Below are 576716 nucleotides of genomic sequence, written 5' to 3' on the forward strand. Positions count from 1 at the left end.
CCTAAATTGATTCATCTCTACCTGACCTCTTCACTACTTCCCAGTCACTGTCCCATATTGACCTCTGTCATTTTAAGGTTACCGTATTGGCTGCTCTCCAGTGGGGACATCAGACACTTTCACATTTTGGGTTTCCTGTTTTTAAAGAAAACAATGGTTGGTTAAGAGTTCATCCAAAAAAATGAGAGAAGGTACCACACACGGGACCATGGAGCTTGAGAGCCACTCCTGTGAGGACTAGAGAGGGCTTTAATGTCATAAAATTATGTTACTCTCCCTATGGGTCCCTATTTGAATCTGTAGCAAATAATGTATTAAGGGTCACTACACTGAAAGTGGTGGTTTTTATCATTTAAAATAATATGATTTAAATAAGAGCAAATCACAAAACATCTAACCACAATTATGAATCTATATGCAGACCCAAACAATGAAGGTACAGGAAGAAAACATAAAGGAAATAATTTAAGATATTGGTCTGAGCAGACATTAATGGATAAGGCCTCAAAACCACAGGAAAAGCAACTGTAGAACAATGAGATTATGAGAAAATAACAAGCTTGTGTACAGCAACGAAACAATCAAGAGTAAAGCGACAACTTCAGAATGGCAGAAAACTATCCATTGTAAATGATCTGACAAGGAATTCATATCCATCATATTTAAAGAACTAAAACAACTCAATTGCACTCAGACCAAAAATCTAACTAAAAATGGGCTACTGACTTGAGTTGATATGGCTAAAAAGATGATATATAAATGGCCAAAGTGTATACATATGTACATACATACATATACACTATGAACAAGTAAGTGTTTAATAACTTGAAAATCAAGAGAACAATGAGGTATCATCAGGCGCCATTAGAATGGTTGTTACCAAAAAGGCAAAAAATAACAATGTTCATAAGGACATGGAGAAATGGAAACATTTATGCACTATTCCTGGGAATATAAATTAGTACATATTATACAAAAGCCAATGAAGAATATAAAAAAATCTAAAAATAGAACTGGCTTATGATCATGGAAGTTCATAATTAGGTATTTATCAGAAAGAAATGAAATAGGAAGTCAGTATCTGAACTCCCATGTTTTTGCAGTGCTATTCACAGTAGGATAGATAGGGAAACATTAATGAATAAATGGATTTTAAAAAGTTATATATATATAGTAGATTTTTTTGGCCATAATAGGATGAAGTCCAGTCATTTCCAGCAACATGGATGGAGATAGAAAACATTATATTAAAAGACAGAAGGCAAGAAGAGGTAGAAAACAATGCATGTTTTTATTCATTTCTGGAAGGTAAGAAGTAGACTAGAGGTGATTAGAGGCCAGGAAGGAGAGGAGGGATAGAAAAAGACTGGAATAGCAGGAACCAAAGTACAGTTGAATAGGGGCATTAGCTCTAGTGCTCCATAGGACAGTAGATATAACTATAGTCTACAACACATATATTAAACTATTTGAGTAAATAGAAATGCTAATTTATGGATTTGATAATTAGACATTATATACATGCATCATTATTATTCTACACATAAAAATGTGACCACTGAATGGTAAAAATTAGGTTCTAGACTATAGAAAGTGGAGAGATCTCCCATGCTCATGGATTGGTAGAATCAACATAGTAAAAATGTCGATACTCCCAAAAGTAATCTACATGTTTAATGCAATTCCCACCAAAATTCCAATGACATTCATTAAAGAGATTGAAAAATCTACCATGAAATTTATATGGAAACACAAGAGGCCACGAATAGCCAAGGCAATACTCAGTCAAAAGAACAATGCAGGAGGTATCACAATACCTGACTTCAAAGTATATTACAAAGCAATAACAATAAAAACAGCATGGTACTGGCACAAAAACAGACATGAAGACCAGTGGAACAGAATAGAGGACCCAGATATGAAGCCACACAACTATAAGCAACTTATCTTTGACAAAGGAGCTAAAAATATATGATGGAGAAATAGCAGCCTCTTCAAGAAAAACTGCTGGGAAAACTGGTTAGCAGTCTGCAAAAAACTGAAACTAGATCCATGTATATCACCCTATACCAAGATTAACTCAAAATGGATCAAGGATCTTAATATCAGACCCCAAACTCTTAAGTTGATACAAGAAAGAGCAGGAAATACTCTGGAGTTAGTAGGTATAGGTAAGAACTTTCTCAATGAAACCCCAGCAGCACAGCAACTAAGAGATAGCATAGATAAATGGTACCTCATAAAGCTAAAAAGCTTCTGTTCATCAAAAGAAATGGTCTCTAAACTGAAGAGAACACCCACAGAGTGGGAGAAAATATTTGCCAACTATACATCAGACAAAGGACTGATAACCAGAATATATAGGGAATTTAAAAAACTAAATTCTCCCAAAACTAATGAACCAATAAGGAAATGGGCAAGTGAACTAAACAGAACTTTCTCAAAAGAAGAAATTCAAATGGCCAGAAAACACATGAAAAAATGCTCACCATCTCTAGCAATAAAGGAAATGCAAATTAAAACCACGCTAAGATTCCACCTCACCCCTGTTAGAATAGTCATCATCAGCAACACCATAAACAACAGGTGTTGGCAAGGATGTGGGGAAAAAGGAACCCTCTTACACTGTTGGTGGGAATGTAGACTAGTACAACCACTCTGGAAAAAAATTTGGAGGCTACTTAAAAAGCTAGACATGAATCTACCATTTGATCCAGTAATACCAGTCTTGGGGATATACCCAAAAGACTGTGACACAGGTTACTCCAGAGGCACCTGCATACCCATGTTTATTGCGGCACTATTCACAATAGCCAAGTAATGGAAACAGCCAAGATGCCCCAGCACTGACGAATGGATTAAGAAAATGTGGTATCTATACACAATGGAATTCTATGCAGCCATGAAGAAGAACGAAATGTTATCTTCGCTAGTAAATGATGGAATTGGAGAACATCGTTCTGAGTGAGGTTAGCCTGGCCCAAAAGACCAAAAATCGTATGTTCTCCCTCATATGTGGACATTAGATCAAGGGCAAACACAACGAGGGGATTGGACTATGAGCACATGATAAAAGCTTTAGCACCCAAGGGAGGGGTGAGGATAGGTAAGACACCTAAAAAACTAGCTAGCATTTGTTGCCCTTAACGCAGAGAAACTAAAGCAGATACCTTAAAGCAACTGAGGCCAATAGGAAAAGGGGAACAGGTACTAGAGAAAAGGTTAGATCAAAAAGAATTAACCTAGAAGGTAACACCCACGCACAGGAAATCAATGTGAGTCAATGCCCTGTATAGCTATCCTTATCTCAACCAGCAAAAACCCTTGTTCCTTCCTATTATTGCTTATACTCTTTCTACAACAAAATTAGAGATAAGGGCAAAATAGTTCCTGCTGGGTATTGTGGGGGGAGAGGGAGGGGGCGGAGTGGGTGGTAAGGGAGGGGGTGGGGGCAGGGGGGAGAAATGAACCAAGCCTTGTATGCACATATGAATAATAAAAGAAAAATGAAAAAAAAATTAAATTCTAGACTTGGGGACATATGCTTTTGCAGCAGTATTTGTGTCTGAGGCATGAAGATTGTGAGTTCAAGGATAGCCACGGTTACATGGCAAGTATAAGGCAGATTAGGACTACATAGTGAGTCCCTGGTTTTTTGATTTTTCATATTAAAAATACAGTATAAATTAATGGCTGGATATGTAAAGCAATTATCTAGCACACATATTTCCCTGGGTTAATGCCCCAGCAAAAGGAAGGAGGTAATAAAAATAAGGAAAAAATACAGCATAGAGAGTAGACACTTAGTATTCACAGGTATATCTTTATAAGGAGACTGTCACTGAGAAAATCTCATGAATGCTCAGTATTCATAGAGTTCAGTACTGTGCTTTGAATACTTGATTCATATTTCCCATAAGGCACACCATCTAACTTCTGCTGAAGACATACAACCTTTCAACAAATCTCACATTTGACTTCATCCTTAAAATTTAGAAAATTCAGTTTTGCCTTGTTTGGGGCACCATTTGATTTGGGGGGTGCATATTGTCACAAAATTAGGGGCAAAGAAACATTCAGCAGATCACTCAACAATTTAAATACAACAATCACAGAGCACTGACTACGAACTTCAGGCATCAAATGATTGTGTAATGTGTAGAAGGAATTACACTTTTGTTTCTGAAATGTCTTTTGGACTAGGGTATAGCTCGTGGGCCTGATCCTTTACTCAGCAGCCCTTGGGAGGAGAGTGGGAGTGCTTTGTTATAGACATTCAATCTCAGTCCCAGAGGGAGGGGACTGGTTATAAAATGATAATTACATTTATACAAACTGTCCAAAAGGCTCTCAGGCCTCTCAGGAAAGCTGCATGTGACAGCACTGAGCCCATTCTTTACATGGGCATAACTACCTTAAGTAGACAGCTAACTTGTGATCAACAGCATTTATATTTAGCCACCCCAATGACCCCATATTGAAGGAATTTAAAAGGCTTTAACTTAAATACAAAAGTGAATTTTTTATAAAATGTAAAAGTAATCACATTTATATAATTTGTATATAAATTATATTTATTTTTATTTATATTAAATGTACGTAATAATTTATACACATGCATTAATTCTTCTCTGAAAGCAACAAGCAAGGAAAAAGGCTCTGAGTCTTTGGGTTTTGTCAGAATGGAGATAAAGGGGGAAAATGCTAAAGAGGGCTCTGTTGGGGGCACAAAACTGATGTCCAACTTCTGAGTCAGTAATGGTGTCCCTGGCCTTTAGCAGCAGAGGGTAACTGTTTGAGGAACACGGAGAGAGTGTCTTTGCTTTCCTGGGACCCCAAATCTAGATTAGAAGTCCTTAAAATTCATATAATCATTGAAAAATTCAGGAGACAACACTGTGACCATCAGGCAGTGCCACTGTCTGGATTCAGTTTCCAGGTCCAGGAGACTGGAGATAGTTAAGTCTGCACTAGCTACATGCAGGTCATATACAGTTCAGTTTTTTCTCCAAACCACTCAGACAAACACATGTGACCACCAACAATATTGTAGCAGGGAGGAGGATCAGAAGAAAACAGACTAGGCCTGAGAAAGTAGCAGGGAGGTAGGGATGGAATAGCAGAGAGATAAAACCTGAGGAATCTAAACATGAGGAAGGTCACGTAGTATTGGAGAGGGGAAAAAGTCACATAGCACTAGGGTAAAGTAGCCTATACAATTAATATAACCACATTTGGATTAGACCTTGCTTTTTGCTTCTGTAACCTGCTTGCAAGGGTACATAGGTGAGACCCCTTTGTTCTCGGGGCTCAGCCTTTGGACAGGAGTCTGCTGAGTCTGCACTGGCACAATAAAACACTGCTTCCTGCTAAAACGCCTCAGTGTCCCGTATCTCAGCTATCAATTTCCTGCAACATTTCTTGGAGGCTCGTTGTCCAGGATTGCCAAGACATGGTCACCAGGGTGCATCTTCCCAGACTGCTGGGAGAAGATCCCACTAGGCACCAATGGACAGCTTGATCTTGAAGAGGGATTCATCCTCCTGGCAAGCGAGTTGGGGTGAGGGCCTCAGATGCACAACGGAACCCCGTGAGGTATAGGAACCAGAGAGGGGAGGAGAACACCACTCATTAGATAGGTAAGAACCTGGGTTTGAATTCAGGCATTCCTCAAGAGGCAGAAAGGGAGACTGGTCACCTTCCACAGGCTGCTAGTAACTGCCTTTTGAGGTGAAACTCTCTCTCAGGTTCAGGGAGTAGGGTGGAAATACTGTGCTGTATGACAGTATGTGAAAATGTGAGCCTGACAGGCAGCCCAACTGCGAAGTGAGTAAGGAGTCCCAATCTGCAGTTCCATGGAAAACTCATAAGGTCAAGGGTGAACCCTAACAGGACCTCTGGTCCGGGTTTTATATGGACACACTATGGCCAAAGAGATGCGTAAGTCCCTGCAGGGGGAGAGGCTGGAGACAGATGAAGCAAGTGTTCTTATCAAACCCCTTCCCCTCTGTGTCTGTCTGGCAGTCTGGTAATGGGAGGAGATGGGTGGAAATCAGAGAAAGAACACTTTCTTGGAGTATATGATCAATAACTTTAGAAAGAGATTTAATGGAGACTATGGAGCTAAGTTAACTCCTAACAAGCCTAAGGTCCTTTGTAAAATAGATTGGCCTGCTTTTGGTGTAAGATAGCCCCTGGAAGGGTCACTAGATAAAACTGTGGTTAATGAAGTTTACAGAGTAATTGTTTAAAAAACCCCTAACACCCAGAAGAATGGGAAAAGTCAAGAGGCTGAAATTGGTTTTCAAAAACCAGACTCTGTTGTTTATTTAAATTTGGGTAGCAATTTATTGAGTGGACTGAGGAGAAATCAGAGTCTTCCAGTCTTGATGGGTAGCTTTGGTGCCCTAGTTTGCACATCTTCACCCAAAATGGGAATCCTGAAAGAGAGCACTAACTGAGCTCTTACAAAAATTAGCACATGAAGGATGGACTTGCACTGATACATAAAATCTGGTCTTACTTGAAAGAAAAGGAATGTTGCAGAAGGTTGTGAATGTAGAGAGGGAGAAGTGGAGGGATAGAAACAAAATTGGGGTGAAGTCTTCATGGATGAATTCTAGTAAATAGAAATTGTAAATTTGATGAAATGTTTGAAGACAGAAAAGGATAAAAGGCTTAATACACTCCTTTAGTTGAGTTTTTATGTCTTAAAAATAAAAAGTAAACAGAAAACAATTTAGGATTATTAAAATATGCCAAAAGACTGAACTTGCTGACACCTTTACTTCTAGGGAGCATAAACAGGGAGAATCTACCTAAAAGGGTGAGAAGAAAAGGAGCCTCACACTGACTGTTGCTCGTAAAAAAAAAAAAAAAAAATCTGTTCCAAAAGGTTGATGCAGTAAGCTTGGTCTGTTATTGAGACAGTCATGAGATGTTTTTGTTTCCCTTGCTAATGGCTGGTCAGATTATGCATCCATCTAATGGTGTGCTCACAGTGTTTGTGCATGTGTAAGCATCTTAAAAAATTGTTCTTAAACTGCTGCTATAAGGTTAATATGCTACTCAAGGTAACAAGAACAACAACAACAAACCCAGGGTATTTGTTTTAAAGATCTCTGTTATAAGCTGTTTAGGCTTTTTACTCATCAACATGTGAACATTTTGGGAACGGTTTTTATTATAGAGTCAATGTAAAAATTATTACTCTGTTCTACTGCTACTTTTAAGAAAACAGGTTTTCAAACTTATTTCAATCAGGTCTCACTAGGATACAGACCTTCAAGGATTAACATTATGACTCAGACCAGAAGAGAAAAAAAAGATAAAGACAAGTTTTCCCAGAAGATACAAAATAAATTGTCACAAAGATACAGAGTAAGTTGTCATAAAAAGATGGAACTTGTATATGCTTACGTAAGCAACTAAGTTAACTAAAATCCAGTTACATTAAAGGTTTTGTAAGGTCAAAATTTAACATATTGATGTTAAACTAAAAACTCAATTCTCTAAGCTCATAACAATAAGACTATATTTAAAATATTGTATTGTTCTTGATAACATTTACAAGAAAAGTCTTAAAATGGTTTTTGTTTTGTCAAGATAATTGTCAGGAATTTTTGGTGCTACAGGTTAATCCACAAATTTGTCAAGATAACAAAAGTTTATTAAAACACAGAAACACAAGAGGCAGCTGAGCACAAGAACCTTGCTTCTGCACTGATATGAGGATTGAGACAGATTTACTTATGTAAAACAAAGGCTGGACCAAGGGCCTCACACATGTCAGCAAGTGCTCTGCCCTGAGCTATACCTCCCCTCCCTGTTCTTTACTAGTGTTCTATTATTGTATATTTCAATGATCATTTCTAGGAAAGTACAAAATATTATCATTACATACAATTTTAAGCAGGAGCCATGGAAAATGTAATTTGTTGTAAGATGCATCTATCAGCATACTTGCTAAGATTAATTTTCCACTGCTATTCTGAATGCCCACTAGAGTTTCCTTTTCTGTATTAAGTCAGACCTTGGAAGATTAGATGCCTGAGGTGTGTATGTGTGAGAACACCAGGACTCAGAGAAGGACACCCTGACCTGTAACCACCTAACTTTTGAGGCTCATTCATTATAATGTTAAGCTGCAAGAATGCAGCAGAGAAACTGCAAGGAAATACTCCTTTCTGCCTTGAGTTTCCATATAAAATGTGATTTCTAGAATCATTAAAAGATGAATGAAACAACCTTGTGAAAAAGTCTCAACTGTCTCTCTGTGTCTCTCTGTCTCTGTCTCTGTCTCTGTTTCTCTCTCTCCCTGTCTGTGCTGAGAATGTAACCTAGGGCCTTGCTCATGCTAGGCTAGCTCTCTACCACTGTGCTACATCCACAGACCTTGGAGGGTCCTGAACTCAGATTCTAAGTGCGTGTCACCATGCTCAGCTCTCACAATTTTTTTGCTTGTTTTTTGAGACAGGGTCTCACTATGTAGCCAAAAGTAGCCTAGCACTTGCTATGCAGACCAGGCTGGCCTCCAACTCACAATCCTCCTACCCCTACCTCCTGTTCACGCTCATATATTATTTTTGGTTGTTTTTTGGGTCTCTGGGGCATTACCTGGATTTGAACTCAGGGCCTTGTGCTTGCCAGGCAGGCACTCTACCACTTAGGACATGCCCCAGCCTTTTGCTTTCATTTTTTTTTCAAATAAGGTCTTGGTTTTATTCCAGGATTGTCCTGGACTGCGATCCTCCCATTTAGGCTTCCTAAGTAGCTGGAATGACAGGTTTACACTAGCACGCCCAGCTTTTTATTGGTTGACATGGGAGTATTACAGATTTTTTTTGTCAGGCTGGCCTTGAAGTAAAATCCTCCTGATCTCCACTTCCCAAGTAGTTAATATTATAGGTGTGAGCTACTGTGCCTGGCTCCTCATAGCTTTCTAAAAGTGTTTTTCAGGACAGTGGTTATAAACAGGTATGTCTCCAAGTGCCACTTTTAACCCAGCATCAAGTGGGTTTTGGCACTAACAAGTATTCCAATGCTGATGAAGGAAGAGGGAGAGACACCTGTGAAGTTTACGAAATCCTTACTATACCCAGCAGACAGGGGCAGTTACTGCTATTCCTACTGACCAAAGCAAAGCAAGGTTACTATGTCAAGAATAGATATAGGCAAGAGATGGAAGAACTCAAGCATCACCACACAACATTAACTATGAGAAACAATAGTCCATTAATTGTCTGTTTAGTTGATTCCTCAAACTTTCGTCTTGCGTTGACTAGTCAGCTTCCAGTTTGTGACTACGGCAAGGCTGAAGGTCCCCTCCTCAGGGTTAGTTTGAGTGGATTGTTAGAGTCCAGCTGACTCTTTTACTCAGGAGCTGCCTTCTTTACTTGAGTGTGATGGATCCATGGGGTGACCTCTGCCACCTTGATTGCTGTGGGGGTAGTCAGGATCACTGAATAGGGCACTCTTCACTGAGGCTGGAGAGGCTGAAGATTCCAGTCCTTTATCCAAACCTGGTCACCTGCCTTAAGCTGATAGGGAGTTTTTCTCAAACATGGTGGTGTAGGTCCTTGAGCACTTTTCCCAAACTGTGCATCTGTTGGAGCAAGGTGAGATTTTCTATTTTTAAAAAAAAATCTCCCTTAATGTGCTTTATTAGTGGGGTGGCCTTCTAAAGAGAATCTCATAGGGCAAGAACCAAGTTTTTTTGGTGGGGCTGTACTTGACCCTAAGTAAAGCATTATGGCAAGATCTGTTTCCAAGTCAGATGTATCTCCTGAAGAGTTTACTCATCTTAGTTTTTAGTGTCCCATTCATTCTCTCAACTTTTCCTGAACTCTGAGACCAGTATGCTGTGTGAAGTTTCCACATTATTTTTAGTCTTTTGTTAAAAAGAAGTCTCTTTTTTGTATATACCCCCCACTGCATCCCTCTCCCCCCACCCCCTCGCTACTCGACAGGAACTATTTTGCCCTTATCTCTAATTTTGTTGAAGAGAGAGTATAAACAATAATAGGAAGGACCAAGGGTTTTTGCTATTTGAGATAAGGATAGCTATACAGGGAGTTGACTCGCATTGATTTCCTGTGCATGTGTGTTACCTTCTAAGTTAATTCTTCTTGAACTAACCTTTTCTCTAGTTCCTGGTCCCCTTCTCCTAGTGGTCTCAGTTGCTTTAAAGTATTTGCTTTAGTTTCTCTGTGTTGAGGGCAAAAAATGCTATTTAGTTTTTTAGGTGTCTTACCTATCCTCATACCTCCCTTGTGTGCTCTCGCTTTGCCATGTGATCAAAGTCCAATCCCCTGTTGTGTTTGTTTATGGCATTTCTTTCCCCATCTCTTAGACCTGTCATCAGAGCCTTGCTATATCTATGTAAATTGTCTCGGCCTTCTGCTTCATTTGGGTGCCTTGCAGGTTCATCTTTTAGAAAAGCTGTCTGGGCACAATCTCACACATCATTTGTCTCACTGGGGGTATGAGCCTATAGCCAATGTAGGGTGCCTGGATGACTTGTCTCCACTCCTCCATGCTGAGGAGCATCTGGAGCAATGGGGAAGGAGTCTTTTCTCTCTTTCCTTTCTTTTAATAGTCCCAGTATTTGTTGCCCTTGCCATCATAATCCTATAATTGTCTTTAAAGCATTTCTTAAGCAAAGGAAGAGAACAAGCTGCCAATGTCTGTCATATGCCTTTGTAGGGGAACTGGTCAGGATGACCTGGCATCCCTGTCACTACCTGATAGACCCTACAAATGGTTTCTTGATGTAGAGATCCCTCAGAAGGCCACCCAACCTTAAAGGACACCCAATTTATTTGACAAAATTTCCAAAGTTTCTGGAGTGTGAGCTCCACACTGTAATCACTTGTGTACCCTCTCTTGAATTTGTCAAGCATACATTATAAAGGATTCTTTTTACTTTGGCTCCCACCCATACTGAGACAAGGTACAAGAGGATCAGGGAGTGTGGAAATAAGGTATGGGGTCCTCAGTTTCCAACACAAAGGTAAGACAGAAAACTTTCACTTCATTTATCCTCAGCCATTCTCCTCACGGAGATATTTCAGACATCTCATAGCCATAATGAGTCCGTATAAACCCCAGACCAGTGTTCCAAGGCGGGTTGGCCTAGACCAAATGAAAATGTCCCTGGCTTCTGGGATCAAGCTCCACACACCATGTGATGACCAAAGTCACACTTCTTCATGCTCTCAGTTGCATATCACACATTCATCCAACCCAATAAACCTAGTCTGGAAGGTATCCCAGATTCCTCCTGAATAATCACAAAAACCAAAGAACCAGATTCAAGAGTACTGCTGGGTACCTAGGGGTTGATCAAGCCCCTCTTTCATCCTCTCATGGACTGGCCTATTCTGATGGCCATGGGTCCTACCTGTTCCAGATGGGCTCCGCTCTGAATTTTCCTGGTTCCTGAGGTCTCTATTCAGGTTCCATTGGTGTGTACAGACCTGAGACTTCAGTCTCCATGAGAGGATTCCCAGCCATCTGGACTATGTGTCCAGTGATGCCTTGGCTGGGTTGTGTCCCCTGGAGTTGGGCCACAGCCCAACTTTGGTCTCTCTATTCCTGGCCAATGCACCAGAAATGTTGCAGGAAATGATGAGGGAAACAAAGCCACTGAGATCATTTTTACAGGAAGCAGGACGTTTATTATACTAGCAGACTCAGGGGAGATAATTTCCCAAAGCCCCAAGTCCCGATCTGTGTCAGGGGCTGGGTTAAATGCTTACAAAGTTTGTCCCCCCACCTTCTTACAGAATGTGGTCACAGTTACAGAAAACATTGCTGAACTAGCTGGAGGCTTGCAACTTTGCAGAGCTAGCAGAAAACTGCCTGTAGACTCAGAGTGGGGAAACCAAGATGAATACTAGACACAGTAAGTCCTAGGAAAACAGCCAAGTTGGCCCCTATATAGGCACTATGGCAAACACCTCACATCCACTCTCCTCTAATCTTATTTATAGCCTCATTGGTAGTAGTTCAGGTCACCTTAATTTTACAGATGAGAAAGACAAAGCTTTAAGAGGTTATGCTAATTTGTCCTGTGTGTTACAGAGCAGGAAAGAATCAGATCCTGATCCCTGTCAGCAGACATCTTGCCTAGCTGCATATAAAGTCCTCTTGGGAATGGAATTTAGCTCACTGACCTCACCATGAGTTTTCCTTCAGTCCCCTTGTCCTCATTCTCTACTTCCATGCCATTCCCACCACCTGCTCAAACTGACCATGGCAATTCAGGTGGATACATCACTCAATATTTCTTGACTCCAACCTCAACACTGCTTTTGGTACCTCTTTCTTTCTCTTAGCTCTGTGCATTTCTGAGAACACTCAGCTGAACTGGCCCTAGAAACTCCTTTCCCCATTCATCCATTTTGGCCATTTTTTTCCCAGTCAAAAAGTTGTGGGATATTCAGAGATGAGGCATACTGATGGGTCCTTAGAGCCTGAAGTGCAGAGAGGAACAAGAGCTACATCAAAACTACCATTGCAAAACAGGAGTGCTCTACTTCATAGGAAGGATATAAGTAAAGAGCTCTGGGAGCCCCCAAAATGATCCACCTCAATTCCTCTGCAGAACAAATTTGGTTGGGAATAAATTTTAAAATGAGTTTTTTTTCTATACCACACATATGCATGTATGTGAAACAATGTCAATTATATTACATTACAAAGAGAATTACACAAGTTCATTCAACCTCAGAATTAAGCATTTGAAATGCTGACAACTTCCTGGGCCATCGAAAGGGGGAATATCCAGTCAGTATTCAAAGCATCCCAGGGTGCAGATATGAGGGCAAGAGCTGACTGAGACCACCCGTACCCATGAGGGCCAGGTTAAGTTGGCAGCAGAGAGTCTGTAGGCCTGGGCTGGGCTTCCTGCAGCTCCCATGCTGCTAGTGAGGGCTGCCATGGAGTGTACCACTCCATGATGACCATGAGCCTCCATCAGGACACCCAGGCCAGTTGGCCTCACTACTGAACCCAAAAATCCTCCAAGATCAGCCCTCAGATTGCCTTCTCCTTCCCTCTGCTGGAATGAACTTGTCTCCTGTGCTAGGGACAACATGGAATATGTCACCCTCTACCTCCTTCATTAGTTGAAATCCTCACCCCAAGGTGAGGACTTGAGAAGTACTAGGTCATGAGCCAGGAATCCTCATGATTGGAGTTAGTGCCTTTTAAGAACTCCAGAAAACTGATCATCCTTCTACCAGGAATGGACTTCCAGCCTCCAGAATTGTGAGAAGTGTGTGTTGTTTATAAATCATCCAGTTTATGATATTTTGTTTCATAGGCCAAAGTGATTAAGACACCGTAGAAGATATTTTAATATGCTATTTTATTTTATATTCAAAGGTCTTCTCTTTATTTAATAAATTTCATCTCATTCAAATCAAAAGCATTGCTTTTCAAAATTACCATTTCTGATCTGTATTTAAAAGGCCTATTTTGAAAATATAATAATAAAGAACAATAGGCTATTTATCTCTCTTTGCATTCTTAATTCTTTTCAGGGAAGTGTGAATACCTTGAAGAAAGATTATATTGAAAATAGTGTTAAAAAGAAAAGCAGAAAAAAATGACAATCCAAAGTATGGGAAATCAAGAGAGTCCCAACACACAAGCTAATCTCTAATTATAGCCTTTTTATTTTGGTAGAATAAGGTAGAGTCCATTAAAAGGTTTCCATTGTGCAGTTTGTTGTAAACCATGCATTATGCCAACAATCCTGGTCAACATGCAATTGAGAAATGAGGAATGAACAAAGCTTCTCTACATTCAGACTTGTGATGTCTGACCAAGTTTCTATGTTCCAAATGTTGAAGTGGGCACACCAGGCTTTCATTTTCATGAATGCAATTCCTGAGATAATTCTGTAATTTTAATCAATTATGAAATTGCTTTCCAAATGTCATCATTCCAGCTATGTGTTATTTTCCTTGTTAAGGCAAACCACTCTCTATCAAGTGTAGCAGCCTATGACTCAAAATGACATACTGAGTAGCATTTATTCACTTTTGGAATTGATCAATTTATTGTTGGAAGGTTGACATTAAACTAAGACCATACAACAGATGTGTAGGACCTGTCTCCAAGGAGAATTAGGCATTTGTAGGAACCAGGGGGATATACTTTTGTGGGTAGCACTTGCATCTTTTGACTCTGGAGTGTTCTTCCTGTATTCTAAAACAGTGGTACCTCATAATACACCTTATGATGTAAACAACCACACCAGTGCTTGTCTATGACAACATTCAAATAACGTCACATACTGGAAAAGGAGCTGTGATCATCACAAGATTTAAGTTTAGTTATGGAAATAAAAAGACAATCATGGTAGAGCAATGGGTTTTATTTTGCCTTTAGCTTGGTTTGAATTATGTGGCTTTAATTACTTAAGAAAACTTTAGCAGAATTAATCTTTATAAGTTAGGTAGACTTCTTTTATCTTCTCATTGATGATTATAGCAAGACCAAAGAAGAAATTCTGTACTCTGGGAATGAATTTTATTGAATCCTGGTTACTTATTTTATCATAAAAGAAAACAAGCATGCACTGATGAACTAGATGAAAAATAGGAGTGGTCACCAAGAATGACTCTCCAGGGATGTACCAGCAATAAATAGGATGAGTTTTCTATTCTGGTGTAGAATATGTGCATATGTCCCATTCTTTTACAGAACTGGCTATTGTGCAAGGTGTTGAATTAATCTCACCTTGTGTTAAGTCAGTCAGAGATCACAGGTCTCTCAGAGTCTGTGGGTGGGAACAGGGGAGGCACCTGCCGGGCAAGAGAAGTATCAAGTGTGGCTAAAGGGTCACCCAGGAAAAGCTACTGGATCTCCCAGGAGATCACACAATGCTGGTTGGGACTGTGTTATAATTATAAGGCAAAGCTTCAGTTACATTATCTGTTTTGCTATTGAGTCACCAAATCTAAATCTTTAAAGTGTAAATGATTATCTCTATCATTTTAATAACTATGTCTCCTCTTAGTTACATCCGAAAGAAATTCTAGTGATTTGCCAAAGTTTAGAGTGCACTGGTTACATAAGCCCATCTGAGAAGAGACTGGGAAGGAAGAAATGCTAAATCAATCTGCTGCAGTCAGGGTCCTGGGCTCCAATCTGAGATAGATAATGACCATAAAGCTCTAGCTCTCTGTGAATCCTGCAAAGCCAAGGGGAGACAGGGGCCCCAAACTGCAGAGAGATGAACGCTGGGAGAAAGGCAAGCTCACCAAATCAGCAGCCTTAGAACACAGACAGAGAAAGTTGGTTGGTCACCAGCTGTCACTCAGGGGACCAGTTTAGGAGGTTGAGGCTGGAGACTCATCTTAAGTCCCTCATACATGGTGAAGAGCGGAGCCAGCCATTTTTAGATTCTGCTGAGCAGTGGGGCTGGGCTCTACCTGTCTGGCTCCCCAGGACTAAGACATGGACAGGAGAAAATGTTACAATTTTCCTTCCTTCCTTCCTTCTTTCCTTCCTTCCTTCCTTCCTTCCTTCCTTCCTTCCTTCCTTCCTTCCTTCCTTCCTTCCCTTCTTCCTTCCTTCCTTCCTTCCCTTCTTCCTTCCCTCCCTCCCTCCTTCCTTCCTCCCTTCCTTCCTTCAACATTCCTTTGAACATCAACAATTCTTATCACTAGGGACATGAAATCAAAAAATGACAAAATGCTTCTCTTTAAGCAACTACCAGAGTAGTGGCAAAACACAGAGAAGGAAGACAGTGACAACAGAGGCATAGGGTCTCCCCCTGTCTAGGAGTCAGGTGAAGTCCAAAAACCTTTCACATGTATGGAGATATTTGTGTTGCTTTTTTCAAAGTACGAAGTGTGCCTCACATGCAGGGGGAGAAGGGCTGATCTGGAGGGGACTGGCACCTCTTTCTCCTCAGGAACACTGCCTCATTGTCACTTCTGGATATCTCCAAGACTTTGCTGCTGCCGAGCTTTTCCATTTCTCTTTGGTTCTCTTGAAATGTGCTTCTTCAGAGGCCTATGGCAGGTGCCTTCCCACTGGCGGCAGGCCTCCGCCCCCAGGCCTGTACTAGGCGGAGCTTCCCACCCACACAGGGACAAGCTGTAGTTGTTCTCTGCCCCTTTGTCCTCTCCTGCCTTATGTCCATCTTACAGCCTCTAGTAAAGGCATCCCCCTGTGTGAGGGTGTAGGAGGAGGCCCAGGCTTCCAAAAGCAGGGGCTGATTTTCTTCAGACAGGAGGGAGACACCACAGATTGACTCAGAAGGTGTGAGGCCTGTAGCTACATGTCAGAAATGGGAAAAGAATTATTTGGGGAGACAGAGGAGAGAAGGAAAATGGACACAAGTGCTGAGGGGCTACTGAAGGTCCGAGCTGTTGTTGAGCAGTCACCCTGAGGAATGCCAAGGACAGAGGAGAGGTGGGACTGTGGGCCTGTGTCAGGCTGCTGAGGAGCTTAGGGTGGGACTCTGCTCTGTGCCATGTATGAAAGGTGAGGGAATGAACTGCAACTGAACATGGTGGAAGAATTTTGCAACTAAGTTAACAGCTTGTCCAGCCCACTGAAGGCAGAAGTGGCCCATGGAGAGAAAGTCTAGGTTCCTGGTCCTCAGAGTACAAAGTGGACGATAGTGGGTATGAGGGAAGGGATGAGAGGGCCTCTGTCAAACATTGCCTACCTGGATCCATCAGGATCAAGACAAGACTTCTGGTGTTCCACCAAATTCAACTCTTTAAACCATGTCACTGGCAGTACTCATTATTCTATATCCAGTCCATATTGAATAAATAACAGAAGAGAGTAGGTTACTTGGGAAGGTAGTTGTCAAATAGCATTTTAAACAATGTAATGTGTGGCTAAGACAGTACAAATTTTTTTTTTTTTTGTGAAGTTTTTTTTTTTTTTTCATTTTTCTTTTATTATTCATATGTGCATACAAGGCTTGGTTTATTTCTCACCCCTGCCCCCACCCCCTCCCTTACCACCCACTCCACCCCCTCCCGCTCCCCCCCTCAATACCAGCAGAAACTATTTTGCCCTTATCTCTAATTTTGTTGTAGAGAGAGTATAAGCAATAATAGGAAGGAACAAGGGGTTTTGCTGGTTGAGATAAGGATAGCTATACAGGGCATTGACTCACATTGATTTCCTGTGCGTGGGTGTTACCTTCTAGGTTAATTCTTTTTGATCTAACTTTAAACAATGTAATGTGTGGCTAAGACAGTACAAATTTTAAAATGTAACAAAATTGGCACAGGTTTGAATGTCACCGCCATTGTAAAATGTAATAAAAGCCAATTACTATGAAATATCATATAATAGACTTTTTTTTCTTAATTTCCACCACCATTGACAGCAGAACAGAAAGTCTACAGAACACTAATTACCTAAATGACACAGCTGGCCTCATATTAGGGCAACATTCCTGATGCATCACTAAAGCAAATCTATCCCTGACACATATACCCCACTATTGAAAATAGTAAGCATTCATTACACCATCTCATTTTTCTACCTTGTCATTAGCATTAAGAAAATAACACTCAGGTATTACAATTCTAAAGTAAGTATACTTTTCACATAATTTTAAATTATAATAAACATATTTCATATCAAGAAAATAAATAATAAGAAAGACAGAAGGAGTGGAGGAATGAAGGGAGAGAGGGAAAGAAAGAGCTGGTTCCTGATTACAAATATCTAAGCTGCTGTACAGGTTCCCGTGGCTTCATAACAAACAACATGAGATTATTTTCTGTGTGACAAGAATGTGAAAATAGGAACTTTTTAGTGCACATAGCTGACTTCTACCACTTTGTCTACATTTCAATTCCAAGAATCATATATCAGCTTCCCAGAGGGCCAAGAATCACTGACTAGACAAAACCAAAGGAACTGAATGAGAAACGAAAGGTAGAAATGAAAAGTGGTAGGCCAAAATAACAGGGATAGAATTAAAATAAAAGATAAGCTGGGTGCTGGTGGCACACACCTGTTTTGGAGTTACTCAGGAAGCAGAGATCAGGAAGATCTCAGTTTGAATACATCCAGTCTGGGCAAATAGTTCAGGAGACCCTCATCCATCTCCAACATACCCATCACAAAAAAGGGCTGGTGAAGTGGCTCCTGTGGTAAGAGTGCCTGTCTAGCAAGTGTGAGGCCCTGAGTTCAAACCCCACCATTGCAAAAAAAAAAAAAAAGATAAGCCTGCTGTAGGAACAAAAGCAACAATTAGAAACAGGGAACCTTTAGTGGCCAGCCTACAAGGCACAGGTAAACACACATGGGTCCGTGCTCATCACAGTGAGTCAGGTTTTCAACCCTGCTGGTAAAACATGGTTTTGTAAGAAACATAGTTTCCCAAAACAATAGCACTAATTCATCCACATAGGAAAAGAAGGAAGGAAGGGAGGGAGGGAAGAAATGCAACCCCAGTGCATATACATGATGCAGACAGAAGCAATAAATTTTCCTAATTTCCCCAGTTGAACTTTAAACACTAAGGAACAACAGTTCTCACTCCTAATCAACAATCAATTAAACAAATCAAATAAGACACATAATTTCATCGCCCAGTTGCTTTCCTCTGTGTTGTGGGACACAGGAAACCAATTTCATCCTGCTGTGGGAGCCTCGCCCCATCTGACTCCTGGGCAAGGACTGGCACAGGTGCAGAAAGGAGTCCCCACACTGCCTGGCGCTGGGCCTCTAGCTCGGCCCCAGTATTGCCAGCGTGGAGGACCCGGGATGGAAAAGGGGATCTGATCCTGCCTTGGTTTCTAGGAATGGGGATTCCATTTCAGTGCCATCTTGTTCGTGCCACACACCTCTGTCAGGGCTCTTCCTGCCTTGGGGCTTGAGGGTTCCTCACCTCCCCTGCACATCCTCCACAGCCCCTGCTGCTGGAGGTGGCTCTGGTTCTGAAGGAGCAGTCAGTCCAGTTCATTACCTCCTTCAGAACAGGCCCCTGAAGACAGAGTGCAGGATTGTGGGAGTGTGGGAGACTCCCTTTCCCAAGGCAAAGAAAAAGAAAAACAAAACAAAACAAAACACCCAAGGGACTGAATGCCAGGATACAAAGCAAACTCATACTGATTTCTGGCATATGAAGCTCTCAGGCAACTTGGGCATCATGATTTTGGAAAATTTTTCTCAAAGAAAAAGTTAAGGAGAATCCAAACAGTTACTTTTCTTAATTAAGCTACATTCTGACTGTTGTTTGATAATAAACAGGACTCATATGCCAGTAAGAGTTAAATAACTTATTATCTGATGATATCAGATTAATTTTTCAAATTAATTTTAATTAATATTATATTTCCAATGCATGTCTGATTACAATGTCCAAAAGTTAAAACAGAGATTACAAAGGAAAAGATTGATCAGTATTATATTAAACTCAATTACCCTTGCTTATCAAAAGATGTCAAACATCTGTAGAAATGTAAGTCAGAATCCTATAGAGACAACTGCACACCCATGTTTATTGCAGGACTATTAAAAGTAGCCATGATGTTCAATTAGCATGGTTACACTTCAAGTAGGGAGGAGAGGTAAAGAGAATGATGAGAATAAATAATATCAAAATACATTGTGTCCATAGTGAAGATGGGATAAGAAAACCCACTGAAAACAACTGATAAATTAGGGGTCAAGAAGGGGGATGGGGAAACAGAAGGCAATCGAGGGTGTGAGTAAAATCAGTAAGTGACTTATGCATGTGTGAAATTCCATGGTGAAACCTATGTGCATAATTAATACGCACTATTAAAAAACACAAAACAGTACATTGTGACATTGATTTAAGGCTACAAATGCAGAACAGTGATTAAATTTTCTGTCCAAGAAACATGCTTAAATGTATGGCCAGGTGGTTTTGCAAAGCTATGAAATCAAGTCAATGTGAAAAATCATGTTGAACAAATTTTTCTAGGACAAGTGGATATGTATATGCAAGCAAATCGGACTCCTCCCACATAGGGTCAAAATACAACATATACCTAAGTATGAGAGCAAGACCTACAAAACTTGTAGAAGAGAACCTGGGAATAAATTTTCATGATCTTATTTTAGACAGTGGTTTCTGATATGCACAGTGATACAGTAAAATGATACACCGAATTTCAGTGCAATAAAAACATTTTGTCGTTCAAATTAAAAAAAAAGATGTCATAAAGAGATGAATGGTAAAAGCTACAGAATGGGAGATGACACGTACACAACCATATAAAGAACTTTCACAAATTAATATCTTTTAAAACAACGATTGCAAAAGATCTAAATAGGCATTTCAAGAAGATGAAATATGAATATGCAAGCATGCTCATTCTCATTAGTAATAAATGAAATGAAAGTATGACTACCATGGAACATTTCTCATTGCACAGTTGAGCAACTCTTTAAGAATGACAATAAAATGTTGCCTCAGACCTTGCATAATGGAAACTGTGATTCATCTGTAAAGGGAGTAGGAACGTTTTTAGGCATGGTGACACGTGGTATGTGCACACTCTATGTTTCAGTAATTCTTACTCAAGGCACAGAGCAGATACAAGGGAACCACTTCTGTAATAGCAAAGAACTGGGGACAGCACAACTGTCATCAATGACAGAATGGATGGATTTGGGTATATTTAAAGTCTGGCCCACCAAATAGAAGCAAAAATAAACTACACACTGAACACAAAAAGGACACTCATGCTACGATTCCACTTCCATGCAAACGCACCCGGAGAGAAAAGCCGTATGTTGCTCAGGGATACAACTGCATATGGAAAACTCTCATGAAATAAGGGTATCATAGAGCTGTGAATGCTACAGTTCCATTCTGCAGCTGTTTGGGGAGGAAATGGGTGTTTGCTTTAATATTATTCTTTAAAGTGGTTCATTTATATTACATATGTACTTTACTTTTTAAATTTTTTTTAATTTTATTTTTATTTATTTATTTTTTGTTTTTTTCTTTTATTATTCATATGTGCATACAAGGCTTGGGTCATTTCTCCCCCCTGCCCCCATCCCCTCCCTTACCACCCACTCCACCCCCTCCCTCTTCTCCCCACCCCCTCAATACCCAGCAGAAACTATTTTGCCCTTATTTCTAATTTTGTTGAAGAGAGAGTATAAGCAATAATAGGAAGGCACAAGGGTTTTTGCTGGTTGAGATAAGGATAGCTATACAGGGCATTGACTCACATTGATTTCCTGTGTGTGTGTGTTACCTTCTAGGTTAATTCTTTTTGATCTAACCTTTTCTCTAGTTCCTGGTCCCCTTTTCCTATTGGCCTCAGTTGCTTTTAAGGTATCTGCTTTAGTTTCTCTGCATTAAGGGCAACAAATGCTAGCTAGTTTTTTAGGTGTCTTACCTATCCTGTTTGCTTTAATATTATTCTTTAAAGTGGTTCATTTATATTACATATGTACTTTACTTTTTTTTTAAAAAAGGTGATTTAATTGATGACATACATAGTTGGATTTGAATTATTTCCAGTACTTATTTTCCACAAAGTGATGAACATCCAATTGGTGACTACAGAGCCCTTGTTCTAGAGATACAGGGATCCTCTCCTATAGGCCATTGGTCACAACCTTGCTTTATGTGTGCTTGTCTAGACATCTCATTTAGTATACATTACTTACAAATAATTATACATTTCTTTGTAATAAAACACTAGGTGAGAAAATTTTAATGTTTTTCTGATCCTGGGCAATGTGACAGTAATTTTTTTTTTTGGCTTTCAGACTCGTGTCAGTGTTGACCACTGTGCTTTGCTGGTCCACAGGTATAGCTGCTTCCCTGTCTTCTAAAGCCTCATTATGCACTATGAATGCTACTTTGGCACCTTCTGTGGTGGCTTCATACACATATCTGTGGATTCCCTCTTCCTTTTTTTTTTTGGGTGTACCCTGTTGTGGAGTCACTAACATTGAACTCAGAGTCAACACTAAAGCTTAAGCATAAATAAAACTTATCTAACACACACTATTTTCTTTGTGAGGCACATCACAGCCTTCTTATACCTAGAAACACTAGGCAGCACTTCAACTCTAAATGTGGGACCATTTTAAAAAACAAAATCACCAATAAAAAATTAAAATGTGGCATTAATTAGCTTGTAAGAGATACTTCTTTTCACTGTGACAGCTGAAATAAGAAGGCAGAACTTTGACTTGCTCAACTTTAGCCAGGAATGGTCATGTAGGGTGACTTAAATTTTTAGTTTCTGAACAGGTGACTGAAAAAGCACTTTAAGTATGGAATGAGGTTACAAATAAATTCTAGGGAGTAGGCAAATTAACAAATATAGAATCCACCAATAATGAAGATCAACTCTACTTAGAACAAATAAAGGCTGTAGTGCTGGCACCAGCCAAAAGGGGATCCCAGGTTAAATCAACTTTGTCTGAGTCTTTGATTCTTGTCTGAATCTCTATCAATGGTTCTTGATAATCTCCTCAACCCCTGCCCTCCTTTTTGGAAGCATTGTGGACTGAGCTCAGCCTCATGCTTGGTAGGCAGGAGCTCTACTACTTTAGCCACTCATGCATTCCTTTTTGCTTTAATTGTTTTTCTAATAGGGCCAAACTTTTATTCCCAAACTGGCCTGGACTGCAATCCTATTTATCCTTCCTGTGTAGCTGGTATGACAGGCACACACTACCATGCCTAGCTTTTTATTGGTTGAGTTAGGAGTCTCTTGAACTTTTTGCTAGGGCTGTCCTCAAACCACAGTCTTCCTGATCCCTGCCTCCCAAGTTGCTAGAATTATAGGAATAATTAATTCCTATAATTAAATTAAAAATTCCGCTTAAGGAATTTTTTTTTGGCAGTACTGGGGTTTGAACTCAGGGCCTACACCTTGAGTGACTCTGCCAGCCTTTTTTTTTGTGTGTGAAGGATTTTTCCAAGATAGGATCTCACAAACTATTTGCCCAAGCTGGCTTTGTATGGCGATTCTCCTGATCTCTTTCTGTCTCCTGAGTAGCTAGGATTACATGCATGAGCCACGGGTGCCCAGCTACACTAAAGGAATTTTTTTAAAAAACTAACCTTCATTGCTTAGATAGAAGGACTACATAAGGATAGAGCTTTCTTTTTCATTAAATTCATTTTATGTTAGTCATAGGGTACAAAATGTCAAACATGAAAATAAGTTTGTGAGCTCTGTTGCACAGCATGATGACTTTAATCAATATAACATTCTACATAGCTAGCCCTCCATAGCCACAGGTTCCAGATTTGAAGTCAAACCAACCATGGATAGCAAACATTGGAAGATCTAAATTGTGTCTGCACTGAACATGTACAGACTATTTTCTTATCATTATTCTATAAGCAGTACAATAAAATAAGTTACTTATATAGCATTTACATTGTATTAGATATAAGTAATCTATTGATGATTTAAAGTAAAATATGAACATTTCTAAGTATGAAAATCATGCCACATATTAAAATATAAAATGTGATGCCATAAATTCCATGCAAAAACAAAAATATTCATATGCTCTTGGGACAGAAAAAACCTCTATATGCACATATGGAATGCCAAGCTACATGGAAAAACTTTCATGGATTTTATCCCATAATAGTGATAAGAAATTATATGTAAAAAAAAACAACCTTAAATGTGATTTGGTACATATTAACATAAGATGTTTGACAAAAGTCTGATATGCTGAGCAAATAGCTCCTACAGTTGTACTAAATAGAGCATTACAGAAGAAAAATTGGCAAGCTATATAAGGTGCAATTTCTTATATAAAGAGAAGTGATTACTAGAAAATAGAAGGGAAATCCACCTCTCCATATAAATTAGCTCCAACATAACTTTTTTCTGTTCCTCTGAGAGAGGAGAACCTCTTAGCATATTATACACAATTGCAAAACTACAACTTTCATCCATTTTATGTCTGTTTATTCTCTAAAATTCTTTCTGCTGGGCCCCTTGGTGACACAGATGAAAAAAGTGTTAAAAGTAGGGTTTTTTTTTTTTTTTGAGCTAGTGACTTCAATTCTCATTCTGGGGATTTATCTCACATACATAATTAGAAAGAATCAGTCCTAGGCATGCAGCCCTGCAATCCCAACACTTGGGAGGATGAGGCAGGAAGATCATAAATTTGATGCCATCCTGGCTATGTAAAGATATTATGTCTCAAAAAATACAAGGTGCAACATTTTAACTATAACAACATTTACTCTAAAATGATAAATAATGTTAACTGTTCAACAATGAATATTTTGTTAAACAAAGCATAGTAACTTTCACATCATGGCATATATAAAAAATAAAGGAAATAAACCAAAATATTGAGAGGGATAATGTCCTATAAGTAGCCTTTCTGGGCTGTGAGATTGTGCTGAATTTAAATTTCTTCTTTCATATTTATCATTATTTTCAAAGTTTGCTCAAAATATACATTTTATCAATTTTCATATTTATAAATCTTTTCAAAGTTTTCTCAAAAGTGTATAATATTATGGTAATAAGAAAAATCTAGGAAAGCCTACTTACAAAGAAAAAAACCAATGACATGCTTCTGTACAGAGCGAGTGAGTCATGCTGTAAGAAGTGAGCCTTGTATGTGTGAGCGCTCAGAAGCAGGCTTTCCATGTGGCCTTTGTCAGTCACTCAGTAGCTCTGTGATTCTGGGCAAGAACTAAAGAGTTCTGGTTTGTCATCTGGAAGACAAAGAAAGTGATAATACTAAGTTTTAGCCTGGATGTAAAGAGTTTGGCTGGGACCATGAAGGCTGCTCCATCCCTGCACAATAAGAAAAGGCTTTTAGAGCAGGGAAAAGCAAGCAGTTCAGCTAGGAACTACAGGGGATGCAAAACAGCAGAGTGCAGAACACACCCTCAAGGGGCAGAAGGGTCCAAAGATCAAGTACCCTGCATTTACTTAGATAATTAAAATGACTAATTATTCCCTGGGTTGTTAGGGATAGCTATGTGTGCTTATGTAGGTGCTGACATGACAGGATTTCATCTACTTCTCCACATGACACTATGATACAGGGGTATTATTGACAGTGGTTTAGAAGTGAGGAAGCCGAGGCTTGGGAAGATGATTTTCCTGTCCAATGACATTCGACAGGAAGCTGTAGAGCCAGGATTAGAGTGTTTGTATAACTCAGAAGTGGCTTTTGTGTTTCTTATAAGCATCCTCATCTCTAGGTGGTTAACAGAAACACAGTTTAATTCAGGTTTGTGTAACTGTGAAAATAGTGATCTCCCACCTATTAACTTAATCTTACTTTGTGCAGAATGAAACAGTATAGAGGATTCTTTGAGCAATAAATGAATCACTTTCTACTAAGATAATAAGGGAAAGAAACAAAGCTGAGCTAAATGAAACCTGTGACAGTGCAATGTGATTGTTTCCGTTATTGAACATCTTTCTTCCATCAATAAACAGGCCACCATCTCTGCTTCTGGATGCTCATCTTTTGGGCAGTACTCAGCTGCTGGTTGGAGCCCAGATGTAGACACCTGCATGAGACCTGATAGGCATCTCTTTCATAGCTCCAGATGCTCTTGGAAGCTCTTGGGTAAGTATTGTGCACATACCCTTCCTGCTTGGCTGCTGTCCTGATGCTCTGAAGCATTGTCTGCTCACAAGCCATCTTTCCCTTCCCTTAACTTCTGCCTGAAACATCTCTCTCTCTCTCAGCCATTAACTATTAGAGGAAACACTGTCAGTGTTAGCCTTCCTTATTCCAACCTCTGATCCAGAGAAGTTTCATTTACCAATGTTATAAATAAGTACATTTTAGATTCTGACTTTTTGTTTGTTTTGGCAGTACTGAGGTTTGAACTTAGGGCCTCCTGCTAGCTAGTTGGGTGCTCTACCACTTGAGCCACACCCTATCCCTAACTAAATAAATTTTAATTTTTTTAAATATACATGCCTGTATTTAAAACCTAAATTGCCTGTATTAGTTTTTTATTCCTGCTGCAATAGTTTGCCACAAATTCATTATCTTACACTCTAGAGGTCAGAAGTCCACAATGGGTCTCACTGTGCTAGGACTAAGGTGTCACCAGGGCTTTGTTCTTCTGGAGGCATAGTGGAGAATGCTCCTGTCTGTTGCAGTGTCCAGAGGCTGCCAACCTGCCTCTGTTTGTGGCACTTTTCCACCAGTAATGTCCCGCCAGCCTCTGTTCCTGACCCCCATCTCCTTCTCTGACTCTGGCCCTCTTCCCATTTGAGCACTTTCAAAATGATATTGAATAAACAGATTATCCAAGATAATTTCCCCATGTCATCATCCCTAATTCGTTAACATCTGAGAAGTCCCCTTGGCAACTTGAGGTAGCATACTCTCATGTGGACGTGGACATCTTTCAAGGGTCATTGTATTTCCTACCATTCTACTCTTTCTCCACAGATTCAAAGAAAATTATTACCAGTTAGAGATGAATCAACTTGAGTTGTAACACATTTGTACATGGAAGCAATGCTAGGAATCTCTCTGTATAGCTAGCCTTAACTCAACTAGCAAAAACGTTTTGTCTTTCTTATTATGCTTATATCTTCTCTTCAACAAAATTAGAGATAAGGGCAGAACAGTTTCCACCTGGAAGTGAGGGAGGGTGTGGGGAGAGGGAGGGGGCAGGGGGTGGGGTGGGAGAAATGACCCAAACAATGTATGCACATGTGAATAAATGAATTAAAAAAAAAGAAAATTATTTTACACAGCTCAAAACATTTCTTCACTGCAATTCAGAATATAGTAAAATACTAAAATATGAGAGACCTGGAATAGTGTTTTCCTAGTTTCTCAGCAGCAAGATGTGAACTCTGCTTGGATAACACCCTGTCAGTGCATTTTGTGGAGGGTGAGGTGGGGAAGGCAGGTTGGGTCTGCATAGCCTGAGATGAAGAGAAGAGAGGACCTGGGGAAGTGAGTCACACTCAAGGACTCATGCAGAACAAGTCCAAGACATCGCGGCCAGTGGTCAAGGTTGGGATGAGGTAGCTGTGGGTGTGGAATTTCTTTTGAAGTGTGCAGTTTTCTCTCTCAAGTTATTTTGCACACACCTGGGCCTCCCTGAAATCTAGTCTCATCTTTATTCCTGATCAAAAGTAATGCAAGATAAAAATAAAAAGCAATAGTGCATTGAGGACTGTAGAAGGAGATGAGTACCACTGGGGGTATGGAGAAAGACAGAGAGAGGCAGAGACCTTGAGTCAAGAACAGTAAAGCCTGCTTTCATTTTCAAGACTCCTTCCTGGAGGTTTTGTGGTTCAGGATTTTAATTAACCAAGATCAGTATGAAATCTTTCCTATCTTTTGAACTAATGTAATGTCACCTCCAATCCGTAATAAACTATGTAGGTTTTTAGCAAGTGTTAAATTTATAAGTAAAATTGTACAATTAAGGATTATTAGAGAGCTCAATGGTCCAAATATTTTAGTAATTTCCTATGTCAATATAGTAGAATAGCTTTGGTAAAATTGAGATGGACTTGATTACTGTGTACTTGTATATTTCTTTATACTTCTTTATGTATGCCATGTGTTAGAAGTGTAGCCTGTTGCCGATTATTTACACAGAAGCTGGTTGTAATTTATAGCATTCAATAGATCTGTATTTTAAAATCCATGTACACCAATGCACACACATATGCATACTCTATTGAGGAGATAGCTACAAATAACTTCAGGTTCTGACAAAATGAGACCCAGCCTGCTGCAGATATAACCAATTGGCTAAAGACATGAGTGCAAGCAACTGTTCTTCCAGCTGGCAAGGAACCATCATGATCAGCTTATATTTTCATAATGATCAGGAAGCCAGCCTCCAACTTTCCATGCACACCAGCCAGAGGTCACAAGGACACACCTGTCACCAAGCAAAGATGGGGATTAACCTATGGGTGCACATGGTAGAAATCACAGGGTACTCAGGAAGAGGGTGTTAGGATGCACTTGGGATAGGGTCTGGCTTACAGTAGGTGATTTGGGGGAGACTTCAAGGAAGCATGGTTCTACTCTGAATGTGGTACAGCAAGAAAGTAGGGTCAATTCTATAACCACCATCCTTAGAAACATTTATCTAGAAGGAGAGACTTGGGAAAGTTACAGTTGTAGTTGGTAAAGAAGCAGTTGTTCATTTAATGTGATGAGGAGGGCATTAGATGGAATTTGTCATTCACAATGTCATCAAAAGAAGAGCAGATAATATATATATATACTGTAGAATAAACAGTGTACACTCAGATCACAAACAGCTCAAGAGTAGGCTAAATTAATCCATACTGGTAGAATCACAGTAGGGCTACATCTGTGCAGGAGAGGTAGTAGTGATGGCGTGGGAAGGAGCACAGAAGAACATCTTATGCTACTGGAAATGTTCTAAATATAGAAATGGAAAATGGGTGAAAGGTTGCAGATGCATTTAAAAATTTTGGAAGATATACATTCAAGATTTGTGCACTGTACCATATGAATTTCATATCTCAATACAAATTTTAATTTTTAAAAGTTAAATAGAATAACTAAATACAATGAGTTAACATAGGTCCACCATGAATTTTAAAAATTAGAAAAAGTACTGTTGACACATTTTATAACTTCACTGCCAAAAGAACTTATATGACAAGGGTCATTTTTGGATAAAGAACAGCAATGTTAATACTTTCATAATATTTAAGGCATAAACCCATGAGCAGATTTCATTTAATAACTTATGAGCTATAGGGATTACTGAACTAAGACGAAACTTTATAATTTAAATAGCATACAAAAATAAATGAAGTTAACTAAATTAAGCATAGTCCACACAATTGTATAAAATAGCATATCTCTTCTCCCAAGCCATCAAATAAAAAACCAAATCACAGAAAGCAGAAGGAACATATTAAAATGAAAAGTTCATGAACTATAATAATATGAAAACTAAAGCAATTCAATTTTTCTTAATCAGAAAAGTCTAAGAAGTTGTTCCTAGAGAATATCAATAAAAGAGATAACTAGCTCGCTTAAACTTTAAAAAAGAGAAAAGAAAATTGTGTTAAATTCACATTAAAAGTTTATATTAGCAAAGATAAAATAAATATAAAAGGTTACTGTCAATTAAACAATGCATTCAAGGAAGTATTAATAAATATTTAATAAATATCATGTAAATGTAAGAAAATGTTTTGGTGTTAGAAATAAAAAAAAAATTTAGCCCCCTGTCAGCACCACTATTGAATATTTGTAACAGAGAGATAAGATAATTTATAAGTAATATTGAAATAAGAAAAGCATAAAAAAACTGCCATTATCTGAGATGAAGTAACTGTTTAAGTAGAATATCCTGAAGGGTTTTCAGGCACCAAAGAGCAGAAATTTGAAAGATTGGTAAGAATGTGCAGCACGGGCAATTCACACACATGGCTGACTTAAATGCAAATTTAATTATGAGACAGTTTGGCCTTATTTAATGAACTGAAAAATCACAATACCTTACTACTCAGCAAGTATATACCCTGGGTATTATACCCTCTGAAAGACACTGATAGTATGTATTGAGATATTTGGATAAGATTGCTTATAGAAGAATTATTTATAAAACCCAAACATGGAAAACAAGAAAGCTTGCCACCTGTAGAATTCATCAATACATTGTTCAAGCCTTTTAATTAGTTTCCACACTGCAAAGAAAGTTAATATGCCACAACTACTTGTAATGTCATGGGATGAATCTCAAAGACATAATGCTGAACAAAGGCAAATTCTCAGGTATGAAGTGACACATGAAATTAATTTCCAAACCAACACATTTTCACATATTGCTCAGAAAAACAAAATTGAAATAGATTCTGAACAGCAATAAACATACACTATCAGCAATAAATATATGAAAGATGTTAGTGATCTATCAATGAACATTATTCCCCAGGGATGGAATTTAAAATACCTGAGGAAATATGGTTTTCTTATTGTTGGATGAAAAAAAATTATGTCATAGAGTAATACATTTTGTATGTCATTCACAAGTAATTAAGGGGCTAGGGGTAGCAAAATATGCCACTCCAGCATATTGATTACTTTAAGCTGAAGATAATTGAGGAGAAGCAAATAGAACTCAGGCTCTCTACTGTCACCGCACTTGACTAAGATCAGGATATAAATTTGTAATGGTGTTCCGTTCCCTCTCTACCTGGAAGGACAGATGCTAATCACTCCTCAGTTCTGGATACTTATCAACCCAGAGAGGGAAACAGTGATCTACATAATGAACCTCACTAACCACTCCTTCTCTTAGTTTCCTCCACATATTTACCTCCCCACAGTTTGTCTCCCTTAGAAACTCAAACTCCTTTTCCTTTGGCTCCTCACTTGTTTACAAAACTTTTTGTTCTTTTATTAAAATGCCTTATCACCTTAGATCTTAACTGCTCTTTTGAGTTACTCATAAAAGTGTCCTGTATATATACACAAGACATGGGATTTTTAACTTGCAATCTGCCTGTGTCAGACTACTTTGCAAGGCTCTAACCAATGAATCTGAGACCAATAGAGGAAAAATAATTGTTCCTCCCCTAAAAGCATTTATTCAATGAATGTGTGTTCAATGAATAAGTTCAAGTTACCCAATTAGCCTCATAAAGATATTTGAAAATAATTTTAAATTTATCTGTAAAAGTTAAAAGGAAAATAATCATGAAAAGCATGATCAAGAAAATAATTTAAGTTGGGGCTCAGAACACAATACCTCAAAGTATGGTGCCTTGTTCTGCTGAGTAGTTTAAACTAAAGAAAATTTGAAGGGCTTCAGAAACAAGATCTTTTTGAATCCCTCCTTGTTTTTCTTTCCCATCCCCCCTCTAAAGCAAGCCAGAAAAGATGGGAAGGTCACTGTCTGATCTCCTGTGTTCCCTCTAAAAGACCTCATGAAACGGGTGTCTTTCTGTATACATGGAGGTGAGTGATGGAATGTCTTCTAGAGACACAGAAAAGAATATGACCAAATATGACTGAGTTCCCCCAGTTTATTACTGTCAGTAAATGCCATCTGTGAAGTCATGTTTCTCCACAACTGTCCCCTTCTTTTATCACACAGAATTCCCTAAGTCTTTGGGTCTTCCTTCCAGAACTGTCCCCATATAAGCAAACCTTTGGTTAAACAACATTTTTGTGTTTTTTTTCCATATGGTCCATGAGCTATGACTCTTGTGAGGTTTAGAAAAAGCACTACTTGTCTCCCTTACAGTTAACAAATATGATTTGTAAAGCCTCAAATTTCAAATTGCCATGTCATTTTCAAAGTAAATTTTTGCAGAATCTATCAATAGAGCGACCTTCTTATGCAACATTCACATACAGTATGAAGTGGAATTTCAAATAAATGGGGATAAATGAAATATTCAAAAATTGTGTTAGGCCAAATGTTTAACAATTTGGGAAAACTGAAAGCTTGGCTTCCATTTGAATTTTTAAATAAAGTTGCCATTGATTCAAACTAGAATAGATGATATTATTATGTCCTCTTTAAATTCCATTCCAAACTGGCGCCTTGACTTGCCCCTTCCTGCTTATTTACTTACTAAATTGCGTCATGCATGTATCTCCCCTTCTTCAGGTATTTTCTTTCTCCATCTTCAAAATATACTTAAAACTCAATTTTACTTCCCTTTATTTGAACTTATCAAATTCTCTGTTAATAGAAAATGTTCTATCTTCTGTCATCTTCATGAGAAAATTTCCTTGGGAGTTCACATTTCCAGTTTAACCGTGTTTGGTTACACACTGCAGTATTTTCTATTTATCATCTCATTTCTTCCTGTAACTCCTGCTGCTAATACTAGAGTCTGTTTTCATTTACACAGTCTGTGCCAGGTCCACAGTGAGCAGAAACTAATCTGTCTTGATGAGAATAAATGAGGAGAAAAAAGAATGCCTTCAACTCTGAGGAAGAAACAAAGTCACTTCTTTGCTACCATGACGTGCTTCCTTTAAGCCTAGGACAAGGACATTTGAAGTTTTCACCAGCTAGGAACTTCAATTCACTTAACTATTTGTGTCAAAATATCCCCTTTGTAGTAAAATATTATATTGATGGCGGTATAACTATGGGTGATCTCCTGAATGCAAAAGACCTAGTTAGTTTACTGTTAAATTTATTGTTTTCCTTAGATAAAATGTCTTGAATGAACCTCAGCAGGAGAGCCATTTTCACATTTTTAAATTTGTTAAAATTGCAGATGTTCCAATCCTACACACACAGATTCTCATTCAGAAATCCTGAGATGAGGCTCTATGGTCAGTATTTTTAGCAAGCAATATATTCATTCAAAAACATTTTTGAGTATCTGTCATTAGTATTTTATATGTAACAGTAAAGATAACGGATAAAAAATTTTGATTTGTGTAGCTTACAATTCAGTGAGAAGCTTTGACATAGTGGTTTACAGTACTTCAGAGAAATTTTTAATACTGCTAAGTTTTCAAAATATTTATATTAAGCTACTTAATATCTGACTGGTATGCCCTCTTGATAAGGAACTATTTTTGGAAGAAACATATATTATTGATGATAGAATGACCCTATATCTATACACCTCATTCTGATTTTCTAATTTTCAAAGCCAAATACCTTACATGCACAATTTGGTTATAGAATATATCCTTTTAGATGAGGTAATTAACAAGATTTGTGATGATATAAAGTAAGAGAGGTTTTCAAATTTAACTACTTATGAAAGATCATTTAAAATTCCAAATTCTAACACTATAATTTTAAGAATGAAGCAATGAGTCTTTATATCAGTTAGAAAAAGAACATTCAAATTTGCCTTCACGGAAGAAGGACGTGGAAGTGGCTTTTGCTAAAAGCACTGACTGTTTACTTGGGCCTGCAGATACCCACTGAGAACTAAAACCAGAACAAAACCCTGACATTTCTGTCTCCATTTTGCACCTGTCTTTTTTTGGGACTTTCAAACTTTGGGTCAGGTTCCTACTTGACTCTGCTCATAAGCATGCTAATTATTTAGAGAGTATTTCTCTAAAACTGGTAATCTTCCCCCTTCAAAGCTGAAGACACCAGATAAGGGTGTGATATTTTCTAGATGACAGGGACATCATAATGAGCAGATCTTCAGCAGCCAGGCTTTATAATATCTACTTCCAGACCACTGGAATGGCGCCTATGTGACATGACTCATTATTGGCCTAATCCTGATGAAAGTAACTCTGCTTGCCTTTCTGACTTGTCCTTTTCTCTGAGTCATTCTCTCCTGCAGAGACTTGCAGGCAATCACTCCATGATGAGGCTGCACTCCCAAGCAGGAAGAGTCTTCTCATATGACAAAAGAACTGTGTCCTCAAAACATACGAACTTCTTTAGGACCCCCCAGAACCAAGCATGTTCTAATGGTCAATCAGTCCACAATCTGACCAAGACTGTTTAACGCTGCATATCTCTTTCCCCTTGTCCCAATTCTTTCCCTATTTAAACCTGAAGCTCTTATTAGTTCCCACCCAACACAGGGCTGAGGACATCAGTCCCCAAGAATCAGCCTTCCCAGAATTTAATATTCTCAGCACTGAATATTAAAGTCCTTTCTTACTACACCATTCCCTTGCCATTTAGCTTCATTTTGGGGCAAGTAGTCAGACCTGATCTTTTGAGACCCTGGCCTAGGACTCTGGCAAAATTCACATCCATGTATTAAAGAGAAGAATGTTTCCAGTTCTGAACACTTCAAAGAGGCCCTTTTGCTCCTTCAGAAAAAGCTGTGTTTCACAGTGTAGAATTTTAGCAAATATTAATACACCATTAGTCACATCAGGCTCAGTAGATGGAAAGGGAAGACAGATTTTAAAAATAATCATCACATGCTAGGAAAAAACACTTTTTTAGGCAGTCAGGATGAGATGGTGCTGTCTATAACAAGGAAATTGTCCAAAAGGTCAAGAAACCAGAGATGGCCACAGAGTTATGCCACAGGAAAGTGAATGTCCAATATAAAAACATTTTTTTTCCAACTTAGGGTATGAAACAATAATCTTGACATTATTTCAATGACCTTCAGTTTAATTTGAGAATTTGAATAATATAGACCAAGAGAAAGCTCAATCTGCTGTGTAAAAATTCTGGTAAGTCAAAAGCCTGACTAGAAATATTGTTTTGTGTTTTGATTTTATTTATTAGCACAAACAAAATTGGTTCAGAGTCAGGTGGTCATGTTCTTCTAATATTTATTTTGGATACAATTAGACTTTAGTTCCATTAAATAAGGGAGTACAGGAAGCATAATTTCAGATCCCAACTTTTGGCAGAAAACCTTCATTGATCACTTTGTGAGATGTTCTAACTGGCAGCATTCCAGATTATCAGAGCCAAAGAAAAACCATGCAGCAATAATTTTACACAGAAAAAATCTATTATCTCTGGATATATGTGCTCTTCCTGAACATGAAAGACTGAAATCCTACTTTGAATTCAAAAGACAATTGTATCTACAGCTGCCACCATTGTCTTTTAAAAACTTAAACTAAACATCTATTCAGATTTTCTTTAGTGACTTATTTCATACAACTACATTTAAATGGGCAATAATTTTTCTCATCAATTTTTTAATGTTATTGAAAAATATAGGGTGAAAACAATTACGATCTGTAACATATAAATACGTATTTGAAAGTATATTTGCATATGTGTGAATATGCATGTGTTCTTCATGCTACTGAAAGGGGAACATGCTTCCTACATAGGAATAGCAGAAATGAAGCTCTCTGATTATAACAATATGATATAAGAATATGTTTCTTTTACTTTTTGGAGGCTTTGAGGATTTAGATAGAAAAAAAGGGTGAATTGAATGTTCAACCTACTGTTACTGATCTAGACAATTGACACTAATTTTTCTGCAGGACTTCTCATTTAAACCATGGTTGAATGAATGATATTGAACTTTGAAAATTTGTAAAATATTTTGTGTCCTATCATTGGACAAGAAATACCAGGAGTCTAATGCATAAGGGAAAAACTGCAAAAAGATGAGCTCCATGTTAATTCTGATTGTGTTTCTAAGGATATTTTCAAAACTGCAATACATTGGAATAGAGTTCAAGTAAAGAACTAACAACTTGCTGGATGCAGCAGATAGAAATGGCATTCTGAGATACCAGCAAATGTCACTGATTCTTTGTATCAGTGTTTCAGAATCACATGAAGGGCTAATTAAAATGCAAATCACTGGGCCCACTCCTAGAGTTTCTGATTTAGTAAGTCTTAGGTGGGAACAAAGAATTTGCATTTCTAATAAGTTTCACTGTGAAGCTGATCCTGATTGCTGATGTAGGTGACACCCTTTGAGAACCACTGTTTTATAAACTCTTTAACACCAAGAAGTATTCCTAAGAATTTGTACTAGAAGTGAGTTTTCCAACATGAATATCTGATCAATTCAAAGTAACCAACCTAAATTTAAAAATTGAGAGCACTAATTAAAATTAAGTAGAAAACCATAGTCCTGATTTAAGTTCACTCACTTGTTAGATGGGTAATGAATAACTTAAACTCATCACACCTAGTTTTGTTTTTAAATAGAATAATATCACATTTTACTTTCATGAAAAGATTGCACTGGAGGCTCAAAAAAGGCAGAGAATGTGAAACTGCTTGAAAACCTGCCAAACACTGTGCAAATATAAATGATGATGATCATCATTTTTTAGGTTAGGATTACTTGAAATATAAACTAGTTACAACATAGCCTTATTATACCACATCAAGGCTTCCCCCAAACTGGCATGTCATTCATAAGTAAAACAACTGAGACCTACAAAAATCTTAAAAGTAATAGGATACCTTCCATAAGAGACAACAATGATAAATAACTTATCTCATAGTACACATTAACCTCCCCAAAACTCCTCCTTACACAACAATCTCCCATGATTTGCACTCTTTGAGGAAGTTCCAGTCATTCTAAATCATGTTACAATGTTCTTTATCTCTACTATATTATCCTCTCTCTGAAATCATCTTGATGTTCTGTTCAGTTGTTCACATCTATCTTCCCCATACTAGGTTCCATAACACCTGGATCTCTTTGAGTTTTTCATGGCTGCATTCAGAACTGAATACAATTATGAATACAGAGTGGGAATGAAACTTCACAAAACTTCTAAGTACAGTTTAGCTGGGACCCCAAATTTGAATTAGAAGGTCAGAATGTGTTATGCCAATTTCTAAACACTGGAAAAACATGAACTTTCCATTTGGAAAGTTCAGTAGAGAGGATGTGTTAATCAAAATGATTTGTAAATAATTTATCTGCTTGGTAATAATACTCATAAAATGATAACATAAACAGTGAAGAAGTTCTCATAATTTTTTATTTTCAGTCCTTCTCATGGGAGAAAGGCTAAAATAAATAACTCTATGTTGGTAAATTAGAGCCAATTCTCTTTATGTCAAGTACTCTTTCCCATCAGAAGAGATGATGATATTGTAGCGTTCACTCTTTAGAGCAGAAATAAGGTAAATGTTGTAACAGAAGCAATTTTGGCTTGCTATGAGAAACAACATCCTAATAATGATTGTTATTCTCACGATGTTTCAAATTTTACTTAGTAAGTTTTCTGCAGAAGTGTTTGTAATGTTCTTGTTTTTTTTTTATTATTTTATTTTATTATTTTTTATTTTTTTCATTTTTCTTTTATTATTCATATGTGCATACAAGGCTTGGTTCATTTCTCCCCCCTGCCCCCACCCCCTCCCTTACCACCCACTCCACCCCCTCCCGCTCCCCCCCCTCAATACCCAGCAGAAACTATTTTGCCCTTTGTAATGTTCTTGGCTTCAAACAACACTGGAGTAAGTGTTAGAATCTGAAATATACCTATAAAATAAAGAGCAAATGTCTAAGTTGCTTTTATAGACATTAATTTTAATAATGCTACATTTACTAAAATCACTAATTTTAATAATGCTACATTTATTCAAATATTATTGAGAGTACATCTTTTAGAATTCACGTCAACATTAATTCACATGCTACAAAGAAAATGAGAGTTCAGAACAACACCAACCTTTCAATATATATTAAGACTGTAGAATTTGATTAAATATTTATTTGCCAATCTTTTTAAAAATTTTTATTATTTTATTATTCACATGTGCATACAAGGCTTGGGTCATTTCTCCCCCCTGCCCCCACCCCCTCCCTTACCACCCACTCCGCCCCCTCCCTCTCCCCCCTACCCCCTCAATACCCAGCAGAAACTATTTTGCCCTTATTTCTAATTTTGTTGTAGAGAGAGTATAAGCAATAATAGGAAGGAACGAGGGTTTTTGCTGGTTGAGATAAGGATAGCTATACAGGGAGTTGACTCATTAATTTCCTGTGCATGTGTGTTACCGTCTAGGTTAATTCTTTTTGATCTCACCTTTTCTCTAGTTCCTGGTCCCCTTCTCTTATTGGCCTCAGTTGCTTTTAAGGTATCTGCTTTAGTTTTTCTGTGTTGAGGGCAACAAATGCTATGTAGATTTTTGGGTGTCTTACCTATCCTCACCCCTCCCTTGTGTGCTCTCGTTTTTATCATGTGCTCAAAGTCCAATCCCCTCGTTGTGTTTGCCCTTGATCTAATGTCCACATATGAGGGAGAACATACGATTTTTGGTCTTTTGGGCTAGGCTAACCTCACTCAGAATGATGTTCTCCAATTCCATCCATTTACCAGCGAATGATAACATTTCATTCTTCTTCATGGCTGCATAAAATTCCATTGTGTATAGATATCACATTTTCTTAATCCATTTGTCAGTATTGGGGCATCTTGGCTGTTTCCATTACTTGGCTATTGTGAATAGTGCCGCAATAAACATGGGTGTGCAGATGCCTCTGGAGTAACCTGTGTCACAGTCTTTTGGGTATATCCCCAAGAGTGGTATTGCTGGATCAAATGGTAGATCAATGTTTAGCTTTTTAAGTAGCCTCCAAATTTTTTTCCAGAGTGGTTGTACTAGTTTACATTCCCACCAACAGTGTATGAGGGTTCCTTTTTCCCCCCCATCCTCGCCAACACCTGTTGGTGGTGGTGTTGCTAATGATGGCTATTCTAACAGGGGTGAGGTGGAATCTTAGTGTGGTTTTAATTTGCATTTCCTTTATTGCTAGAGATGGTGAGCATTTTTTCATGTGTTTTTTGGCCATTTGAATTTCTTCTTTTGAGAAAGTTCTGTTTAGTTCACTTGCCCATTTCCTTATTGGTTCATTAGTTTTGGGAGAATTTAGTTTTTTAAGTTCCCTATATATTCTGGTTAACAGTCCTTTGTCTGATGTGTAGCTGGCAAATATTTTCTCCCACTCCGTGGGTGTTCTCTTCAGTTTAGAGACCATTTCTTTTGATGAACAGAAGCTTTTTAGTTTTATGAGGTCCTATTTATCTATGCTATCTCTTAGTTGCTGTGCTGCTGGGGTTCCATTGAGAAAGTTCTTACCTATACCTACTAACTCCAGAGTATTTCCTACTCTTTCTTGTATCAACTTTAGAGTTTGTGGTCTGATATTAAGATCCTTGATCCATTCTGAGTTAATATTGGTATAGGGTGATATATATGGATCTAGTTTCAGTTTTTTGCAGACTGCTAACCAGTTTTCCCAGCAGTTTTTCTTGAAGAGGCTGCTATTTCTCCATCGTATATTTTTAGCTCCTTTGTCAAAGACAAGTTGGTTATAGTTGTGTGGCTTCTTATCTGGGTCCTCTATTCTGTTCCACTGGTCTTCATGTCTGTTTTTGTGCCAGTACCATGCTGTTTTTATTGTTATTGCTTTGTAATATAGTTTGAAGTCAGGTATTGTAATACCTCCAGCATTGTTCTTTTGACTGAGTATTGCCTTGGCTATTCGTGGCCTCTTGTGTTTCCATATAAATTTCATTAAAGAGATTTTTCAATCTCTTTAATGAATGTCATTGGCATTTTGATGGGAATTGCATTAAACATGTAGATTACTTTTGGGAGTATCGACATTTTTACCATGTTGATTCTACCAATCCATGAGCATGGGAGATCTCTCCACTTTCTATAGTCTTCCTCAATCCCTTTCTTCAGAAGTGTATAGTTTTCCTTGTAGAGGTCATTCACATTTTTTGTTAGGTTTACACTGAGATATTTGATTTTTTTTGAGGCTATTGTAAATGGAATTGTTTTCATACATTCTTTTTCAGTTTGCTCATTGTTAGTGTATAGAAATGCTAATGATTTTTCTATGTTGATTTTATATCCTGCTACCTTGCTATAGCTATTGATGATGTCTAGAAGCTTCTGAGTAGAGTTTTTTGAGTCTTTAAGGTATAGGATCATGTCATCTGCAAATAGGGATATTTTGACAGTTTCTTTACCTATTTGTATTCCTTTTATTCCTTCTTCTTGCCTAATTGCTCTGGCTACGAATTCCAGTACTACGTTGAGTAGGAGTGGAGATAGTGGGCATCCTTGTCTGATTCCTGATTTTAGAGGGAATGGTTTCAGTTTTTCTCCATTAAGTATAATGTTGGCTGTAGGTTTGTCGTATATAGCTTTTATAATGTTGAGGTACTTTCCTTCTATTCCTAGTTTTCTTAGAGCTTTTATCATGAAATGGTGTTGGATCTTATCAAAGAATTTTTCTGCATCTATTGAGATGATCAAGTGGTTTTTGTCTTTGCTTCTGTTAATGTGGTTTATTACGTTTATTGATTTTCGTATGTTGAACCACCCCTGCATTCCTGGGATGAAGCCTACTTGGTCGTGGTGAATAATCTTTTTGATGTGTTGTTTAATTCCATTTGCCATTATTTTGTTGAGGATTTTTGCGTCAATGTTCATTAAGGAGATTGACCTATAGTTCTCCTTTTTGGAGGTGTCTTTGCCTGGTTTTGGGATAAGTGTAATACTGGCTTCATAAAATGTGTTTGGCAGTTTTCCTTCCCTTTCTATTTCATGGAACAGTTTAAGGAGGGTTGGTATCAGTTCTTCTTTAAAGGTCTGATAGAATTCAGCAGAGAATCCATCAGGTCCTGGACTTTTCTTTTTGGGGAGACTCTTGATTGCTGCTTCAATTTCATTTTGTTTTATTGATCTATTCAGGTGATTAATTTCCTCTTGGTTCAGTTTTGGATGGTCATATGTATCTAGAAATCTGTCCATTTCTTTAAGATTTTCAAATTTATTTGAATATAGGTTCTTGAAGTAGTCTCTGATGATTTCCTGGACTTCCATGGTGTTTGTTGTTATCTCCCCTTTTGCATTCCTGATTCTACTAATTTGGTTTTTTCTCTCCTCATTTTAGTCAGGTTTGCCAGGGGTCTATTGATATTGTTTATTTTTTCAAAGAACCAACTTTTTGTTTCATTAATTCTTTGTATGGTTTTTTTGGTTTCTATTTCATTGATTTCAGTTCTTATTTTTATTATTTCTCTCCTTCTATTTGTTTTGGGATTTGCTTGTTCTTGCTTTTCTAGGAGTTTGAGATGTATCATTAGGTCATTGATTTGGGATCTCTCAGTCTTTTTAATATATGCACTCATGGCTGTAAACTTTCCTCTCAGGACTGCCTTAGCTGTGTCCCATAGGTTCTGGTAGGTTGTGTTTTCATTTTCATTGTCTTCCAGGAACTTTTTAATTTCCTCTTTTATTTCATCGATGATCCATTCTTCATTAAGTAATGAGTTATTTAGTTTCCAGCTGTTTGCATGTTTTTTTGTCTTTACTTTTGTTGTTGAGTTCTACTTTTACTGCATTGTGATCAGATAGTATGCACGGTATAATTTCTATTTTCTTATATTTGCTGAGACTTGCTTTGTGCCCTAGGATATGATCTATTTTGGAGAAGGTTCCATGGCCTGCTGAGAAGAATGTATATTGTGTAGAAGTTGGATGAAATGTTCTGTAGACATCTACTAGGTCCATTTGATCTATTGTATATTTTAGATCTTGGATTTCTTTATTGATTTTTTGTTTAGATGACCTATCTATTGATGATAATGGGGTGTTAAAGTCTCCCACAACCACTGTGTTGGCGTTAATATATGCTTTTAGGTCTTTCAGGGTATGTTTGATGAAACTGGGTGCGTTGACATTGGGTGCATACAGGTTGATGATTATTATTTCCTTTTGGTCTATTTCCCCTTTTATTGGTATGGAATGTCCTTCTTTATCTCATTTAATCAATGTAGGTTTGAAGTCTACTTTGTCAGAGATAAGTATTGCTACTCCTGCCTGTTTTCGAGGGCCATTTGCTTGGTAAATCTTCTTCCAGCCTTTCATCCTAAGCCTATGCTTATTTCTGTCAGTGAGATGGGTCTCCTGTAAGCAACAAATCGTTGGATCTTCCCATTTAATCCATTTCATCAAGTGGTGCCTTTTGATGGGTGAATTAAATCCGTTAACATTAAGTGTTAGTACTGATAAGTAAGTGGTGATTCCTGTCATTTAATTGTCTTAGTTGTTTGAAGGTTTGATTGTGTGTACCTAAGTTGAGGTTACTCTCTACTGTCTTGCTTTTTCTTTTCCTGTGGTTTGTTGCTGCCTGTCTTTTCGTGGTTAAGTTGGGTTTCACTTTCTGTGTGCAGAATCCCTTGAAGAATCCTTTGTAGTGGTGGCTTTGTGGTCACATATTGTTTTAGTTTCTGCTTATCATGGAAGACTTTTATTGCTCTATCTATTTTGAATGATAGTTTTGCTGGGTGGAATATCCTGGGGTTGAAGTTATTTTCATTCAGTGAAGATCTCACCCCACGCTCTTCTTGCTTTTAATGTTTCTGTTGAGAAGTCTGCTGTGATTTTGATGGGTTTACCTTTGTATGTTATTTGTTTTTTCTCTCTTACAGCCTTCAATATTCTTTCCCTAGTTGCTGAACTTGTTGTTTTAATGATGATATGTTGTGGGGTAGTTCTATTTTGATCTGGTCTGTTTGGTGTCCTGGAGGCCTCTTGCATCTTTATGGGAATATCTTTCTGTAGATTTGGGAAATTTTCCGTTATTATTTTGTTGAGTATATTACGCATTCCCTTCGCTTACACCTCTTCTCCTTCTTCGATGTCCATGATTCTCAAATTTGGTCTTTTGATGGAGTCAGTGAGTTCTTGCATTTTCTTTTCACAGGTCTTGAGTTGTTTAATTAATAGTTCTTTGGTTTTTCCTTTAATTACCATTTCATCTTCAAGTTCTGAGATCCTGTCTTCTGTTTGTTCTATTCTGCTGGATTGGCCTTCTGTTTTGTTTTGCAGTTCTGTTTCGTTCATTTTTGTGAGGTTTTCCATGTCCTGGGTGGTTTCCTCTTTAATGTTGTCTATTTTTCTTGTGAGTTCATTTATCTGTTTATTGATCATGTTCTCTGTTTCACTTTGGTGTTTATATAGTGCTTCTATGGTTTCCTTTATTTCTTCTTTTGCTTTTTCAGATTCTCTATTTTTGTTGTCTTGGAATTTCTTGAGTGTCTCCTGTACATTTTGGTTGACCCTATCCAGTATCATCTCTATAAAATTCTCATTGAGTACCTGTAGTATGTCTTATTTTAAATTATTCTTGTGGGCTTCATTGGGCCCTTTGGCATAGTTTATCTTCATTTTGTTGGAGTCTGGATCTGAGTATCTGTTTTCTTCATTCCCCTCTGGTTCCTGTACTAATTTTTTTGCTGTGGGGAAACTGGTTTCCCAGTTTTTTCTGTCTTCCCGTCATTGTCTTTGGTGTTGTTACTGTCCCTGTACTGTGTGCAATTAAGTATTTTCTAGCTTGTAATAATAACAATGGTAATATTTAGAATGGAAGAGTGAGCGGAGATGGAAAGCAAGAAGTTAAAGAAAAGGGAAAAACAAATAAACAGACAAGAAGGAGAAAACAGAACAGGGAATCAGACAAGAAAGTTTCAAAGGTATAAACAGGGAGCGTTAGTGTACTAATTGACAGTAAGCTGAACAGGCATTAGAGAGACAGAGAGAGGATTGAAAATAAAAAAGAAAAAAAAAGATAAGAATAAAAATAAAAAATAAGTGAATGAAAGAAATATCTAGATATAAAAATAAAATAAAATAAAATGAAAAATAGAAAATTAAAAAAAACCCAAAAAACCAAAAAACCAAAAAACCTCCAAGTTCAAATGCAATGAAGTTTCAGTCTTAATAATTTGGGTGTCCGTCTCAGTCTCCAATCCTAGAGATGGTGCCTCAGATGTTGTTCTGTAGTTGTGTCATCAAAGGGGATGCATAAAGTAGAACAAAACTACACACACACACACACACACACACACACACAAGACCCCACCAAGTGTCCCAAGTTCAAATGCAATACAGTTTCAGTAAGTTTTTCAGCATGCGGGTGTAATTCAGTTGTTCTCTCATCAAAGGCAAGGAGAAAAAGGAAAAAAAAAAGAGTCTAGAGACAGTTCTGAGAATGGTATCTGTGGCTGTGGCTTGCCTGCCCACTGCTGTCAGCCTGCTGTTGCTGGTGGCGTTATTTTTATGGAGATCTCTGGGGTGAGATTAGCACTCACCTGGCCCTGCAGGCTTTGTTTACTCAGTGTTCTCCTGTGTGTGAGCCTCTGCTACAAGCTGTTCCCTTTCCAAGCACACTGGGGAAGGTGACACTGCACCCGCATTCTCAGGCCTGCTTGTTTTTTTACAGTTCATGTGGGAAGTGGGTCTTCCCCCATCTCCTGTGCAGTTTTCCTCCCACTGCCACTTTTACAAGCTTTCCTGCTCCTGATTACTGCGTAGTGCTGCTCCTCCTCTCAGCTGCCATGTTTGTTTACAGCTCATGTGGGAAGTGGGTCTTCCCTCCTCTCCTGTGGAGTTTTCCTCCTTCCTCCACTCTCACCAGCTTTCCTGCTCCTGGTTGCTGGGCACACACACCCGCTCCCGCTGGAGCCTCTCCTGCCTGCCTGGCTTGTTTATTTACAGTTCCAGGAAGGATTCCCTTCCCCCAGTCTTCAGCGCTCAGTGTGCCCCACCCTCTTTCCCGCATGTCTTTATTGTTCTTATTGCTTATTACTCAGTTTCTCTTTTTTCCCCGGGTGGAGGTTGGTCTGTCCAGGGGGCTATGCTGCTCTGGCCCAGGGTTGTCTGTGGGAGTACTGTGGTACCGTGAAGCTCACCTTGTCCGCGTCTTCCCAAGCCATCTGGGCATGGGAGGCTGGTGGCCCAGGGGCCCTCCTTTTTTCTCCGTTTAACATGAAGTGGAGATTCTCTGCGCCAGGTGGAGGTGTGGAGGGGTCAAAGTTTTGCCTCTTCTTGGTGATTTTGCCTGCAAAGTGTGTCTCCAACATCTCTCCAAGATTTCACTATAGGAGGCTCGCTTTCTGCTTCCTCCCTCTAGCCGCCATCTTGGAATCCTCCTTTATTTGCCAATCTTGATTCATGGCTGTTAAATCTTGACTTTAATAAAAAAGAATTTATGATTAAAAAAAAACCCATTCAACAACATAGGAATAGAAGAGAGCTTTCTCAACCTGTTAAAAGGCTACTACAAAACAATCCCAGCCAGCATCATATTTAATAAGGAATTGCTAAAATCTTTCCCTGAGAGATTAGGAAAAGGCAAGGATGTGTACTTTTGCATTCAGCCTTGTACTGGACATTCAAGCCATGGCAACAATGCAAATAATGAAGTAAAAAACATCCTGATTGGAAAATAAGCTATAAAATGATCTCTATTTTCAGAGGACATGATTTAGAATATAAAAATTATCTAAAGAATCCATATCAAAACTATGACAACTGATAAATGAATCATGGGATTCATGAATTTCTATATAAGAGTAATGAATAATTCAAAATGAAGTTAAGTAAGCAATTCCATTTACAATAATATGTAAGAATAAAATATTTATGTTAACAGAAGAAATGCAAAAAAGTAGAAAATATTGGTAGAATTTTTAAAAAATCTAAATTAATGAAATACTATCCTATGTTTATGAAACAAAGACCTACTATTAAGAAGCCAGCACTCCAAAATCAATATGTAGATTTAATATCATCCTTGTTAGAATCCATGGAATGGATTGACCCTGAAGTTCTCATGGAACTGTAAGGCACCGAGAATGGCCATAATGGTTTTGAAAAAGAAGAAGAAAATTTGAGGACTCACACTTCCCTTTTCCAAATCTATTACAAAATTGTTATTGAGATAGTAGAACAAGAATATATAGATCAATAATAGTCCAAAGATAAACCCTTATACATATAGGCAATTGATTTTTTAACAAGTGCACCAACACAATTCAGTGAGGGAGAGAATAGTGCTTTCAACAGATGGTGCTGGGACACTTATATCCACGCTGAAAAGCATGAAGATGGAGCTTTTCCTCAGACCAGGTGAAAATTAAGTCAAAATGGATCACAGACCCAAAGTAAGAGCTAAAATTTATACTTCTTAAAAGTTTTCAAAAGATAGGATTAAGTTTTCATGAGCTTGAGTTAAACAATGATTTCTTACATAGGACACCAAAGCTTAATAGAGAAAAGAAAAAAATAGGTAACTTGAACTTCATTAAAACTAATGTTTTTGTGTGCTTCAAAGACAACCATGAAGAAAGTAGAAAGCCAATCTACAGATTTGGAGATAATATTGTAAAATATTTATGCAAGTAACTTTCATCCAGAAAATATAAATAACTCTTAAAAGTTAACAATGGAAAGATAACCAAATTATGGTCACCAATCACATCATTAGCTCCTCCTCTGGCTGAAGTGACTTCCATGGGACTTAAAGATCCATCTCCTTTCCCTCCTCCCTTTATTTTCTTCTTTCCTCCTTTTGGGAATGAGACATTAGGGATTAGGATATTCAACAGCAATTGCATATATGGGAAAATATGAGAAAGTAACTATGCACAGGCACAGAAAAAATATAGGCACAGAAAACACTTCAGAAGATCTAGTATTTACACAGCAGACTGATCCTTGGTTACAGAGACAGTTTACAGTAATTTAGAAAACAAAATAAAAATAATAAAAGGAATAACAAAAAATAACAAGCCCTAGAAGAAGGGGAAAGAAATTTCATTTCCAGAGTTACCAATTAATTAGATTTAAAGTTTAGTTTTCAAAATATATCAAAAGGCTCACAAGAATGAATAAGTAAGAGTCATTCAAAGGGAGAAAACAGATCAGCAGAAATAGTTACTGAAAAGGACCTGAGAGAAGATCCACTAGAGAATGACAATTATCATAAAGTTTGTTTCTTTAAAAACTAAAGGAAGTTATGGAAAAAGTTAAATAAACGATCTGTGAAAAATGGAAATATCAATAAAGAAAAAGAAAAGCCTAAAACTGAAACAAAAAGAATTTCTACAGTTGAAAATTAAAATGTAAAATTCATTAGACGGGTTCAGGTAGAGCAAGTAGAAGAAAAAAATCAGAGATTTTGAAGAGCCTGCACGTTTGCATGTGATCTTGTGTTATCTCAGAAGCTAAGAAAGGTTGGATCTGGTTAGTACCTGGTTGGAAGAAAACTTGAAGATAGGACAATGAAATTATTTAGTTCAAGGCAGAGGAAGCAAAAAAAAGTTGAAGAATGGTGAAGAAAGTCTATAGGAACTATGAAACACCATTCTTCCCCCAGTTGGAGAAAAGAGAAAAAAGGGAAAGAGAAATGTTGAAGAAATAATGGACGAAATATTTTCAAATTTGATGGAAGAGAAGCTCAATGAATTCCAAGGAAGAAGAATTCAAAGGGACCCACACTAAAGCACATTATAATCAAACTTCTAAATGACAATCTTAAAATTAAGAAAAGAGAACTTATTTGACAGAAAGGCATTTCCAATAAGATTTTCAGTAGATTTCTCAGAAACTGTGAAATTAAAATGTAGTGGTGAATATAGTCAAAGTGCTAAAAATAAATCAATGAAAATAAAGAATTATATAGGTGGCAAAACTGTCTTTCAAATGTGAGGGAGAAATTAAGATATTTTTAGAAAGCAAGAGCTAAGGGAATTCTTTACCAGGAGGCCTGTCCTGAAAACAATTCTCAAGGTAGTACTCTACCGTAAAATGAAAAAAACACTAGTTGTAACTCTAAGCAATATATGAAGAAATAATGACTTCAATAGCTATAAAATATGGGCAATTATGAAAGCTAGCATTATTTTAACAACATTTTCTAATTTTACTGCGTGATTTAAGAGACTACTATATTTTTTAAATTATCAGTTTAAAAGCTAGTGTTTCCATAGCTTTGATTTTTAACTCCATTTTTTTTTACATTATATAAGAAACTGTGTTATGTGTTTGGGGCACATAAACATGTAAGTTTGAAAAGGATGGAGACAGAACTACTAAAGGAGTACGTTTTTTAAAACGTTACTGAAGTTAAAGTGTTATAAGTTTAATTTAATGTGTTCTGACTTTAGGATAATAAATGCAAAGATCATAGTAATCAGACACACACAAATAGATACAGAATACATACAGATGGAAATCAGAAGTGAATTTCAACATTAGAAAAAAATCATCTAATATACATGAAGACAGTAATGCAGAATGGAGGTAAGTCTTACTAGATAGCTTTCCACCGGTATGAGTGCATACCTGACATAAATCAACTGAAAGGGGGAAAGGTGTCTCTGATTCATGGTTTCAGAGGTGCCAGCCTATGGTTGCTTGGTCCCTTTGCTTTGGGCCTGTGGTTGTACAGTTTATCATATGGTGGAGGAGGCATGCTCACCTATAGCAACAACAAAGCAAAGACAGAGAGAGAGGCCAGAGCCTCAACATCCCCTTAAAGGACACACTTCAATGACCCAACTTTCCTTCCAATGACTCTAGCTCCTAAAGTTTCTTCCATCTCCCAAAAGTGCCATAGGTCGGGGACCAATCATTCAACACATGGGCATCTGAGGGCCATTCAAGATCCAAACTGTAGAGCTATTCTCATCAATAATTACATCAAATGTATGCAGGTTAAACTCTTCTATTAAAAGATAGAGATTTGAGAATGGATTAAGAAACCACAATCCTCCTATACACTATTTACATGAGATGCAGTATAGAGCCAAAGATCCAAATAGAAAGTACAAGGAGGGGAAAAGATACACTATGCAAACAGTAGCCAAAATAGGGCAGAAATAGAGCAGTATCAGGCAAAATAGACTTTAAATCAAAATAGACATTTACATTTTTAAATCTATGCATAAAGAGTATTATGTATTCATGTTTTAATGATTAAGAAGATTTAACAATTACATGAACATTTATGTACCTAGGACAGACCATGAAAAATATAAAAACTGCCATAAGTAAGGGGAGGAATAAACAAATCTACAATAAAAATTGGAGATTAATACCTCATGCTCAATGTAGCAGGGATTAACCAGAAGGAAGGTAAATAAGGAAATGAGAGGACTTCACACAAACATTTAAACAAAAACTAGCAGCAAGCTTCTCAAAATTTCCCAAATGTTGATGAGGAGGGAATACTTCCTAAATTCATTCTATGAAGCGCTGTTACTCCATTACCAAGGCCAGAAAAACACAACTATAATAGACAACTGCAGACCAGTGGCTTTATGAACATTGACGCAGAGATCCCCAACAAAATACTACCCAAATGAGTTCAACTGCATATTAAAAGGATTATATATCATGAACAAATGGGATTTATTTCTAGAATACAAGTATACAAAAATCAGTGGTGGTGATGGTCGTACAAAATGTATTTAATTTGCCACACTGTGTATTTAATTAGAAATTGTTGAAGTGGCAAATTTTAGGTTTTCTGTATTTTGCAACAATAATATTTTAAGTGTTGGAATACAATAATATAAAAAACAAATACAGTAATATCAATACATTGCAATAATAAAACTGATCAGATTACGGGGAAGTATCAAACTTACTGATTTATGAATAGTAAGACAAAGCCACAATTTGATTGCAGTAGTCATGTGAGAATGTTGGGTTGAGTAGCTATGATGCACTGGTGTTCAAAATCTCTTTCAACCTCTTCTGATGTCTTTTTACACAGAAGAGAGAAGAAAGCTAGAAATTCCCATTTTGACTCCACTATAGTTCTAATTCTTCAACTAATTATTATTCACAAACTCCATGTCATTGCAGGAAATTTGGTAGTATGAATCAGGCAAAAGTCATACTATTGCAGCTACTGATGTTTCTGCTGGTGATGATGGAGATCACATAAAGCTATGCTATGAAGAAAACAAAGTAATAATAATTTGAGATAAATCTAAAGTTTACAAAGGGAATTCTTTTCAGAGAATAGTAATGTTTGGAACAAGATTGCCTTAGTCTATTGGACTGCAATGACAATATACTATAAACTGGATAGTTTATAAATATGAAAAATTTATTTCATTTGCTTCTGGATGCTGCCTGGTAGATTCAGTGTCTGATAAGGCTCCATTCCTGGCTCACAGTGGAAGCATCCACCCATGTCCTCAAATGAGAAAAGGTCTGAATGAAGTCCTTTACACCACTCTTATATAATGCCTCCCACATCCTGATATCATTGTCTTGAGGATTAAGATTGCATTATATGAATTTGGAGGAAACACAAGCATTCAGCCAATAGCAAAAAATTATTCTTTAATTGTTAAGAGTTTAGGCTCTGGAGTCAGACAGAGTATGCTCCAATCTCAGCACTGCTACTTCTTCCCCTTAACATTCTTCAGCAATAGCCATGTTAAAATCAAGAATCATTTTCTGTAGAAGTAGAGTTATACCACTTTATTTATGGGATACAGGTAATGAGATAATGTATTTAAATCTGATATCCTAATGCTTACTCTTTTGCAGGAATTCAGTAATGTGTCAGCCTCCCGGGCTCCCTTAAGCTTCTGTAGATCCCACGTTTCTCTAGCTTGATCATAAGAACATCCAGCAAATCTATCTTAAATGCTTTGGTTTTAATTGCACTTCATTATACTACACCAAAATAAATATAGATAAATATCCCAATCTCATTTAAATTAGCTGCAAGTGATATCATAAAAATATTAAATGTAAATTTTTTTCTCTATGTGAATTTCTATTTCATTGTCATTGACGTTACTTAAGAAAACAAATTCTACTTTAGACTTAAGTGATTTTAGGATTTTTTTCAGCTTGCTATTTCAAATTAAAACAAGTGCCAGGCTGGTGTTCCAAATACAGACACATATCAATGTCTGATAATTAAAGAGTCAATTCTTTCTTGTATTCACAGGCATAACTCTTATTAAAGTTAATAGCACATGAAGGTACACAAGAAATTTCCTAAGAATTTGAAGCAAGAAATGTTTTCAGGTATACAGAGTGCATAGGCTAAGTTATTGTTCTTAGAGATATACCTAGTATTGTGTATGAGCAAATTATCTGCTTATAGTAGAACACTGAAATTAACTCAGAGCATGTTGTCTGGTAGATCTAATGATTCCTGCACATCATGTAGACACTTTATTCTTTTGTGATGTTAATTTGTTTAGAGAGAAAAATGCAATATTTGGCCATAGCATAAATAAAGAAAGCATTTCATGAGGCTCAAATATATCATCTTGGTTCCATTAGCATATATACTGACCGACTGGGATGATACTTTTAAATTATGATATATCTCTGTCAGCTACTTTGATTCTGTAGCTTTGGAAAATGGTATTCATGACAATTATCCCTTGAGATATGGACACTTGAGACTCCTGCTTTAACTAATGAAAATGAGATCATGGATACTTCTTCACAACTTCTTTTAATTAAGTGTTTTGCATTAATTTGTTATAGTGAGAACTTATTCATAAGCATAAGAATAATGTTTATTCATTCATTAGTTTACTTAATATTTATTTATTGAGATTTACTAGCAGTGTTGTAAGTGATGAAGAACAAAACTAACAACAAATATAAATGTTGCAATCACTTTAGAAAATAGTTTGGAAATTCCTCATAAGTTTAATGTAGAGTTGTCATGTTACCAGAATATTTTCTAAAAGAATTGAAAACATTTTCACGCACAAAAATACACTAATAGGTCTTACCACCATTATTCCTAGTAACCTAAAAGTAGTATCATCCATGAACTAATGAATGGTTAAATAAATATGGTACATCTGTACACTGGATTATTATTAATCCATAAAAATGATTATGTATCTATGTGTACTATATTAGATGAACTTTGTAAACATTATGCTAAGTGGGAAAAAGATCCATCACAAAATACCATGTATTTTATGATTCCATTTATATAAAATGCCTGGAATATAAATCTGTAAAGATATAAAATCAATTAGCAACTTTTAGGATATTTAGAGAGAGAAAATAAAAGGGTATAAGAAACAACTGCTAATGGATTAAGGATTTCTTTGAGGGGTGATAGAATGTTCTAAAATTATACAGTGGTGATTGCACAATTTATGATTATACTAAAAAACTGAATTATATAATATTTAAAAGTATAAATATTATGGTATGTGAATTATATCTCAAGAAATATTGCATACTAAAAAGTGAAGAAAAATTAATTGTGTATTCTTTTTATGCCAGAAAATTTCTCAAGAGTTGGAGATATTACAACTGTCAAAAAGTCAAAATCTTTGCATTGGTAGAGCTAACCATTTTTTAAATAAATGGTTATTGAAATTGAAAGACTGTGTTCTATGATTGATTAAATGTTTATCCTAAGTGAAACTACCACTGGATGTTATGGCTGGAACACTCTAACACAGAAGTAAGGGGATTTTACTCATATCATGTAGAGAGAGTAAAGGGATCAGGATGTGTTGGGCCATGGAGAAGGTGTCACTAAAAGAAATGGAGCATATTCCGTCCATTTAGATTGAACACTAAAACAACCTGGGGACCTTTTGAAGCATGCTTTCCTTTACTCTTACATCATAATTGATGTAAGATGGCCCATGACCTCAAGAAAGTTCTAAGAGGTAACAGCAAGTGATGCAGAGTCCCAAGGTGTTTGCTTTTGAATAAAGAAACCAATATTAATTCTTACAAAATGTCCTGTTTGTGGAAACAGGAATGTAAATATTAGCTGGTTACCAGTGTCTCACACCTATAATCTTAGCTGCTTGGGAAGCTGAGATTGGGAAGATCGTGATTCTAGGCCAGCCCTGACAAAAAACATTAGTGAGACCCCATCTTAATGGAAAAAAGCTGGGGGTGGAAGTATGCTCCTGTCATCCCAGTGTCATCAGGAAGCACAAAAGGGGAGGATTGTGGTCCAAGCCAGCCTGGACAAAAAGTGATGCCCTATCTCCCAAATAACCAGAGCAAAAAAGGGTTTGACTTGTGGATCAAGTAGTAGAGTGCCTCTCTTGCCCTGAGTTCAAACTCCAGCATCATTTCCAAATGTAGGAGTCTGCACCAGCCAAATTTATGTGTCAGTTTAGCTAAACTACAGCACCCAGCTTTTTACTTACACGTAAGTGTAGTGTTGCTGGAAAGTATTTTTGTACGAGAGGTTAAGTATAGAAGATTCTCCTCAACAATCTGGGGCTGCTTCATCCAATCAGTTAAATGTCCTTACAGGAAAAACTGAACATTCTCTGAGGAAAAAGAATTTCGCCTATGAACTATAACCTCCCCTTTATCCTGATGGTCTGCCCTACAGATCCAGATCTGACTCACTAGCACCCAAAATTGCATAAGCCAATTCCTTGAAATGAATCTCTTTATGCCATCTATCTATCTATCTGTCATCTATCATCTACCTATGTATCATCTATCTATCACTAGCTATATTATCTATGTACCATACTAGTAATATTTCTCTGTTAGAACTATTAATTTGTAGGATTTTGGTACTGAGAATGGCTCTAGAAGACAAATTTTAGTTGTTTAAATCTCTTTTAAATTTTCTGGAATATTTCTTTAATCTCATTAAGTCTAAAGGCACTACTAACTTTATTTTCAGTGGTAAAGAGAATCCTGCTTGCCTGTGACATGATGTGGCTATTAAGAAAGGCAAACTATTGCCATTGGATACTCCAAATTGAATATTTACAAAAGATAAGGTTCTTGGTGACCTTCCATTTGATAACTTAGAGTACTTCTTTTAAACTAAAGAGAATATTGAGATTGGATGGTTGTTTCTGACAGTGATGGAGAAAATGGTAAAGGAAAAGGATGAGCTCAAGGTTGCAAATTCTCAACTTAATTCCACATAAATGTTTCAAAAGCATCTGTACCGTAAAGTAAGCCCTTACATCCAGAGTTGCAGGACTGAGATTTCCGAAACAAACAAAACCAACCTAGAGTATTATTCTGTGAGTAGGAGAATTAGAGCACAAATTGAATTTCTAGCCTCACAAGGTATCTGCTGGTAAAGTAAGGGTACTGATTAGGAATGGGATTCTGAACAGAAGAATGGGAAAATGGCAAGATCTCAATGAAGCACAATACATGGAACCCATAAATTCTGCTACATCTTCTTTTCCCATAGGAGTCTTTCCATCCCTATCTGAGGATGTTTATCCTGCTTTGCCTGAAGACTCTGTAATAACCTCCCACCATATCCTTCTCAAATGCCTTTTGATTTCTAGACCTACGAATAATAGGCGCAATTCATAGGAAGTTATAAAGGGTAAGGTAAAAATATGACTTTCACAAAAGACTCTAGAAAAAACGTGTGAAATGGATACTAAGGGTCTGATGTGATGATAGAAGAAACATGAAATTGGATCAGGTCAAATTTGCAATCAAAATGTCTAGATTTAATCTTGAGAAGTTATAAAGATCTTGATAGTATGCTTTTTGTCTGAAACATGGAATAAAAGATGTCCTATATTCAATAAGGTTGAAATGACAAGACTGCTTGGTAAACTGAATTCAAAACCTCAGGGGGATCAGACTATTAGGATGGATTTATCATCTAAGAATGCTCACCAACATTTGGGAGGAGTGAGAACACATCTTTCAACACAACTATGAGAAATAATTTGAGGGATCAATCTCAATACCTATGACGTTTTGTAACATTCTCCTCTGTATGTCAAAACTTAGAGTGGGATTCATAAATGCAGTGGTGATCATTGGATGCTGGGGTTGCAGGGCCATGTGCTGGCACTTAATCACCAATGACATGGTGAACGTGGTTTCCACAATGTAAAGCAGAGAGAAGAGTAAAATCAGTAATCATAGAAGTCTGCCTCAGGGACCAGTCATGTGGTTCATTGATCCTGGTGTCCCCAGAAGTGAAACAGATGGACAGTCTACTAAATTGTCAATTCATATGTATAAGTGGAAGTGTTCTAGGTGGTTTGGAGACAAGGGCAGAATACTATGGACCGAATGTGTCCCTGCATCCCTGGAAAGTTGTAGATCTAAATGAGTGAATTAAAAAATAATTATCTCAAATCAATAATCTAACTTTATACCATGTGAAATTAGGAAGGGAAGAATAAACTAAACTATAATTTAATAGAAGAAAGGAAATAATAAATATTACAATAAAGATGAATACAGAATTAAAAAGCAGAGAGAATCAATGAAATAAAAATTTGGTTCTTAGAAAGTATCAATAAATTAGAAAACTTTATCTAGACTTTCTAACTAAAAAAAAACATGTGAACAACTAAAATTAGAAATGAATGACATTGCTATAAATCTACTGACCTTACAGAAATTGAAAAGATTATAAAAGAATACTTCAGACAATTTTATAGCAATAGTTAGATAATATAAAAAACAGACAAATTCTTAGGAACACATAAGAAATTAAAAATTTATGAGAGGTTGTCTGAGCATACCCATCACAAGTAAAGAGATTCAATTAGTAACCAAAATCTCCTTAAAAATGTACTGGATCTGATGGTATCAGGTGAACTCCAGCAAACATTTAAGGAATTACATATCAGTCCTCCTAAAACTTTTTAAAAAAACATAACAGAGAAGAATATTTCTTGATTCATTCTATGAACCAGAATTAATTCATCAGTGGAGCCAAACCAAGACACCACTTAAAAGAAAACTATAGGCCAATATTCTTTATGAATAAATATGCAAATATCAACAAAATACTAGCAAACTAAATCCATTAGCACATTGTACATATATATCATATATAATATATATAAAAAAATATAAAAATATATATATATAATATACCTCATGAACAAGCTTGATTTTTCCCAGGAATGCAAAGGTGGCACAGTATGAGAGAATCAATGTAATAAACCATAGGAATGAAATGAAATGATAAAGCATTTGACAAAGTTTAAAATTCAGCAAACTAAAATTAGCAGGGAACTTCCTCACGTGTTGAAAACTACTTACAAAAGCCCCATGACCACATCATATTCAGTGATAAATGATTGAAGGTTTCTCCCTAAGATTGGAAATAGACACACTTCTTTTAATGCTGCTATTCCACATTGTTCTGGAAATTCAAGTCAGGGCAATTAGGCAAGAAAAAGAAATTCACATTAGAAGAGGTAAAAGTACATTCACAAATGACCTAATCCTTTACAAAGAAAATCCCCCAAACTAATAGAGCTAATAAATGCACTCAGCAAATTTGCAGGGTACAAGATCAACAAACAAAACTCAGTTGTATTGCTATTTCAGAGCAATGAACAATTTAATAATGAAATTAAAATGAAATTTGCAATATCCTCCAAAAGAATAAAATATCTATGTCAAATTTATTATTTTAAACATATATTTATTATATTTCCATACATGTATATACCTTAGTTTGTTCAAATTCACCCCCTCTAATCCTCTTTTTTTTCTCCCCTTTCTAAACAATTTTAACAGGTTTCATTATTCTATTTTCATACATGCATATAAAATACTTCAATGATATTAACACCCCTTCATGAGATGATGCCCTTGTGTCCTACAAATAAATTTTCAACCAAAGAAGTGAAAAACTTCTGTGTTAAAAATCACAAAATATTTCTGAAAGAAATTTAATACAATCCCCAAAATGGAAATAGTCTGTGTTTATGTGGAGTGGACTACTTAACACTGTTAATATGGAAATAATCTTTAAAGTGTGCTATAGACTAAATGAAATCTTTATCAAAATTATAACATCTTTCTTTTGTGCAAAATTTAGAAATATCAGTCCTCAAATTTATGTGTAATTGCAAAGATACATGAAGGACAAACCATAATAAAAAGTAGAAGAAAGTATATGGGATCACACTTTATGATTTCAAAGCCAAACATATTTTATTAAAAACAATGGTGTAATAGCAGAAGCATAGACACATAGACAGATGGAACAGAACTAGAGAGCACAGAATAAAACCATAATCACCATCCAATTGACTTTTGACAAGCGTGCCAAGACTATTCATCAGAAACACTCAATTAAAACATTGATCAAAGCTAACAAAAGTGTATAAGCACATGCTAAAAGAACAAAGACTATGATGACTTCACAATGCACAAAAACTGACTCCAAGTGGATCAATGTCCTAAATATAAGGATAGCACTCTAAAACTTACAAGAAAACCGAAGGGTAAATTTTTATAACATTGGATTTAGCAATGGATTCCTCAATAGGACACCAGACTATGAGCAACAAAAGAAATAGTAGATCAATTAGACTACATAATAAACTTTTGTGTATCAAATGATGTTATTAAAAAAGTAAAAACAAATTACACAGTGGGAGAAAGTACTTGTAAATTTTATGTGAACCTAAGATCTATTGTACAGAATACATATATAACTCTTATTACTCAACAGCAAAATGACATTTAACCCAGTCATAAAATGGGTAAAGTTTGAGTTAGACATTTCTCAAGAGAAGATATTCAGATGGCAATGTGTTTATCATGCTGAACATATGAAAAGATGCTCAACAGTGCCTGTAATTAAGGAAATGGATGGCTATTGTAAAAAAAATGGAAAATGACAGAGAGAAAAAATGCAGAGAATTCTGAAAACTTGCCTACTGCTGATGGTAATATAAAATGGTGCAGCTTCTATAGAAAAATAGTTTTCTGCTTCCTCAAAAAGTGAAACAAGAATTACCAGATAGTCTAGCAATTTCACCTCTCGTTATATATCCCAAAGCACTGAAAACAAGTACTCATAAAATACTTGACACAATACTAAAAGGTGCAGACAGCTCTAACGTCCTGTTGTCAGTTGATGAATGGGTAGACAAATGTGGTGCAGACATAGAACAGCATGCTATTCAGCTTAAAAAGGAACGAAGTACTGATACATGTTATAAAGTAGATAATCCCCCCAAACATTATGCTATGTGAGATAAAGGAAGGCACAGAGGGTCACATAATAGGGTGGTTCCATTTAAAATATATAATTAGCAAAGCTGACCATAGAAACTCAGAAATCAAATTGGTAGTTGCCAGGAGCCAGTGAAAAGGGAAATAGGAAGAGACCATTTAATGAGTACAGGGTTTCCTTTGGGATAATCAAATGTCTTGGAACTAGACAGAAGTAGGTGGTGGTCGCACAACATTGTGAATGTGTTTAATTTTATATTGCATGAATTTCCCCTCCATAAGAAAATATGTGAAGAACCCACTGTATCCCAGTGACTTACTTAAAAACTGTAAGATGAAACTGAAGTTATATTAATATAACTAAAGTTATATTAAGCACTGATCAATTAGGAGACAGAAACCACATAGTAATTAGAACAGAGAGGTTGACTAACTATGATAGACTGTCTACGAATAAAAGAAGAAAACAGTGAAGAACAGGAAGAACAGCTATAGGGAGAACCGTTGTGTCTGATGCAAAGCACCAGAAAGGAGCAAATACTGCAGAACACACCCCCAACGCTGAGTCCCAGACTGCGTTGTGGGGGCGGCGGGAGGCGGCAGTGGTCCACAAGATGGCGGAGATGTTTGCTGAGGGCTCCCACGGTGGAACTCACTGGTGAGGCTCTGCAAGGGTGGTTGCGCCAGGAAGCTCCCCGCCAGGCTGCTGTGCTGAGAAGTTGCATTCTGAAAAAGTTGCCCTTGGAGAAGCAACGCTGGATGCTGCTGCGGCTTCCACACACGGGGAGTTTACTGAGAGAGCGCCATGAAACCAAGAAACAAACCACTGCTTTCAGGTGGGTCTTCCTCCATCACTCTGTACTCTCAAAGCTTAATATTGTGCTAGCTGGCAGAGAAGAAATGCTTGCAAGGTTTACCTCTAATATTGCAGAGCAGGAAATAAAAGAGGGCTTTCATGTGAAAGATAATAAATTGATAACTGAAATAAAATTTGTTTAATAAAATGAGATAGATAAAATATACAAAATTTCTAGCTGTGATAATAGTCACTAATATTTATTCATGTGATTACTTAATTGTCTTCTTGGTTAGTGACATTACTTCTAATTGCCTGGAATTGGGAAAGATATATTCCTACAAAGAAAAAAAATGTAAGTTTTTAAAAAATTAGGCATATTAAGCTGTAATGTTCAATTGAAGCTACTAAATTAGAATGAGTTTAAAATTATTTATTGTTTATAAGACCCACTTGTTGGTAATAAGGAACATGATGTGACATTTAGATTCCCAGATATTTTCAAGTAGAGCACATTCAAGGCATGCATACAAGAAGAGGATCACTAGCTATACTAGAAACTACTCAGAAATAAACATTTCTAAATGGTTAAAACTAAAAACAGCCACATTCTGATCCAGTTGAAAAACCGTAACATTCACTGATGTAACATCAAATGATACAATTCTACAGCCTTCATTACATTTTTCTATCATTATCTTAGAGCAAGATATAATATGTTAGAAATATTATTGTAACAGAGCATTGTGTAACAGTTATTATTTTATGGGATAACAATTCCTGTCTCAACTTTGACATTTGGTTTTGAAAAATGGGCCTCACTTCAACATTTATATAGCAGCAGGAGGTCGTTATCTTGTGAAAACACTTCATGGCATTGACAATATCTGTTAATTATCTTTGCCACCACTAATTTTGAGCCTCATGAGCTGAATTTGCTGACTCTTACCAGTTGCATGACTGCTCTTTCTTTCTTTACTGATGAGTCTGAAAAAGAGACAAACATTATTGAACAGTGAAACTCAGGCAAATGTTATACTTTCACAAAGATTTCCAGAGACACAGTGACCACACAGAGATTCAAAGTAATCTTCAGGTATTCAAAATCGCATTTGATGAGCACTTTGTGTTATATGTACACTTCCTCTCTCCTCAATACATTCCTCTTTTCAAAATACACTAGTAGTAAACTCTACATAGTTTTTACCTCAATGTCTCCCACTTATCAATACCTTCTACAGACATTTAATGAGCACTAATTGTGTAACAGTATAATCAATCATAGCTCATTTAGGGAACAACAGAAGTAGCAATCAGAAGCCCACATCAAAATAGAAAAGTGAACAAAAAAGATCTTTTCCCCAAGGAGGCAACAGCCTTATACATAAGACACAGCTGTTTTTGGTTGGTGGGGACATGGGGGATGTGGTTTGAACTGGGATTCATGCTTGTAAAACAGGCACTCCACTTCTTGAGCCAAACCTCCAGTCCATTTGCTCTGGTTATTTTGGAGATGGGATCTTGTCAACTATTTGCCTGCACTGGACTGAAACCATGATTCTCCCTTATCCCAACCTCCCAAGTAGCTAGGATTACAGGCAAGAGCCACAGGTGCCTGGCAATGAGGCACATTGTTTCCAAACTGTGTAAATAAAACATGCACTGACTTTGGAATTGTCACATTGCTTTTCTTCTGGCATTCTCTGCTTGAACTCCTCTGCCTTTGTCTTCCTGTCTTTTTACAGGAAGATTTTATAAAGACTTTAACCTATTAGTTTAGCTGTTCTGCTTCTTAAGAGAATACACTACTTCCATTCACCTGTTGCTTTCCAAATTGGAATGTATTCTGTACTCTGTATCCTTGGGTTCAACCAACCATGAGCCAAAAATATTAGAAACAATTGCATCTGTACAGAATATGGACAAACTTTTTTCTTGTCGTTACTCCCTAAACCATTAGGTATAAAATCTATTCACAGAGCATTTGCATTGTATAGGTATTAGAAGTAATTAGAGATGAATTGGAGTATACTGGAGAAAGTGCATAGGATCTATGAAAAAACTATGTGCCATTTTATATAAGGGACTTGAGAATCCACAGATTTTGGTATCTAGAGGGTATACAGTCCTGGAAGCCATTCTGCACCATTGCTGAGAATGACTACATTGGGCCTTGCTCCTAAGTTTTCCCTTCTCTCTCTCTTATCTATTTATATTGTTGAACTGAAGGTACATTGTGACATTTGCAAAAGTTGTTACAATATATCATAGTTGAATTCACCCCCTCTATCATTCTCCTTTATCTCTCCTCCCCCCTCCACATTCCTGGAATAGTTTCAACAGGTCTCACTTTTCATATACATACATGTGTACATAATATTTATACCCATTCCTTATATCCTCTCCCCTTCCACTGGTACCAAGCCCTCCCCCCCATTTTCTATTCTCAATCACAACCTTTTCCACTCATCTCTGCCACAGATGCTCCTTGGTGCTCTAGATCTCAACTAAAGGCCAGGGAATGTGAAATTGAGCTCAAGCCTTACACTTGCCACTGTCTTAGGTGACACTGAATCTTACCCCTTATCTTCACATGACTAACTCTTACAATTAAATCTCATCTCAGTTCAGAAGTCCCTTCCTAAAAGTGGCATTCCCTAAACATCCTTTATCCAATGTAGCTTCCTCCCCAACCCCCAAATTTCAATTACCTTCAGTCTTGAGTTTCTGATTTACATTCTTTGTAACATCTATGACTCTCTGAAATGAAAGTCTTTAAAAATATTTGCTGATTCAAAGTCTGTGTCCCTCTGATACAATATCAACAACACAAAGATGATAATGTTATTTACTTGATTGCTCCGTTCCCACTATGTACAATTGTGCATGCACATGGTACAAACACAAAAGTATTTGTCAAATGCATGAGTGAATGAGATGAGCCTTGCCCAACACTCTGAGGGGAGTGCTTCAGATTTGACATGTGCACTTTCAATGGGTGGCTCTACTTCTCTCCCCTGACTAAACCTCCCTTGAGGTGGAAATTTTTTAGTCAGCATGCATCAGGGCCATTATCTCCAGGGAACACAATCCTATCACAGTCTCATGTGCAGTACTTAGTTGACGGGGCTACATAATTACAATGTCTAAAATTATGTCAACAAACTTCCTCCATTTAAATGTTACCTTACTATGTATGTTTTATGGCTTTGAGTAAATTATTTAATCTCTTTGTGCCACTTTCTAATTTTAAAAAAGGTAGGCTGTAGTGATTTTAATCTCATTGGGTTATTGTTTGACTTAACTTAAGTAAAAATTTAGAAAAGTATGTAGCAATATTATTATATAAAGATTAACTATTTTTATTGTTGCAAAATTAATGCAAAAATATATTCTATAGAATCACTATGTAAAAAGAAGTGCAAGCTAAAAATTAAAAAATAATAAATCAGCCATTAAAATGGTATGGAAATTCTAAGATATTTAGGAAAAAGATAAATCTATTAAACTTGCAAAATGATTACTAGATAATTACAAATTTTTATTGAAGATTGTGAAAATGACCTAGTTAAGTGTTAAAATTTATTATGTACATAGACTGGCAGAAGGCCATTAATATATAAAATGTACTCAAAAGAAACTAATATCTTAACCAATTTCAGTGTCCAGACTAGCTGTGTGCATACAGATTTTTAATGATGAATCACTTGACAATTATAATGGAAGAATGAAGAGTGAGATAGGGAAATAGGGGACAGATCTGTTAAAATTGAATATTTAACTGCACTGAAGAGGAACATCATTGCTAAATATTAAATATATCACTAATACATGCAATATTACTAGTTAAAGATAGTGACATATTATATTATATACTGCATATAAAATAAAACTCAGCCAAACAGTTCAGTGAAATTCCTTAAGTGTCTTTGGGTTTGTAGTAAAATCATTAAGAAGCACAAAGTTATGAGAAAAATGTAACAGTTTCATCTATGTTGAAGAGAAGAATGTTATCAATAACTAGAATACAGAAAGTTTCAACTCATAGGTTATGTTCTATATTTTAAGATAACTAATGATTCGATAAACATTAGTAGCAGTATTCATTTTATGCCTTTGAATAGCTTAAGCATCATTTAAAGTTTTATTTCAAAGCAAAGCTACCCACTTAAAGTTGGTTAAAATGGTAAATTTTATTTAATGTATATCTTAAAGCCAAAGCTTAAAACCAATTTTAAAAGCCAAAGCTATCAGCCTCTAGTGAAAATTTCTTAAAGACTAATGACAAAATGTCTCATTCCCAAAGCTTATGACTGCACTTTGACATGGGTCTTTGACAGGTATCATTTTCTTCTTAAGCAAAGAAAATGTTTAGATATTACTGCATCTCAAGCAAATTTATTTTAGTTACCTATGCCAAAATAACTGACCACTTAGTGGGGTGAAGAGCCATGCTAGCTGAGATGAAGAATGTCTTGTTTTAAGCTTAGTGCACAAATATCACATTCATCCTTAAAATTTTAGTACATTACAACAGACTAACAGAGAGCATTTCATTAGACCTCAGCTAAGTAGAGAGGATGTAATTTTCCCACAGTTCAGCTGTGATGAGTCTTTGAATATGGGATAATTCTTCATATACTACCATTGACTGATTTTAAATAACAAATTTGGATGCTCTACGATAACATAAAATTCTGTCTATGAGGCATTCTTGGTTATTTAAGCTTACTGAATACCTAAGTAATTTCTCTTTTCTAAGGTTATGATATTTATTTTAGAAGCTAGAGCTAACACACAAATTAATGCCTTTGAATACGGCTATAGTAAGACACACATTCTTTGGAAGAGGTACTGAATGACCAAGTGGACAGAATGATAAATTCACTGAATTTAGGAGACTTTATTACAGTTCTCTTGGATCTGGCATTATAGTTATGCAGCAGACAGGCCATTGGTGGAAGAGTTGGAGATTAGGTAGGGTCCCAACAGAATGGATGTCTATTTGTGAAGGCCAATCAGCTTCTGAATCTTCAACATGTGACAGAAAAGAACATCTCTGATATGCCACAATAGTGAAAGTTGAACCACCCACTTGGAACAAGTTAAATAACCACTTGGTTATTTTGGTCCTTTCCATCCTAAAAAGATCAGTTTGTCCTCTGAGAAATAGTAGCCTATACTAAGTATGGCATTTCCTTTTTTTACCCCCAAATCCCCAGTCAGCACTAATGTCTGGAGAGCATGAAATAGTTAATCCAACAGTATGTGATGCCACACTGTGTAACAACCAACTACAGGACACATTTCACAGTGAAGAGGTTGGAAATGAACCTATGATCATGGGCTTGTATTACCTACATATTTTCCATGAGCAACTGGACTCATGGAATTCTGGAATTGCCTTTTAAAGGTACAGGTGAAAGTATACCTGAATGCCATACAGACAGATATTGTCTGTTAAAATGTAGTACATGATTGAGTCTGAGGCTTCTAATATGATCCGTGGTACCTTGAACTAGAAAATGAAAAGTAGAAGCAGGACTGGTTCCACTTTACCAGCAAGATTGGTTCCACTTTACCATCACTCTCAAGTGACCTAGTAGAATCTCTTTTACTTCCCATCCCTTTAAACTCTGCCTTTAGTAGTTTGGGAGGTACCACTTCGTAAAGGGCACACTTGTCATGAAAGAGAAAGTGTCTCATTTAATTACAAGAGATGGCTTTCCCAAGGAACTTTGAACTTTTTGCATCTGTGGAACAGAAGTTAAGAAGTGGAGTTACCAGACTGATAGGAGTAATTGACTCTGGTCAACAGGAGATGGTAGGATTATTTTTACAGTGGTAGGAATACAAGGGCATCTACTTGAATGATCCATTGATCCATTTGAATGTTTTCTGTTGTGGTGTTGCCTCATTGTAACTATGAACAAGCACATGAAACAGCCCAGGCCAGAGAGGAATATGATTGTAAGGGTTTATACTCTGTGGAAATGAAAGTTTAGGTCACACCTCCAGATAAGCCATTGAAACAATTAAGGGTAGAAGGGACAATGGAAGAGAGGATGAATGTCAGTTATATCTCCAGGGCTAACAGTCATAATCAGGCTGTAACCCATATTCTCATGATCTCTCTCTTGTAGGTTTCCTATGAGAAACAGGGCCCAATAGGAACTTGGAAGAGTGTGGGGTTATGAACCACTTCTTCGAGGATACAGTTTCTAATATCTTTCAAATTATTTGGAATCATTTTTATTTCTCTTCCAACTAGCACTACCGCCAAACTTTCTCTAGTTTCTCCCTGGTCTACCCTGTGAGAGCCTGGTGGGGTTCCTATAGGAAAACCCCTAAAATATAAGAACCCCTGTATGTCTGCAGTCTTTTGGAGCTTGACATGTCTATAGTAGCCTATATTTGGACTTCATCAGAATTTCCAATTTAAGGTTCTTGTCATTTCATATGGCATTGGGTGACTTCTGTTTAGGTATATAGGTATACCCTGTATTTCTAAATTGCATGAGGGTAGTTTGTTCTGCAGCATCTATTCACTAATATGTCCAAGAAAGCCCACTGATTTTCAGTTTTTCAGATTGTTCTTGTTCTGAAGGAAGGAGAGACATTTTTTTCTGACTTTTTAAACATGTAAGCTACAAACAGGAGTCCAGATAACAGACTTCACATACTTTAGTTACAGAAAATTCATGTTCTTTTTAGGTGTTCTCCTTTTTTGTTGAATTTTTCTGTCTCTCCACAGATATAATGTATTTTTCTTTATTTAAAAATATATTTATGGCAAATATTTTAAAATTTATGTCTGTTAACACACCTTATAAATCACTGATGGGTCTGCTTCTATATTCTGTTTTTGATTCTTCATTATGGAGGCATATTTTGCTGATCTTCTACATGCTTAATAATTTCCCATATTATACAATTCTGACAAATATATTTATAAAACCATAGAATTTAGAATACATATTTTCAGTCCAGGCATGATGGCACATGCCTGTAATCCCAGCTTTTGGGGACTGAGTCTAGCATGGGCTGCAGAGTATGTTTCAGGCCAGCCTGGGCTACGTGTGGAGACTTTGTCTCAAAAACACCACCAACAACAAAACAACAAAAAATCCAAGAAATTTTAAATTTTCATATATTCACTCAGGACACATTCAGTTTTTTGTTAGGCAGCTGTAAGGAGAGACAGAGCATAATGATCCGATTAGGAGTTGAACTCAATCAGTGCTATGTGACAGATTTAATAGTTTATTTTTGGTTTCAAATACCTTAAGGTCAGATTTGTCTTCTGTGTTCTAAGTTCTCCTTCTTCTAGCTGTATGGTGTCCTGTAAACACCTTAGAATATAGAGCTCTGTCTGCTTTTTAGCCAAACACTAAACCTTCTGTGTTGTCCCATTCTTAACACAAGTACTATGGTGAAGAATCAGTAGAATGGTCAACCAAGCTCTGTAATTTTGGTTTCTACAAGTCCTAAGTCATCCCACCAGTTCACACTGTGTTTAAAAAGTACACCAGTTATTCCTTAATTCGGCAGCATCCTTTGGTATCTGGGAGGATCAATCCTCTGCTTCATGCAATAGACATATATTCCAGAAAAGGACATGGCTATTAAATTCTACCCATCTAGGATGAGCTGTTCTCTTCGTAACACAGTTTCTTCTGAGTTCTTTGTTGAATAATAGCTTTTACTTTAAAAAGCAATGTATTTTGCTAAGTAGAAATGAGGGTCTTTCATGGAGTATGTTTTATCATAAGTGAGCACTTTGTATCTTCAGGTTTCTTTTCTATTTTTTTTCTTTTGAACTGATTGACTTATCTTTTCTTATTTTATTTTATTTTTGAAGTTGTGTATTTTGTTTTATTCTTTTATTAGCATTACTATAAATTGAAGGATGTATACTTGTTATTGTCTTAACTTTTTCCTTTAACCTTCTCTAAGAGGATAAAGCTAATTATTCTTTTAACTCTTCTCAAAGGTGGTATTATTGCTGGTGTTCTTCTTAGATATTTTTACCTAAGATGTGATTTTGTGATCTCAAAAATATTGTGTTATACAATCACTGTTCTTTTAAATCCCCCCCATATATACACACACACAGACACATGCCACTCTAAAACCTTCATAAATCTTCATACATTCTTTTTGCTCTTTTTTACTGCCACTAGTATACTCTACAATTTTCTATGGAGGGAAACTTTCATGTTGGTAATCTCATATGACTCATTTTCCTCTTGACATAATTAACATTGTTTGAAATGGATCATTGTAGACAGTCGAAATTCAACATTTTCGATATAGTTCTGAGTTTTTATGAGCACATACAATTATGTTATCACCACAATATGGATGTATGGACACTTCTATCACCCAAAGAATCCCCTCTTGCCACTTTCTACTCAATTCCTCCCTTTCCTCCAGCTCCTGGCATCTACTGATCTGTTTTCTGTTCTTGTTGTTTTACCTTTTCCACAATGACAGCATGTAATTTTTTGAGTCTGGCATCTTTGGCTTAAAATATACATTAGTGATCTATCCATGCTGCTGTGTGTCATTCCTTTTTACCTCTGAATAGTATTGCATTGGATTGGCAGGGCACAGTTTGATTAAAACTCAAAATTCAATAATAAGAAAACAATGCAATTATGAAATGGGTTTGGGAAAGCACATAACAAAAGATACGTGGATATCAAACACAAGTAAAGATGCTAAATGTCATTAGTCATTCATTCATTGAAGGATATTTGATTCATTCATTGAAGGATTTTTAGGTCTATCATTTTTGACAATTATGAATAAAATAAACATGAATATCACATATAGATTTTATCTAGATATAAATCTCATTTCACCACAATGTGGGCTTGCTAAGTTGTCTTATGTAGATATTCTTACCTTTATAAGAATTTCCTGATCCCTGTTCCATCTGGTAACAAAAATGTGTATTCTTATCTACGTCCTCTGACATTTCCAGTTGTTCAGAATCAATGCAACTGTTCTCATACATGTGTACTGGTTTCTCATTAGGATTTTATTTGTCCTTCTCTAATGAATAATGATGTTAGGCATCTTTACTTATGTTTGATATCCATGTATCTTTTATCATGTGCTTTCTCAAACCCATTTCATAATTGTGTTGCTTTCTTATTATTGAATGTTGAGTTGCTTATGCATTCTTGGTTAAAACCTGTTATAAGAAATATTTCATGCAGCATTTTTTCAAATCTGTCTTAATAGCTGATAAAATACAGTAGAGTTTTTAAAGTGGATCATACTGTTGATATTATAGCTAAGAAATATTTGCCTATAGCAAAAAGTCTTTCAAACTTTCTTTTATGTTTTCTTCTAGATATTTCTAGTTCTAGGTTTAAATTTATGTCTATCATCTACTTGTAGTCACATTTTAAAAAGAAGCATTAAGAGAAATATATTTGTTCAGGGACTTGAAAAGTCTAGGGAAAGATACGTCTTTTTAAGTGTGATTTGATTTGGGAGCTTACATTATCTCATTAAGATTGTTAATTTTTTTACTTTATTAATTTCACTTTATTGTGATAAGAATGTTAACATATGACCTAGCCTCTTAACAAGATTGTAAATTTTCCAGTTTTTCTTCTGCAGTTGATTTCTTTTTTCATCCAATCTATTGAAAAGAGATACTTTATCCAATATCCAATTTCTATCTGCTTCAATGTATTAAGTCTCACTTAGTGACCTCACATGTAATCTATTCTGGAGGAGGTTCCATGTGTGCTTGAAAAGAAGGTGCATCTGCTGCTGTGGGTGGAAGTTATAGATATGTCTGCTAGATTCATTTTCTGCATAATGTTGTTTGAATCCTGTTTTCATATTGCTCTTCAGTATGGATGACCTATTTACTTTGAAGTCTCCTGCAATCATTTATTGCTTCCTATTTGACCCTTCACTTTGTCCAATTTTTGCTTTATATATTTATGTGCTCTGGTGTGTTGCATGCATATGTGTTTATGACTGCGACATTTTCCTAGTGGATTGACTCTTAATTTTATAAAATATCCTACTTTGAGTCATGAATCCACATATAATATTGGTTACCTTTTGGGGTATGGAAGAGGTTTTGTGGAGTTGTTACATTCACCTGTAATATTCCTTAACTAAAACAAAACAAAAATGACCACAAAAAAAGGCTTTACCTCTCCTTTATTTTTTGAGGAAAATTTTGTATATGTAGTATTCTTGATTGATAGGAATTTACTACTTTGTCATTGCATTTTCTCCTGGCCTTCATGCTTTCTGATGAAAAATCTTATACTCTCATGGGGGTTCCTTTGGGACAAGTTTGTTTATTTGTTTCTTTTTTCTTCTTTCTTTCTTTTCTCTCTTTCTTTTTTGTGCTGAGGGTATATTATGGCATTTACAAAAGTTCTTACAGTATATCAAATACATCACACTTGAATCCACCTCCTCCATCATACGAGTTGCTTTTTCTTGTTCTCAGAATTTCCTGTGAATCAGCTTTGCCAAAGATCCCCTGGGGGCTTCAAGCCTTCATGCTCATCACATCCACTTTTCTTGGCCGTTGCAGCCCCAGACATCTAGGATATGCAAGTTCCTTCAGTGCTCCAGGACAAGTGAAATGAAGCCAAGTCCTCAGGCAGCCACCAGAAACACTGGATGGCTCTCTTCCTAGACAGCTCCTTCCTCCCCGCAAAAGAAATTAGGAACTGGGATTTTTAGTTTGGTACTTCTGTGCTAACCATGGTGGTCTATGACAACTACCAGCCCAAATCTCCATCTCTGTCCTCCTGGATTCCAGGTAGCTAGATTAGGCCAAGTACCATGAATTGCCCAAGATAGGAAATAGCAACAACTCCACTGTTGGTAATGATTTCCTCTCCTAATACATTTTCTGTTGATTATAACACAGTACCAGAGACTGGTAAAGTATAATGAAGAGATTTTTTTATTTTGGTTCAGAGTTCTATAGGTACAAGGTAGAGGGGCTGGTCTTGGTCTTCTTGCTGCCAGTGTCTAGAAGCAGCATAGACTTGCATGTCTCACATGGAAAGACACAGGGAGCTTGTATGTATGTGTCTTCTGGTCTCTCTTCCTCTTCTCACTAATATCTGCTTCTATCAGTTTGCATGTTTTATATTCCACATATGTGTGAGATCATACAGTATTTGAATTCCTGTGGTTGGCATATTTTACTTAATATAATGTCTTCCAGGTCCATCCAAGTTCTGAAAAATATCATGGGCTGGGAGAAAATGGTGAGGTAATGGTAAATTGGCACCAAAATTCAGTTATGCAGCATAAACATGTTTTGGAAATCTATTATATAGCATAGTGCTTACAACTAACAATTCTACACAGTATACTGAAAATTCTGAAAGAGTACATCTTATGCTAAATGTTCTTACCAAAACAAAACAATAATAATGACTAAGTGTCAGGAGGAAGCTTTGGTGCATGGTTAACAGGTTTTCAGACTGACTGTTACAATGGTTTCACAGGTGCATACTTGTCCCCAAAGTCATTCAGATGCATACAAGACTCATGTGCAGTTTTTTATGCATTGATAATACCTCAACGAAGTGGACTTTCTGAAAAGGATTTTAATATTTTCACTAGTGGATTCATTAGTTTAATATTGCACCAAAGAATAAGTGCATAATATATTTTGAGCAGAAACAGTACTATTTCTTTTGTCCTTTACATACAGAGCAGACTTTCACAGGCTAACAAGGAAGCAAGCAGACTTCAAATTACAGAATTCTAAAGTATAATATTTCATATCAGCCTCAAGATATACCATCTTATCTAAAACTGACAAGATACTTTGATATTCAGATAGAATAACCTATGTTATGTCTTTTAAAGTAAGCAGATGCGTAATTAAGCAAGAATTATTAACAGGGTCACAAGTGACAACACTCAGGAGACATAATACAAGTCTTGTTTCTGTGGGAAATGAATTCCTAGATGTGTGTGAATGTAGGGGGTTATATTTTATTCATTCATTATTTCACTCTAGAGAGAGATTTATTCAGTTTGGTAAGTGACCATAAGAGTTGAAGACCTGCATTCAAGTTCTACAACATATGATGTTAAGGAGATGATCACTTCATCCATATAACAGAGATTTGGAGGAGCAGGGTTTGGGTTTTGCAATGTGTAAGGACCCCTTCTAGGATAAATCAATCTTTGTTACACATTTGTACAACAAAGTATCTGACCTCCCTACATTAAAATGTTAATAAGGAGGTAAGAAAATGACACATTACAAAAGATTAGACAAATTGCTTTTAAAAGTATTAATCAAATTTTAAAACAATATATCTTATAAGCAACATGTTTGAATGCAAAAGCAGGTAGCAAGTTCAGAAATCTGTAGGGGAAGAAATGATGGACTCCTAAGCCTAGGATCTTGGTCCCCAATGTACCAATGACTCACTCTAACCAAAGTGATGATACTTTTCAGCACATATATAGAAGTTTTGCTTGTTCATTTATTAATTTCCAATCACACCCAGAATTTATAGTAAGCAGTATATTCCTTATACCAGAAAGTTTGTAGAGAAAGCTAAACTAGCAGTAGGACTATGTTTTTAAAATAGGGAATGCACGTGGCTTCTGTGTTATTATAGTAGCTTCATGTTACTAAAATGAAATATCCGAGGCAATTAACTTATGATGAGGAAAGTTTATTTAACCCATGGTTTTTGAAGTTCAAATCCAAGATTGGGCAGGCTCATAGGTTTGGACTTCTAGCAAAGGTGGTAAATTATGTTAAAGAGTACAAGTTGGGTTATGGAGGGAGAGAAAGAGGTAGAAGTATGGAGAGAGTGAGAGACGAGAGGGGTGAGGAGAGGGGAGGAGAGAGTGAGAGGGAGAGACGAGAGAGGAGAGAGAGAGAGAGAGAGAGAGTGAGGTCTAGGTCTCTTTGGTCTAATTAAATACATATAGAATTTATAGTATGTATCACTGTAGGCAGTATTAGTTATTTATGTCAAAATCTGGAGTGGAATTAGGGAGTCTCTTGTCCAGTAAACCAAAACTGCTGAAAAGTGATAATATTGCTGAAAACATTTTAAAGTTTAATATTGAAATACTTACTGTGGTTATTTCTATACTCGCTTCTTGTTTGGGATATTAAGATGAGTGTTGCACGTTATCTTTGTTTATGTAAAATGTAAATATTTTAGATTTAAAAGATTTGTGTATGACAAGTATCAAATCTTGGAAATATGTGATGAAAACTTAATCAAGATAGGAAATCACATTTATTTATTTCTTAAAGATTTTCTTCCTTAAAGACTTCTCTAGTTTCTGTAAGTTAAAAGTATGCAGTGATTCCATTAGAAGTTTGAGTCATGTAATGAAATATATTTTTTAAATGATGTACTTTGGACTATGTGAGTTTTTAATTGCATCATTCTGGCAGCTATTTTATAATATGCTAACCACATTGCTGTGCAAATTGTAAAATTGGGAATTGCTGTACAAATTGTGAACCATGTCCTTCATTACTATGTTTGCAAATTTGTTTGTTTTTTGCCAAAAAGTATTGGTCAGTTTTTTGCCAATTGCTTAACCTCTCTGTTCCTTATCCAACTTTCCTATTTTTTGCATTATGGAGCAGGAAATCTGCAAACTGTATTACCTGCTTTGATTTGCTAGAGGGCTTCTGTCAATAGAGGGTGATAGGTCAGTGGTTCTCAGCCTTGGCGGCCATTGGAATTAGCTGGAGAGCTTTGAGGACTACAGAATTTTAGTTTCTCCCTTAACAAATTTAGGTTTCATTGCATACAGCTGTGGACTGGGGTCAGTCTTTCAAAGTTTAAGGGATTCTAATGAGCAGCTGAGATTAGGAGACTTTGTAAGACCTGGCACCAGAGAGGGAGGAAGTTACTGCAGGAGGAGGAAGGATATCCTGTTTCTAGCTTCTTTTTTTTATTTTTATTTTTATTTTTTTTCTTTTATTATTCATATGTGCATACAAGGCTTGGTTCATTTCTCCCCCCTGCCCCCACCCCCTCCCTTACCACCCACTTCGCCCCCTCCCTCTCCCCCCCCACCCCCTCAATATCCAGCAGAAACTATTTTGCCCTTATTTCTAATTTTGTTGTAGAGAGAGTATAAGCAATAATAGGAAGGAACAAGGGTTTTTGCTGGTTGAGATAAGGATAGCAATACAGGGCATTGACTCACATTGATTTCCTGTGTGTGGGTGCTTCTTTATGCAGTGCTTCTCCTGGTTCCAGCTAAAAGGTACCAGTAAATGCTGAGTGGAGTCGCCAACCCTTCTTCAGAGACTTCAGAATTTTCCTCCAAATTCTTAAGGTACTAGTATTTTTACATAGCTACTTCCCATCAAAAGTCTGAGCAACCATTTTGTAAATCCTTAACTCTGAACTCTTAGCTTTTGAGAACCCAAACTTTTTTCAAAAGCAAAGAACAGGAAGGTAAAACAGGTCCTATCTGGGGGATTGTTCCAGTGGGAGGGGGGAGGACATAAGCAAAGAGGGTAGAAGAGTAAATATAATATGGTGGAAATATTATGTACTTGGGTAAGAAAATGCAAAACTGAGAGCTGTTGAAACTATTCTAAGAATTGGGGAGGTGGGATAGAGAATGTGGAAGAGGCGAATTTAACTAAGATATATTGTAAGTACTTTGGTAGATGTCACGATGCATCCCCAGGACAACAATATGATGATAAAAATAAAATTAAAATTAAAGAAAACCTCCCAAAATCAAACAAACAAACAAAAGTGCTTGTGGAAATACCAGGTATGTATTTTCCTGAGTGACCCACTTGTACCTTAGCTGTTTCTTTTTCTGGAGGTACTGGTGTCTTAACTCAGGGCCTCATGCTTGCTAGGCAGGTTCTTTACAACTTGAGCCACAACACCAGTCCTTAGCTATTTCTTAACAGTACCAGAGCTGTCACTGGATTAGCCATAACCTACATGGGAAACTGGAAGACAACCTTTGTCATTGGGTTAGTTAGATGGAATCAGTGAGAAATTTTCTCCAGCTTTTGAGTGAGGACCTATACAAAGTTGAAGAAAAGAAAGAGGCAAAATGTATATTCAACTTGAGGAGACATGAATGGGTGGGTGGTGATGAGATATGTTTTGTTGTAGCCCTGTCTCGGGAAAGAAAAATGATGGCAATTATGGATTTTGGGTGTTAATTCTAAATCAAGAGACTATACTCAGAGATGAGAATTTCCTCCGATTAGGAAAGCCTAAAATTATTGTCAAAAGAATCATTTAAATAAATCATGTTTTCAACACGGTCAAAGTTTCCATATAAACTGTCAAAATATGATCTCGTGCAACTCTCTTTTCATATAAAATAAGTACAGTTTTGAAAGTAACATTTAAGGAAAATACTTATTTTTATTTACATTTACTATTCTACTTCTTGAATGGTGTTCTTTTTAAGATGTATTATGGTGGATAAAAATTTCTTTTTTCCTTGACTTTTATGGGTGGAGGTACATTGTAGCACTTATACAGGTTCTTACAATATGCCAAATATATATGAATTCACCTCCTCTATCATTCTCCTTCATCTTCCCCTCCCCCTCCCCTTTCCTGGAGTAGTTCCACAGGTATTATTTTTGCATTTACTTACATGTGTGCACATTTTTTGCACCATATTCACCCTCCTACCCCCTTTACAAAACATCTCCCCCTTCCCACTGGTGCCAGCCCTTCTCTCTGGGTAGGACTTGTTCCTCTCTCCTGTTCTTCAACTTTGTAGATGAAAAAAGAGAAAAGCTAAAATGAAAAACATGGCATTTTGGCTTGTTTCAGATAAACATATACAGAAAGTATTCTTGTGATATATCCATGCATATATGTATTATTATACCAATTGGTTTATCTCCTCTAATTTTCTTCATTCTACCTTAGTCCCTTTCTTATGGTAGTTTCAGTCAGTTTGAGATTTCTGTATTCATTCATGCATAGCAAATATATCAAGCCTATTCAAGTTCTTAGTTTCCTACCCCTCCTGTGGGTGACCTCATCTTAGTGTGACCAGTGTTTCATAATAGTACTGCATTTGTGTTAGGTCTATATTACACATATGAGAGAGAACATGTGGCTTTTGGCCTTCTGAGTCTGGCTAACTTCATTTAAGATGATGTTCTTCAGTTTCATCAGTTTACCTGTGAATGACAAAATTCTTTCTTCTTTGTGACTGAGTAAAATTCCATTGCATATATATATACCACATTTTCTTAATTCATCATCATCATCATTCATCATTGGGGCATTTTTGCTGTTTCCATAGCTTAGTTATTGCGAATAGTGCTGTAATAAACCTGGGTGTACAGGTGCTTATGTTGTAAGCTGGATCACAGTCTTTCAGGTATGTATCCCTAGGAGTGATATTGCTGGGTCGGATGGCAGATCTATTTTTAGTGTTTTACCATACTGTTTTCTATGGTGGTTGTACTACCTTACATTCCACCAGTAGTGTGTGAGGGTTCCTTTATCCCCACATCCTTGCTGACATTTGTTGTCATTTGTGTTCTTGATGGTAGCTATTCTAACAGGAGTAAGGTGAAATAGTAATGTGGTTTTGATTTGCATTTCCTTTATGGTCAGGAATAAGGAGCATTTCTTCATGTGTTTTTTTAGTCATTTGGATTTCTTCCTTTGAAAAGGCTCTGTTCAGTTCATTTGCCCATTTCTTCCTTGAGTCATTGATATTTTGGGAGTTTAGTTTTTTGAGCTACCTGTATATTCTGGCTATCAACCCCTTGTCAGATGTATAGCTGGCAGAGATTTTCTCCCATTCTATGGATGGCCTCTACAATTTAGAGACCATTTCTGTTGTTGTGCAGCAGCTTTTTAATTTTATGTAGTCCCATTTGTTGATCCTTTCTCTTAGTTGCTAAGCCACTTGAGTTCTACTGAGGAAGTCATTGCCTATGCATATTGCTTGGATAAAAAAATTAAAGTAGATAAATCATTCTTCCTGTTCCAGAGCTGAGGTCACATGGAGCACAATCTCTTTTGCTGTCATGCTTTTGAGTTATGTCCCTGAGAAGAAACTAAATCCAAGCTTTGTGAATGTGGAAGAAAAGTGAAGTGCTGAGTTGGCTCAGATGGCTTTAGGCTGCTGAGCTCAAGAATTTAACTGTCAATTCACTGTTGTGAAGCAATTCATTTCTTGGCACTGGTTAACTCATGTAGCCATTTAAGAATGTATTTTATTTGTTATAGAGTTAGAGTCAATGGAAATGGGGAATATTGTGATAAGGGGAATAGAAACTGAACATTAGCTGCAATACATCCCTGGGATCCCCTGAACCAGGGATGAATGATAATGTGGGAAGCTGACCCAAATTGAATGACCTACCCAGACATTGACCTAATTTTACTTTGTCCTAAAGTATATTAAATCAACTTTAAGTTGCAGGTTTTGTGATATCAAGCAGCCATATGAAGAGGGAATATTTGTGTATATGATACACTGTCTGGAATTAGCATAACTAGTGGGAATAATAATTCTTTGAACATTTAGTTTGGCTGTGAAACTAGAATAAATACCTTGTCTTCATAATCATTAAAGCTAAATTTTTGTTGTAATGACTGAATTATGTCTAAATTTTCAAGGAAGATACACATTCTCAGAAATATTACCTTGATGTTAGAATTATACTTACATATTTATATATCTGTATATGTGTATACTATATCTTAATATATCTGTCTTTACATATCTCTATCTCTAGATCAATCTATTTAGCTAATCATCTATCTGTATCATCCATCTGTGGGTTTGGGATTCAAAATGAACTTTATCTTGGAATCTGAGTGTAACTTATAACATCTAGTTTTGCTTATTATACTTTTACTAAGAGCTATAAGTTTTCAGGTGATGTGGCCACTAGTTTGGGCTACATAGCAAGACTCTGACTCAAAAAAGAAAGCATAAACAACCCCCCAAGAAACAACAATAACAACAACAAAAACACCAGGTAGAAGTTGCGGTTTAGCAATGAAAAATGAATACATGTTCCTTTTAAAGGAATAATAAGAGATTGCTGAAGAAGTGGATTACAATTAAAAATATGTGTCTGAAAAAGTCATAATGAAACACCATTGGTGCAATTAATATGCTAGTAAGCAATTATTAAAACAAGTAAATATATAATTTTAAGACAGATTCAAGGAAATAATTGGATATTATTTAACTGTTCAAATCTAGATATTACATTTAAATGTTATGTGTTAAACAGGTCAAAATAAGACTAACATATTCTTTTTTATTAGTGTGTATTACTTGTAGAAAGGGGTTATCCTGTAGTGTTTCACACATGCATGTGTTGTGCATTGGTCAGATTAATTCCTTGTATACTCTTTTCTCCATCTCCCTTCCCCTCCTCTTTCCAACAACTTTCAGTGGGTTGCCTCATGCCACCTTCATTCAGCTACATGGTGTATTTTGGCATTTTTCCATATCCCATCATTCTTTCTTTCTGTCCCTTCCTCATCCCTCCTCTCCAGGAAGTCCCTCTGTTACGGTCATGGTGTTGTATATATGGATGTATATCTCTTCATATATATGTTAGGTCTTGATTCAGCATATGAGGGGACATGTGACCTTTGTCCTTCTGAACATGGCTTACTTTGCTTAACATCCTTATTTCCAGTTCTGTCCACTTTCGTACAAATGCCACATTTCATTCTTCTTTATGGCTGAATAATTCTCCATTGGGGAAATATACCAAATTTCATTTATCTGCTCATTGATTGGAGGGCATCTAGGCTGATTCCAAGACTTGCACACCATTTGCATGGGTGTGCAAATGTCTCTATTATATCCCAACCTACATTTCTTCAGCTATATCCCCAAGAGTGGAATCACTGGGTCACATGATAGTTCTATTTTTAGTTCAAAGATCCTCCATACTGCTTTCTGTGGTGGTTGCATTAAGTTTATCTTCTCACCAACAGTGCATAAGGGTTCATTTCCTCCACATTCTCCCTGGCGTTTGTTGTTTTAATTGTTGATACTAGCCATTCTGATTAGGATAAGATGGAATCTCAGTGTTGTTGTGATTTGCATTTTCTTGATGGCCAGGGATGTTGAACATTTCTTCATGTATTTATTGACTGTTTGCACATTTTCTTCAGAGAATTGTCTGTTCATATTCCCATTTATTAATTGGGTTGTTGGTTGGTAGTTTATTCTTTTTGAGTTAAGTTTTTTGAGCTCTTTATATATTCTAATTATTAATCCTTTGTCAGATGTAAATCAAACAAAGATTTTAAGAGTATCATTCAAGGAAATAATCTGATAATATTTAAAATGCTTGAATCTAGATATTATATTTAACTTTTATATATTAAATAGGTCAAAACAGAACTACATATATTTTCCATATGGGAAATTTCAATGACTATTTGGTTAGCATTTCTTTTACATGCTTGGTTTTTTAGGATTCATATAGGGACTAAGTGAAGCATTCAAATTTATATATATGTAAATATATATAAATCATATATATATATGTAAATATATATAAAGAGTATATTATTCCTGTAGTAAGGCTATAGCTCAGGCTTGTGGAAAAGAAGTTTTTGATCATTTAAAAATATTTCTTGTACATATACTCATATCAAAATCTTAATGCAGATATGACTGGAAGTAAAGGCTTTACTTCTTCCCATTTCTAGCTTTGTTTGCTTCTCCAAGTCAATACAGAAAGATAAACATTTGCCTGGAGCACATCAACTCTGAGCTGTTTTCAAACAGAGCCACACAGAAAATGATCAAACCAAAATGAGATGAAAAAGAGTAAACAGCATCTTTAAATTTCCTTTTAGGTCTGATGATTCAATCTAATTTAGACCACCTTCTGATTCTTGTTAAGACTACTGTAATTTTCTTTTAAGTTCTTCTCAATTGATCCTACAGTTGTTGTTTATAGCTAATGTGCAGTATTTCTTTACTGGGATGCTCAAGATGGGTTTAAGTTAGTGGTAATTTACAAAACTTCAGGTATGGGAGAAAATGGGGAAGAAATCTATAACTAGTTTATAGTGATGGGAGTTGTACTATTATACATCCGACTATTAAATCTTAGCTTCAAGAGAAGCAAGGAATGGACAGTATAAAAGGGTAGATGCTATTTAGTGATGAGATCCTTCAGCACAGTGGTTTAACATATATATTTTATTCCTTGGGAAACTTTTTTGTTCCAAAAATATAGATTTAGATGGATATGTAGGTAACAAATCAAGTGTTTCTAATCTTCTTTTCCTGTTAAGCTTTACTTTCAACTGAATTGGATAATCAGCATCAAATTGAACATATGTATTCAATATTAAAGAACAATCATCTTCACCTTTTTCAAGTCCACAGCACATTCTTCATCTTTCTGCCTAATGAAGAAGCCCTTCTGTTTTCAAGTGGCTCCAGAGGAAAACTGTTATTCTGTGATATGTCATACATAATATTGCTGAGCATAAATCACATGTAGGGAGAATGTAGCACTGGTTTTCTCTCTAATTATTTGAAAAATGGTTATTAGACTAGAGTATTAGGAACTGTTCTTGTCCCCTGTAGTTCCTTTCCCTCTTAATTTGTGTATGATCAAATTAATCCAGTTAATAAGGGGAAAATATGAGACACAGGTTCCTTAGTATAGAGAACTTAATCATTGTCAAATTCCATTCTTGTTCCTTCTTCTTTATCCGTCCTAGGTCTTTTGCTGCATGATTCCTCCTGCCTCACCAACACCTGACGTCCTTGTTGCTATAAAAGTTCTAATTCTTTCCCTCCCCAATCTTTTGCCTCTTTATTCTTTTTAGTTAATATCAGCATGATTTCAGCTGAAAAATAAGGATAATTCAGTTTTACGAAAATGACTGAGAACATACTAGACAAATGAATTTATGCTATTTACTTTACTGCCTTACTTGTCTTCGCTCTAACACATTTATATTCCCATTCAGCTTAGAATATCTCGATTCTTCACAACCTTTTCTGATGATGTGTATAATTTCATCAGTGAGAGGGCTGATGAATATTTCCACATTTGCTTCCTCTTGAATCTGTGACCATCATTGTTTCATGACTATTCTGAGAGTTACTAACAACCTTTTTCCACCAGTTGATGCCTGATTTTTAGTCTGTATTTTCTTTGATTCTCTAGTAACTGGAGCTCCTGTCACCCCATTCTTCCTGTTGTGGCTGTATTGCTACTTTCATACTTCCCCAATGTACCTTATTGTCTTCTCCATTCCCATAAATATGATTGTTTCCAGGTCTCCGTCCTCAATCTACTGCTCTTATTTTTGTCAGGCAGTTTTATCTATGATCATTGAGGTATTAGGGAACATCACACTAAACTGGGCTTACATCAGAGTGAGAATTCCAGTTCAGACTCTGCTGCTTACTTGCTAAATCACCCTAGTCAAATCAGTTCCCTTTCTAGGCCTTCATTTTCTCATATTTTTAAGTTAAAATAATGATAGTGACATGTACTTTCCATCATTTTTCTGTGAAGTTTGTATATGTTATTATATGTAAAAAGAATAAAAAACTACAGTTTTGAAAGGAAGTTTTTGAGGATAGGGACTATGATTTTCTTTTTTACAATAATGTCCTTAATGCATTAATACTAATGTGTTCTTAATACTAATGTCCTCAATACTAACTTCAATTAGTCAATAATTAAGTGATAAATAAATTACTCAGTTTGTTTATAAATAGATTTCTAGCTTTAAATGTTAATTATTTTGACATTCTAAAACCCATCCACTTCATTCAGTAAGCATTTCTAGAGTACCTGCTTGGTAAAATGCACTTAGCTGTGATTCCCAATCTCTTTCAGCAGAAGATTTCCAAAGTAATTCAGAGTATCAGGGCAACAATCAAGTCTGTGTGATGTCAGGAAAGCATGGTTTCTGGGTAAAAATGAAACCAAGGGATAATGAGGATGATTGAAAAACCCTGTGTGAGAATCGCCTGTGTAAGCGCATGCCTTGTGGATTGTCTTCATCAGGCAATATGGTTTCTAACAATCTCAGTGGGTACTTGCAGGTCCTCTTCTCATCACTAAATTTAATACATAATTTTGAATGAATGAGGTGATAGATCACACAAATGTTTGAGAGAAGTGCTTGGTGATGATTCTCTAAGACGAGGGAAGTGGATCACTTTTCATATGGTGAAAAAAGTCAAAGAAGGAAGTAGGACATACTTCATAGATCTCTTTGGGCAGGAGCAAGCAGAAATCAGGGTAATAGAATGTCTGAGATTCCCAGAAACCCTGGGAGGGTTACAAAAGAAAGTCTGGAAATGGGCAAAATTTCAGAACGTGGGCTTTATCAGCACAGATGCTAAAATTAGAATGATAAAGAGATTACATAACCCCTGCACAAGGATGACATGGAAACTCATGACGGGTTCCATATTTTCAGTACGTAACCATAAAGAAAATAAAATTTGCAGGAAAAAGAATGGATTTGGAGATCATCATTTTGAGTGAGATAAGCCAAACTCAAAAAGCCAATATTTTGCATGTTCTTACTCATTTGTGGAACCTAGTTTAAAATGGTGATGATGATGATGATATAATAATAATAATAGTCATGGATCATGAATGTGATAGTGGAATGGTCTGCAAAAATCAACAGGAGGAGGTGCGGGAGAGGAAAGGATGCTAAGGGGTTAATAGGATTGAAGTATGCCACATAGATATGAATAGACAGCATAAGGAAACCCACCAAACATGGTTTGAAAAATGGGGAAAGGAGAGAGGAGGAAATGGAAATATAATGGAGGGGGTGAACTTGTTCAAAGAATACTGTATGCATATATACAATTACCACAATAAAACTACTCATATTATTAATGTGTCCTAATTCAAAAATGAAATAAAAGTATTTTTTAAAATTTTCTGAACATCCAGGTAAGAGAATAACATATCTGACTTTCGATTTAAGAAGTATAGTTCTGGTATCTGTACCAGGTGAGTGCATTCAGCCTCCAAGGCTGAAAGTAAATTTGGTACTAGTGATGATTTTTGGGCAAAATCAGTTGCATGCATTTAATGCAGAAATGATTAGAAGAACTGTCATTTATTGGATCCAGGATCAAATTCTTATTACTTTTAAAATGACTTGCTAATTCATTCAATGAAAAAATTTGGGTCAAATTTATTCCCTCATTATATATTTCTAAGAAAAATATTTGAGGATTTATAGTTATAAGCAAACATTCCCTAGTATACTTATTTGAGTTATCATATTAAAGCATACTTACATTTTATTCTTTTGTTAGGGGTTGACGTTTTATGGACCATGGAACTGCCTGACTTCATTTCTCCCAAACACTGAAAGACTGAAATTGATATATACTGACAGGATGAGGTAAGGCATTTGAATTCAGCCTAATGCAGATAAAATATTTTCCCTACATTTGATGGGTATTTTGGAATGAATATTCTTCATTTGGTATAAATAATTTCTTCCTAGTATGTTTTCTCTTCCTAGAGATGGAACTATAATGGAAGCAGAGAGAGAGAGAGAGAGAGAGAGAACTGAAAAATGTGAAAGAATGTAAGGTAGTAAATGAAGAAAATGTTTCTTTGAATTTTTGCACTATGTACCAATAGTTTGTCTTCCATTACTGATAATCACACAGTTGTATAGGTGTGTTAGTAAGCTTTTCGTTGCTGTGACAACATAGCTAAGAAAAAGAAGTTAAAGGAGAAAGGTTTATGTTAGCTCATGGTTTCAAAGGTTTCAGTCCATTGTAGGCTGACTCCGTGGCTTTTAGGCCCATGGCAAGGAGAAATGTCACAGGGAAATGGCATGATGGAGGAAAGCTTGTCGTCTCTTGGTGGCCAGAAAGCAGAGACAGTGAGTCCTTCAGAGGTACTCCCCCAGTGACCTACTTTCTCTGTGTGGACCTCACATCCTAATAGTCCATTTAGTTATGAACTCATCAACAGATGAAATCAGAGCCCTCATTATCCAATTACCGCTAAATACTGTCCCCAGCTGGAGAAAGGCCTTCAACACACAAGCCTTTCATGCCATTTTTTAAATCCTAAATCTTAACAATTGGTATGCGTAACTTAAAAATTTCCTGTTTCTCTATTGAGTTGTTTCCTATAGTTGGATATTAGAAATAAATCTTCCATCAATATTTACATATAGCTCTTGGTGTGGAAATATGTTTTCATTTTCCTTGAATAAATATTTAGGCGTAAGATGGCTATCATAGTGGTTATATATTTAACTTTTGGAAAATTCCAAACTCTTTTCCAAAGTGATTGCTCTATTTTACATTTTCAAAAATGTCCTTTCACCCTCTTCACAGTGTCTTTCAAGGAAGTTTTCAATTTTGATGGCATTCATTTTATCAGTTTTCATTTTTATATATCATGAGTTTAGCATTATATTTCTATTTGGCTGAATTCGATTACAAAGATTGTCTCCTCTGTTTTCCAGAATGCATGTTAGATTTCATCAATGAAAAATTCCCTGAATACTGCTTTAACTTCCAAACACTTCTTTATTTTCACTTACTTTGAAATACATTCTAATTTCCTTCTTGATATCTTTTTTATTTTTTTGCCTATGGGTTATTTAGAAGTATATTACTTAGTCTATAGTATTTGGGGTTTTTTCAAATATTTTTATGTAATTGATTTAAATTTTAATTCTATCCTACAAGGAGAACATAATTTCTTGGACTTGATGCCCTTTGTTGTTTTTGTTTTATTTCTTTGTTCATTTTTGTTTTTATTTGTGGTGCTAGGATCGAACCCAGGACCTCTTTCATGCTAAGCAAGTACTCTACTAGTGATCTTCTTTTAATTTCTTGAGTTTGGTTTTGGGATACAGTTAAGTTACTTTGAATTTATTAAATTATTTTAGTTCACTTAAAATTTGTTATTTGGAAACTGTGACATTTATTTGGCATGCTTTTTGTGTAGGGAATGATTTTCATTTGTGGTACTGTGGTTTGAACTTGGGCCTCATGCTTGCTAGGCAGGGGCTCTACCACTTGAGCCACTCCACCAGCCCCTAGGGAATGATTCTTAACTAGCCATGATTTTTGCCGTAAGAGGACATTTGGAAATTTCCACAGACTTTTTTGATGGCTGGAACTGGGGTTTGGGTGCTGCTAGAATGTAGTGGGAATGTGCCAGGTGTGCTGCTAAACATCTCACACCACACAGGACATCCTCCAGAAACAACTTTTCAGGACAAAATCAACATTGCCGAGGTTAAGCAACCCTGCTGTCTGCTCAAGGATATTTTCAGTCACAGAAACTTTTGAAAAAGTGTCTCTCTTATTTGAGTTTCTTCTTTCAAGTTGATCATGTCTGCTCTCTACCGCAGTACTAAAACACCTGGGTATTTTTTATTCTACTCTAGCATTTTAAGTTAGCAAAACCACAAAAATTGGATACTTTTCTACCATAGTCAGCTAAAGGAGAAGAATTTCAGGGTTCCCAACATATAGAAATGATAATGGTTGGGGAGATGGAAAAATTAATTACTTTGATTTGATCCTTGAAATTGTACTTGCGTATAAATTATAATACTGTACTCCATAAATATGTACAAATTGTGTCAATTTTTAAAAGGGTGAAAGTTATCTAATCAAAAGAATACAGTACTCTTCCTGGTACTCCCTTCAACTCTATCACTGGGCCTCAGCATATTCTTGCTGCTCTCTTACACCAGAAGGTAAAGCAGCACCAATGGCCATCTCATTACTGATAAGGAATCGGTAAGACTATGAACTATGAATTGGGAAGCTGCCTGAGCTGATAGTAAACATGTTTTCATTTTAGTCAATTGTGGAAACCCAGATATCAGTCAATACCTATTTTTCCCTCAATTTGATGGAACTCTTGTCATCCAAATTCAAATTAAAGAGTAATGATTCAATTGAAGTCAACAAGTAGAATGGAGTAAAGACAAAATCTGCAGCTGCTTTATTCTTTAAAAAAGTAACAGAAGCTGTTCTATTTATACTTGCCTAGTCTGCATTGATTCCTAACTTTCATAAAAAAGAATTATAAAATTTAGTGAAAAACCAATTTTTACTCCTGTTTGGTATTAAAGGATGGTATTAAAGTCTTCTGAGGTGACTTGCTCAGAATCAGTGAACAGAAATACAGAAATCATGAGAGCTAGTTATTCTCTCTACTTCCTCAGACTATTATTAAAAAATTTAAAATTAATATATTTGTACATGCTATTTACAGGTTAATTGAAACAGGTTTTTAACAGGTGTCTGACATTGAAAACATAAACCGTGAGAAAAAACCTAATTTTGTAAGCATGTATTTCATATCCTAATATTTCTTACTATTTAAAGGGACAGTGAAGGTGAAAACTAAAGCTTCCATTTTAAGATATTACTTTCAATTCATTTAAAAATTAAAAATAAGAAAATAAATACTTCACTTAACACCCCCCCCCACAAATAATGAAGAAATAACTAAGGAGCTTGCTGATGATAGCATTGTCTCTTTCATTTCTTTATAATTTTCTATCCAGTAGTTAGAAACCTTTGTGTATCATTTATTCTCTCTATTCTGTTGTGTTTCCTTTGTGCTTTTCACTCCCTTTCAATCATAGAATCTCTTGAATTTCATGTTTGTAATACAGAAAAATGAATAAAAATTAGCTTTTAATAGATGCATATATTTTTGAATAATATTTTATAAGTTTTACTATATTCAAATTTTATAAAACTTTTTGTGCCACAAGTATTTTTCTGGGATTTGCTTTTCTTAATATGCTTTTAAGATTTTTTAGTTATTGCTGTACATATCTGTTCTTATTCATTAGCACTGTGACATCTCATTGAATAAATACAGTAATTCATGTATCTGTCCTTGATATGTAAACTTGTATGTTATTTTCCAGTAACTTCATTTAAGAAGTGTTGCTATAAACATACGTGCATGTCTCATTTAACCCTTAATGGAATGGTTGGATCCTAAGGTAAATTCATACCTATCTATGTAAGAAATTCTTTCCCCTAAATTATGGTTCCAGTTTATACTTCCAGCAACAATGTGTAAGTATTCAAAATAATGGCCAGTGTCTGCATTCACAGACTTAATTTCTCTTTTTCCCTCTTTTTGAATAGTTTTTACATTTTTATTATCATATCGTGGCACTGGGAGTACATTATGATATTTACAAAAGTTCTTACAGTGTATCATAATTGAATTCACCCCACCATCATTCTCCTTTATACCCCTCTCTCCATTCCTAGAACAGTTTCAGCAGGTCTCGTTTTTCCACTTTTCATACATGACTATGTAAGTATTTCCACCATATTCGTCCTCCTAAACCCTTTCCCTCCATTATCCTCCCTCCCACTGGTGCAAACTCCTAAACAGGACCTGTTTTACCTTCCTGTTCTGTTTTAGAAAAAAGACATTTTTGTTTCAGATAGCTATACCCAGAGTTTCATTGTGACATTTCCATGCATATATGTATTATAACCCAAATTGGTTTATTCCCTCTGTTTGTCTCCTGTCTATCTTATATGCCCTCTTATAGTGAATTCAACAGGTTTAAAAATTCTATGTTCCTTTTTATATAGAATGTACATCTATTTTTACATTCCTTTTCTTGATTAGTTTAGCTTGAGTTAGCATTTTAGGATGTTATTTAGGATGTGGTTGTTAGCTTGAGTTAGCATTTTCAATCAGTGAACTTTAGGATGTGGTTGTTATTTCGATTTCTTTTCTATATCATTATTGTTAGCTCTTATGCTTATTTGCTATTTTCTTCTAATATCTTCAGTGTATTCTTTAGACATTTCACTCACTTTTTCAGTTAGGTGGTAGTTTAACGATTTTCACTTTTTTTCTAATGTAAGCATTAAAGTTTATTAATCCTTCTGTAAGTGCTTTAATTCCTCCTGATAATTTTGATATGTGATTCATTCATTTATCCTGGCTTAATTTTCTAATTTTAAGGTTATCAGGTCAGGGCCCAATGCAGGGGACAATGTTTTATCTTAACACAGTTTTAAAATAACATTTTCCCTTATTTTTTAACTCAACGCTCACGCATGCTTCCCAGTCAGAATTAGAATTTCCTCACATTGGATATTTCTTTTGTTTCCTTTCATTCAGAAATTCCTACTATAATTTTGGTTGATGGTTCAGTTATGTGTATGATATACCAGAATTATCCTTTAAGCATTTCTGTTTCCCCTCTTCTAAAAGTTCTTAGTTGCAGTGACTTTCCATTTTTAATTAAAAATTTTTGACAGTATTGGGGTTTGAAATCAGGGCCCCAGGCTCATTAGGTAGGACTCCACCACTTGACCCACATCCTCAGCCCTTTATTGCATTAGTTATTTTTCTGAGAGTGTCTTGTGGTTCTGCCTGGTGCTGTCTTGAACTGTGATCTTTACCTTTCAGTTTAGCTAGAATTAAAGGTGTGCACCACCACCCCTGCCTTGTTTGTTGTGATGGGGTCTTGTTTCTTTTTTTCCTGGGATGCCTTCATACCACCATCCTTCTGATTGCTGTCTCCTGAGTACACAGGCATGAGCCACCACACCTGGCTTCCAATTTCAATTTCTAAGGACGTAGGGATAAGAAGATGGAGTGATCAGAACATGATTAATTCTGTTGGAGGGGAAGGGATAGGGTCATATATGTTATGTTTGAATTTTCTTCAAGGCTTTGTAGAGGATGTCAGCCAATGGTCTCTGAAAAAAAAATACATTACCCTGTGTGGAAAGAACAATGTGATGTAAGCATAGCACAAAAAGGACACAATGAGAGAACCTAAAGATGTATTGTAAGGAGTTGTGCAGTATGGATCTGAAAGTTACTAAGTATTTTGATTTTGAAGGACTTTGAGTGGCTGGTAAGAACTTTGGACAATATTGAATGAGCATTGAGAATGTAGAGACAAAATGGACAGATGGAATAACTTCATTGATTTTTATATTTTAAACATATTATTCTGGCAGCTATGAATGAAGTTCAAATAGTAGAGACTGGATGCAGATCATCTAAGTGGCATTTCTAGTAAATTTCTGGGAAATACTAAGACTGATTAAAAGAGGTCTGATTCAGGGAAAGAGGATTATACACACATCAGGTTACAGAGGATCACAAAAATGATAGAACAAATGGACTGGAAGATACATAGAAAGATCTGTTGTGTCTCTCAGGGTATTTAGTGTCTTCTTGGAAAGGATAGTGCTACCTTTAAATAGCTAGGGAAAGCTAGAAAAGAGGCAGGTGTGGAAGAAGGTGAGATTTGTTTGAGAACGCTAAATAATGCCTGCTAAATAAATGCCTATCTAGAGATTGACACTAAATATTTGGGATTGTGTATCTGTGGCCCCAAAGAAAATTCTAAGCTGCAGAAGAGGGAAGGGAATTGGAATTACAGATTGAAAAGCAATTGGCAAATAGATGAAATATGAAACCATGATGTAACATAGGTAGATCTCAGGCAAGGGTGTTTGAGAATAGATTGTTGGGAACACAAGTATTTAGAGAGTGGAAGAGACTGAAAATGAATGGATAGTAATAGGAGAAAAGATTTGAAAAGAGCTGGGCTCCTCTGATGTCCCTCAGAGTGGCATGGAAGATAAGGAAATAACATTTCTGAGGTTCCTAAAAGTATTAGGTACTTCAGAGAGTTGAAGTAAGCTGTTAAAATAATTAATTGGGAAGAAACTAAGTTGACACAGTTCCAGTGCTAAGTTCCTATGTATATAAACCAACATACAACTCAATGTATGTGGCCATTTTTTTAAAAAACAAAACTTAAGCTCTTTTTATCACAGGTACACAACAAAATGTTAGTTTAAAAAAAAACAGGGACTTTCCACTGGCATGATCTGAGTAAGTCTATTGCTCTCCTTTTGCTAGTCCATATTTCCTTTGCCTTACCTTTATGCTGGTCCTATGAAAGCTTTCTGCTCAAGCTTGGGTGCAGCTTGAACCACTTCTGGTTTCATGCTGCCTGATTTGTGAATAGTTGTTGACCAAATGAATTCTTTGAGATTTCAATGTGCCAGAGTTTATCTTTTTATGAAGATGATGAGAGCCTATTGTTAATAGTTTGTATTTAGGATGCCATGGATGAAAAGAGAAATAATTTCAGTAGTATGATGAGAGCAGATTCCAGATGTGCAATAAGATGCAAAAATAAGTGGGAGCAAAAAATGACATAGTGTAGGTTTATCTTTAGAAAAATATTGTGTGAAAATGAAATGGGGCAGGAGCTGAAAAAATAAAGAAGGTAAGGAGTATGAGGACTTCAACATTTTTGTAGATGGAACTGGAGTGACAGTGAGTGATGTGGAAGATGTGGAAGAAAGGGCAATTGATGACAGAGCCACATCTATGAGGTAGAGGTAGAGAACAGATCAGGAGGCAGGGAATATATTCAGGGAAAGAAGAGGAGAATGACCTCTTCTCACTAAAGAAGGAATACTAAATATTTATTTCTACATTAAATATTTATTTCTACACTAAAGGGGGAATACTAAATATTTATTTCTTCCTGTAGCTATGAAGTGAAATCACCTGCTAATCATGAAGTAGTTGTGGGTGGGCAGCAGTTAGTGGTGTAGGAAGAGTAATAGATGACCAGGACAACATAGGCTGGAAGATGGTGGCAAATAAAAGAGGTAACACAGGAATATTGGGATCAGGTGCTCATGGCTTTGAAGGGAAAATAGCTCAGTGTCTGTTTGTGTCCAGTTTTGTTTATTTGTAGATAGAGTGAAGGACTATAGTTATACAGGCAAATATAAATAAATTTACTTATTTATCTGAATTTTACATTTTTAAATTTATTTTTATGAATGTAGTATTTTTCATATTTCTGAAGCCTAGTGTAATATTCTGATTCATAACTATTCTAGTTGATGGTCAACCTGCCCAGCCATCATGTTAAACTTTTATCATTTGTTCTTGGTGAGTACATTCAGAATCTTCTTAGAATTTGGAGATGTACTTATAACAAATACAGATGATCTGAAGAACAATGGTGGTGGCAAGAGAGGAAAGTAAAGCAGAGAAGTGACAGAAAAGAGCTTCCCTAAGAGAGATACAGGTAATTTAAATTTTCCAGTATTTTTCATATGCCTTTTTAAATACATATGTTTCTTCCTGTTTGATTTTCATCCATTAAGAGAAATTAAACTCAGTTTTTTAAGGGAGCCTAACATGTAACAATTCTCAGACTGTAGAACTTTCACTGTTCTGAGTCTGGTGACATTTGCCACTGAAGCTGACCAGGGAGCCATTTGCGGGGTGAGCATAGGATTCATCTTCCTGATTGACATACTCTCCAAAGTGAAGTGGTTGCCCCATTAGTATTGGGAATATCCATACGGCCATTCCATGAGCCCTTTACCAAGACACAAGACAGGCTGTGTTTACCATGGGTTTAACAAAATGCTTTTCAAAGGATACATCCTTGGAGATGCAAAAAAAGAAATGCAAATTTAAAACTTACACCTCACAAAACTATTACCAGGACTCTTATTTTATATAAGACCAAAAATATTACTTGTATCTCATGTCCTTACTATCTTTGTTTCTTTCAAAATACTAATAAAATGGTGGTTGGTTTATACCTTTACATTTACTAATGAGAAAGTTAAGCTTATCATGCAGCATGACTTTTGTGTATTATTATTGCAACATTTATACTTGAACCCTTATAATTTTCTAAGACATAGGCCTCCAATTTATAATTCCTTTTGAATTTTGGTTTTAATTGATGAGTAACAATTATATATATGGCTGTCATACTACTTTGTAGAACACTTCAATCAAGATTATTAAGAAATTAACTCATATACTTACCATTATTATAGAATATGCTGATACACTTTACATGTACAGCATTTTAAACAGCTGTATTGCAGTATACATATCATACAATAAATGTCCCATATTTAAGTATTCGATTTTATGTTAAATATTGCCATGCACATGATGTGTAATAATGAACCAATTGTCCTTAAAATTTCCCTCCCTTTCCTGTTTTGTCCCCATCATTCATCTTTGTCATCCTGACCCCAAGCTGCTTTTGATCTGCTTTTAATTACTTTAGATGAGTTTGCATTTTGTATGAAATCATAAAATATACATTCTTACTGTCTGGCTTCATTAGTTCACACTGGTTGATTCATTCCTCTCCAGGTGGATATTTGTGTAGTTTGGGCTACTATAATACCATTTACACTATCTCCATTTGTGTTCAAGTATTTTTATGAACATGTATTCTGCTTTTGTTACACTTAGATAAATATTTAAGAGTGGAACAATGTCTATTTAAGAGTCAAGTAAATGAAAATTGTTTTCCAATTTTGCTATAACATTTCACATTCCTGCCAGCAGTGAATGGGTGTAACACTTGCTCCATAACCTCAACACGTATAGTATAGACCATCTTTTCTATTTAGACAGTCTTATGGGGTGCCAAGTTATCTCGTTGTGGCTTTAATTTCCAATTCTCTAATTTCTGCTCATGTTGAGTAGTTCTTGCACGTGCCTGTTTACTACTTGTAGTCTTCAATGGTGAAGTGTTGATTCAAGACAAGTGGCTTTTTGATTTTTATTGAATTGTTTGTGTTCTTATTATTGAATTGTGAGGGCCCTTTTTAATACTGGAAACAAAGTTTTCATCAGAGATATAATCTGCAAATATGTTCTGTGGACCTTTAGCTTTCATTTCTTTCTCTTTACTGCATGTTTTGAAGGGAAGAGTTTTTCTTGTATACTTTAGCTATGATGTTGTATCTAAGAAATCTTATCCCAAAAGAAGCTCACAGTAATTACCTATTTTATCCTAGAAGTTTTGTAACTTAGATATTACAGTGGTATATTTTATTGCCTTTTATAAAACAGTGCTTGATATTGACAGAAGCTCTTCTTTGCATATATAAACCCAATTGTTCCAGAATCATTTGTGGGAAAGACTACCTTCTCACTGATGAATTGCATTTGCTCTCAGTTCAACGTTAGTTAACCAGATATGTGAGGATGTATTTCCGGACTCTATTTCATTCCATTGTTGCTCTTCTTTCATACTCATTCCATGCTGCTTTGTTTAATAGTTTTTTTGTTGTTTGGCAATACTGGAGTTTGAACTCAGAGCCTCATGTTTGCTATGCAGGTGTTCTACCACTTGGGCCACACCCTAGCACTTTTGCTTTAGTTTGTTTTCCAGATAGGTCTCGATTTTTGCCCAGGCTGACCTTGGACTAAAATCTTCCTATTTTCTCCAGAGTAGCTAGGATAACAGGCACCATGCCTGACTTCTTTTTCGGTTTTGTTTTTGAGATAGGATTTTGCTAACTTTTTTTTGGGGGGACTGTGTTAGCCTCAAACAAGATCCTACTGTCTCTGTATTCCAAGTAGCTAGGATTATAGGTTTGAGCCACCATACCCAGCCCAAAACTTTATAGTAATTCTTTAAATTTTGCACCAAAGTCCTTTAAAATTCTTTCATTTTTCTCCAAAATTGTCTCAGGTTTTCTTAGTACTTTGTATTTTTCTTTACTTTGTAAAATCAGTATGTCAGTTCAGAAAATAATATCACTAAATTCTCATGTTTTAACTTATGTTTTAGGATGTATTTTAAATTGACATGTATTAGTGTGTGTTTATTGGGTGCAGTGTGACATTTCGATCTATAACTATACTCACTGCATTTCCACTTAGACTGCACTGAATCTGTAGAAAAAACTGTGGCTAACTGACAGCTTAATATTGAATTCTCTGATGCATTAATATAGTATATATCTCCATTTATTTAGCCTTATTCTGATCTCTCAGCAACGCTTTTCAGTTTACTTATCTTGAACATTTTCAGTAAAATTTATTATAAAATATTTCAGATATTTTAAGATATTGAAAACACTCTATTTCACTAGTTGCAAATTCCAATTTCTCATTCCAGGTTCAAAGAAATATCATTTTTCCACCTACTATGTTGGATTCTGTCCTACTAAACAACTTTGCTGAACTCGCCTGTTAGTACTTGTAGATTTCTGCCAATTCCAAACAACCTTCTCCATACATAATCATATTAGAACGTAGAAAATAGCTTTACTTTTCAATTTCTAATCTAGATTTAAAATGTTCATTTTATTGCCTTTTTGCTTAGCTAGAACATTTAGTATAATGTTGTATAGAAGTAGTGAAACTGGATGTCTTTGCCTTATATCTAACCATAACTAAATTTGCTGTTCCACTGCTCCCTTACATACAAAGGTAGTTTCAAGCAGTGCCATTGTGGCTATAGCTGTAGTCCCTATATGAGGTCCATGGCCAAAGATCTGGGGAAAAACTTTTTATAGCACCAGCTATGTTCTTGCAAGCACTTCAGCTGAGAGAAATTTTGCCCAGCCCCAGGTGGGACTCATTCCTGATACCTCCTTGGTAAGCACTACAACTGTGGGAGAGAAGAAAAGAACTGGGACTGTTGCTCTATCCCCAGACATGCACAGCTAGGGGTGGAAGGTGTGAGTTCCCACTTCTGGGTGCTCATGCCCATCAGTTGATGTTGACCATAGAAACCTATAATGTTAAAGTATGTTCCTTCTGTTCCTAGTTTCTTCAGAACTTTTATCATGAAAGGTTGTTCAATTTTGGCAAAGGTTTTTCTGCTTTTGTTGAGATGAGCATATGGTTGTTGTCCTTGATTCTGTTTTTGTGTTGTATTACATTTATTGATTTGTATATGCTGAGCCATCCTTGCTTCCCTGGAATGAAACCAATGTGTTCATGGTGAGTTATCTTTTTTAACATGCTGTTGTATTCTGTTAGCAAGTATTATATTGAGGATTTTTGCATCTGTCTTCATCAAGGATATTGGCCTTTAACTTTCTTTTTTGGATGCATCTTTACATGGTTTTGGTTTTAGGTAATACTGGTTTCATAGAATGAATTTGCTAGTATTCCTTCCCTTTGTATGTTTTTGGACTAGTTTGAGGAACATTGGTGTTTGTTATTCTTTAAAGGTCTGATAATATTCAGCGTAAATCTATCTGGATCTGGGGTTTTCTTTGTTGGAAGGGTCTTTATAACTGTTTCAGTATCATTGCTTATCATAGAACTGTGTATGTCCTGTTGGTTCAATTTTGGTGGGTCATATGTGTTGAGAAATTTACCAATTTCTTCATGACTTCATAGTTTGCTAGAAAATAGGTTTTCAAAATATTCACATAATATTCTTGTATGAACTTGTGAACTTCATTGGTTGCCATTGTAATATTCTTTTTCATCTCTGATTTTATTAATTTGGGTCTTCTCCTTTCTTTTGGTTAGTTTGGCTAAAGGATTGAATTTTTAAAATGTTTTCAAATAACCAAGGTCTTATTTCTTTGATTCACTATATTGTACTTTTAGTCTACATTTTATTAATTTCTGCCCTAATTTTTATAATTTTTCTCCATCTTCTACTTTTTAGGTTGGCTTCTTGTTTTTCTGAGTTTGAGGTATATGATCAGATTGTTTAAGGTCTCATGATTTTCTGATATGGGTGCTCATGGCTTTAAGCTTCCCTCTTAAGATTGTATTTGCTGTGTCCCACAGGTTCTGATAAGTTGCGTTTTCATTTTCATTTGAATCTAGGAATTTCTTATTGTGTACAAATATATGTAAATGGAAAAATGAGACCTGTTGAAACTATTCTAAGAATGGGGTGAGATGGGATAAAGGAGAAAGATGGAGGGGATGAATTCAACTATGATATATTTAATATATTGTAAGAACTTTTGTAAATGCCACAATGTACTCCCAGCACAACAATAAAAAATTTCCTCTATGACCAACTGATCATTCAAAAGTATGTTGTTCTATCTTGTTGGGTTTGAATGATTTTTGTAGTTTTCCTTGACAATGATTTCTAATATTATCCCGTTATGGTCTGTTAGAATACAAGAGATTATTCTGTTTATTGTTGTACTTGTTGAGATTTGCTTTATTACCTAGGATGTGACCCATTTTGGAGAAAGTTCTGTGGGCTGCTGAGAACAATATGTAGTCTTCTATAGTATGGAATGTTGTATAGATGTTTTTAAATCCATTGCATCCATGGTATTGTTTAGTTCTAGGGTATTTATTTTATTGTCTAGATACACTGTCTATTGATGAGATTGGTGTGTTGAGTTTTCCTAGTACTGTTGTATCTGGACCTGTCTTTTTCTTCATGTTCAGAAGTATTTAGTGAATTTGGGTGCACCAACATTTTGTGCTTATGCATTTAGAATCATTTAATTTTATTGCCTTATTTTTCCCTTTATTCATTTGTAGGGAACTTCTTTTTCTTCTGACTGAAATTTGCGTAAAATCTGCTTTGCCTAATATGAGACTAGCTATTCCTGCCTGCTTGCTTTCAAGTTCCACAGGCCTAAAATATCTTTTTCCAGCCTTTCCCTTTTAGTTTTGGGTGACTTTGGTTTTGAGAGGTGTTTCTTGTAGACAACAGATTGTTGGATCTTGCTTTTTGATCCAATTAGAAAATCTTTGTCTTTTGATTGGAGAGTTCAGTCCATTTACACTTAGGGTTATGTTTGAGAGATATTTACTGATTCCTACATTTCTGTTGGTTTTCTTTTGCAGGTAGTAATTATTCTTTTGGCATTATTTATTTTCAGGTCTTGCTGGATTACTGAGTTAATCATGCTTGATATTTTCCTAACTCTCATTGGTTCATCAATTTCCTTTTTGGTTTTCCTGACCTCTCATTTTTGTGACTGTTTTTCTTCCTCTTCTGTGTGAAATATTCCCTTAAGTATCTTTTCTAACATAGAGTTGGTTGACGTTAAATGCATTAGCTTATCCTTATCCTGCTATATTTTTGTTTCTCCATCAATATTGAATGATAGCTTTGCTGGATAGTATTCTTGGTTGGTAATTACTATTTCTTACAGATTGAAATATAGTCCTCCATGCTTTCCTGGCATTCAGGCTTTGTGCTAAGAAGTATGTGGTGATTCTTATGTGTTTACCTTTGTATATAAGCTGGTATTTTGATCTTGCAGCTTTCAGTATCCTTTCTTTATTCTCTATCTTGGCATTTTAATTGATATGATGCAGAGTTGTTTTCTAATCATGTCAATTTGGAGTTTGAAATACCTCCTGTACATGGGTGTCTATATCATTATGTAGACTTGGGAAACTTTCTGCTATGATTGCATTGAATATGCCTCTCATTTCTATTTCGGCTCTTTCTCCCTTTTGTTCATTTTCCAGGGTCCTTACCTGTTGTGATCAGAGTATACATTTTTTTTTCATTTTTCTTTTATTATTCATATGTGCATACAAGGCTTGGTTCATTTTTCCCCCCCAGAGTATACATTTTTAATTTGTGATTGTCTTCAATCTTATCCTCCAGCTGAGATTTTTTTTCTTCTCCTTGATCATGTCTGTTGACATTAATATCTTCAGGGATTTTTTGGGGTTTTAATTCTAAAATTTCAACTTTTTTTCATAATTCTATTACCTTACTGAATTTCCCATCCTTGTTGCTAACTTTCTTGTATAGGCTTTCAATGATTTCCTTACTCCACTTACCTGTTTATTTGAATCCTCATTGAGGTCATGAATCACTTTTAACTCTATGCTTCTGAATTCTATATCAGCCAATTCAGCCAATTCATTATCTCTGGATGCCATTTAAGCATCTTTGGGCTAAGTTTCTCTTTTGCTTTCTCATGTATGTAGAGGACAATGATTCAGTAATAAACCAAATATATGAATAAGAAACAGTTGGGACAATTATGTCTCCCCAGTAAGGTTGTACAGAAACAAATCTCTGTTGCCTAGGACAGTGATCTGGGAGCTTAACACTGGTTTTACAGAATAAGAATTAGAAATGGAGTAATATAAGGGATGGGGTTGGATGATGAGGGAGTAGGATGATAGAGGGGAAGATAGGTATAGGAGATAATAGTATGAGAGAACATATGGAGAAATAGAGCATGGTTTGGGAGATGAGGGAAAAAGTAAAAAGATTGCAAATAAAGAAACCAATATTTTTGAAAACAAGGAAAACAAATTCAAAGAAAAAAATCTGTATTTCTTGTTGAAGTGTTGGTACTTGGCTAGGCTTTGTCCAAGTTAGTGTCTGTTTGTTATGGAACAGCCTCAGAGTTGTGGTGTTGCACCTCTGGAGGTTTTTGGCCTACCAGGCCAATTTTTCCAAGAAAGTTTTTAAAAACAGTTTCTATTAATATATGCTAATCATACAGGGGGTTTCATTTCCATATGTAATATATATTTTACCCAGTTGGTTCATTCCCTCCATTATTTGGCCTCTTCTCCCACTGTCCTTCTTGATGTGACTTCAATGTTCATTGTTCAGTAGGGTTTTGGTATTTTACCTGTAAATCTATTGTATTATAATCAGCCGACCCTCTTCTGTTACTCTTCTTAAACCTTTTCTCCCTGCCTGTACTCTTCAACAGTATTCAGTGTGTTCTGTTATTTTACCCACGTGATGTATTTCAGTATTATTCACTCTATCATTATTTTCTGTTTTTCCTTCTCCCATAGTCTCTCTAACAGTCCTGCTTTTGAAAACATGTATAAATAAATATATATATGTACACATAGTATGTGTTTATATACATAAATTTGTATGTATAACAATAATACTTAATTTGTATTTGGATTTATCTTCCTCATATGAGAGAAAACAGGCAACCATTGTCTTTTTTTTCTTGGCTTAGTTCTCTAACATGATGTTTTCTAGGTCCATCCATTTTCCTGGGAATGACAAAATTCCAATTTTTTTGTCTTGACTGAGTAATATTCCATCGTGTATATATACACACACATACATACATACATATATATGTATATATATACATGTAAATACTTATGGGGGAATGGTGAATGGAGATTAAGGGAAGGGAATATGGTTGATGGACTTCAAATACTTACACAAACTATAACAATGAAATTTCTTGCAATTGCTTTAAGGGGGGTGGGGAGGGTCAAGTGGGAAAGATGGTCGGGGCAGAAAGGGGTTCAAGCAGGAGATATGGTAGGGGTGGAGAAGGGGGTAAAGGGGAGAGGTGGTGGGGGTGGAGAGGAGGTCAAGCATGAAAAGTGGTGGGGGTGGAGAGGGCCTCAAGGGGGAGAGGTGGTGGGGGTGGAGAGGGGGTCAAGGGGGAGAGGTGGTGGGGGTGGAGAGGAGGTCAAGGGGGAGAGGTGGTGGGGGTGGAGAGGGGGTCAAGGGGGAGAGGTGGTGGGGGTGGAGAGGAGGTCAAGGGGGAGAGGTGGTGGGGGTGGAGAGGTGGTGGGGGTGGAGAGGGGGTCAAGGGGGAGAGGTGGTGGGGGTGGAGAAGGGTCAAGGGGGAGAGGTGGTGGGGTGGAGAAGGTTCAAATGGGAGAGGTGGTGGGGGCGATCTAAGAAATAAATGCACAATATAAGCATATTCAGAATTGTCACAATGAATCCCCCCCGTACAATGAATATATTCTAAAAAAAGAAAAAAGAAAAAAAGCAAAATGGAATTAGGATGAAAATGGTGGATGTGTTTTGTATCCATATATGAAAATAGAACTGTTTCAGTGGGTTTCATTCTTCTAAGAAGGTGGGGAGGGGGAAGAAGGAGAGTCATGGAGGGGAAAATCTAACTAAGATACATTGTAAGTATATATCACAATGTATCCCCCTCAACAACTATTATATGCTAATAAAATAATTTTTAAAAACAGGTTACACTAAGGGGAGGTCACATACAAGAGAGGGAGGGTAAAAGAAGGAAGTTATGAAAGTGAATATGGTTGATATACTTTCTATACAAGAATGAATATAGAATTTTTAGATCTATTGAAATCACCATAGGAAGGGGACTAATGTAGAAAGGAGAAAAATAGAGGGAATGAACCAATTCAGGATATAATACATATATACATGGAAATGTCATAATGAAACTTCCTGTATAGCTATCTTAAATAGGAGAGTAAAAAACATCCTATTGATTGGTACCACTGTGTGTGGGAGGCTATAAAGAAAGGGGTAGGAGGGTGAATGTGGTAGAAATATTATGTATGAAAATGGAAAAATGAGACATGAATGCTGAGATGGGGATAAAGGAGAGTGATGGAGGGGGTGAATTCAACTATGAAATACTGTAAGAACTTTTATAAATGTTATGATATATCCCCAGTACAACAATAATATGAAAAAAACCCTAAGTTTAATTAAATAAAATGGGATATAAAGAAATAAAATTCAATGTTTTATTTCAAGGGTAACAGCTAAGTTAATGAATGATATGCTATGTATAAAACCATGATGCTAACTGTTGCTGGCTCCTTTACATGTTCAATGTATTTGTGTTCTCCAAGTAAGCCTTCTAAAATACAATGTTATAAAAAAGTATACCAAGTGGTATCCTCCAAATTAAAACTGTTAATGATGGTAGACATTTACAGATTTGTGTACAGGTGCTCCCAATTGTAACTAGGAGCATTTAATGGTACTAATTAATGTTATCCATTATAATTATCCTAAAATGCTATATGCAGTAAAAATTGTTTTGACAATTGCTAAACATTTAAAAAAAATTCTAACAGTAACTGTTTTAAGTGTTTTTGTCAGCTACAGTATGGATCCTGTTCTAAGGCATTTACAGTCAAACTCTCAGAAAATGTCTCTAGCAATTGTCTATTTCTCAAACATTTGTCTGTTTAAATATTTGCTCTCATCAGTGTTGTTTTATATTTTCCTTGTAAAACATTAACTGTTCTCTGCTGACATTTTGCAGAAGTACATCACAAATAGCATTTTTAAAAATGCCACCACATTACCTACAGAACAAAAACCTTAAACTTAAAAAATGGGTACCCTATCAGCCCAGCCTAACAGCCACTTCTTCTAAACCTCTTGGCTTGCTTAAATTGTCCAAAAATGGTTTGTGTTTTTTGGCACTGACTCTCAAAACTGGCTGATGCTTGTCTCCTAATGTGAAATAATTTCAGATCATTTGGGGCATGAGTGACAATGAAGGACAATTAAAGCCAGATCAGAGTGTTTGGTCAATGGATACCTTCAAAACAAAACTGCTCAGAAATGAGAGGAAATTTGCCAGAATAAAAATGTCATTCTGGGCATTGTAGTGCATGCTTATAATCCTGATGATTGGGAGGCTAAAACAGGAAGATCATGAGCGAAGGCCAGCCTGGGCTACATGGAGAGTGCCAGATCAATCTAAGCTATATAATGATACCCTGTATATAAACCAACAACAAAATGGAATTAATCCTGCAAGCCCTTCCAAAGTAAAGCCAAGAGGTTAAAAAGAATGGGTTGTTATATGTGCATATTTTGAATAGGCAATTTAGAGGTTTTATTCTTAGCAATTAAATTTATTCCATCATGATGCATAAATTATTAATTGCTAATTTGGTATCATTTTTGTAAGGGTTATAAAACATTAAATCTAAGGCTGGAGACCAATGAAACTTTGTTCATTGTAGTATGTTAGATTCTAAACTTGTTTGAGGTCCTTTCAAACTGTGGAGCCTTACTACATATGCAGATGATGTTAAATTCTTAGGGTCTGTGAAGTACTGGGCCTCTGTTCAAAAGGCACAGCTCTCCCAATTAAAGGTAAATTATCTAGGCCACATCGTAATTCTGGGGGAACTAACACTTGTCCCTAAGAACATGGGCCTTCTTAAAATTAAGGTCAGCTAAAAATTAATAACTAGCTCACCTTATTTATAAGTGACTGGTTTCTGTAGGATTTGGATTCCTGACTTTGGGGTAATAACAAAACCCCCTCATGAGGCAACCCAGGACCTGATTACCAATACCTGCAGAAAAGTTTGGAAAAAGCCTCTCAAAACTTAAAGGCTTACTTTGATGGATAATTTTCAATAATTTCTCTTTTAGTTAAAAAAACTTGATGTCTCCTGGTCCTGATTCTGGAAGCCTGTCAACTAAATTTTCTGCCAATTAAATTTCCCTTGTCACCTCCTAAATTTCAGATAGGGAAACAACTTCTTGGATCCCTTTCTAGTTAGGGCCAGCACCCAAACTCAGCAGGAAGTAGCTACAGAAGACTGGACCATCGCCCCTCTGCATCCCTTTTAAGATTAAAAGGGACCAAAGTCGTTTAGGGGTAAAATGAGGCAGGATAGATAGTGGAGGAAACAGGCGAAATTATATTATCTTAATAATATTTAAAGGGCAAACTCAGACATTGGAATGAGGAAGTAAAAACTAAAAGCCAGACCAACTAGTCCCCTCCCATTTCCTTTTAAATGCTATCTTACAGGAACATAGAGATACCTGCTTCTGTTCTTTATTGAGATATTAAGAAGCTCTTAGGATCCTTTGGATGTGTGGAAAATACCATTCCTGACAAAGGGAAGTTCTAAAGCACACCTCTTGTTCCTGTGATTTGGGTAGCTGGGATGACTCTTCTCTGTTTTATGAGCCATATCAGCCACCCAGATTCAAGATTTTTGACCATGTATATTCTCAGGTGTACAGTATAAGAGTAAGCTATGGGGGACACCATGTTGAGTCTCTTCTCCCATTTCCTTCAGGGTAGGAAATGTTTCTCTTTTTCTCCATTTCTCCCCATTTTATCCTATTATGCTAAATTTCTTTCCTAATTAACTTTTACTATATATTTTGTGTCTTGCTTGAATACCTTTTCTATTGCTAACAGTGTATGAGGGTTCCTTTCCTCCCACACACATCTTTGCCAACATTTGTTGTTGTGTTCCTTATAATACCCATTCTAACAGGAGTGAGGTGGAATCTTAATGTGGTTCAATTTGCATTTCATTTAGGGCCATGGATGTTGAACATTTCTTTTTGTTCTTTGGCCATTTGGACTTGTTCCTTTGAAAAAGCTCTGTTCAGTTCACTTTCCTAATTTCATTGGGTCATTGATTCTTTGACAGTTTAGTTTTTTGAGCTTCCTTTATATTCTGGTTATTAATCTCTTGTCAGATGAATAGCTAACAAAGATTTTCTCCCATTCTGTGGGCTCCCTCTTCAGTCTGGGGACCATTTTCTTTGCTTCACAGAAGCTTTTTAGTTTCATGTAGTCCCATTTCTCAATCCTTTCTCTCAACTGCTGAACCATTGGAATTCTATTTTGGAAGTAATTGCCTGTGCCTATTTGAGGAAGGAGGTTTTTTCAATATACGCCATGTTGCACAGTGTGGGGGTGGAGGAGAAGCTGGAAACTTGTGGGTGACAGAGATGTTCTCTTTACAAAGTTGTTTGCCAGTGGAACTATCTCAGCATGCATGGTCTCCATATATCCTGTGGGTGGTGGGGTGGGGTGTAATTTCCAGAGATCTGATTGGGGATAGGGCCACTTGTTCTGCAGGTAATGATGCAGCCAGCAAGTGGCAGCTCAGAAGCATGCGTGTTGCCATCTGCCTGATTGATGCTGCCCTCTTTTTTCCAATTTCACTTCTCCTGCCTTTCATTTGAGTATAGCACACAACAATTACCAGTGCTCAAGTAATTCAGAGTCTGTGAAGAATATAAATTTCCAGTAACTTGTTGTGTCCACACTGAGACTCAGCTGGTCTCTGTCTCACCAAGCTGTAAGCAGATTTAGGCTTGTGGAAGGTATGCACTTTTTCAGCAGCTGTTAATACTGGCTTGCCCTAGGACCTTTTGCCTTACCTTGTGCTCATGTCTGTAGTTACCCTCCCCCAACTGAGGAAGGTTGGGTTGGGCTTGGGACTTTACACCGTTTTTCTTGTATGCATATGATTTTTCTTGTTTTTCTTAGTGTCCTGCCACCTCTTTTGTGGGTCATGAGGCTCTGCATTTCTTTATCTCTTCTGTATATAATCTCTCTTTAGTTATCTGACTTTTCTCATTCATGGAGTCAAAACAGTAGATGCTTCATATCCGCCATCTTAGCTCAAAGATTGCACATATGTTTTTGATAGAAGCATAAATCTGTTTCACCTCTCTAGATAGCACTTTAATTGTCTTACAGGGATGGAGAGGGAGAAGAGGTTCTGTGTGGGCAGGGGAGGTGCTGTGTTGTAGCTTAACCACTGGATACAGGTTGTCATCTGCAGCTTTGGTGCTGGCCATGGTGGCTGCTGGGTCCAGCTTTGCTCAGCTGATTCTAAGTGGTGGGGAGGGGGAAAGCCTAATTTCTATACTAATGGTGATGCACTTCTTTTTTTAGCTTTACATTGAGTAGTATATATAAATTTTTAATTTTGCAGTGCCTAAAGCAAAATATTTCTTAAGGGTATTCACCTAGCCTACCATATTGCTTTCAGGCTAGCTTATTGGCCATTTAGTAACATATTCATCCCACATTTGGAACAAGACTTGAGAAATTTCTCAACTATTATTTTAATAGTTGAGAAATAATTTAATCACTATTAACAAAAGTAACACTATATTAAGTATAAATTTATATAGTTAGCAAACTTGTTAAATAAAGAAAAAATTATTCTTTGTACTTGTAACAGAATGAAAGTACAGAGGTGGGCATGGGGCTAGAGCAATGAAGTTTTGTGTTAGGGAAGAAAGATTGGGTTGAACTCTGCTGAGATGAAGGAAAGTGGAATGTTCAAGTCAAGGAGGAAGGTAGTGGTTAGTGGATGGAAGATTACTAAGAAAACACCTCCTGGGTTACGGAGGATTGTTTCTAAACAAATCTACTGTGGCTCTTGCTGAATGCTGTACAGAATGTTCACATATTATCTAATGGATAATGGATAATGGCAGTGCAAGGACCCAATCAACTTTGGAAAATTGGTGTACCTCCAGCACATCAATAATAAAAAAGGTAAGGTATTGACTAAGAAGCCAAAACAAATTAATCAGCTATTGAGGGTTATCAATATCTCTAATGTGGAGGCTCCATGCTGAACTGATTTAGCAAAATTCTTGCTCAAATTATACAACATAGAGATGACCTTCGAGGCCAGAAGTTGTGTTTTTATGGTATACATATTTTTTATTTTTATGAACATATTACTGTACTGGGGGTACACTGACCTTTACAAAATGCTTATAATATATCTTAGTTAGATTTACCTATCCATCTATCACCCTTGATCCCCCTTCTCCTTCTTAGAATTGTTTCTACAAGTCTCATTTTTACCATTTTTTACGGGAGTACATAATATTTTCACCATATTCACCTTCCTTCACCCTTTCCTTATGTGCTCCTCCCTCCCACTGGTACCAACTCTCAAATAGGACCTGTTTTACCTTCCTCTCCTTCACTTTTGAAGAAGACATTTTTAAGATAGCTATACAGAGAGTTTCATTATGACATTCCCATGTATGTATGTATTACATCCCAAATTGGTTCCTCCCTCCATTTTTCTCCTTTCTATCTTTGTTCCGTCTTATGGTGATTTCATCAGAATTAAATATTCTATATTCATTCTTGTGTAGAGAGTACATCAACCATATTCACCTTAGCTTCCTTCTTTTACCTCCCTCACCCTTAAATGCTCCCCTTATCATGACCTGTTTTTCATTCTTGTCCTTCATTGCTTAGCTGTCTCTTCATTGTTCAGTGGGACTTTTGCCTTGGTATTATACCTGTATATGTGTTATGCTTAAGTCAATCTAACCACCCTCCACTACACTTCCTTGCCCTTATTCCCCTTATCTTGTGCTACTGAACCATTTATGGTATGTTTCCTTAGTGTTTTGTTCCTACACAGATGTGATATATTTTGTTATTTTTCAGTATCTTTCTTTCCTTCTTTTCCTCCTCCCTTTGTCTCTTCTACCAATCCCACTTTTGGTATGGGTTCAGTATATATTTTTATGCATATATAGTATTGGTTATATTTACATTGGGCCTATATTCCACATATGAGAGAAAGCATGGACTTTGACTTTCTGAACCTGGTTAACTTCATGTAACTTGATGTTCTCCAGTTCCATCCATTTACTTGTGGAAGACAAAACTTCATTCTCTATGACTCAATAAAATTCTATTGTATAAATACCACAATTTCTTAATCCATTCACTAGTTGTGGGGTATCTGGGCTATTTCCATAGCTCAGCTATAGTGAATAATGCATGTACAGGTATCTTTATTGTAACCTGACTTTCATTCCTTTAGGTATATCCCTAGGAGTTATATTGCTGGATCACATGGCAGCTCTATTTTTAGTTTTTCAGGAGCCTCCATACTATTTGCAATAGTGGTTGTACTCATTTACATTCCCACCAACAGTATATGAGGGTTCCTCCCTCCCCCCCATACACATCTTATGCCAACATTTGTTGTTGTGTTCTTGATAATACCCATTCCAACAGGAGTGAGGTGGAATCATATTGTGGTTTTAATTTGCATTTCCTTTATGGCCATGGATGTTGAACATTTCTTCATGTGTCTTTTGGCCATTTGGATTTCTTCCTTTGAAAAAGCTCTGTTCAGTTCACTTGCCCATTTATTATTCAGTTATTGATTCTTTGGGAGTTTAACTTTCTGTGTTCCTTGTATATTCTGGTTATTAATCCCTTATCAGATGGGTAGCTGACAGAGATTGCTCTCCCATTCTGTGGGCTGTCTATTCAATCTTGTAATCACTTCTTTTGCTGTCCAAAAGCTTTTTAGTTTTATGTAGTTCCTTTTCTCAGTCCTTTCTCTTAGATGCTGAGCCATTGAAGTAGTATTTAGGAAGTTATTTCCCATGCCTAAGTTTCACTGTGTTTCCTGCTCTTTCCTTCACTAGCTTCAAAGTTTCAGGTCTTATATTAATGTCCTTAATTCAAATTGAGTTGATATTTTTACAGGGTGAAAGATATGGGTCTAGTTTCAGTTTTCTGAATTTATGTATCTAGTTTTCCCAGCAATAGTTGTTGAAGAGGTTGTTTTTTCTCCATTGTATGTTCTGGGCATCTTGGTCAAAAATCAGCTGGATGTAGCTGTGTAGATTCATATCTGAATCTTGTATCTTTTCCATTGATTTTCATGTAATTTTTGTGGTAGTGTCAAGCTGTTTTTATTGCTACAGCTCTGTAAAATAGTTTGAAGTCTGGTATTGTGATACATCCAGTGTTGCTCTTTTTGCTCATTATTGCCTTGGCTATTTGTGGTCTCTTGTGCTTCCATATGAACATTAGGGTCGATTTTTCAATCTCTGTGATGAATGTCATTGAAATTTTGATTGGGACTTCTTTGAACATGTCAGTTGCTTTTGGTAACGAAGCCATTTTACAATCTGGATTCTATCAATCAAAGAGCATGGGATATCTTTCCATCTTCTGTAGTCTTCTTCAATTTCTTTCTTCAGTGGTTTACAGTTTTTTTTGCAGAGGTCATTCACTTCCTTTGTAATGTTTTATTATGAGGAAGTTTAGAGGAATCTAAACAGATTTTTGTGAACAACACAATCTTTATCAGGTTACAATACAAAGCAATTGCACATAGAAAAATGTAAAACAAAAAACCCCAAACAAATCCCTATTTATAATAACAAAATCTAGGACTTTTAATAAACATTTGACTACAACTTGTTATCATTTCATAAATTTCCAACTATATTTTTGTGCATCTCATACTTATCTATAGAAAATCTAGTTTCTCTCTACTTTATTGGAAATGTGATATTTGGAGGTAATGATGAATCAATTGTACAATTTATGAATAGGGTAGATTGTTTACCATCCTGAATGAGAGAGTAATGTTCCCATGTCCTCTGGAGATTATTTACTGAAGATGGGGACTCTATGAATTATTTTGTTGCTTTATTTTGTACTTTTTATTATTTCAAATATGGAGGATAGATTAAGTTAAGTCAGAACCTGACACAATAAAATAATTTATCATAGGAAATACACAAAACATCTGTTGTTAAGTTTCTCTTTTTCTTCCTGCCTTGCCTTCTTCTCTCCCTTGCTCTACAATTATTTTAGAAAACATGAAAAAGATTTAACAGAAACCAAAGATGCCATAGCAGACAAAAAGTAATTGGTTCTGTATTCAAATTTTGTGTGTGCTACTTATTAAAATGATGACACTAGGGAAAATATTTCATTTACTTAGCAACAGTTTTGTTGTGCAGAAAATAAATTCATAATATCTATTTTAGACTGTTATAAGAATGAAATATTGTATGTAAAACTGTTATGAAAATGCTTATAAAGTTAATGAGTGAAGATATAAACAAGGCATTCAAGAATAAAGAGAAAGGAGAAAGCAAAGTATCAGTTTAAAGGATTACAAAGTTTCTGTGTCTGAGCATAAAAATTAACTCTGTGATTATGGACAAGTAAGCAAAAGGGAGCCAAAATATATTCTAATCATCATTATGCCAATGAGGAAACTTGCCTATGTAGCAGAAGAAAATTATTTTTGATACCATATTCTGAAAAAAAATTCTCTCACAATTTTGTATTGTGGACATTGAGTGGCATAGTGGGTAGTTTTAACATGGGCATAGAAGTAGAACTATTAGGTTGCTCTTGTGCCATAATTTCACTAGAGTCAAATACATGATGTGACAGAGAAGGTCTTGTTGTGTAGCGTTCAGACACTCTATTTCAAGTTCCAAGACTAACTGAATGTGGGGTGAAGTTACTACTCCTTGAGAAGTGTAGGTTTCCTGAAGGGATGATCTGAAATCTGATTATCAGCCTCACCTAGGAGTCTTTAAAATGTAAAAATCCCGTACATCTTCCCATCTGACAGAGGGACAGAGGGTGAATGGCCTGGGAATCTGCCTTTGTATAAGTGTGACATTGGGTCTGAGAGTTAATTTGCAACTGCAGTTTTCCTAAATATTATTACTATTAGCTAGGCTTGCATTAAGCATTTAAAACCAGACAGAAATAAAGGAGAATGATGAAGGAGTTGAATTTAACTATTATATATTATAAGAAATTTTGTAAATGTTGCAATGTATCCCCAGCACAATAATAAAAAATAAATTAATTAAAAAAAAAGAAAAACAGGGTATCTAATTTTCTGGTTTTTTGCATCTTATATTGCTGATTTAGGAAGCACTGGTATGTTGTGGGCCTGAATTGTCATGGGCCATACTTATTCTCCGATATGATGGCTGTGTAGCCAAGGCCATGTTTTCTCATGGATCTCATGTGTGTGTGTGCAGAGTGCCTCCTTGGTAATGCAGGGCAAAACAAATTCTTCCCACACAGGGGCGCTAGACCTGCTTCAGTACTTGTACAAGTGATTGTTTCAGACTTCAAAATCTCATCCTTCAGTATATGTCAGAGATGGTGGTGTGTTAGAAAAAGTCAAGGTAGGCGGTGCATGTAATCTGCCACCACCATGAAAATATAAACCTCAGTAATGCCCCTGGGAAGGGCTTGATCTGTTTAAAGTTCTCCTGAGCAGCCTGCATGATGAACTAGATGCTACATGTGCTTCTAATGACCAGAGAAATTAGTCATAATTAAGTTTTACTATTGTGATGGAGGCAAGTTACATAATTTCCTTTCTGAGAAATGCTAAAATATTGTCGGAACTAATAGCTCATTAATAGAGTGAAGGTGTTACTGAGCGTTAGAGAAATTCTAAACAAAACCTCATTTTCTCTGACTTATAGTGGAAAGGAGGGGAAATTTTATAATCAGTGAATAGTGTCAGATACATAGTCACACATCATGTCATATAAACATTGTTTGGAACAATACTACATACATATGAGTCTTGTACCTGAGTCAAAAGTTAATTGTTTACTATGATTTTCTATGGTATTTAACTGTCAGAGACTGTCTTGTTTTGTACTTAAAATGTGTGGATTTAAGATCAAAAGCTTAAAGTTGGAAAGGAAATACAGGAGGAATTTTTTATATTTTATTGAAATTCAGTTCACAGCTTAGAGATCCTTCTAAAGCCTCTCACAGAATCAGAGTTTCTTATTGTCAGTATGCTTAGTCTATTTCTAGTGTCTGAAAGGGCACATATGGCTATTTTGACAACTTAATGAACTAGAAAGAGTGTGGACTTTGGTGTCAGGTTGAACTAGATTGAAATCCTTACACTGAAACTTACCTGGTGTGTAACAGTTCACTGGTTACTCCATGTCTTGCTTCCTCATCTCAAACTTGAGGAAAATAATACAAGTCTGAATCCTTTCTGTGAATACTAACTCAAATAATGCATATAAAATGCCGAGAAGTTAGTTTTGTCCCTCAGATAATGTTTTTTTTTCATGGAAAATTTTCAGAAGCATCTGTTGAGGGAATTTGATCCCAACAATATTAAAACTTTATCCGGTCCTTATCTATACAGCTTTCCGCTATTTGTAGCATATATGATTTCAGAGCTATTTTCTAATATTTTAGCCACTATCGTCTAAGAAATGCACATTTAAAAATTCTATTAAAGCTAATTTATTGTTGGAAATCCAATTCATTGAATTTATCAATGCAGGTTGCATTTCTGGACCTCTGTAGTGTTCCATACTCTATATCTTCTCATCTATAGAGACATAGATGTCATTTCTTTGTCCTTGACTTTACCTACACACTTGACACTGGGGCCAAGAAGTATGGTCATTTCTATCTTAGCTCATCTCTTAAGCAATCATGACTGCCCACATGTCTTCAACCATAATCCTATAGCTTGTATGATGCCCATAAATAGTATTATGAATACTTAAGTAAACTGGATTATATATTATAATAGGAAAAGAAGACGCTGGATTTTCAGTTTAAGACAAGAGTATTAGTAATGTTGCCCCTATTGATGTCATTAGACCATTAATATGTATCCATTTACCCATTCTACTCTGAGGTCTCCTTAGGGTGAACATTTATTATTTAATGTTCAATGAAGAGTTGTTTACTGGAGCTAGCAATATATTTAGTTAGAATACAAGTAACTAGGTGTTGCCAAGTAGTATCAGTACCACTTATTCTATTTAACATCTTTACTCATAACATTTCTGCAATCCTGAGCTTTTCTGTATCCAACGAAGAAATAGATACAATTATTATACCTATTTTATATTTCCAAAAAACCCCCAATGAATATTGTTGCCAAATGTTACCCACATAAGAAAGAAGAAAATACAGGGAACAAAATACAGATTTTTCTTACCAAATCATTAGTCTTAATAAACTCTATGCTTTTTTCTTACTTTGGGCAGAAACATTTTTCAGATTCCTATCATCCTAAACCTTACTCTTGTTTTGTGTCAAGACCATGTGTGATTGTGTATCTTGACCATAGGTACAGAGTGATTTTTATAGTGAAGGAAGTGGCAAAAATTATGGTGAATTCTCCTTGTTCTGCCAATCATCCTGGGATCAAAAACAAAAAAGGGAAACCATGTATAATGTGGAAATTTTGGGGGGAAATTTTAGTCAATTATGCAAATTGTTTACAACACCCCAATTATATAGTCACGGAACTAATTTTTAAAGTCATTTTACAAAACATTGTAACACAGAATTTGGTGTTAGAAGTGACATTAAAATGATCTCAGTTAACTTAACAGTTACAGGTGATGTAACTAACATTTTTGCTAGGAAGAAGTAATAAGAATTCTTTGTAAATGAAATGAAATGGATGATATATGACATCCTAGGGTTTAGCAGTTAGAGGAAAGCCACACATGGAAATGACTATGGTATGTCTACTAAGAATGTTCAGAAGAGGTGGTGCACATGTATGTGGTGACAGATGGAGAGAAGACCATTTTAGTCAGATTTGTCCCGGAAAGCCCAACAGAGTGCCCGTCACACTTGACTCCTCTTGTGATTCTCTCCTGATGGCCTGCAGAGTGCCAGGCACTTGGCCCGGAGATTTAAAAGTATAGACATTGAAGAAATCAAAGGACAGAAACATGACAAATAAAATTTGGACAAAATTTTTAGGTTCAGGGAAAACTTCAGTTTTTATGTAGCACACTTTTATTGTGAATGACAGATAACCTGTACTTGCTTTAGATATTAATTTCATATTGCTGCACAACAAATAGCTACACATTTAGCAGCTTAAACTGTCACCCATGTAAGGTGATATAAGGTCATGTAAGGTCAGCCGTGTTGTACTGGGTTCTCTGTGTAGAGTCTCACAAAGTTGAAAGCAGTGTTGGGCTTATGGTGTTCCTGTTGAGCTGAGGGTCCTTTCCAAGTCTACTGCTTATGAGTAGAATTCAGGTAGAGCCTTTTAATGAAAAGGATGTGTAAGTAGGTAATTCTGTCATTACACAAAGTATACAAAACATAAACTAGGTATTGCTGGGTGATAGGATAATCTATGGGACTACCTTCATGGATGAAATGAAATGTCTTGTGTGGCACATCACTATTCTTGTGTTTGTATGACTGGGGTCTGTGGTCCTCTTGTCAGCCTGGGAGCAGACTCAGTTCACTGAGAAGGCTGTCCATACTTCCTTACTACGTGGTTCCCATAAGAAGTTCCTGTCACCAAGGGTTGATTTCTTATAGGCCAGACTAAGCATATCTCTGATTTTGTCTTCTGTGGACAGCTGAAAGAAACTCTGCATATAAAGGGCTCCTGTGATTAGATCATGGAAAAAATAACCTCCTTGTTTTAATGTTAACTGATTTCAGGCCTTATTTATATCTGCAAGTACCTTCACAGGAGTACTTATCTTAGTTTTGGATTCAATAGCTGGGAGAAGGCATGTGCATATAAGGACCTGAGAAATATGAGGGCCATTTTAGAATTCTGATTATCATAGGACCAACTTTAGAGTCAACTTTCCAGTAGTGAACATTCAAGGTTTTACGTTCCTGGAGAGCAAATGTGTCCTGTGACTATCAGAAATATAAGTATAAAAATCATTTTTCCTACTGAGGTAATGAAAGTTGTTTAATTTAATGAAATCTGAGAGCTATTCAAACACAAATACTGTGGCTTAGCAGGTAATAATAGTCTCTATGATATTTAATGAAATGCAAGACACAAAATAAGACAACCTCTAACTAGCTTACATCTCTGATTAAGCTAAAATATCTACCATATTTTAAAATAGCTTATGTATGTGGTTCGTATTCATAGTGTGCTTTTATGTGAATGTTCCCTTTCAAAGTGGACTATGTATAACTGCTTAAATGATCATTTGGTAAGTTAGTATACCTGCTTGGAAATTTATATGCTTCTGTAAAGTAATCATTTCATATAAAGTATTTAGTGTATTTTTTGATGTAAAGTTTTAAAATATGAAACATATTTGATATTTGGTATAGTATTCACTGTGAAAATAATTATTAATTTGAAATCCTAGAAGGAAATATACCAATAAGCTATCTATAGTTTTTGTTAGGTTGTTGAGAACATTAGTTTTATTAAATATTCAGAATTTTGACATGAATTATTTTACTTTAGCAATGGAAAGGTTTAATATAGTCCTCTTGAAATAGTTCTTTTGAACAATCTCTCCTTTTTTTGCTACCATTTTAAAAACATATGCATATTCAACACATCTTGTCAAAAATCATATTTGATTTTTAAGATACAAAATTCAGTTTTAATTTCTTAGAAAGAATACTCTTATTGTTGGTTAAAGAATTATAGGTGGCTTTACTTATTATTTATTCCAAACTTTCAAGCTTTGTCCAGATGGTTCTCAAATTTGAAACATAATAGTGCATACAATTTGGTAGTAGAGAAAGTTTAGTCAAATCATAGATATTTGCTAGATCTCTCCAATATGTTCCAAACTCTGCCTAGTGCTTAAAAACTTGAAGATTCTGTCTTCTGTGATCTTATATTCTTATAACAAGGCTGACGTATTTATTTTTAAGTTGCTTATAGTTGCCAATTGGAAAATATAATTATATAGATTATATAATAATGGAGAGCAATGTAGTATTTACTAAGATATTTTCACGTTACCTATCTTCTAATGACCCCAGCCAATATTCAGCTATTCTTATGTAAAAACTCTTTGAGGCTTGTGTCCTATCTCTTCTCTATATTCTCTATTTTATTCATTGCTGATATTTGCTAAGAGTTTTGGTATATACTTTTCATGTAATTTCACCAGTGGTTGGTGTCAGAGTATTGCTGGCATTATAAAGAATCAGGAACATTTATTATTTCTCTGTTTTCTGAGGAAGTATGTAAATTTAGTATTGTTTCTCCCTTAAATATTTTCTAGAATTTACTAATGATACCATTCATATCTGATAATTTCTTTAAGAAAAAATTGTTGATAATAAAGAAAATTTCCTTGAAAAGTGTAGGGCAGTTTATTTTCAATTTCATTTAATATATCCAAGTTAATAAGGTTATTGGTATTCACAATATTTTCATATTTCCTTTTCATATCTATGAGATATGTAGATGCCCACTCTTTAGTTTCTTATTAGGAATCTGCTTTCATTTTTTCTATGACAATTAATTGTATTGATTTTTTTCTAAAAGTCATAACTTTCAGTTTTGATAATTTTCTTTATTTTTTGCCTGAATTCTATGCCATTTCTTCTAATTGCTCAATGTTTATTTTTTAATTAAAACTTATTTGAAAAATAATTTTAGTTTTAATCAAACTAAAATTTATTATATATTGTAGTTTACTGTAAAGCTCATACACATTGTGAATTAATAACATGAAGTTAATTAACACATCCACTATCTCACATATTCATCCTTTATTTCCTGGTGAGAACACTCAAGGTATATTCATAGTACATTTCAAGTGTACAATACACTATTAACTTAGTCACCATTCTGTATATTAGGTTCTCAGAACTTACTGGGGCTAACCATGAGTTTCTGCCCATTGATTAATATCTCCCTAAATTCTATCCTCTGGTAACCACCATGATACTCTATGTGTCTGTGAGTAAAACCTTTAATTTCAATTGTTTAGATTTCACAGATAAGTGATACTATATAGTATTTATCTTTTTCTGTCTCGCTTATTGCACCGTGGAGTATGTCATCCAAGTTCTTCCATATTATCCCAAGTGGCAGTATTTCCTTCCTTTAGAAGCTTGAGTAACATTCCATTTGTGTATGTGTGTATATGTATCACATTTTTAAATATTTTTGTTAATATATAATAGTTGTACAGGGGGTTTTATTGTGACATTTCCACATATGCAAACAATGTATCCCAGTTTAGTTCATCCTCTCCGTTGTTCTCCCTCTTCCCCCTCCTCCTGCTTCAAATGACTTCAGTAGTGTTCAGTGTTCCATAATCACACATGTATAGAAAAGACATCAACCATATTCCCCCTCCTTTACCCTCTTCATTTATCCTCCCCCTCCAGCTAGTTCCTTCTCTTTATCATGACCTCTTTTAACCTTCCTGCCCGTTTTTGTTTTACACTTTTTTTTTTTTGGTTCTGGGGCTTGAACTCGGGGCCTCATTCTTGCTAGGCAGATTCTCTAACACTCGAGCACTCCACCAGTCCTGGTTTTATATTTTTAAAATCCATTCACCCATTGATGGTCACTTAGACTGTTTATATATCTTGGCGGTTATGGGTAATGTTTCAGTGAACACGGGCATATAGGTATCTCTTCAAGATTCTGATTCTGTTTCCTTCAAATATATACTGGAAAGAATCCTTGTCTTTTTCCTGATCTTAGAGTAAAATATTTCAGGTCTCCACAATTACAATTGCATATGACGTTAGCTGTGGGATTGCCATATATGGGCTTTATTGTGTTGGGGTATGTTCTGTCTGTATCTAATACATTGAGAAGTTGTTTCATTTTTATTTTTATTTTTTGGTGGTACCAGAGTTTGAACCCATGGCCTTAGACTTGCTAGGTAGATGCTTTACCACACTTCCAGCCCTTTTAAATTCCAGTTATTTTGGAAATAGGGTCTTGCTTTTTGTCCAGGCTGCTCTGAACAGTGATTTTCCTATTTATGCTTCCTGTCACTGGGATGACTGGTGCATACTAACACACCCAGCTTGTTATTAGTTGAGATGAGGTCTTGTGAATGGTCCCCCCAGCCTGGACTGGCCTCAAACTGAAATCCTTCCCTAGTCTGCCTCCCAAATCCCTAGGATTATAGATGTGAGCTACTACAAACAGCTTCCTTGAGAGTGCAAATCATGAAAATATGCTGCATTTTGTAAAATTTTTCTGCGTATGCTGAGATGAACATATGACTTTTGTCCTTCTGTCAATGTGATGTATTACACTTACTGATTTCCATATGTTGCCCTGTTTTGGTTGTTTTCATTGTTTTTGACATATATTTCATTTAATGTAAATGCAATGATTTCTGTTCTTTTGGTTTCCATTTCCAAGTAATCTTTTTATATCACTTCACATCACTCTATTTGTTTCCTTAAGAATGAATTGAATTTTATGGACAGTGCGTAGTTGGGTTTTCATGTTTACATCCATTTAGCCACTCTGTGTTTTGGGATTGGAGATCTCAGTCCATTTTATACTCAGGGTAGGAAAGGACTTAACTGTTGTTTTTTATTCATTTTTTTGCTTGCTTTGCTGATCTTTTATCCCTCTATTTTTCTTTGTAAGTAAGTCATTTTCTATAGTTACATGCTTCATTCTTTACTTTTTAATCTTTTGAATGCCTACTATAGGTTTATGCTTTGTGATTACAAAAACTTACATAAAACATCTTAGTTATGATATTTTAAGCTAATAAAGACTTAAATTGAATCATAGCTTTTGCTGTCCCCTTTTGTATTTTTGATGCCATCTCTTTTATGATGCATATACCTGAGCAAATCACTGAAGTAGTTTTGTCATTTTGTCACTGTATATCCCATTTCCCTCTAATTTTCCAATGACTTCTTTTATGTTAAAAATATTTCTAGCATTCTGTTTTTATTCCTCTGTATATTAATACATATATCTATACCTATATGTGTATTTGCATATGTTTTCAGTGTTTCTCAGGGGAACATAATTCAGTTATTTTAGCCTGTGAGTGTAGTTATTTTAGCCTGTGAGTGTAGTTTTTCCTTCCTGTGGGCATCTCTGCAGTCTTCCCAAGAGTCCATGGTTTATTAATCAAACATTGATTTGAGCTGGGCGCCGGTGACTCACATCTATAATCCTAGCTACTCAGGAGGCAGAGATCAGTAGGATCACAGTTCGAAGCCAACCCAAGCAAATAGTTCATGAGACCCAACTTGAAAAAATCCCATCACAAAAAGAGTGCTGGTGTAGTAGCTCAAGGTGGAGTCCCTGAATTCAAACCCATGCTGCAAAAAAGAAAAAGAGACATTGATTTGAGGGTCTATCCCTCTGTGAATCTCTTTTCTAGTAGTCTCCCCGCTGTCCTTTGTTTTGGCTACTCTACTCTGCCAGCCCTGAAATCCTTCCTTAGGTATTACAAGAAAGCTATCTACAGGGTATTTCACCAACCACCACTCAATACACATTTTTCTCAGCAGCTTATGGAACTTTCTCCAAGATAGATCATATTTTTGGACACAAAGTCTGAAAAATTTAAGAAAGTTGAAAAAAACCCCTATTCACAATGGAGCAAAATTAGACCTCAACAACACAACAACAACAAAAGCCTACAGAAAAAATTTAAACACATGGAGAATGAACAACACACTGCTGAATAACCAGTGTATAATAAAAGAAATTGGGGAAGAAATCAAAAACTTCCTTGAATCTAATGAAAACAAAGTATCTGCCATAACCTGTGGGACACAGCAGTGGCCATACTAGGGGGAAAGTTTACAGCCATGAGTGCCTACATTAAAAGAAGAGGCATCTCAAACAACCTAGGGATGCACCTTAAGCTTTCAGAAACCAAACCCCAAAGTAGTAGATGGAGGGAAATAATAAAGATCAGGGTCAAGATCTATGAAACTGAGATTAAAACTATACAAGACCTCGAATAACAAATCAATTCTGATCAAAAAGTCCAATGCTGGAGGTATCACACTTCCTGACTTCAAACTGTATTACAGAGCCATAACAATAAAACAGCACAAAACCAGACACAAGACCAATGCAACAGAAGACTCAGACATAAATCCACATAGCTACAGTCATCCAATTTTTGGCAAAGGAGCCCAAAACACACGTGGAGAAAAGACAGCTTCTTCAAAAAACGCTGGGAAAACTGGATATCACAGGTAGAAGACTGAAACTAGATCCCTGCCTCTTACCCTGTATCAAAATCAATTCACAGTGTATCAAAAATCTTAATATAAGACCTGGAACTTTGAAAAAACCTACTGGAAGCAGTTGAAAATACACTGGAACATATAGACATAGACCATGACTGAGTAAACAGAATGCCAATGGTTCGTCAATTAAGAGAAAGCACGATCACATGGGACTGCATCAAACTAAAAAGCTTCTGCACAGGAAAAGAAACAGTCACTAGACTTGAGACTGCCTACAGAATTAGAGAAAATCTTTGCCAGCTATTCATCTGATAAGGTACTAAAAACCAGAATCTATAGGGAGCTAAAAAACCTCAACCCCCAAAGAATCAACAACCCAATAAAGAAATGAACACATGAATTGCATAGTGAATTTTTAAAGGAAGAGGTACAAATTGCCAACAAATGCATGAAGAAGTGTTCAACTTCCCTGATCATAGAAGAAATGCAAATCAAAACTGCACTAAGATTTCCTCTCATTTGAACCAGTTAGAATGAATATCTTTGAGAACAAAATAACAAATGTTAGTGATGATGTGGAAAACGAACCCTTATACACTGCTTGTGGGAATGTAAATTAGTACAACCATTATGAAAAGCAGTATGGAGAGCAAATTTGTGAGTCTGAGGAGACTGCAGGAGGTGGGACAGGGAAAGAAAATGTTACAGAATGGAAAATATTAAAATGCTCTGTATATATGTGAATATAATATGACACACTATACCATAAGCTGTTGAGTATTAGGGGAGCATGGTGAAAGAGAAAGAATAAGTAATGAGGGGTTTAATTTGATTAATGCACCAAATATACAGGCCTGCACTGCCAAGGTGAAATGCCCTTAGACTATCAGTATACAAATAAAAAATGAAGGACAGTTAGGTTAAAAAGATCCTTTCTAGGGGTGATTACTCATGGGAAGAGGTGGCCATAAGGAAAGGATGAATGAGGGTGAATATGGTTGATGTATTTTGCATTCATAGATGAAAATAGAAGAATGAAACCTGTTGAAAATTTTCTAAGAAGTGGGGAGGGGGAATGAGGAGAATGATGGAGAGGATAAATCTAAGATGTATGTAAGCACATGTAAATATCAATTATACCCCTGTAAAACTGTAATATGCTAAAATAATTTTTAAAAATTAAGTTTAAATACCAACTCATTCTTAAGAACAAAGGAATTATTTACAAATTAGGGACAACCCCTTAGGCCTGCTACATTCTACACTCAAGAAGATTCTACTCATGATTTAAATATGCAAATATTTTGCTCAGACGCTACTTCACTCACAATATCTTTACTTTCTTTTCTTTTTTTATCTAATTCATTTTCTTCCCAGGTTCCTACTAGCATTTTTCAAGCACATGAACCATGTTGGTTGGACACTCCTTTTTTGATACAAGGCACTGAGCCCAGAAATTTACATATTTATGTGATTTAATATTATTTACTTTATTTAATATGGTTTAGTACTAACACTATTTTAGCCTCATTTTACATGGGGACAAAGCTATAGATAAGTTGTCACTTACCACATATTTCCAGTGATGTTGGAATTTGGCCATTAGTTTTCTGATCCCAGAGACCATGCTCTTAGTAACTACATAATATTATCTCATATATATATATATATTTTAAGAAAAATAGCCTGGAGTTTGTGTATACATCTATTATCCTAGCTAGTAGGGAGGCTGAGATTGGGAGATTGGGTTCAAGATCAACTCAGGGAGATTCAATCAACAGCTGGGCATGGTGGTGCATTCCTGTCTTCTTCTGTTATGTGGGAGGCTAAGATTGGGAAGATCATAGTTCCAGGCCAGCCCAGGCAAAAATGTTCATGAGACCCCATCCCCACTTCAACAGAAACACCTGGGCCTGTCATTGTAGCAACTGTGAAAAGCCTAAAATAGGAGAATTGTGGTCCAGGGCACCCTGGGAAAAAGTGAGATGCTATCTAAAGAAAATAGAGTGTAATTTTGTAAATCCAACTTTCATTCTGACTATATTAGGAGCCCTTTAATTTATTTATCCATGCAGTTGCTAAATGCCTAACAATGCACATCTGCATTAAAGTAAAGGTAAAAAATAAACAAAATCCCTGCACTCACTTATGGAACCATTAAGTAGTAAGAGAAGCAGACATGAAGTCCACCAGGTGGGAGAACTACAGTATGCTATCGTGGACATAAATCCAGAACTGTAGAGGCTCCCAGAAAGAGCATTGTGTTGTCAGGCAAGTTTTCCTAAGAAAAAGTCAGGCCCAAACTTGATTTTCAAGAATGTCTAAGATTTTACTTGGTGATGGGTGAATGGAAGGAGCCAAATCTACTGTCTGAAGGCTGGAAGTTTTTTTTTTGACAATTAAAAGCCTTCAATTTTTTTAAAATTTATTGTTGTACTGGGGATGCATTGTGACATTTACAATTGAAATCACCCATTCCATCATTCTTCTTTATCCTCTCTCACCCTACTCCTGAAATAGTTTCAACAGGTCTTATTTTTCCATTCACATACACGTGTACATAACATTTCCAGCACATTCAACCTCCGTACACCCTTTCCTTATTTCCTCCCCCTCCCACTGGTACCAACCCCCCAGACAGGATCTTTTTGCCTTCCAGTTCTTTTTTGAAAAAGCATTGGTATTTTTGTTTGTTCATGATAGCTATATGGGGTGCTTCATTGTGGTATTGCCATGTATATACGTATTAACACTGGAATTGCTTTATCTCCTCTATTTTTCTCCTTTCTATCTTAGTCCCATTCTTATGGTGATTTCAACAGGTTCAAAAATTCTCTATTCATTCTTGTATAGGAAGTACATCAACCATGTTCATCTTCTCAACTTCCTTCTTTTACCCTCCTTCTCTGATTTGATCTTCCCTTAGCATGACCTGTTTTTCATAATATTGCTTGTGTTCGTATTGGGCCTATCTTTTACATATGAGAGAAACATGTACCTTTCACTTTCTGAACCTGGCTAACTTCAGTTAAAGTGAGGCAAAGCATGGAGTTTTGTGGGCCTGCTAGGCAAGCTTTATTGTCAGAGCTACCTGTAACCATGTTCCCTCTGATCTCAGCCTTCCTGACAGTTGGGATGACAGGCCCTTGCCACTGTGCCCAGCCATTGGTTGAGGTGGAGTCTTGCCACCTGTTTGTCTGAGTTGACCTCAAGCCTTGATCCTCCATCTCAGTGTCCCAGGTAACCAGGATTCCAGGCATGAGGCAATGGGGACCATCAATGTCATTTAAACTTCTGATTAGCAAAGTTGTCTAAGGGAAAATGGACACTGCCACCAGGAACCACCAGGATGTCCCCTTTAACCGCTTTAATGTCCCTTCCATTCCTGACTGTTCCCTGCCAGAGCTCACATTGTGTGGGAGTTTGTCTATCAGGGAAATCTAATTGATGATTCATTGTCCTTGGATCAGCTGAAAATACCAGACAGAGGGGGCAATTCACTAGATTTGCTGGCACATGCCTGGTGGGATGCATCCTGGCCATTACATGCCCTTGCAAGTTAAGGTGACAGGCTTAAGGTTAAGGTGACTTAACACACATAAGGTGACTGGAAGGAGTAAGGGCAATGTGCAGAGCAGACACAGGAAAGGCAAAGGGAGGCTCCACAGAGTAGGCGAGTACAAATGGATACTGACTCACAGGCCTGTTCTCTCCCTGAGGTAGTGCTGTAGGGAAGAGCACACCCAGGGTTCATAGATCCACACAAAGTCCCTGAGAGAACTCTCCACCTCAGCTCCTCATAGGGATCTCCTAAGGTAAGTTCAACTTGGGTGTTAAATTCCACTTCCTGGATACACAGGTAGTCAGAACTCAGAACAGTGACAGAGTGATGGTGAGCACCATCATCATCCCGTTTCACATTTCTGATGCGTAAACACTTGTGGTCCCACTGTTTCGGAGCATAATAGATATGCAGAAACTGAATAGTATGTACCTTCCCTGCCCAGTGCCACTACTTCAGGATCTTACGAAGAAAATGATTACTCAGCTACTGGGGAGGCTTAGGTCGGGAACATAGCAGTTGGTGGTCAGCCAGCGAAAATTTAGCAAACACTCCATCTTAACAGATAAGCCAGGAATAGTGGTACACACCCGTGGAACCAGCTTTGTGGGAGGCCATATGTAGGAGGGTAGGAGTAGGAAGCTGACCTGAGGCAAAATGCAAGACTCCTGCAGTGAAATAATCAAAAGGAGTAAAAAGGGCTAGGGGTGTGGCTTAAGTGGTGCAGCATGCCAGACCCTGACTTCATACTCCAGAGCTATTTTTAAAAAATGAATAGAGATGGTGACAACTGCTCACACACTAACTGTTACTTACAACAATATTTATGATAGCTCCAAATCACAAGCAAGCTCAATAGCCTATTAATAGAACAGTTGTAAAGCAAAGCAATGGACTTTTGAATAATTGTCACCCCTTTACAAATGTCAGGGCAGAAGGAGTTAAGGTATGAGGGGAAGGGATGGAAACTTGCAATGAGGCCAGGTCAACTTAGGGGTCTCTGCTGTACCAGCAAAATTGGAGAAGGAATAGTAAAGAGCAGGCAGTGGGAAGTGTCTCAGGAGATGTTTCCCTGAGAAACAGGGTCTCTGGTCTCTGGGCTCCAGGGAGCTTGGAGTATTCTTTGGTCTCAGCCACTCTGCACAGAATGGTTTGGAAGTCCTGTGGTACCCAACAACCTCTGGCTGGAATCCCTTGTGGAGAAGCTCATGGGGATCAGCACACCTCTGTTCACCACTGGGTGGTGGCCTTTGGGGCAGGAGAGCAAGTCATACAGCAGCACAAGACTGGTGCCTGGCTACTTCCTGAAGGTGCTGTTGTCCATACCTGGACAATCTTCATACCATGATGTCAGGGTCCACAGAGCCCAGGGTCTTCTGGCTCTCCACTTAAGTTGCAGGGAGACAGGGGATATGGACTCTGTTAGTGCTTTGAAATAGACAGGCTGTTATTCTTGACTGTGGTCACTGTGCTGTTCACTTTAATCACCCACATCACCTTACCTTCTTGTCCCACTCTCACCCGCACACTCGGGTAAACATTGTTCTCCTGTCTTCTTCTAGGTCAACTTCATTAGATTCCACATAATTGAGACCCAGTTGTATATGTCTTTCTGAGGTTATGAAATATTAATTAGCATGCTTTAATCATGCCACAGTGTACAGATATAACCAAACATCACATTGCACCCAGTAAATATAGTGGTATAATTTGTCAATTGAAAAGACATTAATGAAAACATGCAGAAAATAAAAAAGGCAGGAGAGTAGTTAGTCCTCTTCACCTATTGGTGATCTGTCTGTCTCAGAATTCTATCCCTTCCACTGGAGCCACTTTTGGTTTTTTGCTCCTCAGTGTGTCCTTTGAGCTAGCAGGCAGGAAAATATTCCACCAATATAGGTGGCACACTGCTTAGCCACTCTTCTTCCAGCCCCGGCTCTTTTCAGTGGTTGGGGCTGTGGTCACACCATGGGATTGCACTCTGGGGGTGAGTTTTCCAATGAAAATGGACCCGGGGAGTTCTTGCTGTTTGTCAACTCCCCCTGCTGTTTGTGCAGAGGGTGTATGGAGGAGCCACGGGACTGCTTGTGGAGCTATGCATGTGATCTTCCTGTGCAGCCTGAGGAGTTGGATGCAAGGTACAGTAGCTCTTTGGCTGCCCTTCTCCTTTGTTTGTCATCACTAGGCTGATGATCACAAGGCAAAAAATTAAAGGAAGGAAAAATTAAAACAAAAGGAAGAGATGCTGGAATTACACCTTGCATGGAAAGCCAAGGCAAAGAAGCAGCAGAGCATGGCCAAGACATAAACCAGCTAATGCACGAGCTTAAACTGACTTGTGCAGACAATATCCTGTATCTGCTGCTGAATCATGAGCTATGTGGCCATTGCCTCATTGAATTTTCTGTTCACCAGAAAGGAATTGTTCACAGAAGCCTAAAAGACGAGAGGATCTTGCTGCACTGCATAGAAGGTTCAAATAGGTGACTTTGGCAATGACTAAGAGGGTCATGGTTGGAAAGAATCAGGGCATATTCTGTAGCACTCCCCTATATTATGCCCTAGTGTTATTTGTCAAAAATTAAAATGGTTTCCAGAAACTTCTAGGGCCCAGAGTTCTTCACAATGTCAGTCATAGGTACAACATATTTGCTGCAGGGAAGTCAGTGGAGCTACAGAATTGACTCCTGTGTGGACGGTACCAGATTCCTTTCTAGTCTTCCATGTAGATGAAAAGTCTCACCCAACTGCACAAACTCTCCACACAAGGTGAGATCCACACTAACTATATTGCAGGGCTCAGTGAGGGTGAGAAAGAGTTAATGAGACCTCATAGAGAGGACCTCCTAATCACCAGAAAAACAGAATCTTGATTCTCAGGTTCTCATAGGTTCTAATCAATGAGATCCAGGTATCCTTGCTAAAATGAGACTTTGCTGAGAGGAGACGATGACCTTGGGTCTTGTGCTGCAGCACCAGACAGCCATGTGGTGGCTCCACTATCAATGTTAAGGCCCTGTGTTTGGCAATTAGGCTCTGCCCAACTCCCAAATTCTGTCTGCTATGACGAGAGCCAGGGCTGGAAGAGGGAAGATAGGAAGTTGGTCACTGAATTCTGCTTGCTGGCCAGACACACCATGTTTTCAGGGAAAACGTGTTTCCAATAAAAATGATTGATAGTAAAGACAGACAGAAAACTAAGTAGGTTAGGTGCTTCTGCTGCTCTTCTATATTTATCCATCTTTTTATCAATGTGTTTTACAGTTGGTAAATTGTAGTGGTAGATATTTATGAGGTTCAATGCAATGTTTAGATTGGGCTATAGACTCAGCCAGAGAGGAACAAGTTTTTAGCTTTGGCAGAGATGGAAAATTTATTCCTCATTTCCTCATAAAAGGACTGAAAAACTTGGTAGGAGGAACTCTCATGGGTATCAGAGTTCCAGGATCAAGGCCTTTTCCACTTATCCTTATGCTGATTATATGTCCCCATGTCCAATCCGATGCCTTAAGTACAGTGAAATTTACAGGGTTACAGGTGCCATGGGTGCAGTCAGGGGCAGCTTTCCCTTTGTGAAGGAGAGTTGCGTGCTTAGCTCTCTGCCATGTGGCCCATGAAACACAACTCCAGTAAGGACAATAATAAGAACCCACATCATCATGTGGCCTAGACTTGTCTCCCCTGTACATGTACTTTTCATTGGATGTATAGGCTCTTTCCCAAGCTAGGCCCCCATAGCCATAGCCTATACCTCCACAACCACCCTTGTCTATGGCTGCACATGCATCAAAGAACATTGACACCTTTTTATCTGGACTAAATATCTGGGTGTGGCTGATAAGGTTTCTAGGATTGTGAACGCTCTTGATCTCTAACCATTGTTCCTGGGGGTGATAAGTGGGGTGGAGGCAGATATGCTGATTACCATGGGAACACATTGAGTAGATGGCATGGTTGTGAGTGCATGACCCGATGACAGAGCCTGCATAAGAATAGTAAGTATGGAACAGCAAAGTCCTAATGACAACATTTCCTGCCTGAGTAGAATGCATACATAGGTCACAGGAAGAGGGCTCTGAGGCCATAAAGGGAAACCAGATCAGCAACAATAAACAGTAATTATGCATCCTGCCCAAAAGAGATAGAAGAGATCAAATAAAAACCTTCCACCATGAGTCCAATCAGCAGGAGCGGTTTCTGCCAGACCTATGGCAAAGATTGTGGTGAGAATTACAGCAACAGATACAAACAAGGGGTGACAGTGCATCACAGTGAGATAACTGCTTGTCTCTGAGCAGTCTCTTTTGAAGATCTGTCTTCCATCCAAGTACTAACAAGGCCTAACCCTGCTTAGCTTCCAAGACCAGATGAGATAGGGTGCGTTCAGGGTGGTAGGGCCACAGACTGAAGATCTTTCTTGATTGGTCATTCTTTCCTGGATTTTGTTTGTTTGTTTGGTTTTGATCCCATGTCGGGGGGCTGGGTGGAATAATGAACAGATTAGGCAGGAGTCAGTGCCAACTAGACCCTTTTGGCCAAATTTAAGCAACAAAGAGGCTTAGAAGGAGTTTCTTGTATTTGACAATGCAAAACAAAATCTAACAAAAAGCAGATTTCTAAAAAAGCTAACCTGGTTGACACTCATTTTTTTATGGACTTGATTGTAAATCTCCCAGAAGGATCAGAATTGTAATGACAATAACTTAAGAGAGTCATGGTTAAAATTTTGATGGACAATTTAGCAATTAACAGAACAGTATATCAGTACCAGTAACTTTTTACCATGTTTGTCTAAATTTTGTATTTTAGAAGGCTTGATATACTTGAAAAACATAAATATAGGAACCAGCAACAGCATCGCAACTTTATAGAGGTTATATATACATATTAGTTTAGTTGTTCTTGAAGTAAAACCTTAGATTTTTAATCAGTTCAGGGAGGAGAATAGGGCCAGTGACCCCGAAATAGCCCAGTCACAGACACATATAGGATACCAACTGTATTAGAATTACCTAAGACAACAGCTGTTTAACCATGAGGTCATCTAGAAAGTTTTATATAAACTGTTAGAAAATAAGAGGTATAGAAGAGGCAGAGAGATGACTTAAACATCAGTTTGGGGTTTATTGTTTAGGCAGGAGCCCTGTGGAAGGGGACCTCAGCAAGAGAGCTAGAGCCCATTGCCATACACAGGCATGGACTAGATATAGGGGGCTAATGGAAAAGTACCAGGAAGGTCACTAAGGGATATTGTTGCTGGGCAACCAAGAAAGATAAGTTGTAGTTAGGTCACTGTCTGCCCAACTATCCTTGACATCCATCCAGGGAGATAATGGTAAGCCATCTGCAAGGGGGAGGAGGTCTAATCCTAACATGGCTGTCTTCATTGTTAACCCTAACATAAACCAACTCTTAAATGAACATGACTCAGTACCTTAGTAGTTAAAACCTTGACAGAAATCACCAGAGAACACAGCTAAATATTTATGGGGATGAAGTGTGGAGTTAGGAGACATAGTGGCCAAGAATCATGGCTTAGCTGTTGATAAGGGATCACATCCCAGATTGTTGACATTTATATATGGCTCATAGCATACATCAGGATCACACCAACCTGTAGTCAATAGAGCCCCCCTAAAATAATAGGCCCAATCTGGCCATTCCAGGACACCAATTCCCTCCATCCAACATGTGGAAGGATTAGGACTCTCACCTCCACTTTGTTGAGTCCAATAAAAATTGGAGGTCTTGACTTCCAGTGTAGTGTTCCTTTGAGTTATATATTTATTTATCATCCTATCTTTGGTTTTGTTTTACATAAGTAAATATGTCTCAATATTTATATCAGTGCAGCAGCACTCCCTGTGCTCAGCTGCCTGTTGTCTTTTTGTGTTTTAGTAAATTCTTGTTGTCTTGACAAATTTGTGGATTAACCTATAGCACCAAAAACTTTTGACCATTATCTTGACAAAACAAAAACCACTTTTTGAGGCAATTTTTTTGTAAATGTTATTAAGAACAATACAATATTTTAAAGATAGCCTTGCTGTTATGAGCTTAGAGAATTAAGTTTCAGTTTAACATCAGTACATTGAATTTTGACCTTATAAAACCTTTAATGTAAGTCTTAGATTTTAGCTAATCACTTACATAAGCATCTGTATCTTTGTGACAACTTAATATGTACCCTCTGGGGGAGCTTGTCATTATCCTTTTTTAAATCTAAATGTATTATTATTATTTTTTAACTTTTTAAAAAAACAATATCCTTAATACCATTCATATATTTTTATTTGTTGAAAATAACTCATAAAACCTAGAGCCTTACATTTGTATGAAAAAACAAGAAAGAAAGCAACCTTGAAATTATTTTTGTATAAAAACAATTTATAGAAAGCTCATTTGTTAATAGACCCATGTATTATAAGAGGGAATTAAATTCCAGATTGTAATTATAGCAGAATGAAACATATGAAGGTCATTTCTTTAACTATGGTTCACAGGTGGTCAGAAAGACAAGTCAGTTACAGAGAAACAAGTTGGTTACAGAGCTTCCCCTAAACCCCCTACAGAATGTGGTCACAGTTATAGGAAACACTGCAGAGCTAGCTGGAGGTTTGCAGCTTTGCAGAGCTACCAGAAAGCTGCTTGTAGACTCAGAGTGGGGAAGCCAAGGTGACTACCAGACAGAGTAAAGCCCACAAAAATAGCCACGTTGGCTCCAACATTGTACCAGCTGTCATGGCAGAGCTTCTCACAGATTATGCAACCTTGTTAAAATGCAGATTTAAATTCTGTACGTAGGGGATAGAGGGCCTCAGAGTCTGCAAGCCTAACAAGCTCCCAGGTGACGTGAATGATGGCCTCTATAGCACGCCGAGTGACAAAGATTTCTAGTGGGGATGGAGAAATGCATATAATACCAAGTATGAATTTGTAAGTATCTTAGTAGTTCCACTCATTATCTCAAAAACCTGGATCCTTCTGAACCTTTTGCCCATTTTATATCTTTAGGGTTCCTCCCGATGTTTTTTTTAACTCTTGTTTCCTGAATTTGATTTTGAGTTGCTCATTATGTGCTATTTCTTAGCCTAGTAGAGCATTCTCCTTTTTCTACAGAGACTAACATTTCGCCAATTTGTCAAGGTTTGTCTAATCGCTCCATCCCTTTGTTCTTCCCTGAGACCCCATTCTGGCTGCTCCTTCCCGCATCTCCAAGGCATGGTTTTAACCTGTCACAATGACAGTACTCCTTTCAGCCTGCAGTTGGCCCTCCATTCATTCCCTGCAGGAACCCACCTCCCTGAGTTGCTCAGGAGACAGGGGAGGCGCTTGAGGCTCCACCCACGGGGCGAGGCTCCACCCACGGGGCGGGGCTCCGTCCAGAGGAGACACAGCGTGCGTACCACCGAGGGGAAGTGGAGATGGCTAGAGCGGTGGGCGTGGCCCCGGGGGGGTGGCTAGAGCGGTGGGCGTGGCCCCGGGGGGGTGGCTAGAGCGGTGGGCGTGGCGGTGGGCGTGGCGGAGGGGCGGGTTGCGCAGCCTAGTGGTAGTGCAGCAGGACCCTGGTGGTACCTGGAGACAACGGCTTCTGCGGCTTGGCGGGCCTTGTGGCCTTACAGTCATTGCGCTGGTGTCCCCTGATGCTGAGAGCACGTCAGCGCAGGTGAGCGGGTTGCAGATACCCCGGCCGGTGATCACGGGATGCGGGGGGTTCCTAGAGTGGCTTCCCGAGCGAGTGTGGTGGGACACTGGGCGCTGGCGGGTGCCCTACAGGCCATGAGGGAGGAAGGTGGGCAGGAGGGGAACCAGTGCAGAGCTGTCAGCTGAGAGATTCCCTGTGGGACTCAGCTTCATTGTCCTTTCCGGGTGTCACTCCCGTGCAGGTGGCCCCGGAGCGGAACTGCAGCCATGGGAAACACCACCAGCGAGCGCATGTCCTGGAGCGCCATGACGCCGAGGCCACCCGCGCTCAGGGCCCCGGCGTCCATGCCCCGAGCAAGGAGCAGAAGATCGTGGTGGGGAGCAGCGATGACCCCAGCATTCTCAGCCTGCTTAACGCCCGGGTAAGGTCCCTGCGCCCACGACTGGTTGTCCACTCTGAACCGCCTTAAATGACTTTCGAGGACAACGTGTCTGGTGGCAAGTCCTCTCCAGGTGCCAACTCAAAATAGGACCGAGAGGGGGAGTTCTTGCTTTCCCGGGCTCGCAGCCACAGTTGAGGACAGGTGTGGTTGACAGGTCCCTGTCACTGGCTCATCCTAGGTTCTGCTTGTGTGTAGGGCACCCTGTGCCACCGACCCTGGCTCAGTTCCTCACTTCTGCCTCAGGTGACTTGGTGCATGCCTTTGCTGACCACGTTTTACCTGTGCATCATCTTTGGGCTTCAGGAGTGCCATACCTGGATCCTCCTCCCCTTTGGCTTGCTGTGAGCAGCTGCCAGTTGGTTATTTGAATGTTTGTGTCAGGTCTTGTGGATTGATAACCAGCATCCTTGGGCTCAGTTTTCCTCCCACACTTTGTATTTGTGTCTGAGGCTGCACTGTCTTCTTGCCCAGCTGAGCCTCAAGTGGGAGAGCCAGATTTCGGGATTTCCCTTCTCTCCATGGTACTGCAACATGTGGCCTGGCTCTCAAAAAAAAAAAAACAGGCAACTTGTATTGGCACTAAAGAAAAGAGAGATGGCCTCACAGCAGTGTCATTGCCCTCAGATGTTTCTAACCACTTTTAGAACTGCTTGCGTTAAACACAGGTACTTCCTCCAGGTAGACTGTCTGGAGTGAAATAGAAACATGGAGGGATGGAGGAGATTGAGGTGTGTTTGATGTTTCTTATTCCATCACTTCCCACTGACTGAGCCTAGATTTTATTGGTCACATCCATAGCATATGACAATTGGATTCTGTATCTTGAAATTTTCTTGGGTCCTCGTTAAGAACATCGTCACAGGGAGAAGTGAGTGATTGAAAGGAACACTTCTTGGGTTTCTTCTCCATCCCTTTCTTTTCTGTGCACTTCAGAACTCATCATCTGGACGGTCTACATCCAGCATTCCAAATTTGTTTCTTCAGAGCCTTCTCAGGGTGATTGGCCTCCTTGTATTCTTGCCCTATTTCTACTTTGATGACCCAGGATTCAAGTAGTCAAACTGTGACTGCAATAACTTGTGTTTTGAATAAAAGCCTAGATGCTCAGTGTGAGTTGGTGCCTATTTTGGATCATTCTTTGCCTCATGTTCACCTTGCCATTTGTAAATTAAGAAAATTCATCCAGATAATTCCTAAAGATTCACCCAAGTCTAAAACTTTATAGTTAACCAGCCCTCTTCCTCTCTCCACATTTTACCTAACCTTCTTCAAACTCCAGTTGGAATTGTGTTCTGCCTCTTTTCCCTGTGGTTTTGCTAAGGGTTTAACTTGTAGTAAGCAATCTTTATGGTAGTCAGCTGTGCTCATCCATAACTCAGAAATGCCATGTTGTGAGGGGGTTGTTGATGGAAGTTTCTTGCAAAGCTGGATGTGTTAAGAGTTTGTTGCTTTCCAATCTTAAACAGAAAATCTTCTCATAAATGTATTGATAGAAACAGTGGCAGTGGGGCCTGTATTGCTTCCCTGCCAGCCTTTTTCAGTAGACTAAGTGAGTGGTTCTCAGTCACGTTTGCCTCTCAGAATCACCTGGAATTTGTTTAAATAGTCTGAAAAGTTGGAAACATGTGTAAGGTAGGGAGTACAGTATGATGAAGTCCATATACCTGTCACCCAAACATCAAATTATGAATCAGTGTGTATCATCTGTGCCCAAACCACTGTTCTCCCATCAATTATTTTGAAGCAAGTTCCAAACATTATAAGGAATAGTATCAACATTGTAGGATGTATATCAAAGATGAAGATTTTTCTTTTTATATCAAAATAATCACAACATTACCTGGGAAGCTTTAGAAAATAAATAGATTCTTAGATTCTACATATGAAGTAGAATCTGAGGCTTATTTTTAGGCATATGTAAAAATTCCTGTATTCTAGTGCAGTTAGTCAGAGTGCATTGTTCTGAGAATAGGCAGGCCAAGGTTTCATTAAGCCTGGGTAATGTGAAAGCCCTTACTTTCCTTTTTCTGTTTACTTTTGATTATTTTCCTGGTTTCTCATACTGTAGTTTTGAGGATTATCAAGAGACAGTATCGAAGGCTGACTTTTGTTTTGGGGGTGCAAAAAAAACTTGGATAAGCTAGTCCTTTTTTTTTAAACCTATGTTATTTTGATTTATTTGTTTATTTTTGAGGCTGGATCTTGCTTTGTAGCCCAGACTGGCCTTGAGTTCAGATCCTCTTGCCTCAGCTTCCCTAATACTGGGATCCACAAACATGTGCTGTCAGGCTTGGTATAAATTGCAATTTTTTTTTTTGTCGCTACTGCATTTTGAATTTGGGGCCTTGAGCCTGCCAGAGAGCTGCTCTACCACTTGAGCCACACCCCATCCCATTTTTGCTTTAGTTATTATTTGGATGAGGATCCTCATATTTACACCTTGTGGGTACCTGGGAGGACAGACGTATACCACTATGCCAAGCTTATTAGTAGGATCTTCACACTCTCCACCTCCCCACTCATTCATTGCCTTGAACCTTGATCCTTGTGATATGTACTCTTCAGGCTGTTCCATAATATTTTCACTTAGTAATGCACAGTTTTACTTACCTGTTTGCCAGTCAGTCATGTTATTCTAAAGTAGGGGTTAATATACTTTTTCTGTAAAGTGCTAGATAGTACATGTTTTGACTGTAGATCATCCAGTCTCTGTCTATCTCAACTATGCTGTTCTGCCACTGTACTGGGAAAGCAGTAGAAAACAGCAGCAAACAAATGAGTGTAGCTGTTTTTCAGCAAAAACTATGAAAGCTTCTGACTCACTGGGTGTAGTTGCTGACTCCTGGCCTAAAAGATGGTAATGAGAAAATACTAAGGAGTTCATTCTTTTCAGAATCCTGTGAACCTCATTTGATTATGGAGCTGCTTTTGTTAAGTAAGCTGTGTTGCTCCTTGAGACTCCAAAATTCGCATCCCTATTCCTGAAATAGCTAGTAGAAACATGGGATAGATGAGCAAATAACATTCTATAAGCACATCTCCAATTTTGCTAAATCAAAGATGTGTTTTTATGTATTTATTTATTTATGGTGCTGGGAATTAACCTCACATGTGCTAGGCAGGTGTTCTACCAATGAATTACATCTCCAGCTCTTTAATTTTTTTTTGAATGGATTGGGATTTGAACTCAGGGCTTCATGCTTATAAAGTAGGCACTCTACTGTTTAGCCACACCTCCAGATCGAGCCCTTAGATATTTAATTTTTAATGACCCTTTGTGTAATCTATTAGCTAAAAAAGGGTTTGTGAACTACTTAGGAAGTCTGGTATCTGTAACTGTCATTCCAACTCATAATTGAAACCTGTTTATATTTGCCTATGAAAAATGTATACCTGACTTTAATTTTTTAAGAGACCCATACTTTCTTTCTCCTTTTTTTGGGTTATACATGGAAGCATGTTGTAATTTGTCTGCCTGTGGGTTAAACAGGAGCTTTGAGTAGGGGATCTGAAGGCTCTGGATTGGCAGGGATGTGTGCAGACTTAGAAGTCAGGCTGTGATTTAGATAGCACTTAAGCATAGGTCATTTGACCATTGTTGATGCCATATTAGTTCTTTTCCTATAATTTGTTCAAAATCTGATTTAGCTACTAATGCTAAGGCTTATATCATGAGACAAAGCCTAGCATCCCTCCCTACCCTTGGGAAGAATTCTTGGGTCACAATTTATTCTAGGATGACATGCAGCTTTCTACAGTTCCCTGGGGAAAAAGAGTTTGTATCCTGGCAGAAGGATCTGTAAAACCCACACAGCAGGCCTGACTCATGGTTATTTGCTGATGTGAAGGAGGCAAAGAGGTCTTCATCTCTGGGTCCTTCAACAATTAGAGTACTAAGAGTCCACTGATCATGAGGTGCAGACAAGTATCTTGGTTGAGTCTACAGGGTTCAGGAATAAAGACCTGATTTCCTTTCTTAGAAGGGAGACAGCCCTGTGGGTACCTTCTTTAAAATGGTTTACATGGTTTTTGCGGTGCTTGGAGGAGGTTGTCTCTAACTCACTGAGTCCTATTGACTTCAGCACTAAAGCAAAACGTGAAGTTGTAGGTAGTAAGCCTTATTACTTGCAGTATGGAAAGAGTACTTTGCAGTACTTTTGTTTGTTTGTTTGTTCTGAGGCTTTGGCAGGATGCCTCTGTAGACAATTTTTTTCAGTTTAGTTGCTGGGTTTACATGAATTGTGGGTGCAAGAGATGTGACTGTGGACCACTAGAGGAAGGACTGGATCAACTACTTTTGGAAAGTGACCTCCCTCAGCCCACACCGTTTTCCAATTATAATGTACAATGATTCTGGTTTTGAGATGCAATCAAGACTTGGAAGAAATCCTCATCCACCATTAGAAGTTACTGTTGGCTCAGGCAAATACAGGATAAAGTTTGTACAGAATGATTGTTAAGTATAGGCTGTGTAGTTAGAGTCCATTGAGTCCAAATTTTTCTAACCTGCCTTTTTTCTAAGACATAGTGTTTATCTGAGCAGTTCCTTGCCAGGTCCAAAACTTTCAAGACCTTTTTTCCATTATCAACTGGTTATTACACAAATTGCTCTGTCTCTTTCTATGTCACCTAGGGTGGGATCTGTTTTTTTTCATGGCCTTAGAATCAAAGTCATTCTTCCAGTTGGTTGAAGTGCACTGAAAGCCTTGTGGTTCTGTGAGGTCTATGGAAGGGAGTGGTTCTCTTTGTTATTTGACATATGAGGTGTCATTTGGGTCATCTGGGAAATGTGCATCCTCCAGAAGTTATTAGGTGGTGACAGTGTTTCTCACTATTTGACAACCCCACTTGTGCATTGAATCAGGGGTACAAAAGTCATTATTTGTCAACCACTTGAGTGTCAGAAAGCCAGGATTTTAGACCCACATTCTCCCCTCCATTTAAACATGGAAGTTGCTTTAATGCATTCTCCATTATTTGATGTAAAATTTGAGAATAAAAACCAAGATACTGCAATTCTAAGAATATGTCGAGTATAATTTGCTTTGATATGGGAAGAGAATAATGAAGTCTGTCTCATTTGGAGACAGCAGAGAACATCATGATAATTTTGGCAATAATGAACTTACATCTTACTGAACTTGCGTCTATTTCTCCAGTGGGCCAGAATGTAGTCAGTAGCTACTGCTGTCATCAGTTTTGTTTGCAGACCAAGACAGTGTGGATTGCTTTGGGCAAATATGGAACCAGAGTGTTGGTAATATTTTGAGAGGTAAGGAATCATTGTCCCAAGATAACCAGAGGGAGGACCAAATCCACCACTGATGTGTTTACACACAGCATTGGCTGCTTCCTCCATTGAGCGCACTGTCACAATATGTATATAATGTTTTATATTCATCCCTCTATGCGTGGCTTCCAACTCAGGACCAACCATCCAGGAAGCTCTCAGCAGCGTTCATTCAATGAATGCACTTTTAAACCACTTTTAAAGTGGTGCAAACCTCCAATTATCTCAAATCTACCCCTGCCCAATGTCCTGTCAGGGATGTTCTGCGTTCTCCCAGGACGTAACAAATCCTTCTCCTAGAGAGAAGCCTGCCCTATACCATCCATGCCTTATGTCCTTCCAAAATTGGGCTCCGATGAAAATGTGGCTGCTCTCAGGGATTCCTCCCCTGAGTCACCTTGTCATTAGGAATAAATTTCCTTGACCTGTCTACCAACGCTCTGTGCTACCAGAGTTTTGGGAGGACAACTATTACCAGAACTAGTGAGGCTTCAAGGAGGAGGTCTTCTAAAGGAGGCCTCTGCCTGGCTCTTGAGTACCAAGTTTGTGAGATTGTTGCAAAAAGGAATTTTAGGACACATTGAAGTAGAGACCAAGAGAGTTTGTTAATAAACATTAAGTTGGAATCCAATTATTCCTTGTTGTAATCCCATTAGTCTCTTTATTCTCCACTGTTACTTTGTCAATTTGTGGTTATTCTCATTGTCCAAACCTGCTGACTTTCTTTCTTCCATATGTTTCTTCAGTTCTGCCTTTGTGGGATGTGGACGTGGCTGAGGCACCTGCAGGAGGCACATGCATTGAGACCAAAGTCAGATCTGGGTTGCAATCTGTAAGGCCCATCACATACCTATCTCAGTCCTAGAGGTACTCAGAGGAAAGTGAACAGAAAGGGCCCTGGAAGTGGCACAGTAAGAACCTTAATGAAGGGATGAGCACCTGGAACCAACAGAGGAGGAGACTTTCCCAAGTGTCCCCACCACCCATGGCAGCAGAGCCCCCATACAAACCTTGGCCTTTTAGCTTTCTTATCCAAGTGCATACATCCTAATTTCAGGGGGACACTGATCACACATAACTCTTTGTAGTTTTAAAAAAAGAAGAAACATTGAAAGGGTCTTTCCTGTGGCAATGTTTTATCACAGTTTTATGGGCCTCATATTCATAGTCAGTTCTCATTCATTGATGATACAGTAAGAGCAAGGAACATAAAAGTGCCAAGTAATACTTATGCCAATCACAAATGAAATGTGTCACCCCTATAAGACAAATGTGTAAATGACAGAGCAGAGGAAGGAAGCTTATTATATATAGCCTGAGAACATGGCATGGGAAGAAGCAAAGCAAGCATTTTAACATCTGTGGGGTACGGACATGAGCTTTATGTTTAAATAGAGGAAGAATTGGGGCAGAGGGAGAAAGATGCATAATTAAACAGTCCTGGTCGAATTGTGGCCTGATTATTATCTCAGTTAGGTTTTTTTTTTTTCTTTTTTGTCACTATCATCACTTGAAGGGAACAGTCTGGTTTCCATGAGATGATTACTCCTGTCTCAGGGTATAGCCTCATCATTACAGGTAATTGTCCTTATCTGGTGTTCTGTCCTGTATGGCTGTGTTGTTTCTTAAGGGGTAGTTTTGATCCTTTGTCATGAAGATGCTATCAGTCAGTCCTGTCCTTCTTGGAGCAAGGTGATTGCAGAGAGAATGGTCAAAGACAAAGAGGAATACAAAATGAAGGCAGAGATGCCAAACTTTTCTCTTGCTTTTAGTTAATTTGTGGGCCTAAGTAAGGATTGGTGCTTTTCAACAAAAGCAGTTTAAGCACTTGTTACACGGTGACTCTGAGGAACCTTGTGTCCTGCAAGGCTTGCCACTACCTGCCAAGTCCAGAGATACTCAATCACTGCCTTATAGAGAAAAGTGTGATAGCTCCCTTCCTAACCCCTTTGTGACCTGGTGTCCAATGTCCCCTGGGCTGCTTGTGCCAGTGGTACCAAGCAGAGAAGATGGAAAGAACACAGGACAATACTCACCATGGTGAAATTAAGCCCAACAAACTAGAAGTTAGGTGGATGCAGGGAGAAACAGGTATGTTCCTCTCTCCTGGCTACAACTGTAGTCTCAAATATGGGTGGAGAGATGATTGGAAGGTGGAGGAAAGACTGAGTCATAGACCCTCAACCTTCAGCAGCTAGTCCTTTGGTCTGGAACTTTTTGGACACCAGAGAGTCTCCCAGGCCCACCTGCATACAACCCAGCATCAGAGTATCTGGAGACTTCTAACTCCTGAGTGGAAAGTAGATGCAGTTTTCCCTTTAGATGTTAGACTGTTACATCTAACAGGTTCAGTGGGTTTTGTGGTCGGATATGAGGTACTCCTGTCCCAAAGGTTTGTGTGTTGAAGGCTTGGTCCCTAGCTTGTGGCACTGTTTAGAGGTGATAGGCTCATGAGGGTGCTGAGAAAGTGAGGAGGTAGTTCAGGGCATCACTCATTCTCTGCCTGCCCCGTCAATCCTGTCCCAGCTTCTGTGCCACTGGACCCTGTTGCACCTCAGACTCATGCCCTTGATCTTACCATGCTCTGTTAGTGGAATTGAACCACAAGTCAGCAGCATTAAGCTAACTCACTCACACAATCTGTGTTGCAATGATGGGCCCTGTTTGGTTCAATATGTGGAACCAATGAAATAACATATATAAGTCTTTCCAAAATAGATGGTCACAACATGTACTCAATGTTATATAGATAACCATTTTAATCCCACTGGCAGTTTGGAAAGAGCTCATATGGAAAGAGCTCTTGCTCAGAACACATGTGAACTGCTGTTTAGTGACATTAAAAACAAAAATAGCTGGGCAGAGACAGTAGGATCATGAGTTTGAGGCCAGCCTGGACTACATAGGGAGACCTTGTTTCAAAAATCAAGAAAACAGCTGGGCTGTGGTGGCTCACACCTGTTTTCCTAGCTACTTGAGAGGTTGGTATTGGGAGGATCATAGTTTGAGGCTACCCCAGGCACATTCTTGCAGAAACTCCATCTCCAAACTAGCCAGAGCAAAATGAACTAGAGGTGTGGCTCAAGCAGTAGAGCTCCTACTTTGCAACCACAAGGCCCTGTATTCAAATCCCAGTCCCATAAATAATTAAATAACAAAAAGCCAAGCAAACAAAGTATAAATGGAATCAAAACAACCCATCATAGAGGAGGAGAAAAGAGGTAGCAATAGCAAACTTGACTTGGGTTTAATGGAAAACTAACATCTTCGCCAATGACAGAAAAGAAGCCAACATAGAAATGGAGTGTTTGAAGGTGTGGCTCAAGCAAGAGAGCTAAACACAAGCCCAGAGATCAAATCCCAATCCCTCTGTCACCCTCATCCTCACACAAAACCAAAACAGAATCTGGAAAAAGAAACAGAGGTGAAAAATGAGTATAGCAAAAATAATATTGAAAAAAAAGAAAACTTTAAACACTAGGAATTTATTCTCTTAGTATGATATATGTCTCTGTGTTTCATCGGTATTAACCCAGTGAGAAATAATGCGTGAATATTTGAAGAACAGTTTTACATTGGCAAAGTTTTACAGTTTTCACTTGATGAAAAGCCTTATAAAAATATGCTCTAATGTTAAAGAAGTGGACTTCTGGGTAGCTGTGAAGAAAGTATCACTTGTTGGGAAGCCATTTATTCTTGGATGATTTTGTCTGTACATAACAATGAGCAATGAGAAATAGTCTTAGTAGTGTAGGAAAGAGAGGTGGTGGTGTTAGCACAAAAGCACACAGCTTTTGTAAAACTGGCAGATGACCGGGAGGGCGTCATCAATAGTAACTTCCACTGGGACCATATGGCTTTAAGAATCAAAGTGGGTTTGGCAGTTGAACTGCAGGGGCTCCTGACATTCCATGACACCCTCAACCTTCTAATTTTGTTGTGGCTACTCCAGGCTGTTACCTGGCGCACTGCATTCTACCTCACTCACTTCTGTTGGAGTTTGAGCTACAGATAGTGCCTTTGGCTCTGAACTCTGGCATCTTAACCATTGATTGCAGGAATAAGGACTCTGAAGTGGTGTGTTGATCAACCTTTTCTCAACAGTAAGTTAGTTATTAGAGTTATTGTCATCACTCTCAGACCTGATGACACGAATTTGATTTCTTGTGTTTTGGTTTGTTCTCCACAGTACCTGGTTTGGCTTTTTCTGCCACAAACGCCATCATGGCAGGATCTTTCAGTCCTTTGTCTACTCCAAAGGGAGAAATGAACATTCTAGAAATCAACAAGAAATTGCGCTTTGAGCTGGAAGAAAGGAAACAGTGCTTCCGAGACCTCAAAGAGAAACTCCTTGTATCTGAAGCTACTGTGTATAACCTGGCCAACCAGCTGTGGAAGTACAGTAAGTTCTGTAGGCTCACAGTCACCCAGGTGATGAATGAGCACCTGTTTTCTATGAGAAATGAAAAGTCTCCCAAACTTGATTCTTCACTTCCCTTTATCAAATAAATTTCATCCTTCCCATATTCCTAGAAATATAGAAGTTGATGTTTCTCCCTGAATTTGCTGAGGATAGAAAAACGACAACATAAAGGGTCACAAAGTATATGAGGTAGTGATTGATTTCTGATTCAGGGAAAGAAGTGCCTGCTTTTCTCAAGAACTGGTCAAACCATTTTTATTAGGATCCCTTCTATACCGTGGTGGATCCTGCAGACATACCACCAATGTTGAGAACAATACAAAGGCCTGGTATTAATAAGCTTCATCTGAGTTTAAGCTTCCATTGAGTTCTGATTGGCCAAGCCCTATGCTGGTCATGCTGGAGACATGGTGACAGAGCACAGTACCTGCTTCAAAGGAGGTACAGGTGAGTCTGCTCCTAATCGAAACTGTGGCATCATAGGTGATCCCTCTGAGACCAGGGAAACCTTGTTGAGGGGAAGCACTAGGACAGCTTAGAGGACAGGTTCTTTTTATGAGTCCAGGAGGGTCATTTGATGCTCTGTGGAGTAGTGGAAGGAGCTTCTGAGATAGGAGACAATCTATAGTATGCCCTGTCTCTCTCTGAGCTGGTGAAACTTCAGGGATACCTAAGGACCAGCCGGTCTGGGTGCATCTCAGGTGTCTCAGGTATGAGACGTGAGACCAAAGTGAGAATGAGGGTGTATGGAGGAGATCATCAAGCCCAGAAATAAGCATGCCAAGATATGGGCAGGATCTTCCCTCTCACACAGCTGGGAATGGGAGGGAGCCCACTTGCCTGTTGTAAGACGGGCTGTAGCAACTCCAGGAACCATGTGAACAGGGCCATGCACCATAGCAAGTTTAGAAGGAAGCATTCCAACTCTGAGCTGGACTTACCTCATTTATGTACAACTTCTTTATCAAAACTTCTCAGCAGAGGTTTTTTTTAAATTGAAAAAGACTTTAAAAAGTAAAAAATTGAGTCTTTTAAGTAAGTCAACAGATGAGTTTTGGGAAAGGGCACACTATATTTTCTTTCCTTAGAATCAGAATATAATTGTAGGAAACAATTTTGAAGTTGAAGAAGAAGAAAGATACTGCCAAGACACTGTTGCGGTAACAATGTGTAGAGAGTATTGGCTGTGGGACAATCTCTCTCTCTCTTTTTCTTTTTTTTTGGTGGTATTAGAGTTTGAATTCAGGACTTCATGCTTCCTAGGCAGGTGCTTTTGCACTCAAGCCACTCTGTTAGCCCTGGCTACCTACTTCTTCAGCTAGTAATGAACACGTGAATTAATTCTAGTAACTCTTATATCAAGTAGTTTGTAAAGAATAGGTACTGATAGCTTGTTGTTCTAGTACTTTTTATATAACAAAGTTTATTAGTGTTGGTGGTATTTCTTTCAGGTCCTGATGGTCTTATGCCTTCTATTTTATGCAGTTATTTTTCAATCTGAGAAACGTGTGCATGAGTTGAATTGCAGCACGAGGGACCTGTTGTCCCTAGTGTTTGAGCATAACGGAAATCACTGCTTTAGGCCCAGCTCAATGTTTTGACTTAGAGGCTGCAAGGCTTGATAATTACAGTGCCCCTGCATCAGTGTCAGAACTCAGGGATGTGAATTCTGACTCTGTTCTTTACCAGTTGAGTCATTTGTGAAATTATTTACATTTAAGGCTCATCTCTCTAATGGGGACAATCAAATGTCATCTAGTCAAGACACTGGGAAATTAAAGTATGGAAAACTCTAGATGGAGCCTGGCCCTGGGGCAACATTTGTCTGGGGGAGGACCCTGCTTCCTCCTCTGAAGGCTGTGCCCAGTGCAGCGTGTCCAGCTGTCCACGGGGCGGGTGCATCTATGTTTTCTCAGAGTGTGGAGACTACAAAATCATCGAGTCAGTGCTGGGAGAGAAAGTGCAGCCCGAGGAGTGGGAGCTGGCAGAGAAGCTGACGCTAGCTGAGAAGCTCAGGTAAGGGGGCTCTGTGCGGGGCAGAAGGTGGGCAGATGTGCAGCTTTCTGAGGTACAGCTCAGCTGGGGGAACTAAGAGCTAGCCTGGGCCAGGAGAAGGTGCACACTCATAGTACTGACCTCCCCTCAAAGAAATAATGTGCATGTCCAAAAAAAAAAAAGTTTGTGGCCAAATGAGGAGCTGCAGGGCATGTTTGTGATGGAGATTTAGGAAGACACCTGAGTTTGGTCACAGAATGGACCTGGACCGTGTGGAGGAATCTTACAGAAGGATCATTTTCGGACACTTGGGAGGACTTTGTTCTTTTTTCTTTTGCCTCAGGCAGGTCACCAAGTAAGTTGTGAAATTCTGCTAAGGGCTCATTGGGGATATTCCCACAGACATTTCTGTCAAAGCTCATATAATCTGTGGTGTAACTCTCTTCAAGGTTTAATTTTCTCTGTACTCTACCTCAGGGCATCCAATATCATCATTGAAGACCAGGCCAGGAAGCTGTCCCAGTTAACGCAGAAGTTGCAGCAGGGGAGAGATGTGTCCCTTGTACTCAGTCAACATCTCCAGGACCTCCTCACCCAGGATCCTGGCAGTGACCAGGGGCAGGGCTTCCAAGAGCAACTGGCTGAGGGTTGCTGGATAGCTGAGTGCCTCGTTCTCAAACTCAGCCCAGGTGAGGTGGCCACGGGCCCTGAATATACCCAGCTGCTGGAGGTCCCCAGCTCAAGGACTGTCCAGTTACAAAGTGACTTTTGCAGCTGTTTTGGTTTCCATGTCAAGTATAGGCCATGCAAGAGCAGGACTGTCTGCATGGAAACACAAAATAAACGCACAACGTGGAGTCAGAGTATCTACCTCCTCTGTCCTCTGCTGCCTGATGGATCTTGGCCTTCGATGAGGAGGCACATCCCTCCAGTGTCAAAGCAGAAGGGGACATGACAGTAGGCAGCTGGTTAGCGTTAAAGTTGTTCCAGAATAAGAAGGAAAGCTCCCCAGCCTCCAGCCTATTTGCTTTCTTTATAACTGGACAATTAATCACTTTATCTTTCCTGAAATTCAGTCTTCCGGGCTATAAAAAATGGTTGATAGTAGGTATAGCCATCATAGGTAGGAATGGAATATTCCTGAATGCACTTATAAAAACAAGGACCCTCATTTTGGGGGCTTGTTAGGTAGTTGGAATAGTAGCACCTGACAGTGCATTAATGGGAATGTTCTGTTATATTTCATCAACTTCCAAAGACTTGTAAAGACTACAGTTTATATTAAGGCTCACTGTCAGTGTTGTGTATCTGTGGGTTCTGAAAACATTGATATATATCCTCCCCTGCAGTGAGACAGAATAGTTCCACAGCTCTAAAAGTCCACTTTACTCTACATATTCATTCCTCTGTCCCATATCCAGAACTCCAAAGAGTCATATCTTTATATATCACCAGCTGCGTTTGCAAAGATTTTCTCCCAGTGTGTAATTTCTCTTTTAGTTACCTTAACCGTGTTTTTCACAGAAGAGACATCAATTTTAACAAAGTCTGACTTACCTATTGTTTCTTATGTGAATTGTGCTTTTGGCAGTCTGTCTAAATTCAAACCCATGGTCACCTAGATTTTGTTCTTTGGGAGTTCTATAAAAAGTTTGCAGGCTTGGAGCATAGCTTAGTGATAGAGGATTTGCCAAGCATGGGTAAAACCCTGGGTTTGATTTCCAGCACTGGGGCAAACGACAGTTTTGGTTAACACTTGAGGTCTATAATCCATGCTGATACAATTTTTGTGAAGGTTATAAATTATATTGAAATCCATTTTTTTGTGGTCTGTGAATATTCATTCATTTGTTCCAGTGTCACTTTTAAAATTTTTTATTATCAAAATTTTACTTTCTTTTTAAGTTCCTAAGGAAAATTTACTTACATGTATGTACATTGTTTGGGCTAACCCCTGCTCCCACCCCTGTCTTCTGGGCAAAACCTGTTCTGCCCTCTTGTTCTCTGATTTTGCTGAAGAGAAAACTTAGAAGATAATAAGAAAGAGAGCATTTTTGCTAGTTTGAGATAAAGAAAGCTATACAGAGATACCTAGTGTTGCTTCCATGCACTTGTGTATTGCAACCCGAATTGGTGCATCTCTGCCAGTCCTCTTCACTACTTCCTGGCCCCCACCCATAGTGGCCTCTACCAGTTTAAGGTTACATTAGTTGCTTCTATACAGTGACCACATTAACCACATTCAAGTTTTAGGTTTCTTTCCCATTCTCTATTCCTCCTGTGTGCGTTCTCCCCTCAGTGCGTGACCCATATCCAATAATATTAGTGCATTTGTCTATAATTTGCATCTGAGAGAGAACATGAAAGTTTTGGCCGCCTGAGCCTGGCTAACTTCGCTTAAGATGGTGTTCTCCAGTTCCATTCATTAACTTGCAAATGGAAAAATTTCATTCTTCTTTGTGGTTGAGTAAAATTCCATTGTGTATAAATACCACATTTTCTTAATCCATTTGTTGGTAGTGGGGCATTTTGGCTGTTTCCGTAACTTGGCTATTGTGAATAGTGCTGCTGTTGTAACCTGAGTCACATTCCTTTGGGTCTATCCCAAGAGTGGGATTGCTCGATCATATGGCAGATCTGTCTTTATTTTTGAAAGAAGCCTCCATATTATTTTCCAAAGTGGTTGTACTAGTTTACTTCCCACTGTCAGAGTCTGAGGGTTCCTTTTTCCTCACGTCTTCTCCAACATTTGTTATTGTTGGAGCTATTCTAAGAGGGGTGAGGTGGAATCTTAGTGTGTTTTTTTCTTTATTCATTTATTCATATATGCATACATTGTTTGGATCATTTCTACCCCTGGCCACCCCACCCCTTTCCTCTGCCCCCACCTCCCTCACTTCCAGGTAGAGCCTGTTTTCCCCTTTTCTCCAATTTTGTTGAAGAGAAGACATGAGCAATAATAAAAAGGACACAGCGTTTTTGCTGGTTGAGATAAGGACAGCTATACAGAGAGATTCCTAGCATTGCTTCCAGGCACAAGTGTATTACAACCCAAATTGATTCATCACTTCCAGGCTTTCTCACTACTTCCCGGTCACCTTCCCATATTGACCTCTGTTCCTTTAAGGTTACTGTATTGACTCTTCTTCTGTAGGGACATGAAACACTTTCAAGTTTTGGGTTTCCTACCTATCCCCATTCCTCCCGTATGTGCTCTCCCTTAGCATGAGACCCAAGTCCAACAACACTACTGCATTTGCCCTAGATCTAAAGTACATATATGAGGGAGGACATATGATTTTTGGTCTTCTGAGCCTGGCTAAGCTTGCTCAAGATGATGTATTTCAGTTCCATCAATTTACTTGCAAATACCAAAATTTCATTCTTCTTCATGGCTGAGTAAAATTCCATTGTGTATAAATACCACATTTTCTTAATCAGTTCGTCAGTAGTGGGGCATCTTGGCTGTTTCCATAACTTGCCTATTGTGAATAGCGCTGCAATAAACAAGGGTGTGCAGGTGCCTCTGGAGTAACCTATGTCGCATTCCTTTGGGTATATCCCCAGGAGTGGGATTGCTGTGTCCTATGGTAGATCTGTATTTAGATTTTTAAGACGCCTCTGTATTTTTTTCCAGAGTGGTTGCACTAGCTTGCATTCCCACCAGCAGTGTACGAGAGGCTTTCCTTTTTCCCCCACATCCTTGCAAATGCCTGTTGTTGGTGGTGTTTTTGCTGATAGCTATTCTAACAGGGGTGAGGTGGAATCTTCCTGTGGTTTTGATACGCGTTTCCTTTATGGCCAGAGATGGTGAGCATTTTTTCATGTGTTTTTTGGCCATTTGAATTTCTTCTTTTGAGAAAGTTCTGTTTAGTTCAGTTATCCATTTCTGTATTGGTTCATTGATTTGGAGGGAGTTTAGTTTTTTGAGCTCCCTGTATATTCTGATTATCAGTCCTTTGTCTGATGTATAGCTTGGAAATACTTTCTCCCACTTTGTAGGTGGTCATTTTAGTTTAGAGACCATTTCTTTTGTTGGGGAGAGCATTTTAACTTCATGTAGGCCCATTTGTCCATTCTTTCTCTGAGTTGTTGAGCTGCTGGGGTTCTATTGAGGAAGTCCTTGCCTATACCTATTACTTCCAGAGTATTCCCTATTCCCTGCTCTTTCCTATACTAACTTCATGTTTCCGGTCTGATATTAAGGTCCTTGATCCATTTTGAGCTGATACTAGTACAGGGTGAGACACGGATCTAGTTTCAGTTTCCAGTAAGCAGATAACCACTTTTCCCAGCAAGATTTGTTGACAAGGCTCTCTTTTCTCTGTTGTATGTTTTTGGCACCTTTGTCAAAAATAAGGTGGATGAAGCTGTGTGGATACCCATGCAGGTCCTCTATTCTGTTCCACTTGCCTTCATGACTGTTTTTGCAAACTCTATAAATAGACACAGACACCACTGATACCTGAGCTCATTTTTTAAGTGGGACAGTTCATCTCTCCTGTAATATTCTTGCTAATTGTTGATACTGAACAGTGTACTTTGACCATCCAAACAGATTGGTACTCTTGTACTCTTGACTACATCATTGGAGATAAATGTTGTTATGGCTTCTCAACTACAAGCCTCAGTCTCCCTCCTCTCTATAGGTTGTCTTGACAACAATAAGGTGCCATATCCTACCAGCATACAAACACTTCTTGTCTGTGTTTACAATTATTCCTGAAGGCATGGCTTGTGTTGTGACTCTCCATCCCCTTGAATGTAAAGTATCTTGTTCTTTGTAGCATCAGAAGTCTTTTCTCCCTAAGGGTCTATAGATTCCATCCATCAGTTTAGTCTTGAAATATAATCTGAAATCTACCAAGAACAACCAGAGTACCTGATGGGATAAGGGCTAAATCTTGCAGAAACATTTCTAGAAAGCCACTATTGAGGCATTTCTGATCACTGGGATAAACAATAGTTTTAACTGATCACCAGATTCAGGACAGAGGGCACTGTGATATTAATTGAGCAGCTCAGGGACAACTTTCCCCATGATGAAGGAAAAGAAACCTTTCCATTTCTCAGAGGAAACAATCTAAAGACTTTCGGTATTCCTCTTACGGTATCCTGTTCTCACACCAAAAATACTTACATCCATCGGCTTAAATGGGCACAGTGTAATGGGTCACAACATAAATCTTCATTTTCACTGTTTCTGTCTGGATGTATTTTTCAGGAACTCAACATGATCAGAAGAAAGAAGAAGAGGAAGAGCCTGTGTTCTTCAGGTGATGTGAAATCATGGGCTATTATGCAGTGGTGTCACCTGGAGAGCTCAGGTCCAAGGAAAAGCAGAACGGGATGAATATATCTATTTCGTTCTTTCTGCTAGCTTGGAATGTCTTTATTTTCTTGATGGTTCTTCTATTAGTTTCCACCTTGTATTACTTTTCCAAGTTTATTAACCTTGGGTCAGGCAAACCCAAGGTGAACTAAACCCAGGTTTTCCTGCAATCAGGGTGAACTCTTTACTGTCTGTTAGGGAATTGGGAGGAGATGCACCTACTCTTACTGAGCAGTTGGTTGTCTGGGATTCCATGGAAAGAAAAGGCAATGAGATAAAAGAAATCATGTAAACATAATAGTGAATGAAGAAGGCCTGGAATCCCCATATCAGGAAGCTTTCTTCACTGGCCCCCTGCAAGTGGAGCAAAATGCAACTTCTGTGGTTCCCATGCTGTGGATGCTGTGGTTGCACCATACAGGGTGGTTGAGTCTCCTTCCTCACCAGCATGTTATCTGACCAGTGCATTGAGCAGCTGCTCCGCTCCAAACCCCGTGACACCCACACTGTTCTCAAACTCCCTTGACGGTCTCACTCTGCCTTAGTCAGAGGGGATATTTTTCCCCTTGTTTTCTGCCTTCTATGACCTCTCATTTAGGTTACCCATCAGGTACAAGTGAAAAATTGTCAAGTCCAAAATGTCATTGTTTAACATTCTCTTCTCCGCACACAGTTGGGCTCAGCAGAGAGGTGCAAGAGGACGGGAGCGTTACGGCAGTGCTGCAGGAATCATTGGATGATCGGTATTTGGTGCCATCCAGTTGCGGTGACCTGTCTGAGTTCCACCAGCCTCCCAACAGTCCAGTAACCCTATCTGAGGAGCACCTGTTATGCTCTGCCATGAATCCGTCTGGTGAGTACACCCATTGTAAAGAGAATAAGGGCTAAATCTTGCAGAAACATTTCTAGAAAGCCACTCTTGAGGCATTTCTGATCACTGGGATAAACAATAGTTTTAACTGATCACCAGATTCAGGACAGAGGGCTCTGTGATATTAATTGAGCAGCTCAGGGACAACTTTCCCCATGATGAAGGAAAAGAAACCTTTCCATTTCTCAGAGGAAACAATCTAAAGACTTTCGGTATTCCTCTTACGGTATCCTGTTCTCACACCAAAAATACTTACATCCATCGGCTTAAATTGGCACAGTGTAATGGGTCACAACATAAATCTTCATTTTCACTGTTTCTGTCTGGATGTATTTTTCAGGAACTCAACATGATCAGAAGAAAGAAGAAGAGGAAGAGCCTGTGTTCTTCAGGTGATGTGAAATCCTGGGCTATTATGCAGTGGTGTCACCTGGAGAGCTCAGGTCCAAGGAAAAGCAGAACGGGATGAATATATCTATTTCGTTCTTTCTGCTAGCTTGGAATGGCTTTATTTTCTTGATGGTTCTTCTATTAGTTTCCACCTTGTATTACTTTTCCAAGTTTATTAACCTTGGGTCAGGCAAACGCAAGGTGAACTAAACCCAGGTTTTCCTGCAATCAGGGTGAACTCTTTACTGTCTGTTAGGGAATTGGGAGGAGATGCACCTACTCTTACTGAGCAGTTGGTTGTCTGGGATTCCATGGAAAGAAAAGGCAATGAGATAAAAGAAATCATGTAAACATACTACTGAATGAAGAAGGCCTGGAATCCCCATATCAGGAAGCTTTCTTCACTGGCCCCCTGCAAGTGGAGTAAAATGCAACTTCTGTGGTTCCCATGCTGTGGATGCTGTGCTTGCACCATACAGGGTGGTTGAGTCTCCTTCCTCACCAGCATGTTATCTGACCAGTGCATTGAGCAGCTGCTCCGCTCAAAACCCCGCGACACCCACACTGTTCTCAAACTCCCTTGACGGTCTCACTCTGCCTTAGTCAGAGGGGATTTTTTTTCCCCTTGTTTTCTGCCTTTTATGACCTCTCATTTAGGTTACCCATCAGGTACAAGTGAAAAATTGTCAAGTCCAAAATGTCATTGTTTAACATTCTCTTCTCCTCACACCCTTGGGCTCAGCAGAGAGGTGCAAGAGGACAGGAGCGTTACGGCAGTGCTGCAGGACTCATTGGATGAGCGGTATTTGGTGCCATCTAGTTGCAGTGACCTGACTGAGTTCCAGCAGCCTCCGAACAGCCCAGTAACCCTATCTGAGGAGCACCTGTTATGCTCTGCCATGAGTCCGTCTTGTGAGTACAACCATTGCAAAGAGAATAAGGGCTAAATCTTGCAGAAACATTTCTAGAAAGCCACTATTGAGTCATTTCTGATCACTGGGATAAACAATAGTTTTAACTGATCACCAGATTCAGGACAGAGGGCACTGTGATATTAATTGAGCAGCTCAGGGACAACTTTCCCCATGATGAAGGAAAAGAAACCTTTCCATTTCTCAGAGGAAACAATCTAAAGACTTTCGGTATTCCTCTTATGGTATCCTGTTCTCACACCAAAAATACTTACATCCATCGTCTTAAATTGGCACAGTGTAATGGGTCACAACATAAATCTTCATTTTCACTGTTTCTGTCTGGATGTATTTTTCAGGAACTCAACATGATCAGAAGAAAGAAGAAGAGGAAGAGCCTGTGTTCTTCAGGTGATGTGAAATCCTGGAAAATTATGCAGTGGTGTCACCTGGAGAGCTCAGGTCGAAGGAAAAGCAGAACGGGATGAAGATATCTATTTCGTTCTTTCTGCTAGCTTGGAATGGCTTTACTTTCTTGACGGTTCTTCTATTAGTTTCCACCTTGTATTACTTTTCCAAGTTTATTAACCTTGGGTCAGGCAAACCCAAGGTGAACTAAACCCAGGTTTTCCTGCAATCAGGGTGAACTCTTTACTGTCTGTTAGGGAATTGGGAGGAGATGCACCTACTCTTACTGAGCAGTTGGTTGTCTGGGATTCCATGGAAAGAAAAGGCAATGAGATAAAAGAAATCATGTAAACATAATAGTGAATGAAGAAGGCCTGGAATCCCCATATCAGGAAGCTTTCTTCACTGGCCCCCTGCAAGTGGAGCAAAATGCAACTTCTGTGGTTCCCATGCTGTGGATGCTGTGGTTGCACCATACAGGGTGGTTGAGTCTCCTTCCTCACCAGCATGTTATCTGACCAGTGCATTGAGCAGCTGCTCCGCTCCAAACCCCGTGACACCCACACTGTTCTCAAACTCCCTTGACGGTCTCACTCTGCCTTAGTCAGAGGGGATATTTTTCCCCTTGTTTTCTGCCTTCTATGACCTCTCATTTAGGTTACCCATCAGGTACAAGTGAAAAATTGTCAAGTCCAAAATGTCATTGTTTAACATTCTCTTCTCCGCACACAGTTGGGCTCAGCAGAGAGGTGCAAGAGGACGGGAGCGTTACGGCAGTGCTGCAGGAATCATTGGATGATCGGTATTTGGTGCCATCCAGTTGCGGTGACCTGTCTGAGTTCCACCAGCCTCCCAACAGTCCAGTAACCCTATCTGAGGAGCACCTGTTATGCTCTGCCATGAATCCGTCTGGTGAGTACACCCATTGTAAAGAGAATAAGGGCTAAATCTTGCAGAAACATTTCTAGAAAGCCACTCTTGAGGCATTTCTGATCACTGGGATAAACAATAGTTTTAACTGATCACCAGATTCAGGACAGAGGGCTCTGTGATATTAATTGAGCAGCTCAGGGACAACTTTCCCCATGATGAAGGAAAAGAAACCTTTCCATTTCTCAGAGGAAACAATCTAAAGACTTTCGGTATTCCTCTTACGGTATCCTGTTCTCACACCAAAAATACTTACATCCATCGGCTTAAATTGGCACAGTGTAATGGGTCACAACATAAATCTTCATTTTCACTGTTTCTGTCTGGATGTATTTTTCAGGAACTCAACATGATCAGAAGAAAGAAGAAGAGGAAGAGCCTGTGTTCTTCAGGTGATGTGAAATCCTGGGCTATTATGCAGTGGTGTCACCTGGAGAGCTCAGGTCCAAGGAAAAGCAGAACGGGATGAATATATCTATTTCGTTCTTTCTGCTAGCTTGGAATGGCTTTATTTTCTTGATGGTTCTTCTATTAGTTTCCACCTTGTATTACTTTTCCAAGTTTATTAACCTTGGGTCAGGCAAACGCAAGGTGAACTAAACCCAGGTTTTCCTGCAATCAGGGTGAACTCTTTACTGTCTGTTAGGGAATTGGGAGGAGATGCACCTACTCTTACTGAGCAGTTGGTTGTCTGGGATTCCATGGAAAGAAAAGGCAATAAGATAAAAGAAATCATGTAAACATACTACTGAATGAAGAAGGCCTGGAATCCCCATATCAGGAAGCTTTCTTCACTGGCCCCCTGCAAGTGGAGTAAAATGCAACTTCTGTGGTTCCCATGCTGTGGATGCTGTGCTTGCACCATACAGGGTGGTTGAGTCTCATTACTCACCAGCATGTTATCTGACCAGTGCATTGAGCAGCTGCTCCGCTCAAAACCCCGCGACACCCACACTGTTCTCAAACTCCCTTGATGGTCTCACTCTGCCTTAGTCAGAGGGGATTTTTTTTCCCCTTGTTTTCTGCCTTCTATGACCTCTCATTTAGGTTACCCATCAGGTACAAGTGAAAAATTGTCAAGTCCAAAATGTCATTGTTTAACATTCTCTTCTCCTCACACAGTTGGGCTCAGCAGAGAGGTGCAAGAGGACAGGAGCGTTACGGCAGTGCTGCAGGACTCATTGGATGATCGGTATTTGGTGCCATCCAGTTGCGGTGACCTGTCTGAGTTCCACCAGCCTCCCAACAGTCCAGTAACCCTATCTGAGGAGCACCTGTTATGCTCTGCCATGAATCCGTCTGGTGAGTACACCCATTGCAAAGAGAATAAGGGCTAAATCTTGCAGAAACATTTCTAGAAAGCCACTATTGAGTCATTTCTGATCACTGGGATAAACAATAGTTTTAACTGATCACCAGATTCAGGACAGAGGGCACTGTGATATTAATTGAGCAGCTCAGGGACAACTTTCCCCATGATGAAGGAAAAGAAACCTTTCCATTTCTCAGAGGAAAAAAATCTAAAGACTTTCGGTATTCCTCTTATGGTATCCTGTTCTCACACCAAAAATACTTACATCCATCGTCTTAAATTGGCACAGTGTAATGGGTCACAACATAAATCTTCATTTTCACTGTTTCTGTCTGGATGTATTTTTCAGGAACTCAACATGATCAGAAGAAAGAAGAAGAGGAAGAGCCTGTGTTCTTCAGGTGATGTGAAATCCTGGAAAATTATGCAGTGGTGTCACCTGGAGAGCTCAGGTCGAAGGAAAAGCAGAACGGGATGAAGATATCTATTTCGTTCTTTCTGCTAGCTTGGAATGGCTTTACTTTCTTGACGGTTCTTCTATTAGTTTCCACCTTGTATTACTTTTCCAAGTTTATTAACCTTGGGTCAGGCAAACCCAAGGTGAACTAAACCCAGGTTTTCCTGCAATCAGGGTGAACTCTTTACTGTCTGTTAGGGAATTGGGAGGAGATGCACCTACTCTTACTGAGCAGTTGGTTGTCTGGGATTCCATGGAAAGAAAAGGCAATGAGATAAAAGAAATCATGTAAACATACTAGTGAATGAAGAAGGCCTGGAATCCCCATATCAGGAAGCTTTCTTCACTGGCCCCCTGCAAGTGGAGCAAAATGCAACTTCTGTGGTTCCCATGCTGTGGATGCTGTGCTTGCACCATACAGGGTGGTTGAGTCTCCTTCCTCACCAGCATGTTATCTGACCAGTGCATTGAGCAGCTGCTCCGCTCAAAACCCCGCGACACCCACACTGTTCTCAAACTCCCTTGACGGTCTCACTCTGCCTTAGTCAGAGGGGATTTTTTTTCCCCTTGTTTTCTGCCTTTTATGACCTCTCATTTAGGTTACCCATCAGGTACAAGTGAAAAATTGTCAAGTCCAAAATGTCATTGTTTAACATTCTCTTCTCCTCACACCCTTGGGCTCAGCAGAGAGGTGCAAGAGGACAGGAGCGTTACGGCAGTGCTGCAGGACTCATTGGATGAGCGGTATTTGGTGCCATCTAGTTGCAGTGACCTGACTGAGTTCCAGCAGCCTCCCAACAGCCCATTAACCCTATCTGAGGAGCACCTGTTATGCTCTGCCATGAGTCCGTCTGGTGAGTACACCCATTGCAAAGAGAATAAGGGCTAAATCTTGCAGAAACATTTCTAGAAAGCCACTATTGAGTCATTTCTGATCACTGGGATAAACAATAGTTTTAACTGATCACCAGATTCAGGACAGAGGGCACTGTGATATTAATTGAGCAGCTCAGGGACAACTTTCCCCATGATGAAGGAAAAGAAACCTTTCCATTTCTCAGAGGAAACAATCTAAAGACTTTCGGTATTCCTCTTACGGTATCCTGTTCTCACACCAAAAATACTTACATCCATCGGCTTAAATTGGCACAGTGTAATGGGTCAGAACATAAATCTTCATTTTCACTGTTTCTGTCTGGATGTATTTTTCAGGAACTCAACATGATCAGAAGAAAGAAGAAGAGGAAGAGCCTGTGTTCTTCAGGTGATGTGAAATCCTGGACAATTATGCAGTGGTGTCACCTGGAGAGCTCAGGTCGAAGGAAAAGCAGAACGGGATGAAGATATCTATTTCGTTCTTTCTGCTAGCTTGGAATGGCTTTACTTTCTTGATGGTTCTTCTATTAGTTTCCACCTTGTATTACTTTTCCAAGTTTATTAACCTTGGGTCAGGCAAACCCAAGGTGAACTAAACCCAGGTTTTCCTGCAATCAGGGTGAACTCTTTACTGTCTGTGTTAGAGAATTGGGAGGAGATGCACCTACTCTTACTGAGCAGTTGGTTGTCTGGGATTCCATGGAAAGAAAAGGCAATGAGATAAAAGAAATCATGTAAACATAATAGTGAATGAAGAAGGCCTGGAATCCCCATATCAGGAAGCTTTCTTCACTGGCCCCCTGCAAGTGGAGCAAAATGCAACTTCTGTGGTTCCCATGCTGTGGATGCTGTGCTTGCACCATACAGGGTGGTTGAGTCTCATTCCTCACCAGCATGTTATCTGACCAGTGCATTGAGCAGCTGCTCCGCTCCAAACCCCTCGACACACACACTGTTCTCAAACTCCCTTGACGGTCTCAGTCTGCCTTAGTCAGAGGGGATTTTTTTCCCCTTGTTTTCTGCCTTCTATGACCTCTCATTTAGGTTACCCATCAGGTACAAGTGAAAAATTGTCAAGTCCAAAATGTCATTGTTTAACATTCTCTTCTCCCCACACACTTGGGCTCAGCAGAGAGGTGCAAGAGGACGGGAGCGTTACGGCAGTGCTGCAGGACTCATTGGATGATCGGTATTTGGTGCCATCCAGTTGCGGTGACCTGTCTGACTTCCACCAGCCTCCCAACAGTCCAGTAACCCTATCTGAGGAGCACCTGTTATGCTCTGCCATGAATCCGTCTGGTGAGTACACCCATTGCAAAGAGAATAAGGGCTAAATCTTGCAGAAACATTTCTAGTAAGCCACTATTGAGTCATTTCTGATCACTGGGATAAACAATAGTTTTAACTGATCACCAGATTCACGACAGAGGGCACTGTGATATTAATTGAGGAGCTCAGTGACAATTTTCCCCATGATGAAGGAAAAGAAACCTTTCCATTTCTCAGAGGAAACAATCTAAAGACTTTCGGTATTCCTCTTACGGTATCCTGTTCTCACACCAAAAATACTTACATCCATCGGCTTAAATGGGCACAGTGTAATGGGTCACAACATAAATCTTCATTTTCACTGTTTCTGTCTGGATGTATTTTTCAGGAACTCAACATGATCAGAAGAAAGAAGAAGAGGAAGAGCCTGTGTTCTTCAGGTGATGTGAAATCATGGGCTATTATGCAGTGGTGTCACCTGGAGAGCTCAGGTCCAAGGAAAAGCAGAACGGGATGAATATATCTACTTCGTTCTTTCTGCTAGCTTGGAATGGCTTTATTTACTTGATGGTTCTTCTATTAGTTTCCACCTTGTATTACTTTTCCAAGTTTATTAACCTTGGGTCAGGCAAACCCAAGGTGAACTCAACCCAGGTTTTCCTGCAATCAGGGTGAACTGTTTACTGTCTGTGTTAGGGAATTGGGAGGAGATGCACCTACTCTTACTGAGCAGTTGGTTGTCTGGGATTCCATGGAAAGAAAAGGCAATGAGATAAAAGAAATCATGTAAACATAATAGTGAATGAAGAAGGCCTGGAATCCTCATATCAGGAAGCTTTCTTCACTGGCCCCCTGCAAGTGGAGTAAAATGCAACTTCTGTGGTTCCCATGCTGTGGATGCTGTGCTTGCACCATACAGGGTGGTTGAGTCTCCTTCCTCACCAGCATGTTATCTGACCAGTGCATTGAGCAGCTGCTCCGCTCAAAACCCCGCGACACCCACACTGTTCTCAAACTCCCTTGACGGTCTCACTCTGCCTTAGTCAGAGGGGATTTTTTTTCCCCTTGTTTTCTGCCTTTTATGACCTCTCATTTAGGTTACCCATGAGGTACAAGTGAAAAATTGTCAAGTCCAAAATGTCATTGTTTAACATTCTCTTCTCCTCACACCCTTGGGCTCAGCAGAGAGGTGCAAGAGGACAGGAGCGTTACGGCAGTGCTGCAGGACTCATTGGATGAGCGGTATTTGGTGCCATCTAGTTGCAGTGACCTGACTGAGTTCCAGCAGCCTCCCAACAGCCCAGTAACCCTATCTGAGGAGCACCTGTTATGCTCTGCCATGAGTCCGTCTGGTGAGTACACCCATTGCAAAGAGAATAAGGGCTAAATCTTGCAGAAACATTTCTAGAAAGCCACTATTGAGTCATTTCTGATCACTGGGATAAACAATAGTTTTAACTGATCACCGGATTCAGGACAGAGGGTACTGTGATATTAATTGAGCAGCTCAGGGACAACTTTCCCCATGATGAAGGAAAAGAAACCTTTCCATTTCTCAGAGGAAAAAATCTAAAGACTTTCGGTATTCCTCTTACGGTATCCTGTTCTCACACCAAAAATACTTACATCATCGGCTTAAATTGGCACAGTGTAATGGGTCACAACATAAATCTTCATTTTCACTGTTTCTGTCTGGATGTATTTTTCAGGAACTCAACATGGTCAGAAGAAAGAAGAAGAGGAAGAGCCTGTGTTCTTCAGGTGATGTGAAATCATGGGCTATTATGCAGTGGTGTCACCTGGAGAGCTCAGGTCCAAGGAAAAGCAGAACGGGATGAATATATCTATTTCGTTCTTTCTGCTAGCTTGGAATGGCTTTATTTTCTTGATGGTTCTTCTATTAGTTTCCACCTTGTATTACTTTTCCAAGTTTATTAACCTTGGGTCAGGCAAACCCAAGGTGAACTAAACCCAGGTTTTCCTGCAATCAGGGTGAACTCTTTACTGTCTGTGTTAGGGAATTGGGAGGAGATGCACCTACTCTTACTGAGCAGTTGGTTGTCTGGGATTCCATGGAAAGAAAAGGCAATGAGATAAAAGAAATCATGTAAACATAATAGTGAATGAAGAAGGCCTGGAATCCCCATATCAGGAAGCTTTCTTCACTGGCCCCCTGCAAGTGGAGTAAAATGCAACTTCTGTGGTTCCCATGCTGTGGATGCTGTGCTTGCACCATACAGGGTGGTTGAGTCTCATTACTCACCAGCATGTTATCTGACCAGTGCATTGAGCAGCTGCTCAGCTCCAAACCCCTCGACACACACACTGTTCTGAAACTCCCTTGACGGTCTCAGTCTGCCTTAGTCAGAGGGGATTTTTTTCCCCTTGTTTTCTGCCTTCTATGACCTCTCATTTAGGTTACCCATCAGGTACAAGTGAAAAATTGTCAAGTCCAAAATGTCATTGTTTAACATTCTCTTCTCCTCACACACTTGGGCTCAGCAGAGAGGTGCAAGAGGACGGGAGCGTTACGGCAGTACTGCAGGACTCATTGGATGATCGGTATTTGGTGCCATCCAGTTGCGGTGACCTGTCTGAGTTCCACCAGCCTCCCAACAGTCCAGTAACCCTATCTGAGGAGCACCTGTTATGCTCTGCCATGAATCCGTCTGGTGAGTACACCCATTGTAAAGAGAATAAGGGCTAAATCTTGCAGAAACATTTCTAGTAAGCCACTATTGAGTCATTTCTGATCACTGGGATAAACAATAGTTTTAACTGATCACCAGATTCACGACAGAGGGCACTGTGATATTAATTGAGGAGCTCAGGGACAATTTTCCCCATGATGAAGGAAAAGAAACCTTTCCATTTCTCAGAGGAAACAATCTAAAGACTTTCGGTATTCCTCTTACGGTATCCTGTTCTCACACCAAAAATACTTACATCCATCGTCTTAAATTGGCACAGTGTAATGGGTCACAACATAAATCTTCATTTTCACTGTTTCTGTCTGGATGTATTTTTCAGGAACTCAACATGATCAGAAGAAAGAAGAAGAGGAAGAGCCTGTGTTCTTCAGGTGATGTGAAATCATGGGCTATTATGCAGTGGTGTCACCTGGAGAGCTCAGGTCCAAGGAGAAGCAGAACGGGATGAATATATCTATTTCGTTCTTTCTGCTAGCTTGGAATGGCTTTATTTTCTTGATGGTTCTTCTATTAGTTTCCACCTTGTATTACTTTTCCAAGTTTATTAAACTTGGGTCAGGCAAACCCAAGGTGAACTAAACCCAGGTTTTCCTGCAATCAGGGTGAACTCTTTACTGTCTGTGTTAGGGAATTGGGAGGAGATGCACCTACTCTTACTGAGCAGTTGGTTGTCTGGGATTCCATGGAAAGAAAAGGCAATGAGATAAAAGAAATCATGTAAACATACTAGTGAATGAAGAAGGCCTGGAATCCCCATATGAGGAAGCTTTCTTCACTGGCCCCCTGCAAGTGGAGCAAAATGCAACTTCTGTGGTTCCCATGTTGTGGATGCTGTGGTTGCACCATACAGGGTAGTTGAGTCTCCTTCCTCACCAGCATGTTATCTGACCAGTGCATTGAGCAGCTGCTCCTCTCAAAACCCCGCGACACCCACACTGTTCTCAAACTCCCTTGACGGTCTCACTCTGCCTTAGTCAGAGGGGATTTTTTTTCCCCTTGTTTTCTGCCTTTTATGACCTCTCATTTAGGTTACCCATGAGGTACAAGTGAAAAATTGTCAAGTCCAAAATGTCATTGTTTAACATTCTCTTCTCCTCACACCCTTGGGCTCAGCAGAGAGGTGCAAGAGGACAGGAGCGTTACGGCAGTGCTGCAGGACTCATTGGATGAGCGGTATTTGGTGCCATCTAGTTGCAGTGACCTGACTGAGTTCCAGCAGCCTCCCAACAGCCCAGTAACCCTATCTGAGGAGCACCTGTTATGCTCTGCCATGAGTCCGTCTGGTGAGTACACCCATTGCAAAGAGAATAAGGGCTAAATCTTGCAGAAACATTTCTAGAAAGCCACTATTGAGTCATTTCTGATCACTGGGATAAACAATAGTTTTAACTGATCACCAGATTCAGGACAGAGGGTACTGTGATATTAATTGAGCAGCTCAGGGACAACTTTCCCCATGATGAAGGAAAAGAAACCTTGCCATTTCTCAGAGGAAAAAAATCTAAAGACTTTCGGTATTCCTCTTACGGTATCCTGTTCTCACACCAAAAATACTTACATCCATCGTCTTAAATTGGCACAGTGTAATGGGTCACAACATAAATCTTCATTTTCACTGTTTCTGTCTGGATGTATTTTTCAGGAACTCAACATGATCAGAAGAAAGAAGAAGAGGAAGAGCCTGTGTTCTTCAGGTGATGTGAAATCATGGGCTATTATGCAGTGGTGTCACCTGTAGAGCTCAGGTCCAAGGAAAAGCAGAACGGGATGAATATATCTATTTCGTTCTTTCTGCTAGCTTGGAATGGCTTTATTTTCTTGATGGTTCTTCTATTAGTTTCCACCTTGTATTACTTTTCCAAGTTTATTAACCTTGGGTCAGGCAAACCCAAGGTGAACTAAACCCAGGTTTTCCTGCAATCAGGGTGAACTCTTTACTGTCTGTGTTAGGGAATTGGGAGGAGATGCACCTACTCTTACTGAGCAGTTGGTTGTCTGGGATTCCATGGAAAGAAAAGGCAATGAGATAAAAGAAATCATGTAAACATAATAGTGAATGAAGAAGGCCTGGAATCCCCATATCAGGAAGCTTTCTTCACTGGCCCCCTGCAAGTGGAGTAAAATGCAACTTCTGTGGTTCCCATGCTGTGGATGCTGTGCTTGCACCATACAGGGTGGTTGAGTCTCCTTCCTCACCAGCATGTTATCTGACCAGTGCATTGAGCAGCTGCTCCGGTCAAAACCCCGCGACACACACACTGTTCTCAAACTCCCTTGACGGTCTCACTCTGCCTTAGTCAGAGGGGATTTTTTTTCCCCTTGTTTTCTGCCTTTTATGACCTCTCATTTAGGTTACCCATCAGGTACAAGTGAAAAATTGTCAAGTCCAAAATGTCATTGTTTAACATTCTCTTCTCCTCACACCCTTGGGCTCAGCAGAGAGGTGCAAGAGGACAGGAGCGTTACGGCAGTGCTGCAGGACTCATTGGATGAGCGGTATTTGGTGCCATCTAGTTGCAGTGACCTGACTGAGTTCCAGCAGCCTCCCAACAGCCCATTAACCCTATCTGAGGAGCACCTGTTATGCTCTGCCATGAGTCCGTCTGGTGAGTACACCCATTGCAAAGAGAATAAGGGCTAAATCTTGCAGAAACATTTCTAGAAAGCCACTATTGAGTCATTTCTGATCACTGGGATAAACAATAGTTTTAACTGATCACCAGATTCAGGACAGAGGGCACTGTGATATTAATTGAGCAGCTCAGGGACAACTTTCCCCATGATGAAGGAAAAGAAACCTTTCCATTTCTCAGAGGAAACAATCTAAAGACTTTCGGTATTCCTCTTACGGTATCCTGTTCTCACACCAAAAATACTTACATCCATCGGCTTAAATGGGCACAGTGTAATGGGTCAGAACATAAATCTTCATTTTCACTGTTTCTGTCTGGATGTATTTTTCAGGAACTCAACATGATCAGAAGAAAGAAGAAGAGGAAGAGCCTGTGTTCTTCAGGTGATGTGAAATCCTGGACAATTATGCAGTGGTGTCACCTGGAGAGCTCAGGTCGAAGGAAAAGCAGAACGGGATGAAGATATCTATTTCGTTCTTTCTGCTAGCTTGGAATGGCTTTACTTTCTTGATGGTTCTTCTATTAGTTTCCACCTTGTATTACTTTTCCACGTTTATTAACCTTGGGTCAGGCAAACCCAAGGTGAACTAAACCCAGGTTTTCCTGCAATCAGGGTGAACTCTTTACTGTCTGTGTTAGAGAATTGGGAGGAGATGCACCTACTCTTACTGAGCAGTTGGTTGTCTGGGATTCCATGGAAAGAAAAGGCAATGAGATAAAAGAAATCATGTAAACATAATAGTGAATGAAGAAGGCCTGGAATCCCCATATCAGGAAGCTTTCTTCACTGGCCCCCTGCAAGTGGAGCAAAATGCAACTTCTGTGGTTCCCATGCTGTGGATGCTGTGCTTGCACCATACAGGGTGGTTGAGTCTCCTTCCTCACCAGCATGTTATCTGACCAGTGCATTGAGCAGCTGCTCCGCTCAAAACCCCGCGACACCCACACTGTGCTCAAACTCCCTTGACGGTCTCACTCTGCCTTAGTCAGAGGGGATTTTTTTTCCCCTTGTTTTCTGCCTTTTATGACCTCTCATTTAGGTTACCCATCAGGTACAAGTGAAAAATTGTCAAGTCCAAAATGTCATTGTTTAACATTCTCTTCTCCTCACACCCTTGGGCTCAGCAGAGAGGTGCAAGAGGACAGGAGCGTTACGGCAGTGCTGCAGGACTCATTGGATGAGCGGTATTTGGTGCCATCTAGTTGCAGTGACCTGACTGAGTTCCAGCAGCCTCCCAACAGCCCAGTAACCCTATCTGAGGAGCACCTGTTATGCTCTGCCATGAGTCCGTCTGGTGAGTACACCCATTGCAAAGAGAATAAGGGCTAAATCTTGCAGAAACATTTCTAGAAAGCCACTACTGAGTCATTTCTGATCACTGGGATAAACAATAGTTTTAACTGATCACCAGATTCAGGACAGAGGGCACTGTGATATTAATTGAGCAGCTCAGGGACAACTTTCGCCATGATGAAGGAAAAGAATCCTTTCCATGTCTCAGAGGAAAAAATCTAAGGACTTTCGGTATTCCTCTTATGGTATCCTGTTCTCACACCAAAAATACTTACATCCATCGGCTTAAATTGGCACAGTGTAATGGGTCACAACATAAATCTTCATTTTCACTGTTTCTGTCTGGATGTATTTTTCAGGAACTCAACATGATCAGAAGAAAGAAGAAGAGGAAGAGCCTGTGTTCTTCAGGTGATGTGAAATCATGGGCTATTATGCAGTGGTGTCACCTGGAGAGCTCAGGTCCAAGGAGAAGCAGAACGGGATGAATATATCTATTTCGTTCTTTCTGCTAGCTTGGAATGGCTTTATTTTCTTGATGGTTCTTCTATTAGTTTCCACCTTGTATTACTTTTCCAAGTTTATTAAACTTGGGTCAGGCAAACCCAAGGTGAACTAAACCCAGGTTTTCCTGCAATCAGGGTGAACTCTTTACTGTCTGTGTTAGGGAATTGGGAGGAGATGCACCTACTCTTACTGAGCAGTTGGTTGTCTGGGATTCCATGGAAAGAAAAGGCAATGAGATAAAAGAAATCATGTAAACATACTAGTGAATGAAGAAGGCCTGGAATCCCCATATGAGGAAGCTTTCTTCACTGGCCCCCTGCAAGTGGAGCAAAATGCAACTTCTGTGGTTCCCATGTTGTGGATGCTGTGGTTGCACCATACAGGGTAGTTGAGTCTCCTTCCTCACCAGCATGTTATCTGACCAGTGCATTGAGCAGCTGCTCCGCTCAAAACCCCGCGACACCCACACTGTTCTCAAACTCCCTTGACGGTCTCACTCTGCCTTAGTCAGAGGGGATTTTTTTTCCCCTTGTTTTCTGCCTTTTATGACCTCTCATTTAGGTTACCCATCAGGTACAAGTGAAAAATTGTCAAGTCCAAAATGTCATTGTTTAACATTCTCTTCTCCTCACACCCTTGGGCTCAGCAGAGAGGTGCAAGAGGACAGGAGCGTTACGGCAGTGCTGCAGGACTCATTGGATGAGCGGTATTTGGTGCCATCTAGTTGCAGTGACCTGACTGAGTTCCAGCAGCCTCCCAACAGCCCAGTAACCCTATCTGAAGAGCACCTGTTATGCTCTGCCATGAGTCCATCTCGTGAGTACACCTATTGCAAAGAGAATAAGGGCTAAATCTTGCAGAAACATTTCTAGAAAGCCACTACTGAGTCATTTCTGATCACTGGGATAAACAATAGTTTTAACTGATCACCAGATTCAGGACAGAGGGCACTGTGATATTAATTGAGCAGCTCAGGGACAACTTTCGCCATGATGAAGGAAAAGAATCCTTTCCATGTCTCAGAGGAAAAAATCTAAGGACTTTCGGTATTCCTCTTATGGTATCCTGTTCTCACACCAAAAATACTTACATCCATCGGCTTAAATTGGCACAGTGTAATGGGTCACAACATAAATCTTCATTTTCACTGTTTCTGTCTGGATGTATTTTTCAGGAACTCAATATGATCAGAAGAAAGAAGAAGAGGAAGAACCTGTGTTCTTCAGGTGATGTGAAATCATGGGCTATTATGCAGTGGTGTCACCTGGAGAGCTCAGGTCCAAGGAAAAGCAGAACGGGATGAATATATCTATTTCGTTCTTTCTGCTAGCTTGGAATGGCTTTATTTTCTTGATGGTTCTTCTATTAGTTTCCACCTTGTATTACTTTTCCAAGTTTATTAACCTTGGGTCAGGCAAACCCAAGGTGAACTAAACCCAGGTTTTCCTGCAATCAGGGTGAACTCTTTACTGTCTGTGTTAGGGAATTGGGAGGAGATGCACCTACTCTTACTGAGCAGTTGGTTGTCTGGGATTCCATGGAAAGAAAAGGCAATGAGATAAAAGAAATCATGTAAACATAATAGTGAATGAAGAAGGCCTGGAATCCCCATATCAGGAAGCTTTCTTCACTGGCCCCCTGCAAGTGGAGTAAAATGCAACTTCTGTGGTTCCCATGCTGTGGATGCTGTGCTTGCACCATACAGGGTGGTTGAGTCTCCTTCCTCACCAGCATGTTATCTGACCAGTGCATTGAGCAGCTGCTCCGGTCAAAACCCCGCGACACACACACTGTTCTCAAACTCCCTTGACGGTCTCACTCTGCCTTAGTCAGAGGGGATTTTTTTTCCCCTTGTTTTCTGCCTTTTATGACCTCTCATTTAGGTTACCCATCAGGTACAAGTGAAAAATTGTCAAGTCCAAAATGTCATTGTTTAACATTCTCTTCTCCTCACACCCTTGGGCTCAGCAGAGAGGTGCAAGAGGACAGGAGCGTTACGGCAGTGCTGCAGGACTCATTGGATGAGCGGTATTTGGTGCCATCTAGTTGCAGTGACCTGACTGAGTTCCAGCAGCCTCCCAACAGCCCATTAACCCTATCTGAGGAGCACCTGTTATGCTCTGCCATGAGTCCGTCTGGTGAGTACACCCATTGCAAAGAGAATAAGGGCTAAATCTTGCAGAAACATTTCTAGAAAGCCACTATTGAGTCATTTCTGATCACTGGGATAAACAATAGTTTTAACTGATCACCAGATTCAGGACAGAGGGCACTGTGATATTAATTGAGCAGCTCAGGGACAACTTTCCCCATGATGAAGGAAAAGAAACCTTTCCATTTCTCAGAGGAAACAATCTAAAGACTTTCGGTATTCCTCTTACGGTATCCTGTTCTCACACCAAAAATACTTACATCCATCGGCTTAAATGGGCACAGTGTAATGGGTCAGAACATAAATCTTCATTTTCACTGTTTCTGTCTGGATGTATTTTTCAGGAACTCAACATGATCAGAAGAAAGAAGAAGAGGAAGAGCCTGTGTTCTTCAGGTGATGTGAAATCCTGGACAATTATGCAGTGGTGTCACCTGGAGAGCTCAGGTCGAAGGAAAAGCAGAACGGGATGAAGATATCTATTTCGTTCTTTCTGCTAGCTTGGAATGGCTTTACTTTCTTGATGGTTCTTCTATTAGTTTCCACCTTGTATTACTTTTCCAAGTTTATTAACCTTGGGTCAGGCAAACCCAAGGTGAACTAAACCCAGGTTTTCCTGCAATCAGGGTGAACTCTTTACTGTCTGTGTTAGAGAATTGGGAGGAGATGCACCTACTCTTACTGAGCAGTTGGTTGTCTGGGATTCCATGGAAAGAAAAGGCAATGAGATAAAAGAAATCATGTAAACATAATAGTGAATGAAGAAGGCCTGGAATCCCCATATCAGGAAGCTTTCTTCACTGGCCCCCTGCAAGTGGAGCAAAATGCAACTTCTGTGGTTCCCATGCTGTGGATGCTGTGCTTGCACCATACAGGGTGGTTGAGTCTCCTTCCTCACCAGCATGTTATCTGACCAGTGCATTGAGCAGCTGCTCCGCTCCAAACCCCTCGACACACACACTGTTCTCAAACTCCCTTGACGGTCTCAGTCTGCCTTAGTCAGAGGGGATTTTTTTCCCCTTGTTTTCTGCCTTCTATGACCTCTCATTTAGGTTACCCATCAGGTACAAGTGAAAAATTGTCAAGTCCAAAATGTCATTGTTTAACATTCTCTTCTCCTCACACACTTGGGCTCAGCAGAGAGGTGCAAGAGGACGGGAGCGTTACGGCAGTGCTGCAGGACTCATTGGATGATCGGTATTTGGTGCCATCCAGTTGCGGTGACCTGTCTGAGTTCCACCAGCCTCCCAACAGTCCAGTAACCCTATCTGAGGAGCACCTGTTATGCTCTGCCATGAATCCGTCTGGTGAGTACACCCATTGCAAAGAGAATAAGGGCTAAATCTTGCAGAAACATTTCTAGTAAGCCACTATTGAGTCATTTCTGATCACTGGGATAAACAATAGTTTTAACTGATCACCAGATTCACGACAGAGGGCACTGTGATATTAATTGAGGAGCTCAGGGACAATTTTCCCCATGATGAAGGAAAAGAAACCTTTCCATTTCTCAGAGGAAACAATCTAAAGACTTTCGGTATTCCTCTTACGGTATCCTGTTCTCACACCAAAAATACTTACATCCATCGGCTTAAATGGGCACAGTGTAATGGGTCACAACATAAATCTTCATTTTCACTGTTTCTGTCTGGATGTATTTTTCAGGAACTCAACATGATCAGAAGAAAGAAGAAGAGGAAGAGCCTGTGTTCTTCAGGTGATGTGAAATCATGGGCTATTATGCAGTGGTGTCACCTGGAGAGCTCAGGTCCAAGGAAAAGCAGAACGGGATGAATATATCTACTTCGTTCTTTCTGCTAGCTTGGAATGGCTTTATTTACTTGATGGTTCTTCTATTAGTTTCCACCTTGTATTACTTTTCCAAGTTTATTAACCTTGGGTCAGGCAAACCCAAGGTGAACTAAACCCAGGTTTTCCTGCAATCAGGGTGAACTGTTTACTGTCTGTGTTAGGGAATTGGGAGGAGATGCACCTACTCTTACTGAGCAGTTGGTTGTCTGGGATTCCATGGAAAGAAAAGGCAATGAGATAAAAGAAATCATGTAAACATAATAGTGAATGAAGAAGGCCTGGAATCCTCATATCAGGAAGCTTTCTTCACTGGCCCCCTGCAAGTGGAGTAAAATGCAACTTCTGTGGTTCCCATGCTGTGGATGCTGTGCTTGCACCATACAGGGTGGTTGAGTCTCCTTCCTCACCAGCATGTTATCTGACCAGTGCATTGAGCAGCTGCTCCGCTCAAAACCCCGCGACACCCACACTGTTCTCAAACTCCCTTGACGGTCTCACTCTGCCTTAGTCAGAGGGGATTTTTTTTCCCCTTGTTTTCTGCCTTTTATGACCTCTCATTTAGGTTACCCATGAGGTACAAGTGAAAAATTGTCAAGTCCAAAATGTCATTGTTTAACATTCTCTTCTCCTCACACCCTTGGGCTCAGCAGAGAGGTGCAAGAGGACAGGAGCGTTACGGCAGTGCTGCAGGACTCATTGGATGAGCGGTATTTGGTGCCATCTAGTTGCAGTGACCTGACTGAGTTCCAGCAGCCTCCCAACAGCCCAGTAACCCTATCTGAGGAGCACCTGTTATGCTCTGCCATGAGTCCGTCTGGTGAGTACACCCATTGCAAAGAGAATAAGGGCTAAATCTTGCAGAAACATTTCTAGAAAGCCACTATTGAGTCATTTCTGATCACTGGGATAAACAATAGTTTTAACTGATCACCAGATTCAGGACAGAGGGTACTGTGATATTAATTGAGCAGCTCAGGGACAACTTTCCCCATGATGAAGGAAAAGAAACCTTTCCATTTCTCAGAGGAAAAAATCTAAAGACTTTCGGTATTCCTCTTACGGTATCCTGTTCTCACACCAAAAATACTTACATCATCGGCTTAAATTGGCACAGTGTAATGGGTCACAACATAAATCTTCATTTTCACTGTTTCTGTCTGGATGTATTTTTTCAGGAACTGAACATGATCAGAAGAAAGAAGAAGAGGAAGAGCCTGTGTTCTTCAGGTGATGTGAAATCATGGGCTATTATGCAGTGGTGTCACCTGGAGAGCTCAGGTCCAAGGAAAAGCAGAATGGGATGAATATATCTATTTCGTTCTTTCTGCTAGCTTGGAATGGCTTTATTTTCTTGATGGTTCTTCTATTAGTTTCCACCTTGTATTACTTTTCCAAGTTTATTAACCTTGGGTCAGGCAAACCCAAGGTGAACTAAACCCAGGTTTTCCTGCAATAAGGGTGAACTCTTTACTGTCTGTGTGAGAGAATTGGGAGGAGATGCACCTACTCTTACTGAGCAGTTGGTTGTCTGGGATTCCATGGAAAGAAAAGGCAATGAGATAAAAGAAATCATGTAAACATACTAGTGAATGAAGAAGGCCTGGAATCCCCATATGAGGAAGCTTTCTTCACTGGCCCCCTGCAAGTGGAGCAAAATGCAACTTCTGTGGTTCCCATGCTGTGGATGCTGTGGTTGCACCATACAGGGTAGTTGAGTCTCCTTCCTCACCAGCATGTTATCTGACCAGTGCATTGAGCAGCTGCTCCGCTCAAAACCCCGCGACACCCACACTGTTCTCAAACTCCCTTGACGGTCTCACTCTGCCTTAGTCAGAGGGGATTTTTTTTCCCCTTGTTTTCTGCCTTTTATGACCTCTCATTTAGGTTACCCATCAGGTACAAGTGAAAAATTGTCAAGTCCAAAATGTCATTGTTTAACATTCTCTTCTCCTCACACCCTTGGGCTCAGCAGAGAGGTGCAAGAGGACAGGAGCGTTACGGCAGTGCTGCAGGACTCATTGGATGAGCGGTATTTGGTGCCATCCAGTTGCAGTGACCTGACTGAGTTCCAGCAGCCTCCCAACAGCCCAGTAACCCTATCTGAAGAGCACCTGTTATGCTCTGCCATGAGTCCATCTCGTGAGTACACCTATTGCAAAGAGAATAAGGGCTAAATCTTGCAGAAACATTTCTAGAAAGCCACTACTGAGTCATTTCTGATCACTGGGATAAACAATAGTTTTAACTGATCACCAGATTCAGGACAGAGGGCACTGTGATATTAATTGAGCAGCTCAGGGACAACTTTCGCCATGATGAAGGAAAAGAATCCTTTCCATGTCTCAGAGGAAAAAATCTAAGGACTTTCGGTATTCCTCTTATGGTATCCTGTTCTCACACCAAAAATACTTACATCCATCGGCTTAAATTGGCACAGTGTAATGGGTCACAACATAAATCTTCATTTTCACTGTTTCTGTCTGGATGTATTTTTCAGGAACTCAACATGATCAGAAGAAAGAAGAAGAGGAAGAGCCTGTGTTCTTCAGGTGATGTGAAATCATGGGCTATTATGCAGTGGTGTCACCTGGAGAGCTCAGGTCCAAGGAGAAGCAGAACGGGATGAATATATCTATTTCGTTCTTTCTGCTAGCTTGGAATGGCTTTATTTTCTTGATGGTTCTTCTATTAGTTTCCACCTTGTATTACTTTTCCAAGTTTATTAAACTTGGGTCAGGCAAACCCAAGGTGAACTAAACCCAGGTTTTCCTGCAATCAGGGTGAACTCTTTACTGTCTGTGTTAGGGAATTGGGAGGAGATGCACCTACTCTTACTGAGCAGTTGGTTGTCTGGGATTCCATGGAAAGAAAAGGCAATGAGATAAAAGAAATCATGTAAACATACTAGTGAATGAAGAAGGCCTGGAATCCCCATATGAGGAAGCTTTCTTCACTGGCCCCCTGCAAGTGGAGCAAAATGCAACTTCTGTGGTTCCCATGTTGTGGATGCTGTGGTTGCACCATACAGGGTAGTTGAGTCTCCTTCCTCACCAGCATGTTATCTGACCAGTGCATTGAGCAGCTGCTCCGCTCAAAACCCCGCGACACCCACACTGTTCTCAAACTCCCTTGACGGTCTCACTCTGCCTTAGTCAGAGGGGATTTTTTTTCCCCTTGTTTTCTGCCTTTTATGACCTCTCATTTAGGTTACCCATCAGGTACAAGTGAAAAATTGTCAAGTCCAAAATGTCATTGTTTAACATTCTCTTCTCCTCACACCCTTGGGCTCAGCAGAGAGGTGCAAGAGGACAGGAGCGTTACGGCAGTGCTGCAGGACTCATTGGATGAGCGGTATTTGGTGCCATCTAGTTGCAGTGACCTGACTGAGTTCCAGCAGCCTCCCAACAGCCCAGTAACCCTATCTGAAGAGCACCTGTTATGCTCTGCCATGAGTCCATCTCGTGAGTACACCTATTGCAAAGAGAATAAGGGCTAAATCTTGCAGAAACATTTCTAGAAAGCCACTACTGAGTCATTTCTGATCACTGGGATAAACAATAGTTTTAACTGATCACCAGATTCAGGACAGAGGGCACTGTGATATTAATTGAGCAGCTCAGGGACAACTTTCGCCATGATGAAGGAAAAGAATCCTTTCCATGTCTCAGAGGAAAAAATCTAAGGACTTTCGGTATTCCTCTTATGGTATCCTGTTCTCACACCAAAAATACTTACATCCATCGGCTTAAATTGGCACAGTGTAATGGGTCACAACATAAATCTTCATTTTCACTGTTTCTGTCTGGATGTATTTTTCAGGAACTCAACATGATCAGAAGAAAGAAGAAGAGGAAGAACCTGTGTTCTTCAGGTGATGTGAAATCATGGGCTATTATGCAGTGGTGTCACCTGGAGAGCTCAGGTCCAAGGAAAAGCAGAACGGGATGAATATATCTATTTCGTTCTTTCTGCTAGCTTGGAATGGCTTTATTTTCTTGATGGTTCTTCTATTAGTTTCCACCTTGTATTACTTTTCCAAGTTTATTAACCTTGGGTCAGGCAAACCCAAGGTGAACTAAACCCAGGTTTTCCTGCAATCAGGGTGAACTCTTTACTGTCTGTGTTAGGGAATTGGGAGGAGATGCACCTACTCTTACTGAGCAGTTGGTTGTCTGGGATTCCATGGAAAGAAAAGGCAATGAGATAAAAGAAATCATGTAAACATACTAGTGAATGAATAAGGCCTGGAATCCCCATATGAGGAAGCTTTCTTCACTGGCCCCCTGCAAGTGGAGCAAAATGCAACTTCTGTGGTTCCCATGCTGTGGATGCTGTGGTTGCACCATACAGGGTAGTTGAGTCTCCTTCCTCACCAGCATGTTATCTGACCAGTGCATTGAGCAGCTGCTCCGCTCAAAACCCCGCGACACCCACACTGTTCTCAAACTCCCTTGACGGTCTCACTCTGCCTTAGTCAGAGGGGATTTTTTTTCCCCTTGTTTTCTGCCTTTTATGACCTCTCATTTAGGTTACCCATCAGGTACAAGTGAAAAATTGTCAAGTCCAAAATGTCATTGTTTAACATTCTCTTGTCCTCACACCCTTGGGCTCAGCAGAGAGGTGCAAGAGGACAGGAGCGTTACGGCAGTGCTGCAGGACTCATTGGATGAGCGGTATTTGGTGCCATCTAGTTGCAGTGACCTGACTGAGTTCCAGCAGCCTCCCAACAGCCCAGTAACCCTATCTGAAGAGCACCTGTTATGCTCTGCCATGAGTCCGTCTCGTGAGTACACCTATTGCAAAGAGAATAAGGGCTAAATCTTGCAGAAACATTTCTAGAAAGCCACTATTGAGTCATTTCTGATCACTGGGATAAACAATAGTTTTAACTGATCACCAGATTCAGGACAGAGGGCACTGTGATATTAATTGAGCAGCTCAGGGACAACTTTCCCCATGATGAAGGAAAAGAAACCTTTCCATTTCTCAGAGGAAACAATCTAAAGACTTTCGGTATTCCTCTTACGGTATCCTGTTCTCACACCAAAAATACTTACATCCATCGTCTTAAATTGGCACAGTGTAATGGGTCAGAACATAAATCTTCATTTTCACTGTTTCTGTTTGGATGTATTTTTCAGGAACTCAACATGATCAGAAGAAAGAAGAAGAGGAAGAGCCTGTGTTCTTCAGGTGATGTGAAATCATGGGCTATTATGCAGTGGTGTCACCTGGAGAGCTCAGGTCCAAGGAAAAGCAGAACGGGATGAATATATCTATTTCGTTCTTTCTGCTAGCTTGGAATGTCTTTATTTTCTTGATGGTTCTTCTATTAGTTTCCACCTTGTATTACTTTTCCAAGTTTATTAACCTTGGGTCAGGCAAACCCAAGGTGAACTAAACCCAGGATTTCCTGCAATCAGGGTGAACTCTTTACTGTCTGTGTTAGGGAATTGGGAGGAGATGCACCTACTCTTACTGAGCAGTTGGTTGTCTGGGATTCCATGGAAAGAAAAGGCAATGAGATAAAAGAAATCATGTAAACATACTAGTGAATGAAGAAGGCCTGGAATCCCCATATCAGGAAGCTTTCTTCACTGGCCCCCTGCAAGTGGAGCAAAATGCAACTTCTGTGGTTCCCATGCTGTGGATGCTGTGGTTGCACCATACAGGGTAGTTGAGTCTCCTTCCTCACCAGCATGTTATCTGACCAGTGCATTGAGCAGCTGCTCCGCTCAAAACCCCGCGACACACACACTGTTCTCAAACTCCCTTGACGGTCTCACTTTGCCTTAGTCAGAGGGGATATTTTTCCCCTTGTTTTCTGCCTTCTATGACCTCTCATTTAGGTTACCCATCAGGTACAAGTGAAAAATTGTCAAGTTCAAAATGTCATTGTTTAACATTTTCTTCTCCTCACACACTTGGGCTCAGCAGAGAGGTGCAAGAGGACGGGAGCGTTACGGCAGTGCTGCAGGACTGATTGGATGAGCGGTATTTGGTGCCATCCAGTTGCGGTGACCTGTCTGAGTTCCACCAGCCTCCCAACAGTCCAGTAACCCTATCTGAGGAGCTCCTGTTATGCTCTGCCATGAATCCGTCTGGTGAGTACACCCATTGTAAAGAGAATAAGGGCTAAATCTTGCAGAAACATTTCTAGAAAGCCACTATTGAGGCATTTCTGATCCCTGGGATAAACAATAGTTTTAAATGATCACCACATTCAGGACAGAGGGCTCTGTGATATTAATTGAGCAGCTCAGGGACAACTTTCCCCATGATGAAGGAAAAGAAACCTTTCCATTTCTCAGAGGAAACAATCTAAAGACTTTCGGTATTCCTCTTACGTTATCCTGTTCTCACACCAAAAATACTTACATCCATCGGCTTAAATTGGCACAGTGTAATGGGTCACAACATAAATCTTCATTTTCACTGTTTCTGTCTGGATGTATTTTTCAGGAACTCAACATGATCAGAAGAAAGAAGAAGAGGAAGAGCCTGTGTTCTTCAGGTGATGTGAAATCATAGGCTATTATGCAGTGGTGTCACCTGGAGAGCTCAGGTCCAAGGAAAAGCAGAACGGGATGAATATATCTATTTCGTTCTTTCTGCTAGCTTGGAATGGCTTTATTTTCTTGATGGTTCTTCTATTAGTTTCCACCTTGTGTTACTTTTCCAAGTTTATTAACCTTGGGTCAGGCAAACCCAAGGTGAACTAAAACCAGGTTTTCCTGCAATCAGGGTGAACTCTTTACTGTCTGTGTTAGGGAATTGGGAGGAGATGCACCTACTCTTACTGAGCAGTTGGTTGTCTGGGATTCCATGGAAAGAAAAGGCAATGAGATAAAAGAAATCATGTAAACATACTAGTGAATGAAGAAGGCCTGGAATCCCCATATGAGGAAGCTTTCTTCACTGGCCCCCTGCAAGTGGAGCAAAATGCAACTTCTGTGGTTCCCATGCTGTGGATGCTGTGGTTGCACCATACAGGGTAGTTGAGTCTCCTTCCTCACCAGCATGTTATCTGACCAGTGCATTGAGCAGCTGCTCCGCTCAAAACCCCGCGACACCCACACTGTTCTCAAACTCCCTTGACGGTCTCACTCTGCCTTAGTCAGAGGGGATTTTTTTTCCCCTTGTTTTCTGCCTTTTATGACCTCTCATTTAGGTTACCCATCAGGTACAAGTGAAAAATTGTCAAGTCCAAAATGTCATTGTTTAACATTCTCTTGTCCTCACACCCTTGGTCTCAGCAGAGAGGTGCAAGAGGACAGGAGCGTTACGGCAGTGCTGCAGGACTCATTGGATGAGCGGTATTTGGTGCCATCTAGTTGCAGTGACCTGACTGAGTTCCAGCAGCCTCCCAACAGCCCAGTAACCCTATCTGAGGAGCACCTGTTATGCTCTGCCATGAGTCCGTCTCGTGAGTACACCCATTGCAAAGAGAATAAGGGCTAAATCTTGCAGAAACATTTCTAGAAAGCCACTATTGAGGCATTTCTGATCACTGGGATAAACAATAGTTTTAACTGATCACCAGATTCAGGACAGAGGGCACTGTGATATTAATTGAGCAGCTCAGGGACAACTTTCCCCATGATGAAGGAAAAGAAACCTTTCCATTTCTCAGAGGAAACAATCTAAAGACTTTCGGTATTCCTCTTACGGTATCCTGTTCTCACACCAAAAATACTTACATCCATCGGCTTAAATTGGCACAGTGTAATGGGTCACAACATAAATCTTCATTTTCACTGTTTCTGTTTGGATGTATTTTTCAGGAACTCAACATGATCAGAAGAAAGAAGAAGAGGAAGAGCCTGTGTTCTTCAGGTGATGTGAAATCATGGGCTATTATGCAGTGGTGTCACCTGGAGAGCTCAGGTCCAAGGAAAAGCAGAACGGGATGAATATGTCTATTTCGTTCTTTCTGCTAGCTTGGAATGTCTTTATTTTCTTGATGGTTCTTCTATTAGTTTCCACCTTGTATTACTTTTCCAAGTTTATTAACCTTGGGTCAGGCAAACCCAAGGTGAACTAAACCCAGGATTTCCTGCAATCAGGGTGAACTCTTTACTGTCTGTGTTAGGGAATTGGGAGGAGATGCACCTACTCTTACTGAGCAGTTGGTTGTCTGGGATTCCATGGAAAGAAAAGGCAATGAGATAAAAGAAATCATGTAAACATACTAGTGAATGAAGAAGGCCTGGAATCCCCATATCAGGAAGCTTTCTTCACTGGCCCCCTGCAAGTGGAGCAAAATGCAACTTCTGTGGTTCCCATGCTGTGGATGCTGTGGTTGCACCATACAGGGTAGTTGAGTCTCCTTCCTCACCAGCATGTTATCTGACCAGTGCATTGAGCAGCTGCTCCGCTCAAAACCCCGCGACACACACACTGTTCTCAAACTCCCTTGACGGTCTCACTTTGCCTTAGTCAGAGGGGATATTTTTCCCCTTGTTTTTTGCCTTCTATGACCTCTCATTTAGGTTACCCATCAGGTACAAGTGAAAAATTGTCAAGTTCAAAATGTCTTTGTTTAACATTCTCTTCTCCTCACACACTTGGGCTCAGCAGAGAGGTGCAAGAGGACGGGAGCGTTACGGCAGTGCTGCAGGACTCATTGGATGAGCGGTATTTGGTGCCATCCAGTTGCGGTGACCTGTCTGAGTTCCACCAGCCTCCCAACAGTCCAGTAACCCTATCTGAGGAGCTCCTGTTATGCTCTGCCATGAATGCGTCTGGTGAGTACACCCATTGTAAAGAGAATAAGGGCTAAATCTTGCAGAAACATTTCTAGAAAGCCACTATTGAGGCATTTCTGATCCCTGGGATAAACAATAGTTTTAAATGATCACCACATTCAGGACAGAGGGCTCTGTGATATTAATTGAGCAGCTCAGGGACAACTTTCCCCATGATGAAGGAAAAGAAACCTTTCCATTTCTCAGAGGAAACAATCTAAAGACTTTCGGTATTCCTCTTACGGTATCCTGTTCTCACACCAAAAATACTTACATCCATCGGCTTAAATTGGCACAGTGTAATGGGTCACAACATAAATCTTCATTTTCACTGTTTCTGTCTGGATGTATTTTTCAGGAACTCAACATGATCAGAAGAAAGAAGAAGAGGAAGAGCCTGTGTTCTTCAGGTGATGTGAAATCATAGGCTATTATGCAGTGGTGTCACCTGGAGAGCTCAGGTCCAAGGAAAAGCAGAACGGGATGAATATATCTATTTCGTTCTTTCTGCTAGCTTGGAATGGCTTTATTTTCTTGATGGTTCTTCTATTAGTTTCCACCTTGTATTACTTTTCCAAGTTTATTAACCTTGGGTCAGGCAAACGCAAGGTGAACTAAACCCAGGTTTTCCTGCAATCAGGGTGAACTCTTTACTGTCTGTGTTAGGGAATTGGGAGGAGATGCACCTACTCTTACTGAGCAGTTGGTTGTCTGGGATTCCATGGAAAGAAAAGGCAATGAGATAAAAGAAATCATGTAAACATAATAGTGAATGAAGAAGGCCTGGAATCCCCATATCAGGAAGCTTTCTTCACTGGCCCCCTGCAAGTGGAGCAAAATGCAACTTCTGTGGTTCCCATCCTGTGGATGCTGTGCTTGCACCATACAGGGTGGTTGAGTCTCCTTCCTCACCAGCATGTTATCTGACCAGTGCATTGAGCAGCTGCTCCGCTCAAAACCCCGCGACACACACACTATTCTCAAACTCCCTTGAAGGTCTCACTCTGCCTTAGTCAGAGGGGATTTTTTTCCCCTTGTTTTCTGCCTTCTATGACCTCTCATTTAGGTTACCCATCAGGTACAAGTGAAAAATTGTCAAGTCCAAAATGTCATTGTTTAACATTCTCTTCTCCTCACACACTTGGGCTCAGCAGAGAGGTGCAAGAGGACGGGAGCGTTAAGGCAGTGCTGCAGGACTCATTGGATGAGCGGTATTTGGTGCCATCCAGTTGCAGTGACCTGTCTGAGTTCCACCAGCCTCCCAACAGTCCAGTAACCCTATCTGAGGAGCACCTGTTATGCTCTGCCATGAATCCGTCTGGTGAGTACACCCATTGTAAACAGAATAAGGGCTATATCTTGCAGAAACATTTCTAGAAAGCCACTATTGAGGCATTTCTGATCACTGGGATAAACAATAGTTTTAAATGATCACCACATTCAGGACAGAGGGCTCTGTGATATTAATTGAGCAGCTCAGGGACAACTTTCCCCATGATGAAGGAAAAGAAACCTTTCCATTTCTCAGAGGAAAAAATCTAAAGACTTTCGGTATTCCTCTTACGGTATCCTGTTCTCACACCAAAAATACTTACATCATCGGCTTAAATTGGCACAGTGTAATGGGTCACAACATAAATCTTCATTTTCACTGTTTCTGTCTGGATGTATTTTTTCAGGAACTGAACATGATCAGAAGAAAGAAGAAGAGGAAGAGCCTGTGTTCTTCAGGTGATGTGAAATCATGGGCTATTATGCAGTGGTGTCACCTGGAGAGCTCAGGTCCAAGGAAAAGCAGAATGGGATGAATATATCTATTTCGTTCTTTCTGCTAGCTTGGAATGGCTTTATTTTCTTGATGGTTCTTCTATTAGTTTCCACCTTGTATTACTTTTCCAAGTTTATTAACCTTGGGTCAGGCAAACCCAAGGTGAACTAAACCCAGGTTTTCCTGCAATAAGGGTGAACTCTTTACTGTCTGTGTGAGAGAATTGGGAGGAGATGCACCTACTCTTACTGAGCAGTTGGTTGTCTGGGATTCCATGGAAAGAAAAGGCAATGAGATAAAAGAAATCATGTAAACATACTAGTGAATGAAGAAGGCCTGGAATCCCCATATGAGGAAGCTTTCTTCACTGGCCCCCTGCAAGTGGAGCAAAATGCAACTTCTGTGGTTCCCATGCTGTGGATGCTGTGGTTGGACCATACAGGGTAGTTGAGTCTCCTTCCTCACCAGCATGTTATCTGACCAGTGCATTGAGCAGCTGCTCCGCTCAAAACCCCGCGACACCCACACTGTTCTCAAACTCCCTTGACGGTCTCACTCTGCCTTAGTCAGAGGGGATTTTTTTTCCCCTTGTTTTCTGCCTTTTATGACCTCTCATTTAGGTTACCCATCAGGTACAAGTGAAAAATTGTCAAGTCCAAAATGTCATTGTTTAACATTCTCTTCTCCTCACACCCTTGGGCTCAGCAGAGAGGTGCAAGAGGACAGGAGCGTTACGGCAGTGCTGCAGGACTCATTGGATGAGCGGTATTTGGTGCCATCCAGTTGCAGTGACCTGACTGAGTTCCAGCAGCCTCCCAACAGCCCAGTAACCCTATCTGAAGAGCACCTGTTATGCTCTGCCATGAGTCCATCTCGTGAGTACACCTATTGCAAAGAGAATAAGGGCTAAATCTTGCAGAAACATTTCTAGAAAGCCACTACTGAGTCATTTCTGATCACTGGGATAAACAATAGTTTTAACTGATCACCAGATTCAGGACAGAGGGCACTGTGATATTAATTGAGCAGCTCAGGGACAACTTTCGCCATGATGAAGGAAAAGAATCCTTTCCATGTCTCAGAGGAAAAAATCTAAGGACTTTCGGTATTCCTCTTATGGTATCCTGTTCTCACACCAAAAATACTTACATCCATCGGCTTAAATTGGCACAGTGTAATGGGTCACAACATAAATCTTCATTTTCACTGTTTCTGTCTGGATGTATTTTTCAGGAACTCAATATGATCAGAAGAAAGAAGAAGAGGAAGAACCTGTGTTCTTCAGGTGATGTGAAATCATGGGCTATTATGCAGTGGTGTCACCTGGAGAGCTCAGGTCCAAGGAAAAGCAGAACGGGATGAATATATCTATTTCGTTCTTTCTGCTAGCTTGGAATGGCTTTATTTTCTTGATGGTTCTTCTATTAGTTTCCACCTTGTATTACTTTTCCAAGTTTATTAACCTTGGGTCAGGCAAACCCAAGGTGAACTAAACCCAGGTTTTCCTGCAATCAGGGTGAACTCTTTACTGTCTGTGTTAGGGAATTGGGAGGAGATGCACCTACTCTTACTGAGCAGTTGGTTGTCTGGGATTCCATGGAAAGAAAAGACAATGAGATAAAAGAAATCATGTAAACATACTAGTGAATGAAGAAGGCCTGGAATCCCCATATGAGGAAGCTTTCTTCACTGGCCCCCTGCAAGTGGAGCAAAATGCAACTTCTGTGGTTCCCATGCTGTGGATGCTGTGGTTGCACCATACAGGGTAGTTGAGTCTCCTTCCTCACCAGCATGTTATCTGACCAGTGCATTGAGCAGCTGCTCCGCTCAAAACCCCGCGACACCCACAATGTTCTCAAACTCCCTTGACGGTCTCACTCTGCCTTAGTCAGAGGGGATTTTTTTTCCCCTTGTTTTCTGCCTTTTATGACCTCTCATTTAGGTTACCCATCAGGTACAAGTGAAAAATTGTCAAGTCCAAAATGTCATTGTTTAACATTCTCTTCTCCTCACACCCTTGGGCTCAGCAGAGAGGTGCAAGAGGACAGGAGCGTTACGGCAGTGCTGCAGGACTCATTGGATGAGCGGTATTTGGTGCCATCTAGTTGCAGTGACCTGACTGAGTTCCAGCAGCCTCCCAACAGCCCAGTAACCCTATCTGAAGAGCACCTGTTTTGCTCTGCCATGAGTCCATCTCGTGAGTACACCTATTGCAAAGAGAATAAGGGCTAAATCTTGCAGAAACATTTCTAGAAAGCCACTACTGAGTCATTTCTGATCACTGGGATAAACAATAGTTTTAACTGATCACCAGATTCAGGACAGAGGGCACTGTGATATTAATTGAGCAGCTCAGGGACAACTTTCGCCATGATGAAGGAAAAGAATCCTTTCCATGTCTCAGAGGAAAAAATCTAAGGACTTTCGGTATTCCTCTTATGGTATCCTGTTCTCACACCAAAAATACTTACATCCATCGGCTTAAATTGGCACAGTGTAATGGGTCACAACATAAATCTTCATTTTCACTGTTTCTGTCTGGATGTATTTTTCAGGAACTCAATATGATCAGAAGAAAGAAGAAGAGGAAGAACCTGTGTTCTTCAGGTGATGTGAAATCATGGGCTATTATGCAGTGGTGTCACCTGGAGAGCTCAGGTCCAAGGAAAAGCAGAACGGGATGAATATATCTATTTCGTTCTTTCTGCTAGCTTGGAATGGCTTTATTTTCTTGATGGTTCTTCTATTAGTTTCCACCTTGTATTACTTTTCCAAGTTTATTAACCTTGGGTCAGGCAAACCCAAGGTGAACTAAACCCAGGTTTTCCTGCAATCAGGGTGAACTCTTTACTGTCTGTGTTAGGGAATTGGGAGGAGATGCACCTACTCTTACTGAGCAGTTGGTTGTCTGGGATTCCATGGAAAGAAAAGGCAATGAGATAAAAGAAATCATGTAAACATACTAGTGAATGAAGAAGGCCTGGAATCCCCATATGAGGAAGCTTTCTTCACTGGCCCCCTGCAAGTGGAGCAAAATGCAACTTCTGTGGTTCCCATGCTGTGGATGCTGTGGTTGCACCATACAGGGTAGTTGAGTCTCCTTCCTCACCAGCATGTTATCTGACCAGTGCATTGAGCAGCTGCTCCGCTCAAAACCCCGCGACACCCACAATGTTCTCAAACTCCCTTGACGGTCTCACTCTGCCTTAGTCAGAGGGGATTTTTTTTCCCCTTGTTTTCTGCCTTTTATGACCTCTCATTTAGGTTACCCATCAGGTACAAGTGAAAAATTGTCAAGTCCAAAATGTCATTGTTTAACATTCTCTTGTCCTCACACCCTTGGGCTCAGCAGAGAGGTGCAAGAGGACAGGAGCGTTACGGCAGTGCTGCAGGACTCATTGGATGAGCGGTATTTGGTGCCATCTAGTTGCAGTGACCTGACTGAGTTCCAGCAGCCTCCCAACAGCCCAGTAACCCTATCTGAAGAGCACCTGTTATGCTCTGCCATGAATCCGTCTCGTGAGTACACCTATTGCAAAGAGAATAAGGGCTAAATCTTGCAGAAACATTTCTAGAAAGCCACTATTGAGTCATTTCTGATCACTGGGATAAACAATAGTTTTAACTGATCACCAGATTCAGGACAGAGGGCACTGTGATATTAATTGAGCAGCTCAGGGACAACTTTCCCCATGATGAAGGAAAAGAAACCTTTCCATTTCTCAGAGGAAACAATCTAAAGACTTTCGGTATTCCTCTTACGGTATCCTGTTCTCACACCAAAAATACTTACATCCATCGTCTTAAATTGGCACAGTGTAATGGGTCAGAACATAAATCTTCATTTTCACTGTTTCTGTTTGGATGTATTTTTCAGGAACTCAACATGATCAGAAGAAAGAAGAAGAGGAAGAGCCTGTGTTCTTCAGGTGATGTGAAATCATGGGCTATTATGCAGTGGTGTCACCTGGAGAGCTCAGGTCCAAGGAAAAGCAGAACGGGATGAATATATCTATTTCGTTCTTTCTGCTAGCTTGGAATGGCTTTATTTTCTTGATGGTTCTTCTATTAGTTTCCACCTTGTGTTACTTTTCCAAGTTTATTAACCTTGGGTCAGGCAAACCCAAGGTGAACTAAAACCAGGTTTTCCTGCAATCAGGGTGAACTCTTTACTGTCTGTGTTAGGGAATTGGGAGGAGATGCACCTACTCTTACTGAGCAGTTGGTTGTCTGGGATTCCATGGAAAGAAAAGGCAATGAGATAAAAGAAATCATGTAAACATACTAGTGAATGAAGAAGGCCTGGAATCCCCATATGAGGAAGCTTTCTTCACTGGCCCCCTGCAAGTGGAGCAAAATGCAACTTCTGTGGTTCCCATGCTGTGGATGCTGTGGTTGCACCATACAGGGTAGTTGAGTCTCCTTCCTCACCAGCATGTTATCTGACCAGTGCATTGAGCAGCTGCTCCGCTCAAAACCCCGCGACACCCACACTGTTCTCAAACTCCCTTGACGGTCTCACTCTGCCTTAGTCAGAGGGGATTTTTTTTCCCCTTGTTTTCTGCCTTTTATGACCTCTCATTTAGGTTACCCATCAGGTACAAGTGAAAAATTGTCAAGTCCAAAATGTCATTGTTTAACATTCTCTTGTCCTCACACCCTTGGGCTCAGCAGAGAGGTGCAAGAGGACAGGAGCGTTACGGCAGTGCTGCAGGACTCATTGGATGAGCGGTATTTGGTGCCATCTAGTTGCAGTGACCTGACTGAGTTCCAGCAGCCTCCCAACAGCCCAGTAACCCTATCTGAGGAGCACCTGTTATGCTCTGCCATGAGTCCGTCTCGTGAGTACACCCATTGCAAAGAGAATAAGGGCTAAATCTTGCAGAAACATTTCTAGAAAGCCACTATTGAGGCATTTCTGATCACTGGGATAAACAATAGTTTTAACTGATCACCAGATTCAGGACAGAGGGCACTGTGATATTAATTGAGCAGCTCAGGGACAACTTTCCCCATGATGAAGGAAAAGAAACCTTTCCATTTCTCAGAGGAAACAATCTAAAGACTTTCGGTATTCCTCTTACGGTATCCTGTTCTCACACCAAAAATACTTACATCCATCGGCTTAAATTGGCACAGTGTAATGGGTCACAACATAAATCTTCATTTTCACTGTTTCTGTTTGGATGTATTTTTCAGGAACTCAACATGATCAGAAGAAAGAAGAAGAGGAAGAGCCTGTGTTCTTCAGGTGATGTGAAATCATGGGCTATTATGCAGTGGTGTCACCTGGAGAGCTCAGGTCCAAGGAAAAGCAGAACGGGATGAATATGTCTATTTCGTTCTTTCTGCTAGCTTGGAATGTCTTTATTTTCTTGATGGTTCTTCTATTAGTTTCCACCTTGTATTACTTTTCCAAGTTTATTAACCTTGGGTCAGGCAAACCCAAGGTGAACTAAACCCAGGATTTCCTGCAATCAGGGTGAACTCTTTACTGTCTGTGTTAGGGAATTGGGAGGAGATGCACCTACTCTTACTGAGCAGTTGGTTGTCTGGGATTCCATGGAAAGAAAAGGCAATGAGATAAAAGAAATCATGTAAACATACTAGTGAATGAAGAAGGCCTGGAATCCCCATATCAGGAAGCTTTCTTCACTGGCCCCCTGCAAGTGGAGCAAAATGCAACTTCTGTGGTTCCCATGCTGTGGATGCTGTGGTTGCACCATACAGGGTAGTTGAGTCTCCTTCCTCACCAGCATGTTATCTGACCAGTGCATTGAGCAGCTGCTCCGCTCAAAACCCCGCGACACACACACTGTTCTCAAACTCCCTTGACGGTCTCACTTTGCCTTAGTCAGAGGGGATATTTTTCCCCTTGTTTTTTGCCTTCTATGACCTCTCATTTAGGTTACCCATCAGGTACAAGTGAAAAATTGTCAAGTTCAAAATGTCTTTGTTTAACATTCTCTTCTCCTCACACACTTGGGCTCAGCAGAGAGGTGCAAGAGGACGGGAGCGTTACGGCAGTGCTGCAGGACTCATTGGATGAGCGGTATTTGGTGCCATCCAGTTGCGGTGACCTGTCTGAGTTCCACCAGCCTCCCAACAGTCCAGTAACCCTATCTGAGGAGCTCCTGTTATGCTCTGCCATGAATGCGTCTGGTGAGTACACCCATTGTAAAGAGAATAAGGGCTAAATCTTGCAGAAACATTTCTAGAAAGCCACTATTGAGGCATTTCTGATCCCTGGGATAAACAATAGTTTTAAATGATCACCACATTCAGGACAGAGGGCTCTGTGATATTAATTGAGCAGCTCAGGGACAACTTTCCCCATGATGAAGGAAAAGAAACCTTTCCATTTCTCAGAGGAAACAATCTAAAGACTTTCGGTATTCCTCTTACGGTATCCTGTTCTCACACCAAAAATACTTACATCCATCGGCTTAAATTGGCACAGTGTAATGGGTCACAACATAAATCTTCATTTTCACTGTTTCTGTCTGGATGTATTTTTCAGGAACTCAACATGATCAGAAGAAAGAAGAAGAGGAAGAGCCTGTGTTCTTCAGGTGATGTGAAATCATAGGCTATTATGCAGTGGTGTCACCTGGAGAGCTCAGGTCCAAGGAAAAGCAGAACGGGATGAATATATCTATTTCGTTCTTTCTGCTAGCTTGGAATGGCTTTATTTTCTTGATGGTTCTTCTATTAGTTTCCACCTTGTATTACTTTTCCAAGTTTATTAACCTTGGGTCAGGCAAACGCAAGGTGAACTAAACCCAGGTTTTCCTGCAATCAGGGTGAACTCTTTACTGTCTGTGTTAGGGAATTGGGAGGAGATGCACCTACTCTTACTGAGCAGTTGGTTGTCTGGGATTCCATGGAAAGAAAAGGCAATGAGATAAAAGAAATCATGTAAACATAATAGTGAATGAAGAAGGCCTGGAATCCCCATATCAGGAAGCTTTCTTCACTGGCCCCCTGCAAGTGGAGCAAAATGCAACTTCTGTGGTTCCCATCCTGTGGATGCTGTGCTTGCACCATACAGGGTGGTTGAGTCTCCTTCCTCACCAGCATGTTATCTGACCAGTGCATTGAGCAGCTGCTCCGCTCAAAACCCCGCGACACACACACTATTCTCAAACTCCCTTGAAGGTCTCACTCTGCCTTAGTCAGAGGGGATTTTTTTCCCCTTGTTTTCTGCCTTCTATGACCTCTCATTTAGGTTACCCATCAGGTACAAGTGAAAAATTGTCAAGTCCAAAATGTCATTGTTTAACATTCTCTTCTCCTCACACACTTGGGCTCAGCAGAGAGGTGCAAGAGGACGGGAGCGTTAAGGCAGTGCTGCAGGACTCATTGGATGAGCGGTATTTGGTGCCATCCAGTTGCAGTGACCTGTCTGAGTTCCACCAGCCTCCCAACAGTCCAGTAACCCTATCTGAGGAGCACCTGTTATGCTCTGCCATGAATCCGTCTGGTGAGTACACCCATTGTAAACAGAATAAGGGCTATATCTTGCAGAAACATTTCTAGAAAGCCACTATTGAGGCATTTCTGATCACTGGGATAAACAATAGTTTTAACTGATCACCAGATTCACGACAGAGGGCACTGTGATATTAATTGAGCAGCTCAGGGACAACTTTCCCCATGATGAAGGAAAAGAAACCTTTCCATTTCTCAGAGGAAACAATCTAAAGACTTTCGGTATTCCTCTTACGGTATCCTGTTATCACACCAAAAATACTTACATCCATCGGCTTAAATTGGCACAGTGTAATGGGTCACAACATAAATCTTCATTTTCACTGTTTCTGTCTGGATGTATTTTTCAGGAACTCAACATGATCAGAAGAAAGAAGAAGAGGAAGAGCCTGTGTTCTTCAGGTGATGTGAAATCATGGGCTATTATGCAGTGGTGTCACCTGGAGAGCTCAGGTCCAAGGAAAAGCAGAACGGGATGAATATATCTATTTCGTTCTTTCTGCTAGCTTGGAATGGCTTTATTTTCTTGATGGTTCTTCTATTAGTTTCCACCTTGTATTACTTTTCCAAGTTTATTAACCTTGGGTCAGGCAAACCCAAGGTGAACTAAACCCAGGTTTTCCTGCAATCAGGGTGAACTCTTTACTGTCTGTGTTAGGGAATTGGGAGGAGATGCACCTACTCTTACTGAGCAGTTGGTTGTCTGGGATTCCATGGAAAGAAAAGGCAATGAGATAAAAGAAATCATGTAAACATAATAGTGAATGAAGAAGGCCTGGAATCCCCATATCAGGAAGCTTTCTTCACTGGCCCCCTGCAAGTGGAGCAAAATGTAACTTCTGTGGTTCCCATGCTGTGGATGCTGTGCTTGCACCATACAGGGTGGTTGAGTCTCCTTCCTCACCAGCATGTTATCTGACCAGTGCATTGAGCAGCTGCTCCGCTCAAAACCCCGCGACACACACACTGTTCTCAAACTCCCTTGACGGTCTCACTCTGCCTTAGTCAGAGGGGATTTTTTTCCCCTTGTTTTCTGCCTTCTATGACCTCTCATTTAGGTTACCCATCAGGTACAAGTGAAAAATTGTCAAGTCTAAAATGTCATTGTTTAACATTCTCTTCTCCTCACACACTTGGGCTCAGCAGAGAGGTGCAAGAGGACGGGAGCGTTAAGGCAGTGCTGCAGGACTCATTGGATGAGCGGTATTTGGTGCCATCCAGTTGCAGTGACCTGTCTGAGTTCCACCAGCCTCCCAACAGCCCAGTAACCCTATCTGAGGAGCACCTGTTATGCTCTGCCATGAGTCCGTCTGGTGAGTACACCTATTGCAAAGAGAATAAGGGCTAAATCTTGCAGAAACATTTCTAGAAAGCCACTACTGAGTCATTTCTGATCACTGGGATAAACAATAGTTTTAACTGATCACCAGATTCAGGACAGAGGGCACTGTGATATTAATTGAGCAGCTCAGGGACAACTTTCGCCATGATGAAGGAAAAGAATCCTTTCCATGTCTCAGAGGAAAAAATCTAAGGACTTTCGGTATTCCTCTTATGGTATCCTGTTCTCACACCAAAAATACTTACATCCATCGGCTTAAATTGGCACAGTGTAATGGGTCACAACATAAATCTTCATTTTCACTGTTTCTGTCTGGATGTATTTTTCAGGAACTCAACATGATCAGAAGAAAGAAGAAGAGGAAGAGCCTGTGTTCTTCAGGTGATGTGAAATCATGGGCTATTATGCAGTGGTGTCACCTGGAGAGCTCAGGTCCAAGGAAAAGCAGAACGGGATGAATATATCTATTTCGTTCTTTCTGCTAGCTTGGAATGTCTTTATTTTCTTGATGGTTCTTCTATTAGTTTCCACCTTGTATTACTTTTCCAAGTTTATTAACCTTGGGTCAGGCAAACCCAAGGTGAACTAAACCCAGGATTTCCTGCAATCAGGGTGAACTCTTTACTGTCTGTGTTAGGGAATTGGGAGGAGATGCACCTACTCTTACTGAGCAGTTGGTTGTCTGGGATTCCATGGAAAGAAAAGGCAATGAGATAAAAGAAATCATGTAAACATACTAGTGAATGAAGAAGGCCTGGAATCCCCATATCAGGAAGCTTTCTTCACTGGCCCCCTGCAAGTGGAGCAAAATGCAACTTCTGTGGTTCCCATGCTGTGGATGCTGTGGTTGCACCATACAGGGTAGTTGAGTCTCCTTCCTCACCAGCATGTTATCTGACCAGTGCATTGAGCAGCTGCTCCGCTCAAAACCCCGCGACACACACACTGTTCTCAAACTCCCTTGACGGTCTCACTTTGCCTTAGTCAGAGGGGATATTTTTCCCCTTGTTTTCTGCCTTCTATCACCTCTCATTTAGGTTACCCATCAGGTACAAGTGAAAAATTGTCAAGTTCAAAATGTCATTGTTTAACATTCTCTTCTCCTCACACACTTGGGCTCAGCAGAGAGGTGCAAGAGGACGGGAGCGTTACGGCAGTGCTGCAGGACTGATTGGATGAGCGGTATTTGGTGCCATCCAGTTGCGGTGACCTGTCTGAGTTCCACCAGCCTCCCAACAGTCCAGTAACCCTATCTGAGGAGCTCCTGTTATGCTCTGCCATGAATCCGTCTGGTGAGTACACCCATTGTAAAGAGAATAAGGGCTAAATCTTGCAGAAACATTTCTAGAAAGCCACTATTGAGGCATTTCTGATCCCTGGGATAAACAATAGTTTTAAATGATCACCACATTCAGAACAGAGGGCTCTGTGATATTAATTGAGCAGCTCAGGGACAACTTTCCCCATGATGAAGGAAAAGAAACCTTTCCATTTCTCAGAGGAAACAATCTAAAGACTTTCGGTATTCCTCTTACGGTATCCTGTTCTCACACCAAAAATACTTACATCCATCGGCTTAAATTGGCACAGTGTAATGGGTCACAACATAAATCTTCATTTTCACTGTTTCTGTCTGGATGTATTTTTCAGGAACTCAACATGATCAGAAGAAAGAAGAAGAGGAAGAGCCTGTGTTCTTCAGGTGATGTGAAATCATAGGCTATTATGCAGTGGTGTCACCTGGAGAGCTCAGGTCCAAGGAAAAGCAGAACGGGATGAATATATCTATTTCGTTCTTTCTGCTAGCTTGGAATGGCTTTATTTTCTTGATGGTTCTTCTATTAGTTTCCACCTTGTGTTACTTTTCCAAGTTTATTAACCTTGGGTCAGGCAAACCCAAGGTGAACTAAACCCAGGATTTCCTGCAATCAGGGTGAACTCTTTACTGTCTGTGTTAGGGAATTGGGAGGAGATGCACCTACTCTTACTGAGCAGTTGGTTGTCTGGGATTCCATGGAAAGAAAAGGCAATGAGATAAAAGAAATCATGTAAACATACTAGTGAATGAAGAAGGCCTGGAATCCCCATATCAGGAAGCTTTCTTCACTGGCCCCCTGCAAGTGGAGCAAAATGCAACTTCTGTGGTTCCCATGCTGTGGATGCTGTGGTTGCACCATACAGGGTAGTTGAGTCTCCTTCCTCACCAGCATGTTATCTGACCAGTGCATTGAGCAGCTGCTCCGCTCAAAACCCCGCGACACACACACTGTTCTCAAACTCCCTTGACGGTCTCACTTTGCCTTAGTCAGAGGGGATATTTTTCCCCTTGTTTTTTGCCTTCTATGACCTCTCATTTAGGTTACCCATCAGGTACAAGTGAAAAATTGTCAAGTTCAAAATGTCTTTGTTTAACATTCTCTTCTCCTCACACACTTGGGCTCAGCAGAGAGGTGCAAGAGGACGGGAGCGTTACGGCAGTGCTGCAGGACTCATTGGATGAGCGGTATTTGGTGCCATCCAGTTGCGGTGACCTGTCTGAGTTCCACCAGCCTCCCAACAGTCCAGTAACCCTATCTGAGGAGCTCCTGTTATGCTCTGCCATGAATGCGTCTGGTGAGTACACCCATTGTAAAGAGAATAAGGGCTAAATCTTGCAGAAACATTTCTAGAAAGCCACTATTGAGGCATTTCTGATCCCTGGGATAAACAATAGTTTTAAATGATCACCACATTCAGGACAGAGGGCTCTGTGATATTAATTGAGCAGCTCAGGGACAACTTTCCCCATGATGAAGGAAAAGAAACCTTTCCATTTCTCAGAGGAAACAATCTAAAGACTTTCGGTATTCCTCTTACGGTATCCTGTTCTCACACCAAAAATACTTACATCCATCGGCTTAAATTGGCACAGTGTAATGGGTCACAACATAAATCTTCATTTTCACTGTTTCTGTCTGGATGTATTTTTCAGGAACTCAACATGATCAGAAGAAAGAAGAAGAGGAAGAGCCTGTGTTCTTCAGGTGATGTGAAATCATAGGCTATTATGCAGTGGTGTCACCTGGAGAGCTCAGGTCCAAGGAAAAGCAGAACGGGATGAATATATCTATTTCGTTCTTTCTGCTAGCTTGGAATGGCTTTATTTTCTTGATGGTTCTTCTATTAGTTTCCACCTTGTATTACTTTTCCAAGTTTATTAACCTTGGGTCAGGCAAACGCAAGGTGAACTAAACCCAGGTTTTCCTGCAATCAGGGTGAACTCTTTACTGTCTGTGTTAGGGAATTGGGAGGAGATGCACCTACTCTTACTGAGCAGTTGGTTGTCTGGGATTCCATGGAAAGAAAAGGCAATGAGATAAAAGAAATCATGTAAACATAATAGTGAATGAAGAAGGCCTGGAATCCCCATATCAGGAAGCTTTCTTCACTGGCCCCCTGCAAGTGGAGCAAAATGCAACTTCTGTGGTTCCCATCCTGTGGATGCTGTGCTTGCACCATACAGGGTGGTTGAGTCTCCTTCCTCACCAGCATGTTATCTGACCAGTGCATTGAGCAGCTGCTCCGCTCAAAACCCCGCGACACACACACTATTCTCAAACTCCCTTGAAGGTCTCACTCTGCCTTAGTCAGAGGGGATTTTTTTCCCCTTGTTTTCTGCCTTCTATGACCTCTCATTTAGGTTACCCATCAGGTACAAGTGAAAAATTGTCAAGTCCAAAATGTCATTGTTTAACATTCTCTTCTCCTCACACACTTGGGCTCAGCAGAGAGGTGCAAGAGGACGGGAGCGTTAAGGCAGTGCTGCAGGACTCATTGGATGAGCGGTATTTGGTGCCATCCAGTTGCAGTGACCTGTCTGAGTTCCACCAGCCTCCCAACAGTCCAGTAACCCTATCTGAGGAGCACCTGTTATGCTCTGCCATGAATCCGTCTGGTGAGTACACCCATTGTAAACAGAATAAGGGCTATATCTTGCAGAAACATTTCTAGAAAGCCACTATTGAGGCATTTCTGATCACTGGGATAAACAATAGTTTTAACTGATCACCAGATTCACGACAGAGGGCACTGTGATATTAATTGAGCAGCTCAGGGACAACTTTCCCCATGATGAAGGAAAAGAAACCTTTCCATTTCTCAGAGGAAACAATCTAAAGACTTTCGGTATTCCTCTTACGGTATCCTGTTATCACACCAAAAATACTTACATCCATCGGCTTAAATTGGCACAGTGTAATGGGTCACAACATAAATCTTCATTTTCACTGTTTCTGTCTGGATGTATTTTTCAGGAACTCAACATGATCAGAAGAAAGAAGAAGAGGAAGAGCCTGTGTTCTTCAGGTGATGTGAAATCATGGGCTATTATGCAGTGGTGTCACCTGGAGAGCTCAGGTCCAAGGAAAAGCAGAACGGGATGAATATATCTATTTCGTTCTTTCTGCTAGCTTGGAATGGCTTTATTTTCTTGATGGTTCTTCTATTAGTTTCCACCTTGTATTACTTTTCCAAGTTTATTAACCTTGGGTCAGGCAAACCCAAGGTGAACTAAACCCAGGTTTTCCTGCAATCAGGGTGAACTCTTTACTGTCTGTGTTAGGGAATTGGGAGGAGATGCACCTACTCTTACTGAGCAGTTGGTTGTCTGGGATTCCATGGAAAGAAAAGGCAATGAGATAAAAGAAATCATGTAAACATAATAGTGAATGAAGAAGGCCTGGAATCCCCATATCAGGAAGCTTTCTTCACTGGCCCCCTGCAAGTGGAGCAAAATGTAACTTCTGTGGTTCCCATGCTGTGGATGCTGTGCTTGCACCATACAGGGTGGTTGAGTCTCCTTCCTCACCAGCATGTTATCTGACCAGTGCATTGAGCAGCTGCTCCGCTCAAAACCCCGCGACACACACACTGTTCTCAAACTCCCTTGACGGTCTCACTCTGCCTTAGTCAGAGGGGATTTTTTTCCCCTTGTTTTCTGCCTTCTATGACCTCTCATTTAGGTTACCCATCAGGTACAAGTGAAAAATTGTCAAGTCTAAAATGTCATTGTTTAACATTCTCTTCTCCTCACACACTTGGGCTCAGCAGAGAGGTGCAAGAGGACGGGAGCGTTAAGGCAGTGCTGCAGGACTCATTGGATGAGCGGTATTTGGTGCCATCCAGTTGCAGTGACCTGTCTGAGTTCCACCAGCCTCCCAACAGCCCAGTAACCCTATCTGAGGAGCACCTGTTATGCTCTGCCATGAGTCCGTCTGGTGAGTACACCTATTGCAAAGAGAATAAGGGCTAAATCTTGCAGAAACATTTCTAGAAAGCCACTACTGAGTCATTTCTGATCACTGGGATAAACAATAGTTTTAACTGATCACCAGATTCAGGACAGAGGGCACTGTGATATTAATTGAGCAGCTCAGGGACAACTTTCGCCATGATGAAGGAAAAGAATCCTTTCCATGTCTCAGAGGAAAAAATCTAAGGACTTTCGGTATTCCTCTTATGGTATCCTGTTCTCACACCAAAAATACTTACATCCATCGGCTTAAATTGGCACAGTGTAATGGGTCACAACATAAATCTTCATTTTCACTGTTTCTGTCTGGATGTATTTTTCAGGAACTCAACATGATCAGAAGAAAGAAGAAGAGGAAGAGCCTGTGTTCTTCAGGTGATGTGAAATCATGGGCTATTATGCAGTGGTGTCACCTGGAGAGCTCAGGTCCAAGGAAAAGCAGAACGGGATGAATATATCTATTTCGTTCTTTCTGCTAGCTTGGAATGTCTTTATTTTCTTGATGGTTCTTCTATTAGTTTCCACCTTGTATTACTTTTCCAAGTTTATTAACCTTGGGTCAGGCAAACCCAAGGTGAACTAAACCCAGGATTTCCTGCAATCAGGGTGAACTCTTTACTGTCTGTGTTAGGGAATTGGGAGGAGATGCACCTACTCTTACTGAGCAGTTGGTTGTCTGGGATTCCATGGAAAGAAAAGGCAATGAGATAAAAGAAATCATGTAAACATACTAGTGAATGAAGAAGGCCTGGAATCCCCATATCAGGAAGCTTTCTTCACTGGCCCCCTGCAAGTGGAGCAAAATGCAACTTCTGTGGTTCCCATGCTGTGGATGCTGTGGTTGCACCATACAGGGTAGTTGAGTCTCCTTCCTCACCAGCATGTTATCTGACCAGTGCATTGAGCAGCTGCTCCGCTCAAAACCCCGCGACACACACACTGTTCTCAAACTCCCTTGACGGTCTCACTTTGCCTTAGTCAGAGGGGATATTTTTCCCCTTGTTTTCTGCCTTCTATCACCTCTCATTTAGGTTACCCATCAGGTACAAGTGAAAAATTGTCAAGTTCAAAATGTCATTGTTTAACATTCTCTTCTCCTCACACACTTGGGCTCAGCAGAGAGGTGCAAGAGGACGGGAGCGTTACGGCAGTGCTGCAGGACTGATTGGATGAGCGGTATTTGGTGCCATCCAGTTGCGGTGACCTGTCTGAGTTCCACCAGCCTCCCAACAGTCCAGTAACCCTATCTGAGGAGCTCCTGTTATGCTCTGCCATGAATCCGTCTGGTGAGTACACCCATTGTAAAGAGAATAAGGGCTAAATCTTGCAGAAACATTTCTAGAAAGCCACTATTGAGGCATTTCTGATCCCTGGGATAAACAATAGTTTTAAATGATCACCACATTCAGAACAGAGGGCTCTGTGATATTAATTGAGCAGCTCAGGGACAACTTTCCCCATGATGAAGGAAAAGAAACCTTTCCATTTCTCAGAGGAAACAATCTAAAGACTTTCGGTATTCCTCTTACGGTATCCTGTTCTCACACCAAAAATACTTACATCCATCGGCTTAAATTGGCACAGTGTAATGGGTCACAACATAAATCTTCATTTTCACTGTTTCTGTCTGGATGTATTTTTCAGGAACTCAACATGATCAGAAGAAAGAAGAAGAGGAAGAGCCTGTGTTCTTCAGGTGATGTGAAATCATAGGCTATTATGCAGTGGTGTCACCTGGAGAGCTCAGGTCCAAGGAAAAGCAGAACGGGATGAATATATCTATTTCGTTCTTTCTGCTAGCTTGGAATGGCTTTATTTTCTTGATGGTTCTTCTATTAGTTTCCACCTTGTGTTACTTTTCCAAGTTTATTAACCTTGGGTCAGGCAAACCCAAGGTGAACTAAAACCAGGTTTTCCTGCAATCAGGGTGAACTCTTTACTGTCTGTGTTAGGGAATTGGGAGGAGATGCACCTACTCTTACTGAGCAGTTGGTTGTCTGGGATTCCATGGAAAGAAAAGGCAATGAGATAAAAGAAATCATGTAAACATACTAGTGAATGAAGAAGGCCTGGAATCCCCATATGAGGAAGCTTTCTTCACTGGCCCCCTGCAAGTGGAGCAAAATGCAACTTCTGTGGTTCCCATGCTGTGGATGCTGTGGTTGCACCATACAGGGTAGTTGAGTCTCCTTCCTCACCAGCATGTTATCTGACCAGTGCATTGAGCAGCTGCTCCGCTCAAAACCCCGCGACACCCACACTGTTCTCAAACTCCCTTGACGGTCTCACTCTGCCTTAGTCAGAGGGGATTTTTTTCCCCTTGTTTTCTGCCTTTTATGACCTCTCATTTAGGTTACCCATCAGGTACAAGTGAAAAATTGTCAAGTCCAAAATGTCATTGTTTAACATTCTCTTGTCCTCACACCCTTGGGCTCAGCAGAGAGGTGCAAGAGGACAGGAGCGTTACGGCAGTGCTGCAGGACTCATTGGATGAGCGGTATTTGGTGCCATCTAGTTGCAGTGACCTGACTGAGTTCCAGCAGCCTCCCAACAGCCCAGTAACCCTATCTGAGGAGCACCTGTTATGCTCTGCCATGAGTCCGTCTCGTGAGTACACCCATTGCAAAGAGAATAAGGGCTAAATCTTGCAGAAACATTTCTAGAAAGCCACTATTGAGGCATTTCTGATCACTGGGATAAACAATAGTTTTAACTGATCACCAGATTCAGGACAGAGGGCACTGTGATATTAATTGAGCAGCTCAGGGACAACTTTCCCCATGATGAAGGAAAAGAAACCTTTCCATTTCTCAGAGGAAACAATCTAAAGACTTTCGGTATTCCTCTTACGGTATCCTGTTCTCACACCAAAAATACTTACATCCATCGGCTTAAATTGGCACAGTGTAATGGGTCACAACATAAATCTTCATTTTCACTGTTTCTGTTTGGATGTATTTTTCAGGAACTCAACATGATCAGAAGAAAGAAGAAGAGGAAGAGCCTGTGTTCTTCAGGTGATGTGAAATCATGGGCTATTATGCAGTGGTGTCACCTGGAGAGCTCAGGTCCAAGGAAAAGCAGAACGGGATGAATATGTCTATTTCGTTCTTTCTGCTAGCTTGGAATGTCTTTATTTTCTTGATGGTTCTTCTATTAGTTTCCACCTTGTATTACTTTTCCAAGTTTATTAACCTTGGGTCAGGCAAACCCAAGGTGAACTAAACCCAGGATTTCCTGCAATCAGGGTGAACTCTTTACTGTCTGTGTTAGGGAATTGGGAGGAGATGCACCTACTCTTACTGAGCAGTTGGTTGTCTGGGATTCCATGGAAAGAAAAGGCAATGAGATAAAAGAAATCATGTAAACATACTAGTGAATGAAGAAGGCCTGGAATCCCCATATCAGGAAGCTTTCTTCACTGGCCCCCTGCAAGTGGAGCAAAATGCAACTTCTGTGGTTCCCATGCTGTGGATGCTGTGGTTGCACCATACAGGGTAGTTGAGTCTCCTTCCTCACCAGCATGTTATCTGACCAGTGCATTGAGCAGCTGCTCCGCTCAAAACCCCGCGACACACACACTATTCTCAAACTCCCTTGAAGGTCTCACTCTGCCTTAGTCAGAGGGGATTTTTTTCCCCTTGTTTTCTGCCTTCTATGACCTCTCATTTAGGTTACCCATCAGGTACAAGTGAAAAATTGTCAAGTCCAAAATGTCATTGTTTAACATTCTCTTCTCCTCACACACTTGGGCTCAGCAGAGAGGTGCAAGAGGACGGGAGCGTTAAGGCAGTGCTGCAGGACTCATTGGATGAGCGGTATTTGGTGCCATCCAGTTGCAGTGACCTGTCTGAGTTCCACCAGCCTCCCAACAGTCCAGTAACCCTATCTGAGGAGCACCTGTTATGCTCTGCCATGAATCCGTCTGGTGAGTACACCCATTGTAAACAGAATAAGGGCTATATCTTGCAGAAACATTTCTAGAAAGCCACTATTGAGGCATTTCTGATCACTGGGATAAACAATAGTTTTAACTGATCACCAGATTCACGACAGAGGGCACTGTGATATTAATTGAGCAGCTCAGGGACAACTTTCCCCATGATGAAGGAAAAGAAACCTTTCCATTTCTCAGAGGAAACAATCTAAAGACTTTCGGTATTCCTCTTACGGTATCCTGTTATCACACCAAAAATACTTACATCCATCGGCTTAAATTGGCACAGTGTAATGGGTCACAACATAAATCTTCATTTTCACTGTTTCTGTCTGGATGTATTTTTCAGGAACTCAACATGATCAGAAGAAAGAAGAAGAGGAAGAGCCTGTGTTCTTCAGGTGATGTGAAATCATGGGCTATTATGCAGTGGTGTCACCTGGAGAGCTCAGGTCCAAGGAAAAGCAGAACGGGATGAATATATCTATTTCGTTCTTTCTGCTAGCTTGGAATGGCTTTATTTTCTTGATGGTTCTTCTATTAGTTTCCACCTTGTATTACTTTTCCAAGTTTATTAACCTTGGGTCAGGCAAACCCAAGGTGAACTAAACCCAGGTTTTCCTGCAATCAGGGTGAACTCTTTACTGTCTGTGTTAGGGAATTGGGAGGAGATGCACCTACTCTTACTGAGCAGTTGGTTGTCTGGGATTCCATGGAAAGAAAAGGCAATGAGATAAAAGAAATCATGTAAACATAATAGTGAATGAAGAAGGCCTGGAATCCCCATATCAGGAAGCTTTCTTCACTGGCCCCCTGCAAGTGGAGCAAAATGTAACTTCTGTGGTTCCCATGCTGTGGATGCTGTGCTTGCACCATACAGGGTGGTTGAGTCTCCTTCCTCACCAGCATGTTATCTGACCAGTGCATTGAGCAGCTGCTCCGCTCAAAACCCCGCGACACACACACTGTTCTCAAACTCCCTTGACGGTCTCACTCTGCCTTAGTCAGAGGGGATTTTTTTCCCCTTGTTTTCTGCCTTCTATGACCTCTCATTTAGGTTACCCATCAGGTACAAGTGAAAAATTGTCAAGTCTAAAATGTCATTGTTTAACATTCTCTTCTCCTCACACACTTGGGCTCAGCAGAGAGGTGCAAGAGGACGGGAGCGTTAAGGCAGTGCTGCAGGACTCATTGGATGAGCGGTATTTGGTGCCATCCAGTTGCAGTGACCTGTCTGAGTTCCACCAGCCTCCCAACAGCCCAGTAACCCTATCTGAGGAGCACCTGTTATGCTCTGCCATGAGTCCGTCTGGTGAGTACACCTATTGCAAAGAGAATAAGGGCTAAATCTTGCAGAAACATTTCTAGAAAGCCACTACTGAGTCATTTCTGATCACTGGGATAAACAATAGTTTTAACTGATCACCAGATTCAGGACAGAGGGCACTGTGATATTAATTGAGCAGCTCAGGGACAACTTTCGCCATGATGAAGGAAAAGAATCCTTTCCATGTCTCAGAGGAAAAAATCTAAGGACTTTCGGTATTCCTCTTATGGTATCCTGTTCTCACACCAAAAATACTTACATCCATCGGCTTAAATTGGCACAGTGTAATGGGTCACAACATAAATCTTCATTTTCACTGTTTCTGTCTGGATGTATTTTTCAGGAACTCAACATGATCAGAAGAAAGAAGAAGAGGAAGAGCCTGTGTTCTTCAGGTGATGTGAAATCATGGGCTATTATGCAGTGGTGTCACCTGGAGAGCTCAGGTCCAAGGAAAAGCAGAACGGGATGAATATATCTATTTCGTTCTTTCTGCTAGCTTGGAATGTCTTTATTTTCTTGATGGTTCTTCTATTAGTTTCCACCTTGTATTACTTTTCCAAGTTTATTAACCTTGGGTCAGGCAAACCCAAGGTGAACTAAACCCAGGATTTCCTGCAATCAGGGTGAACTCTTTACTGTCTGTGTTAGGGAATTGGGAGGAGATGCACCTACTCTTACTGAGCAGTTGGTTGTCTGGGATTCCATGGAAAGAAAAGGCAATGAGATAAAAGAAATCATGTAAACATACTAGTGAATGAAGAAGGCCTGGAATCCCCATATCAGGAAGCTTTCTTCACTGGCCCCCTGCAAGTGGAGCAAAATGCAACTTCTGTGGTTCCCATGCTGTGGATGCTGTGGTTGCACCATACAGGGTAGTTGAGTCTCCTTCCTCACCAGCATGTTATCTGACCAGTGCATTGAGCAGCTGCTCCGCTCAAAACCCCGCGACACACACACTGTTCTCAAACTCCCTTGACGGTCTCACTTTGCCTTAGTCAGAGGGGATATTTTTCCCCTTGTTTTCTGCCTTCTATGACCTCTCATTTAGGTTACCCATCAGGTACAAGTGAAAAATTGTCAAGTTCAAAATGTCATTGTTTAACATTCTCTTCTCCTCACACACTTGGGCTCAGCAGAGAGGTGCAAGAGGACGGGAGCGTTACGGCAGTGCTGCAGGACTGATTGGATGAGCGGTATTTGGTGCCATCCAGTTGCGGTGACCTGTCTGAGTTCCACCAGCCTCCCAACAGTCCAGTAACCCTATCTGAGGAGCTCCTGTTATGCTCTGCCATGAATCCGTCTGGTGAGTACACCCATTGTAAAGAGAATAAGGGCTAAATCTTGCAGAAACATTTCTAGAAAGCCACTATTGAGGCATTTCTGATCCATGGGATAAACAATAGTTTTAAATGATCACCACATTCAGAACAGAGGGCTCTGTGATATTAATTGAGCAGCTCAGGGACAACTTTCCCCATGATGAAGGAAAAGAAACCTTTCCATTTCTCAGAGGAAACAATCTAAAGACTTTCGGTATTCCTCTTACGGTATCCTGTTCTCACACCAAAAATACTTACATCCATCGGCTTAAATTGGCACAGTGTAATGGGTCACAACATAAATCTTCATTTTCACTGTTTCTGTCTGGATGTATTTTTCAGGAACTCAACATGATCAGAAGAAAGAAGAAGAGGAAGAGCCTGTGTTCTTCAGGTGATGTGAAATCATAGGCTATTATGCAGTGGTGTCACCTGGAGAGCTCAGGTCCAAGGAAAAGCAGAACGGGATGAATATATCTATTTCGTTCTTTCTGCTAGCTTGGAATGGCTTTATTTTCTTGATGGTTCTTCTATTAGTTTCCACCTTGTGTTACTTTTCCAAGTTTATTAACCTTGGGTCAGGCAAACCCAAGGTGAACTAAAACCAGGTTTTCCTGCAATCAGGGTGAACTCTTTACTGTCTGTGTTAGGGAATTGGGAGGAGATGCACCTACTCTTACTGAGCAGTTGGTTGTCTGGGATTCCATGGAAAGAAAAGGCAATGAGATAAAAGAAATCATGTAAACATACTAGTGAATGAAGAAGGCCTGGAATCCCCATATGAGGAAGCTTTCTTCACTGGCCCCCTGCAAGTGGAGCAAAATGCAACTTCTGTGGTTCCCATGCTTTGGATGCTGTGGTTGCACCATACAGGGTAGTTGAGTCTCCTTCCTCACCAGCATGTTATCTGACCAGTGCATTGAGCAGCTGCTCCGCTCAAAACCCCGCGACACCCACACTGTTCTCAAACTCCCTTGACGGTCTCACTCTGCCTTAGTCAGAGGGGATTTTTTTTCCCCTTGTTTTCTGCCTTTTATGACCTCTCATTTAGGTTACCCATCAGGTACAAGTGAAAAATTGTCAAGTCCAAAATGTCATTGTTTAACATTCTCTTGTCCTCACACCCTTGGGCTCAGCAGAGAGGTGCAAGAGGACAGGAGCGTTACGGCAGTGCTGCAGGACTCATTGGATGAGTGGTATTTGGTGCCATCTAGTTGCAGTGACCTGACTGAGTTCCAGCAGCCTCCCAACAGCCCAGTAACCCTATCTGAGGAGCACCTGTTATGCTCTGCCATGAGTCCGTCTCGTGAGTACACTCATTGCAAAGAGAATAAGGGCTAAATCTTGCAGAAACATTTCTAGAAAGCCACTATTGAGGCATTTCTGATCACTGGGATAAACAATAGTTTTAACTGATCACCAGATTCAGGACAGAGGGCACTGTGATATTAATTGAGCAGCTCAGGGACAACTTTCCCCATGATGAAGGAAAAGAAACCTTTCCATTTCTCAGAGGAAACAATCTAAAGACTTTCGGTATTCCTCTTACGGTATCCTGTTCTCACACCAAAAATACTTACATCCATCGGCTTAAATTGGCACAGTGTAATGGGTCACAACATAAATCTTCATTTTCACTGTTTCTGTTTGGATGTATTTTTCAGGAACTCAACATGATCAGAAGAAAGAAGAAGAGGAAGAGCCTGTGTTCTTCAGGTGATGTGAAATCATGGGCTATTATGCAGTGGTGTCACCTGGAGAGCTCAGGTCCAAGGAAAAGCAGAACGGGATGAATATGTCTATTTCGTTCTTTCTGCTAGCTTGGAATGTCTTTATTTTCTTGATGGTTCTTCTATTAGTTTCCACCTTGTATTACTTTTCCAAGTTTATTAACCTTGGGTCAGGCAAACCCAAGGTGAACTAAACCCAGGATTTCCTGCAATCAGGGTGAACTCTTTACTGTCTGTGTTAGGGAATTGGGAGGAGATGCACCTACTCTTACTGAGCAGTTGGTTGTCTGGGATTCCATGGAAAGAAAAGGCAATGAGATAAAAGAAATCATGTAAACATACTAGTGAATGAAGAAGGCCTGGAATCCCCATATCAGGAAGCTTTCTTCACTGGCCCCCTGCAAGTGGAGCAAAATGCAACTTCTGTGGTTCCCATGCTGTGGATGCTGTGGTTGCACCATACAGGGTAGTTGAGTCTCCTTCCTCACCAGCATGTTATCTGACCAGTGCATTGAGCAGCTGCTCCGCTCAAAACCCCGCGACACACACACTGTTCTCAAACTCCCTTGACGGTCTCACTTTGCCTTAGTCAGAGGGGATATTTTTCCCCTTGTTTTTTGCCTTCTATGACCTCTCATTTAGGTTACCCATCAGGTACAAGTGAAAAATTGTCAAGTTCAAAATGTCTTTGTTTAACATTCTCTTCTCCTCACACACTTGGGCTCAGCAGAGAGGTGCAAGAGGACGGGAGCGTTACGGCAGTGCTGCAGGACTCATTGGATGAGCGGTATTTGGTGCCATCCAGTTGCGGTGACCTGTCTGAGTTCCACCAGCCTCCCAACAGTCCAGTAACCCTATCTGAGGAGCTCCTGTTATGCTCTGCCATGAATGCGTCTGGTGAGTACACCCATTGTAAAGAGAATAAGGGCTAAATCTTGCAGAAACATTTCTAGAAAGCCACTATTGAGGCATTTCTGATCCCTGGGATAAACAATAGTTTTAAATGATCACCACATTCAGGACAGAGGGCTCTGTGATATTAATTGAGCAGCTCAGGGACAACTTTCCCCATGATGAAGGAAAAGAAACCTTTCCATTTCTCAGAGGAAACAATCTAAAGACTTTCGGTATTCCTCTTACGGTATCCTGTTCTCACACCAAAAATACTTACATCCATCGGCTTAAATTGGCACAGTGTAATGGGTCACAACATAAATCTTCATTTTCACTGTTTCTGTCTGGATGTATTTTTCAGGAACTCAACATGATCAGAAGAAAGAAGAAGAGGAAGAGCCTGTGTTCTTCAGGTGATGTGAAATCATAGGCTATTATGCAGTGGTGTCACCTGGAGAGCTCAGGTCCAAGGAAAAGCAGAACGGGATGAATATATCTATTTCGTTCTTTCTGCTAGCTTGGAATGGCTTTATTTTCTTGATGGTTCTTCTATTAGTTTCCACCTTGTATTACTTTTCCAAGTTTATTAACCTTGGGTCAGGCAAACGCAAGGTGAACTAAACCCAGGTTTTCCTGCAATCAGGGTGAACTCTTTACTGTCTGTGTTAGGGAATTGGGAGGAGATGCACCTACTCTTACTGAGCAGTTGGTTGTCTGGGATTCCATGGAAAGAAAAGGCAATGAGATAAAAGAAATCATGTAAACATAATAGTGAATGAAGAAGGCCTGGAATCCCCATATCAGGAAGCTTTCTTCACTGGCCCCCTGCAAGTGGAGCAAAATGCAACTTCTGTGGTTCCCATCCTGTGGATGCTGTGCTTGCACCATACAGGGTGGTTGAGTCTCCTTCCTCACCAGCATGTTATCTGACCAGTGCATTGAGCAGCTGCTCCGCTCAAAACCCCGCGACACACACACTATTCTCAAACTCCCTTGAAGGTCTCACTCTGCCTTAGTCAGAGGGGATTTTTTTCCCCTTGTTTTCTGCCTTCTATGACCTCTCATTTAGGTTACCCATCAGGTACAAGTGAAAAATTGTCAAGTCCAAAATGTCATTGTTTAACATTCTCTTCTCCTCACACACTTGGGCTCAGCAGAGAGGTGCAAGAGGACGGGAGCGTTAAGGCAGTGCTGCAGGACTCATTGGATGAGCGGTATTTGGTGCCATCCAGTTGCAGTGACCTGTCTGAGTTCCACCAGCCTCCCAACAGTCCAGTAACCCTATCTGAGGAGCACCTGTTATGCTCTGCCATGAATCCGTCTGGTGAGTACACCCATTGTAAACAGAATAAGGGCTATATCTTGCAGAAACATTTCTAGAAAGCCACTATTGAGGCATTTCTGATCACTGGGATAAACAATAGTTTTAACTGATCACCAGATTCACGACAGAGGGCACTGTGATATTAATTGAGCAGCTCAGGGACAACTTTCCCCATGATGAAGGAAAAGAAACCTTTCCATTTCTCAGAGGAAACAATCTAAAGACTTTCGGTATTCCTCTTACGGTATCCTGTTCTCACACCAAAAATACTTACATCCATCGGCTTAAATTGGCACAGTGTAATGGGTCACAACATAAATCTTCATTTTCACTGTTTCTGTCTGGATGTATTTTTCAGGAACTCAACATGATCAGAAGAAAGAAGAAGAGGAAGAGCCTGTGTTCTTCAGGTGATGTGAAATCATGGGCTATTATGCAGTGGTGTCACCTGGAGAGCTCAGGTCCAAGGAAAAGCAGAACGGGATGAATATATCTATTTCGTTCTTTCTGCTAGCTTGGAATGGCTTTATTTTCTTGATGGTTCTTCTATTAGTTTCCACCTTGTATTACTTTTCCAAGTTTATTAACCTTGGGTCAGGCAAACCCAAGGTGAACTAAACCCAGGTTTTCCTGCAATCAGGGTGAACTCTTTACTGTCTGTGTTAGGGAATTGGGAGGAGATGCACCTACTCTTACTGAGCAGTTGGTTGTCTGGGATTCCATGGAAAGAAAAGGCAATGAGATAAAAGAAATCATGTAAACATAATAGTGAATGAAGAAGGCCTGGAATCCCCATATCAGGAAGCTTTCTTCACTGGCCCCCTGCAAGTGGAGTAAAATGCAACTTCTGTGGTTCCCATGCTGTGGATGCTGTGCTTGCACCATACAGGGTGGTTGAGTCTCCTTCCTCACCAGCATGTTATCTGACCAGTGCATTGAGCAGCTGCTCTGCTCAAAACCCCGAGACACCCACACTGTTCTCAAACTCCCTTGACGGTCTCACTCTGCCTTAGTCAGAGGGGATTTTTTTTCCCCTTGTTTTCTGCCTTTTATGACCTCTCATTTAGGTTACCCATCAGGTACAAGTGAAAAATTGTCAAGTCCAAAATGTCATTGTTTAACATTCTCTTCTCCTCACACACTTGGGCTCAGCAGAGAGGTGCAAGAGGACGGGAGCGTTAAGGCAGTGCTGCAGGACTCATTGGATGAGCGGTATTTGGTGCCATCTAGTTGCGGTGACCTGACTGAGTTCCAGCAGCCTCCCAACAGTCCAGTAACCCTATCTGAGGAGCACCTGTTATGCTCTGCCATGAATCTGTCTGGTGAGTACACCCATTGCAAAAAGAATAAGGGCTAAATCTTGCAGAAACATTTCTAGAAAGCCACTATTGAGGCATTTCTGATCACTGGGATAAACAATAGTTTTAACTGATCACCAGATTCAGGACAGAGGGCACTGTGATATTAATTGAGCAGCTCAGGGACAACTTTCCCCATGATGAAGGAAAAGAAACCGTTCCATTTCTCAGAGGAAAAAATCTAAAGACTTTCGGTATTCCTCTTACGGTATCCTGTTCTCACACCAAAAATACTTAGATCCATCGTCTTAAATTGGCACAGTGTAATGGGTCAAAACATAAATCTTCATTTTCACTGTTTCTGTCTGGATGTATTTTTCAGGAACTCAACATGATCAGAAGAAAGAAGAAGAGGAAGAGCCTGTGTTCTTCAGGTGATGTGAAATCCTGGACAATTATGCAGTGGTGTCACCTGGAGAGCTCAGGTCCAAGGAAAAGCAGAACGGGATGAATATATCTATTTCGTTCTTTCTGCTAGCTTGGAATGGCTTTATTTTCTTGATGGTTCTTCTATTAGTTTCCACCTTGTATTACTTTTCCAAGTTTATTAACCTTGGGTCAGGCAAACGCAAGGTGAACTAAACCCAGGTTTTCCTGCAATCAGGGTGAACTCTTTACTGTCAGTTAAGGAATTGGGAGGAGATGCACCTACTCTTACTGAGCAGTTGGTTGTCTGGGATTCCATGGAAAGAAAAGGCAATGAGATAAAAGAAATCATGTAAACATAATAGTGAATGAAGAAGGCCTGGAATCCCCATATCAGGAAGCTTTCTTCACTGGCCCCCTGCAAGTGGAGCAAAATGCAACTTCTGTGGTTCCCATGCTGTGGATGCTGTGTTTGCACCATACAGGGTGGTTGAGTCTGCTTCCTCACCAGCATGTTATCTGACCAGTGCATTGAGCAGCTGCTCCGCTCAAAACCCCGCGACACCCACACTGTTCTCAAACTCCCTTGACGGTCTCACTCTGCCTTAGTCAGAGGGGATTTTTTTTCCCCTTGTTTTCTGCCTTTTATGACCTCTCATTTAGGTTACCCATCAGGTACAAGTGAAAAATTGTCAAGTCCAAAATGTCATTGTTTAACATTCTCTTCTCCTCACACCCTTGGGCTCAGCAGAGAGGTGCAAGAGGACAGGAGCGTTACGGCAGTGCTGCAGGACTCATTGGATGAGCGGTATTTGGTGCCATCTAGTTGCAGTGACCTGACTGAGTTCCAGCAGCCTCCCAACAGCCCAGTAACCCTATCTGAGGAGCACCTGTTATGCTCTGCCATGAGTCCGTCTCGTGAGTACACCCATTGCAAAGAGAATAAGGGCTAAATCTTGCAGAAACATTTCTAGAAAGCCACTATTGAGTCATTTCTGATCACTGGGATAAACAATAGTTTTAACTGATCACCAGATTCAGGACAGAGGGCACTGTGATATTAATTGAGTAGCTCAGGGACAACTTTCCCCATGATGAAGGAAAAGAAACCTTTCCATTTCTCAGAGGAAACAATCTAAAGACTTTCGGTATTCCTCTTACGGTATCCTGTTCTCACACCAAAAATACTTACATCCATCGGCTTAAATTGGCACAGTGTAATGGGTCACAACATAAATCTTCATTTTCCCTGTTTCTGTTTGGATGTATTTTTCAGGAACTCAACATGATCAGAAGAAAGAAGAAGAGGAAGAGCCTGTGTTCTTCAGGTGATGTGAAATCATGGGCTATTATGCAGTGGTGTCACCTGGAGAGCTCAGGTCCAAGGAAAAGCAGAACGGGATGAATATATCTATTTCGTTCTTTCTGCTAGCTTGGAATGTCTTTATTTTCTTGATGGTTCTTCTATTAGTTTCCACCTTGTATTACTTTTCCAAGTTTATTAACCTTGGGTCAGGCAAACCCAAGGTGAACTAAACCCAGGATTTCCTGCAATCAGGGTGAACTCTTTACTGTCTGTGTTAGGGAATTGGGAGGAGATGCACCTACTCTTACTGAGCAGTTGGTTGTCTGGGATTCCATGGAAAGAAAAGGCAATGAGATAAAAGAAGTCATGTAAACATACTAGTGAATGAAGAAGGCCTGGAATCCCCATATCAGGAAGCTTTCTTCACTGGCCCCCTGCAAGTGGAGCAAAATGCAACTTCTGTGGTTCCCATGCTGTGGATGCTGTGGTTGCACCATACAGGGTAGTTGAGTCTCCTTCCTCACCAGCATGTTATCTGACCAGTGCATTAAGCAGCTGCTCCGGTCAAAACCCCGCGACACACACACTGTTCTCAAACTCCCTTGACGGTCTCACTTTGCCTTAGTCAGAGGGGATATTTTTCCCCTTGTTTTCTGCCTTCTATGACCTCTCATTTAGGTTACCCATCAGGTACAAGTGAAAAATTGTCAAGTTCAAAATGTCATTGTTTAACATTCTCTTCTCCTCACACACTTGGGCTCAGCAGAGAGGTGCAATAGGACGGGAGCGTTACGGCAGTGCTGCAGGACTGATTGGATGAGCGGTATTTGGTGCCATCCAGTTGCAGTGACCTGTCTGAGTTCCACCAGCCTCCCAACAGTCCAGTAACCCTATCTGAGGAGCACCTGTTATGCTCTGCCATGAATCCGTCTGGTGAGTACACCCATTGTAAAGAGAATAAGGGCTAAATCTTGCAGAAACATATCTAGAAAGCCACTATTGAGGCATTTCTGATCACTGGGATAAACAATAGTTTTAACTGATCACCAGATTCATGACAGAGGGCACTGTGATATTAATTGAGCAGCTCAGGGACAACTTTCCCCATGATGAAGGAAAAGAAACCTTTCCATTTCTCAGAGGAAACAATCTAAAGACTTTCGGTATTCCTCTTACGGTATCCTGTTCTCACACCAAAAATACTTACATCCATCGTCTTAAATTGGCACAGTGTAATGGGTCACAACATAAATCTTCATTTTCACTGTTTCTGTCTGGATGTATTTTTCAGGAACTCAACATGATCAGAAGAAAGAAGAAGAGGAAGAGCCTGTGTTCTTCAGGTGATGTGAAATCATGGGCTATTATGCAGTGGTGTCACCTGGAGAGCTCAGGTCCAAGGAAAAGCAGAACGGGATGAATATATCTATTTCGTTCTTTCTGCTAGCTTGGAATGGCTTTATTTTCTTGATGGTTCTTCTATTAGTTTCCACCTTGTATTACTTTTCCAAGTTTATTAACCTTGGGTCAGGCAAACCCAAGGTGAACTAAACCCAGGATTTCCTGCAATCAGGGTGAACTCTTTACTGTCTGTGTTAGGGAATTGGGAGGAGATGCACCTACTCTTACTGAGCAGTTGGTTGTCTGGGATTCCATGGAAAGAAAAGGCAATGAGATAAAAGAAATCATGTAAACATACTAGTGAATGAAGAAGGCCTGGAATCCCCATATCAGGAAGCTTTCTTCACTGGCCCCCTGCAAGTGGAGCAAAATGCAACTTCTGTGGTTCCCATGCTGTGGATGCTGTGGTTGCACCATACAGGGTAGTTGAGTCTCCTTCCTCACCAGCATGTTATCTGACCAGTGCATTGAGCAGCTGCTCCGGTCAAAACCCCGCGACACACACACTGTTCTCAAACTCCCTTGACGGTCTCACTTTGCCTTAGTCAGAGGGGATATTTTTCCCCTTGTTTTCTGCCTTCTATGACCTCTCATTTAGGTTACCCATCAGGTACAAGTGAAAAATTGTCAAGTTCAAAATGTCATTGTTTAACATTCTCTTCTCCTCACACACTTGGGCTCAGCAGAGAGGTGCAAGAGGACGGGAGCGTTACGGCAGTGCTGCAGGACTGATTGGATGAGCGGTATTTGGTGCCATCCAGTTACGCTGACCTGTCTGAGTTCCACCAGCCTCCCAACAGTCCAGTAACCCTATCTGAGGAGCTCCTGTTATGCTCTGCCATGAATCCGTCTGGTGAGTACACCCATTGTAAAGAGAATAAGGGCTAAATCTTGCAGAAACATTTCTAGAAAGCCACTATTGAGGCATTTCTGATCCCTGGGATAAACAATAGTTTTAAATGATCACCACATTCAGGACAGAGGGCTCTGTGATATTAATTGAGCAGCTCAGGGACAACTTTCCCCATGATGAAGGAAAAGAAACCTTTCCATTTCTCAGAGGAAACAATCTAAAGACTTTCGGTATTCCTCTTACGGTATCCTGTTCTCACACCAAAAATACTTACATCCATCGGCTTAAATTGGCACAGTGTAATGGGTCACAACATAAATCTTCATTTTCACTGTTTCTGTCTGGATGTATTTTTCAGGAACTCAACATGATCAGAAGAAAGAAGAAGAGGAAGAGCCTGTGTTCTTCAGGTGATGTGAAATCATAGGCTATTATGCAGTGGTGTCACCTGGAGAGCTCAGGTCCAAGGAAAAGCAGAACGGGATGAATATATCTATTTCGTTCTTTCTGCTAGCTTGGAATGTCTTTATTTTCTTGATGGTTCTTCTATTAGTTTCCACCTTGTATTACTTTTCCAAGTTTATTAACCTTGGGTCAGGCAAACGCAAGGTGAACTAAACCCAGGTTTTCCTGCAATCAGGGTGAACTCTTTACTGTCTGTGTTAGGGAATTGGGAGGAGATGCACCTACTCTTACTGAGCAGTTGGTTGTCTGGGATTCCATGGAAAGAAAAGGCAATGAGATAAAAGAAATCATGTAAACATAATAGTGAATGAAGAAGGCCTGGAATCCCCATATCAGGAAGCTTTCTTCACTGGCCCCCTGCAAGTGGAGCAAAATGCAACTTCTGTGGTTCCCATCCTGTGGATGCTGTGCTTGCACCATACAGGGTGGTTGAGTCTCCTTCCTCACCAGCATGTTATCTGACCAGTGCATTGAGCAGCTGCTCCGCTCAAAACCCCGCGACACACACACTGTTCTCAAACTCCCTTGACGGTCTCACTCTGCCTTAGTCAGAGGGGATTTTTTTCCCCTTGTTTTCTGCCTTCTATGACCTCTCATTTAGGTTACCCATCAGGTACAAGTGAAAAATTGTCAAGTCCAAAATGTCATTGTTTAACATTCTCTTCTCCTCACACACTTGGGCTCAGGAGAGAGGTGCAAGAGGACGGGAGCGTTAAGGCAGTGCTGCAGGACTCATTGGATGAGCGGTATTTGGTGCCATCCAGTTGCAGTGACCTGTCTGAGTTCCACCAGCCTCCCAACAGTCCAGTAACCCTATCTGAGGAGCACCTGTTATGCTCTGCCATGAATCCGTCTGGTGAGTACACCCATTGTAAAGAGAATAAGGGCTAAATCTTGCAGAAACATTTCTAGAAAGCCACTATTGAGGAATTTCTGATCACTGGGATAAACAATAGTTTTAACTGATCACCAGATTCACGACAGAGGGCACTGTGATATTAATTGAGCAGCTCAGGGACAACTTTCCCCATGATGAAGGAAAAGAAACCTTTCCATTTCTCAGAGGAAACAATCTAAAGACTTTCGGTATTCCTCTTACGGTATCCTGTTCTCACACCAAAAATACTTACATCCATCGTCTTAAATTGGCACAGTGTAATGGGTCACAACATAAATCTTCATTTTCACTGTTTCTGTCTGGATGTATTTTTCAGGAACTCAACATGATCAGAAGAAAGAAGAAGAGGAAGAGCCTGTGTTCTTCAGGTGATGTTAAATCATGGGCTATTATGCAGTGGTGTCACCTGGAGAGCTCAGGTCCAAGGAAAAGCAGAACGGGATGAATATATCTATTTCGTTCTTTCTGCTAGCTTGGAATGGCTTTATTTTCTTGATGGTTCTTCTATTAGTTTCCACCTTGTATTACTTTTCCAAGTTTATTAACCTTGGGTCAGGCAAACCCAAGGTGAACTAAACCCAGGTTTTCCTGCAATCAGGGTGAACTGTTTACTGTCTGTGTTAGGGAATTGGGAGGAGATGCACCTACTCTTACTGAGCAGTTGGTTGTCTGGGATTCCATGGAAAGAAAAGGCAATGAGATAAAAGAAATCATGTAAACATAATAGTGAATGAAGAAGGCCTGGAATCCCCATATCAGGAAGCTTTCTTCACTGGCCCCCTGCAAGTGGAGCAAAATGTAACTTCTGTGGTTCCCATGCTGTGGATGCTGTGCTTGCACCGTACAGGGTGGTTGAGTCTCCTTCCTCACCAGCATGTTATCTGACCAGTGCATTGAGCAGCTGCTCCGCTCAAAACCCCGCGACACACACACTGTTCTCAAACTCCCTTGACGGTCTCACTCTGCCTTAGTCAGAGGGGATTTTTTTCCCCTTGTTTTCTGCCTTCTATGACCTCTCATTTAGGTTACCCATCAGGTACAAGTGAAAAATTGTCAAGTCCAAAATGTCTTTGTTTAACATTCTCTTCTCCTCACACACTTGGGCTCAGCAGAGAGGTGCAAGAGGACGGGAGCGTTAAGGCAGTGCTGCAGGACTCATTGGATGAGCGGTATTTGGTGCCATCCAGTTGCAGTGACCTGTCTGAGTTCCACCAGCCTCCCAACAGTCCAGTAACCCTATCTGAGGAGCACCTGTTATGCTCTGCCATGAATCCGTCTGGTGAGTACACCCATTGCAAAGAGAATAAGGGCTAAATCTTGCAGAAACATTTCTAGAAAGCCACTATTGAGGCATTTCTGATCACTGGGATAAACAATAGTTTTAACTGATCACCAGATTCACGACAGAGGGCACTGTGATATTAATTGAGCAGCTCAGGGACAACTTTCCCCATGATGAAGGAAAAGAAACCTTTCCATTTCTCAGAGGAAAAAATCTAAAGACTTTCGGTATTCCTCTTACGGTATCCTGTTCTCACACCAAAAATACTTACATCCATCGGCTTAAATTGGCACAGTGTAATGGGTCACAACATAAATCTTCATTTTCACTGTTTCTGTCTGGATGTATTTTTCAGGAACTCAACATGATCAGAAGAAAGAAGAAGAGGAAGAGCCTGTGTTCTTCAGGTGATGTGAAATCATGGGCTATTATGCAGTGGTGTCACCTGGAGAGCTCAGGTCCAAGGAAAAGCAGAAAGGGATGAATATATCTATTTCGTTCTTTCTGCTAGCTTGGAATGGCTTTATTTTCTTGATGGTTCTTCTATAAGTTTCCACCTTGTATTATTTTCCAAGTTTATTAACCTTGGGTCAGGCAAACCCAAGGTGAACTAAACCCAGGTTTTCCTGCAATCAGGGTGAACTCTTTACTGTCTGTGTTAGGGAATTGGGAGGAGATGCACCTACTCTTACTGAGCAGTTGGTTGTCTGGGATTCCATGGAAAGAAAAGGCAATGAGATAAAAGAAATCATGTAAACATAATAGTGAATGAAGAAGGCCTGGAATCCCCATATCAGGAAGCTTTCTTCACTGGCCCCCTGCAAGTGCAGCAAAATGCAACTTCTGTGGTTCCCATGCTGTGGATGCTGTGCTTGCACCATACAGGGTGGTTGAGTCTGCTTCCTCACCAGCATGTTATCTGACCAGTGCATTGAGCAGCTGCTCCGCTCAAAACCCCGCGACACCCACACTGTTCTCAAACTCCCTTGACGGTCTCACTCTGCGTTAGTCAGAGGGGATTTTTTTTCCCCTTGTTTTCTGCCTTCTATAACCTCTCATTTAGGTTACCCATCAGGTACAAGTGAAAAATTGTCAAGTCCAAAATGTCATTGTTTAACATTCTCTTCTCCTCACACACTTGGGCTCAGCAGAGAGGTGCAAGAGGACGGGAGCGTTAAGGCAGTGCTGCAGGACTCATTGGATGAGCGGTATTTGGTGCCATCCAGTTGCAGTGACCTGTCTGAGTTCCTCCAGCCTCCCAACAGTCCAGTAACCCTATCTGAGGAGCACCTGTTATGCTCTGCCATGAATCCGTCTGGTGAGTACACCCATTGTAAAGAGAATAAGGGCTAAATCTTGCAGAAACATTTCTAGAAAGCCACTATTGAGGCATTTCTGATCACTGGGATAAACAATAGTTTTAACTGATCACCAGATTCACGACAGAGGGCACTGTGATATTAATTGAGCAGCTCAGGGACAACTTTCCCCATGATGAAGGAAAAGAAACCTTTCCATTTCTCAGAGGAAACAATCTAAAGACTTTCGGTATTCCTCTTACAGTATCCTGTTCTCACACCAAAAATACTTACATCCATCGGCTTAAATTGGCACAGTGTAATGGGTCACAACATAAATCTTCATTTTCACTGTTTCTGTCTGGATGTATTTTTCAGGAACTCAACATGATCAGAAGAAAGAAGAAGAGGAAGAGCCTGTGTTCTTCAGGTGATGTGAAATCATGGGCTATTATGCAGTGGTGTCACCTGGAGAGCTCAGGTCCAAGGAAAAGCAGAACGGGATGAATATATCTATTTCGTTCTTTCTGCTAGCTTGGAATGGCTTTATTTTCTTGATGGTTCTTCTATTAGTTTCCACCTTGTATTACTTTTCCAAGTTTATTAACCTTGGGTCAGGCAAACCCAAGGTGAACTAAACCCAGGTTTTCCTGCAATCAGGGTGAACTCTTTACTGTCTGTGTTAGGGAATTGGGAGGAGATGCACCTACTCTTACTGAGCAGTTGGTTGTCTGGGATTCCATGGAAAGAAAAGGCAATGAGATAAAAGAAATCATGTAAACATAATAGTGAATGAAGAAGGCCTGGAATCCCCATATCAGGAAGCTTTCTTCACTGGCCCCCTGCAAGTGGAGCAAAATGTAACTTCTGTGGTTCCCATGCTGTGGATGCTGTGCTTGCACCATACAGGGTGGTTGAGTCTCCTTCCTCACCAGCATGTTATCTGACCAGTGCATTGAGCAGCTGCTCCGCTCAAAACCCCGCGACACACACACTGTTCTCAAACTCCCTTGACGGTCTCACTCTGCCTTAGTCAGAGGGGATTTTTTTCCCCTTGTTTTCTGCCTTCTATTACCTCTCATTTAGGTTACCCATCAGGTACAAGTGAAAAATTGTCAAGTCCAAAATGTCTTTGTTTAACATTCTCTTCTCCTCACACACTTGGGCTCAGCAGAGAGGTGCAAGAGTACGGGAGCATTAAGGCAGTGCTGCAGGACTCATTGGATGAGCGGTATTTGGTGCCATCCAGTTGCAGTGACCTGTCTGAGTTCCACCAGCCTCCCAACAGTCCAGTAACCCTATCTGAGGAGCACCTGTTATGCTCTGCCATGAATCCGTCTGGTGAGTACACCCATTGCAAAGAGAATAAGGGCTAAATCTTGCAGAAACATTTCTAGAAAGCCACTATTGAGGCATTTCTGATCACTGGGATAAACAATAGTTTTAACTGATCACCAGATTCATGACAGAGGGCACTGTGATATTAATTGAGCAGCTCAGGGACAACTTTCCCCATGATGAAGGAAAAGAAACCTTTCCATTTCTCAGAGGAAACAATCTAAAGACTTTCGGTATTCCTCTTACGGTATCCTGTCTCACACCAAAAATACTTACATCCATCGGCTTAAATTGGCACAGTGTAATGGGTCACAACATAAATCTTCATTTTCACTGTTTCTGTCTGGATGTATTTTTCAGGAACTGATCATGATCAGAAGAAAGAAGAAGAGGAAGAGCCTGTGTTCTTCAGGTGATGTGAAATCATGGGCTATTATGCAGTGGTGTCACCTGGAGAGCTCAGGTCCAAGGAAAAGCAGAACGGGATGAATATATCTATTTCGTTCTTTCTGCTAGCTTGGAATGGCTTTATTTTCTTGATGGTTCTTCTATTAGTTTCCACCTTGTATTACTTTTCCAAGTTTATTAACCTTGGGTCAGGCAAACCCAAGGTGAACTAAACCCAGGTTTTCCTGCAATCAGGGTGAACTGTTTACTGTCTGTGTTAGGGAATTGGGAGGAGATGCACCTACTCTTACTGAGCAGTTGGTTGTCTGGGATTCCATGGAAAGAAAAGGCAATGAGATAAAAGAAATCATGTAAACATAATAGTGAATGAAGAAGGCCTGGAATCCCCATATCAGGAAGCTTTCTTCACTGGCCCCCTGCAAGTGGAGCAAAATGAAACTTCTGTGGTTCCCATGCTGTGGATGCTGTGCTTGCACCATACAGGGTGGTTGAGTCTCCTTCCTCACCAGCATGTTATCTGACCAGTGCATTGAGCAGCTGCTCCGCTCAAAACCCCGCGACACACACACTGTTCTCTAACTCCCTTGACGGTCTCACTCTGCCTTAGTCAGAGGGGATTTTTTTCCCCTTGTTTTCTGCCTTCTATGACCTCTCATTTAGGTTACCCATCAGGTACAAGTGAAAAATTGTCAAGTCCAAAATGTCTTTGTTTAACATTCTCTTCTCCTCACAACTTGTGCTCAGCAGAGAGGTGCAAGAGGACGGGAGCATTAAGGCAGTGCTGCAGGACTCATTGGATGAGCGGTATTTGGTGCCATCCAGTTGCAGTGACCTGTCTGAGTTCCACCAGCCTCCCAACAGTCCAGTTACCCTATCTGAGGAGCACCTGTTATGCTCTGCCATGAATCCGTCTGGTGAGTACACCCATTGCAAAGAGAATAAGGGCTAAATCTTGCAGAAACATTTCTAGAAAGCCACTATTGAGGCATTTCTGATCACTGGGATAAACAATAGTTTTAACTGATCACCAGATTCACGACAGAGGGCACTGTGATATTAATTGAGCAGCTCAGGGACAACTTTCCCCATGGTGAAGGAAAAGAAACCTTTCCATTTCTCAGAGGAAAAAATCTAAAGACTTTCGGTATTCCTCTTATGGTATCCTGTTCTCACACCAAAAATACTTACATCCATCGGCTTAAATTGGCACAGTGTAATGGGTCACAACATAAATCTTCATTTTCACTGTTTCTGTCTGGATGTATTTTTCAGGAACTCAACATGATCAGAAGAAAGAAGAAGAGGAAGAGCCTGTGTTCTTCAGGTGATGTGAAATCATGGGCTATTATGCAGTGGTGTCACCTGGAGAGCTGAGGTCCAAGGAAAAGCAGAACGGGATGAATATATCTATTTCGTTCTTTCTGCTAGCTTGGAATGGCTTTATTTTCTTGATGGTTCTTCTATAAGTTTCCACATTGTATTATTTTCCAAGTTTATTAACCTTGGGTCAGGCAAACCCAAGGTGAACTAAACCCAGGTTTTCCTGCAATCAGGGTGAACTCTTTACTGTCTGTGTTAGGGAATTGGGAGGAGATGCACCTACTCTTACTGAGCAGTTGGTTGTCTGGGATTCCATGGAAAGAAAAGGCAATGAGATAAAAGAAATCATGTAAACATAATAGTGAATGAAGAAGGCCTGGAATCCCCATATCAGGAAGCTTTCTTCACTGGCCCCCTGCAAGTGGAGTAAAATGCAACTTCTGTGGTTCCCATGCTGTGGATGCTGTGCTTGCACCATACAGGGTGGTTGAGTCTCCTTCCTCACCAGCATGTTATCTGACCAGTGCATTGAGCAGCTGCTCTGCTCAAAACCCCGAGACACCCACACTGTTCTCAAACTCCCTTGACGGTCTCACTCTGCCTTAGTCAGAGGGGATTTTTTTTCCCCTTGTTTTCTGCCTTTTATGACCTCTCATTTAGGTTACCCATCAGGTACAAGTGAAAAATTGTCAAGTCCAAAATGTCATTGTTTAACATTCTCTTCTCCTCACACACTTGGGCTCAGCAGAGAGGTGCAAGAGGACGGGAGCGTTAAGGCAGTGCTGCAGGACTCATTGGATGAGCGGTATTTGGTGCCATCTAGTTGCGGTGACCTGACTGAGTTCCAGCAGCCTCCCAACAGTCCAGTAACCCTATCTGAGGAGCACCTGTTATGCTCTGCCATGAATCTGTCTGGTGAGTACACCCATTGCAAAAAGAATAAGGGCTAAATCTTGCAGAAACATTTCTAGAAAGCCACTATTGAGGCATTTCTGATCACTGGGATAAACAATAGTTTTAACTGATCACCAGATTCAGGACAGAGGGCACTGTGATATTAATTGAGCAGCTCAGGGACAACTTTCCCCATGATGAAGGAAAAGAAACCGTTCCATTTCTCAGAGGAAAAAATCTAAAGACTTTCGGTATTCCTCTTACGGTATCCTGTTCTCACACCAAAAATACTTAGATCCATCGTCTTAAATTGGCACAGTGTAATGGGTCAAAACATAAATCTTCATTTTCACTGTTTCTGTCTGGATGTATTTTTCAGGAACTCAACATGATCAGAAGAAAGAAGAAGAGGAAGAGCCTGTGTTCTTCAGGTGATGTGAAATCCTGGACAATTATGCAGTGGTGTCACCTGGAGAGCTCAGGTCCAAGGAAAAGCAGAACGGGATGAATATATCTATTTCGTTCTTTCTGCTAGCTTGGAATGGCTTTATTTTCTTGATGGTTCTTCTATTAGTTTCCACCTTGTATTACTTTTCCAAGTTTATTAACCTTGGGTCAGGCAAACGCAAGGTGAACTAAACCCAGGTTTTCCTGCAATCAGGGTGAACTCTTTACTGTCAGTTAAGGAATTGGGAGGAGATGCACCTACTCTTACTGAGCAGTTGGTTGTCTGGGATTCCATGGAAAGAAAAGGCAATGAGATAAAAGAAATCATGTAAACATAATAGTGAATGAAGAAGGCCTGGAATCCCCATATCAGGAAGCTTTCTTCACTGGCCCCCTGCAAGTGGAGCAAAATGCAACTTCTGTGGTTCCCATGCTGTGGATGCTGTGCTTGCACCATACAGGGTGGTTGAGTCTGCTTCCTCACCAGCATGTTATCTGACCAGTGCATTGAGCAGCTGCTCCGCTCAAAACCCCGCGACACCCACACTGTTCTCAAACTCCCTTGACGGTCTCACTCTGCCTTAGTCAGAGGGGATTTTTTTTCCCCTTGTTTTCTGCCTTTTATGACCTCTCATTTAGGTTACCCATCAGGTACAAGTGAAAAATTGTCAAGTCCAAAATGTCATTGTTTAACATTCTCTTCTCCTCACACACTTGGGCTCAGCAGAGAGGTGCAAGAGGACGGGAGCGTTACGGCAGTGCTGCAGGACTGATTGGATGAGCGGTATTTGGTGCCATCCAGTTGCAGTGACCTGTCTGAGTTCCACCAGCCTCCCAACAGTCCAGTAACCCTATCTGAGGAGCACCTGTTATGCTCTGCCATGAATCCGTCTGGTGAGTACACCCATTGTAAAGAGAATAAGGGCTAAATCTTGCAGAAACATTTGTAGAAAGCCACTATTGAGGCATTTCTGATCACTGGGATAAACAATAGTTTTAACTGATCACCAGATTCACGACAGAGGGCACTGTGATATTAATTGAGCAGCTCAGGGACAACTTTCCCCATGATGAAGGAAAAGAAACCTTTCCATTTCTCAGAGGAAACAATCTAAAGACTTTCGGTATTCCTCTTACGGTATCCTGTTCTCACACCAAAAATACTTACATCCATCGTCTTAAATTGGCACAGTGTAATGGGTCACAACATAAATCTTCATTTTCACTGTTTCTGTCTGGATGTATTTTTCAGGAACTCAACATGATCAGAAGAAAGAAGAAGAGGAAGAGCCTGTGTTCTTCAGGTGATGTGAAATCATGGGCTATTATGCAGTGGTGTCACCTGGAGAGCTCAGGTCCAAGGAAAAGCAGAACGGGATGAATATATCTATTTCGTTCTTTCTGCTAGCTTGGAATGGCTTTATTTTCTTGATGGTTCTTCTATTAGTTTCCACCTTGAATTACTTTTCCAAGTTTATTAACCTTGGGTCAGGCAAACCCAAGGTGAACTAAACCCAGGATTTCCTGCAATCAGGGTGAACTCTTTACTGTCTGTGTTAGGGAATTGGGAGGAGATGCACCTACTCTTACTGAGCAGTTGGTTGTCTGGGATTCCATGGAAAGAAAAGGCAATGAGATAAAAGAAATCATGTAAACATACTAGTGAATGAAGAAGGCCTGGAATCCCCATATCAGGAAGCTTTCTTCACTGGCCCCCTGCAAGTGGAGCAAAATGCAACTTCTGTGGTTCCCATCCTGTGGATGCTGTGCTTCCACCATACAGGGTGGTTGAGTCTCCTTCCTCACCAGCATGTTATCTGACCAGTGCATTGAGCAGCTGCTCCGCTCAAAACCCCGCGACACACACACTGTTCTCAAACTCGCTTGACGGTCTCACTCTGCCTTAGTCAGAGGGGATTTTTTTCCCCTTGTTTTCTGCCTTCTATGACCTCTCATTTAGGTTACCCATCAGGTACAAGTGAAAAATTGTCAAGTCCAAAATGTCATTGTTTAACATTCTCTTCTCCTCACACACTTGGGCTCAGGAGAGAGGTGCAAGAGGACGGGAGCGTTAAGGCAGTGCTGCAGGACTCATTGGATGAGCGGTATTTGGTGCCATCCAGTTGCAGTGACCTGTCTGAGTTCCACCAGCCTCCCAACAGTCCAGTAACCCTATCTGAGGAGCACCTGTTATGCTCTGCCATGAATCCGTCTGGTGAGTACACCCATTGTAAAGAGAATAAGGGCTAAATCTTGCAGAAACATTTCTAGAAAGCCACTATTGAGGCATTTCTGATCACTGGGATAAACAATAGTTTTAACTGATCACCAGATTCACGACAGAGGGCACTGTGATATTAATTGAGCAGCTCAGGGACAACTTTCCCCATGATGAAGGAAAAGAAACCTTTCCATTTCTCAGAGGAAACAATCTAAAGACTTTCGGTATTCCTCTTACGGTATCCTGTTCTCACACCAAAAATACTTACATCCATCGGCTTAAATTGGCACAGTGTAATGGGTCACAACATAAATCTTCATTTTCACTGTTTCTGTCTGGATGTATTTTTCAGGAACTCAACATGATCAGAAGAAAGAAGAAGAGGAAGAGCCTGTGTTCTTCAGGTGATGTGAAATCATGGGCTATTATGCAGTGGTGTCACCTGGAGAGCTCAGGTCCAAGGAAAAGCAGAACGGGATGAATATATCTATTTCGTTCTTTCTGCTAGCTTGGAATGGCTTTATTTTCTTGATGGTTCTTCTATTAGTTTCCACCTTGTATTACTTTTCCAAGTTTATTAACCTTGGGTCAGGCAAACCCAAGGTGAACTAAACCCAGGATTTCCTGCAATCAGGGTGAACTCTTTACTGTCTGTGTTAGGGAATTGGGAGGAGATGCACCTACTCTTACTGAGCAGTTGGTTGTCTGGGATTCCATGGAAAGAAAAGGCAATGAGATAAAAGAAATCATGTAAACATACTAGTGAATGAAGAAGGCCTGGAATCCCCATATCAGGAAGCTTTCTTCACTGGCCCCCTGCAAGTGGAGCAAAATGCAACTTCTGTGGTTCCCATCCTGTGGATGCTGTGCTTGCACCATACAGGGTGGTTGAGTCTCCTTCCTCACCAGCATGTTATCTGACCAGTGCATTGAGCAGCTGCTCCGCTCAAAACCCCGCGACACACACACTGTTCTCAAACTCGCTTGACGGTCTCACTCTGCCTTAGTCAGAGGGGATTTTTTTCCCCTTGTTTTCTGCCTTCTATGACCTCTCATTTAGGTTACCCATCAGGTACAAGTGAAAAATTGTCAAGTCCAAAATGTCATTGTTTAACATTCTCTTCTCCTCACACACTTGGGCTCAGGAGAGAGGTGCAAGAGGACGGGAGCGTTAAGGCAGTGCTGCAGGACTCATTGGATGAGCGGTATTTGGTGCCATCCAGTTGCAGTGACCTGTCTGAGTTCCACCAGCCTCCCAACAGTCCAGTAACCCTATCTGAGGAGCACCTGTTATGCTCTGCCATGAATCCGTCTGGTGAGTACACCCATTGTAAAGAGAATAAGGGCTAAATCTTGCAGAAACATTTCTAGAAAGCCACTATTGAGGCATTTCTGATCACTGGGATAAACAATAGTTTTAACTGATCACCAGATTCACGACAGAGGGCACTGTGATATTAATTGAGCAGCTCAGGGACAACTTTCCCCATGATGAAGGAAAAGAAACCTTTCCATTTCTCAGAGGAAACAATCTAAAGACTTTCGGTATTCCTCTTACGGTATCCTGTTCTCACACCAAAAATACTTACATCCATCGGCTTAAATTGGCACAGTGTAATGGGTCACAACATAAATCTTCATTTTCACTGTTTCTGTCTGGATGTATTTTTCAGGAACTCAACATGATCAGAAGAAAGAAGAAGAGGAAGAGCCTGTGTTCTTCAGGTGATGTTAAATCATGGGCTATTATGCAGTGGTGTCACCTGGAGAGCTCAGGTCCAAGGAAAAGCAGAACGGGATGAATATATCTATTTCGTTCTTTCTGCTAGCTTGGAATGGCTTTATTTTCTTGATGGTTCTTCTATTAGTTTCCACCTTGTATTACTTTTCCAAGTTTATTAACCTTGGGTCAGGCAAACCCAAGGTGAACTAAACCCAGGTTTTCCTGCAATCAGGGTGAACTGTTTACTGTCTGTGTTAGGGAATTGGGAGGAGATGCACCTACTCTTACTGAGCAGTTGGTTGTCTGGGATTCCATGGAAAGAAAAGGCAATGAGATAAAAGAAATCATGTAAACATAATAGTGAATGAAGAAGGCCTGGAATCCCCATATCAGGAAGCTTTCTTCACTGGCCCCCTGCAAGTGGAGCAAAATGTAACTTCTGTGGTTCCCATGCTGTGGATGCTGTGCTTGCACCGTACAGGGTGGTTGAGTCTCCTTCCTCACCAGCATGTTATCTGACCAGTGCATTGAGCAGCTGCTCCGCTCAAAACCCCGCGACACACACACTGTTCTCAAACTCCCTTGACGGTCTCACTCTGCCTTAGTCAGAGGGGATTTTTTTCCCCTTGTTTTCTGCCTTCTATGACCTCTCATTTAGGTTACCCATCAGGTACAAGTGAAAAATTGTCAAGTCCAAAATGTCTTTGTTTAACATTCTCTTCTCCTCACACACTTGGGCTCAGCAGAGAGGTGCAAGAGGACGGGAGCATTAAGGCAGTGCTGCAGGACTCATTGGATGAGCGGTATTTGGTGCCATCCAGTTGCAGTGACCTGTCTGAGTTCCACCAGCCTCCCAACAGTCCAGTAACCCTATCTGAGGAGCACCTGTTATGCTCTGCCATGAATCCGTCTGGTGAGTACACCCATTGCAAAGAGAATAAGGGCTAAATCTTGCAGAAACATTTCTAGAAAGCCACTATTGAGGCATTTCTGATCACTGGGATAAACAATAGTTTTAACTGATCACCAGATTCACGACAGAGGGCACTGTGATATTAATTGAGCAGCTCAGGGACAACTTTCCCCATGATGAAGGAAAAGAAACCTTTCCATTTCTCAGAGGAAAAAATCTAAAGACTTTCGGTATTCCTCTTACGGTATCCTGTTCTCACACCAAAAATACTTACATCCATCGGCTTAAATTGGCACAGTGTAATGGGTCACAACATAAATCTTCATTTTCACTGTTTCTGTCTGGATGTATTTTTCAGGAACTCAACATGATCAGAAGAAAGAAGAAGAGGAAGAGCCTGTGTTCTTCACGTGATGTGAAATCCTGGGCTATTATGCAGTGGTGTCACCTGGAGAGCTCAGGTCCAAGTAAAAGCAGAAAGGGATGAATATATCTATTTCGTTCTTTCTGCTAGCTTGGAATGGCTTTATTTTCTTGATGGTTCTTCTATAAGTTTCCACCTTGTATTATTTTCCAAGTTTATTAACCTTGGGTCAGGCAAACCCAAGGTGAACTAAACCCAGGTTTTCCTGCAATCAGGGTGAACTCTTTACTGTCTGTGTTAGGGAATTGGGAGGAGATGCACCTACTCTTACTGAGCAGTTGGTTGTCTGGGATTCCATGGAAAGAAAAGGCAATGAGATAAAAGAAATCATGTAAACATAATAGTGAATGAAGAAGGCCTGGAATCCCCATATCAGGAAGCTTTCTTCACTGGCCCCCTGCAAGTGCAGCAAAATGCAACTTCTGTGGTTCCCATGCTGTGGATGCTGTGCTTGCACCATACAGGGTGGTTGAGTCTGCTTCCTCACCAGCATGTTATCTGACCAGTGCATTGAGCAGCTGCTCCGCTCAAAACCCCGCGACACCCACACTGTTCTCAAACTCCCTTGACGGTCTCACTCTGCGTTAGTCAGAGGGGATTTTTTTTCCCCTTGTTTTCTGCCTTCTATAACCTCTCATTTAGGTTACCCATCAGGTACAAGTGAAAAATTGTCAAGTCCAAAATGTCATTGTTTAACATTCTCTTCTCCTCACACACTTGGGCTCAGCAGAGAGGTGCAAGAGGACGGGAGCGTTAAGGCAGTGCTGCAGGACTCATTGGATGAGCGGTATTTGGTGCCATCCAGTTGCAGTGACCTGTCTGAGTTCCACCAGCCTCCCAACAGTCCAGTAACCCTATCTGAGGAGCACCTGTTATGCTCTGCCATGAATCCGTCTGGTGAGTACACCCATTGTAAAGAGAATAAGGGCTAAATCTTGCAGAAACATTTCTAGAAAGCCACTATTGAGGCATTTCTGATCACTGGGATAAACAATAGTTTTAACTGATCACCAGATTCACGACAGAGGGCACTGTGATATTAATTGAGCAGCTCAGGGACAACTTTCCCCATGATGAAGGAAAAGAAACCTTTCCATTTCTCAGAGGAAACAATCTAAAGACTTTCGGTATTCCTCTTACAGTATCCTGTTCTCACACCAAAAATACTTACATCCATCGGCTTAAATTGGCACAGTGTAATGGGTCACAACATAAATCTTCATTTTCACTGTTTCTGTCTGGATGTATTTTTCAGGAACTCAACATGATCAGAAGAAAGAAGAAGAGGAAGAGCCTGTGTTCTTCAGGTGATGTGAAATCATGGGCTATTATGCAGTGGTGTCACCTGGAGAGCTCAGGTCCAAGGAAAAGCAGAACGGGATGAATATATCTATTTCGTTCTTTCTGCTAGCTTGGAATGGCTTTATTTTCTTGATGATTCTTCTATTAGTTTCCACCTTGTATTACTTTTCCAAGTTTATTAACCTTGGGTCAGGCAAACCCAAGGTGAACTAAACCCAGGTTTTCCTGCAATCAGGGTGAACTCTTTACTGTCTGTGTTAGGGAATTGGGAGGAGATGCACCTACTCTTACTGAGCAGTTGGTTGTCTGGGATTCCATGGAAAGAAAAGGCAATGAGATAAAAGAAATCATGTAAACATAATAGTGAATGAAGAAGGCCTGGAATCCCCATATCAGGAAGCTTTCTTCACTGGCCCCCTGCAAGTGGAGCAAAATGTAACTTCTGTGGTTCCCATGCTGTGGATGCTGTGCTTGCACCATACAGGGTGGTTGAGTCTCCTTCCTCACCAGCATGTTATCTGACCAGTGCATTGAGCAGCTGCTCCGCTCAAAACCCCGCGACACACACACTGTTCTCAAACTCCCTTGACGGTCTCACTCTGCCTTAGTCAGAGGGGATTTTTTTCCCCTTGTTTTCTGCCTTCTATTACCTCTCATTTAGGTTACCCATCAGGTACAAGTGAAAAATTGTCAAGTCCAAAATGTCTTTGTTTAACATTCTCTTCTCCTCACACACTTGGGCTCAGTAGAGAGGTGCAAGAGTACGGGAGCATTAAGGCAGTGCTGCAGGACTCATTGGATGAGCGGTATTTGGTGCCATCCAGTTGCAGTGACCTGTCTGAGTTCCACCAGCCTCCCAACAGTCCAGTAACCCTATCTGAGGAGCACCTGTTATGCTCTGCCATGAATCCGTCTGGTGAGTACACCCATTGCAAAGAGAATAAGGGCTAAATCTTGCAGAAACATTTCTAGAAAGCCACTATTGAGGCATTTCTGATCACTGGGATAAACAATAGTTTTAACTGATCACCAGATTCATGACGAGGGCACTGTGATATTAATTGAGCAGCTCAGGGACAACATTCCCCATGATGAAGGAAAAGAAACCTTTCCATTTCTCAGAGGAAACAATCTAAAGACTTTCGGTATTCCTCTTACGGTATCCTGTTCTCACACCAAAAATACTTACATCCATCGGCTTAAATTGGCACAGTGTAATGGGTCACAACATAAATCTTCATTTTCACTGTTTCTGTCTGGATGTATTTTTCAGGAACTCAACATGATCAGAAGAAAGAAGAAGAGGAAGAGCCTGTGTTCTTCAGGTGATGTTAAATCATGGGCTATTATGCAGTGGTGTCACCTGGAGAGCTCAGGTCCAAGGAAAAGCAGAACGGGATGAATATATCTATTTCGTTCTTTCTGCTAGCTTGGAATGGCTTTATTTTCTTGATGGTTCTTCTATTAGTTTCCACCTTGTATTACTTTTCCAAGTTTATTAACCTTGGGTCAGGCAAACCCAAGGTGAACTAAACCCAGGTTTTCCTGCAATCAGGGTGAACTGTTTACTGTCTGTGTTAGGGAATTGGGAGGAGATGCACCTACTCTTACTGAGCAGTTGGTTGTCTGGGATTCCATGGAAAGAAAAGGCAATGAGATAAAAGAAATCATGTAAACATAATAGTGAATGAAGAAGGCCTGGAATCCCCATATCAGGAAGCTTTCTTCACTGGCCCCCTGCAAGTGGAGCAAAATGTAACTTCTGTGGTTCCCATGCTGTGGATGCTGTGCTTGCACCGTACAGGGTGGTTGAGTCTCCTTCCTCACCAGCATGTTATCTGACCAGTGCATTGAGCAGCTGCTCCGCTCAAAACCCCGCGACACACACACTGTTCTCAAACTCCCTTGACGGTCTCACTCTGCCTTAGTCAGAGGGGATTTTTTTCCCCTTGTTTTCTGCCTTCTATGACCTCTCATTTAGGTTACCCATCAGGTACAAGTGAAAAATTGTCAAGTCCAAAATGTCTTTGTTTAACATTCTCTTCTCCTCACACACTTGGGCTCAGCAGAGAGGTGCAAGAGGACGGGAGCATTAAGGCAGTGCTGCAGGACTCATTGGATGAGCGGTATTTGGTGCCATCCAGTTGCAGTGACCTGTCTGAGTTCCACCAGCCTCCCAACAGTCCAGTAACCCTATCTGAGGAGCACCTGTTATGCTCTGCCATGAATCCGTCTGGTGAGTACACCCATTGCAAAGAGAATAAGGGCTAAATCTTGCAGAAACATTTCTAGAAAGCCACTATTGAGGCATTTCTGATCACTGGGATAAACAATAGTTTTAACTGATCACCAGATTCACGACAGAGGGCACTGTGATATTAATTGAGCAGCTCAGGGACAACTTTCCCCATGATGAAGGAAAAGAAACCTTTCCATTTCTCAGAGGAAAAAATCTAAAGACTTTCGGTATTCCTCTTACGGTATCCTGTTCTCACACCAAAAATACTTACATCCATCGGCTTAAATTGGCACAGTGTAATGGGTCACAACATAAATCTTCATTTTCACTGTTTCTGTCTGGATGTATTTTTCAGGAACTCAACATGATCAGAAGAAAGAAGAAGAGGAAGAGCCTGTGTTCTTCAGGTGATGTGAAATCCTGGGCTATTATGCAGTGGTGTCACCTGGAGAGCTCAGGTCCAAGTAAAAGCAGAAAGGGATGAATATATCTATTTCGTTCTTTCTGCTTGCTTGGAATGGCTTTATTTTCTTGATGGTTTTTCTATAAGTTTCCACCTTGTATTATTTTCCAAGTTTATTAACCTTGGGTCAGGCAAACCCAAGGTGAACTAAACCCAGGTTTTCCTGCAATCAGGGTGAACTCTTTACTGTCTGTGTTAGGGAATTGGGAGGAGATGCACCTACTCTTACTGAGCAGTTGGTTGTCTGGGATTCCATGGAAAGAAAAGGCAATGAGATAAAAGAAATCATGTAAACATAATAGTGAATGAAGAAGGCCTGGAATCCCCATATCAGGAAGCTTTCTTCACTGGCCCCCTGCAAGTGCAGCAAAATGCAACTTCTGTGGTTCCCATGCTGTGGATGCTGTGCTTCCACCATACAGGGTGGTTGAGTCTGCTTCCTCACCAGCATGTTATCTGACCAGTGCATTGAGCAGCTGCTCCGCTCAAAACCCCGCGACACCCACACTGTTCTCAAACTCCCTTGACGGTCTCACTCTGCGTTAGTCAGAGGGGATTTTTTTTCCCCTTGTTTTCTGCCTTCTATAACCTCTCATTTAGGTTACCCATCAGGTACAAGTGAAAAATTGTCAAGTCCAAAATGTCATTGTTTAACATTCTCTTCTCCTCACACACTTGGGCTCAGCAGAGAGGTGCAAGAGGACGGGAGCGTTAAGGCAGTGCTGCAGGACTCATTGGATGAGCGGTATTTGGTGCCATCCAGTTGCAGTGACCTGTCTGAGTTCCACCAGCCTCCCAACAGTCCAGTAACCCTATCTGAGGAGCACCTGTTATGCTCTGCCATGAATCCGTCTGGTGAGTACACCCATTGTAAAGAGAATAAGGGCTAAATCTTGCAGAAACATTTCTAGAAAGCCACTATTGAGGCATTTCTGATCACTGGGATAAACAATAGTTTTAACTGATCACCAGATTCACGACAGAGGGCACTGTGATATTAATTGAGCAGCTCAGGGACAACTTTCCCCATGATGAAGGAAAAGAAACCTTTCCATTTCTCAGAGGAAACAATCTAAAGACTTTCGGTATTCCTCTTACAGTATCCTGTTCTCACACCAAAAATACTTACATCCATCGGCTTAAATTGGCACAGTGTAATGGGTCACAACATAAATCTTCATTTTCACTGTTTCTGTCTGGATGTATTTTTCAGGAACTCAACATGATCAGAAGAAAGAAGAAGAGGAAGAGCCTGTGTTCTTCAGGTGATGTGAAATCATGGGCTATTATGCAGTGGTGTCACCTGGAGAGCTCAGGTCCAAGGAAAAGCAGAACGGGATGAATATATCTATTTCGTTCTTTCTGCTAGCTTGGAATGGCTTTATTTTCTTGATGATTCTTCTATTAGTTTCCACCTTGTATTACTTTTCCAAGTTTATTAACCTTGGGTCAGGCAAACCCAAGGTGAACTAAACCCAGGTTTTCCTACAATCAGGGTGAACTCTTTACTGTCTGTGTTAGGGAATTGGGAGGAGATGCACCTACTCTTACTGAGCAGTTGGTTGTCTGGGATTCCATGGGAAGAAAAGGCAATGAGATAAAAGAAATCATGTAAACATAATAGTGAATGAAGAAGGCCTGGAATCCCCATATCAGGAAGCTTTCTTCACTGGCCCCCTGCAAGTGGAGCAAAATGTAACTTCTGTGGTTCCCATGCTGTGGATGCTGTGCTTGCACCATACAGGGTGGTTGAGTCTCCTTCCTCACCAGCATGTTATCTGACCAGTGCATTGAGCAGCTGCTCCGCTCAAAACCCCGCGACACACACACTGTTCTCAAACTCCCTTGACGGTCTCACTCTGCCTTAGTCAGAGGGGATTTTTTTCCCCTTGTTTTCTGCCTTCTATTACCTCTCATTTAGGTTACCCATCAGGTACAAGTGAAAAATTGTCAAGTCCAAAATGTCTTTGTTTAACATTCTCTTCTCCTCACACACTTGGGCTCAGTAGAGAGGTATAAGAGTACGGGAGCATTAAGGCAGTGCTGCAGGACTCATTGGATGAGCGGTATTTGGTGCCATCCAGTTGCAGTGACCTGTCTGAGTTCCACCAGCCTCCCAACAGTCCAGTAACCCTATCTGAGGAGCACCTGTTATGCTCTGCCATGAATCCGTCTGGTGAGTACACCCATTGCAAAGAGAATAAGGGCTAAATCTTGCAGAAACATTTCTAGAAAGCCACTATTGAGGCATTTCTGATCACTGGGATAAACAATAGTTTTAACTGATCACCAGATTCATGACGAGGGCACTGTGATATTAATTGAGCAGCTCAGGGACAACATTCCCCATGATGAAGGAAAAGAAACCTTTCCATTTCTCAGAGGAAACAATCTAAAGACTTTCGGTATTCCTCTTACGGTATCCTGTTCTCACACCAAAAATACTTACATCCATCGGCTTAAATTGGCACAGTGTAATGGGTCACAACATAAATCTTCATTTTCACTGTTTCTGTCTGGATGTATTTTTCAGGAACTGAACATGATCAGAAGAAAGAAGAAGAGGAAGAGCCTGTGTTCTTCAGGTGATGTGAAATCATGGGCTATTATGCAGTGGTGTCACCTGGAGAGCTCAGGTCCAAGGAAAAGCAGAACGGGATGAATATATCTATTTCGTTCTTTCTGCTAGCTTGGAATGGCTTTATTTTCTTGATGGTTCTTCTATTAGTTTCCACCTTGTATTACTTTTCCAAGTTTATTAACCTTGGGTCAGGCAAACCCAAGGTGAACTAAACCCAGGTTTTCCTGCAATCAGGGTGAACTGTTTACTGTCTGTGTTAGGGAATTGGGAGGAGATGCACCTACTCTTACTGAGCAGTTGGTTGTCTGGGATTCCATGGAAAGAAAAGGCAATGAGATAAAAGAAATCATGTAAACATAATAGTGAATGAAGAAGGCCTGGAATCCCCATATCAGGAAGCTTTCTTCACTGGCCCCCTGCAAGTGGACCAAAATGAAACTTCTGTGGTTCCCATGCTGTGGATGCTGTGCTTGCACCATACAGGGTGGTTGAGTCTCCTTCCTCACCAGCATGTTATCTGACCAGTGCATTGAGCAGCTGCTCCGCTCAAAACCCCGCGACACACACACTGTTCTCTAACTCCCTTGACGGTCTCAATCTGCCTTAGTCAGAGGGAATTTTTTTCCCCTTGTTTTCTGCCTTCTATGACCTCTCATTTAGGTTACCCATCAGGTACAAGTGAAAAATTGTCAAGTCCAAAATGTCTTTGTTTAACATTCTCTTCTCCTCACAACTTGGGCTCAGCAGAGAGGTGCAAGAGGACGGGAGCATTAAGGCAGTGCTGCAGGACTCATTGGATGAGCGGTATTTGGTGCCATCCAGTTGCAGTGACCTGTCTGAGTTCCACCAGCCTCCCAACAGTCCAGTTACCCTATCTGAGGAGCACCTGTTATGCTCTGCCATGAATCCGTCTGGTGAGTACACCCATTGCAAAGAGAATAAGGGCTAAATCTTGCAGAAACATTTCTAGAAAGCCACTATTGAGGCATTTCTGATCACTGGGATAAACAATAGTTTTAACTGATCACCAGATTCACGACAGAGGGCACTGTGATATTAATTGAGCAGCTCAGGGACAACTTTCCCCATGGTGAAGGAAAAGAAACCTTTCCATTTCTCAGAGGAAAAAATCTAAAGACTTTCGGTATTCCTCTTATGGTATCCTGTTCTCACACCAAAAATACTTACATCCATAGGCTTAAATTGGCACAGTGTAATGGGTCACAACATAAATCTTCATTTTCACTGTTTCTGTCTGGATGTATTTTTCAGGAACTCAACATGATCAGAAGAAAGAAGAAGAGGAAGAGCCTGTGTTCTTCAGGTGATGTGAAATCATGGGCTATTATGCAGTGGTGTCACCTGGAGAGCTGAGGTCCAAGGAAAAGCAGAACGGGATGAATATATCTATTTCGTTCTTTCTGCTAGCTTGGAATGGCTTTATTTTCTTGATGGTTCTTCTATAAGTTTCCACATTGTATTATTTTCCAAGTTTATTAACCTTGGGTCAGGCAAACCCAAGGTGAACTAAACCCAGGTTTTCCTGCAATCAGGGTGAACTCTTTACTGTCTGTGTTAGGGAATTGGGAGGAGATGCACCTACTCTTACTGAGCAGTTGGTTGTCTGGGATTCCATGGAAAGAAAAGGCAATGAGATAAAAGAAATCATGTAAACATAATAGTGAATGAAGAAGGCCTGGAATCCCCATATCAGGAAGCTTTCTTCACTGGCCCCCTGCAAGTGGAGTAAAATGCAACTTCTGTGGTTCCCATGCTGTGGATGCTGTGCTTGCACCATACAGGGTGGTTGAGTCTCCTTCCTCACCAGCATGTTATCTGACCAGTGCATTGAGCAGCTGCTCTGCTCAAAACCCCGAGACACCCACACTGTTCTCAAACTCCCTTGACGGTCTCACTCTGCCTTAGTCAGAGGGGATTTTTTTTCCCCTTGTTTTCTGCCTTTTATGACCTCTCATTTAGGTTACCCATCAGGTACAAGTGAAAAATTGTCAAGTCCAAAATGTCATTGTTTAACATTCTCTTCTCCTCACACACTTGGGCTCAGCAGAGAGGTGCAAGAGGACGGGAGCGTTAAGGCAGTGCTGCAGGACTCATTGGATGAGCGGTATTTGGTGCCATCTAGTTGCAGTGACCTGTCTGAGTTCCACCAGCCTCCCAACAGTCCAGTAACCCTATCTGAGGAGCACCTGTTATGCTCTGCCATGAATCTGTCTGGTGAGTACACCCATTGCAAAAAGAATAAGGGCTAAATCTTGCAGAAACATTTCTAGAAAGCCACTATTGAGGCATTTCTGATCACTGGGATAAACAATAGTTTTAACTGATCACCAGATTCAGGACAGAGGGCACTGTGATATTAATTGAGCAGCTCAGGGACAACTTTCCCCATGATGAAGGAAAAGAAACCGTTCCATTTCTCAGAGGAAAAAATCTAAAGACTTTCGGTATTCCTCTTACGGTATCCTGTTCTCACACCAAAAATACTTAGATCCATCGTCTTAAATTGGCACAGTGTAATGGGTCAAAACATAAATTTTCATTTTCACTGTTTCTGTCCGGATGTATTTTTCAGGAACTCAACATGATCAGAAGAAAGAAGAAGAGGAAGAGCCTGTGTTCTTCAGGTGATGTGAAATCCTGGACAATTATGCAGTGGTGTCACCTGGAGAGCTCAGGTCCAAGGAAAAGCAGAACGGGATGAATATATCTATTTCGTTCTTTCTGCTAGCTTGGAATGGCTTTATTTTCTTGATGGTTCTTCTATTAGTTTCCACCTTGTATTACTTTTCCAAGTTTATTAACCTTGGGTCAGGCAAACGCAAGGTGAACTAAACCCAGGTTTTCCTGCAATCAGGGTGAACTCTTTACTGTCAGTTAAGGAATTGGGAGGAGATGCACCTACTCTTACTGAGCAGTTGGTTGTCTGGGATTCCATGGAAAGAAAAGGCAATGAGATAAAAGAAATCATGTAAACATAATAGTGAATGAAGAAGGCCTGGAATCCCCATATCAGGAAGCTTTCTTCACTGGCCCCCTGCAAGTGGAGCAAAATGCAACTTCTGTGGTTCCCATGCTGTGGATGCTGTGCTTGCACCATACAGGGTGGTTGAGTCTGCTTCCTCACCAGCATGTTATCTGACCAGTGCATTGAGCAGCTGCTCCGCTCAAAACCCCGCGACACCCACACTGTTCTCAAACTCCCTTGACGGTCTCACTCTGCCTTAGTCAGAGGGGATTTTTTTTCCCCTTGTTTTCTGCCTTTTATGACCTCTCATTTAGGTTACCCATCAGGTACAAGTGAAAAATTGTCAAGTCCAAAATGTCATTGTTTAACATTCTCTTCTCCTCACACCCTTGGGCTCAGCAGAGAGGTGCAAGAGGACAGGAGCGTTACGGCAGTGCTGCAGGACTCATTGGATGAGCGGTATTTGGTGCCATCTAGTTGCAGTGACCTGACTGAGTTCCAGCAGCCTCCCAACAGCCCAGTAACCCTATCTGAGGAGCACCTGTTATGCTCTGCCATGAGTCCGTCTCGTGAGTACACCCATTGCAAAGAGAATAAGGGCTAAATCTTGCAGAAACATTTCTAGAAAGCCACTATTGAATCATTTCTGATCACTGGGATAAACAATAGTTTTAACTGATCACCAGATTCAGGACAGAGGGCACTGTGATATTAATTGAGCAGCTCAGGGACAACTTTCCCCATGATGAAGGAAAAGAAACCTTTCCATTTCTCAGAGGAAACAATCTAAAGACTTTCGGTATTCCTCTTACGGTATCCTGTTCTCACACCAAAAATACTTACATCCATCGGCTTAAATTGGCACAGTGTAATGGGTCACAACATAAATCTTCATTTTCCCTGTTTCTGTTTGGATGTATTTTTCAGGAACTCAACATGATCAGAAGAAAGAAGAAGAGGAAGAGCCTGTGTTCTTCAGGTGATGTGAAATCATGGGCTATTATGCAGTGGTGTCACCTGGAGAGCTCAGGTCCAAGGAAAAGCAGAACGGGATGAATATATCTATTTCGTTCTTTCTGCTAGCTTGGAATGTCTTTATTTTCTTGATGGTTCTTCTATTAGTTTCCACCTTGTATTACTTTTCCAAGTTTATTAACCTTGGTTCAGGCAAACCCAAGGTGAACTAAACCCAGGATTTCCTGCAATCAGGGTGAACTCTTTACTGTCTGTGTTAGGGAATTGGGAGGAGATGCACCTACTCTTACTGAGCAGTTGGTTGTCTGGGATTCCATGGAAAGAAAAGGCAATGAGATAAAAGAAATCATGTAAACATACTAGTGAATGAAGAAGGCCTGGAATCCCCATATCATGAAGCTTTCTTCACTGGCCCCCTGCAAGTGGAGCAAAATGCAACTTCTGTGGTTCCCATGCTGTGGATGCTGTGGTTGCACCATACAGGGTAGTTGAGTCTCCTTCCTCACCAGCATGTTATCTGACCAGTGCATTGAGCAGCTGCTCTGTTCAAAACCCCGCGACACACACACTGTTCTCAAACTCCCTTGACGGTCTCACTTTGCCTTAGTCAGAGGGGATATTTTTCCCCTTGTTTTCTGCCTTCTATGACCTCTCATTTAGGTTACCCATCAGGTACAAGTGAAAAATTGTCAAGTTCAAAATGTCATTGTTTAACATTCTCTTCTCCTCACACACTTGGGCTCAGCAGAGAGGTGCAAGAGGACGGGAGCGTTACGGCAGTGCTGCAGGACTGATTGGATGAGCGGTATTTGGTGCCATCCAGTTGCAGTGACCTGTCTGAGTTCCACCAGCCTCCCAACAGTCCAGTAACCCTATCTGAGGAGCACCTGTTATGCTCTGCCATGAATCCGTCTGGTGAGTACACCCATTGTAAAGAGAATAAGGGCTAAATCTTGCAGAAACATTTCTAGAAAGCCACTATTGAGGCATTTCTGATCACTGGGATAAACAATAGTTTTAACTGATCACCAGATTCACGACAGAGGGCACTGTGATATTAATTGAGCAGCTCAGGGACAACTTTCCCCATGATGAAGGAAAAGAAACCTTTCCATTTCTCAGAGGAAACAATCTAAAGACTTTCGGTATTCCTCTTACGGTATCCTGTTCTCACACCAAAAATACTTACATCCATCGTCTTAAATTGGCACAGTGTAATGGGTCACAACATAAATCTTCATTTTCACTGTTTCTGTCTGGATGTATTTTTCAGGAACTCAACATGATCAGAAGAAAGAAGAAGAGGAAGAGCCTGTGTTCTTCAGGTGATGTGAAATCATTGGCTATTATGCAGTGGTGTCACCTGGAGAGCTCAGGTCCAAGGAAAAGCAGAACGGGATGAATATATCTATTTCGTTCTTTCTGCTAGCTTGGAATGGCTTTATTTTCTTGATGGTTCTTCTATTAGTTTCCACCTTGTATTACTTTTCCAAGTTTATTAACCTTGGGTCAGGCAAACCCAAGGTGAACTAAACCCAGGATTTCCTGCAATCAGGGTGAACTCTTTACTGTCTGTGTTAGGGAATTGGGAGGAGATGCACCTACTCTTACTGAGCAGTTGGTTGTCTGGGATTCCATGGAAAGAAAAGGCAATGAGATAAAAGAAATCATGTAAACATACTAGTGAATGAAGAAGGCCTGGAATCCCCATATCAGGAAGCTTTCTTCACTGGCCCCCTGCAAGTGGAGCAAAATGCAACTTCTGTGGTTCCCATGCTGTGGATGCTGTGGTTGCACCATACAGGGTAGTTGAGTCTCCTTCCTCACCAGCATGTTATCTGACCAGTGCATTGAGCAGCTGCTCCGGTCAAAACCCCGCGACACACACACTGTTCTCAAACTCCCTTGACGGTCTCACTTTGCCTTAGTCAGAGGGGATATTTTTCCCCTTGTTTTCTGCCTTCTATGACCTCTCATTTAGGTTACCCATCAGGTACAAGTGAAAAATTGTCAAGTTCAAAATGTCATTGTTTAACATTCTCTTCTCCTCACACACTTGGGCTCAGCAGAGAGGTGCAAGAGGACGGGAGCGTTACGGCAGTGCTGCAGGACTGATTGGATGAGCGGTATTTGGTGCCATCCAGTTGCGCTGACCTGTCTGAGTTCCACCAGCCTCCCAACAGTCCAGTAACCCTATCTGAGGAGCTCCTGTTATGCTCTGCCATGAATCCGTCTGGTGAGTACACCCATTGTAAAGAGAATAAGGGCTAAATCTTGCAGAAACATTTCTAGAAAGCCACTATTGAGGCATTTCTGATCCCTGGGATAAACAATAGTTTTAAATGATCACCACATTCAGGACAGAGGGCTCTGTGATATTAATTGAGCAGCTCAGGGACAACTTTCCCCATGATGAAGGAAAAGAAACCTTTCCATTTCTCAGAGGAAACAATCTAAAGACTTTCGGTATTCCTCTTACGGTATCCTGTTCTCACACCAAAAATACTTACATCCATCGGCTTAAATTGGCACAGTGTAATGGGTCACAACATAAATCTTCATTTTCACTGTTTCTGTCTGGATGTATTTTTCAGGAACTCAACATGATCAGAAGAAAGAAGAAGAGGAAGAGCCTGTGTTCTTCAGGTGATGTGAAATCATAGGCTATTATGCAGTGGTGTCACCTGGAGAGCTCAGGTCCAAGGAAAAGCAGAACGGGATGAATATATCTATTTCGTTCTTTCTGCTAGCTTGGAATGTCTTTATTTTCTTGATGGTTCTTCTATTAGTTTCCACCTTGTATTACTTTTCCAAGTTTATTAACCTTGGGTCAGGCAAACGCAAGGTGAACTAAACCCAGGTTTTCCTGCAATCAGGGTGAAATCTTTACTGTCTGTGTTAGGGAATTGGGAGGAGATGCACCTACTCTTACTGAGCAGTTGGTTGTCTGGGATTCCATGGAAAGAAAAGGCAATGAGATAAAAGAAATCATGTAAACATAATAGTGAATGAAGAAGGCCTGGAATCCCCATATCAGGAAGCTTTCTTCACTGGCCCCCTGCAAGTGGAGCAAAATGCAACTTCTGTGGTTCCCATGCTGTGGATGCTGTGCTTGCACCATACAGGGTGGTTGAGTCTCCTTCCTCACCAGCATGTTATCTGACCAGTGCATTGAGCAGCTGCTCTGCTCAAAACCCCGCGACACACACACTGTTCTCAAACTCCCTTGACGGTCTCACTCTGCCTTAGTCAGAGGGGATTTTTTTCCCCTTGTTTTCTGCCTTCTATGACCTCTCATTTAGGTTACCCATCAGGTACAAGTGAAAAATTGTCAAGTCCAAAATGTCATTGTTTAACATTCTCTTCTCCTCACACACTTGGGCTCAGGAGAGAGGTGCAAGAGGATGGGAGCGTTAAGGCAGTGCTGCAGGACTCATTGGATGAGCGGTATTTGGTGCCATCCAGTTGCAGTGACCTGTCTGAGTTCCACCAGCCTCCCAACAGTCCAGTAACCCTATCTGAGGAGCAGCTGTTATGCTCTGCCATGAATCCGTCTGGTGAGTACACCCATTGTAAAGAGAATAAGGGCTAAATCTTGCAGAAACATTTCTAGAAAGCCACTATTGAGGCATTTCTGATCACTGGGATAAACAATAGTTTTAACTGATCACCAGATTCACGACAGAGGGCACTGTGATATTAATTGAGCAGCTCAGGGACAACTTTCCCCATGATGAAGGAAAAGAAACCTTTCCATTTCTCAGAGAAAACAATCTAAAGACTTTCGGTATTCCTCTTACGGTATCCTGTTCTCACACCAAAAATACTTACATCCATCGGCTTAAATTGGCACAGTGTAATGGGTCACAACATAAATCTTCATTTTCACTGTTTCTGTCTGGATGTATTTTTCAGGAACTCAACATGATCAGAAGAAAGAAGAAGAGGAAGAGCCTGTGTTCTTCAGGTGATGTGAAATCATGGGCTATTATGCAGTGGTGTCACCTGGAGAGCTCAGGTCCAAGGAAAAGCAGAACGGGATGAATATATCTATTTCGTTCTTTCTGCTAGCTTGGAATGGCTTTATTTTCTTGATGGTTCTTCTATTAGTTTCCACCTTGTATTACTTTTCCAAGTTTATTAACCTTGGGTCAGGCAAACCCAAGGTGAACTAAACCCAGGTTTTCCTGCAATCAGGGTGAACTCTTTACTGTCTGTGTTAGGGAATTGGGAGGAGATGCACCTACTCTTACTGAGCAGTTGGTTGTCTGGGATTCCATGGAAAGAAAAGGCAATGAGATAAAAGAAATCATGTAAACATAATAGTGAATGAAGAAGGCCTGGAATCCCCATATCAGGAAGCTTTCTTCACTGGCCCCCTGCAAGTGGAGCAAAATGTAACTTCTGTGGTTCCCATGCTGTGGATGCTGTGCTTGCACCATACAGGGTGGTTGAGTCTCCTTCCTCACCAGCATGTTATCTGACGAGTGCATTGAGCAGCTGCTCCGCTCAAAACCCCGCGACACACACACTGTTCTCAAACTCCCTTGACGGTCTCACTCTGCGTTAGTCAGAGGGGATTTTTTTTCCCCTTGTTTTCTGCCTTCTATAACCTCTCATTTAGGTTACCCATCAGGTACAAGTGAAAAATTGTCAAGTCCAAAATGTCATTGTTTAACATTCTCTTCTCCTCACACACTTGGGCTCAGCAGAGAGGTGCAAGAGGACGGGAGCGTTAAGGCAGTGCTGCAGGACTCATTGGATGAGCGGTATTTGGTGCCATCCAGTTGCGGTGACCTGTCTGAGTTCCACCAGCCTCCCAACAGTCCAGTAACCCTATCTGAGGAGCACCTGTTATGCTCTGCCATGAATCCGTCTGGTGAGTACACCCATTGCAAAGAGAATAAGGGCTAAATCTTGCAGAAACATTTCTAGAAAGCCACTATTGAGGCATTTCTGATCACTGGGATAAACAATAGTTTTAACTGATCACCAGATTCAGGACAGAGGGCACTGTGATATTAATTGAGCAGCTCAGGGACAACTTTCCCCATGATGAAGGAAAAGAATCCTTCCCTTTCTCAGAGGAAAATATCTAAAGACTTTCGGTATTCCTCTTACGGTATCCTGTTCTCACACCAAAAATACTTACATCCATCGGCTTAAATTGGCACAGTGTAATGGGTCACAACATAAATCTTCATTTTCACTGTTTCTGTCTGGATGTATTTTTCAGGAACTCAACATGATCAGAAGAAAGAAGAAGAGGAAGAGCCTGTGTTCTTCAGGTGATGTGAAATCATGGGCTATTATGCAGTGGTGTCACCTGGAGAGCTCAGGTCCAAGGAAAAGCAAAACGGGATGAATATATCTATTTCGTTCTTTCTGCTAGCTTGGAATGGCTTTATTTACTTGATGGTTCTTCTATTAGTTTCCACCTTGTATTACTTTTCCAAGTTTATTAACCTTGGGTCAGGCAAACCCAAGGTGAACTAAACACAGGTTTTCCTGCAATCAGGGTGAACTCTTTACTGTCTGTGTTAGAGAATTGGGAGGAGATGCACCTACTCTTACTGAGCAGTTGGTTGTCTGGGATTCCATGGAAAGAAAAGGCAATGAGATAAAAGAAATCATGTAAACATAATAGTGAATGAAGAAGGCCTGGAATCCCCATATCAGGAAGCTTTCTTCACTGGCCCCCTGCAAGTGGAGCAAAATGCAACTTCTTGGTTCCCATGCTGTGGATGCTGTGCTTGCACCATACAGGGTGGTTGAGTCTCCTTCCTCACCAGCATGTTATCTGACCAGTGCATTGAGCAGCTGCTCCGCTCAAAACCCCGCGACACCCACACTGTTCTCAAACTCCCTTGACGGTCTCACTCTGCCTTAGTCAGAGGGGATATTTTTCCCCTTGTTTTCTGCCTTCTATGACCTCTCCTTTAGGTTACCCATCAGGTACAAGTGAAAACTTGTCAAGTCCAAAATGTCATTGTTTAACATTCTCTTCTCCTCACACAGTTGGGCTCAGCAGAGAGGTGCAAGAGGACGGGAGCGTTACGGCAGTGCTGCAGGACTCATTGGATGATCGGTATTTGGTGCCATCCAGTTGCGGTGACCTGTCTGAGTTCCACCAGCCTCCCAACAGTCCAGTAACCCTATCTGAGGAGCACCTGTTATGCTCTGCCATGAATCCGTCTGGTGAGTACACCCATTGCAAAGAGAATAAGGGCTAAATCTTGCAGAAACATTTCTAGAAAACCACTATTGAGTCATTTCTGATCACTGGGATAAACAATAGTTTTAACTGATCACCAGATTCACGACAGAGGGCAGTGTGATATTAATTGAGCAGCTCAGGGACAACTTTCCCCATGATGAAGGAAAAGAAACCTTTCCATTTCTCAGAGGAAAAAAATCTAAAGACTTTCGGTATTCCTCTTACGGTATCCTGTTCTCACACCAAAAATACTTACATCCATCGTCTTAAATTTGCACAGTGTAATGGGTCACAACATAAATCTTCATTTTCACTGTTTCTGTCTGGATGTATTTTTCAGGAACTCAACATGATCAGAAGAAAGAAGAAGAGGAAGAGCCTGTGTTCTTCAGGTGATGTGAAATCCTGGACAATTATGCAGTGGTGTCACCTGGAGAGCTCAGGTCGAAGGAAAAGCAGAACGGGATGAAGATATCTATTTCGTTTTTTCTGCTAGCTTGGAATGGCTTTATTTTCTTGATCGTTCTTCTATTAGTTTCCACCTTGTATTATTTTCCACGTTTATTAACCTTGGGTCAGGCAAACCCAAGGTGAACTAAACCCAGGTTTTCCTGCAATCAGGGTGAACTCTTTACTGTCTGTGTTAGGGAATTGGGAGGAGATGCACCTACTCTTACTGAGCAGTTGGTTGTCTGGGATTCCATGGAAAGAAAAGGCAATGAGATAAAAGAAATCATGTAAACATACTAGTGAATGAAGAAGGCCTGGAATCCCCATATCAGGAAGCTTTCTTCACTGGCCCCCTGCAAGTCGAGCAAAATGCAACTTCTGTGGTTCCCATGCTGTGGATGCTGTGCTTGCACCATACAGGGTGGTTGAGTCTCCTTCCTCACCAGCATGTTATCTGACCAGTGCATTGAGCAGCTGCTCTGCTCCAAACCCCTCGACACACACACTGTTCTCAAACTCCCTTGACGGTCACAGTCTGCCTTAGTCAGAGGGGATATTTTTCCCCTTGTTTTCTGCCTTCTATGACCTCTCATTTAGGTTACCCATCAGGTACAAGTGAAAAATTGTCAAGTCCAAAATGTCATTGTTTAACATTCTCTTCTCCTCACACACTTGGGCTCAGCAGAGAGGTGCAAGAGGACGGGAGCGTTACGGCAGTGCTGCAGGACTCATTGATGATCGGTATTTGGTGCCATCCAGTTGCGGTGACCTGTCTGAGTTCCACCAGCCTCCCAACAGTCCAGTAACCCTATCTGAGGAGCACCTGTTATGCTCTGCCATGAATCGGTCTGGTGAGTACACCCATTGCAAATAGAATAAGGGCTAAATCTTGCAGAAACATTTCTAGAAAGCCACTATTGAGGCATTTCTGATCACTGGGATAAACAATAGTTTTAACTGATCACCAGATTCACGACAGAGGGCACTGTGATATTAATTGAGCAGCTCAGGGACAACTTTCCCCATGATGAAGGAAAAGAATCCTTTCCATGTCTCAGAGGAAACAATCTAAAGACTTTCGGTATTCCTCTTACGGTATCCTGTTCTCACACCAAAAATACTTACATCCATCGGCTTAAATTGGCACAGTGTAATGGGTCACAACATAAATCTTCATTTTCACTGTTTCTGTCTGGATGTATTTTTCAGGAACTCAACATGATCAGAAGAAAGAAGAAGAGGAAGAGCCTGTGTTCTTCAGGTGATGTGAAATCATGGGCTATTATGCAGTGGTGTCACCTGGAGAGCTCAGGTCCAAGGAAAAGCAGAACGGGATGAAGATATCTATTTCGTTCTTTCTGCTAGCTTGGAATGTCTTTATTTTCTTGATGGTTCTTCTATTAGTTTCCACCTTGTATTACTTTTCCAAGTTTATTAACCTTGGGTAAGGCAAACCCAAGGTGAACTAAACCCAGGTTTTCCTGCAATCAGGGTGAACTCTTTACTGTCTGTGTTAGGGAATTGGGAGGAGATGCACCTACTCTTACTGAGCAGTTGGTTGTCTGGGATTCCATGGAAAGAAAAGGCAATGAGATAAAAGAAATCATGTAAACATAATAGTGAATGAAGAAGGCCTGGAATCCCCATATCAGGAAGCTTTCTTCACTGGCCCCCTGCAAGTGGAGCAAAATGCAACTTCTGTGGTTCCCATGCTGTGGATGCTGTGCTTGCACCATACAGGGTAGTTGAGTCTCCTTCCTCACCAGCATGTTATCTGACCAGTGCATTGAGCAGCTGCTCCGCTCAAAACCCCGTGACACACACACTGTTCTCAAACTCCCTTGACGGTCTCACTCTGCCTTAGTCAGAGGGGATATTTTTCCCCTTGTTTTCTGCCTTCTATGACCTCTCATTTAGGTTACCCATCAGGTACAATTGAAAAATTGTCAAGTCCAAAATGTCATTGTTTAACATTCTCTTCTCCTCACACACTTGGGCTCAGCAGAGAGGTGCAAGAGGACGGGAGCGTTACGGCAGTGCTGCAGGACTCATTGGATGAGCGGTATTTGGTGCCATCCAGTTGCGGTGACCTGTCTGAGTTCCACCAGCCTCCCAACAGTCCAGTAACCCTATCTGAGGAGCACCTGTTATGCTCTGCCATGAATCCGTCTGGTGAGTACACCCATTGCAAAGAGAATAAGGGCTAAATCTTGCAGAAACATTTCTAGAAAGCCACTATTGAGGCATTTCTGATCACTGGGATAAACAATAGTTTTAACTGATCACCAGATTCAGGACAGAGGGCACTGTGATATTAATTGAGCAGCTCAGGGACAACTTTCCCCATGATGAAGGAAAAGAAACCTTTCCATTTCTCAGAGGAAAAAAATCTAAAGACTTTCGGTATTCCTCTTACGGTATCCTGTTCTCACACCAAAAATACTTACATCCATCGGCTTAAGTTGGCACAGTGTAATGGGTCACAACATAAATCTTCATTTTCACTGTTTCTGTCTGGATGTATTTTTCAGGAACTCAACATGATCAGAAGAAGGAAGAAGTGGAAGAGCCTGTGTTCTTCAGGTGATGTGAAATCCTGGACAATTATGCAGTGGTGTCACCTGGAGAGCTCAGGTCGAAGGAAAAGCAGAACGGGATGAAGATATCTATTTCGTTCTTTCTGCTAGCTTGGAATGGCTTTACTTTCTTGATGGTTCTTCTACTAGTTTCCACCTTGTATTACATTTCCAAGTTTATTAACCTTGGGTCAGGCAAACCCAAGGTGAACTAAACCCAGGTTTTCCTGCAATCAGGGTGAACTCTTTACTGTCTGTGTTAGAGAATTGGGAGGAGATGCACCTACTCTTACTGAGCAGTTGGTTGTCTGGGATTCCATGGAAAGAAAAGGCAATGAGATAAAAGAAATCATGTAAACATAATAGTGAATGAAGAAGGCCTGGAATCCCCATATCAGGAAGCTTTCTTCACTGGCCCCCTGCAAGTGGAGCAAAATGCAACTTCTGTGGTTCCCATGCTGTGGATGCTGTGCTTGCACCATACAGGGTGGTTGAGTCTCCTTCCTCACCAGCATGTTATCTGACCAGTGCATTGAGCAGCTGCTCCGCTCCAAACCCCTCGACACACACACTGTTCTCAAACTCCCTTGACGGTCTCAGTCTGCCTTAGTCAGAGGGGATTTTTTTCCCCTTGTTTTCTGCCTTCTATGACCTCTCATTTAGGTTACCCATCAGGTACAAGTGAAAAATTGTCAAGTCCAAAATGTCATTGTTTAACATTCACTTCTCCTCACACACTTGGGCTCAGCAGAGAGGTGCAAGAGGACGGGAGCGTTACGGCAGTGCTGCAGGACTCATTGGATGAGCGGTATTTGGTGCCATCCAGTTGCGGTGACCTGTCTGAGTTCCACCAGCCTCCCAACAGTCCAGTAACCCTATCTGAGGAGCACCTGTTATGCTCTGCCATGAATCCGTCTGGTGAGTACACTCATTGCAAAGAGAATAAGGGCTAAATCTTGCAGAAACATTTCCAGAAAGCCACTATTGAGTCATTTCTGATCACTGGGATAAACAATAGTTTTAACTGATCACCAGATTCAGGACAGAGGGCACTGTGATATTAATTGAGCAGCTCAGGGACAACTTTCCCCATGATGAAGGAAAAGAAACCTTTCCATTTCTCAGAGGAAAAAATCTAAAGACTTTCGGTATTCCTCTTACGGTATCCTGTTCTCACACCAAAAATACTTACATCCATCGGCTTAAATTGGCACAGTGTAATGGGTCACAACATAAATCTTCATTTTCACTGTTTCTGTCTGGATGTATTTTTCAGGAACTCAACATGATCAGAAGAAAGAAGAAGAGGAAGAGCCTGTGTTCTTCAGGTGATGTGAAATCCTGGGCTATTATGCAGTCGTGTCACCTGGAGAGCTCAGGTCCAAGGAAAAGCAGAACGGGATGAATATATCTATTTCGTTCTTTCTGCTAGCTTGGAATGGCTTTATTTTCTTGATGGTTCTTCTATTAGTTTCCACATTGTATTATTTTCCAAGTTTATTAACCTTGGGTCAGGCAAACCCAAGGTGAACTAAACCCAGGATTTCCTGCAATCAGGGTGAACTCTTTACTGTCTGTGTTAGGGAATTGGGAGGAGATGCACCTACTCTTACTGAGCAGTTGGTTGTCTGGGATTCCATGGAAAGAAAAGGCAATGAGATAAAAGAAATCATGTAAACATAATAGTGAATGAAGAAGGCCTGGAATCCCCATATCAGGAAGCTTTCTTCACTGGCCCCCTGCAAGTGGAGTAAAATGCAACTTCTGTGGTTCCCATGCTGTGGATGCTGTGCTTGCACCATACAGGGTGGTTGAGTCTCCTTCCTCACCAGCATGTTATCTGACCAGTGCATTGAGCAGCTGCTCCGCTCAAAACCCCGCGACACCCACACTGTTCTCAAACTCCCTTGACGGTCTCACTCTGCCTTAGTCAGAGGGGATTTTTTTTCCCCTTGTTTTCTGCCTTTTATGACCTCTCATTTAGGTTACCCATCAGGTACAAGTGAAAAATTGTCAAGTCCAAAATGTCATTGTTTAACATTCTCTTCTCCTCACACACTTGGGCTCAGCAGAGAGGTGCAAGAGGACGGGAGCATTACGGCAGTGCTGCAGGACTCATTGGATGAGCGGTATTTGGGGCCATCTAGTTGCGGTGACCTGACTGAGTTCCAGCAGCCTCCCAACAGTCCAGTAACCCTATCTGAGGAGCACCTGTTATGCTCTGCCATGAATCTGTCTGGTGAGTACACCCATTGCAAAGAGAATAAGGGCTAAATCTTGCAGAAACATTTCTAGAAAGCCACTCTTGAGGCATTTCTGATCACTGGGATAAACAATAGTTTTAACTGATCACCAGATTCAGGACAGAGGGCACTGTGATATTAATTGAGCAGCTCAGGGACAACTTTCCCCATGATGAAGGAAAAGAATCCTTTCCATGTCTCAGAGGAAACAATCTAAAGACTTTCGGTATTCCTCTTACGGTATCCTGTTCTCACACCAAAAATACTTACATCCATCGGCTTAAATTGGCACAGTGTAATGGGTCACAACATAAATCTTCATTTTCACTGTTTCTGTCTGGATGTATTTTTCAGGAACTCAACATGATCAGAAGAAAGAAGAAGAGGAAGAGCCTGTGTTCTTCAGGTGATGTGAAATCATGGGCTATTATGCAGTGGTGTCACCTGGAGAGCTCAGGTCCAAGGAAAAGCAGAACGGGATGAAGATATCTATTTCGTTCTTTCTGCTAGCTTGGAATGTCTTTATTTTCTTGATGGTTCTTCTATTAGTTTCCACCTTGTATTACTTTTCCAAGTTTATTAACCTTGGGTAAGGCAAACCCAAGGTGAACTAAACCCAGGTTTTCCTGCAATCAGGGTGAACTCTTTACTGTCTGTGTTAGGGAATTGGGAGGAGATGCACCTACTCTTACTGAGCAGTTGGTTGTCTGGGATTCCATGGAAAGAAAAGGCAATGAGATAAAAGAAATCATGTAAACATAATAGTGAATGAAGAAGGCCTGGAATCCCCATATCAGGAAGCTTTCTTCACTGGCCCCCTGCAAGTGGAGCAAAATGCAACTTCTGTGGTTCCCATGCTGTGGATGCTGTGCTTGCACCATACAGGGTAGTTGAGTCTCCTTCCTCACCAGCATGTTATCTGACCAGTGCATTGAGCAGCTGCTCCGCTCAAAACCCCGTGACACACACACTGTTCTCAAACTCCCTTGACGGTCTCACTCTGCCTTAGTCAGAGGGGATATTTTTCCCCTTGTTTTCTGCCTTCTATGACCTCTCATTTAGGTTACCCATCAGGTACAATTGAAAAATTGTCAAGTCCAAAATGTCATTGTTTAACATTCTCTTCTCCTCACACACTTGGGCTCAGCAGAGAGGTGCAAGAGGACGGGAGCGTTACGGCAGTGCTGCAGGACTCATTGGATGAGCGGTATTTGGTGCCATCCAGTTGCGGTGACCTGTCTGAGTTCCACCAGCCTCCCAACAGTCCAGTAACCCTATCTGAGGAGCACCTGTTATGCTCTGCCATGAATCCGTCTGGTGAGTACACCCATTGCAAAGAGAATAAGGGCTAAATCTTGCAGAAACATTTCTAGAAAGCCACTATTGAGGCATTTCTGATCACTGGGATAAACAATAGTTTTAACTGATCACCAGATTCAGGACAGAGGGCACTGTGATATTAATTGAGCAGCTCAGGGACAACTTTCCCCATGATGAAGGAAAAGAAACCTTTCCATTTCTCAGAGGAAAAAAATCTAAAGACTTTCGGTATTCCTCTTACGGTATCCTGTTCTCACACCAAAAATACTTACATCCATCGGCTTAAATTGGCACAGTGTAATGGGTCACAACAAAAATCTTCATTTTCACTGTTTCTGTCTGGATGTATTTTTCAGGAACTCAACATGATCAGAAGAAAGAAGAAGAGGAAGAGCCTGTGTTCTTCAGGTGATGTGAAATCCTGGACAATTATGCAGTGGTGTCACCTGGAGAGCTCAGGTCGAAGGAAAAGCAGAACGGGATGAAGATATCTATTTCGTTCTTTCTGCTAGCTTGGAATGGCTTTATTTTCTTGATGGTTCTTCTATTAGTTTCCACCTTGTATTACTTTTCCAAGTTTATTAACCTTGGGTCAGGCAAACCCAAGGTGAACTAAACCCAGGTTTCCCTGCAATCAGGGTGAACTATTTACTGTCTGTGTTAGAGAACTGGGAGGAGATGCACCTACTCTTACTCAGCAGTTGGTTGTCTGGGATTCCATGGAAAGAAAAGGCAATGAGATAAAAGAAATCATGTAAACATACTAGTGAATGAAGAAGGCCTGGAATCCCCATATCAGGAAGCTTTCTTCACTGGCCCCCTGCAAGTGGAGCAAAATGCAACTTCTGTGGTTCCCATGCTGTGGATGCTGTGCTTGCACCATACAGGGTGGTTGAGTCTCATTCCTCACCAGCATGTTATCTGACCAGTGCATTGAGCAGCTGCTCTGCTCCAAACCCCTCGACACACACACTGTTCTCAAACTCCCTTGAAGGTCTCAGTCTGCCTTAGTCAGAGGGGATTTTTTTCCCCTTGTTTTCTGCCTTCTATGACCTCTCATTTAGGTTACCCATCAGGTACAAGTGAAAAATTGTCAAGTCCAAAATGTCATTGTTTAACATTCTCTTCTCCTCACACACTTGGGCTCAGCAGAGAGGTGCAAGAGGACGGGAGCGTTACGGCAGTGCTGCAGGACTCATTGGATGATCGGTATTTGGTGCCATCCAGTTGCGGTGACCTGTCTGAGTTCCACCAGCCTCCCAACAGTCCAGTAACCCTATCTGAGGAGCACCTGTTATGCTCTGCCATGAATCCGTCTGGTGAGTACACCCATTGCAAAGAGAATAAGGGCTAAATCTTGCAGAAACATTTCTAGAAAGCCACTGTTGAGTCATTTCTGATCACTGGGATAAACAATAGTTTTAACTGATCACCAGATTCAGGACAGAGGGCACTGTGATATTAATTGAGCAGCTCAGGGACAACTTTCCCCATGATGAAGGAAAAGAATGCTTTCCATGTCTCAGAGGAAAAAATCTAAAGACTTTCGGTATTCCTCTTATGGTATCCTGTTCTCACACCAAAAATACTTACATCCATCGGCTTAAGTTGGCACAGTGTAATGGGTCACAACATAAATCTTCATTTTCACTGTTTCTGTCTGGATGTATTTTTCAGGAACTCAACATGATCAGAAGAAAGAAGAAGAGGAAGAGCCTGTGTTCTTCAGGTGATGTGAAATCCTGGACAATTATGCAGTGGTGTCACCTGGAGAGCTCAGGTCGAAGGAAAAGCAGAACGGGATGAAGATATCTATTTCGTTCTTTCTGCTAGCTTGGAATGGCTTTACTTTCTTGATGGTTCTTCTACTAGTTTCCACCTTGTATTACATTTCCAAGTTTATTAACCTTGGGTCAGGCAAACCCAAGGTGAACTAAACCCAGGTTTTCCTGCAATCAGGGTGAACTCTTTACTGTCTGTGTTAGAGAATTGGGAGGAGATGCACCTACTCTTACTGAGCAGTTGGTTGTCTGGGATTCCATGGAAAGAAAAGGCAATGAGATAAAAGAAATCATGTAAACATAATAGTGAATGAAGAAGGCCTGGAATCCCCATATCAGGAAGCTTTCTTCACTGGCCCCCTGCAAGTGGAGCAAAATGCAACTTCTGTGGTTCCCATGCTGTGGATGCTGTGCTTGCACCATACAGGGTGGTTGAGTCTCCTTCCTCACCAGCATGTTATCTGACCAGTGCATTGAGCAGCTGCTCCGCTCCAAACCCCTCGACACACACACTGTTCTCAAACTCCCTTGACGGTCTCACTCTGCCTTAGTCAGAGGGGATTTTTTTCCCCTTGTTTTCTGCCTTCTATGACCTCTCATTTAGGTTACCCATCAGGTACAAGTGAAAAATTGTCAAGTCCAAAATGTCATTGTTTAACATTCACTTCTCCTCACACACTTGGGCTCAGCAGAGAGGTGCAAGAGGACGGGAGCGTTACGGCAGTGCTGCAGGACTCATTGGATGAGCGGTATTTGGTGCCATCCAGTTGCGGTGACCTGTCTGAGTTCCACCAGCCTCCCAACAGTCCAGTAACCCTATCTGAGGAGCACCTGTTATGCTCTGCCATGAATCCGTCTGGTGATTACACTCATTGCAAAGAGAATAAGGGCTAAATCTTGCAGAAACATTTCCAGAAAGCCACTATTGAGTCATTTCTGATCACTGGGATAAACAATAGTTTTAACTGATCACCAGATTCAGGACAGAGGGCACTGTGATATTAATTGAGCAGCTCAGGGACAACTTTCCCCATGATGAAGGAAAAGAAACCTTTCCATTTCTCAGAGGAAAAAATCTAAAGACTTTCGGTATTCCTCTTACGGTATCCTGTTCTCACACCAAAAATACTTACATCCATCGGCTTAAATTGGCACAGTGTAATGGGTCACAACATAAATCTTCATTTTCACTGTTTCTGTCTGGATGTATTTTTCAGGAAGTCAACATGATCAGAAGAAAGAAGAAGAGGAAGAGCCTGTGTTCTTCAGGTGATGTGAAATCCTGGGCTATTATGCAGTCGTGTCACCTGGAGAGCTCAGGTCCAAGGAAAAGCAGAACGCGATGAATATATCTATTTCGTTCTTTCTGCTAGCTTGGAATGGCTTTATTTTCTTGATGGTTCTTCTATTAGTTTCCACATTGTATTATTTTCCAAGTTTATTAACCTTGGGTCAGGCAAACCCAAGGTGAACTAAACCCAGGTTTTCCTGCAATCAGGGTGAACTCTTTACTGTCTGTGTTAGGGAATTGGGAGGAGATGCACCTACTCTTACTGAGCAGTTGGTTGTCTGGGATTCCATGGAAAGAAAAGGCAATGAGATAAAAGAAATCATGTAAACATAATAGTGAATGAAGAAGGCCTGGAATCCCCATATCAGGAAGCTTTCGTCACTGGCCCCCTGCAACTGGAGTAAAATGCAACTTCTGTGGTTCCCATCCTGTGGATGCTGTGCTTGCACCATACAGGGTGGTTGAGTCTCCTTCCTCACCAGCATGTTATCTGACCAGTGCATTGAGCAGCTGCTCCGCTCAAAACCCCGCGACACACACACTGTTCTCAAACTCCCTTGACGGTCTCACTCTGCCTTAGTCAGAGGGGATTTTTTTTCCCCTTGTTTTCTGCCTTTTATGACCTCTCATTTAGGTTACCCATCAGGTACAAGTGAAAAATTGTCAAGTCCAAAATGTCATTGTTTAACATTCTCTTCTCCTCACACACTTGGGCTCAGCAGAGAGGTGCCAGAGGACGGGAGCATTACGGCAGTGCTGCAGGACTCATTGGATGAGCGGTATTTGGGGCCATCTAGTTGCGGTGACCTGACTGAGTTCCAGCAGCCTCCCAACAGTCCAGTAACCCTATCTGAGGAGCACCTGTTATGCTCTGCCATGAATCTGTCTGGTGAGTACACCCATTGCAAAGAGAATAAGGGCTAAATCTTGCAGAAACATTTCTAGAAAGCCACTATTGAGGCATTTCTGATCACTGGGATAAACAATAGTTTTAACTGATCACCAGATTCAGGACAGAGGGCACTGTGATATTAATTGAGCAGCTCAGGGACAACTTTCCCCATGATGAAGGAAAAGAATCCTTTCCATTTCTCAGAGGAAAAAATCTAAAGACTTTCGGTATTCCTCTTACGGTATCCTGTTCTCACACCAAAAATACTTACATCCATCGGCTTAAATTGGCACAGTGTAATGGGTCACAACATAAATCTTCATTTTCACTGTTTCTGTCTGGATGTATTTTTCAGGAACTCAACATGATCAGAAGAAAGAAGAAGAGGAAGAGCCTGTGTTCTTCAGGTGATGTGATATCCTGGACAATTATGCAGTGGTGTCACCTGGAGAGCTCAGGTCGAAGGAAAAGCAGAACGGGATGAATATATCTATTTCGTTCTTTCTGCTAGCTTGGAATGTCTTTATTTTCTTGATGGTTCTTCTATTAGTTTCCACCTTGTATTACTTTTCCAAGTTTATTAACCTTGGGTCAGGCAAACGCAAGGTGAACTAAACCCAGGTTTTCCTGCAATCAGGGTGAAATCTTTACTGTCAGTTAGGGAATTGGGAGGAGATGCACCTACTCTTACTGAGCAGTTGGTTGTCTGGGATTCCATGGAAAGAAAAGGCAATGAGATAAAGGAAATCATGTAAACATAATAGTGAATGAAGAAGGCCTGGAATCCCCATATCAGGAAGCTTTCTTCACTGGCCCCCTGCAAGTGGAGCAAAATGTAACTTCTGTGGTTCCCATGCTGTGGATGCTGTGCTTGCACCATACAGGGTAGTTGAGTCTCCTTCTTCACCAGCATGTTATCTGACCAGTGCATTGAGCAGCTGCTCCGCTCAAAACCCCGCGACACACACACTGTTCTCAAACTCCCTTGACGGTCTTACTCTGCCTTAGTCAGAGGGGATTTTTTTCCCCTCGTTTTCTGCCTTCTACGACCTCTCATTTAGGTTACCCATCAGGTACAAGTGAAAAATTGTCAATTCCAAAATGTCATTGTTTAACATTCTCTTCTCCTCACACACTTGGGCTCAGCAGAGAGGTGCAAGAGGACGGGAGCGTTACGGCAGTGCTGCAGGACTCATTGGATGATCGGTATTTGGTGCCATCCAGTTGCGGTGACCTGTCTGAGTTCCACCAGCCTCCCAACAGTCCAGTAACCCTATCTGAGGAGCACCTGTTATGCTCTGCCATGAATCCGTCTGGTGAGTACACCCATTGTAAAGAGAATAAGGGCTAAATCTTGCAGAAACATTTCTAGAAAGCCACTCTTGAGGCATTTCTGATCACTGGGATAAACAATAGTTTTAACTGATCACCAGATTCAGGACAGAGGGCTCTGTGATATTAATTGAGCAGCTCAGGGACAACTTTCCCCATGATGAAGGAAAAGAAACCTTTCCATTTCTCAGAGGAAACAATCTAAAGACTTTCGGTATTCCTCTTACGGTATCCTGTTCTCACACCAAAAATACTTACATCCATCGGCTTAAATTGGCACAGTGTAATGGGTCACAACATAAATCTTCATTTTCACTGTTTCTGTCTGGATGTATTTTTCAGGAACTCAACATGATCAGAAGAAAGAAGAAGAGGAAGAGCCTGTGTTCTTCAGGTGATGTGAAATCATGGGCTATTATGCAGTGGTGTCACCTGGAGAGCTCAGGTCCAAGGAAAAGCAGAACGGGATGAATATATCTATTTCGTTCTTTCTGCTAGCTTGGAATGGCTTTATTTTCTTGATGGTTCTTCTATTAGTTTCCACCTTATATTACTTTTCCAAGTTTATTAACCTTGGGTCAGGCAAACGCAAGGTGAACTAAACCCAGGTTTTCCTGCAATCAGGGTGAACTCTTTACTGTCTGTTAGGGAATTGGGAGGAGATGCACCTACTCTTACTGAGCAGTTGGTTGTCTGGGATTCCATGGAAAGAAAAGGCAATGAGATAAAAGAAATCATGTAAACATACTAGTGAATGAAGAAGGCCTGGAATCCCCATATCAGGAAGCTTTCTTCACTGGCCCCCTGCAAGTGGAGCAAAATGCAACTTCTGTGGTTCCCATGCTGTGGATGCTGTGCTTGCACCATACAGGGTGGTTGAGTCTCATTCCTCACCAGCATGTTATCTGACCAGTGCATTGAGCAGCTGCTCTGCTCCAAACCCCTCGACACACACACTGTTCTCAAACTCCCTTGAAGGTCTCAGTCTGCCTTAGTCAGAGGGGATTTTTTTCCCCTTGTTTTCTGCCTTCTATGACCTCTCATTTAGGTTACCCATCAGGTACAAGTGAAAAATTGTCAAGTCCAAAATGTCATTGTTTAACATTCTCTTCTCCTCACACACTTGGGCTCAGCAGAGAGGTGCAAGAGGACGGGAGCGTTACGGCAGTGCTGCAGGACTCATTGGATGATCGGTATTTGGTGCCATCCAGTTGCGGTGACCTGTCTGAGTTCCACCAGCCTCCCAACAGTCCAGTAACCCTATCTGAGGAGCACCTGTTATGCTCTGCCATGAATCCGTCTGGTGAGTACACCCATTGCAAAGAGAACAAGGGCTAAATCTTGCAGAAACATTTCTAGAAAGCCACTATTGAGTCATTTCTGATCACTGGGATAAACAATAGTTTTAACTGATCACCAGATTCAGGACAGAGGGCACTGTGATATTAATTGAGCAGCTCAGGGACAACTTTCCCCATGATGAAGGAAAAGAATGCTTTCCATGTCTCAGAGGAAAAAATCTAAAGACTTTCGGTATTCCTCTTACGGTATCCTGTTCTCACACCAAAAATACTTACATCCATCGGCTTAAGTTGGCACAGTGTAATGGGTCACAACATAAATCTTCATTTTCACTGTTTCTGTCTGGATGTATTTTTCAGGAACTCAACATGATCAGAAGAAAGAAGAAGAGGAAGAGCCTGTGTTCTTCAGGTGATGTGAAATCCTGGACAATTATGCAGTGGTGTCACCTGGAGAGCTCAGGTCGAAGGAAAAGCAGAACGGGATGAAGATATCTATTTCGTTCTTTCTGCTAGCTTGGAATGGCTTTACTTTCTTGATGGTTCTTCTACTAGTTTCCACCTTGTATTACATTTCCAAGTTTATTAACCTTGGGTCAGGCAAACCCAAGGTGAACTAAACCCAGGTTTTCCTGCAATCAGGGTGAACTCTTTACTGTCTGTGTTAGAGAATTGGGAGGAGATGCACCTACTCTTACTGAGCAGTTGGTTGTCTGGGATTCCATGGAAAGAAAAGGCAATGAGATAAAAGAAATCATGTAAACATAATAGTGAATGAAGAAGGCCTGGAATCCCCATATCAGGAAGCTTTCTTCACTGGCCCCCTGCAAGTGGAGCAAAATGCAACTTCTGTGGTTCCCATGCTGTGGATGCTGTGCTTGCACCATACAGGGTGGTTGAGTCTCCTTCCTCACCAGCATGTTATCTGACCAGTGCATTGAGCAGCTGCTCCGCTCCAAACCCCTCGACACACACACTGTTCTCAAACTCCCTTGACGGTCTCAGTCTGCCTTAGTCAGAGGGGATTTTTTTCCCCTTGTTTTCTGCCTTCTATGACCTCTCATTTAGGTTACCCATCAGGTACAAGTGAAAAATTGTCAAGTCCAAAATGTCATTGTTTAACATTCACTTCTCCTCACACACTTGGGCTCAGCAGAGAGGTGCAAGAGGACGGGAGCGTTACGGCAGTGCTGCAGGACTCATTGGATGAGCGGTATTTGGTGCCATCCAGTTGCGGTGACCTGTCTGAGTTCCACCAGCCTCCCAACAGTCCAGTAACCCTATCTGAGGAGCACCTGTTATGCTCTGCCATGAATCCGTCTGGTGAGTACACTCATTGCAAAGAGAATAAGGGCTAAATCTTGCAGAAACATTTCCAGAAAGCCACTATTGAGTCATTTCTGATCACTGGGATAAACAATAGTTTTAACTGATCACCAGATTCAGGACAGAGGGCACTGTGATATTAATTGAGCAGCTCAGGGACAACTTTCCCCATGATGAAGGAAAAGAAACCTTTCCATTTCTCAGAGGAAAAAATCTAAAGACTTTCGGTATTCCTCTTACGGTATCCTGTTCTCACACCAAAAATACTTACATCCATCGGCTTAAATTGGCACAGTGTAATGGGTCACAACATAAATCTTCATTTTCACTGTTTCTGTCTGGATGTATTTTTCAGGAAGTCAACATGATCAGAAGAAAGAAGAAGAGGAAGAGCCTGTGTTCTTCAGGTGAAGTGAAATCCTGGGCTATTATGCAGTCGTGTCACCTGGAGAGCTCAGGTCCAAGGAAAAGCAGAACGGGATGAATATATCTATTTCGTTCTTTCTGCTAGCTTGGAATGGCTTTATTTTCTTGATGGTTCTTCTATTAGTTTCCACATTGTATTATTTTCCAAGTTTATTAACCTTGGGTCAGGCAAACCCAAGGTGAACTAAACCCAGGTTTTCCTGCAATCATGGTGAACTCTTTCCTGTCTGTGTTAGGGAATTGGGAGGAGATGCACCTACTCTTACTGAGCAGTTGGTTGTCTGGGATTCCATGGAAAGAAAAGGCAATGAGATAAAAGAAATCATGTAAACATAATAGTGAATGAAGAAGGCCTGGAATCCCCATATCAGGAAGCTTTCTTCACTGGCCCCCTGCAAGTGGAGTAAAATGCAACTTCTGTGGTTCCCATCCTGTGGATGCTGTGCTTGCACCATACAGGGTGGTTGAGTCTCCTTCCTCACCAGCATGTTATCTGACCAGTGCATTGAGCAGCTGCTCCGCTCAAAACCCCGCGACACACACACTGTTCTCAAACTCCCTTGACGGTCTCACTCTGCCTTAGTCAGAGGGGATTTTTTTTCCCCTTGTTTTCTGCCTTTTATGACCTCTCATTTAGGTTACCCATCAGGTACAAGTGAAAAATTGTCAAGTCCAAAATGTCATTGTTTAACATTCTCTTCTCCTCACACACTTGGGCTCAGCAGAGAGGTGCAAGAGGACGGGAGCATTACGGCAGTGCTGCAGGACTCATTGGATGAGCGGTATTTGGGGCCATCTAGTTGCGGTGACCTGACTGAGTTCCAGCAGCCTCCCAACAGTCCAGTAACCCTATCTGAGGAGCACCTGTTATGCTCTGCCATGAATCTGTCTGGTGAGTACACCCATTGCAAAGAGAATAAGGGCTAAATCTTGCAGAAACATTTCTAGAAAGCCACTATTGAGGCATTTCTGATCACTGGGATAAACAATAGTTTTAACTGATCACCAGATTCAGGACAGAGGGCACTGTGATATTAATTGAGCAGCTCAGGGACAACTTTCCCCATGATGAAGGAAAAGAATCCTTTCCATTTCTCAGAGGAAAAAATCTAAAGACTTTCGGTATTCCTCTTACGGTATCCTGTTCTCACACCAAAAATACTTAGATCCATCGTCTTAAATTGGCACAGTGTAATGGGTCACAACATAAATCTTCATTTTCACTGTTTCTGTCTGGATGTATTTTTCAGGAAGTCAACATGATCAGAAGAAAGAAGAAGAGGAAGAGCCTGTGTTCTTCAGGTGAAGTGAAATCCTGGGCTATTATGCAGTCGTGTCACCTGGAGAGCTCAGGTCCAAGGAAAAGCAGAACGGGATGAATATATCTATTTCGTTCTTTCTGCTAGCTTGGAATGGCTTTATTTTCTTGATGGTTCTTCTATTAGTTTCCACATTGTATTATTTTCCAAGTTTATTAACCTTGGGTCAGGCAAACCCAAGGTGAACTAAACCCAGGTTTTCCTGCAATCATGGTGAACTCTTTCCTGTCTGTGTTAGGGAATTGGGAGGAGATGCACCTACTCTTACTGAGCAGTTGGTTGTCTGGGATTCCATGGAAAGAAAAGGCAATGAGATAAAAGAAATCATGTAAACATAATAGTGAATGAAGAAGGCCTGGAATCCCCATATCAGGAAGCTTTCTTCACTGGCCCCCTGCAAGTGGAGTAAAATGCAACTTCTGTGGTTCCCATCCTGTGGATGCTGTGCTTGCACCATACAGGGTGGTTGAGTCTCCTTCCTCACCAGCATGTTATCTGACCAGTGCATTGAGCAGCTGCTCCGCTCAAAACCCCGCGACACACACACTGTTCTCAAACTCCCTTGACGGTCTCACTCTGCCTTAGTCAGAGGGGATTTTTTTTCCCCTTGTTTTCTGCCTTTTATGACCTCTCATTTAGGTTACCCATCAGGTACAAGTGAAAAATTGTCAAGTCCAAAATGTCATTGTTTAACATTCTCTTCTCCTCACACACTTGGGCTCAGCAGAGAGGTGCAAGAGGACGGGAGCATTACGGCAGTGCTGCAGGACTCATTGGATGAGCGGTATTTGGGGCCATCTAGTTGCGGTGACCTGACTGAGTTCCAGCAGCCTCCCAACAGTCCAGTAACCCTATCTGAGGAGCACCTGTTATGCTCTGCCATGAATCTGTCTGGTGAGTACACCCATTGCAAAGAGAATAAGGGCTAAATCTTGCAGAAACATTTCTAGAAAGCCACTATTGAGGCATTTCTGATCACTGGGATAAACAATAGTTTTAACTGATCACCAGATTCAGGACAGAGGGCACTGTGATATTAATTGAGCAGCTCAGGGACAACTTTCCCCATGATGAAGGAAAAGAATCCTTTCCATTTCTCAGAGGAAAAAATCTAAAGACTTTCGGTATTCCTCTTACGGTATCCTGTTCTCACACCAAAAATACTTAGATCCATCGTCTTAAATTTGCACAGTGTAATGGGTCACAACATAAATCTTCATTTTCACTGTTTCTGTCTGGATGTATTTTTCAGGAACTCAACATGATCAGAAGAAAGAAGAAGAGGAAGAGCCTGTGTTCTTCAGGTGATGTGATATCCTGGACAATTATGCAGTGGTGTCACCTGGAGAGCTCAGGTCGAAGGAAAAGCAGAACGGGATGAATATATCTATTTCGTTCTTTCTGCTAGCTTGGAATGTCTTTATTTTCTTGATGGTTCTTCTATTAGTTTCCACCTTGTATTACTTTTCCAAGTTTATTAACCTTGGGTCAGGCAAACGCAAGGTGAACTAAACCCAGGTTTTCCTGCAATCAGGGTGAACTCTTTACTGTCAGTTAGGGAATTGGGAGGAGATGCACCTACTCTTACTGAGCAGTTGGTTGTCTGGGATTCCATGGAAAGAAAAGGCAATGAGATAAAGGAAATCATGTAAACATAATAGTGAATGAAGAAGGCCTGGAATCCCCATATCAGGAAGCTTTCTTCACTGGCCCCCTGCAAGTGGAGCAAAATGTAACTTCTGTGGTTCCCATGCTGTGGATGCTGTGCTTGCACCATACAGGGTAGTTGAGTCTCCTTCTTCACCAGCATGTTATCTGACCAGTGCATTGAGCAGCTGCTCCGCTCAAAACCCCGCGACACACACACTGTTCTCAAACTCCCTTGACGGTCTTACTCTGCCTTAGTCAGAGGGGATTTTTTTCCCCTCGTTTTCTGCCTTCTACGACCTCTCATTTAGGTTACCCATCAGGTACAAGTGAAAAATTGTCAATTCCAAAATGTCATTGTTTAACATTCTCTTCTCCTCACACACTTGGGCTCAGCAGAGAGGTGCAAGAGGACGGGAGCGTTACGGCAGTGCTGCAGGACTCATTGGATGATCGGTATTTGGTGCCATCCAGTTGCGGTGACCTGTCTGAGTTCCACCAGCCTCCCAACAGTCCAGTAACCCTTTCTGAGGAGCACCTGTTATGCTCTGCCATGAATCCGTCTGGTGAGTACACCCATTGTAAAGAGAATAAGGGCTAAATCTTGCAGAAACATTTCTAGAAAGCCACTCTTGAGGCATTTCTGATCACTGGGATAAACAATAGTTTTAACTGATCACCAGATTCAGGACAGAGGGCTCTGTGATATTAATTGAGCAGCTCAGGGACAACTTTCCCCATGATGAAGGAAAAGAAACCTTTCCATTTCTCAGAGGAAACAATCTAAAGACTTTCGGTATTCCTCTTACGGTATCCTGTTCTCACACCAAAAATACTTACATCCATCGGCTTAAATTGGCACAGTGTAATGGGTCACAACATAAATCTTCATTTTCACTGTTTCTGTCTGGATGTATTTTTCAGGAACTCAACATGATCAGAAGAAAGAAGAAGAGGAAGAGCCTGTGTTCTTCAGGTGATGTGAAATCATGGGCTATTATGCAGTGGTGTCACCTGGAGAGCTCAGGTCCAAGGAAAAGCAGAACGGGATGAATATATCTATTTCGTTCTTTCTGCTAGCTTGGAATGGCTTTATTTTCTTGATGGTTCTTCTATTAGTTTCCACCTTATATTACTTTTCCAAGTTTATTAACCTTGGGTCAGGCAAACGCAAGGTGAACTAAACCCAGGTTTTCCTGCAATCAGGGTGAACTCTTTACTGTCTGTTAGGGAATTGGGAGGAGATGCACCTACTCTTACTGAGCAGTTGGTTGTCTGGGATTCCATGGAAAGAAAAGGCAATGAGATAAAAGAAATCATGTAAACATAATAGTGAATGAAGAAGGCCTGGAATCCCCATATCAGGAAGCTTTCTTCACTGGCCCCCTGCAAGTGGAGCAAAATGCAACTTCTGTGGTTCCCATGCTGTGGATGCTGTGCTTGCACCATACAGGGTGGTTGAGTCTCCTTCCTCACCAGCATGTTATCTGACCAGTGCATTGAGCAGCTGCTCCGCTCAAAACCCCGTGACACACACACTGTTCTCAAACTCCCTTGACGGTCTCACTCTGCCTTAGTCAGAGGGGATTTTTTTCCCCTTGTTTTCTGCCTTTTATGACCTCTCATTTAGGTTACCCATCAGGTACAAGTGAAAAATTGTCAAGTCCAAAATGTCATTGTTTAACATTCTCTTCTCCTCACACCCTTGGGCTCAGCAGAGAGGTGCAAGAGGACAGGAGCGTTACGGCAGTGCTGCAGGACTCATTGGATGAACGGTATTTGGTGCCATCTAGTTGCAGTGACCTGACTGAGTTCCAGCAGCCTCCCAACGGCCCAGTAACCCTATCTGAGGAGCACCTGTTATGCTCTGCCATGAGTCCGTCTCGTGAGTACACCCATTGCAAAGAGAATAAGGGCTAAATCTTGCAGAAACATTTCTAGAAAGCCACTACTGAGTCATTTCTGATCACTGGGATAAACAATAGTTTTAACTGATCACCAGATTCAGGACAGAGGGCACTGTGATATTAATTGAGCAGCTCAGGGACAACTTTCCCCATGATGAAGGAAAAGAAACTTTTCCATTTCTCAGAGGAAACAATCTAAAGACTTTCGGTATTCCTCTTACGGTATCCTGTTCTCACACCAAAAATACTTACATCCATCGTCTTAAATTGGCACAGTGTAATGGGTCACAACATAAATCTTCATTTTCAATGTTTCTGTCTGGATGTATTTTTCAGGAACTCAACATGATCAGAAGAAAGAAGAAGAGGAAGAGCCTGTGTTCTTGAGGTGATGTGAAATCATAGGCTATTATGCAGTGGTGTCACCTGGAGAGCTCAGGTCCAAGGAAAAGCAGAACGGGATGAATATATCTATTTCGTTCTTTCTGCTAGCTTGGAATGGCTTTATTTTCTTGATGGTTCTTCTATTAGTTTCCACCTTGTATTACTTTTCCAAGTTTATTAACCTTGGGTCAGGCAAACGCAAGGTGAACTAAACCCAGGTTTTCCTGCAATCAGGGTGAACTCTTTACTGTCTGTGTTAGGGAATTGGGAGGAGATGCACCTACTCTTACTGAGCAGTTGGTTGTCTGGGATTCCATGGAAAGAAAACGCAATGAGATAAAAGAAATCATGTAAACATAATAGTGAATGAAGAAGGCCTGGAATCCCCATATCAGGAAGCTTTCTTCACTGGCCCCCTGCAAGTGGAGCAAAATGCAACTTCTGTGGTTCCCATCCTGTGGATGCTGTGCTTGCACCATACAGGGTGGTTGAGTCTCCTTCCTCACCAGCATGTTATCTGACGAGTGCATTGAGCAGCTGCTCCGCTCAAAACCCCGCGACACCCACACTGTTCTCAAACTCCCTTGAAGGTCTCACTCTGCCTTAGTCAGAGGGGATTTTTTTCCCCTTGTTTTCTGCCTTCTATGACCTCTCATTTAGGTTACCCATCAGGTACAAGTGAAAAATTGTCAAGTCCAAAATGTCATTGTTTAACATTCTCTTCTCCTCACACACTTGGGCTCAGCAGAGAGGTGCAAGAGGACGGGAGCGTTAAGGCAGTGCTGCAGGACTCATTGGATGAGCGTTATTTGGTGCCATCCAGTTGCAGTGACCTGTCTGAGTTCCACCAGCCTCCCAACAGTCCAGTAACCCTATCTGAGGAGCACCTGTTATGCTCTGCCATGAATACGTCTGGTGAGTACACCCATTGTAAAGAGAATAAGGGCTAAATCTTGCAGAAACATTTCTAGAAAGCCACTATTGAGGCATTTCTGATCACTGGGATAAACAATAGTTTTAACTGATCACAAGATTCACGACAGAGGGCACTGTGATATTAATTGAGCAGCTCAGGGACAACTTTCCCCATGATGAAGGAAAAGAAACCTTTCCATGTCTCAGAGGAAACAATCTAAAGACTTTCGGTATTCCTCTTACGGTATCCTGTTCTCACACCAAAAATACTTACATCCATCGGCTTAAATTGGCACAGTGTAATGGGTCACAACATAAATCTTCATTTTCACTGTTTCTGTCTGGATGTATTTTTCAGGAAGTCAACATGATCAGAAGAAAGAAGAAGAGGAAGAGCCTGTGTTCTTCAGGTGATGTGAAATCATGGGCTATTATGCAGTGGTGTCACCTGGAGAGCTCAGGTCCAAGGAAAAGCAGAACGGGATGAATATATCTATTTCGTTCTTTCTGCTAGCTTGGAATGTCTTTATTTTCTTGATGGTTCTTCTATTAGTTTCCACCTTGTATTACTTTTCCAAGTTTATTAACCTTGTGTCAGGCAAACCCAAGGTGAACTAAACCCAGGTTTTCCTGCAATCAGGGTGAACTCTTTACTGTCTGTGTTAGGGAATTGGGAGGAGATGCACCTACTCTTACTGAGCAGTTGGTTGTCTGGGATTCCATGGAAAGAAAAGGCAATGAGATAAAAGAAATCATGTAAACATAATAGTGAATGAAGAAGGCCTGGAATCCCCATATCAGGAAGCTTTCTTCACTGGCCCCCTGCAAGTGGAGCAAAATGCAACTTCTGTGGTTCCCATGCTGTGGATGCTGTGCTTGCACCATACAGGGTAGTTGAGTCTCCTTCCTCACCAGCATGTTATCTGACCAGTGCATTGAGCAGCTGCTCCGCTCAAAACCCCGTGACACACACACTGTTCTCAAACTCCCTTGACGGTCTCACTCTGCCTTAGTCAGAGGGGATATTTTTCCCCTTGTTTTCTGCCTTCTATGACCTCTCATTTAGGTTACCCATCAGGTACAAGTGAAAAATTGTCAAGTCCAAAATGTCATTGTTTAACATTCTCTTCTCCTCACACACTTGGGCTCAGCAGAGAGGTGCAAGAGGACGGGAGCGTTACGGCAGTGCTGCAGGACTCATTGGATGATTGGTATTTGGTGCCATCCAGTTGCGGTGACCTGTCTGAGTTCCACCAGCCTCCCAACAGTCCAGTAACCCTATCTGAGGAGCACCTGTTATGCTCTGCCATGAATCCGTCTGGTGAGTACACCCATTGCAAAGAGAATAAGGGCTAAATCTTGCAGAAACATTTCTAGAAAGCCACTATTGAGTCATTTCTGATCACTGGGATAAACAATAGTTTTAACTGATCACCAGATTCAGGACAGAGGGCACTGTGATATTAATTGAGCAGCTCAGGGACAACTTTCCCCATGATGAAGGAAAAGAATCCTTTCCATGTCTCAGAGGAAAAAATCTAAAGACTTTCGGTATTCCTCTTACGGTATCCTGTTCTCACACCAAAAATACTTAGATCCATCGGCTTAAGTTGGCACAGTGTAATGGGTCACAACATAAATCTTCATTTTCACTGTTTCTGTCTGGATGTATTTTTCAGGAACTCAACATGATCAGAAGAAAGAAGAAGAGGAAGAGCCTGTGTTCTTCAGGTGATGTGAAATCCTGGACAATTATGCAGTGGTGTCACCTGGAGAGCTCAGGTCGAAGGAAAAGCAGAACGGGATGAAGATATCTATTTCGTTCTTTCTGCTAGCTTGGAATGGCTTTACTTTCTTGATGGTTCTTCTATTAGTTTCCACCTTGTATTACTTTTCCAAGTTTATTAACCTTGGGTCAGGCAAACCCAAGGTGAACTAAACCCAGGTTTTCCTGCAATCAGGGTGAACTCTTTACTGTCTGTGTTAGAGAATTGGGAGGAGATGCACCTACTCTTACTGAGCAGTTGGTTGTCTGGGATTCCATGGAAAGAAAAGGCAATGAGATAAAAGAAATCATGTAAACATAATAGTGAATGAAGAAGGCCTGGAATCCCCATATCAGGAAGCTTTCTTCACTGGCCCCCTGCAAGTGGAGTAAAATGCAACTTCTGTGGTTCCCATGCTGTGGATGCTGTGCTTGCACCATACAGGGTGGTTGAGTCTCCTTCCTCACCAGCATGTTATCTGACCAGTGCATTGAGCAGCTGCTCCGCTCAAAACCCCGCGACACCCACACTGTTCTCAAACTCCCTTGATGGTCTCACTCTGCCTTAGTCAGAGGGGATTTTTTTTCCCCTTGTTTTCTGCCTTTTATGACCTCTCATTTAGGTTACCCATCAGGTACAAGTGAAAAATTGTCAAGTCCAAAATGTCATTGTTTAACATTCTCTTCTCCTCACACACTTGGGCTCAGCAGAGAGGTGCAAGAGGACGGGAGCGTTACGGCAGTGCTGCAGGACTCATTGGATGAGCGGTATTTGGTGCCATCTAGTTGCGGTGACCTGACTGAGTTCCAGCAGCCTCCCAACAGTCCAGTAACCCTATCTGAGGAGCACCTGTTATGCTCTGCCATGAATCTGTCTGGTGAGTACACCCATTGCAAAGAGAATAAGGGCTAAATCTTGCAGAAACATTTCTAGAAAGCCACTATTGAGGCATTTCTGATCACTGGGATAAACAATACTTTTAACTGATCACCAGATTCACGACAGAGGGCACTGTGATATTAATTGAGCAGCTCAGGGACAACTTTCCCCATGATGAAGGAAAAGAAACCTTTCCATTTCTCAGAGGAAACAATCTAAAGACTTTCGGTATTCCTCTTATGGTATCCTGTTCTCACACCAAAAATACTTAGATCCATCGGCTTAAATTGGCACAGTGTAATGGGGCACAACATAAATCTTCATTTTCACTGTTTCTGTCTGGATGTATTTTTCAGGAACTCAACATGATCAGAAGAAAGAAGAAGAGGAAGAGCCTGTGTTCTTCAGGTGATGTGATATCCTGGACAATTATGCAGTGGTGTCACCTGGAGAGCTCAGGTCCAAGGAAAAGCAGAACGGGATGAATATATCTATTTCGTTCTTTCTGCTAGCTTGGAATGGCTTTATTTTCTTGATGGTTCTTCTATTAGTTTCCACCTTGTATTACTTTTCCAAGTTTATTAACCTTGGGTCAGGCAAACGCAAGGTGAACTAAACCCAGGTTTTCCTGCAATCAGGGTGAACTCTTTACTGTCAGTTAGGGAATTGGGAGGAGATGCACCTACTCTTACTGAGCAGTTGGTTGTCTTGGATTCCATGGAAAGAAAAGGCAATGAGATAAAAGAAATCATGTAAACATAATAGTGAATGAAGAAGGCCTGGAATCCCCATATCAGGAAGCTTTCTTCACTGGCCCCCTGCAAGTGGAGCAAAATGTAACTTCTGTGGTTCCCATGCTGTGGATGCTGTGCTTGCACCATACAGGGTGGTTGAGTCTCCTTCTTCACCAGCATGTTATCTGACCAGTGCATTGAGCAGCTGCTCCGCTCAAAACCCCGCGACACACACACTGTTCTCAAACTCCCTTGACGGTCTCACTCTGCCTTAGTCAGAGGGGATTTTTTTCCCCTCGTTTTCTGCCTTCTATGACCTCTCATTTAGGTTACCCATCAGGTACAAGTGAAAAATTGTCAAGTCCAAAATGTCATTGTTTAACATTCTCTTCTCCTCACACACTTGGGCTCAGCAGAGAGGTGCAAGAGGACGGGAGCGTTACGGCAGTGCTGCAGGACTCATTGGATGAGCGGTATTTGGTGCCATCCAGTTGCGGTGACCTGTTTGAGTTCCACCAGCCTCCCAACAGTCCAGTAACCCTATCTGAGGAGCACATGTTATGCTCTGCCATGAATCCGTCTGGTGAGTACACCCATTGCAAAGAGAATAAGGGCTAAATCTTGCAGAAACATTTCTAGAAAGCCACTATTGAGGCATTTCTGATCACTGGGATAAACAATAGTTTTAACTGATCACCAGATTCAGGACAGAGGGCACTGTGATATTAATTGAGCAGCTCAGGGACACCTTTCCCCATGATGAAGGAAAAGAAACCTTTCCATTTCTCAGAGGAAAAAAATCTAAAGACTTTCGGTATTCCTCTTACGGTATCCTGTTCTCACACCAAAAATACTTACATCCATCGGCTTAAGTTGGCACAGTGTAATGGGTCACAACATAAATCTTCATTTTCACTGTTTCTGTCTGGATGTATTTTTCAGGAACTCAACATGATCAGAAGAAGGAAGAAGAGGAAGAGCCTGTGTTCTTCAGGTGATGTGAAATCCTGGACAATTATGCAGTGGTGTCACCTGGAGAGCTCAGGTCGAAGGAAAAGCAGAACGGGATGAAGATATCTATTTCGTTCTTTCTGCTAGCTTGGAATGGCTTTACTTTCTTGATGGTTCTTCTACTAGTTTCCACCTTGTATTACATTTCCAAGTTTATTAACCTTGGGTCAGGCAAACCCAAGGTGAACTAAACCCAGGTTTTCCTGCAATCAGGGTGAACTCTTTACTGTCTGTGTTAGAGAATTGGGAGGAGATGCACCTACTCTTACTGAGCAGTTGGTTGTCTGGGATTCCATGGAAAGAAAAGGCAATGAGATAAAAGAAATCATGTAAACATAATAGTGAATGAAGAAGGCCTGGAATCCCCATATCAGGAAGCTTTCTTCACTGGCCCCCTGCAAGTGGAGCAAAATGCAACTTCTGTGGTTCCCATGCTGTGGATGCTGTGCTTGCACCATACAGGGTGGTTGAGTCTCCTTCCTCACCAGCATGTTATCTGACCAGTGCATTGAGCAGCTGCTCCGCTCCAAACCCCTCGACACACACACTGTTCTCAAACTCCCTTGACGGTCTCAGTCTGCCTTAGTCAGAGGGGATTTTTTTCCCCTTGTTTTCTGCCTTCTATGACCTCTCATTTAGGTTACCCATCAGGTACAAGTGAAAAATTGTCAAGTCCAAAATGTCATTGTTTAACATTCACTTCTCCTCACACACTTGGGCTCAGCAGAGAGGTGCAAGAGGACGGGAGCGTTACGGCAGTGCTGCAGGACTCATTGGATGAGCGGTATTTGGTGCCATCCAGTTGCGGTGACCTGTCTGAGTTCCACCAGCCTCCCAACAGTCCAGTAACCCTATCTGAGGAGCACCTGTTATGCTCTGCCATGAATCCGTCTGGTGAGTACACTCATTGCAAAGAGAATAAGGGCTAAATCTTGCAGAAACATTTCCAGAAAGCCACTATTGAGTCATTTCTGATCACTGGGATAAACAATAGTTTTAACTGATCACCAGATTCAGGCCAGAGGGCACTGTGATATTAATTGAGCAGCTCAGGGACAACTTTCCCCATGATGAAGGAAAAGAAACCTTTCCATTTCTCAGAGGAAAAAATCTAAAGACTTTCGGTATTCCTCTTACGGTATCCTGTTCTCACACCAAAAATACTTACATCCATCGGCTTAAATTGGCACAGTGTAATGGGTCACAACATAAATCTTCATTTTCACTGTTTCTGTGTGGATGTATTTTTCAGGAACTCAACATGATCAGAAGAAAGAAGAAGAGGAAGAGCCTGTGTTCTTCAGGTGATGTGAAATCCTGGGCTATTATGCAGTGGTGTCACCTGGAGAGCTCAGGTCCAAGGAAAAGCAGAACGGGATGAATATATCTATTTCGTTCTTTCTGCTAGCTTGGAATGGCTTTATTTTCTTGATGGTTCTTCTATTAGTTTCCACATTGTATTATTTTCCAAGTTTATTAACCTTGGGTCAGGCAAACCCAAGGTGAACTAAACCCAGGTTTTCCTGCAATCAGGGTGAACTCTTTACTGTCTGTGTTAGGGAATTGGGAGGAGATGCACCTACTCTTACTGAGCAGTTGGTTGTCTGGGATTCCATGGAAAGAAAAGGCAATGAGATAAAAGAAATCATGTAAACATAATAGTGAATGAAGAAGGCCTGGAATCCCCATATCAGGAAGCTTTCTTCACTGGCCCCCTGCAAGTGGAGTAAAATGCAACTTCTGTGGTTCCCATGCTGTGGATGCTGTGCTTGCACCATACAGGGTGGTTGAGTCTCCTTCCTCACCAGCATGTTATCTGACCAGTGCATTGAGCAGCTGCTCCGCTCAAAACCCCGCGACACCCACACTGTTCTCAAACTCCCTTGACGGTCTCACTCTGCCTTAGTCAGAGGGGATTTTTTTTCCCCTTGTTTTCTGCCTTTTATGACCTCTCATTTAGGTTACCCATCAGGTACAAGTGAAAAATTGTCAAGTCCAAAATGTCATTGTTTAACATTCTCTTCTCCTCACACACTTGGGCTCAGCAGAGAGGTGCAAGAGGACGGGAGCTTTACGGCAGTGCTGCAGGACTCATTGGATGAGCGGTATTTGGGGCCATCTAGTTGCGGTGACCTGACTGAGTTCCAGCAGCCTCCCAACAGTCCAGTAACCCTATCTGAGGAGCACCTGTTATGCTCTGCCATGAATCTGTCTGGTGAGTACACCCATTGCAAAGAGAATAAGGGCTAAATCTTGCAGAAACATTTCTAGAAAGCCACTCTTGAGGCATTTCTGATCACTGGGATAAACAATAGTTTTAACTGATCACCAGATTCAGGACAGAGGGCACTGTGATATTAATTGAGCAGCTCAGGGACAACTTTCCCCATGATGAAGGAAAAGAATCCTTTCCATGTCTCAGAGGAAACAATCTAAAGACTTTCGGTATTCCTCTTACGGTATCCTGTTCTCACACCAAAAATACTTACATCCATCGGCTTAAATTGGCACAGTGTAATGGGTCACAACATAAATCTTCATTTTCACTGTTTCTGTCTGGATGTATTTTTCAGGAACTCAACATGATGAGAAGAAAGAAGAAGAGGAAGAGCCTGTGTTCTTCAGGTGATGTGAAATCATGGGCTATTATGCAGTGGTGTCACCTGGAGAGCTCAGGTCCAAGGAAAAGCAGAACGGGATGAAGATATCTATTTCGTTCTTTCTGCTAGCTTGGAATGTCTTTATTTTCTTGATGGTTCTTTTATTAGTTTCCACCTTGTATTACTTTTCCAAGTTTATTAACCTTGGGTAAGGCAAACCCAAGGTGAACTAAACCCAGGTTTTCCTGCAATCAGGGTGAACTCTTTACTGTCTGTGTTAGGGAATTGGGAGGAGATGCACCTACTCTTACTGAGCAGTTGGTTGTCTGGGATTCCATGGAAAGAAAAGGCAATGAGATAAAAGAAATCATGTAAACATAATAGTGAATGAAGAAGGCCTGGAATCCCCATATCAGGAAGCTTTCTTCACTGGCCCCCTGCAAGTGGAGCAAAATGCAACTTCTGTGGTTCCCATGCTGTGGATGCTGTGCTTGCACCATACAGGGTAGTTGAGTCTCCTTCCTCACCAGCATGTTATCTGACCAGTGCATTGAGCAGCTGCTCCGCTCAAAACCCCGTGACACACACACTGTTCTCAAACTCCCTTGACGGTCTCACTCTGCCTTAGTCAGAGGGGATATTTTTCCCCTTGTTTTCTGCCTTCTATGACCTCTCATTTAGGTTACCCATCAGGTACAATTGAAAAATTGTCAAGTCCAAAATGTCATTGTTTAACATTCTCTTCTCCTCACACACTTGGGCTCAGCAGAGAGGTGCAAGAGGACGGGAGCGTTACGGCAGTGCTGCAGGACTCATTGGATGAGCGGTATTTGGTGCCATCCAGTTGCGGTGACCTGTCTGAGTTCCACCAGCCTCCCAACAGTCCAGTAACCCTATCTGAGGAGCACCTGTTATGCTCTGCCATGAATCCGTCTGGTGAGTACACCCATTGCAAAGAGAATAAGGGCTAAATCTTGCAGAAACATTTCTAGAAAGCCACTATTGAGGCATTTCTGATCACTGGGATAAACAATAGTTTTAACTGATCACCAGATTCAGGACAGAGGGCACTGTGATATTAATTGAGCAGCTCAGGGACAACTTTCCCCATGATGAAGGAAAAGAAACCTTTCCATTTCTCAGAGGAAAAAAATCTAAAGACTTTCGGTATTCCTCTTACGGTATCCTGTTCTCACACCAAAAATACTTACATCCATCGGCTTAAATTGGCACAGTGTAATGGGTCACAACAAAAATCTTCATTTTCACTGTTTCTGTCTGGATGTATTTTTCAGGAACTCAACATGATCAGAAGAAAGAAGAAGAGGAAGAGCCTGTGTTCTTCAGGTGATGTGAAATCCTGGACAATTATGCAGTGGTGTCACCTGGAGAGCTCAGGTCGAAGGAAAAGCAGAACGGGATGAAGATATCTATTTCGTTCTTTCTGCTAGCTTGGAATGGCTTTATTTTCTTGATGGTTCTTCTATTAGTTTCCACCTTGTATTACTTTTCCAAGTTTATTAACCTTGGGTCAGGCAAACCCAAGGTGAACTAAACCCAGGTTTCCCTGCAATCAGGGTGAACTATTTACTGTCTGTGTTAGAGAACTGGGAGGAGATGCACCTACTCTTACTCAGCAGTTGGTTGTCTGGGATTCCATGGAAAGAAAAGGCAATGAGATAAAAGAAATCATGTAAACATACTAGTGAATGAAGAAGGCCTGGAATCCCCATATCAGGAAGCTTTCTTCACTGGCCCCCTGCAAGTGGAGCAAAATGCAACTTCTGTGGTTCCCATGCTGTGGATGCTGTGCTTGCACCATACAGGGTGGTTGAGTCTCATTCCTCACCAGCATGTTATCTGACCAGTGCATTGAGCAGCTGCTCTGCTCCAAACCCCTCGACACACACACTGTTCTCAAACTCCCTTGAAGGTCTCAGTCTGCCTTAGTCAGAGGGGATTTTTTTCCCCTTGTTTTCTGCCTTCTATGACCTCTCATTTAGGTTACCCATCAGGTACAAGTGAAAAATTGTCAAGTCCAAAATGTCATTGTTTAACATTCTCTTCTCCTCACACACTTGGGCTCAGCAGAGAGGTGCAAGAGGACGGGAGCGTTACGGCAGTGCTGCAGGACTCATTGGATGATCGGTATTTGGTGCCATCCAGTTGCGGTGACCTGTCTGAGTTCCACCAGCCTCCCAACAGTCCAGTAACCCTATCTGAGGAGCACCTGTTATGCTCTGCCATGAATCCGTCTGGTGAGTACACCCATTGCAAAGAGAATAAGGGCTAAATCTTGCAGAAACATTTCTAGAAAGCCACTATTGAGTCATTTCTGATCACTGGGATAAACAATAGTTTTAACTGATCACCAGATTCAGGACAGAGGGCACTGTGATATTAATTGAGCAGCTCAGGGACAACTTTCCCCATGATGAAGGAAAAGAATCCTTTCCATGTCTCAGAGGAAAAAATCTAAAGACTTTCGGTATTCCTCTTATGGTATCCTGTTCTCACACCAAAAATACTTACATCCATCGGCTTAAGTTGGCACAGTGTAATGGGTCACAACATAAATCTTCATTTTCACTGTTTCTGTCTGGATGTATTTTTCAGGAACTCAACATGATCAGAAGAAAGAAGAAGAGGAAGAGCCTGTGTTCTTCAGGTGATGTGAAATCCTGGGCTATTATGCAGTCGTGTCACCTGGAGAGCTCAGGTCCAAGGAAAAGCAGAACGGGATGAATATATCTATTTCGTTCTTTCTGCTAGCTTGGAATGGCTTTATTTTCTTGATGGTTCTTCTATTAGTTTCCACATTGTATTATTTTCCAAGTTTATTAACCTTGGGTCAGGCAAACCCAAGGTGAACTAAACCCAGGTTTTCCTGCAATCAGGGTGAACTCTTTACTGTCTGTGTTAGGGAATTGGGAGGAGATGCACCTACTCTTACTGAGCAGTTGGTTGTCTGGGATTCCATGGAAAGAAAAGGCAATGAGATAAAAGAAATCATGTAAACATAATAGTGAATGAAGAAGGCCTGGAATCCCCATATCAGGAAGCTTTCTTCACTGGCCCCCTGCAAGTGGAGTAAAATGCAACTTCTGTGGTTCCCATGCTGTGGATGCTGTGCTTGCACCATACAGGGTGGTTGAGTCTCCTTCCTCACCAGCATGTTATCTGACCAGTGCATTGAGCAGCTGCTCCGCTCAAAACCCCGCGACACACACACTGTTCTCAAACTCCCTTGACGGTCTCACTCTGCCTTAGTCAGAGGGGATTTTTTTTCCCCTTGTTTTCTGCCTTTTATGACCTCTCATTTAGGTTACCCATCAGGTACAAGTGAAAAATTGTCAAGTCCAAAATGTCATTGTTTAACATTCTCTTCTCCTCACACACTTGGGCTCAGCAGAGAGGTGCAAGAGGACGGGAGCATTACGGCAGTGCTGCAGGACTCATTGGATGAGCGGTATTTGGGGCCATCTAGTTGCGGTGACCTGACTGAGTTCCAGCAGCCTCCCAACAGTCCAGTAACCCTATCTGAGGAGCACCTGTTATGCTCTGCCATGAATCTGTCTGGTGAGTACACCCATTGCAAAGAGAATAAGGGCTAAATCTTGCAGAAACATTTCTAGAAAGCCACTATTGAGGCATTTCTGATCACTGGGATAAACAATAGTTTTAACTGATCACCAGATTCAGGACAGAGGGCACTGTGATATTAATTGAGCAGCTCAGGGACAACTTTCCCCATGATGAAGGAAAAGAATCCTTTCCATTTCTCAGAGGAAAAAATCTAAAGACTTTCGGTATTCCTCTTACGGTATCCTGTTCTCACACCAAAAATACTTAGATCCATCGCCTTAAATTGGCACAGTATAATGGGTCACAACATAAATCTTCATTTTCACTGTTTCTGTCTGGATGTATTTTGCAGGAACTCAACATGATCAGAAGAAAGAAGAAGAGGAAGAGCCTGTGTTCTTCAGGTGATGTGATATCCTGGACAATTATGCAGTGGTGTCACCTGGAGAGCTCAGGTCGAAGGAAAAGCAGAACGGGATGAATATATCTATTTCGTTCTTTCTGCTAGCTTGGAATGGCTTTATTTTCTTGATGGTTCTTCTATTAGTTTCCACCTTGTATTACTTTTCCAAGTTTATTAACCTTGGGTCAGGCAAACGCAAGGTGAACTAAACCCAGGTTTTCCTGCAATCAGAGTGAACTCTTTACTGTCATTTAGGGAATTGGGAGGAGATGCACCTACTCTTACTGAGCAGTTGGTTGTCTGGGATTCCATGGAAAGAAAAGGCAATGAGATAAAGGAAATCATGTAAACATAATAGTGAATGAAGAAGGCCTGGAATCCCCATATCAGGAAGCTTTCTTCACTGGCCCCCTGCAAGTGGAGCAAAATGTAACTTCTGTGGTTCCCATGCTGTGGATGCTGTGCTTGCACCATACAGGGTAGTTGAGTCTCCTTCTTCACCAGCATGTTATCTGACCAGTGCATTGAGCAGCTGCTCCGCTCAAAACCCCGCGACACACACACTGTTCTCAAACTCCCTTGACGGTCTTACTCTGCCTTAGTCAGAGGGGATTTTTTTCCCCTCGTTTTCTGCCTTCTACGACCTCTCATTTAGGTTACCCATCAGGTACAAGTGAAAAATTGTCAATTCCAAAATGTCATTGTTTAACATTCTCTTCTCCTCACACACTTGGGCTCAGCAGAGAGGTGCAAGAGGACGGGAGCGTTACGGCAGTGCTGCAGGACTCATTGGATGATCGGTATTTGGTGCCATCCAGTTGCGGTGACCTGTCTGAGTTCCACCAGCCTCCCAACAGTCCAGTAACCCTATCTGAGGAGCACCTGTTATGCTCTGCCATGAATCCGTCTGGTGAGTACACCCATTGTAAAGAGAATAAGGGCTAAATCTTGCAGAAACATTTCTAGAAAGCCACTCTTGAGGCATTTCTGATCACTGGGATAAACAATAGTTTTAACTGATCACCAGATTCAGGACAGAGGGCTCTGTGATATTAATTGAGCAGCTCAGGGACAACTTTCCCCATGATGAAGGAAAAGAAACCTTTCCATTTCTCAGAGGAAACAATCTAAAGACTTTCGGTATTCCTCTTACGGTATCCTGTTCTCACACCAAAAATACTTACATCCATCGGCTTAAATTGGCACAGTGTAATGGGTCACAACATAAATCTTCATTTTCACTGTTTCTGTCTGGATGTATTTTTCAGGAACTCAACATGATCAGAAGAAAGAAGAAGAGGAAGAGCCTGTGTTCTTCAGGTGATGTGAAATCATGGGCTATTATGCAGTGGTGTCACCTGGAGAGCTCAGGTCCAAGGAAAAGCAGAACGGGATGAATATATCTATTTCGTTCTTTCTGCTAGCTTGGAATGGCTTTATTTTCTTGATGGTTCTTCTATTAGTTTCCACCTTATATTACTTTTCCAAGTTTATTAACCTTGGGTCAGGCAAACGCAAGGTGAACTAAACCGAGGTTTTCCTGCAATCAGGGTGAACTCTTTACTGTCTGTTAGGGAATTGGGAGGAGATGCACCTACTCTTACTGAGCAGTTGGTTGTCTGGGATTCCATGGAAAGAAAAGGCAATGAGATAAAAGAAATCATGTAAACATAATAGTGAATGAAGAAGGCCTGGAATCCCCATATCAGGAAGCTTTCTTCACTGGCCCCCTGCAAGTGGAGCAAAATGCAACTTCTGTGGTTCCCATGCTGTGGATGCTGTGCTTGCACCATACAGGGTGGTTGAGTCTCTTTCCTCACCAGCATGTTATCTGACCAGTGCATTGAGCAGCTGCTCCGCTCAAAACCCCGTGACACACACACTGTTCTCAAACTCCCTTGACGGTCTCACTCTGCCTTAGTCAGAGGGGATTTTTTTCCCCTTGTTTTCTGCCTTTTATGACCTCTCATTTAGGTTACCCATCAGGTACAAGTGAAAAATTGTCAAGTCCAAAATGTCATTGTTTAACATTCTCTTCTCCTCACACCCTTGGGCTCAGCAGAGAGGTGCAAGAGGACAGGAGCGTTACGGCAGTGCTGCAGGACTCATTGGATGAACGGTATTTGGTGCCATCTAGTTGCAGTGACCTGACTGAGTTCCAGCAGCCTCCCAACAGCCCAGTAACCCTATCTGAGGAGCACCTGTTATGCTCTGCCATGAGTCCGTCTCGTGAGTACACCCATTGCAAAGAGAATAAGGGCTAAATCTTGCAGAAACATTTCTAGAAAGCCACTACTGAGTCATTTCTGATCACTGGGATAAACAATAGTTTTAACTGATCACCAGATTCAGGACAGAGGGCACTGTGATATTAATTGAGCAGCTCAGGGACAACTTTCCCCATGATGAAGGAAAAGAAACCTTTCCATTTCTCAGAGGAAACAATCTAAAGACTTTCGGTATTCCTCTTACGGTATCCTGTTCTCACACCAAAAATACTTACATCCATCGTCTTAAATTGGCACAGTGTAATGGGTCACAACATAAATCTTCATTTTCAATGTTTCTGTCTGGATGTATTTTTCAGGAACTCAACATGATCAGAAGAAAGAAGAAGAGGAAGAGCCTGTGTTCTTCAGGTGATGTGAAATCATAGGCTATTATGCAGTGGTGTCACCTGGAGAGCTCAGGTCCAAGGAAAAGCAGAACGGGATGAATATATCTATTTCGTTCTTTCTGCTAGCTTGGAATGGCTTTATTTTCTTGATGGTTCTTCTATTAGTTTCCACCTTGTATTACTTTTCCAAGTTTATTAACCTTGGGTCAGGCAAACGCAAGGTGAACTAAACCCAGGTTTTCCTGCAATCAGGGTGAACTCTTTACTGTCTGTGTTAGGGAACTGGGAGGAGATGCACCTACTCTTACTGAGCAGTTGGTTGTCTGGGATTCCATGGAAAGAAAAGGCAATGAGATAAAAGAAATCATGTAAACATAATAGTGAATGAAGAAGGCCTGGAATCCCCATATCAGGAAGCTTTCTTCACTGGCCCCCTGCAAGTGGAGCAAAATGCAACTTCTGTGGTTCCCATCCTGTGGATGCTGTGCTTGCACCATACAGGGTGGTTGAGTCTCCTTCCTCACCAGCATGTTATCTGACGAGTGCATTGAGCAGCTGCTCCGCTCAAAACCCCGCGACACCCACACTGTTCTCAAACTCCCTTGAAGGTCTCACTCTGCCTTAGTCAGAGGGGATTTTTTTCCCCTTGTTTTCTGCCTTCTATGACCTCTCATTTAGGTTACCCATCAGGTACAAGTGAAAAATTGTCAAGTCCAAAATGTCATTGTTTAACATTCTCTTCTCCTCACACACTTGGGCTCAGCAGAGAGGTGCAAGAGGACGGGAGCGTTAAGGCAGTGCTGCAGGACTCATTGGATGAGCGGTATTTGGTGCCATCCAGTTGCAGTGACCTGTCTGAGTTCCACCAGCCTCCCAACAGTCCAGTAACCCTATCTGAGGAGCACCTGTTATGCTCTGCCATGAATACGTCTGGTGAGTACACCCATTGTAAAGAGAATAAGGGCTAAATCTTGCAGCAACATTTCTAGAAAGCCACTATTGAGGCATTTCTGATCACTGGGATAAACAATAGTTTTAACTGATCACCAGATTCAGGACAGAGGGCACTGTGATATTAATTGAGCAGCTCAGGGACAACTTTCCCCATGATGAAGGAAAAGAATCCTTTCCATGTCTCAGAGGAAAAAATCTAAAGACTTTCGGTATTCCTCTTACGGTATCCTGTTCTCACACCAAAAATACTTAGATCCATCGGCTTAAGTTGGCACAGTGTAATGGGTCACAACATAAATCTTCATTTTCACTGTTTCTGTCTGGATGTATTTTTCAGGAACTCAACATGATCAGAAGAAAGAAGAAGAGGAAGAGCCTGTGTTCTTCAGGTGATGTGAAATCCTGGACAATTATGCAGTGGTGTCACCTGGAGAGCTCAGGTCGAAGGAAAAGCAGAACGGGATGAAGATATCTATTTCGTTCTTTCTGCTAGCTTGGAATGGCTTTACTTTCTTGATGGTTCTTCTATTAGTTTCCACCTTGTATTACTTTTCCAAGTTTATTAACCTTGGGTCAGGCAAACCCAAGGTGAACTAAACCCAGGTTTTCCTGCAATCAGGGTGAACTCTTTACTGTCTGTGTTAGAGAATTGGGAGGAGATGCACCTACTCTTACTGAGCAGTTGGTTGTCTGGGATTCCATGGAAAGAAAAGGCAATGAGATAAAAGAAATCATGTAAACATAATAGTGAATGAAGAAGGCCTGGAATCCCCATATCAGGAAGCTTTCTTCACTGGCCCCCTGCAAGTGGAGTAAAATGCAACTTCTGTGGTTCCCATGCTGTGGATGCTGTGCTTGCACCATACAGGGTGGTTGAGTCTCCTTCCTCACCAGCATGTTATCTGACCAGTGCATTGAGCAGCTGCTCCGCTCAAAACCCCGGGACACCCACACTGTTCTCAAACTCCCTTGATGGTCTCACTCTGCCTTAGTCAGAGGGGATTTTTTTTCCCCTTGTTTTCTGCCTTTTATGACCTCTCATTTAGGTTACCCATCAGGTACAAGTGAAAAATTGTCAAGTCCAAAATGTCATTGTTTAACATTCTCTTCTCCTCACACACTTGGGCTCAGCAGAGAGGTGCAAGAGGACGGGAGCGTTACGGCAGTGCTGCAGGACTCATTGGATGAGCGGTATTTGGTGCCATCTAGTTGCGGTGACCTGACTGAGTTCCAGCAGCCTCCCAACAGTCCAGTAACCCTATCTGAGGAGCACCTGTTATGCTCTGCCATGAATCTGTCTGGTGAGTACACCCATTGCAAAGAGAATAAGGGCTAAATCTTGCAGAAACATTTCTAGAAAGCCACTATTGAGGCATTTCTGATCACTGGGATAAACAATAGTTTTAACTGATCACCAGATTCACGACAGAGGGCACTGTGATATTAATTGAGCAGCTCAGGGACAACTTTCCCCATGATGAAGGAAAAGAAACCTTTCCATTTCTCAGAGGAAACAATCTAAAGACTTTCGGTATTCCTCTTACGGTATCCTGTTCTCACACCAAAAATACTTAGATCCATCGGCTTAAATTGGCACAGTGTAATGGGGCACAACATAAATCTTCATTTTCACTGTTTCTGTCTGGATGTATTTTTCAGGAACTCAACATGATCAGAAGAAAGAAGAAGAGGAAGAGCCTGTGTTCTTCAGGTGATGTGATATCCTGGACAATTATGCAGTGGTGTCACCTGGAGAGCTCAGGTCCAAGGAAAAGCAGAACGGGATGAATATATCTATTTCGTTCTTTCTGCTAGTTTGGAATGGCTTTATTTTCTTGATGGTTCTTCTATTAGTTTCCACCTTGTATTACTTTTCCAAGTTTATTAACCTTGGGTCAGGCAAACGCAAGGTGAACTAAACCCAGGTTTTCCTGCAATCAGGGTGAACTCTTTACTGTCAGTTAGGGAATTGGGAGGAGATGCACCTACTCTTACTGAGCAGTTGGTTGTCTTGGATTCCATGGAAAGAAAAGGCAATGAGATAAAAGAAATCATGTAAACATAATAGTGAATGAAGAAGGCCTGGAATCCCCATATCAGGAAGCTTTCTTCACTGGCCCCCTGCAAGTGGAGCAAAATGTAACTTCTGTGGTTCCCATGCTGTGGATGCTGTGCTTGCACCATACAGGGTGGTTGAGTCTCCTTCTTCACCAGCATGTTATCTGACCAGTGCATTGAGCAGCTGCTCCGCTCAAAACCCCGCGACACACACACTGTTCTCAAACTCCCTTGACGGTCTCACTCTGCCTTAGTCAGAGGGGATTTTTTTCCCCTCGTTTTCTGCCTTCTATGACCTCTCATTTAGGTTACCCATCAGGTACAAGTGAAAAATTGTGAATTCCAAAATGTCATTGTTTAACATTCTCTTCTCCTCACACACTTGGGCTCAGCAGAGAGGTGCAAGAGGACGGGAGCGTTACGGCAGTGCTGCAGGACTCATTGGATGAGCGGTATTTGGTGCCATCCAGTTGCGGTGACCTGTCTGAGTTCCACCAGCCTCCCAACAGTCCAGTAACCCTATCTGAGGAGCACCTGTTATGCTCTGCCATGAATCCGTCTGGTGAGTACACCCATTGCAAAGAGAATAAGGGCTAAATCTTGCAGAAACATTTCTAGAAAGCCACTATTGAGGCATTTCTGATCACTGGGATAAACAATAGTTTTAACTGATCACCAGATTCAGGACAGAGGGCACTGTGATATTAATTGAGCAGCTCAGGGACAACTTTCCCCATGATGAAGGAAAAGAAACCTTTCCATTTCTCAGAGGAAAAAAATCTAAAGACTTTCGGTATTCCTCTTATGGTATCCTGTTCTCACACCAAAAATACTTACATTCATCGGCTTAAATTGGCACAGTGTAATGGGTCATAACATAAATCTTCATTTTCACTGTTTCTGTCTGGATGTATTTTTCAGGAACTCAACATGATCAGAAGAAAGAAGAAGAGGAAGAGCCTGTGTTCTTCAGGTGATGTGAAATCATGGGCTATTATGCAGTGGTGTCACCTGGAGAGCTCAGGTCCAAGGAAAAGCAGAACGGGATGAATATATCTATTTCGTTCTTTCTGCTAGCTTGGAATGGCTTTATTTTCTTGATGGTTCTTCTATTAGTTTCCACCTTGTATTACTTTTCCAAGTTTATTAACCTTGGGTCAGGCAAACCCAAGGTGAACTAAACCCAGGTTTTCCTGCAATCAGGGTGAACTCTTTACTGTCTGTGTTAGGGAATTGGGAGGAGATGCACCTACTCTTACTGAGCAGTTGGTTGTCTGGGATTCCATGGAAAGAAAAGGCAATGAGATAAAAGAAATCATGTAAACATAATAGTGAATGAAGAAGGCCTGGAATCCCCGTATCAGGAAGCTTTCTTCACTGGCCCCCTGCAAGTGGAGTAAAATGCAACTTCTGTGGTTCCCATGCTGTGGATGCTGTGCTTGCACCATACAGGGTGGTTGAGTCTCCTTCCTCACCAGCATGTTATCTGACCAGTGCATTGAGCAGCTGCTCCGCTCAAAACCCCGCGACACCCACACTGTTCTCAAACTCCCTTGACGGTCTCACTCTGCCTTAGTCAGAGGGGATATTTTTCCCCTTGTTTTCTGCCTTCTATGACCTCTCATTTAGGTTACCCATCAGGTACAAGTGAAAAATTGTCAAGTCCAAAATGTCATTGTTTAACATTCTCTTCTCCTCACACACTTGGGCTCAGCAGAGAGGTGCAAGAGGACGGGAGCGTTACGGCAGTGCTGCAGGACTCATTGGATGATCGGTATTTGGTGCCATCCAGTTGCGGTGACCTGTCTGAGTTCCACCAGCCTCCCAACAGTCCAGTAACCCTATCTGAGGAGCACCTGTTATGCTCTGCCATGAATCCGTCTGGTGAGTACACCCGTTGCAAAGAGAATAAGGGCTAAATCTTGCAGAAACATTTCTAGAAATCCACTATTGAGGCATTTCTGATCACTGGGATAAACAATAGTTTTAACTGATCACCAGATTCAGGACAGAGGGCACTGTGATATTAATTGAGCAGCTCAGGGACAACTTTCCCCATGATGAAGGAAAAGAAACCTTTCCATTTCTCAGAGGAAAAAATCTAAAGACTTTCGGTATTCCTCTTACGGTATCCTGTTCTCACACCAAAAATACTTACATCCATCGGCTTAAATTGGCACAGTGTAATGGGTCACAGCATAAATCTTCATTTTCACTGTTTCTGTCTGGATGTATTTTTCAGGAACTCAACATGATCAGAAGAAAGAAGAAGAGGAAGAGCCTGTGTTCTTCAGGTCATGTGAAATCCTGGGCTATTATGCAGTGGTGTCACCTGGAGAGCTCAGGTCCAAGGAAAAGCAGAACGGGATGAATATATCTATTTCGTTCTTTCTGCTAGCTTGGAATGGCTTTATTTTCTTGATGGTTCTTCTATTAGTTTCCACCTTGTATTACTTTTCCAAGTTTATTAACCTTGTGTCAGGCAAACCCAAGGTGAACTAAACCCAGGTTTTCCTGCAATCAGGGTGAACCCTTTACTGTCTGTGTTAGGGAATTGGGAGGAGATGCACCTACTCTTACTGAGCAGTTGGTTGTCTGGGATTCCATGGAAAGAAAAGGCAATGAGATAAAAGAAATCATGTAAACATAATAGTGAATGAAGAAGGCCTGGAATCCCCATATCAGGAAGCTTTCTTCACTGGCCCCCTGCAAGTGGACCAAAATGCAACTTCTTGGTTCCCATGCTGTGGATGCTGTGCTTGCACCATACAGGGTAGTTGAGTCTCCTTCCTCACCAGCATGTTATCTGACCAGTGCATTGAGCAGCTGCTCCGCTCAAAACCCCGCGACACCCACACTGTTCTCAAACTCCCTTGACGGTCTCACTCTGCCTTAGTCAGAGTGGATATTTTTCCCCTTGTTTTCTGCCTTGTATGACCTCTCATTTAGGATACCCATCAGGTACAAGTGAAAAATTGTCAAGTCCAAAATGTCATTGTTTAACATTCTCTTCTCCTCACACACTTGGGCTCAGCAGAGAGGTGCAAGAGGACGGGAGCGTTACGGCAGTGCTGCAGGACTCATTGGATGATCGGTATTTGGTGCCATCCAGTTGCGGTGACCTGTCTGAGTTCCACCAGCCTCCCAACAGTCCAGTAACCCTATCTGAGGAGCACCTGTTATGCTCTGCCATGAATCCGTCTGGTGAGTACACCCATTGCAAAGAGAATAAGGGCTAAATCTTGCAGAAACATTTCTAGAAAGCCACTATTGAGTCATTTCTGATCACTGGGATAAACAATAGTTTTAACTGATCACCAGATTCAGGACAGAGGGCACTGTGATATTAATTGAGCAGCTCAGGGACAACTTTCCCCATGATGAAGGAAAAGAATCCTTTCCATGTCTCAGAGGAAAAAATCTAAAGACTTTCGGTATTCCTCTTATGGTATCCTGTTCTCACACCAAAAATACTTACATCCATCGGCTTAAGTTGGCACAGTGTAATGGGTCACAACATAAATCTTCATTTTCACTGTTTCTGTCTGGATGTATTTTTCAGGAACTCAACATGATCAGAAGAAAGAAGAAGAGGAAGAGCCTGTGTTCTTCAGGTGATGTGAAATCCTGGGCTATTATGCAGTCGTGTCACCTGGAGAGCTCAGGTCCAAGGAAAAGCAGAACGGGATGAATATATCTATTTCGTTCTTTCTGCTAGCTTGGAATGGCTTTATTTTCTTGATGGTTCTTCTATTAGTTTCCACATTGTATTATTTTCCAAGTTTATTAACCTTGGGTCAGGCAAACCCAAGGTGAACTAAACCCAGGTTTTCCTGCAATCAGGGTGAACTCTTTACTGTCTGTGTTAGGGAATTGGGAGGAGATGCACCTACTCTTACTGAGCAGTTGGTTGTCTGGGATTCCATGGAAAGAAAAGGCAATGAGATAAAAGAAATCATGTAAACATAATAGTGAATGAAGAAGGCCTGGAATCCCCATATCAGGAAGCTTTCTTCACTGGCCCCCTGCAAGTGGAGTAAAATGCAACTTCTGTGGTTCCCATGCTGTGGATGCTGTGCTTGCACCATACAGGGTGGTTGAGTCTCCTTCCTCACCAGCATGTTATCTGACCAGTGCATTGAGCAGCTGCTCCGCTCAAAACCCCGCGACACACACACTGTTCTCAAACTCCCTTGACGGTCTCACTCTGCCTTAGTCAGAGGGGATTTTTTTTCCCCTTGTTTTCTGCCTTTTATGACCTCTCATTTAGGTTACCCATCAGGTACAAGTGAAAAATTGTCAAGTCCAAAATGTCATTGTTTAACATTCTCTTCTCCTCACACACTTGGGCTCAGCAGAGAGGTGCAAGAGGACGGGAGCATTACGGCAGTGCTGCAGGACTCATTGGATGAGCGGTATTTGGGGCCATCTAGTTGCGGTGACCTGACTGAGTTCCAGCAGCCTCCCAACAGTCCAGTAACCCTATCTGAGGAGCACCTGTTATGCTCTGCCATGAATCTGTCTGGTGAGTACACCCATTGCAAAGAGAATAAGGGCTAAATCTTGCAGAAACATTTCTAGAAAGCCACTATTGAGGCATTTCTGATCACTGGGATAAACAATAGTTTTAACTGATCACCAGATTCAGGACAGAGGGCACTGTGATATTAATTGAGCAGCTCAGGGACAACTTTCCCCATGATGAAGGAAAAGAATCCTTTCCATGTCTCAGAGGAAAAAATCTAAAGACTTTCGGTATTCCTCTTACGGTATCCTGTTCTCACACCAAAAATACTTAGATCCATCGTCTTAAATTGGCACAGTGTAATGGGTCACAACATAAATCTTCATTTTCACTGTTTCTGTCTGGATGTATTTTTCAGGAACTCAACATGATCAGAAGAAAGAAGAAGAGGAAGAGCCTGTGTTCTTCAGGTGATGTGATATCCTGGACAATTATGCAGTGGTGTCACCTGGAGAGCTCAGGTCGAAGGAAAAGCAGAACGGGATGAATATATCTATTTCGTTCTTTCTGCTAGCTTGGAATGGCTTTATTTTCTTGATGGTTCTTCTATTAGTTTCCACCTTGTATTACTTTTCCAAGTTTATTAACCTTGGGTCAGGCAAACGCAAGGTGAACTAAACCCAGGTTTTCCTGCAATCAGGGTGAACTCTTTACTGTCATTTAGGGAATTGGGAGGAGATGCACCTACTCTTACTGAGCAGTTGGTTGTCTGGGATTCCATGGAAAGAAAAGGCAATGAGATAAAGGAAATCATGTAAACATAATAGTGAATGAAGAAGGCCTGGAATCCCCATATCAGGAAGCTTTCTTCACTGGCCCCCTGCAAGTGGAGCAAAATGTAACTTCTGTGGTTCCCATGCTGTGGATGCTGTGCTTGCACCATACAGGGTAGTTGAGTCTCCTTCTTCACCAGCATGTTATCTGACCAGTGCATTGAGCAGCTGCTCCACTCAAAACCCCGCGACACACACACTGTTCTCAAACTCCCTTGACGGTCTTACTCTGCCTTAGTCAGAGGGGATTTTTTTCCCCTCGTTTTCTGCCTTCTACGACCTCTCATTTAGGTTACCCATCAGGTACAAGTGAAAAATTGTCAATTCCAAAATGTCATTGTTTAACATTCTCTTCTCCTCACACACTTGGGCTCAGCAGAGAGGTGCAAGAGGACGGGAGCGTTACGGCAGTGCTGCAGGACTCATTGGATGAGCGGTATTTGGTGCCATCTAGTTGCGGTGACCTGACTGAGTTCCAGCAGCCTCCCAACAGTCCAGTAACCCTATCTGAGGAGCACCTGTTATGCTCTGCCATGAATCTGTCTGGTGAGTACACCCATTGCAAAGAGAATAAGGGCTAAATCTTGCAGAAACATTTCTAGAAAGCCACTATTGAGGCATTTCTGATCACTGGGATAAACAATAGTTTTAACTGATCACCAGATTCACGACAGAGGGCACTGTGATATTAATTGAGCAGCTCAGGGACAACTTTCCCCATGATGAAGGAAAAGAAACCTTTCCATTTCTCAGAGGAAACAATCTAAAGACTTTCGGTATTCCTCTTACGGTATCCTGTTCTCACACCAAAAATACTTAGATCCATCGGCTTAAATTGGCACAGTGTAATGGGGCACAACATAAATCTTCATTTTCACTGTTTCTGTCTGGATGTATTTTTCAGGAACTCAACATGATCAGAAGAAAGAAGAAGAGGAAGAGCCTGTGTTCTTCAGGTGATGTGATATCCTGGACAATTATGCAGTGGTGTCACCTGGAGAGCTCAGGTCCAAGGAAAAGCAGAACGGGATGAATATATCTATTTCGTTCTTTCTGCTAGTTTGGAATGGCTTTATTTTCTTGATGGTTCTTCTATTAGTTTCCACCTTGTATTACTTTTCCAAGTTTATTAACCTTGGGTCAGGCAAACGCAAGGTGAACTAAACCCAGGTTTTCCTGCAATCAGGGTGAACTCTTTACTGTCAGTTAGGGAATTGGGAGGAGATGCACCTACTCTTACTGAGCAGTTGGTTGTCTTGGATTCCATGGAAAGAAAAGGCAATGAGATAAAAGAAATCATGTAAACATAATAGTGAATGAAGAAGGCCTGGAATCCCCATATCAGGAAGCTTTCTTCACTGGCCCCCTGCAAGTGGAGCAAAATGTAACTTCTGTGGTTCCCATGCTGTGGATGCTGTGCTTGCACCATACAGGGTGGTTGAGTCTCCTTCTTCACCAGCATGTTATCTGACCAGTGCATTGAGCAGCTGCTCCGCTCAAAACCCCGCGACACACACACTGTTCTCAAACTCCCTTGACGGTCTCACTCTGCCTTAGTCAGAGGGGATTTTTTTCCCCTCGTTTTCTGCCTTCTATGACCTCTCATTTAGGTTACCCATCAGGTACAAGTGAAAAATTGTCAATTCCAAAATGTCATTGTTTAACATTCTCTTCTCCTCACACACTTGGGCTCAGCAGAGAGGTGCAAGAGGACGGGAGCGTTACGGCAGTGCTGCAGGACTCATTGGATGAGCGGTATTTGGTGCCATCCAGTTGCGGTGACCTGTCTGAGTTCCACCAGCCTCCCAACAGTCCAGTAACCCTATCTGAGGAGCACCTGTTATGCTCTGCCATGAATCCGTCTGGTGAGTACACCCATTGCAAAGAGAATAAGGGCTAAATCTTGCAGAAACATTTCTAGAAAGCCACTATTGAGGCATTTCTGATCACTGGGATAAACAATAGTTTTAACTGATCACCAGATTCAGGACAGAGGGCACTGTGATATTAATTGAGCAGCTCAGGGACAACTTTCCCCATGATGAAGGAAAAGAAACCTTTCCATTTCTCAGAGGAAAAAAATCTAAAGACTTTCGGTATTCCTCTTATGGTATCCTGTTCTCACACCAAAAATACTTACATTCATCGGCTTAAATTGGCACAGTGTAATGGGTCACAACATAAATCTTCATTTTCACTGTTTCTGTCTGGATGTATTTTTCAGGAACTCAACATGATCAGAAGAAAGAAGAAGAGGAAGAGCCTGTGTTCTTCAGGTGATGTGAAATCATGGGCTATTATGCAGTGGTGTCACCTGGAGAGCTCAGGTCCAAGGAAAAGCAGAACGGGATGAATATATCTATTTCGTTCTTTCTGCTAGCTTGGAATGGCTTTATTTTCTTGATGGTTCTTCTATTAGTTTCCACCTTGTATTACTTTTCCAAGTTTATTAACCTTGGGTCAGGCAAACCCAAGGTGAACTAAACCCAGGTTTTCCTGCAATCAGGGTGAACTCTTTACTGTCTGTGTTAGGGAATTGGGAGGAGATGCACCTACTCTTACTGAGCAGTTGGTTGTCTGGGATTCCATGGAAAGAAAAGGCAATGAGATAAAAGAAATCATGTAAACATAATAGTGAATGAAGAAGGCCTGGAATCCCCGTATCAGGAAGCTTTCTTCACTGGCCCCCTGCAAGTGGAGTAAAATGCAACTTCTGTGGTTCCCATGCTGTGGATGCTGTGCTTGCACCATACAGGGTGGTTGAGTCTCCTTCCTCACCAGCATGTTATCTGACCAGTGCATTGAGCAGCTGCTCCGCTCAAAACCCCGCGACACCCACACTGTTCTCAAACTCCCTTGACGGTCTCACTCTGCCTTAGTCAGAGGGGATATTTTTCCCCTTGTTTTCTGCCTTCTATGACCTCTCATTTAGGTTACCCATCAGGTACAAGTGAAAAATTGTCAAGTCCAAAATGTCATTGTTTAACATTCTCTTCTCCTCACACACTTGGGCTCAGCAGAGAGGTGCAAGAGGACGGGACCGTTACGGCAGTGCTGCAGGACTCATTGGATGATCGGTATTTGGTGCCATCCAGTTGCGGTGACCTGTCTGAGTTCCACCAGCCTCCCAACAGTCCAGTAACCCTATCTGAGGAGCACCTGTTATGCTCTGCCATGAATCCGTCTGGTGAGTACACCCGTTGCAAAGAGAATAAGGGCTAAATCTTGCAGAAACATTTCTAGAAATCCACTATTGAGGCATTTCTGATCACTGGGATAAACAATAGTTTTAACTGATCACCAGATTCAGGACAGAGGGCACTGTGATATTAATTGAGCAGCTCAGGGACAACTTTCCCCATGATGAAGGAAAAGAAACCTTTCCATTTCTCAGAGGAAAAAATCTAAAGACTTTCGGTATTCCTCTTACGGTATCCTGTTCTCACACCAAAAATACTTACATCCATCGGCTTAAATTGGCACAGTGTAATGGGTCACAGCATAAATCTTCATTTTCACTGTTTCTGTCTGGATGTATTTTTCAGGAACTCAACATGATCAGAAGAAAGAAGAAGAGGAAGAGCCTGTGTTCTTCAGGTCATGTGAAATCCTGGGCTATTATGCAGTGGTGTCACCTGGAGAGCTCAGGTCCAAGGAAAAGCAGAACGGGATGAATATATCTATTTCGTTCTTTCTGCTAGCTTGGAATGGCTTTATTTTCTTGATGGTTCTTCTATTAGTTTCCACCTTGTATTACTTTTCCAAGTTTATTAACCTTGTGTCAGGCAAACCCAAGGTGAACTAAACCCAGGTTTTCCTGCAATCAGGGTGAACCCTTTACTGTCTGTGTTAGGGAATTGGGAGGAGATGCACCTACTCTTACTGAGCAGTTGGTTGTCTGGGATTCCATGGAAAGAAAAGGCAATGAGATAAAAGAAATCATGTAAACATAATAGTGAATGAAGAAGGCCTGGAATCCCCATATCAGGAAGCTTTCTTCACTGGCCCCCTGCAAGTGGACCAAAATGCAACTTCTTGGTTCCCATGCTGTGGATGCTGTGCTTGCACCATACAGGGTAGTTGAGTCTCCTTCCTCACCAGCATGTTATCTGACCAGTGCATTGAGCAGCTGCTCCGCTCAAAACCCCGCGACACCCACACTGTTCTCAAACTCCCTTGACGGTCTCACTCTGCCTTAGTCAGAGTGGATATTTTTCCCCTTGTTTTCTGCCTTGTATGACCTCTCATTTAGGATACCCATCAGGTACAAGTGAAAAATTGTCAAGTCCAAAATGTCATTGTTTAACATTCTCTTCTCCTCACACACTTGGGCTCAGCAGAGAGGTGCAAGAGGACGGGAGCGTTACGGCAGTGCTGCAGGACTCATTGGATGATCGGTATTTGGTGCCATCCAGTTGCGGTGACCTGTCTGAGTTCCACCAGCCTCCCAACAGTCCAGTAACCCTATCTGAGGAGCACCTGTTATGCTCTGCCATGAATCCGTCTGGTGAGTACACCCATTGTAAAGAGAATAAGGGCTAAATCTTGCAGAAACATTTCTAGAAAGCCACTATTGAGTCATTTCTGATCACTGGGATAAACAATAGTTTTAACTGATCACCAGATTCAGGACAGAGGGCACTGTGATATTAATTGAGCAGCTCAGGGACAACTTTCCCCATGATGAAGGAAAAGAATCCTTTCCATGTCTCAGAGGAAAAAATCTAAAGACTTTCGGTATTCCTCTTATGGTATCCTGTTCTCACACCAAAAATACTTACATCCATCGCCTTAAGTTGGCACAGTGTAATGGGTCACAACATAAAACTTCATTTTCACTGTTTCTGTCTGGATGTATTTTTCAGGAACTCAACATGATCAGAAGAAAGAAGAAGAGGAAGAGCCTGTGTTCTTCAGGTGATGTGAAATCCTGGGCTATTATGCAGTCGTGTCACCTGGAGAGCTCAGGTCCAAGGAAAAGCAGAACGGGATGAATATATCTATTTCGTTCTTTCTGCTAGCTTGGAATGGCTTTATTTTCTTGATGGTTCTTCTATTAGTTTCCACATTGTATTATTTTCCAAGTTTATTAACCTTGGGTCAGGCAAACCCAAGGTGAACTAAACCCAGGTTTTCCTGCAATCAGGGTGAACTCTTTACTGTCTGTGTTAGGGAATTGGGAGGAGATGCACCTACTCTTACTGAGCAGTTGGTTGTCTGGGATTCCATGGAAAGAAAAGGCAATGAGATAAAAGAAATCATGTAAACATAATAGTGAATGAAGAAGGCCTGGAATCCCCATATCAGGAAGCTTTCTTCACTGGCCCCCTGCAAGTGGAGTAAAATGCAACTTCTGTGGTTCCCATGCTGTGGATGCTGTGCTTGCACCATACAGGGTGGTTGAGTCTCCTTCCTCACCAGCATGTTATCTGACCAGTGCATTGAGCAGCTGCTCCGCTCAAAACCCCGCGACACACACACTGTTCTCAAACTCCCTTGACGGTCTCACTCTGCCTTAGTCAGAGGGGATTTTTTTTCCCCTTGTTTTCTGCCTTTTATGACCTCTCATTTAGGTTACCCATCAGGTACAAGTGAAAAATTGTCAAGTCCAAAATGTCATTGTTTAACATTCTCTTCTCCTCACACACTTGGGCTCAGCAGAGAGGTGCAAGAGGACGGGAGCATTACGGCAGTGCTGCAGGACTCATTGGATGAGCGGTATTTGGGGCCATCTAGTTGCGGTGACCTGACTGAGTTCCAGCAGCCTCCCAACAGTCCAGTAACCCTATCTGAGGAGCACCTGTTATGCTCTGCCATGAATCTGTCTGGTGAGTACACCCATTGCAAAGAGAATAAGGGCTAAATCTTGCAGAAACATTTCTAGAAAGCCACTATTGAGGCATTTCTGATCACTGGGATAAACAATAGTTTTAACTGATCACCAGATTCAGGACAGAGGGCACTGTGATATTAATTGAGCAGCTCAGGGACAACTTTCCCCATGATGAAGGAAAAGAATCCTTTCCATTTCTCAGAGGAAAAAATCTAAAGACTTTCGGTATTCCTCTTACGGTATCCTGTTCTCACACCAAAAATACTTAGATCCATCGTCTTAAATTGGCACAGTGTAATGGGTCACAACATAAATCTTCATTTTCACTGTTTCTGTCTGGATGTATTTTTCAGGAACTCAACATGATCAGAAGAAAGAAGAAGAGGAAGAGCCTGTGTTCTTCAGGTGATGTGATATCCTGGACAATTATGCAGTGGTGTCACCTGGAGAGCTCAGGTCGAAGGAAAAGCAGAACGGGATGAATATATCTATTTCGTTCTTTCTGCTAGCTTGGAATGGCTTTATTTTCTTGATGGTTCTTCTATTAGTTTCCACCTTGTATTACTTTTCCAAGTTTATTAACCTTGGGTCAGGCAAACGCAAGGTGAACTAAACCCAGGTTTTCCTGCAATCAGGGTGAACTCTTTACTGTCATTTAGGGAATTGGGAGGAGATGCACCTACTCTTACTGAGCAGTTGGTTGTCTGGGATTCCATGGAAAGAAAAGGCAATGAGATAAAGGAAATCATGTAAACATAATAGTGAATGAAGAAGGCCTGGAATCCCCATATCAGGAAGCTTTCTTCACTGGCCCCCTGCAAGTGGAGCAAAATGTAACTTCTGTGGTTCCCATGCTGTGGATGCTGTGCTTGCACCATACAGGGTAGTTGAGTCTCCTTCTTCACCAGCATGTTATCTGACCAGTGCATTGAGCAGCTGCTCCGCTCAAAACCCCGCGACACACACACTGTTCTCAAACTCCCTTGACGGTCTTACTCTGCCTTAGTCAGAGGGGATTTTTTTCCCCTCGTTTTCTGCCTTCTACGACCTCTCATTTAGGTTACCCATCAGGTACAAGTGAAAAATTGTCAATTCCAAAATGTCATTGTTTAACATTCTCTTCTCCTCACACACTTGGGCTCAGCAGAGAGGTGCAAGAGGACGGGAGCGTTACGGCAGTGCTGCAGGACTCATTGGATGATCGGTATTTGGTGCCATCCAGTTGCGGTGACCTGTCTGAGTTCCACCAGCCTCCCAACAGTCCAGTAACCCTATCTGAGGAGCACCTGTTATGCTCTGCCATGAATCCGTCTGGTGAGTACACCCATTGTAAAGAGAATAAGGGCTAAATCTTGCAGAAACATTTCTAGAAAGCCACTCTTGAGGCATTTCTGATCACTGGGATAAACAATAGTTTTAACTGATCACCAGATTCAGGACAGAGGGCTCTGTGTTATTAATTGAGCAGCTCAGGGACAACTTTCCCCATGATGAAGGAAAGAAACCTTTCCATTTCTCAGAGGAAACAATCTAAAGACTTTCGGTATTCCTCTTACGGTATCCTGTTCTCACACCAAAAATACTTACATCCATCGGCTTAAATTGGCACAGTGTAATGGGTCACAACATAAATCTTCATTTTCACTGTTTCTGTCTGGATGTATTTTTCAGGAACTCAACATGATCAGAAGAAAGAAGAAGAGGAAGAGCCTGTGTTCTTCAGGTGATGTGAAATCATGGGCTATTATGCAGTGGTGTCACCTGGAGAGCTCAGGTCCAAGGAAAAGCAGAACGGGATGAATATATCTATTTCGTTCTTTCTGCTAGCTTGGAATGGCTTTATTTTCTTGATGGTTCTTCTATTAGTTTCCACCTTATATTACTTTTCCAAGTTTATTAACCTTGGGTCAGGCAAACGCAAGGTGAACTAAACCGAGGTTTTCCTGCAATCAGGGTGAACTCTTTACTGTCTGTTAGGGAATTGGGAGGAGATGCACCTACTCTTACTGAGCAGTTGGTTGTCTGGGATTCCATGGAAAGAAAAGGCAATGAGATAAAAGAAATCATGTAAACATAATAGTGAATGAAGAAGGCCTGGAATCCCCATATCAGGAAGCTTTCTTCACTGGCCCCCTGCAAGTGGAGCAAAATGCAACTTCTGTGGTTCCCATGCTGTGGATGCTGTGCTTGCACCATACAGGGTGGTTGAGTCTCTTTCCTCACCAGCATGTTATCTGACCAGTGCATTGAGCAGCTGCTCCGCTCAAAACCCCGTGACACACACACTGTTCTCAAACTCCCTTGACGGTCTCACTCTGCCTTAGTCAGAGGGGATTTTTTTCCCCTTGTTTTCTGCCTTTTATGACCTCTCATTTAGGTTACCCATCAGGTACAAGTGAAAAATTGTCAAGTCCAAAATGTCATTGTTTAACATTCTCTTCTCCTCACACCCTTGGGCTCAGCAGAGAGGTGCAAGAGGACAGGAGCGTTACGGCAGTGCTGCAGGACTCATTGGATGAACGGTATTTGGTGCCATCTAGTTGCAGTGACCTGACTGAGTTCCAGCAGCCTCCCAACAGCCCAGTAACCCTATCTGAGGAGCACCTGTTATGCTCTGCCATGAGTCCGTCTCGTGAGTACACCCATTGCAAAGAGAATAAGGGCTAAATCTTGCAGAAACATTTCTAGAAAGCCACTACTGAGTCATTTCTGATCACTGGGATAAACAATAGTTTTAACTGATCACCAGATTCAGGACAGAGGGCACTGTGATATTAATTGAGCAGCTCAGGGACAACTTTCCCCATGATGAAGGAAAAGAAACTTTTCCATTTCTCAGAGGAAACAATCTAAAGACTTTCGGTATTCCTCTTACGGTATCCTGTTCTCACACCAAAAATACTTACATCCATCGTCTTAAATTGGCACAGTGTAATGGGTCACAACATAAATCTTCATTTTCAATGTTTCTGTCTGGATGTATTTTTCAGGAACTCAACATGATCAGAAGAAAGAAGAAGAGGAAGAGCCTGTGTTCTTCAGGTGATGTGAAATCATAGGCTATTATGCAGTGGTGTCACCTGGAGAGCTCAGGTCCAAGGAAAAGCAGAACGGGATGAATATATCTATTTCGTTCTTTCTGCTAGCTTGGAATGGCTTTATTTTCTTGATGGTTCTTCTATTAGTTTCCACCTTGTATTACTTTTCCAAGTTTATTAACCTTGGGTCAGGCAAACGCAAGGTGAACTAAACCCAGGTTTTCCTGCAATCAGGGTGAACTCTTTACTGTCTGTGTTAGGGAATTGGGAGGAGATGCACCTACTCTTACTGAGCAGTTGGTTGTCTGGGATTCCATGGAAAGAAAAGGCAATGAGATAAAAGAAATCATGTAAACATAATAGTGAATGAAGAAGGCCTGGAATCCCCATATCAGGAAGCTTTCTTCACTGGCCCCCTGCAAGTGGAGCAAAATGCAACTTCTGTGGTTCCCATCCTGTGGATGCTGTGCTTGCACCATACAGGGTGGTTGAGTCTCCTTCCTCACCAGCATGTTATCTGACGAGTGCATTGAGCAGCTGCTCCGCTCAAAACCCCGCGACACCCACACTGTTCTCAAACTCCCTTGAAGGTCTCACTCTGCCTTAGTCAGAGGGGATTTTTTTCCCCTTGTTTTCTGCCTTCTATGACCTCTCATTTAGGTTACCCATCAGGTACAAGTGAAAAATTGTCAAGTCCAAAATGTCATTGTTTAACATTCTCTTCTCCTCACACACTTGGGCTCAGCAGAGAGGTGCAAGAGGACGGGAGCGTTAAGGCAGTGCTGCAGGACTCATTGGATGAGCGGTATTTGGTGCCATCCAGTTGCAGTGACCTGTCTGAGTTCCACCAGCCTCCCAACAGTCCAGTAACCCTATCTGAGGAGCACCTGTTATGCTCTGCCATGAATACGTCTGGTGAGTACACCCATTGTAAAGAGAATAAGGGCTAAATCTTGCAGAAACATTTCTAGAAAGCCACTATTGAGGCATTTCTGATCACTGGGATAAACAATAGTTTTAACTGATCACCAGATTCAGGACAGAGGGCACTGTGATATTAATTGAGCAGCTCAGGGACAACTTTCCCCATGATGAAGGAAAAGAATCCTTTCCATGTCTCAGAGGAAAAAATCTAAAGACTTTCGGTATTCCTCTTACGGTATCCTGTTCTCACACCAAAAATACTTAGATCCATCGGCTTAAGTTGGCACAGTGTAATGGGTCACAACATAAATCTTCATTTTCACTGTTTCTGTCTGGATGTATTTTTCAGGAACTCAACATGATCAGAAGAAAGAAGAAGAGGAAGAGCCTGTGTTCTTCAGGTGATGTGAAATCCTGGACAATTATGCAGTGGTGTCACCTGGAGAGCTCAGGTCCAAGGAAAAGCAGAACGGGATGAAGATATCTATTTCGTTCTTTCTGCTAGCTTGGAATGGCTTTACTTTCTTGATGGTTCTTCTATTAGTTTCCACCTTGTATTACTTTTCCAAGTTTATTAACCTTGGGTCAGGCAAACGCAAGGTGAACTAAACTCAGGTTTTCCTGCAATCAGGGTGAACTCTTTACTGTCATTTAGGGAATTGGGAGGAGATGCACCTACTCTTACTGAGCAGTTGGTTGTCTGGGATTCCATGGAAAGAAAAGGCAATGAGATAAAGGAAATCATGTAAACATAATAGTGAATGAAGAAGGCCTGGAATCCCCATATCAGGAAGCTTTCTTCACTGGCCCCCTGCAAGTGGAGCAAAATGTAACTTCTGTGGTTCCCATGCTGTGGATGCTGTGCTTGCACCATACAGGGTAGTTGAGTCTCCTTCTTCACCAGCATGTTATCTGACCAGTGCATTGAGCAGCTGCTCCACTCAAAACCCCGCGACACACACACTGTTCTCAAACTCCCTTGACGGTCTTACTCTGCCTTAGTCAGAGGGGATTTTTTTCCCCTCGTTTTCTGCCTTCTACGACCTCTCATTTAGGTTACCCATCAGGTACAAGTGAAAAATTGTCAATTCCAAAATGTCATTGTTTAACATTCTCTTCTCCTCACACACTTGGGCTCAGCAGAGAGGTGCAAGAGGACGGGAGCGTTACGGCAGTGCTGCAGGACTCATTGGATGAGCGGTATTTGGTGCCATCTAGTTGCGGTGACCTGACTGAGTTCCAGCAGCCTCCCAACAGTCCAGTAACCCTATCTGAGGAGCACCTGTTATGCTCTGCCATGAATCTGTCTGGTGAGTACACCCATTGCAAAGAGAATAAGGGCTAAATCTTGCAGAAACATTTCTAGAAAGCCACTATTGAGGCATTTCTGATCACTGGGATAAACAATAGTTTTAACTGATCACCAGATTCACGACAGAGGGCACTGTGATATTAATTGAGCAGCTCAGGGACAACTTTCCCCATGATGAAGGAAAAGAAACCTTTCCATTTCTCAGAGGAAACAATCTAAAGACTTTCGGTATTCCTCTTACGGTATCCTGTTCTCACACCAAAAATACTTAGATCCATCGGCTTAAATTGGCACAGTGTAATGGGGCACAACATAAATCTTCATTTTCACTGTTTCTGTCTGGATGTATTTTTCAGGAACTCAACATGATCAGAAGAAAGAAGAAGAGGAAGAGCCTGTGTTCTTCAGGTGATGTGATATCCTGGACAATTATGCAGTGGTGTCACCTGGAGAGCTCAGGTCCAAGGAAAAGCAGAACGGGATGAATATATCTATTTCGTTCTTTCTGCTAGTTTGGAATGGCTTTATTTTCTTGATGGTTCTTCTATTAGTTTCCACCTTGTATTACTTTTCCAAGTTTATTAACCTTGGGTCAGGCAAACGCAAGGTGAACTAAACCCAGGTTTTCCTGCAATCAGGGTGAACTCTTTACTGTCAGTTAGGGAATTGGGAGGAGATGCACCTACTCTTACTGAGCAGTTGGTTGTCTTGGATTCCATGGAAAGAAAAGGCAATGAGATAAAAGAAATCATGTAAACATAATAGTGAATGAAGAAGGCCTGGAATCCCCATATCAGGAAGCTTTCTTCACTGGCCCCCTGCAAGTGGAGCAAAATGTAACTTCTGTGGTTCCCATGCTGTGGATGCTGTGCTTGCACCATACAGGGTGGTTGAGTCTCCTTCTTCACCAGCATGTTATCTGACCAGTGCATTGAGCAGCTGCTCCGCTCAAAACCCCGCGACACACACACTGTTCTCAAACTCCCTTGACGGTCTCACTCTGCCTTAGTCAGAGGGGATTTTTTTCCCCTCGTTTTCTGCCTTCTATGACCTCTCATTTAGGTTACCCATCAGGTACAAGTGAAAAATTGTCAATTCCAAAATGTCATTGTTTAACATTCTCTTCTCCTCACACACTTGGGCTCAGCAGAGAGGTGCAAGAGGACGGGAGCGTTACGGCAGTGCTGCAGGACTCATTGGATGAGCGGTATTTGGTGCCATCCAGTTGCGGTGACCTGTCTGAGTTCCACCAGCCTCCCAACAGTCCAGTAACCCTATCTGAGGAGCACCTGTTATGCTCTGCCATGAATCCGTCTGGTGAGTACACCCATTGCAAAGAGAATAAGGGCTAAATCTTGCAGAAACATTTCTAGAAAGCCACTATTGAGGCATTTCTGATCACTGGGATAAACAATAGTTTTAACTGATCACCAGATTCAGGACAGAGGGCACTGTGATATTAATTGAGCAGCTCAGGGACAACTTTCCCCATGATGAAGGAAAAGAAACCTTTCCATTTCTCAGAGGAAAAAAATCTAAAGACTTTCGGTATTCCTCTTATGGTATCCTGTTCTCACACCAAAAATACTTACATTCATCGGCTTAAATTGGCACAGTGTAATGGGTCACAACATAAATCTTCATTTTCACTGTTTCTGTCTGGATGTATTTTTCAGGAACTCAACATGATCAGAAGAAAGAAGAAGAGGAAGAGCCTGTGTTCTTCAGGTGATGTGAAATCATGGGCTATTATGCAGTGGTGTCACCTGGAGAGCTCAGGTCCAAGGAAAAGCAGAACGGGATGAATATATCTATTTCGTTCTTTCTGCTAGCTTGGAATGGCTTTATTTTCTTGATGGTTCTTCTATTAGTTTCCACCTTGTATTACTTTTCCAAGTTTATTAACCTTGGGTCAGGCAAACCCAAGGTGAACTAAACCCAGGTTTTCCTGCAATCAGGGTGAACTCTTTACTGTCTGTGTTAGGGAATTGGGAGGAGATGCACCTACTCTTACTGAGCAGTTGGTTGTCTGGGATTCCATGGAAAGAAAAGGCAATGAGATAAAAGAAATCATGTAAACATAATAGTGAATGAAGAAGGCCTGGAATCCCCGTATCAGGAAGCTTTCTTCACTGGCCCCCTGCAAGTGGAGTAAAATGCAACTTCTGTGGTTCCCATGCTGTGGATGCTGTGCTTGCACCATACAGGGTGGTTGAGTCTCCTTCCTCACCAGCATGTTATCTGACCAGTGCATTGAGCAGCTGCTCCGCTCAAAACCCCGCGACACCCACACTGTTCTCAAACTCCCTTGACGGTCTCACTCTGCCTTAGTCAGAGGGGATATTTTTCCCCTTGTTTTCTGCCTTCTATGACCTCTCATTTAGGTTACCCATCAGGTACAAGTGAAAAATTGTCAAGTCCAAAATGTCATTGTTTAACATTCTCTTCTCCTCACACACTTGGGCTCAGCAGAGAGGTGCAAGAGGACGGGAGCGTTACGGCAGTGCTGCAGGACTCATTGGATGATCGGTATTTGGTGCCATCCAGTTGCGGTGACCTGTCTGAGTTCCACCAGCCTCCCAACAGTCCAGTAACCCTATCTGAGGAGCACCTGTTATGCTCTGCCATGAATCCGTCTGGTGAGTACACCCGTTGCAAAGAGAATAAGGGCTAAATCTTGCAGAAACATTTCTAGAAATCCACTATTGAGGCATTTCTGATCACTGGGATAAACAATAGTTTTAACTGATCACCAGATTCAGGACAGAGGGCACTGTGATATTAATTGAGCAGCTCAGGGACAACTTTCCCCATGATGAAGGAAAAGAAACCTTTCCATTTCTCAGAGGAAAAAATCTAAAGACTTTCGGTATTCCTCTTACGGTATCCTGTTCTCACACCAAAAATACTTACATCCATCGGCTTAAATTGGCACAGTGTAATGGGTCACAGCATAAATCTTCATTTTCACTGTTTCTGTCTGGATGTATTTTTCAGGAACTCAACATGATCAGAAGAAAGAAGAAGAGGAAGAGCCTGTGTTCTTCAGGTCATGTGAAATCCTGGGCTATTATGCAGTGGTGTCACCTGGAGAGCTCAGGTCCAAGGAAAAGCAGAACGGGATGAATATATCTATTTCGTTCTTTCTGCTAGCTTGGAATGGCTTTATTTTCTTGATGGTTCTTCTATTAGTTTCCACCTTGTATTACTTTTCCAAGTTTATTAACCTTGTGTCAGGCAAACCCAAGGTGAACTAAACCCAGGTTTTCCTGCAATCAGGGTGAACCCTTTACTGTCTGTGTTAGGGAATTGGGAGGAGATGCACCTACTCTTACTGAGCAGTTGGTTGTCTGGGATTCCATGGAAAGAAAAGGCAATGAGATAAAAGAAATCATGTAAACATAATAGTGAATGAAGAAGGCCTGGAATCCCCATATCAGGAAGCTTTCTTCACTGGCCCCCTGCAAGTGGACCAAAATGCAACTTCTTGGTTCCCATGCTGTGGATGCTGTGCTTGCACCATACAGGGTAGTTGAGTCTCCTTCCTCACCAGCATGTTATCTGACCAGTGCATTGAGCAGCTGCTCCGCTCAAAACCCCGCGACACCCACACTGTTCTCAAACTCCCTTGACGGTCTCACTCTGCCTTAGTCAGAGTGGATATTTTTCCCCTTGTTTTCTGCCTTGTATGACCTCTCATTTAGGATACCCATCAGGTACAAGTGAAAAATTGTCAAGTCCAAAATGTCATTGTTTAACATTCTCTTCTCCTCACACACTTGGGCTCAGCAGAGAGGTGCAAGAGGACGGGAGCGTTACGGCAGTGCTGCAGGACTCATTGGATGATCGGTATTTGGTGCCATCCAGTTGCGGTGACCTGTCTGAGTTCCACCAGCCTCCCAACAGTCCAGTAACCCTATCTGAGGAGCACCTGTTATGCTCTGCCATGAATCCGTCTGGTGAGTACACCCATTGTAAAGAGAATAAGGGCTAAATCTTGCAGAAACATTTCTAGAAAGCCACTATTGAGTCATTTCTGATCACTGGGATAAACAATAGTTTTAACTGATCACCAGATTCAGGCCAGAGGGCACTGTGATATTAATTGAGCAGCTCAGGGACAACTTTCCCCATGATGAAGGAAAAGAATCCTTTCCATGTCTCAGAGGAAAAAATCTAAAGACTTTCGGTATTCCTCTTATGGTATCCTGTTCTCACACCAAAAATACTTACATCCATCGGCTTAAGTTGGCACAGTGTAATGGGTCACAACATAAAACTTCATTTTCACTGTTTCTGTCTGGATGTATTTTTCAGGAACTCAACATGATCAGAAGAAAGAAGAAGAGGAAGAGCCTGTGTTCTTCAGGTGATGTGAAATCCTGGGCTATTATGCAGTCGTGTCACCTGGAGAGCTCAGGTCCAAGGAAAAGCAGAACGGGATGAATATATCTATTTCGTTCTTTCTGCTAGCTTGGAATGGCTTTATTTTCTTGATGGTTCTTCTATTAGTTTCCACATTGTATTATTTTCCAAGTTTATTAACCTTGGGTCAGGCAAACCCAAGGTGAACTAAACCCAGGTTTTCCTGCAATCAGGGTGAACTCTTTACTGTCTGTGTTAGGGAATTGGGAGGAGATGCACCTACTCTTACTGAGCAGTTGGTTGTCTGGGATTCCATGGAAAGAAAAGGCAATGAGATAAAAGAAATCATGTAAACATAATAGTGAATGAAGAAGGCCTGGAATCCCCATATCAGGAAGCTTTCTTCACTGGCCCCCTGCAAGTGGAGTAAAATGCAACTTCTGTGGTTCCCATGCTGTGGATGCTGTGCTTGCACCATACAGGGTGGTTGAGTCTCCTTCCTCACCAGCATGTTATCTGACCAGTGCATTGAGCAGCTGCTCCGCTCAAAACCCCGCGACACACACACTGTTCTCAAACTCCCTTGACGGTCTCACTCTGCCTTAGTCAGAGGGGATTTTTTTTCCCCTTGTTTTCTGCCTTTTATGACCTCTCATTTAGGTTACCCATCAGGTACAAGTGAAAAATTGTCAAGTCCAAAATGTCATTGTTTAACATTCTCTTCTCCTCACACACTTGGGCTCAGCAGAGAGGTGCAAGAGGACGGGAGCATTACGGCAGTGCTGCAGGACTCATTGGATGAGCGGTATTTGGGGCCATCTAGTTGCGGTGACCTGACTGAGTTCCAGCAGCCTCCCAACAGTCCAGTAACCCTATCTGAGGAGCACCTGTTATGCTCTGCCATGAATCTGTCTGGTGAGTACACCCATTGCAAAGAGAATAAGGGCTAAATCTTGCAGAAACATTTCTAGAAAGCCACTATTGAGGCATTTCTGATCACTGGGATAAACAATAGTTTTAACTGATCACCAGATTCAGGACAGAGGGCACTGTGATATTAATTGAGCAGCTCAGGGACAACTTTCCCCATGATGAAGGAAAAGAATCCTTTCCATTTCTCAGAGGAAAAAATCTAAAGACTTTCGGTATTCCTCTTACGGTATCCTGTTCTCACACCAAAAATACTTAGATCCATCGTCTTAAATTGGCACAGTGTAATGGGTCACAACATAAATCTTCATTTTCACTGTTTCTGTCTGGATGTATTTTTCAGGAACTCAACATGATCAGAAGAAAGAAGAAGAGGAAGAGCCTGTGTTCTTCAGGTGATGTGATATCCTGGACAATTATGCAGTGGTGTCACCTGGAGAGCTCAGGTCGAAGGAAAAGCAGAACGGGATGAATATATCTATTTCGTTCTTTCTGCTAGCTTGGAATGGCTTTATTTTCTTGATGGTTCTTCTATTAGTTTCCACCTTGTATTACTTTTCCAAGTTTATTAACCTTGGGTCAGGCAAACGCAAGGTGAACTAAACCCAGGTTTTCCTGCAATCAGGGTGAACTCTTTACTGTCATTTAGGGAATTGGGAGGAGATGCACCTACTCTTACTGAGCAGTTGGTTGTCTGGGATTCCATGGAAAGAAAAGGCAATGAGATAAAGGAAATCATGTAAACATAATAGTGAATGAAGAAGGCCTGGAATCCCCATATCAGGAAGCTTTCTTCACTGGCCCCCTGCAAGTGGAGCAAAATGTAACTTCTGTGGTTCCCATGCTGTGGATGCTGTGCTTGCACCATACAGGGTAGTTGAGTCTCCTTCTTCACCAGCATGTTATCTGACCAGTGCATTGAGCAGCTGCTCCGCTCAAAACCCCGCGACACACACACTGTTCTCAAACTCCCTTGACGGTCTTACTCTGCCTTAGTCAGAGGGGATTTTTTTCCCCTCGTTTTCTGCCTTCTACGACCTCTCATTTAGGTTACCCATCAGGTACAAGTGAAAAATTGTCAATTCCAAAATGTCATTGTTTAACATTCTCTTCTCCTCACACACTTGGGCTCAGCAGAGAGGTGCAAGAGGACGGGAGCGTTACGGCAGTGCTGCAGGACTCATTGGATGATCGGTATTTGGTGCCATCCAGTTGCGGTGACCTGTCTGAGTTCCACCAGCCTCCCAACAGTCCAGTAACCCTATCTGAGGAGCACCTGTTATGCTCTGCCATGAATCCGTCTGGTGAGTACACCCATTGTAAAGAGAATAAGGGCTAAATCTTGCAGAAACATTTCTAGAAAGCCACTCTTGAGGCATTTCTGATCACTGGGATAAACAATAGTTTTAACTGATCACCAGATTCAGGACAGAGGGCTCTGTGTTATTAATTGAGCAGCTCAGGGACAACTTTCCCCATGATGAAGGAAAAGAAACCTTTCCATTTCTCAGAGGAAACAATCTAAAGACTTTCGGTATTCCTCTTACGGTATCCTGTTCTCACACCAAAAATACTTACATCCATCGGCTTAAATTGGCACAGTGTAATGGGTCACAACATAAATCTTCATTTTCACTGTTTCTGTCTGGATGTATTTTTCAGGAACTCAACATGATCAGAAGAAAGAAGAAGAGGAAGAGCCTGTGTTCTTCAGGTGATGTGAAATCATGGGCTATTATGCAGTGGTGTCACCTGGAGAGCTCAGGTCCAAGGAAAAGCAGAACGGGATGAATATATCTATTTCGTTCTTTCTGCTAGCTTGGAATGGCTTTATTTTCTTGATGGTTCTTCTATTAGTTTCCACCTTTTATTACTTTTCCAAGTTTATTAACCTTGGGTCAGGCAAACGCAAGGTGAACTAAACCGAGGTTTTCCTGCAATCAGGGTGAACTCTTTACTGTCTGTTAGGGAATTGGGAGGAGATGCACCTACTCTTACTGAGCAGTTGGTTGTCTGGGATTCCATGGAAAGAAAAGGCAATGAGATAAAAGAAATCATGTAAACATAATAGTGAATGAAGAAGGCCTGGAATCCCCATATCAGGAAGCTTTCTTCACTGGCCCCCTGCAAGTGGAGCAAAATGCAACTTCTGTGGTTCCCATGCTGTGGATGCTGTGCTTGCACCATACAGGGTGGTTGAGTCTCTTTCCTCACCAGCATGTTATCTGACCAGTGCATTGAGCAGCTGCTCCGCTCAAAACCCCGTGACACACACACTGTTCTCAAACTCCCTTGACGGTCTCACTCTGCCTTAGTCAGAGGGGATTTTTTTCCCCTTGTTTTCTGCCTTTTATGACCTCTCATTTAGGTTACCCATCAGGTACAAGTGAAAAATTGTCAAGTCCAAAATGTCATTGTTTAACATTCTCTTCTCCTCACACCCTTGGGCTCAGCAGAGAGGTGCAAGAGGACAGGAGCGTTACGGCAGTGCTGCAGGACTCATTGGATGAACGGTATTTGGTGCCATCTAGTTGCAGTGACCTGACTGAGTTCCAGCAGCCTCCCAACAGCCCAGTAACCCTATCTGAGGAGCACCTGTTATGCTCTGCCATGAGTCCGTCTCGTGAGTACACCCATTGCAAAGAGAATAAGGGCTAAATCTTGCAGAAACATTTCTAGAAAGCCACTACTGAGTCATTTCTGATCACTGGGATAAACAATAGTTTTAACTGATCACCAGATTCAGGACAGAGGGCACTGTGATATTAATTGAGCAGCTCAGGGACAACTTTCCCCATGATGAAGGAAAAGAAACTTTTCCATTTCTCAGAGGAAACAATCTAAAGACTTTCGGTATTCCTCTTACGGTATCCTGTTCTCACACCAAAAATACTTACATCCATCGTCTTAAATTGGCACAGTGTAATGGGTCACAACATAAATCTTCATTTTCAATGTTTCTGTCTGGATGTATTTTTCAGGAACTCAACATGATCAGAAGAAAGAAGAAGAGGAAGAGCCTGTGTTCTTCAGGTGATGTGAAATCATAGGCTATTATGCAGTGGTGTCACCTGGAGAGCTCAGGTCCAAGGAAAAGCAGAACGGGATGAATATATCTATTTCGTTCTTTCTGCTAGCTTGGAATGGCTTTATTTTCTTGATGGTTCTTCTATTAGTTTCCACCTTGTATTACTTTTCCAAGTTTATTAACCTTGGGTCAGGCAAACGCAAGGTGAACTAAACCCAGGTTTTCCTGCAATCAGGGTGAACTCTTTACTGTCTGTGTTAGGGAATTGGGAGGAGATGCACCTACTCTTACTGAGCAGTTGGTTGTCTGGGATTCCATGGAAAGAAAAGGCAATGAGATAAAAGAAATCATGTAAACATAATAGTGAATGAAGAAGGCCTGGAATCCCCATATCAGGAAGCTTTCTTCACTGGCCCCCTGCAAGTGGAGCAAAATGCAACTTCTGTGGTTCCCATCCTGTGGATGCTGTGCTTGCACCATACAGGGTGGTTGAGTCTCCTTCCTCACCAGCATGTTATCTGACGAGTGCATTGAGCAGCTGCTCCGCTCAAAACCCCGCGACACCCACACTGTTCTCAAACTCCCTTGAAGGTCTCACTCTGCCTTAGTCAGAGGGGATTTTTTTCCCCTTGTTTTCTGCCTTCTATGACCTCTCATTTAGGTTACCCATCAGGTACAAGTGAAAAATTGTCAAGTCCAAAATGTCATTGTTTAACATTCTCTTCTCCTCACACACTTGGGCTCAGCAGAGAGGTGCAAGAGGACGGGAGCGTTAAGGCAGTGCTGCAGGACTCATTGGATGAGCGGTATTTGGTGCCATCCAGTTGCAGTGACCTGTCTGAGTTCCACCAGCCTCCCAACAGTCCAGTAACCCTATCTGAGGAGCACCTGTTATGCTCTGCCATGAATACGTCTGGTGAGTACACCCATTGTAAAGAGAATAAGGGCTAAATCTTGCAGAAACATTTCTAGAAAGCCACTATTGAGGCATTTCTGATCACTGGGATAAACAATAGTTTTAACTGATCACCAGATTCAGGACAGAGGGCACTGTGATATTAATTGAGCAGCTCAGGGACAACTTTCCCCATGATGAAGGAAAAGAATCCTTTCCATGTCTCAGAGGAAAAAATCTAAAGACTTTCGGTATTCCTCTTACGGTATCCTGTTCTCACACCAAAAATACTTAGATCCATCGGCTTAAGTTGGCACAGTGTAATGGGTCACAACATAAATCTTCATTTTCACTGTTTCTGTCTGGATGTATTTTTCAGGAACTCAACATGATCAGAAGAAAGAAGAAGAGGAAGAGCCTGTGTTCTTCAGGTGATGTGAAATCCTGGACAATTATGCAGTGGTGTCACCTGGAGAGCTCAGGTCGAAGGAAAAGCAGAACGGGATGAAGATATCTATTTCGTTCTTTCTGCTAGCTTGGAATGGCTTTACTTTCTTGATGGTTCTTCTATTAGTTTCCACCTTGTATTACTTTTCCAAGTTTATTAACCTTGGGTCAGGCAAACCCAAGGTGAACTAAACCCAGGTTTTCCTGCAATCAGGGTGAACTCTTTACTGTCTGTGTTAGAGAATTGGGAGGAGATGCACCTACTCTTACTGAGCAGTTGGTTGTCTGGGATTCCATGGAAAGAAAAGGCAATGAGATAAAAGAAATCATGTAAACATAATAGTGAATGAAGAAGGCCTGGAATCCCCATATCAGGAAGCTTTCTTCACTGGCCCCCTGCAAGTGGAGTAAAATGCAACTTCTGTGGTTCCCATGCTGTGGATGCTGTGCTTGCACCATACAGGGTGGTTGAGTCTCCTTCCTCACCAGCATGTTATCTGACCAGTGCATTGAGCAGCTGCTCCGCTCAAAACCCCGGGACACCCACACTGTTCTCAAACTCCCTTGATGGTCTCACTCTGCCTTAGTCAGAGGGGATTTTTTTTCCCCTTGTTTTCTGCCTTTTATGACCTCTCATTTAGGTTACCCATCAGGTACAAGTGAAAAATTGTCAAGTCCAAAATGTCATTGTTTAACATTCTCTTCTCCTCACACACTTGGGCTCAGCAGAGAGGTGCAAGAGGACGGGAGCGTTACGGCAGTGCTGCAGGACTCATTGGATGAGCGGTATTTGGTGCCATCTAGTTGCGGTGACCTGACTGAGTTCCAGCAGCCTCCCAACAGTCCAGTAACCCTATCTGAGGAGCACCTGTTATGCTCTGCCATGAATCTGTCTGGTGAGTACACCCATTGCAAAGAGAATAAGGGCTAAATCTTGCAGAAACATTTCTAGAAAGCCACTATTGAGGCATTTCTGATCACTGGGATAAACAATAGTTTTAACTGATCACCAGATTCACGACAGAGGGCACTGTGATATTAATTGAGCAGCTCAGGGACAACTTTCCCCATGATGAAGGAAAAGAAACCTTTCCATTTCTCAGAGGAAACAATCTAAAGACTTTCGGTATTCCTCTTACGGTATCCTGTTCTCACACCAAAAATACTTAGATCCATCGGCTTAAATTGGCACAGTGTAATGGGGCACAACATAAATCTTCATTTTCACTGTTTCTGTCTGGATGTATTTTTCAGGAACTCAACATGATCAGAAGAAAGAAGAAGAGGAAGAGCCTGTGTTCTTCAGGTGATGTGATATCCTGGACAATTATGCAGTGGTGTCACCTGAAGAGCTCAGGTCCAAGGAAAAGCAGAACGGGATGAAGATATCTATTTCGTTCTTTCTGCTAGCTTGGAATGGCTTTATTTTCTTGATGGTTCTTCTATTAGTTTCCACCTTGTATTACTTTTCCAAGTTTATTAACCTTGGGTCAGGCAAACCCAAGGTGAACTAAACCCAGGTTTTCCTGCAATCAGGGTGAACTCTTTACGGTCTGTGTTAGGGAATTGGGAGGAGATGCACCTACTCTTACTGAGCAGTAGGTTGTCTGGGATTCCATGGAAAGAAAAGGCAATGAGATAAAAGAAATCATGTAAACATAATAGTGAATGAAGAAGGCCTGGAATCCCCATATCAGGAAGCTTTCTTCACTGGCCCCCTGCAAGTGGAGCAAAATGCAACTTCTTGGTTCCCATGCTGTGGATGCTGTGCTTGCACCATACAGGGTAGTTGAGTCTCCTTCCTCACCAGCATGTTATCTGACCAGTGCATTGAGCAGCTGCTCCGCTCAAAACCCCGCGACACCCACACTGTTCTCAAACTCCCTTGACGGTCTCACTCTGCCTTAGTCAGAGGGGATATTTTTCCCCTTGTTTTCTGCCTTGTATGACCTCTCATTTAGGTTACCCATCAGGTACAAGTGAAAAATTGTCAAGTCCAAAATGTCATTGTTTAACATTCTCTTCTCCTCACACACTTGGGCTCAGCAGAGAGGTGCAAGAGGACGGGAGCGTTACGGCAGTGCTGCAGGACTCATTGGATGATCGGTATTTGGTGCCATCCAGTTGCGGTGACCTGTCTGAGTTCCACCAGCCTCCCAACAGTCCAGTAACCCTATCTGAGGAGCACCTGTTATGCTCTGCCATGAATCCGTCTGGTGAGTATACCCATTGCAAAGAGAATAAGGGCTAAATCTTGCAGAAACATTTGTAGAAAGCCACTATTGAGGCATTTCTGATCACTGGGATAAACAATAGTTTTAACTGATCACCAGATTCAGGACAGAGGGCACTGTGATATTAATTGAGCAGCTCAGGGACAACTTTCCCCATGATGAAGGAAAAGAAACCTTTCCATTTCTCAGAGGAAAATATCTAAAGACTTTCGGTATTCCTCTTAACGGTATCCTGTTCTCACACCAAAAATACTTACATCCATCGGCTTAAATTGGCACAGTGTAATGGGTCACAACATAAATCTTCATTTTCACTGTTTCTGTCTGGATGTATTTTTCAGGAAGTCAACATGATCAGAAGAAAGAAGAAGAGGAAGAGCCTGTGTTCTTCAGGTGATGTGAAATCATGGGCTATTATGCAGTGGTGTCACCTGGAGAGCTCAGGTCCAAGGAAAAGCAGAACGGGATGAAGATATCTATTTCGTTCTTTCTGCTAGCTTGGAATGGCTTTATTTTCTTGATGGTTCTTCTATTAGTTTCCACCTTGTATTACTTTTCCAAGTTTATTAACCTTGGGTCAGGCAAACCCAAGGTGAACTAAACCCAGGTTTTCCTGCAAGCAGGGTGAACTCTTTACTGTCTGTGTTAGAGAATTGGGAGGAGATGCACCTACTCTTATTGAGCAGTTGGTTGTCTGGGATTCCATGGAAAGAAAAGGCAATGAGATAAAAGAAATCATGTAAACATAATAGTGAGTGAAGAAGGCCTGGAATCCCCATATCAGGAAGCTTTCTTCACTGGTCCCCTGCAAGTGGAGCAAAATGCAACTTCTGTGGTTCCCATGCTGTGGATGCTGTGCTTGCACCATACAGGGTGGTTGAGTCTCCTTCCTCACCAGCATGTTATCTGACCAGTGCATTGAGCAGCTGCTCCGCTCCAAACCCCGCGACACACACACTGTTCTCAAACTCCCTTGACGGTCTCACTCTGCCTTAGTCAGAGGGGATTTTTTTCCCCTTGTTTTCTGCCTTCCATGACCTCTCATTTAGGTTACCCATCAGGTACAAGTGAAAAATTGTCAAGTCCAAAATGTCATTGTTTAACATTCTCTTCTCCTCACACACTTGGGCTCAGCAGAGAGGTGCAAGAGGACGGGAGCGTTACGGCAGTGCTGCAGGACTCATTGGATGAGCGGTATTTGGTGCCATCCAGTTGCGGTGACCTGTCTGAGTTCCACCAGCCTACCAACAGTCCAGTAACCCTATCTGAGGAGCACCTGTTATGCTCTGCCATGAATCCGTCTGGTGAGTACACCCATTGCAAAGAGAATAAGGGCTAAATCTTGCAGAAACATTTCTAGAAAGCCACTATTGAGGCATTTCTAATCACTGGGAAAAACAATAGTTTTAAGTGATCACCAGATTCAGGACAGAATGCACTGTGATATTAATTGAGCAGCTCAGGGACAACTTTCCCCATGATGAAGGAAAAGAAACCTTTCCATTTCTCAGAGGAAACAATCTAAAGACTTTCGGTATTCCTCTTACGGTATCCTGTTCTCACACCAAAAATACTTACATCCATCGGCTTAAATTGGCACAGTGTAATGGGTCACAACATAAATCTTCATTTTCACTGTTTCTGTCTGGATGTATTTTTCAGGAACTCAACATGATCAGAAGAAAGAAGAAGAGGAAGAGCCTGTGTTCTTCAGGTGATGTGAAATCATGGGCTATTATGCAGTGGTGTCCCTGGAGAGCTCAGGTCCAAGGAAAAGCAGAACGGGATGAATATATCTATTTCGTTCTTTCTGCTAGCTTGGAATGGCTTTATTTTCTTGATGGTTCTTCTATTAGTTTCCACCTTGTATTACTTTTCCAAGTTTATTAACCTGGGGTCAGGCAAACCCAAGGTGAACTAAACCCAGGTTTTCCTGCAATCAGGGTGAACTCTTTACTGTCTGTGTTAGGGAATTGGGAGGAGATGCACCTACTCTTACTGAGCAGTTGGTTGTCTGTGATTCCATGGAAAGAAAAGGCAATGAGATAAAAGAAATCATGTAAACATAATAGTGAATGAAGAAGGCCTGGAATCCCCATATCAGGAAGCTTTCTTCACTGGCCCCCTGCAAGTGGAGCAAAATGCAACTTCTTGGTTCCCATGCTGTGGATGCTGTGCTTGCACCATACAGGGTAGTTGAGTCTCCTTCCTCACCAGCATGTTATCTGACCAGTGCATTGAGCAGCTGCTCCGCTCCAAACCCCTCGACACACACACTGTTCTCAAACTCGCTTGACGGTCTCAGTCTGCCTTAGTCAGCGGGGATATTTTTCCCCTTGTTTTCTGCCTTCTATGACCTCTCATTTAGGTTACCCATCAGGTACAAGTGAAAAATTGTCAAGTCCAAAATGTCATTGTTTAACATTCTCTTCTCCTCACACACTTGGGCTCAGCAGAGAGGTGCAAGAGGACGGGAGCGTTACGGCAGTGCTGCAGGACTCATTGGATGAGCGGTATTTGGTGCCATCCAGTTGCGGTGACCTGTCTGAGTTCCACCAGCCTCCCAAAAGTCCAGTAACCCTATCTGAGGAGCACCTGTTATGCTCTGCCATGAATCCGTCTGGTGAGTACACCCATTGCAAAGAGAATAAGGGCTAAATCTTGCAGAAACATTTCTAGAAAGCCACTATTGAGGCATTTCTGATCACTGGGATAAACAATAGTTTTAACTGATCACCAGATTCAGGACAGAGGGCACTGTGATATAAATTGAGCAGCTCAGGGACAACTTTCCCCATGATGAAGGAAAAGAAACCTTTCCATTTCTCAGAGGAAAAAAATCTAAAGACTTTCGGTATTCCTCTTACGGTATCCTGTTCTCACACCAAAAATACTTAGATCCATCGTCTTAAATTGGCACAGTGTAATGGGTCACAACATAAATCTTCATTTTCACTGTTTCTGTCTGGATGTATTTTTCAGGAACTCAACATGATCAGAAGAAAGAAGAAGAGGAAGAGCCTGTGTTCTTCAGGTGATGTGAAATCCTGGACAATTATGCAGTGGTGTCACCTGGAGAGCTCAGGTCGAAGGAAAAGCAGAACGGGATGAAGATATCTATTTCGTTCTTTCTGGTAGCTTGGAATGGCTTTATTTTCTTGATGGTTCTTCTATTAGTTTCCACCTTGTATTACTTTTCCAAGTTTATTAACCTTGGGTCAGGCAAACCCAAGGTGAACTAAACCCAGGTTTTCCTGCAATCAGGGTGAACTCTTTACTGTCTGTGTTAGAGAATTTTGAGGAGATGAACCTACTCTTACTGAGCAGTTGGATGTCTGGGATTCCATGGAAAGAAAAGGCAATGAGATAAAAGAAATCATGTAAACATAATAGTGAATGAAGAAGGCCTGGAATCCCCATATCAGGAAGCTTTCTTCACTGGCCCCCTGCAAGTGGAGCAAAATGCAACTTCTGTGGTTCCCATGCTGTGGATGCTGTGCTTGCACCATACAGGGTGGTTGAGTCTCATTGCTCACCAGCATGTTATCTGACCAGTGCATTGAGCAGCTGCTCCGCTCCAAACCACTCGACACACACACTGTTCTCAAACTCCCTTGACGGTCTCACTCTGCCTTAGTCAGAGGGGATATTTTTCCCCTTGTTTTCTGCCTTCTGTGACCTCTCATTTAGGTTACCCATCAGGTACAAGTGAAAAATTGTCAAGTCCAAAATGTCATTGTTTAACATTCTCTTCTCCTCACACACTTGGGCTCAGCAGAGAGGTGCAAGAGGACGGGAGCGTTACGGCAGTGCTGCAGGACTCATTGGATGAGCGGTTTTTGGTGCCATCCAGTTGCGGTGACCTGTCTGAGTTCCACCAGCCTCCCAACAGTCCAGTAACCCTATCTGAGGAGCACCTGTTATGCTCTGCCATGAATCCGTCTGGTGAGTACACCCATTGCAAAGAGAATAAGGGCTAAATCTTGCAGAAACATTTGTTGAAAGCCACTATTGAGTCATTTCTGATCACTGGGATAAACAATAGTTTTAACTGATCACCAGATTCACGACAGAGGGCACTGTGATATTAATTGAGCAGCTCAGGGACAACTTTCCCCATGATGAAGGAAAAGAAACCTTTCCATTTCTCAGAGGAAAAAAGTCTAAAGACTTTCGGTATTCCTCTTACGGTATCCTGTTCTCACACCAAAAATACTTACATCCATCGTCTTAAATTGGCACAGTGTAATGGGTCACAACATAAATCTTCATTTTCACTGTTTCTGTCTGGATGTATTTTTCAGGAACTCAACATGATCAGAAGAAAGAAGAAGAGGAAGAGCCTGTGTTCTTCAGGTGATGTGAAATCCTGGACAATTATGCAGTGGTGTCACCTGGAGAGCTCAGGTCGAAGGAAAAGCAGAACGGGATGAAGATATCTATTTCGTTCTTTCTGCTAGCTTGGAATGGCTTTATTTTCTTGATGGTTCTTCTATTAGTTTCCACCTTGTATTACTTTTCCAAGTTTATTAACCTTGGGTCAGGCAAACCCAAGGTGAACTAAACCCAGGTTTTCCTGCAATCAGGGTGAACTCTTTACTGTCTGTGTTAGAGAATTGGGAGGAGATGCACCTACTCTTACTGAGCAGTTGGTTGTCTGGGATTCCATGGAAAGAAAAGGCAATGAGATAAAAGAAATCATGTAAACATAATAGTGAGTGAAGAAGGCCTGGAATCCCCATATCAGGAAGCTTTCTTCACTGGTCCCCTGCAAGTGGAGCAAAATGCAACTTCTGTGGTTCCCATGCTGTGGATGCTGTGCTTGCACCATACAGGGTGGTTGAGTCTCCTTCCTCACCAGCATGTTATCTGACCAGTGCATTGAGCAGCTGCTCCGCTCCAAACCCCGCGACACACACACTGTTCTCAAACTCCCTTGACGGTCTCACTCTGCCTTAGTCAGAGGGGATTTTTTTCCCCTTGTTTTCTGCCTTCCATGACCTCTCATTTAGGTTACCCATCAGGTACAAGTGAAAAATTGTCAAGTCCAAAATGTCATTGTTTAACATTCTCTTCTCCTCACACACTTGGGCTCAGAAGAGAGGTGCAAGAGGACGGGAGCGTTACGGCAGTGCTGCAGGACTCATTGGATGAGCGGTATTTGGTGCCATCTAGTTGCGGTGACCTGTCTGAGTTCCACCAGCCTCCCAACAGTCCAGTAACCCTATTTGAGGAGCACCTGTTATGGTCTGCCATGAATCCGTCTGGTGAGTACACCCATTGCAAAGAGAATAAGGGCTAAATCTTGCAGAAACATTTCTAGAAAGCCACTATTGAGGCATTTCTGATCACTGGGATAAACAATAGTTGTAACTGATCACCAGATTCAGGACAGAGGGCACTGTGATATTAATTGAGCAGCTCAGGGACAACTTTCCCCATGATGAAGGAAAAGAAACCTTTCCATTTCTCAGAGGAAAAAAATCTAAAGACTTTCGGTATTCCTCTTACGGTATCCTGTTCTCACACCAAAAATACTTACATCCATCGTTTTAAATTGGCACAGTGTAATGGGTCACAACATAAATCTTCATTTTCACTGTTTCTGTCTGGATGTATTTTTCAGGAACTCAACATGATCAGAAGAAAGAAGAAGAGGAAGAGCCTGTGTTCTTCAGGTGATGTGAAATCCTGGACAATTATGCAGTGGTGTCACCTGGAGAGCTCAGGTCGAAGGAAAAGCAGAACGGGATGAAGATATCTATTTCGTTCTTTCTGCTAGCTTGGAATGGCTTTATTTTCTTGATGGTTCTTCTATTAGTTTCCACCTTGTATTACTTTTCCAAGTTTATTAACCTTGGGTCAGGCAAACCCAAGGTGAACTAAACCCAGGTTTTCCTGCAATCAGGGTGAACTCTTTACTGTCTGTGTTAGAGAATTGGGAGGAGATGCACCTACTCTTACTGAGCAGTTGGTTGTCTGGAATTCCATGGAAAGAAAAGGCAATGAGATAAAAGAAATCATGTAAACATAATAGTGAATGAAGAAGGCCTGGAATCCCCATATCAGGAAGCTTTCTTCACTGGCCCCCTGCAAGTGGAGCAAAATGCAACTTCTGTGGTTCCCATGCTGTGGATGCTGTGCTTGCACCATACAGGGTGGTTGAGTCTCATTCCTCACCAGCATGTTATCTGACCAGTGCATTGAGCAGCTGCTCCGCTCCAAACCCCTCGACACACACACTGTTCTCAAACTCCCTTGACGGTCTCACTCTGCCTTAGTCAGAGGGGATATTTTTCCCCTTGTTTTCTGCCTTCTATGACCTCTCATTTAGGTTACCCATCAGGTACAAGTGAAAAATTGTCAAGTCCAAAATGTCATTGTTTAACATTCTCTTCTCCTCGCACACTTGGGCTCAGCAGAGTGGTGCAAGAGGACGGGAGCGTTACGGCAGTGCTGCAGGACTCATTGGATGAGCGGTATTTGGTGCCATCCAGTTGCGGTGACCTGTCTGAGTTCCACCAGCCTCCCAACAGTCCAGTAACCCTATCTGAGGAGCACCTGTTATGCTCTGCCATGAATCCGTCTGGTGAGTACACCCATTGCAAAGAGAATAAGGGCTAAATCTTGCAGAAACATTTCTAGAAAGCCACTATTGAGGCATTTCTGATCACTGGGATAAACAATAGTTTTAACTGATCACCAGATTCAGGACAGAGGGCACTGTGATATTAATTGAGCAGCTCTGGGACAACTTTCCCCATGATGAAGGAAAAGAAACCTTTCCATTTCTCAGAGGAAAAAAATCTAAAGACTTTCGGTATTCCTCTTACGGTATCCTGTTCTCACACCAAAAATACTTACATCCATCGGCTTAAATTTGCACAGTGTAATGGGTCACAACATAAATCTTCATTTTCACTGTTTCTGTCTGGATGTATTTTTCAGGAATTCAACATGATCAGACGAAGGAAGAAGAGGAAGAGCCTGTGTTCTTCAGGTGATAGGAAATCCTGGGCTATTATGCAGTGGTGTCACCTGGAGAGCTCAGGTCCAAGGAAAAGCAGAACGGGATGAATATATCTATTTCGTTCTTTCTGCTAGCTTGGAATGGCTTTATTTTCTTGATGGTTCTTCTATTAGTTTCCACCTTGTATTACTTTTCCAAGTTTATTAACCTTGGGTCAGGCAAACCCAAGGTGAACTAAACCCAGGTTTTCCTGCAATCAGGGTGAACTCTTTACTGTCTGTGTTAGGGAATTGGGGGGAGATGCACCTACTCTTACTGAGCAGTTGGTTGTCTGGGATTCCATGGAAAGAAAAGGCAATGAGATAAAAGAAATCATGTAAACATAATAGTGAATGAAGAAGGCCTGGAATCCCCATATCAGGAAGCTTTCTTCACTGGCCTCCTGCAAGTGGAGCAAAATGCAACTTCTGTGGTTCCCATGCTGTGGATGCTGTGCTTGCACCATACAGGGTGGTTGAGTCTCCTTCCTCACCAGCATGTTATCTGACCAGTGCATTGAGCAGCTGCTCCGCTCCAAACCCCTCGACACCCACACTGTTCTCAAACTCCCTTGACGGTCTCACTCTGCCTTAGTCAGAGGGGATTTTTTTCCCCTTGTTTTCTGCCTTCTATGACCACTCATTTAGGTTACCCATCAGGTACAAGTGAAAAATTGTCAAGTCCAAAATGTCATTGTTTAACATTCTCTTCTCCTCACACACTTGGGCTCAGCAGAGAGGTGCAAGAGGACGGGAGCGTTATGGCAGTGCTGCAGGACTCATTGGATGAGCGGTATTTGGTGCCATCCAGTTGCAGTGACCTGTCTGAGTTCCACCAGCCTCCCAACAGTCCAGTAACCCTATCTGAGGAGCACCTGTTATGCTCTGCCATGAATCCGTCTGGTGAGTACACCCATTGCAAAGAGAATAAGGGCTAAATCTTGCAGAAACATTTCTAGAAAGCCACTATTGAGGCATTTCTGATCACTGGGATAAACAATAGTTTTAACTGATCACCAGATTCAGGACAGAGGGCACTGTGATATTAATTGAGGAGCTCAGGGACAACTTTCCCCATGATGAAGGAAAAGAAACCTTTCCATTTCTCAGAGGAAAAAATCTAAAGACTTTCGGTATTCCTCTTACGGTATCCTGTTCTCACACCAAAAATACTTACATCCATCGGCTTAAATTGGCACAGTGTAATGGGTCACAACATAAATCTTCATTTTCACTGTTTCTGTCTGGATGTATTTTTTAAGGAACTTAACATGATCAGAAGAAAGAAGATGAGGAAGAGCCTGTGTTCTTCAGGTGATGTGAAATCTTGGGCTATTATGCAGTGGTGTCACCTGGAGATCTCAGGTCCAAGGAAAAGCAGAACGGGATGAATATATCTATTTCGTTCTTTCTGTTAGCTTGGAATGGCTTTATTTTCTTGATGGTTCTTCTATTAGTTTCCACCTTGTATTACTTTTCCAAGTTTATTAACCTTGGGTCAGGCAAACCCAAGGTGAACTAAACCCAGGTTTTCCTGCAATCAGGGTGAACACTTTACTGTCTGTGTTAGGGAATTGGGAGGAGATGCACCTACTCTTACTGAGCAGTTGGTTGTCTGGGATTCCATGGAAAGAAAAGGCAATGAGATAAAAGAAATCATGTAAACATAATAGTGAATGAAGAAGGCCTGGAATCCCCATATCAGGAAGCTTTCTTCACTGGCCCCCTGCAAGTGGAGCAAAATGCAACTTCTGTGGTTCCCATGCTGTGGATGCTGTGCTTGCACCATACAGGGTGGTTGAGTCTCCTTCCTCACCAGCATGTTATCTGACCAGTGCGTTGAGCAGCTGCTCCGCTCCAAACCCCTGACACACACACTGTTCTCAAACTCCCTTGACGGTCTCACTCTGCCTTAGTCAGAGGGGATTTTTTTCCCCTTGTTTTCTGCCTTCTATGACCTCTCATTTAGGTTACCCATCAGGTACAAGTGAAAAATTGTCAAGTCCAAAATGTCATTGTTTAACATTCTCTTCTCCTCACACACTTGGGCTCAGCAGAGAGGTGCAAGAGGACGGGAGCGTTACGGCAGTGCTGCAGGACTCATTGGATGAGCGGTATTTGGTGCCATCCAGTTGCGGTGACCTGTCTGAGTTCCACCAGCCTCCCAACAGTCCAGTAACCCTATCTGAGGAGCACCTGTTATGCTCTGCCATGAATCCGTCTGGTGAGTACACCCATTGCAAAGAGAATAAGGGCTAAATCTTGCAGAAACATTTCTAGAAAGCCACTATTGAGGCATTTCTGATCACTGGGATAAACAATAGTTTTAACTGATCACCAGATTCAGGACAGAGGGCACTGTGATATTAAATGAGCAGCTCAGGGACAACTTTCCCCATGATGAAGGAAAAGAAACCTTTCCATTTCTCAGAGGAAAAAATCTAAAGACTTTCGGTATTCCTCTTACGGTATCCTGTTCTCACACCAAAAATACTTACATCCATCGGCTTAAATTGGCACAGTGTAATGGGTCACAACATAAATCTTCCTTTTCACTGTTTCTGTCTGGATGTATTTTTTCAGGAACTCAACATGATCAGAAGAAAGAAGAAGAGGAAGAGCCTGTGTTCTTCAGGTGATGTGAAATCATGGGCTATTATGCAGTGGTGTCACCTGGAGAGCTCAGGTCCAAGGAAAAGCAGAACGGGATGAATATATCTATTTCGTTCCTTCTGCTAGCTTGGAATGGCTTTATTTTCTTGATGGTTCTTCTATTAGTTTCCACCTTGTATTACTTTTCCAAGTTTATTAACCTTGGGTCAGGCAAACCCAAGGTGAACTAAACCCAGGTTTTCCTGCAATCAGGGTGAACTCTTTACTGTCTGTGTTAGGGAATTGGGAGGAGTTGCACTTACTCTTACTGAGCAGTTGGTTGTCTGGGATTCCATGGAAAGAAAAGGCAATGAGATAAAAGAAATCATGTAAACATAATAGTGAATGAAGAAGGCCTGGAATCCCCATATCAGGATGCTTTCTTCACTCCCCCCCTGCAAGTGGAGCAAAATGCAACTTCTGTGGTTCCCATGCTGTGGATGCTGTGCTTGCACCATACAGGGTGGTTGAGTCTCCTTCCTCACCAGCATGTTATCTGACCAGTGCATTGAGCAGCTGCTCCGCTCCAAACCCCGCGACACACACACTGTTCTCAAACTCCCTAGATGGTCTCACTCTGCCTTAGTCAGAGGGGATTTTTTTTCCCCTTGTTTTCTGCCTTCTATGACCTCTCATTTAGGTTACGCATCAGGTACAAGTGAAAAATTGTCAAGTCCAAAATGTCATTGTTTAACATTCTCTTCTCCTCACACACTTGGGCTCAGCAGAGAGGTGCAAGAGGACAGGAGCGTTACGGCAGTGCTGCAGGACTCATTGGATGAGCGGTATTTGGTGCCATCCAGTTGCGGTGACCTGACTGAGTTCCACCAGCCTCCCTACAGTCCAGTAACCCTTTCTGAGGAGCACCTGTTATGCTCTGCCATGAATCTGTCTGGTGAGTACACCCATTGCAAAGAGAATAAGGGCTAAATCTTGCAGAAACATTTCTAGAAAGCCACTATTGAGGCATTTCTGATCACTGGGATAAACAATAGTTTTAACTGATCACCAGATTCAGGACAGAGGGCACTGTGGTATTAATTGAGCAGCTCAGGGACAACTTTCCCCATGATGAAGGAAAAGAAAACTTTCCATTTCTCAGAGGAAAAAATCTAAAGACTTTCGGTATTCCTCTTACGGTATCCTGTTCTCACACCAAAAATACTTACATCCATCGGCTTAAATTGGCACAGTGTAATGGGTCACAACATAAATCTTCATTTTCACTGTTTCTGTCTGGATGTATTTTTTCAGGAACTCAACATGATCAGAAGAAAGAAGAAGAGGAAGAGCCTGTGTTCTTCAGGTGATGTGAAATCATGGGCTATTATGCAGTGGTGTCACCTGGAGAGCTCAGGTCCAAGGAAAAGCAGAACGGGATGAATATATCTATTTCGTTCTTTCTGCTAGCTTGGAATGGCTTTATTTTCTTGATGGTTCTTCTATTAGTTTCCACCTTGTATTACTTTTCCAAGTTTATTAACCTTGGGTCAGGCAAACCCAAGGTGAACTAAACCCAGGTTTTCCTGCAATCAGGGTGAACTCTTTACTGTCTGTGTTAGGGAATTGGGAGGAGATGCACCTACTCTTACTGAGCAGTTGGTTGGGATTCCATGGAAAGAAAAGGCAATGAGATAAAAGAAATCATGTAAACACAATAGTGAATGAAGAAGGCCTGGAATCCCCATATCAGGAAGCTTTCTTCACTGGCCCCCTGCAAGTGGAGCAAAATGCAACTTCTGTGGTTCCCATGCTGTGGATGCTGTGCTTGCACCATACAGGGTGGTTGAGTCTCCTTCCTCACCAGCATGTTATCTGACCAGTGCATTGAGCAGCTGCTCTGCTCAAATCCCCGTGACACACACACTGTTCTCAAACTCCCTTGACGGTCTCACTCTGCCTTAGTCAGAGGGGATTTTTTTCCCCTTGTTTTCTGCCTTCTATGACCTCTCATTTAGGTTACCCATCAGGTACAAGTGAAAAATTGTCAAGTCCAAAATGTCATTGTTTAACATTCTCTTCTCCTCACACACTTGGGCTCAGCAGAGAGGTGCAAGAGGACGGGAGCGTTACGGCAGTGCTGCAGGACTCATTGGATGAGCGGTATTTGGTGCCATCCAGTTGCGGTGACCTGTCTGAGTTCCACCAGCCTCCCAACAGTCCAGTAAACCTTTCTGAGGAGCACCTGTTATGCTCTGCCATGAATCCGTCTGGTGAGTACACCCATTGCAAAGAGAATAAGGGCTAAATCTTGCAGAAACATTTCTAGAAAGCCACTATTGAGGCATTTCTGATCACTGGGATGAACAATAGTTTTAACTGATCACCAGATTCAGGACAGAGGGCACTGTGATATTAATTGAGCAGCTCAGGGACAACTTTCGCCATGATGAAGGAAAAGAATTATTTCCATTTCTCAGAGGAAAAAATCTAAAGCCTTTCGGTATTCCTCTTACGGTATCCTGTTCTCACACCAAAAATACTTAGATCCATCTTCTTAAATTGGCACAGTGTAATGGGTCACAACATAAATCTTCATTTTCACTGTTTCTGTCTGGATGTATTTTTCAGGAACTCAACATGATCAGAAGAAAGAAGAAGAGGAAGAGCCTGTGTTCTTCAGGTGATGTGAAATCCTGGACAATTATGCAGTGGTGTCACCTGGAGAGCTCAGGTCGAAGGAAAAGCAGAACGGGATGAAGATATCTATTTCGTTCTTTCTGCTAGCTTGGAATGGCTTTATTTTCTTGATGGTTCTTCTATTAGTTTCCACCTTGTATTACTTTTCCAAGTTTATTAACCTTGGGTCAGGCAAACCCAAGGTGAACTAAACCCAGGTTTTCCTGCAATCAGGGTGAACTCTTTACTGTCTGTGTTAGAGAATTTTGAGGAGATGAACCTACTCTTACTGAGCAGTTGGATGTCTGGGATTCCATGGAAAGAAAAGGCAATGAGATAAAAGAAATCATGTAAACATAATAGTGAATGAAGAAGGCCTGGAATCCCCATATCAGGAAGCTTTCTTCACTGGCCCCCTGCAAGTGGAGCAAAATGCAACTTCTGTGGTTCCCATGCTGTGGATGCTGTGCTTGCACCATACAGGGTGGTTGAGTCTCATTCCTCACCAGCATGTTATCTGACCAGTGCATTGAGCAGCTGCTCCGCTCCAAACCCCTCGACACACACACTGTTCTCAAACTCCCTTGACGGTCTCAGTCTGCCTTAGTCAGAGGGGATATTTTTCCCCTTGTTTTCTGCCTTCTATGACCTCTCATTTAGGTTACCCATCAGGTACAAGTGAAAAATTGTCAAGTCCAAAATGTCATTGTTTAACATTCTCTTCTCCTCACACACTTGGGCTCAGCAGAGAGGTGCAAGAGGACGGGAGCGTTACGGCAGTGCTGCAGGACTCATTGGATGAGCGGTATTTGGTGCCATCCAGTTGCGGTGACCTGTCTGAGTTCCACCAGCCTCCCAACAGTCCAGTAACCCTATCTGAGGAGCACCTGTTATGCTCTGCCATGAATCCGTCTGGTGAGTACACCCATTGCAAAGAGAATAAGGGCTAAATCTTGCAGAAACATTTGTAGAAAGCCACTATTGAGGCATTTCTGATCACTGGGATAAACAATAGTTTTAACTGATCACCAGATTCAGGACAGAGGGCACTGTGATATTAATTGAGCAGCTCTGGGACAACTTTCCCCATGATGAAGGAAAAGAAACCTTTCCATTTCTCAGAGGAAACAATCTAAAGACTTTCGGTATTCCTCTTACGGTATCCAGTTCTCACACCAAAAATACTTACATCCATCGGCTTAAATTGGCACAGTGTAATGGGTCACAACATAAATCTTCATTTTCACTGTTTCTGTCTGGATGTATTTTTCAGGAACTCAACATGATCAGAAGAAAGAAGAAGAGGAAGAGCCTGTGTTCTTCAGGTGATGTGAAATCATGGGCTATTATGCAGTGGTGTCCCTGGAGAGCTCAGGTCCAAGGAAAAGCAGAACGGGATGAATATATCTATTTCGTTCTTTCTGCTAGCTTGGAATGGCTTTATTTTCTTGATGGTTCTTCTATTAGTTTCCACCTTGTATTACTTTTCCAAGTTTATTAACCTGGGGTCAGGCAAACCCAAGGTGAACTAAACCCAGGTTTTCCTGCAATCAGGGTGAACTCTTTACTGTCTGTGTTAGGGAATTGGGAGGAGATGCACCTACTCTTACTGAGCAGTTGGTTGTCTGTGATTCCATGGAAAGAAAAGGCAATGAGATAAAAGAAATCATGTAAACATAATAGTGAATGAAGAAGGCCTGGAATCCCCATATCAGGAAGCTTTCTTCACTGGCCCCCTGCAAGTGGAGCAAAATGCAACTTCTTCGTTCCCATGCTGTGGATGCTGTGCTTGCACCATACAGGGTAGTTGAGTCTCCTTCCTCACCAGCATGTTATCTGACCAGTGCATTGAGCAGCTGCTCCGCTCCAAACCCCTCGACACACACACTGTTCTCAAACTCCCTTGACGGTCTCAGTCTGCCTTAGTCAGCGGGGATATTTTTCCCCTTGTTTTCTGCCTTCTATGACCTCTCATTTAGGTTACCCATCAGGTTCAAGTGAAAAATTGTCAAGTCCAAAATGTCATTGTTTAACATTCTCTTCTCCTCACACACTTGGGCTCAGCAGAGAGGTGCAAGAGGACGGGAGCGTTACGGCAGTGCTGCAGGACTCATTGGATGAGCGGTATTTGGTGCCATCCAGTTGCGGTGACCTGTCTGAGTTCCACCAGCCTCCCAACAGTCCAGTAACCCTATCTGAGGAGCACCTGTTATGCTCTGCCATGAATCCGTCTGGTGAGTACACCCATTGCAAAGAGAATAAGGGCTAAATCTTGCAGAAACATTTGTAGAAAGCCACTATTGAGTTATTTCTGATCACTGGGATAAACAATAGTTTTAACTGATCACCAGATTCACGACAGAGGGCACTGTGATATTAATTGAGCAGCTCAGGGACAACTTTCCCCATGATGAAGGAAAAGAAACCTTTCCATTTCTCAGAGGAAAAAAGTCTAAAGACTTTCGGTATTCCTCTTACGGTATCCTGTTCTCACACCAAAAATACTTACATCCATCGTCTTAAATTGGCACAGTGTAATGGGTCACAACATAAATCTTCATTTTCACTGTTTCTGTCTGGATGTATTTTTCAGGAACTCAACATGATCAGAAGAAAGAAGAAGAGGAAGAGCCTGTGTTCTTCAGGTGATGTGAAATCCTGGACAATTATGCAGTGGTGTCACCTGGAGAGCTCAGGTCGAAGGAAAAGCAGAACGGGATGAAGATATCTATTTCGTTCTTTCTGCTAGCTTGGAATGGCTTTATTTTCTTGATGGTTCTTCTATTAGTTTCCACCTTGTATTACTTTTCCAAGTTTATTAACCTTGGGTCAGGCAAACCCAAGGTGAACTAAACCCAGGTTTTCCTGCAATCAGGGTGAACTCTTTACTGTCTGTGTTAGAGAATTGGGAGGAGATGCACCTACTCTTACTGAGCAGTTGGTTGTCTGGGATTCCATGGAAAGAAAAGGCAATGAGATAAAAGAAATCATGTAAACATAATAGTGAGTGAAGAAGGCCTGGAATCCCCATATCAGGAAGCTTTCTTCACTGGTCCCCTGCAAGTGGAGCAAAATGCAACTTCTGTGGTTCCCATGCTGTGGATGCTGTGCTTGCACCATACAGGGTGGTTGAGTCTCCTTCCTCACCAGCATGTTATCTGACCAGTGCATTGAGCAGCTGCTCCGCTCCAAACCCCGCGACACACACACTGTTCTCAAACTCCCTTGACGGTCTCACTCTGCCTTAGTCAGAGGGGATTTTTTTCCCCTTGTTTTCTGCCTTCCATGACCTCTCATTTAGGTTACCCATCAGGTACAAGTGAAAAATTGTCAAGTCCAAAATGTCATTGTTTAACATTCTCTTCTCCTCACACACTTGGGCTCAGCAGAGAGGTGCAAGAGGACGGGAGCGTTACGGCAGTGCTGCAGGACTCATTGGATGAGCGGTATTTGGTGCCATCTAGTTGCGGTGACCTGTCTGAGTTCCACCAGCCTCCCAACAGTCCAGTAACCCTATTTGAGGAGCACCTGTTATGGTCTGCCATGAATCCGTCTGGTGAGTACACCCATTGCAAAGAGAATAAGGGCTAAATCTTGCAGAAACATTTGTAGAAAGCCACTATTGAGGCATTTCTAATCACTGGGAAAAACAATAGTTTTAACTGATCACCAGATTCAGGACAGAATGCACTGTGATATTAATTGAGCAGCTCAGGGACAACTTTCCCCATGATGAAGGAAAAGAAACCTTTCCATTTCTCAGAGGAAACAATCTAAAGACTTTCGGTATTCCTCTTACGGTATCCTGTTCTCACACCAAAAATACTTACATCCATCGGCTTAAATTGGCACAGTGTAATGGCTCACAACATAAATCTTCATTTTCACTGTTTCTGTCTGGATGTATTTTTCAGGAACTCAACATGATCAGAAGAAAGAAGAAGAGGAAGAGCCTGTGTTCTTCAGGTGATGTGAAATCATGGGCTATTATGCAGTGGTGTCCCTGGAGAGCTCAGGTCCAAGGAAAAGCAGAACGGGATGAATATATCTATTTCGTTCTTTCTGCTAGCTTGGAATGGCTTTATTTTCTTGATGGTTCTTCTATTAGTTTCCACCTTGTATTACTTTTCCAAGTTTATTAACCTGGGGTCAGGCAAACCCAAGGTGAACTAAACCCAGGTTTTCCTGCAATCAGGGTGAACTCTTTACTGTCTGTGTTAGGGAATTGGGAGGAGATGCACCTACTCTTACTGAGCAGTTGGTTGTCTGTGATACCATGGAAAGAAAAGGCAATGAGATAAAAGAAATCATGTAAACATAATAGTGAATGAAGAAGGCCTGGAATCCCCATATCAGGAAGCTTTCTTCACTGGCCCCCTGCAAGTGGAGCAAAATGCAACTTCTTGGTTCCCATGCTGTGGATGCTGTGCTTGCACCATACAGGGTAGTTGAGTCTCCTTCCTCACCAGCATGTTATCTGACCAGTGCATTGAGCAGCTGCTCCGCTCCAAACCCCTCGACACACACACTGTTCTCAAACTCCCTTGACGGTCTCAGTCTGCCTTAGTCAGCGGGGATATTTTTCCCCTTGTTTTCTGCCTTCTATGACCTCTCATTTAGGTTACCCATCAGGTACAAGTGAAAAATTGTCAAGTCCAAAATGTCATTGTTTAACATTCTCTTCTCCTCACATACTTGGGCTCAGCAGAGAGGTGCAAGAGGACGGGAGCGTTACGGCAGTGCTGCAGGACTCATTGGATGAGCGGTATTTGGTGCCATCCAGTTGCGGTGACCTGTCTGAGTTCCACCAGCCTCCCAACAGTCCAGTAACCCTATCTGAGGAGCACCTGTTATGCTCTGCCATGAATCCGTCTGGTGAGTACACCCATTGCAAAGAGAATAAGGGCTAAATCTTGCAGAAACATTTCTAGAAAGCCACTATTGAGGCATTTCTGATCACTGGGATAAAAAATAGTTTTAACTGATCACCAGATTCAGGACAGAGGGCACTGTGATATTAATTGAGCAGCTCAGGGACAACTTTCCCCATGATGAAGGAAAAGAAACCTTTCCATTTCTCAGAGGAAAAAAATCTAAAGACTTTCGGTATTCCTCTTACGGTATCCTGTTCTCACACCAAAAATACTTACATCCATCGTCTTAAATTGGCACAGTGTAATGGGTCACAACATAAATCTTCATTTTCACTGTTTCTGTCTGGATGTATTTTTCAGGAACTCAACATGATCAGAAGAAAGAAGAAGAGGAAGAGCCTGTGTTCTTCAGGTGATGTGAAATCCTGGACAATTATGCAGTGGTGTCACCTGGAGAGCTCAGGTCGAAGGAAAAGCAGAACGGGATGAAGATATCTATTTCGTTCTTTCTGCTAGCTTGGAATGGCTTTATTTTCTTGATGGTTCTTCTATTAGTTTCCACCTTGTATTACTTTTCCAAGTTTATTAACCTTGGGTCAGGCAAACCCAAGGTGAACTAAACCCATGTTTTCCTGCAATCAGGGTGAACTCTTTACTGTCTGTGTTAGAGAATTGGGAGGAGATGCACCTACTCTTACTGAGCAGTTGGTTGTCTGGAATTCCATGGAAAGAAAAGGCAATGAGATAAAAGAAATCATGTAAACATAATAGTGAATGAAGAAGGCCTGGAATCCCCATATCAGGAAGCTTTCTTCACTGGCCCCCTGCAAGTGGAGCAAAATGCAACTTCTGTGGTTCCCATGCTGTGGATGCTGTGCTTGCACCATACAGGGTGGTTGAGTCTCATTCCTCACCAGCATGTTATCTGACCAGTGCATTGAGCAGCTGCTCCGCCGCAAACCCCTCGACACACACACTGTTCTCAAACTCCCTTGACGGTCTCACTCTGCCTTAGTCAGAGGGGATATTTTTCCCCTTGTTTTCTGCCTTCTATGACCTCTCATTTAGGTTACCCATCAGGTACAAGTGAAAAATTGTCAAGTCCAAAATGTCATTGTTTAACATTCTCTTCTCCTCACACACTTGGGCTCAGCAGAGAGGTGCAAGAGGACGGGAGCGTTACGGCAGTGCTGCAGGACTCATTGGATGAGCGGTATTTGGTGCCATCCAGTTGCGGTGACCTGTCTGAGTTCCACCAGCCTCCCAACAGTCCAGTAACCCTATCTGAGGAGCACCTGTTATGCTCTGCCATGAATCCGTCTGGTGAGTACACCCATTGCAAAGAGAATAAGGGCTAAATCTTGCAGAAACATTTGTAGAAAGCCACTATTGAGGCATTTCTGATCACTGGGATAAACAATAGTTTTAACTGATCACCAGATTCAGGACAGAGGGCACTGTGATATTAATTGAGCAGCTCTGGGACAACTTTCCCCATGATGAAGGAAAAGAAACCTTTCCATTTCTCAGAGGAAAAAAATCTAAAGACTTTCGGTATTCCTCTTACGGTATCCTGTTCTCACACCAAAAATACTTACATCCATCGGCTTAAATTGGCACAGTGTAATGGGTCACAACATAAATCTTCATTTTCACTGTTTCTGTCTGGATGTATTTTTCAGGAATTCAACATGATCAGACGAAGGAAGAAGAGGAAGAGCCTGTGTTCTTCAGGTGATAGGAAATCCTGGGCTATTATGCAGTGGTGTCACCTGGAGAGCTCAGGTCCAAGGAAAAGCAGAACGGGATGAATATATCTATTTCGTTCTTTCTGCTAGCTTGGAATGGCTTTATTTTCTTGATGGTTCTTCTATTAGTTTCCACCTTGTATTACTTTTCCAAGTTTATTAACCTTGGGTCAGGCAAACCCAAGGTGAACTAAACCCAGGTTTTCCTGCAATCAGGGTGAACTCTTTACTGTCTGTGTTAGGGAATTGGGAGGAGATGCACCTACTCTTACTGAGCAGTTGGTTGTCTGGGATTCCATGGAAAGAAAAGGCAATGAGATAAAAGAAATCATGTAAACATAATAGTGAATGAAGAAGGCCTGGAATCCCCATATCAGGAAGCTTTCTTCACTGGCCTCCTGCAAGTGGAGCAAAATGCAACTTCTGTGGTTCCCATGCTGTGGATGCTGTGCTTGCACCATACAGGGTGGTTGAGTCTCCTTCCTCACCAGCATGTTATCTGACCAGTGCATTGAGCAGCTGCTCCGCTCCAAACCCCTCGACACCCACACTGTTCTCAAACTCCCTTGACGGTCTCACTCTGCCTTAGTCAGAGGGGATTTTTTTCCCCTTGTTTTCTGCCTTCTATGACCACTCATTTAGGTTACCCATCAGGTACAAGTGAAAAATTGTCAAGTCCAAAATGTCATTGTTTAACATTCTCTTCTCCTCACACACTTGGGCTCAGCAGAGAGGTGCAAGAGGACGGGAGCGTTACGGCAGTGCTGCAGGACTCATTGGATGAGCGGTATTTGGTGCCATCCAGTTGCAGTGACCTGTCTGAGTTCCACCAGCCTCCCAACAGTCCAGTAACCCTATCTGAGGAGCACCTGTTATGCTCTGCCATGAATCCGTCTGGTGAGTACACCCATTGCAAAGAGAATAAGGGCTAAATCTTGCAGAAACATTTCTAGAAAGCCACTATTGAGGCATTTCTGATCACTGGGATAAACAATAGTTTTAACTGATCACCAGATTCAGGACAGAGGGCACTGTGATATTAATTGAGGAGCTCAGGGACAACTTTCCCCATGATGAAGGAAAAGAAACCTTTCCATTTCTCAGAGGAAAAAATCTAAAGACTTTCGGTATTCCTCTTACGGTATCCTGTTCTCACACCAAAAATACTTACATCCATCGGCTTAAATTGGCACAGTGTAATGGGTCACAACATAAATCTTCATTTTCACTGTTTCTGTCTGGATGTATTTTTTAAGGAACTTAACATGATCAGAAGAAAGAAGATGAGAAAGAGCCTGTGTTCTTCAGGTGATGTGAAATCTTGGGCTATTATGCAGTGGTGTCACCTGGAGATCTCAGGTCCAAGGAAAAGCAGAACGGGATGAATATATCTATTTCGTTCTTTCTGTTAGCTTGGAATGGCTTTATTTTCTTGATGGTTCTTCTATTAGTTTCCACCTTGTATTACTTTTCCAAGTTTATTAACCTTGGGTCAGGCAAACCCAAGGTGAACTAAACCCAGGTTTTCCTGCAATCAGGGTGAACACTTTACTGTCTGTGTTAGGGAATTGGGAGGAGATGCACCTACTCTTACTGAGCAGTTGGTTGTCTGGGATTCCATGGAAAGAAAAGGCAATGAGATAAAAGAAATCATGTAAACATAATAGTGAATGAAGAAGGCCTGGAATCCCCATATCAGGAAGCTTTCTTCACTGGCCCCCTGCAAGTGGAGCAAAATGCAACTTCTGTGGTTCCCATGCTGTGGATGCTGTGCTTGCACCATACAGGGTGGTTGAGTCTCCTTCCTCACCAGCATGTTATCTGACCAGTGCATTGAGCAGCTGCTCCGCTCCAAACCCCTGACACACACACTGTTCTCAAACTCCCTTGACGGTCTCACTCTGCCTTAGTCAGAGGGGATTTTTTTCCCCTTGTTTTCTGCCTTCTATGACCTCTCATTTAGGTTACCCATCAGGTACAAGTGAAAAATTGTCAAGTCCAAAATGTCATTGTTTAACATTCTCTTCTCCTCACACACTTGGGCTCAGCAGAGAGGTGCAAGAGGACGGGAGCGTTACGGCAGTGCTGCAGGACTCATTGGATGAGCGGTATTTGGTGCCATCCAGTTGCGGTGACCTGTCTGAGTTCCACCAGCCTCCCAACAGTCCAGTAACCCTATCTGAGGAGCACCTGTTATGCTCTGCCATGAATCCGTCTGGTGAGTACACCCATTGCAAAGAGAATAAGGGCTAAATCTTGCAGAAACATTTCTAGAAAGCCACTATTGAGGCATTTCTGATCACTGGGATAAACAATAGTTTTAACTGATCACCAGATTCAGGACAGAGGGCACTGTGATATTAAATGAGCAGCTCAGGGACAACTTTCCCCATGATGAAGGAAAAGAAACCTTTCCATTTCTCAGAGGAAAAAATCTAAAGACTTTCGGTATTCCTCTTACGGTATCCTGTTCTCACACCAAAAATACTTACATCCATCGGCTTAAATTGGCACAGTGTAATGGGTCACAACATAAATCTTCCTTTTCACTGTTTCTGTCTGGATGTATTTTTTCAGGAACTCAACATGATCAGAAGAAAGAAGAAGAGGAAGAGCCTGTGTTCTTCAGGTGATGTGAAATCATGGGCTATTATGCAGTGGTGTCACCTGGAGAGCTCAGGTCCAAGGAAAAGCAGAACGGGATGAATATATATATTTCGTTCCTTCTGCTAGCTTGGAATGGCTTTATTTTCTTGATGGTTCTTCTATTAGTTTCCACCTTGTATTACTTTTCCAAGTTTATTAACCTTGGGTCAGGCAAACCCAAGGTGAACTAAACCCAGGTTTTCCTGCAATCAGGGTGAACTCTTTACTGTCTGTGTTAGGGAATTGGGAGGAGTTGCACTTACTCTTACTGAGCAGTTGGTTGTCTGGGATTCCATGGAAAGAAAAGGCAATGAGATAAAAGAAATCATGTAAACATAATAGTGAATGAAGAAGGCCTGGAATCCCCATATCAGGATGCTTTCTTCACTCCCCCCCTGCAAGTGGAGCAAAATGCAACTTCTGTGGTTCCCATGCTGTGGATGCTGTGCTTGCACCATACAGGGTGGTTGAGTCTCCTTCCTCACCAGCATGTTATCTGACCAGTGCATTGAGCAGCTGCTCCGCTCCAAACCCCGCGACACACACACTGTTCTCAAACTCCCTAGATGGTCTCACTCTGCCTTAGTCAGAGGGGATTTTTTTTCCCCTTGTTTTCTGCCTTCTATGACCTCTCATTTAGGTTACCCATCAGGTACAAGTGAAAAATTGTCAAGTCCAAAATGTCATTGTTTAACATTCTCTTCTCCTCACACACTTGGGCTCAGCAGAGAGGTGCAAGAGGACAGGAGCGTTACGGCAGTGCTGCAGGACTCATTGGATGAGCGGTATTTGGTGCCATCCAGTTGCGGTGACCTGACTGAGTTCCACCAGCCTCCCTACAGTCCAGTAACCCTTTCTGAGGAGCACCTGTTATGCTCTGCCATGAATCTGTCTGGTGAGTACACCCATTGCAAAGAGAATAAGGGCTAAATCTTGCAGAAACATTTCTAGAAAGCCACTATTGAGGCATTTCTGATCACTGGGATAAACAATAGTTTTAACTGATCACCAGATTCAGGACAGAGGGCACTGTGATATTAATTGAGCAGCTCAGGGACAACTTTCCCCATGATGAAGGAAAAGAAACCTTTCCATTTCTCAGAGGAAAAAATCTAAACACTTTCGGTATTCCTCTTACGGTATCCTGTTCTCACACCAAAAATACTTACATCCATCGGCTTAAATTGGCACAGTGTAATGGGTCACAACATAAATCTTCCTTTTCACTGTTTCTGTCTGGATGTATTTTTTCAGGAACTCAACATGATCAGAAGAAAGAAGAAGAGGAAGAGCCTGTGTTCTTCAGGTGATGTGAAATCATGGGCTATTATGCAGTGGTGTCACCTGGAGAGCTCAGGTCCAAGGAAAAGCAGAACGGGATGAATATATCTATTTCGTTCCTTCTGCTAGCTTGGAATGGCTTTATTTTCTTGATGGTTCTTCTATTAGTTTCCACCTTGTATTACTTTTCCAAGTTTATTAACCTTGGGTCAGGCAAACCCAAGGTGAACTAAACCCAGGTTTTCCTGCAATCAGGGTGAACTCTTTACTGTCTGTGTTAGAGAATTGGGAGGAGATGCACCTACTCTTACTGAGCAGTTGGTTGTCTGGGATTCCATGGAAAGAAAAGGTAATGAGATAAAAGAAATCATGTAAACATAATAGTGAATGAAGAAGGCCTGGAATCCCCATATCAGGAAGCTTTCTTCACTGGCCCCCTGCAAGTGGAGCAAAATGCAACTTCTGTGGTTCCCATGCTGTGGATGCTGTGCTTGCACCATACAGGGTGGTTGAGTCTCCTTCCTCACCAGCATGTTATCTGACCAGTGCATTGAGCAGCTGCTCCGCTCCAAACCCCGTGACACACACACTGTTCTCAAACTCCCTTGATGGTCTCACTCTGCCTTAGTCAGAGGGGATTTTTTTTCCCCTTGTTTTCTGCCTTCTATGACCTCTCATTTAGGTTACCCATCAGGTACAAGTGAAAAATTGTCAAGTCCAAAATGTCATTGTTTAACATTCTCTTCTCCTCACACACTTGGGCTCAGCAGAGAGGTGCAAGAGGACGGGAGCGGTACGGCAGTGCTGCAGGACTCATTGGATGAGCGGTATTTGGTGCCATCCAGTTGCGGTGACCTGTCTGAGTTCCACCAGCCTCCCAACAGTCCAGTAACCCTTTCTGAAGAGCACCTGTTATGCTCTGCCATGAATCCGTCTGGTGAGTACACCCATTGCAGAGAGAATAAGGGCTAAATCTTGCAGAAACATTTCTAGAAAGCCACTATTGAGGCATTTCTGATCACTGGGATAAACAATAGTTTTAACTGATCACCAGATTCAGGACAGAGGGCACTGTGATATTAATTGAGCAGCTCAGGGACAACTTTCCCCATGATGAAGGAAAAGAAACCTTTCCATTTCTCAGAGGAAAAAATCTAAAGACTTTCGGTATTCCTCTTACGGTATCCTGTTCTCACACCAAAAATACTTACATCCATCGGCTTAAGTTGGCACAGTGTAATGGGTCACAACATAAATCTTCCTTTTCACTGTTTCTGTCTGGATGTATTTTTTCAGGAACTCAACATGATCAGAAGAAAGAAGAAGAGGAAGAGCCTGTGTTCTTCAGGTGATGTGAAATCATGGGCTATTATGCAGTGGTGTCACCTGGAGAGCTCAGGTCCAAGGAAAAGCAGAACGGGATGAATATATCTATTTCGTTCCTTCTGCTAGCTTGGAATGGCTTTATTTTCTTGATGGTTCTTCTATTAGTTTCCACCTTGTATTACTTTTCCAAGTTTATTAACCTTGGGTCAGGCAAACCCAAGGTGAACTAAACCCAGGTTTTCCTGCAATCAGGGTGAACTCTTTACTGTCTGTGTTAGGGAATTGGGAGGAGATGCACCTACTCTTACTGAGCAGTTGGTTGTCTGGGATTCCATGGAAAGAAAAGGCAATGAGATAAAGGAAATCATGTAAACATAATAGTGAATGAAGAAGGCCTGGAATCCCCATATCAGGAAGCTTTCTTCACTGGCCCCCTGCAAGTGGAGCAAAATGTAACTTCTGTGGTTCCCATGCTGTGGATGCTGTGCTTGCACCATACAGGGTAGTTGAGTCTCCTTCTTCACCAGCATGTTATCTGACCAGTGCATTGAGCAGCTGCTCCGCTCAAAACCCCGCGACACACACACTGTTCTCAAACTCCCTTGAAGGTCTCACTCTGCCTTAGTCAGAGGGGATTTTTATCCCCTTGTTTTCTGCCTTCTATGACCTCTCATTTAGGTTACCCATCAGGTACAAGTGAAAAATTGTCAAGTCCAAAATGTCATTGTTTAACATTCTCTTCTCCTCACACACTTGGGCTCAGCAGAGAGGTGCAAGAGGAGGGGAGCGTTACGGCAGTGCTGCAGGACTCATTGGATGAGCGGTATTTGGTGCCATCCAGTTGCGGTGACCTGTCTGAGTTCCACCAGTCTCCCAACAGTCCAGTAACCCTATCTGAGGAGCACCTGTTATGCTCTGCCATGAATCCGTCTGGTGAGTACACCCATTGTAAAGAGAATAAGGGCTAAATCTTGCAGAAACATTTGTAGAAAGCCACTATTGAGGCATTTCTGATCACTGGGATAAACAATAGTTTTAACTGATCACCAGATTCAGGACAGAGGGCACTGTGATATTAATTGAGCAGCTCAGGGACAACTTTCGCCATGATGAAGGAAAAGAATTATTTCCATTTCTCAGAGGAAAAAATCTAAAGCCTTTCGGTATTCCTCTTACGGTATCCTGTTCTCACACCAAAACTACTTACATCCATCGGCTTAAATTGGCACAGTGTAATGGGTCACAACATAAATCTTCATTTTCACTGTTTCTGTCTGGATGTATTTTTCAGGAACTCAACATGATCAGAAGAAAGAAGAAGAGGAAGAGCCTGTGTTCTTCAGGTGATGTGAAATCTTGGGCTATTATGCAGTGGTGTCACCTGGAGAGCTCAGGTCCAAGGAAAAGCAGAACGGGATCAATATATCTATTTCGTTCTTTCTGCTAGCTTGGAATGGCTTTATTTTCTTGATGGTTCTTCTATTAGTTTCCACCTTGTATTACTTTTCCAAGTTTATTAACCTTGGGTCAGGCAAACCCAAGGTGAACTAAACCCAGGTTTTCCTGCAATCAGGGTGAACTCTTTACTGTCTGTGTTAGGGAATTGGGAGGAGATGCACCTAATCTTACTGAGCAGTTGGTTGTCTGGGATTCCATGGAAAGAAAAGGCAATGAGATAAAAGAAATCATGTAAACATAATAGTGAATGAAGAAGGCCTGGAATCCCCATATCAGGAAGCTTTCTTCACTGGCCCCCTGCAAGTGGAGCAAAATGCAACTTCTGTGGTTCCCATGCTGTGGATGCTGTGCTTGCACCATACAGGGTGGGTGAGTCTCCTTCCTCACCAGCATGTTATCTGACCAGTGCATTGAGCAGCTGCTCCGCTCCAAACCCCGCGACACACACACTGTTCTCAAACTCCCTTGAAGGTCTCACTCTGCCTTAGTCATATGGGATTTTTATCCCCTTGTTTTCTGCCTTCTATGACCTCTCATTTAGGTTACCCATCAGGTACAAGTGAAAAATTGTCAAGTCCAAAATGTCATTGTTTAACATTCTCTTCTCCTCACACACTTGGGCTCAGCAGAGAGGTGCAAGAGGAGGGGAGCGTTACGGCAGTGCTGCAGGACTCATTGGATGAGCGGTATTTGGTGCCATCCAGTTGCGGTGACCTGTCTGAGTTCCACCAGTCTCCCAACAGTCCAGTAACCCTATCTGAGGGGCACCTGTTATGCTCTGCCATGAATCCGTCTGGTGAGTACACCCATTGTAAAGAGAATAAGGGCTAAATCTTGCAGAAACTTTTGTAGAAAGCCACTATTGAGGCATTTCTGATCACTGGGATAAACAATAGTTTTAACTGATCACCTGATTCAGGACAGAGGGCAGTGTGATATTAATTGAGCAGCTCAGGGACAACTTTCGCCATGATGAAGGAAAAGAATTATTTCCATTTCTCAGAGGAAAAAATCTAAAGACTTTCGGTATTCCTCTTACGGTATCCTGTTCTCACACCAAAAATACTTACATCCATCGGCTTAAATTGGCACAGTGTAATGGTTCACAACATAAATCTTCATTTTCACTGTTTCTGTCTGGATGTATTTTTCAGGAACTCAACATGATCAGAAGAAAGAAGAAGAGGAAGAGCCTGTGTTCTTCAGGTGATGTGAAATCATGGGCTATTATGCAGTGGTGTCACCTGGAGAGCTCAGGTCCAAGGAAAAGCAGAACGGGATGAATATATCTATTTCGTTCTTTCTGCTAGCTTGGAATGGCTTTATTTTCTTGATGGTTCTTCTATTAGTTTCCACCTTGTATTACTTTTCCAAGTTTATTAACCTTGGGTCAGGCAAACCCAAGGTGAACTAAACCCAGGTTTTCCTGCAATCAGGGTGAACTCTTTACTGTCTGTGTTAGGGAATTGGGAGGAGATTCACCTACTCTTACTGAGCAGTTGGTTGTCTGGGATTCCATGGAAAGAAAAGGCAATGAGATAAAAGAAATCATGTAAACATAATAGTGAATGAAGAAGGCCTGGAATCCACATATCAGGAAGCTTTATTCACTGGCCCCCTGCAAGTGGAGCAAAATGCAACTTCTGTGGTTCCCATGCTGTGGATGCTGTGCTTGCACCATACAGGGTGGTTGAGTCTCCTTCCTCACCAGCATGTTATCTGACCAGTGCATTGAGCAGCTGCTCCGCTCCAAACCCCGCGACACACACACTGTTCTCAAACTCCCTTGAAGGTCTCACTCTGCCTTAGTCAGAGGGGATTTTTATCCCCTTGTTTTCTGCCTTCTATGACCTCTCATTTAGGTTACCCATCAGGTACAAGTGAAAAATTGTCAAGTCCAAAATGTCATTGTTTAACATTCTCTTCTCCTCACACACTTGGGCTCAGCAGAGAGGTGCAAGAGGAGGGGAGCGTTACGGCAGTGCTGCAGGACTCATTGGATGAGCAGTATTTGGTGCCATCCAGTTGCGGTGACCTGTCTGAGTTCCACCAGTCTCCCAACAGTCCAGTAACCCTATCTGAGGAGCACCTGTTATGCTCTGCCATGAATCCGTCTGGTGAGTACACCCATTGTAAAGAGAATAAGGGCTAAATCTTGCAGAAACATTTGTAGAAAGCCACTATTGAGGCATTTCTGATCACTGGGATAAACAATAGTTTTAACTGATCACCAGATTCAGGACAGAGGGCACTGTGATATTAATTGAGCAGCTCAGGGACAACTTTCGCCATGATGAAGGAAAAGAATTATTTCCATTTCTCAGAGGAAAAAATCTAAAGCCTTTCGGTATTCCTCTTACGGTATCCTGTTCTCACACCAAAAATACTTACATCCATCGGCTTAAATTGGCACAGTGTAATGGGTCACAACATAAATCTTCATTTTCACTGTTTCTGTCTGGATGTATTTTTCAGGAACTCAACATGATCAGAAGAAAGAAGAAGAGGAAGAGCCTGTGTTCTTCAGGTGATGTGAAATCTTGGGCTATTATGCAGTGGTGTCACCTGGAGAGCTCAGGTCCAAGGAAAAGCAGAACGGGATCAATATATCTATTTCGTTCTTTCTGCTAGCTTGGAATGGCTTTATTTTCTTGATGGTTCTTCTATTAGTTTCCACCTTGTATTACTTTTCCAAGTTTATTAACCTTGGGTCAGGCAAACCCAAGGTGAACTAAACCCAGGTTTTCCTGCAATCAGGGTGAACTCTTTACTGTCTGTGTTAGGGAATTGGGAGGAGATGCACCTAATCTTACTGAGCAGTTGGTTGTCTGGGATTCCATGGAAAGAAAAGGCAATGAGATAAAAGAAATCATGTAAACATAATAGTGAATGAAGAAGGCCTGGAATCCCCATATCAGGAAGCTTTCTTCACTGGCCCCCTGCAAGTGGAGCAAAATGCAACTTCTGTGGTTCCCATGCTGTGGATGCTGTGCTTGCACCATACAGGGTGGGTGAGTCTCCTTCCTCACCAGCATGTTATCTGACCAGTGCATTGAGCAGCTGCTCCGCTCCAAACCCCGCGACACACACACTGTTCTCAAACTCCCTTGAAGGTCTCACTCTGCCTTAGTCATATGGGATTTTTATCCCCTTGTTTTCTGCCTTCTATGACCTCTCATTTAGGTTACCCATCAGGTACAAGTGAAAAATTGTCAAGTCCAAAATGTCATTGTTTAACATTCTCTTCTCCTCACACACTTGGGCTCAGCAGAGAGGTGCAAGAGGAGGGGAGCGTTACGGCAGTGCTGCAGGACTCATTGGATGAGCGGTATTTGGTGCCATCCAGTTGCGGTGACCTGTCTGAGTTCCACCAGTCTCCCAACAGTCCAGTAACCCTATCTGAGGGGCACCTGTTATGCTCTGCCATGAATCCGTCTGGTGAGTACACCCATTGTAAAGAGAATAAGGGCTAAATCTTGCAGAAACTTTTGTAGAAAGCCACTATTGAGGCATTTCTGATCACTGGGATAAACAATAGTTTTAACTGATCACCAGATTCAGGACAGAGGGCAGTGTGATATTAATTGAGCAGCTCAGGGACAACTTTCGCCATGATGAAGGAAAAGAATTATTTCCATTTCTCAGAGGAAAAAATCTAAAGACTTTCGGTATTCCTCTTACGGTATCCTGTTCTCACACCAAAAATACTTACATCCATCGGCTTAAATTGGCACAGTGTAATGGTTCACAACATAAATCTTCATTTTCACTGTTTCTGTCTGGATGTATTTTTCAGGAACTCAACATGATCAGAAGAAAGAAGAAGAGGAAGAGCCTGTGTTCTTCAGGTGATGTGAAATCATGGGCTATTATGCAGTGGTGTCACCTGGAGAGCTCAGGTCCAAGGAAAAGCAGAACGGGATGAATATATCTATTTCGTTCTTTCTGCTAGCTTGGAATGGCTTTATTTTCTTGATGGTTCTTCTATTAGTTTCCACCTTGTATTACTTTTCCAAGTTTATTAACCTTGGGTCAGGCAAACCCAAGGTGAACTAAACCCAGGTTTTCCTGCAATCAGGGTGAACTCTTTACTGTCTGTGTTAGGGAATTGGGAGGAGATTCACCTACTCTTACTGAGCAGTTGGTTGTCTGGGATTCCATGGAAAGAAAAGGCAATGAGATAAAAGAAATCATGTAAACATAATAGTGAATGAAGAAGGCCTGGAATCCACATATCAGGAAGCTTTATTCACTGGCCCCCTGCAAGTGGAGCAAAATGCAACTTCTGTGGTTCCCATGCTGTGGATGCTGTGCTTGCACCATACAGGGTGGTTGAGTCTCCTTCCTCACCAGCATGTTATCTGACCAGTGCATTGAGCAGCTGCTCCGCTCCAAACCCCGCGACACACACACTGTTCTCAAACTCCCTTGAAGGTCTCACTCTGCCTTAGTCAGAGGGGATTTTTATCCCCTTGTTTTCTGCCTTCTATGACCTCTCATTTAGGTTACCCATCAGGTACAAGTGAAAAATTGTCAAGTCCAAAATGTCATTGTTTAACATTCTCTTCTCCTCACACACTTGGGCTCAGCAGAGAGGTGCAAGAGGAGGGGAGCGTTACGGCAGTGCTGCAGGACTCATTGGATGAGCAGTATTTGGTGCCATCCAGTTGCGGTGACCTGTCTGAGTTCCACCAGTCTCCCAACAGTCCAGTAACCCTATCTGAGGAGCACCTGTTATGCTCTGCCATGAATCCGTCTGGTGAGTACACCCATTGTAAAGAGAATAAGGGCTAAATCTTGCAGAAACATTTGTAGAAAGCCACTATTGAGGCATTTCTGATCACTGGGATAAACAATAGTTTTAACTGATCACCAGATTCAGGACAGAGGGCAGTGTGATATTAATTGAGCAGCTCAGGGACAACTTTCGCCATGATGAAGGAAAAGAATTATTTCCATTTCTCAGAGGAAAAAATCTAAAGCCTTTCGGTATTCCTCTTACGGTATCCTGTTCTCACACCAAAAATACTTACATCCATCGGCTTAAATTGGCACAGTGTAATGGGTCACAACATAAATCTTCATTTTCACTGTTTCTGTCTGGATGTATTTTTCAGGAACTCAACATGATCAGAAGAAAGAAGAAGAGGAAGAGCCTGTGTTCTTCAGGTGATGTGAAATCTTGGGCTATTATGCAGTGGTGTCACCTGGAGAGCTCAGGTCCAAGGAAAAGCAGAACGGGATGAATATATCTATTTCGTTCTTTCTGCTAGCTTGGAATGGCTTTATTTTCTTGATGGTTCTTCTATTAGTTTCCACCTTGTATTACTTTTCCAAGTTTATTAACCTTGGGTCAGGCAAACCCAAGGTGAACTAAACCCAGGTTTTCCTGCAATCAGGGTGAACTCTTTACTGTCTGTGTTAGGGAATTGGGAGGAGATGCACCTAATCTTACTGAGCAGTTGGTTGTCTGGGATTCCATGGAAAGAAAAGGCAATGAGATAAAAGAAATCATGTAAACATAATAGTGAATGAAGAAGGCCTGGAATCCCCATATCAGGAAGCTTTCTTCACTGGCCCCCTGCAAGTGGAGCAAAATGCAACTTCTGTGGTTCCCATGCTGTGGATGCTGTGCTTGCACCATACAGGGTGGGTGAGTCTCCTTCCTCACCAGCATGTTATCTGACCAGTGCATTGAGCAGCTGCTCCGCTCCAAACCCCGCGACACACACACTGTTCTCAAACTCCCTTGAAGGTCTCACTCTGCCTTAGTCATATGGGATTTTTATCCCCTTGTTTTCTGCCTTCTATGACCTCTCATTTAGGTTACCCATCAGGTACAAGTGAAAAATTGTCAAGTCCAAAATGTCATTGTTTAACATTCTCTTCTCCTCACACACTTGGGCTCAGCAGAGAGGTGCAAGAGGAGGGGAGCGTTACGGCAGTGCTGCAGGACTCATTGGATGAGCGGTATTTGGTGCCATCCAGTTGCGGTGACCTGTCTGAGTTCCACCAGTCTCCCAACAGTCCAGTAACCCTATCTGAGGGGCACCTGTTATGCTCTGCCATGAATCCGTCTGGTGAGTACACCCATTGTAAAGAGAATAAGGGCTAAATCTTGCAGAAACTTTTGTAGAAAGCCACTATTGAGGCATTTCTGATCACTGGGATAAACAATAGTTTTAACTGATCACCAGATTCAGGACAGAGGGCAGTGTGATATTAATTGAGCAGCTCAGGGACAACTTTCGCCATGATGAAGGAAAAGAATTATTTCCATTTCTCAGAGGAAAAAATCTAAAGACTTTCGGTATTCCTCTTACGGTATCCTGTTCTCACACCAAAAATACTTACATCCATCGGCTTAAATTGGCACAGTGTAATGGTTCACAACATAAATCTTCATTTTCACTGTTTCTGTCTGGATGTATTTTTCAGGAACTCAACATGATCAGAAGAAAGAAGAAGAGGAAGAGCCTGTGTTCTTCAGGTGATGTGAAATCATGGGCTATTATGCAGTGGTGTCACCTGGAGAGCTCAGGTCCAAGGAAAAGCAGAACGGGATGAATATATCTATTTCGTTCTTTCTGCTAGCTTGGAATGGCTTTATTTTCTTGATGGTTCTTCTATTAGTTTCCACCTTGTATTACTTTTCCAAGTTTATTAACCTTGGGTCAGGCAAACCCAAGGTGAACTAAACCCAGGTTTTCCTGCAATCAGGGTGAACTCTTTACTGTCTGTGTTAGGGAATTGGGAGGAGATTCACCTACTCTTACTGAGCAGTTGGTTGTCTGGGATTCCATGGAAAGAAAAGGCAATGAGATAAAAGAAATCATGTAAACATAATAGTGAATGAAGAAGGCCTGGAATCCCCATATCAGGAAGCTTTATTCACTGGCCCCCTGCAAGTGGAGCAAAATGCAACTTCTGTGGTTCCCATGCTGTGGATGCTGTGCTTGCACCATACAGGGTGGTTGAGTCTCCTTCCTCACCAGCATGTTATCTGACCAGTGCATTGAGCAGCTGCTCCGCTCCAAACCCCGCGACACACACACTGTTCTCAAACTCCCTTGAAGGTCTCACTCTGCCTTAGTCAGAGGGGATTTTTATCCCCTTGTTTTCTGCCTTCTATGACCTCTCATTTAGGTTACCCATCAGGTACAAGTGAAAAATTGTCAAGTCCAAAATGTCATTGTTTAACATTCTCTTCTCCTCACACACTTGGGCTCAGCAGAGAGGTGCAAGAGGAGGGGAGCGTTACGGCAGTGCTGCAGGACTCATTGGATGAGCGGTATTTGGTGCCATCCAGTTGCGGTGACCTGTCTGAGTTCCACCAGTCTCCCAACAGTCCAGTAACCCTATCTGAGGAGCACCTGTTATGCTCTGCCATGAATCTGTCTGGTGAGTACACCCATTGTAAAGAGAATAAGGGCTAAATCTTGCAGAAACATTTGTAGAAAGCCACTATTGAGGCATTTCTGATCACTGGGATAAACAATAGTTTTAACTGATCACCAGATTCAGGACAGAGGGCACTGTGATATTAATTGAGCAGCTCAGGGACAACTTTCGCCATGATGAAGGAAAAGAATTATTTCCATTTCTCAGAGGAAAAAATCTAAAGACTTTCGGTATTCCTCTTACGGTATCCTGTTCTCACACCAAAAATACTTACATCCATCGGCTTAAATTGGCACAGTGTAATGGGTCACAACATAAATCTTCATTTTCACTGTTTCTGTCTGGATGTATTTTTCAGGAACTCAACATGATCAGAAGAAAGAAGAAGAGGAAGAGCCTGTGTTCTTCAGGTGATGTGAAATCTTGGGCTATTATGCAGTGGTGTCACCTGGAGAGCTCAGGTCCAAGGAAAAGCAGAACGGGATGAATATATCTATTTCGTTCTTTCTGCTAGCTTGGAATGGCTTTATTTTCTTGATGGTTCTTCTATTAGTTTCCACCTTGTATTACTTTTCCAAGTTTATTAACCTTGGGTCAGGCAAACCCAAGGTGAACTAAACCCAGGTTTTCCTGCAATCAGGGTGAACTCTTTACTGTCTGTGTTAGGGAATTGGGAGGAGATGCACCTAATCTTACTGAGCAGTTGGTTGTCTGGGATTCCATGGAAAGAAAAGGCAATGAGATAAAAGAAATCATGTAAACATAATAGTGAATGAAGAAGGCCTGGAATCCCCATATCAGGAAGCTTTCTTCACTGGCCCCCTGCAAGTGGAGCAAAATGCAACTTCTGTGGTTCCCATGCTGTGGATGCTGTGCTTGCACCATACAGGGTGGTTGAGTCTCCTTCCTCACCAGCATGTTATCTGACCAGTGCATTGAGCAGCTGCTCCGCTCCAAACCCCGCGACACACACACTGTTCTCAAACTCCCTTGAAGGTCTCACTCTGCCTTAGTCAGAGGGGATTTTTATCCCCTTGTTTTCTGCCTTCTATGACCTCTCATTTAGGTTACCCATCAGGTACAAGTGAAAAATTGTCAAGTCCAAAATGTCATTGTTTAACATTCTCTTCTCCTCACACACTTGGGCTCAGCAGAGAGGTGCAAGAGGAGGGGAGCGTTACGGCAGTGCTGCAGGACTCATTGGATGAGCGGTATTTGGTGCCATCCAGTTGCGGTGACCTGTCTGAGTTCCACCAGTCTCCCAACAGTCCAGTAACCCTATCTGAGGGGCACCTGTTATGCTCTGCCATGAATCCGTCTGGTGAGTACACCCATTGTAAAGAGAATAAGGGCTAAATCTTGCAGAAACTTTTGTAGAAAGCCACTATTGAGGCATTTCTGATCACTGGGATAAACAATAGTTTTAACTGATCACCAGATTCAGGACAGAGGGCAGTGTGATATTAATTGAGCAGCTCAGGGACAACTTTCGCCATGATGAAGGAAAAGAATTATTTCCATTTCTCAGAGGAAAAAATCTAAAGACTTTCGGTATTCCTCTTACGGTATCCTGTTCTCACACCAAAAATACTTACATCCATCGGCTTAAATTGGCACAGTGTAATGGGTCACAACATAAATCTTCATTTTCACTGTTTCTGTCTGGATGTATTTTTCAGGAACTCAACATGATCAGAAGAAAGAAGAAGAGGAAGAGCCTGTGTTCTTCAGGTGATGTGAAATCTTGGGCTATTATGCAGTGGTGTCACCTGGAGAGCTCAGGTCCAAGGAAAAGCAGAACGGGATGAATATATCTATTTCGTTCTTTCTGCTAGCTTGGAATGGCTTTATTTTCTTGATGGTTCTTCTATTAGTTTCCACCTTGTATTACTTTTCCAAGTTTATTAACCTTGGGTCAGGCAAACCCAAGGTGAACTAAACCCAGGTTTTCCTGCAATCAGGGTGAACTCTTTAGTGTCTGTGTTAGGGAATTGGGAGGAGATTCACCTACTCTTACTGAGCAGTTGGTTGTCTGGGATTCCATGGAAAGAAAAGGCAATGAGATAAAAGAAATCATGTAAACATAATAGTGAATGAATAAGGTCTGGAATCCCCATATCAGGAAGCTTTCTTCACTGGCCCCCTGCAAGTGGAGCAAAATGCAACTTCTGTGGTTCCCATGGTGTGGATGCTGTGCTTGCACCATACAGGGTGGGTGAGTCTCCTTCCTCACCAGCATGTTATCTGACCAGTGCATTGAGCAGCTGCTCCGCTCCAAACCCCGCGACACACACACTGTTCTCAAACTCCCTTGACGGTCTCACTCTGCCTTAGTCAGAGGGGATTTTTTTCCCCTTGTTTTCTGCCTTCTATGACCTCTCATTTAGGTTACCCATCAGGTACAAGTGAAAAATTGTCAAGTCCAAAATGTCATTGTTTAACATTCTCTTCTCCTCACACACTTGGGCTGAGCAGGGAGGTGCAAGAGGAGGGGATCGTTATGGCAGTGCTGCAGGACTCATTGGATGAGCGGTATTTGGTGCCATCCAGTTGCGGTGACCTGTCTGAGTTCCACCAGTCTCCCAACAGTCCAGTAACCCTATCTGAGGAGCACCTGTTATGCTCTGCCATGAATCCGTCTGGTGAGTACACCCATTGTAAAGAGAATAAGGGCTAAATCTTGCAGAAACATTTGTAGAAAGCCACTATTGAGGCATTTCTGATCACTGGGATAAACAATAGTTTTAACTGATCACCAGATTCAGGACAGAGGGCACTGTGATATTAATTGAGCAGCTCAGGGACAACTTTCGCCATGATGAAGGAAAAGAATTATTTCCATTTCTCAGAGGAAAAAATCTAAAGACTTTCGGTATTCCTCTTACGGTATCCTGTTCTCACACCAAAAATACTTACATCCATCGGCTTAAATTGGCACAGTGTAATGGGTCACAACATAAATCTTCATTTTCACTGTTTCTGTCTGGATGTATTTTTCAGGAACTCAACATGATCAGAAGAAAGAAGAAGAGGAAGAGCCTGTGTTCTTCAGGTGATGTGAAATCTTGGGCTATTATGCAGTGGTGTCACCTGGAGAGCTCAGGTCCAAGGAAAAGCAGAACGGGATGAATATATCTATTTCGTTCTTTCTGCTAGCTTGGAATGGCTTTATTTTCTTGATGGTTCTTCTATTAGTTTCCACCTTGTATTACTTTTCCAAGTTTATTAACCTTGGGTCAGGCAAACCCAAGGTGAACTAAACCCAGGTTTTCCTGCAATCAGGGTGAACTCTTTACTGTCTGTGTTAGGGAATTGGGAGGAGATTCACCTACTCTTACTGAGCAGTTGGTTGTCTGGGATTCCATGGAAAGAAAAGGCAATGAGATAAAAGAAATCATGTAAACATAATAGTGAATGAATAAGGCCTGGAATCCCCATATCAGGAAGCTTTCTTCACTGGCCCCCTGCAAGTGGAGCAAAATGCAACTTCTGTGGTTCCCATGCTGTGGATGCTGTGCTTGCACCATACAGGGTGGGTGAGTCTCCTTCCTCACCAGCATGTTATCTGACCAGTGCATTGAGCAGCTGCTCTGCTCCAAACCCCGCGACACACACACTGTTCTCAAACTCCCTTGACGGTCTGACTCTGCCTTAGTCAGAGGGGATTTTTTTCCCCTTGTTTTCTGCCTTCTATGACCTCTCATTTAGGTTACCCATCAGGTACAAGTGAAAAATTGTCAAGTCCAAAATGTCATTGTTTAACATTCTCTTCTCCTCACACACTTGGGCTCAGCAGAGAGGTGCAAGAGGAGGGGAGCGTTACGGCAGTGCTGCAGGACTCATTGGATGAGCGGTATTTGGTGCCATCCAGTTGCGGTGACCTGTCTGAGTTCCACCAGTCTCCCAACAGTCCAGTAACCCTATCTGAGGAGCACCTGTTATGCTCTGCCATGAATCCGTCTGGTGAGTACACCCATTGTAAAGAGAATAAGGGCTAAATCTTGCAGAAACATTTGTAGAAAGCCACTATTGAGGCATTTCTGATCACTGGGATAAACAATAGTTTTAACTGATCACCAGATTCAGGACAGAGGGCACTGTGATATTAATTGAGCAGCTCAGGGACAACTTTCGCCATGATGAAGGAAAAGAATTATTTCCATTTCTCAGAGGAAAAAATCTAAAGACTTTCGGTATTCCTCTTACGGTATCCTGTTCTCACACCAAAAATACTTACATCCATCGGCTTAAATTGGCACAGTGTAATGGGTCACAACATAAATCTTCATTTTCACTGTTTCTGTCTGGATGTATTTTTCAGGAACTCAACATGATCAGAAGAAAGAAGAAGAGGAAGAGCCTGTGTTCTTCAGGTGATGTGAAATCTTGGGCTATTATGCAGTGGTGTCACCTGTAGAGCTCAGGTCCAAGGAAAAGCAGAACGGGATGAATATATCTATTTCGTTCTTTCTGCTAGCTTGGAATGGCTTTATTTTCTTGATGGTTCTTCTATTAGTTTCCACCTTGTATTACTTTTCCAAGTTTATTAACCTTGGGTCAGGCAAACCCAAGGTGAACTAAACCCAGGTTTTCCTGCAATCAGGGTGAACTCTTTACTGTCTGTGTTAGGGAATTGGGAGGAGATGCACCTACTCTTACTGAGCAGTTGGTTGTCTGGGATTCCATGGAAAGAAAAGGCAATGAGATAAAAGAAATCATGTAAACATAATAGTGAATGAAGAAGGCCTGGAATCCCCATATCAGGAAGCTTTCTTCACTGGCCCCCTGCAAGTGGAGCAAAATGCAACTTCTGTGGTTCCCATGCTGTGGATGCTGTGCTTGCACCATACAGGGTGGGTGAGTCTCCTTCCTCACCAGCATGTTATCTGACCAGTGCATTGAGCAGCTGCTCTGCTCCAAACCCCGCGACACACACACTGTTCTCAAACTCCCTTGACGGTCTGACTCTGCCTTAGTCAGAGGGGATTTTTTTCCCCTTGTTTTCTGCCTTCTATGACCTCTCATTTAGGTTACCCATCAGGTACAAGTGAAAAATTGTCAAGTCCAAAATGTCATTGTTTAACATTCTCTTCTCCTCACACACTTGGGCTCAGCAGAGAGGTGCAAGAGGAGGGGAGCGTTACGGCAGTGCTGCAGGACTCATTGGATGAGCGGTATTTGGTGCCATCCAGTTGCGGTGACCTGTCTGAGTTCCACCAGTCTCCCAACAGTCCAGTAACCCTATCTGAGGAGCACCTGTTATGCTCTGCCATGAATCCGTCTGGTGAGTACACCCATTGTAAAGAGAATAAGGGCTAAATCTTGCAGAAACATTTGTAGAAAGCCACTATTGAGGCATTTCTGATCACTGGGATAAACAATAGTTTTAACTGATCACCAGATTCAGGACAGAGGGCACTGTGATATTAATTGAGCAGCTCAGGGACAACTTTCGCCATGATGAAGGAAAAGAATTATTTCCATTTCTCAGAGGAAAAAATCTAAAGACTTTCGGTATTCCTCTTACGGTATCCTGTTCTCACACCAAAAATACTTACATCCATCGGCTTAAATTGGCACAGTGTAATGGGTCACAACATAAATCTTCATTTTCACTGTTTCTGTCTGGATGTATTTTTCAGGAACTCAACATGATCAGAAGAAAGAAGAAGAGGAAGAGCCTGTGTTCTTCAGGTGATGTGAAATCTTGGGCTATTATGCAGTGGTGTCACCTGGAGAGCTCAGGTCCAAGGAAAAGCAGAACGGGATGAATATATCTATTTCGTTCTTTCTGCTAGCTTGGAATGGCTTTATTTTCTTGATGGTTCTTCTATTAGTTTCCACCTTGTATTACTTTTCCAAGTTTATTAACCTTGGGTCAGGCAAACCCAAGGTGAACTAAACCCAGGTTTTCCTGCAATCAGGGTGAACTCTTTACTGTCTGTGTTAGGGAATTGGGAGGAGATGCACCTACTCTTACTGAGCAGTTGGTTGTCTGGGATTCCATGGAAAGAAAAGGCAATGAGATAAAAGAAATCATGTAAACATAATAGTGAATGAAGAAGGCCTGGAATCCCCATATCAGGAAGCTTTCTTCACTGGCCCCCTGCAAGTGGAGCAAAATGCAACTTCTGTGGTTCCCATGCTGTGGATGCTGTGCTTGCACCATACAGGGTGGTTGAGTCTCCTTCCTCACCAGCATGTAATCTGACCAGTGAATTGAGCAGCTGCTCCGCTCAAAACCCCGCGACACCCACACTGTTCTCAAACTCCCTTGACGGTCTCACTCTGCCTTAGTCAGAGGGGATTTTTTTCCCCTTGTTTTCTGCTTTCTATGACCTCTCATTTAGGTTACCCATCAGGTACAAGTGAAAAATTGTCAAGTCCAAAATGTCATTGTTTAACATTCTCTTCTCCTCACACAGTTGGGCTCAGCAGAGAGGTGCAAGAGGACGGGAGCGTTACGGCAGTGCTGCAGGACTCATTGGATGAGCGGTATTTGGTGCCATCCAGTTGTGGTGACCTGTCTCAGTTCCACCAGCCTCCCAACAGTCCAGTAACACTATCTGAGGAGCACCTGTTATGCTCTGCCATGAATCCGTCTGGTGAGTACACCCATTGCAAAGAGAATAAGGGCTAAATCTTGCAGAAACATTTCTAGAAAGCCACTATTGAGGCATTTCTGATCACTGGGATAAACAATAGTTTTAACTGATCACCAGATTCAGGACAGAGGGCACTGTGATATTAATTGAGCAGCTCAGGGACAACTTTCCCCATGATGAAGGAAAAGAATTATTTCCATTTCTCAGAGGAAAAAATCTAAAGACTTTCGGTATTCCTCTTACGGTATTCTGTTCTCACACCAAAAATACTTACATCCATCGGCTTAAATTGGCACAGTGTAATGGGTCACAACATAAATCTTCATTTTCACTGTTCCTGTCTGCATGTATTTTTCAGGAACTCAACATGATCAGAAGAAAGAAGAAGTGGAAGAGCCTGTGTTCTTCAGGTGATGTGAAATCATGGGCTATTACGCAGTGGTGTCACCTGGAGAGCTCAGGTCCAAGGAAAAGCAGAACGGGATGAATATATCTATTTCGTTCTTTCTGCTAGCTTGGAATGTCTTTATTTTCTTGATGGTTCTTCTATTAGTTTCCACCTTGTATTACTTTTCCAAGTTTATTAACCTTGGGTCAGGCTAACCCAAGGTGAACTAAACCCAGGTTTTCCTGCAATCAGGGTGAACTCTTTACTGTCTGTGTTAGGGAATTGGGAGGAGATTCACCTACTCTTACTGAGCAGTTGGTTGTTTGGGATTCCATGGAAAGAAAAGGCAATGAGATAAAAGAAATCATGTAAACATAATAGTGAATGAAGAAGGCCTGGAATCCCCATATCAGGAAGCTTTCTTCACTGGCCCCCTGCAAGTGGAGCAAAATGTAACTTCTGTGGTTCCCATGCTGTGGATGCTGTGCTTGCACCATACAGGGTCGTTGAGTCTGCTTCCTCACCAGCATGTTATCTGACCAGTGCATTGAGCAGCTGCTCCGCTCCAAACCCCGCGACACACACACTGTTCTCAAACTCCCTTGACGGTCTCACTCTGCCTTATTCAGAGGGGATTTTTTTCCCCTTGTTTTCTGCCTTCTATGACCTCTCATTTAGGTTACCCATCAGGTACAAGTGAAAAATTGTCAAGTCCAAAATGTCATTGTTTAACATTCTCTTCTCCTCACACACTTGGGCTCAGCAGAGAGGTGCAAGAGGAGGGGAGCGTTACGGCAGTGCTGCAGGACTCATTGGATGAGCGGTATTTGGTGCCATCCAGTTGTGGTGACCTGTCTCAGTTCCAAAAGCCTCCCAACAGTCCAGTAACCCTATCTGAGGAGCACCTGTTATGCTCTGCCATGAATCCGTCTGGTGAGTACACCCATTGTAAAGAGAATAAGGGCTAAATCTTGCAGAAACATTTGTAGAAAGCCACTATTGAGGCATTTCTGATCACTGGGATAAACAATAGTTTTAACTGATCACCAGATTCAGGACAGAGGGCACTGTGATATTAATTGAGCAGCTCAGGGACAACTTTCGCCATGGTGAAGGAAAAGAATTATTTCCATTTCTCAGAGGAAAAAATCTAAAGACTTTCGTTATTCCTCTTACGGTATCCTGTTCTCACACCAAAAATACTTACATCCATCGTCTTAAATTGGCACAGTGTAATGGGTCACAACATAAATCTTCATTTTCACTGTTTCTGTCTGGATGTATTTTTCAGGAACTCAACATGATCAGAAGAAAGAAGAAGAGGAAGAGCCTGTGTTCTTCAGGTGATGTGAAATCTTGGGCTATTATGCAGTGGTGTCACCTGGAGAGCTCAGGTCCAAGGAAAAGCAGAACGGGATGAATATATCTATTTCGTTCTTTCTGCTAGCTTGGAATGGCTTTATTTTCTTGATGGTTCTTCTATTAGTTTCCACCTTGTATTACTTTTCCAAGTTTATTAACCTTGGGTCAGGCAAACCCAAGGTGAACTAAACCCAGGTTTTCCTGCAATCAGGGTGAACTCTTTACTGTCTGTTTTAGGGAATTGGGAGGAGATGCACCTACTCTTACTGAGCAGTTGGTTGTCTGGGATTCCATGGAAAGAAAAGGCAATGAGATAAAAGAAATCATGTAAACATAATAGTGAATGAAGAAGGCCTGGAATCCCCATATCAGGAAGCTTTCTTCACTGGCCCCCTGCAAGTGGAGCAAAATGCAACTTCTGTCGTTCCCATGCTGTGGATGCTGTGCTTGCACCATACAGGGTGGTTGAGTCTCCTTCCTCACCAGCATGTTATCTGACCAGTGCATTGAGCAGCTGCTCCGCTCAAAGCCCCGCGACACCCACACTGTTCTCAAACTCCCTTGACGGTCTCACTCTGCCTTAGTCAGAGGGGATGTTTTTCCCCTTGTTTTCTGCCTTCTATGACCTCTCATTTAGGTTACCCATCAGGTACAAGTGAAAAATTGTCAAGTCCAAAATGTCATTGTTTAACATTCTCTTCTCCTCACACACTTGGGCTCAGCAGAGAGGTGCAAGAGGACGGGAGCGTTACGGCAGTGCTGCAGGACTCATTGGATGAGCGGTATTTGGTGCCATCCAGTTGTGGTGACCTGTCTCAGTTCCACCAGCCTCCAAACAGTCCAGTAACCCTATCTGAGGAGCACCTGTTATTCTCTGCCATGAATCCGTCTGGTGAGTACACCCATTGCAAAGAGAATAAGGGCTAAATCTTGCAGAAACATTTGTAGAAAGCCACTATTGAGGCATTTCTGATCACTGGGATAAACAATAGTTTTAACTGATCACCAGATTCAGGACAGAGGGCACTGTGATATTAATTAAGCAGCTCAGGGACAACTTTCCCCATGATGAAGGAAAAGAAAACTTTCCATTTCTCAGAGGAAAAAATCTAAAGACTTTCGGTATTCCTCTTACGGTATTCTGTTCTCACACCAAAAATACTTACATCCATCGGCTTAAATTGGCACAGTGTAATGGGTCACAACATAAATCTTCATTTTCACTGTTTCTGTCTGGATGTATTTTTCAGGAACTCAACATGATCAGAAGAAAGAAGAAGAGGAAGAGCCTGTGTTCTTCAGGTGATGTGAAATCATGGGCTATTACGCAGTGGTGTCACCTGGAGAGCTCAGGTCCAAGGAAAAGCAGAACGGGATGAATATATCTATTTCGTTCTTTCTGCTAGCTTGGAATGGCTTTATTTTCTTGATGGTTCTTCTATTAGTTTCCACCTTGTATTACTTTTCCAAGTTTATTAACCTTGGGTCAGGCAAACCCAAGGTGAACTAAACCCAGGTTTTCCTGCAATCAGGGTGAACTCTTTACTGTCTGTGTTAGGGAATTGGGAGGAGATGCACCTACTCTTACTGAGCAGTTGGTTGTCTGGGATTCCATGGAAAGAAAAGGCAATGAGATAAAAGAAATCATGTAAACATAATAGTGAATGAAGAAGGCCTGGAATCCCCATATCAGGAAGCTTTCTTCACTGGCCCCCTGCAAGTGGAGCAAAATGCAACTTCTGTGGTTCCCATGCTGTGGATGCTGTGCTTGCACCATACAGGGTCGTTGAGTCTGCTTCCTCACCAGCATGTTATCTGACCAGTGCATTGAGCAGCTGCTCCGCTCCAAACCCCGCGACACCCACACTGTTCTCAAACTCCCTTGACGGTCTCACTCTGCCTTAGTCAGAGGGGATGTTTTTCCCCTTGTTTTCTGCGTTCTATGACCTCTCATTTAGGTTACCCATCAGGTACAAGTGAAAAATTGTCAAGTCCAAAATGTCATTGTTTAACATTCTCTTCTCCTCACACACTTGGGCTCAGCAGAGAGGTGCAAGAGGACGGGAGCGTTACGGCAGTGCTGCAGGACTCATTGGATGAGCGGTATTTGGTGCCATCCAGTTGTGGTGACCTGTCTCAGTTCCAAAAGCCTCCCAACAGTCCAGTAACCCTATCTGAGGAGCACCTGTTATTCTCTGCCATGAATCCGTCTGGTGAGTACACCCATTGCAAAGAGAATAAGGGCTAAATCTTGCAGAAACATTTCTAGAAAGCCACTATTGAGGCATTTCTGATCACTGGGATAAACATTAGTTTTAACTGATCACCAGATTCAGGACAGAGGGCACTGTGATATTAATTGAGCAGCTCAGGGACAACTTTCCCCATGATGAAGGAAAAGAATTATTTCCATTTCTCAGAGGAAAAAATCTAAAGACTTTCGGTATTCCTCTTACGGTATCCTGTTCTCACACAAAAAATACTTACATCCATCGGCTTAAATTGGCACAGTGTAATGGGTCACAACATAAATCTTCATTTTCACTGTTTCTGTCTGGATGTATTTTTCAGGAACTCAACATGATCAGAAGAAAGAAGAAGAGGAAGAGCCTGTGTTCTTCAGGTGATGTGAAATCATGGGCTATTATGCAGTGGTGTCACCTGGAGAGCTCAGGTCCAAGGAAAAGCAGAACGGGATGAATATATCTATTTCGTTCTTTCTGCTAGCTTGGAATGGCTTTATTTTCTTGATGGTTCTTCTATTAGTTTCCACCTTGTATTACTTTTCCAAGTTTATTAACCTTGGGTCAGGCAAACCCAAGGTGAACTAAACCCAGGTTTTCCTGCAATCAGGGTGAACTCTTTACTGTCTGTGTTAGGGAATTGGGAGGAGATGCACCTACTCTTACTGAGCAGTTTGTTGTCTGGGATTCCATGGAAAGAAAAGGCAATGAGATAAAAGAAATCATGTAAACATAATAGTGAATGAAGAAGGCCTGGAATCCCCATATCAGGAAGCTTTCTTCACTGGCCCCCTGCAAGTGGAGCAAAATGTAACTTCTGTGGTTCCCATGCTGTGGATGCTGTGCTTGCACCATACAGGGTCGTTGAGTCTGCTTCCTCACCAGCATGTTATCTGACCAGTGCATTGAGCAGCTGCTCCTCTCCAAACCCCGCGACACACACACTGTTCTCAAACTCCCTTGACGGTCTCACTCTGCCTTAGTCAGAGGGGATTTTTTTCCCCTTGTTTTCTGCCTTCTATGACCTCTCATTTAGGTTACCCATCAGGTACAAGTGAAAAATTGTCAAGTCCAAAATGTCATTGTTTAACATTCTCTTCTCCTCACACACTTGGGCTCAGCAGAGAAGTGCAAGAGGAGGGGAGCGTTACGGCAGTGCTGCAGGACTCATTGGATGAGCGGTATTTGGTGCCATCCAGTTGCGGAGACCTGTCTGAGTTCCACCAGTCTCCCAACAGTCCAGTAACCCTATCTGAGGAGCACCTGTTATGCTCTGCCATGAATCCGTCTGGTGAGTACACCCATTGTAAAGAGAATAAGGGCTAAATCTTGCAGAAACATTTGTAGAAAGCCACTATTGAGGCATTTCTGATCACTGGGATAAACAATAGTTTTAACTGATCACCAGATTCAGGACAGAGGGCACTGTGATATTAATTGAGCAGCTCAGGGACAACTTTCCCCATGATGAAGGAAAAGAATTATTTCCATTTCTCAGAGGAAAAAATCTAAAGACTTTCGGTATTCCTCTTACGGTATCCTGTTCTCACACCAAAAATACTTACATCCATCGGCTTAAATTGGCACAGTGTTATGGGTCACAACATAAATCTTCATTTTCACTGTTCCTGTCTGCATGTATTTTTCAGGAACTCAACATGATCAGAAGAAAGAAGAAGTGGAAGAGCCTGTGTTCTTCAGGTGATGTGAAATCATGGGCTATTACGCAGTGGTGTCACCTGGAGAGCTCAGGTCCAAGGAAAAGCAGAACGGGATGAATATATCTATTTCGTTCTTTCTGCTAGCTTGGAATGGCTTTATTTTCTTGATGGTTCTTCTATTAGTTTCCACCTTGTATTACTTTTCCAAGTTTATTAACCTTGGGTCAGGCAAACCCAAGGTGAACTAAACCCAGGTTTTCCTGCAATCAGGGTGAACTCTTTACTGTCTGTGTGAGGGAATTGGGAGGAGATGCACCTACTCTTACTGAGCAGTTGGTTGGCTGGGATTCCATGGAAAGAAAAGGCAATGAGATAAAAGAAATCATGTAAACATAATAGTGAATGAAGAAGGCCTGGAATCCCCATATCAGGAAGCTTTCTTCACTGGCCCCCTGCAAGTGGAGCAAAATGCAACTTCTGTGGTTCCCATGCTGTGGATGCTGTGCTTGCACCATACAGGGTGGTTGAGTCTACTTCCTCACCAGCATGTTATCTGACCAGTCCATTGAGCAGCTGCTCCGCTCCAAACCCCGGGACACACACACTGTTCTCAAACTCCCTTGACGGTCTCACTCTGCCTTAGTCAGAGGGGATGTTTTTCCCCTTGTTTTCTGCCTTCTATGACCTCTCATTTAGGTTACCCATCAGGTACAAGTGAAAAATTGTCAAGTCCAAAATGTCATTGTTTAACATTCTCTTCTCCTCACACACTTGGGCTCAGCAGAGAGGTGCAAGAGGAGGGGAGCGTTACGGCAGTGCTGCAGGACTCATTGGATGAGCAGTATTCGGTGCCATCCAGTTGCGGTGACCTGTCTGAGTTCCACCAGTCTCCCAACAGTCCAGTAACCCTATCTGAGGAGCACCTGTTATGCTCTGTCATGAATCCGTCTGGTGAGTACACCCATTGTAAAGAGAATAAGGGATAAATCTTGCAGAAACATTTGTAGAAAGCCACTATTGAAGCATTTCTGATCACTGGGATAAACAATAGTTTTAACTGATCACCAGATTCAGGACAGAGGGCACTGTGATATTAATTGAGCAGCTCAGGGACAACTTTCGCCATGATGAAGGAAAAGAATTATTTCCATTTCTCAGAGGAAAAAATCTAAAGCCTTTCGGTATTCCTCTTACGGTATCCTGTTCTCACACCAAAAATACTTACATCCATAGGCTTAAATTGGCACAGTGTAATGGGTCACAACATAAATCTTCATTTTCACTGTTTCTGTCTGGATGTATTTTTCAGGAACTGAACATGATCAGAAGAAAGAAGAAGAGGAAGAGCCTGTGTTCTTCAGGTGATGTGAAATCTTGGGCTATTATGCAGTGGTGTCACCTGGAGAGCTCAGGTCCAAGGAAAAGCAGAACGGGATGAATATATCTATTTCGTTCTTTCTGCTAGCTTGGAATGGCTTTATTTTCTTGATGGTTCTTCTATTAGTTTCCACCTTGTATTACTTTTCCAAGTTTATTAACCTTGGGTCAGGCAAACCCAAGGTGAACTAAACCCAGGTTTTCCTGCAATCAGGGTGAACTCTTTACTGTCTGTGTTAGGGAATTGGGAGGAGATGCACCTAATCTTACTGAGCAGTTGGTTGTCTGGGATTCCATGGAAAGAAAAGGCAATGAGATAAAAGAAATCATGTAAACATAATAGTGAATGAAGAAGGCCTGGAATCCCCATATCAGGAAGCTTTCTTCACTGGCCCCCTGCAAGTGGAGCAAAATGCAACTTCTGTGGTTCCCATGCTGTGGATGCTGTGCTTGCACCATACAGGGTGGGTGAGTCTCCTTCCTCACCAGCATGTTATCTGACCAGTGCATTGAGCAGCTGCTCCGCTCCAAACCCCGCGACACACACACTGTTCTCAAACTCCCTTGACGGTCTCACTCTGCCTTAGTCAGAGGGGATTTTTTTCCCCTTGTTTTCTGCCTTCTATGACCTCTCATTTAGGTTACCCATCAGGTACAAGTGAAAAATTGTCAAGTCCAAAATGTCATTGTTTAACATTCTCTTCTCCTCACACACTTGGGCTCAGCAGAGAGGTGCAAGAGGAGGGGAGCGTTACGGCAGTGCTGCAGGACTCATTGGATGAGCGGTATTTCGTGCCATCCAGTTGCGGTGACCTGTCTGAGTTCCACCAGTCTCCCAACAGTCCAGTAACCCTATCTGAGGGGCACCTGTTATGCTCTGCCATGAATCCGTCTGGTGAGTACACCCCTTGTAAAGAGAATAAGGGCTAAATCTTGCAGAAACTTTTGTAGAAAGCCACTATTGAGGCATTTCTGATCACTGGGATAAACAATAGTTTTAACTGATCACCATTTTCAGGACAGAGGGCAGTGTGATATTAATTGAGCAGCTCAGGGACAACTTTCGCCATGATGAAGGAAAAGAATTATTTCCATTTCTCAGAGGAAAAAATCTAAAGCCTTTCGGTATTCCTCTTACGGTATCCTGTTCTCACACCAAAAATACTTACATCCATCGGCTTAAATTGGCACAGTGTAATGGGTCACAACATAAATCTTCCTTTTCACTGTTTCTGTCTGGATGTATTTTTCAGGAACTCAACATGATCAGAAGAAAGAAGAAGAGGAAGAGCCTGTGTTCTTCAGGTGATGTGAAATCATGGGCTATTATGCAGTGGTGTCACGTGGAGAGCTCAGGTCCAAGGAAAAGCAGAACGGGATGAATATATCTATTTCGTTCTTTCTGCTAGCTTGGAATGGCTTTATTTTCTTGATGGTTCTTCTATTAGTTTCCACCTTGTATTACTTTTCCAAGTTTATTAACCTTGGGTCAGGCAAACCCAAGGTGAACTAAACCCAGGTTTTCCTGCAATCAGTGTGAACTCTTTACTGTCTGTGTTTGGGAATTGGGAGGAGATGCACCTACTCTTACTGAGCAGTTGGTTGTCTGGGATTCCATGGAAAGAAAAGGCAATGAGATAAAAAAAATCATGTAAACATAATAGTGAATGAAGAAGGCCTGGAATGCCCATATCAGGAACCTTTCTTCACTGGCCGCCTTCAAGTGGAGCAAAATGCAACTTCTGTGGTTCCCATGCTGTGGATGCTGTGCTTGCACCATACAGGGTGGTTGAGTCTACTTCCTCACCAGCATGTTATCTGACCAGTCCATTGAGCAGCTGCTCCGCTCCAAACCCCGGGACACACACACTGTTCTCAAACTCCCTTGACGGTCTCACTCTGCCTTAGTCAGAGGGGATTTTTTTTCCCTTGTTTTCTGCCTTCTATGACCTCTCATTTAGGTTACCCATCAGGTACAAGTGAAAAATTGTCAAGTCCAAAATGTCATTGTTTAACATTCTCTTCTCCTCACACACTTGGGCTCAGCAGAGAGGTGCAAGAGGAGGGGAGCGTTACGGCAGTGCTGCAGGACTCATTGGATGAGCGGTATTTGGTGCCATCCAGTTGCGGTGACCTGTCTGAGTTCCACCAGTCTCCCAACAGTCCAGTAACCCTATCTGAGGGGCACCTGTTATGCTCTGCCATGAATCCGTCTGGTGAGTACACCCATTGTAAAGAGAATAAGGGCTAAATCTTGCAGAAACTTTTGTAGAAAGCCACTATTGAGGCATTTCTGATCACTGGGATAAACAATAGTTTTAACTGATCACCAGATTCAGGACAGAGGGCAGTGTGATATTAATTGAGCAGCTCAGGGACAACTTTCGCCATGATGAAGGAAAAGAATTATTTCCATTTCTCAGAGGAAAAAATCTAAAGACTTTCGGTATTCCTCTTACGGTATCCTGTTCTCACACCAAAAATACTTACATCCATCGGCTTAAATTGGCACAGTGTAATGGTTCACAACATAAATCTTCATTTTCACTGTTTCTGTCTGGGTGTATTTTTCAGGAACTCAACATGATCAGAAGAAAGAAGAAGAGGAAGAGCCTGTGTTCTTCAGGTGATGTGAAATCATGGGCTATTATGCAGTGGTGTCACCTGGAGAGCTCAGGTCCAAGGAAAAGCAGAACGGGATGAATATATCTATTTCGTTCTTTCTGCTAGCTTGGAATGGCTTTATTTTCTTGATGGTTCTTCTATTAGTTTCCACCTTGTATTACTTTTCCAAGTTTATTAACCTTGGGTCAGGCAAACCCAAGGTGAACTAAACCCAGGTTTTCCTGCAATCAGGGTGAACTCTTTACTGTCTGTGTTAGGGAATTGGGAGGAGATTCACCTACTCTTACTGAGCAGTTGGTTGTCTGGGATTCCATGGAAAGAAAAGGCAATGAGATAAAAGAAATCATGTAAACATAATAGTGAATGAAGAAGGCCTGGAATCCCCATATCAGGAAGCTTTATTCACTGGCCCCCTGCAAGTGGAGCAAAATGCAACTTCTGTGGTTCCCATGCTGTGGATGCTGTGCTTGCACCATACAGGGTGGTTGAGTCTCCTTCCTCACCAGCATGTTAACTGACCAGTGCATTGAGCAGCTGCTCCGCTCAAAACCCCGCGACACACACACTGTTCTCAAACTCCCTTGAAGGTCTCACTCTGCCTTAGTCATATGGGATTTTTATCCCCTTGTTTTCTGCCTTCTATGACCTCTCATTTAGGTTACCCATCAGGTACAAGTGAAAAATTGTCAAGTCCAAAATGTCATTGTTTAACATTCTCTTCTCCTCACACACTTGGGCTCAGCAGAGAGGTGCAAGAGGAGGGGAGCGTTACGGCAGTGCTGCAGGACTCATTGGATGAGCGGTATTTGGTGCCATCCAGTTGCGGTGACCTGTCTGAGTTCCACCAGTCTCCCAACAGTCCAGTAACCCTATCTGAGGGGCACCTGTTATGCTCTGCCATGAATCCGTCTGGTGAGTACACCCATTGTAAAGAGAATAAGGGCTAAATCTTGCAGAAACTTTTGTAGAAAGCCACTATTGAGGCATTTCTGATCACTGGGATAAACAATAGTTTTAACTGATCACCAGATTCAGGACAGAGGGCAGTGTGATATTAATTGAGCAGCTCAGGGACAACTTTCGCCATGATGAAGGAAAAGAATTATTTCCATTTCTCAGAGGAAAAAATCTAAAGACTTTCGGTATTCCTCTTACGGTATCCTGTTCTCACACCAAAAATACTTACATCCATCGGCTTAAATTGGCACAGTGTAATGGGTCACAACATAAATCTTCATTTTCACTGTTTCTGTCTGGATGTATTTTTCAGGAACTCAACATGATCAGAAGAAAGAAGAAGAGGAAGAGCCTGTGTTCTTCAGGTGATGTGAAATCATGGGCTATTATGCAGTGGTGTCACCTGGAGAGCTCAGGTCCAAGGAAAAGCAGAACGGGATGAATATATCTATTTCGTTCTTTCTGCTAGCTTGGAATGGCTTTATTTTCTTGATGGTTCTTCTATTAGTTTCCACCTTGTATTACTTTTCCAAGTTTATTAACCTTGGGTCAGGCAAACCCAAGGTGAACTAAACCCAGGTTTTCCTGCAATCAGGGTGAACTCTTTAGTGTCTGTGTTAGGGAATTGGGAGGAGATTCACCTACTCTTACTGAGCAGTTGGTTGTCTGGGATTCCATGGAAAGAAAAGGCAATGAGATAAAAGAAATCATGTAAACATAATAGTGAATGAATAAGGTCTGGAATCCCCATATCAGGAAGCTTTCTTCACTGGCCCCCTGCAAGTGGAGCAAAATGCAACTTCTGTGGTTCCCATGGTGTGGATGCTGTGCTTGCACCATACAGGGTGGGTGAGTCTCCTTCCTCACCAGCATGTTATCTGACCAGTGCATTGAGCAGCTGCTCCGCTCCAAACCCCGCGACACACACACTGTTCTCAAACTCCCTTGACGGTCTCACTCTGCCTTAGTCAGAGGGGATTTTTTTCCCCTTGTTTTCTGCCTTCTATGACCTCTCATTTAGGTTACCCATCAGGTACAAGTGAAAAATTGTCAAGTCCAAAATGTCATTGTTTAACATTCTCTTCTCCTCACACACTTGGGCTCAGCAGGGAGGTGCAAGAGGAGGGGATCGTTACGGCAGTGCTGCAGGACTCATTGGATGAGCGGTATTTGGTGCCATCCAGTTGCGGTGACCTGTCTGAGTTCCACCAGTCTCCCAACAGTCCAGTAACCCTATCTGAGGAGCACCTGTTATGCTCTGCCATGAATCCGTCTGGTGAGTACACCCATTGTAAAGAGAATAAGGGCTAAATCTTGCAGAAACATTTGTAGAAAGCCACTATTGAGGCATTTCTGATCACTGGGATAAACAATAGTTTTAACTGATCACCAGATTCAGGACAGAGGGCACTGTGATATTAATTGAGCAGCTCAGGGACAACTTTCGCCATGATGAAGGAAAAGAATTATTTCCATTTCTCAGAGGAAAAAATCTAAAGACTTTCGGTATTCCTCTTACGGTATCCTGTTCTCACACCAAAAATACTTACATCCATCGGCTTAAATTGGCACAGTGTAATGGGTCACAACATAAATCTTCATTTTCACTGTTTCTGTCTGGATGTATTTTTCAGGAACTCAACATGATCAGAAGAAAGAAGAAGAGGAAGAGCCTGTGTTCTTCAGGTGATGTGAAATCTTGGGCTATTATGCAGTGGTGTCACCTGGAGAGCTCAGGTCCAAGGAAAAGCAGAACGGGATGAATATATCTATTTCGTTCTTTCTGCTAGCTTGGAATGGCTTTATTTTCTTGATGGTTCTTCTATTAGTTTCCACCTTGTATTACTTTTCCAAGTTTATTAACCTTGGGTCAGGCAAACCCAAGGTGAACTAAACCCAGGTTTTCCTGCAATCAGGGTGAACTCTTTACTGTCTGTGTTAGGGAATTGGGAGGAGATTCACCTACTCTTACTGAGCAGTTGGTTGTCTGGGATTCCATGGAAAGAAAAGGCAATGAGATAAAAGAAATCATGTAAACATAATAGTGAATGAATAAGGCCTGGAATCCCCATATCAGGAAGCTTTCTTCACTGGCCCCCTGCAAGTGGAGCAAAATGCAACTTCTGTGGTTCCCATGCTGTGGATGCTGTGCTTGCACCATACAGGGTGGGTGAGTCTCCTTCCTCACCAGCATGTTATCTGACCAGTGCATTGAGCAGCTGCTCTGCTCCAAACCCCGCGACACACACACTGTTCTCAAACTCCCTTGACGGTCTGACTCTGCCTTAGTCAGAGGGGATTTTTTTCCCCTTGTTTTCTGCCTTCTATGACCTCTCATTTAGGTTACCCATCAGGTACAAGTGAAAAATTGTCAAGTCCAAAATGTCATTGTTTAACATTCTCTTCTCCTCACACACTTGGGCTCAGCAGAGAGGTGCAAGAAGAGGGGAGCGTTACGGCAGTGCTGCAGGACTCATTGGATGAGCGGTATTTGGTGCCATCCAGTTGCGGTGACCTGTCTGAGTTCCACCAGTCTTCCAACAGTCCAGTAACCCTATCTGAGGAGCACCTGTTATGCTCTGCCATGAATCCGTCTGGTGAGTACACCCATTGTAAAGAGAATAAGGGCTAAATCTTGCAGAAACATTGGTAGAAAGCCACTATTGAGGCATTTCTGATCACTGGGATAAACAATAGTTTTAACTGATCACCAGATTCAGGACAGAGGGCACTGTGATATTAATTGAGCAGCTCAGGGACAACTTTCGCCATGATGAAGGAAAAGAATTATTTCCATTTCTCAGAGGAAAAAATCTAAAGACTTTCGGTATTCCTCTTACGGTATCCTGTTCTCACACCAAAAATACTTACATCCATCGGCTTAAATTGGCACAGTGTAATGGGTCACAACATAAATCTTCATTTTCACTGTTTCTGTCTGGATGTATTTTTCAGGAACTCAACATGATCAGAAGAAAGAAGAAGAGGAAGAGCCTGTGTTCTTCAGGTGATGTGAAATCTTGGGCTATTATGCAGTGGTGTCACCTGGAGAGCTCAGGTCCAAGGAAAAGCAGAACGGGATGAATATATCTATTTCGTTCTTTCTGCTAGCTTGGAATGGCTTTATTTTCTTGATGGTTCTTCTATTAGTTTCCACCTTGTATTACTTTTCCAAGTTTATTAACCTTGGGTCAGGCAAACCCAAGGTGAACTAAACCCAGGTTTTCCTGCAATCAGGGTGAACTCTTTACTGTCTGTGTTAGGGAATTGGGAGGAGATGCACCTACTCTTACTGAGCAGTTGGTTGTCTGGGATTCCATGGAAAGAAAAGGCAATGAGATAAAAGAAATCATGTAAACATAATAGTGAATGAAGAAGGCCTGGAATCCCCATATCAGGAAGCTTTCTTCACTGGCCCCCTGCAAGTGGAGCAAAATGCAACTTCTGTGGTTCCCATGCTGTGGATGCTGTGCTTGCACCATACAGGGTGGTTGAGTCTCCTTCCTCACCAGCATGTTATCTGACCAGTGCATTGAGCAGCTGCTCCGCTCAAAACCCCGCGACACACACACTGTTCTCAAACTCCCTTGACGGTCTCACTCTGCCTTATTCAGAGGGGATTTTTTTCCCCTTGTTTTCTGCCTTCTATGACCTCTCATTTAGGTTACCCATCAGGTACAAGTGAAAAATTGTCAAGTCCAAAATGTCATTGTTTAACATTCTCTTCTCCTCACACACTTGGGCTCAGCAGAGAGGTGCAAGAGGAGGGGAGCGTTACGGCAGTGCTGCAGGACTCATTGGATGAGCGGTATTTGGTGCCATCCAGTTGTGGTGACCTGTCTCAGTTCCAAAAGCCTCCCAACAGTCCAGTAACCCTATCTGAGGAGCACCTGTTATGCTCTGCCATGAATCCGTCTGGTGAGTACACCCATTGTAAAGAGAATAAGGGCTAAATCTTGCAGAAACATTTGTAGAAAGCCACTATTGAGGCATTTCTGATCACTGGGATAAACAATAGTTTTAACTGATCACCAGATTCAGGACAGAGGGCACTGTGATATTAATTAAGCAGCTCAGGGACAACTTTCCCCATGATGAAGGAAAAGAAAACTTTCCATTTCTCAGAGGAAAAAATCTAAAGACTTTCGGTATTCCTCTTACGGTATTCTGTTCTCACACCAAAAATACTTACATCCATCGGCTTAAATTGGCACAGTGTAATGGGTCACAACATAAATCTTCATTTTCACTGTTTCTGTCTGGATGTATTTTTCAGGAACTCAACATGATCAGAAGAAAGAAGAAGAGGAAAAGCCTGTGTTCTTCAGGTGATGTGAAATCATGGGCTATTACGCAGTGGTGTCACCTGGAGAGCTCAGGTCCAAGGAAAAGCAGAACGGGATGAATATATCTATTTCGTTCTTTCTGCTAGCTTGGAATGGCTTTATTTTCTTGATGGTTCTTCTATTAGTTTCCACCTTGTATTACTTTTCCAAGTTTATTAACCTTGGGTCAGGCAAACCCAAGGTGAACTAAACCCAGGTTTTCCTGCAATCAGGGTGAACTCTTTACTGTCTGTGTTAGGGAATTGGGAGGAGATGCACCTACTCTTACTGAGCAGTTGGTTGTCTGGGATTCCATGGAAAGAAAAGGCAATGAGATAAAAGAAATCATGTAAACATAATAGTGAATGAAGAAGGCCTGGAATCCCCATATCAGGAAGCTTTCTTCACTGGCCCCCTGCAAGTGGAGCAAAATGCAACTTCTGTGGTTCCCATGCTGTGGATGCTGTGCTTGCACCATACAGGGTGGTTGAGTCTCCTTCCTCACCAGCATGTAATCTGACCAGTGAATTGAGCAGCTGCTCCGCTCAAAACCCCGCGACACCCACACTGTTCTCAAACTCCCTTGACGGTCTCACTCTGCCTTAGTCAGAGGGGATTTTTTTCCCCTTGTTTTCTGCTTTCTATGACCTCTCATTTAGGTTACCCATCAGGTACAAGTGAAAAATTGTCAAGTCCAAAATGTCATTGTTTAACATTCTCTTCTCCTCACACAGTTGGGCTCAGCAGAGAGGTGCAAGAGGACGGGAGCGTTACGGCAGTGCTGCAGGACTCATTGGATGAGCGGTATTTGGTGCCATCCAGTTGTGGTGACCTGTCTCAGTTCCACCAGCCTCCCAACAGTCCAGTAACACTATCTGAGGAGCACCTGTTATGCTCTGCCATGAATCCGTCTGGTGAGTACACCCATTGCAAAGAGAATAAGGGCTAAATCTTGCAGAAACATTTCTAGAAAGCCACTATTGAGGCATTTCTGATCACTGGGATAAACAATAGTTTTAACTGATCACCAGATTCAGGACAGAGGGCACTGTGATATTAATTGAGCAGCTCAGGGACAACTTTCCCCATGATGAAGGAAAAGAATTATTTCCATTTCTCAGAGGAAAAAATCTAAAGACTTTCGGTATTCCTCTTACGGTATTCTGTTCTCACACCAAAAATACTTACATCCATCGGCTTAAATTGGCACAGTGTAATGGGTCACAACATAAATCTTCATTTTCACTGTTCCTGTCTGCATGTATTTTTCAGGAACTCAACATGATCTTAAGAAAGAAGAAGTGGAAGAGCCTGTGTTCTTCAGGTGATGTGAAATCATGGGCTATTACGCAGTGGTGTCACCTGGAGAGCTCAGGTCCAAGGAAAAGCAGAACGGGATGAATATATCTATTTCGTTCTTTCTGCTAGCTTGGAATGTCTTTATTTTCTTGATGGTTCTTCTATTAGTTTCCACCTTGTATTACTTTTCCAAGTTTATTAACCTTGGGTCAGGCAAACCCAAGGTGAACTAAACCCAGGTTTTCCTGCAATCAGGGTGAACTCTTTACTGTCTGTGTTAGGGAATTGGGAGGAGATGCACCTACTCTTACTGAGCAGTTGGTTGTCTGGGATTCCATGGAAAGAAAAGGCAATGAGATAAAAGAAATCATGTAAACATAATAGTGAATGAAGAAGGCCTGGAATCCCCATATCAGGAAGCTTTCTTCACTGGCCCCCTGCAAGTGGAGCAAAATGCAACTTCTGTGGTTCCCATGCTGTGGATGCTGTGCTTGCACCATACAGGGTGGTTGAGTCTCCTTCCTCACCAGCATGTAATCTGACCAGTGAATTGAGCAGCTGCTCCGCTCAAAACCCCGCGACACCCACACTGTTCTCAAACTCCCTTGACGGTCTCACTCTGCCTTAGTCAGAGGGGATTTTTTTCCCCTTGTTTTCTGCTTTCTATGACCTCTCATTTAGGTTACCCATCAGGTACAAGTGAAAAATTGTCAAGTCCAAAATGTCATTGTTTAACATTCTCTTCTCCTCACACAGTTGGGCTCAGCAGAGAGGTGCAAGAGGACGGGAGCGTTACGGCAGTGCTGCAGGACTCATTGGATGAGCGGTATTTGGTGCCATCCAGTTGTGGTGACCTGTCTCAGTTCCACCAGCCTCCCAACAGTCCAGTAACACTATCTGAGGAGCACCTGTTATGCTCTGCCATGAATCCGTCTGGTGAGTACACCCATTGCAAAGAGAATAAGGGCTAAATCTTGCAGAAACATTTCTAGAAAGCCACTATTGAGGCATTTCTGATCACTGGGATAAACAATAGTTTTAACTGATCACCAGATTCAGGACAGAGGGCACTGTGATATTAATTGAGCAGCTCAGGGACAACTTTCCCCATGATGAAGGAAAAGAATTATTTCCATTTCTCAGAGGAAAAAATCTAAAGACTTTCGGTATTCCTCTTACGGTATTCTGTTCTCACACCAAAAATACTTACATCCATCGGCTTAAATTGGCACAGTGTAATGGGTCACAACATAAATCTTCATTTTCACTGTTCCTGTCTGCATGTATTTTTCAGGAACTCAACATGATCAGAAGAAAGAAGAAGTGGAAGAGCCTGTGTTCTTCAGGTGATGTGAAATCATGGGCTATTACGCAGTGGTGTCACCTGGAGAGCTCAGGTCCAAGGAAAAGCAGAACGGGATGAATATATCTATTTCGTTCTTTCTGCTAGCTTGGAATGTCTTTATTTTCTTGATGGTTCTTCTATTAGTTTCCACCTTGTATTACTTTTCCAAGTTTATTAACCTTGGGTCAGGCTAACCCAAGGTGAACTAAACCCAGGTTTTCCTGCAATCAGGGTGAACTCTTTACTGTCTGTGTTAGGGAATTGGGAGGAGATTCACCTACTCTTACTGAGCAGTTGGTTGTCTGGGATTCCATGGAAAGAAAAGGCAATGAGATAAAAGAAATCATGTAAACATAATAGTGAATGAAGAAGGCCTGGAATCCCCATATCAGGAAGCTTTCTTCACTGGCCCCCTGCAAGTGGAGCAAAATGTAACTTCTGTGGTTCCCATGCTGTGGATGCTGTGCTTGCACCATACAGGGTCGTTGAGTCTGCTTCCTCACCAGCATGTTATCTGACCAGTGCATTGAGCAGCTGCTCCGCTCCAAACCCCGCGACACACACACTGTTCTCAAACTCCCTTGACGGTCTCACTCTGCCTTATTCAGAGGGGATTTTTTTCCCCTTGTTTTCTGCCTTCTATGACCTCTCATTTAGGTTACCCATCAGGTACAAGTGAAAAATTGTCAAGTCCAAAATGTCATTGTTTAACATTCTCTTCTCCTCACACACTTGGGCTCAGCAGAGAGGTGCAAGAGGAGGGGAGCGTTACGGCAGTGCTGCAGGACTCATTGGATGAGCGGTATTTGGTGCCATCCAGTTGTGGTGACCTGTCTCAGTTCCAAAAGCCTCCCAACAGTCCAGTAACCCTATCTGAGGAGCACCTGTTATGCTCTGCCATGAATCCGTCTGGTGAGTACACCCATTGTAAAGAGAATAAGGGCTAAATCTTGCAGAAACATTTGTAGAAAGCCACTATTGAGGCATTTCTGATCACTGGGATAAACAATAGTTTTAACTGATCACCAGATTCAGGACAGAGGGCACTGTGATATTAATTGAGCAGCTCAGGGACAACTTTCGCCATGGTGAAGGAAAAGAATTATTTCCATTTCTCAGAGGAAAAAATCTAAAGACTTTCGTTATTCCTCTTACGGTATCCTGTTCTCACACCAAAAATACTTACATCCATCGTCTTAAATTGGCACAGTGTAATGGGTCACAACATAAATCTTCATTTTCACTGTTTCTGTCTGGATGTATTTTTCAGGAACTCAACATGATCAGAAGAAAGAAGAAGAGGAAGAGCCTGTGTTCTTCAGGTGATGTGAAATCTTGGGCTATTATGCAGTGGTGTCACCTGGAGAGCTCAGGTCCAAGGAAAAGCAGAACGGGATGAATATATCTATTTCGTTCTTTCTGCTAGCTTGGAATGGCTTTATTTTCTTGATGGTTCTTCTATTAGTTTCCACCTTGTATTACTTTTCCAAGTTTATTAACCTTGGGTCAGGCAAACCCAAGGTGAACTAAACCCAGGTTTTCCTGCAATCAGGGTGAACTCTTTACTGTCTGTTTTAGGGAATTGGGAGGAGATGCACCTACTCTTACTGAGCAGTTGGTTGTCTGGGATTCCATGGAAAGAAAAGGCAATGAGATAAAAGAAATCATGTAAACATAATAGTGAATGAAGAAGGCCTGGAATCCCCATATCAGGAAGCTTTCTTCACTGGCCCCCTGCAAGTGGAGCAAAATGCAACTTCTGTCGTTCCCATGCTGTGGATGCTGTGCTTGCACCATACAGGGTGGTTGAGTCTCCTTCCTCACCAGCATGTTATCTGACCAGTGCATTGAGCAGCTGCTCCGCTCAAAGCCCCGCGACACCCACACTGTTCTCAAACTCCCTTGACGGTCTCACTCTGCCTTAGTCAGAGGGGATGTTTTTCCCCTTGTTTTCTGCCTTCTATGACCTCTCATTTAGGTTACCCATCAGGTACAAGTGAAAAATTGTCAAGTCCAAAATGTCATTGTTTAACATTCTCTTCTCCTCACACACTTGGGCTCAGCAGAGAGGTGCAAGAGGACGGGAGCGTTACGGCAGTGCTGCAGGACTCATTGGATGAGCGGTATTTGGTGCCATCCAGTTGTGGTGACCTGTCTCAGTTCCACCAGCCTCCCAACAGTCCAGTAACCCTATCTGAGGAGCACCTGTTATTCTCTGCCATGAATCCGTCTGGTGAGTACACCCATTGCAAAGAGAATAAGGGCTAAATCTTGCAGAAACATTTGTAGAAAGCCACTATTGAGGCATTTCTGATCACTGGGATAAACAATAGTTTTAACTGATCACCAGATTCAGGACAGAGGGCACTGTGATATTAATTAAGCAGCTCAGGGACAACTTTCCCCATGATGAAGGAAAAGAAAACTTTCCATTTCTCAGAGGAAAAAATCTAAAGACTTTCGGTATTCCTCTTACGGTATTCTGTTCTCACACCAAAAATACTTACATCCATCGGCTTAAATTGGCACAGTGTAATGGGTCACAACATAAATCTTCATTTTCACTGTTTCTGTCTGGATGTATTTTTCAGGAACTCAACATGATCAGAAGAAAGAAGAAGAGGAAAAGCCTGTGTTCTTCAGGTGATGTGAAATCATGGGCTATTACGCAGTGGTGTCACCTGGAGAGCTCAGGTCCAAGGAAAAGCAGAACGGGATGAATATATCTATTTCGTTCTTTCTGCTAGCTTGGAATGGCTTTATTTTCTTGATGGTTCTTCTATTAGTTTCCACCTTGTATTACTTTTCCAAGTTTATTAACCTTGGGTCAGGCAAACCCAAGGTGAACTAAACCCAGGTTTTCCTGCAATCAGGGTGAACTCTTTACTGTCTGTGTTAGGGAATTGGGAGGAGATGCACCTACTCTTACTGAGCAGTTGGTTGTCTGGGATTCCATGGAAAGAAAAGGCAATGAGATAAAAGAAATCATGTAAACATAATAGTGAATGAAGAAGGCCTGGAATCCCCATATCAGGAAGCTTTCTTCACTGGCCCCCTGCAAGTGGAGCAAAATGCAACTTCTGTGGTTCCCATGCTGTGGATGCTGTGCTTGCACCATACAGGGTCGTTGAGTCTGCTTCCTCACCAGCATGTTATCTGACCAGTGCATTGAGCAGCTGCTCCGCTCAAAACCCCGCGACACCCACACTGTTCTCAAACTCCCTTGACGGTCTCACTCTGCCTTAGTCAGAGGGGATGTTTTTCCCCTTGTTTTCTGCGTTCTATGACCTCTCATTTAGGTTACCCATCAGGTACAAGTGAAAAATTGTCAAGTCCAAAATGTCATTGTTTAACATTCTCTTCTCCTCACACACTTGGGCTCAGCAGAGAGGTGCAAGAGGACGGGAGCGTTACGGCAGTGCTGCAGGACTCATTGGATGAGCGGTATTTGGTGCCATCCAGTTGTGGTGACCTGTCTCAGTTCCAAAAGCCTCCCAACAGTCCAGTAACCCTATCTGAGGAGCACCTGTTATTCTCTGCCATGAATCCGTCTGGTGAGTACACCCATTGCAAAGAGAATAAGGGCTAAATCTTGCAGAAACATTTCTAGAAAGCCACTATTGAGGCATTTCTGATCACTGGGATAAACATTAGTTTTAACTGATCACCAGATTCAGGACAGAGGGCACTGTGATATTAATTGAGCAGCTCAGGGACAACTTTCCCCATGATGAAGGAAAAGAAAACTTTCCATTTCTCAGAGGAAAAAATCTAAAGACTTTCGGTATTCCTCTTACGGTATTCTGTTCTCACACCAAAAATACTTACATCCATCGGCTTAAATTGGCACAGTGTAATGGGTCACAACATAAATCTTCATTTTCACTGTTTCTGTCTGGATGTATTTTTCAGGAACTCAACATGATCAGAAGAAAGAAGAAGAGGAAAAGCCTGTGTTCTTCAGGTGATGTGAAATCATGGGCTATTATGCAGTGGTGTCACCTGGAGAGCTCAGGTCCAAGGAAAAGCAGAACGGGATGAATATATCTATTTCGTTCTTTCTGCTAGCTTGGAATGGCTTTATTTTCTTGATGGTTCTTCTATTAGTTTCCACCTTGTATTACTTTTCCAAGTTTATTAACCTTGGTTCAGGCAAACCCAAGGTGAACTAAACCCAGGTTTTCCTGCAATCAGGGTGAACTCTTTACTGTCTGTGTTAGGGAATTGGGAGGAGATTCACCTACTCTTACTGAGCAGTTGGTTGTCTGGGATTCCATGGAAAGAAAAGGCAATGAGATAAAAGAAATCATGTAAACATAATAGTGAATGAAGAAGGCCTGGAATCCCCATATCAGGAAGCTTTCTTCACTGGCCCCCTGCAAGTGGAGCAAAATGTAACTTCTGTGGTTCCCATGCTGTGGATGCTGTGCTTGCACCATACAGGGTCGTTGAGTCTGCTTCCTCACCAGCATGTTATCTGACCAGTGCATTGAGCAGCTGCTCCTCTCCAAACCCCGCGACACACACACTGTTCTCAAACTCCCTTGACGGTCTCACTCTGCCTTAGTCAGAGGGGATTTTTTTCCCCTTGTTTTCTGCCTTCTATGACCTCTCATTTAGGTTACCCATCAGGTACAAGTGAAAAATTGTCAAGTCCAAAATGTCATTGTTTAACATTCTCTTCTCCTCACACACTTGGGCTCAGCAGAGAAGTGCAAGAGGAGGGGAGCGTTACGGCAGTGCTTTAGGACTCATTGGATGAGCGGTATTTGGTGCCATCCAGTTGCGGAGACCTGTCTGAGTTCCACCAGTCTCCCAACAGTCCAGTAACCCTATCTGAGGAGCACCTGTTATGCTCTGCCATGAATCCGTCTGGTGAGTACACCCATTGTAAAGAGAATAAGGGCTAAATCTTGCAGAAACATTTGTAGAAAGCCACTATTGAGGCATTTCTGATCACTGGGATAAACAATAGTTTTAACTGATCACCAGATTCAGGACAGAGGGCACTGTGATATTAATTGAGCAGCTCAGGGACAACTTTCCCCATGATGAAGGAAAAGAATTATTTCCATTTCTCAGAGGAAAAAATCTAAAGACTTTCGGTATTCCTCTTACGGTATCCTGTTCTCACACCAAAAATACTTACATCCATCGGCTTAAATTGGCACAGTGTTATGGGTCACAACATAAATCTTCATTTTCACTGTTCCTGTCTGCATGTGTTTTTCAGGAACTCAACATGATCAGAAGAAAGAAGAAGTGGAAGAGCGTGTGTTCTTCAGGTGATGTGAAATCATGGGCTATTACGCAGTGGTGTCACCTGGAGAGCTCAGGTCCAAGGAAAAGCAGAACGGGATGAATATATCTATTTCGTTCTTTCTGCTAGCTTGGAATGGCTTTATTTTCTTGATGGTTCTTCTATTAGTTTCCACCTTGTATTACTTTTCCAAGTTTATTAACCTTGGGTCAGGCAAACCCAAGGTGAACTAAACCCAGGTTTTCCTGCAATCAGGGTGAACTCTTTACTGTCTGTGTGAGGGAATTGGGAGGAGATGCACCTACTCTTACTGAGCAGTTGGTTGGCTGGGATTCCATGGAAAGAAAAGGCAATGAGATAAAAGAAATCATGTAAACATAATAGTGAATGAAGAAGGCCTGGAATCCCCATATCAGGAAGCTTTCTTCACTGGCCCCCTGCAAGTGGAGCAAAATGCAACTTCTGTGGTTCCCATGCTGTGGATGCTGTGCTTGCACCATACAGGGTGGTTGAGTCTCCTTCCTCACCAGCATGTTATCTGACCAGTGCATTGAGAAGCTGCTCCGCTCAAAACCCCGCGACACCCACACTGTTCTCAAACTCCCTTGACGGTCTCACTCTGCCTTAGTCAGAGGGGATGTTTTTCCCCTTGTTTTCTGCCTTCTATGACCTCTCAATTAGGTTACCCATCAGGTACAAGTGAAAAATTGTCAAGTCCAAAATGTCATTGTTTAACATTCTCTTCTCCTCACACACTTGGGCTCAGCAGAGAGGTGCAAGAGGACGGGAGCGTTACGGCAGTGCTGCAGGACTCATTGGATGAGCGGTATTTGGTGCCATCCAGTTGTGGTGACCTGTCTCAGTTCCAAAAGCCTCCCAACAGTCCAGTAACCCTATCTGAGGAGCACCTGTTATTCTCTGCCATGAATCCGTCTGGTGAGTACACCCATTGCAAAGAGAATAAGGGCTAAATCTTGCAGAAACATTTGTAGAAAGCCACTATTGAGGCATTTCTGATCACTGGGATAAACAATAGTTTTAACTGATCACCAGATTCAGGACAGAGGGCACTGTGATATTAATTAAGCAGCTCAGGGACAACTTTCCCCATGATGAAGGAAAAGAAAACTTTCCATTTCTCAGAGGAAAAAATCTAAAGACTTTCGGTATTCCTCTTACGGTATTCTGTTCTCACACCAAAAATACTTACATCCATCGGCTTAAATTGGCACAGTGTAATGGGTCACAACATAAATCTTCATTTTCACTGTTTCTGTCTGGATGTATTTTTCAGGAACTCAACATGATCAGAAGAAAGAAGAAGAGGAAAAGCCTGTGTTCTTCAGGTGATGTGAAATCATGGGCTATTACGCAGTGGTGTCACCTGGAGAGCTCAGGTCCAAGGAAAAGCAGAACGGGATGAATATATCTATTTCGTTCTTTCTGCTAGCTTGGAATGGCTTTATTTTCTTGATGGTTCTTCTATTAGTTTCCACCTTGTATTACTTTTCCAAGTTTATTAACCTTGGGTCAGGCAAACCCAAGGTGAACTAAACCCAGGTTTTCCTGCAATCAGGGTGAACTCTTTACTGTCTGTGTTAGGGAATTGGGAGGAGATGCACCTACTCTTACTGAGCAGTTGGTTGTCTGGGATTCCATGGAAAGAAAAGGCAATGAGATAAAAGAAATCATGTAAACATAATAGTGAATGAAGAAGGCCTGGAATCCCCATATCAGGAAGCTTTCTTCACTGGCCCCCTGCAAGTGGAGCAAAATGCAACTTCTGTGGTTCCCATGCTGTGGATGCTGTGCTTGCACCATACAGGGTCGTTGAGTCTGCTTCCTCACCAGCATGTTATCTGACCAGTGCATTGAGCAGCTGCTCCGCTCAAAACCCCGCGACACCCACACTGTTCTCAAACTCCCTTGACGGTCTCACTCTGCCTTAGTCAGAGGGGATGTTTTTCCCCTTGTTTTCTGCGTTCTATGACCTCTCATTTAGGTTACCCATCAGGTACAAGTGAAAAATTGTCAAGTCCAAAATGTCATTGTTTAACATTCTCTTCTCCTCACACACTTGGGCTCAGCAGAGAGGTGCAAGAGGACGGGAGCGTTACGGCAGTGCTGCAGGACTCATTGGATGAGCGGTATTTGGTGCCATCCAGTTGTGGTGACCTGTCTCAGTTCCAAAAGCCTCCCAACAGTCCAGTAACCCTATCTGAGGAGCACCTGTTATTCTCTGCCATGAATCCGTCTGGTGAGTACACCCATTGCAAAGAGAATAAGGGCTAAATCTTGCAGAAACATTTCTAGAAAGCCACTATTGAGGCATTTCTGATCACTGGGATAAACATTAGTTTTAACTGATCACCAGATTCAGGACAGAGGGCACTGTGATATTAATTGAGCAGCTCAGGGACAACTTTCCCCATGATGAAGGAAAAGAAAACTTTCCATTTCTCAGAGGAAAAAATCTAAAGACTTTCGGTATTCCTCTTACGGTATTCTGTTCTCACACCAAAAATACTTACATCCATCGGCTTAAATTGGCACAGTGTAATGGGTCACAACATAAATCTTCATTTTCACTGTTTCTGTCTGGATGTATTTTTCAGGAACTCAACATGATCAGAAGAAAGAAGAAGAGGAAAAGCCTGTGTTCTTCAGGTGATGTGAAATCATGGGCTATTATGCAGTGGTGTCACCTGGAGAGCTCAGGTCCAAGGAAAAGCAGAACGGGATGAATATATCTATTTCGTTCTTTCTGCTAGCTTGGAATGGCTTTATTTTCTTGATGGTTCTTCTATTAGTTTCCACCTTGTATTACTTTTCCAAGTTTATTAACCTTGGTTCAGGCAAACCCAAGGTGAACTAAACCCAGGTTTTCCTGCAATCAGGGTGAACTCTTTACTGTCTGTGTTAGGGAATTGGGAGGAGATTCACCTACTCTTACTGAGCAGTTGGTTGTCTGGGATTCCATGGAAAGAAAAGGCAATGAGATAAAAGAAATCATGTAAACATAATAGTGAATGAAGAAGGCCTGGAATCCCCATATCAGGAAGCTTTCTTCACTGGCCCCCTGCAAGTGGAGCAAAATGTAACTTCTGTGGTTCCCATGCTGTGGATGCTGTGCTTGCACCATACAGGGTCGTTGAGTCTGCTTCCTCACCAGCATGTTATCTGACCAGTGCATTGAGCAGCTGCTCCTCTCCAAACCCCGCGACACACACACTGTTCTCAAACTCCCTTGACGGTCTCACTCTGCCTTAGTCAGAGGGGATTTTTTTCCCCTTGTTTTCTGCCTTCTATGACCTCTCATTTAGGTTACCCATCAGGTACAAGTGAAAAATTGTCAAGTCCAAAATGTCATTGTTTAACATTCTCTTCTCCTCACACACTTGGGCTCAGCAGAGAAGTGCAAGAGGAGGGGAGCGTTACGGCAGTGCTTTAGGACTCATTGGATGAGCGGTATTTGGTGCCATCCAGTTGCGGAGACCTGTCTGAGTTCCACCAGTCTCCCAACAGTCCAGTAACCCTATCTGAGGAGCACCTGTTATGCTCTGCCATGAATCCGTCTGGTGAGTACACCCATTGTAAAGAGAATAAGGGCTAAATCTTGCAGAAACATTTGTAGAAAGCCACTATTGAGGCATTTCTGATCACTGGGATAAACAATAGTTTTAACTGATCACCAGATTCAGGACAGAGGGCACTGTGATATTAATTGAGCAGCTCAGGGACAACTTTCCCCATGATGAAGGAAAAGAATTATTTCCATTTCTCAGAGGAAAAAATCTAAAGACTTTCGGTATTCCTCTTACGGTATCCTGTTCTCACACCAAAAATACTTACATCCATCGGCTTAAATTGGCACAGTGTTATGGGTCACAACATAAATCTTCATTTTCACTGTTCCTGTCTGCATGTATTTTTCAGGAACTCAACATGATCAGAAGAAAGAAGAAGTGGAAGAGCGTGTGTTCTTCAGGTGATGTGAAATCATGGGCTATTACGCAGTGGTGTCACCTGGAGAGCTCAGGTCCAAGGAAAAGCAGAACGGGATGAATATATCTATTTCGTTCTTTCTGCTAGCTTGGAATGGCTTTATTTTCTTGATGGTTCTTCTATTAGTTTCCACCTTGTATTACTTTTCCAAGTTTATTAACCTTGGGTCAGGCAAACCCAAGGTGAACTAAACCCAGGTTTTCCTGCAATCAGGGTGAACTCTTTACTGTCTGTGTGAGGGAATTGGGAGGAGATGCACCTACTCTTACTGAGCAGTTGGTTGGCTGGGATTCCATGGAAAGAAAAGGCAATGAGATAAAAGAAATCATGTAAACATAATAGTGAATGAAGAAGGCCTGGAATCCCCATATCAGGAAGCTTTCTTCACTGGCCCCCTGCAAGTGGAGCAAAATGCAACTTCTGTGGTTCCCATGCTGTGGATGCTGTGCTTGCACCATACAGGGTGGTTGAGTCTCCTTCCTCACCAGCATGTTATCTGACCAGTGCATTGAGAAGCTGCTCCGCTCAAAACCCCGCGACACCCACACTGTTCTCAAACTCCCTTGACGGTCTCACTCTGCCTTAGTCAGAGGGGATGTTTTTCCCCTTGTTTTCTGCCTTCTATGACCTCTCATTTAGGTTACCCATCAGGTACAAGTGAAAAATTGTCAAGTCCAAAATGTCATTGTTTAACATTCTCTTCTCCTCACACACTTGGGCTCAGCAGAGAGGTGCAAGAGGACGGGAGCGTTACGGCAGTGCTGCAGGACTCATTGGATGAGCGGTATTTGGTGCCATCCAGTTGTGGTGACCTGTCTCAGTTCCAAAAGCCTCCCAACAGTCCAGTAACCCTATCTGAGGAGCACCTGTTATTCTCTGCCATGAATCCGTCTGGTGAGTACACCCATTGCAAAGAGAATAAGGGCTAAATCTTGCAGAAACATTTCTAGAAAGCCACTATTGAGGCATTTCTGATCACTGGGATAAACATTAGTTTTAACTGATCACCAGATTCAGGACAGAGGGCACTGTGATATTAATTGAGCAGCTCAGGGACAACTTTCCCCATGATGAAGGAAAAGAATTATTTCCATTTCTCAGAGGAAAAAATCTAAAGACTTTCGGTATTCCTCTTACGGTATCCTGTTCTCACACAAAAAATACTTACATCCATCGGCTTAAATTGGCACAGTGTAATGGGTCACAACATAAATCTTCATTTTCACTGTTCCTGTCTGCATGTATTTTTCAGGAACTCAACATGATCAGAAGAAAGAAGAAGTGGAAGAGCCTGTGTTCTTCAGGTGATGTGAAATCATGGGCTATTACGCAGTGGTGTCACCTGGAGAGCTCAGGTCCAAGGAAAAGCAGAACGGGATGAATATATCTATTTCGTTCTTTCTGCTAGCTTGGAATGGCTTTATTTTCTTGATGGTTCTTCTATTAGTTTCCACCTTGTATTACTTTTCCAAGTTTATTAACCTTGGGTCAGGCAAACCCAAGGTGAACTAAACCCAGGTTTTCCTGCAATCAGGGTGAACTCTTTACTGTCTGTGTTAGGGAATTGGGAGGAGATTCACCTACTCTTACTGAGCAGTTGGTTGTCTGGGATTCCATGGAAAGAAAAGGCAATGAGATAAAAGAAATCATGTAAACATAATAGTGAATGAAGAAGGCCTGGAATCCCCATATCAGGAAGCTTTCTTCACTGGACCCTGCAAGTGGAGCAAAATGTAACTTCTGTGGTTCCCATGCTGTGGATGCTGTGCTTGCACCATACAGGGTGGTTGAGTCTGCTTCCTCACCAGCATGTTATCTGACCAGTGCATTGAGCAGCTCCTCCGCTCCAAACCCCGCGACACACACACTGTTCTCAAACTTCCTTGACGGTCTCACTCTGCCTCACTCAGAGGGGATGTTTTTCCCCTTGTTTTCTGCGTTCTATGACCTCTCATTTAGGTTACCCATCAGGTACAAGTGAAAAATTGTCAAGTCCAAAATGTCATTGTTTAACATTCTCTTCTCCTCACACACTTGGGCTCAGCAGAGAGGTGCAAGAGGACGGGAGCGTTACGGCAGTGCTGCAGGACTCATTGGATGAGCGGTATTTGGTGCCATCCAGTTGCGGTGACCTGTCTGAGTTCCACCAGCCTCCCAACAGTCCAGTAACCCTATCTGAGGAGCACCTGTTATGCTCTGCCATGAATCCGTCTGGTGAGTACACCCATTGCAAAGAGATTAAGGGCTAAATCTTGCAGAAACATTTGTAGAAAGCCACTATTGAGGCATTTCTGATCACTGGGATAAACAATAGTTTTAACTGATCACCAGATTCAGGACAGAGGGCACTGTGATATTAATTGAGCAGCTCAGGGACAACTTTCCCCATGATGAAGGAAAAGAAACCTTTCCATTTCTCAGAGGAAAAAATCTAAAGACTTTCGGTATTCCTCTTACGGTATCCTGTTCTCACACCAAAAATACTTACATCCATCAGCTTAAATTGGCACAGTGTAATGGGTCACAAAATAAATCTTCATTTTCACTGTTTCTGTGTGGATGTATTTTTCAGGAACTCAACATGATCAGAAGAAAGAAGAAGAGGAAGAGCCTGTGTTCTTCAGGTGATGTGAAATCTTGGGCTATTATGCAGTGGTGTCACCTGGAGAGCTCAGGTCCAAGGAAAAGCAGAACGGGATGAATATATCTATTTCGTTCTTTCTGCTAGCTTGGAATGGCTTTATTTTCTTGATGGTTCTTCTATTAGTTTCCACCTTGTATTACTTTTCCAAGTTTATTAACCTTGGGTCAGGCAAACCCAAGGTGAACTAAACCCAGGTTTTCCTGCAATCAGGGTGAACTCTTTACTGTCTGTGTTAGGGAATTGGGAGGAGATGCACCTACTCTTACTGAGCAGTTGGTTGTCTGGGATTCCATGGAAAGAAAAGGCAATGAGATAAAAGAAATCATGTAAACATAATAGTGAATGAAGAAGGCCTGGAATCCCCATATCAGGAAGCTTTCTTCACTGGCCCCCTGCAAGTGGAGCAAAATGCAACTTCTGTGGTTCCCATGCTGTGGATGCTGTGCTTGCACCATACAGGGTGGTTGAGTCTCTTTCCTCACCAGCATGTTATCTGACCAGGGCATTGAGCAGCTGCTCCGCTCAAAACCCCGCGACACCCACACTGTTCTCAAACTCCCTTGACGGTCTCACTCTGCCTTAGTCAGAGGGGATTTTTTTCCCCTTGTTTTCTGCCTTCTATGACCTCTCATTTAGGTTACCCATCAGGTACAAGTGAAAAATTGTCAAGTCCAAAATGTCATTGTTTAACATTCTCTTCTCCTCACACACTTGGGCTCAGCAGAGAAGTGCAAGAGGAGGGGAGCGTTACGGCAGTGCTGCAGGACTCATTGGATGAGCGGTATTTGGTGCCATCCAGTTGCGGAGACGTGTCTGAGTTCCACCAGTCTCCCAACAGTCCAGTAACCCTATCTGAGGAGCACCTGTTATGCTCTGCCATGAATCCGTCTGGTGAGTACACCCATTGTAAAGAGAATAAGGGCTAAATCTTGCAGAAACATTTGTAGAAAGCCACTATTGAGGCATTTCTGATCACTGGGATAAACAATAGTTTTAACTGATCACCAGATTCAGGACAGAGGGCACTGTGATATTAATTGAGCAGCTCAGGGACAACTTTCCCCATGATGAAGGAAAAGAATTATTTCCATTTCTCAGAGGAAAAAATCTAAAGACTTTCGGTATTCCTCTTACGGTATCCTGTTCTCACACCAAAAATACTTACATCCATCGGCTTAAATTGGCACAGTGTTATGGGTCACAACATAAATCTTCATTTTCACTGTTCCTGTCTGCATGTATTTTCCAGGAACTCAACATGATCAGAAGAAAGAAGAAGTGGAAGAGCCTGTGTTCTTCAGGTGATGTGAAATCATGGGCTATTACGCAGTGGTGTCACCTGGAGAGCTCAGGTCCAAGGAAAAGCAGAACGGGATGAATATATCTATTTCGTTCTTTCTGCTAGCTTGGAATGGCTTTATTTTCTTGATGGTTCTTCTATTAGTTTCCACCTTGTATTACTTTTCCAAGTTTATTAACCTTGGGTCAGGCAAACCCAAGGTGAACTAAACCCAGGTTTTCCTGCAATCAGGGTGAACTCTTTACTGTCTGTGTGAGGGAATTGGGAGGAGATGCACCTACTCTTACTGAGCAGTTGGTTGGCTGGGATTCCATGGAAAGAAAAGGCAATGAGATAAAAGAAATCATGTAAACATAATAGTGAATGAAGAAGGCCTGGAATCCCCATATCAGGAAGCTTTCTTCACTGGCCCCCTGCAAGTGGAGCAAAATGCAACTTCTGTGGTTCTCATGCTGTGGATGCTGTGCTTGCACCATACAGGGTGGTTGAGTCTCCTTCCTCACCAGCATGTTATCTGACCAGTGCATTGAGAAGCTGCTCCGCTCAAAACCCCGCGACACCCACACTGTTCTCAAACTCCCTTGACGGTCTCACTCTGCCTTAGTCAGAGGGGATGTTTTTCCCCTTGTTTTCTGCCTTCTATGACCTCTCATTTAGGTTACCCATCAGGTACAAGTGAAAAATTGTCAAGTCCAAAATGTCATTGTTTAACATTCTCTTCTCCTCACACACTTGGGCTCAGCAGAGAATTGCAAGAGGACGGGAGCGTTACGGCAGTGCTGCAGGACTCATTGGATGAGCGGTATTTGGTGCCATCCAGTTGTGGTGACCTGTCTCAGTTCCAAAAGCCTCCCAACAGTCCAGTAACCCTATCTGAGGAGCACCTGTTATTCTCTGCCATGAATCCGTCTGGTGAGTACACCCATTGCAAAGAGAATAAGGGCTAAATCTTGCAGAAACATTTCTAGAAAGCCACTATTGAGGCATTTCTGATCACTGGGATAAACATTAGTTTTAACTGATCACCAGATTCAGGACAGAGGGCACTGTGATATTAATTGAGCAGCTCAGGGACAACTTTCCCCATGATGAAGGAAAAGAATTATTTCCATTTCTCAGAGGAAAAAATCTAAAGACTTTCGGTATTCCTCTTACGGTATCCTGTTCTCACACAAAAAATACTTACATCCATCGGCTTAAATTGGCACAGTGTAATGGGTCACAACATAAATCTTCATTTTCACTGTTCCTGTCTGCATGTATTTTTCAGGAACTCAACATGATCAGAAGAAAGAAGAAGTGGAAGAGCCTGTGTTCTTCAGGTGATGTGAAATCATGGGCTATTACGCAGTGGTGTCACCTGGAGAGCTCAGGTCCAAGGAAAAGCAGAACGGGATGAATATATCTATTTCGTTCTTTCTGCTAGCTTGGAATGGCTTTATTTTCTTGATGGTTCTTCTATTAGTTTCCACCTTGTATTACTTTTCCAAGTTTATTAACCTTGGGTCAGGCAAACCCAAGGTGAACTAAACCCAGGTTTTCCTGCAATCAGGGTGAACTCTTTACTGTCTGTGTTAGGGAATTGGGAGGAGATTCACCTACTCTTACTGAGCAGTTGGTTGTCTGGGATTCCATGGAAAGAAAAGGCAATGAGATAAAAGAAATCATGTAAACATAATAGTGAATGAAGAAGGCCTGGAATCCCCATATCAGGAAGCTTTCTTCACTGGACCCTGCAAGTGGAGCAAAATGTAACTTCTGTGGTTCCCATGCTGTGGATGCTGTGCTTGCACCATACAGGGTGGTTGAGTCTGCTTCCTCACCAGCATGTTATCTGACCAGTGCATTGAGCAGCTCCTCCGCTCCAAACCCCGCGACACACACACTGTTCTCAAACTTCCTTGACGGTCTCACTCTGCCTTACTCAGAGGGGATGTTTTTCCCCTTGTTTTCTGCGTTCTATGACCTCTCATTTAGGTTACCCATCAGGTACAAGTGAAAAATTGTCAAGTCCAAAATGTCATTGTTTAACATTCTCTTCTCCTCACACACTTGGGCTCAGCAGAGAGGTGCAAGAGGACGGGAGCGTTACGGCAGTGCTGCAGGACTCATTGGATGAGCGGTATTTGGTGCCATCCAGTTGCGGTGACCTGTCTGAGTTCCACCAGCCTCCCAACAGTCCAGTAACCCTATCTGAGGAGCACCTGTTATGCTCTGCCATGAATCCGTCTGGTGAGTACACCCATTGCAAAGAGATTAAGGGCTAAATCTTGCAGAAACATTTGTAGAAAGCCACTATTGAGGCATTTCTGATCACTGGGATAAACAATAGTTTTAACTGATCACCAGATTCAGGACAGAGGGCACTGTGATATTAATTGAGCAGCTCAGGGACAACTTTCCCCATGATGAAGGAAAAGAAACCTTTCCATTTCTCAGAGGAAAAAATCTAAAGACTTTCGGTATTCCTCTTACGGTATCCTGTTCTCACACCAAAAATACTTACATCCATCAGCTTAAATTGGCACAGTGTAATGGGTCACAACATAAATCTTCATTTTCACTGTTTCTGTGTGGATGTATTTTTCAGGAACTCAACATGATCAGAAGAAAGAAGAAAAGGAAGAGCCTGTGTTCTTCAGGTGATGTGAAATCTTGGGCTATTATGCAGTGGTGTCACCTGGAGAGCTCAGGTCCAAGGAAAAGCAGAACGGGATGAATATATCTATTTCGTTCTTTCTGCTAGCTTGGAATGGCTTTATTTTCTTGATGGTTCTTCTATTAGTTTCCACCTTGTATTACTTTTCCAAGTTTATTAACCTTGGGTCCGGCAAACCCAAGGTGAACTAAACCCAGGTTTTCCTGCAATCAGGGTGAACTCTTTACTGTCTGTGTTAGGGAATTGGGAGGAGATGCACCTACTCTTACTGAGCAGTTGGTTGTCTGGGATTCCATGGAAAGAAAAGGCAATGAGATAAAAGAAATCATGTAAACATAATAGTGAATGAAGAAGGCCTGGAATCCCCATATCAGGAAGCTTTCTTCACTGGCCCCCTGCAAGTGGAGCAAAATGCAACTTCTGTGGTTCCCATGCTGTGGATGCTGTGCTTGCACCATACAGGGTGGTTGAGTCTCCTTCCTCACCAGCATGTTATCTGACCAGGGCATTGAGCAGCTGCTCCGCTCAAAACCCCGCGACACCCACACTGTTCTCAAACTCCCTTGCCGGTCTCACTCTGCCTTAGTCAGAGGGGATTTTTTTCCCCTTGTTTTCTGCCTTCTATGACCTCTCATTTAGGTTACCCATCAGGTACAAGTGAAAAATTGTCAAGTCCAAAATGTCATTGTTTAACATTCTCTTCTCCTCACACACTTGGGCTCAGCAGAGAGGTGCAAGAGGACGGGAGCGTTACGGCAGTGCTGCAGGACTCATTGGATGAGCGGTATTTGGTGCCATCCAGTTGCGGTGACCTGTCTGAGTTCCACCAGTCTCCCAACAGTGCAGTAACCCTATCTGAGGAGCACCTGTTATGCTCTGCCATGAATCCGTCTGGTGAGTACACCCATTGTAAAGAGAATAAGGGCTAAATCTTGCAGAAACATTTGTAGAAAGCCACTATTGAGGCATTTCTGATCACTGGGATAAACAATAGTTTTAACTGATCACCAGATTCAGGACAGAGGGCACTGTGATATTAATTGAGCAGCTCAGGGACAACTTTCCCCATGATGAAGGAAAAGAATCCTTTCCATGTCTCAGAGGAAAAAATCTAAAGACTTTCGGTATTCCTCTTTCGGTATCCTGTTCTCACACCAAAAATACTTACATCCATTGGCTTAAATTGGCACAGTGTAATGGGTCACAACATAAATCTTCATTTTCACTGTTTCTGTGTGGATGTATTTTTCAGGAACTCAACATGATCAGAAGAAAGAAGAAGAGGAAGAGCCTGTGTTCTTCAGGTGATGTGAAATCATGGGCTATTACGCAGTGGTGTCACCTGGAGAGCTCAGGTCCAAGGAAAAGCAGAACGGGATGAATATATCTATTTCGTTCTTTCTGCTAGCTTGGAATGGCTTTATTTTCTTGATGGTTCTTCTATTAGTTTCCACCTTGTATTACTTTTCCAAGTTTATTAACCTTGGGTCAGGCAAACCCAAGGTGAACTAAACCCAGGTTTTCCTGCAATCAGGGTGAACTCTTTACTGTCTGTGTTAGGGAATTGGGAGGAGATGCACCTACTCTTACTGAGCAGTTGGTTGTCTGGGATTCCATGGAAAGAAAAGGCAATGAGATAAAAGAAATCATGTAAACATAATAGTGAATGAAGAAGGCCTGGAATCCCCATATCAGGAAGCTTTCTTCACTGGCCCCCTGCAAGTAGAGCAAAATGCAACTTCTGTGGTTCCCATGCTGTGGATGCTGTGCTTACACCATAAAGGGTGGTTGAGTCTCTTTCCTCACCAGTATGTTACCTGACCAGTGCATTGAGTAGCTCCTCCGCTCAAAACCCCGCGAAAATCACACTGTTCTCAAAGTCCCTTGATGGTCTCACTCTGCCTTAGTCAGAGGGGATGTTTTTCCCCTTGTTTTCTGCCTTCTATGACCTCTCATTTAGGTTACCCATCAGGTACAAGTGAAAAATTGTCAAGTCCAAAATGTCATTGTTTAACATTCTCTTCTCCTCACACACTTGGGCTCAGCAGAGAGGTGCAAGAGGACGGGAGCGTTACGGCAGTGCTGCAGGACTCATTGGATGAGCGGTATTTGGTGCCATCCAGTTGCGGTGACCTGTCTGAGTTCCACCAGTCTCCCAACAGTCCAGTAACCCTATCTGAGGAGCACCTGTTATGCTCTGCCATGAATCCTTCTGGTGAGTACACCCATTGTAAAGAGAATAAGGGCTAAATCTTGCAGAAACATTTGTAGAAAGCCACTATTGAGGCATTTCTGATCACTGGGATAAACAATAGTTTTAACTGATCACCAGATTCAGGACAGAGGGCATTGTGATATTAATTGAGCAGCTCAGGGACAACTTTCGCCATGATGAAGGAAAAGAATTATTTCCATTTCTCAGAGGAAAAAAATCTAAGGACTTTCGGTATTCCTCTTACGGTATCCTGTTCTCACACCAAAAATACTTACATCCATCGGCTTAAATTGGCACAGTGTAATGGGTCACAACATAAATCTTCATTTTCACTGTTCCTGTCTGCATGTATTTTTCAGGAACTCAACATGATCAGAAGAAAGAAGAAGTGGAAGAGCCTGTGTTCTTCAGGTGATGTGAAATCATGGGCTATTACGCAGTGGTGTCACCTGGAGAGCTCAGGTCCAAGGAAAAGCAGAACGGGATGAATATATCTATTTCGTTCTTTCTGCTAGCTTGGAATGGCTTTATTTTCTTGATGGTTCTTCTATTAGTTTCCACCTTGTATTACTTTTCCAAGTTTATTAACCTTGGGTCAGGCAAACCCAAGGTGAACTAAACCCAGGTTTTCCTGCAATCAGGGTGAACTCTTTACTGTCTGTGTTAGGGAATTGGGAGGAGATGAACCTACTCTTACTGAGCAGTTGGTTGTCTGGGATTCCATGGAAAGAAAAGGCAATGAGATAAAAGAAATCATGTAAACATAATAGTGAATGAAGAAGGCCTGGAATCCCCATATCAGGAAGCTTTCTTCACTGGACCCTGCAAGTGGAGCAAAATGTAACTTCTGTGGTTCCCATGCTGTGGATGCTGTGCTTGCACCATACAGGGTGGTTGAGTCTGCTTCCTCACCAGCATGTTATCTGACCAGTGCATTGAGCAGCTCCTCCGCTCCAAACCCCGCGACACACACACTGTTCTCAAACTTCCTTGACGGTCTCACTCTGCCTTACTCAGAGGGGATGTTTTTCCCCTTGTTTTCTGCGTTCTATGACCTCTCATTTAGGTTACCCATCAGGTACAAGTGAAAAATTGTCAAGTCCAAAATGTCATTGTTTAACATTCTCTTCTCCTCACACACTTGGGCTCAGCAGAGAGGTGCAAGAGGACGGGAGCGTTACGGCAGTGCTGCAGGACTCATTGGATGAGCGGTATTTGGTGCCATCCAGTTGCGGTGACCTGTCTGAGTTCCACCAGCCTCCCAACAGTCCAGTAACCCTATCTGAGGAGCACCTGTTATGCTCTGCCATGAATCCGTCTGGTGAGTACACCCATTTCAAAGAGATTAAGTGCTAAATCTTGCAGAAACATTTGTAGAAAGCCACTATTGAGGCATTTCTGATCACTGGGATAAACAATAGTTTTAACTGATCACCAGATTCAGGACAGAGGGCACTGTGATATTAATTGAGCAGCTCAGGGACAACTTTCCCCATGATGAAGGAAAAGAAACCTTTCCATTTCTCAGAGGAAAAAATCTAAAGACTTTCGGTATTCCTCTTACGGTATCCTGTTCTCACACCAAAAATACTTACATCCATCAGCTTAAATTGGCACAGTGTAATGGGTCACAACATAAATCTTCATTTTCACTGTTTCTGTGTGGATGTATTTTTCAGGAACTCAACATGATCAGAAGAAAGAAGAAGAGGAAGAGCCTGTGTTCTTCAGGTGATGTGAAATCTTGGGCTATTATGCAGTGGTGTCACCTGGAGAGCTCAGGTCCAAGGAAAAGCAGAACGGGATGAATATATCTATTTCGTTCTTTCTGCTAGCTTGGAATGGCTTTATTTTCTTGATGGTTCTTCTATTAGTTTCCACCTTGTATTACTTTTCCAAGTTTATTAACCTTGGGTCCGGCAAACCCAAGGTGAACTAAACCCAGGTTTTCCTGCAATCAGGGTGAACTCTTTACTGTCTGTTGTAGGGAATTGGGAGGAGATGAACCTACTCTTACTGAGCAGTTGGTTGTCTGGGATTCCATGGAAAGAAAAGGCAATGAGATAAAAGAAATCATGTAAACATAATAGTGAATGAAGAAGGCCTGGAATCCCCATATCAGGAAGCTTTCTTCACTGGCCCCCTGCAAGTGGAGCAAAATGCAACTTCTGTGGTTCCCATGCTGTGGATGCTGTGCTTGCACCATACAGGGTGGTTGAGTCTCCTTCCTCACCAGCATGTTATCTGACCAGGGCATTGAGCAGCTGCTCCGCTCAAAACCCCGCGACACCCACACTGTTCTCAAACTCCCTTGACGGTCTCACTCTGCCTTAGTCAGAGGGGATTTTTTTCCCCTTGTTTTCTGCCTTCTATGACCTCTCATTTAGGTTACCCATCAGGTACAAGTGAAAAATTGTCAAGTCCAAAATGTCATTGTTTAACATTCTCTTCTCCTCACACACTTGGGCTCAGCAGAGAGGTGCAAGAGGACGGGAGCGTTACGGCAGTGCTGCAGGACTCATTGGATGAGCGGTATTTGGTGCCATCCAGTTGCGGTGACCTGTCTGAGTTCCACCAGTCTCCCAACAGTGCAGTAACCCTATCTGAGGAGCACCTGTTATGCTCTGCCATGAATCCGTCTGGTGAGTACACCCATTGTAAAGAGAATAAGGGCTAAATCTTGCAGAAACATTTGTAGAAAGCCACTATTGAGGCATTTCTGATCACTGGGATAAACAATAGTTTTAACTGATCACCAGATTCAGGACAGAGGGCACTGTGATATTAATTGAGCAGCTCAGGGACAACTTTCCCCATGATGAAGGAAAAGAATCCTTTCCATGTCTCAGAGGAAAAAATCTAAAGACTTTCGGTATTCCTCTTTCGGTATCCTGTTCTCACACCAAAAATACTTACATCCATTGGCTTAAATTGGCACAGTGTAATGGGTCACAACATAAATCTTCATTTTCACTGTTTCTGTGTGGATGTATTTTTCAGGAACTCAACATGATCAGAAGAAAGAAGAAGAGGAAGAGCCTGTGTTCTTCAGGTGATGTGAAATCATGGGCTATTACGCAGTGGTGTCACCTGGAGAGCTCAGGTCCAAGGAAAAGCAGAACGGGATGAATATATCTATTTCGTTCTTTCTGCTAGCTTGGAATGGCTTTATTTTCTTGATGGTTCTTCTATTAGTTTCCACCTTGTATTACTTTTCCAAGTTTATTAACCTTGGGTCAGGCAAACCCAAGGTGAACTAAACCCAGGTTTTCCTGCAATCAGGGTGAACTCTTTACTGTCTGTGTTAGGGAATTGGGAGGAGATGCACCTACTCTTACTGAGCAGTTGGTTGTCTGGGATTCCATGGAAAGAAAAGGCAATGAGATAAAAGAAATCATGTAAACATAATAGTGAATGAAGAAGGCCTGGAATCCCCATATCAGGAAGCTTTCTTCACTGGCCCCCTGCAAGTGGAGCAAAATGCAACTTCTGTGGTTCCCATGCTGTGGATGCTGTGCTTACACCATAAAGGGTGGTTGAGTCTCTTTCCTCACCAGTATGTTACCTGACCAGTGCATTGAGCAGCTCCTCCGCTCATAACCCCGCGAAAATCACACTGTTCTCAAAGTCCCTTGATGGTCTCACTCTGCCTTAGTCAGAGGGGATGTTTTTCCCCTTGTTTTCTGCCTTCTATGACCTCTCATTTAGGTTACCCATCAGGTACAAGTGAAAAATTGTCAAGTCCAAAATGTCATTGTTTAACATTCTCTTCTCCTCACACACTTGGGCTCAGCAGAGAGGTGCAAGAGGACGGGAGCGTTACGGCAGTGCTGCAGGACTCATTGGATGAGCGGTATTTGGTGCCATCCAGTTGCGGTGACCTGTCTGAGTTCCACCAGTCTCCCAACAGTCCAGTAACCCTATCTGAGGAGCACCTGTTATGCTCTGCCATGAATCCTTCTGGTGAGTACACCCATTGTAAAGAGAATAAGGGCTAAATCTTGCAGAAACATTTGTAGAAAGCCACTATTGAGGCATTTCTGATCACTGGGATAAACAATAGTTTTAACTGATCACCAGATTCAGGACAGAGGGCATTGTGATATTAATTGAGCAGCTCAGGGACAACTTTCGCCATGATGAAGGAAAAGAATTATTTCCATTTCTCAGAGGAAAAAAATCTAAGGACTTTCGGTATTCCTCTTACGGTATCCTGTTCTCACACCAAAAATACTTACATCCATCGGCTTAAATTGGCACAGTGTAATGGGTCACAACATAAATCTTCATTTTCACTGTTCCTGTCTGCATGTATTTTTCAGGAACTCAACATGATCAGAAGAAAGAAGAAGTGGAAGAGCCTGTGTTCTTCAGGTGATGTGAAATCATGGGCTATTACGCAGTGGTGTCACCTGGAGAGCTCAGGTCCAAGGAAAAGCAGAACGGGATGAATATATCTATTTCGTTCTTTCTGCTAGCTTGGAATGGCTTTATTTTCTTGATGGTTCTTCTATTAGTTTCCACCTTGTATTACTTTTCCAAGTTTATTAACCTTGGGTCAGGCAAACCCAAGGTGAACTAAACCCAGGTTTTCCTGCAATCAGGGTGAACTCTTTACTGTCTGTGTTAGGGAATTGGGAGGAGATTCACCTACTCTTACTGAGCAGTTGGTTGTCTGGGATTCCATGGAAAGAAAAGGCAATGAGATAAAAGAAATCATGTAAACATAATAGTGAATGAAGAAGGCCTGGAATCCCCATATCAGGAAGCTTTCTTCACTGGACCCTGCAAGTGGAGCAAAATGTAACTTCTGTGGTTCCCATGCTGTGGATGCTGTGCTTGCACCATACAGGGTGGTTGAGTCTGCTTCCTCACCAGCATGTTATCTGACCAGTGCATTGAGCAGCTCCTCCGCTCCAAACCCCGCGACACACACACTGTTCTCAAACTTCCTTGACGGTCTCACTCTGCCTTACTCAGAGGGGATGTTTTTCCCCTTGTTTTCTGCGTTCTATGACCTCTCATTTAGGTTACCCATCAGGTACAAGTGAAAAATTGTCAAGTCCAAAATGTCATTGTTTAACATTCTCTTCTCCTCACACACTTGGGCTCAGCAGAGAGGTGCAAGAGGACGGGAGCGTTACGGCAGTGCTGCAGGACTCATTGGATGAGCGGTATTTGGTGCCATCCAGTTGCGGTGACCTGTCTGAGTTCCACCAGCCTCCCAACAGTCCAGTAACCCTATCTGAGGAGCACCTGTTATGCTCTGCCATGAATCCGTCTGGTGAGTACACCCATTGCAAAGAGATTAAGGGCTAAATCTTGCAGAAACATTTGTAGAAAGCCACTATTGAGGCATTTCTGATCACTGGGATAAACAATAGTTTTAACTGATCACCAGATTCAGGACAGAGGGCACTGTGATATTAATTGAGCAGCTCAGGGACAACTTTCCCCATGATGAAGGAAAAGAAACCTTTCCATTTCTCAGAGGAAAAAATCTAAAGACTTTCGGTATTCCTCTTATGGTATCCTGTTCTCACACCAAAAATACTTACATCCATCAGCTTAAATTGGCACAGTGTAATGGGTCACAACATAAATCTTCATTTTCACTGTTTCTGTGTGGATGTATTTTTCAGGAACTCAACATGATCAGAAGAAAGAAGAAGAGGAAGAGCCTGTGTTCTTCAGGTGATGTGAAATCTTGGGCTATTATGCAGTGGTGTCACCTGGAGAGCTCAGGTCCAAGGAAAAGCAGAACGGGATGAATATATCTATTTCGTTCTTTCTGCTAGCTTGGAATGGCTTTATTTTCTTGATGGTTCTTCTATTAGTTTCCACCTTGTATTACTTTTCCAAGTTTATTAACCTTGGGTCAGGCAAACCCAAGGTGAACTAAACCCAGGTTTTCCTGCAATCAGGGTGAACTCTTTACTGTCTGTGTTAGGGAATTGGGCGGAGATGCACCTACTCTTACTGAGCAGTTGGTTGTCTGGGATTCCATGGAAAGAAAAGGCAATGAGATAAAAGAAATCATGTAAACATAATAGTGAATGAAGAAGGCCTGGAATCCCCATATCAGGAAGCTTTCTTCACTGGCCCCCTGCAAGTGGAGCAAAATGCAACTTCTGTGGTTCCCATGCTGTGGATGCTGTGCTTGCACCATACAGGGTGGTTGAGTCTCCTTCCTCACCAGCATGTTATCTGACCAGGGCATTGAGCAGCTGCTCCGCTCAAAACCCCGCGACACCCACACTGTTCTCAAACTCCCTTGACGGTCTCACTCTGCCTTAGTCAGAGGGGATTTTTTTCCCCTTGTTTTCTGCCTTCTATGACCTCTCATTTAGGTTACCCATCAGGTACAAGTGAAAAATTGTCAAGTCCAAAATGTCATTGTTTAACATTCTCTTCTCCTCACACACTTGGGCTCAGCAGAGAGGTGCAAGAGGACGGGAGCGTTACGGCAGTGCTGCAGGACTCATTGGATGAGCGGTATTTGGTGCCATCCAGTTGCGGTGACCTGTCTGAGTTCCACCAGTCTCCCAACAGTGCAGTAACCCTATCTGAGGAGCACCTGTTATGCTCTGCCATGAATCCGTCTGGTGAGTACACCCATTGTAAAGAGAATAAGGGCTAAATCTTGCAGAAACATTTGTAGAAAGCCACTATTGAGGCATTTCTGATCACTGGGATAAACAATAGTTTTAACTGATCACCAGATTCAGGACAGAGGGCATTGTGATATTAATTGAGCAGCTCAGGGACAACTTTCGCCATGATGAAGGAAAAGAATTATTTCCATTTCTCAGAGGAAAAAAATCTAAGGACTTTCGGTATTCCTCTTACGGTATCCTGTTCTCACACCAAAAATACTTACATCCATCGGCTTAAATTGGCACAGTGTAATGGGTCACAACATAAATCTTCATTTTCACTGTTCCTGTCTGCATGTATTTTTCAGGAACTCAACATGATCAGAAGAAAGAAGAAGTGGAAGAGCCTGTGTTCTTCAGGTGATGTGAAATCATGGGCTATTACGCAGTGGTGTCACCTGGAGAGCTCAGGTCCAAGGAAAAGCAGAACGGGATGAATATATCTATTTCGTTCTTTCTGCTAGCTTGGAATGGCTTTATTTTCTTGATGGTTCTTCTATTAGTTTCCACCTTGTATTACTTTTCCAAGTTTATTAACCTTGGGTCAGGCAAACCCAAGGTGAACTAAACCCAGGTTTTCCTGCAATCAGGGTGAACTCTTTACTGTCTGTGTTAGGGAATTGGGAGGAGATTCACCTACTCTTACTGAGCAGTTGGTTGTCTGGGATTCCATGGAAAGAAAAGGCAATGAGATAAAAGAAATCATGTAAACATAATAGTGAATGAAGAAGGCCTGGAATCCCCATATCAGGAAGCTTTCTTCACTGGACCCTGCAAGTGGAGCAAAATGTAACTTCTGTGGTTCCCATGCTGTGGATGCTGTGCTTGCACCATACAGGGTGGTTGAGTCTGCTTCCTCACCAGCATGTTATCTGACCAGTGCATTGAGCAGCTCCTCCGCTCCAAACCCCGCGACACACACACTGTTCTCAAACTTCCTTGACGGTCTCACTCTGCCTTACTCAGAGGGGATGTTTTTCCCCTTGTTTTCTGCGTTCTATGACCTCTCATTTAGGTTACCCATCAGGTACAAGTGAAAAATTGTCAAGTCCAAAATGTCATTGTTTAACATTCTCTTCTCCTCACACACTTGGGCTCAGCAGAGAGGTGCAAGAGGACGGGAGCGTTACGGCAGTGCTGCAGGACTCATTGGATGAGCGGTATTTGGTGCCATCCAGTTGCGGTGACCTGTCTGAGTTCCACCAGCCTCCCAACAGTCCAGTAACCCTATCTGAGGAGCACCTGTTATGCTCTGCCATGAATCCGTCTGGTGAGTACACCCATTGCAAAGAGATTAAGTGCTAAATCTTGCAGAAACATTTGTAGAAAGCCACTATTGAGGCATTTCTGATCACTGGGATAAACAATAGTTTTAACTGATCACCAGATTCAGGACAGAGGGCACTGTGATATTAATTGAGCAGCTCAGGGACAACTTTCCCCATGATGAAGGAAAAGAAACCTTTCCATTTCTCAGAGGAAAAAATCTAAAGACTTTCGGTATTCCTCTTACGGTATCCTGTTCTCACACCAAAAATACTTACATCCATCAGCTTAAATTGGCACAGTGTAATGGGTCACAACATAAATCTTCATTTTCACTGTTTCTGTGTGGATGTATTTTTCAGGAACTCAACATGATCAGAAGAAAGAAGAAGAGGAAGAGCCTGTGTTCTTCAGGTGATGTGAAATCTTGGGCTATTATGCAGTGGTGTCACCTGGAGAGCTCAGGTCCAAGGAAAAGCAGAACGGGATGAATATATCTATTTCGTTCTTTCTGCTAGCTTGGAATGGCTTTATTTTCTTGATGGTTCTTCTATTAGTTTCCACCTTGTATTACTTTTCCAAGTTTATTAACCTTGGGTCCGGCAAACCCAAGGTGAACTAAACCCAGGTTTTCCTGCAATCAGGGTGAACTCTTTACTGTCTGTTGTAGGGAATTGGGAGGAGATGCACCTACTCTTACTGAGCAGTTGGTTGTCTGGGATTCCATGGAAAGAAAAGGCAATGAGATAAAAGAAATCATGTAAACATAATAGTGAATGAAGAAGGCCTGGAATCCCCATATCAGGAAGCTTTCTTCACTGGCCCCCTGCAAGTGGAGCAAAATGCAACTTCTGTGGTTCCCATGCTGTGGATGCTGTGCTTGCACCATACAGGGTGGTTGAGTCTCCTTCCTCACCAGCATGTTATCTGACCAGGGCATTGAGCAGCTGCTCCGCTCAAAACCCCGCGACACCCACACTGTTCTCAAACTCCCTTGACGGTCTCACTCTGCCTTAGTCAGAGGGGATTTTTTTCCCCTTGTTTTCTGCCTTCTATGACCTCTCATTTAGGTTACCCATCAGGTACAAGTGAAAAATTGTCAAGTCCAAAATGTCATTGTTTAACATTCTCTTCTCCTCACACACTTGGGCTCAGCAGAGAGGTGCAAGAGGACGGGAGCGTTACGGCAGTGCTGCAGGACTCATTGGATGAGCGGTATTTGGTGCCATCCAGTTGCGGTGACCTGTCTGAGTTCCACCAGTCTCCCAACAGTGCAGTAACCCTATCTGAGGAGCACCTGTTATGCTCTGCCATGAATCCGTCTGGTGAGTACACCCATTGTAAAGAGAATAAGGGCTAAATCTTGCAGAAACATTTGTAGAAAGCCACTATTGAGGCATTTCTGATCACTGGGATAAACAATAGTTTTAACTGATCACCAGATTCAGGACAGAGGGCACTGTGATATTAATTGAGCAGCTCAGGGACAACTTTCCCCATGATGAAGGAAAAGAATCCTTTCCATGTCTCAGAGGAAAAAATCTAAAGACTTTCGGTATTCCTCTTTCGGTATCCTGTTCTCACACCAAAAATACTTACATCCATTGGCTTAAATTGGCACAGTGTAATGGGTCACAACATAAATCTTCATTTTCACTGTTTCTGTGTGGATGTATTTTTCAGGAACTCAACATGATCAGAAGAAAGAAGAAGAGGAAGAGCCTGTGTTCTTCAGGTGATGTGAAATCATGGGCTATTACGCAGTGGTGTCACCTGGAGAGCTCAGGTCCAAGGAAAAGCAGAACGGGATGAATATATCTATTTCGTTCTTTCTGCTAGCTTGGAATGGCTTTATTTTCTTGATGGTTCTTCTATTAGTTTCCACCTTGTATTACTTTTCCAAGTTTATTAACCTTGGGTCAGGCAAACCCAAGGTGAACTAAACCCAGGTTTTCCTGCAATCAGGGTGAACTCTTTACTGTCTGTGTTAGGGAATTGGGAGGAGATGCACCTACTCTTACTGAGCAGTTGGTTGTCTGGGATTCCATGGAAAGAAAAGGCAATGAGATAAAAGAAATCATGTAAACATAATAGTGAATGAAGAAGGCCTGGAATCCCCATATCAGGAAGCTTTCTTCACTGGCCCCCTGCAAGTGGAGCAAAATGCAACTTCTGTGGTTCCCATGCTGTGGATGCTGTGCTTACACCATAAAGGGTGGTTGAGTCTCTTTCCTCACCAGTATGTTACCTGACCAGTGCATTGAGCAGCTCCTCCGCTCAAAACCCCGCGAAAATCACACTGTTCTCAAAGTCCCTTGATGGTCTCACTCTGCCTTAGTCAGAGGGGATGTTTTTCCCCTTGTTTTCTGCCTTCTATGACCTCTCATTTAGGTTACCCATCAGGTACAAGTGAAAAATTGTCAAGTCCAAAATGTCATTGTTTAACATTCTCTTCTCCTCACACACTTGGGCTCAGCAGAGAGGTGCAAGAGGACGGGAGCGTTACGGCAGTGCTGCAGGACTCATTGGATGAGCGGTATTTGGTGCCATCCAGTTGCGGTGACCTGTCTGAGTTCCACCAGTCTCCCAACAGTCCAGTAACCCTATCTGAGGAGCACCTGTTATGCTCTGCCATGAATCCTTCTGGTGAGTACACCCATTGTAAAGAGAATAAGGGCTAAATCTTGCAGAAACATTTGTAGAAAGCCACTATTGAGGCATTTCTGATCACTGGGATAAACAATAGTTTTAACTGATCACCAGATACAGGACAGAGGGCATTGTGATATTAATTGAGCAGCTCAGGGACAACTTTCGCCATGATGAAGGAAAAGAATTATTTCCATTTCTCAGAGGAAAAAAATCTAAGGACTTTCGGTATTCCTCTTACGGTATCCTGTTCTCACACCAAAAATACTTACATCCATCGGCTTAAATTGGCACAGTGTAATGGGTCACAACATAAATCTTCATTTTCACTGTTCCTGTCTGCATGTATTTTTCAGGAACTCAACATGATCAGAAGAAAGAAGAAGTGGAAGAGCCTGTGTTCTTCAGGTGATGTGAAATCATGGGCTATTACGCAGTGGTGTCACCTGGAGAGCTCAGGTCCAAGGAAAAGCAGAACGGGATGAATATATCTATTTCGTTCTTTCTGCTAGCTTGGAATGGCTTTATTTTCTTGATGGTTCTTCTATTAGTTTCCACCTTGTATTACTTTTCCAAGTTTATTAACCTTGGGTCAGGCAAACCCAAGGTGAACTAAACCCAGGTTTTCCTGCAATCAGGGTGAACTCTTTACTGTCTGTGTTAGGGAATTGGGAGGAGATTCACCTACTCTTACTGAGCAGTTGGTTGTCTGGGATTCCATGGAAAGAAAAGGCAATGAGATAAAAGAAATCATGTAAACATAATAGTGAATGAAGAAGGCCTGGAATCCCCATATCAGGAAGCTTTCTTCACTGGACCCTGCAAGTGGAGCAAAATGTAACTTCTGTGGTTCCCATGCTGTGGATGCTGTGCTTGCACCATACAGGGTGGTTGAGTCTGCTTCCTCACCAGCATGTTATCTGACCAGTGCATTGAGCAGCTCCTCCGCTCCAAACCCCGCGACACACACACTGTTCTCAAACTTCCTTGACGGTCTCACTCTGCCTTACTCAGAGGGGATGTTTTTCCCCTTGTTTTCTGCGTTCTATGACCTCTCATTTAGGTTACCCATCAGGTACAAGTGAAAAATTGTCAAGTCCAAAATGTCATTGTTTAACATTCTCTTCTCCTCACACACTTGGGCTCAGCAGAGAGGTGCAAGAGGACGGGAGCGTTACGGCAGTGCTGCAGGACTCATTGGATGAGCGGTATTTGGTGCCATCCAGTTGCGGTGACCTGTCTGAGTTCCACCAGCCTCCCAACAGTCCAGTAACCCTATCTGAGGAGCACCTGTTATGCTCTGCCATGAATCCGTCTGGTGAGTACACCCATTGCAAAGAGATTAAGGGCTAAATCTTGCAGAAACATTTGTAGAAAGCCACTATTGAGGCATTTCTGATCACTGGGATAAACAATAGTTTTAACTGATCACCAGATTCAGGACAGAGGGCACTGTGATATTAATTGAGCAGCTCAGGGACAACTTTCCCCATGATGAAGGAAAAGAAACCTTTCCATTTCTCAGAGGAAAAAATCTAAAGACTTTCGGTATTCCTCTTATGGTATCCTGTTCTCACACCAAAAATACTTACATCCATCAGCTTAAATTGGCACAGTGTAATGGGTCACAACATAAATCTTCATTTTCACTGTTTCTGTGTGGATGTATTTTTCAGGAACTCAACATGATCAGAAGAAAGAAGAAGAGGAAGAGCCTGTGTTCTTCAGGTGATGTGAAATCTTGGGCTATTATGCAGTGGTGTCACCTGGAGAGCTCAGGTCCAAGGAAACGCAGAACGGGATGAATATATCTATTTCGTTCTTTCTGCTAGCTTGGAATGGCTTTATTTTCTTGATGGTTCTTCTATTAGTTTCCACCTTGTATTACTTTTCCAAGTTTATTAACCTTGGGTCAGGCAAACCCAAGGTGAACTAAACCCAGGTTTTCCTGCAATCAGGGTGAACTCTTTACTGTCTGTGTTAGGGAATTGGGCGGAGATGCACCTACTCTTACTGAGCAGTTGGTTGTCTGGGATTCCATGGAAAGAAAAGGCAATGAGATAAAAGAAATCATGTAAACATAATAGTGAATGAAGAAGGCCTGGAATCCCCATATCAGGAAGCTTTCTTCACTGGCCCCCTGCAAGTGGAGCAAAATGCAACTTCTGTGATTCCCATGCTGTGGATGCTGTGCTTGCACCATACAGGGTGGTTGAGTCTCCTTCCTCACCAGCATGTTATCTGACCAGGGCATTGAGCAGCTGCTCCGCTCAAAACCCCGCGACACCCACACTGTTCTCAAACTCCCTTGACGGTCTCACTCTGCCTTAGTCAGAGGGGATTTTTTTCCCCTTGTTTTCTGCCTTCTATGACCTCTCATTTAGGTTACCCATCAGGTACAAGTGAAAAATTGTCAAGTCCAAAATGTCATTGTTTAACATTCTCTTCTCCTCACACACTTGGGCTCAGCAGAGAGGTGCAAGAGGACGGGAGCGTTACGGCAGTGCTGCAGGACTCATTGGATGAGCGGTATTTGGTGCCATCCAGTTGCGGTGACCTGTCTGAGTTCCACCAGTCTCCCAACAGTGCAGTAACCCTATCTGAGGAGCACCTGTTATGCTCTGCCATGAATCCGTCTGGTGAGTACACCCATTGTAAAGAGAATAAGGGCTAAATCTTGCAGAAACATTTGTAGAAAGCCACTATTGAGGCATTTCTGATCACTGGGATAAACAATAGTTTTAACTGATCACCAGATTCAGGACAGAGGGCACTGTGATATTAATTGAGCAGCTCAGGGACAACTTTCCCCATGATGAAGGAAAAGAATCCTTTCCATGTCTCAGAGGAAAAAATCTAAAGACTTTCGGTATTCCTCTTTCGGTATCCTGTTCTCACACCAAAAATACTTACATCCATTGGCTTAAATTGGCACAGTGTAATGGGTCACAACATAAATCTTCATTTTCACTGTTTCTGTCTGGATGTATTTTTCAGGAACTCAACATGATCAGAAGAAAGAAGAAGAGGAAGAGCCTGTGTTCTTCAGGTGATGTGAAATCATGGGCTATTACGCAGTGGTGTCACCTGGAGAGCTCAGGTCCAAGGAAAAGCAGAACGGGATGAATATATCTATTTCGTTCTTTCTGCTAGCTTGGAATGGCTTTATTTTCTTGATGGTTCTTCTATTAGTTTCCACCTTGTATTACTTTTCCAAGTTTATTAACCTTGGGTCAGGCAAACCCAAGGTGAACTAAACCCAGGTTTTCCTGCAATCAGGGTGAACTCTTTACTGTCTGTGTTAGGGAATTGGGAGGAGATGCACCTACTCTTACTGAGCAGTTGGTTGTCTGGGATTCCATGGAAAGAAAAGGCAATGAGATAAAAGAAATCATGTAAACATAATAGTGAATGAAGAAGGCCTGGAATCCCCATATCAGGAAGCTTTCTTCACTGGCCCCCTGCAAGTGGAGCAAAATGCAACTTCTGTGGTTCCCATGCTGTGGATGCTGTGCTTGCACCATACAGGGTGGTTGAGTCTCCTTCCTCACCAGCATGTTATCTGACCAGTGCATTGAGCAGCTGCTCCGCTCCAAACCCCGCGACACACACACTGTTCTCAAACTCCCTTGACGGTCTCACTCTGCATTAGTCAGAGGGGATTTTTTCCCCTTGTTTTCTGCCTTCTATGACCTCTCATTTAGGTTACCCATCAGGTACAAGTGAAAAATTGTCAAGTCCAAAATGTCATTGTTTAACATTCTCTTCTCCTCACACACTTGGGCTCAGCAGAGAGGTGCAAGAGGACGGGAGCGTTACGGCAGTGCTGCAGGACTCATTGGATGAACGGTATTTGTTGCCATCCAGTTGCGATGACCTGTCTGAGTTCCACCAGCCTCCCAACAGTCCAGTAACCCTATCTGAGGAGCACCTGTTATGCTCTGCCATGAATCCGTCTGGTGAGTACACCCATTGCAAAGAGAATAAGGGCTAAATCTTGCAGAAGCATTTCTAGAAAGCCACTATTGAGGCATTTCTGATCACTGGGATAAACAATAGTTTTAACTGATCACCAGATTCAGGACAGAGGGCACTGTGATATTAATTGAGCAGCTCAGGGTCAACTTTTCCGATGATGAAGGAAAAGAATTATTTCTATTTCTCAGAGGAAAAAATCTAAAGACTTTCGGAATTCCTCTTACGGTATCCTGTTCTCACACCAAAAATACTTACATCCATCGGCTTAAATTGGCACAGTGTAATGGGTCACAACATAAATCTTCATTTTCACTGTTTCTGTGTGGATGTATTTTTCAGGAACTCAACATGATCAGAAGAAAGAAGAAGAGGAAGAGCCTGTGTTCTTCAGGTGATGTGAAATCATGGGCTATTATGTAGTGGTGTCACCTGGAAAGCTCAGGTCCAAGGAAAAGCAGAACGGGATGAATATATCTATTTCGTTCTTTCTGCTAGCTTCAATGGCTTTATTTTCTTGATGGTTCTTCTATTAGTTTCCACCTTGTATTACTTTTCCAAGTTTATTAACCTTGGGTCAGGCAAACCCAAGGTGAACTAAACCCAGGTTTTCCTGCAATCAGGGTGAACTCTTTACTGTTTGTGTTAGGGAATTGGGAGGAGATGCACCTACTCTTACTGAGCAGTTGGTTGTCTGGGATTCCATGGAAAGAAAAGGCAATGAGATAAAAGAAATCATGTAAACATAATAGTGAATGAAGAAGGCCTGGAATCCCCATATCAGGAAGCTTTCTTCACTGGCCCCCTGCAAGTGGAGCAAAATGCAACTTCTGTGGTTCCCATGCTGTGGATGCTGTGCTTGCACCATACAGAGTCGTTGAGTCTCCTTCCTCACCAGCATGTTATCTGACCAGTGCATTGAGCAGCTGCTCCGCTCCAAACCCCGCGACACACACACTGTTCTCAAACTTCCTTGACGGTCTCACTCTGCCTTACTCAGAGGGGATTTTTTTCCCCTTGTTTTCTGCCTTCTATGACCTCTCATTTAGGTTACCCATCAGGTACAAGTGAAAAATTGTCAAGTCCAAAATGTCATTGTTTAACATTCTCTTCTCCTCACACACTTGGGCTCAGCAGAGAGGTGCAAGAGGAGGGGAGCGTTACGGCAGTGCTGCAGGACTCATTGGATGAGCGGTATTTGGTGCCATCCAGTTGCGGTGACCTGTCTGAGTTCCACCGTCTCCCAACAGTCCAGTAACCCTATCTGAGGAGCACCTGTTATGCTCTGCCATGAATCCGTCTGGTGAGTACACCCATTGTAAAGAGAATAAGGGCTAAATCTTGCAGAAACATTTGTAGAAAGCCACTATTGAGGCATTTCTGATCACTGGGATAAACAATAGTTTTAACTGATCACCAGATTCAGGGCAGAGGGCACTGTGATATTAATTGAGCAGCTCAGGGACAACTTTCGCCATGATGAAGGAAAAGAATTATTTCCATTTCTCAGAGGAAAAATTCTAAAGACTTTCGGTATTCCTCTTTCGGTATCCTGTTCTCACACCAAAAATACTTACATCCATTGGCTTAAATTGGCACAGTGTAATGGGTCACAACATAAATCTTCATTTTCACTGTTTCTGTCTGGATGTATTTTTCAGGAACTCAACATGATCAGAAGAAAGAAGAAGAGGAAGAGCCTGTGTTCTTCAGGTGATGTGAAATCATGGGCTATTACGCAGTGGTGTCACCTGGAGAGCTCAGGTCCAAGGAAAAGCAGAACGGGATGAATATATCTATTTCGTTCTTTCTGCTAGCTTGGAATGGCTTTATTTTCTTGATGGTTCTTCTATTAGTTTCCACCTTGTATTACTTTTCCAAGTTTATTAACCTTGGGTCAGGCAAACCCAAGGTGAACTAAACCCAGGTTTTCCTGCAATCAGGGTGAACTCTTTACTGTCTGTGTTAGGGAATTGGGAGGAGATGCACCTACTCTTACTGAGCAGTTGGTTGTCTGGGATTCCATGGAAAGAAAAGGCAATGAGATAAAAGAAATCATGTAAACATAATAGTGAATGAAGAAGGCCTGGAATCCCCATATCAGGAAGCTTTCTTCACTGGCCCCCTGCAAGTGGAGCAAAATGCAACTTCTGTGGTTCCCATGCTGTGGATGCTGTGCTTGCACCATACAGGGTGGTTGAGTCTCCTTCCTCACCAGCATGTTATCTGACCAGTGCATTGAGCAGCTGCTCCGCTCCAAACCCCCCGACACCCACACTGTTCTCAAACTCCCTTGACGGTCTCACTCTGCATTAGTCAGAGGGGATTTTTTCCCCTTTTTTTCTGCCTTCTATGACCTCTCATTTAGGTTACCCATCAGGTACAAGTGAAAAATTGTCAAGTCCAAAATGTCATTGTTTAACATTCTCTTCTCCTCACACATTTGGGCTCAGCAGAGAGGTGCAAGAGGACGGGAGCGTTACGGCACTGCTGCAGGACTCATTGGATGAGCGGTATTTGGTGCCATCCAGTTGCGGTGACCTGTCTGAGTTCCACCAGCCTCCGAACAGTCCAGTAACCCTATCTGAGGAGCACCTGTTATGCTCTGCCATGAATCCGTCTGGTGAGTACACCCATTGCAAAGAGATTAAGGGCTAAATCTTGCAGAAACATTTCTAGAAAGCCACTATTGAGGCATTTCTGATCACTGGGATAAACAATAGTTTTAACTGATCACCAGATTCAGGACAGAGGGCACTGTGATATTAATTGAGCAGCTCAGGGACAACTTTCCCCATGATGAAGGAAAAGAAACCTTTCCATTTCTCAGAGGAAAAAATCTAAAGACTTTCGGTTTTCCTCTCACGGTATCCTGTTCTCACACCAAAAATACTTACATCCATCGGCTTAAATTGGCACAGTGTAATGGGTCACAGCATAAATCTTCATTTTCACTGTTTCTGTCTGGATGTATTTTTCAGGAACTCAACATGATCAGAAGAAAGAAGAAGAGGACGAGCCTGTGTTCTTCAGGTGATGTGAAATCTTGGGCTATTATGCAGTGGTGTCACCTGGAGAGCTCAGGTCCAAGGAAAAGCAGAACGGGATGAATATATCTATTTCGTTCTTTTTGCTAGCTTGGAATGGCTTTATTTTCTTGATGGTTCTTCTATTAGTTTCCACCTTGTATTACTTTTCCAAGTTTATTAACCTTGGGTCAGGCAAACCCAAGGTGAATTAAACCAATTTTTTCCTGCAATCAGGGTGAACTCTTTACTGTCTGTGTTAGGGAATTGGGAGGAGATGCACCTACTCTTACTGAGCAGTTGGTTGTCTGGGATTCCATGGAAAGAAAAGGCAATGAGATAAAAGAAATCATGTAAACATAATAGTGAATGAAGAAGGCCTGGAATCCCCATATCAGGAAGCTTTCTTCACTGGCCCCCTGCAAGTGGAGCAAAATGCAACTTCTGTGGTTCCCATGCTGTGGATGCTGTGCTTGCACCATACAGGGTGGTTGAGTCTCCTTCCTCACCAGCATGTTATCTGACCAGTGCATTGAGCAGCTGCTCCGCTCAAAACCCCGCGACATCCACACTGTTCTCAAACTCCCTTGACGGTCTCACTCTGCCTTAGTCAGAGGAGATGTTTTTCCCCTTGTTTTCTGCCTTCTATGACCTCTCATTTAGGTTACCCATCAGGTACAAGTGAAAAATTGTCAAGTCCAAAATGTCATTGTTTAACATTCTCTTCTCCTCACACACTTGGGCTCAGCAGAGAGGTGCAAGAGGACGGGAGCGTTACGGCAGTGCTGGAGGACTCATTGGATGAGCAGTATTTGGTTCCATCCAGTTGTGGGGACCTGTCTCAGTTCCACCAGCCTTCCAACAGTCCAGTAACCCTATCTGAGGAGCACCTGTTATTCTCTGCCATGAATCCGTCTGGTGAGTACACCCATTGCAAAGAGAATAAGGGCTAAATCTTGCAGAAACATTTCTAGAAAGCCACTATTGAGGCATTTCTGATCACTGGAATAAACATTAGTTTTAACTGATCACCAGATTCAGGACAGAGGGCACTGTGATATTAATTGAGCAGCTCTGGGACAACTTTCCCCATGATGAATGAAAAGAAAACTTTCCATTTCTCAGAGGAAAAAATCTAAAGACTTTCGGTATTCCTCTTACGGTATCCTGTTCTCACACCAAAAATACTTACATCCATCGGCTTAAATTGGCACAGTGTAATGGGTCACAACATAAATCTTCATTTTCACTGTTTCTGTCTGGATGTATTTTTCAGGAACTCAACATGATCAGAAGAAAGAAGAAGAGGAAGAGCCTGTGTTCTTCAGGTGATGTGAAATCATGGGCTATTACGCAGTGGTGTCACCTGGAGAGCTCAGGTCCAAGGAAAAGCAGAACGGGATGAATATATCTATTTCGTTCTTTCTGCTAGCTTGGAATGGCTTTATTTTCTTGATGGTTCTTCTATTAGTTTCCACCTTGTATTACTTTTCCAAGTTTATTAACCTTGGGTCAGGCAAACCCAAGGTGAACTAAACCCAGGTTGTCCTGCAATCAGGGTGAACTCTTTACTGTCTGTGTTAGGGAATTGGGAGGAGATTCACCTACTCTTACTGAGCAGTTGGTTGTCTGGGATTCCATGGAAAGAAAAGGCAATGAGATAAAAGAAATCATGTAAACATAATAGTGAATGAAGAAGGCCTGGAATCCCCATATCAGGAAGCTTTCTTCACTGGCCCCCTGCAAGTGGAGCAAAATGCAACTTCTGTGGTTCCCATGCTGTGGATGCTGTGCTTGCACCATACAGGGTGGTTGAGTCTCCTTCCTCACCAGCATGTTATCTGACCAGTGCATTGAGCAGCTGCTCCGCTCCAAACCCCGCGACACACACACTGTTCTCAAACTTCCTTGACGGTCTCACTCTGCCTTACTCAGAGGGGATTTTTTTCCCCTTGTTTTCTGCCTTCTATGACCTCTCATTTAGGTTACCCATCAGGTACAAGTGAAAAATTGTCAAGTCCAAAATGTCATTGTTTAACATTCTCTTCTCCTCACACACTTGGGCTCAGCAGAGAGGTGCAAGAGGAGGGGAGCGTTACGGCAGTGCTGCAGGACTCATTGGATGAGCGGTATTTGGTGCCATCCAGTTGCGGTGACCTGTCTGAGTTCCACCGTCTCCCAACAGTCCAGTAACCCTATCTGAGGAGCACCTGTTATGCTCTGCCATGAATCCGTCTGGTGAGTACACCCATTGTAAAGAGAATAAGGGCTAAATCTTGCAGAAACATTTGTAGAAAGCCACTATTGAGGCATTTCTGATCACTGGGATAAACAATAGTTTTAACTGATCACCAGATTCAGGGCAGAGGGCACTGTGATATTAATTGAGCAGCTCAGGGACAACTTTCGCCATGATGAAGGAAAAGAATTATTTCCATTTCTCAGAGGAAAAATTCTAAAGACTTTCGGTATTCCTCTTTCGGTATCCTGTTCTCACACCAAAAATACTTACATCCATTGGCTTAAATTGGCACAGTGTAATGGGTCACAACATAAATCTTCATTTTCACTGTTTCTGTCTGGATGTATTTTTCAGGAACTCAACATGATCAGAAGAAAGAAGAAGAGGAAGAGCCTGTGTTCTTCAGGTGATGTGAAATCATGGGCTATTACGCAGTGGTGTCACCTGGAGAGCTCAGGTCCAAGGAAAAGCAGAACGGGATGAATATATCTATTTCGTTCTTTCTGCTAGCTTGGAATGGCTTTATTTTCTTGATGGTTCTTCTATTAGTTTCCACCTTGTATTACTTTTCCAAGTTTATTAACCTTGGGTCAGGCAAACCCAAGGTGAACTAAACCCAGGTTTTCCTGCAATCAGGGTGAACTCTTTACTGTCTGTGTTAGGGAATTGGGAGGAGATGCACCTACTCTTACTGAGCAGTTGGTTGTCTGGGATTCCATGGAAAGAAAAGGCAATGAGATAAAAGAAATCATGTAAACATAATAGTGAATGAAGAAGGCCTGGAATCCCCATATCAGGAAGCTTTCTTCACTGGCCCCCTGCAAGTGGAGCAAAATGCAACTTCTGTGGTTCCCATGCTGTGGATGCTGTGCTTGCACCATACAGGGTGGTTGAGTCTCCTTCCTCACCAGCATGTTATCTGACCAGTGCATTGAGCAGCTGCTCCGCTCCAAACCCCCCGACACCCACACTGTTCTCAAACTCCCTTGACCGTCTCACTCTGCATTAGTCAGAGGGGATTTTTTCCCCTTTTTTTCTGCCTTCTATGACCTCTCATTTAGGTTACCCATCAGGTACAAGTGAAAAATTGTCAAGTCCAAAATGTCATTGTTTAACATTCTCTTCTCCTCACACATTTGGGCTCAGCAGAGAGGTGCAAGAGGACGGGAGCGTTACGGCACTGCTGCAGGACTCATTGGATGAGCGGTATTTGGTGCCATCCAGTTGCGGTGACCTGTCTGAGTTCCACCAGCCTCCGAACAGTCCAGTAACCCTATCTGAGGAGCACCTGTTATGCTCTGCCATGAATCCGTCTGGTGAGTACACCCATTGCAAAGAGATTAAGGGCTAAATCTTGCAGAAACATTTCTAGAAAGCCACTATTGAGGCATTTCTGATCACTGGGATAAACAATAGTTTTAACTGATCACCAGATTCAGGACAGAGGGCACTGTGATATTAATTGAGCAGCTCAGGGACAACTTTCCCCATGATGAAGGAAAAGAAACCTTTCCATTTCTCAGAGGAAAAAATCTAAAGACTTTCGGTTTTCCTCTCACGGTATCCTGTTCTCACACCAAAAATACTTACATCCATCGGCTTAAATTGGCACAGTGTAATGGGTCACAGCATAAATCTTCATTTTCACTGTTTCTGTCTGGATGTATTTTTCAGGAACTCAACATGATCAGAAGAAAGAAGAAGAGGACGAGCCTGTGTTCTTCAGGTGATGTGAAATCTTGGGCTATTATGCAGTGGTGTCACCTGGAGAGCTCAGGTCCAAGGAAAAGCAGAACGGGATGAATATATCTATTTCGTTCTTTTTGCTAGCTTGGAATGGCTTTATTTTCTTGATGGTTCTTCTATTAGTTTCCACCTTGTATTACTTTTCCAAGTTTATTAACCTTGGGTCAGGCAAACCCAAGGTGAATTAAACCAATTTTTTCCTGCAATCAGGGTGAACTCTTTACTGTCTGTGTTAGGGAATTGGGAGGAGATGCACCTACTCTTACTGAGCAGTTGGTTGTCTGGGATTCCATGGAAAGAAAAGGCAATGAGATAAAAGAAATCATGTAAACATAATAGTGAATGAAGAAGGCCTGGAATCCCCATATCAGGAAGCTTTCTTCACTGGCCCCCTGCAAGTGGAGCAAAATGCAACTTCTGTGGTTCCCATGCTGTGGATGCTGTGCTTGCACCATACAGGGTGGTTGAGTCTCCTTCCTCACCAGCATGTTATCTGACCAGTGCATTGAGCAGCTGCTCCGCTCAAAACCCCGCGACATCCACACTGTTCTCAAACTCCCTTGACGGTCTCACTCTGCCTTAGTCAGAGGAGATGTTTTTCCCCTTGTTTTCTGCCTTCTATGACCTCTCATTTAGGTTACCCATCAGGTACAAGTGAAAAATTGTCAAGTCCAAAATGTCATTGTTTAACATTCTCTTCTCCTCACACACTTGGGCTCAGCAGAGAGGTGCAAGAGGACGGGAGCGTTACGGCAGTGCTGGAGGACTCATTGGATGAGCAGTATTTGGTGCCATCCAGTTGTGGGGACCTGTCTCAGTTCCACCAGCCTCCCAACAGTCCAGTAACCCTATCTGAGGAGCACCTGTTATTCTCTGCCATGAATCCGTCTGGTGAGTACACCCATTGCAAAGAGAATAAGGGCTAAATCTTGCAGAAACATTTCTAGAAAGCCACTATTGAGGCATTTCTGATCACTGGAATAAACATTAGTTTTAACTGATCACCAGATTCAGGACAGAGGGCACTGTGATATTAATTGAGCAGCTCTGGGACAACTTTCCCCATGATGAATGAAAAGAAAACTTTCCATTTCTCAGAGGAAAAAATCTAAAGACTTTCGGTATTCCTCTTACGGTATCCTGTTCTCACACCAAAAATACTTACATCCATCGGCTTAAATTGGTACAGTGTAATGGGTCACAACATAAATCTTCTTTTTCACTGTTTCTGTCTGGATGTATTTTTCAGGAACTCAACATGATCAGAAGAAAGAAGAAGAGGAAGAGCCTGTGTTCTTCAGGTGATGTGAAATCATGGGCTATTACGCAGTGGTGTCACCTGGAGAGCTCAGGTCCAAGGAAAAGCAGAACGGGATGAATATATCTATTTCGTTCTTTCTGCTAGCTTGGAATGGCTTCATTTTCTTGATGGTTCTTCTATTAGTTTCCACCTTGTATTACTTTTCCAAGTTTATTAACCTTGGGTCAGGCAAACCCAAGGTGAACTAAACCCAGGTTTTCCTGCAATCAGGGTGAACTCTTTACTGTCTGTGTTAGGTAATTGGGAGGAGATTCACCTACTCTTACTGAGCAGTTGGTTGTCTGGGATTCCATGGAAAGAAAAGGCAATGAGATAAAAAAAATCATGTAAACATAATGGTGAATGAAGAAGGCCTGGAATTCCCATATCAGGAACCTTTCTTCACTGGCCGCCTGCAAGTGGAGCAAAATGCAACTTCTGTGGTTCCCATGCTGTGGATGCTGTGCTTGCACCATACAGGGTGGTTGAGTCTCCTTCCTCACCAGCATGTTATCTGACCAGTGCATTGAGCAGCTGCTCCGCTCCAAACCCCCCGACACCCACACTGTTCTCAAACTCCCTTGACGGTCTCACTCTGCATTAGTCAGAGGGGATTTTTTCCCCTTTTTTTCTGCCTTCTATGACCTCTCATTTAGGTTACCCATCAGGTACAAGTGAAAAATTGTCAAGTCCAAAATGTCATTGTTTAACATTCTCTTCTCCTCACACATTTGGGCTCAGCAGAGAGGTGCAAGAGGACGGGAGCGTTACGGCACTGCTGCAGGACTCATTGGATGAGCGGTATTTGGTGCCATCCAGTTGCGGTGACCTGTCTGAGTTCCACCAGCCTCCGAACAGTCCAGTAACCCTATCTGAGGAGCACCTGTTATGCTCTGCCATGAATCAGTCTGGTGAGTACACCCATTGCAAAGAGATTAAGGGCTAAATCTTGCAGAAACATTTCTAGAAAGCCACTATTGAGGCATTTCTGATCACTGGGATAAACAATAGTTTTAACTGATCACCAGATTCAGGACAGAGGGCACTGTGATATTAATTGAGCAGCTCAGGGACAACTTTCCCCATGATGAAGGAAAAGAAACCTTTCCATTTCTCAGAGGAAAAAATCTAAAGACTTTCGGTTTTCCTCTCACGGTATCCTGTTCTCACACCAAAAATACTTACATCCATCGGCTTAAATTGGCACAGTGTAATGGGTCACAGCATAAATCTTCATTTTCACTGTTTCTGTCTGGATGTATTTTTCAGGAACTCAACATGATCAGAAGAAAGAAGAAGAGGACGAGCCTGTGTTCTTCAGGTGATGTGAAATCTTGGGCTATTATGCAGTGGTGTCACCTGGAGAGCTCAGGTCCAAGGAAAAGCAGAACGGGATGAATATATCTATTTCGTTCTTTTTCTAGCTTGGAATGGCTTTATTTTCTTGATGGTTCTTCTATTAGTTTCCACCTTGTATTACTTTTCCAAGTTTATTAACCTTGGGTCAGGCAAACCCAAGGTGAATTAAACCAATTTTTTCCTGCAATCAGGGTGAACTCTTTACTGTCTGTGTTAGGGAATTGGGAGGAGATGCACCTACTCTTACTGAGCAGTTGGTTGTCTGGGATTCCATGGAAAGAAAAGGCAATGAGATAAAAGAAATCATGTAAACATAATAGTGAATGAAGAAGGCCTGGAATCCCCATATCAGGAAGCTTTCTTCACTGGCCCCCTGCAAGTGGAGCAAAATGCAACTTCTGTGGTTCCCATGCTGTGGATGCTGTGCTTGCACCATACAGGGTGGTTGAGTCTCCTTCCTCACCAGCATGTTATCTGACCAGTGCATTGAGCAGCTGCTCCGCTCAAAACCCCGCGACATCCACACTGTTCTCAAACTCCCTTGACGGTCTCACTCTGCCTTAGTCAGAGGAGATGTTTTTCCCCTTGTTTTCTGCCTTCTATGACCTCTCATTTAGGTTACCCATCAGGTACAAGTGAAAAATTGTCAAGTCCAAAATGTCATTGTTTAACATTCTCTTCTCCTCACACACTTGGGCTCAGCAGAGAGGTGCAAGAGGACGGGAGCGTTACGGCAGTGCTGGAGGACTCATTGGATGAGCAGTATTTGGTGCCATCCAGTTGTGGGGACCTGTCTCAGTTCCACCAGCCTCCCAACAGTCCAGTAACCCTATCTGAGGAGCACCTGTTATTCTCTGCCATGAATCCGTCTGGTGAGTACACCCATTGCAAAGAGAATAAGGGCTAAATCTTGCAGAAACATTTCTAGAAAGCCACTATTGAGGCATTTCTGATCACTGGAATAAACATTAGTTTTAACTGATCACCAGATTCAGGACAGAGGGCACTGTGATATTAATTGAGCAGCTCTGGGACAACTTTCCCCATGATGAATGAAAAGAAAACTTTCCATTTCTCAGAGGAAAAAATCTAAAGACTTTCGGTATTCCTCTTACGGTATCCTGTTCTCACACCAAAAATACTTACATCCATCGGCTTAAATTGGTACAGTGTAATGGGTCACAACATAAATCTTCTTTTTCACTGTTTCTGTCTGGATGTATTTTTCAGGAACTCAACATGATCAGAAGAAAGAAGAAGAGGAAGAGCCTGTGTTCTTCAGGTGATGTGAAATCATGGGCTATTATGCAGTGGTGTCACCTGGAGAGCTCAGGTCCAAGGAAAAGCAGAACGGGATGAATATATCTATTTCGTTCTTTCTGCTAGCTTGGAATGGCTTCATTTTCTTGATGGTTCTTCTATTAGTTTCCACCTTGTATTACTTTTCCAAGTTTATTAACCTTGGGTCAGGCAAACCCAAGGTGAACTAAACCCAGGTTTTCCTGCAATCAGGGTGAACTCTTTACTGTCTGTGTTAGGTAATTGGGAGGAGATTCACCTACTCTTACTGAGCAGTTGGTTGTCTGGGATTCCATGGAAAGAAAAGGCAATGAGATAAAAAAAATCATGTAAACATAATGGTGAATGAAGAAGGCCTGGAATTCCCATATCAGGAACCTTTCTTCACTGGCCGCCTGCAAGTGGAGCAAAATGCAACTTCTGTGGTTCCCATGCTGTGGATGCTGTGCTTGCACCATACAGGGTGGTTGAGTCTCCTTCCTCACCAGCATGTTATCTGACCAGTGCATTGAGCAGCTGCTCCGCTCCAAACCCCGCGACACCCACACTATTCTCAAACTCCCTTGACGATCTCACTCTGCATTAGTCAGAGGGGATTTTTTTTCCCCTTGTTTTCTGCCTTCTATGACCTCTCATTTAGGTTACCCATCAGGTACAAGTGAAAAATTGTCAAGTCCAAAATGTCCTTGTTTAACATTCTCTTCTCCTCACACACTTGGGCTCAGCAGAGAGGTGCAAGAGGACGGGAGCGTTACGGCAGTGCTGCAGGACTCATTGGATGAGCGGTATTTGGTGCCATCCAGTTGCGTTGACCTGTCTGAGTTCCACCAGCCTCCCAACAGTCCAGTAACCCTATCTGAGGAGCACCTGTTATGCTCTGCCATGAATCCGTCTGGTGAGTACACCCATTGCAAAGAGAATATTGGCTAAATCTTGCAGAAACTTTTCTAGAAAGCCACTATTGAGGCATTTCTGATCACTGGGATAAACAATAGTTTTAACTGATCACCAGATTCAGGACAGAGGGCACTGTGATATTAATTGAGCAGCTCAGGGACAACTTTCGCCATGATGAAGGAAAAGAAACCTTTCCATTTCTCAGAGGAAAAAAATCTAAAGACTTTCGTTATTCCTCTTACGGTATCCTGTTCTCACACCAAAAATACTTACATCCATCGGCTGAAATTGGCACAGTGTAATGGGTCACAACATAAATCTTCATTTTCACTGTTTCTGTCTGGATGTATTTTTCAGGAACTCAACATCATCAGAAGAAAGAAGAAGAGGAAGAGCCTGTGTTCTTCAGGTGATGTGAAATCATGGGCTATTACGCAGTGGTGTCACCTGGAGAGCTCAGGTCCAAGGAAAAGCAGAACGGGATGAATATATCTATTTCGTTCTTTCTGCTAGCTTGGAATGGCTTTATTTTCTTGATGGTTCTTCTATTAGTTTCCACCTTGTATTACATTTCCAAGTTTATTAACCTTGGGTCAGGCAAACCCAAGGTGAACTAAACCCAGGTTTTCCTGAAATCAGGGTGAACTCTTTACTGTCTGTGTTAGGGAATTGGGAGGAGATGCACCTACACTTACTGAGCAGTTGGTTGTCTGGGATTCCATGGAAAGAAAAGGCAATGAGATAAAAGAAATCATGTAAACATAATAGTGATTGAAGAAGGCCTGGAATCCCCATATCAGGAAGCTTTCTTCACTGGCCCCCTGCAAGTGGAGCAAAATGCAACTTCTGTGGTTCCCATGCTGTGGATGCTGTGCTTGCACCATACAGGGTGGTTGAGTCTCCTTCCTCACCAGCATGTTATCTGACCAGTGCATTGAGCAGCTGCTCCGCTCCAAACCCCGTGACACACACACTGTTCTCAAACTCCCTTGACGGTCTCACTCTGCCTTAGTCAGAGGGGATTTTTTTCCCCTTGTTTTCTGCCTTCTATGACCTCTCATTTATTTTACCCATCAGGTACAAGTGAAAAATTTTCAAGTCCAAAATGTCATTGTTTAACATTCTCTTCTCCTCACACACTTGGGCTCAGCAGAGAGGTGCAAGAGGACGGGAGCGTTACGGCAGTGCTGCAGGACTCATTGGATGAGCGGTATTTGGTGCCATCCAGTTGCGGTGACGTGTCTGAGTTCCACCAGCCTCCCAACAGTCCAGTAACCCTATCTGAGGAGCACCTGTTATGCTCTGCCATGAATCCGTCTGGTGAGTACCCCCATTGCAAAGAGAATAAGGGCTAAATCTTGCAGTATCATTTCTAGAAAGGCACTATTGAGGCATTTCTGATCACTGGGATAAAGAATAGTTTTAACTGATCACCAGATTCAGGACAGAGGGCACTGTGATATTAATTGAGCAGCTCAGGGACAACTTTCCCCATGATGAAGGAAAAGAAACCTTTTCATTTCTCAGAGGAAAAAATCTAAAGACTTTCGGTATTCCTCTTACGGTATCCTGTTCTCACACCAAAAATACTTACATCCATCGGCTTAAATTGGCACAGTGTAATGGGTCACAACATAAATCTTCTTTTTCACTCTTTCTGTCTGGATGTATTTTTCAGGAACTCAACATGATCAGAAGAAAGAAGAAGAGGAAGAGCCTGTGTTCTTCAGGTGATGTGAAATCATGGGCTATTATGCAGTGGTGTAACCTAGAGAGCTCAGGTCCAAGGAAAAGCCGAACGGGATGAATATATCTATTTCGTTCTTTCTGCTAGCTTTGAATGGCTTTATTTTCTTGATGGTTCTTCTATTAGTTTCCACCTTGTATTACTTTTCCAAGTTTATTAACCTTGGGTCAGGCAAACCCAAGGTGAACTAAACCCAGGTTTTCCTGCAATCAGGGTGAACTCTTTACTGTCTGTGTTAGGGAATTGGGAGGAGATGCACCTACTCTTACTGAGCAGTTGGTTGTCTGGGATTCCATGGAAAGAAAAGGCAATGAGATAAAAGAAATCATGTAAACATAATAGTGAATGAAGAAGGCCTGGAATCCCCATATCAGGAAGCTTTCTTCACTGGCCCCCTGCAAGTGGAGCAAAATGCAACTTCTGTGGTTCCCATGCTGTGGATGCTGTGCTTGCACCATACAGGGTGGTTGAGTCTGCTTCCTCACCAGCATGTTATCTGACCAGTGCATTGAGCAGCTGCTCCGCTCCAAACCCCGCGACACACACACTGTTCTCAAATCCCTTGACGGTCTCACTCTGCCTTAGTGAGAGGGGATTTTTTTCCCCTTGTTTTCTGCCTTCTACGACCTCTCATTTAGGTTACCCATCAGGTACAAGTGAAAAATTGTCAAGTCCAAAATGTCATTGTTTAACATTCTCTTCTCCTTACACACTTGGGCTCAGCAGAGAGGTGCAAGAGTACGGGAGCGTTACGGCAGTGCTGCAGGACTCATTGGATGAGCGGTATTTGGTGCCATCCAGTTGCAGTCACCTGTCTGAGTTCCACCAGCCTTCCAACGGTCCAGTATCCCTATCTGAGGAGCACCTGGAATGCTCTGCCATGAATCCGTCTGGTGAGTACACCCATTGCAAAGAGAATAAGTCTCTCAGTGGTCTCCCATGTAGCCTTTTTATTCTTTATCTCACCCTTCTGTGTGGTAGAGTGCTCTCTTTGCTGCACCCCCTGCAGCTACACCTGGGTTGATGTCAAATTCTATTTCTGAATTTTGGTACAGACATAAGGTATATCAGGCAGCTTATATTCTCCTTGGTTTCAGGCCACACCTCTCTCACCTTGGTACACACTGGCTAATGCAGAATATGGGACCCGTGCAGGCCAGGGTGAGGAGAGTGAGGGAATCTCACTTTCTGCTTTATAATGGGTCATCTCATTCTTCTTTAGTTGTCTTGTTAAATATCATTTTTGAACAGTGTTCGTTCTGTATTTGTAGCTGTCCAAGGAGGATGATAGTCTTATCTATAGTTCTGGAGATGTTACTAAGATTGCTGAGCTCTAAACTCCTGTTCGTCTCCCCCTGACTTGTCCTCCTTAAGCATTCCTCTGAGTAGCTGAACATCCTTGCACTATCATTTCTTGTGTATGGGATTTTCTTTGAGGGGAAGGCTGCATCCTGGTACCTCAAACCTAGGTGAACAGCAAGGATTTGTGCCTTGAACATCTCCAAGTATTCTTGCTCTGTGGTAGTTTATATATTTCACCTCAATCAATCTCAGTTTCCACTGCCATCGGAGCTAGCAAAAAGGAAGGTGTCTGATGGACAAGTTGGGCAAGAGCTTCAGAAAGCAGCTAGGCATGTCCTCCATGATATCTGGAGGGAAAATGCATGCTTAACTGTTTTCCAGTGTTCAGGCAGTAGATGCATGTTGGTGCTTTATGAGAACAGAACTGTCTGTGCAATGCTCAGGAAAACAGAGCCAGCTACTCCTTGAGTTCATCCCAAAGTTGACTATAGTGGTCCTCTCAGAATATCCCAGTTCAACAGTGAATATTTATGTCCCTGTGTTTGCAGCGGGTAAAGCAGTAGCAATGTAGCAATGTAAGATGACTCATTCCATCTGATTGTATTTTCAGAGAACAAAATTGGTTGCAAAGCTGGAGAAGGACAAGAGGCAAAGGCCTCCAGGTAAGTGATCTCCAAGGACTGTTAATGGTACATAAGGTGAATGGACATCTCACCTGCAGATCCCAGGAGACAACAGACCTGCAGTTAGCCAACCACAAAGTATATCCTTAAATTATTTTGCTTCCCTTCTTTGATTTCCTTGGATTGGAAATCATTTCTAATTATTTTTTAAATTAAAATAGTGTTCATATGAGCAAACTGGCTTTCAGTAGTCACACATATATGGTAGCAGTTTCCCACTGAATGGTCAAAATAAGAAAGGGAGGTACACCTGTTCTCTGCATTTTACTCCTTAGCTCTTTGACATGTTTTTCAAGGAAAAAGATGTACAGTGCCTCAGGAATTCGCTTGTTTTTCTTCTTAGTATTCAAAAAATTTTGCACTGAACACTAAACATGTGATCCATTGCTTTCTGTAAGGTTACATATGTATGTATTCTGAGAATTCTATCTTAAAGCCTTGTCACTTATAGTCACCCCATTTCAACTCTGATGTTTCCTTTCTATCTACCTTAGGAAATACTATGCCCTAATTCATGATCAAGCAAGAGAGCTGACCCAGTTACGCCAGCAATTACGGGAAGGAAGAGACACCTCCTTCTCTCTTAGCCAACATTTAAAGGATCTCCTCACCCAGAAAGACCCTGACTTCTACCAGACACAGGGCTTTCGAGAGCAGCTAGATGAGGGTCGCAGTCTGGTGGAGCACCTTGTGTGTAAGCTCAGCTCAGGTGAGGTGGCCACAGGTCCTGATTCCTCAGAGCTTCTACAAGGTCTCCAGTTCACAGGACACTCTGCATCTCTGCTAGTAACCTTTTTTCAAGGCTTATCCTTTCACATCTCTCTTGGGTTGTGTGAAGATCAGTCTTGTGTGGTTGGGAAAGTAGAGGAGAAGTGCTCCGAGGTAGAGGACATGGTAAAGGACAGGAGACATTGTTTTGGAGTGAAGGAAGCTGTGGAGGGAGAGTGATTTTTCTCAGAGGCATGTGATTGATTTATCCTTCCTTCTGTTCTTTTTCTTCCTCTATGATGTGATGACAGATGTTTTGTAATGTAGCTGTAGCAATAACCATGGGAATATTTATGAATACACTTCAAAAGTGATACAGCCATTGTGGGTGGGGTTCTGCAAAGAACTTGATGCAGAGGAACTTGGTGGTGGGAATGTTGGTCTACAGTGAAATACTTTTCATACAGAGGACTTCCAGGATAACAGCAGAGGCTGACTTGGCAGTCCCTTGTGGTGCTGAGATGGGTGAGGGGTTTGGGACAGGTTCATGTGTGACCTTTTTAGAGATAGGTTTTGACTCTGTATAAGAACCATGACAATACATAAGACTCTGTGCCAGGCACCAGATTTGTGGCAGGAGGTTGGGTACAGATGGACAAGTCCAGAAGGAAGCCAGACAAAGATGTGACCAAGGGAGCCAAAGGCATTTTAAACTTTCTCCTAGTTGTAGACAGAACATTCCAGGATGGGATTTACCAGGTCACAGATGTTTTTTCTGAAGGATCATAAAAGTAAGCTAGACAGTTTCATTAAAGACAAAATGTGGTACCCTTCAGTACAATTCTCTCAGTGTATTTTAAAATTATACACAAATATTTATGTTACCATGACCAGAAGGACCAGGGGGACACAGAACTATGTCTGACTTGTCATTTCTGAACTTGCAGAAAATCATAAAAATGAAGAAGAAGAAAAAGAAAAGGAACCACTGTCAAAAATGAATGATCAGGACAGGTAAAATATGGAGAGGGTCTTTGAAAGGAAAAAGAATGATGTGGTCACATTTATGATGCCAGTTTAAACATACAGAATTAACCAATTTCATTCACCCAGTCAACCACATATATTCTCTTTCTGATACTTGTAGGGTTAGTTGAATCAGTCTCAGGGGATTTCCTGTCTTCTCAGACCCCTTTCTTGTATGTATGGTAAAAAAGGCCAGGTGAGATTCATGCCTGGTTCCATATTGCATCTAGGTCACTGACAGGCAGTTCACAGCAAGAAAGGAAATTAGATGTGTGTATGTGTAGTATTTATCTCCATCTATCTCTATATAAAACACAAGCATAAATGCATGTATGATGCATACATATAAACATATACATATATACATACATACATATTTATATGTATATAGAAAAACCATAGTAAAAGAAACCTGTAAAATACAAGAACTCTGGGTTTTTGTAAGGCTCTAGGAGCTGCCCAGGATATTGTATTTAACATTTAAAAACTTACATATAGTTGCCCAAAATGTACCAGAATTCTATCTTCAAAGGACATTCTCATAGAAATCTCTGTGAAAGTCCTGATAATGTGTTATTCGTTTTGTTCTAACTTAATTTTCCCTTCTATATCCACCTTAGGGAATTCAATTTTCTAATTCAAGTTCAGGCACGAGACTTGACCCAGTTAAGGCAGAAGTTGCAGGAAGGTAGAGAGGCCGCCTCCTTCCTCAGTCAGCATGTTAACGAACTTTTCACCCAGGACGACTTTGACAGCCAGGAGGGGCAGAACCCCCGAGAGCAGCTGGCTGAGGGGTGTAGGCTGGCACAGTGCCTAGCCCACAGGCTCTGCCCAGGTGAGGAGGCCACAGCCCCGCTTTCCACTGAGCTGCTCCCCTGTGCTCTGCTCACATGAGATTCCATTAGAAAAAGATGTTTTTTCTGGCTCTCCTGCTATCTACATTTCATTTGGATCCTTGACAGAGCAGAACTGCCTCAGTTTGAGGAGAGAAGAAATGCACTGGGTAGATGGCAGTGTATTTCAATGCTGCTGTGCTCCCTGATGGAAAGTGGTGTTTGGACACAGGTAGCATCTATCAACAACCCCACAGAAAGGAGGGTATGACAGGCAGAAACTGATGAGATTGAAAAGACCTTGGGCTAGGAATGGAAGCTTTCCAGGTATCCTCACCCTGAAATATTGTGGGCAAGAGCTGATTTTGCTTCCTGGATCTCTGTTTCCTCATTTCTAACATGGTGAAAATATGTGTTATGGGTAGTTGGAGCATTGGAATAAGTACTATTCATGAGTATACGTATAGTAGGACAAAGTCACAGGTTGGTGTAGGGACTTGATGTAGTAGAATATGGCAGTGGAATGCTGGATACTGGAATATTTAATAGGTAATGTGTCTGATTAAATGACAGAAGCAGGCATGAAGGAACCAGTGAAATCCCTAGATATATGGAGAGACATGAAATAGGGCTATTTTTCCTCTTCCTAGAGAAGGTAGTTGGTTTGATTTGAGAGCCATGATAGAGCCACTGAACCTAGGGACCAGCTATGTTCCAGTGGGAGATATAACTGGAAAGGCCTGATGGTAGCTGGATTCTCCCATATGTGTGGATCTGGATTACAAAAGACATTTTTCTTTCTTTGCCCAATTAAATGTAGAGTATGCCATTATGGAGGTCCCTTAGATTGGGGCCACTTGCTTCATGGGTTAGAATGTCATGGCATGCATCTCTTTAAAGACAAACATGAGGCATTTCTGAATTCACACATAGATAATTTATGTCTCTGTGCCAAGATAAGCTACTGTACTTATAATGCTTGAGCAGAACTACCTAATGTCTAAGTGAGCTTGTTTGAATTTGATTGTAGAAAATCTTGAAGATGAGGATGATAATGATGAAGAACAAGTACCATCAGAATTGGACCCCAGGTAAAAACCAGAGATTAGGGGAAGATAACGATGATGAAAAATATGGAGAGCAACCCCTGAAGATCATACAAAAAGCCAGATGCAGCCATACGTGATGCAGGGGCACAGAAAAGCTGCTGTTAGTCTGGTTTCATTTACTCAGCCAGTAAGCATTGTCTGTTCTGCATTTTGCAGTCTGTCCCATCTAGAGTGAACCCAAGCAGGGTAAGGAATATCCTGCATTCAAAGATGACATGTTCTCCTCGAACTGCTTAAGATCCAGAGGTGCATCTATTTTCTGCATTCACTTTCACTTGTTGGTAGGCATTTCACAGCCAAACAAACAAACAAAAAGCCCCCACAAAATAAAAGTTTTTTTCCTGCCCTAACATTAAGAGAAATACGCCTAGAACTTGCAATACTTCTAGGGGTCTATAAATAGCTCAAGAGCATGTTTCCACTGAACCACTGAATACAGAATATAATTATAGAGAAAGGCGCAGTTCATCAAGGAATGAGTCAGAATTACACCTGAAAGACACTTTGGGATTATTCTGACAGAAATCTCTCAAAATCTGAATACCTATGATTATACCATTTCTACTTTTAACAATTTCTTCTATTCCACCTTAGGAACGATGATGTACTGGCTGAAGTTCAGGTGGGAGAAGTGACTCAGTTGCTCCAGCAGTTACAGGAAAAAAGAGAGACCTACTTCTTCCTCAATCAGCATCTCAAGGACCTCTTCATACAGAAAATCCCCGACAATCACCAGAGCCAGAACCATGGAAAGCAGCTGACTGAGGGGTCCAGGCTGGTGGAGCCCTTTATCTACAAGAAAAGTGCAGGTAGGTTGGCCACAGCCCTGAGTATACCAAGGTTCCCAGCTCAGAGGACACTCCACAACCTCAGTAGTAACCTTTTACCAGCTGTCCTGGTTTCCAGTCATAAGTGAGGTCATGGTAGGGTGCACAAAGCCTGGAAGTATGACAATTTTCTCTGTCATCCATGAAGGGTGGCAGGTGCCTTTGGGGCCTAAGGTGCATCCATCAAGTGATCATGGATACAAAGCAGATTCTTAGAGTACTGAGAGCCTGGACTAAGAATGAAAGTTTTGTATATTTTCCTGAGCATTTACTTCATAACTGTAGCCAAGTGGCTGGCTTATCCTTTCTAGATTTCAGCATTCTCATCTGTAAAATGGAACAAATCATGTTTTGCTTCCTAGTTGTAAAGATCAAATGAGGAAGTGTGCATGAACACACTTAAGTGAGAATAAAGCACTTCAGTGCCCCTAAAGCTTGGCAATAACATTTTAGAAGGAAGAAAGACATAGCTAGATAAATCCAGAAGAAAATGGACAAGTATCCAGTGATCAGAAGACCAAATGTAGTTTATCTTTGCCCAATTAAACACCAGCACACTGTAATAATGATCCATCAAATCTGGGTATTCTGCATGAAGGGTCTGTGTATTGTCACAGACCATATCGTTCTTTTTCTTTTGATGATATATGGATTGTTTATTAGTGTATATTAATTTTACAAAAGAGCATTTTGTTGTGATTTTTCCTACTTGTCTATGTGGTACTTTGATTGCATTTATCCCCCCCATTACCAAAGTCAGCATATGAGATCATTGAGTACAGTTTTTCAAGTGCATTCTAAACTCATACATACATGATTTATATCTGAATGCTCAGATAGGGCACTGAAATGGGTCAGGCAGAACTCTTTCATGACTCTGGACATGCCTGTACTTTTTTACAGAAAATCATAATGATGAGGTGGATGATGAAGAAGTGTCACTGGTTTCCAGGTAATGATGAAAGATAAGGGATTAAAAAGCAAGGTTAATGTATTGGTGGCAGGGGGGCTGTAAACATACATAGGTGAAAATAGCTGCAGATTTCCTCATTGAAAATAAAGAAAGACTGCTGAGAATAGTGATGTCACTCACTCAACCAAGATGACAACCCATTTAGCAAGGTTAACTACTTGTAGAGTGAGTGACCAAGGTGAAGGAAGCAGTCGCAGGACTTCTCACACTGAAAGAAATCACTTGTTCCCTTTGTAAGGCTAAAATCAGGAAGAGATGCACATCTCTTTTCTGCACTGTTGGCCCAAGGTCATGCACAGACATGCCATGAAATGTAAATAGTCCTGTCACATCCCACTATTATAGAAAAGGGCCTAAAAGGTATAAGTTCACTGGGAGTCCAAATTGGTGGAGTCCAAATTCACTGGACAGCTGTATGTAAAAGTCAGTGTCATTCATGAAGAAGGTCCACCCACCATCATGGTTCTCCTTGGCTGCATCCTCTGCACATTCAGGTGAAGCTCAGTCTCCTTCCTCATCAGCTTGTTAGCTGCCCAGTGCACTGATCCAGAACTGCACTCAATCTCTGTCTCTCTGCCACCCTCTTATCTCCATGGCAATCAAGCTGTGCTGAAGTCAGAGGACAATGGTTTCCTTTGTCCCTTTTGGAAAGAGAGCTCCATACTATTGGGCTCCACCTATAAGCTTCTGATCAGGACTAGCTGGGTTGCTGTGGTGTGTATCCATCTTGAATTAGTCTTTTGTTCTTCCTGATCTCAGTAGACATACCAGTCATCTGCAGGAGGATAAAGTGAAAGAACTCTTCACAGATTCATTAGGCAAACAGTATTTCCACCCTTTTACTCATACGCATTTATTGGACTCACAAGAACTTCTCAGAGGCAGTGCCCTCCCCTTGGATGGGCCTAAAGTCAGCCCCGCTCTGAATCAAGACAGTGAGTACTCCTGACACAATGCAGTCAACCCAGCTGGTCTCCCAAGGGAACCCCCATTCCAGTGCTCCCATCCTGTCTGAGCTGAAGTTTGTTCATAGGCCACCTATGAGGCCCATTGTGGTTCAGGAAAGATGAGAGGTCAGGTGGCTCTAGAGCTTTCCTGTCTTCCTCGTGCCAGGCCAGGTCTTTCTCAGCCAGGTCCTCTGGGGAGGCCAGAGATCCATAGGCAGCAGATTGGAGAGGGAATAATGAGCCATGAGCCTGTTAGCAGCAAGGGTGTGTCGGACCTGTCTGAAGGGGCCATCTTATCCTTAGACCATTTTACCCTCCTAGCCTACTATCTTAATTTGATGACCCTCTTATATCCCTACAAGGTCATAGATAACAATGGCTGTATTTTTATTTTCAGAAGTGAATTCTGATGCCTCCTTTCAAATGAGGAAACCTGCCACAAAGGAGGGTGATACTCCTGAAGGTTCACTTGAAAACACACGTGGGATTCAGGATGGCTTCATTGAGGCTGCAAGTGTCCTGAAAGAGAAAAATTTCAAAGGAAAATCATTGCTCAGCAAGTGGAGAATAGCATGCAGATTCCCTGGCCCAGGTTACAAAGGTAATCACCCCAGTGGCTCTTGGATGCATGTAGTCCTTAAGGCATTTGTTCTGTCCAACAGCTAATGTAACCTCTGTCTGTGCTTACCTCAAATTTCCATTAGGAGCCACTATGCAGGCCCTTCCATCTTCGTCTCCTGTTTGTTCTCTCAACTTTATTTCTAACCACTACTGCCATCTTGGTACCATAACTGCCACAGGGAAGCTCAGCCAGTTGTTACACTCATTGTATGAAGACTATCTTTTTGGCTGCTGATTATATGTGATTTCTTGGAAACACCACACATTCATGGCTTTTAACCTTCAACTCCCAGCTGCCCTAGCTCCTCTGGGCCTTTCCTCTGGGAGCACACCCATTATAAATGACTTATGCAGAGTCTATGCTTCTGCCATGTTTGGGAAACCAGGCTGAGTCATTCCCTAAATCTTCAATTGGACATGCAAATGAAAATTACTAAAATTAATGAGAAGGAACCCTGATTGCAAAAACTAAATTATAAACAGGACTATAGGTGGGAGATATATACTGGTCTGGAGTCATTGCTGTCTTTACAACCATGTGTAAGCCCTGTGTCGATATACAAGGGTTTTCCAGAACTCAAGGTCTGTAATTCATAGACTCTGAAATCAACTGGAGGATATTAAATGGCACTGTAATGGAACACCAGACCAAAAGTAGAAACCAAAGGCAGTACTTGCACAATTTATTTAAATAACACTGAAAAGTGATTCCAGGGCCAATTATAGGAAGACCCAATTTGATTGTGGATACAGGACAAGCCTTTCATCAGGCTAGTGTAATTAACAAGAGAGGAATTTGCTTGAAATTGACAAAAGGATTGGAAAATCCATAGAGCCAGTAGATAAGGACCACAGATAGGACAATGAAATGAAAATGATGAGAATCAGTGGCCCATTCCGTATCCCAGATCATGCTGCAATGAAGAAGAAATCTATAGACTCCTGTAAAATGTCTGGAATGTGTTTTGGGGATCAGTGTTTTCAAAAAGAACCCAGGTGACTGTAACATGTGGCATGAATTGTGGAGCACTGAGCTCCTTTTATCCACTTTCTTCTCATATTTCTCAACGATTTCTATTACAGCCCTGTGGAATAGAGATTATAATCTTGTATAAGATCCCTCCATTTTACAGTGTAAGAAGTGGTGAAATCAGATAATTAAATGCATGTACATTCTATCCTCAGGAAATGTGAATAATGAATGAAGCCTGTATCTGGGCCATACAAATTATATGTCTGTGGTAGGTGTGTTTTCTAAGCAGAATGTGCATGCAGGAAGTATATCGGATACTTACATATGTCTTGTAGTTTCCCAGGATTAATCTCCTCCAATTAGTTTGTGTCCTAGGGTTTTCCTTGAACTGTGATTTTGCTTGGTGTTAAAATCTCTTCCTCTCCAAAATCACAGCCTGTGCCAGTGTCATTTCCTTGTCTTGCCATATATTCTTGGGAGATACTGGGTTTTACTAGTCCAGTTTCTCTTGAATATGTTAATAAATTGGAAGTACCTTTGCCTCCTGGCCATCTTACCATTACTGGATATGTGAGAAACATCACCCATCATGAAAATATAAGGGTGTCTATAGACCTCCTCTCCCAGCCTTGGACTCTGTTGTCCCAGCCTACATTTCTTTCCTTGATGATGTTCTTCTGTCCCAATCAGGGCACAGGGAACAATGTCTGTGGTTATATTTTCAGAGCTGAATTCAGGCGCCTGCTTTGAAATGAAGCTGGAGGGTGATGCTCCCAAAGGCTCAATTGACCACACACCGGGGTTTCAACATGGCTTCATTGATGCCACAAACGTCCTAAAGTGGAAGATCCTGAAGAGAAAATTACTGTTCAGCAGGTGCCGAATAGTATGCAGATTCCCAGAACTGGAACAGACAGGTAATCCCAGCTGTGGCTCTTGGATGCACTTACTCCTTGTGACCCTTCATGTAGGATTGAACTCATCCTACTACTGTGTTTTCTCCTCAAGGATTTCCTGTCCAACAGCCCATGTAACCTCTGTGTATCCATACCTTGAATTTCCATGGGCCTCCACCATGTCTGGACATCCATCTCCATCTCCTGTTTGTACTGTGGACTGTGTTCCCAGGCAGAGCTGGTGTCCTGACACTTCAAGTGCCCTAGGTAAGCCCAGCCTGTTGTTACCATTACTGTATGAGAGCAGCTCTGGTCTGCTATGCACATGCAACTAATTCCCCAGAACCCCAGTCTTGGTTGGCTTTTTGTCTGTCTTCCCAGCTACCCAGGCTCCGCTGCCGCTTTCCTCTGGGATCACACCCTAAACCAATCTCTAGTGTGGGATTCTCCTCTTTTGCTGCTTTCAGAACCAGACCATGTCAGTTCCTGAATTCTTAAATTGGACCTGCACATGAGAAGTGCTAATATGATGAGAAGTAGCCCTGATTATAAAAAACTACATTGCAAACTGGGGTATTAGTGAGAGAAAGCTAGGCCCTAGTAGCAGTATTGTCCTGAGCACCATTTGTCCAAACCTTTGCCAATGTGCATAGTTTGATCAGGAGTCAGTATCTCTACTTCATGAACTCTGAAGTTAGCTGGAGGACACTGAGTGGAACTTTAAAGGTATGTCAGTCCAAAAGGAGATGCCAAGGGTAGTACACAAACATCCATAGATCAATGATGACTTAGGCAGTCCTTGTCCTCTCCTCCTCCATATTGTCATTTTCATTAACATGTCCAGCTTCGAGTCTAAAATACAACCCCATTGACTCTTGAGGACTAAGACTAAGAGAGCCTTTGGTTTAAGTCACTCAAAGGGATGTGGGTCGGGAGTCAGTTACGTCAAGACCCAATAAAATTGATTGTGAATACAGGACAAACTTTGCATCAGGCCAGACCATTGCAGATGACATGAGAGTGATTTGCTTGAAACTGTCATTAGGAATGGCAAAATCCATAGAGCCAGCAGGTAAGGAACCAGGCATGATAGAGATGGGACGATGGAATGAGAATGGTCCATGCCCTATGACCAGATCATGCTGCCAGGAAGAAGGAATGGAAGGGCTCACGAAATAGTCTGGGATGTGGTTAGGGCATCAGTGTGTTGAAAAAGCTCCCAGGTGACTGTAATATGTGGCATGAGCTGAGGGTCATGGACTTAAGCTGTTGGCAGGTTGACAGGATGGTATTGTCCCAGCTGTGTGGCACAGGTCATAGAGAAAGCATAGCATCCATTAACCATTGAATTTGTACTCCCCTCTAAAACAAAACTATTTTAGTGCCACAGTAGAACACAGAGATGGATGGGAGAGACCCATGTAGTCGCCATATTTGTAGCACATGTGCACAAAATGTTTGAGTACAAGAGTAGATAATAATAATAGCTCTTTCAGAGCTGAAAGTACATGGAGAACTTCCTCCAAGTGCACCTGGTGGAATTTAGTATTTTCTTTTTCATTTTCAAATAAAACTTGTAGCCTGCCTTTGCCACATTCACTTGGCAGTCCTATGAGGGACCATGATATGAAAGTTTTATTTTTTGTGCATGATTTTCCTGAAACAAAAATCCTCAAAACTCCTGAAATAAAAGTCCTCCCTTGAGGAAAAATGACACACCTCAAATGTCAAAGGTAGGAAGTTGTCATACGTTTACACTTCTCTGCCATTCTAGAATGGTATGAACTACTAGAGAGGGATCTTTTTTTGAAGGAGTGCTTTGAAGATGGAAAAAGGCAGCAGCATACTGCAGTCCCTTTTGATTTAAATATCTGTGGGTCTACATATTCGAGCTCTTCCTAGAAGTGCTTTATGGGAGACCTGGTGTGGAATTTCCTTCCAGAAATTAGTGAAAAGAGTTGCGCTCTGGTTGAACTCTGCTCTCCCTTCACTCTCCTTTGTTCTGCTTTTCTGATCTTCTTGGAAAAGGACTCTCAAAGTTTTCCTGTGTAGCCAAGGTGACCCACCATTGCTTTTCATCCACATTTATGGAAAGGGTCTGCTCCAGGTTTGTCACGAGGTCACATGGGTTCATTAAAAGTTCAGCACCTATGAATGAGTGTCTCCACTTTAGTAAAAGGCAGGGCTGCACTTGGATCTTGTGCCAGGAGCCCTTTTCAGTGTTCCCATTCCATGCTGGACAATTTCTTTAAGAAAAAATTTCCTTCTTTCTCTTTTTGTTATTGCTGGCATTTGAACTCAGGGCCTCCCATGTGTTAGGTTCTTTACCACTTCAGAGACTTTAAAAGCCTGCGATGGCAGGCGCCTTCCTCAAAGCCCCTCTTGCCTGGTTTCGTAAATGGGTCTCACTAGCAAACTCTGTCCTCTCCATCTCTTCCTCCCGTGTAGCTTGGATTACAGGCATGGTCCACCACCCCTGGCTTGCTCCAGATGTTCTTAAGACTGAGGTTTCGATTCTTCATGTCCACTTTATCTGGGTCTTGCCTATCTTTCCTCAGTGTCACTCTGAATGACAACACCTTGAACCATGGCTGCTTCCTGCTGGTGATGTCAAGAGGTGGAAGGTTGTGTGGGATTAGGGACCCCAGTCACCCACTTGGAGTATTCCTAGGGGAAGTACTCCTGAGTCTTTGGGGACATGCAGTGCCTGACCTGTGTGAATAACTTGGAGCATTTAACTGTTTTGCCATCCATCTGGCATGCCTCTTCCTTGCCACTGGCTTCCCCCAAGCCCAGACAATACTCAGCAACTGGACTCATTTACTCTGTCTGCTGCTCAAGTCCACAGACGCTGGAGAATAAACCAGCTCAGAGGACTTTTGGGGAACAGGGAGAGTGTGAATCCTCGGTCTATTGCCTCACGCTCTCATTTCCTGATGTCTTAACGGGCCGTCTGCTTTTCACAAGCTCTTTTTATCTACTTTCTTCTCATATTTCTCAACAATTTCTAATTTCAGCTCTGTAAAATAGGAATTATAATCTCATATAAGATCCTTCCATTTTCCAATGTAAGAATTGGTGAAATCAGATAACTAAATGCATGTACATTTCTATCCTCAGCAAATGTACATTTCTATCCTCAGCAAATGTGAATAATGAATGAAGCTTGTATCTGGGCCATAAACATTATGTGTTTGTGACAGGTTTGTTTTCTAAACAGAATGAGCATGCAGGAATTATATCAGATACTTACAAGTTGTAAGTTTCCCAGGATTAATCTCCCCCAGTTAGTTTCTGTCATAGGGTTTTCCTTGAACTTTGATTTTGCTTGGTGTTAAAATCTCTTCCTCTCCAAAATCACAGCCTGTGCCAGTATCATTTCCTTGTCCTGCCATATATTCTTGGGAGATACTGTGTTTACTAGTTCAGTTTCTCTTGAATATGTTAAGAAATTGGAAGTACCTTTGCCTCCTGACCATCTTACCATTATTGGATATGTGAGAAACTTCAGCCATCATGAAAATATAAATGTGTCTATAAGCCTCCTCTCCCAGCCTTGGACTCTGTTGTCCCAGCCTATATTTCTTTCCTTGATGATGCTCTTTTGTCCCAATCAGGGCATAGAGAAAAATGTCTGTGTTTGTATTTTCAGAGCTGAATTCAGGCGCCTGCTCTGAAATGAAGCTGGAGGGTGATGCTGCTGAAGGCTCAGGTGACCACACACAGGAGTTTCAACAGGGTCTCATTGATGCCACAAACATCCTTAAATGGAAGCTCTTGAAGACAAAATTACTGTTGAGCAGGTGCCAAATAGGATGCAGATTCCCTGAACTGGGACAAAGAGGTAATCCCACTTGTGGCACTTGGATACACTTATTACTGCTTGTCACCCTTCTGGTAGGATTGAGCTCATCCCCCTACTGTGTTTTCTCCTCAAGGTTTGTCCTGTATAACAGCTCCTGTAATCTCTGAGTGTTCGTACCTTGAATTTCCATGGGCTGCCACCTTGTCTGGACGTCCGTCTCCATCTCTTGTTTGTACTGTGAACTGTGTTCCTACCCAGCGCTGGTGTCCCAACATTTTAAATGTCATAAGTAAGTGCATCCTATGTTATCATTACTATAGGAAGAGCATTTCTTGGCCTGCTATGCACATGCAACTAATTTCCCTGCACCCCACTCTTTGTTGGCTTTTTGCTTGTCTTCTAGTCAGCCATATGGCTTGTGTTTTCCCTCCTTTTGCTTTTTGCCTTCCCAGCAAATACTCATCACCTGACTCAAACACGGTATCTGTTACTAGCCTTCCTTTGATTGTAGTGCAGTAAGACTGCTCAGGTGACATTTGGGGAGGAGGTTTGTTGTACATCTTCAGTCATTGACCTACGCTATGAGTTTTCTTCATTTGTAACAGGTCATCTCCTTTTCACAGCATCTTCCTTTCCATTTTCTTTTCATATTTTTATTTCATTTCTGATTCAACTGACTGAAACAGTAATTGTGATATATTTTATTCCTCCTGTTTCTAATGTAAAAATTCATGCTCAGATAATTAAGTATATGTACATGATGTTCTCACCAGATATGAATAATGAGACTTGTATGAGGAACCCATATATTATGTTTGTGGTAGGTATTTTATACCTGTTGTGCAATGAAAAGATATCAAATATTTTTGCATGTTATAATAATTCCTTAGGTTTATTCTCCCCCAGTTTTCTTTTCTGTCATAAGGTTTTCTGTGGACTTTGATTTTGCTTCATTTTAATCTTCTCTTCCATTCCAAAAGCACAGCCCATATCCGGTGTCATTTCCTTGTTTTGTCTCATATTCTTGGGAGATACTGCGTTTCACTAGTCTTGTTTTTCTTGAATTTTTAATAAATTGCAAGTGCATATGTCTTCTGCGATCTTAACTTGACTGGATATGTGAAAGCTGTCTGCGTTATGGAAATAGCAAAGTTGTCTACAGACTTCGTGTCCCTCCTGGACTTCCTTGTCCCGGCCTTTCTTTTCCTTATGTCCCTCGTAAACCCCAGTAAGGACATAGGTAACAATGGGTATGGTTTTGTTTTCAAAGCTGAATTTGAATGCTTTCTTTGGAATGAAACAACCTCCCAAGATAGAAGGTGATGTTCCCGAAGACTCAGTTGACCATGCATGTGGGATTCACCATGGCTTCATTGATGCCCCAAATGTCCTGAAGCAGAAGGTTATCAAAAGAATACTATTGCTCAGCAAGCGCAGAATAGAGAGCAGATTCCCTGGATCAACATACAGAGGTAGTCACCCTGTATGGCTGTGGCTCTTGGATGTGCTCAATCCTTATGATTCTCTATGTAGGTTTTGAGCTCATACTCCTACTGTGTTTTCTCTTTAAGGTATGTTCTGTCCAACAAGTGATGTAATCTCTATCTATCCTTACCTTGGATTTCTGAGGCCTGCTACCCTGTCTGGTCCTCCATCTACATCTCCTGTTTGCATTCTGAATGCTGCTCCTCCCCAGTGCTGTCGTCCTCATACTTTAAGTGTTACAGGTAAGCTCAACCCATGTTATTTCCATGTTATGGAGAGCATTATTTGAGGTCCTTAGTACATACAGTTTCCCATAATCCCATACTTTCTTGGGTTTTCATCTGTCTTCCCAGTTCCACTACCTCTTTCTTCTGGGTCCATGGCCTTTCAAATTACTTGTTCAGCTTCTCCTCTTGTGCCTGCTTCAGGGAACCAGACCACATCAATCCCTAATTCTTAAATTGGGCAGGCACATGAAAATGGTTAAAATTAACAATAAGGTGCTCTGAATAAAAAAAAACTAAATTGCAACCTGGGCTTTAGGTGGGAGGTGCATAATAAACCTGGAATCAGTGTTATCTTCAGCCCAGTGTGTAGAGCCATGTGTCCATTTTCATGGGTTTTCCAGGACACATTGTCTTTACTGCTTGGATTCTTACATTACCTGGAGGACATTAAATGGTACTGTGAAGGGACAGTGGTCGAAAATGATATTCTAATTGCAGTACTTCACAACTGCAAAGATCATGAGATCTTTAGGTAGTCCGTGTTCTGTCCTTCTTATTTCCTTTTTCACTTAACATGTTCAGGTACGTGTCAAAAATAAAATGCCAGTGAATCTGGAGGTTGCAAATATGTGAGTCTTTTATTTAACTAACGTAATCAGAAATGGAGTCCAACCCCATGTATATCGTGATCTAATATGATTGATTGAAAATACAGGCTGAACTTTGTATCAATCCATTTCAACTGACAAAAGAGTGATTTGCTTCAAACTATCAGAATGAAGAGTAAAATCCATAGAGCCAGTAGATCAGAAGCCAGTCATGAGAGAGATGGGGGAGATGAAATGTTAAGTTATGGGATCAGTGGTCTGTTCAGTATCTCCAGATCAAGATCCCCTGATAAAAGCACCTGAGGTAATGAGTGCCTTGAACGCACACATGAGAGTCTCATGTAAATAGTCTGGGATGACGTATGGGCATCAGTGATTTTAAAAAGGTCCCAAGTGATTCTAACATATTTAGAAAATTAGGAACACTGACTCATGATAATCTCAAGTTGTCAATATGGAATTTTCCCACTTGTGTGGCTTACTCCTTAGAAAAAGCTGAGCATCCATTAACTGCTGATGAAATTTGTATTTCCCTCTCAACAAAACTCTGTGTATTGCAGAAAAACATGGTGGTGAATGAATTTGGCCTGTAGCCTCCATACTTGAAGCACATGGGCACAAAGTGGTAACAAGTTGAACTAAGAAATAGTAGCTACACTGAAACTCAGTGTCCCCAAAAAATATTTCCTCCAATTACACATAATTGTATTTAGTTTTTTCTTTTTCATCTTTTACCATAAATCTGGCAGTTTGCATTATATATTTTTAACTTCCCAGTCCTCTAATGTGATTAGGACCACAATTTAAAAATTTTACTTTTGGTCAGAGAAAATCCCCACATAAAGCTTTTCAGTCTCCCTTCCTTGAAGGACATATAATAATACATCAAAACTGAATGTCAAGAAATGTTTTTACACTTACACTTCTTTGACATTCTTTTCTTTTTATTTTTTTTTCTGATGATACTGGTGTTTGAATTTGGGGCCTCACAATTGCTACCCGGGCACTCCACCATTTGAGCGACTCAGCCATCCCTTTTTTGTATACAGTATTTTTGAAATAGGGTTTTTAAAAGTATTTGCCCATACTGGATTTGAACCAGGATCTTCCTGTTCTTTGCCTCGTAAGCAGGTGGGCATGAGACACAGTGCTCAGCTTCTATGCCATTCTTGACTACCATGAAAAACTAAAAGGAATCTTTTCTGAAGGAGCAGTATTGAGAAAGAAAAATACAAACAGAGGAGAGTACAGTAAAACACAGGGCAGTCCCTTTTGTTTTAGAGATTTATGGGTCTAGCTATTGAGACTCTTCTGAGAAGTGCTTTGTGGTGTGACCTGATATGGAGTAGCCTTCAGGAATTTAGAGAAAAGAGTTGTGCTCTGGTTGAACTCACTGTTCTCCCTTCATTCTTTCCATTTTTAGTGAATCATTTTTCTTGTCTTTCCTAATCTGCTGTGGAAAATCACTATGGATCTTTCTTTAAATTTTTTGTCCTTGTCTGGCCAAGGTGACCCAACATCCATTGTGTCAGTTGCTCCCATTGGGTGCCTTCTTGCTCTTCCTAAATGTTTATGAAGAGGGTCTGCTCCAGGATTTTAAGAGTTTATGTGTTTTTAAGAGTTCATGTGTTCATGAACTCTTAATGAAAAGAGTCAGTCAAAGATCAGCCCCCAGGCATCACTGTCTCCTCTTTAATAAAGGTGGGACTGGACTTGGATGTGGTCTGAAGCCTGCTATCTCTCTTTCCTGTGGCTCTGCAACTGCCCACCCTCCCCTTTTTGGAGTCATAAGAGTTGTTTCTCCCTCCCACAGCAGTCTGTTTCTGAATGTGTATCCTGGGTGCTAAGAAGAATGAGCACTGAGAAATGTGAAAAGCCCTTGATTTGGTCAGGATAAAAAGGATAGGAGGAAAGTGGCTGATATCACCAGCTTCTGTATGGGACAAGGAAGGGGCCCTGATTCCTGTACCACAAGCTGAACTGAAAGTTCGGGAGGGTTTTCTCTACTTTGTTGTGGATGCCACCTTCCACTTTAGCCAGCCTGAGTCCCACCAGTTTGGCTCATTCTCCCAAAGGAGCTCAGGTGGTCTCTGTCCTCTTCTATCACTGGGCAGTACTTCCTGGGGCAACCATCCCCAGGACCTGACCAAGACTCTCATTTGATTTCTCTCTCCCTCTCTCAGATACCAAATGTTGCTGGAACAAGAAGAGATATTGGCAATTTAAATAAATCTGCATCACAGAAAGTACCTCTTCCATTTGAAGAAATATAAAACAACAAACCAAGTGAATGGCCAAATAGAACACTGAAGACATCCTTCATGATCATTGGATTTCACAACCACGAATGGCTCTTGACACTCCAAAAGGCCAGTTTTACTGGAGAAATTAACAATTTCTGAGCCTCTAATTGCGATTACTATCCGAGACCAAGACCAAGACCAAGGTCCATAACCACTATTGCGTGACCTTAATCCCAGCCCTCGAAGTTCCCACTCTATAGAAAAGCAAGGGCAGGAACAGCAGGAAGAAAAGAAGAGACCAAACTGGACCATTTCAGGATTTCAAATGCTATAAGCAGGCAGTATTAGCATTGTAGTGTTTTTGCTAAAGATGTTTAGCATGAATTTAAGCACAGGAAATTATCAGACACATGAAGAATATAGACCAGAAAACGAGACTACTGACCTATCTTCTTCGGTCAGGGTCACCATAAATGATACAACAACAAAGGAGAGGAGACATTTTGGTTGAAAAAGACTAAAAAGATAAATTTTTTAGTCTTTTTCAATCAACAATGTGTCCTCACTTTTTTGTTGTCAGTCTGTGGTGACCTTGACCTGTTTGTAGGGGACAGGTCAGGTGTCTGGCAACATGGCCCACATTCTTCTGTTGTCTCATAATTTCCTCAGCATTAAATTGAGCCTAAACTTTTAGCAAATCCCATGTATTGCTAATGCCACATGCTTCCTGTAACATCCTACTTGAAGACCTGCCAGTTTGTCTGTCACTCGTGTGTCTATTTAGGACTGTCACTTGGAGAAGGAGGCATCCATTGTGGGAGCTCATGAAAATGACTTGTTTTCCTTAAAACTGTTGAGCAATGTGGAGAGTAATACTTTGAGAATGTATAAATATTCTGTCTCCAATGATCTTCCTCTAAAAATACTACTGTCCATCATTCCACCTTGGCCATATCTTGGTTTTTGTTTTATACCAAAATTGAACATTCATGTTTATATCCTGAAAGTTCTAAAATTCAGTTCTTTCCATATACTTGTTTTTGCTGGCATTCTGTTTTAAAGAGGACATTTTCTCCCTGAATTTTAATTTAATCCAGAGTGAATATTACCAGAATGATTAAAACATTTGTGTTCCTCACTGTGGACTCATGTTTTTATTGAAGTTCTTTTATTTCTATAATCAGTTTTTGGGGTAAGGATATAAATGAGCACAAGCTCTTCCATATAATTTAGGCTGTGTTTACCATAGGTAGTAGATGGGATTTATTATAGCTCTTTCTCCATGGTGTGTGTGTGTGTGTGTATGGTGTTTGGCATTTAAGAGGCATTATATAGCTTTGTCTTTAGCATTACCCTAATAATGTTTTTGACATCTTTAGCATCCTTTAATTGACAAATATCTAATATTTGGTTTATAAGTTTTCTGTGAAACAATTCTACTTCAACTTAGGCAATCAATGACATTATTTGCTTTCTTATTTCTACTCACTGTGCCTGCCATTTATAGTGTTATTTCAACCCAAACTATTTCTTCCACATTTTCCACACCTTGCATTTTGATTCAGGTAAAAATTGGATCTATTAATGCTTATAATGCTCACCAAAGCTGAGTTGCTCATTCACCACTTGGGTGGCATTCCTGCTGGACAGATCTCAGGATGGAGTCAGCAGGCTCCAAGTTTTGCATGATTTAACACTCCTTTTCTACTGCCTTGATACACAGGTACCTTAGAGGACAGAAGTTGCCTGAGATTTATATGCCTTGCTTTTGTAGATAGGCATGTTATATATTTGGATTCTGGTTTTCAGTCTTAAATTTCTACCAGCTGTTTCATTCCTTCTTTCCACCACAGGTGCAGGGGATGCATCCTCAGTTTGGGTCTCCAATCCTGCAGTGATAAACATGTAAATGCAGGCATCTCTATTGCATGCTGACCTGGGTCTCTCTTTGTATATACCCAGAATTGGAATAGCTGGATCATATGGAAGTCCTGTTTTGAATTTTTTTGCAGAACCTCCAAACTGATTTGCATAGGGACTGAACTAATTTGCATTCCACACAGCTGTGTATAAGGGTTCCTTTGTCCTCACATCCTTACCAGTGTTTGCTGGTTTTTGTTTGCTTAATGGTAGCCATTCTGATTGAAGTCAGAATGTATGTCAGTGTAGTTTTGACTTGCATTTCCTAGATGACTAAAGATGTTAAACATGTTTTCATGTATTTGTATTGCCTATTTGTATTACTTCATTTGAAAAGTTATGCTCAGTTCATTGGCTCATATAATTTATTGGATTGATATTGTGGTGCTTGATATTTGAGTTCTTTATATATCCTGGGTATTGATCCCCTGGTAGATGGACAGTTGGCAAAGATTGTCTCCATTCCATACCTGTTTCTTTGCTCCAGTAATTGTTTCCTCTGCTGTGCAGAAGTCTTTTTTAGTTTGATGCAGTCTTACTTGTGAAACCTTGCTAACTTTGTTTTTCTCTTTTTTGTCTTTTCTTTTTTGGTACAATATTGGAGCCTGGACACAGGGCCTCACATTTTCTGTGCAGGCATGCTACCACCTGAGCCATGCTGCCAGCCAGTCAATACTTGCTGTCATTTCCTAAGCTATTGGTGTCCTATTCAAAAAGTCACTGAAGTGTTTTCTCTATATTTTCTTGTAGTCATTTCAAAGTTTTAGGTCTTTGTAGGGGACTTGAAGGCCACTGAGAAGTGTGTGTGAGTTGTGTGCATGTGTGTGGAGGAGGGGGGTACATGTGTGTGTGAGTGTATGTGATTTGTCTTTGTGAGAAATTGTGTGTACATATGTGTGTGTGCTGTGTGTGTATGTATGTTTGTGTGTGTGAATATGTCAGTGTGTGTGCATATGTATGATTGTGAGAGTGTGTGCTTGCATGTGTGAGTAGGTGCTTGTTTGTGTATGTTTTTCTGACTGCGTGAATATGACTGGGTGCATGTATGTGAGAGCATTTGTGTCTCTAATGAGAGTCTGTGTGCACTTGTGTTTACTTGTATGTTTTTATGTGTGTATGTTGTTATAGGCACCCAAATGCTGGGCAAAGCAAAAATACAGTTGGCTTTGTCCCCAAGGATTCCCTCTTCTCCAGTGATGTCCCCTCACCACCTGCCTGACATCCTCATTGGCATACTCACAAGGGCAAGGCCATGACCAGCCCTGGTGATGTGGTGACCCCAATACAAGGATCAGAACCAATAGCCACAGTATCTGAGAGTGACCCAGGGCCAGGCACCTGGTCCAGACCCCAATATGGCTGCTCATCTAGCTTAGGGTGCCAGTGAAGGATGTGACTGCTCTGAGAAGTCCTTCAAAATTGAAGGACAAACTGGGGCTTTGAAGGAGCAAATCACTTGACTCAGGGCCTTAGCACTTGCTGTTCCATCAGCCAAGAACAATCCACAGTGGTTTGATTGTTCTCTTAGCACCTTCAGGAGATTTCTACAAGCCCTGCCTGACTACTTTTTTCATCACCTGACTCGTGCATGCATTCCTTATGGTTTCTAAGACTTCCTCACTACACTGTCAAATGGGGACCTCTGTCTGTTTCACTCAGTGACATGGCCTAGTATCTTGATTGAGTCTCTTCAGTCAGGGATAAGGTGAATGTGCACTGGGTGATTCAATTTGGCAAGGGTTCTTCATTCACGGTATGTTGAATCACAACTTTGTGCCTTGGGCTGGGCAAATCTCAGTCAAGACTCAGACCAAGAGAACATCCTGGTGCTGTTTGGTGCTCTGTGTGTGTGTGTGTGTGTGTGTGTGTGTGTGTGTGTGGTGAGATCCAGACAGATTTATGCTGAATATTATCAGACCTCTAAAGAATAACAAACACCAATGTTCCTCAAACTAGTCCAAAAACATACAAAGGGAAGGAATACTAGCAAATTCATTCTATGAAACCAGTATTACCTAAAACCAAAACCATGTAAAGATGCATCCAAAAAAGAAAGTTAAAGGCCAATATCCTTGATGAAGACAGATGCAAAAATCCTCAATATAATACTTGCTAACAGAATCCAACAGCATGTTAAAAAAGATAACTCACCATGAACACATTGGTTTCATTCCAGGGATGCAAGGATGGCTCAGCATATACAAATCAATAAATGTAATACAACACAAAAACAGAATCAAGGACAACAACCATATGCTCATCTCAACAAAAGCAGAAAAACCTTTGCCAAAATTGAACATCCTTTCATGATAAAAGTTCTGAAGAAACTAGGAACAGAAGGAACATACTTTAACATTATAGGTTTCTATGGTCAACATCAACTGATGGGCATGAGCACCCAGAAGTGGGAACTCACACCCTCCACCCCTAGCTGTGCATGTCTGGGGATAGAGCAACAGTCCCAGTTCTTTTCTTCTCTCCCACAGTTGTAGTGCTTACCAAGGAGGTATCAGGAATGAGTCCCACCTGGGGCTGGGCAAAATTTCTCTCAGCTGAAGTGCTTGCAAGAACACAGCTGGTGCTAGAAAAAGTTTTTCCCCAGATCTTTGGCTATGTAATTCATGTAGGGACTACAGCTATAGCCACAATGGCACTTCTTGAAACTACCTCTGTATGTAAGGGAGCAGTGGAACAGCAAGTTTAATTATGGTTAGATATAAGGCAGACACATCTGATTTCACCACTTCTATACAATATTATACTAAATGTTCTTAGCTAAGTAAAAAGGCAATAAGATGAAAATTTTAAATCTAGATTAGAAATTGAAAAATAAAGCTATTTTTTATGTTCTAATATGATTATGTATGGAGAAAGTTGTTTGGAATTGACAGAAAGCTACAAGCACTAATAGGTGAGTTCAGCAAAGTTGTTTAGTAGGACAGAATCCAACATAGTAGGTGGAAAAGTGATATTTCTGTGAACCTGGAATGAGAAATTAGAATTTGCAACTAGTGAAATAGAGTGTTTCAATATCTTAAAATATCTGAAATATTTTATAATAAATTTTACTGAAAACGTTCAAGATAAGTACACTGAAAAGCATTGCTGAGAGATCAAAAATAAGTGGAGATATATACTATATTAATGCATCAGAGAATTCAATATTAAGCTGTCAGTTAGCCATAGTTTTTTTCTACATATTCAATGCAGTCTAAGTGGAAATGCAGTGAGTATAGTTATAGATTGAAATGTCACACTGCACCCAATAAATACACTAATATGTGACAATTTAAAATACATCCTAAAGCATAAGTTAAAAAAATGAGAATTTAGTGATATTGTTTTCTTAACTGACATACTGATTTAACAAGGTAAAGAAAAATACAGAGTACTAAGAAAAACTGAGACAATTTTGGAGAAAAATGAAAGAATTTTAAAGGACTTTGGTGCCAAATTTAAAGAATTACTACAAAGTTTTGGGCTGGGTATGGTGGCTCAAACCTATAATTCTAGCTACTTGGAATACAGAGACAGCAGGATCTTGGTTTGAGCCTAACACAGTCCTCCCCCAACCCCCAAAATGTTAGCAAATCCTATCCCAAAAACAAAACCAAAAAACAAGGCAGACATGGTGCCACATGCCTGTTTTCCTAGCTACTCAGGAGACAGAAGTAGGAAGATCTTAGTCCAAGGTCAGCCTAGGAAAAACCAGAGATCTGTGGCTCAAGTGGTAAAGCACCTGCATAGCAAACATGAGGCTCTGAGTTCAAACCCCAGTATTGCCAAATAACAAAAAAAACTGTTAAATACCAACAGCCTGGAATGAGTATGAAAGTAGAGAACCAATGGGATGGAATAGAGTCCAGAAATAAATCCTCACATATCTGGTTAACTAATGCTGAACCAAGAGCAAATGCAACTCATCAGTGAGAAGGTAGTCTTTCCCACAAATGATTCTGGAACAACTGGGTTTATATATGCAAAGAAGAGCTTCTATCAATATCAAACACTGTTTTATAAAAGGCAATAAAATATACCACTGTAATATCTAAGTTACAAAACCTCTAGGATAAAATAGGTTATTACTGTGAGATTCTTTTTGGATAAGATTTCTTAGATACAAGATCATAGCTAAAGTATACAAGGAAAACTGATGAATTGTACTTCATCAAAATTAGGTACTCTTCTCTTCAAAAAATGCAGCAAAGAGAAAGAAATGAAAGCTAAAGGTCCACAGAAAATATTTGCAGGTTATATCTCTGATGAAAACTTTGCATCCCGTATTAAAAAGGGCCCTCACAATTCAATAATAAGAACACAAACAATTCAATAAAAAACAAAAGCCAGTTGTCTTGAATCAACACTTCACCATTGAAGACATACAAGTAGTAAATAGGCACATGCAAGAACTACTCAACATGAGTAGAAATTTGAGAACTGGAAATTAAAGCCACAACAAGATAACTTGGCACCCCATAAGACTGTCTAAATAGAAAAGATGGTTTATACTATATGTGTTGAGGTTGTGGAGCAAGTGTTACACCCATTCACTGCTGGCAGGAATGTGAAATGTTATAGCAAAATTGGAAAGTAATTTTCACTTACTCAACACTTAAATGTACATTGTTCCACTCTTAAATATTTATCCAAGTGGAATGAAAGCAGAATACATGTTCACAAAAATACTTGAACACAAATGGAGATAGTGTAAATGGTATAGTAGCCCAAACTACACAAATATCCATCTGGAAAGGAATGAATCAACCAGTGTGAACTAATGAAGCCAGATGGTAAGAATGCATATTTTATGATTTCATATAAAATGCAAATTCATTCAAAGTAATTAAAAGCAGATCAAAAGCAGCTTGGGGTCAGGATGACAAAGATGAATGATGGGGACAAAACAGGAAAGGGAGGGAAAATTTAAGGGCAATTGGTTCATTATTACACATCATGTGCATGGCAATATTTAACATAAAATCTAATACTTAAATATGGGACATTTATTGTATGATATGCATACTGCAATACAGCTGTTTAAAATGCTGTATATGTAAAGTGTATCAGCATATTCTATAATAATGCTAAGTATATGAGTTAATTTCTTAATAATCTTGATTGAAGTGTTCTACAAAGTAGTATCACAGCCATACATATAATTATTACTTGTCAATTTAAACTAAAATTCAAAAAAATATAAGTTGGGGGCCTATGTCTTAGAAAATTATAGGTAAGGGTTCAAGTATAAATGTTGCAATAATAATACACAAAAGTCATGCTGCATGATAAGCTTAACTTTCTCATTAGTAAATGTAAAGGTATAAACCAACCACCATTTTATTAGTATTTTGAAAGAAACAAAGATAGTAAGGACATGAGATACAAGCAATATATTTGGTCTTACATAAAAGTAAGAGTCCTGGTAATAGTTTTGTGAGGTATAAGTTTTAAATTTGCATTTCTCTTTTTGCATCTCCAAGGATGTATCCTTTGAAAAGCATTTTGTTAAACCCGTGGTAAACACAGCCTGTCTTGTGTCTTGGTAAAGGGCTCATGGAATGGCTGTATGGATATTCCCAATACTAATGGGGCAACCACTTCACTTTGTCTATCAGGAAGATGAATCCTATGTTCACCCTGAAAATGGTTCCCTGTGCAGCTTCAGTGGCAAATGTCAGCAGACTCAGAACAGTGAAAGTTCTACAGTTTGAGAATTGTTACATGTTAGGCTCCCTTAAAAAACTGAGTTTAATTTCTCTTAATGGATGAAAATCAAACAGGAGGAAACATATGTATTTAAAAAGGTATATGAAAAATACTGGAAAATTTAAATTACCCGTATCTCTCTTAGGGAAGCTCTTTTCTGTCACTTTTCTCAGCTTATTTTTCTCCCTTGCCACCAACATTGTTCTTTAGATCATCTGTATTTGTTATAAGTACATCTCCACATTCTAAGAAGATTTTGAATGTACTCACCAAGAACAAATGGTAGAAGTTTAACATGATGGCTGGGCAGGTTGACCATCAACTAGAATAGTTATGAATCAGAATATTACACTATGCTTCAGAAATATGAAAAATACTACATTCATAAAAATAAATTAAAAAATGTAAAATTCAGATAAATAAGTAAATTTATTTATATTTACATGTATAACTATAGTTCTTCACTCTATCTACAAATAAACAAAACTGGATGCAAACAGACACTGAGCTATTTTCCCCTCAAAGCCATGAGCACCTGATCCCAATATTCCTTTGTTACCTTTTTTATTTGCTACCATCTTCCATCCTATGTTGTCCTGGTCATCTATTACTCTTCCTACACCACTAACTGCTACCCACCCACACCTACTTCATGATTAGCAGGTGATTTCACTTCATAGCTACAGGAGGAAATAAATATCTAGTACTCCCCCAACTTTCTACACAGCATTGACACTTTCAAATAGTCTTTTTGCCTGCTGAGGTCACTCTCCTATTCTTTCCCAATATATTCCCTGCCTCCTGATCTGTTCTCTACCTCTACCACATAGATATGGCTCTGTCATCAATTGCCCTTTCTTCCACATCTTCCACATCTTCTACATCACTCATTGTCACTCCAATTCCATCTACAAAAATGTTTAGGTCCTCATACTCCTTATCTTCTTTATTCTTTCAGCTTCTGCCCCATTTCATTTTCATACAATATTTTTCTAAAGATAAACCTACACTATGTCATTTTTTGCTCACACTTCTTTGTGCATCTTATTGCACATCTAGAAACTGCTGTCATCATACTACTGAAATTATTTCTCTTTTCATCCATGGCATCCTAATTACAAACTATTAACAATAGGCTCTCATCATCTTCATAAAAAGATAAACTCTGGCACATTAAAATCTCAAAGAATTCATTTGATCAACAACTATTCACAAGTCAGGCAGCACTAAACCAGAAGTGGTTCAAGCTGCACCCAAGCTTGAGCAGAAGGCTTTTTCAGGACCAGTATAAAGGTAAGGCAAAGGAAATATGGACTACCAAAAGGAGAGCAATAGACATACTCATATCATGCCAGTGGAAAGTCCCTGTTTTTTTAACTAACATTTTGTTCTGCAGCTGTGATCAAAAGAGCTTAAGTTTTGTTTTTAAAGAAAATGGCCACATAGACTGAGTTGTGTGTTGGTTTATATACATAGGAACTTAGCACTGGAACTGTGTCAACTTAGTTTCTTCCCAATTAATTATTTTAACAGCTTACTTTAACTCTCTGAAGTATCTAATACTTTTAGGAACTTCAGAAATGTTATTTCCTGATCTTCCATGCCACTCTGAGGGACATCAGAGGAGCCAAGCTCTTTTCAATTCTTTTCTCCTATTCCTATCCATTCATTTTCAGTCTCTTCCACTCTCTAAATACTTGTGTTCCCAATAATCTATTTTCAAATGTCCTTGCCTGAGATCTACTTATGTTACACCATGGTTTCATATTTCATCTATTTGCCAGTTGCTTTCCAATCTGTAATTCCAATTCCCTTCCCTCTTCTGCAGCTTAGAATTTTCTTTGGGGCCACAGATACACAATCCCAAATATTTAGTGTGAATCTCTAAATAGGCATTTATTTAGCAGGTGTTATTTAGCATTCTCAACCAAATCTCACCTTCTTCCACACCTGCCTCTTTTCTAGCTTTCCCTAGCTATTTAAAGGTAGCACTATCCTTTCCAAGAAGACACTAAATACCCTGAGAGACACAACAGATCTTTCTATGTATCTTCCAATCCATTTGTTCAATCATTTTTGTGATCCTCTGTAACCTGATATGTGTATAATCCTCTTTCACTGAATTAGACCTCTTTTAATCAGTCTTAATATTTCCCAGAAATTTACTAGAAATGCCACTTAGATGATCTGCCTCCAGTCTCTATTATTTGAGCTTCATTCATAGATGCCAGAATAATATGTTTAAAATATAAAATCAATGAAGTTATTCCATCTATTTTGTCTATACATTCTCAATGCTTATTCAATATTGTCCAAAGTTCTTACTAGCCATCCAAACCCCTTCAAAATCAAAATACACTTAGTAATTTTCAGATCCATACTGCACAACTCCTTACAGTACATCTTTATGTTCTCTCACTGTGTCCTTTTTGTGCTATGCTTACATCACATTGTTCTTTCCATACAGGGTAATGTATGTTTTTCCAGAGACAATTGGCTGACATCCTCTACAAAGCCTTGAAGAAAATTCAAACTTAAAATATATGACCCTATCCCTTCCCCTCCAACAGAATTAATCATGTTCTGATCACTCCATCTTCTTATCCCTACGTCCTTAGAAATTGAAATTGGAAGCCAGGTGTGGAGGCTCATGCCTGTGGACTCAGGAGACAGTAGTCAGGAGGATGGTGGTATGAGGGCATCCCAGGAAAAAAAGAAAGAAGACCCCATCACAACAAACAAGGCAGGGGTGGTGGTGCACACCTTTAATTCTAGCTAAACTGAAAGGTAAGGATCACAGTTCAAGACAGCACAAGGCAGAACCACAAGACACTCTCAGAAAAATAACTAATGCAATAAAGGGCTGAGGATGTGGGTCAAGTGGTGGAGTCCTACCTAATGAGCCTGGGGCCCTGATTTCAAACCCCAATACTGTCAAAAATTTTTAATTAAAAATGGAAAGTCACTGCAACTAAGAACTTTTAGAAGAGGGGAAACAGAAATGCTTAAAGGATAATTCTGGTATATCATACACATAACTGAACCATCAACCAAAATTATAGTAGGAATTTCTGAATGAAAGGAAACAAAAGAAATATCCAATGTGAGGAAATTCTAATTCTGACTGGGAAGCATGCATGAGCATTGAGTTAAAAAATAAGGGGAAATATATAAATACTATGTTAAGGTAAAACATTGTCCCCTGCATTGGGACCTGACCTGATAACCTTAAAATTAGAAAATTAAACCAGGATAAATGAATGAATCACATATCAAAATTATCAGGAGAAATTAAAGAAGCACCTACAGCAGAATTAATAGACTTTATTGCTTACATTAGAAAAAATGAAAATCATTAAAGTACCACATAACTGAAAAAGTTAGTGAAATGTCTAAAGAATGCACTGAAGATATGAGGAGAAAATAGCAAATAAGCATAAGAGCTAACAATAATGATACAGAAAAGAATTTGAAAGATAAGCACATCCTAAAGTTCACTGATTGAAAATGCTAACTCAAGCTAAACTAATCAAGAAAAAGAATGTAAAAATAGATGTACATTCTATATAAAAAGGAACATAGAATTTTTAAACCTGTTGAATTCACTATAAGAGGGCATATAAGATAGACAGGAGACAAACAGGGGATAAACCAATTTGGGTTATAATACATATATGCATGGAAATGTCACAATGAAACTGTGGGTATAGCTATCTTAAACAAAAATGTCTTTTTTCTAAAACAGAACAGGAAGGTAAAACAGGTCCTGTCTAGGAGTTTGCACCAGTGGGAGGGACGATGATGGAGAGAAAGGGTATAGGAGGATGAATATGGTGGAAATACTTATATAGTTATGTATGAAAGTGGAAAAATGAGACCTGCTGAAACTGTTCTAGGAATGGAGAGAGGGGTATAAAGGAGAATGATGGTGGGGTGAATTCAATTATGATACACTGTAAGAACTTTTGTAAATATCATAATGTACTCCCAGTGCCATGATGTGATAATAAAAATGTAAAAACTTTTCAAAAAGAGGGAAAAAGAGAAATTAAGTCTGTGAATGCAGACTTATACATTATTGCTGGAAGTATAAACTGGAATGATAATTTAGGGGGACAGAATTTCTTACAAAGATAGGTATGAATTTACCTTAGGATCCAACCATTCCATTAAAGGTTAAATGAGACATGCACGTATGTTTATAGCAACACTTCTTAAATGAAGTAATTGGAAAATAACACAAAAGTTTGCATATCAATGACAGATACATGAATTATTGTATTTATTCAATGAGATGTCACAGTGCTAATGAGAAGGAACAGATATGTACAAAAATAACTAAAAATCTTAAAAGCATATTAAGAAAAGCAAATCCCAGAAGAATACTTGTGGCACAAAAAGTTTTATAAAATTTGAAAATAGTAAAACTTATAAAATATTATTCAAAAATATATGCATCTATTAAAAGCTAATTTTTACTTATTTTCTGTATTACAAACATGAAATTCAAGAGATTCTATGATTGAAAGGGAGTGAAAAGCACAAAGGAAACACAACAGAATAGAGAGAATAAATGATTCACAAAGGTTTCTAACTACTGGATAGAAAATTACAAAGAAATGAAAGAGACAATGCTATCATCAGCAAGCTCCTTAGTTATTTATTCATTATTTGTGGGGGGGTGTTAAGTGAAGTACTTATTTTCTTATTTTTAATTTTTAAATGAATTGAAAGTAATATCTTAAAATGGAAGCTTTAGTTTTCACCTTCACTGTCCCTTTAGATAGTAAGAAATATTAGGATATGAAATACATGCTTACAAAATTAGGTTTTTTCTCACGGTTTATGTTTTCAATGTCAGACACCTGTTAAAAACCTGTTTCAATTAACCTGTAAATAGCATGTACAAATATATTAATTTTAAATTTTTTAATTATAGTCTGAGGAAGTAGAGAGAATAACTAGCTCTCATGATTTCTGTATTTCTGTTCACTGATTCTGAGCAAGTCACCTCAGAAGACTTTAATACCAAAGAGGAGTAAAAATTGGTTTTTCACTTAAATTTTGGAATTATTTTTAATGAAATTTAGGAGTCAAAATGGCAGATTTAGGCAAGTATAAATAGACCAGCTTCTGTTACTTTGTTAAAGAATAAAGCATCTGTCAGATTTTGTCTTTACTCCATTCTACTTGTTAACTTCAATTGAATCATTACTCTTTAATTTGAATTTGGATGACAAGAGTTCCATCAAATTGAGGGAAAAATAGGTATTGACTGATATCTGGGTTTCCACAATTGACTAAAATGGAAACATGTTTACTATCAGCTCAGGCAGCTTCCCAATTCATAGTTCATAGTCTTACCGATTCCTTATCAATAATGAGATGGCCATTGGTGCTGCTTTACCTTCTGGTGTAAGAGAGCAGCAAGAATATGCTGAGGCCCAGTGATAGAGTTGAAGGGAGTACCAGGAAGAGTACTGTATTCTTTTGATTAGATAACTTTCACCCTTTTAAAAATTGACGCAATTTGTACATACTTATGGAGTACAGTATTATAATTTATACACAAGTACAATTTCAAGGATCAAATCAAAGTAATTAGTTTTTCCATCTCCCCAACCATTGTCATTTCTACATGTTGGGAACCCTGAAACTCTTCTCCTCTAACTGACTATGGTAGAACAGCATCCAATTTTTGTGGTTTTGCTAACTTAAAATGCTAGAGTAGAATAAAAAATACCCAGGTGTTTTAGTACTGCGGTAGAGAGCAGACATGATCAACTTGAAAGAAGAAACTCAAATAAGATAGACACTTTTTCAAAAGTTTCTACAACTGAAAATATCCTTGAGCAGACAGCAGGGTTGCTTAACCTCGGCAATGTTGATTTTGTCCTGAAAAGTTGTTTCTGGAGGATGTCCTGTGTGTTGTGAGATGTTTAGCAGCACACCTGGTACATTCCCACTAGATTCTAGCAGCACCCAAACCCCAGTTCTGACCATCAAACATGTCTGTTTAAATTTCCAAATGTCCTCTTACGGCAATAATCATGGCTAGTTAAGAATAATTCCCTAGGGGCTGTTGGAATGGCTCAAGTGGTAGAGCCCCTGCCTAGCAAGCATGAGGCCCGAGTTCAAACCCCAGTACAAAAAAAAAAATTCCCTACACAAAAAGTATGCCAAATAAATGTCACAGTTTACAAATAACAAATTTTAAGTGAACTAAAATGATTTAACAAATTCAAAGTAACTTAACTATATCCCAAAACCAAACTCAAGAAATTAAAAGCAGCTCACTAGTAGAGTACTGGCTTAGCATGAAAGAGGCCCTGGGTTTGATCCTAGCACCACAAATAAAAACAAAAATGAATACAGAAATAAAACAAAAACAACAAAGGGCATCAAGTCCAAGAAATTATGTTCTCCTTGTAGGATAGAATTAAAATTTAAATCAATTACATAAAAATATTTGAAAAAACCCCAAATAATATATACTTCTAAATAACCCATAGGCAAAAAAAAAAAAAAAAAGATATCAAGAAGGAAATTAGAATGTATTTCAAAGTAAGTGAAAATAAAGTGTTTGGAAGCTAAAGCAGTATTCAGGGAATTTTTCATTGATGAAATCTAACATGCATTCTGGAAAACAGAGGAGACAATCTTTGTAATCAAATTCGGCCAAATAGAAATACAATGCTAAACTCATGATATGTAAAAGTGAAAACTGATAAAATGAATGCCATCAAAATTGGAAACTTCTTTGAAAGACACTGTGAAGAGGGTGAAAGGACATTTTTGAAAATGTAAAATAGAGCAATCACTTTGGAAAAGAGTTTGGAATTTTCCAAAAGATAAATATATAACCACTATGATATCCATCTTACACCTGAATATTCATTCAAGGAAAATGAAAACACATTTCCACATCAAGAGCTATATGTAAATATTGATGGACGCTTTATTTGCATTAGTCAACTATAGGAAACAACTCAATAGAGAAACAGGAAAATTTTAAATTATGCATACCAATTGTTATGATTTAGATTAAAAAAATGGCATGAAAGGCTTGTGTGTTGAAGGCCTTTCTCCAGCTGGGGACAGTATTTAGTGGTAATTGGATAATGAGGGCTCTGATTTCATCTGTTGATGAGTTCATAACTATATGGACTATTAGGATATGAGGTCAACATAGAGAAAGTAGGTCACTGGGGGAGTACCTCTGAAGGACTCACTGTCTCTGCTTTCTGGCCACCAAGAGACGACAAGCTTTCCTCCATCATGCCATTTCCCTGTGACATTTCTCCTTGCCATGGGCCTAAAAGCCACGGAGTCAGCCTACAATGGTCTGAAACCTTTGAAACCATGAGCTAACATAAACCTTTCTCCTTTAACTTCTTTTTCTTAGCTATGTTGTCACAGCAACGAAAAGCTTACTAACACACCTATACAACTGCATGATAATCAGTAATGGAAGACAAACTATTGGTACATAGTGCAAAAATTCAAAGAAACATTTTCTTCATTTACTACCTTACATTCTTTCACATTTTTCAGTTCTCTCTCTCTCTCTCTCTCTGCTTCCATTATAGTTCCATCTCTAGGAAGAGAAAAGATACTAGGAAGAAATTATTTATACCAAATGAAGAACATTCATTCTGAAAGACCCATCATATGTAGGGAAAATATTTTATCTGCATTAGGCTGAATTCTGCCTTACCTCATCCTGTCAGTATACATCAATTTCAGTCCTTCAATGTTTGGGAGAAATGAAGTCAGGCAGTTCCGTGGTCCATACAACGTCAACCACTAACAAAAGAATAAAATGTAAGTATACTTTAATATGATAACATCAAATAAGTATACTAGGGAATGCTTGCTTATAACTATAAATCCTCAAATATTTTTCTTAGAAATATATAATGAGGGAGTAAATTTAACCCACTTTTTTTCATTGAATGAATTAGCAAGTCATTTAAAAAGTAGTAAGAATTTGATCCTGGATCCAATCATTGACAGTAGTTCTAATCATTTCTGCATTAAATGCATGCAACTGATTTTGCCCAAAAATCTCACTAGCAGCAAATTTATTTTGAGCCTTGGAGGCTGAATGCACTCAATTGGCACAGATACCAGAACTATGCTTCTTAAATCAAAAGTCATATTTGTTATTCTCTTACCTGGATCTTCAGAAATTTTTAAAAAATGCTTTTATTCCATTTTTGAATTATCACACATTAATAATATGAGGAGTTTTATTGTGGCAATTGTATATATGCATACAGTATTGTTTGAACAATTTCACCCCCTCAATTATATTGAATTTGGCTTATCTTACTCAAAATGATGATCTCTAATTCCATTCCTTTTCCTGCAAATTTTATTTTTCTTTATGGCTGAGTAATAAAAATATGGAACCCGTCATGAATTTGCATGTCATCCTTGTGCAGGGGTTATGCAATCTCTCTATCATTCTAATTTTAGCATCTGTGCTGATGAAGCCCATGTTCTGAAATTTTGCCAATTTCCAGACTTTCTTTTGTAACCCTGCCAGGGATGATAACAGGTTTCTGGGAATCTCAGACATTCTATTACCCTGAGTTATGCTTGACACTGCCCACAGAGAACTATAGAGTATGTCCTACTTCCTCCTTTGACTTTTTTCACCATATGAAATAGTGAACCACTTCCCTCTTATTAGAGGATGATCACTAGCCACTTCTCTAAAACATTTGTGTGATCTATCACCTCATTCATTCAAAATTATGTATTAAATTTAGTGATGAGAAGAGGACCTGCAAGAACCCACTGAGATTGTTAGAAACTATATTGCCTGATGAAGACAATCCACAAGGCATGCGCTTACACAGGCGATTCTCACACAGGGTTTTTCAATCATCCTCATTATCCCTTGGTTTCATTTTTACCCAGAAACCATGCTTTCCTGACATCACACAGACTTGATTGTTGCCCTGATACTCTGAATTACTTTGGAAATCTTCTGCTGAAAGAGATTGGGAATAAATAAAAAATAATTTAATTTTGTTTAACAGCAAGACGTAGCTCTTGTATACTTCCTTTAAACTCCTCATGGAGAGTGAATAATCTTAAACTTTTTCTGTTGTCTCCTAGCATTTGCAACTAATAGAAAACAGTTGACAGTTTCAACATATGTCTAGACATTACCTAAGCAGACCTGTGAGCTTGGTAGGTGAATTTCATGGTTTCATGATGCCTCAGGTGATGGTTTTACAGCACTTTCTACCACTGTGTGATAAGAAATTCCAGGATAACTTCTTCACTCATACACTGGGCACATGGGTAGTCTGACTGGAATTGAGAAGGTCCGTTGAGCATCTTTCTTTCTGCTCATGACTTCTCTACATGGGGACCTTGGACTTCCTCACAGCATAGTAGTCTCCAGATAGTCAGACATCTTACATTGTAGTTATCACCAACTGAGGGACTAGTCTAAGAAGCAGGAATTAGAAACTACCAGTTTTTTAAGTTCTAGGCCTGGAAACTTCCAAGAAGATCACTTCTAGTATATTCTATTTGTCAAAGCCATCAGAGGACCTCCCCAGATTTAAGGGATCATGGATCTCTCAAAAGTAAGGCTATCAAAGAATTTGAAGCTATCCTTAATTGATCATATTTAATCTATGTTCTGGCCCTCCCAATTCAAATGAGTTCCAATAGCCTGTATCCACCCATGTAACTGGCAGGTCCACTCATGTCTCAAAATCATCGGACCATGTTAGAACCAAACTCACTACTTCACCAGTGTTTCCCTCGCTAGTGAATGGCTCTGTCAGGTACTAAAAACTTGAACATCATCTTTGACCTGTCTCACACACTCTTTATGCAATGTGTCACCTAGTTCTAATGGTTTAACCTCATACACAACAATATTTGCTATTTTTAATCTACAGCATCCATTCTAGAGCTGAGATTTCTTGAGAACAATTTATTATTTTGATATAAAAAGAACTGTGAAAAATTACAGTACTACTCTGAGAAACACCTGTTTCTTTTTTACAAATCCAAAGTAAGCCAGGCTCTGCATATCCCTCCTCTCCACTTTAAGCAAACATGCATAATTTTATTTACTGTTTTATAAACCCTATGAATAAAGATTGTAGGAGGAAGAAAGGGTGGTGTTTTTCTATAAAAGAATAAGTTGCCACTTACACTTTGGACAATGTAATATAGTTTACACAACATTTTAAGACATATGACTTTGCCAATGTCAGGAAGTTGTGCTTTCTGACTCTATAAACTATACCATCGAAGTTATGTGACTTTAAGGCATGACTTCAATTTCATTCTTCATTTAGCTGGGGTTTTATATACATTTTTATTCAGCTCTATTTTTTCCTTTGGTCTTAAGATTTTATTAAACTAGACTTCTACATATAAAGAGGAGATAAATCCTCATGCACTTCAATTTTAAACTTTCTTCCCTCTCTCAAATACATTTTTCACCAGTCCAACTTTATCTCTTTTCTAGGCTTTCCTTCCCCCTAGATATGCTGCCTTCTAACTCCTAGAAGCAGGAATTTCTCAACTGTTACTAGACTGTGATAAATATATCACAAAATGGAACTATCTACATTTGAAAGAAATTACTAGTATATTTGGGTGTATACAAGCACATGTATGTGTTAAAAATGAAATCTGGTTTATTTGTTTATATTTATGGAATGCTATAACTTTGTCACAAAAATAACGACTACTAAGTTATTATGTTTAAAATTCATATGATATTGCACTATCTTTATTATTTCACCATTTTTACAATTGGAAAAACTTAATCTTTAAGCAATTTTCACAAGTTCACATAGCGAAGTGTGACCTTGGATATGCTTTAGAATGGGACTCTTGTCCAATATAGGACAGAGTTCCATAGACTCATGGAAGCACTTTTTGGGTCTCTGTCAAAGCACATCTCACAATCTGCTGTGTAATTAAGTTATTTTTACACATGCTTATCTTTCCCACTCTATTTTATAGTCTGAAGTTTAGGCTTTCCTACCTAATAGGTTTTTAACTTTCAAAAGCTATAAACCTCCCAATTTCTCATTTTTCATGTACATAAATTTAGGGGGCTAAACTAGAAGAACCCTATGGTCCTTTTAGGTTCAAATATTTTGTGATTTCTATGACAGTGACTTCCTCAGAATAATGTGTGCATTTATCCGGTGTTATTTAGAGTTCATAGCTAAGTGCACTTTACCAAGCAGGTACTCTAGAAATGCTTACTGAATGAAGTGGATGGGTTTTAGAATGCCAAAATAATTAGCATTTAAAACTAGAAATCTATTTATAAACAAACTGAGTCCGTTATTTATCACTTAATTATTGACTAATTGAAGTTAGTATTAAGGACATTAGTATTAAGGACATATTAGTATTAATGTATTAAGAACATTATTGTAAAAAAGAAAATCATAGTCCCTATCCTCAAAGACTTCCTTTGAAAACTGAAGTTTTTTATTCTTTTTACATATAGTAACATATACAAACTTCATAGAAAAATGATGGAAAGTACATGTCACTATCATTATTTTAACTTAAAAATGTGAGAAAATGAAGGCCTAGAAATGGAACTGATTTGCCCAGGGTGATTTAGCAAGTAAGCAGCAGAGTCTGAACTGGAATTCTCACTCTGATATAAGTCCATTTAGTGTGATGTTCTCTAATACCTCAACGATCATAGATAAAACTGCCTGGCAAAAATAAGAGCAGTAGATTGAGGACTGAGACCTGGAAACAATCATATTTATGGGAATGGAGAAGGCAATAAGGGACATTGGGGAAGTATGAAAGTAGCAATACAGGCACAACAGGAAGAATGGGGTGATAGGAGCTCCAATTACCAGAGAATCAAAGAAAATAAAGACTAAAAATCAGGCATCAACTGGTGGAAAAAGATTGTTAGTAAGTCTCAGAATAGTCATGACACAATGATGGTCACAGTTTCAAGAAGAAGCAAACGTGCAAATATTCATCAGCCCTCTCACTGATGAAATTATACACATCATCAGAAAAGTTTGTGAAGAATCTTGAGATATTCAAAGCTGAATGGGAATATAAATGTGTTACAGTGGAGACAAGTAAGGCAGTAAAGTAAGTAGCATAAATTCATTTGTCGAGTATGTTCTCAGTCATTTTTGTAAAACTGAATTATCCTTATTTTTCAGCTGAAGTCATGCTGATATTAACTAAAAAGAATAAAGAGGAAAAAGATTGGGGAGGGAAAGAATTAGAACTTTTATAGCAACAAGGACATCAGGTGTTGGTGAGGCAGGAGGAATCATGCAGCAAAAGACCTAGGATGGATAAAGAAGAAGGAACAAGAATAGAATTTGACAATGATTAAGTTCTCTATACTGAGGAAGCTGTATCTCATATTTTCCCCATATTAACTGGATTAATTTGATTGTACACAAATTAAGAGGGAAAGGAACTACAGGGACAAGAACAGTTCCTAATACTCTAGTCTAATAACCATTTTTCAAATAATTAGAGAGAAAACGAGTGCTGCATTCTCCCTACACTTGATTTATGCTCACCAATATTATGTATGACAAATCACAGAATAACAGTTTTCCTCTGGAGCCACTTGAAAACAGAAGGGCTTCTTCATTAGGAAGAAAGATGAAGAATGTGCTATGGACTGCATGTGTTCATTTTGATGCTGATAATCCGACTCAGTTGAAAGTAAAGCTTAACAGGAAAAGAAGATGAGAAACACTTGATTTGTTACCTACATGTCCATCTAAATCTATATTTTTGGAACAAAAAAGATTCCCAAGGAATGAAATATGTATGTTAAATCACTGTGCTGAAGGATCTCATCACTGAATAGCATCTACTCTTTTATATTGTCCATTCCTTGCTTCCCTTGAAACTCAAGTTTTAATAGTAGGATACATAATAGTACAACTCTCATCACTATAAACTATTTATAGATTTCTTTTCCATTTTCTCCCATACCTGAAGTTTTGTAAATTACCACTAACTTAAACCCATTTTGAGAATTCCAGTAAAGAAATACTGCACATTAGCTATAAACAACAACTACAGGATCAATTGAGAAGAACTTAAAAGAAAGTTACAGTAGTCTTAACAAGAATCAGAAGGTGGCCTAAATTAGAATGAATCATCAGACCTAAAAGGAAATTTAAAGATGCTGTTTACTCTTTTTCATCTCATCTTGGTTTGCTCATTTTCTGTGTGGCTCTGTTTGAAGACAACTCAGAGTTGATGTGCTCCAGGCAAATGTTTATCTTTCTGTGTATTGACTTGGGGAAGAAAACAAAGCTATAAATGGGAAGAAGGAAAGCCTTTACATCCAGTCATATCTGCATTAAGCTTTTCATATGGGTATATGTACAAGAAATATTTTTAAATATCAAAAACTTCTTTTCCGCAAGCCTAAGTTATAGCCTTACTACAGGAATAATATATTAATATACACTATATACACATATATGTGTGTGTGTGTATTTATATATAGAGAGAGAGACTAAGTGAAGCATTCAAATTTTATATATATGCATATATAAATATATATAATATATATATATAAATCAAATTTGAATGCTTCACTTAGTCCCTACATGAATCCTAAAAAACCAAGCATGTAAAAGAAATGCTAACCAAATGGTCATTGAAATTTCCCATATGGAAAATATATGTAGTTCTGTTTTGACCTGTTTAATATATAAAGGTTAAATATGATATCTAGATTCAAGCATTTTAAACATTATCAGATTATTTCCTTGAACAATACTCTTAAAATCTTTGTTTGATTTACATCTGACAAGGGATTAATAATTAGAGTATACAAAGAGCTCAAAAAACTTAACTCAAAAGAACAAACTACCAACCAACAACCCAATTAATAAATGGCAATATCAACAGACAATTCTCTGAAGAAAACGTGAAAATAGTCAACAAATACATGGTGAAATGTTCAACATCCCTTGCCATCAAGAAAATGCAAATCACAACAACACTGAGATTCTGTCTTATCCTAATCAGAATGGCTAGTATCAACAATTAAAACAACAAACGCCAGGGAGGATGTGGAGGAAATGAACCCTTATGCACTGTTGGTGAGAAGATAAACTTAATGCAACCACCACAGAAAGCAGTATGGAGGATCCTTGAACTAAAAATAGAACTATCATGTGACCCAGTGATTCCACTCTTGGGGATATAGCTGAAGAAATGTAAGTTGGAATATAATATAGACATTTGCACACCCATGCTTATTGCAGTACTATTCATCATAGCCAAGTCTTGGAATCAGCCCAGATGCCCTCCAATCAATGAGCACATAAATGAAATTTGGTATATTTACACAATGGAGAATTATTCAGCCATAAAGAAGAATGAAATGTGGCATTTGCAGGAAAATGGACAGAACTGGAAATAAGCCTTTTAAGTAAAGTAAGCCATGTTCAGAAGGACAAAGGTCACATGTTCCCTCATATGCTGAATCAAGACCTAACATATATATGAAAAGATATACATGCATATATACAACACCATGACCATAGCAGAAGGACTGCCTGGGGAGGAGTGATAAGGAGGAAAGGAGAGAAAGAAAGAATGATGGGATATGGAATAATGCCAAAATACACCATGTAGCTGAATGAAGGTGGCATGAGGCAACCCACAACCCACTGAAAGCTCTTGAAAAGGGGAGGGAAAGGGAGATGGAGAAAAGAGAACACAGGGAATTAATCTGACCAATGCACAACACATGCATGTGTGAAACACTACAGGGTAACCCCTTAGTACAAGTAATATACACTAGTAAAAAAGAATATGTTAACCTTATTTTGACCTGTTTAACAAATAACATTTAAATGTAATATCTAGATTTGAACAGTTAAAATATTATCCAATTATTTCCTTGAATCTGTCTTAAAATTATATATTTACTTGTTTTAATAATTGTTTATTAGCATATATTAATTTCACCAATGGGGTTTCATTATGATTTTTTCAGACATATATTTTTAATTGTAATCCATTTCTTCAGCAATCTCTTATTATTCCTTTAAAAGGAACATGTATTCATTTTTCATTGCTAAACTACAACTTTTACCTGGTGTTTTTGTTTTTGTTGTTGTTGTTGCTTGGGGGGTTGTTTATGCTTTTGTTTTTGAGTCAGAATCTTGCTATGTAGCCCAGACTTGTGGCTATGTAGCCACATATCCTGAAAACTTATAGCTCTTAGTAAAAGTATAATAAGCAAAACCAGATGTTATGAGTTACATTCACATTCCAATATAAAAGTTCATTTTGAATCTCAAATAAACCCATGGATAGATGATATAGAGAGATGATTAGCTAGATACATTGATCTAGAGATAGAGATATGTAAAGACAGATATATTGATATATGGTACAGACATATATAGATATATAAATATGTAAGTATAATTCTAACATTATGTGTCATCAAGGTAATATTTCCGAGAATGAATATCTTCCTTGAAAATTTAGACACAATTCAGTCATTACAACAAATATTTACCTTTAATGATTATGAAGACAAGGCATTTATTCTAGTTTCACAGCCAAACTAAATGTTCAAAGAATTATTATTCCCACTAGTTATGCTAATTCCAGACAGTGTATCATATACACAAACCTTCCCTCTTCATATGGCTGCTTGATATCACAAAAACCTGCAACTTAAAGTTGATTCAGTATACTTTATGACAAAGTTAAATTAGGTCAATGTCTTGGTAGGTCATAACATTATTTGGGTCAGCTTCCCACATTTTCATTCATCCCTAGTTTAGGGGATCCCAGGGATATATTGCAGCTAATGTTCAGTTTCTACTCCCCTTATCACAATATTCTCCACTTCCATTGGCACTAACTCTATAACAAGATACATTTTTAAATGACTACATAAGTTAGCCAGTGCCAAAAAATGAACTGCTTCACAAGAGTGAACTGACAGTTAAGTTCTTGAGCTCAGCAGTCTAAAGCCATCTGAGCCAACTCAGCACTTCACTTTTCCTCCATGTTCACAAAGCTTGGGTTTAGTTTCTTCTCAGGGACATAATTCAAAAGCATGACAGCAAAAGAGATTGTGCTCCATGTGACCTCAGCTCTGGAACAGGAAGAATGACTTATCTACTTTAATTTTTTTATTCAAGCAATATACATAGGCAATGACTTCCTCAGTAGAACTTAAGTGGCTCAGCAACTAAGACAAAGGATCAACAAATGGGACTACATGAAATTAAAAAGCTTCTGCACAAAAAAAGAAATGGTCTCTAAATTGTAGAGGCCATCCATAGGATGGGAGAAAATCTCTGCCAGCTATACATCTGACAAGGGGTTGATAGCCAGAATATACAGGTAGCTCAAAAAACTAAACTCCCAAAATATCAATGACTCAAGGAAGAAATGGGCAAATGAACTGAACAGAGCCTTTTCAAAGGAAGAAATCCAAATGACTAAAAAACACATGAAGAAATGCTCCTTATTCCTGACCATAAAGGAAATGCAAATCAAAACCACATTATTATTTCACCTTACTCCTGTTAGAATAGTTACCATCAAGAACACAAATGACAATGAATGTTAGCAAGGATGTGGGGATAAAGGAACCCTCACACACTACTGGCGGGAATGTAAGCTAGTACAACCACTATAGAAAACAGTATGGAGGCTACTTAAACACTAAAAACAGACCTGCCATCCGACCCAGCAATATCACTCCTAGGGATACATACCTGAAAGACTGTGATCCCGCTTACAACATAAGCACCTGTACACCCAGGTTTATTACAGCACTATTTACAATAACTAAGCTATGGAAACAGCAAAAATGCCCCAATGATGAATGATGATGAATGAATTAAGAAAAAGTGGTATTTATATACAATGGAATTTTACTCAGTCACAAAGAAGAAATTTTGTCATTTGCAGATAAACTGATGAAACTGGAGAACATCATCTTAAGTGAAGTTAGTCAGACTCTGAAGGCCAAAAGCCACATGTTCTCTCTCATATGTGTAATATAGACCTAAAACAAATGCAGTACTATTATGAAACACTGGTCACACTAAGGTGAGGTCACCCACAGGAGGGGTAGGAATCTAAGAACTTGAATAGGCTTGATATATTTGCTATGCATGAATGAATACAGAAATCTCAAACTGGTATGAGTTTCTTATGAAACTACCATAAGAAAGGGACTAAGGTAGAATGAAGAAAATTAGAGGAGATAAACCAATTGGTATAATAATACATATATGCATGGATATATCACAAGAAAACTTTCTGTATATGTTTATCTGAAACAAGCCAAAATGCCATGTTTTTCATTTTAGCTTTTCTCTTTTTTCATCTACAAAGTTGAAGAACAGGAGAGAGGAACAAGTCCTACCCAGAGAGAAGGGCTGGCACCAGTGGGAAGGGGGAGGTGTTGTGGAAAGGGCGTAGGAGGGTGAATATGGTGCAAAAAATGTGTACACATGTAGGCAAATGCAAAAATAATACCTGTGGAACTACTCCAGGAAAGGGGAGGGGGAGGGGAAGATGAAGGAGAATGATAGAGGAGGTGAATTCATATATATTTGACACATTGTAAGAAACTGTACAAGTGCTACAATGTACCTCCACCCATAAAAATCAAGGAAAAAATAAATTTTTATCCACCATAATACATCTTAAAAAAAGAACACCATTCAAGAAGTAGAATAGTAAATGTAAATAAAAATAAATATTTTCCTTAAATGTTACTTCCAAAACTGTACTTATTTTATATGAAAAGAGAGTTGCACACGGTCATATTTTGACAGTTTATATGGAAACTTTGACAACGTTGAAAAGCATGACTTATTTAAATGATTATTTTGACAGTAATTTTAGGCTTCCCTAATCAGAGGAAATTCTCATCTCTGAGTATAGTCTCTTGATTTAGAATTGACACCTCAAATCCATAATTGCCATCATTTTTCTTTCCCAAGACAGGGCTACAACAAAACATATCTCATCACCACTCAGCCATTCATGTCTCCTCAAATTGAATACACATTTTGCCTCTTTCTTTTCTTCAACTCTGTATAGGTCCTCACTCAAAAGCTGGAGAAAATTTCTCACTGATTCCATCTAACTAACCCAATGACAAACAGTGTCCTCCAGTTTCCCATGTAGGTTATGCCTAATCCAGCAACAGCTTTGGTACTGTTAAGAAATAGCTAAGGACTGGTGGTGTGGCTCAAGTGGTAGAGAACCTGCCTAGCAAGCATGAGGCCCTGAGTTAAGACACCAGTACCTCCAGAAAAAGAAACAGCTAAGCTACACGTGGGTCCACTCAGGAAAATACATACCTAATATTTCCACAAGCACTTTTGCTTGTTTATTTGATTTTGGGAGGTTTTCTTTAATTTTTATTTTATTTTTATCATCATATTGTTGTCCTGGGGATGCATCATGACATCTACCAAACCGCTTACAATATATCTTAGTTAAATTCACCTCTTCCACATTCTCTACCCCACCTCCCCAATTCTTAGAATAGTTTCAACAGCTCTCAGTTTTGCATTTTCTTACCCAAGTACATAATATTTCCACCATATTATATTTACTCTTCTACCCTCTTTGCTTATGTCCTCCCCCCTCCCACTGAACAATCCCCCAGATAGGACCTGTTTTACCTTCCTGTCCTTTGCTTTTGAAAAAAGTTTGGGTTCTCAAAAGTTAGGAGTTCAGAATTTAGGATTTACAAAATGGTTGCTCAGATTTTTGATGGGAAGTGGCTATGTAGAAATACTAGTATCTTAAGAATTTGGAGGAAACTTCTCAAGCCTCTGAAGATGGGTTAGTGACTCCACTCAGCATTTACTGGTACCTTTTAGGTGGAACCAGGAGAAGCACTGCATAAAGAAGCTGGAAACAGGATATCCTTCCTCCTCCTGCAGTAACTTCCTCCCTCATTGGTGCCAGGTCTTACAAAGTCTCCTAATCTCAGCTGCTCATTAGAATCCCTTAAACTTTGAAAGCCTGGCCCGGGTCCACACCTGTGTACAATGAAACCTAAATTTGTGAAGGGAGAAACTAAAGCTCTGTCATCCTCAAAGCTCTCCAGCTGATTCCAATGGCCACCAGGGCTGAGAACTACTGACCTATCACCCTCTATTGACAGAAGTCCTCTAGCAAATGAAACGTGGTAATACAGTTTGTAGACTTCCTGCTGGAGAATGCAAAAAATAGGAAAGTTGGATAAGGAGAAGAGAGGTTAAGCAATTGGCAAAAAATTGACCAATACTTTTTGGCAAGAAAGGCCAAACAAATTTGCAGAAATAGTAATGAAGGAAATGGTTCACAATTTGTCAGCAATTCCCAATTTTACAATTTTCACAACAATGTGGTTAGCATATTATAAAATAGCTGCCGGAATGATGCAATTAAAAACTCACATAGTCCAAAGTATATCACTTAAAAATTATATTTCATTACATGACTCAAACTTCTAATGGAATCACTGCATACTTTTAATTTACAGAAACTAGAGAAGTCTTTAAGGAATAAAGTATTTATGGAATAAATAAATGTGATTTGCTATCTTGATTATCTTAGTTTTCATCACATATTTCAAAGATTTAATATTTGTCATACAAAAATCTTTTAAGTCTAAAATATTGACATTTTACATAAACAAAGATAAGGTGCAACACTTATCTCAATGTCCCAGACAAAAAGCAAGTACAGAAATAGCCACAGTAAGTATTTCAATATTAAACTTTAAAATGTTTTCAGCAATATTATCACTTTTCAGCAGTTTTGGTTTACTGGACAAGAGACTCCTTACTTCCACTCTAGATGTCCATAAATATTAGTCCATAAATGACTAATATTGCCTATAGTGACACATACTATAAATTCTATATGTATTTAATTAGACCAAAGAGACCTCAGGCTCTCTCTCTCTCTCTCTCTCTCTCTCTCTCTGTCTTTCCTCTCCTCACTTCTCCTCTCTCTCTCTCCATACTTCTACCTCTTTCTCTCCCTCCACAACCTGACTTGCACTCTAACATAATTTACCATCTTTGCTAGAAGTCCAAACCTCTGAGGCTGCCCAATCTTGGATTTGAACTTCAAAAACCATGGATTAATTAAACTTTCCTCATCATAAGTTAATTACCTTGGATATTTCATTTTAGTAACATGAAGCTACTATAATAATACAGAAGCCATGTGTTTCCCCTATTATAAAAACATAGTCCTACTGGTAGTTTAGCTTTCTCTACAAACTTTATGGTATAAAGATTATACTGCTTAATATAAATTCTTGGTGTGATTGGAAATTAATAAATGAACAAGCAAAACTTCTATATATGTGCTGAAAAGTATCATCAACTTTGGTTAGAGTGAGTCATTGGTACATTGGAGACCAAGATCCTAGGCTTAGGAGTCCCTCATTTCTTCCCCTACAGATTTCTGAACTTGCTGCCTCATTTTGCATTCAAACACATTTGCTTATAAGATATATTGTTTTAAAATTTGATTAATACTTTTAAAAGCAATTTGTCTAATCTTTTGTAATGTGTCATTTTCTTACCTCCTTATTAACATTTTAATGTAGGGAGGTCAGATACTTTTCTGTACAAATGTGTAACAAAGATTGATTTATCCTAGAAGGGGTCCTTACACATTGCAAAACCCAAACCCTGCTCCTCCAAATCTCTGTTATATGGATGAAGTGATCATCTCCTTAACATCATATGTTGTAGAACTTGAATGCAGGTCTTCAACTCTTATGGTCACTTACCAAACTGAGTAAATCTCTCTCTAGAGTGAAATAATGAATGAATAAAATATAATGACCTACATTCAAACATATCTAGGAATTCATTTCCCATAGAAACAAGATTTGTATTATGTCTCCTGAGTGTTGTCACTTGTGGCCCTGTTAATAATTCTTGCTTAATTATGCATCAGCTTACTTTAAAATCATAACATAGGTTATTCTATCTTAATATCAAAGTATCTTGTCAGTTTTAGATAAGATGATATTTCTTTAGGCTGATATGAAATATTATACTTTAGAATTCTGTAATTCTATGAATCTATTATTTCTGGGGAAACAATCTAATGTAAGAGAAATTGGTTTTCTCTTTCTGGTCGCATTCCACAGTTCATTGTCTGTGTAATTCTCTTGAAGTCCAGGGTCCTTTCAAGTCCAGAAAATTATAGAATTTTTAGGTTAATATTAAAATATGCCATATATTCTGCTACATTCTCAGTGTGGTCAAGCAAGCAAATTGTAAATAAACTAATTAAAATTTCAATAGCAACACTATGAACATTCTTACTTTATGAATAAATATGACCTTAAATGTTCTTATGTCATTTCATGCCGGATTTTAGCACTTAATGAACTCAGGTCAAACCAGATATTGCTACAAAGTTTTATTGTTAAAAATTTTAATTCTCCACAGAGTTTTAAGACAACATTATCCTATACAAAAGTCTATACATTTTTTCATTTTGAAAATTGAGATTTGGAATTCGATATTTTAAATATTCCATTGTTATAGCATAAAATTGCATATTTAGGAAAAATTTAACAGATGTGTAAGATCTTTCTACTGGAAATTACAAAATATTGCTCATCAATATTAACAAACACTAAATTAATGAAAATACATACGACGTTTATGGAGAGGAAACCTAAATATCCTATTTTTCTTCATTTTTGTGCTGTTGAAGATCACACTCCGGGCCTGGATGTTCTGGATATTACTGTTTTGTCCAATGTATTGCTACTCTTTTTTGTATGTTGATTTTATATTTTGCTATATTGCCAAAAGAGTTTACCAGATCTAGGAGTAATTTGGTGGAATCTTTAAGCTATTTAACATAGGAACACATCATCTGCAAATAGAGATTCTTTGACTTCTTCCTTTCCTATTTGCATCCACTTTATCATTTTATCTTGCTTTAAATAAGAAAGTAAATAAAGGTCTATATTGAATAATAGTGTAGAAAGTGGTCAGCCTTTCTCGTTCTTGACTTCAGAAGAAATTCTTTCAGTTTTTTCATGTTTAGTACAATGTTGGCCGTATCCTTTGTTATACTATGATGCATTCCTATTTTTTGAGGAAGTATTTTTTATTGTTCTGTTGGGAACAATAAAATGACACATTGTGGCATGTACAATAGTTCTTACAGTATATCAAATATATCATACTTGATTTGGCCCCTGCCACCACTCTCTTTTATCCTCTCCTCCCTTCATTTTTGGAATAGCTTCAGTTGGTATTATTTTTTCATTTATGTACATGTGTACACAGTATTTGCACCATATTCACCCTTCCACCCTGTTTCCCCACCTCCTCCCCACTCCCATAGGTATTAACCACCCTAGGCAGGACCTGTTCCACCCTCCTATTCTCTGATTTTGAAAAAAAAAATTAAATTTTTGTTTGTTTAAGAGCTACACAGGGAGTTTCCTTGTGACATTTCCATTTCCATGTACATATGTATTACAACCTGAATTGGCTCATTTCTTCTATTTTTCTTCCTTCTACCTTAGTCCCCTTATGGTGATTTCAACAAGTTTAAGAATTCTATTTTCATTCTTGTATAGAGAGTACATCAATCACGTTCACTTCTTTTTTTTAATTGTTCTAGATAGAGGTACATTGTAGCATTTACAAAAGTTCTTATAATATGTCAAATATATCATACTTGAATTCAACCCCTCCACATTCTCCTTTATTCCCTATTCCCCCCGTTCCTGGAATAGTTTTAACAGGTATTATTTTTCCATTTACATACATGTGTACACAGAATTTGCACCAACATATATTTCTTTTATTTCTAGTTCTTCAGAAAATTTTTTGTGAAGGATTGTTGAATTTTGTCAAATGATTTATTTGTATTCTATTGAGATGATCTTGTGATACTTGACATTTATTTATTATAAGCTAAATTACATTTATTGATTTTTCATGGGTTGAACCAGCCCTGTATCCCAGGAATTAAGCCAAATAGATCATATGTTGTTGAATTCAGTTTGCAAGTATTTTATTGAGAATTTTTGTATCTACTTTAATAAAAAATATTGTTCTATATTTTTATTTTTTAAAATTTCTCATCTGGTTTTATTCTCAGGGTAGTCCTGTCTTCTTAGTTTGTTGTGTTTGATTCTCTCCAATTCTCATCTGCTTATGTACTCATCTAGTGAGATTTATTCTTTCCCATATTTTCATGTCCATATTTATATTCCTTTTCTCTTCTGTGTATATTCTATGGTGTTTGTTTAGTGGCCACAAATTCCTTTTGTTTTGTTTATTATGGTAAGTTTTTGATTTCTCATGCAATTATTATGAATAGCTTTGCTGGATGCAGTAATTCACATTGGCACTTATTTTCTTTCATAGTTTGGAATGCATCATTCCATGTCATCCTGATTTTGAGTTTCTGTTGAGAAATCTGCTGTTATTCATATGGGTTTTCCTTGATGGCTTCACATTTCTGTTTTGCTTCACTATATGTGCCTATTGACATCTGCAGTTTAGCCTGGGTCTGTGAGTTGCCCTGCATAGGGAGGTCAGTGCACTAGGCAGCCCTGGCTGTCCAGTGAGGTTTGCCATATGCCACCCTAGCCTGACAGTCTAGTGATGCATTTTTAAAGAGGAGTCAAGCTCACTACTAGCTCTGGCCACATAAATACATAGGGAGGTGGACCTGTGGATGGAGCAGGCTAGGTCCTATTCCACAGAGTTTAGCCACTCCTGTGACTAGCTTTGGTGAGTGATGTTCAGGACACAGGACTACTTTAGGCTCTATCCAAGCAAAAATTTCCCTTTGTTTCTATTATGGATTGAAAGCTCTATATTTCTTGATTTTACTTGATATTGAATTTCTTATTCTTTTACTTGAGCCCTCCCCCATCTTTCTAATTGCTGCTTTTTCTTATAGCCATGTATGTAAGGTTTTACTTCAGAGCCATAGTGATGAAGGAATGTGGTGGGTGCCTCTAAGTTTCCATCTCTCTCTTTGTATCAAATCCCTCTTCTTTGTGTCAAATCTATCTATCTATCTATCTATCTATCTATCTATCTATTTTACTACATATGTGATCCTCACAAGTAGAAAAGATGTTTGACAGAGTTTTAAGGAAATGTAATGGTTTTTAACTTTCTCTATAATCTGAGCAGATTTTCTATATAGACATGGAATAAAAGGCCATTTTTTTTCATTTGTATGTAGTGCTGGGGTTCAAACCCAAGGACTTCCACATGGCAAGCAAGAGATAAGATCTCTAACACAGCACTACACACCCAGCCCTTGTCTTATTGAGGACAAGTTCTGTTGTGGATATCAGTCTGACCTAGAACTCACTGTGTAGCCTGACTGAACTTGAATTCTCTGTACTCCTGCCTCCACTTTCAGAGTGTGGTGTGCACCATCATGCTGGGTTAAAATGCCTTTTTCTATAGCATGTACACTATTTTATGTATTTTTTTCAAATAATTCTGACTTCTTTTCATGTTGTTTGGTATGTTTTTTACTTAGGAAACGATTTGAGAACCAAGTTTTATTTTTTTAATTAAAAATGTATAAATTTGGGCATGGTCCTTTTAACCAACTTCATGCCCCATGTTAGTTGTCTGTAGTTTGCATGTAAGGAAACTGTCCAAAACATTTATTGAGTAGCTGATGAGAGTGGGCTGAATTTGATTCCTATGTGTCTTATATGTAAGACACTGATTCTGCACCTCTTGAACTTTAAAAAAAAATCTGAATCATGAGAACCAGACTCAAGAAAATGGAACCATTACCTCCTTAATTTATTATGGATATGAAATAATCTGAGAAGCAACAGTAAATGTCACATGATGCTTTATTTTTGTTGATCCCATGTGTCCCTAGTTCCCAACATGGCAGTTGGTATTGGACATTAAGATCTTCATTTCTTGCTTATCTGAGCATTTGTTGGCATCTTCCAGAAAGCAGATAGTTGTGAAGGAGGTTTATTTTAACAATAAACCTTTGGCTGTACCAACAGGATGTCTGGGTGGTTGAGGTAGGTTCTAGATAGCAGAAAGGAAGACCTAAAGATTTTAAACAGCAGATTTTAAGGTTATTAAAACCTGATTAAGATTGAGAAATATTGACAGTGGTACAGAGAAAAGCTAATTTAAGAACCTTTCCCACAAGTAGAAAATAGAAGAAAGCAAAATCTAAAGACACCTTACTGACTTATTTTGAAATTAGCCTGTATTTCTCACAGGTTTGTCAAATGCAAACTGTAAAGATTCTCCTTAGGTAATTCCCTTTAAACTTCGCTTTATAAGTGTTGGTGAATTTTCAAGGAAAATTAAAAACAGACAATAATCAGTTATTTGATTTATTATCAACTTGAGCTTATTGGAATGAGAAAAGTAATTACTAATTGACTACATGATGATCTTAAAGCATTTCACAATATCTGTTTTTAAAGATTTTAACATGAACAAAAAATTCTCAAAAACGTGGCATAAAAATTTCCTTTCCTCTTTGAGGAAATTTGAGGAAATGTTAATTTCATGTACCTAGTTTAGTTGATTGAGATTTTGCATCATGGGATACAGCTGACATTATAGAAGTTCAAATATTCTAACTTTATATCAATAAATAATTATTTGGCATCCACTAGTATGGGGAACTAGGCAGAAAAAGAGCCAACCCTTCAGTTCTCTGAGACTCTGAAGAAACTGCCTTTTTTCTAAGTTCTTATGTTTCTTTTCCTTAGGCAAGATAAGTAAGGATCAGGTGGCTATTTTCAAATGAAGTAAACAATTTGGCACACTGTCCAAGCAGTTGTGATTATAGTGTAAACCTGAATAAATCCCTGATTTTAGCCAGGACATTGGTACTTTCACAGATGAGTTCTTCATGGTTATTAGAAATAGGGATTTCCCCCTTTTTTATTGACATAATAAAACTTTCAGTAACAACTAGCTACTTTGATAAATTACTCTAAAACTGTAAGAAACATTTTTAATCCTTAACAAATCCAACCATTTATTTTCATGGAAGAACTGATTTGTGAATTATAATAATAATTAAAATCTTTATTGGATGTGTTGATTTTACATCTTACTAATAATTCAGTTTGCTTCATGTTTCCAGTCATAATTTTTTATGCATGATGTCTCATAGGAAAAGTCACATCTGACTCGATTAGTTAAAAATTAAAATAGATCAAGTTTCAGAAGCATAATAGCATCTGTTCTAATGAGTTCTGCTTTTGGAGGGACAGAGAGTGCTCTTTCCCTTTATTTTTGATGGGTAGGTATGTCCTGTTTTTTGAAGGTGCTGCTCAGGTAGAAATGCCTCTTGGCAAATCTCCCATCATTTAGAAATGCCTCTTGGCAAATCTCCCAACACAGCATTTGTCGAGAGCTTACAATCCTCTGTGCAAGCTGGATGACAAATATTTCCTGAGCGAACAAGTTTTTCTCCACTCAATGGAAAGCTGTTGTCACCAACTTTATTGGGAAGTAAAGAAGAGGCTTTAAAGAAACTAAATCATACATTTTGTTGTCAGCTTGTATTTTTGATATCTTCAATATACAGTACCTTATTTGATGAGTTTAGATACATTTCCCTAAATTCTTGTGATTAAAAGAGGAGAATTTATCTTATACCTTTTCGTTTGATAATGGCATTTTAGCCACAGGCAATGGAAATAAGATGACATCGTTGTCATCGTTGTGTGATACTGTGAAAGCAGGACAGGTGTCCTGTCTTTTTGAACCTAAGAAGTTTCCATTACAATGAATTCAGTACCTATGGAGTGGATCTAAGTTACCTGAATATATTTAACACTGGATTGGATGGGCTATCTTGTCTCAACTCTTGAATTGCTTTATGCACTTTAATAGGAAAATCAAAGGACTAGAAATCTGGTTTGTAGATTAACCACTGACTAATTATAGGGTTTGTTTATTTTCCAACCAAGTATCAAAGCAAGAATTATGATTTGGTACTCATGGCTACTTCATCTACTTTTGTAGTATTAAAGGTCACCTGCAATGATGGAGCACCTGCTTCAAACCCCAATTCTGCCAAAATAAATAAATAAAAGGTCACATGAAATGGAAATTTGAAACACTTGAAACGCTGCTGGTGGGAATGTAAGCTAGTGCAACCACTTTGGAAAACAATATGGAGGCTCCTTAAAAAATTAAACATAGATCTTCCATACGATCCACCAATATGACTCCTAGGGATATACCCAAATGAATGCAACTCAAGTTATTACAAAAGCACCTGTACACCCATGTTTATTGCAGCACTATTTTCAATAGCCAACGTGTGGAAACAGGCATGATGAACCACAACTGACAAATGGATCAAGAAAATGTGGTATTTATACATAATGGAATTTTACTCAGCCACAAAGAGGAATGGAATTTTGTCATTCACAAGTAAATGGATGGAACAAAAGAACGTAATCTTAGCCGAAGTTAGCCAGGCTCAGAAGGCCAAAAATTGCATGTTCTCCCTCATATATGTGTTATAGACCAAAAACAAATGCAGTAATATTATTGGACATGGATCACACACTAAGGAGAGAATATACCAGAAGAAATAGGGAAAGGAAAGGAAACCTAATACTTGAATGTGGGTTGATGTGCTCCCCCTCCACACACAGAGATTTACTTTAAGATAAAAGTAATCTTAAATTGGCAGAGGCCACTATGGGAAGGGGACTAGGAAGTAGTGAAGAGGTCTGCTAGAAATGAACCAATGTAGGTTGCAATATACAAGTGCATGGAAGCAAAGCTAGGAATCTCTCTGTATAGCTATCTTTATCCAAAGTAAAAAAACGATGTGTCTTTCTTATTATCTGTTATGTTTTCTCTTCAGCAGAATTGGAGAAGAAGAGGGCAGAACAGGTTCTGCCTGGAAGCACAAACAATGTATACACATGTAAGTAAGTGTAAAAAAATTAAAAAGGGAATATTTGCTTTGCTTTCTATAGCCGCAATTACAGGAATAAAATGAAATATTGCTGGCAGTAAGCTCTACTAATGGGAAAGTGTGGATCTTGGAATTTCAGAGTGGACAGCTGCAGAGTATATGTGACAATTTTGGAGAAGTCTCATGCTCTGGAAATCATTCTCATCATTTGGTAGAGAAATAATCATGTTTATTTTATGGACTTATTGTGTGGCTATCAAGATTACTCAAGTAAATCCCTTATAAATTGTATGTATCTGTCAGACGTTTGAAAAAGGAGTTACCATTATAGAGTATGGGAACAATCATGTTTTAAAAGATAATATTTTTTTGAAAATCATTTTGTCTTTTTTCCCTTTAAATTCCAAAAATGTACTTGGGCTGTCTTAGTATTCACTAGAATCTCAATTAGAGAAAGCTATTTGCTACTAGTTATGGCAAAATATTATGGCACATGAGGAGTGTGTAGAAACTTTCTTATTTCCCTTAGGTGTTTTAAATTTTTCTTTTTTATTCAATAGTTTCCTTAGAGATGTTGCATGAAAACTTCAGTCTGTTTATTCCCCCTAAAATATTTTCAGAAAAATTTAAACAGTATCTCTAGTTAGGAGACAGATCAGTAGCATTTACATTCAGGTATGAATTTATGAGTTTTACCTCATTCTTTCTATGCTGTGATTTACTATTTTTTCTTTTAATTTCATGAATGATAATTAAGAAGAAAACATTAACATTCTCAAAATATGCCCAAGAGTTTTTAAGGCATTTAAAATTCATTTTTAGACCTGGTTCTTTTTTGTGCCCAGGGCAATATTGGCTAATGAGGCCATTTACATTTATGAAGTAAAAAGATGTTCTGTAGAAACCCATGAGATCAATTTTACACAATTATATATATGAGAGGTAGTTTCTGAGTTTTGAAATGCAAGGCCAGGGCCCTCAATAATTAGAGAAGTATAACTAAATTTGCCAAGTTCCAATTACAAAGAACACTCAATTTTTTTAACTTTTAAGTTTTATATGGCCAAGGTACTATTTATAATAAGTGTTAGTGACTATTCTTATTTAAAATGGAGCTGTGCTACTTCCTGATGAAGTGGACCATTAAAGATTATTTTCATAATTTTCCATCAATGTATTGCTATAGTAAGGACTCACAGTGTTTAAAATTCTCAGATCTGAGTAAGTTTAGTCAGCTCAATTAACTTTTTCCGGATATTTAGATATGACTTGGAAAATTAAAGTAGGAAGTTATTTAGTAATAACTCAGGTCTCCTCTTCAATCGTTAGGGGAAAATCTAAATTTAGTCTTTCCACAATGTATAGTTGTTACCCATGGAGAACTGGTTTTAGAAAACCTTGCCAGTTCCCAAATCTGCAGGTAGTCCAATCCTCTGTGTAAAATTTCATAGTGTTTGCATATAACACATCCTCCAGTGTAGTTTAATTCAACTCTAAATTATGAAATACCTAAAATGATGTGACCACTGTGTAATTAGTTATTATATTTTACTGTTTAGGGTATAACAAGAAAAATGTCTGTATCTGTCCTATGGACACTGTTTCCCAAATATCTTGAATGTGAATTGGTGAATCAATGGATGAAGAACAAACAGAGATAAAGGGGTTAGTGTATAATCTTCAAAACTTCATGTTTTATAAGATAAAAAACCATGCTATATAAAATAAACAAAATTTTATCTGTCAAAACCAATTTTTTAACAAATGTTAAATAGATGAGTATGTTAACCCAAGTCTTTAACACAAGCTGCTTGGGAGGCAGAGATAAAGAGGATTGTGGTTTGAGGCCAGGCCAGACAAAAAAATGAGCAAGACCCATTCTCAATATACAAGCCATGTATGGTGGCACAGACTGCAATCTAAGCTATGCAGGAGGTAGAGGTAGGAAGATAGAGGTCCTACATAAGCTTGGCCAAAATGTGAGAGGCTTCATCTGAAATATAACTAGAACAAAAAATGATAGGAATCTGGCTCAAGATGAAGAGTGCCTGCTTAGCAAGAGCAAGGCCCTGGGTTCAAACTTCATTACCACCATAAAAGGTTAAATAACTTGTCTGATGTCGCACACATGGTGATGGTTTGATCTAGGATTTGATCCAAAGTGTTCTGGATGCTGAGTTTATTACCTCACCATTAACATACTGATATGCTTTGTTTCCTGGGCTATCTCCCACTGTTAGAAAAGACAAGGTCTTAGCTTAATGAATCATAAAAGGACTTATTAATGAATGATGTTATGAGTTTTATCTAACTTTAGAATATCATACAAAATAGCTTCATAGTCCTAAAACTCCTTGGTGTTCTATCAATTCTTTCCCCCACAACACACACCTGCCTGCTCTATTTCTGGGAAACCACTGATATTTTTATTATCCACAGACTTTTTCCTTTTATGTAAGTCATGTGGCTGGAATCAGGTTGTGTGCAGAATCTTAAAACTGGCTTCTTTCACTGAGCAATATAAACTTGAGTTTATCCCATGTCTTTTAATGACATCAATGTTTATTTTTAGCATTGAATCTTACATTTCTGGATATACTGCAGTTTACTTATTCATTCATCTATGGAAGAGTATCTTGTTTGTTTCTAACTATGAGCAACTATGAATAAAATTGCTGTAACTGTCCAGGGATAAGTTTTTAGCTGTAAATTTTCACTATCCTTTGATAAATATTAAGAAACACAGTTGCTAGATTGTATAAGAGTATGTTTCATTGAGTAAGAAATTGTCAAGCTTGTCTTCCAAAGTTGCTGCACCATTTTTCATTGTCATCAATGACTGAAATTTCCTGCTGCTTCCTATCCTTGCAAGCATTCAGTGTTGTCAGTGTGAGGGTGTTTGACTACCTGAAAGTTGAGCAATATTATCTTGTTGGAGTTTGCAATTTCTTATTTTTCTTATTATTACTATTGTTATTTTGCTGGCAATGTTTTATTTGTCCTTTTCTTCCAAACAGGATAGTTTTCAGAAAAATAATAGACAATATTCAGAAAAATAAGAGAGATGAAACAAACTCTAAGGGATTCCAATGCCACATGCTATAGGAGCATGTGCACATACCCACAGCATACGCACACACACACACACGTGCACAAGTGTACATTTTTAAAAGGTCAGATACTTCAAATTTCTTTTGCAATTGTAAATTGACAATTTATAATTGTATACATTTATAGTAAAAATGGAATATTATGACTTATGTGTATAATGTTGAAAAATTAAATCAATGTAATTCTTACATCCATCACTTCAATATTTAACCCTTTTATGTGGTGAGAAGTTTTGCAATTTACTCCTCAAAGCAATTTTGAGATGTTTAATACTTTGTTATTAAATACAATCACTATGATGCAATTGGACCAATAAAAGTTCCTTCTGTCTGAGATTTTGTGCTCTTGGACCATCTCTCCCCATTCCCACTGCACCCCAGCCTCTGTAACCATTATTTTATGCACTTTCTGTGCACTCAATTGTTTAGAGTCAATATGTGAGAATATGCCATATACGTCTTTCACTACATGACTTATTTCTCCAGCATAATGTTCTCAAATTCATTCCAGGTTTTCAAGATGACATTTTCTTTCTTTTTAAATTTATGTCCTATTCTATTGTGTGTACACACTGTGTTTCTTTCCCCATCCATCTCTTGATCAACGCTTAAGCTGTTTCCATATCATGGCTATTGTGAATAATGCTTCAATGAATATGAGAGAGCAGATATCTTTTCAACATTTGGATTTCAAATCACTTGGATACATACCTGAAAGTAGGACTGTTGGACTATTTGGTAGTTATATTTTTAGTTTTTGAAAAATCTCCATACAGTTTTCTATAATGGCTGTATTATCTGTGTTCCCATCAGTAACACTTTTTTTCCTTTTATTATTCATATGTGCATACAAGGCTTGGGTCATTTCTCCCCCCTGCCCCCACCCCCTCCCTTACCACCCACTCCGCCCCCTCCCTCTCCCCCCACAATACCCAGCAGGAACTATTTTGCCCTTATTTCTAATTTTGTTGTAGAGAGAGTATAGCAATAATAGGAAGGAACAAGGGTTTTTGCTGGTTGAGATAAGGATAGCTATACAGGGCATTGACTCACATTGATTTCCTGTGCGTGGGTGTTACCTTCTAGGTTAATTCTTTTTGATCTAACCTTTTCTCTAGTTCCTGGTCCCTTTTTCCTATTGGCCTCAGTTGCTTTTAAGGTATCTACTTTAGTTTCTCTGTGTTAAGGGCAACAAATGCTACTAATTTTTTAGGTGTCTTACCTATCCTCACCCCTCCCTTGTGTGCTCTCGCTTTTATCATGTGCTCAAAGTCCAATCCCATTGTTGTGTTTGCCCTTGATCTAATGTCCACATATGAGGGAGAACATATGATTTTTGGTCTTTTTAGCCAGGCTAACCTCACTCAGAATGATGTTCTCCACACTTAAAGATTCTCTTTTCTCCACATCTTCTCCAACACTTGCTATCTTTCATCTTTTTAACAAAATTCATTATTGTAGGTGTAAGATGATGTTTCATTGGGATTTTTTTTGTGTGTGTGGTACCGGGAACCGAACTCAGGGCCTTGTGCATACTAGGCAAACACTTAACCACTGAGCTACAACCCCAGCATTAATTTGCATTTCCCTAATTATTAGGTATTCTGAGCAGTTATTCATGTATCTTGGTCTTTTGTATGTCTTCTTTTAAGAAAAAATCTATTCAGAACCCTACCCATTTAAAAAATTTTGTTGTTTTCTTGATATTAGGTTCTTTGAGTTCTTTACATATTTTGAATATGCCTAGAAGAAGAACTCCAAAGGCTAAAGTTCTAAATTATCTTAACTTTTCAGAGAACTTATTTTGAATATGTTAGTAGAGAGTTAAATGTAGTAACAGCAATACCTCTATTTCATATGATTTTTCCCTAAGAGAAATGCTTAAATAATTTTGATATGTATACATGATTTATTAAGTGTTTTTAATGTACAGAAAAATGTATCTAAATAAAAGCCATGTAGTTGCAGAGAATAGCATTAAAAAATTATGTTATTAAATGAAAATCAAATCAATAAATTTATAGGTATTTTAGCATACATGGGGTGGAATAAAACCATATTTCTAAATGCTGAATAAAAACATAATTTTTTTCTCAAGTTACATTTAGATGCTTCACTTTTAAAGACAGCATGACAACATATTTAAACCATAATTTGTTAACATATGTAAATATTTCTACACTAAGCTTATTTCTTCATAAGTTACTCTGTTTAATTTATCAACATATATTCATCTTGACATTCTGAACTTCTACTAAACTTTTCTTTATAATTAATTTTGGTTATTTAGTACTAATCATGATATTTTTGATGACAAAAATTAAACATCCTAATTCCAATGAACAATGTATTATCCATGAACGAGACAACAATCTTTATCTGTATAATGTTAGTTTAGGATATAGAGTTAGATTTAATTTCTCTATCTGATTTTTTTCACTGCCTTTGGATAGTTCTCTGTGATATTCTGATTTTATATTTTAATAATAAATGTGTTCATTTTCTTAATCAGGCTGTATAAAAAATATTAGTCTTCCTCTAGGACTCATCACTCTCTCATCTGTGAAAACAATGAAAAGTGTTCATGCTGAATATTAACTTCTCATCTTTTTTCCTTAGCAAATAAATTCTTTGAAATTTAAAGTTTGCAGTATAAGTAAAATATTTACCAATGAACCCTTAAAATCATTTATATTCTTTCACAATAAAGGAAGTAAAATCAAGAAGATATTGATTAGGCTGCATTGTCAATGAGAGAGAGACAGAGAGACAGAGGAGAGAGAGAAATATGTAAAGATAAAATAAGTGATATGAATCATTATTATGTGATACAGGATCACCTAGATGTCATTTGTACAATGCCAGATAAATCAACTCAGCATTGCCTTCTTCCATAAGCCTCTCAGAAATTGGTACATATTTAGTGTACACTAATAAACTATACGGAGTCTTTTTCTTTCTTTTCTATTTATTGGCTAATGGGAGAGGAAGATTTCAACCAGGAAAATATTAATGACTCAAATTAACGTGAAATCATAACTCTGACAAGAATCACCAGAGGAAATGCATCATACAATGAGCATATGCTATGGTCTGGATGTGACCCCCAGAATTTCATGTGTTGAACACTTAACCGACAAATGCATATGCTAAAGGTATTTAAAGGTGAGAACTTAAATAAGCCTAGAGAGGTCATGCTGATGTGACCTTCATGATGATATTAGTGGCCTCATAGGAGCAGGAAGGGAGGTCCGTGCAGATATTGCTCTACATGATCTCTCTACTTGTGGATGCAGGAAGAAGGCCCTCACCATATCCCTAGCACATAAATACAGCAATGCCATGCTCTTGGTTTAGCCAAATAAATGTCTATTGTTTTTTCTGTTTAAATATAAGGGTTTTTAAACAATTGTTTTACTACAATATTATTATGGTGCTGGGTGTACATTGTGACATTTACAAAAGTGCTTATAGTATATCTTAGTTAAATTTACTCCATCTGTCACTTTACCCCCTTCTCCCCATTATTACAATAGTTTCATCAGGTCCCATTTTTCTATTAAAAATTTATTCTTTATGAATTACCTGGTCTGAGGTGTTTTTCTGCAGCATCAGAAAATAGATTAAGACAAGGAGTGAGTAGTAGGGGAGTTTAACCCAGTGTCTCAGATTGAATCTTTCAAGATTTGTGATGTTTGAGCTAGCATACAATAAAATGCACAAATGAATGAGCTTTGCAGATTCAGTGAACAGAGTGCACATTGACATGTGGACTCTAAATAGACCTGACATCGAAAAGATTAGGTTTGGTGGAAGTGCAGAGAGCATGAGGGGAGACAAGAACAACTGGAAAGTTAGGGCAGGGAAAAACATGATGGCTTAGCAGGCCATGTTAAGGATTCCAGTCTTCACATTAAGAACAGTGGGATTTCAGTGAATTATTTTAAGTTAATCACCTTTGAACTTAGAAAAGTTATTTAGGTTTCAGTAATTGAAGTTGATTGACACATAGAGGGATGATGCTGTGTGTGGGGGTACTCTATCTGTGGGTCTCTTCTGTTGTGAACATTGTGGCAATAACAGTGACAAGTAGACTACTGCATTTTAAAGCAAGCTTTTAAGATGAGTGCTATTTTAAACATTTTTTATTGAAATAAAATGAGGCTTAGAGAAGTTAGGAGTTTGTGAAGGATTACAGAATTATCAAATGAAGAAACTGAGCATTAAATCTTCAATTCAGAATCCCAACTTTTGTTCACAATTGTGATCCTCCTTTAGCCCCCATGACACTTTGGTCCTATTGTGTTCATTTGATCTGATGCAAGAATCTTCCCATGGAAGCCCAGAATATTACTGTCCTCACCAACACCCTGTGTCTGAGATAAAATTCCTTTGTGGAAACACAAAGGAATAAGCAAAAGGTTGGTACAAAGTAAGTGTTCTAATAAATGCAATTTTTATTTTTATTTCAAATCATTAAGTTGAATAAAATATTTAGTTAATCCTTATATGTTAGGTTCCTAAATTCTATTTTTAAATGTAATTCTTTGTTATTTTATAACAATCATATGCCATGAACATGTAGTAAAATATTCCCATTAGACAGACTTTAAAGTACTTCATTGCTGATTCACCTCGTTTTTGTATTTGTTACATATTTAGTGTTTAAGTTGCACTTCATTTCAGTTTTGTGTAGTTAATTCCTTCCCAGAAAAGGAAAAAAAAGTCATATATACACAATCCCTCATTCTAAATGTGAAAAGAAAATGCAAGAACTCTCTGACTCCATCAAAAGACCAAACTTGAGAATCATGGGCATTGAAGAAGGAGAAGAGGTGCAAGCGAAGGGAATGCGTAATATATTTAACAAAATAATAATGGAAAATTTCCCAAATCTACAGAAAGATATTCCCATACAGATGCAAGAGGCCTCCAGGACACCAAACAGACCAGATCAAAATAGAACTACTCCACGACATATCATCATTAAAACAACAAGTTCAGAAACTAAGGAAAGAATATTGAAGGCTGTAAGAGAGAAAAAACAAGTAACATACAAAGGTAAACCCATCAAAATCACAGCAGACTTCTCAACAGAAACATTAAAAGCAAGAAGAGCGTGGGGTGAGATCTTCCGGGCACTGAATGAAAATAACTTCAACCCCAGGATACTCTACCCAGCAAAGCTATCATTCAAAATAGATGGAGCAATAAAAGTCTTCCATGATAAGCAGAAACTAAAACAATATGTGACCACAAAGCCACCATTACAAAAGATTCTGCAAGGGATGCTGCACACAGAAAGTGACACCCAACTTAACCATGAAAAGGCAGGCAGCACCAAACCACAAGATAAGAAAAAGCAAGACAGTAGAGAGTAACATCAAGTTAGGTACACACAATCAAACCTTCAAACAACTAAGACAACTAAATGGCAGGAATCACCACATACCTATCAGTACTAATGCTTAATGTTAACGGAATTAATTCACCCATCAAAAGACACCGTTTGACAAAATGGATTAAAAAAGAAGATCCAACAATTTGTTGCTTACAGGAGACTCATCTCACCGACAGAAATAAGCATAGGCTTAGGATGAAAGGCTGGAAGAAGATTTACCAAGCCAATGGCCCCTGAAAACAGGCAGGAGTAGCAATACTTATCTCTGACAAAGTAGACTTCAAACCTACATTGATCAAACAAGATAAAGAAGGACATTCCAAACTAATAAAAGGGGAAATAGACCAAAAGGAAATAATAATCATCAATCTGTACGCACCCAATTTCATCAAACATACCCTGAAAGACCTAAAAGCATATATAAACTCCAACACAGTGGTTGTGGGAGACTATAACACCCCATTATCATCAATAGATAGGTCATCCAAACAAAAACTCAATAAAGAAATCCAAGATCTAAAATATGCAATAGATCAAATGGACCTAGTAGATGTCTACAGAACATTTCATCCAACCTCTACACAATATACATTCTTCTCAGCAGCCCATGGAACCTTCTCCAAAATAGATCATATCCTAGGGCACAAAGCAAGCCTCAGCAAATATAAGAAAATAGAAATAATACCATGCATACTATCTGACCACAATGTAGTAAAAGTAGAACTCAACAACAAAAGTAAAGACAAAAAACATGCAAACAGCTGGAAACTAAATAACTCATAACTTAATGAAGAATGGATCATCGATGCAATAAAAGAGGAAATTAAAAAGTTCCTGGAAGTCAATGAAAATGAAAACACAACCTACCGGAACCTATGGGACACAGCTAAGGCAGTCTTGAGAGGAAAGTTTATAGCCATGAATGCATATATTAAAAAGATTGAAAGATCCCAAATCAATGACCTAATGATACATCTCAAACTCCTAGAAAAACAAGAACAAGCAAATCCCAAAACAAATAGAAGGAGAGAAATAATAAAAATAAGAGCTGAAATCAACGAAATAGAAACCAAGAAATCCATACAAAGAATTAATGAAACAAAAAGTTGGTTCTTTGAAAAAATAAACAAGATCAACAGACCCCTGGCAAACCTGACTAAAATGAGGAGAGAAAAAACCCAAATTAGTAGAATCAGGAATGCAAAAGGGGAGATAACAATAAACACCATGGAAGTCCAGGAAATCATCAGAGACTACTTTGAGAACCTATATTCAAATAAATTTGAAAATCTAAAAGAAATGGACAGATTTCTAGATACATATAATCATCCAAAACTGAACCAAGAGGAAATTAATCACCTGAATAGATCCATAAAACAAAATGAAATTGAAGCAGCAATCAAGAGTCTCCCCAAAAAGAAAAGTCCAGGACCTGATGGATTCTCTGCTGAATTCTATCAGAACTTTAAAGAAGAACTGATACCAACCCTCCTTAAACTGTTCCACGAAATAGAAAGGGAAGGAAAACTGCCAAACACATTTTATGAAGCCAGTATTACACTTATCCCAAAACCAGGCAAAGACACCTCCAAAAAGGAGAACTATAGGCCAATCTCCTTAATGAACATTGATGCAAAAATCCTCAACAAAATAATGGCAAACCAAATTCAGCAACACATCAAAAAGATTATTCACCACGACCAGGTAGGCTTCATCCTAGGGATGCAGGGGTGGTTCAACATATGAAAATCAATAAACGTAATAAACCACATTAACAGAAGCAAAGACAAAAACCACTTGATCATCTCAATAGATGCAGAAAAAGCCTTTGATAAGATCCAACATCATTTCATGATAAAAGCTCTAAGAAAACTAGGAATAGAAGGAAAGTTCCTCAACATTATAAAAGCTATATATGACAAACCTACAGCCAGCATTATACTTAACGGAGAAAAACTAAAACCATTCCCTCTAAAATCAGGAACCAGACAAGGATGTCCACTATCTCCACTCTGTCAAAATATCCCTATTTGCAGACGACATGATCCTATACCTTAAAGACCCAAAAAACTACTCAGAAGCTTCTAGACATCATCAATAGCTATAGCAAGGTAGCAGGATATAAAATCAACATAGAAAAATCATTAGCATTTCTATACACTAACAATGAGCAAATGGAAAAAGAATGTATGAAAACAATTCCATTTACAATAGCCTCAAACAAAATCAAATACCTAGGTGTAAACCTAACAAAAGATGTGAAAGACCTCTACAAGGAAAACTATACACTTCTGAAGTTAGAGACTGAGGAAGACTATAGAAAGTGGAGAGATCTCCCATGCTCATGGATTGGTAGAATCAACATAGTAAAAATGTCGATACTCCCCAAAGTAATCTACATGTTTAATGCAATTCCCATCAAAATTCCAATGACATTCATTAAAGAGATTGAAAAATCTACTGTGAAATTTATATGGAAACACAAGAGGCCACGAATAGCCAAGGCAATACTCAGTCAAAAGAACTATGCAGGAGGTATCACAATACCTGACTTCAAACTATATTACAAAGCAATAACAATAAAAACAGCATGGTACTGGCACAAAAACAGACATGAAGACCAATGGAACAGAATAGAGGACCCAGATATGAAGCCACACAACTATAAGCAACTTATCTTAGACAAAGGAGCTAAAAATATACGATGGAGAAATAGCAGCCTCTTCAACAAAAACTGCTGGGAAAACTGGTTAGCAGTCTGCAAAAAACTGAAACTAGATCCATGTATATCACCCTATACCAAGATTAACTCAAAATGGATCAAGGGTCTTAATATCAGAACCCAAAGTCTTAAGTTGATACAAGAACGAGTAGGTAATACTCTGGAGTTAGTAGGTATAGGTAAGAACTTTCTCAATGAAACCCCAGCAGCACAGCAACTAAGAGATAGCATAGATAAATGGGACCTCATAAAACTAAAAAGCTTCTGTTCATCAAAGGAAATGGTCTCTAAACTGAATAGAACACCCACAGAGTGGGAGAAAATATTTGCCAACTATACATCAGACAAAGGACTGATAACCAGAATATACAGGGAACTTAAAAAACTAAATTCTCCCAAAACTAATGAACCAATAAGGAAATGGGCAAGTGAACTAAACAGAACTTTCTCAAAAGAAGAAGTTCAAATGGCCAGAAAACACATGAAAAAATGCTCACCATCTCTAGCAATAAAGGAAATACAAATTAAAACCACGCTAAGTTTCCACCTCACCCCTGTTAGAATAGCCATCATCATCACCACCACCACCAACAGGTGTTGGCAAGGATGCGGGGAAAAAGGAACCCTGTTGATGGGAATGTAGACTAGTACAACCACTCTGGAAAAAAATTTGGAGGCTACTTAAAAAGCTGGACATCGATCTACCATTTGATCCAGCAATACCACTCTTGGGGATATACCCAAAAGACTGTTACTCCAGAGGCACCTGCACATCCATGTTTATTGCGGCACTATTCACAATAGCCAAGTTATGGAAACAGCCAAGATGCCCCAGCACTGACGAATGGATTAAGAAAATGTGGTATCTATACACAATGGAATTTTATGCAGCCATGAAGAAGAACAAAATGTTATCATTTGCTGGTAAATGGATGGAATTGGAGAACATCATTCTGAGTGAGGTTAGCCTGAACCAAAAGACCAAAAATCGTATGTTCTCCCTCATATGTGGACATTAGATCAAGGGCAAACACAACAAAGGGATTGGACTATGAGCACATGATAAAAGCGAGAGCACACAAGGTGGGGGTGAGGATAGGTAAGAAACCTAAAAAACTAGCTAGCATTTGTTGTCCTTAACTCAGAGAAACTAAAGCAGATACCTTAAAGCAACTGAGGCCAATAGGAAAAGGGGAACAAGTACTAGAGAAAAGGTTAGATCAAAAAGAATTAACCTAGAAGGTAACACTCACGCACAGGAAATCAATGTGAGTCAATGCCCTGTATAGCTATCCTTATCTCAACCAGCAAAAACCCTTGTCCCTTCCTATTACTGCTTATACTCTCTCTACAACAAAATTAGAAATAAGGGCAAAATAGTTTCTGCTGGTTATTGAGGGGGGGGAGAGGGAGGGGGTGGAGTGGGTGGTAAGGGAGGGGGTGGGGCAGGGGGGAGAAATGAACCAAGCCTAGTATGCACATATGAATAATAAAAGGAAAATGAAAAAAATATTAATTCAGTTCCTCTTACATTCATATATCTTGGCTTTTCATTGGTCAACTAATGTTGAATGGTTTGTTAGTTTATCTTTGTATGCAATTATTATTATAGTTTGCAATAATATCTGTTGTTGTGTTGTAACCAGGTAGTTTTAGATGTAGAGCTAAAAGAGAAGAAGTATCTGTTGTTCAAATCACTAGGCATGTAGAATTCTGTGGACCACAGAGAGTTAGCCCTGTCTCAGTTCTGCCTCTAATCACGAATCTTTAGGAAAGCCATTTGCTCTACTTTTCTTTTTAAGAAGGAAGCCTTTGGACTGAAATCTTTCTTTTTTCTGCTTTTCTGACTCGTTCATAATATTTCAGTGTCTACTAATTAAATACAAAGAAAGCCATTGAGACAAAAGATATAATCAAGATTCTAAATGATAGGATATTTCACTGGTAAAATAGCTCTGTAAGTTTGGCATTTCTTTATATAGTAGAATTGCTATGGGAAAACTCAGCCATATTGTAGATGTTAGACCATAATATATTTAAGTAAAATGCTCAGATTGCACTCATTACAGAAAGGCTATGAGAATTTCCACATTGTTTAATTTATGTATAAAGCTACTAATTGTTCAAAATTCAGGTGTCAAATAGATTAATTTTGTTAATTGTTCTCTAACAGAGTGAAAAATGATTTATGTGCTATTTTTCTTCTAGAATAATTGGTTCCATCAAGAATGTGAATTTAAAACCTAAAATTTTCAGGGATGTCCTTAGAAGCAAAATTTGAACTTATTGTTCATTAGAAGATTCATAAATAAATACAAAACATCTTACATAAATAAAGTGCATCAAACTTTTGGAGTTAAAGCAGGATATTTAAAAATATGTATTGATGAACCAAGTATATTAAGATGTTGGAAACAGTGCCAGTGATTATAACAAATTTCTAAAAGTGGATTTAAATGGTTCTCAGAGAAGTTAAATTTGACTTTCACTTACACAAAAACGTTTACATTTTAGATATATAGCTATGAATTTAAACATGATTTAAATAGAAGCTCATCCAGAAAAATGAGTATTACATATTTTCCCTTGATTTTCAGATCATTTGAGGCTATCTTCATGATAGCTCTAATTTAATATTGAACATAAATCAAATATACATTTATCAGTTTACATGCAAATACATTAAGTATTTAGATGCAGTGGACTTCAGTGTTCATATTTGAACAGCCATCTCTTTAACAATCCCTGATAGTTTGCTCACAATAGGGAACAATAAAACTGTACAGATGGCTTAGATTGATACATGGTCTTTAAAGAAGTAATAAGTCTTTTCTTTAAAAAAATCAGCTAGAGTTCATTTTTTTCCCACTATGTGCCTAGTTGTGAGACTCAATTTATTAGTTGATGACTATGGAAATGACTTTTCTGCTTATGGTAGAATTGGGTAGTGTATGTTCTTCTTATATCATATGACTCAATTTTTTTTCTTGTTCAAAGAAACTTTGAAAGTGTAAAGTGGCTCAAAATACTTTCACCTTTTTTGTCAAAGAATCAGAATATATCACAAATTTGAAAAAGAGAGAAGTTTTGGAATTGCTAATTTTTGGTAAGGTTTTAGATTAAGAGGTGCTTAATATCTCTTTGTTCTTTATTTTGAGTGCTTTACTGTTGAAATTACAAGAGCAAGTTACAAGTGCATAGAACACTAGATTTTCCAAATTTGGATATGTCTTCTGAAAACGAAGTTACTAAATTGTTGACAATATGCACAGCTCCAGATTCAGGCTGATCTGGGATCTCAGACAAACAAGAGACGGGAGAATAACCGTAGGCTGTTAAGGGGGGCATATTTCATGTGTTCTCTGTAAAAACAGCAGACTGAACAATGTGAGAGTGAAGATCCATGCCATGCTCTGGAAAAATGTTCAATTAAACTGTCCCTTCCAATGTCATGGACATCAGAAAATGTACCTACTAAGCCTGAAACTCCAGGGGGAATACATTACAGAACTGAGTGCTAGCACTGTATGTTGACTTCTCTGGCAGCTTTTGTGCATATAGTAACATAAGGACTTGGGTTTGGAAAATTCTTCATCAGACAACAAGCCAAAATGTGAAAGTGAGTAGAAAGACTCCCACCTGAAGGTGTTGGAAAACCCAGAACGAATGATAATATTTTAAAGGCTTTGAAAAAGAAATATTGAGCAAAAATATTCATTTGTGTGAAGGAATTCAGTGACAATATCGTAAAATAAGTAGAATGTTGTAACTTGTAATAATCATCTAGTTGGATAATGTATCACAATGGTCAAAATCATAACTTTTGGATTGCTGCAGTGTCAGCAGAGAAAGATACAGAGACAAAGATAGATGAGAGTAAAAGAGAGACAAAGACAGAGAGACACAGAGAGAAACAGAGAGCATGATATCAGTAAACTGAGAAAATGAAGCATGTTCTGCAAATATAATGGGAAAGAATACTATGGGATTTTATTTGGATATTGTTACAAGTACACAGAAGTGAATAATCTAACTTAATCAAATCCAGTGTAAACTTTGAATCATTTTATTGCCAAAACACCCATAAACCTATATTTTAAAGACCTTCTGAAACTTTAATTTCTTTCATTTACTGAAGTTAGAACACATTATTTATAAATCCTGAACTTTGAGAAAAATTCAGTGACTGGGAATGGAAATTTCTTGTCTCCCTTCAACAAGAGACTGTTTTCATTTTCATTTTCTTTATTGAACATTAGCAAATGGATATTCTCTGTCAAGGAGCAAGGTGGTGATACTTCACCAAGTAATTCTTTCTTCCACATTTCTCAAACCTTCCATCAAATTAGGTATGGCCCATGGACCTGGGTTCTAGCCAGCGTGATAAAAAGTTGATATAAGAGGAAGTGAGGTAAAACACATTGTGACAGTTTTGAAGTCAAGTCATGTTACAGAGCACTTCTGCCTTTGTCTGGCCACACTTTGTCAGTATCATGCATATGAGATCTAATCCTCATTAAATAGAGATGCAAACCCAAAATAAAACTTCACTGGATAAGAGTGTGCGAATGAAGCATAGCTATGTTTTCAGTCCCATTACCATTCTTCAGATTATAGCTTTGAACTCTCAAACCATGGAAGATAATCTGTACGTGGGGGGTTATTTTTAAGATTGATGTTTGCATTTATTTGCCTTTCTGTTATTTTATACATTGTACATTTATTTTTATTCTACCTTGAATATAATAAAATTCTTATATATAAGGATTGTTGCTTTTAATCTGAACTATAGAAGACTTGAATATTATTTCTGCTTCAATTTTTCTTTGTCATATATATCCAATTAATTCTTCATCATCTATACCACACATCTTTTCTCTCCCCATCTTTTGTGTCTCTCTCTGTCACTTGGTAAAGTTTTTTCTGACTTTTCATCAAATATGTTAATTCTACGACTGTTTTAAATCTGTCACTAAACCCATTAATTGATTTATTAATTCCTCACTGTAGTTTTGACTTCTAGAAATTTTATTTTATTTGTATTCCAGTTTGCTGCATGAATGTTGGAGTTTCTAGTTAGCCAGTATGCTGTTGTAATTCTTGATTTCTTTTTTGTCTTGTTTTGGTCATTTGTCATAGTTCTTCCTATCCTTCTCTATTTTTGATGTTATAATAGACCTTGAATTTTAGACAGATACAGGCAACATGAGTCCTAGAATATTATCCTTCTACAGAGAGAAATTTTGATTGCTTTTGCCACATTCTTGTGCATGCCAATAGTTTGGGACTCTTACTGAATTTCAAGACTAGAGACTTTCTGAGCCATAAAATACCAACCATGAAGACAAACTATAGCTCCTGTGGCACCTTTCCTTTCTTTCCACCAGACCACAGCCTTTGTGGAGTCCAGCCCCAAATGTGGGTTAAATTATCTAGTTACTTCCCTACACTTAAGGGTTATTTGGAGTTTACTGGAATTTTTAAAGTTCTATGCAATAAAGTGTTGTGGGTTGGTCTTTCGGAAAAAATAAACATCACAAATCCAGGTAGAGGATGTTGCTAGAGTTAGGACAGATAAACCTACCTTATAATTTTCTGCTGTTTCTTACAATTATGCAATAGAACAAATTGAATCTAACATCATATCAATACCATGAATAAATAAACATTTTAATTAAAACTTTGTGTATTTGTATATATTAATAACTAGAATTTAAGGTATATTTGTCATTTTCAGATATGTCTTTCATTTAAACATAAGGGAAAATTATACTCACATATCTATTTAATTTATAGATGCTCCCAGGTACCAGACTAACAGAAACGAATGTGCACAAAGAAATACAGCACCGTGAGGTAAGGGCAGACGAGCATACATTGTTGTATGGCCACAGAACGTTGCTAATTATCCTCTGAGATCTATAGTAAACCACCCTTTTCAGCCCTACCTTATTTCTTCTCTCTGATTTTTATTTCCATATTTCCACTGTGCTGTTTTATTTTTTCAGGATTCTCTTCCCATTTTCTACAACTTACTTTATTAAAAGGAAACAGAGTTGGTGATAGAAACAAGGTCAACAAACAAAGATTTTGCTTTTCCAATTTGACCATTAATTGCAAATATATATATATGACATTCTTAAAACATTTCTGGTGCAAGAGATTAGCAGGTAAGGAAGTTGCAGTCATGGTAACAGGGATTAAAAGTATTAGTCACTTTGTAAGAACTTATAAAATATTTTGAAAACTAGATCCAGTTGTAATTCCAATTGATTTAATAACCATAGGGCAGAATTTACTTCTAAAAATTTATTGTAGGAAAAGATCATCAATTCCCAACAGAGAAACTATTTATTATAATAAAAGTTATGATTTTAGAAGTTGGCCAGACTCAAGTCTATAATTTCATTGAGGTGGGAGATAGAAGTAGGAGGACCATGATCTGAGGCAAAATCTTGATAACACCTGAAAAAATAAACTAAATTAAAAAAAGATTGGTGAGAATGGTTCAATTAATGTTTCCGAAAGGAGAATTTATATGAAGATGTTGGGAAAGTGAGGAAGGAAATAATAATAATTATACATTAGTCAGGTAAAAAAGCTAAATAGATTTCAGACTAAATAGCAAGGCAACTATGTCTCAGACAGTGGGTGACAAATTTAATGTTGTATAAAAGTGCCAGGATGGTTCTAAAGCATTACACTAGAATCAAAATAAAATAGCTATTGTCAGAGTAAATCTTAGCAAAACTCCAAGTGCATGGCTTTTTCTCCTTGAGATACTCTTTCTCTCCTTTCAGTTCCCCCCTCCATTCATGCCAACCTCGAACTCTGATTAAAGGTCACTGTGATGCTCTTTGGAATCCTGGGGCACCCACTGCAAGATCACTATGTCTCACTCTTGCCTATATTCTGATTTTTCCTTCATTTTCTTTCAATCAAGCACTATTAAATAGTTGACTACTTTCACAACCAATCATAACAATGATGGCTTTGTGATTAATTTGTAGGTAGCACTATGCTTAAAACAAGGGCATAAACTATTTCTTTTAGACTTTCAATTCTTTGATTCCTTTTCCAGCACAACTGACTGAATGATTTAGTTAAGACACAAGGATATTTATATTATTTCATTGTTCAAAACCATCCAATGAGTTTCTATCTTAACCAGATTCAAAACCACCCTCCTAATTTAGTAAAATAATCTATAAGATTTTGCATGGTCTGCTGTTCATCAATCACCCTCCCTCCCACAGGGTTGTAGTCTCTCTCTGATGTTGCATCCTTTCCCATCCACACTCCTCACACTTGCTTCAAGGTCATGCTCCTTGGGATGTGAGAGAAGTTCTCACAGCCTTTGCACTTGCTTTTCCTTTTGCCTGAAAATATTTTCTTCAATTATCTGCAAGTTTGGGGTCTTTGCTTTCTGCTGGTTTTTCATCCCATGCTATATTTGTAAGTGCCTTTTCCTGGTCATGCCATATAAAGCTGCTGTTTCATTGTCTACTTTTTTTTTTTTAGCCTATGGAAGCAATAAGCTTCTTTTCATATACTGTACATTTTGCTTAGTTTTCTCATTTCTCTCTAACTTTTCATGGCAAATCAAACTCCATGAGGGCATCGAGTTTTGTTTTCCATACTCCTTCATTTCAAGTGCCTAGTCAATGCCTGATATATTCTGTACAGACAATCATCATGCCCGTGAGAGGTACATGAATACAGTCCATAAAAAAGACATTAAAATCTGAACTCTTGGAGGAAAGCCTGGTGGTATACATTTGTAATCCCAGCACTTGGGAGGCTGAGAGGAGGATATAGTGAGACCAGCCTGGGCAACATAGCATGACCCTGGCTCAAAAAATAACAATCACAAAACAATCGGACAACCTAAAACCTTGAACTTTTACAAATCTTTAAAAACTGAGACTCAGAAAAATAACCCATATCTAGGAATTGAGCCTGTCATTTTATCCTGTTTTTTATTCAAAAAAATGGATTAATGATTTATTGATTATCAAGACTCTATCATTTAATAGTGACTTCCTTTGAGGCAGTTTCTCATCAAAAGTATTCCAGTTGAAGTTTCAGTTGCCTAAAACACATTGCTAACAATCAGTTTGATCATTTCCCTGATGTCTCACAGTGAGGGGGGAGAACTATTCACTTCCAATGAAACCAGAGTTCAGATTTGGTTATGTCATTGAAATATTAAGGGGCCATCTAAAGTTCCAGTATGTCAGAGCGAAGGTCTTTCTTTTTGTTTTTACAAGAAAAAAGTAGAAGACAGTTAAAAATCCATGACTTTTCTCACATATATCTGCAAATTGAGGTCATAGGGTCTTCCACTCCCCTGTAGAGACAGGCAAAGCCAGAGGGTCACAGCCAAAGTCAGCTGGGCTACAGCAGAAGCCACTGGGCTATAAACTGTTAGGAACACTTAAAAGTTAATTTTGACATATTGTAGGAGGCTTAGTGTGGACTAGCATAAGTATGATAAACTCCTGTGAGCAATAGTCTGATGTCTCAGGGAAAGACCTGTATTTTCTTACTGTTTACCTTGATGGGCCCTGCTAGACAAAATAGAAGAGGAAGTACTAAGCAGGAACTGAATCCTCTGACATATACAGCTCCAGCAAACATTGAGCATAGTTGGGCTTCACCATACCAGCTTAAACCTCATACTAAATGCTTCATTATACTACCTGATAACCTATACCTGTCCTTTAACAAAAACAGGTATGCTAAAAGGCAAAAGCAAACATAGGTTTCAGAGATACAGCCAGCATCAGGACTATACTCAGTTATGGGACAGATTCTAGAGTTATCAGACTCAAATTAAAATAACTATGATTAATATTTCAGGGACTTTAAGAGGAAAAAGTAGACAACATGCAGTAGAACAGATGAATAAGCAAAGAAATAAAAATTCTAAGAAAGAATCAAAGAGAAGTTTTAGAAGTTGAACACACTTGACCAGACATGAAGAATGCTTTGATTTATCAGGAGAAGGTGCACAGCAAAGAAATGCTAAGTGAGCTTGAAGAAATCTCAATAGAAACAGTCCAAAGAGAAATGCAATGTGAAAGAAAGAATAAAGAAAAGAATATCCTAGAACTCTGGGACAGGTTCAAAATATGTAAATGCATGACATTTTTATACCAAAAGTAGGAGAAAGAGGGTGAAGCAGAAGAAAATCTTCCAAAATCAACAACAGGTATCAAAACATAGTTCTAGTAAGCTTAAACAGAGAGCTGGAAAACACAAAAAGTCTCATCACTTCAGTATATTAGATTCAAACTGCAGAACCACAAAGGAAAAGTCTTGAAAGAAGTCTTATTCAGAATGAGATACCTTATCTACACAGAAGCAATGACAAGTATTACCGTGAACATCACATCACTATCACCAAGCAAGAAGGGAGTGAAGTGCTTTGTTTTCCCTTGACTCCATATACATTTTTGTCAAAAAAATTTCCATTCTCTTTGTTTTCATCTGTCCCTAAAATGTTCCCATTTCTTCCCTTTCTACTCATCCTCTGATGCCCTCCAATCTGACTCCTGGCACCTTTAATTCACTGAGCATTTTGATGTTCTTTTACACACCAATGGATGTTTCATTCCTTTCATGTGTCTGTCCTGGCAATTTTCGTGTTCTTCAGCTCACCTTTTTTTTTTTTTTGTAGAGGAATGTTCTTAGTGGCTTTATTTGTAATTAACAAACACTGGACACACATGGATGTCCCACAGGACACTGGTAACACTTGTGACGTAGAACAGTATTCAGCCACTGTGGTTGGTGGAATGCAGCTCAACTTGGCTCACCTTCTGTGAAAACTCCAAGCACTGCTCTGCACAGCTGTTGGTGAACCCAGCATGTTTTCCATCTCTTACAGATCACTCTCAAATCATTTCCTATATTTCATCTGGTATTTAAATTGTTTCCGACAAAAAAGCAAACCTGGTCTATTAGTCACATCTTGGCCACAGCCAGAGGTCTGTGTTTTTATTGTTAAGTGGTTTTAACTATTTTTTTTAACTTTCAGCATTTACCTGCCATGATATTTGGAGCCACGGTTTTAGCATATGCTCCCAAATATCAACTGCTAATATCAGGCGGCAGAAAAGGGTTTTCATGTGTATTTGACCTTGGACAGCGACAATAGAGGTGACTCTTTCAGAGCCATGATTCTGCAGTGAAAGCCATTGCTGTTGATCCAACTGAAGAGATTTTGTCACAGGATCTGCAGAGGGCAATAAAAAGGTAAGCATGGTTGATGCAACCATACTGCAAAATGAAGCAACCCTCCAGAAATTGAGGCCTTACTGGTCTAATTATATAATAGCAATGGTGATTCCTGTTTTTTTCACTTTGGGGATGCTCATTTAATTAAGATAAGACGGAGCCCATAAAAGGGGCTGGGTATGCTACGTTCTGTCCACACGCACACACTCACACTCATACACGCATGTACTCACAGACAGCCCTCCTGACCTCTGATTTTCCAGCTTGAGTTACCCTATGGGACCTGAGCACTGTGGGTTTAGACTAGGGTTGATTTGATGAGAGTTGTTTGGCACCAAAGTCAGGGGATTGAACTTAGCAGCTCACCCTTATCCTTTCCTATTCTCATCTCTTTTCTTCTTTTGTTCTTCTTTACACGCATTTCCACTTTGCTGATTTCCACTCATTATTTTTTTAAAAAAATTTCATGATAGTGTAAAATATTGAATGAAAAAATAATACTATCGTGACTTTCATAAAAAAAGATTTTCACTGATCATATAAAAGACTTTTGTGATAAATACTTCCAATTTTAACTTTTAAGGAATAAATATAGAATTAAATGATTTTACTGTGATATTAATGCAAGAAACTTTACATTCCTCTAATAATAAAATGTGTGTGAAATATTTATCCTTCCATTGTAAATTCACATTAATAAATGAGAGTATACAAGGACACACATTATGGATTCATTTTAAATTTTTCATTTTAAATTTTTCAGCAAATGGTATTGGTAAGGGCAGGTGTAGGCCTTTTCCCTTTGTGTGAATCGGCTTTGTCCCTGGTCAGCGTCTTATTGTATGTCTAAATTGGCCATGTTTAAAACACTTTGTCCCTCTAAAACTAGCTATCTCCTATCAGAGAGAATCACCTGGCTGAGGCACACTGATGTTGGGGGTGGTGCTCACCGCACTACATAGTTTGATTAAAATCAATCTCCTTACTTGTCTAGCTTTGTAGTTGGCAGTGAGATGCAGAATATGGGTATCTCTTCTTTGACCAGTGAAGACAGTTTATACCATAAATAGATTTATGCCATTTAATCCCCAATGCACTGTGAGGTACATACTTATCATTTTTCTTTACTTTTGTTGACTCATATCTAAGAATATTTAAAGCATGAGACTATAAAATATTCATATTACTCATGATCATTGGTGGTAATTCAATGTGCTTGTTTTGCAGACAATGCTGCAATGTATACTGTCAGTTTCACCATGTGCATAAGCATGAACTTCTCTTAGTTTATAATAATGAAAAGAATAGAAAAGAATAGTATCATATTTAAAGTACTTGGCACTGAATTACCAATCTGTGTAATATTTTTATGATAGATGCCATGGTACTCCTATACTAAGACAAAATATTATGTAATTTTCCCCAGGAGAAAAAGTATTTTAAGTTAGTGGGATAAATGTATTTTCAATGTCTTTCCAAGTTGGCTCTTTTAATTCTTTCTTTCATCACCAATATTTGTGGGTGTTTACTTCCTCACATTCTCATCAATAATCAATAATTGGGAGAGTTTTTAATTTTAGCCAGAATCATTGGCAAAAAATAGTATTGTATTGCTGCTGTTTATTTATTTGAATTAAAGAGGATTTACCACTCAAACTTGTTTTCCCTTTGCAAATTGTGCAGACTGTTTTTGCCAAGTTTCTTATTTAGTTGCCAGCATTTTTCTTTATTGATTTGTAGACATTCTGTAAATACTAATAGTTATTAACACTTTGTCTAATGAATTTGATGATTTTATAATTGGTTTTATTTCTCTGTTTATGAAGAAAGTTTTTAATTTGAATGTACTCCAATGAATTGTTGTTTTAAAAGTTTAGTATTTGTGAACCACTTAAGAAAGTTACCTTTTTCATGTTTATAAATATATTCCATACTTAAATTTAAGTTGATAAGTTAGGCATGGTTGGGCACACCTACCTAGAATTTGGTAGGCTGAGGCAGGAGGATTGTGAGTTCCAAGCCAGTGTGGAACACATAGTGGGATCCTGTCTCAAAGAACAAAAACAAAACAAAAAATATAGGCACAATGATACTTGACAATTTCCCACCTAGTTGTGTTCAGAGTGAATTAATAAAAAAGATGAGAAATTTGCAACATTGAGGGTCAACATGAGCAGCTACATAAAGACCAGTTGTGTGCTTGTGTTTCATGATTACAACAAAAATCACATTTCCACATATGAGAGCAGGGATAAGGGGAGAAGTGTAGGGGGGAATTCCAGTATGATATATTTGATGTAATGTAAGAACCCCCACCCAGAACAACTATTTTTTAAAAAAGTTTTCCTACTTGTGAGAAAAAAAAAACACACATTGCATTGAAGCTTCCATTACATGTAGGTAGGGTGAAAGAGGGCAGGTGGGAGCGAGTGCACCCTGAATTACCCTGTTATAATTTTACTTTAACTGTCAGAAACTTGTTTAATCAAATAGTTTCCTTTATTCTTATTTACTAAGGTTTTTATCCAAGAATGGATATCTGGATGGCTATTAAGTTTCCAGGTCTCTTGAAATGAACATAGTGTTCTTTTATTTTGTCAATGTGAAAATTTACAGTGGTTGATTTTTTTAAGTGGTAATACAAAGTTTTTTTTACTGTACTAAACACATTGTGGCACTGATCATTCAGTTTATAAATTTGTTCTATTTTGAAAGTTATTAAATCTGTCTTTGCAGCTCCAAGTTTCATTTATCATGTTATCTGCATTTAACATTTCCATTTAGTGTTTTTGTTAGCATAGATTTCTCCCACAAAATTCTTTACAATATTTTCTAATTTCTGGCATATGTAACTCAAACATATTTTTAGATCTTTGCATAATAATTGTGATATTTGAGCCTCCTGTAGGAACCTCATAGCCCTAGTAGATTTTGATGTGTGTTCAGCTATACACTCTTATTTACTTGTCATTTTAGTGATATGTAAGCACTGTATATTCTATATAAAAAATTGTCTTTTTTTACTGTAAAGTGAAGTTAAACTTTTCAAAACTCTTATATCTTCTGGAAAATAACAAAACTAAATTATTTTGGACTTTAGTAAGTCAGAGGCATGTTGTGATCTGTAGTGTAATTACTTAAAGAAAAGCAAGAGACGTAAAATTAAAAAGCTAGAATATAGACACAAAATAGAATATTAGAACATTTAAATGTTTGAAGTAAATCTCCCATAACATAAGGGCTATAACAACACAGAAGTAAGAAAAACTATCCACTATTTAGGGGATCGTAGTTAAAAATTACATATTGTATGAGTTCAAGATAATAATTTCACACTAAATTACAGTCAATGACCTGTTGATAGAACTATTGAAATAATACATTGAGAAGAAAGAATAAAATCCTTAGTTTCTTGCTTCTAGATGTCTTCAGTAATTACACTCAAAAAGACATGTTGGTGTTTTAAATATGTTTCCAATATATTTAAATGAAGAAAATTAGGTATTTTACTATGTATTAACTTTATCTACCTCAATGTATATTTTACCCATTTTTCTTCTACCCATTTATTCCTCATTTTTGTCTGATATGTAGATTAAGTGCAAGTAATTAAAAAGAAAATGAAACAATAATTAAGATGATAATTATATTATTAATTGTATCATTTTTATTGGAATTTGTATGTCTTTCTCCATAATTTATTTATTATGCATTTTTACTGTGAGAATCAATGTGTATTCACATTTCTATTCTGAAATTATAAAATACTGATATTTATTTTTTATTTAAAATATTAATGAATTGTCTAGTGTATTATTTCTCCACAGGTGGCAGCATGTATTCTGTGAATTCAACAAGTGACACAATAATTAAAAGAGTAAATTGTGAAGCTTGGCAATATGGCTTTTTTTCATTATTAATTTATTCATATGTGCATACATTATTTGGCCCATTTCTCCCCACTGCCACCTCCCTCCTCCTTCTCCTCCCTCCCCCCAAACTAATAGAAAACTTTTATTATACATCTTTTTTTAAGTACCAAATCTCAGGTTACTATATAACTACAGGTTAGTTTTCATAAAAGGTTGCAACCTGCATAAATTAAATCAAAGTATTATTTAAGAATAAATATACAATATGGAAAATGGATTGAAAAAATCAAGAACAAAACCACAGGGGTCATTATGGCAGGGGAGTTCTGACAAGAATTAAGTTCCAAAGGAGAACTCAACCAGTCTGTACAGTAAGTATTGAAGCTGTAACTTATAATTTTGAACTTTATTGGAATACATAAGTAATACACATCTAACAGAAACTGTACATGATTTTTGATCATTTCCTGGGCTGGGGCATGCAGTATGAAACTCTTGTGATGGTGGACAACAGTTGAGAGCCCCAACTCCCTGTCTGCCAAGCAATCGTGAGAGCAAACCATGTACCGCCATGTTGTCATGGTACAGTGTGAAGCAAGTTAGGTGATGTAATCTCATCATCAATCCAAGAACATCTGTATATATTTTAAACTTTAAAATCCAAAAGTAAAAGAATATAAACCCTGTGCTAATTACACGTGGTATGGATATGACCTTGTCATATTAATCTTTTTATATAGTTTCCCTCACCCCTTTACAAATTACCCTTTAGCCAGACCCATTAAAAAGTCTTAAATTTCATAGTCAGTTGTGGACATATCTAACATAAAAGTTATCTGATAAACAGTTTTAATTTTTATGTAATTTTATCTCATAACTACTCATGATTCATCTCTGTGACAATAATATTACATAGCAATAAACTTATTTTAAATGGTAAACTACTCATGGTCTTAAGTGCTATCTCTGTTCTTAAGTTGCAATGAAAATACACATGAATTAAATGTTATGGTTGTTTTACTGAAAATTTAAGGTACATGGATTATGATGGCTATTTTATGTGTCAATTTATCTGGGCCATGATACTTAAATATCAGGTCAAACACCAGCTGAAATGTTGCCATAAAGGCATATTAACATTTAAAGTTAATGTTTGGAAAACGTGGATTATCCTACATAGAACGAGTGGCTTCATTCAATAAATTGAAGGCTTTATGAGAAAACAGAAAAAGATACCCCTGAAGAAGACCATGTTTTCCCTCAAGACCTGCCTTCAGTCTTGAGCTGAAAAATTCACTCATCCCTCATCTCCAGCCCTGCTGGCCCTTCTTGTAGATTTTCAATTTGCCACCAAATTCCACAGTGTCAGCCAATTTATTGAAGTCTCTCACTTCTGTACTGTCTCTGTCTCTCCCTTCCCCTCTACAAACACACACAAACACACCCTCTTGATTCTGTTTCTCTGAGACTAATATACGGTGTCATTTAATTTTTCACCTATGTATTTAAAAATACTTATAGCACTGCATAGAATCTGGCCATTACTTATTTTGATAAGATTCATCCCACCCTCATTATTGTAAATGAAACTCTTCAATCAAGATTGGACCTCTAAAATATGGTGTTTTATAGGCTACAATGGGCCAATTTATTGAAAGTGTCTGATCTATGTGAAAGATTGAAACCATTACTGAATACAGATTAAAATCAAAGCAGATATGCCTTGGTTCTATAACAGTTTCACATTCTAATAGCCAATGTAGTGAAATGAAATTCAGTTTCTCTTACGACCTGTAGGTCAAAATCATCTTGGGTTAAAGACTTATTGAGGATTCAAGCATTGACAAATTAGAGAGATATAGGAACATATTTAAACAAAAGAATAAAAGTTCTCCGTTAACATTCAAATAGATTTGTTCTTTAAAAAATTCTGGCTTACCACTTGTTTTTATTTTTTGAGTTCATATACATATCTTAGTCTAAACAAGAATGATGACATTCAATCTGAAGCAATGGTATATACCCAGTATCTTTCAAAATTAGATAAAATGAGAACTAGAGGTAAGAATTTGTAACCTAATAGCACACTCTGTATGTATGGTCAGTGTCATGCCTAGACTACTCATGTTAATAACCATTTACACACGAGACTTCTCAAATTAAGATGCAAAACAGGCCAAGTTGATTTTAACCTATTTAGAAGATTAGCAGATTACAGAGTATTTTGTTTTTATTTTTTTACATTATAACAATTTGATTTTTTTCAAAATATATAATATACATGAAAATAATGTTGTATTTATTACTTATTTCTATATACACTTGATGAAGAAGAACCAAGAAGTTTTCCACATTTCAACACCTGAATATCATTGAAAGTTAGAGAGAGAGAGAGAGAGAGAGAGAGAGAGAGAGAGAGGGAAAATAGTAATAGTTTAGGACAGGGACCCAAATTTGACAGAGTCTGAGACTGTAAATGTATGCTTTTATTTCTTCTTAGTTTTTTTTCTATATCACTTTCTGCATTTCTGTTTTGCTAATGTTATTAATATCAGTGTAGAATAAATAGCCTTCATGTCTTTTTCCCCAAAATTATGTAATTTAGCTTTTTGTGTGTGCTTAAGTGATCATCCCCACAAGCAAGTACGTTACAAGTGCCATGCAAGCACAAAGTAGTTGCAAGCTTTTACAGATTACTTGATATTCTTGACATTGAAAAGTACTCTCAAAAATTAATTATTAGAATTCATGAAAGTAAACCAATTGAACACATTTCAGAAAGAGAATGAAATGTATGCTGCAAATCATAATGTCTATTTTCTCCATTTGTATATGAAAAAGCAGTAAGTGCACATGTAATTAAGAGAATTTATTGAGTACAAAATGATTATTCAATGTAAGCAAATGATCTTTATATTCCCAAAGAACATTATAAGCTCAGGTACAATTTTCTGTAATTAGAAGATGTTATCTTATTTTCATTGCATGACTCTTGACAAATATTTATTGAATGCTTACCATTTGTCACAAATACTGCTAAATTGTCGTGAGGCATTGGGGAACAAAATCAAACTTAGTTGCTGTTCTCTATATTTTTCCAGTGAGATGGCACAAATGAAGATTGATAAAGAAGGCCACCATGCTGACACATGTCTGTAATCCCAGATACGTGGAAGGCAGAGATTGGTGAATTGTGGTTCAAGGCCAGGGTTGGCCAAAAAAGTTAGCAAGGCCCTATCACACACAAAAAAATGAGATATGGTGGCACATGCTGTTACCTGAGGCCTCTCCTATCTGAAAAATAACCTAAAACAACAAAAGGGCTAGGAACACGGCTCAAGGGTTAAAACAGCTTTCTACCAAGCATGAGGCCAAGAATACAAACCCCAGTACACCCTCCCCCCCAAAAAAGGATATATAATCATCCAAATAAATTTGAAACTTTGTTAAAGGCTATAAGTGAGTGGTATGTACTTCTAAGGTATGATATGGAGATTTAGCCCAATCTGTGTTGAGGGAAAAAGAGAAAGTAGACTGGTTCACTGATTTCATATCTGAAGGATGCCAATTTATAAAGAAAATTCCAGACAAAAATTATGGTTTTGAAGATAATGGAAGAAAAATTCATGAGACATTTACAGAAAAGGAGACAAGGTCTTACCTAAGAACAAGAATCTACTGGGGATCATGCCAAAGATTATGGCTACACATAGATAACTTATAGAGCATCTTTTTGGGGTTTTTAAGGCTGCTAGATATATGATTAGATTTGAAAGTACCTAGGTGGAGAACTATGACGCAATTTAAGAACCTAGTATAATACTTCAGATAGAGATAAAATATTTGGACAAGATGGGGAGTGGTAGAGAAACAGGAGAATAATTTTGACATACTTAACAAAGAAATTTGAAAGGTGCGGGAAGGTGAATATAGTGCAAATACTGTGTATATATGTATGTAAATGGAAAAATGAGACCTGTTGAAACTATTCTAGGAATAGGAGGAAGAGGTGCTAAAAGAGAATGATGGAGGGGTGAATTCAAGTATAATATATTTAATATATTGTTGAGAACTTTTGTAAATGCCACAATGCACCCCCAGCACAATAAAAAATATTAGAATGGAAAAAAAAGAAACAAAGAACTTGGTGAACTGGAATGAGATAAAAGAAGTGTCACAAATCTTGTGCTTTTGACTTGGACAACTGGACATTTATTATGGTTTTAAAAGACTGGGTTTAAATGGAAGTTCATGAACTCCATGACTTTTTTGAGCATATTTGTTTTAAAAATTGTGAAATCTTATTTTAAAAACAAGCAGTTGAATATATAATCTAGATATCAAATGGAAATTATTGGGCAGACTTTTATGTTTAATAGATGTTTAAGGAACAAATAAAGAACTTTTGTCAATTACTCAAACTTAATAGTAAGGCCATATTTCACATATTCATCTTGTAAACCTACACTATTTTTATTACGCCATTGTAACACATTTTGATCTTTTATTTCAAAGATACAGTTCTTAAATACCTATTACTGAGATCCATGATTAACTCAAGTTTCTGGTCTTTTGGAGTAATAAAGTCTTCTGGTAACCCATCCATGCCCTTACCTGCTATAACTGTTGGCTTGTAATGGCTCACAGAACAAAGCACTTCACTTTACCAATTCCATTTACTTCATGTAAGAGGTCTTCCAAATCTAGAACAGAAACCAATGACTAACTTTCACAGGGGAACAAAGGCCTAGTTTCTGTACCTCATGGTGGGATAACTGCAGTAAAATTCAAACTCTTGTCATCACCCTTTGTGGATTAGCCTAAAACTAGACAGAACCTGGGATTACATTCTTCTTTGATCATGTCTCGTTTTCTGTTTGCATTTCAGCTTTTTCTTTCTGCTAAATACTGCTAAATTTTCATGTTGTGTTACAACCATGCAAAGACTGAGTAGTTTTAAAACATTTATTTTTATCAAAAATTGAACTTTGGCCAGAATTGATAGGGCTTGATTTTATTTATTCAACTCATCTATAATTCAGTAGTCTGAAATTATCTGAATATCAGTTCTTTTTTTTAACATCTTATTGGCATATATTATTTGTACAGGAAGATTTCATTTTCACACTTCCATATATGTAGATGATGCTCCTTGGTTAGATTCTCCCCATCATCCTTCTCCCTCACTCCCCTTTCCCTGCTTAAGATAATCTCAACAAATTTCATTGCTCTATTTTCATACAAGTATATAAAGTGCTACACCTTATTCTCCCCTTATCATGCTCTCCATTTATCCTGCCACTTTCCACCACTATCCAGTCCCCAACAGGACTTATTTTTCACTTCAGTCTTTCATTTTTCAAGTGCATATTCTTATTTTTCCATACATACACATTTATTTCTTTTTCTTCCTTTCTTTTTTATTATCATTTGTACATTTACTTACATGTGTGTACATTGTTTGGGCCATCTCCCTCCTTTCCCGCCCAAACACTTCCAGGAAAACCCTGTTTCACCCTCTTCTCTGATTTTGTTGAAGAGAAAACATGAGAGGTAATAAAAAAGTCATAGCATTTTTGCTAGTTTGAGATAAAAATAGCTATACAGAGAGATTCCTAGCTCAAGCGCATATTCCTTGTTCAAAGGGTTGCTCTATGGTATTTAACACATGAGGATGTTGCATTTTAATCAGATTACCCCCTTTTACTCTGCTTTACCCTTCCTCCCTACCCACTATATTTTTTGCTTTGTGTCCTGATGGGTGGAGGTACATTGTAGCATTTACACAGGTTCTTACAATGTATCAAATACACCATACATGAATTCACCTTCTCTACCATTCTCCTTCATCTCCCCTCCCCCGATTTCTGGAGTCATTTCAACAGGCATCATGTTTGCATTTATTTACATGTGTACACATCGTTGCACCCTATTCACACTCCTACTCCCTTTCACTAACACTTCCCCCTTCCCACTGGTGCCGGCCCTCCACCCTGGGCAGGACTTCTTCCACCCTGCTGTTCTCAAATTTGGTAGAAGAAAAAAAGATAAAAGACAAAACAAAAAACCTGAGATTTTTGCTTGTTTGAGATAAAAATAGTTACACAGGGATTTTCCTTGTGATATTTCCATGTATATGTGTATTATAACCACAATTAGTTTATCTCCTCTAATTTTCTTCATTCCAGTTTAAGTCCCTTTCTTATGGTAGTTTCAATTGTTTAAGATTTCCATATTCATCCTTGTATGGACAGGATATCAACCCTGTTCAAGTTTTTAGTTTCACTACCCTCCTGTGTGTTACCTTCCCTTAGTGTGACCAGTGTTTAATAACATTACTGCATTTGTGTTAGGTCTCTGTTGCACATATGAGAGAGAACATGTGGCTATTGGCCTTCTGAGCCTGGTTAACCACGCTAAGATGATGTTCTTCAGTTCCATGCATTTACATGTGAATGAAAAAATTCCATTCTTCTTGGTGGCTGAATAAAATTCCATTGGATATAAATATTGCATTTTCTTAATCCATTCATCAGTACCTTGGCTGTTTCCATATCTTAGCTATTGTGAATAGTACTGCAATAAACATGGTTGTACAGGTGCTTTTGTTGTAAGCTGACTGACAATCCCTTGTGTTTATCACTAGGAATGGTATTGCTGGATTGTATGGCAGGTGTGTTTTTAATTTTTGAAGGAATCTCCATACTGTTTTCATAGTAGTCGTACTAGCTTATATTCACACCAGCAGTATATGAGTGTTCCTTTTCCACAACATACTCAACAACATTTGTTGTCATTTGTGTTCTTGATGGTAACTATTCTAAGAGGATAAAGGTGGAATCTTAGTATGGTTTTGAAATGCATTTCCTTTTTGGCCAGGGACAGTGAGAATTTTTTTATGTGTTTTTTAGTCATTTGTAATTCTTCCTCTGAAAATTTTCTGTTCAATTCATTTGCCCCTATCTACTATTAACAAATAACTTTTAGTGTGCTGTGTTGTGCCATATTTTTACACAGATGAAATGTATTTCTATAGCATTCATTTTCTGTCATTCTCTTTTCCTCTCCTTCCTCTCCCTTGTCACTTCAGTTCCACTGCAACAGGTATGCATTTGTATACATTTTTCATTTGGATCTATCATTCACATATAAGAGAAAACAGGTGACCTTTGTCTTTTTGAACCTATCTTAATTTGCTTAATATGACAATCTCCAGTTCTACCCATTTACCTGAGCACAGCATAATTTCATTTTTATTTATGGATAAATAACATTAAATAACATCCCAAGGCAATACACATGTATATGTATGTGTACAATACATGTATATATTTATTTTCTTATTCCATCAATCAGTTTTAGAGCATCTGTGCTGTTTACATAGCTTGGGTGTTGTGAATAGTGCAGCAATAAACATGGGTGTACAAGTGTCTTTCTTGTAGGTTGACTTACATTCCTTCTGATATATGCCCAGCAGCGGTATTGCTGGTTGATATGGTAGATCTATCTTTTGTGTTTTGAAAAACCTCCATACAGCTTTCTTTAGTAGTTGTAATAATTTACGTTACCAACAATAGTGTTTAAGGGTTCCTTTTCCCTTCATCCTCTCCAATATTTGTTGTTGGTTTTGTTCTTGCTGATAACCATTCTAAATGGAGTGAAGTGAACTCTCAATGTTGTTTAAATTTTTATTTCCATTATGGACAAGACATTGAGCATTTCTTCATTTATTTATTGCCCATTTGTACTTCTTCTTTTGAAAATTGTTCAGTTCGTTTGTTCATTTATTCATCGGGTTGCTGATTCTTTGGGAGTTTAGTTTTCTTAGTTCCTCATATATTCTGGTTATTAAGCTGGTATCAGATGTATAATGGCATATATTTTTCACATTTGTGGGCTGTCTCTGCAGTCTGGTGACTGTTTCCATTGCTGTGCAGGAGTTTTTAGTTTGATGCAGTCCCATTTGTTGAGCCTATCACTTATTTGATTAGCTATTGGTGTTCTGTTGAGGAAGTTGCTGCTTTGCTTAGGTGTTCCAGTGTTTTACATATTTTTTTCTTTTATACTTTGAGAGTTATGGGTCTCATATTGAAATCTTTGGTCCATTTTAAATGGACACGGATCTAGTTTCTGTCTTCTACTTATGGATATCCTGTTTTCCCAGCACCATTTGCTGAGGAAGCAGTTTTTTGGGCTCCTTAATCAAAAAGTAAATGACTGTAGTTGTGAGGCTTTATCTCTGGTTCTTCTGTTTTGTTCCAATAATCTTCTTTGTTTTTGTGCCAGTACCATGCTTTTTATTGGTATGGTTTTGTAGTATAATGTGAAGTCAGATACTGTGATACCTTCAGCATCACTTTTATTGCTCAAGATTGCTTTGGCTGTTTGAGGTTTGGTGCTGGAAGCTGTGTCTGGGATGATCTTTGGACATCTTTATCTCTATACATACATTTCAGAAATTCCCTCCAGAAAGGTATCTTCAGGATTGTCAGATTATTACATGTGAAATCAACATTCTGGAGTCCTGAATCACAAAGTCAAGCAAGGTAGACACTCTATCTTTCCCCTAGTTTAGCCTCAGAGTTCACATAGCCTCATACTACCACCCTCTTCTGTGGGGCTGTTATAAGCCCTCCCCTAACAAAAAGAAAAGAAATTGACTTCAACTCTTTTTTAAAATTAGTATATATTAATTGTGCAAAGTGGCTTCATTGTGGTAAATCTAAACATGCATGTAAAATATTTTGATTAAAATCATCCCCTCTAATACTCTCATGTTTCCTTTCCCCAAGTTTTTAAACAATTTGTAATCTGCTTCACTGTTTTATTTTCATATATGTGTACAAAGTACTCTGATCATAAGCATCCTCCCCTTCTCCAGCTTTTTTTTTCCTTTGCTCTCTCTTTGATTCCTACCCCAAAACAACTTCCCATTTTGTACTTATGTCAGTTTTTAGGTCCAGATGCTATGGATGAGAGAGAATGTGCAACATATCTCTTTCTAAGTCTGGCTTATTTCACTTAACACGAAGGTCTTTATTTCTGTCCATTTTCTTGCCAACAACATCATTTCATTCTTCTTTATGGTTGAATAACACTCCATATACTTCATTGTCTTTATCCATTCATCCAATGATGGTCACTTAGGCTGATTCCATATTTTTGCTATTATGAATATTTCCACTATAAACATGCGTGTGCAGATATCTTACTTGTATACTGACTTATATTCCTTCAAATACAGACCCAGGAGTGGCACAGCAGGATCATATGGTAGTTTTATTTTCAGATTCTTTAGAAACCTCCATAGTGATTTCCATAGTGGCTGTACTAATTGACTTTCTCACCAATAATATATGAGTTTCTTTTGCCCCATCACTGTTTTTGTTTTTTTATTGATGAATGGTTGCCATTCTGACCTGAATGAAACAGAGTCTCAGTGATGTCAGCTCTTGAGAATGGGTAGGGTAAGGTTCTGAAAGAAGATCAAGGATAGGATATATTGTTGTGGACAGTTTTGGAGAACGCAACATTCCATGCTTCAAAGAAATCACATTTGTCTGTATCCTTGTCTAGAGAATCCAAGGAGAAGCCATTGGCAAATGTGAATTGATCTCTATTTTCCTCATACTTTCATAAGGTAGTTCTCATTAAAAATATCTCAGTATTGTTCTTTATGTCATTTATTGTAATAGTCACATGAAATTCTGTTGCCATGAAATTAATCTTTTCAATATGTTTGTTGAGTCTAAATTTAGTACCAATGGAAATGAGTCAATCAATAATACATTCTTTTGTATCATATACATTTCATATAGGATTTTTAAGGAAGATTCTCTGTTCTAAGAATTTGGGATGTTTTAAAAACAATCATAATATACCAGGTTTTTCTGTTAGAGTATAATATATAGTATTTAAAATTTATATAATTTAATTATGTTACATACTACCAATGGGTCCTGTAAAATTTAATAGCTTTTTGAATAATAGATAACATATATAGCTTAGAAAGAAGGATGATGGAAAAGGACATTTATTCTTCAAACACAAAGCTGAAGAAAACACATTAGCTCATGCTGTCCCTCAAGGACCACTTTATGTTTGTGTTGAGTCAGAGAGAATTAAAAATAAGTGTTTCTCCAAAGCCATACAAGTTCCAGATTTTCACTCAAAATGTGTGCATCTGAGCATTTGTGGAAAAAGATTAAGACAGAAGAATGACATTGTTTGTGTTACAGAACAACTCTACCTCTCAAAGAGAGTCTGAAAGGAGAAAGGAGCATGCATTGTGTCACAGACTGACTCTCACATAGGATGTGTCATGGGATTTAGTGGCATTGGATTGAATCAGAATTATACAGTTTTTTAGACCTAAATTACCACATTATTTATCACACTATCAAGCTCCAATGTTGGTTTGAATGCTTCATCTTTGGAATTTATAAGTTACTCATTTGTGCATTATCTTCTTTTTGATTATTTATAGTGGCTTTATTCACAACAGACAAAAATAGAAATACCCAAATGTCTTATGATAGGTGACTGCTAGACAAACTGAGGAATAATAATAATCTGATCATAACAAAGTACTATTGACCTACAAATTTGGATGGATTGCAGAAGCACTGTGCTGACAGAAAAAAAGTCAATTTCAAAAGATCCCATACTGTATGGTCTCATTTATATAATTTTCTTCAAATGATAAAATTATAAATATATGTTTTATTTGTTTAAATATTTAAAAATAATCCTTTCTACACATAATCAACATCAAACCTGTTTTACATTCTTTTCACACAAGTATTCAAAATGTAGTGTGCATTTTGAGTGCATGGTGCATTTAGGTTTGGACTTGCAAAATTTCTTTTTTGTTATTTATTTTTATTGTATTAACTTAAAACATGAAGCAGAATACTTGATATGCATATTACTATTATTATGTTACTAATCACATATTACTAATTACTATAGTCAAGAAAATTAACCTATTCCTCACTTTTCATAGCTATCATTCTTTCAAGTTTTTGTGGTAAAATGACATAAAATTCCTCTCTTAGCAGATTTTTGACATGCTATACAATATTATTAACTATAATTATCATGAGTACAATCGATATTTAGGCATATTTATCCTCCTTAAGTTTGAATTCATACCTTCTGATCTTCTCACTTCCTTATCTACCCATTCTGGAGAAATACCATTCTACTCTCTGGTTTCATACATTCAATTTATTCTTAGAATCTACATAAACATGATATCATGCAGTATTTTTCTTTCTTTTCGCTTACCATACTGTCCTTCTGGTCCGTCCACATTTCTTTCCTTATGAAAGTTGAATGATATTTTTTTATTATGCATATAATATTGATAATAAGTATTATATATGTATGTATGTTGCAAGTCATCGATTCACCATCAATGGAAATTTTGGTTATTCCCACATCTTGGCTATTGTGATAATGCTACCATGAATGTGAGAGTGCAGAAGTCTCTGCAAGGTGCTCACTTCTTCTATTTGGATATATATCTAGTAGAGCAATTTCTGGATTATGTGGTAATTCACTTTTTATTGTTTTAGGAACCTCTATATTAAATTTTTATTTCCACCAGTAGATACTTTTGGGCTCCACATCCTTATTTCAATTTGTTATCTCTTGTCTTTTTGTTAAAAGTCATCCTAACACATATGAGTTGACAGTTTATTGTGTTCTGGTTGCATTGTGCTAATGATTAGTGATGTTGAGCCTTTTTGCATGTACCTGTTGTATATTTACTTATCTTCTTTGGAAAAATGTCTAATATTTTGCTCATTTTTAACAAGGCCACTTTGGGGTTCTTTGCTACTGAGTTTTGTGATTACCTTATATTTTGATTTATATCCCTTCTCTGATGTTTATCTTACAAATATGTCCTCTGAAACCTTTGGTTTTCTTTTCATTTTGTTGATTGTTTACTTTGTTGTGTAAAAGACATTTAGTGTGGTATACTTTCAACTAAACGTTTTTCTTTTGTTGCCTGAACCTTTGGTGTGGTTTGTTTTTCAAAAATCTTAACACATGTCAATATGAAAGAACATTTCTCCATTTTTTTTCTAGAAGATTTACAATTTTAACTCTTATGTTAGGTCTTTTATCCATGTTGATTTAAGTTTAAACTGTACTGCAAATGCTGAAAAGGACAGGTTCTATTTGGCTTTTATGTTTTACAGACTGATTTTTGTATCTGTTACTAAATAAGAAACAGATTTAGAAAATTAAGATGCCTTTATTGGAATAAAGTGATGGTAATTTTTTATAGTATCTTACTTTTATCAGTGAAAGGGAGGATAGGACTGCATACAAACATGTAAATATGTATGCCTACACATCCATATATGTGTAAATACGTATAATCCATGGAAATATCAGAAACTCCCATATAGCTAACTTTATCTGAAACAAGCAATAATGCCATGTTTTTTTTTTTTAATCTTCTATTTGTTTTTCCTCCACAAAATCGGACAGCAGGGGACAGAATCAGTCCTGCAGGGGTGAGAGGGGATGGGGAGGTGGGGGGTTGTTATCAGAGGGAGGAGGGACGTGGCAGGGACAGGGGGCAGGAGGGTGAATATAGTGCAAAAAATGTGTACACATGTATGTAAATGGAAAAAATGATATCCACTTAAAGTATTCCAGGGATCAAGGAGGAGGGAGTAAATTCAAGTATGACAGATTTGATACATTGTCAGGACTTTTGTAAATGCCACAATGTATCCCCACCCACCACAGCAGTAAAATAAAAAAGAGGTCTGGGATGGTATGTTTGAAAAGCAGAAAATTTTAATCCATGATTTCTGATTCTAAAATGAACACTCATGTTTGTTTGCATTTGATTAACAAAATGATCAAAGCCAAATGTGGTAGTGCACATCTGTAATCTCAGCACATTGAAAGCTCAGGCAGGAGGACCATGACTTCTAGATCTGTATGAGCTATCAGTGAGATACTGTATCCTAAACAAAGAAAACACAAATCCAAAAATGATACAAAAAAATTTGTTAAGAAATGATTTGGAAATCATTTTAGTCATTTTAGTATGACTAAAATTTAACTCTGTTATCTCTTTACGTTTTGAGGAGTTACATTATTTCTTATTTCTTATTTTGTAATATATGTGTGCATACACTTTTCTTAGTTTTGTTGTGTTCCTAAGTAATTACTTAGTCTTATATGCAAAAATCATAAATTTAGATGAATTTACAGAAAAATGTTAAGGTTTCATCTTTAGTTGGATTAATAATGAGTAGTGAGTTGTCAAATTTCAATTCTAAATTTTTCTGTCATAAAAATGTGAATTAATTACATAATACAGTAGTTATTTAATTATAGCATTCATTAAGAAGCATTGAAATAATCTATGTGAAATCTAATAAATCATGTACCATACATAATCATTATCTAATCATCATTTTAGCATGCTGCACAGTTTTCCCTGTTGCCTTTTGATCTAAAATTCTATTAAAATCTGCAACCCAATATTTTACATAGATGGATTGTAAGAAAGTCATTAAGCCAGTAAAATTACAGGGTGATGGTAAAAAAAAAAAACCCACACTATCATGCAACAATCATGTCACATACAATTCTTACTCTAATAATTAGGATTTGAATACAGTACAATTGATTGAATGTTAATATTGACATGTATCTAAATTTTACACCAACCTATTTCCTAGCAGATTTAAGAGGGTCCTTGTATTCTTCAAGGAAAACATATTGTTTAATAATTTTTAAGGCATTTATATAGGGTAATTTTCAATTGTGTAAGTTGCCTAATCTTTCTAAATATCTTCCTAACAAATGGTTCCTGGGAATTATGAAGCAGTTTGTTTTTGATCTGTTGAAAATATCTCTTTTTCTAATAACTCTGCGAAACTTTCTTCAAACTCTACACAACCCTGCTAATTATTTTCAAAATGAGGGCACAGTTTAATGCTTGTCTTCAACCTTTGCATCTTATGGCAGACACAAAGCAGTCAGTTAGCAAAGAGTAGTCAATGCCTAATATATGCCATTAGGTGTCTGCTTCAGGTGCTGAAAGTGTGGGTTTGAACATGTTATCTGCATAAGAGATGAGTCTCCAATCAGAATATAAATTCCCCTCAGATCTTAGCTGACTGCTAAACTGTGCATGATGTTGGGAGCAGGAGTTCTTTCCTGATGCACAAGGAAAAACACAAGAAGATTGTACCTGAAAGACAGAAAGAACTTAATGGAATGGGATTTTCTTATTTCTTTCTGAATTTGATTACCCATATTCAGTTTAAGTAGTAGAAAGTAGATGACTTAATAGTCTGAGCTATCAGATGACAGATATCTGAGCTGGAGAATGGCTGGAAGTTTGGAGCAGGGAGTCGCAGAAGAATGGGAGGTAAAGAGATGGAGTGCATGCTTTTGAATAAAAATGAACAAATCCTTTAACACTAAAACACTAAACTATGCAAACTGAAGGGTAAGGTGGGCATCAGGATGGCAAAATAAATAAGCAGCAGATATTAGCTTCAAAGATGAACAGAGATATTAGCTGAGGCATAACCCAGAGAGACTGTTTGAGTTTGGGTAAGAAAACTGCTTATTAGAACAAAGACTTGCACGTGCCTGTAGATCCTTGCCCTTAAAGCTGTGATTAAAAAAGATTGAAAGAGAGAAAAATTCCAAAAGACTTATACTGAAATGGGTGGAAAAAAAGAAGTATCTAATTGTGAAATCAATAAAGAACAAAGAAATTATGGGAAAGGTAATATGCAAATAGATCATTATTGAGAGTTTCCATGAAATAAGAAGTATAAAGTCCAAGAATTGTAGAGCACAGTGAATACTAAGGAAAATGGCGAGTCTCCTCCATGTCTTCTTGATTCCTGTAAAGTTCCCCGTCTATGACAGAATGCCTAAATGCATCAGCCTTTCATCTTTCATTTGAACAGTCAAAGTATTTCTGAGTGCCATTGTCAATTTTTAATTCCTTTTGTTCTTTGTCTACTTAGATATTATTTTAATGTAGTATTTTTGAGTTACCATTTCTAACCAATTCGAGTTGAAGGAAGAGTGTGCTCCCATCCTGCCTGTGTTTAGTGTCCTCACTGCTCCTCAAGCAAGAAAGTTGCCTGCATCCTTCTGCTCACCTAAGACATGTTACTCTCCATGCATCAGCATTTAAAGTTCCTGTGCAACCACAACTTTGACATCTTTTAAAAATAAAGTTTAATTTATCTGATTTAGAACATTATTATGTGGTTTTGGATAAACTTCTACACTCTAATTCAAGGTAGATGTCTTATCTGTCAGGTAAGTTCAGTTTTTGTATGTATTATACATCACAATATATATGTCTATAGGAAATATTTTGTACTTGTGAAGAACCTCATATAAATTTTAAATAAAGCCAGTTATTAGCTACTTTAAGGTTTAATATTTAGGTTAATAAATGGAGTCATAAAAATAACATGAAGTCTGTAATTTCACAGACATAAGAATTTAATATTTAAATGTTTAATTGTGATAGGCGTGTGTATATCAAGAAGTCTTCTCTTTCCGTAATCTATACTTCCTTTCTTCTTCTTTTCTTCCTTCCTTCCTTCTTTTCTTCCTTCTTTCTTTCATCGCTTACTCATCTATCTATATATCTACTATCTATCTATCTATCCATCTATCTATCTTGTGATACTGGGCCTTGACCTCCAGGCTTCACACTTGCTAGGCAGGTACTCTACCAAGTGAGCCACTCTTCCAGCCTTTTTTTGTGTTGGGTATTTTTGAGATAGTGTCTTGAGAACTATTTGGCAAGGCTGGCTTCCAACTGTGGCTCTCCTGATCTCTGCCTCCTGAGTAGCTAGGATTACAGGCTTGAGCCACTATTACCTGACTCCTATTCTTCTTTCTGTATTCAGTATTTTTTAGTTTGATGCAACCATTTCTTATTTGAAGGAATTTGTTTACTACTATTACTGAAGAAAGTGAAATAATAATTTTAAAAATTTAGAAATTAATACTGAGTAACCAGAAAATGTTTACACATGAAAAGTCCAATATGAACTCACATCAGCATAGATAAACTCATTAGATTTATAATCTTGTTACAACATTCTGCATTACATGGAGTAAATTTTGGTTACATGACCTGCAAATTTAGAGGCAATGTTTTCTTTTAAAAGAGAGCTTTTCACTATCTGCATTACATATTATATCTGTATCACACACACACACACATTGTAAATATATCCATGGACCCATTAAGGCCCTTCTTGATTAGAATCCTTGCTCTTGAGCTACAATTTAAGCTCTTTATCTTCATTATTATTATTATTATTTAGCTTTGTATATTTCTGAGAACAAGCAACCTGCTGTATGTTTGTCATAATTCCACATATTATACAGGATCTGGTATTCAATCAAATGTTTTCTTGTAGAATACCTAAATGCCACACCTAATTTTCATCTTTCATTTGAGCAGCCAAATTATTTCTGGATGGCACTGGTTTTCATCTTAATTAAGATGAAATTCAGGTAGTCATTTTCTTTTCTTTAAGTGAATATATAGATTGTAACTATGTTTCTGGAAGGAATGTTTATAATACGTGCCAAGAATGTGGTACATATTCATTATTTATGTGGTAATTTAATGTCTAAGTTTCCATGCCATAGATACATTCATATAACTAGATACACCCGCAGGGAAGTAAGTACAAATGTTCTCATGACAATACCCTAAATACGATACAATTTCAGTATACAATAAGTGCATATCGGTTTGGAAAAAGGTTGTATGAGTGTATACATATAATGTAATGGTAAGCATGAATGAAAAAAGGAGAATGATGGAGGGGCTTAATTCAACTATGATATATTATAAGAATGTTTGATGGAATTTTATGCAGCCATGAAGAAGAACGAAATGTTATCATTCGCTGGTAAATGGATGGAATTGGAGAACATCATTCTGAGTGAGGTTAGCCTGGCCCAAAAGACCAAAAATTGTATGTTCTCCCTTATATGTGGACATTAGATCAAGGGCAAACACAACAATAGGATTGGACTTTGAGCAATGATAAAAGTGAGAGAACACAATTAGCTAGCATTTGTTGCCCTTAATGCAGAGAAACTAAAGCAGATACCTTAAAAGCAACTGAGGCCAATAGGAAAAGGGTACCAGGAACTAGAGAAAAGGTGAGATCAAAAAGAATTAACCTAGAAGGTAACACACACACACAGGAAATTAATGTGGGTCAACTCCCTGTATAGCTATCCTTATCTCAACCAGCAAAAACCCTTGTTCCTTCCTATTATTGCTTATACTCTCTCTACAACAAAATTAGAAATAAGGGCAAAATAGTTTCTGCTGGGTACTGAGGGAGTGGGGGGGAGAGGGAGGGGGCGGAGTGGGTGGTAAGGGAAGGGGTGGGGGCAGGGGGGAGAAATGACCCAAGCCTTGTATGCACATATGAATAATAAAATTAAAAAATCTAAAATAAATAATAATGTTTGTAAATGTCAAAAGTTTCCTCTAGTACAATTGTCTAATACAAAAGAAAAATAACATTTAAGAGTCCATGAAGATTTATAAAATGCTACTGTTCTAAGGCTGTCTGAAAGCTGACTTAAAAGAGTAGGTGAAATAAAAGATCAATTCAGTAGGAATATTTTATATACTAAATACATAAATATACATGGCATAATGATAATGAAAAACATTTTAAATGCTACCTAAATGCAATATGTAATATGTATAACAATTGAAAATCAATGTATGGTATACATGGGTATATATAATACACTTTAAAATTCAGAAAATACTTAGAAATGCACAGAAATATATCAAATATTGACTATCATTTTCTGTGCTTGGGATATGTGGGTTATTTCTCTATTCTTGTTAGTCTGTATTTCTTGAAGTAATTATATAAATTGAAAATTGCAAATATCATGGCTTTCATAAAGAGCTGGCCTGTACCATTTAGTATGTACATGATTATTCCTAGCTCCCACGTTTTGTTTTTCAATTTTCTTGGCTATACCTGTGTATGTAGTTTCTTTCTTTTTCTTTATTCATAGGTGCATACAATGCTTGGGTCATTTCTTCCCCCTGTCCCCACCCCCTCTCTTACCACCCACCTCACCCCCTTCCGCTCTTACCTACCCCCTCGATAGCTGGCAGAAACTATTTTGCCCTTACCTCTAATTTTGTTGAAGAGAGAGTATAAGCCATAATAGGAAGGAACAATGGATTTTCCTAGTTGAGATAAGGATAGCTATACAGGGAGTTGACTCACATTAATTTCCTGTGCATGTGTGTTACCTTCTAGGTTAATTCTTTTTAATCTCACCTTTTCTCTAGTTCCTGGTCCCCTTCTCTTATTGGCCTCAGTTGCTTTTAAGGTATCTGCTTTAGTTTCTCTGTGTTGAAGGCAACAAATGTTATCTAGTTTTTTAGGTGTCTTACCTATCCTCATATCTCCCTTGTGTTTCAATACATACAAATCTGTGCATTTTTTATTTCAAAGATATGTAACACAATGAACATTTTAAGTAGTCATCTATTATTTGAAATTCCAATTTTATTTTTTCTTCTTCAACAATGCACTTGGAAACAGATTTTAAAAAGAATAACTCTATCCATAGTGTATTTTTCATGGAGGAGGGAATGATGAGAACTCATACGTTGATTTTTATATGTGAGGTCTTCAAACACAGATCTGCCTGGCAATCCTTTGAGAGTCATCATTTTTCTTTTAGTTTTTATTCTGATGGAATGATACATGAAGATTGGACTTTTATGTTAATGTTGCATACCTGAAATGTAAATATCTTGATCCAGAAAGGTGTTGTAGACTCCAAAACTCTGTGTAAAAAATCTCCTGTCATTAAGCACTTTTGAGAATGAATGGAAATCTTATGGTGATCAGCACACAAAAATAATCAGCATATAGAACTCACTTAGTGGCATTCCAGGTTGTTATTAAAATAATGAACTTGTGAGCATTCTGCATCACACAGCAGCAAATTGCTTGCTCTGGAAAACCACAGAATTGTAGATGGAAATTCGTTTTTCACAGAAGAGTATAAATAAGGCAAAATTTTTCTACTTTAAAAGTATATGGCATGAGAATTACATGAAATGTAATTCTAAATTGTTCAAAATATAGGTAGACGCTGGACTCTCTTCCTCAAAATGTTCTTTCCTGCACTCAGGGATGCCATTTTCTCTTGTTCTTCTTTCCTTCTCTGATAGTTCCTGTGTTGACTTTGCTTTAAAAAGAAGCATATGATTGTTCTGGAAAAGGAAGTCACATAAGAACAATTAGTCTGGGAGCACATGCCTCCTCCCAGACTAAATTGTAGACTTAATGTTAGAGTAGATCCCACTATTCCACTAGAGTGTAAGAAGGGCAGTGGAATGGAATATCTAATAATGGATATTTCCCATTGTGCACAAAAGCCTGGGTAGCTTCTGTGTGTGATTATGACAGTGCTCAATACCTTGTGATCTACTTCTTTGTTCATCAGGTTGTCTCCTGGAGACTTCAGGCACTCTGGGTCTGGAATCTTCTGCATATTTATCATGTTTTCATTGTTTAGCCATGAATATTGGCCTAAAAATGACACCCTGTTGTATTCTTATTTTGTGAACATCTTGAGCACTTACCATATACGTGTCCTCTTCCCACCATTGTCAGCAGTAAAATCCTGTAATTGGAAAAAGTTTAAAATCTGAGGTGTTTATTTTCTTTAGGGCTATCCAGTGACTCCTTACAATCACAATAATGAAGAGAGAGGCAACTGGATGGTCTACATGGCAACTGTTTCACTTCAGTGGGACAAATTTAAACTTTAAGTGCTGTATATTTCCAAGTAGCTTTTGTGTGAATTCTAGAGAGGTTAAAAAGTATCATTTTCATCCTTTCCACACCAAAACAAACAATCTGCTGAATTATCCTTTTTCTTGTTTTCATCAGAGACTTGGTTTCAGGCCAACCAGCTAATCCAAAATTTAAGGAAAGACAGGTGTTTCCAAAAAGAGACTAGATACCCGATCTTGTTCACCTGGAAGTGCCAGATGCTCCACATGCTATGGTTTTGTATTGGTAAGGTTTCAATAGACATAGAATAAATGAATGAGGGGTAGAAGACAGGGAAAGTAGTACTCATTCAAAAGCTTCTTCCACAACTGTCACCAAGTGCTCATAAAAGTTACTAACAAGAACCCTGAGGCAGTATTTCTCATGTTACATGACTGGGGTAGAAGAAAAGAAGCCATCATGAGAAATGGAATCCTCCTTCCAATCCTTTATTCATAGGTCTTGAAGGGAGAGAAAGTTTATACTCTTTCAGAAAAGGTAGAAAACACTTGGACCCTACAGAAACTGGTAAAAACCTATTTCATCTGGGGAAGAAGAATAAGAAAATAGAAACATTTTGCTCATGGGAGATTCAAGTACACAATTTGGATAAAAATTCCAAGTGAGCCTGAGATTGATCTCAATTACTGAGAAGGCTTCACTCCAAAGATCCAGGATGCTCATTCCTCTTTATGTCTGAGGTTTAATCAGAAAAGCCCAGAATGTAACCTCTCATCCCAGACTTCTGTGCTAGGATGTATCAAGTAACAAGTCATAGGAAGAGGAAGTAACAGGAAGGCAGATCTCTGATTTCAGGCAAAAGAGGCAAAACAAATCTGAGGGTAGAGTAGACACAGAAGAGAAACCATCAGGCAAAATAGTCCTACAAATTAAATACAGTGCAACATTAAAGCATATGACATATTTTATATGACCAACAACCATTGTGACACCACTTCCCCAAAACAATGAAACATTTAAATATTTTTCTAATGGGTTCATCTTAAACTTCTGGTAAAAGGAAAGACATACCAAATTCCTGCAATACAAAACTTCATTTTCTACTGTCCTATGTTAATGTTCAGCTCTGAGCAAAAAATTATTAGATATTATTAAAAGAAAAAGCATGAGAAAAGAACCCTCAACAGTGTAATGTTAAGAGTCAAAGTAATCAAAATAATAAGGTTCATGTATGGGAGGTTTTATTTAACTAAATCAGAGAAGGAAATTAAAATTACTATGCTTCATATGGTAAAGTCTCTGGTAGAAAAAATACAACAAAATGCAAGGTCAGATGGATAATTCTAGAACATATAATTCTAGAAAGAGATACAAAAACAAATTTTAATGATTGAAGTACAAAGAAAGTAAAAATTTCATTTAACAAGATAACTAGTGGACTTGAAAAAGGGTAACTGATTTTGAGATTAAACCAATAAACTTTTGCTGTACTGAAAATGAAATTCTAATATAAAAATATTGGGGAAAGAGCAATAAAAAGCATCAGTTACCTAGTAAGTATGTTCTTGAAATCTTAAAATGAGAAAAGGGAGAAAAATGGGAAAATCACTTTCAAAAACAGAGACATTTTTGTAGTTAATGACTGACACCAATGTACAAGTTACAAAAATTTAGAAGAACCATGCAGGATAAATAGAAAGACAAATGCTTCCCACCATACATACACAGCTCACATTCAAACTGTTGAAAAATCAAAGATAAAGGGAAACCTTGAAAGTGTATGGAAAGGATATGCACAACAGAAATATAATTATTGTAGCAGACATCATCACAAAATTTGCAAACAAATGGAGATAGAATACTTTTTAAATGATAAAAAATGTGTAAACCCTGAATTTTGTACACATCAGAAATAGAATTAAAGAAAGGAAGAAGGATATTTTCCCTGTAATGTGAGCTACTTGTGTGGCAGAGATTGGGAGGACAATTTTTCTAGTACAGCCAGCCCAGGCAAAATGTTCGTGCCATGGTGCACAACTGTCCTTCCAACTACAGGGAAGCACAAATATAAGGATGACAGTCCAAGCTGGTCAAGGCATAAAGCAAGACCCTATTTCAAAAATAAGCAGAGCAAAAATGGCTGGTGAGTGCCTCAGTGGTAGAGTGTCTGCATAACAAGTGTGAGGCCCTGAGTTCAAACTGCAGTGCAGCCAGAAAAAAATAGAAATAGAAACATTGAAGGAAGCTTCTGTAACCATATGATAGAAGAAATATAGATACAAGCGAATAAATATGCAAATGAAAATATATAGAAGAGGAATAATTAAAGTATATATAGGTAACAACAAAATTCATGTTTTCTTTATTTTTAATTGATATAAACATTTAATAGCATGAAAGTCAAAAATGGAAAAAAGTAACAAATATGAAACACTTAGAAATAATTTAGTTTACTCCAACTATGTTAATGATTACTTTGAACCTAAATGATACCAATTAAAACAGACTGTGAGAGTTAACAATAAACAAGACCCAATTATATTTCTCTACAAGAAATACATTTTAATTACAAAGATCATAGAAATTAAAATCAAATGGATGAAAAAAACTCCTAACATTGTTATAATGAGTTGTGAGTAGCTATATTAATTTCAGAATGAGCAGATATCATAGCAAAGAAGATTATCTGTGATAAGTCATTGCATAATGACTAAGCAGATAATTCTCCTGTAGTCATGACAATACTTAAAATGTGCACCTAACAACAGTATCAAAATATGTGAGGCAAAACTGATAGTACTGTAAGGACTAATGAATGAATCAACTATTACACTTAGAAACTTCCACTTCTACTATTTGAGAAATGGGCAAATCCTTCAGTTTGAACAAAGTTGTACTGAAGAGTGCCATCAATCAGACTGGGTATAATGCACAGCTGTAAGCTGCTCATCCCAGAATAGCAGAACATACATTCTCCTCAAGCTCACGTGGAACATCTAGCAACTTAGACCACTTCCTAAGCCACAAAACTCACTTTGCCAAATTTAGGCTATATATCATCGACATCTGCTCTCGGGCCACAATGGAATTAAACTAGAGACAAATATGAGAAAGCTAGCTGGAGAATCTCAAAATAAAACATACTTTTAAAAAACATGTGGATCAAAGAAGAAATCTCATGAGAAAAAAAATGAAGTAAAATTAAAATGAAAATACAACTTATTTGTGGAATGCATCAAAAGCAATGTTTAAAAGGAAAAAATATAGCATTGAATCAATGTATTAGAAAAAAGAATTAAAACCAATAATCTAAAATTCCACCACAGGAAACTATAAAAAAAGCTGTGATATACAAAATATGAAAAAAATAAATCATAGGATGGATACCAGAAATTAATGAAGTTGAAAGTTACTCCTGATTTTTAATTGATCTAATTGTGAATTTCAATAATCAACAAAACCAAAAAATATTTCTTTGAAACCAGCATAAAATTGATGTTCTCCTCTATCAATGATTTTAAAGAGATGATGGAGGGAAAATACAATGACTGATATCAGAAACAAAAGAGCAGGCCTCTTATAAACACCACAGTCAATAAAATAATTATTAGGTTAATAGCAGAGCTGCATGAGTCAGGGCTCACAGAAGTAATAGACTTTATGTGTTTTATAACTATTGGCTCAATGATAACAGAAGTGAGATCTTCCCAACCTCCTGTCTGCAAGCTGGAGACCCAGGAAAACCTTTCATGTCATTTGAAGGCCTGAGACTGCCCAAAACCAAAGAGATTCCAGTCAGTCTCAGGCTGAAGGCCTGAGAAACAACTGAGCCATGCTTAGATCTCTGTTACAGCCTGTCATCAGGCATGGAGTTCCCTGAACTTTCATTTGACTTGTTCTTTTCCTGTTCGAGCTCTCCACTGACTGCGTGATGCCCCACCTCTGTTGGGGAGGCCATTTTATTGCCCCAGTCTACAATTCAACTGCTTGTCTCCTCCAGAAATATCCTCACAGGAACAATCCAAAATCAGACTTAATCAGATATCTGGGGATTATGCGGCCCAGTCAAGTTGATGCTTAAAATTAAACATCACAGGAATAATATGAGTTCTATACCTACAAACTTGAAAACCTAAATGAAAGACAGTCTATCAGAATTCACAGATGAAAAATAAACAATCAGAGCCAGGCGTGGTGGCACATGCCTGTAATCCTAGCTACTTTGGAGTTGGAGATAGGAGAATCACCAGATTTGGCAAAGTTAGTGAGACCTTACCTCAAATAAAAAATAAAAATCAAAGGACTGAGGGTTTGGCTCAAGTTGTAGAGCACTTATTTAGTGAATTTGAGGGCTGGGATCAATCTCCAGTACCACACAATCAATTAATTTATACATGAGCAATCACTGTAGACCTATGTGTATATTAAAGAAGTTAAATTAGTAATGGAAAAAAACCTTCCTAAAGAGAAAGCACCAGACACTGGACACCTCACCAAAAACCAAAACGGACCAAAAAACATATTGCAATGTCCTTCAGTCAAACTTTTCCTGTCCCCTGATCCCATAACCTAGCAATCTATTCTCCATGCCTGAAATATTATATTTTCTAGACTTTTAAATAAATGGAGTCAAATAGTATCTAGCATTTGAGTGTTGCCTGAAGGAACTTAGCAAAATATAATGGAGATGCATCCATGTGTTTGTGTGAACCAATAGTTCTATTTTATATCTGAGTAATATTGTACAGTTGTGCTAGTTTGGTTTTCCCATAACTGCATTAAGGACATTTGAGCTCTTTCTAGTTTTCAGCAGTTTTAAATAAAGCTCCTATAAACATTCATATTATAGGTGCCTGATTGTAAATATTCATTTATCATGAGTAAATTTCTAGGAAAGGGTTGACTGTATCACATAGTAAGTGTATATTTAAATATATAAAAATTGCCAAACTGTGTTCTAAGGAGGGAGATAAAACTGACCACCTGAAATATACAGAAGCAGCTGGGAAAAGACTTTGGTAGAAAAGAAATGAAGACACCCCAGGAATTGGTAACAGAAGGTATGGTTTAACTCCCACTTAGAAAGGCGACTTATCCCTGCTTCCGTATATCTTTAATTGCAATATGTAATATATTTAAATGAATTAAATGTTTTTCCCTTTTTGTAGGAGAGAAGAATGGGGCTTAATATGCTAACAATACATGTGACAATTATTATCCCTCCACTTTCCCCTTTTCCAGGTTTAATCTGAGGAGGGGAGAATTTAATGAACTGAATTGAGTGTAATTATAATCTAATAGTTTAATCACTGTAATGAAGGGTCATCTGTCTCAAATCAGATGAGATGGAGAAACTCTTTTAATAAAGAGAAAATGAGGTCTTTTACCTCAATTTTTGCATTTAGACCTTTTTAACATTCTATTCATCATAGTATTTCAACCTCTGGGTTAAAAATTGGAGAATTGAAATTATAATTTTCACCCCATTGAGTTAGGATAAAAGCTCATGAACGGGTTGAGCACTACCTTCTAACATGATAACACTGAAAAAATGGTAAAGTGACAAAAATATTGAAGTAGGGTTATTTAACTAATGTGATGAAGTATTGCCTTTTCCATATCAAATAACTCAGTTTATTATAGCTTTTTAAAAACTGGAATAGAGTAATACAAGTGTTATTTTGAATAAATGTTTGATTTTGTGTTTCTATTTGTTAATAACGCTCTCTTGTCCATGACAGTAAATAAGATGGTATTTAATGCCAGTGTTTTATCATGTTTATGATAAATTGGGTATCAAGATTATAGTGATGGCATTATTGAAAAAGGAGATAACCAAAAATGTATTACCAATCACTTACTTGGTGTGAGCTAATGTGTTTCCCAATCTCTTTCAATGGTATTCTGTTTCACAATGAATGTGATAAAACAATGTTCCTTCTTGGGGTATCCATCCTACTACCAATATGATACCATAGATGGGCCCTTATTGCTCTGTTGTCTAACATAAGCCCATTATAGACCCAGGCCTCTGAACCTTTATCTTTGAAATTCTCTAGTCATTTAATTCCAGCTCTTCTGTGTATTATTTGGGACATTTCTATTGGAACATCACTCAGACGTTTTATTTAACTCATACACCATGATGAATGACACCTTTATTTAAGTAGTTAAATAAAAAGCCTAGTGTGGTAGTTCACACCTGTAATCTTAGCACTCTGGAGACTGAGTCCAGAAGACTGCGAATTCCAGGCCAGACTGGGCTACATAGCCAGGCCCTGTCACAAAATCATAAACAAAAGAAAACAAGAAAATAGTAAATAAAAGATTAGTGAAAGGATATAGTAAGATAACTACCTCTAAAGCTGAATAAAGAATATATAAATCCAAATGGTTGAGAATTAAGGGGACGAAGAGTTTAACTTGAGCTCTTTCCTTTGTATTAGAAATAAAATGCTGAATCTTAATGTAAGAAACTTTCACAGTGGGCCTTTGTCTATGGCAGTATTATCCTGACTGTCTGCTTGAAGTATCTTAGAGGGATCCATTTATGTCCTCCAATATGTATAATTTTTGTTATCTCTTAGAGAAGGCATCCTATCAGCTGAGCGCAGCTATAACTCTTCTATGACAAATTTATCCTGTGTGCATTTGGAAGTGCAAAGACAGTTCTAATTCATTCCTTCAATGGTAACATCTGCTTATAATCTAGAAAAACTGAATACCAATGGAAAAAACCTGCATATGTTTTGTGGATAGAAAAGCAGCATATATGTGATTACTACACAGAAGCATAAAAATACTAAGAAAACTGCATGCCTCTTTCTTTACAATTAGAATGGTACAGATTATTCTTTTAATTGTTGAATGCTGTAAAAAGGTAATAAAAGATAATGTTAAGATTTTTAAATTATATGTGATCTCTCTCAATATTCTGATAATGAAAGTTGGACTTGCCTTTGAATTTAAGGTACAAAGAAGAACTGGAAATGACGTGTAAGACAGAATTGTTTACGTAGCATTCAGTACACATGTGGCGTGGTTTCCTCATCCACTGCTCCTTGAAGTCTATCTTGAGTCTTTGACTTTGTCACGTAACGTGTTGGTTATATACTATTGTGTAAGAAAATAAATCCAAAAGTTATGGCTTAAACAATATAAAATCAAGTCTCCTGAGGTTTCTCAGTGGAGTCATCAATGCATTTCTTACCTTGTGTTTTTGGTATCATGGAAGTCAGATGGCAGACAAAAGTGGAGCCATTGGCAGGCTGGGCTGAGCTAGAATTCAAGGCAGCATCCTCACTAACAGTTTTGCATTGGGCACTGATGAATGGAGCAGCTTGGAGGTGATAAGCATCTGTTCTCTTCCTGTGGCTTCTATTTGTGCCCAGCCTCACAATATGTTGATCTCAGCAAACTCAGACTTCTTCCATGCTGGCTGGTGTTTTGATCATGTGTTTCAAGAGATCCAGAGGGAAGCTGCAAGGTGTATCATGACACAGCCTCGAGAAATTCAACATCAACTTTTTAGTGTCTTCATGCTAGTTAAAATTCAGCCAAAGTGTCAGTATATATGTAAGGAGAGGTGTGAATACCAGAAGGTGGATTCATTGGGAATCCATCTCTAGAGAGTAACAACCGACCTACTTAGATCATGGAATTCGTGTATAAAAAGTTAAGGAAGACATCACTTGAACAAAATCAGTGAAGTGCCTTGGTCCCAAAGGCAGATTTTGGAAGGAATTTATTCACAACTGATTTTTCATATAGAGAAATGCATAATAATTATGAAATCAAACAAGCACATGCATCTAATGCATTTCCTGGGTAGATTATCATATACTATATTTTGTCAATGCTCATGCAGGTTTAAATGAAAATGTCTTTTTATTGAAACAAGTAATGTTGCATATTTAATATTCATAGTTCCTTATCCATATCTTAAATTTCTTTGTTATTTTATCCAAGTAAAATGCAGTGAATTTAATAGATATGAAATCTTTGCTCAGTAAAATACAAAAATGAAATAAATGAATATGAAAATGTACAACAATTTTGAATTATAATTACATTTTCAAGTTAGAGTCTAAGGTATCAATTGGATTGATTGCATTTTACTTTAATAAGTAATTCTTTAGTTTGTGAAATATAGTTATATTTGAAGGTAAAAGAAAAGGCAGATGTCTTAAAGAAGTACTTAAAAAGCAACTTTTTTCTGAATCAATAAATAACACACAATACTGATAAACAGATTATTCCCCCCAAGCTAGTAGGCCTCATTACCCTGTTGCTTGCATAATTGGGATACTATTGAATCAGATTTTTATTTAATATACACAGACACTGCAATTGTAATCACAAATCTATATTTTATATAGTGTGCTTACAAAATAATGTATTGTTCTTATTGTTTAGTATTGAATATGGTAGAGTTGGAATGTAGCTGTGTAAGCATTCAGAATAATTACTGCAATATAAAATGAACAATTAGTATTACCCACTATAGGTAATTTGCTGAATCTACCATCTCAAAACATTAGAAACCTGTAAAACTATTGGACCAACACATAGATTGATGTCAGTATTTGCTCAGTTTGTGAGTGTGAGTGTGTGTGTGTGTGTGTGTGTGTGTGTGTGTGTATGAGAGAGAGAGAGAGAGAGCTGATTTTCAATGAAAATTGCAAGGGTACAAGAACAAATGAATGAATTTTATTTATTTATTCTTTGCTTTCAGGCATACTCAGTCTGGACGCAGAGGAAATACATATTGTTATGTTTTGTGAAATAATTTAAACATGTATGCATAAGTAATTATGTTATTGAAAATATTTATTCAGTAAAAAACAAATGGTAAGTCTCTGATGTTATGTTATCCTTTATTTAGCACTTTTTGTGGTCATAAAAGATGGGTAGTATTTTAACATCTTAAAGTTTTATAGATTTCATGAATGAAGCAAGAGAGTATTGCAGATTAATTTATCAAAATCTTTTTGTCAAGAAATGCATATCGTTGTAATGAGGCTATGAGATTTTTCACTTACTTATGAATCAGTATACAAGATAAATTTTTCAAGAAACATCTCCATTTTCATAAGCCATTAAACATTTTGTCATGTAGTTGGGCAAAAATCAGAACAACCAGCCAAAATAATTATTTCTTATAAATCCAATTTAGCTATGCCACAAATTTTGGCAAAGCAAATTTCTATTTCACTCACCACTTGAAACATTTTCTAATTCCTTATGATGTTTTATTTAGTCTATTGATTTTTTTAGAAATATGTTCTTTAATAATTATATACTTTTAAAAGGAGTATCTAAATATTATAATTCTTACACATTTTTAATTAAAGACTATTGTTATCAAGTCACTAGACTGAAGAGACTGCCCAAGAATGGAAGAAAATCTTTGCCAGCTGTTCATCTGAGAAGGGACTATTATCCAGAATCAACATAGAAATAAAAAACTCAGCCCCAAAGAATCAACATCTCAATGAAGAAATGGGCACATGAATTGAACAGGGAATTCTCAAAGGAAGAGGAACAAATGCCAATAACTACATAAAGATGTTCAACTTCCTTGGCTATAGAATAAATGCAAATCAAAGTTACACTACTCTACATTAAGATGGCCCAATTACAATGGCCATGATCTAGAGTAAAAACAACAAGAAATGCTAGTGAGGATGTGGTGAAACAGGAACCATTACACATTGTTGGTAGGAATGCAAATTTTTACAACCATTATGGAAAGCAGCAGGGAGATTCTTCAAAAAGCTAAAAATAGAATTGCCATATGATCCAATGATACCACCCTTGGGCATATATCCAGCGAAATGTAAGTCAGGATACAATAGAGACACTTGCATGACAATGATCAGCACAAAACTGTTCAAAATAGCACTGTGCAATATGAGAGAGTGTGTTTATTCAACAGTAAGAAAGAGTGACACCATGTGGTATGAAGGTAAATGGATGCAATTGAATGACATCATGTTAGGTGATGTAATCCATGTTCAGAAAGAACAAAGGCCACATGTTTTCTCTCATATATAGAAGATAGATCTAAAAGATGAACACATACACAAAAACAAACACTATATACAAACATATATGTAGAACATGTTTGTAATACTAGAACTACTCTATGGAGCTTGGAGAAGGAGGGAAAGGAAAGGAAATGATAGAGCCTCAACAATATCATAATACATAACATCTGTGAAGGTAGAGGATATAAGCATATGTATTGAAAGCTGTTGAAATATGGGGGATGGGACAGAACTGACTACAGTAAAGTCTACTCACAGTAGGGAAGCAATGAGAAAACCATTTGAATGTTGACTTAGAAATTAATGGTGAAAGATAAGACTGTAAAGTAAGTACAGTGTGTAGGGGTACAAATGGGAGGGGGAAGGACGAATGAAGACAGTAAGGTGAGGGAATGTGGTTAATGGACTTCATATACTTATACAAAATAGAACGACCAAATCTCTTGCATTTGCTTTAAGCAGGGAAGGGTGGTGTAGAGGGGTAGAAAGAGTGGGGGTGATCTAACCAATGTGCAATATAAGCCTGTTTAGAATTGTCACAGTGAATCCCCCGGGAACAACAAATATATCCTAATAAAAAGTTTTAAAATATTATTATATATTAATGTATGGCCTTGCACAATGATTATTTGATGAAAATTTTCTGTGTACTTTGTTTTTTACACTTACATAGTGTGGCATGGCATAATTTCATGAGATTCATGAATTTTGCTGAAATATCTTTTTATTATTCAGTATTATTCTTGTGTGGATATATTACAACTTGTTTATCTGTTCATGTGTTGATAGACATTGAGTTGTTCTCATTTATTTAGGTATTACAAATAAAGATTTTGAACATTTATACATAACAGTATGAACAGTCTTCTTTGGTAAAAATCTAAAAGTAAAATGACTTGTCATGTGGTAGGAATATGTTTATGGGAATTTGTCAGATCTCTCTCCTAAGTTAACTGCAACATTTCACATTCCTATGCACAATCTATTCTAGTTCTTTCCCAACTTTGCCAGAAATACCTCAGGTAGTCATTCAAATTTGTCTATCTATCTATCATCTATCTATCTATCTATCTATCTATCTATCTATCTATCTATCTATCATCTATCTATATTTATCTGCCATCTACCTATCTGTCTCATTATCCACAGATATATACATATATAATTGTGGTTTCAATTTGCATTTTCCAATTGATAAAAATTGTTAACTACGTTTTCATGGCATAATACATCGACTAAGAAAAGAAGCGGTGTTCCAACAATAAGTTTGATTGCTAGAAATTTTGCTAAGAGACAATTAAAGAGGAATAGCAAGAGAATATTATTAAGTACTGTTAAAATGACTTAATATAATCCTGGAACATTTTGTGTCAGAAAACAAGCTTGAGAGCCTGAATTGATGACTGGACTAAATGAGATATGATATCTAGTTGCACAGTGTTACCTTAAATGAGATCATGGAGAATAAAAAGGACAATAGGTTAAAAAGTGAGGGAATAAAAATAAACTACAGTGCTCAATTAATAAAAATGCCTCAACTTTGTTTCATTTGTTGTAACAAATGTACCATGTCTGCATAAAAAATGAGTAATAGGGAAGTTGAATGTTAAGTGTGTTGTAACTCTGTGCTATTTTCTCAAATTTTAGTAAGCCTTAAACTATTTAAAAATTATAGTCTTTTTAAAGATTCTGTGAGTAAAAGGAATGGTTCCCTTTTAAAGGTAGCTCCCTTAAAACAACTTAAAGCTATCTTGATCTCAAACTAGCAAAAATGCTATGTTTTTCTTATCTCTTATGTTTTCTCTTCAACAAAATTGGACCACAAGAGGACACAACAGGTTCTTCCCAGAAGCGGGGCTAGAGGGGATATGGGATATGTGGCCCAAATAATGTATACACATGTAAGTATATGTAAAGCGATAAAATAAAATTAAGAAATAAATTAAGAGTTTCAAGATTAGGAGCTGGGGCTACAGCCCAGTGGTAGGGCACATGCCTAGCATGTGCTAGTCCTGGCTTTGATTCTCAGATCCTCTAAAAGCATCACAATTTGAAGTGATTAGTAGTATCATTTGCTGCAGAAGGATAATAAGTATTAAAGGACCAATTAATTTGTCTTCTAATATGTTTTCAGTAAGAAGTCATTTTTAAAGGTATTTTTATTAGCATATATTATTTGTATAAGGGATTTCATTGTGACATTTCCATATATGCTTGCAGTATATCATGGTTAGATTCATCCCTTCCCTCATTCTCTTTATCCCTCCCTACTTCTGAAAACAATTTCAAGAGGATTCATTGTTCCAGTTTCATACAAGTGTACAAAGTGCATGGGCCATATTCACCCTTCTACTCACTCTCTGTCTTCCAATTTTATGTGCATATTCATTGGTCAATGAGGTTTGACAATTATTTGTCACACATGATATATAGTACATCATCAGTTTAGCCCACTCTGTTACTCTCTCTCGCTTTCTCTATCTTCCCTACTCCTACTATTCAACAGCTTTCATTATGTCGGTTATGCCATCTTCATACATAGATGCAATGTATTTCACTATTACTCACTATCATCCTCTTTGCCTCTACTTGTATCCCTCTAGTCCCCTCAAACAGTTTCTTATTATGAACAGGCATCATTTCAAATTGTTAATGTCCTCACTTACCTTTTTCAATGGATTTTTTTTGTGTTTGTTTTAACATCTAGGTTCTTTCATGCTATTATCCCTGCTATTGTGTAGTGTCTATGGTCTGTTTGTCATTTTACATTTCAAGTGTTCATATGCTTAGCTTATATTTCTTCAGTCTATTATGTGTTCTGGCAATACCAACTGTGCAAGGGTCAAAGGCTAAGTGGGTGATCTCTATATCCTGGGATCATACAAGGAGACAAGGCCAAATGAGGGTATGGATAGTCACAAACATTGCATGTCACACAACACCTCCATTACTTAATTCATTAAGCCATCATCACATTCAGCACATCAGTTCTGGGTCATCTGGGAGAGGCAGTTAGGTGGTAGATATAGATTATTGTATACTAGCTATGAGAGTTGGAGGGAGGGCCCAAACAAACCCCAAAGCTGATTAATTCTTACATGTTTTCTCTACAACTCATTGTTTAGGAATGATTTGAAACCACTCTGGTTTTACTCTATGGACACCTTCAAGTGATATTTGCCTGGACACAGCATTTCTAATAAAGGAGTAAATATTATTTTTCACAGGTCAGAAGAAATGGGGAGCAAGAGAACTGAAACCTCATTTAAACAAGAACTATTCAAAGTCCTGTCTGCCTCTTTTTTGGATTAGATGATTTCTTCCAGAGATTTACTTTGATTGATCTTTGGAGAAGGAAACTTCCTCAGGGGCTTATTATCCCCCAGATAATTCTCAAAATTCCTCTTGCATTTTTGGATTTTTTGAATATACAATTCTTATTTAACATTCATGTGAGTCACCCGGAAGGCTTATGTAGGTACAGATTGCTGGACTCCATCCCTTAAAGTTTCTGACTCAGTACTAGATCAAGGTGGTATTTAAGAAATTGCTCTTCTAACAATCTGCTGGGTGACATATACCTGTTGTTTCAGGTCAAAACATATTATCTCTGTTCAAAAGGTGTTGATATTGTTGCAATATCTTTCCTGCCAATTCCAAGAATGAATTACACTTTGACCCTTTAATGAGCTCCTAAAGAAAGGATTGAAAATGTTAGAAAAAGACAGTCTGGCAACATTCAAGTCTTTCTAATATCCATCTATCAACTCAGAGCTTGATAGATACTGAGGAGGTAGGATTCCTTGGCTTTGAGTGCATTCTGACTTGGTCCAGTCCTGTCAGATTAGTTAGAGCATGAGAGATTAGATAGAAGGAGGAGGAGGAGGAGGAGGAGGAAAAGAAGGAGGAAAACTTCACTGGCTTAATATAAAAATAAGCAGCACTTATTCCCTGTGTATTAGGAGATGAATATTGAAATTCTGTTTACATAAAACCAATCCAGTAACCTGAGAAAATTTATGCATTTTTAATTCTTTTGGGGTGCATTCTGGGGTTGAACTTTGGGCTTCACATTTGGTAGGCAGGCCCTCCACCACTGGAGAAACACCCCAGCTCTTAATTTTTAAATGGATTGTTTTTGCTTTTTATGATTCAAGGTCTTGTATAATATAATAAGTAATTTTTATGTTTTCATGACAAAAATGAATTAATTTTAAGAGAATTAAAGTAAAAATGGGAAATACACATTTTCATCTCAAATTCATGTATGTTTATATTTTAGATTTGTGTACTTTTGCTAAAATAATTTTTAACATCACTAAAAATTCTAAATATTTATTTCTTTTCAACAAAAATTTTGTTTGCTTTTCTTTCTTTAAGATAAAGCAGCACAGATCAGGTATTTGGATTGAAACACTCTCATTTTAGTTAAGTTGTTTGTGCATAGCTCCTTGATAAATCTGCAGTTTGGCATGCAGATTCCTTGAATGCTGCAAGACAGTAAACAAAAGCCAAATACCTACTACATCTTCATCCTGGACTAGGTTTACCTCCAGAGCAGTGTGGGGGTGGTGGGTGCCAGAGTCCCAGCACAGGACTTGCTCTCACTCCTCCTTCTCATAACAGAACTGGGTGTGGGGCATTTGCAGGAAGGCTGACCAGCAGCTGCTGCTGGGAGGGTAGGAAGTATTCCCTGCAGCTCCTGCCTGACCCACAGGAAGAAATGTTGGTAGGCCCTGTGTGCCTGTTCCCCACTCCACTAAGGCAGCATCTACATGACTAGTAGAGACTGTGTGTGTGGAGGCACAAGGACCTGATGTTTGCATGAGCGCTGAAGAGGAAATGTGACCAGGAGGGTGTGGAGGGCTTTGGCACCATCCCTTCCTACAGCCTGCAGCAACAATTGCTCCTGACATGTCCCTGGTCAAGCTCCAGCTCTGCCACATGCTGGTGGAGCCCAATCTCTGCTGGTCAGTCCTCATTGTCAACACAGTCTGTCAGATCCAGGAGAGATGAGCCTGGATGGTGTGTGGTCTGAGACGGTCAACCCAGAGTACAGGGTGGGCACTGCTTGATCTCCTGGTGTCCATGGAGCAAGGGGGACCAATGCGGGGGGCACCATGCTCCTGAACCAGAGGAGGGCCCGTCACTAGGTCCAGCTTCTGAACTGTCCATGGTCAGCTCAGCACAGGGTCTGAGGAACCCTTAGAGCAAATTTTAGGAGATGGAAATCCTTGAGAAAGCAGGGAAAGTTTTCAGAAGTTCCTGGATCAGATATTTGAGACCTTGGAGAACATAAACTCTGGCTTCATGGAATATCTCTTCTCAGGTGTGAACAGTTCCTACTACAACCTGGAAATAGTGCTGACCCAAGTGCTTAGCAGCTCCAAGCCCAGTCTCTGCCATAGACTTGAGGTCTTTGCAGTAGCGGCCCCTCCTCTCACCTCTAGCTGCAAGTCTGACCTGGATGAGCTGGACCATGTGGTAGAGATCCTGGTGAAGAGCTGAGAGGAGGCCAATAGGCAAACGACAGGCCCTGAGCCTCAAAGAGTTTATTAAATATGTATTGTGATCCTTAGAGACCTGAAAAGCACTTGATCCTGTGAAGGGAGTCCTTACCACCCACAGCCCACAACTAGCCCTGCTTGACTCTTTGTTGATTCTGAAAACATCTTGGAACAGATTGCCTTTGCAAAGGCTGCAGCTCCCAAGCCTGCCCCACTCCCAAAGAGGACAGGAGAGAGGCTATCTCAACATGAACTGATAGCCCACTCACAAGTCACTTGCTTTCCCCATTTCCACTCTGACACAGGTGCTTCCTGCTTCTCTTATGCTTTTTCTAACTTTTTCACCTAAGCCTAAAAAGTTAATTTTCTTTTGTGCACATGACATAGACTTCACTTTATTAAAAAAGTTATCCAGCAAACAAACCAAGTAAAAAAGAAGCAATTTTATGTTGGGCACTAGTGACTGATATATATAATCCTAGCTACTCAGGAGGCAGAGATTGGGAGAATCATTCCAGTGCAGGAAAATATTTTGTGAGACCCTATCTCAAAGAAATCATCACACACAAATAAAAGGGCTGATGGAGTAGGTCAAGGTGTAGGCCCTGAGTTCAATCCAAGATACTGCAAAAAACAAAAAAGAAAAAATTCAGTGTATATAGTATATACAAAGAGTTGTGCAGTCAATATCACTATCTAGTTTGAGAACATGTTAATTACCTCAGAAATAAACCTTATACCTGTTTATATTCACTCCCATTCCTCCCTTACCCCATGCCTTGAGAACCACCAATCTGCATGTCTCTGGATTCATTTCCTATAAATGGAATAATACAATATGTGTCTTTCATGATGGGGTTGTTTTATCAAGAGGCACTTGAACTGATTTTTATTCTTTATTAGACAAATCAGTAGATGCCATGATGACATTTTGTACATGTGTGCAGATGTACTTCAATCACATTACCGTTTATTATCCTGTTTGGTTCTCTCTCTCCTCTCAGTCATCTTCACCCTCCAAATAGCAAATAGTCCTTTTTGTACATTCATGTCTGTTTATTTGCTTGTTTGCTTTTAGGTCTATATCCTTGAGATAAAATATGCAATGTTTGTCTTTCTGAGTCTGATTTGTCTTTGCATGGTGATTTCCAATTCCATCAATTTTCCTGCAAGTGACTAGGTTTCATTCTATTTTTGTTGAATATTACTCAATTGTGAACATACACCACATTTTCTTTATCTGTTCATTTCTTGATGGGCACCTATGATGATTCCATAACTTGCCTATAGTGAATTTTACCATAATAAACATACTTGTGAGGGCATCTCCATTGTGTGCTGACTCTGATTGCTTTGGGCATGTGCCCAGGAGGGAAAGAGCAGGATCATATGGTTGTTCCATTTTTAATTAGCTAATAGCTGTACTGACTTCTATAATACTTGAATGAATTAATTTTTCCATCAATGGTGTACATGGATTCCTTTTCCAGCCTCCTCACCAGCATTTATTGTTTGTTTTTGTGATGATAGTCATTCTGACTGAGGTTAGGTGAAATCCCAGTATTCAAATGTTTGAGTATTTCTGTCCAAGACCAGCCCTGGGCAAACTGGACAAGCAAGACCCTACTCAGAAAATAACTAAAGCAAAAAAGGGCTGTGGCTGAGGTCAAGTAGTCGAGGTCCTGGCTAGCAAGCATGAAGCCCTAAGTTCAAAACACGGCAATGAAAAACGAAATCAGTCTGTAAGCTGAATCAGTGACCTCACCTTCTCAGATTTTTTTCTTTTGAAACCTGCACCCATGACTTTAAGCAAATACTGATTTATCTCTTCCTCCTTTATAATAGTAGGTATAACAATCCACTTCATGTACCTAATCAATTATAAATAGACCAGGGCAGAATTATCAGCTATATCAATAGTTAAAATTGTGAAACAGTGACTCTTAGGGTTGAGGTCATAGCTCAATGGCAGAGACATTTCCCAACATTCACCAGACCCTAAAGTCAACCCCTGGCACTACAAACAAAACAAACAAAATTGCTAGGTGGTAAGCACTGTAAAAAACTTAACAAATCCTATCATGTGATGTTTAAGCTAACTGAAAAGAGCTGGGATGTGGCTCAATTATACAGTGCTTGCCTAGCAGGCACAAGACTCCAGCTTCATCCCCAGCACAATCCCCCAAATGTAATCGATGTTGTCCCCATTTTCACAAAGTTACACTCAAGTTACACAGAGCAAGGACCTCTCCCCAGGAACTTTATCCTGGTCCCTACATCCTTCATCATTCTGTAAGCACAATTTCTTTCCTGTATGTCTTCCTAGGGTTTCCTGTAGATGACTCAATGGAGTAGCAGCTCTGCACTTAGTATTCTCCAGAAAGTGTGTGCTGTTCTCACTGCCAAGCAGCTCACAGGGAGCATGTGTAGGTGTAGCTCTACTACAACTCTGTCATAAGATTTATTTAAGACACCAGCTGTCATCATTTTTCCCCTGGTGAGATCACACCAAGAGCTCTGTTTCTGGTCCAGGAAGCATCTCCTCAACTCTGCTGAGATGTGCAGGCCATGGACTCATATAAAACTTCACGTATACTTAGTCCACACAAAGATTATGCAACCATGGAGGGTTCCTTGTAGTGTTGTCTGAAAATGATTAGGTTCTTCAGAACATGCATTCAAGGAGCTTGGACTAAAGAGAGTTTTCTGTCCTGGGCTGGTATTTTTCTGCCTCAGTGAACTTGCCTGGTTCAAAGTCAACTGAAATTTTTATTAGTCTACAAATAAGACTCTGTTCTTCATGATTTTTCAGTTTCATTCCATTCTGATGTGACTCCAAACACCAAAGCTGGCTTTATCAGCATATCTTCATCTGTTTAAACTGTGGTGTATACTGCAAAATAATTTTCTAATTTGATCAAGAGTGAAGTGATTGGTTAATGGAACATACTACAGTTTAAAATTTTGCTTTACAGTTTCGACTGTTGGTGGTGTTTTGTGCCAAAACATGGGATTCTTCCGTGAATGACAATTCTTTCTAGTCAATATTCAGGCTACATTTATGAGAAGAAAGAGGAATAAATTTATTCCTCCACTTTCTCCTTCTATTTAGGGGGGCTGCTCTAGGCATGCCAGATGGACAGGGGTAGTGGGCTGCCAGGATTCACAACTCATAGGGATCTTTCTAAAAGGAGCTAATCCTCTCCTGTGGGTGGAGATGCTCAAGGACTGGTGGGTCTCTCAGTATTAGAATGAGAACTACATAGTCTCTTGTGTCACGGGTTATGACATGCTCCAGTCTCAGAGCCCTGGCATATGAGCCCCATCACCTATGATACAGGTGAAGGAAGCCACAGTGGAGGGGTGGTTATTAGCACCAGCAGCCATATGTATCAGCAATAAGAAAGTTCAAAGAGCTATAGGAGGGGGATGGGAGGAGCCACCAGTTGTGGCAGGAGCACTAATCTGTGCAGTACAAGAGGAACATTGTATGGAAATCTTTTACGATAATGAGGCAGAGGCCAGAATATTCCCATTCATTGAACATTATTTTTACTTGTAGATTAGGCTAGCCTAGGAATCTCAGCAATGTAACAAACATATTCCCCAGGAACATTTTCAGCGACCTTCAAGAATCTGCACATTTCTAATTATGGAAATGGAAGTGGTGACTTCTGGCTGTGTGCTACATGTGCATGGTTAATGACAAAAACTCATGGTCTGTTATGTTGACAAATCTCTTTACAGACAATAATCATGAATGTAACTTTCTTTCCTCTAAGAGCAGCACTTTGTGCCTACTGAGTCAGAAGCACCATGGCCAAGTAAAGGTGCACCTGTCCAGAGGAGATGAAGCAGCTCATGAGGCCAAAGCCTTTCCTGGGGGCACCTCTCACCTATGTCCTTTGAAACTCCACTGTCATCCTGGAATAGGTCTTCCAGGCTTGTTTTAAATGAAAAAGCAGAGTGGCATATCAGATCAGCAAATGAAGGCCACACAGTAATGTGCTCAATTTTCTAATCCCATTATTTCTTTTACTTTACTCAATGCAAGATAAGCAAAGATGGGTAGTGATCAGGGTATTTGAGGACATCCTGACACTAGCAGGCAACTACCCAAAAATAGCTCTTTCTCATACCTCCAGATTAGAAATCAAGCCAAGGGAATAAATTATCTCAAATACAGGTAGCTCTGGAGGATTATTTGGTTTTTCCAGTTAATCACTTGAGCAGAAGTCAAGCACTTAATCTTGAATGTAAAATTAAAAATAATTATTTATATTAAAAGAAGATAACTTTAAAATACTAGAGAAAAAAGATGAGGAAACAAATTTTCTGTGTCAACAAACAATATGGGTGGGGCTAGGGACGGGGAGGGGAAAGAGGGGAGAAATGACCCAAACATTGTATGCATATATGAATAAAATAAAATTTAAAAAACCCAAAAAAACCCCACAAACAAACAATACTAATACTGTCTCAAAAAATAAAATAAAACTCCTTTGTGCATTCACTAAATGATAATAAAAATTAAATAGAAAAACTCAAGTCCCATGGTGTTTATGTGGGAAACAATCTAAACAACATTGTTATAAAGATACAAATGGGAAGTATTTAATAGGTAAGTACAAGAAAACATTAGTAGGCATGTTCTTATGAGAAAAAGTCACATTCCACACAAATGCATGAACAAAACAGAGTTTATTATGAACATAAAATAATCATAACCAGTTCTGAAATAGATGCAGAGAGAGAAACATTGAGGGAAGGAGAACATAGAAAGAGAGAGGAGGAATAGAGCATGAGACAGGAAGAGAGACTGAGTCTACATAAATGGAGAACAAAAATGATAAATAAGGAAAATTTTACAGGAACCAAGTAGTTGGCAATTTCAGAATAATGTAGCAAATATTTGACAAGCAACACTGGCAAAGAATATAAATCAATATACTATTTAAACAATATTATGAATAAATTTGGACCTAAAATTACAGAGACTAAGCTTTGAACTTTCAGTGAACTTTGAACTTTTGTGGAATTGAGTTGAAAAGTACTTGCCAAGCCTGAAATACTCTTTTCTAGAAGGGCTTGGTCCCAAGCCGGTAACCAGACCCTTGAGAAACCTCCTTAGAAACAAATAATGACTCCTGTCTTCCTTCTTCAGCATAGAAATGGGCTGACACCATACTTAATAATAGTTCACTTTTTGAATATCCATTTCTTCAGTACAAACTGACGGCTGATATTCAGGTTCATGGCAAAGAAAGTATTGGAAGTATAAAGATCTTCAGCTCTGGTGTGAGAGAGTAAAAGGGGTGGTCAGGGTCATTTCACACCCCCAACTCTTGGAGTTGCATCTATGACAAATCTATGCCATGGTGCTAAGATCACTTTAATCCAGCTGCAAAACCAATGATAATGCATACATGCATCCACGTCTGGGAAAAGGAAGTGCTTAGATCCTGATGATACCTAAGGACCATTGCTCTGAAAGGTGGTTGGATTCTAGCAAGTCCCAGTTCAGCCTGCACCTGACAAAGGTTCTTCTCATGTTCCCACACTGCTGTCTTTGCTGGTCAGGATCACAAGAAAGAACAGACTTTCTAGATTCCACATCAACTCTACTGAATTCTTCTTCATTAAGACCAGGACCCCAGGACATGAAAAGGGCAGGATATGACTGGTTTTCCTTTGTTGGATTCACTGGAATCCCACACAGAGGCTGTGCTACAACCATCCAAGAAATATTTCTATGGGGCTCCTAATTCCCACTAGTCTTTTTGACATAACGCCTACTTTGCACCAATGCTAGGCTAGACTCCAGTTCCTGCCAAAATGTTACCTCTGAGTCTAGTTCCTTAGCCTACCCATGGTTATCTCTTAATTTTCACATAATGGGGAACCCTTCAATCCTGTCCACATATCCAATACTATGCAAAAAAAAAAATCTAAGAGCATAGGGGATAAAACTTCCAGAGAGTGGCCACCAGAATTGACTGTTTGGGTTAATGGCAAGTGACACAGGCTGCATCCAGGTCCTATTTTCCTAACTGAACAAGAGAAAGCCCTGTGGAGGTAGTAGGGTGGGTCTTAAAATTCAACAACAGGACAGTAGCCTGAGTGAGAATCTCAGGCTGGGGTGAGGAACCAAAGAAGACAGATATAGGATTCCTTGATAAATGATATTGGGTCTGCCTGCCACAGAAGTATCTGTAGAGTGGTCTGCAGGAAACACAAAGTAGCTTTCTTATCCTATAGGTCACAAACTCTTAAGTTCTGATGCTACAACCTTCCCAAGGTGACTCCAAGTCCTGATTGTGGTAATTCACTGTGTCCTGAATTAAATGACATATGTACATGATTTTCAGCTGGCAGTTCCTTCTGAGTATCTTGTGAGGAACCCTTGATCTAAGCCATTCAAAGGAGATAAGTAATCCAGCATGTCTCCTGCCCTGCCTTGGTTCTCCCTTTCAGGGATGATGGAAGAGGCCTGGGTATGTAGAATATGAGTTCCTGGATAAAGGTCCTCTTACCATTGTTGTTCTCTGCCTGGAAGCTAAACTGACCTGACACCAAACAGGGCACAGGAGCAGGACTGCTGTCTCTTGTGACAAATTAAATTTTGAGGCTGAAAATTCTGAACCCAAGGCCTTCCCATCATGAGTCTAAGTCCTTCTTTCCTCTCTCAGGGGGCAGTCTAGTTACTGGTCTTGTTACCAGTCTACTGAGCTGTGGGGAGTGGATTATGAGGAGCCTATGAGAACTTGACATAAGCACAGCTGTGTCAAATAATTGCCTGCAGAGGCGGGCAAAATGCAGCACAGCTGCTTTTCCTAAGTTGTTTACATTCTGAGAGTAATGCAAGTTTCTCCTGTTACAATGCCACACCCCTCCCCAAGAACTGTTGCTCCATCTCCTCATTTTCCACTGTATTTAAAAGACTCACTGAACAAGGTTGGGGGTTTTGACTGGTGGGCTGCCTGTGAGAATGCCGCTGCTGCTGCTGCTGCTGGCAGTTGTGTGTCTGCAAGTCTAAGAACTGAGACTTTAACAGACAACATGGGACATTGCAAGTCTGAGGGCCAAGACTTTAAGAGAGATTAAAGGAATAATGGGACAGTGCAAGTCTAAGGAAAGAGACTTTAAAGAACAGAACAGAAGCAAAGTTTTAAAGAACAGTAAAGAAGTAAGGCCTTAAAGATTAGAGAAGAAAAGAAGCAAAATAAAAGAAGAATTGCTAAAGAAAAGAAGCAAAGTAAAAGAAGAATTGCTAAAGAAAAGAAGCAATGAAACTGTTGTGCATCTCCATCTGAGCACTCAGCACACCTGGCCCCAGCTTTGTCTTCTATCCTTTGTCCTATCTGCATCTCTAGTTGCCCCCATTTAGATCAGTAGAAAAACAGTTCGAGAAAGCTCATGACACTGAGCCAAGTGAACTCTCTCTACCAGTTTACCCAAACTTCTAGAAAGTAAGGATCCTATTCCTCTCACAAAGAGAGTCAGGTCAGCCATCACAGGACTCACCTTGAGGCCTGAGTTCTTGGCTAAGGAAACAAAAGCGAGTCTGGCTATTGTACCTCTATCCCATCCCTGAATGTTCACAACAACTGGAGTGGGCCCATTTCTCCTGTCCACAGGGAAATTGAGTACTAAAATTAAGACAATGACTCTCGTGACTGTATACCTGGGATTGGAATCTGAAAAACAGATTTTGGTGAGGGAAAGCCAGGTTAGAGCAGAGGAGGTCAGGAGAACACTTGCCATCACCCTAGCCCCCACAGTTAGTCAGAGCATCCATCCTCATGAACTGCTGTGCCACCAAGTCGGGAGAGAACACCAAGAAGGAGGCTTATCCTTGATCAGCCCATTGTCTGTGGCTACAGACAAATGCCAGCAAGGCTGTTCTGATGGACCTGGCATAAGAGCTGACTGGAAATATGTGGCCTCTGAGGGAGATGGCATTAACTCTGAACCACAAGAAGAGCCAGTGTAGCTCTTCTTCCAGTGGGTAGGGCTGCAGGAGAAAACAAGACCCCTAGATAACCACCTTGCCTTGAGGCATTTGAGAGTCAGAAACAATCCTTTCTTGCAAGAGAAACCTCAACCCTGATCCCACAGCAGCATGCTTTCTGAGATGGTGGTCTTCCAGGCTCCTCCTTGCTCCTGGCCCAGCACCAGACTTGGAATGTTCATGTGGTGGAGCTGGATGCCAACCCCATCACGTGTGCTCTGTTCCCTCCCCATGCTACTTACCCTCAGTTTCTGCCTTGTTGGGCTCCTAGGAATCCCACTGGGCAAGGAGAAGCTGGGCATTACACTCCTCGACTGAACCAGGCATATTGTCCCTCAGGTAAGTTATCAGCAGTTTGAGGCAGGCAAAGTCCGGGGGCTGACAGAAATCTTCTGCATACTGGTTGAGCCAAGTGCTTAGGATGGAGGAGACAGCCCTGGAGGCACAATAATGGGCAGAAGAATCAGAGGTCTGTCCTTATCTTTACCTGAACTGCCACAGAAGACTTCCACAAGTGGGTGTTGTGTTCTTGTGCCTTCCCTTTTCTATCCAGAGGCAATCATAACCCAGACAAAGTCCTTTGTCTGTCCAGGCAGTAGTAGGCATGGTAAACAGACATGAGCTGCAGAGACTTCCACGGGAGGGAGACCAAGCTCATCTTTGCTGTTCAGGGAGTCTTGACACTGCTCTGTGTGTCTCTAGGAGTCTCTTCCTTCTGGAATGTCAACAATCCTTGGGAATGTCCTCCTGCCAGGCAAGCCAGGCACTTATCACCCTCAAATTGTGGCTCACGCTGCCTTATCTCCATTAGCACTCTGTGGGATGTCTGCCCTTTATAATGAAAAACTTACAAGTACAGAAGACATTCTGAACAGTCATTGGGCCCCTGGTGACGAGCTGAGTTCCCACTACTGAGGAACCAGTCTCTCACACCTCCTTTGTGGCCCTGAGGGGCAACATAGTGGGCAAGCCTGGCAGGGATAGGCTGTGTTGGGAATGATGGATGCTCACAAAGGACTGGTGTGTGGCCATAGTAGTCTCTCTCCTCCTTAGAGGCTCAGGACTATAGAAAGAACTCTCTTGGCTTCCTTCTCCTGGTGAAGCCCTAGACCTCGACTTTCTACTTGGGAAGCAAGGCGTACCCAGTCCTACACAAAACCAGCCCCCAGATATCTCCACTCTTAAGACAGGTGCCCACCCTCTTTAGCCAACACCTGCTCACTTTTTTAGTTGGTCCTGTGGTTCATATTCTTCACTGGAGCCATACCTAGAGGATTCAGAGAATGTGTCACATCTGCTGTACCTGCTAAGACACCCAATGTTACTGGCTTATTCTCAAAGGAATGAATCCCAGGACATCAGGAATTTGCCTGGTTTTTTGATGAAATTATGCAAACTACCTGGAAATCTGCCCCCACACAGTAGGTGACAACTATATATTTGTACGAAGAAAGAACCCACCCAGCTCCTTCCTAGACACCTCGCTGGGCTTGACTTCCTCAGTCACCCAAGGACTCCCTGATCTGCCAACAGCTGAATCATGGACAGCTCCATAGAATGGTGAATGTTGTTTACAAATTGGTACACAGTTTTGCCCAGATCAAGGTAAGTAAGGACCAATGCAGAGAGTTTCTCCAAGGGGGACTGGGACACACAGAAGAGACAACAGATCTGGGCCTGGGGATGGCACTTTTAGGGTTCATCCCACTCTGTCCTGGCATTCCTATGAGCACCCCAGTCAATGGTCCATAATCAAATTGGGACAGAACTGGGCAGAAAATTGCCAAGTCACAGCCAGGAGGTGGAGATTCCTTTGAGTATTGAAATGGTGCTCACCATGAAAACAGCATTTCCAACACCTGCTGGGTGGTAGTGAATCTTCGGTAGCTGGCTAGAAAAGTGGGCACATAGAGTGTATCTCCAAACAGCACAGAAGGCACTAGGTGGTCCAGCAACTTCTCCAGCATGCCCGCATTCAGGACCTCCTCCCTGCAGTTCTCATCCAGGATGGATGCTGAATCATCTTCCCTCTGTGTGGAGATCAAGGAAGGACACATCAAGCATGAACACAGTAACAAACTAGAAAAAGAATTTGCATGGAGTGAAGGGAGGTATTTTCTGTGTGGTTTCAGTGGTCTAGTCATCTGTGCTGGCCATCTTGGTGTCATCTTTTGCATCCTTTGGGAAATCCAGAGGCATCTTGGCCAGGAAAGTCCCAATGGGTCCACATGTGAACATGGGCTCCATTGTATACTCTCTCGGGGTGTGAGTATATACAAATTGGGAAATAACAAGAGAATATCTTTGTCGCTACAGGTTCTCAGAAAAGGGAGGTGTCTGCAGCTGCTCTGGTTCATGGGTGCCTGTTCACCAGGATTTTGTATCATCTGAGTTCTTTAATGATGGAAGTGAAGTCATCTCTTTCAGTTTCCTCATGTGAACCTCTGCCTCAGAAAAGACCTCCCTCCCCAAGGTTCACTGGTATCCTACCCCACTCCCTGCTCAGTCCACAGGGAAAAGTAGGTGCAGTCATATCCATACCTCCTAAATCACTGTCCCTCAGTGGCATTGACTCTGACAGTGTCCCTACTTTGAAGAGATTTAGCTGTCTTCATACCCGGCCCCTCCTTCCTACCAGGTATGTGATACCACACAGGACGTTATGCCTCTTATGTCCTCCCCACTCTCCCTGCTTTTACACTGGGTATCCTTTCAGTATCAGATACCTAAAAAGACTTTACTTACACGTGTTCATATCCACCTATATAGTGTTTGATCCTTGGAAACTGTTGGAACCTGCTGCTAATGCACTAAAGTAGGAAATGGACAATTACAACAAGGAATGAAATACAAACCAGATGTGGTACTGCACACCCATGTTCCTCACACAGCAGAGGCTAAGGAGGTATACCTCAATGTGAAGGGAAGCCTAGGCCACATAGCCATAAACTGTCTCCCAAAAAAATTTTTAAAAATGAACACGACCCAATCCAGCCTGAGTTACACAATTGAATCTACACAAAACATGAATGCTTCACTGTGTCCATAGTGATGTACTCAAAGAAATACAAAGGTTTATGTGAACACACACACCCACAACCTGACTGGATATTGGGGAAGTGTTTGAAGACAGCGTGGACACTATGCTTGGTATTTGAGTATCTGGGAAGGATGTGAGGCTTTGGGTCTTCACTTTTGGTGAGAACTAGGCCTGGCATGGACAAGGGGCTACAGGGTGTCTGCCAGCAGAGGGATGTAGCACAAGGAGCCATTGCTGTCATCCTCCTGGTACCAGATTCCCAGGTACAGCACTTCCCACTCAAATAAACCTGTCCCTTGCTTAAGGCCTCCTAAGTGAGTGTCGTGGACATTCATACTGGATAACACTGTAAATTAGTGCCATGCATTCCTATTCATCTAAGCAAATACACACACACACACACACACACACACACACATATCCCAACAGTTGAGGGTGGACATTTGTGCAGGTGAGGGAAGATCCTGCTCTCTGAGCTTTGGAAAAGAACAAACATCAGGCAGCAGCAAAAAGGCCCAGAGCTGGCTGGCATGGAATCAAGTCAGTTGCTCGTACTGATAGTGGTGCCATGCTTGCCTTCTGTGGACAATTCATGCTGCCTCCATTCCTTACTGCCTTCTCCTAGGCGTTACAACCCTGGGGAGTACTGAGTGTACACAGGGGACCATGTCTCCTATGTCTCCTATGTCAGGACCTTATCCTGGTTGACAATCTCACACCATAGTAGAGAAGCCACAGGTAGGCATAGGTAGGCTGCATTGTGGTATGATACTAGGTCTGACTACCAGAGTAAGAGGTGCTGAGTGGTCCCCACTGGACACAAAAGGCCTTTCTTTCCCTAGGGAGAGCAACGAGGGCTGGCCTAAGGAGGCCTCCCAAGAGAATTTCAGGGATACTTCTTACCAGTGCTGACACCAAAACACATTCAAACCCCCACTGACTTCTTGTGGGGTCAAAAGGAATTTCTTTCTTATCAGTAGATAAGATTCTGTTCTGAATATCAACTACCAAATGCTCATGAATGACCATTTGCTATTAACCATGGATTTCCTCACAGTTATAGCTGGAAATTGAGGTAAGTTTTATGTACTGTGGAGAGCTCAGGCATCACCCAGGCCACATCACTGATGTGTAAGAAGATGAGACAGGAGGAGAAGGCAGAAGTCACAGAGGACAGAGATGGTGGTAGACCTGTCACAGGAGGCTAATTATGGTCATTCTCTGTGTCCTGGATTAGATAATGTGTGTACTTGCCATTCAGCTCTCAGCTTCTTCTTTGAGGGGCCCTTGATCTTAGCTATTCCAAGGAGGTATGTCATTCAGGAGGGCAACTGTCCTCCTCAACCCCTCCCTTCCTTGGAAGATGGAGAGAGCCCTAGTTAGTGGGATATGTGGAACGTGGTGGGTTCATGGGTGCAGTTTCCTTTACTATTGTTTTCCTCCTCCTGGTACCAAAACTGACCTAATGGCAAACAGAGTACAGGATCTAGACTGCTAGCCAATGACCATAGGTCCCTCTTGTGACAAATCAATTTCTGAGTTTGAAAATTCTGAATCCAAGGCCTTCACGTGGTGATTTCATAGCCTCTGTATTCTCTAAGAGGACTGTCCAGGTGGTGGTCATGCTGAGCACCTCTGAGCTTAGTGAACCCTATCTACCCTTTCACCCAAACCCCTAGAGTTTAAGCTAACTGTTTACTCAACTAGTGGGCAAACTCAGCTATGTCAGGCCTCATCCCAAGGCCTAAGTTCCTGGACAAAGAGTCAAATGAGGGCCTTGCTACTGCACCTCTGTCCCCTGCCTAAATCCAAAAAGTATCTGGGGGTTCCTCATGGCTCCAGTCCAAAAGGGAATTGAGGTAATTTTTTAAATGTCTATGGTTATTGTGCACTGGGATTTTAATCTCAAAAATGACTCTGGGTCATGGCATGCCTGGTCTGGGCAGAAAAGGTCAGAAGGATGTCTACTAACACCCTGCCCTGCACAGCCACTCAAAACATCTGTCATTAATTGCTCTGCCACCAGGTCTGAAGTGAAGGCCAAGAGGTGATACTTCTTGATTTGTACATTATCTGTTTCCACTTTTGAAGATTTGGTGAGCTGTTGTGATGGATCAGGCATAGTTTCAGCCTGGAGCTCTGTAGACCCCCTGAGGGTTGGCTTCAGTTTCATCACTTTTAAATGAGCTGATTTGCATTCTGGACAATCTGAGGTAGACAGTTTAGGATCTGTACCCCATTTCTCCATTTGCCTTGGTCTTTCCAAAGGCAGAGGTTACATTGACCTTACTGAGATGACCTGTGTAGCCAAATCCACAGGAATAGGTCTTGCCCTAGCACTTAAATGGATCATCCCACTGGGACTGGAATCACACTCTTACAGAGGTAGATTGTGCCACTCTGTCAGTACAAACTAGCTGGGCCATGAGATAACAGAGTATTCCAAGACACAGCCAGGAGGTGACAAGTCATCTGGGCTTGGAGGTGGTGCTCACCATTTTTACAGTCTGTCCAGCTCATGCTAAGTTGGCTTGAATCCTTTGTTACTGGACAAGAAGATGGGGAGGCAGACGGTGTTCTCAAACAGCAGGGAAGATACCAGTTTCTCCACCATTTCCTTGAAGATGTCTTCCGTAACATGCTCACTCTGAATGTGTGGTGATTCATTTTCACCCTGGTTTGTGGCCAAAGAGGGACAGTTAAAACATGCAGATAGAAGTAGCAAACTAGAAAAAGACTTTCCCATCCAGTGAAGGGAAACAGTGATATTGAATTTTTGTATAAACACTTACACACACACACACACACACACACACAATCCTGAGGATGAATATTTTGTGGTCTTCAGGAGATCAGAGTATATTGGGTAGCCCCTTCCCCTGCCCTGTCCAGACTTCTCTCACCTTTGGGCTTCAGGAGGAAAATCTTCACAGGTGTTATCAGTGGGTGCTGTCACAGTTCCTCCAGAAGTGTGGTGGCCTCCAGTCTGGCTTCTCCTTTGGCCTGAGCCTCTAGGCCATGGGAGACAGTGAGAGAACATCTTTCTCTATATAAGCTTTCCAGAGGTATGAGATGGAAGCAGTTGTGGCTGCCTGGTCACCAGGGTTCTAAATTCTTTTTGAGACCTTATCAAGGAAGTGATGTCATCTCTGAAGGTCTCAACTGACATTCTGCCTCAGACAAGGCCTTCCTTAGATCTACCATCGTGCTGACTGCCTCCTGTTCCAAAGCACGTGGGAAAATTGACACAATCACACAGTCAACTTTCACACCACTCTTTCTAGCTGGGATTAACCACTGCCCCAACTGTGAGGACAGTGACATGGATTCACACTTAACTCCTCTTTCCAAAGAGATGTATGACCCTGGACAGGCAATTTTGCTTCTTATGGCTCTCCCTGTTCTGGTACTTGCTCTTGCAATCAGCTTATTATCTGCCACATAGACAGGGCTCACTTAGACATGCGCATATCTACCTGTCTTCCTCTGGAACCCTCAAGTTCATCTGGCCTCTCCCTAATGCATAAAAATAAAGATGGTACAATTACAAGAAGAGGAAAGTCAAAACATAAAATTCAGATCAGGTTCAGTGGTCCCAACCTGTAATCACCACACTTAGGAGGCTAAGGGAGGAGCATGTCATAGTGTACACCTGTCTGTGACCCACAACCAGACCCTTTCTCTCAAAAAAATGAAAAATGTGATAAAACTCGACCAAGACCTGAGAACCAAATTGCTATTTAGAGAAAATCACAAGTTAATTCAAAGAGATGTATATATTCCGACATACAAAAGTTTATAGGAACATAAACATTCACATGCACACAGAGATACATATTAAGAGATAGTCACAAATGCACTCACAGATGTGCTTGGTGGTGTGTTTGAACACAGGCTCATAGTAGAGACACAGGCACACACACAGTCACACATATGTGCACACACATTTGAACAGGAGCAGGATGTGCGTTTGTTTGTGCTACAAGGTCTGGGAAGAGAAGAGAGGGTAAATGAGCAGTGGGGACCAGATGGCAGCTCAGAAGTTCAGTTTTTGGCTGTGTCCTGTAGACTCCCTGGAGCCTGGAGTAAAAGTTTTGTGGCAGACCTGTGGAAACTTTGATCAGGGACTCACTAGTGGCCGAATTATTACCTTGATAGGGTCTGTGCAGGACGCAGTATGTGGAAAGACAGTGATGTTTGCCTGTCTTCACATAGTTATAGGTGGTACCGAAAGGTCTCCCTAGCACATTAGATAAGAAGAAGAAATGAAGTTATTCACATTTAAACAGAAGTGTATTCATCTCTCTTCACAAATGACTTGACCTTACATGTAGAGAACTCTACCTTCCATATAAAAACTGTTAAGGGACAGGTGCCTGGCTCAGGTGGGTGACCACTTTTCTGACAAATACCAGGCCCTGAGTTAAATTCCCAGGTCTGAAAAAATAAAAAAAATGAAGATAAGTGTAAAGCCATTATAAGAACTTTATGTGAGGAAAACAGTGGCTGTTAGTTTAATGAATATTGAGGTTGGTAGTACATGGGACTGGGTATGGAACAATTATAGTCAGAAGAGGTCTGTGTGAGAGTGACAGTTAAACTGCCAACTGAAGGCTGAGAAGGAAGCAACCAAGTTAAATTGTAGGAGGAGCACGTTCTCTACAGAGGGCCCAGTGAACCACTTCTACTTATCATTCTTCCCTTAACATCACAGGGTTCAGGAAATAGAAAGTAAGCTCACAGTTATCACATACTTAAGTTTTTTAATGTGCATACAAGAAAAGGTGCAAAACAGTGCCTGCCACATTTCGGATACTTATTAAATAAGCATTCTTATCCTTTTGTTCTGCTCTTTTGAAGTTTTCTCATTTGGGAAAGAGTTGCATGTTATATCCTACTATTACTTAAATATAGTTTTTTCAGTTAATTTGTGATTGGATTCAACTACTTTTCTTGTCAGTATAAGTATTACCCAAAACATTTAAGTTTATAAGATCTTGATCACCTAAATGAAGCAACCTCAAAAATGTACTATTTATACACAACATTGCATAGTGTGAATTATTTCATAATGCCTTGTATCTCCTTTTGACAAACAATTTCTGTTACTGGAAGCACTATAAATCTTCAATGCTGTATTACATGAAGGGTCATTATAAGAATTTGTTAAAATATGTATTTGTTTAAAATGTCCTTTATTCTTCTGGGGAGTGCAAAGCAGGTTAGGTATTTTGAAGTTAATTCCTTGGTGAACTATGCACTGTGCCTATGATTTTCAAAGCATATTTCTCTTGTTTCCATATGTAATTGTTTTAAAAATAAGAAGTGTAGGTGTTTCCTTGAAAAGAGACCACGACACTTTTCTACAACTCACTGTTCATACTAATTTTTAGAGTATCTCTGGTCATCTTGCAAAGAAGGCTGCAGCTCATTTACCTGAGGATTTGCATCTAAGAGGAGAAAATATAGTAAATGGATAAGTGAAATGTGAACTGTATTTTATTTTTAAAAATAGGTTCTTTATTTAATACATGACTGGTGTGTTCTACTCTTCAAAGTAATTTACCTACTAGCTGTATATTAAGAAATGAGGAAGTTAAAGGATAACAAATTGTGTAAATAGTCAAGTTTAAGGAAAAGGTAAAATTGAGATTGTCTCTAAATTAGTTGAATGATGTGTGATATTTCCAGTATTCATACAGCTATGAAATCTTCAGAAGTAAGGAAGAGGAGAGAGCAAGGCGCAATGAAGAAAAGGAAAGGTAGAATCCAGTGAGTAACAGACAGAAAATGAGGCAGATTTATACAACATAGGGTTGGAGCATAAAGAAATTCCCTAGAAAAGTAATGGTAGGGTATTAGAATTATAGGAAAAATATAAAGTGAGCTTTTAGGTTCAAAATTTGTCTGAGAATTAGAATAAGAACCCCATTCTTCTTTCTTCTTTGGGAAGTCATCCAGGACTGCAGTATGGTGACCATGCAGAGAGGTCAACTTTTTTATTTAGATTCCACATATAAGAAAACATTTGGTATTTGTCTTTTTGTATCTGGTTTATTTCACTTAACATAATGTCCTCTACTTTTATCCAGACCCCTATCTCTCACCCTACCCCAAAATCAACTCAAAATGGATCACACATATAAACCTAAGACTGGAAGTATGAAACTACTAGAAGAAAACATACAAGAAGCATTTCAAGACATTGGAATAAGCAATGAGTTTCTAGATATGAACCCAAAAGTACTGGAAACAGAAGCAGAAATAGGCAAGTGGAATTGCATCAAACTGAAAAACTTGTTCACAGCAAAGGAAATAACCAACAGAGTGAAGAGACAGCCTACACAATTGGAGGAAATACTTACTAACTATTCATCTGACACAAGGTTAAAATCCATAATTCAGAAATATCTCAAAAAAGTTAACAGCCAACTCTCAAATAATCTGATTAAAAAGGACAAATTATACAAATAGCTCTCAAAAGAAGAAATACAAATGACCAACACGTATGGGTCAGTATTTCTAGTTCCCAGGCACCAGTGACCACTAGGAAGCATTTGCCTCTGTTCTCCCAAGGGGGTCCATATCCTGCCACCCCCTCCAGCCACTAGTACCATTATCACCAATAACTGTCCTGCAGCTTTTCATTAATTTCCTTGGTGTTTTGAAGCTATGGTAACATTAAAATTTATACTCATCAGTATTATTATAATTTTCTACTACTAATGGGATTAGCATTTTTACTCATTTGTGTTAGAAAATCATTGGCATAAAATTTACCTCCAACAGTATCTATTGTGGCTTTTAATGCCCTTGAAACTTGCTGTGAGCAGCAAGTCTATAAAGAGAGGATACTGGAAAAGCATGTAAATGTCTTTTGTGGGAAAAGAGGGCTTTGTATTTTCATCATGGTTTGGACTTGAGCTTGCTGATAGAGCACTTGGTAGGATACAAGGTATTTTGGTATCAGAACACTATGTTAGTTTGTACATATTTTCAAACAAGGCCCCTAGCTATTTAGAGGATACTTTCCTCTTCCAGGAGAATTCACATTCTTTCTGTTTTTTATGTCATTTCTTACCTGACTTAGAGAAAAATATAAGCTGTGTGCTTGCAGGGAACAAGATTTAGGGCCATGAATCACTTGGAATTGGAAGAGACCAGAATTACTCTGCTCAACTGAGATTTTAAGGAGCTGGGAAAGTTTGGTGTGCTGTGAGCAGAGACTCTTCAGTGTTGGCCAGAGATTATCTGCAGGCCAGCAGTGTGGGCTGTAGTTTTTAGCATAGCTGTCTTGAAATTCTTATCAAGTTTGGGACCTGCATATTACACATCTGGTACTGTGTACAGGCCAGACAGATTTGGGCTGAAGTCCTGTGATTTTCTTGGCTTCCTTATCTGTAGATCAGGAAACTACTATCATAATCTCAGAGTTGACATGAGGAGAACTAACAATAGATATCCAGCTCCCTGGGGGCCTGAAAAGTAGCTATAGACATTGACATAGTCTCCTTCCCTTGTGCAGTTTCCCCAAAATTCAACTTACTATTTTGATTTTATGCCAGCTGGGATGGACAGACATTGCCCATGCGATATGCCAGCCAGTCTCAGGCATGCTCACTAAGATCACACCAAGCACAGAACATTTTCTAAAGAGAAGTCTAAGGCTGGGTCCCCATGTGAGATTTTCCAACCTTTCTACATTTATGACACATGACACAGAATATTCACTGGTATAGTACAATCCCAGTTTTGTATGATTCCTGCATGTTCCTTTCTTTTCCAGAAACTTCTCAAGACACTCAACAAATAATAATGGCATTATCATTGAGATGCCCTTGTCCTTGATCTAATTTACTTTAAACTTTAGTATTTCAACTATTATTTGTAAAAAGGGATTTTCAGCATCCCACCCCACAGAGCTGGAAAAACCCGTGGGTCATAAATCCACGTTTGAGAACCAGGAGCGTGAACGAGACCATTGCCAATATGGAGGGAGCCCTCATGACTTGTCCATAGCCTGAATAGTAGTGTCACTGCGAGACATGGTAGCCAGAATCAGAGGAACAGGAAGAAAGATGGCTAACCTACTGAATGGCATGTAATCCTAAGACATCTGGCATTTCTTTATTTCCAAGACAGAAAAAAGACTTTAAGTCAAATTAATAAGAAACAGAAGTTCATTCTTTGGCATTTTTCAACTCTGGTCCTAACAGAATTATGCAAGGAGCCAGAACGACATTTGTTGCATTCAGTTTATTGTGGTTTGTGGGCAGCTGGGAGGACAGAATGTAGGCTTTGAGGAGGCACTGGGGGTTCACAACTGTGATCACTCCCTCATGCAGCTCAGGCCTCTGAGCATAGGCACATCATGACACACAGGGCACCATGGGCTTGGAACCTCCAGGAGCTGAGTGACGGCCCTGAGCTCCCAGTGACCTGTTGTGAAATGGCCACTCCCCTAGCACGGTTTATTCCTTCCTTCCCCCAGAACACTTGGGGTGGGGTAGGCAGTGAGATAGATCTGCCCACAGAGCTCTCTCTGGCTGGAGAGGCTTCTGTGGGAAGTAACAGCTAAAACTGGGGTATCTCTTCACTGCCATTATTCTTCCAATACCCTCTCATGAGCTGCTCTCTGGTGTTAAGTGGATCAGGCTTTTGATGAGGGACAATGGCATTTGCAGCCAAATAAACCAATAACAATTACAGGTTTCTCCTCCTCTATCGCTCAGTGGTATAAGCAGGGCCTTGCTAATGGGACAGCTCCTGAGTCCACATGACATGGCACACAGAGGATGGCTCAATACATGATGATGAAACCTAACAACCAGTGAATTTATCAGACAATGTTGGAAAAAATCAGATGCCAATACACAAATGCCTGTTTTTAGAAGTGGCAATTTGGCTTAGACAGCTTGGGTATCACCTCCACCCTCACCCCAAAGGATAATAGTAAAAACACATAAATCGTTACTTTGACTCTCAGGAGACCAGAAATGTGTAATTTCATCAATGGCCCATAGCAGTAGTGTTTAATATAAACTGAAAAATCTATGAATGCAGCCAGAGAAAACCTTAGCTATCATGATGGGCATTTGCACTCCATCCTGTTAACATAAAATCCCCAAACTCAGCACATAGGTTTTTTTCCAGCTCATCATACTCAAATTTGAAGTTCCTTGGAAAGAAACCTAAGAGAGGCTTTGACTGCATTTTTTGGCTTTGGTTAATTTGTGATTTTTTTAAAATTACTGTTGTTGAATTTCTTCCTGCATTTTCACTGGTGAGCCCAAGTCTGCCACTTGTCTGATGCCTTCACTGGCTTATCCTCTATACCCCCCAACAGCACATAGTTCTTGGAGTGGGATTCACCAATGATTGCAGACCAGTGATTGGCCCAACTTGGGGAAGTCAACCCAGATGCAGATATTAGTGTGGTTGTGGCTAAAACATGAGCCTCTTCAATGATGGGGAGGAGGGAGAAGGACAAAGATTCATCAATGACTGACCTAAGCACCTATTCTGTATTAGGCCCAGCACCACTCAGTGATTTGAGTCTCTATTCATGCTATGTCTGGGGAATGTGCATACAGGTCAACATCAGATGTCTGGACAAGACAGAAAGCAGCCCAATGATGCCTTCTTTCTGGGAGCATCTATCTCAGAGAAGGGGACAATTGAGAGAATTTGGAAGGATGATTACCCGTGTAAGGTAGAATGGAGAGAAAAGGTCATTTCTGCAGACTTAGAAACACTGTGTGTTTGTAGAGTCATCAGTAATTCAGCATTGCTGTGTTGCAAACTGTCAAGGGGAGAGTTAGGAGATGATGCCAGGGGGTGGGAAGGAGCCTGCTCATGAGTGGCCTTGTTCTAAATACTTCAGGAATTTAGATGGCACCAGAAAAGATCTGAAAACCACTGAAGGGTTGAGAGCAGGGGAGTGACATGATTGAATTTGAATTTCAGATAAATCATCCAGTCAGCAGTGTGAAGAATGCATTAGAGAGAGCAAAAGTGGAGTGGAGAGATGGGGAAGTGAGCTAAGAGCAAAAGTTAAAGGGTGTGTGGGGGGAATAGCATTAGGCAATTCTCAATATTAAACATTGCCGTCTTTGGGCAACATGATATAGATTTCAGTATGAAGAGCAACAGGGGAGCCATATTTAAAGGATGAGATAGATGGCCTGGATATATGGAAGTGACTAGTCCACAGTGATTTGGTAACGGCTGTAGTGGGACATGAGAGGGGATTCATGCACAACCTAAAAGCATGGGGGAAACAAGGCTGGAGGACTCTGTCAAAGTCACCTGGGAAGGGAGGAAGAAGGAACTAAATAGAGAAGCATCTGTATTTATTATTGACTAAATTACATTTGGCTCATCATAAGATTGGCTCAATTCTTAACCATTCTTTGGTTGGTCTTACAGGTTCTCAAGTTGAAGAATATTTTCAAGCACAGTGAAAGGGAAATTTTGAATTGGGTAAACACAACCAACAATTTTGGTCTACCATCCTGTTGCCCTGAGTGGGTAGAGCTCTTCACTCCAAGCCACCGTCTATAAACAAAATTTGAAAAGGGTCTGGTCCTCTTTATTTAGCTATCATTGCTACCCCAGGGCCTTCTGCTCCAGGGACATATCAAAAGCAAAGGCACAATGTCAGTTTGCATACTCCTGGCCTGCTCAGGGCAGCCCTGTCCCATTTCAGACAGCCCACCATCACCCAAGTGTGTCTGTCCAATTGCTTGCTCATTATTTCCTACACATCAGGGAAATAATGATATATCTCTCATATCCCTAGAGAAGACAGATGGAGATACTGCCAGCTATTTCTCTACTCATTTCCTGGATGGGGAGAATGTCCTAGCTGTCATTAAGCTAAGACCATGCTTGTGTAGGGGCAAAGGCTGGGACCCTCTGTGACCTTTGGCTCATGAAGCGAGCACAGAGAGGCCAGTTCAGTGTCTCTTGCTCCTCCTGTGCTTTCCCACTGAACTGGCCTCTTATTCCAACCCTGTTTCCCAGAGAGGGATCAGCATTTGCTGTTTCCTCTTTCTCAGTTTGGCCAGCTCTTATTTCTCATTCATAATTTACTCAGAAGCCTCCCAAGACCACCCTAGGCTCTGTCCCCTGTCTCTGCCCAGCACAAATTATATCTACTATTACTGTTGTCCTATACTAGACTGTAAGCTCCATGAGGAACTCTTTCTTCAGCACAGTGCCTGATGCATTGTGAAGGCTCAATACATGTTTCTATAAGCATTTTATCCCAATGACCAAAAGGGAAAGTGGTGGTATATGTGCTTGAAGCATTAAAGAGCAGTCTTGTAAAAATTTGATTCAATGTGATTAAACTCAGGTCAGTAGAGTTCCTGATACCTACTAAGGTGAAGGGCTCAGTTAGCCTACATGCTGTTAGCAAACACAACAAGAAGAATGGAAAGGAAGGAAGGAAGGGAGGAAGGAAGGAAGGAAGGGAGGGAGGGAGGGAGGGAGAAGGAATGGAGGGAGGGAGGAAGGAAGAAAGAAAGAAAGAAAGAAAGGCATTGATTGATCTTTAAGCCAGTGATTCTAGCTCTAAATTCAATTATTTCCTGGAGTTTTTCAGCTACCTCTTTTGTAGTTCAGGGATGATAATGTCTTCCTTACTGACCAGTTACAACAATTAAATTACTAACAATTAAATTACCAGTAGTGAAATCACTACTGGTGCAGAACACTCAATAATTATTGTTTCCTCTTTTTAGAGTCATTAGGGAGGCTTGAAAAATGAGTAAGAAGTGAAACCTGCCCTAATTCAGTATGAGATCAGAAATATAGAATATGGTAAGTGAGAGAAAATGAATGAGCACAACCATAGGGGGATTAGAGAATGGACTCAAATGTGTCTGTCTGGATTATTCATTCAGCTTCCATTAGTTATGTGCCAAGCACAATGGAAGACCATGGACACTGACAGGAGTAGGATATTCCAGTCACTTGTCCTGAGCGAATGTTTTCTGGAGAAAAAGGATGGATAGGCAGAAGAATTACAGTCCTTGTCAGGGTTATTATTCAACAAGAATGCAGAACACAGAGGATGAAGTAGCTCACTCCCGTGTTACCCGCATCTAAGGAAGAAAAGCTCAAGGACTCAAGTGTGAGAAGCAGGCACCTCCAGACTGAGGTCTGTCTTGATGTGTTGTAGTCTCCTGAATAGAACTTTACTATACCAGGCAAACCTTCTAGCAAATACAATTGCTAATTTTCTACACAGACTTTGCAACATAGGGCATTAATTTAAATTGCAGCACATTTAACAATATCAGTCAAGTAACAGATCTGTGCAAAGTACTCAACTAAGGTGAAAGATGAAGCTACACCCTCCTTGGGGGGACGAGGCAGGCACCAATGAAAAAGCAATGTGCAACATTAGGATGGGCATTAAACACAGGACTAGCTATGATCCAGCATCTCAGTCTGTGGATATGTCCACAGGAAATATTTGTGATTTGTGTTTCTTTCAATTTGAGTAAGGGCAGGGAAGCTATTAACAATATAGATAAGAGGGTCAAATATTTCTTACAGGAATACTTTCCTATGTGTGATCCTTACCACAACCTTACCCACTCGTTCTGGATTAGGAAACTGAGGCCCAGAGATTTTATCATGGCCATACTCACAAAGTTAAGGAGGGAAAAGCTGGGCTTCAAACTCAGGTCCTCCTGACTCCAGAATGCTCTCTTTTTCCGCATTCCACTGTGAAGTCAGGAAATAAGAGACCACTTGGTAGCCTGGAGTGTTAGTGAACAAAGATATTAGGTGGAACAGAAAGTCAGGACCACTTGTAGAGAGAGCTGAGTGGCCATGTGGTTGATGGCATGAGCAAGGAGAGACATGATGGAAGAGGTCTTCTAGGAAGAATGATGTAACAATATTGAACATGCATTAAGCCTTTACTTTGTGGCAGGACTGTGTCAAGGACTGGACTGACATTGTCTCATTAAACCCTCTAAAAGAACTCCTGACATGACTCCTACATTGGGATTAACATACAAGGAGTGAAAGCAGCTATTATGAAAATGTTCAAGGATTTAAAGAAAAGATAGACATAATGAGTGAACAGGTGGAGAATCTTGACAAAGATTTTCTAAAGTCCAAATAGAAACTCTGTAACTAAAAGATATCTGTATTTCAACACAGCAAATGAAAATATCAGTAAACTGAAAGCTAAGGTGATATAAACAGAATTTAAAATGAAGTACAGAGGAAAAAAAGGCTGGAAAAATTTAACTTGAGTCCTATTGACCTGTGGAATAAAAATGAATGGTTTAAACAGGGCTCCAGCAGAGTAGGACAGAGAGATTAGGTTAGAAAAAATATTTGAATAAACAATGCTTGAAATTTCTTCAAAATTTAATGAAAAAAACAACTTATATAAACAAGAAGATTACCAAACCTCAAAAAAGGATAAAAACAAGGAAAATTACACATAAAAACAAAATGAGAATGAAATGACACCTAACCACTTCATACTGTGTTAGAGATAAAATGTTAGAAGCAATAAGAGATGTATTACAATTACAGAAACAATGATGGTAAAGTAAAACACTTTTGATAAATGAAAGCTGAGTGAATTCATTACTGGCACATCTTCAGCATCTGAAATCTTACAGGAAGTTCTTCAAGGCCAAAGGGAAATGGAAACAGATGGCAGCTCATCATATGGAGAAATGGAGAGTGATGGGTGAAAAATGCTTCCATCAATGTTCTCTTCCCACAAAACCTATCCTTTGTCTTTCCAGGAAAGTCAGCCTCAGCTCACTGTTTCTCAGTCCACTTTCTCCTCTTGCATTGTTTTCTTTGCATTTTGAACCTGAGCTCATCTCTATCAAGTCTTTAAAAGTGTTACTTTTGCTTGCTGTATTCCCAAAGTTGGATAATTGCTGGGGACCACATGAAGAAAATTATTACCTGCCTTCTTAATTTCCTATTTTAAAATAACATTACACCTTAAATTCAGTGATACTCACCTGTTTTAATGGACAGTCTAGCAAGTTTGACAAGTGCATGCAATCATGCTAGTACTACCACGTCAAGACACAGAATAGTTCTGTCACCCCTCGACATTTCCATGTCACTTTTTGTAATAAATCCTACTCCATCCCTCCCTTTCTGCCACCCAAACCTTGGCAACCTCTGTTCTCTTTTTGCCCTATGGTTTTACCTTTGCCAGACTACAATATAAATGTACTCATAGTTGTGGTACTTTAAGTATAATTTCTTAGCACAATGCATTTGAAATGCATCCATGTTGTTGTGCAAATAGTTCATTTTTCTCAAATGTCTTGAAAAAAGAGGGGATTTACTATTGGTTTAAGGCCATCACCACATTCCTATTCTCACCACCTATTATCTGTGTGATCTTGAATAAGTCACTTAAGTTGTCTTACTTAGAATCAGTTTTATTGTTTGTAAAATGGGAATGGTAGCAGTAGCTACCTCCTTGGGTTGTTATGGGGTTACAGAAGGAAATCCATAGAAAAGCACTTGGCACAATTCCTGGTAAATAAAAAAGTTCAGTAAATTGTTATTTTCAATATTAACCTGTTATGGCTCAGGGAAGGTTGAGATTGAGGACATATAGGACTTGTCCATGTAGGTAGGGCAAGGTCTTAGAGCATAGCAGGATTTTCCAAGTGGTGTGGTCACTTTAGATGGGATTTGCACAGCAGTCAGCACTGGGGTGTACAGAAGCCCAATAAGTGGGTGGAGAAAATGGTGGGACAATGTCAGAATTTGTGATGTGGGCAGACATAGAGCAGGACCCTTGACATAAGCCGGGCTCACAGTTCAGGCTCCAGCTTCTGGACTTAGAGTGGGGAACTGACTAAAAAGGAGCACAAGGGCCACAACAGCATCTCTGTTAGAAGACACAGGGGCACAGAGACACAGACATTGTGAGCAAGGAGACAATTTAGGAGACCAAAAATGAGACCAAGAGATCCAGACATAAATGAGGCTGGAGGCTCTTTCAGAAGTGTCTGCCTTACACAAGAATTTCCCCATAAAACTGGGAAATCATCATCATCATCATCATCATAATCATCACCATCAGTGAGACTTTTCTATGTGTTTGTATATTGCTAATTCATTTAAACCTACTTCATGGATGAGGAAGTCAAAGCAGAAAAGATTCAGTGCCTTGCCTGGGCTTCCCAGTGAGTAAGTAAAAGATGCAGGATTTGGACCCAGGTTTTCTCACTGGAGAGCAGTGCTGCCTGAACTCCTGGTGAGGATGGAAGGCTCTGGACTCTGCTGGGTAAGGCAGGAGTCAAGGCCATAAGTGATTGAGACTTCAAATATGGCCAGTGTGACAGAGCAGCCACATTTTCCCCTATGTAATTTTAATTAATTAAGTTTAGATAGTCATGCCTGTCTGGTGGCCATTATATTGGGCAGCACAGCCTAGGAAATTTGAGATAGGAATGATCACTGCTTATGAGGGCCAACTGTGTAAGTAGACCCATCTGGGAAGAAAGAGATGGATGGCTACACTCTACAAAAGACTGGAGCTCTGTTTTGGTACCACACACCATCCATTCATCCCTAATTTTAGCCACAACTAAGGTAGGTGGGTGTGAGCACACACTCACACTGTCTGTGAGTGTCTGCCTCAGGTGCACTCTGCTTCTTCCCATGTATATCTCATGGCCTTCTGTGAAACTTTGAGAGTCCACTTGGTCAGCAGGCAAGTGCCAGGAAAGTGTTCCATGAAAACATCCCTTGGCTTGTTGGGAGTAGGTGATAGAAGACAATTCTGGGAGGTGGACAGTTCTGGAAAGTAGGCATTCTTTACACTTTGCAGAGGTACACAGATGCCTGTGACCTCAATAATATACTGTTAAGCTGTTTCTTCCTTCTCCCTTGTCACTCTCTCCCTACTCCTTCCCTCTCATTTCCACTATTACATTTCATATGAACTACATTCAGTCCTTGCTTCTGGTTTTGAAGAAACCCAAAGCAAGACACGATACATAAAACTGAGGTCAAATATCTGGATCCAGGGATCCATAAAACAATTAAATTAGGCAAGAGCTAGCAGGACTTGCTCTTTCAGCAAGGAAATTACAGGTAATCCTCCATCTGAATCAAGGGAGGTTCTCCTAATTGTCATGTTATCTTTTGATGTCTTTGTTTTATCACTATCCATCACCATCACTTTCATAATAAACACTAATACCTACTGAGCATGTTCCCTGCATCACACACTTCATAGGTGTTAGCTAATGTCCTTCCATTCTCGTGGTGGGCCTGCTAGGTAGGTCAGTGACCATTCCCATGTTATAAGTGAGGGCACTGAATTGCTAGTAGGTGTCAGGGCTGAGATTGGCCACTGGTGTGCCAAGCTTAAGGCCATGTCCTTTTACTCCACAAAGAATACACAGTTTGAATAAAGTCTAGATTTAGTTAGGAGGTCATTCTGATGTCACTTGTTGCTGTCATGAGAGTTAGTGCCTGGGACGGGGATGGGTCGTAAAGTAGGATGGTGTCTCTGTGGTTCCCCAATAATATCAGGGGTATTGGCTCTTGGTATTCATAAATTTCAGCTTTCTTTGGACTAATTCTTCACAGACCAGTTGTTTTTTATGAACTTCTTACTCTTGATTTATTTAGCTATATTTAAATGCTAGCCAATCATCTGATTCTCATTCTAGAGGCAAAAAATGTAATTTCAGGGCTCACACAAACTCTCATTCCCATTGCTACTCTAGAGGCTGGCTGAAGGTTTATTGTGCATTGACAAGTAACCCTGGGGTTATATTTCTAGAAAGAGCTTTATTTACACGTGTCCTTCTAGGCTGGCTTTGCCACATAATCCTGTAGTATACAGGAGAGAAGGTGTTATCCTGGACAGCTTTGCCATGTTCAACACACCACTAACACCCGAGTGCAAAGCCCCACAGCAGGAACAGTAGACCTCTGGATAACACATTCCAGCAATAGCTATGTAATTAAAACAAATCTAGGAGCATGCATTTAAAAGCTTTGGAGGAGCAATAAATACTTTTGCTTTGTATTTGGGAGTGTAACAAAAAGACCAGATATCTCCCACCCAATCAGTACATTTTCCAGGTTTGAATATTAACTCTGTCAGCTAAGCTCTGTTTTCAAACACAGAATGTTCTTCTGTGCTTGAAAAGTTTTTAAACAGTAGAAAGAAGAGATAGTGAGAAACGTGAATTACTAGCACCTACTTATACCAGGATTTTTCTTATACATTTCTAGCTTACTTCTCAATCTCATGACATGGGAGAGGAGACGGACTCAGAGAGGACTTACAACTTGCCAGTGGACACATTGCCAGTGAGTGACAGGATTTGACTCATGACTAGTTGGACATTGGGGAAGCTTCTTTTTCTGCCAAACAGAGAGAAGGTAGAGGCTCTCCGGAAAGTCGTTAAGCTACTGAGAATTACTAAAAGCTTTCTACATAATATTTGGAATAAGGCAGGAAGTGGGTCCTAGGAGCTGCATTCATTCATGTGTTTTTTTATCTTGCATGTATCTCATGGTCACAGGTGTCTATTCTGTTTTGCATAGGCTGGGAGGCAGTGATTCTCTCCATGACCAAGACATGGTGATAGTGTAGTGCAGGAAACATGAGAAGGAACTCTAATTAGGATCTGCATATGCTGTGATGTAGGATTTGACAAAATGCTCTTTCTTCTGTCTTCAGGATAGAAGGTATGCCTGTCCTTCCTAACCCATGAGAAAGGGAAAATTTTTCCACTTTTCATATTCTCAGAAGGTATCAGTTTCTATAATCTTCAAAGTTGTTTTTGACGAGGTCTCACTATGTATTCCTGGAATTCATGATCCTCCTGCTTCATCCTTCCAAGTGGTGGGATCACAGGCATGTACCACCATGCTCAGTGCTCCTCACCCAAGGTTTCTTGCATTTCTTTCATGCACCAAACATTTTGCTATGCACTGTGTATATTACAGCAAACAATGGATAGTGATAGTTCTTAAAAATTGTCCTTTAGTGGAGAGCTGGCTAATCTAATCAAACAACTAATTGCAAAGCAGCCTCATGTGAATATGAAGCCAGGGCATAGAAATATATAAAATATTAATGAAGACATTGAACATATTAATAAAGTCCCAGCATGCACAAAATACAAAGATTCCGTTTCTCCAAAGAATCATTCCCCTCAGAATTGGTAGTGAATTTTAAACTGTGCTTATGTTTTCGGTGCACAGCTGAACCACTTCACACTTGGTTTGAAAACATAGTCTTGATCCCTTTTCAGGATTAACCTTGACTTTTGTGAGTGTTACATTACATGGATATCCTGAGTAACATCACCCTTGGGAAACCTGCAACAGCTGTACCAAACATTCAGTAGAAGCATTCAAAAGGATGTAAAGGGGCTTTGAGAACTGCACCCATCTCAGTGTGGGATAGCAGGGAAGGACCCTTGAAGGAGTGATGGTTTAGGCTGAAAAAAGACTGGGTAGCCTAGACTATGCAAAGAGTAAAGCTGGCCAACTCAGGATGGTTCAATAATTAGGCTGGGTTTCTTGCCTTGCCCAGCTTTGTTTTTCTCTAATGAGTTATTGCTCAGACTTTGGGACATGTTGAAGCAGACCCCACTGAAGAACTGCTCATGTGTGTTTTGCAGGTGGAAAAAGAGGGGGAGAGAAACCAATGAAAGCTGATCTTGGCCAACAGAAATCACAGAACACATAAATTCCAAACTCTGTTTATTCCTCTTAGCTTATTTACAAATAAACAAGTCAGTAACAAGTAACATGAATTAAATCAGCTGACTCATTTCATGTGCTTGCCTGGGTAATTGTGCAAATGTGTGTGTGTTATTAAGTTCTTTTATGATACAGAATAAGTCACAAATGCAAACTCTCTTTCCCCATTACTGGTTAGGCTTTTTATTTTCACACTGTCTTTCAATTTAAAAATTTTCAAAGTTAGTGATGATCAAATATATTGGAACTCAGCCCTCTAAGAAATTCAGAAGCCAGGTTAGAACTTCAGCAAATTCTCCTCTGATGGAAGGCCATCAGGCAAGAAGAGTTACCCAAGATATCAACATGAGATTAGAGCTAAATCTTCATTTGAAAGCTGAAAAGTTGGTTGGGTATAGGCCAGGTAGAAATAGGCACATTATAGCCACAGCTAATATATCACTTGTTGTGCATCTGGAATTGAGCTAAAAAACATGCACATTCTCATCTTAAAATAGTAATGACTAACACTTGGTACGTCTGTACCATAAGCCATGCCTGATTAAGGGCTGTAATAATATTAACTCATCTAACCCAGTAAAGACACAATGGTTCATATTTGGCTTTGCTGACAGGAAAATGGAGCTCAGGGACGTCACTCATTCAATTACTGAAAGCCACGAGCAACTGTAAACACTAACTGTCTTCCCCCCAGCAAAAACCCTCCAGAAATCTTAGTCCCATTTCAATGAGCCAGATGTGAGGAGAAAGTCTTCTGCCTTCCACTGTTCTTTCCTCTTGAGCTGCGAGACCCTGGGAAACTCCATGTTCAGGGGGAAGGGAAGGTGGCATTGTTCATTTTGCTCTTAAACTGAGCAAGCTTATAATGTTAGAGTTTAATTAAACTCTTGCTGGTGGTTCTAAAAAGAGTTTCACTTCCTCCCAAGCCTTTTTTCATGTGTTCCCTGCAGGAAGTGCACACTTTTCCCTCCCAAAAGAAGGTTATTAGGACCACATGAATATGAAGAGACTCAGGAGATTTCCAAGACGCTCTAGGGGCATTTGGCTCATAACTTTCAGTTTAATCAATGAACTCACTGGTATGGTAAAGAAATTACAACTATTTCACTTCCTGATCACAGGACCTGTATTGCTGGACCTCCCAGTACTAATCATTTTCTGTTAAATTAAGACGGAGCTCAATGCTTCACTTCCAACACCAAACAGTTGAGCTCTTGCAAATTGGGAGGGGTGTTTGCCAGGGCTGTTGTGCTTGGCACAGACCTTCGCAGGAACTCCACTTGTAAATAGTTGGCCTTTCTTGGCATAAACAGTTCTTGAGGGTGTATTTTTTAACTCATTGTTTGGAAAGCTTAAGTACATAAATGCCATTAGCTTTAACAGAGTTTTGTGGGAGAATTTTTGGGTAATCACACAGAATGCTGATGTATAATGGACTTTGTGTATCCCCACTCCTACAGTTTCACAAGAATCTTTGGTGGTTAGAATATTTTCATGCAAATGAAAAACTAAGCCTTTCTTAGTAGAGTCTATATTTCTTGGAATTACAACAAAGGAATAGCAAACAGATTTGAAGGAAAGAGTAAATGAAAAATGACTGGGCTATTGTCAAACTTAAATGTTCATTGCATACATTTTGCTAGGAAAACAGGTAGCATTAGTGCTTACCCAAGAACTAATCCACAACTTGCCAATGAATCCAATCTTTCTTCCCCCTCAAATCAGTTTAGAACAGGTCACTATTTATACTACACAAATGAGACACAATGAACACATGCTCTTGGAACTCCCAACTAGCAGAAGAAAATGGTCAGCAAGTAATCAATAGCTTACCTTACCCCTCTTAGTGACAATGGGACTCTACCTTGATGGATAGAAGGAAGTAACACTTTACAAAATACATAATTCTGAGTGGTCATTCCAAAATAGGTACATCTTATTTAAAAAAGAATATGCTCAAGAAATTCAGGTTTTGGACTTCCAGGAAGAAGATGAGAATGATAAATTCTGACCCTTCCAATTTCAAAGCCCATTTAAACTAAATGCCAATGAAATAATCTGAAGGAGAGGATTGAGAAGTAGCAGCTGTACCATTGAAAAGAATGAATAAAAGAATAAAAGGTGATGTTGAACTATTAAAAATGTTTGGGAGTATAAGAGAAGAAGAAAGATGCATTAATACTCTGGGTGCCAGGCAGGTAGATATAGGGGTGTAGAACCAGTAAACCATGAACTGAAGTAAAAATCAAAAGAGGATTTAGAAAATTGTTGTAATCCATTTCTTAAATGTGTAAGAAAGACATTATGCCTATTCAGAAGAGACCCATATGGAAGGGAGGAACAGGCAGGAGTAAACATGATGGTACAGGTAAGATGTAGAACTGGATGCTATAGAAACTAAACAGAGAAGGAGAAAATGAATCAGGCAAAAACATACAGAGCATGAAGAGATATGAAAAGATTCACAGATGGATCATGGAGCACTCTTGGAGAAAGAGGAGCTCTAAAAGGGAAAGGATGAATGGAGCACTTCATGCAACAGATACTTTGAGTAGACATGTAGAATAAATGAATAAACAACAAAGACAAAAAGTCAAAGGTTAACAAAAAAGACCTACCAGAAGAATAAAATAAAATAGAGATCTAAGATGCACTTAAAACAACCAAGGTCAACATACATCATGAAATGGTTTACTTATAAAAGAAAAAAGACCATTCTACAGGGAGCTAGGTTGCAGATCTTATGTATGGAATACAATCACAGGTGAATAAAGATCATGTTTTCTTTCATTGTAATGGAAAACCATGTACAAAGCATAGAGTAAAAATTTGTTAAACTTGGCTTTTTAATCTAGTTATTACTCAAATGCAAATACTTTCACAAATTTTTAGTCACAACAAATATGATCACTCACTGATATACATGCGCTGGCTTCAAAGATTTCTCTGAAAGCAATTCTGGTCTAAGAAAAGATGGCGTTCTAAAAAAAAGTAAGAACTCCTGAATTCCTAAGTATCCATTGAAGAGATAAATAAGGAGGAATAAGAATAGAGAAGAACTGTTTGTGATAGGAGTGGGGAATAAGAGAACTTTTAAGATAAAATGAGATTCAAACAAGCAAATTGAGGTATAAATTAAATCAGTGGAAAACAGATAGACATGTTCTCACTTGAAGGAAACAAAAAACAGCATAAGTGTTCCATAAATGTGCATCAAAGGTTTTATTCAAATACAGCATAGATGGACAGATGAACCAGAAATGAAGTATTTGCTTATTTTAGTTATCTATTTTTTCAGCACTGGGATAGGACCCAGTACCTCACACATACTAGCCAAGTGATCTACCACTGAGCCACATCACCTTATATGTTGTTCATTTTAAATTGAGAGTTAATTGGATTAAAAAGAAGATAGATGCCAAAGGGAATTTAAAATAAGCAAAACCAAAACCAAACAAATGTACTGCCTCTGTAACACCACAGAAAAGTCCAGAATAAAGAAAACAAATTAACTATAAAAATTGAGTGGTAGAAAGTAGAGTGGGTTAATTTAAGCAAAAATTTATACAATATTTTGAAAACAAACAAAAAAAGAATGCTTCCAACTGAATTAATGCAACACTTTAAGAGGAAATCTTAGAAATCCTATAAAGTAAAAAGTTCCTAAATCAAGATATATTAAGGAGAAGAAAAAGCAAATGAGATTTTGGAGAAGATAGAATTGAAGGCACAAGTTATCAAGGCAAGCTAATTTGCTAATTATGTGATGATAAAAGCCAGACTTAATGAGAACATGGTGATACAATGTCTATAAGGCCTAGAGAACTCACAACATATAGAGAGCAATTACTGTTACAACTCAAAGGGAAATTAATAGGTATACAATTTTAGAACAAGTTATTAATGTCTTATTACCAAGTACAATAAATCAAGAGGAAAATGATAAGGAAATAGACATAAAAGCCAAACTAAACATCCTATACTATAGCAGAAAGGGTAGATATTGCCAAAAGTTAAATAAATAGTTTAACAACAACAAAAGCCCTGATATATATTTGGTAATACTGGGATTCAAACTCAGGGCTTCCTGCATGCTGGGCAAGTGCTCCACCACTTAACCCATGACTCCAGCCCTTTTAACTCTTGCTATTTTGTAGATAAATTCTCACTTTTATCCAGGCTGGTGTCCTCCTATTTTACACTTCCCAAGGTAACTGGAAGTTACCTAACATTTTTCCATTGAGTTGGGGCCTCAGAAACTTTTTCTGCTTAAGCTGCCTGGAATAGCAATCCTCCTGATCTCAGCCTCCCAAGAAGCTAGGATTACAGGTATGAGCCATGGGTGCCTATTATTGCTGGTTCTTGAGGAGGTGGTGACTTAGCAAGGACTCTTAAATGTCTAAATTCAGTCCTGGGAAAGTTCATGAGTAGAAGAAAGGACAGATCTGAGAATCCAACAGAGACACTGAAGGAAAGGGGCAATTGAAGGTTAACCTGAACTGGATGATGGGGACAGGGTAGAGATGGCCTGACCAGGAGGAGGATGGAGAGAGTGTTGAGTCCCCTCTTTCCTCTGGTCTAGTGGTGGGAAGAGTGGTTTTTGAGGGCAATTATACTTCTTCTATTTTTACTCTCTGACATGGCCAAGGGAAGCTCATTGGTCTATAACCTAGATGTCTGCAGGACAAGGCCAGCTATTCTTACATGTAACCAGAGTAATATCAAGGCACTCTTCAGAAAAGAAGGGAGTGAGGGAGTCTGGCCTTTATTGGGAATACACTTCTCATCCCTTCCCCCTCCAGACATGCATGGTTAGAGATTAGAACCCAAGGAGATCATGTCTTCCTACACACATTTTACTCTAAAAGTGACAGCATGAATTCGTAATTGGAGAATACACCCAGTTGAACAGAAGCAAGGGAGGGGGGAGTATGGACATCCGTGATGTGATTCCTAGACCTCTCTTCCCTGGCCTCATCTTCTGCCCTGTTCTTAAGCACACCAAAAGTGATACCACATAGGATTTGACCTTTCCCCATTACATGTTACAAAAACATAACAGTTTTATCACCAGAGGATCAATGGCTCCCTGCCACAATAACTAGACCTCAAAGAGTACAACCTGTAAATAGGAAGCAAACTGGACCCAAAGCAGCTTCACTACAGCATATGGACTGAAAATTTAACATAAGCACCATATACATCCTCAAAGATGTAGGAAAGATATGAGTAATGCAAAGCAAAAACAAGAAGAGAAAAAGAACCAAACACAAATTAGCTGTTAAACACATGTCATAATGGCAATGGAATCCATGCCAAAGATGCACAACCAGAATCTAATCAAGTGAAAACTTGAGACAACCTCAGATTTAATAAGAGTCCATTGATGATAGCCTGGTACTTTTCAAGAATGTCAATAGCATGATAGTCAAGAAAGATAAGAAAGTGTTCCATATTAAAGGAGATGAGATATGACAAGTAAATGATACTGGAATGGATCCCATAGCAGAATTTTTATTTTTATTTTTGCTTTGCTACAAAGCTGTTCTGTGCAATATGGTAGCCAAGAGTTACAGGTGGCCACTATGAGAAAAATGTGAACCCAAATGGAGATGTGCTGTACACATAAACTATACACTGAACTAGCATTAAACAAAGAATGCAAAATACCACGATAACAGTTTTTCATATTGCTTATGTGTTGAAGTGACATTATGTGGGGCATTACTTATATAGGGTATTAAATTATATTCACTTGCTTCTTTTTTACTTTTTAAATGTGGCTTCTGGAACATTTAAAATTGCACATGTTATTCGTGTAGCTTGAATTATATTGATATTGTATAGTATTGCTGAAGAGAGCATTAGAGGTATGATTAATGTAATTTCAATGTGACATATATATTGGATAATAGTAACATATTGGTATTTTAAGTGCACCATAGAGGAATAGAAGAGCAAGCACATGTTTCCCCTTGTTCTCAAAAGCTCAAAAAAGTATGCATCCACTGGGCTGGTGGTGGCTTAAGTGGTAGAATGCCTGCCTAGCAAGCATGAGGCTCTAAGTTCAAGCCCCAGTGCCACCAAAGAAAAGCATCTGTATATAGAGAGAATGACAAGGAAAATGTTAACAATTGTTGGATCTAGATGAAGGATATGAAAGATAATCAGATGTTTTGTATACAATTCCTACAACTTTTACATGTATTTGAAGTTATTTTACAAGCAAGATTTACAATAAATCCCCCCCCTCAAGGTCTGAAATAAGTAGCACAGTAGTTGGGATAAGCAGATGGTTAGTACTAAAGAAGAAGGGGAAAACAAATTGAGGACTCCTCCCAAAAGGCAGCAGAAAGCCTTTCAGGGGAAGAACATGGGAAACAGAACTTAGCTGGTCTGCAGAGGAGTGGAAATGATGTCCAAGTAGCTGGAAGTTCTGAAAGAGGAAGAAAAGGAGAGGGAATATTTGACAAAAAATATTTCTCCTAGAATTAAAGGAAGAGGAAAGTCTTATATTGAAAGAACTTGTAAAGGAGAAAAGTATTATTAAAAAATCCACATTAATAGAGATCATTAAGAACACTAAAGAGACAGATAGAAAGAAAGGAAGCAAGGAAGCAAACTTGAAAAACAAAGAGCAGAAGTAGATTGCTTAGCCAGAAACACAAGTCAGCCTGACATTGGACCTCTAAACAGCTGAATATAAGAACATAATGTTTTAATAGTATAAAAGAAAATGTTTTCGAACCTAGGTCTTAAATTCAGTCATATGTCACTAAGTGTGAGAACATAAAAATATTCTCAGGTATATAAAACCTTAGCGGTTTGTCTTGCAAAGATCTATTATGAAAATGTTCTTGTAGAAAGTACTCAAATAAAAGAAATGCTAATGGACAATGGGTAATAAAAGCTTATGATTGTATAAAAATGCAAAGGCTAGAGAAATTGTCCATAACAATCAAGAAATAAAATTCTAGAAAATAACATATAAAGTGTGAATTTTGGTAACTACCAAAGGAATCTGAGAGCATGCAAAACACTTGTTTTGTTCAGAAGATAGTAATATTGACATGTTTATGAGGACAGAAGGTACAACTGAACATAAGCATGCATCTTCACATCAAAGGCAATCACTATAAGGAAAAAAATGAATTGGATAACTTTTAAACCAGCAGAAGAAAATATAAGGTAAAGAAAATAAAGCATGGAAAAAAGAAACAGAAGGACAGTACAATCAGAAAACATGAAATAAGGTGGCAGCAAAAAATGCAGGATGACAGCAATTGCAGAAACTGTGGGGTAAATGGAATGAAACAAACAAACAAAAATAATGAATAAGGCCCCAGGGGCCTTGCATGGATCAATAATACTCATGCCTGGTGACATGAATCATGTTCTCTTGGCATCTGAGAGTCATTAAAAAAATCCTCAGTAAATACAACAAAGCAGAAATTATATATAACATAATCTCTTACTGAAACAAAATAAAGAAACCAAATTAGGAACAAAATTATAAGTAAAAAATCTCTTACTACTTGGAAATTTTAAAATAATATGGTAATTAATAAGCATGTCAACAAATAAAGCACACAAAAGGACTATTAAGAGAACAATGAAAATGAGAACTACATATTAAAATTTCTAGGCAGGGCTTAGAGCTAAACTACCATGAAAATTCACAGCTTTCAAGTGCATTTATTATTAAGAAAAGCAAAAATACAAAAGCCGAAAACTCAGCAAAGTAAACAACATGAAAATTTACATTCCAAAAGAAACAAGAAGAAAATCATATGTATAAAATCAGATGCATGTAAATTAGAATAAGGATAATAATAACATTATTTAATTAGCTAACAAAGCATCTAAAATAATGCCAGTCCAGGTAAGTTTAGTCAGAAAATAAAGGAGAGTGATCTGACTGACCATGACAGTTGTATGCTATGAACTAAAAACCTGGATAAATTGGATGATTTTTAAAGAAAAAAATAAAATTCTAAGCCTAACACAGAAGAGCCTGTATATGCCAATAACTGAAGAAAAAATTGGAAGAAAATGGGGTGGGGGTGGGTAGGTGAAGGTAGAGAGAAGTGCTAACTGTTTTTAGGTAATTCTTTCAAAATATCAATTACCAATAGAAATGGGTAAGTAAGAACTAAGTAAATTACTCTAGAGTTTTGAGACTAAAGTGAGATAAAGAGGAGATCTAAAACCCAGGAAGTACACACTTGCTTTACTCTTGCATGTGGTCTAGATAGAAAAATTTAAAGAAAATATTGGTAGATTACCATGTCAAAGAGAGGTTTAGCAACATGGCCTCTGAATCAGATGGACCTTGATTCAAAGCCTGGCTCTTCCACAGATTTGCTCTATGAACTGTGCCTGTTTGTTAACCTTTTGAGACGCAGTTTACTCTTCTGTAAATTGGGAACACATTGTTCATCCTATAGGGCTAAGGCAAGAATTATAGAGAACATGTATACAAAAATCAATATAATGCCCTGTCCAAGGTATATAACATTGGAGGAAGATAATTATGCACATACACTAAAGGAAACAATACACCATGATTGAAGTTTGGTACATCACAGAGTGGAAGAATAGGTTAACAAGTTAGTCATTAAATACTTGACAACAAATTAAATAGTAAAAACTACGTATTCATATCAACAGGTGCCAAAATGGCAATTGAAAGCAGATATGGTTTCAAAATCTTTTGTAAAAATAGAAAGACAATAATGTTGAGGAATATTTTTAAAAGAGCACCTCCATTTCCAAGCCAGACACCTGCCTTTTCAGCTGTAATCCTTCGCTCTTGTTCCACTGCATCCAAACCAAGGTGGAACTTACTGCTAAAACCAAGCCAAATTTACTCATCCCCCCCATCACCATGGACCAAGCATACCATGCCTGCTAAATTCCTTTAATGTCCTCCTAACCCATCTTGCCACATGCCATTGGCCCTATCCAATCTGCTCTCTACTCAACAGCCACATGAAATCCTATCCGTCTCCTGACCTAACCTCTTCAGTAGCTTTTCATTGCTTATTTCCCTCTACTTTCTTCCTTATTCACTTTGTAACTATTTATTATGTTCATTCATCCACTCAATACCATTTATTCAGAAATTCAATGTGCCAGACAATGAGCAAAACCCTGAGGACACAATAAGCAAAATCAGACCTGATTCATGCCAACATCCTAGTGATTTGAAAGACAAAAGTCAATAAATATCGAAAAATATCCAAAGGTGTTGGTAATTAAACCAATGCCAATTTAAAGTAAGACTAAGTTTTTATTATCCTTCAATTGGCCTAACTCAAAAAAAAAAGCTTAAATTGAATCCTAAGGAGGCTGGGAGAAACAGACATATTTATTTATTATGGGTAACGTGATAAATCAATACAGATGCTTTGGAGAAGAATCTGGGAAGTGGTCTCAATAGCCAAAAAATGCTCATATTCTTGGAGCCAGCAGTCGAAAGACTTGGGAAATAATTTTAAGAAATAATTACAAAGAAGAGGGAAGGACATGGCAACACTTTATGTACAACTTTTAAAATTAGCATTTATCAGTTGTACAGGGGTTTTCATTGTGGCATTTACATATATGTGCTTACAATGTATCTCACTTACATTTACCCCCTTCATCATTCTCCCTCATCCCTATAATTTTTTTAATCATGGTGCTTTTTATGTTTCTTGATATCACCAAATTGATCAGTAAACGAATAGTTACATTATTTGTTTAGAGTAATCTCATGTCATAAATTATGACTATGAAAAAAGAGTCAAACACAAAAATATGACACAATATGTTTGAATGTGATATCAAAACTCTGTACATGGATGGCTATATAAGGAAACAAAAATAGTTGTCAAATGTTAGAGTGGTGGTTTTTCATGGAGCTGGATATTATAATTTTTAAAAATAAGTGACCCACTGGAGATGATGACTGAATTTCATTGGAAAATCAACTTTAATTATGTAGAGTGTATTTCCCAGTGGCCATATTATTTTGAGTGATGCATTATCAAATAAAAAAAATCTGGCCTTTAGAAAAATATCCACCAATACGTTTTTTAACAAATTGTATTAAACTGAAGCTGTATCAAAAAGGAGGAAGTTATGCCCCTTACATTGTTTAGCAGATGACAGGGTGCCTACAGGATGGAAGCATTTGTCAAAAACCCAGGAGCTGGTTGACAGTGAGAGATTAAAGAGACTTGGCACCTGATAGCAAGTGCCAAGTCTCTTTAAGAGACTTGGCAAAGACTGGGCACATTTTTAGTCTTCAGGACATCTTTAGGTATCCAATCACCATGTTCCTGGAAAGCAGCTGCTCCCATAGTTTGTGCTGTTGGGAGCTACAGACTGGCAGGGCCATGAACAGACAGTGAGGATCTTTAAGCTCTTAGTGCTTTAGGATTCAGGAACTCTGATTAGACTCAGCAAACTCAGACCTCTTCCTGGCTTCTAAGTTGGGATCTCTGCACAGCAGATCTTTACAGAGAGGGACATAGCAGGTCAGATGACTCAGAATTGGGAACAGTTGAGTTCATGTCAGTACAACAGGGCTTTATCAAAAGATGCACTGTGTGTAAGATTTATAATTTTACTAGAAAGGACAAAAGACTGATTGCTTTGTGACAGTCTCAAGAGAAAGGCAAAAGGGAATCTATCAGAATTTAATCTTTGATTTTGGTTTGGACACTGGCTAGCTATGTGATCTGAGCCTGTGAAAGAAAGAAATATGAATGAGTATCCATGTGTCTTCTATTAAACCAGACAATAAAGAGACTGGAAAAAATGTAGAACAGTGAGTCAACTAAATTTCTTTTGCTTTGGACAATGTAGTAATTTTCATAAAATATTTTATTTATGTTGACATGTAATATGTTAAAGCATGTAACAAGTTTACTATTAGTATTATAAGATACTTTAAAAACTAATAAACAATATTTTAAAATTTTTCAGCTTTCATTTTTGATAAACATTGGTGAACATTGATAGATATAACCCCTATAAACAAAAATACATGGAGGTTCTCAGTAAATTTTACATGTGTCAGTGAGTCCTGAGATGTAATAACTTAAGAACCACTGTTCTAAAATCCCTGCAGGGAAAGTAGTGTTTTGAATGATTAATTAACAAAGGACAGGGGAACTTGCATTTGTCACTTTGCACTGTTGTTGGAATGCTTCTGTGGGCTTGAGGACAAGGGCTAGTTATCAAGACAGTTCCTTCTTGCAGGGGCAAAATGAAATTCATCTGCTACCAAAGGTTGGGAGAAGTCACGGTTGAGAACACCAAATTTCCAGGTCCTGTGCCCTTCCAACTTGTTGCAGTCCTTTCAATATTCAAGTTCATCTTATTACCTCCAAGGAAGGCCCAGCTCACACTCCCTGTTCAGTACTGGCCATCACAACTAGGTATAGGCTAAACACTTGCCTCCACCATCATAGTGAATGCGACACTGAGCTCAACAGTCAGTACACAGTACTTAGAAGGCATCAGGCACTTCTAGGCACTAAAAATCAAAATTGAGCATGTCATGGCTTTGTCCTGGAAGACTTCTCAGTCTGGTGGGGAAAAAAGACTCCTGAAGAAATAATTGCAGTATGATGTGATAAATGATATTCTGTATGTAGTGATCAAATTTTTGCAACCAAATCTTAGGACACAATCTGACAAAGGAACAGTATCCAACAATGGAACAATATCCTACAATGGAACAATCCTGGAGAATCTGGAACACATGTCATCTATATTCATTTAACTCACAGCAACTCCTCAGGAATTCCATATAAGTTTACATGTGATTTGCCTCAAGACTAAAGAACAGTTTTGTATAAGCACCCCTTCCTCCCATTCTGGGAAATGACAGTGGCAGAATATAAAAGTGCAAATACTCAGTAAGATCACAAAAGTTGAGTAGTGGCTCCTAACATTTTAAAGAGTTGATATTGGTTTTTTCCTTGGGAAATGCACCCAGTGACAACTCATGGAACATGCAGTGCGTTGAACCTAGTGGCCATTCTTAGTAGGTAGTGGCCTAATCATTGCTGTTGTTAAGATTGCCAGTCCTTGATGAATGTCCTGGCACATGATAAATGCTTAGTGAACAACACCTATTATTATGATTGTTGTCAGGTCTGTCTTCTTCATTTGTGGAAGAAGGTTAGAAGGTGCTACCTTACTCAGATGCTTCAGAAAGAGATTAAAAAAAAAAGCCAAAATGAAGTTTGGATTTCTGGTCTCCAGACCACTTTTGCCAAACTTCTTCCCAGTTCCAGTAAATATGCTATTACTTTGAACATTTCTTGGATTACTTCATAAAATTTCTCTCTGATCTCAGGAATTTTTTCCATAGAGGTATTCCAGTTTATAACCAGCAACATTTATTTCCCTTCTATCAATGAAAGAATAGCTATGGAAAAACCCAGAAATAAAATATTGAAGTCACAGGGATGATATCAACATCAGGCATTGAGACTATCTGCATTATTTTACCTCATAAGGATGCCAAGTGCTAACCTGACCATGGCCTCACATTCACCAAGAACCTGTATGCATGCCATGATACGGACTCTTACCAACCCTTTTTTTTGTTGGGACTGTGGTTTGAACTCAGGGCTGGATGCTTACAAAGCAGGTGCTCTAACACTTGAACCAAGCCTCTAACCCCCCTTATCAACCATTCATGTGACTTTAGGTGAATCTTAGAAAATAGAGCTGTGTCCTGAGTTATTAAGTATCTTAGCAGCCCATGATAATGTGCCCAGGAAAGAAGAAGAGTGAAAACTTATCTGCAAGGTTCTAAGTATAGGACAACAAGAACTCTATGACTGCCAAAGGGTAAGGTGACAATTTCAGATACTCGTATAGTCGTCTACCATAACATCAAAGATTCAATTCTGGTAGCTGCCATGATATTTCTGCTGATTAGTTATCACTAATTCATGAAGAATTTACTGAGCATTTATTTTGTGCCAGGTACTTTGTTAGGAGCTAAAATTTCAAAGATGAATAAGAAATAGTGCCTCCAGGAAGAAGCTCCTATTCCAGGGGATGAAAGAGAGAAACAGAAAAAGGAAACCAGAAATCATGATAGGCATCACAATGGAGGAGGGATCTGTTATGAACTTCCCAATGGCATGGCCTCAAGAGGGGGAGGAAAGGAGAGTGGTATTGAAGGTCTAGATTGAGTTAAGGTGCTCAAAACACACATTATGAGATATGCTGTGGGAAAATTTATCAGCACTTAGTAACTTAATGGGTTTGTGGCAGAAGAAGATTAAACACAAGATATTTTACTTTTTGTTTAGTTAACAGTTAAGTACTTTTCTATCTGCTTTATAAATATGAATTTACTTAATTTACTCCCCCAAATACTCCAAGGGGGTAAGCACTAATATTATCCCTATTTCACAGATAAGAAAACTGAGATAGAGGAAGGAAAACAAACTGACTGTCCATATACAACCCCAATGACTAGAGGGAGAAATGGTCTTGCTAGTGACTGAAACAAGACAGAGAAGGACAAACAAGAATATTTTAATGTTTGACATGTTTATTGGGATAATTACAGATTAAAATATGATTGTAAGAAATAATAGTTCTCTGCTCAGTTTCCCCAGTGCTAACATTGTGCAAAAAGTTAAGTATGAGTACAACTGAGATACTGACAGTGATAGGATCATGTGTACTTGAGTCTATTGACAAAATGCCGCAAGGGGGTTACATGAGAGGCTAATATCATTCCAGTCTAAAGAAACTGTACCTAACCTGCCACTCTATGACAGAGAAGACCCAAGTGACTTTTGGAGCACAGAGCCTGCAACGGTCCTCCAATCAGAGAATCCTCCTCAGTGTTCTGGTGACTCAGATGCAGAAAAGACTGTTCTGGTTGAGCTGAGGTGGAGGGAAAGATGGATCTGGGGTAAGTGTTCGTAGGAATGAGGTTGATCAGGAATAACTTCTTAGAAAAATGGCACTGGAGCTATACTTGGAGTCCCAGAGGCTAAGTTGGTAACTATGGACAGGAATGTTGCAGCAGATAGAGCTGCATAACGAAATGAGACCCTTGATGTGTGCACCACCACCCATGGGTCTGGGAAGCATTGCTAGCTGCTCTCAGCAGACACCTCGACCTGACTCAGTGGTGTCCCCTCCACACAGTGCTCTAGACCACGTGTAGCTTAAGTTGTAATCAAAATCTGGTTAAAAGGTCAGTTAGGTTTTCAGCAAGACAGCATCCTATTCACAACCATGGATGGCCATTGGGTTTCTGGAGCTCTTGACACACATCATTGAACAAAAAAATGTCTACCAAGCCTCAGTCTGGACTTTCATAAAAATGAGAGGAAAGCCAGTTTTAGCACTCAGTGTACTTCCTCTTAGAATCTGGGAATGAACATATGAATAAGTAGCTTATGTTTTCTTTCATTATTATTCAATTTCAGACCTGATCTTTATCACATAGCTTGTCAATATTACTCCTCTAGCACTTTAAAATTTATCCACATGCCAAATCCAGTGGAAAACAAGGAATTGATTTTCATATCATAAAAGAGATGTAAAAAGAAAAGAATAAAAATGATTATACTTTCAAATAATTAATTTAGATTGAAAGGCATTAAAATCCGACTTTTACTTACTTATAAATTTGTTTATCAAGGTAGGTACCACAGATTTCTTCTTAGGACTTGGAGGGACAAAGATGAGTAAGGCATAGTATATGTGATTTGAAATACTTGACAACCTGCAGGAGAGAGAAGTGAAATTAGATGAACCAGAATACTGGCCAGCAAGTATTGCAGTCAACCACATTCTTTCCCTCCATCTTCCATGCATGAGGTACTGCCATTCTCTTTAAGACAGTAATCCTTCATCATGAAGGTAAATCCTTCATCATGGCCACTTGCCTCTTTCTCAGTCTTCCCTATTGCTAAGAGAAAGGAACTTGTGACTCTCATGTGGCCTCAGTAAAATAAAGGGAAATTTCAGAATGGAGGGTAGACCTTTTGAAGAAGTTTTGCTTTCCAGATAGAAAAAAAATGTATGAGCATGGTAGCCTTTCTCTCTTTTTCCAACCTTGATCACAAACACAGTATGTTAAGCAAGGCAGCCATTTTTGCCACCATGAGGAAAAGATCTGGAAAAATCACAGAGAAGTCATGGCACCCTCTCAGGTGACATGATTTACATTTAGATTTGTTCCAATGTAGATATTTGCTAGAGTTTTCCACTCTAAACTTCCCATTTTCCTCTTTGGGTTACCAAGTATTTTAAGGACAGGTGTTTGAGACAGTGTAAACATCCTCTCCATATTAAGCTTTCCAGGTAATCATTCATTTTTCATTACACTGACATATGTATTTAGATTGGATGACCTATGTTTTTACCATTTTATTTAATAGGTTGTAAATACTTTATTACTCTCACAACTGCATAAGAACTTAGAGCCCATGAGTATTTTTACTTGGTCTTCCTTCTGTCTTGCTACAATATTTTAATGTCTATTTTCCCTTCTCTTTTTTTAAATTAAATTTAGAATGACAATTTTGTTTGGGTTTTCATCATGCCACATCATGTTCTTTGTGGGAACTGGCAAGCAAAAAGAATGGAGGCTCAGTGAGCCTGAAATGGAACAGTTTTTGAAGTTCCAAAATCATGTTTAAAATGTACAGTTCTTTGTTCTAAGTGCCTGAAACAAAAAATCACTTCAGGGGCTTGAAGTACTGCTTTATCCCCATATCTACGTGAGGATCTCTGTTTTATTGCCAATTTAAAGGAATCTTAATAACAACAGCAATAATATTAATACAGCCTAGTATAGAGCTTATTCTATGCCAGACAATATTCTGAGCACTTGCCATACACTAATTCAGTTGGCCCTCACAGGCACTCTGTGAGACAGCTAGTATTATTACCCCCACTTGATAAGGGAGGCTCTGAGGCAAAGAAATTGCAAGTGACTTGCCTGGGTGTCCAACATGGTGAAATAGAGGTACCCAAAATTCACCTACTCCTTCATGAAGAGCCACAAAAGTAACAGCCATACAGCCCCATTTTGAAGTAAGTGACTGAGGGAAAACACTGGAAACCAACAAGAGAGAAGCCTGGAATCTTGGAAGATTTAGAGACCTTGGGCATCCTACAAAATACTCTAAGAGTGGAGCCCCAGGAATGCACACAATCCTAGCTACTAGATGGAAATTTTAACCACTAGAAGGTTTTCCAACCATCACAGGCTTGCAGCCCACTTAGGTAAGTGATCTGAAATCTGCACAGTTGCCTGACTTTGAAACTCACATCTCCTCCCAGTGAACCCACAGTGTGCTGTGGTCAGGAACCATAATGCAAAGTGAATTTGGGCTATTTTATGGGTCAGAAATACCTGCATATTCCTGTCTCTGGAAGCCCACAGACATTGTACTGTACTGATTTAGGGGGTAGCTGCCTTGTGAATTCAACTTGGTTCAACAGAGTAACTATGAACTCAGCCCACTGTGTGGACTGCCTTGTAGGGAATGGGTATTGAGACATGAAGGGACATGGAGGGAGCTACCCAACAGAAATGGGCAATCAGGGCACTTGCCCTGATGGTTATTGCATATACTAAACCCAAAGTCATTAATCACAGCCAAAAAGGCAAAGACTACTCTATTGTACCCAGATGACAATAAAGCCAACATGGTATAATAATTTGACACCCCAAGACACATTTTCAGGAAAAAGCCAATTATTAGGAAGGCCACATCATAAAAGTGGTAGTGACACCTCTTCTGTCATGTGTGCAAATCTCAACATAGGAGGATAAGAAATATGAAAAAATAAACTAATATGATGCCTCCAAAATCACATAAAAGATACTGGGCCAGACACAGTGGCTCACAGCTATAATTCTAGCTACTCAGGAGGTGGAGATCAGGAGGTAGTGATTCAAAGCCAACCCCAAGCAAAATTTTAGTGAGACTACACCTCAACAAAATAACTAGGCATGGTGGCATGTATCTGTCATCCATAGAGACAAATCCATAGAGACAGAATACAGACTGGCAGTCACCACAGGCTGAGGGAAAAGAGAGTAGGGAGAAACTGCTTAGTGAGGAATAGACTCTACTTTGGAGTGACAGAAATGTTTTGGGATCAGGTGAAAGTGGTGGTTATGTAACATTGTGAATGTACTAAATGCTAGTAAATTGTATACTTTAAATGGTTAATTTTACATCCTGTGAATTTAACCTCAACTTTAAAAAGTGTTTCACAGGCTCAGAATATGCTGGTTTGATCCTAACCTGACTAGGGAAGAGAATGTATTGGCAACTCTGTTTCATCCATACAAGAAGACTGGATTCAGTCCTGGAGTGGACCATGTGCTCTTGTGTGTCCCTCAAGTTGCAGCCAACCTCATGGTGGTGTTAGCACTGTCTCCAAGTCACAGCTTCCATTTGCTGCTGTGCCTGGAGCTGTGGAGCACCCACCCTCTTTTTAAAATTGAAGTTAAATTCACATGCTATAAAATTAATCATTTAAAATAGCAATTTACTAGCATTTAGTACATTTACCCACCTCTTTGGAGGCCCTTACTTCCTGCCAGTTTCTTCCCCTGAGGGGTGCATCCTGCACCTGGGGTCTCAGTTGTGGAATGAAACTCTGCTGTCACTGAACTACCTCCATGGAACATTGCCACAACTGGCCTTCTGGGAGCCCCTCATGTCTGGAAGCCACCTGTTAGTTGATAGGTCCTGGGGTTCTAATTCTTCCTCAGCCAAGCATGTCACCATGACATTGACCTTTCCAACTGGTCTTCTGAGAACTAGCCACATTGACTGGATTTGGGTTTCCCAACCCCCTTTGTTTTTTTCTATTGGTGTTTTGAGATAAAGTCTCACTATGTAGACTAAGCTGGCCTCAAATTTGCAGTCCTGCTGCCTCAGCCTTCTAAATTTTGGGAATACAGGCATGTATCACCATGCCCAGCTTCCCCAATCACTGTCCTATTGACTCCTTGCTTCCTCCTTGGGTAGTGTTGTTGAGGTCCTAGTGTGTCTCAAGTGAAGCCCCCATGACAAACAAGCCTGTGGTTCTGCTTACTTCCTAGTTCCAAAACCATCAGAAAGGTGTCAGGTCAGCAGATGCTCCTAACCCTGTCATTTTATTCTAACTCACACTCACAGTCATCACATGTGGGTTTTCTACATTATTTTCCTCCTAAAAGAGGAGTTGTTAAGGTCTATGAAGCTACAAAGTATTATGAGTGTTAGATATTTCCTCTTTAATACTCATCTTCTTCCCACTAGCAAGCCTTTTCTCCTGGATTTGTTTTCCATTTTCTTAATGGCAATTAGGTTCCTCACTTAGAAAGCAACATCACCCCCATGGCAGTCCTCTACCCACTGGTTTATAGAAGGGACTCTGTTCTGCTTCTACACACCAACTGAACAGAAGGTGACAGAGCAAGAGGAGGAGAGTCACTCTCAGGCAGCGTCACTTAAGTAGAGACAAGTTAACTGCAAGGAATAAAGTGAAAGTGGTTTAAGTCCCAGTCCCATTATCCTGAATATATATAATCTCTAAATCTCAATTTTGTCATGAACACAATGGGAATAATATAGTTAAGAATTTATAGGGCAGAAGACAAGGCATGCATGTAATCTAGTGCTTGGAGATCAATGTGAGCTACTTATGCTACCATTTGATTAATCAATATATTGGGCACTGTTGACCTATTAAGGCAGAAGCTGGGGAATAGCTCAGTGGCAGAGTACTTGCCTTCTATGTGTAAGGCCCTCAGTTCAATATCCAGAAACAGACACACACACAGACACACACACAGACACACACACACACATACACACACACAGACACTCATACACAACACACAAGTATTGATCAGGTTGATGTAACAAAGTGCCATAATCCTGGCAGCTAAGAAACAACAGACATTGATTTCTGACAGTTCTGGAAGCTAGAATGTCCAGGTTCAAGGCACTGGCAGATTCAATGTGTACTAAGGACATTTTCACCTGGTTTATAAATGGTTGCCTTCTTATAACTTCAAACAGTGGAGGACAGCGAGAGGGAGGAAGCTCTCTTGTCTTCTCTTATGAGGGCACCAATCCATTTCATGAAGGTCCCACCCTTCTGATCTAATCACCTCCCAAAAAGGCTCATCTGCTAATACTATCACATCAGGGATTAGGTTTCAGCATGTGAATTCCAGGGGGTGGGGGGGCTTGGAATCACAAACATTCAGACCCTAGGCGACACCTCTGTGTACCTCTTCAGATCCTGTTAGACCAACTCTGGCTCTAACCCCTATTGCAGTAACCAGCTCTGCCCCATTGGAAGTGCATGATGCAAAACCTGCCTGCCTGGCACACCTCCTGCTTCTTTCCCAAGACTTCTCTGATGTTGAAGCAAGTGTTCAGAATCTGCTAAACACGTGTGTGACCCAGAAGAGTTAATGCTTCTGGAGCCACACCCTTGATCAACGGAGGATGGAGAACAAAAGATAGTGCCCCTCACCCTAGGCACATCCTACCACACATCGTAAAGCTTCCCCAAAGGCCCCAATGCAACCAAGCACCAGTTGCCGGCAGTGGTGGCCAAGTTCATAACCCTTAACCAAATTGCCACCCACACACACTTACAGCTGGTCCCTGACTCTGCTTCTCCAATTCACTCTATATTTACAAGCAGGGATGTTAGAGAACCCAGGCCAAGAATCAACAATTGCTGAGTTCCTAGTACTGGAGTATGCATAAGAGCTGGGACAGTACACTTTTTCTAGAAAGGGCCAGCTAAGAAATATTTTAGGCTTTGCAGGCCATGTGATGTCTGTTAGAACTTTTCCATTCTGCAGCTATATTGTGAAAGCAGCCCTAAGCAACCTGTAAATGAAGGAATATGGCTGTGATCCAACAGATCTTTATTTATGAAATACTAGTAAGCTGGCTTTGGCCCATGGGCTGTGGTTTGTCTATACCTTCATGAGGGCTACAAAGGTCCCTGACTTCATAAAGCACACAGTCCTGTGTGGGCAGGAGGAGTTCCTAGAAATGAGGATGCTAAGGTAGTTGGAACAGTGCTGGGGATGTAGGTCAGTGGCAGACCACTTGCCTAGCATGTTTGAGCCCTAGATTTGACTCTCTACATGCCCTTAGGGAAAAAGTGGTTGAAGCAAGTCACAGAAGCCTTGAATACTATGCTGAGGAAGTTTGACCTTATTCTTTGGCCATGGGGAACACTTTCCTGTCAGATCTTGTAGTGGCTGCAATTGTGAATATGTTATTTCACTGGCAAGAAATGAATTGCACCATTTTAACATTTTTGAGAAACTCAGTCCTACCAGAGGGCTGCCTCCTCTCGCTCTGCAGCACCCCAAGTGTAGCTTCCACTACTGTGCCAGCCCTAGGCTGCACCAGCAGGGCCAAGATCCTTTATCTGATATGCTTGAGGTCAGATGTATTTTGGAATTGAGAATATTCAGAATATTTTTGGATTTCAGAAAGAAAATATAGTGTACATTATATATATATAATTATATATGTATATAATATAAGATATATATGTGTGTGTATATATATATATAGTGTACATTATATATATATAATTATATATGTATATAATATAAGATATATATGTGTGTATATATATATAGTGTACATTATATATATAATTATATATGTATGTAATATAAGATATATATGTGTGTATATATATATAGTGTACATTATATATATAATTATATATGTATGTAATATAAGATATATATGTGTGTATATATCTATATATAGTGTACATTATATATATATAATTATATATGTATATAATATAAGATATATATGTGTGTGTATATATATATAGTGTACATTATATATATATAATTATATATGTATATAATATAAGATATATGTGTGTGTATATATATATATGTAGTACCTATCATGGCCTGGGGCAGCATCTTACAACCAAATATTAATATTTACACTAAGGACTTTTGCAAGCTGGGCGCTGGTGACTCACATCTGTAATCATAACTATGCACAAGGCAGAGATCAGGAGGATTGCTGTTAGAAGACAGCCCCAGCAAATAGTTCTCAAGACCCTATCTCAAGAAAACCCATCACAAAAAAGGGCTGGTAGAGTGGCTGAAGTGATAGAGTGATTTCTTAGAAAGTGTGAGGCCCTGAGTTTAAACCCCAGTACTGAGAAAAAAAAAAAGACATTAGTCAAGTCAGTTCAGGGGCATGGGTGAGCACTAAATGAGAGTAATGTAAAATCTTTTGGGTTTCAGAGGCTTTGGATTTCAGAACTGCAGATGAAGCACTATGCACTTGATTCAGACTTTTTGTATAGTACCTCAGACTGGGACAACTTCAAAGACAGCCTCTGTATTCTCAGTGCCTTCATTCAGGTGGTGCTCAATAAATGTTGCCAAAGAATTGAGCAGATAAGAAAGGCTGTGGAACAAGGGTCAGGTGGGGGACCTACAGGATTCAGTGAAAGACAAGTCAGGGATTCTACTGAAGGCCAGGGTCATGAGGGACACACTTACATGCTCTGACCAGGATTTTCAACTTCTTCCTAAGGTGATGGGAGTGGCATGGAGTTTGTTAGGTAAGTGGTCTGACTCAACTGCAAATGAAGACAGTGAGTCTTCTGTCATTGTGAGGAGGCATCAGAGGGCAAGGAGCTAGTGTGACTTATTAGTAGATTTCTGATATAATAAGGCAAGAAATGTCTGTAAATAAGGCAATCAATCTAAAGCAAGTGACAGATGGAAGAGATACTTACATGTCTAACTGCCAAGATCTGGCCACTAATGATGTAGGGGAGCGGGAAGTGGAAGAGTTTAATTTGACCCTGGGGTACCAGTCTGAGATAGTAGCATATTAAGATCACAGGTTCCAGAGCACAAATGTTTGAAATCTACATCTCTCTTCTACTCTGGGAGCTTGGGCAAGTTGCTTAACTTCACTGTCCCTCAGCTTTCTCCTTGGTATATATGTTATAAGGCTACTGTATGGATGAAATAAGTATTTGTGATGCATGCAGAAGAGTGCTTGGCTCTTGGCTATTATTTCTGCTGTAACCAATTACTGTTTCATAAAGGTGAATTCTCCAAATGGTTCACTAAATGGCTGTGTCCTTAGAAGAAAATTGCACCATAACTCCGATCCTTCTAGGAAGGAGTAAGTGAGTACTGGAAATCTACCCAAAGATGACAAATTCATGGAAAGAGAGATCACCTGGGAGACAAAACTTGTCAGACTCAAGGGGACAGGACTTCCATCTGGCAGGGTCTATAAACATCCATTCTACTCAAGGGACTTTTTCTTTTAATCAGTTGCTCTAATAGGTTCCACCCACCTTGAAGAATGCCATGGGAGCCTTAGTGGTGGGCCATTCATATAGGAACATGGCTTTAAAGAGGGCTACCAGAAATCCTGTCACTTAGAAATATGCAAATCTTTGAGTGCAAATGGAAAGTAGAAATGATGGCAGGTTTGCCAAAAGGAAGTGGTAATTGCTGTGTGTTGGCCTTCCCAGCCATCTTGGGCAAAAGAATACTCCCAACCAAGTGGGCTTCAAAGCCATGATCTACAGATATGCAACAGACTGCAGCCCATTTATCTACCAGTTGCCTTCTCCCAAGACCATCACCCAAACCACAACATGAATGCTTCTTCTTACAAGTTTTGGCTCTGTAATACAGGTGCTATCTCTTTCTTCTTTCATCTGCCCTGAACTTTGTTGCCATATTTAAGCATCCTTATTAACTTCAATCAGCCTTCTTCCCAGAGCATCAGTTCACCATTAAATAACCACTAATGGGTCCCTTGCTACTTTTCAGTCAAGTTCAATCTCTTCATATTGACATTGGCAGACTTCCATGATTCCATGATTTAGCAATGGATTTGCCTCCTACCCTGCCCGCAGAGACCTACTAATCTCAACAAGTCTGTCTTTTCCTTGCCTCCCCAGGCTGCATATAACTCTTACTTCAGTTTTCACTGTGTCCACTTCCTTCACCTGGAATAACCTCTTCCCTTCCATTCACTCATCCAAACCCTTTCACTGCCTTCAAGATATAAATGCTAACTTTCCAAGAAGCTCTAATTAGTTCATTCCTTACTCATCTCCTTTCTAAATTCTAACCATGTTTAATTTGACCCTTGTTTGTGCCTGTCTTGGGTGTGCTATTTTTTGTACACGTACTATTGTTTATTAATGTACTGAAAAGTTTTAATAGAGATAGAGCTGATTTTTATTTTATTTATTACTTTTACCCTTACTCACATGTGTATATATTGTTTTATTTACCCCATAACCAAACTGAAAGTGTCTTGAAAGTTGGGTTCACTATACTCTGAGTCTGTCTCAGTGCCTGGTAGATACTTTGGGCACCTGGCAAGCACATGTGGAATACCTGTTATTTGATTGTTTCCCTAGTACTATGTTCAACAGGAAAAGAAGGAAACTTCTTTGCTGAAGGGTGTTCTTCAACATGATTAAAGGCATTGCTTTTAAACCCTTTCTACTAGTTATTATACTACTACATAATATGGTATATTCCCATTGAAATCAAGAATAAGCAATATCTTTAACTAGTTTCATAACACTTCTAATATATTAGAGGTGCCAGATAATAAACTAAAACATGAAAAGGAAACAAATGGTATGATTATTATTTTTAGATAAAATCATTTATGTTGACAATCTGAAAAAAATAAAAGAACAAGCTATTGGCATGATCAAGAGAATTCAGCATTTTCCATATTGAGGCTGTAGGAACACAGGGCAATAGTTTTCTGTCAGTGATCAGAAAGTAAAAAGTGAAATAACACTATTAATAATCTACGTGGAAAAAGACTCACAAAATGTGCAATGTAAGTGAAACGACAAAACTTTATGAGGCACATAAAAGACACAAAGAAGTAGGGATATGCCATGTTTTGACTAGAAAGACTGATAGGGATGCTGACTTTTCTACATTAATTCAGTGGAAAATCATTCAAAATCTCCAAATAAGACTATCAATCACAACAAACTTATTCTGATTCACCCAAAATTGCCAATTTGCTTGAATGACCATGAACATTTTGAACAGATTTATGAGTGATGAGTGACCTATTTAGGCCGTAGAATGGAAAAGGCTTCATGGAGGAAGATAACAGAGCAGAGCTGTGTATGCTTCTGTATTTGAGGAAGTAGCACACAAGTCACTGGGGAAAGGAAAACCTGTTCCACAAATGGATGTGGGACAGCTAACTATCCACTTGGCAAGAAAGGGTTTCACTTGCTTTCTTATCTAATTTTAAGCAAGTCGTCTATTTTCTGATTCCATACTGCTCATAAAAATATAGGGAGATTAAAGACCTAAACTTATATAAAAATCTGCAAAGTCTGGGAATATGTTATATAACCTTGAGTGTAGGAAAATAATAATTATGGTAACAATAATTATTTTTATTTTGCAGTGTTGGAGATTGAACCCAGGGTGTTACACATGCTAAGCCAGCACCCCACCACTTGAGCTACAGTCCCAGCCTTTTTTCATTTTGATTTGGTTTTTGAGACAGATTCTCTCCACTACCTTTGTCTGGGCTCGCTTTGAACTTGAAATCCTCCTGCTTCCTGGATTACAGGCATGGATCAAATGCCTGGCTTGGAGGTTATTTTTGATTGAGACATAAAATAAAAATTCATAAGTGAAAGAATGAATACATTTGGTTAAATCCAAATTTCAAAATGTTATATAATTAGATACCCAGGAGCACAGTTTTAAAAAGAAGATTGAAGGTCAGATGCAGAGGATTACATCTATAATTCCAGCTATTTAGGGGATAGAGATCGGGAAGCTTGCCATTTGAGACCAGGCTTTACAAAAAGTTAGCAAGGCTCCCGTCTTAACAGATAAGCTGGGCTTGGTGGTGCACATCTGTAAGCCAGACCACTCAAGAGGCATAGCTAGGATTATGCTCCAGGATGGCCTGGGAACACACAAGAGCCCTTAAATGAAAAATGACTAAAGCAAAAAGGTTTGGTGACATACTCAAGTAGTAGAACAACTGCTTGGCAAGTGCAAGGTCCTGAGTTCATACCCCAGTACCACCATCAAAAAAAGAGAGAAGGTAGAGATAGATATTTGTAATTTATAATAAGGTCATTATTTGGACCATCAGTCTTAAATATAAATGTTTTATGTGCAGAGAAACAACATAAGGAAACTCCCTGTGTCGCCATCTTTATCTCAAACTAGAAAAGCCATCATGTTTTTATCATAATCTTTTTTCCACAAAATCTGAGAACAGGAGGGTAGAACAGTTTCTGCAGGGGAGTTCAGGACCTTACATGCATCTCAGTACAACTTGTGGAAACGTAAACTCTCACTGAAGTGACGCTGTGTTCTCATCTTTACCTTCATACATACGAATGCACTGATAAAAGTTTAACGCGTACACACAAGATTGTGTCTATTGCTGCTGCCTTTGTGCAGGAACCCAGGATTTATCAGCGGAGATGTCAGAGATTTCTCACTTTCTCTGTATTCTGTGTTTTTCTGTATTTCACTCCTTTTTGTATTGTTTGAAATTTTATAATGTGACTGTATTTACATCTTACCTATCAAACTGTTATTTCTCTAGTGAAGAGTTATATCCTAAATGTAATTCCTTCAGAAAAAAAGAAGAAAGAAAGGCAAGGACATTAGAATTAAACAAACGTGTGACATCAAGAGTGCTGCCTCATTCCCTGGTCCTGTCTCTTCCTGTACAGAATGGGACTGGTTTGCTGGGAAGATCTAATTCGCCAAAGCCTGGTAGACAGCTAAATGTGCACTTGTATTCCTGGCATGATCCAGTAACCCCACTCCTGAGAATATACCCAAAGGAATTGACACAGGTTACTCCAGAGGCACCTGCACATCCATGTTTATTGCGGCACTATTCACAATAGCCAAGTTATGGAAACAACCACGATGCCCCACTACTGACAAATGGATCAAGAAAATGTGGTATTCATACACAATGGAAAGTTACTCAGCCATGAAGAAGAATGAAATTTTATCATTTGCAGGTAAATGGATGGAACTGGACAACATCATTCTGAGCAAAGTTAGCCAGGCTCAGAAGACCAAAAATTGTATGTTCTCCCTCATATGCAGACTTTAGATCTGGGGCAAATGCAGCAATGTGGTTGGAGTTGGATCACATGACAAGGGGAGAGCACATACAGGAGATATAGGAATAGGTAGAAAACCCAAAACATGAAAGCGTTTGTAGTCCCCACTCCAGAGGAACTAATACAGAAACCTTAAAGCAGAGGTTAACATGAGAAGGGGATCAGTAACCAGTGCAAAGATCAGTTAGAGAAGAATCAACATGGATGTAGCACATATGTACATGAAAGCAATGCTAGGAATATTTCAGTATAGCTGTCCTTAACTGGCAAAACTACTTTGTCTTCCTTATTATGCTTATGTCTTTTCTTTAAAAAAACTAGAGATAAAGGCAGGACAGGTTCTGCCTGGAAGTGAGGGGGGAGGAGAGGAAAGGTTGGGGGAAGGGAGCAGGTAGAGAAATGACCCAAACAATGTATGCATATGTGTATAAATAAATAATTTTAAAAAAGAGAAAGTATTGCTGATTTTTTTTCTTTCTCCCCCATTTGACCTGTGAGAACTCCAGGGCTGAAAATGTACCTTGGCTGCCTGAATGTCTGAGTAAATATGAGCTTAGTTCCATTTCTTGAAGAAGCAAATGAACAAGCCACATATGTTAACTACTGAGGGATAAACATATATTCACATCTGTTGACTGTTAGTGGGTAAACAAGGGATTCCTTTCTGGATTCCACCAGGAAGATCAAATACTTCCAGTTTGTGAGAACAATAAATCAAAAAGTCAAAGACGCAGACCAGACTGATAAGGGATTTTAGAGAAGGAGGACTCATTCTGAGGTTTCAAAACTATCTTTTAGAGTTACAGCTCTGAAGTGAGAGATTTGTCTACCATGGGCTATGGCTTTGGGCACTAGAAAGCCAGGCTGGTAATGCAGTCTCTAAGACTAAATATACTCACAGACAATGGCCAGGCCACATAAGCCAAGGATAATAGAACTCTGACCCCCATCTTCTGCAGCAATCATCCTAGAACATCAGGAATTGGTCAATGACTTCCAAGCCTCTCACCACTTCCTCTACTGTCAATTCAGGACCAAGCAGAGAAAACCAAATATGCCCTTCACACTAATCACAAAAAATGCTCCACTTCTAGTTAGCCTGTCTTCTGCTTCCCCCAGAGCAGAACTAATGCCTTCCATTTTGTCTCTACAAGGCTTTCACAGTCTTATGCCTACCTTTGTGTCTCTGCCTAATTCTAGTAATGGCAGTGGAATCCCTTGCTGTACAGCAAGCTCTGAACACACAGCCTCTATTTGCAGTGATCTTCATTCATTTCTGCGTAGGCATCTCCCATATTTCAACTAGATACTAGATACATGCTTAATACTGTGTTTTATACATATGACTTCATTTTTAAAATTCTGCAGCTTATTTTTTAATCACCCATGTAGATCGATGCCAAGACATCTCAAGGAATCTGAGGAAGGATGCTCAGCTTGCAGCTTGCATTAAAGTAAGAAAGAAATAAACCATGTCCAGGCAGATGGCAGCATGGGGAGCCCAAAGACAGGGCTGAGTATGCACATTGAGCGGGTGCCTGCAGATACCTCTCTGGGGCTTCTTTCCAGAAGCCAGCACAGTCAAAGTCTAGCAACTGCAGGGAATAGAGTG

The 576716-nt window shown here is 40.4% G+C and overlaps 2 protein-coding genes, 1 long non-coding RNA gene and 3 pseudogenes across 3 annotated transcripts; 5 read left to right on the forward strand and 1 right to left on the reverse strand.

Moving 5' to 3' along the window:
- The first annotated feature begins 80306 nt into the window (after positions 1 to 80306).
- Positions 80307 to 80405, forward strand: LOC141422859 (U6 spliceosomal RNA; annotated as a pseudogene).
- Positions 80406 to 127089: 46684 nt separating this feature from the next.
- LOC141422680 (putative NBPF family member NBPF5) lies at positions 127090 to 370489 on the forward strand. Its single transcript, XM_074072147.1, has 6 exons — positions 127090 to 127210; positions 127431 to 127610; positions 137111 to 137323; positions 139261 to 139355; positions 139812 to 140028; positions 370434 to 370489. The coding sequence occupies exons 3-6, from the start codon at positions 137146 to 137148 to the stop codon at positions 370487 to 370489; spliced, it is 546 nt and encodes a 181-aa protein (XP_073928248.1). The 5' UTR covers positions 127090 to 127210; positions 127431 to 127610; positions 137111 to 137145.
- A 30725-nt stretch (positions 370490 to 401214) lies between these two features.
- LOC141422681 (NBPF family member NBPF8-like) lies at positions 401215 to 415306 on the forward strand. The gene is made up of 13 exons (XM_074072148.1): positions 401215 to 401273; positions 404247 to 404413; positions 405433 to 405484; positions 406000 to 406214; positions 407161 to 407227; positions 407860 to 408074; positions 409103 to 409163; positions 409776 to 409990; positions 410912 to 410960; positions 411741 to 411916; positions 412326 to 412529; positions 414248 to 414439; positions 414531 to 415306. Exons 1-13 carry the CDS (start codon positions 401215 to 401217, stop codon positions 414554 to 414556), a joined length of 1698 nt encoding a protein of 565 aa, XP_073928249.1. The 3' UTR covers positions 414557 to 415306.
- Positions 415307 to 417946: 2640 nt separating this feature from the next.
- On the forward strand, positions 417947 to 423888 carry LOC141422355 (uncharacterized). The gene is made up of 4 exons (XR_012446904.1): positions 417947 to 418262; positions 419494 to 419695; positions 419795 to 419950; positions 422727 to 423888. It is a non-coding gene; the product is annotated as an uncharacterized lncRNA (long non-coding RNA).
- A 14926-nt stretch (positions 423889 to 438814) lies between these two features.
- On the reverse strand, positions 438815 to 438913 carry LOC141422855 (U6 spliceosomal RNA; annotated as a pseudogene).
- Positions 438914 to 518419: 79506 nt separating this feature from the next.
- On the forward strand, positions 518420 to 519111 carry LOC141422356 (cell division cycle-associated protein 4-like; annotated as a pseudogene).
- The last annotated feature ends 57605 nt before the right edge of the window (positions 519112 to 576716 follow it).

Source organism: Castor canadensis, chromosome 4 (assembly GCF_047511655.1).
Source record: "Castor canadensis chromosome 4, mCasCan1.hap1v2, whole genome shotgun sequence".
Lineage (NCBI taxonomy): Eukaryota > Metazoa > Chordata > Mammalia > Rodentia > Castoridae > Castor > Castor canadensis.

Excerpts from the sequence above, each read along its gene's own strand:
- LOC141422681 (XM_074072148.1), top strand. The coding sequence starts at position 401,215 with ATGGTGAATGAAGAAGGCCTGGAATTCCCATATCAGGAACCTTTCTTC. Across the intron at positions 405,485-405,999 it reads CAAGAGGCAAAGGCCTCCAG|GAAATACTATGCCCTAATTC; the intron begins GTAAGTGATCTC and ends TATCTACCTTAG. Across the intron at positions 408,075-409,102 it reads AGCCCACAGGCTCTGCCCAG|AAAATCTTGAAGATGAGGAT; the intron begins GTGAGGAGGCCA and ends ATTTGATTGTAG.
- LOC141422680 (XM_074072147.1), top strand. The coding sequence starts at position 137,146 with ATGGCAGGATCTTTCAGTCCTTTGTCTACTCCAAAGGGAGAAATGAAC. Across the intron at positions 137,324-139,260 it reads CAACCAGCTGTGGAAGTACA|AGTGTGGAGACTACAAAATC; the intron begins GTAAGTTCTGTA and ends ATGTTTTCTCAG. Across the intron at positions 139,356-139,811 it reads AGCTGACGCTAGCTGAGAAG|CTCAGGGCATCCAATATCAT; the intron begins CTCAGGTAAGGG and ends TCTGTACTCTAC.